Source organism: Sus scrofa, chromosome 1 (assembly GCF_000003025.6).
Source record: "Sus scrofa isolate TJ Tabasco breed Duroc chromosome 1, Sscrofa11.1, whole genome shotgun sequence".
NCBI lineage: Eukaryota > Metazoa > Chordata > Mammalia > Artiodactyla > Suidae > Sus > Sus scrofa.
This window is the reverse complement of record NC_010443.5, coordinates 206,763,920-207,172,936: the sequence shown is the minus strand read 5'-3', so window position 1 is coordinate 207,172,936 and position 409,017 is coordinate 206,763,920. Positions and strand designations below refer to the sequence as shown.

The window sequence follows — 409,017 nt, the reverse complement described above, 5'->3', positions numbered from 1 at the left end:
AATTGTAATTTGAGAAAGCCCCATTTCTTTGCTTTTAAATTTAAAGCACCAAGAACTATTAAGAAAAATGCAATCTTAACGAATGCAAACCGTGCAGGATAGAAAACAATGACAGGAAAGCATAAGCCTTTCAGATAGGATGTGGGTTTGGGCCCTGACTTAATTTTAGCGGCATCTAAATTTTATTTCCCTAGTAGAATAGTAGCTGGTAGGTGGTACAGTGTAAAAGTACTACTGAACCTCAGATGTTTTATCTTTTAAAATACTCTTAAAGGATTTTCTAATTTCTTAATCCTTTAGCCAATATAATTTTAGTATGTTTTTTTTAAAGTACCTACTGTGTGTCAAGCATTCTTAAGTGCTGGGGGTACAACCATGAACAACAAGCACAGATAATTCCAATTTAAAACAATGAAAATATGAAAAAAGAATAAGAATATTAAAATATATAAAAAGTACATAGTTCATACTCCTTTAAATGAAGGACTCAACTGGGATGAAATCAAAAAAAGCTTAATATTAAATAAGCAAAAAATTGAGAATTTTTTGAAAGAGATATACATAGGCCTTTAAAAAGAATGAAAGAAGATGTTCCCAATACAAAATGTCTTTCAAGAAGACTAAAGCATACTTTGCAACATGCAGAGGGTTCCAAGTGATGCCAAAACAGAAACTGACTGGCAAGAGAGAGGGGGGCTGGAGAAAAGTGTTGAAGCCTCCCATCCTGAATTTGCGTTTGATATGTATACTAGGGAGCTACTAATTACTGCTGAACAAGAAAGTTAAAGATAATTCTTTAAAAAGTTATTCTTGCTTGCTACAAAATAGATGTCAGTAGAAGGAAGCTGGATGTTAGTACTGTACTCCCTAAGTGACTGGTTTCTGGATAACACTGTTGACTATGAAAAAGGGAAGGAAGGGCACAGCTAAGTTAACACAAAGGAATAATTGTCAGTTAGTCATAAATCGTGCGCAGGAAAAAGCAGAGAAAGACGTATTAAAGAAAATTCAAGACACTGAGTAGATAAGACTAAGGCATCATCATTCAGCAATCATTTTTTGTGCACCTCCTTTGTTTTAAGCCCAGTAAGCCTTTGCGACTCCAAGTGCGGTCCAGGGCCCTGAGGTTGGGCTTCACCTGGGAGCTTATTAGAAGAAACTTAGCCTTTTCCCAGACCAGCTAACTCAGAATCTGCATTTTAACAAGACCCCCAGATGATTCTTACTCATATTCCGGTTTGAGAAACTGCTTCTATGCAGGATACTACAGATCATAGGAACTTAAAATCAAATCGGGAAGACAGATATATATTAATAGATAAATTATAATTATATTAAAAGATAACTTTTTATTAGTGGTAAATGATAGCACCAATAATAGGGAGTGGTTATTGTGAGTGAGGAGGTCCTCAGAAAAGAAATGGAAAACAGAGGGAAAATGGCTTCAGTGTTACTTTTCTTTTTTAAATTAAAAACTTAGCTCTCGCTATTTTTAAGTTTTGGCAATTTCGATTTTTGATAGTCTGTAGACAACAGGCAGTACCCTTTAAACAATAAGTCAGGGCAAAACAGGTGGTAGTTTAAGCCTCTAGAGAACAAAAGCCCAGGATCCCTGGGAGCAGCAATTCCAAAGCAGAGGGGGAGGGGAGGGGAGAAGGAGGTGGGAGTGTTGGGCTCTTCAGAGCCACTTGGAGAGCTTTTCTGAGCTTCTGTGAGCTCGTCCTCTTCTCCAGCCAGGCTCAGTGCACCCCTCCCCCATAGATAGCCTTCTTAGTGGGGAGGCCGGGAAAAGTATAGTAAGACAGATTAAAGGAGCAAATAGAGCGTTTTAAGGAGAAAATACAAAACAGCTGAAGCAAGGGGGTGGCGGGACGATCTAAATGAATTGAGGCAGGAGCTTGACTTACATTCTCTCATTTAATCCAGGTACTGTCCCCATTTTACAGATGAGAAAAGAGGCGCACCGAAGTTCAGCAATTTGCCCAAAAATCACACATCAACTCAAGTGGCCAAGGCAGTGGTCCAGCCAATCTCTTCTCAAGTCCATGCTTTTGTGTGATCCCACACCACCTCTAGGTGGAGCAGGGGCCCAGCAGCACTGCATAATTAGAAAAAGATGCTGAAAGTAAAAGCAGCCCGGGACTCCCTTACCTTATGTCTTTGGACTTGAAAGTACTCCCAGCTTCAAATTTCCCAACCACCACCCCCTACCCCACCCCATTCACAGCTTGTCCCTACCACCAACCCATTCTGTTTAACTCCTTCTAGTCCTAGAGGATTCAACCCCAAAAAAATCTCCTCTCAAAAGACTTCTGACCTCATCTCACTGTGACATAATTTCTTATTTACAATCTTACCAACTAGTATTTAAACTAGTTAGAAGGGGTTTCCGTTGTGGCGCAGCAGAAACAAATCTGACTAGGATCCATGAGGACGTAGGTTCAATCCCTGGCCTCACTCACTGGGTTAAGGATCCAGTGTTGCTGTGGCTGTGGTGTAGGCCAGCAGCTACAGCTCCAATTCGACCCCTAGCCTGGGAACCTCCATAAGCTGCAGATGCCACCCTAATAAAGCAAATAATAATAATAAATTTTAAAAATAAACTACTTAGAAAAAAACACTATCTTAGTGATCAGTGCCTAGACTTCAGCAGGCACGCGATACAATTTTTCTCAATAAATATTTGTTGAATCAGTGAGAGGAAAGGGCAGATAAAAAGCTCTGACAGGATCTTCCTTATTCTTTAGACTGGAAAGCAGATAAGAAGACACTTGAGGGTATCTATATTTGTTTTGACTTTGTGCATTTTTCATGTGCTTAAAGGTTAACCATTTATTTTTTATTTTTATTTCTTTTGGCTGCATTCATGGCATATGGATATTCCCTGGCCAAGAATGGAATGAGAGCTGCAGCTGTAACCTATAATACAGCTATGGCAACACCTTAACCCATTGTGCCACAGCAGGCACTCTAGAAGGTTAACCCTTTAAAAGCAATGACATTTTTCACTGACTACAAATATATTCGTTGTAACCATTTAAATGGATATTATCCTAAGAGTTGATACTTTCCCCCAAAACTTAGCAGTGATAATCCCCTTCACAGCTTTTACCTATAATGTACATAATTTCCCACACTAATACACAGTATTAGTAACACAACTTTAACTTATTGGTATGAACAACAATTACTGGACTGTTTTCTTATGTGTGATATTTTAACCCTCAAAGCCTTGTGATGGGGAAGTTAGCAAGAATATGGGGAAGATAAAGAACATTAATCAAAAGGCTAGTTCAGTTAGAGCTGTCATAAATCTAGTCTAGACCTAGCTTTCTCTGGAAATCAATAAGGATTTGGAACTTTGGCCAATAAGAAGGGAAAAACCAACATGTACTAGTTTGTGAGGAGTGACCAGATTTATCAGTGAGAAGAGTCATTCTCAGATACAAGGGATAAGAGAAGCATTAATGAGTCTGGGTGGTCATTAGACCAGCTGGAAAGGAGCTAAGCCAAGACAGAGATTGACTTGCAGTGTTGTTGGTGTCTTAGTTTCTCTTCTTTTTGTTGTTGTTGTTGTTGTTGTTGTTTTTCTTTGTTTGTTTTTTTAGGGCTGCACTGGAGGCATATGGAAGTTTCCAGGCTAGGGGTCGAATATGAGCTACAGCTGGCGGACTACACCACAGACACAGCAATGCGGTATCCAAGCCATGTCTGTGACTTACACCACAGCTCACACGGCAACACCAGATCCTAAACCCACTGAGCAAGGCCAGGGATTGAACCTGAGTCCTCATGGATATTAGTCAGGTTCACTTCCACTGAGCCACAACGGTAACTCCTGTTGGTGCCTCTTCTGAAGATTTCCTACACTGTATGCCATTCCAGTAGAATTTTTTAAATCACTGAATAACCTCTTCCATAATTACTTCTCATCTCAGACATCTGATTTGCTTTTTACTTACATCTGAACATCCAGTCTCAGTTACAAGCTTCTCTTAACCTACATGTCAGTGAACTACACTCTTTTTTGATTCTTCTGCCTGTTTTCTGTTTGGTGTAGTTTGGTTTGATTTGGATGCACCTGTAGCATATGGAAGTTCCTGGGCCAGGGACTGAACCCATGCCACAGCAATGACAATGCCAAGTTCTTAACTCCTAGGTTATCAGGGAACTCTTCTGCCTAGTTTTTTTGTGACTTTTCTTCTTTTTTCTCCTTCTCCTTCTTCTTTTTGATGTATTTTTCCTCATTTCCTGCATGTTCTCAGTTCCTGATTTGGGTACCTAAGAGGTATAGCTTTGAAAATGAACTGACCCCTTGTTCTGATGAATAGACCTATTAATGTAATTAACTCTTTTATTATCTGTGTGCCTTTGGTTCTTCTAGAGGTGGAAAATGATTAATGGTTGCCAAGGGTTAGGAATTATAAAGGGGAGGGGAATGAGATGACTATAAATTGGAACACTAGGGAAATATTCATGGTGGTAGAGTAGTTCTGTATCTCGATTGTAGTAGTGGTTGTATGCACATGTGATAAAAACAACATAGAGGTATACATACACATTGCACCCAGGTCAATCTCCTGGTTTTGTCACTGTTTTATAGTTAAGATATAACCATGGAGGGAAGTGGGTAAAGGGTACAGAGGACCTTTCTGTATTATATTTTCAACTCCCTGTGGATCTATAAGTAATCCAAAATAAAAAGTAGGAGTTCCTGCTGTGGCTCAGCGGTAACGAACCTGACTAGTATCCCTGAGGATGTGGGTTTAATCCCTGGCCTTGCTCAATGGGTTAAGTATCCATATTTGCCTTGAGCTGTGGTGTAGTTTAGACCAACAGCTGCAGCTCTGATTCACCCCCTAGCCAGGAAATTTCTGTTAAACGCTGTGGGTGCAGCCCTAAAAAGGAAAACAAACAAATAAACAAAATAAAAAGTAAAAGTGTTCTCTTATGGCACAGTGGGTTAATGATCCAGCATTGTCACTGCAGAGGCTTGGGTCACTTCTGTGGCACAGGTTCGATCCCTGGCCCAGGAACTTCCACATGCCGTGGGCATGGCCAGAAAGAAAAAAAAAAAAAGGTCTATATATTGAAGGATCAAGAGAAGGTTTTGTTTAGGAAAAGGAAAATCTGCTTGTGCTTATAGATATTAAGGAGTTATTGGAAACTGGACTAGCAGAAAGAGATAAAATATTCATTATGGAGTTCCCGTCGTGGCGCAGTGGTTAACGAATCCAACTAGGAACCATGAGGTTGCGGGTTCGGTCCCTGCCCTTGCTCAGTGGGTTAACGATCCGGCGTTGCCGTGAGCTGTGGTGTAGGTTGCAGACGCGGCTCGGATTCCGCGTTGCTGTGGCTCTGGCGTAGGCCAGTGGCTACAGCTCCGATTCGACCCCTAGCCTGGGAACCTCCATAGGCCTCGGGAGCGGCCCAAGAAATAGCAACAACAACAACAACAACAACAACAAAAGACAAAAAAAAAGACAAAAAAAAATTCATTATATTTTCTCAATTCTGTGTGTGCGTGTGTGTGTGTAAAACACATGGCTCTTACATTGCTTTCTTTTCTTCATCTGCATCACCGTGAATATCTCCCTATTGCTTCCACTGTAAAGTCATCCCATCATTCTCCCTCTTACGATATCTAACCATTGGTAATCATTAATCATGCCTTGATCCCTATAATTTTACCGTTTAGAATGTTATCATTTCATTCCATTATATTCATGGAATCATACATTACACAACCTTTTCAGCTGGGCTTTTCCATTCATCTTAATGCTTTTGAAATCTATCCAAGTTATTCTGTGTATCAATAGTGCATTGCCTGTAACGTCTGAGTAGTTTCAATGCTATAGATGTATACGGGTTTTTTTTGTTTTTTTTTTTTTTTTAAACCAGGCACCTACTGAAAGACGTTTGGTTGTTTCCAGATATTTGCCATTACAAATAAAAGTGCTATGATCATCGGTGTATAGTTTTTGTATAGGCATAAGTTTTTATTCCTCTGGGATACATTCCCAGATGTGCAATTACTAGGTTGTAAGTAGTTGCATACTTAGTTTTTTAAGAAACTGTTCTCCAGAGTGGCTGTATCATTTTATATGCCCACCAACATAAACATATGAGAGAGCTATTTTTTTTCACACCTTAACCATCATTTGAAATTGTCACTTTTTTCTTTTCATTGTTTTAGTACATGTAGTTTGTTTTGTTTTTTTTTAAATGGATGTAACCACAGCATATGGAAATTTCCAGGCCAAGTATTGAATCCGAGCCTCATCTGTGACCTATACCAAAGCTGCAGCAATGCTGAATCCTTTAATCCACTGCACCAGGACAGGGATCAAACCCGTGCTTCCATAGCAACCCAAGCTGCTGAAGTTGGATTCTTAATCCACTGTGCCACAGCAGGAACTCCTAAATTAACATATTAACATAATTAAAAATGCTTCCATGGGAGTTCCCTTTGTGGCTCAGCAGTTAATGAACCTGGCTAGGATCCATGAGGATGCAAGTTTGATCCCTGACTTCGCTCAGTGGGTTAAGGATCCGGCATTGCTGTCAGCTGTGGGGTAGGTCGTAGGCACGGCTCAGTTTCCACATTGCTGAAGCTGTGGCATAGGCTATAGGCTGGCAACTTTAGCTCTGATTCAACCCCTAGCCTGGGAACTTCCATATGCTGCAGGTCTGGTCCTAAAAAAAAAAAAAAAAAAAAAAAGTGCTTTCAGGAGTTCCCACTGTGGGACAGTGGGTTAAGTATCTGATGTTGCTGCAGCTGTGGCATAGGTCACAGCTGCAGCTAGGATTTGATCCAACTTCCATATGCTGCAAACGCAGCCAAAAAAAAAAAGCTATCAGATTTAGGTAACAGAAATTCTGTTATATTAGCTTATGTAAAAGAAGTTAAGAGATAGATGCTGGCATTGTAGCTGGATGAATTCAGGATAAGTGTTTCTACAATTCACTTGACCTTTTCCTGGTATTGGCTGGTCTACTTATGAGCAGACAATTGCTCTTCTGGGAATCACATCTGAGTTTTAGGTCGGAAGAAAGGGCATAGGATGAAGGGATAGGCTAAGCAGATCTGTCTGTTTTTGTTTTTTTTTAGAAAACAGAAGCTCTCTCAAAAGTTACACCCAGCCTACTTATTTTGTCTCATTGGACAGAATTCTATTACATATCTATACCTAGCTGGAAAGTACAAGTGAGAAAGTATTGTAAATAGGAATTCAATTAGAAAACAATGACATATGACACACATATACATAAATATTATATAATCCATTTGGGTAAATCTTATGTCTACCTAACTAGTTTGTAAAATATTTGACATCAGAGATCTAATCAGAGTTAATCATTTCGTACTTCACACCAGATGATTATAAGGATCCTACTAATTTCATATATTTCTGCTTTAAACAACAAATAGAGTTATTCCTCTTCTTTTTTCTTTTTACAGCCACACCTGTGGCATATGGAAGTTCCCAGGCTGGGGGGGAATCAAACTACAGCAGCAAGGCCTACACCACAGCCACAGCAACACCGGATATCAGCTACATCTGCGACCAATGCCGGATACTTGATGCACTGAACAAGGCCAGGGATCGAATCCGCATCCTCATGGAGACTATGTCAGGTTCTTAACTCACTGAGCTACAATGGGAACTCCCACAAATAGAGTTCTTAAAGGTGGGATTTAAATCAAACATAATTATTTCAGAATTTCTCAGTGAGCTCAGATTCTTCTGAAAATAACAGCTTCTTCAGTCAGGGAAGTAGAACCACTATGAATTGTAAGAGAAGAGTTTCTTTTTTTGTTGTTGTTTCTTTTTTTTATAGCAAGTAGAAATTTTTTTTGGAAGAACTAGAGAAGTGAGGTCCAAGAGGTCTATCGGATGATTAGAAAGATAGTAACTAACAAGTCAATCTGAAAAACCAAGCTTGTCCAACTACCAAAATAGACTTGTAAAGGGAAGGCTTATCATCTATGGGAGATTTACCGAAGCTGTGCCTCCATTCAGCTACCACCTCTGGTATTGAGCCTGGGCCAGTGTTGTTGGCCCCCAGGGTCAGGATTTGGGAAGAAGAGCCAGATGTGGACTGAGGGAAAATGAGGACAAGCTGGACCCTTCTGGTCCTCTACATCTGTCTCTTCCTGCATCTAACAACAATGAACTTCAGAGAAATGCCTCCTGCTTTTCTTCCACCTTCCAAATCTGTCTCAAATTCTTCTTTTGGCCAACTCTAATTTGGAAACCTCCAGGGAAGGGGATTTGGGGAAATGTAATCCAGCTTAATTAAACCACTACCACTAGGTAAACTTTATAAATAGAAGTTGAAACTTTAATCTCTAGTGTATTAAAAATTATTGTATTGCCTGGAGGGCTGGGACTACATCTTAATTCATTTTTCTGTCCCTTTTTTCCTAGACAATAATTGGATTCTTAAATCACAAGTGGTCCTCATTGATCTTGCTGTGCAAGCTAGTTTTCTTCTGCCCTGGTACCTATCTCCATGAGGGGGAAAATGCTGCCCAGGCAATCTTGTCTTTTAACTTTTACTGGTCTTTTTTTCCCCTTTTTTCTTATGTTCCTATCGGCATTCCTCACCTATTTCTTTATTCTGGGTACTATTCTTGTTTCTATTACATCCAGCTCCTCTCCTGCCTTAGCATGTTTGTGAACATTACTTCTAGCAAGTACTTTATCTTTGAGAATGTAGTTCTCCCCTTTTAACTAATATGTTATTATATGTATATATAATGCATATATATAATGTATATTATATATTACATATATATACACTGCAAATACTTTAATATACGTACATGTATAATATGTATATGTGTATATATAACGTATGTGTGTAACATAATATATATGTTATGTATATTATATATGTATATAAATACATTCAACCACAGATATTTATTGAACATCTAAGATAGCATCCTAGCCTCCATAAGAACTCAGAGCACAAAAAAATCTATAAAACAAGAGAGACAGTAAAAAACACCAATATAGAGCAACAAATAAACAGCTCTTAGAGTTCAGAGAAGAGAATTGAGTTCTGCCTCCCCATGAGCCCTTTATTTACCTTTTCCAATTAAGAGACTTTGTATAGGATTTCCAAACCTTCATAATATGGCCCTAGTGTTTATTTATATTACAGATCTGTCTCAACTTACAATGGGGCAATGTCCCGATAAACCCACTGTAGGTTGAAAACATCATGTCAAAAAATGCATTTAGTACACATAACCTACCAAACATCATAGCCTAGCTTAGCCTACCTTAAGTATGCTCAGACTTTGCATGACTCAATCTGCAGTCATGCAAAGTCATCTAACATAAAGCCTATTTTATAATAAAGTGTTGAGTATCTCATGTACTCTATTGAATACGACAATGAAAGTGAAAAACAGAGTGTTTGTGTGGGTACAGAATGCTTGTAAGTCTAGTGGTTGTTTACCTTGATGATCAGAATGTAGCTACTGCTGTCCAGCATCACAAGAATATCCAAACCATATTATCACTAGCCCAGGAAAAAAATCAAAATTCAAAATTTGAAGTACTATTTCTATTAAATTTGGATCTCTTCCGTGCCATCATAAAGTCAAAAATTGTAAATGGAACCATTGTAAGTCAGGGACATCTGTGTAAGTTAGCTAGGAACAATAAAATTTTTAAGTATATGGAATATAAACAACATTAAATAGACAGTGTTGGAGTTCCCATCATGGCACAGTAGAAACGAATCTGACTAGGAACCATGAGGTTGCTGATTAGATCCCTGGCCTCGCTCAGTGAGCTGTGGTGTAGGTCACAGATGCGACTCAGATCTGGCATTGCTGTGGCTCTGCTGTAGCCAGTAGCAACAGCTCCAATCAAACCCCTCGCCTGGGAACCTCCATATCCCGTGGGTGCAGCCCTAAAGGACAAAAGACAAAAAAAAAATATAGACAGTGTTGGGAAAATCTATATAAACATATTCAAAAGGAAGATAAATTAATAATTTTTTAGCTGCAACTGTAGCACATGAGAGTTCCTGGGCCAGGGATCAAATCCCTGTTGCAACCCGCACCACAGCTGCAGTGACACAAGATCCTTAACCCACTGCACCACAAGGGAACTTGCAATAATTTTAAACTGCATAAAAATAAAAGAAACTGATTGTGAAAATATAATGCAGAATTGAGAACACTAGACTATAATTTTATTTCTACTAACCCTAATTTTTTTTTCCTTTTTGCAGTGTTTCAATGACATGGACTTGTGGGATTCAGAATTATTTAGTTTTGCATGCATTTGTTCAAGCTTACTTTTCTCATTGTAAAATTTGTAATTTAAAGCATAACTAAGCAATACACTGATTTTAGAACATTTTTGTGCACATGCAAAACCACCACTGATGAATGCCAGAACAATTTTTTGAGGACTATACAGACGTACAAAATTTTAACTTTTTTTTTGCTTTTTAGGGCCACTCCTGAGACATATGGTAGTTTCCCGGAGCTACAGCTAACAGCCTAGGCCACAGCCACAGCTCAGGGCAACAGTGGATCCTTATCTCCACTGAGTGAGGCCAGGGATCCAACCAGTGTCCTCATGAATACTGGTTAGTTTTGTTTCCGCTGAGCCACAATGGGAACTCCCCAAATTTTAACTTTTTAATATAATTATATATTTCCTCTTTCTATAAAAATTTAATGTCATAAACCTAGACTTAGTTATAATTTCACATTAATAAATATAAATTGATACTGCAACCAATAAATACACTTAAAAGAGAAAATAAATAAATAAATAAATATAAATTGAGGAAGGGTGTTTCCATCCAGGCGCAGCGGAAACGAATCCAACTAGGAACCATGAGGTTGTGGGTTTTATTCCTGGCCTTGCTCAGTGGGTTGGGCATCTGGCGTTGCCATGAGCTGTGGTATAGGTTGACAGACTTGGCCCAGATCTGGAGTTGCTGTGGCTGTGGCGTGAGCCAGCAGCTACAGCTCTGATTAGACCTAGACCTCTAGCTGGCAAGTTTCATACATCTCAGGTGCACCCTAAATAGACAAAAAAAAAAAAATTGAGAAAGAAAGTATGACCATGTTCATTATCAAGTTTGTGTGGATTTACACATGCCTAAGGTACAGTTGTCCAAACAGCTGGAAACCTGAAGAAATGGTCAAAAATGTGTAGGAGTGATGCTGAGAAGCTGTCATACGTTTTCTTCGCTGACATTTCAGGTAAAGGAAAAATTAAGACATAGAATTAGTTCTGAAGGATGCAAAACTCAGCTTCTCATTCAGTCTAGTGTCTTTGCTCCATTTTCAATTGGTCAAACCGCTCAAGTTCAGTTCAGTATCTTTGTACCCACTCCTATTTCTTGCCTCATGGTTAGAGTAGAACAAAAAGAAGATGTACTGAATTTGTGTATTTATCTCCTGTTCTAATTTACCATAAACCTTTCAAGGGATTTTTTTTTCCTGATTCAGATTACCTGACAAAAGCGAGGTTAGCTGCATTAAAAATAACACTTTTTTAAAAAACCATTTTAAAGTGTACAGTTCAGTGGCATTAATTTACATTGTTGTGCATCCCCAGAACTCTTTTTTCCTCCTAAAATGAACACTTCTTCTCCTAACTTAGTGGTAGAAGAGTGGGTTAATGAAATAGAGAGGAAATTAGAAAGAAAGAAAAAAAAAAAAAAAACCCAGTATATTCTATGTATTAGTGTTGACCTTGATAGAAAGTGAGTGTGAGCAGGAGGATCTTGGCATGGTTGGCAGTCTACCACCAGATCTTGTGAAGAGGACAGCCCAGATAAAGCACACTGTTCCTGGAGATGGCATCATATCTTTGATCCCATAGATATAACCCTTGGATCTTTTGTGCTGGGCTGAATCTCAGGCGATCTTATATATATTTTTATTATCCTTATTGCCTCAACTCTCAAACATGGCTGCTCCTAGGGGCCATGAAAACTGTTCTCTAAGGTTAAGAAGCAGCTCAGGAAAATGAAGCCAAGAAAAACATGACAAGGAAAAGAAAGGATTTCTCTTAAAGGCACAGAGCAATTGGTCTCAGACCTCCAGCTACACACTCATTGTCTTGTTAATCTTGGGTCCCATTCTGAATTCTCCTCAGTCTTCTAGACAAAGTAAAGGGTGGGAGGATGAGACTCTAGATGTTTTTGCTACACCAGCAACATCGAAGGGAATAGGATCAAACAACCAAGAATAACAGGACATTTTAAGAGAAGAAAATGGCAAAGCTGAAATAAAACTGAAAACTCCAAATGGAGTGAAGAAAAAAAAAATCCTCCCTGAAGATACTAAAATAATGATAATGGGAATTCCTGCTATGGTACAGCAGGATCAGTGGCATCTCTGCAGCTCCAGGACATTGGTTTGATCTCAGGCACACTGGATTAAGGGAGCCAGTACTGCTGCAGCTGTGGCATAGGTTACAACTGTGACTTGAATCTGATCCCTGGCCCTCGAACTCCATATGCCATGGGGCGGCCAAAAAGTGTTAAAAAGTAATAATAATTTTTAAAAAATAAAATAATGATATACTACTACTACAACTACTACTACTATATGCTTATAAAAATCCTCTGAGGAAGGTGCAATTTTCCCCCCAATTTTTTTTAGCCACACCTACAGCATATGGAAATTCCCAAGGTAGGTATCGAATCCGAGCTACAGCTGCGATCTACACCACAGCTCTGGCAACACAGGATCCTTACCCACTGCCCCACAGTGGGAACTCCTCCCCCATTTTTTAATGAGGAAATTGAGGCACAGAGAAGATGAGTAACTAGTAACTATCAACTCATTCATTCCACTAATATCACCTGTTTGGTGAGAGGTACTAGGGAGTCAACACTAAACCTAATTGATATAGTCATTCTGCCCTTAGGGAACTTACAATTAAGAGAAGGAGACAAAAAGGCGAACAAGAAACTGAATAAAATAATTTCAAATTGAATCAAATGGTATGAAAAAAACATGAAGAGGAGGGTGAATCAGGGACGAATTTAGGCAGCATAGACAGGGATGACTTGTCCTTGGAGATGAGTGTTAAACAGTCCCTTGAAGGAAGAGAAAGACCTTGTCATTCAAAGGGTGAAGAAAGAGTTCCAGGCAAGATGAATTGCATGTGCAAGGAGTTTGGAATATTCCTGAAACTGAAATAAAACCTATTTGGCTGGAGTTGAAAAGGGGCATGGAAACAAGGCATTAGATGACACTGAAAGAGTCCAGATTATGCAGGCCCTGGAGACCACAGTAAAGGGTTTGGGCTTTACTCTATTTTTATGTATGCCAATGTATTAACTGTCATTAGCCCTTGGTAGTGGGGTTGCAATTGGATTTAAAATTTTTCTTCTTTTTTAAACTTGTATTTCTAAAGTTCCAACATATATTACCTATGTAAATATACATGCATATCTTTTTTCTTTTCTCTGGCTCTTCCAGCCAGCCTCCAGTGTTTTGAATTACCCTAATGGAGGCACCAGACTTGTACCTGAAAAAGCCATTTTGAAGGGCCCTGCCCCCTGCGGACACCACATGGAACAGATATGAACTCTCCCTGCTACATCCTGTTCAAAATCCTGACCCATAGAATTATGAGAAATAATAACACAGTTGTTTGAATCTTCTAAGTTTTGAAGTAGTTTGTTACACTTCAACAGCTTATACCACAGCCACAGCAATGCAGGATCCAAGCCCCACCTGTGACTTTAATAAGATATCTTAGAGAACAGGCATACCTCCTTATGTGGGGGCATGAAGAAAGTGGGGCAGACTGGGGCCTTGTTGACTCTTGACCAAGAAGACTCACACAAAGGGCTTCAGAAGAGAGGCCATGTGGGCCCCAGGAGCTGAGTGGAGAGCTGCTCTGTTGCCCACGTTGTGGGAGCTGTAGATGGAGGATACCAGCAAGGAGCCTCAGAAGTGTCCATGAAAGTCTTCAATGCAGACAAAGACAGCTGTAAATATTTACCGGATCCTTTGATCCACTAATTTCCATCCTAGGTATATCCTCAGTGAAAACATACAGGAGTTCCTCTGTGGTAGAATGGGATTGGTGGCATCTTGGGAGCCTTGCATGCAGGTTCGATCCCCAACCCAGTATGGAGGGTTAAGAATCCAGTGTTGCCTCAGCTGCAACGTAGGTGGCAGCTATGGATTGGATCTGATCCCTGGCCCAGGAACTCCATACGCTGTGGGACAGCCAAAAAAAAAGAAAAGAAAAAATATATACATATGGGAGTTTCTATTGTGGCTCAGCAGATTAAGAACCCAACATTGTGCCCAAGAAGATTTGGGTTTGATCTCTGGCCTTGTTCAACCGTTTAAGTACCTGGTATTGTCAAGAGCTGTGGTGTAGGTGGAAGACACGGCTTGGATCCCATGTTGCTATGGCTGTGGTGTAGGCTGGCAATTGTAGTTCTGATTCCACCCCAAGCCCAGGAACTTCCATATGCCACACGTGTGGCCCTAAGAAGAAAAAAAATAAACACATATATATGTATATCAGAGTCGGGTACCAGATGTTTATAACAGAATTATTTGTGTTACCCCAAGTTAAAAAGTTCCTTTTTTTTTTTTGCCATGCCCGCAACATGTGGATGTTCCTGGGCCAGGGATCAAACCTGACCCACAGCAGTGACGTGAGTTGCCTCAGTAACAACACTGGATTCTTAACCCACTGAGCCACAAGGGAACTCCCCAAACTAACACTTCTTGATAGAAGTCAGGATAGTGGCTACATTCAGAGTAACAGTAATAACTGAGATGCGGTCCAGTTAGGGAATACACTGGAAAGATTATCCCAAAAGCAAAATGCCAACCCAAAGAAAAACCAAACCTTATTCTTTTTTTGTCCACGCTCAGGGCATGTGGAGGTTCCCAGGACAGGGATTGAACCCATGTCACAGCAGCCACCCAACCCACTGCAGTGACAATAACAATACAAGATCTTTAACTTGCTGAGCCACAGGAGAACTCCAAAAACAAATGTTTCAAACCTAGTAATAAATTTAACAAGAATTTATAAGATTCATGAGGCAAAAACTGTATGAAGTTTACTGAAGGATATAAAAGAAATTCTAGAATAAATGGAGAAATATAACATATCCCTGGATGGGAGGACTCAATAACATAAAAATATCAATTATCCCCTAAGTCTTCTAAACATTCATGTAATTCCTTGATAAATTGATTCTAAAGTTCTTCTGCATCTTTGCCCATCTCATTTAGAGAAATGGCCCTATATAAATGATTTCCCTCCATTAGCTTCTATTCCTCATATTCAATTTCCCTGTCATTTGTTCTCTCTTCTCTAGCCATGCTGGCCTCCTTGTTGCTTCAACATGCCAGGCAACTTCCTGCCTCACATCTTTGCAATTTCTAGGCCCACTTTCTGGAATGCTCTTTCTCTAAATAGCTGCACACTTACTCCCTCACCACCTACAGGTCTTTGCTCAAATGTTATCCACTTAGGGAGGCCTTCGCTGATGACCTGATCTAAAATTGGAACACCAGACCTACCCCCCACCACCCACAAGCATTTCCTTTCCCATTTCTTTGTCTATTTTTTTTCACAGTGCTTATCCCCATCTGGCATGCTGTATGTTTTTTACTTACGTTTATTGCTTGTATCATTTGTTGACCCCTTCTAACAGAAAACACACACATGCACACAGAAAACCCACTGATCAAAAATGCTGAATTTATTTTACTTTTGTTTAAGGAAAAACACTACCATGACAGAGTCTAAGGGATACCTCAAAATGAGGAAATTAGGGAAAGGCATTTGTAGAGATTTAGGATCTGGGCTGGGTGATTTTAAAGTGGGAACTGGTTGGGAATGGGCAGAGTTTATGATATAAGAGGTTTGGATTGGTGGATTCAGCAAAATAGGAATTTTGATATGTCTTGATGAGCTAGAAGTTTTGATAAATAAGCTGTTTTTATTTATCCAGAAGGAACATACATTATATTCCTCAACCAGAAGTTAGTATTTTTGCTTTCTTATTTTTTTCTTTTTCATTAATTTTATTGAATTATAGCTGATTTACAATGTTGTGTTAATTTCCGCTGTACAGCAAAGTGATTCAGTTATAGCTTTGCTATTATTTAACACCAGCGCTTGAGAATTGTGTTAGTTTAAATTCCCGGTCCTGGAGTTCTCATCGTGGCGCAGTGGTTAATGAATCCCACTAAGAACGATGAGGTTGCGGGTTCGGTCCCTGGCCTTGCTCAGTGGGTTAAGGATCCAGCGTTGCCGTGAGCTGTGTTGTAGGTCGCAGATGTGGCTCAGATCCCGCGTTGCTGTGGCTGTGGCTGTGGCGCAGGCTGGCAGCTACAGCTCTGATTCGACCCCTAGCCTGGGAACCTCCATATGCCACGAGAAGCTGCCCCAGAAAAGGTAAAAAGACAAAAATAAATAAATAAATTCCCGGTCCTCATTTTTATCATTTTCCAGGTTAATCTGGAGGAGTATTGTCATTTGTGGAGATAATCAGTCTGGATTTACACCATGTTTGATATGTTGTGTTTGAGTATAATTTCTTTTCTTTTTCTTTCTTTCTTTCCTTCCTTCTTTCTTTTTTTTTTTTTTTTTTTTTTTTTTTTTTTTGGTTTTTAGGGCCACACTTGGCATGTGTAAGTTCCCAGACCAGGGGTGAAATAGGAGCTGAAGCTGCCAGCTTGCAGCACAGGCACAACACCACAGGATCCAAACCATACCTGTGACTTACATGACAGCACATGGCAACCCAGGATACTTAATCCAGTGAGCAAGGCCAGGCATAGAACTTGCATCTTCATGGTTACTAGTTGGGTTCATTACCACTGAGCCACAACAGGAACTTTGAGTATAATTTCTGATGGTATTTGTTCTAACTTCAACAAGTGTAAAGCCTTTCTTGTTATTTTTGTTTTTTGTTTTGTTTGTTTGTTCTGGTAGAAGATCATCAGTAGACATAGTGACCTTAAGATCCTTGAGTTCTGGAGTTTCCCTTGTAGCTCAGCAGTCACGAACCCGACTAGTATCCATGAGGACTCAGGTTCCATCCCTGGCCTCGCTCAATGGGTTAAGGATCCTGTGTTGCTGTGGCTGTGGCATAGGCCAGCAGCTGCAGCTCCGATTCGACCCCTAGCCTGGGAACCTCCATATGCCTCGGGTGCAGCCCTTAAAAAACAACCAAAAAAAAAAAGAAGAAAAGATTCTTTTTTTTAGGGCTGCACCCGAGGCATGTGGAGGTTCCCAGGCTAGGGGTCGAATCGGAGCTGCAGCCGCTGGCCTACGCCACAGCCACAGCCAGATCCGAGCCGCATCTGTGACCTACAACTGCAGCTCACTGCAACGCTGGATCCTTAACCCCCTAAGCAAGGCCAGGGATTGAACCGGCAACCTCATGGTTCCTAGTCAGATTCTTTTCCACTGAGCTACAATGGGAACTCCAAGAAAAGATTCTTGAGCTCTATATTTGAGTGGGTGACACAAACAAATGTTAATCTAATTATGTAGAAAAGTGTCCAGATAAACTAATAGAATAGATTCCATTTCAACTATGAAGACCCCCCAAAGAACCAGAGATTTGGGTATTAGCCAGATTATTTAGTTTCATGGTATTTGTTTTTCTAGATCTTTTTAGTAATATTAAAGATCCCAGAGAAGTCTGCAGAAATATAAATACAACATTATTATATATGTATTAATAAAGAGATCACTAGTTCTAAAGTGAAAAAGCTTAGGACTAAGTTTGCTAGTGTTCCTTTCTTATAAGATATATAAAAGTGATATAGTCTCTGAATACACTCCATCTGTTTTTAAATCCTTTCCACAGTTCCTAATGTGGCTCCACCAGTTAAGAACCTGACATAGTGTCTGTGAGAATGTGGGTTCTATCCCTGGCCTTGCTCAGCGGGTTAAGGATACAGCAGTGCCCTGAGCCAGTCAGGTGCAGTGGGTTAAATGATCTGGCATTGCCACAGCTGTGGAGTAGATTCAGTCCCTGGACTTTTCGTATATTTCAGGTGTGGCCATTAAAAAACCCCAAAACCTCTCATTTATCTGAGCCAAAATAACCAGGTCACTTTCTAGGAAAAAAATTCACATTCTAATTTTACTTTTTGTTCTCCACCCATATTATAATTCACAGTAAAGAACACATAAGCTCTCAGATTTGTCTTTTAGCATTTTTCTTTTTTGCTTTTAAGGCCACACATACAATATATGGAAGTTTCCAGGCCACGGGTCGTATTGGAGCTGCAGCTGCTGGCCTACACCACAGCCATAGCAACTCAGGATCTGAGGAGTATCTGTGAGCTATACCACAGCTCATGGCAATGCCGGATCCTTAACCTACTGAGCAAGGCCAGGGAATCGAACCTGGATACCAGTCAGGATTTTTACCACTGAGCCACAAAGGGAATCCCTTTTCTTATTTTAAATACAATTTTTTTTTTTTCTTTTTTGGCTACCCAGCAGCCATATGAAAATCCCTGACCAGGGATCAGGCTTGAACCATAGTTGGGACATACACCACAGCTCATACTCCTAAATAAACTTTTTAAATTTACCTTTTTTTTTTTTTTTTTTGGCCTCCCTGTAGCACATGGAGTTCCTGAGCAAGAGATCAGATCCGAGTTGCAGTTGTGGCAACACGGATCCTTAACCCACTGTGCCTGGCCAGGGATCTAACCTCCCTCCATCCCAGCTCTCCTGAGATGCCGCCAATACCATTTTGCCACATTGGGAACTCCTGAATTTATCTTTATATAGCTTTATCTATATGTATGCAGACATGCACAAATATATAAATATACTAATTGATGATTAAATTAAGATTTTTAGCTAGCTTAACCTATTTATTTATTTTTTTTATCTTTTCCAGGGCCATACCCACGGCATATGGAGGTTCCCAGGCTAAGGGTCCGATCAGAGCTGCAGCCACTGGCCTATGCCACAGCCACAGCAATGCCAGATCCGAGCTGTGTCTCCGACCTACACCACAGCTCACTGCAATGTACTGAGCGAAGCTAGGGATCGAACCTACAACCTCATGATTACTAGTCAGGTTGGTTAACCACTGAGCCACAACAGGAACTCCCTAGCTAGCTTTAAAATACAACTTTAAAATATATTTAGCTTTACCAGTATTATATAGAACAATGTGTATATTATTTTGCTGAATATCACATCTTTATATACTGTAACAATACCCTTAAAAAACAAACATGGAGGCTCAGTGGAAATGAATTTGATTAGCATCCATGAGGATGCAGGTTCGATTCCTGGCCCTGCTCAGTGGGTTAAGGATCCAGCATTGTCATGAGCTGTGGTGTGGGTCGAAAACACGGCTTGGATCCGAGTTGCCACATCTGTGGAGTAGGCCCGCTGCTATAGCTCTGATTCGACCCCTAGCCTGGGAAACTCTGTGTGCCACAAATGTGGCCCTACAAAGACCAAAAAAAAAAGCATGCCATATTTATGGTTTTGATTGAATATTCCCACTTCTATTTAATAATTCTCAGTGTTACAAATTTTAATCAGAGTAATAAATGTTGGATTTTGCGAACACAAGGGAAATTAGAAAGTAGGAAACCAAGAACTATCTTGCTAATTTTTTCCATTGAGTGTATATATAGATATATGTTATACTACTTTAATACATTTTAAGGTGGCAGAAGTATAAATGTGTGTACATAATAATTGAAAAACATTTGCATACCTTGCTGTTGCTGTTCTATAGCCATTCCATATATAAAAATTAGGAACAAGTATAATTTAAAATTATCTTTAGTGATCTTTTTAACAAAAAATTATTTGAGTAACCATAGTACATAAATTTGTGGTCTTAAATTTGACTAAAATATCTGGGAATTACTTTTTTTTTTTTTTTGCCACAGTCACAACATGGCTGAAATTCCTGGGCCAGAGATCAAACTCAAGCCTTAGCAGTGACCTGGCCACAGCAGTGACAACACCAGATTCTCAACTGCTAGGCCACAGGGGATCTTCCTGGAAATTACAATTTGTATTAACTCATTGAGTCCTTATCACATACAGTACTGTAAGAATCCGTGAGATTACATTCTTTAAAAATATTCATTATTTTAGGGAGTTCCCATTGTGACTCAGTGGTTAATGACTCCGACTAGGAACCACGAGGTTGCGGGTTTGATCCCTGGCCTTGCTCAGTGGGTTAAGGATCTGGTGTTGCCGTGAGCTGTGGTGTAGGTCGAAGATTCAGCTCGGATCCCGCGTTGCAGTGGCTGTGGCGTAGGCCAGGGCTACAGCTCCAATTAGACCCCCAGCCTGGGAACCTCCATATGCCGTGGGTGCGGTCCTAGAAAAGACCAAAAAAAAAAAAAAAAAAAAGATCGTTATTTAAAAAAAATCCATTATTGCAATTTCATTTAGCCAAATACAATTTTATGTTTGTAGTCTTAAACCATCTGTGGAAATAATAACTTACTGAGCCCATAGAATTAATGTAGAAACTTAAAAGGTTTAAATCATGAGAAACTAAACCCAAGTCATGTACTAAAATATAAATAAATAAATATATATATATTTAACTAACTTTTTTTTTTTTTTTGTCTTTTTGCTATTTCTTTGGGCCGCTCCCAAGGCATATGGAGGTTCCCAGGCTAGGGGTCGAATCTGAGCTGTAGCCACCGGCCTACACCAGAGCCACAGCAACGCGGGATCCAAGCCGCATCTGCAACCTACACCACAGCTCACAGCAACACCGGATCGTTAACCCACTGAGCAAGGGCAGGGACCGAACCTGCAACCTCATGGTTCCTAGTCAGATTCGTTAACCGCTGCGTCACGACGGGAACTCCTAACTAACATTTTTATTGTGAGAAAGTTAGAGAAAAGTTGTTTTAAGCTAAAGGTATATGGCTATAATTATGTCCAAACAATCATCTATTTATCAGTAATCCTTAAATGTATATATATATATATTTTTTTTTGGTTGTGCCTGCAGCATACAAAAGTTCCAAACCAGGGACCAAACCTGCGTCACAGCAGTGATAATGCCAGATCCTTAACCATTAAGCCAGCAGGGAACTCCTTAATGAAAATTAATTAAATCCATAGAATAGTCAAGAAATTTAGAAAAATGAAACGGACTAGTAGTTTAAAATGTACTATAAAGACATAATAATTAAAACATTGTGGAAAGTTCCCATGATGGCTCAGAGGTTAACGAATCCATGGATCCATGAGGATGTGGGTTTGATCCCTGGCCTTGCTCAGTGGCTTAAGGATCTGGTACTGCCACGAGCTGTGTTGTAGGTCGCAGACGCGGCTTGGATCTGGCATTGCTGTGTCTGTCGCTTAGAATGGCAGCTTCAGCTCTGATTGGACCCCTAACCTGGGAACTTTCATATGCTGCGGCTGCAGCCCTAAAAAGAAAAATACAAAAATCAACATTGTGATGTTGGGACATAGATAAACACATTGAATAGAAAAGAGAATTGGAAAATATGTATACATGTGTGTGTGTGTGCATCAGTGCATCTATTTATAAGTATATGTATATCTCCCAAGCTTTCTGTCCTCTTAAGGAATCGTCCTTCTCAAGCATTTTTTTTTAAAAGGGAAGGGGTTTGTCCCACAGCTGCTTCTGAGTTGACCACTGCTTCTCTGCTGGTGAGCCTCTCAAGTCTTTTGTGTTCCTTTGGCTGCTTACCAACTGGAACTCATTAACTACACGTTCCACCTTCATCAGTGCTGACGTCTCCATAAGGGCTTCTACAAAAGGCTTCAAGACCTTCCTTCCATCCACAACTCCAACTATAAAGTTGTTATTTTCTCTCATGAGAGTTACAGCATTTAAAACCATATATTAAATGTGCATTTTTAGGGGTTCCTGTTGTGGCTCAGTGGTTAAGGACCCAGTGTTGTCTCTGTGAGGATGCAGATTCAATCCTTGACCTTACTCAGTGGGTTAATGATCCAATGCTTGCTGTAAGCTGTGGCATGGGTCACAAGCAGTTGCATCTCAGATCCCATGTTGCTGTGGCTGTGCCGTAGGTCTCAGTTGCAGCTCTGATCCAACCCTTGGCCCGGAACTTAAAAGTGCAGCCATTAAAAGAAAGAAGGAAAGAAAGAAAGTAAGAAAGCAGAAAAAAGGAAAGGAAAAAAAATGCCTTTTTACAAGGCTGGAGACAAAGACATTCATTAAGTTATAAACTTAGGGGTCCACTGTGTCCTCCCTCGGTTCTCAACTTCTCAGTCTTCAGACTGAGGCCATAGTGCTTCCTTTTTCATCTCACTGTAGGAAACATTATCTTCCCCACAAGTATGGTTGTCTAGATTTGAATTATTTCACATAGAACAATAACTCATAGCTTCAACAGGCAAATTCAGGGTGAGTTGGGGAGATGAAGTCCTCTCTAATTGTCCCAGGCAGGTTAAGAAATCTGGACCTCTTTCAGATCTTCTCTGGCACAACATATGGAGGTTCCCAGGCTAGGGGTCTAATTGAAGCTGCAGATGCTGGCCTACACCATAGCCACAGCATTGCAGGATCTTAGCCGTGTCTGTGACCTACACCACAGCTCATGGCAACACTGGATCCACAGCCCACTGAGTGATGCCAGGGATCAAACCTGCATTCTCATGGATACTAGTCAGGTTCATTTCTGCTGAGCCACAATGGAAACTCCTGCACACAGTTTAATTTTTTGGAAGTCTATTGAGTAAGTATGGGACTAGAAATAGATATCACTCATGTCACTTAAGGATAAATATTGGCGGATGCTAGTATTTATTTACTTATTTTTATTTTTTATTTTTTTATTTTTTTATTTTTAGGGCCACACCTGCGGCACATGGACATTTCCAGGCTAGAAGTCAAATCAGATCTATAGCCGCCGGCCTATGCCACAGCAACACCAGATCCGAGCTGTATTTGTGACCTACACCACAGCTCACGGCAACACTGGATATTTAACCCACTGAGTGGGTCCAAGGATTGAACCCGAATTCTCATGGATACTATTTGTGTTCATTACCACTGAGTGACAAGAGGAACTCCGGAGGATGCTAGTCTAAATTTGCAAGTAGAATAAAAACACATTCTTATTGTCTATAATTTATAAGAGCAACACTACTCATATTGGAATGATTATTTTACATTGTCATACAAATCAATATCGGTTCCTTTCATTATTGCCTTCACTCCTGCTCCTTAACATTTCTACTTTCAGGAGTTCCCGTCGTGGCTCAGTGGTTAACGAATCTGACTAGGAACCATGAGGTTGCAGGTCTGATCCCTGGCCTCGCTCAGTGGGTTAAGGATCTGGCGTTGCCATGAGCTGTGGTGTAGTTCACAGACACAGTTCGAATTCTGCGTTGCTGTGCCTGTGGCATAGGCCAGCAGCTACAACTCTGATTAGACCGCTAGCCTGGGAACCTCCATATGCCGTGGGTGCCGCCCTCAAAAGACAAAAGACAAAAACAAACAAACAAACAAAAAAAAAAAACAAAGAAAAAAAAATTTCTACTTTCAGGAGTTCCCATCGTGGTTCAGTGGTTAATGACGACGACTAGCATCCATGAGGACGCGGGTTCCATCCCTGGCCTTGCTCAGTGGGTCGGGGATCCAGCATTGTGGTGAGCTGTGGTACAGTTCGCAGATTCGGCTAGAATCTTGTGTTGCTGTGGCTTTGCCATAGGCTGGCAGCTACAGCTCTGATTCGATCCCTATCCTGGGAACCTCCATATGCTGCAGGTGCAGCCCTAAAAAGACAAAAAAACAAAAAACAAAAACCACATTTCTACTTTCGGATTGTGCTTTTTTAGATTGAACAGGAATAATAACATAAGACAATGTTAAAATTAAATATTTAATTTATATTTCTTTAAAGGATGACAACTTATCTACAAAAACTTGGCTGCAGCTTCATAATTATTCATTATAAGTTTATGAATTCAATTTTTGACTTAACACTGTCTTTCTAAATTTTGATGGCAGTGGTGTTGTATTAGTGATTTAATGCATCAAGTTACAAAAGATAAAAGCAGCCTAGTGCTAGATGTTACTAAACTTCATCAATAATCAGATAAATGAAAATTAAAAGAACATTAGAACAATAACAAATTTCTGTTTATCAAATTGGGAAAGTTTCAATACTGCAAAAATATCTAGTGCTAGTAAGCGTAGAGGGAAGTAGGCACTTTCATGCCATGTTGATATTTCTCTAAATTGATATTCTTTCTGAAAGATAACCTGGTACAATGCATAAAAAAATACAGCTGTCAAATGCTGACTCTTCAGAAGCTCAGCATAAAAACTGTTCAGTTTATTAGGTTTACTACAATAATAGAATACTACCTTGACTGAGCCTTTTGAGTGACTCAAAATGGAAAATTAAGGCCAGTTATTTTTAGGGCGTTAGGGCGTGGGCTAAAAATATTTAGGGAAAGGAAGCAAGTTAGGGTAATACTTGGGATTGGGTAGAGTTTATAATACAATAGCCTCAGGTTAGTAGACATGGGTAAAAGTTTTGAAGCATTTTTTTCCCTTTGGCTATGTGGGGCACGTGGAATTTCCTTGGCTAGGAATTGAATTTGCACCATAACAGTGACAATACCACAACCCTAACCTGATGAGCCTCTAGGGAACTCCTTCAGTTTTCAATTTTAATCCTTTTATCCATCAATTCCTTTTCTAGAAATTTACACTATGACTTCAAAAAAGACAAATATGTGGGAGTTCAGACATGGCTCAGCAGTAACAAACCGACTAGCATACATGAGGATGCTGGTTTGATCCTTGGCTCTGCTCCAGCAGGGTAAGGATCTGGTGCTGCTGTGAGCTGTAGTGTAGGTCACCGATGGGGATCATACCCTGAGTTGCTATGGCTGCAGCATGGGCCGGTAGCTGCAGCTCTGATTTGACCCCTAGCCTGGGAAATTCCATATGCTGAGGGTATGACCTTTAAAAGACAAAAAATAAACAAATAAATAAAAATAATAAAAAGACAAATCTGCAGAGAGTTCCCTGGTGGCCTAGTGGTTAAGACTCAGCACATTCACCACTGCAGCACAGGTCTGATCCCTGATCTGGTAACTGAGATCCCACATCAAGCTGCTGCGTGCTGGACAAATATGCAAAGCAAACCTATAGAGACAGTGTTTTGTTTTTAAGAAATAGAGCAGAAACAATCTAAATGATGGGATAAATAAATTACAGACATTCATAACATGGATTATAGTACAGCCATAAAAAGCTATATTTTATCATATTAAAATAGAAATGTGTCAATACTCTATTTTTAAGTAAAAAAAAAAATCATTGGTTGATCTAGCTATAGATAGACAGAAGTACAATACTTCATACACTGCTTCCAGCAGTGATCTGCTGGAGCTGGTTCACACAGGGCTCTTGAGAGCCGAGTGTACATATTTCTTCTGAACTCTGCAGTCAGAGACTGTGTGTTAGTTGCTTGAAATGAGCCACAGTGGCAGTATTTAGAGAATACACAGCAAGGAAATCAGCATACCACTGGCTTCAAATAACAGAAAACAAGACAAGCACAGGCTTAAATTCTAAGACCATTAATTGTTTAGGTCAGAAGGAAGTCCAGGAATGGGTCAGCAACTAAATCATGTCATGAGGGATCGAGGTCCTTTTTATTCTCATCGCAGTAGCTGTGCCCTTACATTTCATCATTTAGAACTGGTCACACAGCCCCACAGCTAGTAGGGAGCTTTGAAGAACCAGGAACTGGCAGTAGGAAACAGGATATTGTGTTCAGAGCATTCATCTCCTGGAGTTCTACCTGTTACCACTGCAAATAAGTTGAGGCTTTCACTAAGGATGGGTTAAGAAATAGAAAAGCAACTAACGGTGTCTACTACTAGCGTGTGTGTGCACACATGTGTAAAATAAAAATAAATGAATAAACAAGAGTACCTTCTTTTAAAACATGTTTATTTATTTATGCATCAAAAATGTTATACTTCTTCTTCTTCTTATTTTTTTGCATTTTAGGGCCATACCCTTGGCATATGGAAGTTCCCAGGCTAGGGGTTGAATCGGACCTGCAGCTGCCATTTTATGACACAGCTCATAGCAACGCTGGATCTTTAACCCACTTAGTGAGGCCAGGGATTGAGCCTGCATCTTCATTGATACTAGTCAGGTTCTTAATTAAGCTGCTGAACCACTATAGGGACCCCTATATATTCCTAATAGTTTTCGTATCTAGAGTGGGAAGGTAGGGCTTTGGGAAGACTTTTACTGTTTATGATTGCCCTGATTTAAGTGACCATGTATTTATTTTCAGAACAAGTGATAAAGACGCATGCTTTTTTTAAAAAAAAATTAGAATACGTGTGAAACCATTTAGCATAGTGCTTTGCTCATGTTAAATAGATCATGTTATTTGGGTTCAAACCTTTTACATTAGCTTATATATCTTAAAACTTTTAATGTAAGTCCATGCTTACCTCATAACATTTATTCCTGGTTTCAGTTGCTAATGTGAATGACAGGGGGATTTATTGTGAGACAGAAGGCAAGGCTGGAAAGGCAGGTAGGGGCAAGAATAAGGGCCCTTGACTAATGGAGGAAAAGTCTGGGTTTTATCCAATAAGGACTGAGGAGCCATTAACATAATTCATGAAGAGGGTAACATAATCAGAGTCATGCTTTAGAAGAATCACTTCCATTTCAGCACACAAAATGCAGATTGAAGGGGCAAAGAACTGGAGCCATTGAGAGCAACAGTCATAGCAAGATCTCCCAGTTCTAAGAATTGATACCAAAGAAGCAAAATAATCAAGCACCTGAATTTTCTGGGAGAATTTTCTGGGAGCGGTTGCTGAAGGGTCAAAAGGATGTGGTGCATCTGGTGCTTAAAAAACTCTGAGGCTCACATGCATACACTCAGATCGTAACAATCCCTTAGTGTCAGAAAAGTGCATTTGTGCCCTTAGGCCTGCTTTTGATTTTTTTTTTTTCTATTTTTTGATCCTTTCCTCTCATATTTCCCCAGTTTAAAAAGGCTCTAAATGTTAGTTGTCAACTTGTAAAAAGGTTGAGAATTTGTACAGAAGAAGGAGGTGAATGACCTGTGTCAGCCACAGCCAAGGTCTGGAATACCAGTATCTGGATATGAAACAGTAAGGAAACAAATAAATGAAGACGATTAGTACGAGGCATATAAAGAAGATAGGGGACAGAGAAGAAGTAAGTAGGATTTAGTAATTTTCAGATGTAGGAATTGAGAGACTGGGAGAGAAGAAAGATTCTCTGTTTTTTTCACTTGGGTGTCTAAGAGAATATAAAGTAAAGAGGTAGAGGAGCAGTTTGAGGGGCTCCAGTGAGAAGTTGAGAAAGATAATTAAATTTTAGATATACTAAATTCAATACTGACAGACATTATAGCTGTACTACTTAAATGAGAGTTAAAAGTTTAAAACTAGAGCTCAGTTCATGATATTATGATAAGTCAGGTGGACAGAAAGAATTGAAAGTTGTGGACCCAGAATTCACACTTGCAGGAATGGATGACATCAACAGGGAAGCCAATATGGTAAATCATGAACATGGAGGGCAGAAACTGAGAAAATATTTTCTTAAGGGGCAAGAGGGTGATAAGGGTTTCCTGAGAAGCACAAAAAGGTCAAAGAGCTGGCTAAACGCTGGCTAAAGAGTCTCACCTATGCTGGAGAGGTATCTGAGGATGATCAAAGTTTTAGTGAACTCAAGGTGTCTGGGATTTGGTAGTGAGGTCATTATTGACTTTGGAAACTGTTTTGGTAGAGTGCTGAGGATGGAACATTTCGAAGGAATGAGATGAGTATTGTGACTCTTGAGGCTAAAAAAAATGGGCTGGACAGTATCCTTCTGTACAACCTTCCTAGGCAGTAGCATGTTAGGCAAACAAAAGACAACTGAGAATTGACCTTGTAACTACTAGAAAAACAAAAACCTCAAGTATTTGAAAACAGTTTGATTTATTGTGTAATTATTAGAACTTTTCTGCTTAACATCCTTCATCAGTTTCGTTGCTTGGTAAGCTAAGTATGACCTAGAAGACCCTCTGTGATGTGGGTTCTGCTTACTTTTCCAGCCTGGCATCTTATTCTTCACACCCGCCTACCCCAAGACTGCACAGGGAGCTTTGTTCAGTTTTCCAAATGCCTCACTCTGTTTCCTGTCCTGCTGTTTGTAGCTTCCATGTCTTCCAAGTCCTAGCTTGGTCAATCTATAATCATCTTCCTAGACAAAGCTCAAAGTTCTCCATAAAGCCTCTCCCGTTGTTCAGGGTACATATAAACATTTCCCCCTTCTGAATTCCACTGTACCTATATCACATACCCTGCATTTCTACCACCTAGTTCTGGGCTGGGTATATGGTCTGTATTCCATAAATGCTGGATGAGTAAATATATGAAGACGGCAAGTCTTCACGTTGCACTCATTTTTTCATTAAAAAATACCGTACCAAAAAAAAAATTACTGTACCATATAGTCTTCTTGCTGCACAATATTCAATTTTGTGATTTTGCTAAAATACAATGAAGTTTTTTATAAATATTATCTAAAACTTGTAAAGGAAAAAGAGTCCTAATATCATTAGTCTGTTGTAATTTTCCATTTTGTTTCTAAGTGTTAGAGTAGGCTATTTTTTCCTTTCCAAAAATTCCTTTCTTTGAAGTAATTATTCTCTTTCTGACTAAATTATTAGGTAGCGGGATGGGCCTCCTTTTTTAATCTAGATGACCAAACTCATATCAATTAACATTTCAGTGCTACAGGAATCAAGGTTTTAATCTCAATTTGTATTTGCATTTATGACCGTTGGCTATCCCCAGGGAGACAAGGGACAGACGGCCCCTACACCTGGTTTCAGGTTGGTGACAATCATCAAGGGATGATGTTACCATAAAGATTCCTTTTGTATTAACCACCTTTTCCTGAGGAGGAGGTGGCGGTGGTGCAGATAAAATCCTTAATCAAAATCCCGCCAATTTGCATTGTTCTTTGGGGAATAGGCTTTCAAAAGCCCAGGAACAAAAGGGGATTTGGTTTTCCACTCTCCCTGAGGCGGCAGCAGATTGTGAAGCGGCTACCGGGAGAAACCCAAGTATAAATTATCAACGAGAAAAGCGTGTGCGTGTGTGTTGGGTGGGGGTGGGGAAGCGGAGGCGGGTAAGAAAGGGAGCTGGAGCACACTGGAGCACATGCTAAAGCTCCAAGGAGTTTTTTTTGGTAGGTACCTCGTTATGTAATATTTATAATGAAAAGACGCTGCAACAGCATCAGCGCACTGACCCGTATTTTCCCGTCCCGGTTTACAACCACAAGCTGGGATACAATGGGCATGGAAGGAGGGGACTCGAAACACCGTGAGCGATCTCAGCAGGAAACCTGCCTCTCCTACAGAATTGGAGCCTAGAGAATTTGCTTCTGACTCTTGCATCTGACCGCGGACCCCGAGGGCCTGCGCTGGTACTTACGCTCAGCAGGGGAGCTAGTTTAAAAACGCAGGATCTAGGATCTGACCTCTTAAGATTTTTATTCAGTAGGCGGGGAAAATGGGTTAGGGCTTGGAAACCTGCTTTTACAGCGGGCTGTCTAGGAATTCCGGAACAGTGACACGGGCACCTCACCCCGAGACCACCGCACTAGAGCGTGGGCCGAGGCGTCCTCACGCGGGGGGAGGACGCACCACACGCGGGATCGCGCGCGGTCGCGAGCGCGCCGCTCCCCGGAAACGGCGCATGCGCCGGCTGGCCTCCCAGCGAAGCCGCCCAGCTTCGCGGGCCAGGCTCTTCCAATCGGAGCCCGGTGTTCTCCGAGTGCTTATCCCGGAGCTGCGGGAGGCGGGAGGAAAGGGGCGGGTCGGGCTGGGAGGCTAGCCAAAGTCTGCGGAGGTCTTTGAGGGAAGTCGAGTTTCCGGAAGTGGCCGTTATAAACACTGTCTCCCAGGGGCTAGTCCCCCTTCTGTTCCCCTCCCCCGTGCTCTTTGTTCCCTCTCCCCGGGTCCTAGAGTCCGTCGAGTTCCAATGATTTTTGCTCTGACCCCGCGGTCCGCTTTGGCCTCTCAGTCTTTGAGATTGGAAGCTGCCCCCAGAGGTCTTGGGTGTGCAGTCTGCTTCACGGGAGCCCCCTGAGGTAACCACCAGGTGTGGGAGTTTGGAGGCAAACGACTTGGGCGGGAAGGTGCTCAGAGGAACGGTATGGAGGGGGGGGGGCTCCAGTGAGTGAGTGTTGTGGGGCTGTTTTGTGATTGTTCGTGTCGTCTATGAGGACACGCCTCCAGCTGCTCGGGATTGGCTTCTCCATCCTTCTGGAGGAAGATCTTCCCCGAGCATCCTAGCCAGCGACCGCTGCCTCAGTACCCAGAGGGCTGGGTAGGGACCAGAGGGCAGGACCCAGAGGACCTAGACTTGGAGCTTCTTAAGTTTACAACTTCGAACTGCTGGGCTCTTTCCCTCTCAAGAATCAGTAAGTCCTTCGAGGACAAGGACCAGGTCTTTTTCATCCTTTTAAAATGAAAATGCCAGCCACACAGTAGACATTCTATAAATGCTAGATAAACTAAAGGAGGAGTTGTACTAGGCTGTCTTTTGTAGCTTCTACTCCACCACTCTAAGAGGCAGAAGGGAGAGCTGAGTTTTTTTCGAGGCAGTACAGTTCTGCAGAAGTGGATCCTCCTTTTGACTGTTCTTTATTCCATGTGATATTTATCCTAGGCAAATACACTTTTTCGTTTTAAGCAGATCTCCAATGATACTGCATATGTTTACCTGAGAAGCAATTTCAGCTGGTGTCCAATTCTTGAACACAATACAACACATTGATGTTTTATAGTTGTTTTCGTTATCTTGGAGAAAAGAGCCTACTTTTTTTTTTTTTTTTTGTCACTTGTTGTATTGAACCGTTAGTGCCTAGTAACAGCAACACAAGCCCAGAGCAGCAAACGAACAGAGTTTCCCGTGAAAAGAAAAGGAAACAAAGACAGTGCAACCTGCTAAATGGAAAGATGAAGGCAGTAATTTTGGTCTGAAGCTTTCTGCATCAGTTCCAGGGAAGTCTTTTGTTAGATCTGTGACCTCGGGTGAATCACCTAAGCTCCCTAGGCCTTAAGGTACCTTATCTATCAGATAAGGAGGATAGACTTGGTCTCTAAAGTCCCATTTAATGCTAAAATACTTTGATTGTCTCAGCCCATTTGTCTTGATTTCTTTCTTTCTTTTTTTTCTTTTTTTGTCTTTTTGCTTTTTCTAGGGCTGCACCCGCAGCATATGGAGGTTCCCAGGCTAGGGGTCTAATCGGAGCTGTAGCCGACGGCCTACGCCAGAGCCACAGCAACTCGGGATCCTAGCCGCATCTGCAACCTACACCACAGCTCACTGGCAACGCTGTATCCTTAACCTATTGAACAAGGCCGGGGATTGAACCTGCAACCTCATGGTTCCTAGTCGGATTCGTTAACCATTGAGCCATGGCAGGAACTCCTGTCTTGATCTTTTTTTTCCCTTTTCTTTTCAGGGCTGAACCTGTGGCATATGGAAGTTCCTAGGGGTTGAAATGGAGCTGCAGCTGTTGGCCTACACCACAGCCACAGCAACTAAGACGCTTGCTAGATCCTTAACCCACTGAATTAGGCCTGGGATCAGATGGAACCCGCATCCTCATGGATACTAGTCAGGGTTGTAATCCCTTGAGCCGCAGTGGGAACTCCCACCTTGATCTTATTTTGATGCCAGAACCAAACGTCTCTTTTAAAGGTGAAATATGTTTTTGGTTGATAGGCATCCCCAACACAGATGTGGTTACCGCTGATTACAACACTGGTATGAAAGAGGATGGATTTAGGAGTCAGCAGAACATGAGTTTGAATTCTAACCCTCCCAGTGGATATGTTCACGCAAGTTAATCTCTACTAGCCTCAATGTTCTCATCTATGAAATGTACCAAATGGTCTTTAGGGTTATTGGAAAGACTCAGATCAGGTGTACTTAGTGTAGTGTCTGGAAGGTAGGAAATGCTCAGTAATAGTAGCTTTTATCTCTTCATCCTCTCTAACCTTCCCCTTTCCCCTGGTCTGTGCAGACACGCTGAGAGAGATGAGTACATTCTGGATGACCTACAGAAGGACTCAGATGTGAGGTAGGAAAACTATCTACCAGCAGTGGCTCGGAAATCTAAATGTCTTTCTGGCTGGTACTTACTCTCAGGATGTCCAGCCATTGATCCCTTGGCTTCAATTGCCCTATTACCTATTTCTTAAAAACTTCTTATTGAAGAATGATATACACAACACCCACTTGTCTATTTTAATAGGAATGGTGCGAGTAGTCCAGAAGATTAAGTTAATGTGCTCATAACACATTAACATAAAAAGCTGATTTACACTTTGCTTTTATCCATTATTGCCCGAAGGATGGCCTGATTTTGGCCCAAGTCTGTGGAAATCCCACCTGGTTGAGAAATCACTGGTGGTCTGAGCCATCTTTCGTTAAGAAGACCCTGACTTGTAGTTAGTTTGGATGTAGGGAAGAATGATCTGTGCTAGGAAATCTGCAGCATGGAGTAGAAGTGCATATCTGCCAAGGGGTTCTCACATGCTCCCTGGTTAGAATGAGTCATATCAATAGCAAGACACACAGCAGAGCTCTGGAGTCAGTCAATTTGGGTTAGAATCCTGACTCTGTCACTTACTAGAGATGTGAGTTCGGACAAGTGACTAAATATCTTTAAGTTCTAGTCTCCTCAGGTAGAAAATTGGAATATTAACAGTGTCTTCCCTTGGGGTTGTTGTAGAGTGAAATAAGATAATCAGTGAAAAAGTTTTTAGCATGATACCTGGAGAAGGGATGTTTGTCACAGTAGGAATGATGACAGCAGGGAGTAGCAGAGTTACATAGGTACTGAAGGAAAAAAGGGCTGCATTGATTGCATATCATAACAAATTTTTAATTACACATAAAGATGAGCAAATTGTTGTTTATCTTGTGTTATTTCAAAGGGAAGTGTCAAGTAAAGCTAGGAACATGTATTTATGTGGGGACCCTGCAATTCTTTGACTTAGCTTCCTATCCCACTGTTGTTTTCATTACTGTACCTAGCTACTTGACCTTCCTCATCATTTCCTCTTTCATTCTGGTGGAAGAAAAGGGAGATTTTGCTACATTTTCTCTTGCCATATTGAATATTAAAGAAATCCCATCATAGCTTAAATTCAGCCGCAGACCTACATTTGGCCCTTCATTGATTTTAGTTTTCCTCAAATACACAGGCAGGCCCTTGAACCCTGGTGTCACCAAGAGCTGATGTCAGAGAGGAAGAAAATAAGAGTTTGCCAAAGGAGACTATAGACAGGATATATTTTTATGATGATATAGTTAAAAAATTGAGATATATTTCACCTAATGTAAAAGTCACCTTTTTTAAAGTATACATTTCAAAGGTTTTAAATTTATTCACTTTGTACAGCAATCACCACTATCAAATTCCAGAACATTTACATCACTTCCCAAAAGAAATCTCATACCTGCTAGCAGTCAGACCCAGTTCCCCCTCTGTCTACCCTCTGATGACCTCAAGTCTACTTTCAGTTTCTGTGGATTTACCTTATTCTGCACATTTCATATGAATGGTGTTATACAGTATGTGGCCTTTTGTGTCTGGCTTCTTTCATTTAGCATGAAGTTTTCAAAGTTCTTCCATGTTGTGGCATTTATCAGTATTTCATTCCTTTTTATGGTTGAATAGTATTTCATATTTTATTATCTATTGATCACTTGATGAATATTTATTTGGATTGCTTTCACTTTTTGGCTACTTATGAAAAATGCTGCTATGAACATTTCTATACAAATTTTTTTTTTGGTCTTTTTAGTGCCGCACCCGCTGGCATATGGAAGTTCTCAGACTAGGGCTCAATTGGAGCTGTAGCTGCTGGCCTACACCACAGCCACAACAGCGCCAGATCTGAGCCTCATTGTGACCTACACCACAGCTCATGGCACCGTCAGATCCCTAACCCACTGAGCAAGGCCTCAAAAATGCTAGTCGTGTTCGTTAACCACTGAGCCACTACAGGAACTCTGTGTACAAGTTTTTGTTAAAGTCCAGTAGTTATTTAGAATGTGTCTTTGTGTTGAATGTGCTAGGTCAGAGTTCTCAGATATGCAGTTTGTTTTTTGAAAGTGTAGATTAAAATCTTTTTGTATTTCAGAAACTTTTTCTTGAGGTATAGTTTTCAGTATTTGTTCTGTTTCTCTTGCTTTGATCTTATTCAAGGACTGCTATTATCTACATGTTGGTTATTCTTTGCCTGTTTTCAGTATTTTTGTCACTTTCTCTTGAATCATTTTGATCTGTTTCTTTTTTCTTTCTTTCTTCTTCTTTTTTTTTTTTCTTTTTTAGGGCCGTACCCGCAGCATATGGAGGTTCCCAGGCTAGGGGTCTAATTGGAGCTGTAGCCGCCAGCCTACACCACAGCCACAGCAACACCAGATCCAAGCCATATCTGCAGCCTATACCAGGGCTCACAGCAATGCTGGATCCTTAACCTGTTGAGTGAACCAGGGTTTGCACCTGCGTCCTCATGGGTACTAGTTGGATTCGTTTCCACTGAGCCACAATGGGATATCCTCGTTTTGAATTTTGATCTGTTTCTTCTTTTTTTTTTTTTTTTGTTTAAAACTTTTACCTCTTTTTCATTTCATGTGAACTTTAAGGCATTTTTTTTTTTATCATGTCTATTTTTTTTTTTGCTTTTCAGGGCTGCACCTGCAGTATATGGAAGTTCCCAGGCTAGGGGTGGAATCAGAGCTACAGCTGCTGGCCTACACCACAACCACAGCAACGTGGGATCTGAGCTGCATCTGGCATCTACACCACAGTTCCCAGCAATGCTGGATCCTTAACCCACTGAGCAAGGCCAGGGATTGACCTCAGATCCTTATGTATACTAGTTGGGTTCTTAACCCACTGAGCCACAATGGGAACTCCTATCATGTGTGTTTACTCTTATGTTCCCTCTCATTTAGTCTTCATTACAGAAATGATTTTTTCTTTTATTTCTAATCCTTTCTGATCTTTGTCACCTGATTTCTGAGGTTTTCTTATTTTGATTTCTATTCTTTCATGTCTTACACCATTTTGTTAATGTCTTTTAGCTCATTTTGAAACAGTAAATTAAAATTTTCATCTGTTTTGTGGGCATGTCTTTCTGTCATTCTTTGATTTGTAAAAGTCTATTCTACTCTTTACTCTCTCTCTCTCTTTTCTTTTTTGGCTTTTTAGGGCCACACCTGTGGCATATGGAGGTTCCCAGGCTAGGGGTCCAATCAGAACTACAGCTGCTGGCCTACATCACAGCCATAGCAATGCCAGATCTGAGCCGCATCTGCAACCTACACCACAGCTCACAGCAATGCTGGATCCTTAACCCACTGAGTGAGGCCAGGGATCGAACCCACCACCTGGATTCTTTTCTGCTGTGCTGTGATGGGAACTCCCTTACTCTTTTTTTTTTCTTATGTTTCTATAGGACTTAACTATACTACTTTAATTTTTTTTTTTTTTAAGGACTGCACCCACAGCTTATGGAAATTCCCAGGCTAAAGGTCGAATTGGAGCAGCAGTTGCTGGCCAATGCCGTAGCCACAACCACAGCAATGCCAGATCCGAGGTATATCTCTGACCTACCCTGGATCCTTAACCCACCGAGTTGGGCCAAGGATCAAACCTGCATCCTCATGGATAATAGTCAGGTTTGTTACAGCTGAGCCGGAATAGGAACTCCACTATACTACTGTAATGTTGCTTTAAAAAAAAAAAATTGCAGCTTTTTAAACATTCTATGTATTTTTTTTTTTTTTTTTTGGCTGCTCCTATGGCATGAGGAAGTTCCCAGGCCAGGGATCAAACCCTGGGTCACAGTAGTGACCCACCTCACTGCAGTGACAATGCCAATGCCAGATCCTTAACCTCCTGTACCACAGGAGCGCACTAACCTTATGGAAGGTTAGTTTACCTGAACTTTGAATAAGGATCAAGAATGTTTTTCTAACTTCATTGAATCCTATGCCAGAGGCACAGCAACGCTGGATCTGAGCCGAGTCTGCAACCCACACCACAGCTCATGGCACGCCGGATCATCAACCCACTGAGCAAGGGCAGGGACCAAACCCGCAACCTCATGGTTCCTGGTCGGATTCATTAACCACTGCGCCACGGTGGGAACGCCTCTGCTCAGTTTTGGTTCCATCCTCTGCTGATTCTCGTTAGTGTGGGGCCCTCTCCAGGAATGGGACCTCAGCAGGTCATTTATCAAAGTCCATGAGGCTTGACTGTACTAACCCTTTTAAGACTCTCTTACCATATGCCTGTTTCATGTGCCAGTTTCATCTGCTCTCAGATTGTCCTGCAGTGCCTTGCATTAACTCTCTGTCGACCCATTGGGGGTTCTTTCAGCTGCAGTCTTATTATTTCTCTCTTCTTTCTTCTCTGTAGACACTTCCGCTCCCATGCAGGTATTTTGGCTCTCAGTGGTTTGCCCTGCTTCATTTGTATTTTGTAATTCTTTTTGTTGTAAATGTTGCCCATGATTTTTAGTTTCTCTATTTAGTTACCTTAGATAGGATTTTGATAAACTCTGTCATGAAAATTAATAAGGAAATTATAGAAAAATTAAAAGACTGGGAGTTCCCTTTGTGGCTCAGCGGTTAACGAGCCCAACTGGTATCCATGAGGACACAGGTTCAATCCTTGTCCTTGCTCAGTGGGTTAAGGATCTGGTGTTGCTGTGAGCTGGGTATAGGTCGCATATGCGGCTTGGATCCCATGTTGCTGTGGCTATGGCGTAGGCCGGCAACTGTAGCTCTGATTCGACCTCTAGCCTGGGAACCTCCATGTGCTGCAGGTGCAGCCCTAAAAAGATAAAAAAAAAAAAAAGACTATAAAAGGTATACACAGGGCTGGTATGAGAATCCGTTTTTTTTTTTATTTTGCATGTCACTCTTTTTTTTTTTTTTTTTTCTCTTCTTAACACTGAAAGAACGTTTTCAAACATCTTATCCATACTAGTTTTCTAATGTGTCACAAGTTACCACAAACTTAGTGGCTTAAAACAGTCCTTATTTATTATTTCTGTAGGTCAGGAGTCTGGGTCCCACTTCAGTGGCCCTCTGTGCAGAGTTTCACTCAGTTGCAGTCAAGGTGCTGCTGGCTGTGTTCTCATCTGGAGGCTTGACTGGAAAGAATCTGCTCCCCAGTTCATTCAGGTTATTGGCAGAATTTATTTCCTGTTGGCATCTGTGTGACCAAAGGATCCAACTATTTCCTTCTTGTGGAGTGGAGGCTGCTTGCTGTTCACTGCCATGTGGCCTTCTCCATAGGCATTTCAGAGCATGACAGCTTCTGGACCAGCTGGAGGTTGTCTGTCACTTCCAGTTGGCTAAGACAGAGTCTTATATAACATACTGTAATTATGAGAGTGTAGCCTGTTACCTTTGCCATATTCTTTTGCTTAGAAGTAAGTCATAGGTTCTGCCTCCAGTCAAGTAGAGGGGATTATACAAGAGAGAAGCAGCAGGGTGCAGAGATCACGGGCGCTGGTTGCCTACTACATTATCTGTGCAATGGTCTGGAATCAGTGAAGCTTGTACCTGAGCTGTAGAAGATACTTTCTGTCTAGAAAACCATTTAAGATTTAATTTAACCATGTTACATACCAAAATAATGCACTGAAAAATGATAGATATCTTCGGTTTAGCTTTATTGAAAAAGCTATATTAAAATCTGTTAAACTACCTCTTTTGCCCCCAAGATCTAAACAAAACAAAAAAACAAAGACATTGTTAAGGCCCTGAGTAAATAAATTCTTCTCCTGGGGGTAAGTAGAGATTCTACTTTTCCCTCTAATGACGTGTGTGTGTGTGTGTGTATGTGTGTGTATTTAATCCTTTTCACAAAAATAGAAACATCTTTAATATATGCTTTTGAACCTTGGATATTACTCTGAAGTGTAGAAGAGTCCTTTCTAGGTTGTAACTCTTTTGCTTCCATTCTGAAGGCAGTTTCCCTGGAGTCTGAGCTTTGGGGGCATGGTGGTAAGATGAAAAGATTCTGGGACTCAGTATCAGAAGAGCTTGATTGAGTCCTTGGTGTCCCCTACTTAGTAGCTGACTGGCCTTAGGCAAGCCATTTATGCCTCTGAATCTAAGGATGAGTTTCCTTAGTTGAAGTGAGGATAATAAACCTTAAGTAAGGTAATTTATGGTTTAACTGTATATTAACAGTGACCTTGTAGAAAGAGCATTGAACTTTGGATAGTTATGAGTTGTTATTTTGGTCTTATAACTATGTGCTTTTGACAAATTACTCCTAATTTCTGTGTCTTAGTTTTCTTTGTTGAAAATGGGATAATCTTCATGTTGCACTGTTGTAAGTATCAGAGTTCTATACTGTAAGTTCCAAATACAGTGCTTGTTACTGTACTTGGTGTTCAATAAATTAATGATAGTGGTATCAGTTTGTCTACCCCTATTCCCAAAGAAGTCTTTTTTTGTTTCTTAAACAAAACAAAACAAAAAACTAGTCTTTTTTTAAACAAAACAAAAAACTAGTTTTTTTTTTAAAACAAAACAAAAACTAGTCTTTTTTTTTTCTTCTTTTTTTAAATACTCAGATCTGTGGCATATGGGAATTCCTAGGCTAGGGGTCAAATCGGAGCTGCTGACCTACACCACAGCCATGGAAATACGTGTGCCACAGCTTTTGGCAAATGCCAGATCCTTAACCTACTGAGCAAGGCCAGGGATTGAATCTGCATCCTCATGGAGATAGTGTCGGGTTCTTAACCCTATGAGCCACAACGGGAATTCCCAAAACTTAGTCTTTTAGGATTCTGGAGAAATGGAACTTTTCCTTCCATCTCTTTGTCCATCCTCTTTTTCCTAGGTCAAACTATTTTTCTATGACCTATCTGAATCACTGTTTTAAAGGTCTCTTTTGAGTTCCCATTGTGGCTCAGTTGTTAACAAATGCAACTAGGAACCATGAGGTTGTGGGTTTGATCCCTGGCCTTGTTCAGTGAGTTAAGGATCCACCGTTGCCATGGGGTGTGGTGTAGGTTGCAGACCTGGTTCGGATCCTGCATTGCTGTGGCTCTGGCGTAGGCCGGCAGCTACAGCTCAGATTTGACCCCTAGCCTGGGAGCTTCCATATGCCAAGGGAGCGGCCCTAGAAAAGGCAAAAAGCCAAAAAGCCAAAAAAAAAAAAAAAAAAAAAATCCCTTTGCGTTTGGCTGGAGGAGTATTTAATTAGTTCTCAGTACCGTGGGTTGAGTCTACATATCAGTTGAGTCCCTTTTCTTTCATTGGGTTTCTCTCAGGGTTATTTATTGGGAGCTGAGACAGAACAGTTTCAAACTTTTTTTTTTTGTCTTCTAGCTCTCCTGGTACACCTATAATTTCACAAAACAATTCATTTATTACATCTTTAGCCCAGACCAAATTACACCAAGTACAGCCTACTCCTTTCCTTTATCAGGGATCATTATATTTTCTCAGAGGGTTTGTGTTAAAGTGATAGAAACTGACAGTAACTGTGCACTGTATATGTGCTGTATATATTATTTTCTCTCAAGTATATGAAATTGATATAGTTATCTCCTTCTAATGGTTGGGGAAACAAGCTTAGAGAGTTTAAGTGACTTTCCCATGGCCACATGCTTGTAAGATACTTATTGTAATCCTAGCTCAGATCTCTCTGAGGCCAAATCTCATGGTCTTCCTTAGGATAATGGACTTCTATTGGGGAATACCAAAAGACACTTGTGAGAATTTCATTTTTGTGTCTCCTTGGACTCAGTTCATTATTACTGTCTCCCAGGTTAAAATGTTTACCCAGACGTTCCTTAATACTGCGGTAAAGTAACTTACTTTAAAGGTTGACTGTATAATGTGAGGTATCTTCCACAGAAGAGCATTCCAGAGAGAAGGCCAAGACAAATGACACATAGTCTCTTCCTCCTTCCTCTTCTGTCACTTGGCCAAAGGCCTTTGAAAATTACCTTAAGATCTTTTATGTGGCAGTACCTTGGCCTCTTTGTAACATTGCATACAAGTATCTCATTTAGGAGTTCTCTTGTGGCACAGCAGTTTGAGGATCTGGCATTGTCACTGTGGTGGCTTGGGTTTATGATGTGGTGCAAATTTGATCCCTGGCCTGGGAACTTCCACATGCTGTGGGGATGGCTAAAAGAAAAAATCTCATGAAAAAGGCTTTGGGGATCCAGAAACATCCCTGGAATTCATTTTCTTTCCAACTGAATTCTTCGCCTTAGGAATAGGCACTGCTTACCTCTCTTTCAGTTTAAGAACAGTTTCTCACTTTTTAATTTTTATTTGAGAAATTAAAATAATGGGATTAGTTTAATTCTTTTTTTTTTTGTCTTTTTTGTCTTTTTGCCTTTTCTAGGGTCGCTCCCTTGGCATATGGAGGTTCCCAGGCAAGGAGTCTAATCAGAGCTATAGCCGCCGGCCTAGCCAGAGCCACAGCAACGTGGGATCTGAGCCGCGTCTGCAACCTACACCACAGCTCATGGCAACGCCAGATCCTTAACCCACTGGACAAGGCCAGGGATCGAACCTGCAACCTCATGGTTCCTAGTTGGATTCATTAACCACTGAGCCACGACGGGAACTCCAGTTTAATTCTTACAAGAAGAAATATCTTTAGTATTTTATTATATCTGTTTCTAATTTTTTAAAAGAAATAAAACATTGTACTTCTAAAAAATACAAGTATTAGAATGTCCTTGTGGTGCACTGGGTTAAAGATCTGGTGTGGTCACTGCAGCAGCTCAGACACTTTGTTATCACTTCTTTTGCTGTGGTGAGGGTTTGATCCTTGGCTCAGGAACTTCTGTATACCAGGGGTGTGGCCACACACACACACACACACACATACATATTTACATGTTTTTCAGAGAATAAAAAGATAGAAATAAGCTGAATTAGAAGAGAAAAATCACTCACAGTCTCAAGACTCAAATAACTAATGTTATATTGTTTACTATTTTAACAGACTTTAGCCCGTGTAACCTATAAGCCAAGGACGTCTTGGACAGTTTTAATCATCAATAACAAAGTATATCATTAAGTAACAGTGGATTATTTTGAAAGAGTTGGAAGACTTGTCATGAGTTTAAACACTTCAAGCAATACCCCTGGTGATATCCAAAGGTAAGCCTCTAGTCTCTTCCTCTAGTTAAGGAATGCTTTTGGTTGCTGGGAGCCGGGGCTGCTTGTAAGAATTCTCGTGGGATGGTAAGGGAAGTAGAAATTTCATGGAACTGGAGGAGCAGGAATGGTGCCTCATAGGAACCAGAACTGGATCTGGAGACTTTGTCTCTTTGTACTCTTTTGTTAACTCAGTGTACAGAAGTCAGTGTCTGTACTTTCTCTGGTCCCTAGAGACTTGCTTACTCTTTTCCACTTTTCTAAATCCTTTCTTTTGCTTATTCACATTTCTGTGTGGTCATTTCTTGGCTTGTCATAACTCTGTGGCTGTTTCCTCTTATTATCCTCATTGCCCCAACTCTGATTCATAACTGTTGGTTTTAGATCTTATTGCTAACTGCTTCTTTACTTGGAATTTACCTTCCTTTTTTCTTTTTTTTTTTTTTAGGGCTGAACCCAAGACATATGGAAGTTTCCAGGCTAAGGGTTGAATTGGAGCTACAGTAGCTGGCGTAAGCCACAGCTATAGCAACACCAGATCTGAGCCTTACCTGCAATCTATGCTGCAGCTTGCAGCAACCCCACTGAGTGAGGTCAGGGATTGGACCTGCATCCTCACGGAGACAATGTTTGGTCCTTAACCATTGAGCCACAACTGGAACTCCAGATTTTATATTCTAAGTATTGTTGTTGCTCATCTTTTTTATACCATTCATATCTGCCTTTGGGTAAGGTGCCTGCCTGTGGTTTATCCACATCTGATGTGACTAATAAAAAACTTTGAGTCCAGGAATTCCCATCGTGGCTCAGTGGAAACCAATCTAACTGGTATCCATGTGGATGCAAGTTTGATCCCTGGCCTTGTTCGAGTGGGTTAAGGATCCTGCGTTGCTGTGAGCTGTGGTGTACGTCACAGATGTGGCTTGGATCTGGTGTTGCTGTGGCTGTGGCTGTGGCCAGTGGCTACAACTCTGATTCGACCCCTAGCCTGGCTTCATATGCTGTGGGCGTGGCCCTAAAAAGAGAAAAGATAAAAAAACAAAACAATTAGGGTTGTTTTTTGTTTTTTTTGTTTTGTTTTGTTTTTTTTTTTTTTGGCCATACACATGGTGTGTGGCTGTTCCCAGGCCAGGGATTGAACCCGAGCCACAGTAGCGACTCAGGCTGCTGCAGTGACAACACCAGATCGGTAACAAGAGAACTTGTGCCAAAAGAGAACTCTGGGTTGTATCTTATTTGTTTTTAAGTTTTCTTTTTTTGGTATCTCTTTTAAATATATTGTACAGAAGCAATGGGGGTATGTGTATGTGGAGATAGTCCTTGCTCTCATTTAGCTTGAGAAGAATTGATCTTGAGCACCTGTTCAGCAAGGACATATGAGTGGGACAAGCACCATTACTAACATGTACTTCACCTTGTAAATAGGATTTGCTGTATAAACATTTTCCACCTGTCTTTTGGAATGACCTTAAATCCTTTCTGGAGCAAGATAGAGAATAAATTAATAGAACATAAACATTTTCTTTGCTAACATTTTTTTTCTGAAAAAAGGATTTTTTCTTTTATCAAATGTTGCAAGGGTTAAGAGTGAGGTCTTATCAGCTGGTTTCCCATTACTATGGTCAGAAGATGGTTCAAAAACTGCTAAATAGTAGTTCCCTTGTGGTGCAGCAGGTTGGGGATCTGGCTTTGTTGCTGCTGTTGTTTGGCTTGCTGCTGTAGTGTGGGTTTGGTCCCTGGCCCAGGAACTTCAGCATGCCATGGGCACAGCCAAAAAACAAAAACAAAAACAAAAAAACAAAACTGCTAAGTAGAATATCTTCAAGCTTCCTTCTTGTTCTGATATCTTATTTTATACGTGTGTGTGTGTGTATATATGCATAGATATGTATGCTTTAATGCAGATAATGCATGTGTTTTTAGAAAAATTAAAAAAAATACATATGAATAAAACAATGAAACTGCTTATAATCCTACCATCTAAGAGTTAACTATTGGGAGTTACCGTATGGTGCAGTGGGTTAAAGATCTGGCATTGTTACTGCAGCAGCCTCGGTTGCTGCTATGGCATGGGTCAGATCCCTGGCTCAAGAACTTCCATATGCCCTAGGTGTGGCCAAAGAAAGCAAACAAAAAAAAAAGTTAACTACCAACAGTATTTTGATACTTGCTTGCCCAGACCTTTTCTTTTGAACATATAAATGTGTTGTATAAATGTATATTTAATAAATTGGAATAATATTTCACATTATTTAGTATCTTGCTTTTTCACTTTGGCCCAGATGATATTCATGTAATTTATTTGGCCACAGTGTGCAGCAGCTTGATGTGAAGATTTCAGTTCCCAGACCAGGGATTGAACCCAGGCCACAGTGGTGGAATTGCTGAATCCTAACCACTAGACCACTGGAGAACTCTTAACATCTGTCATAATTTTTAATGGCTAAATTACTCTTCAGAATTCTAGAATCTGGATAAATGAAGTTACTTAAACTCTGCTCTTTACCACTAATCTACTTTCTGTTTCTATAACTTTGCCTTTCTTGAACAATTCATATAAATGGAGTCCTGTAACATGTGGTCATTTGTGTCTTACTTTTTTCACTAGGCATGTTCTTCAGATTTGTCCCATTGTAGCATGTGCTAATACTTTTTTTTTTTTTTTTTTTATTTTGGCCAAGCTCACGGTATGTGGAAATTACTGGGCCAGGGATAAAAGCACAATCACAGCAGTAACCCAAGCTCCTGCAGTGGAAATGCTGGGTCCCTAACCCACTGTACCACAACAGATCTCCAGTACTTTGTTTCTTTTTATTGCTGAATATCATTCCATTTTATGGATTTTACTACATCTTGGTTATCCATTCTCCAGTTGATGGATATTTGGGTTGTTTCCACATTTTGGCTATAATGAATAATGCTGCTATGAACATTTGTGTACAAGTCTTTCTGTGGACATACAATTTCATTTTTCTTGGGTAGATTCTTAGGAGCGCCATTACTTTATCAAAGTAAATATATGTTAAAAATTTCAAGAAACCACCAGATTATATTCTAAAGTGGCTCTACCATTTTACATTTCCACCAGCAATGTATAAAAGTTTTAAGTTTCTCCACATACTCACCAACACTTGTTCTTTTCTAACTTTTTGACTATATCCATTCTAGTGTGTGTAAAGTGGTTTGCCATTGCGGTTTTTTTTTAAAGGGCTGCACCTGTGGCATATGGAGGTCCCAGGCTAGGGGTCAAATTGGAGCTGTAACTGCCAGCCTATGCCACAGCCACAGCAACGCCAGATCTGAGACACGTCTGGGATCTACATCATAGCTCAGGGCAACACTGGATCCTTAACCGACTGAGTGAGGCCAGGGATCAAAACCTACGTCCTTGTGGATGCTAGTCAGATTCATTTCTGCTTCACCTGCCTGTGCTTTTTTGGACTTTTGTATATCTCCATTGGTGAAAAGCCTATTCAGATCTTTTGCCCAGTTCTAAATTAGATTATTTGTCATTTTGTTATTGACCTTTAAGAATTTTTTATGTATTCTGGATACAAGTCTTTCATCAGATATATAATTTGCAAATGTTTTCTCCCCTTTGTTGGCTTGACTTCATTTTCTTAATGTCTTTCGAAGTTCAAAAGTTATTAATTTTTATGGAGTTCAATTCTTTTTCTTTATGAATTGTGCTTTTGGTTTCATATCTAAGAAATCTTTACTTCACTTAACATCGTGAAGGTTTTTCTCCTCTTTTATTTTAGAAATTTTATAATTTTAGTTCTTACATTTAGGTCTGTGCTCCATATTAAGTTATTTCTTAATGTCTGTTGTGAGGCAAGACTATAAATTTACCTTTTTGTCTGTGGATATCAGTTGTTTTAGTACCTTTTGTTGATGAGATTATCTTTTCCCCAATGAGTTGCCTTGACACTTTCATTGAAAATTAATTGACTGCATTGGAGTTCCCGTCGTGGCGCAGTGGTTAACGAATCCGACTAGGAACCATGAGGTTGTGGGTTTGATCCCTGCCCTTGCTCAGTGGGTTAACGATCCAGCGTTGCTGTGAGCTGTGGTGTAGGTTGCAGACGCGGCTCGGATCCCGCGTTGCTGTGGCTCTGGCTAGGCCGGTGGCTACAGCTCCGATTCGACCCCTAGCCTGGGAACCTCCATATGCCACGGGAGCGGCCCAAGAAATAGCAACAATAATAACAACAACAACAAAAAAGACAAAAGACCAAAAAAAAAAAAAAAAAAAAAAGAAAGAAAATTAATTGACTGCGTTGAGTGGCGCAGCGGAAATGAATCTGACTAGGAACCTTGAGGTTGCGGGTTCGATCCCTGGCCTCGCTCAGAGGGTTAAGGATCTGGTGTTGCCATGAGCTGTGGCGTAGGTCACAGATGCGGTGCGGATCTGGTGCTGTGGCTGTAACATAGGCTGGCAGCTGTAGCTCCGATTCGACCCCTAGCCTGAGAACCTCCATATGCCACGAGTGTGGCCCTTAAAAAAAACCAATAACAAAAAATTGATTAATTGACTGTGTATATACATATATATGCATTTATTTCTCTAGTCTCAATTCTGGTACATGTCTGCTCTTAGCTCTACACTGTTTTGATTTCTGTAGGTTTTTGTTAAGTTTTGAATTTAGGAGGTGCAAGTCCTCCTGTTTGTTCTTCTTAAAGATTATTTTGTTTTTTCTGATTCCTTTGCTTTTCCATATAAATTTTAGGGTCAGTTTCTCAATTTCTGCAAACAAAAAGTCTGCTGGGATTTTGGTGGTTAATACGTTCAATCTGTAGATCATTTTGGGAAAATGGCTGCCTTAAAATACTAGTCTTCAAATAAATGTGAATGTGAAATGTCTTTTCATTTATTTAGGTCCTCAATTTATTTCAACAATAATTTGTACTTTTCATTGTAGAAGTCTTGCACATCTTTTGTTAAATTTAAATATTTAAATAAAATTTAATAAAATATTTAAATAAAATATTTAAAATAAATATTCAAATAAAATTTAATAAAATATTTAAAATTAAGTATTTAAATATCTAAATCTGCTTTATACATTGTGATATTATTATAAGTGGAATTATTTTTTAAATTTAATTTTTGGATTATTTATGGCTAGTGTTTAGAAATGTGATAGGATTTTTGTATGTTGATCTTATATTCTATGACCATGCTGAAATTGTTTTTTAGTTCTGGTCTTTTTGCTTCTTAATGGATTTCTTAGAATAATCTTTAAGGATCTTGTCCTTTGTAATTAAGAACAATTTTACCTCTTCCCTTCCAGTATTTCTTTTCTTTCTTGTATTTGAGACTGATTATACTGCCTAGAAGCTTCAGTACAGTTTTGAGTAGAAGTATTGATAGCAGACATCTTTGTCTTGTTCCTAGCCTTAGGGGAAGCTTTCAGTGTTTGACCATTAAGTACGATGCTACTTGTTGGAGGTTTTTCATAAAGGCCCTTTGTCATATTGATGAAAGTTCTTTGTATTTCTAGTTTGTGAGTTTTTTTTTTATCATGAATGGGTGTTGTATTTTGTCAAATGATTTTTCTCTATCTATAGAGATGGTCGTGTAGTTTTTGTCCTTTGTTTCAGTAAAACGGTATATTACATCAATTGATTTTCAGACATTAAACCAGTTTTTTGGGGGAGGATAAATCCCAATTAGTGATACTATATAATCCTTATAAGATGTTCCTGGATTTGGTTTGCTAATGTTTTGTTTAGGATTTTTTTATACCTCCACTCATGAAAGATATTAGTTTATAATCTTCCTTTCTTGTGGGTCTGTCCCATTTTGGTTTTAGGGAATGCTGGACTCATTAGCTAACATTAGGTAATATTATTTGGGGAAATGTTTCCTCCCCCGCTAATGCGAGCCTTGGTATTATTTCTTCTTCATAGTTTGATAGAATTTACTAGAGAAACAATCTGGACTTGGACTTGCTCTATGGTTAGATTTTTAAAATTATTAATTCAGGGAGTTCCCATCATGGCTCAGCATATGAACCCGTCTCGTATTCATGAGGATGCGGGTTTGACCCTTGGCCTTGCTCAGTGTGTTAAGGATCCAGCATTGCCATGAGCTGTGGTGTAGGCTGGCAGCTGCAGCTCTAATTTGACCCTTAGCCTGAGAACTTCCATATGGCACAGGTGTGGCCCTAAAAACACACAAAAAAATTAATTCAGTACTATTTATTAATGGGTCTATTCAAATTTTCTATTTCTTTTTGAGTTACTTTTGGTAATATCTATCTTTTCAGGAATTTATCTGTTCGATTTAAATTGTCTAACCTGTTGGCATAAATTTGTTCATGATGTTCATTATAATCCTTTTAGGTTAGTGGTGCCATTACCTCTTTCATTTTTTATTTTTATAATTTGAGTTTCTTCTCTTTTTTTGTCTCTCTAACCAAAGCTTTATCAAGTTTATTGATCTTTTTTTAAAGAACCAAATTTTGTTTTCATTGATTCTCTATTGTTTTTAGTCTTTTTTTTTTTTTTTTTTTTACTTTTTAGGGCTGCACTTGAGGCATATCGAGGTTCCCAGGCTAGGGGTCTAATCAGAGCTACAGCTGCTGGCCTATACCACAGCCACAGCAATGCCAAATCTGAGCAGTGTCTGCGACATGCACCACAGCTCATGGCATCGCCAGATCCTTAACCCACTTAGTGAGGCCAGGAATCGAATTTGAGTCCTCATGGACCTTAGTCTGGCTCGTTAACTGCTGAGCCATGAGGGGAACTCCTTTTTTTTTTTAATTAATTTATTTATTTTTGTCTTTCTGTCTTTTCTACGGCCACACCTGTGGCATTTGGAGGTTCCCAGGCTAGGGTCTAATCAGAGCTGTAGCCACCGGCCTACACCAGAGCCACAGTAGCACGGGATCTGAGCTGCATCTGCGACCCACACCACAGCCCATGGCAATGCCGGATCCTCAACCCACCAAGTGAGGCCAGGGATCAAACCCGCAACCTCATGGTTCCTAGTTGGATTCATTAACCACTGAGTCATGACCGGAACTCCAGAACTACTTTAGTCTTACTTTTAAAAAATTAAAATTACATATGCACATTATTTAAAGACTAATTATTCTACAAGGCTTACTTACTGCTCTTAGGAAAAAAATAGCAGAATTTATTACCTTGACACAAATAACTTTCATCATCCCTAGAAAATCAGTCGTTTTCAACTGAGATGGGTTTTTATTTTTATGTATATTTATTTATTTTTTTCTTTTGGCTGTACCTGCAGCATATGCAAATTCCCAGACCAGGGATCGTACTTGAGTCATAGCAGTGTCAATGCTGAATCCTTAACTGCTAGGCCACCAGGAAACTCTTGAGAGGGGTGTTTTTTAAAACCCGTATTTCTTTAGGAAATTTTTTTATATTACTATTTGATTTTTCAGCCATTATGTACTGACTTTCCACTACAGAAGATTCATAATTTAGTTTTAATTCATGCTTGCCTCCTTTTTCTAGTCTTTCTACATTTAGTGATGTATAATCTTGGTTAGATTAGTTATTCAATGTTTACATTATTATGTAATTATGAAAACCTCCCAGTTGAGCCATGTAGTAGTATTTCTCTCTCTTATACATTTTGTTTTTCTTGGATTTAATTGTTATTTCATTTATTGTTTACTTGGCTTAATTTCCATGAACTTATGAATTCAACTTTATACTCTGATCACGATTTATAAATCTCTCATTATGTTCACATAGTTGATATGTTCAGTTGGTTTGTTTTCATCTTCTTAAAGAAATCACTCCTGGAGATGCTGGCCAGTTCATTTGGGACAAATTGCCTTTTACATGATTTGCTTACATAGTTGTCACTGGGTGCTTCCTTTCATCACTATCTTAGACAGTCCTTTGTTATGTTCTTGTCTAGAATATCCTACTTCTGAAATCCATGTCTTTCTCTCTCAGTGCGGGTCCTTATTTTGGTGAAACAAATCTAATAGCCCCTTGAGAAAGTTCATTGTAAGTAAATGTTTTGATGTCTTGTAGATCTGAAATAACCTTTCTCATCCTCTTTTTTTTTTTTTCCAAACCATATGGAAGTTCCTAGCCTAGGGGTCCAATTGGAGCTGCAGGCCCATCAACGCAGGATCTGAGCTGTGTCTGCGACCTACAGTATGGCTCATGGCATTGCTGTATCTTTAACCCCCTGATCGAAGCCGGGGATCAAACCCACATCCTCATGGATACTGGTCGGGTTTGTAACCTCCTGAGCCACAGCAGGAACTCCCATCTCTGTCATACTCTTCTTTGAATGATAACTTGTTGGGCATAAAATTCTAAGTTGGAAATTATTTTCTCTTGGAACTTTTTCAGACATCAGGGAAGTTTTTCTTTTACACTTATTTAGTTTTTCATTTCTTAGTTTGTGTTTTTGATTTCCAAGAGCTCTTTTTTTGTTCTATGAGTATTTCTTTTTTAATAATGTCCAGTTTTTGTTTTATGGATTTTTTTTATTCTCCCCCATTTTTCTGAGGATATTAATTTTTTTCTTTCTCTTTTTTTAAAATTATCTTTTCCCTGCATAATCTTTGACTACTCCACCTCCCTCCCCCAAACTTCCCCACCCCTTGTGATCTCTTGTCTTTCTTATTAGATGCTTCTTAACTTCTGGTGATTCTTGGCTCTCTGTTTATATTTAAAATTAGAGGCCTAAAACGATGATTGGATGCTCATTGTGTGAGGCATTTTCTGTAGAGTGGTCTGGTTAAGCTCTTTTGCCAAAGAACCCTCAGCATCTTTAGGTCTTTTTCAACTTGCTGATTAGACTCTCTAGGGAAGATCTTCTAGTCTCTGCTTTAGCTGCCGTTGTTGTAACAGGCAAGAAGTGTTAGAAACCAGGGATATCATTTATTATATAATTTTTGGGCAGCCATATCCAAGGCATGCAGAAGTTTCTGGGCCAGGGATTGCATCCACACCGCAGCTATAACTAGAGCCATAGCAGTGGCAATGCCTGGTTCATTCCCACTGAGTTACCAGGAAACTCCTATTATATAACCTTTTACTGGAATCTCTTGTTTTTGGTATAGAACCTTTACCCCATTTGTGCTTTATGTGTATAGTAGAGAGACCTTCTCTTTATCTTCTCCAGGTAATAAACTCTTAGTGTTTTGCCAGAGTAGGGAAGAGATTATTACACAGTTGTGTGGTATATAGGGTAGGATCTGAGGATCTCATTAGTTTGTTTGTTTGTTTTTTGGCAGAATTTCAGCCAATTCCTGTTTTCTTCTCTGATTTTACCCCCCCCCGCCCCCCTTTTTTTGGGCTATGTTCATGGCATGTGAAAGATCCCAAGCCAGGGATCAATCCTGCACCACACAGCCACCTGGACTGCTACAATGACAATCCAAGGCCCTTAACTTGCTGCACCACAGGGGAACTCCTACCTCCATTTTAAAAGGTGTTGCCAGTGAACTGAGCTTTTGGGGGTTCTGGTGTAAATCTTTCCCTACTGTTAGCTTTGAATTCAGCTCTCTTACATAAATCAGTTACCACTTATCCACTTGCATTCCACCTTCCAATATTTTGTTGCTATTGTTTTATCTCCTGGGCTTATTCTCCTTGTGGGTTCATATCTAAATTCTCTTTAATGTTATTTTAATTAAAATTTTAATTTTGGGGAAAGGGTTTAAAGCACCCTTTAAAGCACCAATCTGTATTCTCTTATACTTTTTCTTTTTGTAATATATATTTGCAATAAGTATAATTATTGAAAAAGGCAGAAAGGAGAGAACACAGTCATCTCCAAAACTTTCCAGCTTATGGTAAGATCAGATAACCTTTAAGCACCAATCTTGAACAACATGATGGTTTCCCAGTGGACAGTCATTTGTTTCTAGTCATATACTGCTTTACATTTCTTTCTTTCTTTTTTTTTTTTTTTGTCTTTTTGCTATTTCTTGGGCCGCTCCCCGCGGCCTATGGAGGTTCCCAGGCTAGGGGTCAAATCGGAACTGTAGCCACCAGCCTACGCTAGAGCCACAGCAACGCGGGATCCGAGCCGCGTCTGCAACCTACACCACAGCTCACAGCAACGCTGGATCGTTAACCCACTGAGCAAGGGCAGGGACTGAACCCGCAACCTCATGATTCCTAGTTGGATTCGTTAACCACTGTGCCATGACGGGAACTCCTACATTTCTTTCTTTTGTCTTTTTGCTATTTCTTGGGCCGCTCCCATGGCATATGGAGATTCCCAGGCTAGGGGTCCAATCGGAGCTGTAGCCACTGGCCTAAGCCAGAGCCACAGCAACTCGGGATCCGAACTGCATCTGCAACCTACACCACAGCTCATGGCAACGCTGGATCGTTAACCCACTGAGCAAGGGCAGGGACCGAACCCACGACCTCATGGTTCCTAGTCGGATTCGTTAACCACTGAGCCATGACGGGAACTCCTGCTTTACATTTCTATCTAGCTTTTGCAAACAGTGTTTTACTGGCATATACGTTTTTTTAGGGCAAGGACCATAATATGTTCCCTGTGCTTTTTTGAAAAGTAAGTTATCAGAAATACCAGAAATGCTGGAAATTTACTTAATAAGAATTATGTTTTATTTTGATCTCATTTTATAGGTTGAAGAATGCCTCATCTGATATAAAACAAATGGTTAAAAGTGAAGCCGACTTGGATATTACTGCTGAGCTCAGAAAGAAACTCCATCGGGCTAAGAAAGAAAAATTAGAAATAACAACTAAGCACAATGCAGAGGTAGAATTTATTTTCTTCTGAAATAATGTTAAAAGTAGTTTGATTATTTATTTATTTTTCTTTTTACGGCTACACCTGCGGCATGTGGAAGTTCCTGGGCTAGAGGTAGAATTAGAGCCGCAGTTGCAGTTTATGCTACAGCTTGTGGCAATGCTGGATCATTAAGCCACAGAGCCAGGCCAGAGATTGAACTTTCATCCTCCCAGAGACAATGTTGGGTCCTTAACCTGCTGAACCACAACAGGAACTTTAGTTTGATTATTTTAGATTCATTCCATATTAGAAATTCCTTGTTTTAACATTTATCACTGTAACATTCTTGTGCTTAAGTAGGGAATTATAATAAAACCGATAGTTTTTTAAATACAGTGTAATTCTATAGGAGTGTTAATGTAGAAATTTAATGAACTGTTATGTTTATTGGTGTGTTGTCTTAGTTTTATTTTAATTAATGTGTTGTACTTGATCAAAAGTTAATTGATGAATATGTTCGGTGACTAAGGGATTCATAAATTAGACATCTGGAAATCTTAATGTATGTTTCTTATGGTCTTAGTCATAGAACAGTCTCTTAAACAATTAGATTTGAGTATGGAATTTTTTTTTTTTTTTGTCTTTTTGCCTTTTCTTGGGCTGCTCCTGCGGCATATGGAGGTTCCCAGGCTAGGGGTCGAATCGCAGCTATAGCCACTGGCCTACACCAGAGCCACAGCAGCGTAGGATCCGAGCCGCGTCTGCGACCTACACCATAGCTCATGGCAACGCCGGATCGTTAACCCACTGAGCAAGGGCAGGGATTGAACCTGCAACCTCATGGTTCCCAGTCAGATTCGTTAACCACTGCGCCACCACGGGAACTCTGGAATTTTTTTTTTTTGACTACTCCCACAGCATATAAAAGTTCTGGGGCCAGGGATTGAACCTGCACCACAGCTGTGGCCCAAGCCCGGATCCTTGACACACTGTGCCATCAGTGGAGCTCCTGGAATTTTTAATCATAGTTTAAGTCATGAATTATCTTAGTTTCTTTTTATATTGTATCACTGTATCTTTTATTTTGTGTGTTATATGTAAAAATATATATATATGCTTCATACGTATATGCATATATTCCAAGGACAGTAGTTATTTTTTATTCTAAGATAATTCATGAATTATACGTTTGTCTCTTCTTTCTTTTTTCTTTTTTTTTGTCTTTTTGCCTTTTTGTCATTTCAGGGCCCCACCCATGGCATATGGAATTTCCCAGGCTAGGGGCCTAATCTGAGCTGTAGCTGCCGGGCTACACCAGAGCCACAGCAACGCCAGATCTGAGCCATACCTGCAGCCTACACCACATCTCACAGCAACGCCAAATCCTTAACCCACTGAGCAAGGCCAGGGATTGAACCCGAAACCTCATGGTTCCTAGTCGGATGTGTTAACCACTGAGCCATGACAGGAACTCCTGTGTCTTCTTTCTGATTTTTTTTTTTTTTCTGTTTTCTTCTTTTTCTCTACTTAAATCTTACTCATTCTTAAATCTCAGCTTAGGCAGATCTGGCTTCATTCTGGGCCCTTCCATTTACAAGATATGTAACCTTGGACGAGTTATTTATCCTGTACATCATTGGTTTCTCATTGTGAAATGCTGGTCCCAAAGGGTTGTTGATGTAATTAAGTGAAATAGAGTTTGTGAAGTGCCTGTGCCCTGTAATAGTAATTGTAATTTATTGACAGTTAAGCATAAACCGTATATTTTCCTTCCCTTTTTGCTAAATTCTGATGCTGTTCTGTCAGGAAACCATTTAAAGCCTTGATAGGTGAAAGTGATTTCTCCTTTCTTTGTTTCCCACAATGCATTGCTGTTACAGATATCTTAGAGCTAAAACATTTATTTCATCTTTACCTGCTCTTTTTTAGTCCTTAAACTTCCTCAGAGCTGGAAGCAGTGCTCATGCCTTGTCTCTGTACCTCTTGGGTTGGATCATAGTAGGCGCCCAGTGGCTGTGTGTTCAGATTCTCTAAGGAACAGTGGTTTATGCTTAAAATAACAAGTGATGAATATATGACTGTTTTATTTCTATTTTTAGTGTCAATGAGGTAATTTTAAAGTGATAATTGGAGTAGTAATTGCTTCTATTTTTGTTGTACAATTACATACTGAATATACAGTAATATTTGTTAAATGGTGCTAATAGTTCATAATCTCCAAAAGTTATTTTTAAAACCAAATGTACGTTTTACTTGAGAATATTAGTGTCATGATAATCATTCATCCATTATATACAGGTGTTTGTGGTGGTATTGAACTGATGCTCGTGTACGCAGGAGTTAAGGAGATGAGCAGGCTTCTAAAGCAGTGCTATGCAAAAGATATATAATGCAAATATCATGTGTAGTTTTAAATTCTCTAGTAGCAATATTTTGAAAAGAAAAAATACATATGTGAAGTTAATTTTAGTATTTTATTTAACACAATGTAGCCAAGATTATCATTATATCAATATGAAAAATTATTAGCGAGATACTTTATTGTATATATTTTATACTTTTTTGGTACCAAGTTTTTTGAAATCCAGTGTGTATTATTTTTTTCTTTTTAGGGCCATACCTGTGGCACATGGAAGTTCCGAGGCTAGGGGTCAGATTAGAGCTATAGCTGGCTATACCACCACAGCCACAGACAACAAAGGATCCAAGCCACATCTGTGACCTACACTGCAGCTTGTGGCAATGGTGGATCCGTAACCCACTGAGCGAGGCCAGGGATCAAACCCACGTCCTCATGGATCTAGTCAGGTTCTTATCCTGCAGAGCCACAATGGGAACTCCAAATCCAGTGTACATTTGTAGCACCTCTTAATTCAGACTAGTCACATTTCAAGGGCTCAAAAGACACATGTGGCTAATGGCTACCATACTGGAGAAGCAGTTCTTTGTTTTTTTTTAATGGCCACACTGGTGGCATATGGAAATTTCCAGGCCAGGGATTGAACCTGCATCCTCACAGACACTATGGCAGGTTCTTAGCATACTGAGCCACAAGGAGAACTCTGACACAGCAACATGGGATCTTGAGCCCCGAGTTTGCAACCTACACCACAGCTCATGGCAATGCCGGATTCTTAACCCACTGAGCGAGGCCAGGGATTGAACCTGCTTCCTCATGGATCCTAGTCAGGCTCGTTAACCGCTGAGCCCTGAAGGGAACTCCAAGCTAGCTTATTAAATTCGGATCGAGCCTATATATATTCCGTAGGTTCCTGCTAACACAAGATTAGCAAGATCTTTCTATTCTTTTGCTATAGAAGCTATTTTCTCCCTGTGCAGACTGCATTTCTCCTTTTATAGTTTACTGAGTTCTGGGCCTACTTATGGTGACAAAGGTTGAGATGGGTCTTTCAAATCTTCTTGCAAGGCAGCTATTTCAGGCATGGTCATTACTAAGTCTTTAAGCAAGGGAAGGCTGCTTACCTCAGATAGGGAAGAGTGGCTGCTTTTGTTGGTAAGGGATGCTTAGGGGAGACTTGGGAGTTTACAATTTTCAGGATTGTCGAATTCCAAAAGCCCTCATCCACTTTCCTTCCTTTCTGCTTAATGCCCAGCTGATAAATACCATTTTAACATTAGAAACTTGGTGAGGCTCTTCATTCATCTAGTATTATAATTCTGCATTTCCCATAATCAGATTTTCTGTCTGGTCCTTAACCTTTTCTTTCATGGGTCTGTGAGAAATAAGAGGTTCTTTTAAAGTCAACATAGAATCTGGTTTTCTTACAATTTTGTGTTGAGATTCTAGAGCCTTGAGATTACCTTTTTGTTTCATAAATTCTCTGGCATAGTTAGATTTAGCCTTCCCACCCATGGGTCTTGTAGTAAACAATACTGCCATATTGGCAAGTGCAGTTGCTACTTCACTTCCCAAAGGCTTGTCCTCCTCTGGCACATTATTTTAAACAACTTCACGTGATAGGTTAAATAATTGTGATCCCACTGGAGGTCATGGATAACTCCAAAAGTATCTATTTTTACCTGCAAAAAGTCTTCACTGAATTTAGGCTCATATAGGTTTACTAACGAATATCAGAAACCCTTTCTAATACTACTTGGTGTCTAGATGGAATTGATTAAATAGGTACCAGAGAAGCTACCCTAGAGGGTAGCAACCTTAGGAAGTTGCTTCCAGTCCTAAGGCTGATAAAACCCAGAGTCATTTAGAAAGAGCTAGGACCATAGAAGGAGGGCCTATCCAGAAGGATTTGCAGCCACAGAGAAGAAGAGATGCTGCTTGGGGTAGAGCAAGAGAGGGATAAACACCCTGGCTTCTCTCTCCTGCCCTCATATTTACCGCAAGTGCCTCTTATGGACTCACACTCCTGAGGAACCATTGGTCAAGGAAACCTGGCAAATGAAGTTCCTACAATACAGAGCAGAGCTAGAGAAAAATGGGGGGTGGGAGTGGTCTGAGGGCAAACAGGTAAATGACTGGCACAACTGAGACTGCCCAAATGTTAATAACTTTATTATTTTGAGGGGAGAGAGTAGGTAGAGAAGTATGAGTGATTTATGGAGTTATCTTGAATATGTAATTAAAGTTTCATGTTTTTTCTATTAACTTATTAAAGGATAATTGTAAATTCTTATTTAATGAGTATAAGTGTTTTGAAGACATTTACTTTTTAAAACTTTTTTTTTTTTTTTGTCTTTTTGGTATTTCTTGGGCCGCTCCTGCGGCATATGGAGGTTCCCAGGCTAGGGGTCCAATCGGAGCTGCAGCCACCGGCCTACGCCAGAGCCACAGCAACGCTGGATCCGAGCCGCGTCTGCACCTACACCACAGCTCACAGCAACGCTGGATCGTTAACCCACTGAGCAAGGGCAGGGACCGAACCTGCAACCTCATGGTTCCTAGTTGGATTCGTTAACCACTGCGCCACGACGGGAACTCCTACTTTTAAAAAATTTTTAAAGATGGAAATTACTTTTATATGTGAAAAAGAGTGTAACTCTTGCTGCACTGTGTATATAAACTCCTACTTATGGTAATTTCTCTCTTTCTTTTGTTTTGTTTTTTTTTTTTGCTTTTTAGGTCTGCAAGTGTGGCACATGGAAGTTCCCAGGCTAGGGGTCAAATCACACCTACACCTGCCGGCCTATGCCACAGCCACAGCAACGCAGGATCCGAGCCAGGTCTGCAACCTACACCATAGCTCACAGCAATGTTCATTCCTTAACTCACTGAGTGAGGCCAGGGATTGAACCCCATCCTTATGGACACTAATCTGGTTCATTTCCATTGAGCCGCAATGGGAATTCCCTTATGGTAATTTCTTTCTTTCTTTCTTTCTTTCTTTCTTTCTTTCTTTCTTTCTTTCTTTCTTTCTTTCTTTCTTTCTTTCTTTCTTTCTTTTTTTCTTTCTTTCTTTCTTTCTTCTTTTTTCTTTCTTTCTTTCTTTCTTTCTTTCTTTCTTTCTTTCTTTCTTTCTTTTTCTTTTTCTTGCTTGCTTGGGTTTCTTTTGGCTTTTTATGGCCAAAAAACCCAAACAAACAAACAAACAAAAAACAACGAAAAAAACCAGGCTAGGGGTTGAATCAGAGCTGCAGCTGCCAGCCTACACCACAGCCACAGCAACACCAAATCCTTATGGTAATTTCTGATGCTGCCCTTTAGAAATCCTTTTTGTCTTATCCTTATTTGGTAATTGGACCATCTATTTCTAGCCTGGTACAGTAGCTAGATGCTTTCCAACAAGATGCCTTCCTAGCATTCTCTCTCATCCACCATCTCTTTCTCTCCCTCTAGCAATAAGTAATTTTGCTTTTCTTTTTTAATTTTTTTTATTACTCAAATGAATTTATCACATCTGTAGTTGTATAATAATCATCACAATCCAGTTTCACATGATTTCCATCCCACAACCCAAGCACACACCCCCACCCCCCAAACTGTCTCTTCTAGAGACCATAAGTTTTTCAATGTCCGTGAGTCAGCATCTGTTCTGCAAAGAAGTTCTGTCTGTCCTTTTTTCAGATTCCACATGTCAGTGAAAGCATTTGATGTTGGTGTCTCATTGTATGGCAGACTTCACTTAGCATGATAATTTCTAGGTCCATCCATGTTGCTAAAAATGCTAGTATTTTGTTCCTTTTAGTGGCTGAGTAATATTCCATTGTGTATATGTACCACATCTTCTTGATCCACTCCTCTGTCAAAGTAATTTTGCTTTTCTTTGAACTATCATAACATTTTTACCTCTTTTATAAAGCTAATCCCATGTCTTTCTGTAGCATTTCTTTACTTGGTATTGCAACTTTATGATGTTTGTTTTTATATTTTTTGCTGCACTTGACACATAGCAAGTATATAATATTTAATAAATTATTGATTAGATTATAGGATTTTAGAGTGGGAAGGACTTTATAAATCTTCTGGTTCTATCTCTCTGACCTTTCTTCTATTGCATTACTTCATGGAAGGATATTAGATATATCAGATCTAGTTATTAAATATCTAGTTTTCTAAATAGAATTAAATTAATAGATACTCATTAAAATTCCTAAAAAATTGGCAATTTTATTACTTTATGCCCTATCAGTAATGTCATAATTTAGAGAAATAATATAGACAGTACTTACTAAACTATACTTTGATACCATTTGCTTCTTGATTTCAATTAGGGTATAGGAGGAGAGGAGAGAGTGAATTTTTAAGTGGTTACGAAGTGTCATGCATTTTTTTCACTTCTTAGATATGTCTATTTCTTTTTTTTTTCTTTTTTTTTCTTTTTTGTCTTTTTGTTGTTGTTGTTGCTATTTCTTGGGCCACTCCCGCGGCATATGGAGGTTCCCAGGCTAGGGGTTGAATCGGAGCTGTAGCCACTGGCCTACGCCAGAGCCACAGCAACGCGGGATCCGAGCCGCGTCTGCAACCTACACCACAGCTCACGGCAACGCCGGATCGTTAACCCACTGAGCAAGGGCAGGGACCGAACCCGCAACCTCATGGTTCCTAGTCGGATTTGTTAACTACTGCACCACGACGGGAACTCCATATATGTCTATTTCTGATTAAAACTTGTGGTTTCTCTTTATTTTTAGTAAGGAGTTCATATGAAAATTTTTTGTTTTAATTTTTTTCTCTAGTGAATTCTCTAAAGTAAGAAAATTAATGAGTGTTATTTGGTAAGTGAGGCTAGTGCTTCTTTTCTAGTCTTTTAGAAAAGTATAAATATATATATTCTTATATTACAAATATTATAGAAACAAATTCGTCTAAGAAATTAAAATGTTTGGCTGCATGATCTCATAATCTTGGAGACATATTTTAATATTCCAGAAATCTGTTTTTAGCTGGCAAGCTATGAGAGCCACATTGCGAAGCTACGATCTGAGGTTGAAAAAGGAGAGGCATTGAGACAAAGTCTGGAGTATGACCTAGCTGTTGCTAGAAAGGAAGCTGGACTTGGAAGACGGGCTGCTGAAGAAAGATTAGCTGAGGCACATAGGATCCAAGAGAAACTCTGTGGTAAAACTATTTCTCTTTCTTCCCATGTTTAGGGTTGAAACCTCATTGTATGTCATTGCTCCCTGTTATGTATACATTCCATATAGGAGAAGAGGTAGAATTTTGATTTCTTTGACTGGCCTTTGATGGACAGGCTTTGTTGGGTGTATATGTCTTTTGGCAATTATGTGAATGGGGTTCAAAGTTTTGTTAATCACTTTTTAGAGCACTTGGTCCATGAATAATCAGCAGAATCACATAAAGATTTAAAAAAAATTGTAGGTTTCCTATCACATATAATCTGAGTCAGAATCTCTAGTTTGAAAGAGTCTGTATGTTTAGGAAGCACTGTAGGTGATTTGCTGATTAGCTAAGTATAGGAACCACAGGGTTAGAGCAGGGTGCCTAGGAAAGAAAAAGGTAGTAGATTTAATCCTCAGAAGCTTGTTATATAACATATGAACATTTGAAAAAATTGTAAAATCTTTTAAAAATCTATTTAAGTATAATAGAAATAAATGTGCCTACATGTCAAAACAGGTTCATTATTGCTAATTAGTAAATGCAAACCAAAATTACAGTGAGGTGCAGTGGGTTAAGGATCCATCATTGCCACTGCTATGGCTTGGGTCACTACTGTAGCGCAGGCTCCATTCCTGGCTCAAGAACTTCCACATGCTGAAGGTATGGCAAAAAAAGAAAAAACAAAACAAACAAAAAACTACAATGAGGTACCACCTTACACCTGTCAGAATGGCCATCATCAAAAAGTCTTCAGATAACAAATGCTAGAGAGGGTGTGGAGAAAAGGGAACTCTTCTACCTTGTTGGTGAGAATGTAAATTGGTGCAGCCAATCAGAGAACAGTGTGGAGGTTCCTCAAAAAACTAGAAACAGAGTTGCTGTATAACAATTCTATTTGTGGGCTTATATCCAGATGAAACTATAATTCGAAAAGATACATGCACCCCAGTGTTCATTGCAGCACTATTTATAATAACTAAGACGTGGAAGCAGCCTAACTGTCCGTCAAAATAGGAATGGAGTAAGATGTGACATATACATATATATGTGTGTGTGTGTATATATATGTGTGTGTGTATATATATATGTGTGTGTGTGTATATATATGTGTGTGTGTGTATGTGTGTATATATATATATATATATATATATATATATATATAAAACTCAGCCATAAAAAATAATGAAATAATGCCATTTGCAGCAACATGGATGGACCTAGAGATTATCATACTAAGTGACCTAAGTCAGACAGAGAAGGACAAATATCGCATAATATTACTTGTATGTGGAATTTAAAATGTGACACAAATGAACATATCTACAAAATAGAAACAGACTCACCTATATAGAGAACAAACCTGTGGTTGCCAAGGGGGTTGGGAGCAGGGATGGATTGGGAGTTTGGAATTAGCAGATGCAAAATATTATATATAGGATGAATAAACAATAAGGTCCTACTGCCTGACACAGGGAACTATATTCAATATCTTGTGATTAAACCATAATGGAAAAAATATAAAAAATAATATATATTTGTATAACTGAATCATTTTGCTGTACAGCAGAAATTAACACAACATTGTAAAGCAACTATACTTCAATAGGAGTTCTTGCTGTGGCTCAGTAGAAGCGAACCCAACTACTATCCATGAGGATGTTGGTTTGATCCCTGGCACTGCTCAGTGAGTTAAAGATCCGGTGTTGCTGCAAGCTGCCATGTAGATTGCAGATGAGGCTTGGATCATGCGTTGCTGTGGCTGTGGTGTAGGCCAGTAGCTATAGCTCTGATTTGACCCCTAGCCTGGGAACTTCCATATGCTGCACATGTGGCCCTAAAAAAAAAACCAAACCAAACCAAACCAAACCAAAACAAAAACTGTATTTCAATAAAATTTAAGAAAAATAAATATGCCTTGAAGAGTGTGTAACTCATAACCAGCATGTAGGACATACAATGGAAAATTATCGTAAGTCCTCCACATGGATAACTGCTATTCTGATTTTTAATAGCAAGAATTAATTTTGCCTCTTTTTTGTACTTTATATGAAGGCAATCATATACTGTGTACTTTTTTTTTTTTTTTTTTTTAAGGGCCACACCTGCAGCATATGGAAATTCCTAGGCTATGGGTTGAATCAGAGCTGCAGCTGCAGGCCTATGCCACAGCCACAGCAATGCTGGATCTGAGCCATATCTGCAATGCTGGATCTGAGCCATGTCTGCAACCTACACCACAGCTTGTGGCAACACCTGATCCTTAACCCACCGAATGAGGCCATGGATCAAACTCTCATCCTCATGGTTACCTCCTGGGTTCCTAACCTGCTGAGCCACAATGGGAACTCCAGTGTGTACTGTCTTATATTTGGCTTCTTTCCTTCAGCATTGTGTTTGTGAGTTCATCCCTGCTGTCCTGTGAACTTTGCACTGATGTTTAATACGATATTGTGTGAACATACCACACTTATACTCATCCATTTCTATTGATAGTGGTAGTGGATAGTGTCAGTTTTTGGTTATTAAGAATAAGGTTGCTGTGAACATTCCTTTTTTTTTTTTTCTTTTTACAGCTGCACCTGGGGCATATGGAAATTCCCAGGCGAGGGGTCTAATCGGAGCTTCATCTGCAACCTACACTGTGGCTGTGGCAATGCCAGATCCTTAACTCCCTGAGTGAGGTCAGGGATTAAACCTCAACCCTCGCAGAGACCACATTGGGTCCTTATCCCGCTGAGCCACAACAGAAACTCCCATTGCTGTGAACATTCTTGTACTCAGCAGGTTTTAATTAAGAGAATACTGAACATGAATTCAGAAGATTTAGATTTAGGTCCTGATTCTGCAAATTAGTTACTGATTTTTGAACTTAGGTTATTTTAAAGATGAAATGAGAGAATGATAGTGCTTTGTTGACTGCATGGGGCTAAATGCATGTTAAGTTATAATTACTATATAGGTTATGATCCCTAGTCTTGGCCTGGCCATTGGTCAAAAATACTTTTGATTACCTCTAGTTTTTGATAACTATACCACTACCTGGAATTTAGGAATATAAGACTTAAAAGGCACAAGATATACAGGTTAATGACTTTCATTTAATTATGAGTAAATTGAAGGGAAATGGGAAGTTGCTTGCCCAAAGACAAATGATTTCAAATAGACACTTTATAGAACACCATAGAAGAATGGCCATTAGTCACATGAAAAATGCTTACCTTCACTTGTCATCAGGAAATGCAAATTAAAACCAACAGTGACTGACACTTCATACCCATCACAAGGCTCTAATTGAAAAGACAGTCAATACCGAATGTTAATGAGGATATAGAGCTACTGGAAGTCTTTTTTTTTTTTAATTTTTTATCTGTATTTTATTTTTTTAATTTTTCAATGAATGTATTACATTTGTAGTTGTACAACGATCATCACAATCCAATTTTATAGAATTTCCATCCCACAACCCCAGCGCATCCCCCCTCCTCCCAAACTGTCTCCTTTGGGGAGCATAAGTTTTTCAATGTCTGTGAGTCAGCACCTGTTCTGCAAAGAAATTCAGTCTGTCCTTTTTTCAGATTCCACATGTCAGTGAAAGCATTTGATGTTGGTGTCTCATTGTATGACTGACTTCACTTAGCATGATAATTTCTAGGTCCATCCATGTTGCTAAAATGCTAGTATTTTGTTCCTTTGAATGGCTGAGTAATATTCCATTGTGTATATGTACAACAGCTTCTTGATCCACTCCTCTCTCGATGGACATTTAGGTTGTTTCCATGTCTTGGCTATTGAAAAGAGTGCTGCAATGACCATCGGAGTCCATGTGTCTTTGCGAGTCATGGTTTTTTCTGGATAGATGCCCAGGAGTGGGATTGCTGGATCAAATGGTAGTTCTATGTTTAGTTTTCAGAGGAATCTCCATACTGCTTTCCAGAGTGGTTGCACCCATTTACAATCCCACCCACAGTGTACTAGGATTCCTTTTTCTCCACACCCTCTCCAGCACTTATTGTTTGTAGACTTTTGGATGATGGCCATTCTGACTGATGTAAGGTGGTACCTCATCGTGGTTTTGATGTGCCTTTCTCTACTAATGAGTGATGTTAAACATCTTTTCATGTGTTTTTTGGCCGTCTGTATGTCTTCTTTGGAGAACTGTCTGTTTAGATCTTTTGCCCATTTTTTGATGGGGTTGTTTGTTTTTTTGATATGGAGCTGCAGAAGATGTTTATAAATGTTGGAGATTAATCCCTTGTCAGTTGAATCACTTGCAAAGATTTTCTCCCATTCTGTGGGTTGTCTTTTTGTGTTGTTTAGGGTTTCCTTTGCTCTGCAGAAACTTTGAAGTTTGAGTAGGTCCCATTTGTTTATTTTTGTTTTTATTGTCAATACTCTAATAAGAGGTAGATCTGAGAAGATGTTGCTGTTGTTTGTGTCAGAGAGTGTTTGGCCTATGTTTTCCTCTAAGAGTTTTATAGTGTCTGGTCTTCTATCTAGGTCTTTAATCCATTTGGAGTTTATTTTTGTGTATGGTGTTAGGGAGTGTTCTCATTTCATTCTTTTCCATGTGGCTGTCCAGTTTTCTCAACACCACTTACTGAAGGGTCTGTCCTTTCTCCAGTGTATGTTCTTGCCTCCTTTGTCATAGATGAGTTGGCTGTAGGTGCGTGGGTTGAATTCTGGGCTTTTTATCCTGTTCCACTGATGTATATTTCTGTCTTTATGCCAGTACCATACGGTTTTGATGATTGTAGCTTTGTAGTATAGTCTGAAGTCTGGGAGCCTGATTCATCCAGCTCCATTTTTTTTTCAGGATGTCTTTGGCTCTTCTGGGTCTTTTGTGTTTCCAAACAAAGTTTAAACTATTTTGTTCAAGTTCTATGAAAAATGTCCTTGGTAATTTGATAGGGATTGCATTGAATGTGTAGATTGCCTTAGGTAGTATAGTCATTTTGATAATATTAACTCTTCCAATCCACGAGCATGGTATATCTTTCCATCTATCTGTATCATCTTTGATTTCTTTCATCAGTGTCTTATATGGAACTTTTATACTTTGTTACTAGGAGAGTAAAACGGTACAAGTCCTTTGGGGAAAAAACTTGGCAATTCTTTTAAAATAAACATACATTTATCCAATGACCCAGCGGTTTCATTCGTTGATATTTTTCTGAGAAACATTTGTCCACAAAAGTCTCGTGTAAGAATTTCATAGAAGCTCTATTTAGGACAGCTGCAAATTGGAGAAAAACCACAAATGTCCATTGATGAAAGGATGAAGAAATAATTTTTGTATATTCTTCAATGAAATGCTACTAAGCTATGAAAATGAACCAACTACTGATACATGCAGTAACATGAATGAATCTGAAAAAACATGCTGACTTAAACTTTATACAGAAAAGGATATCCTGTATGATTTTATTAATATGAATTTCTAGGACAGTAAAAAAATTGTTGGTGAAAAATGAGAACAGCGGTTACCTCTGGGATGAGTTGGCAGTAGGGACTGATTAGGATAAGGTGGTAGGAAACTTTTCAGATTGAAAGAAATGTTCTATATTTTGATAGAGTTTTGGGTTAAATGAGTGTATGCATCTCTCAAATCTCTTTGAATGGTATACTTAAGATTTGTCCATTTCACTATATGTAAATTTTACCTGCAGAATAATAATTGAGTTCTGTAATATTGAATTCTAATTAATGATATCAATGCTTAATTATTCAGGAGTGAAATGTACTCTTCTTTGCGGCTTGCTTTAAAATACATGAAAAAGTATGATGGTCTGATGGATGAAAAAAAACTAGTGGATGCATGGATAGATGGATGTATGTGTGATCAAGAAAATATATATAACAAAATGTTAAGAATCCTGGAGCCTAGTCTAAGTTTATGGGTGTTGATTATGCATTTTTTTTTTTTTTTTTTTGCCATGCCCACAGCATGCAGAAGTTCCCAGGCCAGGGGACAAACCCATGCCACAGCTGTAACCAGAGCCACAGCAGTGGTGATGCCAGATCTTAATCTACTGAGCCACCAGGGAATTCCTAATACTGTTAACTTTATGTATTTTTGAAAATTTGTATGATAAAGTATTGAGGATAGAGTAAAAAACAATGGAGTTATGGGATATTAAAAAGAGATAGCCTCATAATGATTGAGAAAGGAAGTATGAAAGGAGAAAATTTTGGAAGCTGGAAAACAAATGGATGAGAGATAACTGACTTAGCAGACCTGAAATGTCAGAATCCTAAGCCAGGAATTGGGCAAGCTGGCAGACAGTCAAAGGCTTGTGAATTGGCAGCACCAGATACATTTTGAATTAGGAAATAAAATATCACTGGTGAAATACAGAGGGGAGATGAAAGCTTTTTGCTCTAGAGGTGCTTAAGGTTCTCAGATCCCCTTTCCAAGAGCCTGCTATTCTGGGATTTCTCCCATTTCCTGGTATAAGTTGGGAGGTTTAATGTCTGAAGATGATAACATACAGGGTCTCTAGACTGGCAAGATGGGAATATAGCATGCTTAATGTTGAATATTGAGGAACTATTCCTTCCAGCTTCCCTTTTCTATTGGTTTACCCAAAAGCTAGCACTGAGATTTCTACACTCGATGTGGGAGCTTAGAAAGCTTTCTCATGGATCATCTGACCAAACTAGGAGGAAAAACCTAATGATAATGATTTTGGGGGTTTCCTAATAAATGGGCCACATTTATCAGATCACATTTATCAAGTTCCATCCTCAAGTTCAGAATCTAGATAGTGGGTATATGATGTATAAAAGGGTACATCATCCTTACAATTACACTTAATTGGGAACAGACAACCAAGAATTAGCAGGTACTTGGGGAAAGCTTCTAAAATGGAGAGAAAAAAGTTAATTTGCGAGAATCAAAAACTCTGCAGGGAGAAGATTTAACGAACAAGCAGTATTAATATCCTCAGGGCTGAAGGAGAATATATTCCATCCATGATGCAAGAACCAGATGATATAAAAAAAGAAAGTTCTTAGAATTAAAGTATCAAGTCAGAAATGAAAAATATCAACAGAAGCATTGGAAGATAAAGATGAAAGAAATATCCCAGGATTAGAGTTAAAAAAGACAGAGTTGGAAAAATAGGATAAAAGGCAAGAAACTTTGAGGACCAATCTGAATAATAAGTAATGTTGAAAAAAAAGAGATAAAAGAGAAAACAGAGAGGGGTAAATGATCAATAAAATTATTTAAAAAATATCTCAGAGCTAAAGGATTTGAGCTGCCAGGTTGAAAGGGCCCGCTGAACATTCACCACAATGGGAAAAAATAGACCCACATGAAGGCAAAGTACTATGCAGTTCCAGAAAAATAGAAAGTGAAGATGCTAAAGCTTTCAAAGAGAAAAAAAAAAGGAGTTCCTGTTATGGTGCAGTGGAAATGAATCCTACTAAGAACCACGAGGTTGCAGGTTTGATCCCTGGTCTCGCTCAGTGGGTTAAGGATCCAGCATTGTCGTGAGCGTGGTGTAGGTCGCAGACGAGGCTTGGATCCCATGTTGCCGTGGCTGTGGCATAGGCCGGCAGCTACAGCTCCAATTCGACCCCTAGCCTGGAAACCTCCATATGCTGCGGTGCGGTCCTACCAAGCCAAAAAAAAAAAAAAAAGGGAAAAAGAAAGAAAAACAGGTCATATGCAAAGGAACAGGAATCAAAATGGCCTCAAACTTCTTACTTACAATACAGGATGCTAAACCATAGAATAAAATCTTTATAGCGTAACTGAATGGGAGACTTCTTATACTTTTGCATTTGAAACTTTTTTTTCCTTTTCTTTTTTTTTCTTTTTTGAGCCCCACCCATGACATGTGGAAGTTCCTAGGCTAGGGGTTGAATTGGAGCTGCAGCTGCTGGCCTGCCCCACATCCACAGCAGTGCCAGATCTGAGTTGCTTCTGTGACCTACACCACAGCTCACAGCTCACAAGCTCATGGCATCGCCAGATCCTTAACCCACTGAGATTGAGCCCAGATCCTCATGGAAACTAGTTGGGCTTGTTACTGCAGAGCCACAGTGTAAACTCTATTTGGAACCTCTCTGAACATATGATCCACTCAAAACACGAATATAATTTTAAAATAATATTCCTAACTACCTTTTTGTTTGTTTGTTTAATGTGTGTTTGTACATATTTCCTCATTTTTTCTTCTCAATAATTTTATTCTCACTGAGAATTATAGAGTCAGAGAGCTTTAATCAGGTAGTGGTGGTGGAGCCAGACCTGGAAGCCTTTCCTGACTTCTTTCCCAGATGCTGAAACAGAGTAGCAGCCATAGTGGAGTTGGGAGGTCATGGTTATTATTGAGGTAACACTAGGATGAGAGGTGAGTTGAGCCGCACTTTGGGGGGGCAAATAGCTATAGTCCAGAGGTTCCCATCCTCAAATTTCTGAGAGTCTCAAGTGTAAGGATGTGCCACAACTAACTTGATGCCAAGTCAAAAATCAAAATTTGTAATTTATCAAGTGTTTTCAAAAAGTAGCCCAATTATGTCTCACAGGTTTTTTTTTTAATTAAAAAATTAATTTTCTTGAATAGAAAAAGCAATAGAGTTGTACCTAGTTCACCTAAACTTGGGCATGCATCTAGCAATATGTCCTACAATTTCATGGCAAAATCACCTCTGCCTGGAAAGAAAGAAGAGATTGAGAAGTTATAGAATAGATTGATTCTGGGACAGGAGCTTTTTAAGAGTTCACTGGTGTGAAGCAGTTAAATGTTTTGTCCTGAGATCATGCTGTAACTGAAATCAGCTCTAATGCTGATTTGTTTTTTTGAACTCCTTTAGTTTTAGTTTATGATTGTAAATATATCTATTATTCTTTCATATTTTAATAGCTCAGAATGCAGAACTTCAGGGAAAGGCAAATGAGATTGAGAAAGCATTCCAGACTTCCCAGCAGAAATGGAAAGAAGAATGTAGAAGATTTGAACATGATTTGGAGGAAAGAGACAGTATAATTCAAAATTGCAATCAAGAATATGATTTACTTATGAAAGAAAAAAGCAGACTGGAGAAAACCCTACAGGTAAATATTTTGTAAGGAATTTTTTTAAATAATAAATAATGTTTATTGAGATGTGTTATACATTATTTGAAATTATGTTTGGAAAGGAAAATACCAGAAAGCAAGAGAATCTGATTTCTTCCCCACCCCTATAATTTCTTTCCTCTCTCCCTCTCTTTTTTAGGGGCATTTTTGTGGGTCTCTTTTATAATATACTTTAGCAATATATTAATATGTATATACTGTTTCTTTTGTGCGAAACAGTTTGAGGTCTCTGATCAAAAATGTTTAAAAACCCAACTTGCATAGGTATATTGTAAGAAGATAAGAACCCACAATTCCTTTGATCCAGGGACATGAAAATTTGGAATGTTAGAAATGTGGGCCCTAGATTTTGACCTGAATATACAATAAATATAGAAAAATTTTATATATTCGATGTAAACTTCATTATCCATGTAGGGCACATTCTATATAGGCATGATATGTAAAATATTTGATTACCTTTTAGCAAAATTATAGTGAGCTATTTACTCTCCCATTTTTTGTTTTTGAGTCTCTAAAATAAAAGCATGGTTTAAGGTTGAAGTTGCCAGCTACTTAAAGGATAGATTTTGAATTGTTTGTATCTGCCATTTTTTGGAAGTACCAGTTTAAATTAAAAAATACATAATAAAAATGTACCACATTTTCCACTGGTGTAAAAAAAAATTGTTTTCAGAACATTGGAAAAAATCTTTACTAGAAATAGTCTTACAAAAGCATTTGAAAAGTGTAAAAGCTTCAGCACAAGGGTTCCCTGACATTGTTAGCCTATCTCCTTTTGATTTCCTGCATGTCAACAGTTGCAGTTGTCTTTTCTATTTACTGCAGTATTCCTATACCCTGGAACAGTGCCAGGCGTAAACAAGGGCTCCATTAGTATTTGAATGGGGGGAGCTTAGGTGGCAACTGGAACTACTCTATATAACCTTCCCCACGAAAAATGTCTTAGAGGAGTTCTCTGGTGGCTCAGTGGGTTAAGCATCTGGCATTGCCACTGCCAAGGCCTGGGTTGCTGCTGTGACATGGGTTAGATCCCTCGACCTGGAACTTCCAAATGCCGTGAGTGTGACCAAAAAAGAAAATTAGAAGTAAAAAAAACCCAAAAAACAAAAAGCAAAACCTGCAAAGAAACAAACAAAAGTCTTAGCTATAGGAAAAGAAGGGTATAGTTGGCAGCATTCCTTACAGTCAATCAGCCTGCATCTTAAGATCTCTTATGGATCTTGATATTGATGTGATCAGATGATCACCTAGTTGGTAGAACTCTGCTTTGATTTTATGCATTTGGCTTTGAACTAATCTGTGCAGAGACCTTTGGGGTTGAAGAGGAGTCCCTATTTAGCCCTAAGGGGAAAAAGCCCCAAGGCTCTTTGTGTTGGCTTTCCATTAGAGAAAGTTGGAAGGGCAGTCTTTATTATGCAGATCCAGGCTACTGTTTATGAGGGCACAGAAGGCTTTCCTCTCTCTCCTGTAAACCAAAGAATCTTTCTCCTTGTGTTAATGCAGACTTAGTTTTAAAACCAAAAGTTTAGGAAATTGGGCTTCTTGGGAAACCTGCACTGTATTCTTCCAAAATTTTGAGCTAAATTAGATCTTATAAATATAGTACAACTAGGAAAATCCCGAAAGAAAAGCCTCTTGCAAATATTGTTTACTTGTAGAACTAGAAATTCTATAGAACAGTCCGAACCTGAAAAAAATTTTGACTTTTCAAATTTTTAACATTCTAGAGTTTCCTTATACTGATTCGTTGCACACAACTCCTTCCTTCTTCCCTTTTGTAAATACAGTGTTCTTTGTCAGATTTATATTTAAATTTTTAGGGAAGATCCAGGTAGTTTGTTTATAGGTAATTAAAGCTTTCTATATCATCTCCTTTACATACAGATTTTACATATAGATTACATATATGCCAAACAACTGATTTTGTTTTTGTCTCTTTATCATATGGTGCATTTTGTTCAATCCCCTGAAGTTAAATTTTTTGGAAAAAAGGGGTTAAATAGCTCTATCTCTATCTATCTATCTATCTAACACTTATCTATGTATCTATATGAAATGTTGCTTAAATTAAATGAGTAACCATAGCTTCTTATTCAGATGTACATTCTGGTGACCAAGGTATAATAATTCTATTAATTAATGATTTTTAACATAACTTATAATGTGTTTTAACAGTCTGTTGGTAAAGAGAGCCCTTTGTATATTTAAATTGGGATGAAGGAAGAAAGGTAACTTTTATTGATTTAATAGTAAAATAAGTTTTTATTCATATAAAGGAAGCATTGGAAAAACATCAGCAGGAGAATAATGAGATGGAGTCTCATATCAAGGAGACCGCATTGGAGGAGTTTAGATTGCAAGCAGAACAATGGGAAGCAGAAAGAAGAGAGTTACAATTTATAGTACAGGTATTTTTAAAATAATTCAGTTCTTTAAGTATGCCCTTTTTTTTTTTTTTTTTTTTTTTTTGCTTTTTAGGGCTGTGCCCATGGCATATGGGGATTCCCAGGCTAGGGGTTGAATTGGAGCTGTAGCTGCCAGCTTACACTACAGCCACAGCAACGCATGATCTGAGCCATCTGAGCCGAATCTGCGACCTACACCACAGTTCATGGCAAAACCAGATCCTTAACACACTGATCAAGGCCAGGGATTGAACCTCCGTCCTCATGGATGCTAGTCAGATTCGTTAACTGCTGATCCACAATAGGAACTCCTAAATATGTCTTTTTAATGCTTATGATATTAAAAATTACATTAGTGTGATAATTGACTAGCTTACTCAAGGAGAAAATAGTTCCTAGTCTTTGATCTCTGGAAGGCCATGTTTCATTTGTAGTTACATGACAATATGGGCAGCTGTTTCTAAAAATACTGTTAGAATTAGCATTCGGTAACTTCCATTGCATAAATTATGTGATTTTTAAAGGACACATATACATTTGGCATTTAGTTTTCCATTTAAAATATGAAACTGTTAGCACACTTTAATAACATAAAGAAATAGAATAACTAGATTTTGGATATTAAAGGATGCTTATAAATCATATGGTATAGTGCTTTTTGGACTCTTTTTAAGAAGTACAGGTTCTTAATCATGTTCTATTAACCCCTCCCCACCCAAAACACAGTAATCCTTCGAGTAGTTCAATTTGAAAATCACTGATTATATCTAATCCCCATTATAGATAAGCAGATGGCAGTATGTGATTTACTCAGATACAGATGAAGTGATTAGTGTGGGAAAGACTACAAGTCTCTAGATTCTCACTCCTATGTACCTTGCATTTTTTCAGGAGATTACATGTAAATTATTTTGAAGGAGTGGTAGTAGGAATTAAAACTGTTCATTCACTAACCAACTAACTTAAAATTTCAAGTACATTTCCATCATTTCTTCTATTACTTATTTTGTGACAAGACAAACATTTTTTTTCTATACAAAATTGAAATATAGTCTCTATATAGATGTCAAAGATAAGCATTCTTACAGAATAAATCTAAAATAAATTTTGGATTTGCTTTGTGTTAGAAACAATTTCGTAAGATGAAGGCAGAGAATAGGAGAGATCTTATTTCTTTAAGGGCTGGCAGTAAACAGTGGAAATACTGAATTTGTTGTATATGTAAGTGTGCAGAATACCAATACAACCACACTTTTCCCAAACCTTTGGTCCTTGGGCAATGCTTTTTTCCCCCATCACTCCCTCTGTGGAATCTGGAAAGATAATCACTCTTTAGACCTCTTGGTATTTTCAGAGTCTGCTTGAATGTGTGTAGTTAATTTTCCTATTCATTCATTCATGCATTTATTCATTCCCTGCATACTTACTGAGTTCCTGCTATGGGTACTGAGGATATGAAATTGATTAAGGTATGATTTCTGTCCTAGAAGATCTTGCAATATGGAAAGAGATGTAAAAAGAGAAAATCTATATTGTAGTATAAAATTTTGCACAAAATTCCTTGGGAACATAAGAGAGAAATTAATTAAGTACCTGGGAGATTGGGGAAATCACTGCAGAGCAGAGGACATTTGAGCTGTTGTTGGTAATTGTCTTAAAGTTTACCTAGAACAAACAAGCACACATAAGTAAATGAAAATAACCCGTTTGTTTTTAAATACCCAGAAATTTCAAGTGCCACCAGTCAGAAACCTGAACCTTATAAAATATAATTCAGAGACCTATATTTAAATGTGTGGATGATGTGATTTTGATGCAGTTTCCTAGCCAGCGCTATAAATCTCACATGAAATGTATATAGTTATATCAGACTTTATATGACGAAGTATCAGGAGAATTTGAAATTGTTATCCATCTTTAATTATTATGTGTGGGAGGAATAGGGGAATATTCTTAGTTACTAGCACCTTTTGTAAGACAGATTTTATTGTAGTCTGTAACTGAAATATTCAGAGCTCTCTCAGTTTCTTGTCCTTTTTATTTTAACAAAAGAAAACCTCTTTTACTTGTATAAAGCAAGCTTAAAAACAGTATTTTAAAAAACTCTTTTTAAAAATAACTTGAAGGATAGATTGAAATTCTCTCCTCTCTGTATTGGCTGTTGATGGGTTTAGCTTTCCATCCTGTAATTAGGTGTTAGTATCACATAGTGTTCCCTTTGTGTAGCTCTCTCAGGGAATTCAGTTTTTAAAATAAGTTTGAAAAAAACCTAAGTGAAACCCCATCTTTAACAGACAAAGCTGGTGTAATATTTCTCTCATCTGGGCTTTAGAATTCAGACTTACTATAAAAAGAAAATCTTAATTTTATGCCATGTCTCCTTTCTTTCCCAGTAATTGAAGCTCTAAACAAGGCTGTACTTCTTTGGAATATTAATGGGAATTTTTAGTGTAATTACTTCATTTTAAGAAGATGTTTTTCATTTTTTAAAATGCATGACCTCTTTTGATAAACATAAAAATTCCATGTCTTTCTTTAGCATTGTTTGAAATTACAAAACAGCAATGCCATGGTATATTTATGTTGATATTGGAGGGAATATGTATTATTTTATTTTTTTACTATTTATTTAATTTTTAAATTTAAAATGAACTTTTAATTTTATTTATTTCTTGGTTTCTGCAATGGCAATGTGAACTTTGAGGATGCATATTAGCTATGAATATTTTCTATTGTAGGCAGTGTGGGACATGCAATGGCAAAGCTTTGTTTTTAAAAATCACCATGCTCTTTCCTTTGTGATTTTTCTAGTTCATTTTAGTGTATAACTTATTAGTAGGATCAAAAGCATTTAGAAGATGAATGTATGTTTTTAATATTTATTTTGTTTTCAAAGTTCTGGAACTAATCCAGGGAATAAAGTGACATTTTCCTGATTCATTGACTAAATTTGGTTTATATGTCTAGTGATTAAAGTGTAGGAGAGTTTGTGATGGCAAAGAGTGTGGGAAATGCTGATTAAAAGTAATACCACAGACTAAAGAAGGCAGAGGAAGGGTGGGGAGGTAGTGGGGATAAAGAAGCTATCAGACCAGGTATAAGGGTTTTATGCAAAAACAGCAGTCAGTGAATAGGAGGTGGCAGGTCAGAGATTGACCTGGTAAGCACAATTGTGATGTACAGTCAGCTTGGGGTAAGTTACACGAAAAGAAAGTATTTCAGAATTTTGCATTAAGTGATCTAGGGTAGCAAGGAGCATTTCTTTGTAGTTTCCTGGGAAACTGTCCACTCGTGCCCTGTGTAAACAAATGGCATAGAAAGTGAGTCTGGCACTGGTATCGCCTGTTGTTGCCAAACAGGAAGTATCTTAAAAATCAGTTTATAAAATCACTGTGTATTGTTCTTATTGTAAAAATGCTCCTAATTTAGGGAAATTTGAAAGGAGAAAGTAAAGGTCTTTCCCTACCTGCCTCCAATCCTACTCCTCATCTAAGGGCATATAAACATTATATTTACATAAATATGCCTCAGTAATATTTAGTGTCCATCTTTAAATGTTTTAACATTATTCTTGTAGTTTTGTGTGGTTTTTCTGTCATATGGAAGTTCCAAGTATATTTAATAAATCCCTTATTGGTAGACATTTTTTTTTTTTGGCTGTGCCTGTGGGATTCAGAAGTTCTCAGGCCAGGGATTGAACCTGTGCCACAGCAGCTATCAGAGCTGCTGCAGTGCAGTGCCAAGTCCTTAACCTGCTGTGCCACAAGGGAACTCCTTGGTAGACATTTTATTTCCTTCAAATATTTTTGCTCTAGTTTAAAATGATTCAGTATGGATTTCCCATCGTGGCTCAACGAAAGCGTCTGACTAGTGTCCATGAGGACCCAGGTTTGATCCCTGGCCTTGCTCAGTGGGTTAAGGATCTGGTGCTGCTGTGAGCTGTAGTGTGGGTCGCAGATGCGGCTTGGATCCCGCATTGCTGTGGCTGTGGCATAGGCCGGCAGCTGCAGCTCCAATTCGACCCCTAGCCTGGGAACCTCCATATGCCATGGGTGAGGCCCTAAAAAAAAAAAAAAGAATCTGAAAGAGAATGGATATGTGTACATGTATAACTGAATCACTTTGTTGTACAGCAGAAATTATTACAACCTTGTAAATCAACTTTAATTACTTCAGTAAAACTTCAAAAAAAAAAAAAAAAAAAAAAGATTCAGGAGTTCCCGTCGTGGCGCAGTGGTTAACGAATCCGACTAGGAACCATGAGGTTGCGGGTTCAGTCCCTGCCCTCGCTCAGTGGGTTATCGATCCGGCGTTGCCGTGAGCTGGGGTGTAGGTTGCAGACGCGGCTCGGATCCTGTGTTGCTGTGGCTCTGGTGTGGGCTGGCAGCTACAGCTCCGATTCGACCCCTGGCCTGGGAACCCCCATATGCTGCGAGAGCGGCCCAAGAAATGGCAAAAAGACAAAAAAAAAAAAAAAAAAAGATTCAGTAATATCCCTGTCCATATCTTTGAGTTGGTGTACAAGTGTACAAGTGATTCAGCTATGCAAATGCCTAGAAGTATAATCATTTTGTCTGCAAGTTTATGGATTTTTGATTATGATAGGTATTACACAAAATTAGTACCAATTTGTACTCTACAGCAGCAAACACTATTTATGATTGTGGAATTGTGCTGGTTTTGGAGATTCAGGGAGGCAGAGCTTGTTCTTTCAGGAGGTAATCCTGTACTAGACTAAGGTTGTAACTATATCCATTTGATTTATTTCATAAGTTAGGAAATAAATCAACTAGAAACATAGTTCCAATAAGTTTCTAACTACTTTAATTCTTCAGACTTTGAAATTGTATTTTGAAGTTCTAGAAATTTACATGAGTATATATAAATGATCATACTTTTGGGGCTGTGTTTCTGAAAGATATAGAAAGAAAGCAAGTTTATTTTCTAACAGCACAGTGTGATTTACTGTTATGTTAAATGTCAGTTCAGAAACAAGCTCCATTTAAAAACATTTTAAGTTCAACACCTCCCTCTAGTGGAAAAAATAAAAACGTCTCAGTTTCCTTTTTTTTTTTTAAGGCCGCACAGTGGCAAATTGAAGTTCCAGGCTAGGGGTGGAAAAGGTACAGCTGCCAGCCTACATACATCAGAGCCACAGCAACTCGGGATCTGAGTCTCATCTGCGACCTATACCACAGCTCTTGGCAATACCGGATCCGCCACTCACTGAGTGAGGTCAGGGATTGAACCTGAGTCTTCATAGATACTAGTCACATTTGTTTCTGCTCTGTCACAAGGGGAGCTCACCAATGTTTTTAATATGGTTTTGTTACACACACACACACGCCCACACTCACACACACATATACAAACACACATTTTTTCACAGTAAGGATCCAGGTAGCTTTGGTTTGATTAGAAAGTAAATTCTGGAAAAAAAAAATTTTGTGAAGCCAATCCAAATTTAAAAAATTTATTTGGGAGAAGGCAAGTTAATCTTGATGTATAACTGCATGAAGTATTTTATAGTTGTTGTGGAATTTTCTTGTATGTTATTTCATACCCTGGACATAGATTATATTCGTTAAACAATACATCTATAACAGATATTTGAGCATACAAAAAAATAGCAGGGATTAATAATATTTAATTAATACCTAATAGGACCAGCTAATCCCATTAATATAGCCTACACCATCTAGATCATTTTAATATTGTTCATATTTGCTTCTAAATTAAAAAGCATAATAAATTTTATGTTTTTTAAGGCTAAATTGTCTCACCATCTCGCTGCCACCTCATTCCCAAAAGATAACCATCATTCTGAAGTTGGTGTTTAATTTTCTGTCTGTAAATTTTGACAGACTGTCTTTTTTTAAAATTTACTTTGTGTATTTAAAAAATATACACACAGTATCATAATGTATAAATCTTTGTCCAACCTCTCTTTTTCATTTGTAATTTTGAGATTTAACCAAGTTAATATAACTGGCTCTGGTTTGATTAGTGTAACTGTAGTATTTTATCCTGTGCATATACCATAATTAGCTTATCAATTACTGAATTAATTGAGATTTAAATTCCTTTGAAGTTTTAATTTAAGACAGTGCTTCCATTAACATCAAATATTTTTATTTATGTAGGATGTCTTTAGTAAATTTGCAATTACGAGGTAAAACGTATGCTAAATTGTTCTCCATGTGGTCATACCATTTTGAGAGAGGAGTTTCTCTTCCATTTCAGTCTCTTGATGCTTGGTAATTTTCAGATTTAATTTCTTTGCAGTAGGGTGTGTGTGAAATTGTCTCCCACTCTTGCTTAAATTTCTGTTTCTCTGACTTTGAGTATGTTAGGTTTATTGGCCATTTATGTTTCTTTTGTGAACCATGATTTTTTTATTAATTAATTATTTTTTTTCATTTAAAAAAATTTATTGAAGTATAGTTGATTTATAAGGTTGTGATAATTTCTACTGTATAACAAAAGAGATTCAGTTATGCATGTACACACATCCATTCTCTTTCACATTATTTTCCCACATAGATTATCACAGAATATTTTTTTTTACAGAATAAAATACATATATTTAAACACAATTACATTCATACAGATTATTATATCATGGATCTTAAGAAACAGATTAAGTGTCTCCCTCTGGAGAAGTGGAATGGAAAGTATGCTGAGACAAATAGGAAATTTATTCTTTACTTTATCCCATTTTATATGGCTTTCATCTTTACTATTTAGTATTATCTATTACATTCAATTTTTCTTTAAAAATTAGCATTATATTAAAATTGTTTATATTATGCAACTAAAATTTATAAAGAAGAAAGCCTTATATACCATTAAATATTTTATATAGCATAATAAAAAGAATAACTTAACTGGTAAGAATAACAAAAATAATACACCCTCTGAAAATAAGTAAAATATAAAATGCATAAATTGGTTAAAAAACAGTGTAATTCTATAAATATATCCTCACAATTTGTTACATCTTATTGATTCTTCAATATAGGCATTACACCATTCTTGGTGATGTGATAAACAAGACATTATAGACCTTACATTGTACCATGGAGAGAAATGGTTATTAATAATACAATTGTAGAACTGTATTATTTAATTGTACATTTGCATTATTTAATTATAATTATCATAAATTCTTTGATGGAGAGGAAATCAGAATCAGATCTAAGAAGACTTCAGCATTCTAAGAATGATGTCAAATGACCCCCTTCATGGTGGATTATGCACTTATTTACTATGAGATATATTTCTTCTCCAGAGATTCCTTGTTTGTGCATCAATTGTAGATTTTTAATTTGATAAAAGAGTCTATATGTATATGAGATTTTTTTAGGTTGTTGTTCTCTTAATTGCAAGTTCATCTCCAGTGTTCTGCATTTGTACCCACTTCTTCTCATGATTTCTGATTTTGGTGGTATAATTGTGCATGGATGATTTCGTATCTTTACTGCATATATACCTTTACTATATATGGTGAGCCTTGTCATTTGCGGAATTTTTGTTTCCTGTTGCTGTCTTGTCTTTTATGCCTAGAGAAGTTCCTTTAGTGTTTGTTGTAAGGCTGGTTTAGTATTGCTGAATTCTCTCAACTTTTGCTTATCTGTGAAGGTTTTGATTTCTCCTTCAAATCTGAATGAGAGCCTTTCTGGGTAAAGTAATCTTGGTTGGAGGTTTTTTTCTTTCAGCACGTTAAGTATATCATGCCACTCCTTTCTGGCCTGCAGAGTTTCTGCTGAAAAATCTGCTGATAACCTTATTGGGGTTCCCTTGTATGTTACTTGTTTCTTTTCCCTAGCTGCTTTCAAGATTTTCTCTTTGTCCTTAATTTTGGTTAGTTTGATTATTATGTGTCTCGGTGTATTCCTCCTTGGGTTTATTTTATATGGTACTCGTTGTGCTTGCTGGATTTGAGTGAGTGGTTCCTTTCCCATGTTAGGGAAGTTTTTGGCTATTATCTCTTGGAGTATCTTTTCTGTCCCCTTCTCTCTCTTCTCCTTCTGGCACCCCTATAATACGGATGTTGGTGTGTTTCACGTTGTCCCAGAGTTCTCTGAGACTCTCTTCATTTGTTTTCAATCTTTTTTCTCTTTTCTGTTCCACATCCGTAATTTCCACTAATCTGTCCTCCACCTCACTTATTTGTTCTTCTGCCTCCTGTATTCTGCTTTTGGCTGCTTCTAGTGAATTTTTTATTTCAGTTATTGTATTTTGCATCTCTTCTTGTTTAAGTTTTATATCTTGTATCTCTTTGGTCAGTGTTTCCTGTAAGTTATCCATCTTTGCCTCCAGTTTATTTCCAATGTCTTGTATCAATTTTAGCATCAACAGTCTAAAGTCTTTTTCCTGGAGGCTGAGAATCTCCTCATTGCTTAGCGGTTTTTCTGGAGTTTTTCCTTTCTCCCTCATCTGAGCTATAGTGCTCTGTCATTTTTATAGGTTTTTGGTGTGGTGACCTTTTTACAGATACTAGAGTTGTAGCCTCTCTTCCTTCTGGTGTCTGCCCCCCTTGTGGCTGAAGTTGGTATGGGGGCTTGCTGTAGGCTTCCTGATGGGAGGTGCTGATGCCTGCCCACTGGTAGGTAGAGCTGATTCTAATCCCTCTGGTGGGTAGGGCTTAGTCTCTGGATGGGATTAGAGGCCGCCTGTGCTTGAGGGTTCTTTAGGCAGCCTGTTTACTGAGGGGTGGGGTTGTGATCCCACCTGGATTGTTGTTTGCCCTGGGGCTTCTCAGCACTGACTGATGGATGGGGTCAGATTTTCCCAAAATGGTCACCTCCAGAGAAAGGCAGCTGCTGAATATTCCTGAGGGGTTTGCTTCCAATGTCTTTCCCTCACAACAAGCTGCATTCACCCCCGTTTTCCCAGGAGTTCCTCCACGAACTGCAGTCAGGTTTGACCCAGATTCCTATGGAGTCTTTGCATTGTCCTGGGACCCAGTGCACATGAAAGTCTGCGTGTACCTTTTAAGAATGGGGTCTCTGTTTCCCCCAGTCCTGTGGAGCTCCTGTGCACAAGCCCCACTGGCCTTCAATGCCAGATGCTCCAGGGGCTCTTTCTCCCAGTGCCAGATCCCAGCACGTGAGGGTTTGATGTGGGGCTCAGAACTCTCACTCCTGTAGGTGAGCCTCTGTGAACCAGTTAGTTTTCAGTCTGTGGAGCTTCCCACCCTGGAGGTATGGGGTTGTTTATATTGTGTAATCGCCCCTCCTACCTCTTAGTGTGACCTCCTGTTTTTCTTCTGGAGTAGGGTATCTTTTTTAAGGTTTTCAGTCCATTTGGGTGGAGATTGCTCAGTCTTTAGTTGTGAATTTTGTTGTTTTTAGGAGAGAAGTTGAGCTCCAGTCCTTCTCTTCCGCCATCTTAATCCTCTCTCATTTGAACCGTGATTTTAATATGTATTTTTTCTTTTGGATTATTTGTATATTCTTATTGATTTATGGGAGTTTTTATTTTTATTTTTATTTTTTTTGCTATTTCTTTGGGCCATTCCTGCGGCATATGGAGGTTCCCAGGCTAGGGGTCGAATCAGAGCTGTAGCCCTCCGGCCTACGCCAGAGCCACAGCAACACAGTATCCGAGCTGTGTCTGCAACCTACACCCCAGCTCACGGCAATGCCGGATCGATAACCCACTGAGCAAGGGCAGGGACGGAACCCGCAACCTCATGGTTCCTAGTCGGATTCGTTAACCACTGCGCCACGACAGGAACTCCTGATTTATAGGAGTTTTAATATATTTGGTTACTAATTCTTGGTTATTTAAATCCCTGTGGCAAACATCTTTTTCCTCTTTGTGGAGACATGGAGACAATTGACATTGAATTTGATGTATAGTTTTAAATTTTAATGTAGTTGAATTTATAATTATTTTATCATTATATTATATTTAATGTATTATATTTATATTAAATATAATTATATTTATCATGATATTACCTGAATCATGAATAAAAATATATTTTCTATATAGAGAATGAGGCAGGATCTAATTTTATTTTTTTCCAAATGGATAACCAAATGTCCCTGTACCAGTTATGCACCTGTCTCATCTTTTACCACTTACTGGTTTATACTGGCTTATAATATTATTTCTGTCATATATATTAAGTTCCTTTAGATCTAAGGTTTGGTTCTTGTTGCTTGTTCTATTTCACTTACATGTTTGTTTATTTCTGAATCAACATCAAATTATTCTATTTACCATGGCTTTAGAATAAATCTTGATATCTAATAAAGCAAGTTCCCTTCTCCATATTCTTAATTTTTTTTTTGGAGGGAGTAAGAGAGTTATTCTTAGCCTTTTAATCTTGTATGTGAGTTTGAGAGTTATTTTCCACCAAGAACCCTGCTGTACTTTAAATTGGTACTGAATTGGATTTTTAGATCAATTTTGCATAAAGTTCACATCCCTAATTTCTTCTGTTTTCTATCCTTTTATATTTTTGCTCTGTTTTGAGAGATTTTTTAAATTTTATGTTGCAACTTTTCCATTGAGTTTTCATTTCTGCTTTTGGGTTTTTATTTCTAAGAGCTGTTTCTTTTTCTTTGACTATCCCCTTTTATTAGTAGACTCTTCTCTCTCTCTCTTTTTTTTTTTGGCTGCACCTGCAGCATGCAGAAATTCCTGGGCTAGGGATCAAACCTGCACTGCTGCAGTGACCTGAGCCACTGCAGTGACAACACTGGATTCTTAACCCACTGTGCTACAAGAGAATTCCCTATTCTTCTTGTTTCATGTTTATGATACCTTATTTTAACTCTTTGAGGATGGAAGTCATACTTATTTTGAAAGTGGTTCCTCACCCCATCCCCCCTTCCCCCAAGGTTGTCTTTGTTTTCTCTGCGAATTTGGCTCCATTTTTCTGAGTTTCTCATGAGAAGCTTTCCTCAAATGTCTGATGATCCTTGGCTGGGTGTTCGTGTTTAAGAATGAAGCACTAGCAATTCCTGTCGTGGGTCAGAGGAAATGAATCTGACTAGCATCCATGAGGACACAGGTTCGATCCCTGGCCTCGCTCTGTGGGTTAAGGATCCGGCATTGCCATGAGCCGTGGTATGGTTTGCGGACATGGCTCAGATCTGGTGTTTCTATGGCTTGGATCCCACATTGCCATAGCTGAGGTGTAGGCCAGTGGCTACAGCTCTGATTTGACCCCTAGCCTGGGAACCTCCATATGCCGTGGGTGTGGCCCTAAAAAGACAAAAAAAAAAAAAAAAAAAGAGGCACTAAGAAGCTGGGAGACAGCCCTGTGTATGTGGAGCCCTTCCATTTAATTGAGGGACACTGAAAGTGTCATCATCTGCAGCTCTTTTCCTTTGGACCCGTAGTTTCCCCACAGAGGAGTCTTCTAGTGTCTCCTTGTGCTTATAGTATCTCAAGTGTGGGACTCAATGTTCTGGGAGATGAGGAAGGAAAGGGAAATGCGAGGTCTCACCTCCCACTATGGAAATTTCACTCAACCTCCTAATTTTTAAAAAGGTATCTTACCTTTACCCTCAGTTGTGTCTGGTTTTCATGGCCTTAGAACATTTTTGGATCAACCTCTCTAGTTAGTAAATAAATTCCTTCTCTTTTTCCAGGATGGAGAGGGGACTTTATCAGTTAGGGAGTTGGCAGAGGAGATCTGAGGACATAACTACAGCTTATAGAAACTTCCAACAGTGTTCTGTATTTATTGCTTCCCCAGGGCTTGGATTCAGGGATGAGTGCAGCATCTAATTTCTGATCTTTTGTGCATATAAATTCAGCTTGCTACTAGGCTCTTCCCTTTCTGAGTATTTAGCAAAGTTGAGAAAGCTGAAACCTGTCATTTATCACTTGTCCATTTACTTTCCATCTTACAAATTTGCTTTTGACATCTCTTTTTGGCTGTCATCTTTTTCTGCCACTCATTTTTATTCTGTCTTCGTTTAAGTGGGGTTTCAGGAGTAAGCAGAGAAGATTTGATAGGTTTGATCCAATCTGTTTTACTGGTGGTGCTGCCTTCTTTCTGTTTTTCTGGTTATGATCTTCTGAGACTTGCAGTCTTACTTCTCATCTAATATTTGAGTTCTGGTATTACTGAATGTTTTTAGTATTAAAAGAAGCCAGACTGCTGTTCTTTTTTTTTAAATTTTCCAGTTTTATTGAGACATAATTCATATATAATACTGTATAAGTTTAAGGTGTACAGCATAATGGTTTGATATATGTGAATACTGTAAAATGATTACAAGTTTAGTTAACTTCTATGACCTCACATAGTTAAATTTTTTTTTCCTGGAGAACTTTTAAGATTTACTTCTTTAGCAACTTCCAAGTATAAATAAAGTATTGTTAAGCATTGCCATTATGCTATACATCATATCTTAATATTCATTACAGTATTACAGTAATGAATTACAGTATTATATTCTTTCCATAATACAGTATTGAAAACATTTTTATAGCTTGTGATGATAGGCTGACATACACTTTCTCCAATTATAAGAGAGAGAGGCATACTATATATAATTTGATTTTTTTGGTGAAAGCAAAGTTATAAAGCAGTAAGAAAAGTAATGCATTATTAATTTTATATTAAATGTCACTCACTTTATACCTATGTAAGGATCTTTTTTCATTTTAAAAATTTTATTGATGTATAGTTCATTTACAATGTTGTGATAATTTCTGCTGTACAACACTGTGATTCAACTATGCATGTACACACATCCATTCTCTTTCAGATTCTTTTCCCACATAGATTATCACAGGATATTGGGTAGAGTTCCCTGTGCTATATAGCAGGTCCCTGTTGGCCAATCATTCCGTATACCACAGTGTACACATGCCAACCCCAAACCCCCAGTCCTTCTCTCCCCGCAACCACCTGCTCCCTTTGGTAGCCATAAGTTTGCTTTCAATGTCTGTGAGTCTCTTTCTGTTCTGCAAGTAAGTTCATTTGTATCCTTAAAAAATATACCTATGTGAAATAGGTAGGTAGACCACTGCATGTGATGTTCTACAGGATGAATACATAAATATGTAGGGAATGATGCCACAAAGACATTTTATACAGTTGCTGTACAATTATTAGCTATCCATATGAAGAAAAACCATACACAACAGATAAGTTAATTAACTGTACTGCATGACGATTGTTTATTGTTGGTTAAATGGAAGTGAGTCCTCATAAAGGTTTTTATCCATGATATTCACATTGAACAGGCTGAGAAAGAGGAGGAGGAGAAGGAAGAGGGGTTGGTCTTGCTGTCTCAGAGGTGGCAGAGGTGGGAGAGATGGAGGATGTGGGACGGGAGGAGTTGCAAGCACATTTGGTATAACTTTACAGAAATACATTGTCATTTCTGTTTGCTGTTTTTGCTTTTTTATTTCTCTAATGGTGTTTCTCTATGGTACCAATACTTCCTCCATCACTTGCTGTACTTCGTGCCCATATCCTAGAAGTTTCCATGTTGTAAAAGAAGTCAAAAGCAGCCTTGAAATCAGAACTCTTCTGCCACATTGTCTGTTTATTTTCTGGCCCTGCTACTTCTATGTCTTCTTCCTCATCATCTGACACTGGTTTGGAAACACTCCCAAGTTGTCTTCTGTTAATTCCCCCTGTTGTGGTGTGTATCAGCTATTAAATTTCTTCAAGATTTGTGTCTTGAAACCCTTCAACTGTCCCCTACCGTTTTTGCCTTATCAACAATCCTTCATAATTTCCTTGATTCGCTCTGTTATGAATCCTGTGAAGTCATGGGCAGCATCTGGACAGTTTTACTCAGCAGGAATTTATTGTTTTGCACTTGATGTCTTTCATGGCTTTTTCTATAACAACAATGGCATCTTTAATGCTGTAATCCTTCCAGATTTTCATGACGTTCTCTCTATCAGGGTTCTGTCCTATAGCATTGACCATTCTTTCTGTGTGTAATGAGCCTCAAAGGTCCTTATGACCCCCTGATCTAAAGGCTGAATCAGAGATGTTGTGTTTGGGGCCAGTAGACCATTTCATTGTCTTCGGTGTTCAACATTTGGGGTTCTGGGTGGCCAAGGGATACATCCAATGTCAGAAGAACTTTAAAAGTTAGTCCTTTACTAACAAAGTACTTCCTGACTTCAGGGACAAAGCATTGATAGAACCAATTCAGCAAAAGTGTTCTTGTCCAGGCCTTTTTATACATCCAAAAGACTAGTAGCTCAGGGGTTAACAGCTTTATAGAGAAGGGCATACTGATTGTAAATCCAACTGCATTTGTACAAAATAGTAGAGTTAGCCTATCCCTTCCTTCCTTAAATCCTGGTGTTTGCTTCTCTTACTTAGGAATAAATGCCCTTTGTGGCATTTTTCTCCCAAAATAGGGCACTTTTGTCTGTATCAAAACCCATTCAGGCAGATATCCTTTCTGCTCAGTGATTTTCCGAGTGGTATTTGGGTACTCATCTGCTGCCTCTTGGTTGTTAGAGGCTGCTTTTCTTGTTATTCTGGCATTTTACTTATTTATTTTTATTTTTTGCTTTTTAGGGCTTCACCCATGGAATATGGAGGTTCCCAGACTAGGGGTCCATTGGAGCTATAGCCTCCGGCCTACGCCAGAGCCGCAGCAACGCCAGATCCGAGCTGCGTCTGTGACTTACACCACAGCTCACGGCAGCACTGGATGCTTAACCCACTGAGGGAGGCCAGGGATCAAACCCACAACCTCATGGTTCCCAGTCGGATTTCTTAACCACTGAGCCATGACGAGAACTCCTATCATGGCATTTTGAAGACAAACCTCTTTCTAAAATTATCACACCATCCTTGCTGGTATTATGTTCTCCACCTTTTTGGATTTTTGTTTTTGGCTGTGCTTGTGGTTATGTGGAAGTTCCCTGGCCAGGGATTCAACCTATGCCACAGAAGCAACCTGGGCCACTACAGTGGCAACCCTAGATACTTAACCTGCTGCATCACAAGGGAACTCCTGAGTTCTCCAACTTTAGATCTTTCATCTTCCTTTTGCTTCATGTTGTCATATAATGACTTGCTTTTTCTCAAATCATGTTAGAGTCTATACATATGTCTTTCTATGTCAATGCTGAAAAGTTGCCTTTTCAACACAAGATAAAAAGTATTTTGCAAAAAGTGCAAAGTTTTTGCACCTGTTATAGCTATAGCCATGGGTTCATGAATTTCCTTTCCTTTTTTTTTTTTTTTTTTTTTTTTTTTGGTGCTTTTCAAATACAGTCTTTTGTGATACTAAATTTCATTTTGGGGGAGTTATTTATTTATTTCAATTATAATTTTATTTTTTCCCATTATAGGTGGTTTATAGTGTTCTCTCAATTTTCTACTGTACAGCAAGGTGACCCAGTCACACACACATATATACATTCTTTTCTTTTCTTTTTTTTTTGTCTTTTTGCCTTTTCTAAGGCTGCTCCTGCAGCATATGGAGGTTCCCAGGGTAGGAGTCTAATCAGAGCTGTAGCTGCCAGCCTACACCAGAGCCACAGCAACACAGGATCCGAGCCGCATCTGCAACCTACACCACAGCTCATGGCAACGCCGGATCCTTACCCACTGAGTGAGGCCAGGAATGGAACCTGCAACCTCATGGTTCCTAGTCGGATTTGTTAACCACTGCGCCACGATGGGAACTCCTACACTTTTTTGTCATGTTATCGTGCTCCATCATAAGTGACTAGATATAGTTCCCAGTGCTATACAGCAGGATCTCATTGTTTATCCACTCCAAATGCATTTTTTAACTCCAGACTCCTAGTCCGTCCCACTCCCTCCCCTCCCCCTTGGCAACCACAAGTCTATTCTCCATGTACATGATTTTTTTTTTTTCTGTAGAAAGGATCGTTTGTGCTGAATGTTAGATTTCAGATATAAGTGATATCATATGGTATTTGTCTTTCTTTTTCTGACTTACTTCACTCAGTATGAGAGTCTCTAGTTCCATCCATGTTGCTGCAAATGGCATTATTTTCTTCTTTTCTATGGCTGAGTAGTATTCCATTGTGTATATATACCACATCTTCTTAATCTATTCATCTGTTGATGGACATTTAGGTTGTTTCCATGTGTTGGCTGTTGTGAATAGTGCTAGGTAAACATGTGGGTGCATGTGTCTTTTTCAAGGAAAGTTTTGTCTGGATATATGCCCAAGAATGGGATTGCTGGGTCATATGGTAGTTCCATGTGTAGTTTTATATGATATCTCCATACTGATCTCCATAGTGATCGTACCAGTTTACATTCCCACCAACAGTGCCGGAGGGTTCCCTTTTCTCCACACCCTCTCCAGCATTTGTTATTTGTGGACTTATGAATGATGGCCATTCTGACTGGTGTGAGGTGGTATCTCATGGTAGTTTTGATTTGCATTTCTTTAATAATCAGTGATGTTGAGCATTTTTTCATGTGCTTGTTAGCCATCTATATATCTTCCTTGGAGAAATGTCTGTTCGGGTCTTTTGCCAATTTTTCAATTGGGTTGTTGGCTTTTTTGCTGTTGAGTTGTATAAGTTGCTTGTATATTTTAGAGATTAAGCCCTTGTCAGTTGCATCATTTGAAACTCTTTTCTCCCATTCTGTAAGTTCTCCCATTCTGTGTGTTGATCGAACCCAAACCTCTTGCAGTGACCTGGTCTGCTGCAATAGGATTCTTAATCCACTGGGCCACATTAGGAAATCCACACTTGAATGCTTATATACCATATTTAATTTATCCATTTTTGGACATTAAGGTTATTTTCATATTTTGGCTGTTTTACTGAGGCTGTTGATTTTCAAGGCCATCAGGACTTGTGGAAAGAGAGTCTGAGATTCGGGCAAGTTTATTTAGAAATTGTTTTTATTTATTTATTTTTACTTATTTATTGAAGTATAGTTGATTTTAGGACACATTTAAATGCACAAATCTTTCTATTCTTACTGAGATTTAGCTGATTTTCTTGAATAAATGCTTCTTAGATTATTGCAAGTCTTTGGTTAATTTCTGGTTATGAAAAATTTGATTTTGACATTTTTTTTGGCCAGTGTTCTTGTTGCTTTAAAGGAAGAAAGAATTTTTGGTGGTTCTTACTCTGCCTTTATAGAACTACTTATTTTCTCTGGAGATATTCTGAAGTTTTCTTCTCTTTGCATATGTTTCTCTCAGGTTGTTTTTTCCCCTCCCTATTTGATTTTAGATTTCATCTTTTATGTTGGGGAATTTTTTTCAAATATCATTTTTTCTTATGTTTAAGAGTGAGGGACTAAAAAGCTTATTAGAATCTCTGAGTATTTGGTTAGCTCTTTAAACTGTGATATTTGCTATAGTATCATCTGGTGGATAGTTGAAACAGATAGATAAAATCCTACTACCTTCCCCAACTAACTTAAGAAGATGTAGAAAGCAGAAAACTTTTTTGAATCAGTGTGAAATTTCCAGGCCCATATTTCTTCAAGGGTGAATACAAAGAAACATTCAAGGAGCAAATAATTTCAGTCTTAAATAAACTGCCAGAGAATGAAAAACTCTTGATAACATACTAAGCTAATAATCTTAGCACTAAACTGACAAGGATATAAGATAATTATAGCCATTATCACTCATGAATATAGATGCAAAAATATTATAAAATTTTAGCCAATTGCAGAAAAATATAAAAAGATATAATATAAAAAAGTCTTTATGCAAGAAATGCCAAGTGAGTCCAGCATTACGTATGTTTTCATATATGAAGTTTCTCTTATGATGAAATCAGATTACATAGGGCTGTTAATCATACCATTTGTTTCTGAATCCAGAGTGTCATGATAAAAACTGCAAGTGCTGGCTGTTGACTACAGACAGTGTTGGCACTGCCTTGCTCTGGTACCCAACTTTGTTTTTATCTATGATACTGTAGAAATTGAAAATAAGTATAAGTAGATGAACTTCTGTATATTAAGGAGTTTCCATTGTCTGAAATGATTCTTAGGAGTTCATGTATAGTTGGCTGTGGAATAGTAACCTTATGAATTACCTGAATAACCTTATGAATTACCTGAATAACCTTATGAATTACCTGAAATGATTCTTGGAGTTCATGTGTAGTCAGCTATGGAATAGTATCCTTATGAATGAGGGGATGTAGAGAGGAGAAATTAAATTTTGTTCTTCATCCTTTGACTGTGGACTATACTGCTGGGTGCTTTCCAAACTGGAATCTTTTCTAGAGGATTGTATTTGATACTTGCAACCTTCTCACTCAGATTCTTATGCTACCTTTTAGTACCTGGAAGCATATATAAATATATGTGTGTATGTTCCCAAATAAGATTATGCTGGTGAAGGAAAGGCTTTGTCAAAGACCATAAGTAAGAATGATGAATCTAGATTAGTTACTGTGGAAAATAATTTTGACATGTGTGTTAACTTTATGTTTGAACTCCCATAAAATTCAACTAGATTTCTGAGTTTAATTGTAAAAGGAGATTGAGAGATTTAAGTAGAAATTTCTAACTACTGGAGTTCCTGCTGTGGTGCAGTGGGTTGTGAGTCTGACTGTAGCGGCTATGATGTTATTTTTCTTATAATAGAACAGCAAAGATTTAAAAACTTGAAAACTGAAGCGAAAATGAAATACAGCCATCTAGTGGATGCAACTTTAAGAGCTCTAAGCATGGTTAAAATACCATGAGCTCACACAAAATCTCTCAAGGGTCATTATTAGGCGTTCAAGCTAATCATTCCTTATCACACAAAGGAGCAATATACATTTGTATTACTAAATATTTTAATAAAATTTTAATGAGAGCGGAAAACATTATATATGACTGTTAACTATATAGCATTAAATAAATACCCTCAGAGGTCAATTGAACTAGCATAACGTTGTAGTAAGCTATACACATTTTTGGTTGTAACACATATTAATCAGGTTTTTTAATTGTAAAACTTCATTAGTGCCATGCCCATGGCATGTGGAAGTTCCCAGGCCAGGGACTGAGCCTGAGCCACAGCAGTAACCAGAACCCCAGCAGTGACAACACCAGATTGTAACCCACTGAGCCACCAGGGAAATGCAGTAGTGCTTTTTAAACATATGTAATATTCTGAAATATTGTTAGGTATTTATATAAAGTAACCTATTGTTATGGTTAAAGTACAGATTTAGTTGCTCACTCTCTTCTGTGGAATAAATTTTAGTCATTGTTGCCTTATAAACTTTACTGATGGAAAACGGAACTATTTCCAGGAGCAAGATAATGCTGTACAAAATATGCACAAGAAGGTAGAAAAATTAGAAGCTGAACACATGGACTGCTCTGACCTTTTACGGCGACAAACAAGTGAACTTGAATTTAGCACTCAACGAGAGGAACGTCTTAGAAAAGAGTTTGAGGTAAATTTTCTCATTCTTTTACAACATATATATGTTATCTAGTTAGTAATTTAAGGTCAGAGAAAGCTACACTCTGCAGTAAAATATAAAAGTGATTTTTTTTTTTTCTTCTGCACCCAATGCATGTGGAAATTCCTGGGCCAGGGATCGAATCTGTTCTACAGCAGCGACCTGAGCTGCTGCAGTGACAACGCCACATCCTTAAACACAAGCGAACACCTAAAACTAATTTTCTGATATTTATTTATACTGATATTTACTTGTATTGGCGTCTTTGAAAACTTTTATATCTGAGTAAATTATAGTTTGCCCCTAATTTAAAAAATGCTTCGTTTTAACAATTAATTGTCCTGGAATATTTGGATAGTTTGAGGGTAATTGTTTATATTACAGGGTTGAGAAAGCAACATAGGAAAATATTTTGTATACCTAATATTAAGTTCTAATTTTGTAGTTTGAATCATTTGTAATAGCTGCATAGTTTTATGGAATGCTTTCAGGTAAGACTTTAGATGGGAAAGGAGCATCAATTTACAAATGAAAAATATGTTTTGTATGAGTAAATTATACTGATATTCACTTAACCTGAGAGAAACCTAATTTATTAATTCTTTTTCTAAATTTTCTTTTGCTTTGTGGGAAATTAAATATTATTCAATAGATAAAGAAGTTTTGTTGTAAACATAATATCATTCTAAGTTAAATGAACATTTATAAAATATTTAATGATAAAATGCTGAAGGTACTCTTGTTACACTCACTTTTGTCATTAACATTTTGCTGAGAATTTTAGCCAAAGAAGTATATAAATGTAAGAACAGCAATAAGAATTACAGTTTTTGGAAAGGAGGTATCATTCTTATTATTTTTAGATGATATGCTAATAACCCTGAGTGGCCAAGAAAATCAACTTTGAAATTATTGACACTAGTAAGAATATTCAATAAGGAGGTCAAGAAGAAAATAATATGAAGCAATTATGTTTACGTTCTTACATACCAGTAATAATCAGAGAATAAAATACTAAAAGAGTTTTTTGCCATCATAGTGACAAAAAATAGGAATACAATTAACAACAAATACATTAAAAAGAATGACATTTGACAGTCTTAAAAGAAAATGATGAGACATTTTGGGAACATTTAACAGTGTAAAGATAGGACTACTCCCTAGACTATATTATGGGTTGAGGCAGTTCCAATCACAAATTCAATGAAATTATTTTGAGAAGACAGATTCTAAAATTCACCCACATGAGGAGTTCCCGTTGTGGCTCAGCGGTTAGCGAACCCGACTAGCATTCATGAGGATGCGGGTTCGATCCCTGGCCTTGCTCAGTGGGTTAAGGATCCAATGTTGCCATGAGCTGTGGTGTAGGCTGGCAGCTACAGTTCTGATTGGACCCCTAGCCTGGGAACCTCCATATGCCATGGGTATGACCCTAAGAGACAAAAGACCGAAAAAAAAAAAAAAATTCACCCACATGAGAGTCTCCAAAACATTTTGGTGAGAGTACTGAGTGGGGACTTACTTTACCAGAACTTAATACAGATTACAAAGCTTCAGTGTATCAGTTGGTTTTTTTTGCTTGTATGCAACAGAAACTAACTATAGTTAAAAAGGGAATTCAGTGGAAGAATGTGAGAATCATAGTTATAGAATCAGAAGGAATGTTGAGGATCAGGCTTAGAAAACATGAGTCCCAGAGTCTCTCCAGAGCTTTCAATAGCAGAAATGATGGGTGAAGTTGAGGTGAATTCATTTTGTAACTTTATTCAAGATTCCAATCCCATGAAAAGAACACATGATTGAGAGAGGTAATTTGCCCCAAATAAATCCCTCTCAATTCTACTAAAATTACTCCCTACCAAAGACTTATGCAGAAAATTAGGGTGCTGGTACCAAAAGAAGGGGAAAGATTGTTGAGTGGCTAACAATGGCATAGAATTGAGAGGCTAGTAGGAGACTTGTGGAGTATATATAAAAATTCAGTATATGAAGGTATCATTTTAAGTCAGTAAGAACAGAAAAATTATTCAGTGAATTGTCTTGAAACAATTGGTTAACTAGTTAGGACAAAATAAAATTAGATTCCTATCTTACATTATATTCTAAAATGAAATCCAGTCAGATTATAAAGAGAGAAATATTAAAAAAATTGATTAAGAAGGAAATGTAGATTAATTTTTTTCTGCTTTCTGGGTCAGTATCACTGCTAATCATAAAAGCAGAGGAACAAAATCATAAAGGAATAGATTTATAGCTTTGACTGGGAAAAGTTAAAGTCGTACATAAGCAATACCTCCACTTCAAATAAAATAAAAGGATAACCAAATGAGAAAAATATTTACAGCAAAGTGTAAATATATCTCTATATTTCTGCTGTTGGGTAAGAAAAAGAAAATCTTTATAAAAATATATCAAGGAAATCAAGAAGATATGAAAGAATAATTTTGGATGGATAACAGGCCTATGAAATATGCTGACTCTCACCATGATGTGAGAGAGACAATAACACTTGTAATAATAAGATTAAAGAAAATGATAGTACTCAGCATTGGTGAATTAAAAATTCTTGTACTTTGATGATGGGAGTGTAAATTTTTAAAAACTTGAAGGAGCTCTGTTTAGCTTCTTTATAGAGTCTTTCTTCAGAAAATGATCATAGTCTTCTGGAACTCTCTCATGCTCCATCTCTACATTGCTTTCTGGGCACATGGCACAGCCATTATCTGGGGACTTTCAGTTATACTCTGTTGGGTTTTCTCTTTCTCAGGTCTCTTGCTTCTTTTACTTTGTTGGACTATATAATCTAGTAGCTTCCAAAGAAAGGGTGTATGGGAGCCAAGTTTTATTTGTCTGAACATAACTTTTCATCAGTAAAATATTAAGGTAGATATAATCTGGCCGAATATAGAGTTTTAGGCTGGAAAGCTTTCTTTCAGAATTTGAAGGCCTTGCCTCACTGGTTCCTAGTCTCTTCTGTTGCTACTGAGGAGGCCGGATGTTATTCTTGTGTTCCTTTTTTGGGTACTCTTTTCCTTTCTGAAAGTTATCTTGGTCCTCTATTTTTTTTTTTTTTTTTTCTTTTTGCCTTTTTCTAGAGCTGCAACTGTGCATATGGAGGTTCCCAGGCTAGGGGTCTAATCGGAGCTGTAGCCACCGGCCTACGCCAGAGCCACAGCAAGGCCAAATCCGAGCCACATCTGCGACCTACACCATAGCTCACAGCAACGCTGGATCCTGAACCCCCTGAGCAAGGCCAGGGAACGAACCTGCAACCTCATGGTTCCTAGATAGATTCATTTCTATTGAGCCACGACGGGAACTCCTTGGTCCTCTATTTTTTTAAAAGTTTTTTTTCTTCCAGTTTTATTGAGATATAAATCACATATAGCACTGTATAAATTTAAGATATACAGCCCAATGACTTAATTTACATATATCATGGAATGATTAACACAGTAAGTTTGGTGAACATCCATCATTTCATATAGTTAAAAATTTAGAGAAATGGAAAAAAATTTTTTTTCTTATAATAAGAACTCTTAGGAATAACTCTCTTAACAACTTTCAATTTAATATACAGCAGTGTTAATTATATATATGTTGTATATGACATCCCTAGTACTTATTTGTCTTATAACTGAAAGTTTGTACCTTTTGACTGCTTTCATCCAATTTACACGCTGCTCCCCCCCCCCATCTTTGGTAACCATAAATCTGATCTCTTTTTCAGTGAGTTTTTTTTTCTTTTTATGGTTGCCCTTGCGGCACATGGAAGTTTCCAGGTTAGGGGTTGAATTGTAGCTGCAGCTGCCGCCTATATCACAGACAGCCACAGCAACACCAGATCCTAGCTGCATCTGTGACTTATGCTGCAGCTTGCAGCAATACCAGATCCTAACCCGCTGAGCGAGGTCAGGGATGGAAACTACATCCTCACCGAGACAATGTTGGGTCCTTAACCCGATGAGCCACAATGGGAACACCTTGTTTTTTGAAGTATAATTGACCTGCAACAATGTGTTAATTCCTGTTATGCAGCATAGTGATTTGATATTTCTGCACATTTCACAATGATCACTGTTAAGTCTGGTTACGATAAGTTACCATACAAAGATATTACATAGTTATTTGCTGTATTCCTCACACTGTACATATTATACCTGTGACTCATTTATTTTGCAGCCAGAAGTTTGTACCTCTTAATCTCCTTCACCTATTTTTCCTTTCCTACTTCTAGCAATCCTTTGTTTTCTCTATCTGTAACCATTTTGTTGTTGTTGTTATGTTTGTTCATTTGTTTTTTTAGATTCCACATATAAGTGAAATCAAATAGTATTTTGTCTTTCTCTGTATGACTTATTTCACTTATACATACAGTACATCTTCTTTATTTATTCATCTATTGGTAGGCGCTTAGATTGCTTCCATAGATAGCTTCAGTGTTGTGAATAACGCTGCAATGCACATAGAAGTGCATGCATCTTTTCTAATTAGTATTTTCATTTTCTTTGGATAAATACCCAAGAGTGGAATTGCTGGATAATATGGTACTTCCTTATTTATTTATTTATTTATTTATTTGTCTTTTTTGTCTTTATAGGGCTGCACCCATGGCACACAGAGGATCCCAGGCTAGGGGTCCAATTGGAACTGTAGCCTCCGCCTACATCAGAGCCACAGCAACGCCAGATCTGAGCCACGTCTGTGACCGTCACCACAGCTCATGGCAACACCGGATCCTTAACCCACTGAGTGAGGCCAGGGATCGAACCCGCAACCTCATGGTTCCTAGTTGGATTCATTTCCTCTGTGCCACAATGGGAACTCCCATTTTTAGTTTTTTGATGAATCTCCATTCTGTTTTCCAGAGTGGCTGCACTAATTCTCTAATTTATATTCCGACCAACAGTACTTGAGGTTCCTTTTTCCTTTTTTCCCACTTTTTAAAATGGAAAACTTTAAGCTTAAAAGATGCAGACAGCATAGTATAATGAACCTAGTGTATCCATCACCAGCTTCAGCAATTATCCACTTATGGGCAATCTTAGATCACTTATACCCCCACTTACTTTCCTTCTTTCCGTATTATATTGAAACAATTCATAGGCATCATGTCTTTCTAGCCAGAAATATTTCATTGTGATTTCTAAGAAAAAAGAGGTCTTTTATTTAGAACTACATTATCAATATCAAACCCTAAATAAGCAGTAATTACTTAATATAATCAAATATCCAGACATTATTCAACTTTCAAATTGCTCCATAAATGGCATAAATGAGTACAGTTTGTTTTAATCAGAAACCCTATTAGGGCTAACATGTTATAATTGGTTGTTATGTCTCTAAGTCTCTCTGCTATAGGTTCGCCATCTGTAGCTTTCTTTTTCCCTCGAATTTGTGAAGAGACCAAGCTATTTCTGCTGCAGAGTTCCTGCTGACTATGAAAATTCACAATATCGAAGATAAACAGTGTTTCTTACTATAGATTTTTGCATTCACTGTGCAGGGCATTTGGTGGCCATTTTAATTAGGAGACTCAAATTCTTTATTTTGTGCAATTTCTTCATAATTTCCTCCTCAGGGTTTTTTCCATTCTCTCTTCCTTGTGCTTTTAATTATTCGCTTGTTAGTCTAGTTGGATTGATGTTTTGCTTTTCTTACCTATTTTCTTTCTCTCTCTCTCTTTTTTTTTGTTATTGTTGCTTCATGGGAGATTTCCTTGACTATCCTGATCTTCTAATTGAATATTTTTTGTTTTCTTTTTAGTTTCTCTTATTCTCTGTACCATTTTTCTCACATCCTGTTCCTATATTTTGCCTATTCATTAGTTTATTTAGAAAATACCGAGAGTGTCCAGCACACTTTAGTTTGTTTGAGCAGTGACTAAAACAAAGCCTCTTCCCTCTTGAAATTCACACTCCTCCCAGGGAGAATCACACTTTAAATAAAACAGAACATAATAAGCCCTATGGAGAGGAATAAAGCAGATGAGGGGAGTAGTAAATGATGGGATAGAATGGTTACCCTCTTGTGTTAGTGGTCAAGGAAGGCTCACCTATTGATAGGATGGCATTTGAGCAGAGACCTGAGGGAATAAAGGGATTGAGCCATGTGGCTATCTAGAGGAAGAGATTCTAGGTAGAAGGAATAGAAGGTACAAAGGCCATGAAATGTGAGTGTGCTTGGAAAGTTTGGGGAATAGCCAGTGGGCCATTGTGACTGAAATGGAATGAGCAAGAGAGAGGCTAGTGGGATACATAGCATGGTAGGCAGATTTTATAGAAACTTGAAGGTCTTTTGCAGTTCATTGTAAGAACTTTGGCTTTCTTTCTGAGAAGGAAAGCCATTGGAAGGTTTTGAGCATAGGAGTGATATGTCCTCTCTGATTTGTTTTGAAAGCATCATCATTCTGTATACTCTTTGGAAGATAGATTGTAAGAGGTCATTTAGGAGACCTTTTTCTTTAATATTTTAATGTTTTTTAAAAAATTTTTATTTATTTATTTATTTTTTAGGGCCACACCCAAGGCATATGGAAGTTACCAGGCTAGGGGTCAAATTGGAGCTACAACTGCCAGCGTACACCACAGCCAGAGCAGCATGGGATCTGAGCTGCCTCCGTGACCTACACCACAGCCCATGGCAATACCAGATCCTTAAACCATTGAGTGAGGCCAGGGATTGAACTCGTGTCCTCATGGATACTAGTCGAGTTTGTTCCCACTGAGCCACGACAGGAGACTGTGTAAGAGGCCCATTTAGGAGACTTTTAAAGTAATCTAGATGAAAGATTATGGTGCTTTAGAACAAGATAGTTGTAGAGGAGGTGGTCAGATTTATATGTTTTAGAAGATAAAACCAGTAGGATTTTCAGATTTATTGGACCTGCCTTGTGAGAGAAAAAAGAGAAGTAAAGGATAATGCCAGAGATTTTGGGTTGAGCCTAAATTTGGGAGAGCGGTATTGTCATTTACTCAAGTGGTCAAGAATGCAAGTGGTATAAATTTGGGAGAGATGAAGAGTTTGGTTTTAGACCTGTTAAATTTGATGTATCCACCTGGAGTTGTTGAGTAGGCGGTTGAATATGAGTTTTGGCTTCGGGGAAGCCTTACCGTACATGTGCCAAATATTTCATTGGGAAATGTTGATATGTTACAATCTAGAAGTCTTTTCTTTTTGTTTCTCTAGTTTATACCAAGAATAATCTGCTAATTTCCTCTTTAGTGGTTATTACATGGGAGAAGGAAATGGAGAAAAAAACTGTATTATATTTTCAGTATACGAACTTTCTCTTGTGCTCCAACCCTCCTCTCCCAATTTCTGTTCTTCCCATCCATTATATCTCTGTGTCCTGCCTTGGTGTCATGCTGATATTTTCCAGATAATAAACCTCCAGTTGGTAGGTTTGTGTAGTGCTTAGGGAGGGGTGGTTGTTTGACCAGTTGGGATGGAGATGGAGACCTGAAAGTTAAACTCTGTAATCACTTTTGATAATACCAGGTCTCTGTGTTTGGAGAATTTGAAGCTTTGAGGATAATCCAGACAGTCTCTATTTTTATTATATTTATAAGAATTTTAAGTGGACAAGTATAGTCCTGTGACTCTCTGATATCTATGATTCTTCATATTTAGACATCTTACAAATTTTTGCTTTAAATATTTAAGCGAGTGTATTTTGTATGGGCCATTTGACCAGATGAAGATGGTCCTGGTCACCAGATGTCCTTCAAACATAATGAAGGAAAAGTTAAATTTGTAGAGAGTAGTTTATGCCAGTTTTACCTTCACTTGTGGAGACATTAAGTACTAGGAATTCTAGGTACTTAAATAATTGTCAGTGGTATTTTTGAAAATTGTTAAAATTTAATTTAATATAACATATTTAATGTCAATAATATCAGACCAAAGCAACTAACAGCTCTTTAGCCCACTAAATGTTTTATATTTTCGTGAAGCTTTAACAGTTATATTTCATGAAAAGATGATTTCTTTATGTGCCTAGACCTGTTTCTCTCTCTATATATATATAGAAATAAAAAAAAAATCTGACAGGCTATAGACCATTGTGTGGCTTAATCATCTTAAACATGGATCAATGGTTTCTTAGATTAAAAAAACCCTGCTCAATCCAATTTTCTACATGTGGTTCTGGATATCACAGAATCAAGGGAAAAGTGAACCGGAAAAAGAAATATCCATGGTTTATAAACCTCTTTACAACTAGAGGAGTTTTTTTTTTTTTTTTCTTTTTTTTTTATCATGGGAAATAAACTTAACTCAATAAGAGAAAAAAGAAGATGCAAACCTAATTCTGAGAGACCTGAAGAATCTTGTTATGATTACGAGAGAGAGAGAGGTCATTGCAAACAAATTCTGAATTGCTTTTGTTGGTCATATTCTGTATGATAGTAACATATAGAAGGATAGAATATAGCCTTTTTCTCTACTCATGTACTATGCTCAAGTGAAAAAGGAAAAGATGAATCTCATCTTTCAGATTGTCCATGAAGCAACTTAAGATGAATCATCTTTTTAAAGCCATCGTGTGTTTGTAGGAAAGATTTTTTAAACATCCATTTGTGTTGATTAAAAGCTACAATAGGTAAATAATAAAATAACCTGGGTTATACAATTTTATAAGTACACATATTTTTGTATTTATGTTCATAATGGATTTTAAAATTGGAAGTTGATTAAAATTTTGTTAAATATTGAAGTTTTTTTTTTTTTGCCAGAAAAGGTAACGATGCTTTTATTTTATTTTTTGAAATTTATTTATTTTTTGGCTGTGCCCATGGCATGTGGAAGAAAGTTCCCAGACCAGGGATTGAACCTTTGCCACAGTGGCCACTTAAGTCGCTGCAATGACGATGCCAGATCCTTAACTCACTATGCCACAGGAGAACTCCAAAGATGATTTTAAAGATGGTAAATTAGGAGTTCCCATTGTGGCTCAGTGGTAATGAGCCTGACTAGGATTCATGACGATGCAGGTTCGATTCCTGGTTAAGGATCCAGTGTTGCTGTGAGCTGTGGTGGAGGTCATAGACATGGCTGGATCTGGCGTGGCTATGGCTGTGGTGTAGGCCAGCAGCTGCAACTCCAATTTGACCCATAGCCTGGAAACTTCCATATGCTGCACTTGCAGCCCTAAAAAATCCAAACCAAACCAAACAAAAACCCCAAACCCCAAACCAAACTCTAAATTAATTTATTACCAGGCCAATCAGAATTTGTGGTTTGTAAATTCTTTTCTTTAAATTTCCTATTTCATTGTCTGTGGTTTCTTTTATTATACCTTAAAAGTAATAAATTTTTCCCATTAAACTGTTTTACAATCTGAGTGTGATATGCTTCATTATTTATTCCTTGTGAATAAAAAAATTTCTTTGTTCTCTAATTTATTCCTCTAGTCATCCCATTGCCTTTGTCTGTTCTGAAATTGTTAAGCCTCTGATTGCTGCCATCCTCACTGACTAACTTGGGGTTCCTCAAACTGAACAGTTCACCATGGTCAAGATACTGGGCACATAGAGCTCTGAATATTTGTACATTTGGCTGTTTCTTGAAACTGCTGTGAAATTTTATAGTGAGGACTATTTTAAGTGAGTCTGTTTAAGATAAGCGAGAGGATTCTCAAAAACAATTATGACTTGGCTATTAATAAAAGTTACAAATAAATTGTAATTTACAGCAGAGAATATAGGGAGCACCAATTAGAGATAATTAAGTTTTCATCCACAACACAGGTTCTTTTCCTCCTTACTTATTTTTTTATTTTTTTTAATTTTTTAAATACTTTTTATTTTTTTTATTTTTTATTTTTTTGTCTTTTGTCCTTTTTTTTGTTGTTGTTGTTGTTGTTGTTGTTGCTATTTCTTGGGCCGCTCCCGCAGCATATGGAGGTTCCCAGGCTAGGGGTTGAATCGGAGCTGTAGCCACCGGCCTACGCCAGAGCCACAGCAACGCGGGATCCGAGCCGCGTCTGCAACCTACACCACAGCTCACGGCAACGCCGGATCGTTAACCCACTGAGCAAGGGCAGGGATCGAACCCTCAACCTCATGGTTCCTAGTCGGGTTCGTTAACCACTGCGCCACGACGGGAACTCCACTTTTCCTCCTTACTTATAACAGAGATGCTTATATATTTGTCCATACCCCTTTTGGCCTTATAATAACAGCTGAGGACCTACTGTGGTATCTGGCATATGGTAGGTACTCTTTAAATATTCTCCTTTCCTATTTGGTTGACCTGTATAGTAAACATCAATGAGAGGATCATGGAAAACTGCAAACCTGTTCATTTGCCTTTGATAACCTTGTAAATATTTTTAAAAGTAGTGTTCACTTAATGGGATTGAGAATATAATATTTTAGGATTTCTTTTAAGGTAGAATTTAGTGAATCAAAGTTCGCTAATTAGGAGGTCAGCTGTTCACTTTTACAAAGCAGGTCCCCTGTTCCATGTCACAAAAGGAGCATTAATTTTGCCTCTGACTAGAGTGGTTTTTCTCATTTAGTGTGCTGGCTATGTGCAATGTAAGAGAGCCACTTAAAAAAACCCAGGGAGTTTCCGTTGTGGCTCTGTGGTAATGAACCTGACTAGTATCCATGAGGATATGGGTTTGATCCCTGGCCTTGCTCAGTGGGTTAAGGATCCAGTGTTGCCCCAAGATGTGGTCTTGTTTGCAGACGGGGCTCGGGTCTGGCATTGCTGTGGCTGTGGCATAGCCTGGTGGCTGCAGCTCCAATTCGACCCCTAACCTGGGAACTTCCATATGCTGTGGGTGTGGCTATAAGAAGACAAAACACACAGACACACACACAAAAACAACCAAAACCCCTCGAAAACACCCCCCCCCCGATATTCAAATAATGTTTTATAAAGGCCTGAAATATTATGTATTGTATTGTATTGGCTTGTTTTGTAAAATCTACCATAGTGTTGTGTTATATGACAAAATACACATGAAACTTCTTTGAAAACTATGGAATATTAGTATTCAATTGTAGGATTGATGTCACCAGTGACACTAACATAAATACTATATACATTCTCTCGTGTGGATGTGGCACTTGCAGTACTGGTGCTAAAAAATGGCCCACATTAAACATCAGCTTAATTGAATAATAATATTAGTTTTCAAGTTTTTTGATTGGAACAAGGAAGATAAATAGTAAAGGACTGATATGTCTTTTTTTTGGTGAACTGTGATCTATTTTTAAAATTATTTATTTTATTTTATTTTATTTTTTATCTTTTTGCCTTTTTTAGGGCTGCACCCGCGGTTATGGAGGTTCCCAGGCTAAGGGTCTAATCGGAGCTGTAGCCGCTGGCCTACGCCAGAGCCACAGCAACACGGTATCTGAGCCACATCTGCGACCCATACCATAGCCCATGGCAACGCCGGATCCTTAACCCACTGAGTGAGGCTAGGGACCGAACCTGCAACCTCATCGTTCCTAGTGGGATTCATTAACCACTGCGCCACGACGGGAACTCCAGGACTCATATGTTCTTAGTTATGACTCCTCAACATACGACTTTAGTTTAAGTAGTGTAATTTTATGATGCTTCTGTTTTTCAAATACTTGTAAAAATACTTAGAGATTTTGACACTGTTAAGATATCTTTTTTGGTAATGAAAAAAGTACTTTGAGATCTTCAGTTTAAGGGCTCCCAGTGTAGTAACTACACGTTTTCCCCCACATAGGTAGGGAATAAGTATTGCAGTTAATTGTTTATACACTTATTTACAACCACTAAAATGTAATAAAATAATACTACTGAAATAACTGTTTTAGAATTAATTAGTCTATGAGGATTCAGTCCCTTAGAATCATCTTTTTGAAGATGGATTATTACTGTGTTGGTTACTTGTAAGAGTGTTCATTAATAGGAATTATCATGTGATAAAATCTGGAAAAATAGTTAAAACAACCACTTTCTCTTTACGCTGTTGTTGACATCCTGTGGTAAACTGTGAAACTATTTAGGAAATAGTGCTACATAGAGAAATTTCTAATTGATATGTATATGTGATATTTCTTCCCCTATTTTTATTTCTTTTCTCCTTCCTTCCTTCCTTTCTTTCTTTCTTCCTTTCTTTCTTTCCTTCCTTCTTTCCTTCCTTCCTTCTTTCTTTCTTTTCCTTCCTTCCTTCCTTCCTTCCTTCCTTCCTTCTTTCCTTCCTTCCTCCCTCCTTCCCTCCCTCCCTCCCTTCCTGCTTTTTAGCTCCACACCTGAGGCATGTGGAAGTTCCCAGGCTAGAGGTTGAATCAGAGCTACAGCTTCTGCCCTGTGCCACAGCCACAGCAACACAGGATCTGAGCCACATCTGCAACCTACACCACAGCTCATGGCAATGCCAGATCCTTAACCCACTGATTAAGGCTAAGGATCCAATCCACATCCTCATGGATCCTAATTGGGTTCATTACTACTGAGCTACAATGGGAACTCCTCCCCTATTTTTCTTGATGTCCATTTAAGTGGGCTTAATTTCGTATATTGGAGTCTTTCTGCTTTAAGTTTATGCATATCCTCTGAGCTGGGTATATTCTCTCTGGGAGGAAAGATATAGTAGGAGCTGTTTTTTGCCCAGTCTCTCAGCAAATTCATTGTACACAAATGTTTTCATAACTTTTGTGAAACTTTTGAAACAAGTCCATGGAAGCCATGGGAGCAGATTTGGTGTGGAGAACAAATGTGATTTGGATGTGTTTGGTTGGTTCTGTTGCTGAAACGGAGTTTGCAGCTTATGCCCTGGCTTGTGATAGAATTATATGTTCTCTATGTTGCCTTTTTCAAAGAATGAACACCCTTGTGTGGAGTATATTATCTCACTGGGTTTATTGTGATTTAATGAGACATAAATCATAAAGTAAAAAAAATGGGTACAATGAATATACAGAATTTACTGGAGTAAAAATCTCTTGCAGTATATTGCAGTCAGAAAGGATGTGAAAAACAGTTAATAAATGATAAAATGTATCATCACTTTGTGTCATAAAGAACTCTGATGTTCATAGTGTTAAGGAACAGATAGTATGTAGTATAATACTTGTATTACAGGCAAACTTGTATATAGTTAACTTGGCTGGTGGTATACATGAATTTGTGTTGGATTTTGTATTTTAGTATGAATTCTGTTATGCTTTCTGCTCTTTCATTGTTGATTACATTAGGATTGGATACTAGTGAGAGACAGATTATGATTGTACTAGTTCTTGAGGGTGATATTGGAGAAAAAAAAATTTTGTGAACAGCAAATTGGTGTTCCTCTAGCACCCTCTGCTGGTCATAATAGTTAGTTCACCAGACTAGAAGATTTGAAAAGAGTATTTATAAGGAAGTCTTTAATTTAATTAAGTCTATCAACAAAACTCACTTTTGGAAGAAAATTGTTTAAAGATTTGAAGTTTTTTGCTATCCTTACTAATTAATTTATTGTTTTAGTAATAATAAACAGCTTATAAATTTGTTTTCTTCTGGACCTTTCCTTTAGAATAGGAATATATGAAAATAAAGATATCTCTAATTTATAATTTCAGTGCATTTAATTTTGGTTTAGGCAGAAAAAAAAGTCTTCTTGGCTTTTGGAGTAAGAATCAGATAATATGACATAACATATATATGGAAAATGAAAAGAAGATGAATTATTTTATTATGAAGTCGCCAAACATTCTTTATTTTATTAAAATATAATGCTTATCTTGATTGGAACTGAACAAACACATTAATATTGTTAAGCTTGTTTCTTCTGTTTTCCCTTTATTAGCTATTTGCTTATTTTGATCCTTTGATCCATGACTAGGAACCATGAGCTTGCAGGTTTGATCCCTGGCCTTGCTCAGTGGGTTAAGGATCTGGCTTTGCTGTGGCAGTGGTGTAGGCTGCAGAGATGGCTTGGATCCCACGTTGCTGTGGCTGTGGTGTAGGCCAGCAGCTACAGGTCCAATTTGACCCCTAGCCTGGGAACCTCCATATGAAAGCAGATGTGGCCCAAAAAAATGAAAAAAAAAAAAAAAAAAACCATTCAACTTAGGCTAAATGATTGAGTCATTATAGCTATTAGAAACATTTCTTTCTCAAATTTTATCGAAGAAAGGAAGTTAAATTAGTAATGTCCTCTATCAATATTGAACTATCTGTATTTGACAGATAGGACTCTATAGATGTGGCTTTTCTTTGCTGAATGTTATTCTGAGACATGTGCAGTGAGGTACTCCCATAGCCTTACTTGCTCAGCCCCTAACAGGTTTGGAAATAACTAGAACCTTCTTTGGGACTAGGAATACAGTGTTTCCCAGGATTGCATTTCCTCAACAAAAATGACATTAAAAAAAATATAGCTCTTGTACTTCTGGTCAGAAGCTGACTCCTGCTTGAAAAATTAATAAATTAGATAGACTTCGTCATAATGAAAACTTTTGCTATATAAAAGACATTACTGTTAAGAGAATGAAAAGACAAGCTGGAGACGGGAGCAATACTTGCAAATCACATCCACAAATGACTTTTATCCAGATTATATAATGAACTCTCAATTTCAATAATAAGTAAACAACCCAATTAAAAAATGAGGAAAAGATTTAAGCAGAAACTTTACCAAAGAGGATAAACAGATGGTAAATAATTACATGAAAAGATGCTCAATGTCATTAGTTATTGTGAAAATGAGAATTGAAACTAATGTGAGATATCATTACATTTTCATTTGAATGTCTAACCCTTCCCCCCAGATAACCCAAAAAAATGACCATGCTGACTGTGGATGAAGATGTATAAATTGGAAACAATTTGCAAAACACAGTTTCATAAGACATTAAACATACACCTACCATCTGACTGAGTCATTCTACCCTTTATTTTATCCCAGAAAAATATGTCCATACAAAGACTTGTATACAAATGCTCAGAGCAGATTCATTGGTATAGCCAAAACTGGAAACAAGTCAAATGTCAATTAACAGGTGAATTGATAAGTGAATCGTGGTGTATCAACACAGTGAGACACCTTAACAATAACAAGCGACATGGTAATGCATGAAACCATTTGGATGAACCTGAAAATAGTTATATCAGAGAGAGAAGCCAGACGGTAAAGTATATGCACTGTGTGATTCAATTTTTATAAAATTCTGGAAAATAAGAAATGATCTGTAGTGAAAAAGCAGATCGTCATTGGTTATGTGGGGTGGGGGTGAGATAGTGAGAGCTGGATGTAGGGATTACCAAGAAACATAAGCAATGATTTTTTGGGTGTATGTATACAAGTGACCAAATTAAACACTTTCAATATGTGTAATTTATTATATGTAAATTGTACCTTAAGGAAAGGTAAGCAAGTTCTGGAACTTTCTTCCTGAAAATGATTTTTACATGATTTTTATTTTAAAAAAATTTAAATTATTATTATTTTTCTTTTTAGGGCCGCACTTGTGGCATATGGAAGTTCTCAGGCTAGGGGGTCTAACTGGAGCTACAGCCGCCAGCCTACACCACAGCCACAGCAACGCTAGATCCGAGCCACATCTGCGACCTATACCACAGGTCACGACAATGCTGGATCCTTAATTCATTGAGCAAGGCCAGGGATCGAACCTGCATCCTTATGGATACTAGTCACATTTGTTTCTGCTGAGCCATGATGAGAACTCCCTACGTGATTTTTAGAACATGAATTTTACACTCTAGCAAATTAAAAAAAAATAGGCTACAGTAGTCTAAAGTGCTAATTACAGTATAATCATCTATATCCAATTTAAATGTGAGTTTAAACTTTTAATTTGTTTTCAGGCAACTACTCTAAGAGTGAGGAAATTGGAAGAGAGTATTGAAGCAGAAAGAGCAGCACATTTGGAATCAAAATTTAATTCTGAAATTATTCAGGTAAAATGACAACAAATTTTTTTTTGGTAGGGTTTTTATTAATCTAGGGACAGCAGCGTTATGTTCAGTGAACTAAGGTGTGCATTTACAATGGGTAGCATATTGTTAAGCTACGCTAAACCTATAGTTGAGGATCGTCTTTGCTCTGTTGAGAGGAGCTGGCCTGCTACAGTGCACAGGCTGAATCTTATCCACTGTGTGTTCCTATGAAGTTTTTTCTTGTCTGTGGGGCTTTTTTTTCTTTCTTTTTTTTTTTTTTTTTTTGCTACACTGGCAAAGTGGAGTATTTGTGACAGAGACCTTATGGCCTTCAAGGTCCAAAATATTTGCCATCTGGCCCATTACAGGAAGATTTGCTGATCAGACTGTTATTATTTTTGTCGACAGCTATGGGATGAATTTCTATTTGAAAACATTTAAAAAATACCCACCTTTGTTGATTGAGTGTATATCCTGTGCATACCTCCTGTCACTATTAAGAGCTGAAGGTTTAAAGATGAATGAGCTTTTTTGGGGACTTAAACATTCCATTTCTGGAGATGCTATATATCTATACTTAGGGGTATAGTTAGAAATATAACTACGAAAGTACTGTGGGAACATGATAAAGGGAAGGCTTAGATCTGAGAGAGGAAGTAAATGAAGGCATCCGAGGAAAGTGTCTCTCTCCCTAGGTCTTAGAGAATGAGAAGGAACCTCTTTTTTTTTTTTTTTTCTGTTTTTTGTTGTTGTTGTTTTTTTTTTTTTTTTCCCTCAGGGCCACATTCGCGGCATATGGGCATATGGAGGTTCCCAGGCTAGGGGTCAAATCAGAGCCAGCCTACACCACAGCCACAGCAGCTCAGGATCCAATCTGGGTCTGCATCCTACACCACAGCTCACAGAAATAACCCACAGAGCAAGGTCATGGATTGAACCTGCATCCTCATGGATACTAGTCAGATTTGTTAACCACTGAGCCATGATGGGAACTCCCCAAGGAGTAACTTCTAAGAGAAGCAAAGGCAATTTAACTGGGGGTTGGCAAACTACCGCCATGAACTAGGTCTGACCCACAGCCTTTGTTGTAAATAGTTTTACATAAGTTCTATAAGTCCAAATTTCTTTCTTTCTTTCTTTTTCTTTCTTTCAAGAATTAGTCTTTCCCATTATATTAAAATTTAATTGATAGAATTTGCCTGGTTTTACTGTATTAAGTAGGTCTTGATATAGGATGCACCTAACTTTGTAAGAATTTTTACATATTTTTTTTCACTTTTATCTTTGATGAAATGCCTCTTACCAACAAAATTCTCAGACCAATGTGTCTGAGTACCTCTGTATGTGAAGCAAACTTGTATTTAAGCCTTTCTTAAAAAAATGGTTGGATTGCTGAAAACAGCATTAATAGGCAATAAGGCTGAAGTTTTAAATTCATGAAAGAAGTATAATTCAAAATTAAGTCTTTCATTGTAGTTATATCACTGAGAATATATTGTTAGTAGCTATAAAAATGGAATGTATTACATGTATATTTTTTTACTCATGTAGATTGAAAATTAACATTTGATATCCAATTTAGTGCTATAACTTAGAAAACAAAGTAAAGGTGTATATTTGAATCATATATCTATAAATATTGACAAGTATCTTCGATGATGTACATCTAGCAAAATTCAGTTTTAGACTAGTTTAAAAGCAAACCAGACTACTAGGTAATTGTAATTAATCACCATCTTAACACACACTGTAGTTGAAAATATGTTTTGTGTATTCTGTTATTAAATTTGTTTGGATGCTGTATCATAAAAATGAGAAAGTAGATTCAAAAGAGTTGACTCAGAGAATTTTGTAAGACTGCTTTTCTTTCAGTTGGATGGGTTTATCATTTGTGATTAAGTGTGCATATTTACTGACAGAAAATAGCAATGTAGATGGAAGAAAATGTTTCCTAGGTTTATTATTCCACTTACAAACATTGCATTTAGACATAACAACCAGGAATAATAAAGTTTAAAAGACCAAGTTTGAAAATTCACAAAGTTATATCTACATATCTGTACCACTTCCCTGCTTTAATGTGAGAGAATAAATGCTTCAATTAGTCCAAAATACTTCTTGATAATTAGAAACAATAATTCTGGTGATTGTTATTTGTATAGATTAATTTATGGAACATTTTCATATTTCCTAGGCTTCATTTCTTGGTGAGTTCATTTTTTTTAACTCAGATTTTTTGCCATCCTTGGGAGGCTTCTGTCACACAGAGTTCATAGCTCTTCTTTGATTTGGGCCTGTCTCTGTGACAGGAAGCACTTGTCATGTGCAGTTGTGGTCTGTTCTCTCCTCGCAAGAGCTAAGACTGTATTTTCGTGATCATTGTATATATCTCAAAAAACTAGCTCATTGCCTGGCACATAGTAAGTGCCTAATAAATATTTATCTAAACAATTATTAAATAATTGTTATATGTTTATATTTCATATGAAATACACATTAGTATTAAGTAAATACCATCTCATTAGATCTTTGTAGCAACCTGTAAAGTAGATAGTCTGTATATTATTATTGTTATTATGGTTATTATTTAGTTCATCTCATTTATAGATGAGGAACCTGAGCTTTTGGAATTTAATATGCCCAAGGGCACATAAGTTAATTTGTAGAGCTGGCACTCCAACCTGAGTCTAAAGCCCATTTTCTATCTAGTGTAAAGCATTTTTTTCCCTGCCCTCCCTCTTTTTTTTGAACTTTAGGAAATTGTTTTTTTTTTTTTTTGAGTTTTTTTTTTATTACTCGAATTTATCACATCTGTGGTTGTATAATGATCATAAAGGAAATTGTTTTTGTTTTTAACTTAATTTTCCAAAAGGTAAAACATCCTCATAGTTCAAAAATCAAAACAAAAGTACATGATGGAGAACTCTTGCTTTTACTCTTGTCCCTTGCGTTGTTTTACTCTCTTGCTTGCTACCTGTTCTTATTTTCCCAAAATACAGGATTCAAAGCAAGTCCTAGATGTCATATTACTACACCCATAAATATTTTAGTCAAATAATATTATTTGATAATAAAGGTTTTACTTTTCTACAGTAGGAAATCTCTAAGAATAAAAAGATCTATTAACTTTCTTAAAGGGCTTGTGAAGATGTTCATATAATAATGTTTCTCAAAAGAGGGGAAGGATGCTTCCCTTTAGTTTTCAAAGACCATTTAATTTATTATGTTTATAAAAGAAATGTCCACACGGGCTGGAAGATCAAAAAATTAGGCACTTTTGATGGAGTGGGTTATATTGTATCCATCCGCCAGTCCTTTTTCATAGCACAGTTGAGTTTGTATTCTTCTGTTCTTCCTCCTTTCCACCGAACATGTTGAGAAAGGGAACAAACTGCTTTTTGTATATTTTCCTTTTTTAAACCAAGAACAGAAAGAAAGACTTGTTTGCACAAATGATAATCTGCTGTTTGATATTGTATTCTACTAAATTTGAGATTGGTGCTAGTGTTTCCTTGCTTGCTTCAGTTACTTTTCTGTTATCTGGTAGTTACGGATTCGAGACCTTGAAGGAGCTTTGCAGGTAGAAAAGGCCAGCCAAGCAGAAGCTGTTGCGGATTTGGAAATGATCAAGAATGAATTCAAGGAAGTCGAAAATGCATATGAGCGAGAAAAGCATAATGCGCAAGAGAGCTTTGCAAAACTAAATGTGTAAGTGTTATATTGTAAAACTCTCCAAGTTAATATTAAGAGTTTATGAAATCTATATGAATATGAATGTGGAGTACTAGGAAAATATGGAAATGCTCTGTTGGAATTTGAAGTATCATGGCCATTCCGAGGAGCCCTAGAAATACAGAAATACTTTCTGATTCCAGAAAGTGAATATATTAATGTATTTTATATTATATATACTGATGTAATACCATATCTTTAAATACCTTGACTTCTAGGCCACCTAAAATGGTCTATGTGGAGATGGGTAATGTTTGAGATTTTATCCAATTGTAGAAATAATAGTAGGAGTAATAATGCTGCCGGGAACTAGCATGCATGTAGCTCACTTCATACCCAGCATTTGCAACATGTGCAAGTTCCTGGGCCGGTTACTGAACCCATATAAGAGCCATGACCTGAGCCACAGCAGTGACAAAGCCTTAGCATGTTGCTCCACTAGTAGGTACTCTTTTTTTTTTTTTTTTTGGTCTTTTTGCCTTTTCTGGGGCTGCTCCCGTGGCATATGGAGGTTCCCAGGCTAGGGGTCCAGTCGGAGCTGTAGCCACTGGCCAACACCAGAGCCACAGCAGTGGGGGACCTGAGCCGCATCTGCAACCTACACCACAGCTCACAGCAATGCCAGATCCTTAACCCCCTGAGCAAGGCCAGGGACTGAACCCACAACCTCATGGTTCCCGGTCGGATTTGTTAACCACTGCGCCATGACGGGAACTCCTAGGCACTCATTTTAACCCTGTTTTATAGATGTGACAGTTGGGCCTGAATGAGGGTCAGAGAACATAGCTAATAAGTGGTGGAGCCAGCATCTTGCTTCTACTGATTTTTACCTTTTTCTTTTCAAAATTCTTTCATCTAAAGTGCTTTAAAAATTTTATAATTGTTTAATACATTTCCAAAAATAAGCCAGTAGAAGATGTTTTAAACCATTTCCTCTGAGAGAGTGAAATGTATACTCCCATTGGTACACAGCATAATGATAGCTTTATACATTAGAGTTATATATTCATTTTGAATATTTGTTTCTATTTATGGTAGATAATGGTTTTCTATTAACAGTTGTAATATAGTTTCTTTTAAAAATATTTCATTTAACTAATGAGTTAATTTAAACAAATGTAGTATTTAGAGTAGTAGTAATTATTGTGAGAATGGCAAAAATTTTAAAGATGGAACTTGACAGACTGAAGTTTGAAATTTTTTTTTTTTTTTGCTTTTTAGGGCCACACTTACGGCATATGGAGGTTCCCAAGCTAGGGGTTGAATTGGAGTTACAGCTGCAGGCCTATGCCACAGCCACAGCAAAGCAGGATTCAAGCTGTGTCTGAGACCTGCACCACAGCTCACTGCAACGCCAGATCCTTAACCCACTGAGGGAGGCCAGGGATCAAACCCGCAACCTCATGGTTCCTAGTCAGATTCATTCCCGCTACATCACGAAGGGAACTCTGAAAAATTTAAAACGCTTTAACTATGATTACCTTTATTAAATGTTTATGATAGATTAAATTAGTAGGGCTTACGTGAATTTTCTTGCTTCCTCTAGAGTGACTTAAATGACATTCTGTGAACATTATTTGAAGGTCTTATGCTCCTTTATTTCCTTTGAACCATAGCCTGAATCTGAACATTTATATAGGAATATGTTTGACAGACTTTTATGTAGTACAGCCTTCTTTGTTGCTTTGAGGTACTACTAGTGACCTCAATTTTGACCTACTAGTGAAACTTTAAGCAGTCTCTCTGTGTTTCCAACAATTAAAGCTTTCCAGCAATGAGACTTCTTTGGGGACACTAGTGAGTTCCCTGCTCTGAAAAGTTCAAAACAGAGGGTGGATGGTTCTCTGTCACGGATGCGGAAGAAGAGAGTCCTCCAAAGGTTGGGCTAGAGGAATTTTAAGATACCTGCTAAGCAAGTGCTCTAAATGAACTTATTTACAAAACAGAAACAGACTCACAGATTTTAAAAATAAACTTATGGTTACCAAAAGAGTAAAGTGGGGGAATAAATTAGGAGTATGGGATTAACATATACACACAACCGTATATAAAATACTCAACAAGGACTTATTCTATAGCACAGGGAACTCTACTCAATATTCTGTGATAACCTATATGGGAAAAGAATCTAAAAAATAGTGTGTATATATATATATATACAGTTACATGTATACATACATACACAATATGTACACCTGAAATCAACACATTGTAAATCAACTATATTCCAAGATAAAATAAAAATTATATTAAATTGAAAAAAACAAACTTTACTTCCCGCCAAAAAAAGGTGACCATTGCTAAGCTCTAAGATTTTAACCAAAGTACTTTTAAAATTTGACCCCAAAGCAAATTTTTCCTTAAGTTTGTTTTGTTATTATTTGTGTTTTTGTGTTTGAAAGATTTTACTCAAGTTTTGTATTCCAATAAGCACCACTAACAGTTTTAAATATTAGTTATGTATTCCAACTAAGCATCAGCTAACAATCCTAAATACCTTTTTCTTTTTTCCCTGCTTTTTAGGGCCTCACTTGTGGCATATGGAAGTTCCCAGGCTAGGGATGAAATCAGAGCTGCAGCTGCTGGCCTATGCCACAGCCACAGCAACACACTATCCGAGCTGCATCTGCAACCTATACTACAGCTCAAGGCAGCACTGGGTCCGTAACCCACTGAGCAAGGCCAGGAATCAGACCCCATCCTCATGGATACTGTTGGGTTCATTTCCACTTCACCACAGTGGAAACCTCACAGTCCTAAATGCTTTAACATGATGTCCCTCATCTGTTCTTTATTTTTTTTAATTTTAATTTAATTTTTTTTGTCTCTTCTAGGGCTGCTCTGGCGGCATATGGAGGTTCCCAGGCTAGGGGTCTAATGGGAGCTGTAGCTGACACCAGAGCCACAGCAACACAGGATCCGAGCCACATCTTTGACCTGCACCACAGCTCATGGCAACGCCAGTTCCTTAACCCACTGAGCAAGGCCAGGGATCGAACCCGCAACCTCGTGGTTCCCAGTCGGATTCGTTAACCACTGCGCCACGATGGGAACTCCTGTTCTTTATTTCTTTGTAACTGTGCTATAATAATAAAAGTTAATAATAATGAACAAGAAACAGTAAACATTAAGTAGTAATTAGAGCCCATTGCTTATTGATAGTCCCTGTGACTTCTCGTCCCCCATCCTGTCTTCCTTTTTATTGTATGTAATATGACAGCCACTTCCTTTCCATTTATCTGTGGTATGAGAAGGATGATAAGACATGAGGGATGATTGGATAAGTTATTTCATTTTCTACTTGTACTTCTGATTCTTTTTTACAGTCTTCTTTAAACTCTTTTCTCAGATATTAATTTTTCTTTTTTTTTTCTTTTTGCCTTTTCTAGGGCCGCTCCTGCGGCATATAGAGGTTCCCAGGCTAGGGGTCGAATTGGAGCTATAGCTGCTGGCCTACACCACAGCCACAGCAACGCCGGATCCTTAACCCACTGAGCAAGGCCAGGGATCGAACCCGCAACCTCATGGCTCCTAGTCGGATTTGTTAAACACTGAGCCAGGACGGGAACTCCTCAGATATTAATTTTTCAAAGTAGTTCTAAGTTTTGGATAATGTATTTCAAAAGGAGAATTTATATTTTAGGTCCTTAAGGTAAATAAATAATACCTTTAATTTACCATAGTGAAAGTAGTGAGTTTATTTATTTATTTATTTTTGCTTTTGCCTTTTTAGGGCCGCACTTGCGGCATATGGAAGTTCCTAGGCTAGGGGCTGAATCAGAGCTACAGCTGCCTGGCTCCATCACAGCCACAGCAAAGCAGGATCCGAGCCGTGGCTGAAACCTACACCACAGGTCACAGCAACACTGGATCCCTGATATCAACACTGAGCGAGGCCAGGGATTGAACCAGCATCCTGATGGATACTAGTCAGATTCGTTTCCACTGTGCCACAACGGGAACTCCTGAAAGTAGTGAGTTTTGAGGTAGGACATTTTTTTACTTTTTTACTTGTGGGACAGGACTGGTTTAGCAAGTGATGATAACCAAGTTATAGAGAAATTGCTGCCTGAACCTTATTGGTAGTTAAGATTTTTAAGCTTCTATTTCTTCTCAGGTAGATCCAGGCAGGATCTCATTAAAAGGCAGGACAGGAAAGCTGTGTGTGTATTTCAGAGTTTTAATTTTGTCCAGTAGTTTCATAACAGTGCATATTCCTGCATAAAACTATTTTAGATGGGATATATATATATATATATATATGTGCATATGTGGATGGAATGTACATATGCATATATATTAAATGGAATCTATGTACATATTTTAATATATAATTATATGTTAATATTATATATAATATAAAATTATTATAAGTGAAACATCCTTTAAACAGCTCAACTAAGAGTTTGAACAATAATAGGCTATTTAAACAAATACATAATATAATCTTAGAATATACATATATTCTGTATTTCTATAATCAAAAAATTTAAAAATTATTTTAATTTTTTTGTCTTTTTTTTAGGGTTGTACCCCAGCATATGGAGGTTCCCAGGCTAGGGGTCAAATCAGAGCTGTAGCTTCTGGCCTGCGCTTCAGCTATAGCAACATGGCATCCGAGCGGCATCTGTGACCCTCACCACAGCTTACAGCAACACTGGATTATTAACCCACTGAGTGAGGCCAGGGATCGGACCTGTGTCCTCATGGGTGCTAGTAAGATTTGTTTCCGCTGAGCCATGAGGGGGACCTACTCCTATGATCAAATTTTTTAAGTTCTAAATTTTTTCCATTGAAAACTTTAAGTGTAAAACTAAAACTTTTCAGGAGTTCCCGTTGTGGCTCAGTGGCTATGAATCCCAGATGTGGCTCAGATCCCACATTGCTGTGGCTCTGGTGTAGGCTGGTGGCTACAGCTCAGATTAGACCCCTAGCCTGGGAAAATCCATATGCCGTGGGAGCGGCCCAAGAAATGGCAAAACAAAAACAAAACTAAAACTTTTCAGTAATCTTTTTATTTCAAATCTTTCAGTATATCAAGTCTTCATTAGTTGTGGTAACTGATTGTTGGGCAAAGGTGGGGAGAAGGAGAATCATAGTAATTTTTTTTTTAAATTGAAGTGTAAGAGTTACCATCATGGCGCAGCAGAAACAAATCCGACTAGGAACCATGAAGTTGCAGGGTCGATCCCTGGCCTCACTCCACTGCAGTTGGATTCTTAACCCTCTTTGCAACAGAGGGAACTCCTAATATTTGGTCTTTTAAGAAACCTCTATACTGTTCTCCAGAATGGTGCACAAATTTACATTACTACCAACAGTGTAGGAAGGTTCCTTTTTCTTCACATCCTATCTAGTGTTTATTATTTCTAGACTTTTTAATGTTGGCCATTCTGACTGGTGTGAGGTGATACTTCATTTTAGTTTTGATTTGCATTTCTCTAGTAATTAGTTATGTTGAGAATCTTTTCATGTGCCTATTGGCCATCTGTATGTCTTTGAAAAAATGTCTATTTTAGTTCTTTTTTTTTTTGGAAGATTTTAATTTTTTTGTATTATGGTTGGTTTGCAGTGTTCTGTCAATTTCTGCTGTACAGAAAAGTGACCTAGTCATATACATATTTTTATTTTTCTCACATTAGCCTCCATGATGTTCCATCACAAGTGACTAGATATACTTCTCTGTGCTGTATAGCAGGATTGCATTGCTTATCCACTCCTAATGCAGTAGTTTGTATCTATTAACCCCAGACTCCCAGTCCATCCTACTCCCTCCTCCTCCTCCTTGGAAACCACAAGTCTATTCTCCAAATCCATGAGTTTGTTTCTTTTCTGTAGATAGTTTCCTTTGTGTCATATGTTAGATTTCAGATATAAGCGATATCATATGGTATTTGCTTTCTTTTATCTGACTTACTTCACTTAGTATGAGAGTCTGTAGTTTCATCCATGTTGCTGCAAATGGCATTATTTTGTTCTTTTTTATGGCCAAGTGGTATTCCATTGTGTATATACCAATCTTCTTCTTTTCTAAAATATTTTTAATTTAATTTAATTTTTTTAAGGATTATTTTTTCCACTAGAGCTGATTCACAGTGTACTGTCAATTTTCTACTGCACAGTGAGGCGACCCAATCATGCATACATGTATACATTCTTTTCTGTCACATTATCATGCTCCATCACAGGTGACCAGAAATAGTTCCCAGACATTGTTCTTTTTTAAGGCTGAGTAGTATTCCATTGTGTGTATGTACCACATCTTATCCAATCATCTGTTGATGGACATTTAGGTTGTTTCCATGTCTTGGCTATTTCGAATAGTGCTGCAGTGAACATACGGATGCATGTGTCTTTTTCAAGGAAAGTTTTGTCCAGATATATGCCCAAGAGTGGGATTGCTGGGTCACATGGTAGTTCTGTGTATAGCTTTCTAAGGTACCTTCATACTGTTTTCCAGAGTGGTCATAGCAACTTACATTCCCACCAACAAGTGCAGGAGGGTTCCCTTTTCTCTACACCCCCTCCGGAATTTGTTATTTGTGGACTTATTAATCATGGCCATTCTGACTGGTGTGAAGTGGTACCCTGTAGTAGTTTTGATTTGCATTTCTCTAATAATCAGTGATATGGAGCATTTTTTCATGTGTTTGTTGACCCTCTGTCTATCTTCTTTGGAGAAATGTCTTTTCAGGTCTTTTGCCCATTTTTTCATTGAACTGTTGGCTTTTTTGCTGTTGAGTTGTGTAAATTGCTTGTATATTCTAGAGATTAAGCCTTTGTCAGTTACATTGTTGGAAACTATTTTCTCCCATTCTGTAAATTGTCTTTTTGTTCTTTTTAATGGTTTCCTTTGCTGTGCAAAAGCTTGTCAGTTTGATTAGGTCCCATTGGTTTATTTTTGCTTTTATTTCTGTTGCTTTGGGAGACTGACCTGAGAAAACATTTGTAAGGTTGATATCAGAGAATGTTTTGCCTGTGTTCTCTTCCAGGAGTTTGATGGTGTACTTGTCTAACATTTAGGTCTTTGAGCCATTTTGAGTTTATTTTTGTGCATGGTGTGAGGGTGTGTTCCAGTTTCATAGATTTGCATGTAGCTGTCCAGTTTTGCCAGCACCAATTTGCTGAAGAGACTGTCTTTTTCCCATTTTATATTCTTACCTCCTTTAATTGACCATAGATGTCTGGGGTTATTTCTAGTTTCTCTCTTCTGTTCCATTGGTCTCTCTGTCTGTTTTGGTACAGTACCACAATGTCTTGATGACTGTGGCTTTGTAGTATTGCCTGAAGTCTGGAAGAGTTAGGCCTCCTGCTTGGTTTTTGTTCCTGAGGATTGCTTTGGCAATTCTGGGTCTTTTGTGGTTCCATCTAAAGTTTTGGATTGTTTGTTCTAGTTCTGTGCAAAATGTCATGGGTAATTTGATAGGGATTGCATTGAGTCTGTAGATTGCTTTGGGTAGTGTGGCCATTTTTACAATATTAATTTAATATATATTAATATGTTATTATTACTCAAATGAATTTATCACATCTGTAGTTGTATAATGATCATAACAATCCGATTTCACAGGATTTCCATCCCACAACCCAAGCACATCCTTCCACCCCCCAAACTGTCTCCTTTGGAGACCATAAGTTTTTCAATGTCTGTGAGTCAGCACCTGTTCTGCAAAGAAATTCAGTCTGTCCTTTTTTCAGATTCCACATGTCAGTGAAAGCATTTGATGTTGGTGTCTCATTGTATGACTGACTTCACTTAGCATGATAATTTCTAGGTCCATTCATGTTGCTAAAAATGCTGGTATTTCGTTCCTTTGAATGGCTGAGTAATAGTCCATTGTGTATATGTACAACAGCTTCTTGATCCACTTCTCTCTCGATGGACATTTAGGTTGTTTCCATGTCTTGGCTATTGCAAATAGTGCTACAATGACCATCGGAGTCCATGTGTCTTTGTGAGTCATGGTTTTTTCTGGATAGATGCCCAGGAGTGGGATTGCTGGATCAAATGGTAGTTCTATGTTTAATTTTCAGAGGAATCTCCATACTGCTTTCCAGAGTGGTTGCACCAATTTACAATCCCACCCACAGTGTACTAGGGTTCCTTTTTCTCCACACCCTCTCCAGCACTTATTGTTTGTAGACTTTTGGATGATGGCCATTCTGGCTGGTGTAAGGTGGTACCTCATCGTGGTTTTGATGTGCCTTTCTCTACTAATGAGTGATGTTAAACATCTTTTCATGTGTTTTTTGGCCGTCTGTATGTCTTCTTTGGAGAACTGTCTGTTTAGATCTTCTGCCCATTTTTTGATGGGATTTTTTGTTTGTTTGTTTTTTTTTTGATATGGAGCTGCAGAAGATGTTTGTAAGTGTTGGAGATTAATCCCTTGTCAGTTGAATCACTTGCAAAGATTTTCTCCCATTCTGTGGGTTGTCTTTTTGTTTTGTTTGGAGTTTCCTTTGCTGTGCAGAAACTTTGAAGTTTGATTAGGTCCCATTTGTTTATTTTTGTTTTTATTGTCAATACTCTAAGAGGTGGATCTGAGAAGATGTTGCTGTTGTTTGTGTCAGAGAGTGTTTGGCCTATGTTTTCCTCTAAGAGTTTTATAGTGTCTGGTCTTCTTTCTAGGTCTTTAATCCATTTGGAGTTTATTTTTGTGTATGGTGTTAGGGAGTGTTCTCATTTCATTCTTTTCCATGTGGCTGTCCAGTTTTCCCAGCACTACTTATTTGAACAAGCTGTCCTTTCTCCAGTGTATGTTCTTGCCTCCTTTGTCATAGATGAGTTGGCTGTAGGTGCGTGGGTTGAATTCTGGGCTTTTTATCCTGTTCCACTGATGTATATTTCTGTCTTTGTGCCAGTACCATGCGGTTTTGATGATTGTTGCTTTGTAGTATAGTCTGAAGTCCGGGAGCCTGATTTGTCCTGCTCCATTTTTTTTTTTTTTCAGGATGTCTTTGGATATTCTGGCTGGGTCTTTTGTGTTTCCAAACAAAGTTTAAACTATTTTGTTCAAGTTCTGTGAAAAATGTCCTTGGTAATTTGATAGGGATTGCATTGAATGTGTAGATTGCCTTAGGTAGTATAGTCATTTTGATAATATTAACTCTTCCAATCCACGAGCATGGTATATCTTTCCATCTATTTGTGTTATCTTTGATTTCTTTCATCAGTGTCTTATAGTTTTCAGAGTACAGGTCTTTTGTCTCTTTAGGTAGATTTTCTCCTAGGTATTTTATTTTTTTGGATGTGATGGTAAACGGGATTGCTTCCCTAATTTCTCTTTCTGCTCTTTCATTTTTATTGTATAGTAATGTTGTTGATATCTGTGTATTAATTTTGTATCCTGCAACTTTGCCAAATTCATGGATGAGCTCTAACAGTTTTCTGGTAGAGTCTTTAGGATTCTCTAGGCACAGTATCATGTCATCTGCAAATAGTGATAGTTTTACTTCTTCCTTTCCAATTTGGATTCCTTTTATTTCTTTTTCTCTGATTGCTGTGGCTAGGACTTCCAAAACTATGTTGAAGAGTAGTGGTGAGAGTGGATGTCCTTGTCTTGTTCCTGATCTCAGTGGGAATTCTTTCACCTTTTCACCATTGAGAATGATGTTTGCTGTGGTTTTGTCATATATGGCCTTTATTATGTTGAGGTGGGTTTCCGCTATGTAGGGGCATATATATTAATGATTGTAATATCCTCTTCTTGAATGGATCCTTTTTCCATGAAATAGTGTCCTTCTTTGTCTTTATGGCCTTCATTTTAAAGTCTCTTTTGTCTGATATGAGTATTGTAACTCCTGCTTTTCTGTCTTGTCTCTTGGCATGAAATATCTCTTCCCATCCTCTCACTTTCAATCTATATGTGTCCTTTGCCCTAAGATAAGTCTCTTGTAGACAGCAGATTGTAGGTTTTTGCTTTTTTATTTTTATTTTTTATTTTTTTGTCTTTTCTAGGGGCACACCCGTGGCATATGGAGGTTCCCAGGCTAGGGGTCTAATTGGAGCTGTAGCCGCTGGCCTATGCCACAGCTAATGGCAATGCTAGACCCTTAACCCACTGAGCGAGGCCAGGGATCGAACTTGCAACCTCATCGTTCCTAAGTGGATTCGTTAACCACTGAGCCACGATGGGAACTCTGGTTTTTGCTTGTTTATCCAATCTGGTACTCTGTGTCTTTTGACTGGAGCGTTCAGTCCTTTGACATTTAAGGTAATTACTGATAGATATGTATTTATTGCCATTTTAAACCTTGTTTTCTAGTTGATTCTATATTTCTCTTTCCTTTTTTCTTTGGTTGGATATTTTCCATTTATTTTATGCTTGAGTACTTTTCTTTTTAGTTTCTGTGAATGTAATCTTTGGTTTTGATTTGTGGTTGCCCTGTTTTTTAAGTTTGTTAACCCCTTCCTGTATCTGCTTGCTTTGGCCTTATAGTCAAATAGGCTCAAACACATTATTTAAAAAAAAAGAAAAAGAAAAAGAAAAATGAATCCATCTTTTCTTACATTCCTTCCCCACATTTTATGATTTTGTAGTCCTTTTTTAACATCTTCATGTTTGTCATTTTGCTGTTCCTTGTGCTTATCATCGCTTTTTCAATGGTTTTTTAATTTTCCTTTTAGATCTGTATGCTGACTTATTTATGTGATTGCTTTCCAATTGTGGTTTCCTCCACCCTATTTTTTCTTACTCCTTTTTTTTGTTTAGAGAAGCCCTTTCAGTATTTCTTTTAGAATGGGTTTAGTATTGCTATACTCTTTTAGCTTTTGTTTGTTGGAGAAATTCTTTATTCCCCCTTCTATTTTAAATGATGTTCTTGCTGGATCGAGTATTCTAGGCTCCAAATTTTTTCCTTTCAGAACTTTAAATATATCTTGCCACTCCCTTCTGGCCTGTGGAGAAATCAGCTGATAGCCTTATGGGGATTCCCTTATATTACCACTTAGTTTTTCTCCTGCTCCCTTTAGAATCCTCTCTTTGTCTTTAGCTTTTGCCATTTTTATTATAATATGTCTTGGTGTGGGCCTGTTTGGGTTCAACTTGTTTGGGGCCCTCTGCGCATCCTGTATCTTGATATCAGTTTCCTTTAGATTGGAAAGTTTTCAGCCATAATTTCTTCAAATATGTTTTCAATTGCCTTTTATTTTTCTTCTCCTTCTGGAATTCCTATTATATGTAGATTGGGCCACTTTATCCCATAGATCTCTTATATTGCTTTTGTGGTTTTTCATTTGGTTTTTTGTCTGCTGTCCTGATTGTGTGGTTTCCACTATTTTATCTTCCAAGTCACCAATACATTCCTCTGCATTTTCCACTTTGCTCTTTAGTGCCTTTAGCTCAGTTTTCTATCTCTGCAAATGAATTTTCTGTTTTTTCTATGTTCCTCCTTATATTTTCTAGTTCCTTTCTGAAGGAATCTGCATTACTTTTTGTCTTTGATCTTAATTCATTGATACTCAGCCTTAATTCCTTCAGTATTTTCACTATTTCCCTTTTGAACTTAATGTCTGTCAGACTGCGGAGGTCTGTTTCATTGTTCGCTATTTCAGGTGAATTCTCATGTTCCTTTAACTGGGAATGGTTTCTGAGCTTCTTCATCTTGCGTATGTTTTTCTTTTTCTGTAAAATTGGGGAATACAAACTATAGTCTTGGGGGATACTTATATGCAAGAGCACCCATTTGTGTTTTGTGGGGGGGTTACTATTTATTTTTCACGTGGGAGTTTGAATATTTGCTGTCTCTTTCTTTGGTGTGAGCAGGCTGTTATACCCAGGATACTCAGTGTCTTTTCAGGAAGAAGGAGGCAGTGGGTAGGGCTAGTAGGCAGTGCCTGGTTGCTGGGCTCTCAGCAGCAGCAAGGACCTATTGAGGAAGTAGGAACGTGGCGCAGGTTATTCCTAGTTGCAGGGCCCTGGGAAGTGGTAATGAGCCTTATGCAGATTGACAAGGTGCCCAGAGCATTTGGCAGTGGCAGCAACATGGTGTGTGAGTTCCTAGGGGAATGAGAGCTACAACAGTTCGTGTTCAATTGCAGTGCCCTCCTCTGAGTTAATTGGAGCCATAACTGGTGCCTGTTCAGGGACCCCTAGTGATAGCGGTCCACGCCCACATCTAGAGTCAGTTATAACTGCAGTGGTTTGCCCCCACCACCTGCAGAACACGCAAGAAACACCCCATCTCACTTGGCCCACAGAAAAGGTGCTACACAAGCTGCTCCTTGTTGTAGAATCCTGGGAAGTGACAGAGATCAAACGTGTGGCCAGTGTCCAGAGCATTCGGCAGTGGCAGCAACTGGGCAGGTGTGCTTTCAGGGGTTCGAGAGCATTAGCAGGTGGTGTTTGGTCACAGTGCCCTCCTCTGTGGTGCCCTTGAGGTAATGGGGGCTGTAGGTAGTGCCTGTTCACAGACCCCTAGTGGTGGCATCCACGCCCACCTCTGGCATCAGTGATTAACTGCAGTGGTTTGCTCTTGCCACCTGCAGACTGCACGGGAAGCACCTCAAACCCACTTAGCCCCCACAGGAGGTGCCCCCTAATTGTAGGTTCCTGGGAAGGGACAGTGATCAAGCATCTGGGCACTGCCTAGGGCATTCAGAGGGGCACCATCTGGGTGGGTGTGCTACCAGGGGACCGAGAGCAGCAACAGGTGGCTTTCCATTGCAGTGTTCTCCTCTGTGGTGCCCTCTGAAATGGGGCTGCAAGCGGTTCTTGTTCAGGGATTCCCAGCGGCAGTGGGCCATACCCATCTCTGGAGTCAGTGATAACTGCAGTGGTTTGCCCCTGTCACTTGCAGATCCCTCAGAAAGCACCCTGTCCCACTTAGCCCACACAGGAGGTGCTGAACCAACTGCTTATAGTTGTACGGTCTTGGGAAGGGACAGTGATCAAGCATCTTGGTGCCACCCAGAGCATTTGCACGGTGGGTATGTTCCCAGGGGCGTGAGAGCAACAATGTGTGGTGCTTGATTACAGTGCTCTCTCTCTCTCTCTCTTTTTTTTTTTTTTGCCAACCCTTGAGGTGACTAGGGGTGCAGGTGGAGACCACTCACAGGTCTGCAGTGGTGGCAGGCCATGCCTCCCACCTGCCTCTGAGAAGACTGCCGCATTATGTCCCTGCCTCCTGTAGATCACTCAAGAGGCACCATGTTGCATTTAGCCCCCACTGCCCTCAGCCCACACAAGAGGTGCCCAGTCTCCTGTAGCCTGAGCAAGTGGCTTCTTGCCACCTTCTTCTTCCTGCTCCAGAGCTGCCCTGCTCATGTGCTTATGGGGAGATTCCTATGGCGATCTGCCCCTCCCCAGCAATGGTACCTTGCTTCTCCTGGGGGCCTGGACCTTCTCCCAGGTTCCCTCTTCTGTGGCATTCCACTCCCCAGCCTGTAGCACACTGCTGCCCCACCTGTAGCACACCGCTCCTTAGCCCCTCAGGCTGTCCCCATACAGCCAGCTACAGTCCTCTCCCTGGGACCAACCTCAGGAGCCTGAGTCTCAGTGCCCAGCCCTCACCTGAGTGTCTCAGCCTGTACTGTCCAGAACGGTGGTTCAGATGATCTGTGTGGTTCTCATTCTACTTTGCCCTCCTCAGTCCAGCTGCTGTGCTTTTCTCAGCGACTCTGAGGTCCCTCCATCTCGGCTGATCTCCCCATCGGTTAGGTGGCTTCCCAGCATGTGGATTCCTTTTCTCCTTCACAGCTCCCTCTCAGGAATGCTAGTCTCATCCTGATTCCTTCTCTCTCTCTCTTTTTTTCTACCCAGTTACATCAAGAGTTTCTTGCCCTTTTTGGAGGTTTAAGTACTCCTGACAGCATTCAGTAGATGTTCTGTACAAGTCGTTTTACATGTAGATGTGGCGCCTTTTTTTTTTTTTTTTTGTCTCTTGTCCTTTTAGGGCTGCCCCTGTGGCATATGGAGGTTCTCAGGCTAGGGGTCTAATCAGACCCACAGCAATGCAGTATCTGAGCTGCGTCTGCAACCTACACCACAACTCACAGCAACACTGGATCCTTAACCCACTGAGCGAGGCCAGGGATCAAACCTGCAACCTCATGGTTCCCAGTCGAATTCATTTCCGCTGCACCACAATGGGAACTCTGATGTGTTTTTTTTTTTTTTTGATGTGTTTGTGGGAGAAGGTGAGCAAGACGTTTTACTCCTCTGCCATCTTCATCCACTTCTACCACATCTTCTTAATACATTCATCTGTCGAGGAACATTTAGGTTGTTTCCATGTTTTGGGTATTGTGAATAGTGCTGCAGTGAACATACGGGTGCATGTGTCTTTTTCAATAAAAGTTTTGTACATATTTATACACAGGAGTGGGGTTTCTGGATGATATGTTAGTTGTATATGCAGTTTTCTTAGGTACCACCATACTGTTTTCCATAGTGGTTGTACCAATTTACATTCCCACCAACAGTGAAGTAGGGTACCCTTTTTTCCAGACCCTCTCCAGCATTTTTTATTTGTGGACTTGTTAATGATGGCCATTCTGACTGGTGTGAAGTGGTACCTCATAGTAGTTTTGATTTGCATCTCTCTAATAATTAATAATGTTGAGCATTTTTTTAAGTGCCCGTTGGACATCTGTATATCTTCTTTGGAGAAATGTCTATTAGATCTTCTGCCCATTTTTCAGTTGGGTTTTTGGTTCTTTTGTTGTTGAGTTGTGTAAGTTGTTTGTATATTTTAGAGGTTAAGCCCTTGTCTGTTGCATCATTGGAAACTATTTTCTCCCATTCTGTAGGTTGTCTTTTTTTTTTTTTATAGTTTCCTTTGCTGTGCAACGGCTTGTCCATTTGATTAGGTCCCATTGGTTTATTTTTGTTTTTGTTTCTGTTGCCTTGGGAGACTGAGCCAAGAAAACATTTGTATAGTTGATGTCAGAGAATGTTTTGCCTATGTTCTCTTCCAGGAGTTTGATGGTGTCTTGTCTTATGTTTAAGTCTTTAAGCCATTTTGAGTTTATTTTTGTGCATGGTGTGAGGGTATGTTCTAGTTTCATTGATTTATTATGAAGCTGTCCAGTTTTGCCAGCACCAATTTGCTGAAGAGACTGTCTTTTTCCCATTTTATATTCTTACCTCCTTTAATTGACCATAGATGTCTGGGGTTATTTCTAGTTTCTCTCTTCTGTTCCATTGGTTTCTCTGTCTGTTTTGGTACAGTACCACAATGTCTTGATGACTGTGGCTTTGTAGTATTGCCTGAAGTCTGGAAGAGTTAGGCCTCCTGCTTGGTTTTTGTTCCTGAGGATTGCTTTGGCAATTCTGGGTCTTTTGTGGTTCCATCTAAAGTTTTGGATTGTTTGTTCTAGTTCTGTGCAAAATGTCATGGGTAATTTGATAGGGCTTGCATTGAATCTAGATTGCTTTGGGTAGTATGGCCATTTTTACAATATTGATTTTTCCAACCCAACCCAAGAGCATGGAATATCTTTCCATTTCTTTGCGTCCTCTTTAATTTCCTTGATTAATGTTTTATAGTTCTCGGCACATAAGTCCTTTACCTCCTTGGTCAGGTGTATTCCCATGTATTTGATTATTTGGGGTGCAATTTTAAAAGATATTGTATATTTGTATTTTTATTACATATTTAATTTCGTTTTTAGTAATTGGTCTGTTCAGTTGATCTATTTCTTCTTGATTCACTTTTGGTGGGCTGTATGTCTCTAGAAAGTTGTCTGTTTCTTTTAGGTTGTCAGGTTTGTTGGCATACAATTGTTCATGGTATTCTCTCTCTCTTTTTTTTTTTTGTATTTCTGCAGTATACATTCAGATTTCTCCTTTTTCATTTCTTATTTTGTTTTTTGAGTGCTTTCTCTAATCTTCTTGGTGAGTCTGGCCAGAGGTTAGACAATTTGGTTTATCTTTTCAAAGAACCAGCTCTTGGTTTTATTGATTTTTTTTGAATCGCTATTTTATTAATTTCTTCTCTGATCTTTATGATTTCCTTCTTTCTGCTATCTTTAGGTTTTGTTTGTTCTTTTTCTAATTCTTTTAGGTGGTGGGTTAAGTTGTCAATTTGGGATTTTTCATGTTTTTTTGAGGAAGACCTGTATCTCTGTGAACTTGCCTCTGAGCACTGCTTTTGCAACATCCCACAGATTTTGAATGGTTGTGTTTTCATTATTATTCATCTTGAGGTATTTTTTAATTTCTCTTTTGATTTTCTCATTGATCTGTTGATTTTTTTAGTAGCATGTTGTTTAGTCTCCATGTGGTTAGTTTTTTATTTTTTCTTTTCCTGTGGTTTATTTCTATTTTCATGCCATTGTGGTCAGGGAAGATACTTGAAATTACTTCTGTATTCTTAAATTTGTTGAGGTTAGTTTTGTGCCCAAGTATGTGGTTAATTCTTGAGCATGTTCCATGTGCACTTGAAAAGAATATATATATATATTTCATTTTTTTGGATGTAATGTCCTGAAAATGTCAGATCTAAGTTTTCTTTTGTGTCGTTAGGATCTCTGTTGCCTTATTGATTTTCTCTCTAGAGGATCTGTCCATTGATGTAAGTAGGGTATTAAAGTCCTACTATGATTGTATTCCCATCAATTTCTCCTTTTATGTCTATTAGTTTTTTGTTATATGTATCTAGGTGCTCCTATATTAGGGGCGTATATATTGACGATTGCAATATCCTCTTCTTGAATGGATCCTTTTTCCATTAAATAGTGTCCTTCTTTGTCTTTCTTTTCAGCCTTTCATTCTAAAGTCTGTTTTATCTGATAAGAGTATTGCAACTCCTGCTTTCTGTCTTTTACATTTGCATGAAATATTCTTTCCACCCCCTCACTTTCAATTTATATGTTTCCTTTGCCCTAAGGTGAGTCTCTTGTAGACAGCATATTGTAGGCTCTTGTTTTTTTAAATCCAATCTGCCACTCTGTGTCTTTTGATTGGTGCATTCAGTCCATTGACATTTAAGGTAATTATTGATAAATATGTATTTATTGCATTTTAAATCTTGTTTTCCAGTTGAGTCTCTTTTTTTCCTTTCTTCCTTTTTTTTTTTTTTTTTGGTTGGATGATTTCCTTTTATTTTGTGCTTGTATCATCTTGTTTTTAGTTTTTGTGAATGTATTTTTTGGTTTTGATTTGTGGTTCCCCTGTTTTTCAAGTATGTTAACCCCTTTCTATATCTGCTTGCTTTAACCTTACAATCAGGTAGCCTCAAACAGATTCTAAAAAAGAGTCTGGATTTTCTTACTTTCCTTCCCCACGTTTTATGATTTCAAAGTTCTTTTTAAACATCTTCATGTTTGTCCTTTTGCTGTTCCTTGTGTTTATCATCATTTTTTCAATGGTTTTTTAAAATTTCCTTTTAGATCTGTATGCTGGCTTATTTAAGGGATTGCTTTCCAATTGTGATTTCTTCCATCCTATTTCTTTTTACTTCTTTTTTATTTAGAGGATCCTTTTCAGCATTTATTTTAGAATGGGTTTAGTATTGCTGTACTTCTACTTTTTGTTTTTTTAGAGAAAAATTTTTATTTCTCCTTCTTTTGAAAATGATATTCTTGCTGGGTAAAGTATTCTAGGATGCAAATTTTTCCCTTTTAGAATTTTGAATATATCTTATCACTGTCTTCTGGCCTGTAGTGTTTGAGAAATCTGCTGATAGTGTTATGAAGGGAGGTCCCTTAAAATTATGTCTTTGTTCTTTTCTTGCTGCCTTTAGAATCCTCTCTTTAGCTTTTGCTATTTTTATTATAAAATGTCTTGGTGTGTACCTTTTTGGGTTCAACTTGTTTGGGGCCCTCAGTCCTTCCTGTGTCTTGATATCTGTTTCCTCTAGATTGGAAAGTTTTCAGCCATAGTTTCTTCAAATATATTTTCAATCCCCTTTTCTTTTTCTTCTCCTTATGGAATCCCTGTTATGTGTAGATTGGCCCACTTTATATTATCCCATGATCTTAATCCTCCCATCTTGATTCTTTTCCATTTAGTTCTTATGCCCATTTTTAAAAATTATTACTTGCTTCTTGAGAAAAGTTTTTATGTGACAGAAAAAGACCTGATTTAAAAATATGCTTGATATTGAAATTTTCAGAGTGAGGAAGGACAAAACATGAGAATGCCTTGACATGGGAAGGGGCTTGTGCCCATTTTTTTGATAGGGTTTTTTGAAAAGTATTAAACTGTATGAGCTGTTTGTATATTTTGGAAATCAATCCCTTATTAGATGCATTGTTGGCAAATATTTTTTCCCATTCTATAGGTTGTCTTTTTGTTTTATTTTTTCCTTTGCTATGCAAAAGCTTTTAAGTTTAATTAGGTCCTATTTTTTTTCCATACCTGTGGCATATGGAAGTTCCCTGGCCAGGGATCAAACCCACATTACAGCAGCAACCCAGGCTGCTGCAGTGACAATGCTTGTTCCTTAACCTGCTGTGCCATAAGAGAATTCCTATTTTTGATTTTATTTCCATTACTCTAGGAGACAGATCAAAAAAATATTGTTGCACTTTATGTCAAAAAGATTTTGCTTAAGGTTTTCCTTGAAGAGTTTTGTATTACTTGATCTTACTTTTAGGTCTTTAATCCATTTTGAATTTATTTTTGTATATGATGTTAGAGATCATTTACTGTTTTGATTACTGTAGCTTTATCTGATTCCTCATGCTTCATTCTTTCTCAAGATTGTATTCAGCATTTGTGTTTCCATACAATTTGGGAAATTTTTTTTTGTAGTTTCGTGAAAAATGTCATTGGTAATTTGATCGGGATTTCATTGAATCTGTAGATTGTCTTTGGTGGTGTAGTCATTTTAGCAATATTGGTTCTTCCAATCCCAGAACAGAGTATACTGTTCCATCCATTTGTTTTGTCATCAATTTATTTCATCATCATCTTACAGTTTTCCAACTATTGGTCTTTTGTTTCCTTTAGTAGATTTATTCCTAGATATTTTATTCTTTTTGATGCGATGGTAAATGGGATTGTTTCTTTAATTTCTCTTTCTGATATTTCATTGGTAGTGTGTAGAAAAACAGATTTGTGTATATTAATTTTGTATCTAGAAACTACCAAATTTATTGATGAGCTCTAGCAGTTTTCTGGTAGCTTTTTAAGAATTTTCTATGTGTAGCATCATTCATCTGCAGACACTGACAGTTTCATTTCTTCTTTTCCAGTTTGGATTCCTTGGCTTTCTTAACTTCTCTGGTTGCTGTGGCTAGGACTTTCAGAACTATGTTGAATAAAATTGGTGAGAGTGTGCATCCTTGTCTTGTTCTTGATCTTAGAAGAAAAACTGTGTTGAATATGATGTTAGCTATGAGTTGTCATATATGGCCTTTATTATGTTGAGATATGTTTCCTATGTGCCAACTTTTTTTTTCTTTTGTCTTTTTGTCTTTTCTAGGACTGCACCTGTGGCATATGGAGTTTCCCAGGCTAGTGGTCCAATCGGAGCTGTAGCCACCGGCCTATGCCACAGCCACAGCAATGTGGGATCTGAGCCATGTCTGTGACCTATACCACAGTTCAGGGCAATGCCAGATTCTTAACCCTCTGAGCGAGGCCAGGGATCAAACCCTCAACTTCATGGTTCCTAGTCGGATTCATTAACCACTGAGCCACAACAGGAACTCCTATGTGCCCACTTTTTGAAGAGTTTTAAATAATAAATAAACATTAAATTTTATCAAAAGGTCACTCTGCATCTATTAAGATGATCATATTTTTTATTCTTCAATTTTTTTTTTTTTTGGCTTCTTAGGGCCACAGCATGGCACATGGAGGTTCCCTGACTAGGGGTCCAATCGGAGCTACAGCTGCTGGCCTACACATACTCACAGCAATGCAGGGATCTGAGCTGTGTTTCTGACCTACACTATAGCTCATGGCAGCGCTGTATCCCCAATCCATTGAGCGAGGCCAGGGATCAAACCTGCAACCTCGTGGTTCCTAGTCAGATTCAGTTCTGCTGTACCAGGATGGGAACTACACTTCTTCAGTTTGCTAATGTGGTATATCACATTGATTGATTTGTAGATATTGAAAAATCCTTGCATCCCTGGGATAAATCCCACTTGATTATATTGTATGATCCCTTTAATATATTGTTGTATTTGGTTTACTAATATATTGTTGAGGATTTTTTACATCTGTGTTCATCAGTCATACTGGCCTGTAATTTTCTTGTTTTGTGATATATTTGATGGGTTTTGGTGTCAGGGTGGTAGTGGCCTCATAGAATAAGTTCAGAAGTGTTCCTTCCTCTGCATTTTTTTGGGGAATAGTTTCAGAGGATTAGGTGTTAAATCTTTTCAAAATATTCCAAAGAATTCAGCTGCGAAAACATCTGGTAACAAACTTTTGCTTGTTAGGGGTTTTTAAATTACTGAGTCAATTACAGAATTGGTAACTGGTCTGTTCATATTTTCTTTTTCTTTCTGGTTCAGTCCTGGGAGATGGTACCTTTCTAAAAATTTGTCCATTTCTTCTAGGTTGTCCATTGTATTGGTGTGTAGTTTCTTGTAATAGTTTCTTATGATCCTTTGTATTTCTAGGATGTTGGTTATAACTTCTCCTTTTTCATTCTCAAATTTTTTTTATTAAAGTATTATTGATTTACAATGCTGTGTCAATTTCTTCTGTAAAGTGACCCAGTCATACTTAAATATACATTCTTTTAGTCATATTATTTTTTATCATATTCTATCATAAGAGATTGGGTTTAGTTCCCTGTGCTATATATATAATAGGACTTCATTGTGTATTCATTCTAAATAGAGTAGTTTGCATCTATTAACCCCAAACACCCTTCCCCCTTCACATCTATTTCTGTTCTGTAGATAGGTTCATTTGTGCCACATTTTAGATTCCTTGTATAAGTGATATTGTATGGTGTTTGTCTTTCTTTCTGACTTCACTTAGTTTGAAAATCTGTAATTGCATCTGTGTTGCTGCAAATGACATTATTTCATTGTTTTTAATGGCTGAATAGTATTCCATTGTGTATATATACCACATCTTCTTAATCCATTCATCTGTCAATGGACATTTAGGTTGTTTCCATGTTTTGGCTATTGTGAATAGTGCTTCAGTGAACATAGGAGTGAATAATTTCTCCTTTTTCATTTCTGATTTTATTGATTTGGGTCCTGTCCCTTTTTTCATGATGAATCTGGCTAAAGGTTTATTAATATTGTTGATCTTTTCAAAGAACCAGCTTTTAGCTTCCTTCATCTTTTCTATTTTTCAGTTTTTCTTTTATTTATTCCTGCTATGATCTTTATGATTTCTTTCCTTCTACTAATACTGTATTTTTTTAGTTCTTCTTTCTCTAGTTATTTTAGGTATAAGGTTAGGTTGTTTATTTGAGATTTTTCTTGTTTCCTGAGGTAAGATTGTATTGCTATAAACTTCCATCTCAGATCTTCTTTTACTGCATTCCATTCATTTGGATTGTCATGTTTTCATCTTCATTTGTATCTTGGTATTGTTTTTCATTAAAAAATTTTTTTTTGAAATATAGTTGATTTACAATTTTATGATAGTTTCTGCTATACAACAATATGATTCAATTATACATGTATGCATAAGCATTCTCTTCAGATTCTTTTCCCACATAGATTATCACAAAACATTGGGTAGTTGTCTGCTATACAGCAGTTTCCCTTTGACTACTCATTCCATATACCTCTGTGTGCATATGCCAATCCCTAATTCCAGTCCATCTGCCCCTGCCAGTTTACCATTTGGTAACTCTAAGTTTGTTTTCAAAGTCTCTTTCTGTTCCACAAATAAGTTCATTTGTATCTTTAAAAAAATATTCCTTGTGTTTGTGTTTTTTGATAGTTTTTTTTCTTATAGTTGATTTGTAGCCACTTAGTATTGTGGTCAGAAAAGATGCTTGATATGATTTCAGTTTTCCTAAATTTACTGAGGCTTGCTTTGTAACCCAGAATGTGACCTATACTGGACAATATCAAATGTGCACTTGAAAAGAATATATTTTCTTCTGCTTAGATGGAAAACTCTATAAGTAATAATTAAGTCTGTCTGATCTAATATGTCATTTAAGGCCTGTGTTTCCTTACTGATTTTCTGTCTGAATGATCTGTCTTTTGATATAAGTGGGTTGTTAAAGTACCTCCTCCCATTATTATGTTACTATCAATTTCTTTTTTTTTTCCTTTTTGCTTTTTAGGGCCACACCCATAGCATATGGAAGTTCCCAGGCTAGGGGTCAAATCAGAGCTGCAGCTTCTGGCCTACACCACAGCCACAGCAATGCAGGATCTAAGCTGCATCTGCAACCTACACCACAGCTCATGGCAACACCAGATTCTTAACCCACTGAGCAAGGCCAGGGATCTAACCCACATCCTCATTGATACTAATTGGATTCGTTTCCACTGAGAAATAGTGGGAACTCCTCAATTTCTGTTTTTTATGGCTCTTAGCATTTGCCTTATATATTGAGGTGCTTCTATGGTGAGTGAATATATATTTACAACTGATATATCTTTTTTTTTGGATTAATCCTTTTATCATCATATTATGTCCTTCTTTGTCTCTTATTACATTCTTTATTTATTTATTTTATTTTCCCACTGTACAGCAAGGGGATCCTTGCTGTATACATTACAATTACATGTATACATGTATACATTACAATTACATTTTTTCCCCACCCTTTGTTCTGTTGCAACATGAGTATCTAGACAAAGTTCTCAATGCTACTCAGCAGGATCTCCTTGTAAATCTATTCTAAGTTGTGTCTGATAAGCCCAAGCTCCTGATCCCTCCCACTCCCTCCCCCTCCCATCAGGCAGCCACAAGTCTCTTCTCCAAGTCCATGATTTTCTTTTCTGAGGAGATGTTCATTTGTGCTGGATATTAGATTCCAGTTATAAGTGATATCATATGGTATTTGTCTTTGTCTTTCTGGCTCATTTCACTCAGTATGAGAGTCTCTAGTTCCATCCATGTTGCTGCAAATGGCATTATTTTGTTCTTTTTTATGGCTGAGTAGTATTCCATTGTGTATATATACCACCTCTTCCTAATCCAATCATCTGTCGATGGACATTTGGGTTGTTTCCATGTCCTGGCTATTGTGAATAGTGCTGCAATGAACATGCGGGTGCATGTGTCTCTTTTAAGTAGAGTTTTGTCCGGATAGATGCCCAAGAGTGGGATTGCAGGGTCATATGGAAGGTCTATGTATAGATTTCTAAGGTATCTCCAGACTGTTCTCCATAGTGGCTGTACCAGTTTACATTCCCACCAACAGTGCAGGAGGGTTCCCTTTTCTCCACAGCCCCTCCAGCACTTGTTATTTGTGGATTTATTAATGATGGCCATTCTGACTGGTGTGAGGTGGTATCTCATGGTAGTTTTGATTTGCATTTCTCTTATAATCAGCGATGTTGAGCATTTTTTCATGTGTTTGCTGGCCGTCTGTATATCTTCTTTGGAGAAATGTCTATTCAGGTCTTTTGCCCATTTTTCCATTGATTGATTGGCTTTTTTGTTGTTGGGTTGTATAAGTTGCTTATATATTCTAGAGATTAAGCCCTTGTCAGTTGCATCCTTTGAAACTATTTTCTCCCATTCTGTAAGTTGTCTTTTTGTTTTCTTTTGGGTTTCCTTTGCTGTGCAAAAGCTTTTCAGTTTGATGAGGTCCCATGGGTTTATTTTTGCTCTAGTTTCTATTGCTTTGGGAGACTGACCTGAGAAAATATTCCTGATGTTGATGTCAGAGAGTGTTTTGCCTATGTTTTCTTCTAGGAGTTTGATGGTGTCCTGTCGTATATTTAAGTCTTTCAGCCATTTTGAGTTTATTTTTGTGCATGGTGTGAGGGTGTGTTCTAGTTTCATTGCTTTGCATGCAGCTGTCCAGGTTTCCCAGCAATGCTTGCTGAACAGACTTTCTTTTTCCCATTTTATGTTCTTGCCTCCCTTGTCAAAGATTAACTGACCATAGGTGTCAGGGTTTATTTCTGGGTTCTCTATTCTGTTCCATTGGTCTGTCTGTCTGTTTTGATACCAGTACCACACTGTTTTGATGACTGTGGCTTTGTAGTATTTCTTGAAGTCTGGGAGAGTTATGCCTCCTGCTTGTTTTTTTTTTTTTTTTTTGTCTTTTTGCTATCTCTTGGGCCGCTCCCGTGGCATATGGAGGTTCCCAGGCTAGGGGTCCAATCGGAACTGTAGCCACCGGCCTATGCCAGAGCCACTGCAACGCGGGATCCGAGCCGCATCTGCAACCTCCACCACAGCTCACAGCAATGCCGGATCGTTAACCCACTGAGCAAGGGCAGGGATCGAACCTGCAACCTCATGGTTCTTAGTCAGATTCATTAACCACTGCGCCATGACGGGAACTCCCCTGCTTGGTTTTTGTTTCTCAGGACTGCTTTGGTGATTCTGGGTCTTTTGTTGTTCCATCTAAAGTTTTGGATTGTTTGTTCTAGTTCTGTGCAAGATGTCATGGGTAATTTGATAGGGATTGCATTGAATCTGTAGATTGCTTTGGGTAGTATGGCCATTTTTACAATATTGATTTTCCCAATCCAGGAACATGGAATATCTTTCTATTTCTTTACATCTTCTTTGATTTCTTTGATTAAAGTTTTATAGTTCTTGGCATATAGGTCCTTTACTTCTTTGGTCAGGTGTATTCCGAGGTATTTGATTCTTATTACATTCTTTAAAGTCTTTTTTGTCTAATATAATATCCCTACTCTGGCTTTTTTTTTATTTCCATTTGTGTGGAGTACCTTTTCCATCCTCTCACTTTGTGTCTCCAGATCTGAAATGAGTCTTCCTTAGGCAGCAATTATTTGGGTCTTTTTTTTTTCTTTCTTTTATTGCTATTTCCGCAACACAATTGTTTTCCCACTGTGCGGCATGGTGACCCAGTTACACATAGATGTATACATACTTTTTTCTACCATTGTCACGCTCTGTTGTAAGTATCTAGACATAGTTCTCAGTGCTACACAGCATGATCTGGGTCTTGTTTTTGTACCCATTCAGTTAGTCTGTGTCTTTTGATTGGGGCATTTAGTCCATTTACATTTAAGGTAATTATTGATATGTATGTTCCTATTGCCATTTTGTTAATTGTTTTTGTCTTCTTGGTCTTCTCCTCCCCTTATGTTGTTTTCTTTTCTTTTCTTGTGATTTGATGGCTGTCTTTACCTTTATGTTTGCATTCCTTTTTCTTTCTTGTTACACTGTCTTTTATAGATTTTTGTCTTGTGGTTACCATGAGGTTTTTTTCTATATTTATATGTGTTTGCTTTAAATTGCTCATCTTTTAATTTCAAACCCATTTTAGATATCCTGCATTTGTATTCTTCTCTCCTTACAATTATAGTTTTTGATGTTATATTTTATTTTTGGCCATGCCTGCAGCCTATAGAATTTCCAAGGCCAGGAATTGAATCTGCACCACAGAAGCAACCCAACTAGTGCAGTTACAATGCTGTATCCTTAATCTGATGCAGTGTAAGAGAATTCATTTGATATTATACTTCACATTATACTTGTTCTGTTTCCCCCTTAACTACTTATTGTATATACAGATGGTTTTACTGCTTTTGACTTTTTCCTGCTAGTTTGTGTGTGGATGATTTCCTACCTTTACTGTATGTTTGCCTTTACCAGTGAGCTTTTCCATTTTGTAATTTTCTCTTTTCTTTTTCTTTTTAAGCCACATCTGTGGCATATGGAAGTTCCCCTAAGGGTCAAATCAGAGCTGTAGCTGAGGCCTGTGCTACAGCTATGGAAGCACTGGATCCAAGTCACATCTGTGACTTGTGCTGCAGCTTTTGGCAAAGCTGATCTTTAACCCCTTGAGCAAGACCAGGGATTGAACCTGAATCTTTACGGAGGCTATCTTGGGTCCTTAACCTACTGAGCTCCAATGGAAACTCCTCATTTTGTAATTTTCTTGTTTCTGGTTGTACCTTTTTCTTTTCTGCCTAGAGAAGTTCTTTTAGCATTTGTTGTAAAGCTGGTTTGTGGTGCTGAATTCTTTTAGCTTTTGCTTGTCTGTAAAGCTTTCAATTTCTCCATCAAATCTGAGCAAGAGTCTTGCTGGGTAGAATATTCTTGGTTGTAGGTTTTTCCCTCTCATCACTTTAAGTATTTTGTGCCTCTTGTTTCTGGCCTGCAGAGTTTCTGCTGAAAAATCAGCCTATAGCCTTATGGAGTTCTCTCATGTGTTGTTTGTTGCTTTTCTTTTGTTGCTTTTAATATTCTCCTCTTTATGTTTATTTTTTGTCACTTTGGTCACAGTGTGTCATGGTTATTCCTCTGTGGGTTAATCCTGTATGGAACTCTGTGTTTCCTGGACTTGGATGACTGTTTCCTTTCCTAGGTTAAGGAAGTTTTTAGCTATTGTCTCTTGTGATATTTTCTCGGGTCCTTTCTTTCTCTCTTCTCCTTCTGGAACCCCTGTAATGCAAATATTAGTGCACTTCATGTTGCCCCAGAGTCTCTTAAACTGTCCTCATTTCTTTTTATTCTGTTTTCTTTTTTCAGTTTGGCAGTAGTAATTTCTGTTACTCCATCTTCCAGCTAGCTTATCTGTTCTTCTGCCTCATTTAGTCCACTATTGATTCCTTCTATTGTATTTTTTAATTCTGTTTGACTATAATTTATATTTCCAATTCTTTTTAAAAAGAAGTTCCTTCTGTGGTGCAGTGGTTTAAGGATCTGGTACTGTCTCTGCAGAGGCTCAGGTTGCTGCTGAGGTGCAGGTTTGATCCCTGGCCTGGTGCAGTGGATTGAGGATCTGGCATTGCCACAGCAGTAGCATAAATTGCAGCTGTGGCTTGGATTTGATCCCTGGCCCAGGAACTTCCATATACCATGGGTGTGTCCCCCCCAAAAAAAGAAAAGAAAAACCAAAAAACCCCCTTCTCATTTCTTGATCTGTGCATCCAGTCCTCCTAAGTTTTAAAGTCATCTGTAATATCATTACTCTGAACTCTTTTTCAGGCAGAAGGCCTGTCTCCATCTCACTTAATTTTTCTGGGGTTTTATCTTCTTCCTTTGTCTGAAACATATTCCTCTGTTGCCTCATTTTGTTTAAATTGCTATTTGTATTTTTATATATGTGGTAGATTGGTTATGTTTCTTGACCTTGGAGAAGTGACTCTTTGTAGGAGATGTTTTATGCATCCCAGCAGTGTACTTCCCTCTTATCACCCAAGGGCCAGGGGCAGCTGGTCCAAGGTTAGGTTCCCACTTGCGTTTATGGACTCAGTCTTCAGGCTGTGGGACTCTAGTTTTCCCAGTTCTTGTGTCTACCCTCTTTTGAATGAGGCTGGTCTAGAGGGTTGTGCAGTCTTCTGGTGGGAAGGTCTGGTGCCTGTACCCTGGCGGGTGGATCTGGGTCTTTTTCTTCTGGTGGGCAGTGCTATGTCCAAGGGGTATGTTAGAGGTGGCTGTGGGCGCAGGAAGTTTAGGCAGACTTTGTGCAGATACATGGGGCTATATCCCTGCCAAGTTTGTTGTTTGGCTTGAGGTGTCCTAAGATTGGTGCCTACAGACTGTTGAGTGGGGCCAGGTCTTGGTGCCAAGATGTCAGCCTCCAGGAGAGGTCACAGAGATGACTACTCCCCAATATGGCTGCCACCAGTGTCTTTGTCCCCATGCTGGACCCAGCCACCCCTCCCTCCCCAGGAGACCTTCCAAGACCAGCAGATAAATCTGGCCCAGGATCCTATTGAATTACTGCTTTTTCCCTGAGGCCTGGTGCCTGTGAGATTTTGTGTGTGCCCTTTTAGAGTGAAGTCTCTATTTTCCCCAATTCTTTGGAGCTCCTGCAGTCAAGCCCCACTGGTCTTTGAAGCCAAATACCCTGGAGTCTCCTCTTCTTGGTGCCGAACCCTTTGTCTGGCATGCCTGACTGAGACTCAGAGCTCTTCTGTGGTAGAACTTCTGTAGTATAATTATTCTCCAGTTTGTGGGTCACCTACTTGAGGGTATAGGATTTTATTATATTGTGAGTCTGCCTCTCATACCAGTCTTGCTGTGGTTTTACCTTTATGTCTGCAGTTCTAGAAGATCTTTTCTGGTAGATTTCAGTCTTTTTTCAGTGACGGTTATTATGCAGATTGTTGTGATTTTGGTCTGTTTGTGAGAGGAGGTGAGCTTAGGGTCCTTCTACTCTGCCATCATGGCCACTTTCCCCAAGTTAATCCTTAAATATAGTTGAAATTTAAATTTAATGTAAAATAGTATTAGTTGAAAATACTGAATAGACCAAATCTAAATTTATTTTGTTATATTTGATATTTAGATACTTCTTTATTTTTCTAAATATATCAGCCAAATGTATAAAAAGAACAAAATTATTATAACAGTAATATTATTGTTTATATTATTGTTAAAAGGTAGCCTAAAGATGGCTATTTTTAATTTTTTTGTCTTTGGCTGTACCTGCAGCATGCAGAAGTTTCAGGCTAGGGATTGAAACCTTGCCACAGCAGTGAACCGAGCCACCGCAGTGACAAGGGTAGTGTGGACTTGGTTATATTGAGTCACCCTGTCTCCTGTATAACAGCTTAAAAGTAATGCGAAACAGGTTTATTACATTTATCAGGAAGATCTCAGATTAAAAATAGTGGTAACATTTTAATTTGAGTTAAAGTTATCCATTTTGTGGATTATCTACAGTAAATTTTAAACTCAAATACTTCCAAGCTGCTTTTCATCTTATGTCTGTACAAGAATGTAAATACTATTTAATGCCAGCCTGAGAAAAATTAAAATAGAAAGGTAACTCCTTTGAAAAGAAATTTATGTGCTTTCATAGTGAGTATGAATAATTTTTGATTATTCTTGCTGATATTTTCTATACGACCACACCGGTTCCACCTGCATGAACATTCAGGGATATAACATTTTTGCCATTTTCTAATGTTACACTTTAAAAATTGTGGAGTTCCTGCTATGGCACAGTTGGCTTGTCTCTGTGGAGGTGCTGTTTCAATCCCTGGCCTGGCACAGTAGGTTAAGGATCTGTCATTGCTGCAACTGTGGTGTAGGTTGCAGCTCCAGCTCAGATTCCACCCCTGGCCTGGAAACTACCATATGCAATGAGTGTGGCTGAAAAAGAAAACAAAAAAACAAAGAAAAATATTAATAGAATTGCTTTCTGTTTTCAGGGAATTTCTGAGCTAATTGAACTGGAGTGGATGGGGTTTGTTCATCGTAGATAATGGTGATACCAAATCTATTTGGCTTATAACTGTGGGCACAGTACAAATATGTACTGTCAAAAAGGGAGAGAGATTATTTCTTTAGAGTCTTTCATTTAAGAAAATAATGAAAAAATTTTGAAATGAAAAATTATTTGAAAAAATTTTGGCATGAAACCGTGATATATAGTACCTTTGCCACTTGTGTTAAAGTTGTATAATAGGAGTTGATAATAGCCTATTTGAAAAACATGCTCTAACATTTCAACTTTTCAGACTAGAAAGAGAGTATTTCTCCAAAAACAAGAAACTAAATGAAGAAATTGAGGAACAGAAGAAAGTAATTATAGACCTTTCAAAGAGACTCCAGTATAATGAAAAAAGTTGCAGTGAATTACAGGAAGAGCTTGTAATGGTAAGGATAAAAAAGAAAACCCTATGGCAGTTACTTTATTGGGTCAAATTTAATGTTTAAAAGGTTCTTTTCTTGCTACACACCGAGAGATAATTGCGTGAAAGTAATTTTAGTGATATTGATATAAAATCTCAAAACCGAAGATGCTGTTTATAACAAAGATATACATAATAAAGTCTCTCTTTGGAATAATTGAGAAACTGAATGGTAAAAACTCTGAATTATAGAATGTTAATTCAGGGGTTTTCCTTTTATTTTTAAGTGCATAAAACAATATTATCAGGATGGAGGGAGGATTTAGGATTTATAATCAGTAGATCTAATGGCTTCAGAGACTTAACTTTGTAATCATTTTGGACCTGATCACTCTCAATAATCTAGTCTTCATGTCTTCACCAATTTATCTTTCTTAAATATTGATCTGCTCTTGTAACCCACCATCAATTAAAAACCCATCAGTGTCTCCCCGTTGCTTTCAGAATTAAGTCCAGCCTCTTGTCATGTAATCTAAGGCCTTTTTCTTTGAAGCTTTGTGTTAACTTCTCCAGCTCCTTCTGTTGCTGTTGCCCTCTCTGTCTTGCTTCAGCGACATCAGAGTACTCTTGGCTTTCTAAACACATTATATATTTTCATGTCTTCTTATTTTTGTTCGAGCTGTTTATTTTTTGACCCATATTGACTGAAATGCTCATTGTCTTCTTTTCTTTTAATGAATCCCTGTATATCCTGAAATGCTCAGCTCTGACATCTCGCAATCTGTGAAGCTTGCCATGGTTCCATCTTACCCTACTTTCATCCAGCTAATGTCAGAATTCTGTCCCCTTCCAACTTTGTGTTGCTTTAGTTCTTAGCTTAACACCTTTATCATAACACCAAAATCCAATGTGTATTATCTTCTTAAGAGATTGACAGTGCATTGAAATTACCTTAATTCATTTTAAACACCAAGATTCCACAGTAGAATTTGTCTCGCTAAAAACTTGTTGAATTTGTTTGGTTGATGCAACATACCCCTACTCTTAAGTTTGCTGGGAACCCCAAAAGGGAGTGCTTAACATTTATAGTAAGTAGTATGCTAATTCCTCTTTGTTTTGTTCCCCATATATATACCTTTTTCAGAGACCTGGCTACTTCACTTTCAATTATATTCCATCACTCTTAGTGATATTAGTTATTGAGGAAAATGTTAAAACTTGGCAAAAAGATGGAAACTCTGCTTTATACTAAGAAGTGGTGGTCAAATCAGTGCTGCCCAGCTAGAAAGGTAATGATGCAAAAGAAAAGCAGTGATGGGATAGCATTTAAACTCTTCATCGTTTTCAAATAATCCAGTGTTAAATAGAGTCAGGTGGCCCTCTATCAGTCTTGCTTCAGCCGCGTCAGAGTATGCTTGCCTTCCTAAACACATTATATAAATTTCATATATTTATCTCGCTTCTGTTCTGATTGCTGATGTTTTTGACCCACTTTGACTGAAATGCTCCTTCTTTTCCTTTAAAAAATGTCTGTATATCCTCTAATGTTCAACTGTCTCCATTTAATTCATGATATCTAATTTGTGCTGATTCAGAGGTTGATGTTATTGCTTGTGCTGTGGTTGAGTGTGTAGTTTGAGTACTTTTTTTTGAAGCCACTATTTATTAAGTGCTTTTGTCAAGTATTCCAACATTTTATTTCCTTTCATGCTTATGGTTGCACTATGAGGTAGGCATTTTTATTCTCCCTGCTTTTAACTTTTAAATTTTTTGTTTTTATTTTTTGGCTGTGCCTACAGCCAGTTTGTATGCAGGTTTTTAGGAAGTTTAGAGCTCTGTGTGTAGCATGCTATGGTGCCTCTTCACTGTTATGTGCTTCCCTAAATTTCATGGGCTGTCCCACCTCTTAACTCCTGGTTTGGGAAGGTGAGTGATTCACAGTGGGGAAAAACATGTCAGAATCATTGACCTGGGTCTTGGTCTTGCTCTGCTTGCTTATTGGATACTGTAATCAAATAGTTTGGTTGTAAACCAAAGTGAGCTGTAACTAAGAATGCAGTGGTGATGACCTAGTCACCAGAATAAGTGGTATGAATCCTCCTGATTCTGGTCTTCTAGCACTCCAGTGATTAGATACAAAATAAATGAAGATTTGCTTAATTCACCACTGAGAGTAGGGTGCTTTGTGATTAAAAGTAACTTATTTGGTGCCAACAGGTTTTTATTTTTTAATTCTTACCATTCGATGGATGGTCTGAAATAAGGGGAGTTGCACCTCACTAGCAATCTCTGCTTCTTTGGGCCCTTGGCACTCATCCTATAAAGCACTATTGTTCTGATTGGCAGAAGAGTCAATGGGATGTTGAGAAATGTATTTAGGTTGCAGCCTAAGTGATCTGAAGTTCATATGGTTCAGCATAACTATGTGTATGGTCCTCTTTGTTTTCTAAATCCCTCTTTTGTCTTATTTTCTTTCATATTTCTGTTTTCTTTTCCTCCTTTTTTTCCTTGCCTGTTATTAGCTTTCTCTTTTAACTTGTTCTGTTTTAAGCTTGGAACTATTGCTTTCTAACTTTTTACCTGACCTTAATATAAAATTTTAAAAATTAGTGAAAATTTATTTAATGAAAATACTGTTACTTTAAATAGTAAGTACAGTGTTTTCTTTTTATTAAAAAATTCATCTATCACTTTTCTTAAATACTTTTTTGTTATGTATTCCTTTATTTCATTTCATTTTTTCAGTAGGTTACTATCCTTTGAGTAGGGGGATCTTATAAACTTTTCTCTAAAGAGATATCTATCAAATTAAATATTTTAAGCCTTAAAAATGGAGGTTTTTTTTTAAGTTCTTCATTCTCAAAGTCTAGCTGTTATTTTTGTTTTGTATTCATAATTGTTTTTCACTGAAGAGAAAATGGCTTGACTTTTTGCCTTCAGAAATGAAACTTTGTTATAATGACATTGCATGATCTTATGTACCCCAGTGTGTCTTTCCCACAGTTATACCTATTTTAATAATAGTTTCAATTTTTAGAGCGTATAGATGGGAAGCACAACTTAGCTACAGGTAATTTTTCTCTCCCTTTGAGCTAACAGCTTGTTATCTAGTTTAGGTCACATTCATGACCATTGTTCAAGTCTTGGTCTTTATTTTCTCTGTTGCATTGCAAGAGAAAATTAAAGCCACTTTCCTTTTTAGGTTTACTATTGAGATCAAGGTATTTTTAATAATATGCAGGAAGACTTTAGGAAGTTTTAAGACTTAAAAATAACAATTGTGTAACTTAAGGTAGCCTTTTAGAACTGGAAGAAGCCATCTAGGTCAGGATGCATGAAGTGTCAGTAAATCCGTTGTGAAGTGATAGCTTCCCTGTTTCAAGAGATATAATACAAATATAGAACATGATTTTGGAAAAGTTAAAACTGGGTACATTGAGACTTTTGTTGGTATTTAAGAAGTATAAACCCAGCTGACATTCATTGTGCTTTTATATTCGTGAAATCCCTTCTATTCAATGTATGGATTTAGAAGATATTATGGGCAAATGAGGTACATTATTTATTTATTTATGGCTGTGCCCACGGCCTGCGGAAGTTCTGGGCCAGGGACTGGACCGAGCCACAGCAATGACAATGCTGAGTCCCTCGCTGCTAGGCCACCAGGGAACTGCATATTTTTAATGTCATATAATTAATGGGATTTCAATAGGACATCTAATGATTTAGCAAAATTATTTCATGTCCTGTTATACACCATTGAATTTAACTTTAAAAATTTTGATTAAAATTGGACTATTAATTTTAAATTCTATGAATTTAATAATGATTTAATCAACTACTGAATAAAACTGAATTTCTTGTTTAAGCTGCTTAGTAATCATGCTTATTAAACTCCTCAGAGGCTCAACAGATCCAGCTGGGTCTTTTAGTCATTACTGTGAGTTTTTATGTCTGCTGCTCTTGAAGCAGGGGAGCCATCATTTTCAAATTAGTATTATTAGGATTTGCTTTGTGCTTTCTACAATGAAATTTTTTTAAGTCCATCATTCCTTGAGATTTGTTTTTCTGCCACTCAGTAATATTTAGTTACAGATCTAGGAGAGACCATATATTGAAAAGGGAATTCTAGTTCTCATGAGGTTTTGCTCAAAGAATATTTTATTCTCTAAAGAACTTGTGATTGAAAATGGTCAAGTGTATATTTTTTCCCTATACTTTGGGGGCTTGACTGATTATATAATAATAATGATTGCTAGCATTAGATAGGATTTTGGAAAGCACTTTGATTGCTGGGCTTAGTGATAAAGTTAATGTTTCTTAATAATATTTTTGCATCAAATAATCTATTTGGTTTGCTTTAAAAGGACATGTTTCTGATTTTGTAGGAAACATTCAACACTTAATGGCTAATAAATATTCTGTTCTGATTTTTTTATGATTTTTATTTTTTCCATTATAGCTAGTTTACGGTATTCTGTCAATTTTCTACTGTATAGCAAAGTGACCCAGTCACACATATACGTATACATTCCTTTTTCTCACATTATCATGCTCCATCATAAGTGACTAGATATAGATCCCAGTGCTGTACAGCAGGATCTCATTGCTTATTCGTGCCAATATTCTGAATTTTTACTAAAAATTGATTCCTGCTTTTTACCCAGGAGTAGTATAAGCATTGTTTTTGGTAATGGGAACATCACTTTCTGTCTCTGTTAGTGGTCCTTAAAGGTTTAATACTGTTAAGTAGTATTTGTATTTGTGTATTTAAATGTACACTGTATGGCTGGCTTCTTCCTTAATTTATAGTGTGAGCATAAAGCTTTTTCATTAAGATTTTGAAATTTATTCATATATAAATTATTATGTTTTGAAAATTCAAAACTCTTTTTTGACCTGGGAAAAAATAAAAGGGTATTGTGTGTGTGTGAGAGAGAGAGTGAGAAAGAGAGATGATTTGTATGTCAAGGCCTATAGATTGGAAGGTAACATTTTCTGAAAAATAAACTAATTGTAAAGTTACATTAGGGAGGGTAACATTTCATCATATGACATAAGCAATTGGGATCATGAAAGTTCACATCCATGGAAGCAGCATAGGCAAGGAAGTGGGAAGAAATAGTGTCTGTTTTATGAAGAAGTAAGAGATATTAGCTGTTATCAGTATAATCAAGGAAAAGCTGAAGATGATGATGATTATGAAAGCTAACCCAATCGAATTCAGTTTAGCTGAGCAGGCTCTCCTGGAGTCCTTAGAAATGGCCTTATATGTAATGGTAACTGAGTGGTAGATAAGATGAAAATGTGCGACCCTAAAAAAAGACCAAAAAAAAAAAAAATGTGGAGTTCCTGTTGTGGCTCCTGACGAGTATCCATGAGGATTCAGGTTTGATCCCTGGTCGCTTAGTGGGTCAAGGATCCGGTGCTGCCATGAGCTGTGGTGTAGGTCACAGACACAGCTTGGATCTGGCATTGCTGTGGCTGTGGTATAGGCCGGCAGCTACAGCTCCAATTCGACGCCTAGCCTGAGAACTTCCATATGCTGTGGGTGTGGCCCTAAAAGACACACACAAAAAAAGCAAATGTGAGCTGTGAGGCACAAGTGTGTGCTGTTGATTATAGGTTCTGATGCTCCTCTATTTTCATGCAGAATTCCTTTGTAAGGGTTTAAAATATTTTTAAACTAATATATATTAGTTACTTGAGATCAAAACTGTTCAAAACTTATTAGCATTACATATCACTGCTACAAAAGTTCAACATATTTTTATTATTTATTTATTTATTTATTTTTGTCTTTTTGCTATTTCTTTGGGCCGCTCCTGCGGCATATGGAGGTTCCCAGGCTAGGGGTCGAATCGGAGCTGTAGCCCCCGGCCTACGCCAGAGCCACAGCAACGCAGGATGCGAGCCGCGCCTGCAACCCACACCACAGCTCACGGCAACGCCAGATCGTCAACCCACTGAGCAAGGGCAGGGACCAAACCCGCAACCCCACGGTTCCTAGTCGGATTCGTTAACCACTGCGCCATGATGGGAACTCCAACATATTTTTAAAACACTAATTTCATTGAAGAAATCTAGTGTCCAAATAAAGGTATTTATTTTTTACCTATTTGTTTCTTGTATAATTTTTTTTTTTTTTTGTCTTTTTCTAGGGTCGCATCTGTGGCATATGGAAGTTCCTAGGCTAGGAGTCTAATCAGAGCTGTAGCTGCCGACCTACGCCACAGCCACAGCAATACAGGGTCAGAGCTGCATCTGTGACCTACACCACAGCTCATGGCAACGCCGGTTCCCCAACCCACTCAGTGAGGCCAGGGATTGAACCCGCAACCTCATGGTTCCTAGTCAAATTTGTTAACCACTGAGCCACGATGGGAAGTCCCTTTTTTTTGCATAATTTTTAACCTCATTAACAATGCCCCTTAAATAATTTTTTTGAAATTTATGTGAGTCAACTTTTCCATTGCAGATAAGCAGTTTCCATTTGGCCATTTTCTAGATGTAAAGGTTTATGTATGCTTTTTCATGTTTTTTCCAGAGTTTGTATATTATATATATATTTATGGAAACCCACAGACTCGCACTGTGTGGAAGTTCATGGGCCCAGGAATCTGAGCTGCAGCTGTGGCAACACTAGATCCTTTAACTCACTGTGCTGGGCTGGAGATCAAACCCACTCCTCTGCAGAGACCCATGTGCCTGCAGTTGAATACTTAACCCACTGTACCACAGTGGGAATCCTAAAAATTTTTATTCACATGCATACTGAATTATCATATTCATACATGATTAGCAAAAATGAGGGATGATTTTTTTTTTGTAGGCTAAAGGAAAGTTAAGATGATAAAATGGGGAGTTCCCATTATGACTTAGCGAGTTAAGAACCCATCTAAAATCTATAAGGATGTGGGTTTGATCCCTGGCCTTGCTCAGTGGGTTAAGGATCTGGCATTGCTGCAAGCTGCAGCATACGTAAGTCATGGATGTGTTTTGCATCTGGCATTACTGTGGCTGTGGTGTAGGCTGGCAGCTGCAGCTCCAATTTGACCCTGGCCTGATAACTTCCATGTGCTGCAGGTACAGCCCTAAATAAATAAATAAATAAATAAATAAATGTGATAGAATGACATATTAGATTAAGCCAGAAATTCATTCACTTTAGCAGTTTGTGAGACACAGTGTACCAAGGTAGTAGAAATAAAACATAGTTCTTTGTCATCTCATTGTTTTTTCTGATTAAAGGTATTTTATAACCAACCTTGACTTCTCTTTAATAATGCATTAAGGTCTGTCAGTCACAAATTTGTCTGAACTTTCTTTGAATATTTTGATATTTTTAGTCCCTTTTCTACACTGGTTGTAGATTCATCATGACATCTGAAGTAGTCCTTGGTTCATTTTGAGTGATCAATAAATGTTCATCTGAACATCATCTGGTAGCCAGCATAGCGATAAGGGACTTTTATTCCTAAGGTAATAAACTCTTAATGTGAATTATGTCCAACACAAAAGGAAGTGAGTTCTTTTATCCTACAGTTTTGCCTTAAACTTCAGTGGCTGTTTAAAATTATAGAATTTGTTGAATCAATAATTTAACATTTAACCTAAACTTACTCTTTATGTCATATAATAAATATGTTAAAAATTTAGAAACCTAGGAAATTCCTGCTGTGGTGCAGCAGATATACAATCTGATGTTGTTTCTGCGGCAGCTTGGGTTGCTGCTGAGGCACTGGTTCTGTCCCCCGCCCAGTGCAGTGGGTTAAGGATCTGGTGTTGGCAGCTGTGGCATAGGTCACAACTGCGGCTTGGATTTGGTTCCTGGCCCAGGAACTTTCGTCTGCAGTGGGTGCAACCAAAACAAAAAAAAAAAATATTAGAAACTTAGTATATTATGTTTGCTTGGCGTGTTGTTTTCAACCCAGCGGTTTTGTTTATTTAGCTGATAGATTCTGTTTTTATTCTATAATTTTGTACACATCAAAAAGTTAAGACAGCTAACAGCTTTGAGACAAAATTTGTTAAGTGCAATCCATACTTACAAAAAACTCCAAATGCTTTATCTGTGCGAATGAAGGATAGAAGCTTCATTTATAAAACTGTAACAATTTATTATGAAAAATATGGTCAACTCTAAATGAAAAGGGCCTGTTCTATATACCTGAAACTAACAAAATATTGTAAATCATCTATACCTCAAAATAAACAAACAGTGCAAAGGTCTACTTTCCTTGGTCATAACCTGGTTCATAAACCAAAATTATTAGATTTAAGTAAAATTTGTATTGACTATATTGTGAGACTATTAGCCAGATAGCTCTGTGGAAAATTAGGCTATTATTAATTATAAATGGAATAGCAACTTTAAGGCATAATTCTTTTTAAGTTTTGTTATTGATCAAGTTCTTTGAAAAATTTTATACTTATTGGTGTATCTGGTTAATTTGACATTAAATTTGGTTTTAAACCATAATGGTATTGAAATTTTAGTTCATCTTTTTTTAAAAATTGAAATAAAGTTGATGTACAATATTGTTAGTTTGAGTTATACAACTTAGTGATTCAACATTTAAGTACTTTATGAAATGATCACCATGATAAGTCTAGAAACCATCTGTCGAATACAAAATTATTACAGTATTATTAATGATATTCCTTCTGGTGTATAATACATCCCTGAAACTTTTTTATTCTGTAATTGGAGGTTGGTACCTCTTAATTCCTTCACTTGTTTTCCCCGTTTGGCCACCCCCTGTCTGACAACCACTCGTTTATTCTCTTTTTATCTGTGAGTCTGTTTTCATTTTTGTTTGTTCATTTGTTTTATTTTTTAGATTCCACATATAAGTAAGATCATGTGGTATTTTTCTCTTTCTTATTTCAAATATTTAGCTCATTTTTTAGTCAGGATTGGGTCCTGTACTTCAAAGGCAAGAATTATTGTTGAATTAGGAATTTAATTAAACCTTTATATTCAGTTGACGCAATTCCACATTTATATTTCTGTCAATTTTCTTAGGGTTACACCCATGGCAGCATGTGGAAGTTCCCAGGCCAGGGGTCATCTGGGAGCTGCACCTGCCGGCCTATACCACAGCCACAACAATTCAGTATCCAAGCTGTGTCTGTGACCTATATCACAGCCACAACAACTCAGTATCCAAGGCATGTCTGTGATCTACACCACAGCTCATGGCAACATCGGATCCTTAAATACCTGAGAAAGGCCAGGCATCAAACCTGCATCCTCATGATACTAGTAGGGTTCTTAACCCACTGAACCACAACAGGAACTCTTACTTCTGTAAATTTTTATCCCTTGAGATTGATAGGGACTTAACCTCAGTCATCATGTCATAAAAGAGAGAACATATATTTTGGAGACAGATTGAGCTGAGTTTTAATTGCAGCTCTATCTCATAATAGTTGTGAGACCTTATCCCTCTGAATCTGTTTGCTCATTTGTAAAATTGTGCTAATGATATCTATTGTGCAGGATTCTCAATGAGCATTAAAGATAATATATGTATTAAAATAATAGAAGGCTTGTGTGTATGCATGTAACTTGTAAATGTGATGCTGGATGTCCTCTGGGAAGATAATTCTATGATAATATTAGGAAAATATTGAATAAGAAGACATAGGATACTAAGCCTTTAGGACATTAAAATATATTGCATGGAAGAACTTGCAAAATGATGTAGTAAGGAACTTGGTGAACTTAGCAAAACAACAGTTTAACTGGTGAAAAATTACAAAAAAACCCCCAATTATATAAAGGTCAAAGGAAAAACTTTCATTCAAGAAAATCTACTAGTCATCAAAATTAAGAACCTTGATTCTTCAGAGAACACTATCAGAAAAATAAAAAGACAACTCATAGAACAGAAGAAAATATTTGCAACTTACATATCTGATAAAGGAATTTTAACCAGAGTATATAAAGTACTCTTTAACTTAACAGTAAGAAGACAAAAAACTTAATAGAAAAATGGGCAAAAGATCTGAACAGAGACTTCTCCTTAGAAAACATATAAATGGCCAATAAACGTATTAGAAATGGTCAATAAACATATTAGAACTAGACATTGGGAAAATGCAAATTAAAACCATAATGATATACTGTATCATGCACACTAGCATGACTATAATGAAAAATGTATAGATAGTAACAGTTGTTGGCAAGGATGTAAAAAAATTGGAATCCTCATGCACTTCTCTTGGAAATGTAAAGTGATGCCTTTAGTTTGGAAAATAGTTTGAAAGTTCCTGAAAATGTTAAAATTGAAGTTACCATATAACTTAATAATTACCGGTAGTACTCCTAGGTATATACCCAATAGAAACGAAAATTTACATCTGTATTCATAGCACCAAAAAATTGAAATGACTCAAATGTCCATCAACTGATGAATGGATGAATAGAAGTTGATTCATACATACAATGGAATGTTATTTAGGTACAAAAAGAAATGAACCACTGATCAGTGGTTAAATATGGATGAACCTTGAAAACATTAAGCTAAGTGAAAGAAACCGGACACGAAAGCCAGGCACATAATCTATAATTCAGTTTATATGAAATGTCCAAATAGGCAAATCTTCAGAGATAGAAAGATTAGAGTTGCCTAAGGCTGAAGGGACTGGGAGAAAATGGGGCATGACTGCTAATGGTTATGGGGTTTCTTTTTGAGATGATGAAATCTAAAATTGATTGTGGTGATGGTTGTGCAGCTTGATGAGTGTACTAAAACCCAGAAGATTGTATACTTTAAATGGTTGAATTATGTAAATTATATCTCAAGCTATTAAAAAGAAGAAAATCTAGTAAATTTCAGCAAGAACAGTGAAAGTCTATAGCCTTTGAGTAATGCCTAGTTCCATAATCCCTTTTCTATCCCCTGCTTCATGTTACAGAACCTCTACCCTGGGCTGATGCAGCCAAGAGGATGAGACCTTCCTCTGTTTCTATCTTATCGCCTGGGGCTGTGCTTTCACTGTGGGAGGAGCAGATTGGTAGGATTTCTCATCCTTCAGAACCCTGTGCCATAGCAACTCTGTTTCAGGCAAGCAGGGCTAAGAGGACCAGATCACTCTTCCTCTATCCAGCTTTCATTTGGAATGCAAAAGTTCTACTTCAGGCATGGCAGACAAGAATATTGGGAACAGCCCCAGAACATCAGGGATTGCAGTCCCTCAGTAATGGCCATATAGAGGGCAGGATTGTTGCCCTGGAAAAAGTGGATCCTTACCCCAACTCCAAAGCAGTGGCAAAGGAGTTCTGCCCAGGGGAATAGGCTGGTTGACTGTCAGGGGAAGGAGCTCTGCAGCTCTGCTTGAGGGGACTGATCCTATTTGGAATAGAGTAGAGAGATCTATGTTTAAGGACATTGTTGAAAACTGTACAAATTTTGATGAAGAGCAATTAAGCGGTACCTGGTACTTCTCTGAAACAAGGAAATAACAGAATATCCAGAAGTTAATAGGACTAGAGAAAGAGACAGTCAAGAAGAGCCTTCATGGGGTCACAGTTAAGATGGGGGTTTGGGAAGGCTATGTTCATGTGCTTGGCTGCATCCACTCAGGAGTAATCAGAACAGCATGTGAGGCAGACTTGAAAACATGCCCCAACACTGCTTACAGACACATCAACATAGTGTAGCAGGCTCAGTGGTGCAAGGGGCTTTAGCACAACCAAAGACTGACAGTAAGATACTCTGACCCAGAGGTGATTCCTAGGAATCCTAGGTGATATCACAGTCATCCCTGGTAGTCTGTGAAGACTGTACATGTCCAAGGATGTGCCTCTTCAGGAGTGATCAGGGAGAGAGCCTATAGGCTGTGATTCCTTGGCTGAAAGTGGGACAAAGCAATGGGAACTTCTTGAACTGTGATAGCAGTCTCCAAGCTGCAAACACATCCAGCAGTAAAAGGTAAAAATACAACTGGCTCAGCAATCTTAGGCACAACTTTTTTTTTTTTTTTTTTTTTTTTTTTTTTTTGTGTGTGTCTTTTTGCTATTTCTTGGGCTGCTCCCACGGCATATGGAGGTTCCCGGCTAGGGGTCGAATAGGAGCTGTAGCCACCGGCCTACGCCAGAGCCACAGCAACGCGGGATCCGAGCCGCGTCTGCAGCCTACACCACAGCTCACGGCAACGCCAGATCGTTAACCCACTGAGCAAGGGCAGGGACCGAACCCGCAACCTCATGGTTCCTAGTCAGATTCGTTAACCACTGCGCCACGACAGGAACTCCCTTAAGCACAACTTTTGACCAGTAAGTGACTTATGCCTACACAGGGGTGATGACACCCCTAGGTAGCCAGGCTAAAAGATGAAAACGAGGGAATAAAATCTGAGCTGGGAATCAGAAGATGCCCATTCTGAGGGAAATCATCTTTGTCGAGTTAGTTCAATCAAAGTACTAAACACATAAATAACCAAACAAATAGCAATAGAAACTCTGGGGGAGAGGATCACTATCCAGATTGGCTACATTGTTGTCCAGTCACCAGTGAAGAATTTTAAGATATTTAAAGAAAGAAGATAGTGTGGCTTATGCACAAGATGAAAAGTAGGTAACAGAAGGTGTTTTTGAAGGCACTGAATGGAATACTTGGTTGACAAAGACTTCAAAGGACCTACTTTGGGAGTTCCCGCCGTGGCTCAGTGGTTAACGAATCCGACTAGGAACCATGAGGTTGCGGGTTCGATTCCTGGCCTCGCTCGGTGGGTTAAGGATCCATTGTTGCTTTGAGCTGAGGTGTAGGTCACAGACGGGTCTTGGATCTTGCGTGGCTGTGACTGTGGTATAGGCCGGCAGCTGTAGCTCCGATTCGACCCCTAGCGTGGGAACCTCCATATGCCGTGGGTGCAGCCCTAAAAAGACAAAAAAAAAAAAAAAAAAAAAAAAAAGGACCTACTTTGAATATACTCAGAAACAAAAGAAACCATGCTTAGAGAATTGAAAGTATAAATAACTTTTTATCAAATAGAGAAGATCAATAAAGAAATAGAAATTATTGAAAATAACCAAAGGGAAAATTGCAAGTTCAAAACTGCAGTAACCTTAGTTCCCGTTGTGGTGTAGTGGAAACAAATCTGACTAGGAACCGTGAAGTATGGGTTCGATACCGGGCCTCAGTCAGTGGGTTAAGGATCCGGCCTTGTGGTGAGCTGTAGTATAGTCCGGCAGCTGTAGCCCTGATTAGACCCATAGCCTGGGAACCTCCATGTGCCTTGGGTGCAGCCCTAAAAAGAAAAAGACAAAACAGAACAAAACAAAAAAACCCCAAAACCCCGAACCCCCAAAGTACAGTAACCAAAATGGAAAATTTACTAAAGAGGCTTAACTAGATTTGAGGTGCCATAAAAAATTATTAGTTAATTTGAAGGCAGAGTGGGAGATTATATTATCTGAAGAACAGAGAGAAAAAAAGAATGAAGAAAAATATCAGCATCTCAAAGAAATGCAGGGTACCACTTAATGCACCAATATAATGGGAGTCCAAGAAGGAGACGAAGGGCAGAAAGAATACTTGCAGAAACAATGTCAGAAAACATCCTAACCTTGATGAAAACCATTTTTCAAGCAGCATAAAAAAAAGGACTCTAAACCTAGACACATTATTGTCAAAATGTTGAAAGCCAGAGCTAAAGGAATATGTTGAAAGCATCAAGGAAAATAACTCATCACACACAAGTGAAACTCAGTTTGATTAATAGTTGACTTCTGATCAGAAACAATAAGGCTGAAGGCAGTAGTAAAGGCAGTGGGGTGGTAAAGACAAAGTGCTGAAAGTAAAGGTCTGTCAACCAAGAACTTTATATGCAGAAAAACTACCTTTGAAAAATGCAGAGCAAAATAAATTCATTCTCAGATAAATAAAAACTGCGGGAATTTTTGCTAGCAGACCTGCCTTACTATATGTGATGCTAATTTTTTAAGTGATTTTTATTTTTTCTGTTATAGCTGGTTTACAGTGTTCTGTCAGTTTTCTACTGCACAGCAAGGTGACCCAGTCACACATACATGTATACATTCTTTTTTCTCACATTATCATGCTCCATCACAAGTGATCAGACATAGTTCCCAGTGCTATACAGCAGGATCCCATTTCTTATCCATTCCGAAGGCAATAGTTTGCATCTATTAACCCCAAATTCCAAGTCCCTCCCACTCTCTTCCCCTCCCCCTTGGCAACCACAAGTCTATTCTCCAAGTCCATGATTTTCTTTTCTGTGGAAAGGTTCATTTGTGCCTTAGATTCCAGATATAAGTGATATCATATGGTATTTGTCTTTCTCTTTCTGACTTACTTCACTCAGTAAGAGAGTCTCTAGTTCTATCCATGTTGTTGCAAATGGCATTATTTTGTTCTTTTTTATGGCTGAGTAGTATTCCATTTGTGTGTGTGTGTGTGTGTGTGTGTATACCACATCTTCCTAATCCATTCATCTGTTGATGGACATTTAGGTTGTTTTCATGTCTTGGCTATTGTGAATAGTGTTGTAGTGAACATACGGATGCATGTGCCTTTTTCAAGGAAAGTTTTGTCCATGTATGTGCACAAGAGTGGGATTCCTGGGTCATATGGTAGTTCTATGTATAGTTTTCTGAGATACCTCCATACTGTTTTCTATAGTGGTTGTACCAATTTGCATTCCCACCAACATTGCCGGAGGGTTCCCTTTTCTCCACACCCACTCCAGCATTTATTTGTGGACTTATGAATGATGGCCATCCTGACTAGTGTGAGGTGGTATCTTGTAGTAGTTTTGATTTGCATTTTTCTAATAATCAGTGATGTTGAGCATTTTTCATGTGCTTGTTGGTCATCTGTCTATCTTCTTTGGAGAAATGTCTTTTCAGGTCTTTTGCCCATTTTTTCATTGAACTGTTGGCTTTTTTGCTGTTGAGTTGTTTAAGTTTGTGTGTTCTAGAGATTAAGTCTTTGTCAGTTACATCGTTGGAAACTATTTTCTCCCCTTCTTTAAGTTGTCTTTTTTTTTTTTTTATGGTTTCCTTTGCTGTGCAAAAGCTTGTCAGTTTGATTAGGTCCCATTGGTATATTTTTCCTTTTATTTCTGTTGCTTTGGGAGACTGACCTGAGAAAACACTTGTAAGGTTGATATCAGAGAATGTTTTGCCTGTGTTCTCTTCTAGGAGTTTGATGGTGTACTTGTCTTACATTTAGGTCTTTGAGCCATTTTGAGTTTATTTTTGTGCATGGTGTGAGGGTGTGTTCCAGTTTCATAGATTTGCATGTAGCTGTCCAGGTTTCCCAGCACCACTTGCTGAAGAGACTGTTTTTTTCCTATGTTATGTTCTTGCCTCCTTCGTCAAAGTTTAATTGACGGTAGGTGTCTGGGTTTATTTTTGGGTTCTCTCTTCTGTTCCATTGGTCTGTCTGTCTGTTTTGGTGCCAGTACCACCCTGTCTTGATGACTGTGGCTCTGTAATACTGCCTGAAGTCTGGATGAGTTATGCCTCCTACTTGGTTTTTGTTCCTGAGGATTGCTTTGGCAATTCTGGGTCTTTTGTGGTTCCATCTAAAGTTTTGGATTGTTTGTTCTAGTTCTGTGCAAAATGTCATGGGTAATTTGATAGGGATTGCATTGAGTCTGTAGATTGGTTTTGGTAGTATGGCCATTTTTACAATATTAATTTTTCCAACCCAACCCAAGAGCATGGAATATCTTTCCATTTCTTTGCATTCTCTTTAATTTCCTTGATTAATGTTTTATAGTTCTAGGCATATAAGTCTTTCACTTCCTTGGTCAGGTTTATTCCTATGTATTTGATTTTTTGGGGGGCACAATTTTAAAAGGTATTATATTTTTGTATTCCTTTTCTAATATTTCATTGTTAGTATACAGAAATGTGACAGATCTCTGAATGTTAATCTTATATCCTGCTACTTTGCTGAATTTGTTGATCAGTTTGAGTAGTTTTTGGGTTGAGTCCTTGGGGTTTTCTATATATAGTATCTTGTCATCTGCATGGAGTGACAGTTTTACCTCTTCTCTTCCAATTTGGGGACCTTTTATTTCTTTTGTTTGTCTGACTGCTGTGGCTAGGACTTCTAATACTATGTTGAATAACAGTGGTGAGAGTGGGCATCTTTGTCTTGCTCCAGATTTTAGTGGGAAGGCTTTCTTCAGCTTTTCTCCATTGAGTATTATATTGTCCTAAGTGGCTTTTATTATGTTAAGGAATGTTCCCTCTATACCTACTTTGGTAAGAGTTTTTATCATGAATGGATGTTGGACTTTGTCAGATGCTTTTTGTGCGTGTATTGAGATGATCATGTGGTTTTTGACTTTTCTTTTGTTAATGTGGTGTATGACATTGATTGATTTGTATGTGTTGAACCATCCTTGTGCACCTGGGATGAATGCCACTTGGTCGTGGTGTATGATCTTTTTCATATGTTGTTGGATTCGGTTGGCTAAAATTTTGTTGAGAATTTTTGTGTTGATATCCATCAGAGATATTGTTCTATAGTTTTCTTTTTTCATGGTGTCTTTGTCTGGTTTTGGTATTAGGGTGATGGTGGTGTCATAGAATGTCTTTGGGAGTGTTCCTTCCAAAAGTTTAAGGAGGATGGGTATAAGTTCCTCTTTGTATGTTTGGTAGAATTCACCCATGAAGCCATCTGGTCCTGGACTTTTCTTTGTAGGGAATGTTTTTATGACATGTTCAATTTCATTTCTAGTGATTGGTCTGTTCAGTTGATCTATTTCTTCCTGATTCAGTTTGGGCAGGCTGTGAGTCTCTGGAAAGTTGTCCATTTCTTCTAGGTTGTCAAATTTGTTGGCATATAATTGTTCATAGTATTCTCTTATGGTTTTTTTGTATTTCTACAGTATCTGTTGTGATTTCTCCTTTTTCATTTCTTATTTTGTTTATTTGAGTTTTTTCTCTCCTCTTCTTGGTGAGTATAGCCATAGGTTTGTCAGTTTTGTTTACCTTTTCAAAGAACTAGCTCTTGGTTTTATCGATTTTTTTTTGAATCTCTGTTTTATTGATTTCCTCTCCGATCTTTATGATTTCCTTCCTTCTGATGACTTTTGGTTTTGTTTTTCTTTTTCTAATTCATTTAGTTGGTGGATTTAGTTGTTGGTTTGAGATTTTTCTTCTTTTTTGAGGAAGGCCTGTATTGCTATGAATTTCTCTCTGAGCACTGCTTTTGCAGCATCCCATAGATTTTGAGTGGTTATGTCTTCATTATCATTTGTGATGCTAAGTTGAATCTGCACAAAAAACCCATATACTAGTGGTAAAGGTAGTTATGTAGGTAATTACAGGAGATAATGCAATTGCCTATTTCTACTTTATTTTCTTGATGCGTTGAAGAAACAGTTGCTTGAAACAGTAAGTGTATTGTATTATTTGGCTAATTACTCACAGACATGTAATATATTTGACAATAACAGGACAAATTAGTGGTTAGGAATAAAACTTTATTGGAGTAAGTAAATGACACTAGATGGTAACTCATATCCACAGAAGGAAATGTGGGAAAATGCATAAATATGTGAAAATTAATACACTTACATAAATAGTGGATTGAAAAAAGAATTGCAATGGAATTAATTTGAGATGAATGAAAATGAAAACAGCCTATAAAATCATAGGATGCAGCTAACACAGTGCTTAAGAGGAAATTTATAGGTATAGTAATTTTTTTTTTTGGTCTTTTGTCTTTTTAGGGCCACACCTGTGGCATATGGCGTTTCCCAGGCTAGGGGTTGAATCAGAGCTGTAGCTGCTGGCCTGCACCACAGCCACACTAACATGGGATCCGAGCCACATCTGTGACCTGCACCACAGCTCACGGCAATGCTGGATCCTTAACCCACTGAGTGAGGCCAGGGATCAAACCCGCAACCTCATGGTTACTAGTCGGGTTCGTTAACCACTGCACCATGATGGGAACTCCCAGGTATAGTAATTTTCTAAAAAAATTTTCAAAATTAATTGCTTAACCTTTTACCTTAAACTAGAAGAAGAGCAAACTAAATCCAAAACAAGTGGAAGAGAAGAAACAGTAAAGACAAAGCAGGAGTTCCCACTGTGGCTCCTTGGAATAAGAACGCCCCCAATATATGTCTCGGTGAGAATGCACATTTGATCCCTGGCCTTGCTCAGTGGTTAAGGATCCAGTGTTGCCACTGTCTGTGGCATAGTTCACAGATGTGGCGTGGATCTGGTGTTGCTATGGCTATGGCGTAGGCCCACAGCTGCAGCTCCAATTTGACCCCGCAAATTTCCATATGTATCAGGCGTGGCCCTAAAAAAAAAAAAAAAAAAAAAAAAAAAAAACCACCAAAAACTAAAGCAGAAACAACCAAAAAAAGGAAAATAATAGAGGAAGTCAGTGAAACCAAGAGTTGATTCTTTGAAAAGATAACTAAATTGATTAACATTTAGTTAGATGGACAAAGGAAGAAAAGAGAGGAGATTCAAATTACTAAAACAATGAATAAAGAAGGGGCACAACTACTGATTGAACAGAAATAAAGTAATTATAAGATGATATTGTGAACAATTATATGTTAATAAATTAATATAGATGAAATGGACAGCCTTCTACAAAGATGCAAACTACCTAAACTGGTAAAGAAGAAATAGAAAATGTGGAAAGACCTATAAAAAGTCAAGTGGTCAACTTAATAATCAAGAAACTTTTCATAAACCAGGTCCAGAAGGCTTCATTGGTGAATTCTGCTATTGCATAAGAACAATTAACATCAGTTCTTCACAACTTTTTTTTTTTCCAAAAATGGGATGAGGAGGCAACACTTCCTCTCTCATTATGTGAAGTTAGAATTATTATTCTGATAGCAAACCAAAGATATTGCAAGAAAAGAAAACTCAGACCAGTATCGCTTTTGAATAAATCTTCAGCAATATGCTAGTAAACTGAATCCAGAAGATTTTACGATATGATCAAGTGGTATTTATCCTACAATGTAAGACTAGTTTAACATCTGAAAATCAACTAGTTAGTGGAACTTATTAATAGAGTGACAGGAATTACTGTTGTGGCTCAGCGGAAACAAATCTGATTAGTATCCATGAGGATGCAGGCCTCACTCATTGGGTTAAGGATCCGGCATTGCTGTGAGCTGTGGTGTAGGCTGCCAATGTGGTTTGGATCTGGCATTGCTGTGGCTGTGGTGTAGGCCAGTGGCTACAACTCTGATTCTACCCCTAGCCTGGGAACTTCCATATGCCATGGATGTAGTCCTAAAAAGATTAAAAAAAAAAAAGTGACAGAAGCCGAATGATCATCTCAGTAGACACAGAAAAGTATTTAATAAATTTCAGCATATTTTTATGATAAAGATGTTCAACAAACTAGGACTAGAAAAGAACTTTCTCAGCATGATAAGAGCACTTATGAAAAACTATAGCCAGCATCAGTGTTAATGGTGAAAGACCACTTTCTTCCCAAGATCAGGAACAAGACAAGAATGTATCCTGTCACCTTTTCTAGTCAACATTATATTGGAGGTTCCAGACATGGTACTAAGGCAAGAAAAGGAAATAAAAGGCATTAATTTTGGAAAAGAAGAAGGAAACTACCTATGTACAGATCATGTAGTCTTGTATATTAGAAAATCTTGTATATTAGAAAGGAACTCACACACATATGCAATTAATAGAATAAAAAGGTTTAGCAAGGTTGTAGGGTACAATGCAAGATGTTTTAAAAATTAAAATTAAAAATTTAAAACATTTTATTGGAATATAGTTGACTTACAAAGTTGTGTTAATTTCAGGCATACAGCAAAGTAAATCACTCATATACATATATCTCTTCCTTTTCAGATTCTTTTCCTGTATAAATTATTATACAGTATGAGTAGATAATCTTGTGCTATACAGTAGGTCCTTGTTATCTATCTCTTTTATGTATGGTAGTGTATATATGTCAATCAAACCTCCTAATTTATCCTTCCTGCCCCAAGTTTCCCCTTTGGTAACCACAAATTTGTTTTCAAAACCTTTGAGTCTGTTCCTCTTTTGTAAGTTCTTTTGTATCATTTTTGTTAGATTCCACATATTAGTTATAGCCTATGATATTTGTCTTTCTTTGTGTGACTTCACTTAGTATGATAATTTCTAGGTCTATCTATGTTTCTGCAAATGGCATTATTTCATTCTTTTTTATGGCTGGGTGATATTTCATTGTACATATGGGTGTTCCTGTTGTGGCTCAGTGGTAACAAACTTGACTAATATCCAGGAGGTTGTGGGTTCGATACCTGGCCAGACTCAGTGGGTTAAGGATCCAACATTGCTTTGAGCTTTGGTGAAGTTCAAGGATGCAGCTTGGATCCTGAGTGTCTGTGGCTGTGGTGTATGCCGGCAGCTGCAGCTCTGATTTGACCACTAGCCTGGGCACTTTCGTATGCTGCAGGTGTTGCCCTAAAAGGCAGGAAAAAAATTCCTTTGTACATATGTACCACATCTTTGTTATCCTTTCCTTTGTTGATGGACACTTAGATTGCTTCCATGTCTTGGCTGTTGTAAATGGTGCTGTGATGTACATTGGGCTACACGTCTTTTTGAATTATAGTTTTCTCCAAATATGTGCTCAGGAGTGGGATTTCTGGATCATACAATAGCTCTATATTTAGTTTTTTGAGGAACTGCTGTACTGTTCTTCAGAGTGGTTGCACCAGTTTTCATTCCCACCAATAGTGTAGGAGGGTTCTCTTTTCTCCACAACCTCTCTAGCATTTATTGGTTGTAGACTTTTTTTTTTTAATCTTTTTTTTTCTTTTTTTGATTTTTAGGGCCACATGTGTGGCATATGTAAGTTCCCAGGCTAGGGGTCAAATCAGAGCTGCAGCTGCCGACCTACCAGAGCCACAACAACATGGCATCTGAGCTGCGTCTGTGGCCTATACCACAGCTCTCGGCAATGATGGATCTGTTTGTAGACTTTTTGTTGATGGCCATTCTGATTGATGTGAGGTGATACATCATAGTAGTTTTGATTTGCATTTATCTAATAATTGGTGATGTTGAGCATCTTTTCGTGAGTTTTTTTTTTTGCCATCTATATGTCTTCTTTAGAGAAATGTCTATTTAGATCTTCTGCCAATTTTTTGATTGAGCTGTTCATTTTTTTTTTTTTGGATATTTGAGCTGTAGGGGTTGTTGGTATATTTTGGAAATTAATCCCTTGTCAGTTACCTCATTTGCAATTTTTTTCCCATTCTGTATATTGTCTCTTTGTTTTGTTTATGGTTTCCTCTGCTATGTGAAAGCTTTTAAATTTAATTAGGTCCCATTTGTTTATTTCTCTGTTAATTTTCATTACTCCAGGAGGTGGATCAAGAAAGATTTTGCTGTAATTTATGTTGAAGAGTGTTCTGCCTGTGTTTTCCTCTAAGAGTTTTAAAGTATCTGTTCTTATGTTTAGGTCTTCAGTCCATTTTGAGTTTATTTGCATGCCTGTTGTTTGAGAGTGTTATAATTTCATTCTTTTACATGTAACTGTCCATTTTTTCTTGAACCATTTATTAAAGAAGCTATCTTTTCTCCATTGTGTATTTTTGCCTTTTTTTTGGTCATAGACTAATTGATCATAGGTTTGTGAGTTTATTTCTGGACTTTCTATGCTGTTCCACTGATCTATATTTGTTTTGTGCCAGAACCACACTGTTTTGATGACTGTAGCTTTGTAGGTATAGTCTGAAGTCAAGTATCTGATTCTTCCAGCTCTATTTTTCTTTCTCAAGTTTGCTTTAGGGTTTTTTACAGTCTTTTGTGTTTACATACAAATTTTTAAATTTTTTGTTCCAGTTCTTTGAAAAATGCCATTGGTAATTTACTAGGGATTGCAGTGACTATATAGATTGCCTTGAATAGTACAGTCATTTTGATGATATTGATTCTTTCAGTGCAAGAACACAATATATATTTCCATTTGTTTGTGTCATCTTTAGTTTCTTTCAATAGCATTTTACAGTTTTCAGAGTACAGGTCTTTTGCCTTTGTATAAGTTGGTTATTCCTAGATATTTTATTCATTTTGATGTGGTGGTAAATGGAATTGTTTCCTTAGTTTCTCTTTCTGATCTTTCATTATTAGTGTATAGCATTGCAAGGGATTTATATGTATTAATTTTGTATCTTGCAACTTTACTGAATTCATTGATGAGTTCTGTCAGTTTCCTGGCAGCTTCTTTGGGGTTTTCTATGTATAGTATACAATGTGAGATTAGTACAAAAATCAATTGTTTTTCTATACACTAGGGATGCATAATACCAAGGTGAAATTAAGGAAACAATTTCATTTATAATAGCATCAAAAGGAATAAAGTACTTAGGAGTAACTTAACAAAAGAAATGCAAGAATCATGTGTTGAAAACTAGAAATAATCAACTAAAATATTAAGACCTAAGTAAATGTAAAGACTTCATATGGATTATAAGAGTTATTGTTACTTGTTAAGATATTAGTACTCCTCAAACCGATGTATAGAATCAATGCAGTCACTATCAAAATTCAAGCTGGCTTTTTGTAGAAATTAAGAAGTTGATCCTAAAATTCCTATGGAAATGCCAGGGACCTAGACTAGTCAAAATAAAAAGAAGAATATAAAGTTTGAGGAGTAACGCTTCCAATTTTAAAGCTTACTATAAAGCTATAGTAGTCAAGACAGTGTGGTATTGGCATAAAGTAGACGTATAGATCAATGGAAAAGAATTGAGAGTCCAGACTCTAATTACGTTTAATTGATTTTTGAAAAAGCTGCCAGGTTAATCAATGGAAGAAAGAATAGCATCTTTTAACATATGGTACTGAAAGAACTGGGTATCCACAAGCCAGAGGATGAATTTGGATCCTTACACAAAAGTTAAATGGTTCATAGACTCAAATAGAATAGCAAAACCTACAAATCTCTTGGGCAGTGGTTTCTTAGAAACTACACCAAAAGCACAAGTAACAAAAAATAGATATATTAGACTTCACCAAAGTTATAAACTTATATACCTCAAAGGATACTGTAAAGAAAGTGAAAATACAATCATAAAGTGCTAAAAAAATTTTGCAAACTGAGTGACTGATAAAGGACTTGTATCTTGAATGTATAAATACCTTTCACACCTTAATAATAAATAAAGGAATAACCATTAAAAATAGGCTAAAGGTTTAAGTGGACATTTCTTTCAGTAAGATTTCTTTAATTAAGAAATGACCAACAAAAATGTGAAAATATGTTCGAATCACTAGTCAGGGATATATGCAAATTAAAATCGTTAGGGATATGAAAATCTTCACACATTAATATGAACATAACAAAAAATGGGCAATAACAAGTTTTGGCAAATATGTGGAGAAATTGGATCCCTCACACATTGCTGGTGGGAATATAAATTGGTGCAGCCCCTTTGGAAGAACATCTGGCAAGTTTTCAAAAACTTAAACCTAGAGTGCCTATGGTACCTAGACGTTCCATTCCTAGGTATGTATGCAGGAGAAGTGAAAATATAACATCCGTATAAAAATCTGTGCATGGATATTCAAAGAAGCATTATACATAATAACCCCAAAATGGAAACAACCCAAATGTCCATAAACTGATGAATGGATAAATGAAATTTGGCTTATCCCTATGATGCACTTAACAATTTAAATAAACAAAGTACTTGTACATACACTATAACGTGGATGAACCTTGAAAACATTGTTCTTTGTGAAAGATGTCAGTCATAAAAGGCCACAGTTTATGATTCCATTTATATACAGTGTCCAGAATAGGCAAATCTATAGAAACAAGATTGGTGTTTGCTCAGAGGTTGGGTGTGGTAATTGGAAAACTGAGAGTAGCAGTCAATGGCTGTGGTATGTATTTTAGTGGGGACAACAGTGTTCTAACTTGAGATTGTGGGTATGGCCACACAACTCTGAATATGTTAAAAACATTGAATTGTGTACTTGAATTTGGTGAATTGTGTCAGTCTTATTATAGTAAAATTAAAAATTAAAGTTACCATAATTAAGAATTTGATACTGACAAAATAGAGAATCAATGAAACAGAGTAGAGAGTACCAGAATAGCTACAAGTATGTATGGGAATTTAGTGTAGGATAAAGTTAGTATGTATAAAGGAAAATATTTCAACTCTAAGGAAAAATATATACTCCTTTATGTCTCTTTTTTCTACACACAACATTGCACACAAAACACTTGAAGTCACTAAGTTTGTGTGGATTTTCCTACACCAAGCAGTTCTACCACATTAGTTAGGTGCCTTACAATTGCACTCAATTCTGTCAGTATGTACCTGGAGATAGTTCACATCCTACAGGTTAAGAATTCGGTTCCTCAAGACTGCTCCCTATCCACCACCTCCCAGCCTCTCTCCCCCTATACACAGACATATGTACACATATACACATCTCAGATGCCAGTTGTAATTCCATGTTGTTACCTGCACTTCTGACCACCCAGCTTTAAATTAGAGGTTACTACAACTCCCTCCTCAGTTTCTGTTACTTTGCTAGAATGTTCACAGAACACAGGAAGGCAGTGTATTTACTAGATTACAGATTCATTCGTTGTTATAAAAGGATGTAACTGAGAACAGCCAGACGGAAGAGGTGTGTGGAGCAAGGCGTGTGGGAAGAGTCTCTGAGCTGCCATACTCTCTAGGTGTGCCACATTTACCTGCATCGCCAGGTGTTTCCTTATCTCAAAGCTTCTGGAACCCTGTTCTTTTGGGCTTTTATGGAGGCTTCTTTATGTAGGCATGATTGATTAAATCATTGGCCCCTGGAGGTTGACTCAACCTCTAGCTTCTCTTCCCTCCCAGGAGGTTGGTAGAGTCGGACTGAAAGTTCCAAACTTCTAAGCACACAGTTGAATCCCCTGGCAAGCAGCCCCCATTCTTAGGTTATCTAGGGGCTGTCCAAAAATCAGCTCATTAACATGGGTCAGATGTGGTTGAAGGGAGTTTTTTTAATGAAAAATGAAAGACACCCATTTCACCTTTATCACCCTAAAGCTATTTTAGAAACTATTGGGAGCAAAACTGTTATAACAAAAGAAGCCCTTTTGGCTCTTATATAGGAAAGTATAAGGATTTTAGAAACTATGTGTCAGGAACCATGAAAAGGACCAAATTTTAATTTTTTATTATAAATCACAATATCATAGTATGCTAAATCAATGTTCAAAGATAGATTATCTCATAAATAGTTTTTGGATAACTCACTGTACATAACAGGAAATAGTCTAACTAAATCCATACCATATTGCTTATATCAAGCACATTCTAGACTGATCAAAGGGTCATAAAGAAGGAGATTAAAAAAAAAGGTACTGGGGAAGAAAAAGGGAATTAGTGTTTTATAATCTTAGAGTAAGGAAAGTATGGCACAAAACCTAAAAATTCCAAAGCAAATTACTGATCAGTTTTTGTTCCTAAGAGTGTAGCTGACTACAAATGACAGATTGGCCATAATGAGTTGCAGCATGTGTGACAAAGTGATTGTTTCCATGGTTTACAAAGGACTATAATAAATCATTGAGGAAAATATGGACAGTGTAATATGAAAATGGTCACATGATGTGAAAAGGCAGTTCACAGAAAAAGAAATACAGCTGGCTAATAAACATATGAGAAGATACTTAATTAAAATGAAAGAAATGCACATTGAAATAAGTTGATAATTCTTACCATTGGAAAGGTATTGGGAAATAAGCACTTATGTTGTTCATGGTATTTTAAATGGTAGGACTCTGGAGAGCAGTTTGGTAACAATTGTGTGAAAGTAGTTGTACACATCCCTTTACCTTTCTAGGACTTTATTAACTAGATATATTTTAATGGGCATGCAAAGATATACAAGTAAGGATGTATCTTGTAGTATTGTCACTAATAGGAAAAAAATACAAATAACCTCTAAATCAGTAGGGAACTTGTTGAATTTATTAATGATACAATGAATAAATTAATTAACCTAAACAGTAGAGTGCTATGCAACTGAAAAAAATGTGATGTGGAAAGATATTAGAGATGTACAATGAATGGAAAAATAAGTTACATAGTATTATGTATACTATGATCCTATTTGAATTTAAAATTATATACAAGCTTTACATAAATTTTTATTTTATAAAATATAATTTTCTTATATATAAAATTACATATTTAGATTTCTTTAATTATCAAACTCTGAATGAAACATACCTGTGAGATTGAGTTACTTTCTCTTTCTCAGTTGCTTGATTTTTTTTCCTTTTTTACCCTGAGAATAATGTAAACTCAAAGAATTTAATAGAATATTTAATGTTTAATAATTAAGTGTATTTATTGATTAAAAATAACTTTACAATGTAGTATCATATATATATATATATAATTGGTGCTTTATAAATACAGTGGTTTTTTTTTTTTGTCTTTTTTTGCCTTTTCCAGGGCCACTCCTGTGGCATATGGAGGTTCTCAGGCTAGGGGCCTAATCAGAGCTGTAGACACCAGCCTACACCAGAGCCACAGCAATGCAGGATCCAAGCCGTGTCTGTGACCTACACCACAGCTCACAGCAACGCCATATCCTTAACCCACTGAGTGAGGCCAGGGATCGAACCCGCAACCTCATGGTTCCTAGTTGGATTCGTTAACCACTGCGCCATGACGGGAACTCCTAAATACAGTGTTTTTTTCATGTAAACTTTGATCACATTGATAATAATATATTCCATTTTGAGTCTTCTACTATTTATTCATTCATTCATTCATTTATTTATGACATTTCCCAGGGCATGCGGAAGTTCCTGGGCCAGGGATTAAACCCTAGTGAAAGCAGTGACAGTGCCAAATCCTTAACCACTAGGCCACTGGTGAACTCCTATATTTTAATAACTAAAATTTGGTTTCTTTTTATAGGCATATAAACCTTGCACTGGTATGTGAGTCTGTGCTTTGATAATCCTCAGAAATCTTCATCTGGGCCTCCCTGCATAATTTGCTCTCATAAGTTTCCTAACACATTAACAGTGTGCATGCTTATTCGCCATGGAAAAGTGTTTTCGTTTGTTTGTTGGCTTATTTATTTGTGGTTTTTCAAAAATATAATTCGTTTTTTGAATATAATAGGTACCCGTAATACAAGATTTTGCAGATACAAAAGGTTACACAGTGAAAAATTAAATGTTTTTCTTCCCAATTTTTGGCCACCAAGATTCTCTTTCAGAGGTAACTCTAGTTACTATTTTCTTGTGATTATGTGTAGAGATTCTCTCTACACTTAAAATATGCATACTCATATGAATTTTACACAGATGATAAAATGGTACCATTTTAAACATACTGATTCCCTTTCCCCTGATAATAGCTTGTTTAATATGACACCCACTAAAAAGCACGTTAGTGTATGCTAATGCAGAAAACTTGAACTTTGCTTTCGTTTTGTTTTTGTTTGGTTTTGCAACCCAACTCAGAGGGCTTTTGGTTAGACATTGGGTCATTTATTTTATAGTGGTTTATACTTTTCCCATCTCCTCTTTTGTTTTTAACTCAACAATAAAGCTTAGAGATCTTTCCATATTAGTGTATGAAGAAGAGCTTTTTCTTATTTAAAGTCTGTGTGAGTGAATCCTGATTTAACAATCTTCTGTCGATAGCATGTACTATCATTTTTTAAAACTATTTAATTTTTTTTCTGTCTTTTTAGGCCCATACCTGCAGCATATGGAAGTTCCCAGGCTAGGATTGAATCAGAGCTGCAGCTACCAGCCTACCCCACAGCCACAGCAACACAGGATACGAGCCATGTCTGCAACCTATACCGTAGCTCATCCTTAATGCTGGATCCTTAACCCACTGGGCAAGGGTAGGAATAGAACCCACATCCTCATGGATACTAGTTGGGTTCATTAACCACTGAGCCATGAAGGGAACTCCAATTTAACTCTTAAATACTCAGTATTGTCTAGGGGCTGGGAATACATTGATGAGGACAAAAAAAAAAAAAATTAAAGACTGTATCTCTTCCCCTCTTGGAACTTAAATTAAATGAGGTAGATATTAAGTAAAGACCTACTCAAATAAATATAGAATCATAACTCTGGTAAGTGCTCTGGTAAGACTCTAATAGAGAAAATTGATGCAGTCAGGGAGTAAAAGATAGCTTTTCCAGAGAAGAGATAATTGAACTGATGTCTAAAGAAAGAATGATTAGTTAGATATTTTAAGGATGAATTTTGTCCTGTAAAATCTATTCTCCTATTTCTTTTTTCTAGAAGCCTTCCTTCCCTGGTGCCTCTATCTCATCAGCTTTTATAAATGTTTACGTTTCTCACCTATTAAAAAAACAGAACTGCTCTCTAATCACAATCTTCTTTCCAACTACTGCCCTTTATCTCCCCTTCTCTTCTTACCAAAAAAGTGTTATCTAAGTTTCCTGTTTCTATTTACTTACCTTAATTGTCACTCACTTAAGATTAAAAAAAAAAATCAGGCTTACTCCTCCAGTCTGGGTTGTAACAGATTTCATCAAGGTCAGCAGTGACTTTAAACTCCAGTGAACACTTGTTAGTCTTCATTTTGCTCCAACATTCTGTGACTTTGGACGTAATAGACAACTCTATCTTTAAAATGTTCTCTTAACTTGGTTTTATGGCTCTAAACTCTTCTGTTTTTCTTCCTCCTTTTCAGTCATTTTTGCTGTCTTTTCCTTTTCTAAGTATTAAAATTTGGAGTTTCTGAGGCTTTGTCCTATGTTCTTTTCCCTTCCCATCAAACACTCTTAGGGCAAGCTTCACATATCTCTAGATGAATCCCAAACCTTTACCTGACCTCTCTTCTGAGCTTTACATTATTATGTCTGGCTGTCTCCCTTATTTTTCTACATTATTTGTTCTTTGTTAATTCAAATATGTGTGTGTGTGTGTTATATATATATATATATATATATATATATATATATATATATATGTTTTGAAACTTATTTTAAAACTTTTTTATTAAATAATAAATTTAAATTTATTATTTTTTTTTCTTTTTAGGGCAGCCATATGGAAGTTCCCAGGCTAGGGCTCAAATTGGAGGTGCACCTGCCAGTCTACACTACTGAGTTTGCAACCTACACCACAGCTCATGGCAACACTGGATCCTTAACCCACTGAGCAAGGCAGGGATCAAACTGACTTGCTCATGGATACTAGTTGGGTTTGCTTCCTCTGAGCCACGACGGGAACTCTGTCAAATATATTTGTTAGGTTCTGTTATTTGCCAGGCACTGTGCTGGTGCTGGGAGTCTCTTAGAGGTTTTTCTAATGGAATATGATCAAAACAGAATTTATGATTTATATTCTCTCTCAAAAACAAGCAAACAAGTAAATAAACAAACAGAAACAGCAAAAAGCTCCCAAAATAAGATCTCATCTATTTCCATCATTCTCCCTCAATTACTGAAATATGCCTAGGTCTTCTAGTCTGAAACCTTGGGATCAGTCTTGACTCCTCATTTTATCTGAGCATTTCCCAACCTCATCCAATCCTACCAATCCAATCCAATCCAATCAGTGTAATCTAACCCAATGAAATTACCAAGGTTGGCCATTCCACTTTCTAAGTATACACTCCCTCCCCCCAAAAATACCCCTTCAGTGCATACACCCCCATGCCTCCTTTTCACTGCCAAGATGCTAATCTAAGCTGCTGTCACCTCTTGAGTAGACTACTGCGGTTCCTTCTAATTGGTCATATTACATTCACTTTTAACCACCGTCTGGCAGTTTGCCACGTGACTGCAAGTTTGATCTTTTAAAGTTTTCCTTAATTCCTCTGTCTCAGTTTCCTTATCTGCAAAATTGGGATAACAATAGCCCTTCCCTCATAGGTTTGTTGTGAGGATAAAAATAATTACTATGTATAAAATACTGAGAACACTGCCAGGCATTAAGACCTCAGTGAATTGTTATCGAGACTTTATATAATATTACGTTAAGCCAAGTAAAATGTCTGATTAAGACAAAAAAAGGTTTATAAATAATAGATTTGAATGGAGTAATTATTAGCTCGTTTATACTTAATTTTGCTCTATGTGTTCACACAAAAAATCTGCCGCTCATCTAATGCCTGACCTTATTATGTATAATTTTTTTCTTAATTAAAAGGCTAAGAAGCACCAGGCTTTTCTAGTAGAGACATGTGAAAATAACGTGAAAGAATTGGAATCGATCTTGGACAGCTTTACTGTGTCGGGCCAGTGGACATCAGGTTAGTTGAAGGTATAAAATGACAGATGCATCTGTCAATGTTCCAAAGTCACTACATTTTGGGAATTCTGCAGATGCCTCTTGTAGTCCCTCATCTCAACATGTTTTGATTTGATGACATGATAAGAGCAGTTCTCACAGCAGTCAGTTGGCCTAGCTGGCTGAGAAAGGGTGACGGACTGTGGACCTGCTGTTGTCCTCCCAGAACTTGATTTACAAGTGTTGGGGTCTGTATGATTGGACAGACAAGGGCTCACTTGCTGTGTTCTGAATCCAACTGAGAAAAAAGTCCTTACAGTATACCTGCAAGGGGAACAGATGTTTCCATCAAACTGAGCCAAATTCTCAGGCAACCTTCAGCAACTTAAAGGTCATGCATTCAAAAGGTTATGAAGGACACAGGCTGTAACAGTGCATATTCTACACTCTCGCTTTCTAGGCTGGTTTTCTCCTTCATTTCCTTCTACTATATATATACTCTCCAGACAAGCATGCTTAGGTAAAATGTTTTGGTTTTAGTATTAGTATTTTACTATTTAGTATCTAAGATAAAGAACTATAAAGATTGTCTATTGGGTAGGTATATTTGGGGACTAGCGCTAGCATTAGTTGGCTAATAAGTGCTGTTCTTTCCATGATTTCTACTGTTTTTATGCCATTGTGTGTGCTCTAGTAGCTTTGACTTAAATACTTTCATGTTTCTACTGTAGTTTTCTTTTGCCATACTGTCAGCTGCTGATTATTTAGTTGGTTTCTGATTCAGTTCGTCAAAAAAGCATGTAGAATTAAATTCCGTATTCTTTCTTTCTTTATTTTTTATTTTTATTTTTTGGCTGTGCCTATGGCATATAGAAATTATCCAGCCAGGGATCAAACCCATTCCACCGCAGCAGCCCAAGGTAGTGCAGTGGCAATGCCAGATCCTTAACCCTCTGTGCCACAAGAGAACTCCTTCCTATAGTTTAAAATAAAGCTTCAGGACTCTGTTTTTTACCTTTTTTTTTTTTTTTTTTTTTTTTTTTTTTTTTTTTTTTAAGGACTCAAATAGATACTTGGCAAACGAATTCTTTAGGAAACGGTTAGGTTTGGAAAAGTTTGCCGTCCCCAAAAAAGCAGGAGCATATATAATCAAGGCTCGTTTTCACCTTAGGGAGCTGCAGATTTCTATTGGTGAACCATTAGAAATTTTGTGTAATTTGCAGTTTAATATTTTAAATTTTCTTTATTTTTATTTAAATTTTTCCAATAGCTTTAGTGCTTCATGCTTTGTTACTGTGGAAAAAAATCAAGGAATATAAAAGTGACATGGTAGTTCTCTTGTGGCACAGCGGTTTGAAGATCCGGTATTGTCACTATAGCAGCTTGGGTTGCTGCTGTGGCACAGGCTTGATCCCTGGCCTGGGAATGTCCATATGCCGCAGGCACCCCTCTCCCCCCAAAGTGACATAAAGGGAGTTCCCATTGTGGCTCAGCGCTTAATGAAACTGACTAGTACCCATGAGGATGAGGGTTTGATCCCTGGCCTTGCTCAGTGGATTAAGGATCCAGCATTGCCGTGAGCTGTGGTGTAGGTTGTAGACACCTCTCGGATCTGGTGTTGCTGTGGCTGTAGTGTAGGCTGGCAGCTGCAGCTCCAGTTCAACCTCTAGCCTGGGAGCATCCACATGTTGCAAATGTGGCCCTAAAATTAAAAAAAAAATGATGTAAAAGCATAGATATTTACTTTTCAATTGTATTTGCTCAAGCTTTGGAAGATAAAATTTTCTTCTGCAGTGATACTATTTTATTATTGAGATATATCATTATTTAATGGTTTTAGGATCTTTAAAAATTATAACTATTATAGCATATCTTAGTGCTTCAATATTATTTTTAGGAGTTGAGTTAGAAAAGCTAAGACTAATGAGATCATGTCTCTTTTGAAGTTTAAAATTAAATAATTGATGGAGTTCCTGTTGTGTCTCAGTGGTAATGAGCCTGACCAGTATCCATGAGGATGCGGCTTCGATCCCTGGCCCTGTTCAGTGGGTTCAGGATCCGGCATTGCCTCAAGCTGCAGTACAGCTCGCAGATGTGACTTGGAATCCTGTGTTGCTCTGGCTGTGGTTTAGACTGGCAGCTGAAGCTCTGATTTGATTGATAGCCTGAGAAATTCCATATGCTGTGGGTGCAGCCCATTAAATAATTGATAACAAACTCACAAGTTATTATTAACCTATAGAAAAAGAATTGTCTTACAATAAAGGTTTTCCTTTTTTTCTTATCTTTCAGTAACAATCCTTTTCAAACTTCCTTGTTTCCAATATATATGTACATCCTATATATTATAGAGAAAGAATTCCTGGGAAAGGGACTGCATGCTGAATTAGTGATTTTTGTACTGTTTTAGTGGTCTTTGTTTCCATATTGTGCTGATTATTCACTCTTTTACCCACCCTAGAACCACTCTCCTCTGGTCTGTGTTTTGCCTTGTAGAGCCTGAACTCTAAGGATTGCATGACTTGGGCTTCTTTGCCCTCTGGGTTGGGTTTAGACAGTGGGTATACCAGCAGGAGATTAAGAATGGAGGAAGAAAGGAAAGTCAGGGGATTTATTTCCCCGCTTCCTCTGTTTCAGTGCATTCCTGGCAGTAGTTTCATTTTTTTGGCAGCTACAGCTCCTGTCAAGTGTGTCCTCTTCCACAGCTGTGGCTCGTATTGGACTGTGGGGACAACATTCCTTCCGCTTAACCCTATAGGTTTGGCCATTGTCTTGGTTTTCCAGTCTTGCTGGTTCTTGGTGCCTCATCATTATCTTTTGGTTCTCTTAACTTGTTCACATGTCTGTAAATATCTTCATTAAATTCTCTTCCAGTGAACCCTTCTGAGTGTGCCATCTCTTTTCCTGCTGATAGCCTGACTCACTCACATATCTGCTTCAAACTTCATTTTATTTTTGCTCTTGGTATCCATGAAATAGCCCTGTCTAACCATAATGGATCCCTTTCTGCTGATACCAGCTTAGATTGGGTTTTTGTTACTTAACCAAGAGGGATATAGTTAATAAACCTTATTGCTCAACATTTTATGGAAGAGTCTGAACAGTTAGAATTGCCTACTGCATCAGACTTGGATTCAACTACACAAAGATGACTAAATAATTTGTTCCTTCCAAATGAAGTAATTGGAAGACTTAGGATAATTCAAGGATGATGATGGCACAGCCTTATAACTTGTTACAAAATTAGTTTAATTATCTTGGAAAGGGTTTTCCAGAGAGATCCTCTGTTGTGCAGTTAGGCAAGTGGGCCATAGTGCCTTACCCTCTTTTTTATTACTTCTTCATACCTTTCAGTTCAGACTCTATCTACAGATATTGATATATTCATATATATATAGATCTATTGATTGATATATTGATATTCAGTTTTATATATATATATATATATAAACTAATTTTTTGAATGTATATATATATACACTCTGTACCTATCTTCCACTTCAAGAAAAAATAATCCATGGTAGAAATTTAGAGGGATGGTTGCAAATTTTTTTTTTTGACTTGTTTTTTAAAGTGGTCTTAATGAAAACTAATTTTTTTTTCTTTTTAGGGCTGCACCTATGGCATATGGGGGTTCCCAGGCTAGGGTTCTAATCGGAGCTGCAGCTGTTGCCTGCACCACAGCCACAGCAACACGGGATCTGAGCTGTGTCTGTGACATATGCAACAGCTCACTGCAATACCACATCCTTAACCCACTAGGAGAGGCCAGGGATTGAACCCACAACCTCATGGTTCCTAGTCGGATTAGCTTCCAATGTGCCTGCCACAACAGGAACTCCAAAACTGATTTTTTTCTTTTTTTTGTGTGTGTGTCTTTTTGCCATTTCTCACACACAGCTCATGGCAATGCCAGATCATTAACCCACTGAGCAAGGGCAGGTATCGAACCCACAACCTCATGGTTCCTAGTCGGATTCGTTAACCATTGTGCCATGACGGGAACTCCAAAAACTAATTTTTTGAATGAATTTTATTCCAGAGCTGACAGTAGCTGCCAAGTGTTCTATTTCCTGTCTTCTTCACATTTTGTGGTCTGCTTCATGAGGAAATCTTTCTGAAGCCAGAGTAATGCATCAGTTTATCTCCATGTAACAGATAAGGTGACGCTTTAGTTAGTCTAAGACATTCAGGAATTTATTGACTTAGAGGATTTAACTTGATCTTTGCAGCAGAAATCACCATGACAGTTTACACCTTGTTTCCTAATGCCTCCAACTCCTCCTCCACTGCTTTTGCTTCTACCTTGCTCCTTTTAGTCTCTTTTTCTATAACCACCAGAATGATGGCTTACAAACCTCAATTAGAACATGTCATTCTTTTGCCCTAAACCTTGCTAGGTTCTGCATTTCACTAAGATTAGAAGCTGAAGCAGTGGTTGCAAGACCCTGCATGGTCTGCTCCTGTTTTTTAAAAATCACTCCTTTGTCCTCACTTCCTACCACTTTCATCACCCCTTCCCTTGTTTGGGCCACTCTGGCCTCCTGCCATTTCTTGGACACCCATGCGAGCCCTTGGCCGGGAGGCCTTTGTGTTAGCCCTTGCTTCTGTCTGAAAAGTTCCTCCCCAAGATCGCTCCCTCCTTTTTTTTTTTTTCCCCCCTGCGCATGTGGCATGTTGAAGTTCCTGGGCCAGGGATCAAATCCACACCACAGCAGTGACCCTAACCACAGTAGTGACCACACCAGATCCTTAACCTGCAAACCTATCAGGGAACACTGGTAACTCTCTCTTTCTTATCTTCCTTGGCTCTATGCTCAGATCTCATCTTCTCCATAATGCTTATCCACTCCTGTTCCCATGCCACTTGCCTCCCTACCTTTTCCCCTTTTCTGCTGTTTGTTTTTTCCCCACTGCGCTTGTTGCTGTGCAACATTTCTAACAGATTATATTGTACGTTTATTATTATATATGTATTTTCAGGGTTCTCCAGAGAAATAGGACCAATAAAATATGTAGACACATACAAGAAGAGATATAGGAGTTGGTGCACATGGTTATGGAGGCTAAGAAATCTTATGTCTTCCACAAATGGAAGAACCAGGAAAGTCAGTGATATAATTCAGTCTGAGTCCAAAGGCCTGAGAAGTTGGGGCCCAAGAACCAGGAGCAGGATATCTTAGGGCAGGAGAAGGTAGAAGTTCCAGCTCAAGAAAAAAGGAAATTTTCCCTCCTGCCTTTTTGTTTTGTTGGGGTGGCAGGAGGAGAGGGCTAAGAGTGGGGCCAGGGGTTTAGAGAGGCCAGTGGATTGGCTATTACACTTCCATGTTGGTGAAGGCAGATCTTCTTTACTTAGTCTACTGATTCTAACACTACTGTGTTCCAGAAACACTCTCATGGTCACAGCCAGAACTAGGGTTTTTACCAGCTATTTGGGCATCCCTTAGCACAGTCAAGTTGGCCCATCAAATTAACCATCACAATATCTAAGCTGCATGAGGGCAAGGATCTTTGTCCCTCTTATTTTCCAAATGATTTTAATCAAATGAAACAATACGTGGCACAAATCCGGTATTCAAATGTTTTTTGAATGTGAATGAATAAAAGCATGAGTGAATTAATATTAGGTTGAAGTTCTATTTTAAATTTTAATTTTTGAGGTTATAAAGATAGTTACAGAGTCTATTTCCAAATTATAGGAGCTGTTTGGTTAGAAATCCATGAATCACCAGGAAGATTGACTTTCCAACCTCAGTGGAAAAGATATACAATCTTTCATGGGTCATAGAAATGTCACTTGATTGCTTACTATTATTAGGCGAGATAGCCTCAGTTTACTTGATCAGGGACATTTACTTCCTATTTCTGCATTCTACTTCCCACTGAAGTTCACACACTAGAGCTACTCAAATCTCATTTCTTTTCTGATGGAAGTTCTTATAGTGTATATGGGGAGAAATCCATTTCTACTTTGAACCCATGTAGTCTTTTTGCCTCAAGTGTTTCTTTTACTACAGTTTCACCTCTGCCTGAGGATGTTAGAAAACAGAATGTGACTTTTCCTTCATTAAGTTCATGAAAGAAAGGTTTTCTTCTGACTCAATCTTGGATCCTCCTCAGGGCGGTTGACTTTTGTGTTGACTGAAACAGAGCCCTCCCACCTTCTTCAACCTTTCCTTCCTTGAGGAAGTCATTTGTAATACTCCAGAGGTATTCCTTTATCTTTCTACTGGATAGACTGAAGGACTCTAGGAAATAATAGTAACAGTGTTTGATGCTTTTAGGTACATACATATCTCCCAGGAATTGGGCAGTCTCAGGGACTGTTCTTAGGAAAATCAAGACAGTATCTTATTGAGAATTTTATTTTACTTGCTTTTTTTTTTCTTTCTAGGGCCATACCTGCGGCATATGGAGGTTCCCAGGCTAGGGGTCAAATCAGAGCTGTAGCTGCTGGCCTGTACCACAGCCACAGAAATGTGAGATACAAGCTGCATCTGCGACCTACACCTCAGCTCATACCAATGCCGCATGCTTAATCCACTGAGTGAGGCCAGGGATCCCAAACCTGCATCCTCATGGATCCTAGTCGGGTTCGTTACTGGTGAGCCACAGTGGAAACTCCTCTTCTTGAGAATTTTGTCATCACAACTGGTACTCTTTAATTAGAGGTTTATGGGTTACCAAGAAGCTAAGGATGCCTGTAATAGCAACACACAGACCTCCTTTGCTGTCATTTGCCAGTTTCTTCTCTCTTGCTCCCCTCACCTCTCAATTCATTGAGGTTTACAAATTAAACTTGTTCTACTTCATCATACTCATAGCTTTGGTTTGTGGAAATCCAAGGGAGTGACTTCACTAAGAAGGCTCAACATTTCTGGTGGGATCATTAACTAATCTCAAGAGTATGGTGACTGAGAAATCTGAGACCCAGGTGGGCCAGTCTGACTCTGAAGGCCTGAGAAACAGGAGAATCAATGGGGTAGGTTCCAGTCTGAGTCTGAGTGCAAAGGCAGGAGAAGACTGATGTCCCAGCTTGGAGATAGTCAGGTAGAGAGTGAGAATCCTTTCCTAGCCTTTTCCCTAGCCTGCTGGGGCCTTCAGTGGGATAGATGAGACCCACCCATGATGGGGAGGGCAGTCTGCTTTACTCAGTCTCCTGATTTGAATATCAGTCTCATCCAGAAACAGCCTCATAGACACACGCAGAAATAATGTATGAGTATCTGGTCCCATAGCGCAGTCAAGTTTACACATAAAATTGACAGCACATTCCCTTTTCTCCCTCCCTTGAGTCCCTCACTAGAATAAGCCCTCACCATTCTACTTTCTGTTTCTGTGAATTTGACTACTTTAGATTAGATACCTCAATTAATGGAATCATATTTCATGATTGGCTTATTTTATTTTACTTTAATGTCCTCAAGGTTCATAATATGAAAGAATTCCTCCCTTTTTAAAGGCTGAGTAACATTCCATTATATGTATATATCACATTTTGTTTGTCTGTTCATTGGTTCCTGTAGCTTTGAATTGCTTCCACCTCTTGGCTATTGTGAAAGTGCCACTATGAACATGGATATACAGATATCTCTTCTAGACCCTGCTTTCAGTTCTTTGGATATATACCCAGATGTGGGTTTGTTTGTACATTAACTTTTATCATAGAACTCGAGTGTACTAATAGGTACTCTGTGGAATGTCCTGCATTCTAGACATACTCTTTTTTTTTTTTTGTCTTTTTTTTTGCTATTTCTTTGGGCCGCTCCTGGGGCATATGGAGGTTCCCAGGCTAGGGGTCGAATCGGAGCTGTAGCTGCCGGCCTACGCCAGAGCCACAGCAACTCAGGATCCGAGCCATGTCTGCAACCTACACCACAGTTCACGGCAACGCCGGATCCTTAACCCACTGAGCAAGGGCAGGGATCGAACCCGCAACCTCATGGTTCCTAGTCGGATTCGTTAACCACTGCGCCACGACGGGAACTCCTAGACATACTCTTTATTACCACTAATTTTCCCTTGATAATCAAGACCAGTGGTCCTGGTACAGAAGTACCTATTTTGCAAGACCAGTTGTCTTGGTACAGGAGTACGTTTTTTGCTCCTGGTACAGAAGTACCTTTTTTGCTCCTATTTATATATTTCAAGCCTGTTTCCTCCCCCCTCCCCCACCCCCAACCTCATTGGTCATCTGGTTATAGGGAACTTTTGCATGGGTTCAGGGTGTAGGTTAAAAGAGAAGAAGCAATATAACAAGAATGGGACCCATGGGATCTGGATTACTTGCTCATGCAACTTACTTGTGCCCTCAGGACTTGTTTAAACCTACTTTTGATATATACCACTTTCACCTGATGGCAGAGTGCTGTTGTGCATGCTCAAATTTATGGTTTGGTGGATCAGACAATAACAATTTTACAATGGGCAGCTTAGATTACATGCTAAATTGGTGGGCATGAATGTAGCATCTGCTGAGGACCAATAGGAAGTCTAAAGCTGATTTTCAAGAAAATAGTTATCTGTAGAGGATGGCTTGCTTTGTTCCAAAATCCAAAAACTTTACACTATAATTCACCTGTAAGGACCTGACAAACTTGACCTCCTTGAACTTGAGCTGTCAGAATGATATCCACAACTTGGTAGAGAACTACGTGGAACATTAGATGTCTTCCAGAATGGAGAGTTGATTAAGATTTCTGCAGACTAGATTATGCTGGAGTTGATGGAGCTCTGAGGTAGGGCCGTGAAGGTGGATTGCTGGCCCTGCCAGAGGAAAGAAATTGATAGAAGAAATAGTGTCATTCCACTTGCCAGGAAATGTATTGATTTGTTCCAACAATGAAGCTCCATCTTTAACTGCAGCTGCAATTGGAGTCACATGTGATTATGCTTATAGTAATTCACTCCCATTCCTTAAGCTCCATCTGTATTCTGTTGTAGCCAGACAGATGAGCTGAATGCTGATGTGGTTGGAATCATCACCCCATTATAGTTCTTAACAGAGGCATTAATCTGCAATCTCTCTAGGAATGTGGCATTACTTTTGATTTACTGTTTCGGTAGGTAAAAATTTTGGTGACTTCCACTTGCTTTTTTACTGTTTTGTTTTCCTCTCTAAATCCCTCCTTTGAAGAAGGCTGGGAGGCAGATTTACATTACGATCTTTTGACAATAGGGTTCCTAAAGAGGGTCTGTCCTTTTTATTCAAGGGGCACTGCGGCTCTAAACTAGCTCAAATCTGAGAATTGGTAGAGGGTCAACACTCTCTTTTATGTTGCTTTAACTCCTCCTTCTGGTAATGAGACCCAGAGCCTTTCTACTTATACAGATTAGATAATATTCAAGTAGAATGACTCTCTGTTTTAGTCCTAAGAACACCATGATCACTTGCCAGCAATCTCTGTGGGTAAAACCATTTTGTTTATGGCTTTGAGTTCACTGCCCCTTATGGTAACTATGTCCATTTTGTTTCTGGAAGTTAAGTGCTACTACTTGGCTTATGTCACTTGAAATCCCAGCATCCTCACTGAATTCATGGAACCCAGCTTGATGGCACCATTTTCCACTGTCATCCATGGCTTTCTCACTTCTGGGCTTAGAAGCTCACCAAGCCACACAGAGCTCATCAGGGATTCTGGGGCTCCCCTCACCAATACATTTCTCAAACCTTGGTTAAATAAGTATATTTTGGACTCTTCCTAAGGACATAGCGGGTGAGTGATCAGTACTTATGTAATAAATACTGCCATATGTTAGAAAAGTTATGAGGCATTTTCCTTAAAAACTCCAGAATGAGCACCAATGTTTCCAAAATAATGTTGTTTGTTTATGATCTAAGTGAATAGGCAAATAATGTACAGAATGTAGTCTAAGTTTGAAAAGTATAACTGCCAACAAAATGTTTATATTTAGTGCTTTTAGAATGAAAAAAGGAATTTTCTTAGTCATCAGTGTATTAAATGCTTAGATTTCCTCAGGTGAAAAACTCATTTGAATGTCATTTTCTGTGTTTTATTATGAGATTAAAAATCAACATTAAACAACAGGGTCTTGTTTCCCTTTTTACTGTTTGTTCTGAAGATGAACATGACTACTTACGTTCTATAACAAACATCTTTTTTTTTTTTTTAAAGAAAAGCTAAGTCTTTTGTTTTATATTCTCAATCCATTATTTCTTAATAATTGAGATCTTCCAGGATGCTGAAGTAGATAGAGAATGGTGGACAAGGTAGAGGAAATAGACTCACCTTATTCATTACAACTTACTGTTTCTCCTCTGGAATTATATGTTACTGAGGTAATAACAACAGCTTGAAAAACAGTGGTTTATTTGAGTCATGTAAAAATATTTAGTTTTTCAGATTGTCCAAAAGGGAACATTTAAATAGAAGGTTTGCAACTTTTACTTCTCCCATACTCCATCTTGTGGGTTACTAATTCAAAGAAAAGATTTGCCAAGGCATACCTAGAGTTGAAACCTACTTAAAAATGAGAAAGAGATTGAAATGGGCAGCAGTGATGTGAAAGTACAGGCTAGCACCCATGGACAGAGACACACAACTATAGGGACAGGGACAAAGAAACTCAGAAGATTTTTAGTTGGTGTCATTGAAGAATAAATGTTCCTAACACAGTCTGTTCTTCATCTGGATTTTGACCTTTGAAAGATATACAGATGGCCAAGAAGCACATGAAAAAATGCTCAACATCATTGATTATCAGAGAAATGCAATTCAAAACTACCATGAGATACCACTTCACACTAGTCAGAATGGCCATCACTAATAAGTCCACAAATAACAAATAATGGAGGGGGTGTGGAGAAAAGGGAACCCTCCGGCAATGTTGGTGGGAATGTTAGCTGGTACAACCACTATGGAGAACAGTATAGAGGTGTCTTAGAAAACTATACATAGAACTACCATATAACCCAGCAACCCCACTCTTGGGCATATATCCAGACAAAACTCTCCTTAAAAAAACACATGCACCCACATGTTCATTTCAGCACTAAACACAATAGCCAAGACATGGAATCAACCCAAATGTCCATCTACAGATGTTTGGATTAGGAAGATGTGGTATATATACACAATGGAATACTAACTACTGAGCCATAAAAAAGAATGAAATAATGACATTTGCAGCAACATGGATGGAACTAGAGACTCTCTTACTGAGTGAAGTAAGTCAGAAAAAGACAAATACCATATGATAATCACTTATATCTGGAATCTAATATATGGCACAAATGAACCTTTCCACAGAAAAGAAAATCGTGGACTTGGAGAATAAACTCATGGTTGCCAAGGGGAAGGGGAGGGAGTGGGATGGATTGGGAGCTTGGGGTTAATAGATACAGACTATTGCCTTTGGAATAGATGAGCAATGAGATCCTGCTGTGTAGCACTAGGAACTATGTCTAGCCACATGATGGATCGTGATAATGTGAGAAAAAAGAATGTATACGTGTATGTGTAACTGGGTCACCATGCTGTACAGCAGGAAAAAAAAATAATGTATTGGGGAAATAAAAAAATAAATAAAAAAAGAAATAAGAAAAAAAAAGTCATGTATGACTTGCTTCTTTTTTTCTAATGTTCTTTATACGTGAATTTTTTTAGACCTTTCTCTGATAGGATAGCTTTAATAGTTTGTTGATTTTTTGTTCTTTGCTTTTTGGCTAGAGTGCAGTGATTAGGATATTATTAGGTTAAATCAAATTGGTAAGGTCCTGGGTCCTGAGTGACCCTTTCTTTTTATTTGTAAGCATTTTGTCATGTTAAGGGACTAGTAAGCCTTTCTTTTCATAGTGAATGTGTGTGTGGGAAAACCATAAAGCATACTTTATACTTCAGCTAGTCTCTATTGTGTAAGTATTTTCAGGCAAAAAACCTTCATTTTATGTAGAATATAAGTTGTGCATGGGTCAGTAAGGAGAGGGCATTTTGTCCTCTTATCCCTCAACACCCATATTAGGATGATTTCATTCTTCTGGATTTCTAAGGGGAAGAGTTCTCCCTTATTGTATAAGCTAGCAGATTTCCCGAGTGTCCTTGAATGATTTATTCATTGACTACTTGTGTAGTAGCAAAAGAAAAGAATTAAATATTACATTTTTTTTATCTTGTGCAAGAGAGCAATTTTTAAAAAATATATTTGCTAAGACCTTTAATAAAATTTTTAATGAGTTGTCTTTCCAACTCACAGTCATTACAAAGAGTACCGTCTCCTCCATTTTCATGGCTCAGAGTGCTGTCTTTTTTTCCCCCTAGCTGGGATATGTGTTGTTTCCATATTACTTTTGGTTTTTAAGTTAATTATTCCTTTGTTTAAAATATCTAAGGTATACCCACAATTAAGATAGTGTTGAAATTTTGCCTTGGTGGGTGTAGTAAGTTAATTAATAACCTTTTATACAAAATGAAAACAATAATTATCACCACTCCTCTGAGATGAATAAAGTCGGTGTATCACTAAGATTTTTTTCTCCTTTCTTAATTCTTTCACTTATTACTGCTTTCTTCCCTCCCCTACCAAATTTCTAGCAATTGAATACTTGAAGAATGGATGAATGATCTTATGTAATCATTTGTTTACTATCTTACCTCCTCTTTTTAGGCTGTACATTCTATGAGAACACAGACACCACCATGCTTATTCACATCTGTGTGCCTAGTGCCTAGGATTAGTACATAGTAGGAATGTATTAAATTAGCTGAATGACTGTATCAGTCAATGAATAATAAAACATATCACGAATGCTTCTTTTAAAAATTATCTTTGTTAAAAATGTTTCTTATCTATATTAATATGTAGATTGTGAAATATGGTAAGGAGGAATTATTGAAAAATAAAAATATTTTTAGTAAGTATGTTTTAAAATTTGCTGCTTATTTTTTAACAGTTGAAGAGTAGTACAATAAGCAATCAATTTAAAGTGGTTTTGAAACTAAACTTTTGATTATTTTGGATTAATATTTTATACATTTGACCATGTGACCTTGATTAGCTCAACTAATTTATGGCCCAGCAAAATTAAAATAGTTTGAGGGCATAATATGGAAATACTCATATTTTTACAATGAATATCAGTTTTAAGAGTTTTAATTGAAACATGATGTGGACCTATGTAGATAATAGCATTTTTATTATTTATTTCAAATTATAACTTGAGAATTTTAAAGATTGAGGAATATTATTTCCAAGAATAGCAGAAAATTATGTTCTCTTGTATTCAGAAATTATTATTTAAGCAAAATAGGCCTGACTGATCAGAAACACAAGGATCAGAGTAAGTGTATGTAAACTCCCAAACAATGTTAGTATAGACTGTTCATTTAATTGTTGGATAACAGGTGAAATACTTTAGTTACTCTGGAAATAGAGAAAAAAAAGAGCTCACTAATGACTGCAAGGTGGGCCATAGAAAGGTATAAAGTAGCCATAAATTTGAACTCGATGTCTTATGAACGTAATTTGAACACTTGTTTAGAAAAGCTATTAATACTTGGCTATATAGCAGTATACTTTTGAGAATAAGATACTGCTCAGTGTATCATGATGTCTTTTCAGCTCTATCTAATTGCAATATCTCTGTTACTGTTTGCTTAGCTCTCTTTTGTCTCTTTGTGACTTAACAGTATATTTTCATCCTGTGTGTTTCTCTAGGCATCCACAAGGACAAAGATAAACCTCCCAGCTTCTCTGTTGTCCTTGAGACTTTGAGGCGTACCTTGACAGATTACCAGAACAAGCTGGAAGATGCATCTAATGAGGTAACACTTGCACTGTTTGTCTCCACACACATAGCCTTCGGCCTGCAGCAGTACGTATTACTTGCTTGTTACAAAGGTCAAAAATATTGGGAATGTTGATTTGACAGCTTCACAGATACAACAAATAATAAGTTGTCTGTCACTGTTCTTTCTTTAAGTGTGGCCTAAAGTCGTGTCTCACTTATGTTTTTGTAACTCTTCTCTCGCACTATTATTTTCAAAGTTATAGAGACTCTGTCACTTATTGGTCTTCATAATTTATCTCTTTTAATTTAATAAAAAAGCTTCACAACACATTTAGTTAACATGTTATATTTATTGTTGTGAGCCACATGGGAAGTTCAAGTTAACATGTTATATTTAAATGTTAAAGTGGTTTTATAAAATTTGGAATAGGTAGTGGAAATTTGGGTTTTGTCAGTATTTTAAGTAGAAGTCTTAAAAATAGAAGTTAGTATTCATTCTCTAAAGGGAGTAAAGTGTTGTTAGAAGTTTTTTAAAACAAATATCTGTTTGATGTAGCCTGAGGGTTTTAAGTTTCCCCATTGAAAAAGCTCATGCTTCTATTTATCTTCCCTTTTGTATTGTTTAACTTGTGGGTTGATAATTTTCTTGGGTATTAAAATGATTTATGAATTCATGTTTTAAAAATTGAAGAGTTTGTTTAGTTATGGCTTGTCAAACTAGAGAATATGAAATAACTACATTAAATACAATTAGCAAAACAACAAACAATTGTTCCAACCAAAGACAAGCCACATAGCATGGACTTTAGTGTTTCTCTTATGTGATAAGAAGGCTGTGAAACTCTTATATTTCACATTACAGACAAGGCGCATTTTACTTTAGTTTGCTAAGGTGAGCGAAGAAGGAAAAATGAGTCTTCTTAATACCCTCTGTAATCGTTCAAAAGGCATAAAAGCAAATGCCCACTGAAATAATTAAATTTCTATAAAGAACAAACATTGCTAAGTCTTTCGGAGTGAGACAAGACAACCTGTATTGTTAGTAGTTTATGAAACTCTTCTGAGGTCTGGGTCTGGAAGCTGCAGGGTAACTAGGAACATATTACCCACAGCGAATTGTTATTTGGGAGGATGGATGTCACATGATCCTCAGCACAGTTGAGAAGTCGACTCAGCAGGCTTTGGCTTAGTAATGTGCTTTGTTGTGAACCAGTGCCAGAGACAGCAGTGGGGAGACCAAGGGGGTGGCTGCAAAGAAAGCAAAAAGAGCAGTCTGACAGAAAGAAGAATGAACTGTCAAAGAAAATAAATCACAAGCGGAGCAGGACCAACTGATGACCTGCCACAAGCCTTCCCAGTAGGACTGCATGTGACCGACCCTGCAGTTGTCATATGGAGTGAGAGACCAGTGAATACCCTTATGATGTAGAAATAACAGTCTTCTGCTCTATCCTTTTTTCTTTCTGTGTAGATGCCACTGCTTCTGGCATTTTGGTCCAGTAGGATTTTAAGAATAAAGTTATATTTGTTTACAGAAAAAATGAAATCCTTTATCCAGATATCTAGTAAAAACATAGTAACATCACTGACATTTTAAGCTTGAATGCTTTCTTTTCCTTTTAGCCATATGAACTTCTGACAGAAATTACATAGTTAACCAAAAGAAATAATTTTTTAAGACTCTGGATTACTGTCAAAATTTGTATTTAAGTAATTGCATAAAAACATTTAAAGATTAGCTTTTGAGTTATCCATCCTTGAAAAATATTTTAAAAAATACATATTTTTTCTTTCATCAGCTAAGCAGCATTAATAATGCTAAGGAAAAGGCATCTAGTGAACTTGATTCTACCAAACAGAAGATAGAATCTCACACTAGAAATATAAAGGTATCGTGATTTAGAATAACTTTTTCCTTTTGTAATAAGAAGCAAATATAATTATTTTGGGAATATTTTAAACTAGAGATATCTGAAAATATGTCTTTCTATTTTTCATGAAGTATGTTTGGATCTAATTAAAAATTTTTATTGTTGATCAAAGTAGGAAGAATGTTTTTTCATTAAAAAAGTAAAACTTAATTGTAAATTGTTTTGGTTAGAGGAAAAATTGACTTCCCAGATTCAATTATAATACCATAGATTCAAGAAATGATTTAAGATTTGATGTCCAGCCTTAATACATACTCAATGTATTTTATATAAACACATCAGTATTTGGAGTCAGTTTTTATCATTTTGGGGTGGAGTCATTGCTTTTAGTATATCATGCCTCGTAATGGGCTGAGACCACACCTGGCTAAGGTCCAGGACAACAGTTTATTTTATTTTCCGTGCTGGTTTTATGTACTACATCTTTGTAAAATTATACTGAAGCAACTCTCAGAGTTTGAATTTTTTGGTGTTGGTTCATGTAGAGTTTGTCGTGGAAATACTTGAATTTGTTAAGGATAAGGAATAAATAGTTCAGCAGAATTTTATGTCACATATTTGAGATTTCTGTTAGTATTTGGAATATCATTGGGAACTAAATGTTCTTATAGTGAATGTAAGGGATTTATTTTTAAAATGTTATTTACATGTTATTTAGACATTTTTGAGCTACCAAGTTATTTATTTATTTTTTTGTAATGAATTGGAAAGAATACTCAAAGAGGAATTCCTATTGTGGTTTTTTTTTTTTTTTTAGGGCTGCACCTTTTGCATATGGCAGTTCCCAGGCCTAAGCCATAACCTCAGCAACTCAAGATCTGAACTGCATCTGTGACCTACAGCTCAGGGCAATACCAGCTCCTTAACCCACTTAGCAGGTCCAGGGATCAAACCCTTGTCCTCATGGATACTAGGTGGGTTTGTTACTGCTGAGCCACAACAGGAACTCCTACCTTTGTGAATTTACATTAAAGCTTTGGAAATCTTCATTATGTATTTTATATTTGTTAGCCACCCCCCACCCCCAACAGCTGCCCTGAACCTTACAGTCTGGACTTCAAACAATCTCCTTATTTGGTGTCTCCAATAGGACCTTCAGGACAAACTGGCTGATGTCAATAAAGAGTTAAGTCATTTACGCACTAAATGTGCAGACAGAGAGGCTCTAATAAGCACTTTGAAAGTGGAACTACAAAATGTGCTGCACTGTTGGGAGAAGGAAAAGGTGCGAGCAGCCCAGTCTGAAAGTGAGCTGCAGAAGCTTTCTCAAACTTTCCGTAAGGATTCAGAGGTATTACCTGAGACAAGGTGGCTGGCAGGAAAGGCCTTGTACTAATCTCAGATTTAGAAATTTACATCCATTAAGTGGTTGTTTTTACTCTTGTTTAATTCAAAAAAATTCTTCTGAGCTATTTTGAAATATTCATGCCAGCTGCAAAATCAGTCACTCCATTACTCTTGTATCATCCTATTTTGTGAGAGAAATAAAGTAGTTTAACTCTTTTATCATTCATACAACTAATATTCTGTTTTAGAACATCCTGTCTCAGGCAGCTATGCTCCTAACAGTCCTGTTTGCCAGTGACAAAATTATTCTTTATTTCAGTAGTTTGGTAACCTGGCATGGTGGAAAGAATGTTTTCTATAATCAGAAAGAATTGATTTGGATAGAGGTACTTCTGTTTGGAAACTATGAATATGGACAAGCCACTTAGCTTCATCTCTCCACATTTTTGTTTCCTTATTTGCAAAATAGGAAGAGTATCTACTTTAAGAGACAGTCTCCTTATTCTTTATAGTTATGGGATATTAATCAAAATTTAGAAAAATTAAAGTCCCACAAAATTAAAACTTTATTTGGGTGCCCCCGAGAGTTGCCTATCCATTTTAATTTATTAATGACTTCTTAAAATATTATGACAAACTTTTATAGTCTGTGTGAGCCTGTGTGAGTGGAATTGTTATCCTCTATTTTCTTTTACCCATGGGATATAGAGTTAGTCTAGCTAGTGTGGAGCTAGTTTATCTGAGTCGTCCTGCATATTGAGTTCATTACTCCAATGAATATGAACATGAATGCCAAGAGAGTAAAAAGGAAACATTCTTTCCACTCTTCTTACAGTCTTGGATTTAAATTGTGTCCACATGAAGAGGCTGGAATTGTTCTGCACATCAGATAATGATTAAAGCAAAGGAAACTAGAAGCCTGACTGTATTGTAAAGTCAGCATGTCTACAGCATTGTGGTTGGGTTCAACATGTGTGAATTGATTTTGGATCTTGAGATTCTCTTTTCACGCCAAACGGTTGATTATCATGCATGGTTCATCACAGCCCAAGCAGAAAGGACATGATGGCGACACAATGAATTACCCTTTAGGATGAACTCCATCACTTGGCAAAACGTGGAGGGGAAAGATTTTTAGTGCCTGAATATTATGTTTGGTTAGTTATATTTAATAAGATTTTTAAACATCTCAACTTAGTTGAAAATGCAAAAAAATCTTTACTTGTTTAAAAAAGAAAAAGACAGCATATTTATGAAGACTCTTCTGATATCCTAACTCAAGTTTGTGGATATAACTATGTATTCAGTGTTTTTGTATAGTGGATGATTTGTTATGACAATGGCAATTTAATTTTAAAGGACTTATTTTTACATATTTCTAATTGGGCAATTTTGAAAATCCGTCTGGGGTAGCTGTGTCCATTTTTTTCAGACTGTTAACTTTGTAATACTTAAACAGCTACAAATGCCCAGTGTGCCAAACACAGTATGAACTTCTAAGTGGGGAAAACAAACGAACCCATCTTCCATCTCTTTCATATCACTCTCTGCTTTGCCTAGGGGGTTTGGGATAGATTTCCTATAAGTGGTAAGTAAACTGGAGTCTCTGGAGGAAGAGGGAAGCTGCGTAATTGTGTACATGTAAAGTACAGATATTGGTATAACTTTTTCTTCAACAGAGTTGAGTATCATTCTTTGTATTATTTTTTTATTTGGATAACATTTTTTTGGAAAATGTAAATATGAAATTATAGAACTACCATACTGACTTCCAGTTAGGAGGGCTTGCAAACAACTAGTCCTGAGATCTCATGTTACAGCTGACGAAGGTGAGGCCTGAACAGGCACTTAGATCATGTCCTCAGCTGTAGCAAAGCTAGCTAGGGTCAGAACCAGGTCTTCTGGCTTCTAGGCTTCAGATTTTGGTTTTGAAAACCCAAGTATAAGCAATTTCAAGTTTCTATCTGATGCTTAATTTCGAATGTAAAAAAGTCACCAATATGACCATACTCCAATACTTGAGTATTTTAATTCCTTTCCAGGGTTTTTGAAGCAATTTTTTCACCATGTATTTTTTATATGTGTTTCTTCTTACAATGTTATACACTGGAATTAATTTCTTTTTTTCCTCTCAGGAAAAGCTAACCTTCCTTCATACCTTGTATCAGCACTTGATAGCAGGCTCTGTGCTCATAAAACAACCAGAAGGCATGCTGGATAAATTCTCTTGGTCTGAGCTTTGTGCAGTCTTGCAGGAGAATGTTGATGCCCTGATCGTAGACCTCAACAGGGCTAATGAGAAGGTAACTGTCCTCAGGCACCAGATACCTCTATTAAATTCAGTGACATTTGTCCACATCACAGTATCATTAAGAGGGGCTGACATTCATCTTATTTCAAAAAGAATTTGGGTGTTAATAATTCAATACCATTAATTATGGCTTGTCTACAACTCAGTTTGATGCCATTGCTGTGGGCATGTAAATGTGACTGAAGTCTGTATGAAGTCTCTGAGCTCCACTTTCTGTGCAGGACATGCTAATACTACTAGCCAGTGTTAGCCACAGGGACCTAATTAAAAGAAAATAAATTAATCTTACTGATGAAGCAATTCAAAGAACTTAGTCATTTACATTAATAAACCAACTCTTTATGTTAGCATAAAGTAGAAACAAGATACAGTTATTCAAAAACATGATCTTAAAATTCTTTGCTCAGGAAATAATGAGGTGTTACTTTAAAAGCACTTAAAATTTAAAAATTATATTTATATCATTTCTTGTAATATAACAAACTATATGTTACAAAACCCATTCAGTGTTTAGAATATTCGTAAAAAGGATATATTATAGGAGAAAACAGTAGACTTTTACAGTCCCTTTACTATTCACAAACCTAAGAATCCAGTCTTTCCAAAAAAATATTTAAGAACCTTCTTTTAATTATTGAAAATTAAACTGGCTTAGCGGTCTAACATATTCTGCCATTAAAGGTATTGATTCTTATTCAGGGTCTATTGAACTAATCAGAACAATATTTATGTGGTCTAGTTTCAGATCTTAGTTGCAGTGACACCTGCCTTTAAGGGACAAGAAGAGAAAAAGTGTTCCTTAAGTGTTTTTTAATCTGTTGAAGTAATGAGATAGCATCTTGGCCCAATTCTAGAGTAAGAGCATTTTACCTTGGTCTGATTGGCAAACAATTGTAGACCCTGAGAAGTAGGATTGAGGAAACAAGGGAATAAATTGTGAGAAGCAGAAATGCTATTCCTGATAATGAATGTGTGTATAACAGATTTAAAAATTACTGGTAATTAAAATGAGTACATGTTTTAACCCTCTGAGATGGTATTGTGTTTTAATAGTTTTTCATAGTTTCAAAACATCATTAATTGTCATACAGGTTAGATGATGAGAATTTCTTTCCAGTGTTTTGAATGTGAAATAAAAACTGATTGGAACATTTTACTTTATTACATGTAAAATATTTGTAGATTTGTAAATCTTAATCATTTAAATACTTCCTTTCCCATTGAGATACCTGAAATAGCTTTAACTTTGGTTCTAAATGTAAGAATATTCTTAATTTTCTCAGTAAAATGGATTATAGAATTAATATCTTTACTAGGGAAAAAGAAATGATTTTTCATCTATGCATACAAATGGCACCATTTTCTGCTAAAATGTTATTTTGTCCCACCAATTCCTATTTTTTAATTTCTTTGTTTTCATTTTAACTTAAATTTTTACATGATCTTAAGGAATAAAATATGATAGAAAATTCTGAAATGATGGAAAGAACTGGTTTGTGAGCATGTCTCATTCTGTGTTGCATTTCCCCATTTAGATAAGTCATCTAGAGTATATCTGTAAGAACAAGTCTGATACGATGAGAGAGCTTCAGCAGACCCAGGAAGACACCTTTAACAAAGTGGCAGAGCAGATCAAAGCCCAGGAGAGCTGCTGGCACAAGCAAAAGAAGGAACTGGAGCTGCAGTACTCTGAACTCCTCCTGGAGGTACAGAAGAGGGCACAGGTATGCTGCTTCCTCAAAGAGCTTAAAAATGAGATGTTCTTTCTTTGACTTTCAAGTGTTTTCTTTTAGTACCAATGGCAAGTCAGTTAAAACTTTGGAGAACTACATAGAATTTGCTTGTTAGGTACACATCACATATCATGTGATCATGCAAATGTGTGTGTGTGTGTGTGTGTGTGTGTGTGTATGCATGCAAATGCATGTTTACTAAGGATTGTTTTTCACTTAAGTTTGGAAGTAGATAAGTTTCTCTTTAAAACATCCCCAGAATGCATGGATCAATTAAATACTAAAATTTTATTTCCTTTATTTTAAAAATAAAAATTAAGAAATGTTGGTAAAATACTGTCAGTTTTAGTGTAGATATTCTTTGATCTGATTTATTCATTTGTGGAGGTTCCTACATGAACCATTATTTAAATTGACTTGGTGTTGAATTTTGTTATACTTCTAACATTGTTTAAGAATTAAGAATTATATTTGTAGACCTTGTAGTAAAACAATTGACTGTGAGATGTAATTTGTCTTCTATGATGGATTTGATTTAGAACAGAAGTTGTGAGTAGTTAACATAACTATATTTTTTCCTATATAAATTATTGTCAACATGCTTTATATCATCCCTGCCCAATCAGGGGTAACAATGATAATGTAGACTTTTTTTTGTATTGAATTGAATAGTAGGTAACTTGTTCTTCTCAAGATAAGATACTTAGGAACCAGAAGGTTGTATATTCTTCCTGTGCTTGATTCAGAATTTAACCTCTTTATTTGGTCTATGCTTGCATATGTTGGCAAATCTAATAAAAAGAAATCACATTTGCTTGCCAATAAGCCAGCTTAACATTGCTTAAAATAAAACCATGCTGTTGCCCCAAACATCTGGGCCTTATGTGAACTTAAGCCTTTCTCTATAAATTTGAATGAATTCATGCAGTCTCTGAAAGTGGCCTTTTTTTCACTGTTTGCAGAGTGCCAGGTGCTAAGTTCTGCATTTTTTACTATTGAAGTGAAAGACCTAAACAATTTATATTTTTTAGAGGTAACATTGATATACAGTGAAGTGAGCAGATCTTAAGTGTACAATATGATATTTTGATCTATGTAAACACCCATGTAGCCATCATCCCCTTTAAGACTTAAACATTTACATTACCCCAGAAAGTTCTCTTGTACTCTCTTCCAGTCAGTTTCCACCCCCCATAGGCAATCATTGTTCTGATGACTATCATCATAGATTACTTTCTTTTTTCCTAGAATTTCCTCTCGGTGGAATCATTCAGTATGTAGTCTTTGGTTTTTGGCTTATTACACTCAATGTAATATTCATCCATATTGTTTAAATATTGTTTAAATATTGATCCATATTGTTTTGTGTCAGTAGTTCATTCTTTTTTATGGTCAGGTAGTATTCCATTTTGTAATAATAATTTGATAGATGGTGAATTGATGGTTATTTGGGTTGTTTCCAATTTTTGGCTATTGTAAATAAAATTTCTGCAAATATTATTTAACTATTTTGTTGACACATGTTTTCATTTTTCTTGGTTAGAAGTGTAGTTGCGGAGTTTCCGTCATGGCTTGGCGGAAATGAGTCTAACTGGTATCCATAAAGACGCAAGTTCGATTGATCCCTGGCTTTGCTTAGTGGGTTAAGGATCCGATGTTGCCGTGAGCTGTGGTGTAGGTCGCAGACACAGCTCGGATCCCACGTTGCTGTGGCTGTGGCATGGGCTGGTGGCTACAGCTCCAATTGGATCCCTAGTCTGGGAACCTTCATATGCTGTGGGTGCGGCCCTGAAGAGATAAAAAAAATCCAAAACAAAAACAAACAAACAAAAAAGAAGTATAGTTGCTGGGTCATAGGATGGGTGTATATTTATAAAAAACTATCAACCTTTTCACCAAAATAGTTATAATGTTTTATATTTATACCATAAATATGTGGGAATTTCTTTTGTTCTATATTGTCTGGAGAATTTGACACTGTCAGTCTCAAATTTTAGCCATTCTAGTTGTTTTAAAATGGTATTTCATTATAGTTTTAATTCACATTTTCTTGGTGATAAATGATGTTTCAAGTTCTTACTGCCATTTATATGTCTTCTTCTGAGCAATGTCTCTTCAGGTGTTTGCATATTTAAAAATTTAGCTTATTTGTGTTTTTATTTTTGATTTGTAAATGTTCTTTATAAATTTACAACTATAAATCCTTTGTCATACATGTGTAGCACAGATATTTTCTTTCAATATCTCATTTGTCTTCATTTTTTAATGTTTCTTTTGATGATTACAAGTTTTAAAATTTCAGTGAAGTTCAACTTATAAATCTTTTTTTTTTTGACTGTTTATGTGTTAAGCAGTCTTTCTACACGCCAACAATAAGATTTCTTATCACTTCTACAAGTGTTATAGGTTTAGCTTTTATGTCTAGGTTTGTGATCTCAAATTAATTTTTGTGTCTGATGTTAGATAAAAGCTGTGGTTCATTTTCTCCCTGCATTTGTTGTTCCTATACCATTTTTTTAAGAATTTACTTTCTTCGCTGAGTAGCCGTGGTCCCTCTGTGAAAAAATAACTGACTGTATGTGGGAACTGCAGGCTTGTTGCCTCCCTGAAATTTTACCTTTTCCAGAATGTTGTATAAATGGAATCATAGGAATTATAAAGTATGTAGCTTTTTGAGACTTTCTTCATTTAATCAGATGTGTTCGGGAATTATTCACATTGTTGCTTGTATCAGTAGCTCACTCCTTTTTACTGTGAGTAATACTCCATTGTATGCATGTACCACTCTTTGTTTATCCAGATACTCACTGATGGGCCTTTGGATTATTTTAATTTTTTTACAATTATGGTTAAAAACGCTTTAAACATTCATGGATAGGTTTTAGTGTGATCATAAATTTTAATTTTTCTTGGGTATACACTTAGGAGTCTGATTTCTGGGATATATGGTTAATATATATCTAACTTTATAAGAAACTATCAAATTGTTTTCCCAAGTCACCGTACCTTTTTGAATTCTTCGTAGCAATATGAGAGTTCTAATTGCTCTGCATCTGTGCCAGAGTGTGGTTTCATCATTTTTCTTTTTCTTTTTATCCATTCTAGTAGGTTTGTAGTGGTATGTCATTGTGGTTTTAATTTACATTTTCCCTAATAAATAATAATGTTGGTCATTTTTCAATATGCTTATTTCCCATCCGTGCGTCTTCTTTGTGAGTTACCTGTTTGTATCTTATGTTCATTTTGTAATTAGGTTGCCTGTTTTATTATTGCTGAATTTCAAGAGCTGATTATATATTCTCAACACAAATCATTTGTCAGATATGTGATTTGCAAATATTTTCTCCCATTCTCTTAAAAGTACTTTTGCAGAGCAAGTATTCTGAGTTTTTATGAAGTCCAGTTTATCAGTTTTTTTTTTCTTTTCTGAATTGTGCTTTTAGTGTTGTATCTGAGAATGCTTTGCCAAGTGCAAGGTCACTAGGATATCTACCCATTTTTTTTTCTAGATGTTTTATAGTTTTGGGCTCTTCATATAGGTCTGTGATTTTTTTCAAGTTAATTTTTATAAAGGTGTGAGATACAGGTTGATATCCTTTTTTTTCCCACATGGATGTCCATGTTCCAGTGCTATTTAAGACCATCCTTTTTTTTTTTTTTTTTTTTTTTGGGCTTTTTATGCACCCACGGGATATGGAGGTTTCCAGGCTAGGGGTCCAATTGGAACTACAGCCTCTGGCCTACACCACAGCCACAGCAACTCGGGATCCGAGCCACGTCTGCAACCTACACCACAGTTCACAGCAACATCGGATCCTTAACCCACTGAGCAAGGCCAGGGATCAAACCTGCAACTTCATGGTTCCTAGTTGGATTCATTTACGCTGCGCCGCGACAGGAATTCCAGACCATCCTTTTAAAACCTCAATTGCCTTTGCACTTTTGTCAAAAATCAACTTATTATATTTGTGTAAGTCTATTTCTAGACTTTCTCATCTTTTTCATTTATTTATGTCTATTCTTTTTTCAAACTGTACTGATTTGATTTCTGAAGCTTTTTGGTAAGTCTTGAAATCTGGTAGTGTGAGTCTTTTAACTTTCTTCATTTCCTATTTTTTTTTATAGTTTTATTTTTTATTTTTAATTTTTTAGCCACACTCACAGAACATGGAAGTTCCCAGGCCAGGGACTTAACCCAAACCACAGAAGTGACCCAAGCCCCTGCAGTGCCAGTGCCAGATCCTTAAACATTAGGCCACCAGGGAACCCTTATATTGTTTTTTTTTTTTAAATAAATTGGTTGAATTTGACATGTAATGTACAAATTTAAGATATACATTTTATTACTTTGATCCATTAATGTATTATAATATGGTTGCTATTTTTATATTTATTACCTTACATACTTATAGTACAATGTTATTTTGTATGTTTAATAATGTACATGAAATCTTTATGGCTGTTTTAGTATTTGTTACAAGTTTATACCCTTAGAAACCATTGGTTTTGGAATTCCTGTTGTGGTGGAGTGTCTTAAGGATCTGGCATTGTCTCTGTGGCAGCCTGGGTTTGATCCCTGACCTGGTGCAGTGGGTTAAGGATCTAATGTTGCTGCAGCAGTGGTGTAGGTCACAGCTGCAGCCCAGATTTGATCCCTGGCCTGGGAACTTCCATATGCCGTGAGTATGGCCAAAAAAAACCCCCTCAAACCATCAGTCTTATCCCTCTAGTCCCCATCATCTGGTAACTGCTGTTTTATTGTTTTTTTTTTTTTAATGTTTGATTTTTTTCCAATTCTACATATAAACAATGTCTTTCTCTCTCTGGCTTATCTTGCTTAGCATAATGTGTTCAAGGTCCATTCATGTTTTCACAAATGACAGGATATCATGCTTTATCCTGGGTGAGTAATATTCCATTGTGTATATATACCACATCTTTTAAACCTATTCATCTATTGGTGAGCATTTGGTTGTTTCAATATATTGGTTATAGGGAATAGTGCTATAATAAATTTGGGAGTGCATATATATCATTGAATTACTGTTTTCATTTTCTTCTGGGTAAATTCCCAGAAGTGGAATTCCTTGATTGTATGGTAGGTTTATTTTTTGAGGAAACTCCATATTGTTTTCTTTAGTGGCAGACTAATTTATGTTCTCACCAGCAATGTATAAAAGTTTTCTTTCACCACATCTTCACCAGCATCTGTTCTTGTCTTCTTGATGCTAACCATCATAACAGGTGTTAGGTGATACTGCATTGTGGTTTTTGTTTGCATTTCTCTTATGATTAGTGCTATTGGGCATCTTCTCATGTGCCTGTTGTTCGTTTTGATGTCCTATTTGGAAAAATGTCTATTTAGTTCTTTTGCCCATTTTTAATCTTTTTAATTTTGTTTTAAGTTGTGTTAGTTCTTTATGTATTTTGGACATAAACCCCTTATCTGATAGATGGTTTGTAAACATTTTTCCCAGTCTGTAAGCTGCCTTTTCATTTTTTTAATTGTTTATTTTGCAGTACAGAGACTTTTGAGTTTGAAATAGTACCATCTGTTGATTTTTATTTGTATTAATTGTGCTTTTGATATCATATCCAAAAAATCATTGCCAAGTCTAATATCTCTGGGCTTCTTCCCTATGTTTTCTTTTGGAGTCTTATGATATTAGGGCTTACGTTTGTATTTCATCCATTTCAAGTTAATTTTTGTGAGTGGTGTGAGATAGGGGTCTAATTTCATTGTTCTGCATGTGTTTCTCCAATTTTCCAAGCACCGTTTGTTGAAGAGAGTGTCCTTTTCCCATTGGGTATTCGTGGCTCACTTGTTGAATATTGTTGAATATTTGTCAACTGTATAGGCAGGGATTTAATTCTGGGCTCTCTATTCTGTTCCATTGGTCTATGTGTCTCTTTTTGTGCCAGGGCCATATTGTTTTTGATTACTATGGCTTGCTGATGCTGTGAACTTAAATTGTTGTAATTAATTGATGATTTTAGTAAAGTGGCAGGTTATGTTGCAGAAATCTGTGGCACCCCATTACACTAATGAAGAAGCATTGGAAAAAGAAATAAAGAAAACAGGGAGTTCTCTTGTGGTGCAGTAGATTAAGGATCTGCATCACAGATTATCACTGCAGTGGCTAAGGTTGCTGCTGTGGCTCAGGTTTGATCCCTGTGGGCATAGCCAAAAAAAAAAAAGAAAGAAAGAAAAGAAATAAAACTACCCCATTCACAATAGCATCAAAGACAGTAAAATATTTAGGAATCAATTTAACCAGGGAAATGAGAGATCTGGACAACTGAAAACTGTAAGACTTTGCCGAAGGAAATTGAAGAAGATATAAACAAATGGAAACACATCCCTTGTTAATGGACTAGAAGAATCAATCTTGTTAAAATGACTATACTGCCCAAAACCATCTATAGAGTTTTTGCAATCCCTATCAAAATATAGGAATTCTTCACAGAAATAGAAGAAACAATCCTAAAATTTGTAGGGAACCACAAAAAACCCCTAATAGCCAAAGTAATCCTGAGGAAAAAGATCAAAACTGAAGGTAATCACGCTTCTTGATTTCAAACTATCCTATTAGTGTTTTGAACTCTATTCTGGATCTGCAGGAAGGCATAGCAATTAACTTTCTTAAGTAAGGAAGTTAATCATCACAAATACTAATGTTTTAGGAGAAGCTCTCACTAAAGACTTTTTTTCTCAAGAATGTGTAACACCCTTGGCTTTGATCCCTGGATATGTAAATGGAAAGTATCATTTTCATTATTCCTAAAAGTACATTAATCTTATATATTGGCATATTGTCTATATTATTTATGTACATATTTAAATTTTCATAAAATATAATTGGATACACAGCAGCATTTCATTTGGGTTTTATATTTGGTAAATTGATATTATAATGCATATTACAAGACATAAATTTTTTTAGGAAATTTCCCTATGATTAATTCTATAGCTTCTACTTTTTTTTTCTCTAGGCCATAATGCAAATAAAGTTACTTTCGTTTCGGAAGTTCCCATTGTGGCTCAGGCATAATGAACCTGACTAATATCCATGAGTATGTTAGTTCAATCCCTGGCCTCACTCAATGGATTAAGGATCTGGCATTGCTGTGAGCTGTGGTGTAGGTCGCAGACACAGCTCAGATCCTGAGTTTCTGTGGCTGTGGTATAGGCAGGAAGGCATAGCAATTAACTTTCTTATGCAGCTGAAGCTCCAATTCAGCCCCTAGCCTGGGAATTTCCATATGCCATGGGAGCAGGCCTAAAAAGACAAAAAAAAAAAAAAAAAAACTTTCACTTTATATACTTAATTTTCAAGACTTATGCTGATAGATAATTGAGAGGGAAATAACTACAGTTTTGCATAGATTTTTGTGGGTTGTAGAGAACTTTAGGTGTCAGATAAACATGCCATTTTTTCATGCCATCTGCTGGAAAACAAATGGCTTCTATGGAACCCTGTTTTAATGCTTGGATATTGTAAAAAAGTGGTTAGTAAAAGACAGGTAGTTAAATGAAAAATAGTTTTTGGATTTGGATTGCTTTTATCTGAAAAAAAGTAGAGCAAGACTTTTGGATGTGTAAGCTTTAAAACAATTAGTGGAAATGTAGTTTGGTACATACAAATTGTAGAATAGGAAGCTTGGTTTTAGATACAGCATGTTTTTAACATTAGGTAAAATGTGCTAGCCACATGGTTGGATAATTCTTGAATTTGAATACATTGGAGCCATCATGTAAATATATCTCAAGTGTCTATGCCTACTGAAGCATCTGGGCTGAGTGCCATGTTACATTGCCTTGCTGGCTTTGCTTTTGTAATCTTAGTATTTATGTTCTTATTTCTTTTCTATCTGTAAAAGATGCACTTACTGGAACAAGAACTTCCTTTCTGGAAATAAAGTTTTTTCACTGTCAGTTAAGTATGGTTAACCCTTGATATGATGGTCATTGTAAACACTTTTGGTTTATGTGGCATTTTAGTAAAATCAAGTGAGTTTTGAACAGAGAACAAAAATCAAAGAAATTGGGGTTTCTTCATAATATATTGCCTTTTATTTCTCTTACCTCACAGTATAAGAGTACATTTGGCAAGAAATCTGAGTTAGTCATAAAAGTGTTATTAGATGGTGAAACTTTTTTCCTTTTAAATTGAATTCCAGAAATACTCAGAGATAAAGTGCAGTTTGTTTATATTGGTGGTGGTGATCGGGATACATGCCTGCCTGGAACGATTCACGGGGAGATAGACACAGTCCTGTGAACAGTGTGTTTTGATGGACTGTGAGTTGGTGTGACTGGACACCTGTAATGAAATATAGGAAAGTCATCTGACTACTTTTCAAATAATTGCTTTCAAACTTGTTTTTCTTAATAACAAGGCTATCAATTGAATAATGCTTGAGCAATGCTTTTTTATACCTTTGCTTGCCTCTTTGTTGAGCCCCACATCCACCATGTTTGATAGGTCACTTAAACATCATTTCTGTTTTTTAAATGAGGACACTAAGGTTCAGGGAACTGATACCACTCATTAGTGTAGTGAGGAAGTCCTAGGGTCAGAATTAGAATGGAGGTAACAGACGTAAAATGTTGAGCACTTTGCTTTGTGTTTAGAATTTACGAAGTGAGAGGTACCCTCGTGGCTCAGTGGTTAACGAACCCGACTAGTAACCACGAGGTTGTGGGTTAGATCCCTGGCCTCGCTCAGTGAGTTAAGGGTCCAGCATTGCTGTGAGCTGTGGTGTAGGTCACAGGCGCAGCTTGGATCCAGCATTACTCTGGCTGTGGCGCAGGCCGGCAGCTGTAGCTTCAACTGGATCCTAGCCTGGGAACTTCCATGTGCTGCGGGTGTAGCCCTAAAAAGTCAAAGGACAAAAAAAAAAAGAAAAAGAAAAAGAAAGGAAATTACAAAGTAAATGTCATATGCTGTTTGAATATCATCATCCTTATCTTCTAATCCTTTTTGCATTGTACTGCAACAGTGTTTCTTTTAGAAACATGTTATTTAGAAATATGCTCTTTTTGTATGTAAAGTAATATCTGAAAAAAGGTCTAGGGAAAACTTAGTTTCATGTTTCTTGAATTCACTTTTCTGAGAGTCTTACCTAATTAGTAATTAAACATGATAATGTATGTAATAGATAACCAGTGCTATGCTATCACTCATTCAAAAATGGTAATTCCTGGAGTTCCCGTCGTGACCAGAGGTTAACGAATCTGACTAGGAACCATGAGGTTTCGGGTTGGATCCCTGGCCTTGCTCAGTGGGTTAAGGATCTGGCGTTGCCGTGAGCTGTGGTATGGGTCGCAGACGAGGCTCGGATCCCTAGTGGCTGTGGCTGTGGCGTAGGCCGGCAGCTGCAGTTCCGGTTAGACCCCTAGCCTGGGAACCTCCATATGCCGCAGGAGTGGCCCTAGAAAAGGCAAGAAGACCAAAAAAAAAAAAAAAAAAAAGGTAATTCTCTATGTCTTATTTTTCTTGAACTTTTTTTTCTGAGAGGCTGAAGTTTTAGTATACTATATTAGCAAAATTACTATTGTAGGTGAGAATATCAAGATAACTTTTACATAATGTGGTTAATGTTAATTAGTGTTATATGTCAGATATACAGAACACTGTGTTTCACATTGTATACTAACAAAGAGGTATAATTCTTATTTTCTCAAAAAGTATCAAATTAATTTATGGAAGCATTATATAAACCCATGAATAATTAAATAATACAAGGTTTATCACAAGGCTGTCTGTAATTAATTGCCGAAAGAATGCTCTCAGTTTAGCAGAGGAAGTGTCAAAGTTTGAAGACTTTGTAGAGGAGACTGGAGCCAGCCTGGGCTCTGTTGTCAGGATCTAAAAGCCCAGAAGGAAGGGAGATGAGAGATCAGAACTTAGAGGTAATGCTAACTTTCCAGCAGTCTGAGGTGATAGCTTTTAACAATCAGTAAAGCAAACATCTTGCCTGTATTGACAATTTTTTCTCAGTCTAATAATAAGGAAAGCTCTTTTCTTTTGAAGGCTTGGCTTATCCCTGGATAATTTTATAATTTGTACTGCCTTAGAAAAAAAGAGGACACACAAGTTCATATCATTTTTGGCACATACTAAACTTGATGTACTAAACTTACAAAATGAAGATAATGTTTTTAAGTTAAATAAACAGCCATTATGGGGTTTGAGATATATATATATGAAGACCAGATAATGGGATTGCTGGGTCATATGGTAACTCTATGTTTAACTTTTTGAAGAGCTGCCAAGCTGTTTTCAAAAGCTTCTGCACCATTTTAATATCTCTACTGACAATGTATGAGGCTCCAGTTTCTCCACAAAAAAATGTGCTTTATTTTTAACAGAGAAACATTTACATTGTAGGAAGAACAGGCAAATTTATGATTATTGTATTTTAAAAGACAAGACATGTAACTTAAACGTAAATTTTTAAAAATGAAGTCCTTTAATATATATGGACTGTCCAGCTGGCAATTTGTCTTTCTGCCAACGTAAAGAATAGGAACTCAGCAAGCAAAAATGATAAAAAAATTTTACTCCTTAGGGAGATATCTAATTTCTGGCCCAAAGTCTCAAAGATCTTGGATTGCTGAAAGCCAATAAGGTGTCCCTTACTGCCTATATTTCAGGAAGTGCAGGACTCATTAAGGAAAGGCGCTGTCCACTCTCCCTCACTTTGGGTTCACCTTGAATTTATCAGAGAGTAAAGGAGAACTAGTGAAATTAGATAGTATTTTTGACATGCCAAAAAAATCTGTGTAAAAGATATAAATTTTAGTTTCAGATTGTTAAAAATTTTTAAGATAAGAATTTTTGAGGAGAGGGCTTGTGAATATTATTTTTGAAATTAAACACTATAAGGGTGAATTATTTAAGTATTAAGAATGCTTTTGTCCCATTCAAAGGTGATTTTTTTTTTGCTTTTTAAGGCTGTACTGAGCAAGGCCAGGGATCAAACCCGCATCAAGATACTAGTTGCATTCGCTTCTGCTGCACCACAGAGGGAACTCCTTTGGTATTTTTTTTTTTTTTAAAGGGCCGCACCTTCGGCATGTGGAGGTTCCCAGGCTAGAGGTCTAATCAGAGCTGTAGCCTCTGGCCTACACCACAGCCACAGCCATGCCAGATCCAAGCTGCATCTGCTACCTACACTACAGCTCATGGCAACGCTGGATCTTTAACCCACTGAGGGAGGCCAGGGATCCAACCTGCAATCTCATGGTTCCTAGTTAGATTTGTTTCTGATGCACCATGATGGGAACTCCCTGTGTCTGTTTTTAAAATATTGCCCTTTGGAGTTCCCTGGGTCTAGAGGTTAAGGATCTGGCCTTGTCACTGCTGTGATGCAGGTTCAGTCCCTGGTCTGGAAACTTTTGCATGATACAGGCGTGGCAAAAAAAAAAAAAAGTATTTAATTTTCTTTGGTAAAGAACATAAGTTTTGCTGTTTTTGTTTTTTTTTTTAAGGAAAATTTGCTCTTATGGCTATTTCTAGCCATACTATCAGACAGTCTTTGTTTTTTAAGGATAATTCACAGTAAATAATGCAATATCTCTGAAAATCCTCTGGAATATCAGAATTAAGTTTAAAACAGAATTTTGACATGTTGATAAGTTCTAAATTATATTTGGAAATTATATCTTTTCTTGATTATATTTTTATTCTCTTTACATTTGTAAAGGTTTATTTTCTTATTTTTTATTTGCAAGCACTAGTCTTGTAAAGCTTTTTGTTTAGTGCCTATTATGGGTAAAGCTTTGTGTGCTAAGCATTAGGGAATATTTTATAAAGGATTATTTAATATTTAGTAAATACCCTGTAGAGCACTGTGAGAGGCACCATGGTAAATAATTCTTGGTCTCTAGGAACTAGCACTCTATTGTATTTGAGGGAGAATAGATTACATATGGAATAAGTAAATAGCAGCATAGGAATTAACTGCTTGGGTGGTTTAATTAGGTTCAGAGAAGGTCAAGGTCAGCATGAGTGAGAATGGATGGTAAAAGGTGTCATGGAATAGACAGAAATGAGCTCTGGTGCTTGTTAGAATTTGAATTGTGTTGGGGAGTTGGAAGGGAAAGGACCTGGTGGTACTAGAGACCATGGCTGAATTGTGAAAAGTTGTAGTGAGGTTTATGTCTGGATAGCAGAGAAGAAGACCATTCTCTCCTTCCTCATCAAGTTGAGGATCCTGGGAGGAGATGAAGTATTTATAGGAGAAGGCATGTGGGGGTGTTGTGACTTGAGATGAGACCTTGGTTCAGTAAAGATAGAGTTTCAGCAATAGGTTTGGGATTTATACAATCGGATATGAAACTCTTATTGAAGTGGACATGAATGCTTGGTGGTGATGATAGCTGGAACTAGGCTGGTGGCAGTGGAGTTGGTTGAGGATGAATTCTGTAGATAAACCTTGCTGATTTGAAAGAAGGAGGAGTTAAGACTTACTACAGAGTTTTTGACTCAAACAATTGGTTGGATGTAGTTCAATTTACTGATGGAAAGAGGGCTATTATAAACACATTTAGGAGGAAAAACAACAGTGCTGGACTGGATACTTAATCTTGAGATGGCCATGAGGTATCTAAGAGAAGATGCCTAGTGGGTCATCAGATCTGTAATTCTGGATTTCAGTGGAGCTGCCAGAAATGCAGAAATGTAGTTGTTAAGAAGTAATAAAAACTGAGTATTCATTAGCATTAATATTAGTGTGGTTTTCTTTTCTTAATCTAATAAGAGTGTTAAAAATTTAAATATTTAATCTCATTACTTAAAATATATTAATTCAGATATCCCACTCTACTAATCCTAGTTATCTAGCTGAATATTGTCATGGTTGATTTTTTTAACCATTGATGCTTAGTATCTTGATTGTAATTACTTAAACCAAGAATGATTTTTTTTTTTTTTTTGTCTTTGCTATTTCTTTGGGCCGCTCCCACGGCATATGGAGGTTCCCAGGCTAGGGGTCCAATCGGAGCTGTAGCCACCAGCCTACGCCAGAGCCACAGCAACGCGGGATCCGAGCCATGTCTGCAACCTACACCACAGCTCATGGCAACGCCGGATCGTTAACCCACTGAGCAAGGGCAGGGACCGAACCCGCAACCTCATGGTTCCTGGTCGGATTCGTTAACCACTGCGCCATGACGGGAACTCCCCAAGAATGATTTTAGGGCAACAGATGGTTGTTAGACAGTCTTTAAAAACAGATTATTTTTATTTATATATAGACTTCACATGTATTCTTCTTACATATTTTTTAAAAAATGAGGTAACATTTACATAGCATTATATGTTTCATGTGTACAACATTATAGTTTGACTTCTGAATACACTATAGCATGCTTACTACTGCAAGCCTGGTTTCCATCCATCACAATACAGTTGACCCCCTTTAACCATTTTGCCCTCCCCTGCCACTTTCCCTCTGGTAACCACTTCTCTGTTCTCTGTATCTATGTTTTTGTTTTTGTTTTCATTTATTTTGTTTCTTTTTTAAAAATATTCTACATATAAGTGAAATCTTATGGTATTTGTCTTTCTCTGTCTGACTTATTTAACTTAGCATAATACCTTCAAAGTCCATCCTTGTTGAAAGTGGCACAATATCATCTTTTGTATGGCTTAATAATATTCCACTGTATGTACATACCACATCATTTTATCCATTCATCTATTGATGGGCACTTAGGTTGTTTCCACATCTTGGCTACTATAAATAGTGCTGCAGTGAACATAGGGGTGCATATATGTATTAGGCCTCTCAGGATGGCTATTCTCTTGCTCTCTGTACATCCCCTGCTCAACCAGGTCCTGCTTGACTCATGTGACTATCCAATTCTCTTAATTATAAGACTTGTAAGATTTAATTAACCCTGGTAACTGATGAGCCCACCTGATGTCAATTCTGCCTTCTCCCCTGAGTAGCAAAGACTGCTTTGAGCTCCTGCCCAGCATCTGCCACACACTGTGGGGTGTTGCTCCAGGACTCTTTGTGTAAGATCCTCCTGTTCAGTAGACATTGATGTCTCTGTTACTGCCTCTGGGTTCTTTCTTCAGTCTGGAGTCTGGGCAACTACAAGACTTGTAGACCTGTGAGGTACAGTGCAATGATATATTTTTCAGAATTAGTGCTTTTGTATTTTTTGGATAAATACCAAAAAGTGGAATAGCTGGATCATCTGGTAGTTATATTCTTAGTTTTTTGAGCCATCTCCATTCTCTTTTCTATGGTGGCTACACCAGTTTACCTTTCCACCAGTAGTGCATCAGTATTCTGTTTTCGCCACATCCCCACCATGTCTTGTCTTTTTGATAATAGCCATCCTAATGGGTGTGAGATTGAAATTGAGGATAGTCATCAATTAGATCCATTAAACTGTAACTCACTTAATAAATAATGAACTGTAACCTGCCTTCACTGATCAAGCTTGCTTTATTTGCCCTCTAAGCATCACATAGCCTAAATACTTCTTGCTTGAATTTTTTTTCAGAAACTTAGAGTCAGTTGTGTCCAGTAAGAGTTCAAGCTGGTTGGGACTGGTGGGATCATCAGCCCTTCAAATAGGCATGAGTGGAATAGGCAATCAGTGAGCTTTTGACCTCAGAGGGCCCCAAACTCCACCCTCAGAACGTGCTTCCTGTGGAGAAGCACATAGCTAGTTGCACCTGTGCAGAATGATGATACCTCACCTTTTTCTTCTCTCTAGTTGCTGGTCCCCACGCTCCCTACACCTCAGCCTTACTGGGAAGTATCCCAAGCCCCTGCCTTTGGGGAGGTGGCTTTGAGATGTGTTCTCCTGGCTCTTCACTTGGCTGCCTCATGAATAAACCCTTTCTCTGCTGCAAACCTTTGTGGCTCAGCATTTGGCTTGCTACTCATTGGCAAACAGTCATGGTTTAATAACAAGATGATATCTCATTGTGGTTTTAATGTACATTTCCCTAATAATTAGTGGTGTTGAACATCCTTTCATGCACCTATTGGCCATTTGTGTAACTTCTTGGGAAAAATGTGCAATCAGATCCTCTGCCCATTTATTATTTGCCTTATTTTTTTTTGCTGCTGTCGAGTTGCAGAAGTTCTTTGTGTATTGTGGATATTGGCCATTCAACAGATACATGATTTGGAAATATCTTTTCCCATGGAAGGTTTTCCTTTTGTTTTGTTGATAGTTTTTTTTGCTGTGCAGAAGCTTTTTAGTTTGACATAGTCCTATTGTTTATTTTTGCTTTTGTTTCTCTTGCCTTAGGAGACATAGCCGGAAGGATACTGCTAAGGCCAATATCAGAGAGCATACTGCTTATGTTTTTCCCTAGGATTTTTATGCTTTCAGTTCTCACAGTCAAGTCTTTCATTCATTTTGAGTTAATTCTTGTATATGAAGTGAGATAGTAATCCATGATCTGGTTTCATTCTTCTGCATGTAGCAGTCCAGTTTTCTCAACACCATTTGTTGATGAAGCTGTCCTTTGTCCATTGTTTGTTCTTTACTCCTTTGATATAAATTAATTGTACTTATATGTAAGAGTTTCTTTTCCATTGATCCATGTGTCTTTCTTCCAATACCATGCTATTTTGATTAATATAGCTTTGTAGTGTAATTGGAAATCAGGGTGCACGATACATTCAGCTCTGTTTTTTTTTCACCTTGAAATTGCTTTGGCTGTTTGGGGTCTTTTGTGGTTCCATACAAATTTTAGGATTTTTTTGTTCTATTTCTGTGAAAAATGTCATTGAGATATCTATAGGGATTGCATTGAAACTGTAGATTGCTTTAGATAATATGGACATTTTAAGAATGTTAATTCTTCTATGAGCATGGAAGATCTTTCTATCATGTATTCTTCAACAGTGTTTTTTTCAACATGTCTTACAATTTTTAGTGTACAAGTTTTTCACCTCGGTGGTTAAATTTATTCCTAGGTATTTTGTTATTTTTGTTGTGCTTGTAAATGGATGGATTTCTTGATTTTTCTTTCTGTTAGATTGTTGTTAGTGTATAGAAATGTGCAACAGATTTTTGTATATTAATTTTGTACCCTGCAACTTGATTATACTTGTTTATTATTTCTAGTAGTTTTTTTAAGTGGCATTTTAAGGTTTTTCTGTATATAAAATTATGTCATCAGCAAATAGTGACATTTTTACTTCTTTTCCAATTTGGATGTCTTTTATTTATTTATTTATTTATTTGCTTAGTTGCTCTGGCTAGAACTTCCAATACCATGTTGAATATGAGTGGTAAGAGAGGACATCCTTATTTTGTTCTGATCTTAGAAGGATAGCTTTTAGTTTTTCACCATTGAGTATGATGCTAGTAAATTTGTTATAAATAGCCTTTGTTATGTTGCGGTATCTCTACACCTGTTTAATTGAGAGCTTTGTATTATAAAAAGGAATTGAATCTTGTCAAATTCTTTTTCTGCATCTGTTGAGAAGATCATATGATTTTTATCCTTCATTTTGTTAATGTGCTATATCATGTTGATTGATTTGCAGATATTGAACCATCTTTGTTCCCTGGAATAAATCCCACTCTCATGGTGTATGATCCTTTTACTATATTGTATTTGGCTTTTTAATATTTTGTTGAGGATTTTTGCATTTAAGTTCATCAGAGATATTTGCCTCTAATTTTCTTTTTTTGTGTTGTGCTTGTCTAGTTTTGGTATCAGGGTAATGTTAGTCTTAAAATGAGTTAGAAATTTTTGGGAAGACTTTGATAATGACTATTAACTCTTCTTTCACTATTTGGTAGAATTTACCACCTCATATGTATTCTTAGTCTTAGTTTTATTCTTTTAGTGATTTGTGAATGGCATCTCTTTCTTGCAATAGAAATTAGGTGATGAGTCTCATGAAGTCATTCATAGCGATAGAAATTAATATTATTCAGTGCTTCTCTATAAAGAACCACTATAAATGATCAAAACTTGGGGGCCATCAAAGACATGAGGATCTTTAAAAATTACTTTATTACATCATTACTGCTTGTACTAGGTAGCCTGAAATGATAGCTGGCTCTGTAAGTCTATAATCTCAATTCTGTTTTCCAAAAATTCCAGTGTGTTCCTGTTTTTCTCTTATTTAGAGAGAGGTAGGGTATTTTTGGTAATACACTGTAGATTTTTTTTTAATCTATTTCTAGCCATATTTTTAATTACTCTCTTTTCCTCATCACAGGACTGCCTCTTCCTGGCTGCTGTTATTAAATGCCTTAACTTTAACCTGATGCTCTGTGGAAATGGACCAGCTGTATACAGTAGAGGAATTTGGGGTCTGCCATGCACTAAAATTAACTAAATCTTTTGTTGCAATAGGTTTACTTGACTTTTATCTCTCCTTCCACAATCCATTTGATTTTGACCTATGACTGAGTTTTTTTTTTAATATTTTGAAGTAGTATTAGCAAATATATCTCTTCATAGTTTTTTCAGACAAAAAATAATTTTTATTGAAAAGCCACTTCTGCCTGAGACTTTGAAATCTGTAAAAATGTAAATGGGCAACCGTCTAGAACCTGATTATGTTTTATTTTTATTTCCACTGCTTAGGTACAACCAGTGTGCCTCTTTTGCCTTAGATTTTCTATAATTTTCCTTTTCCCCCACCCCTAAATGAACTGGTGGAATTGATTTTGGAGAGAGTATGGAATTAAGCTTTGTAATTTCCATTTGTTTTCCCTACTTCCTGCAGCTCTGCTGCCATCCCAGCTGTCTTTATTGTTTCCAGTTCTCCCCTCTGTTTACTAAAGTGTAGCGATTGTCCCAGGATTTTATGATTTCTCATAGCTTTTTGGGTAAAGTTTAAATTCTCTGGGTTAATCATTTATTATCTACATACTTCTCAAATTTCCATCATTTCCCTCTTCAAACGTTCTGAATTATTTGCCCTTCCTTAGACCACATTACTTTGTTTTCTGGCTCTTTCCTGATTTTTCTAGCTGCAACTCAAGTGTCAGTTTTCCCTCTTCTCAAAAGTCATGCATCTGCTTCCAAGCTGTCTCTTGGCTAGGGCTCTTAAGAGTTCCTTCTTTTAGCTGCTCCCAGAGGAACACCACTTCCTTTATTAGGGACCTTTATATGGAGCTCTGGGACACAGTCCTGTTGATAAAATACTGATGCTGCAACTTGGCCCTCCTTGGAGATGTGGTTAGGGGCAAGATACAGTTCCCATATTTCCTCATTCCTTGATTTTTCATATTACCATCACAGATATGGCTACATCAGACATCAGAAAAAAGTTAGAGTAAGTAAAGTGAATTAAAATATAGTAGAGAAAAACAAAAAACAAAAAGCAAACAAAAAAAAAAAAAAACGGAGTTCCCATCATGGCTCAGTAGTTAACGAATCCAACTAGGAACCGTGAGGTTGTGGGTTCGATCCCTGACCTTGCTCAGTGGGTTAAGGATCTGGCGTTGCCATGAGCTGTGGTGTAGGTTACAGACGCGGCTCAGATCCTGAGTTGCTGTGGTTCTGGTGTAGACTGAAGGCTACAGCTCCGATTCGATCCCTAGCCTGGGAACCTCCATGTGCCACGGGAGCGGCCCAAGAAATGGTGGAAAGACAAAAAAAAAAAAAAAAAAAAAAAAAAAAAAAAAAAAAATGTATATATATATATATATAGTAGAGAAACATTAAAAACCATGTCTAAATCCAATTATCCCACCCAAGGGAAAGCATTCAAGAAGTTGAATCCATCAGACACTGACCTCTTGTATGCTTCCTTTTCTCTTCTGTACTCAGGACTGTACCTTTGAGCGCCTCCTTCTACTCACTGTGCACCCTTGAGAACTTACCCCCGCCTCAGGACCAGTTTTGGTCCAGGGGTTACTTTGCTCAGCCGTATATTTTGACAAGTTAGAATCCTTTTGGCTTCTGCCTGTCAACATTGTCCATGGTAGGCTTTGACACCCAAATCTTGCAAAGTCATAGAGAGTCTGTATGATTTTTCTCTAAATCTGATCAACTTTGAGGTCTTCCTGCCAATGTAAATTTTAGAAATGACTTTGATTCTTCTAGTTCTTTATGAGTAACTCTTAAATCAGACACACGCTCATTGTAAATCTCTCTCAAAGACCAATGTTACATTTCTGATGGAGTGTGGTCTGAACCAATAATGCAAAGAGAAATAGTTTCCTTACTGTCTGCAAAAGGATTCTCTCATAATGAAGACAGCACTTCACTTTATTATGCATATACAGAGCTGTTTTTCTCTGTCTTTGACTGACACCTTTATTCAAATTTAAACTCCCTTGGCCTGTTTTAAAAAGAATAACTCCATGGCTAAGTCAGGGCAGCTTCTTTGGCTAAGATCCAGATAAAGGTGTTAAATCACCATGGATTAGCCCAAATTATTATAAGGGTAGCTATTGGCTAGCCTCCTTATTGGTGGAGTTGAGTTTTTTGTTCTATTACACAGCTCACTCTCCCTTGTCCTTTGCTGTTTTCCTCCAAAAGCCTGTCATTGTCATTTGGTATAAACACCCTTTTGTGCATCTATGTCAATCTAGCATAACTCCATCATAGTGTGCTACCACGGTAATTGATTTACCTGTCTGTTTTCCTAGCATGCAGACTTTAGTGACTAATAAATGTTTGTTGAATGATAAATGAATCAGTAAAAAAAAAAAATGGAATCTGCCATCTTCTAAAATTGACTCTATTTCAGCAATTCCTTAATGATTAGGCATAAAAGTTCATGGAAAGCTGATTTATTTTCTAATGATTAAAATCTGGTGCTTGCAGTTAAAATTTCTTGGTGTTGCAAATTAAGCTTTGGTTTATAAGTACCTTGATTAGGAAAAGAGGACCAGAGAGCGCTGCTGAGGCCCAGCTCACAGTATTTCCTTCTAGCACTAGGTGTTATACTTTGTACAGCCTTCTGTCTTGGGGAGGAAGAAACTGAAATAAGAGAGTATGCTCTGGGAATCAGTTCTTTTCATCTAGTAATTGTCAGATAATTGGGTGCTGTTACTATTACTTTTTTTTAACTCTTTGCTATTTTGGAAAAAGTTGTCTTTTTACATATAGGAATGTTTCTGTTGGTGGTGTGATTTCTGTTTAAAAGTAGGAAATAAATGTTACTGAGGAATGGAAGAGGAGAAATTTTCTTTCTCTAAATATCTGTATTGATGTGTAACTATACAGGAAATTCACAAAATATTTTTAAATTTATGTGCTGTACTTTATGTAAAGCTATTTAATAGGATTTAAAAATAATTGTGCACATTTATTTATATATTTATTTTTTGCTTTTTAGAGCCTCACCCATGGCATATGGAGGTTCCCAGCCTCTAGGGGTCCAATCAGAGCTACTGTTACCAGCCTATGCCACAGCTACAGCAACACAGGATCCAAGCTGTGTCTGTGACCTTCACCACAGCCCATGGCAATGCTGGATCCTTAACCCACTGAGCAGGTCCAGGGGGCTCAAACCAGCAACCTCATGGTTCCTAGTCGGATTTGTTTCTATTGTGCAATGATGGGACTTCCTAATTGTGCACAGTTATATCTAAGCTGTTTGGACCACTGCTGCTCTATCATATGTATTTTTTGGATTTTTTAGAACATCGATCTTTTGAATAAAAAAAATAGTTGTCAGCAAAAGTGTTTTCTTTCTTTAAGAGTTAATAAAATGTGTATTTGTTTCATGATCAAATACATTATTTGACCTCTTTTTTATAGAAATTTCAAGAAATTGCTGAAAAAAATATGGAAAAATTGACCCGTATTGAGAAGTCACATGAACAGTTGGTTCTTGAAAATTCACACTTCAAAAACTTGTTATTACAGACTAAAAGAGAACAAACATCCTTGCTGGCAGCTTGTGCATTGATGGCTGGTGCCTTATATCCTCTCTATAGTCGATCATGTGCCTTATCTACACAGAGAGACTTTCTCCAAGAGCAGGTCAACACCTTTGAGTTGTTCAAATTGGAGGTTAGAACTTTAGCCCAGGCCTTGTCAACTGTAGAGGAAAAGAAACAAGAGGAAGCCAAGATGAAGAAAAAACCATTCAAAGGATTGATACGAGTATTCCGGAAAGGTGTTATTGCAATTTTGGCAGCAAATAGACTCAAGCATTTGGGCCAATCATGTGCCTCTCTTTTTACCTGGATGGAGAATTTCAAAGAAGGCATAGGCATGTTAGTGTGTACAGGAGAGCCCAAAGACAAGCATAAATTTCCAAGTAAGATAAATTGTGCTTTTTAAAATTTAAATCAAATGTAAGGACATAAAAATTGAATATGTTTGGGCATTATGCAAAAACTTAAAAAATCATTTGTATGTCAAAACATATAGTCCTACACTTATGTAGATATATATGTGTGTATGAATAAGTGTGTATCTATATATAAGTTAGGTTTTGATATTTTGTGGTAAACATTAAAATATAAAGTAGCAAATATATATAATTTCAACTTTGTCTAGCTTTATTATATTTGAATGCTCTTCTCACAGTAGATTGAAGAGTTTATACAGTGATTCTTTCAACAGTAAACTCAATCCAGAAACCCTGCCCTATTTAAAATTAATTAGCAACATAATTTCCTTTCACTTTCTTTTAATTAGTATAAAATTATCAGAGTTAAAAATCTATTGAAGAACTGAATGAAAATGAGACAAATGTATGCTATACAGATAACTTTCTTTTTCTTTTTTACTGCCACACCTGCTGCATATGGAAGTTCCTGGGCTAGCGGTCAAATTGGAGCTGCAGCTGGGGCCTACACCACAGCCACAACAACACAGCTGCATCTGCTGCACCTTGAGGCAGAGCTAGATCCTTAACCCGCTAAGTGAGACCAAGGATCAAACCCATTGATTCTATGTCAGGTTCTTAACTCGCTGAGCCGCATGGGACTCCTATGACTAATGTTTTTTTGAATGCTTGATTATTCTGAGGAAACAATTATTTCAATTTTTAGCTTTTCAAAAGCAAGATATTGAGTAATATAAGTACAAAGAAAATATCCTTCCTTTTTTTGCCAATACCATTATATATAAATGAATTAATTAAAGTCAATAAAATCTAACATTTACTGTAGATTTTGCATAAGATGAAGTTCTGCACACAAGTTTTGATCTACTTCTTAAATAGCTAAATATGACTGAATTTTAAACATGTATTTTAATAAATTTTTGTAGCATTGCATAATGGACTTTTTTCTATTTTTGCAGAACATCAAAAGGAACAGTTACGTTGTTTGCACGCTCTCAGTTGGCTCACCAGTTCTGACCTTCTTGCTGCAATAGTCACTTCCATGGCTGAGTTACAGGAAGCTATTAGTAAAACAGGTATGATACCCTTTTTTTATGTCCTTGCAAAATACATTTAAAAAGCAATGTCCAGAAATGCTTTATGGTACAAATTCTAATAAACCTTCAAGGAGGTTAGAACTCTAGCGCATTTGTTCTTATCTTTCTTTTATTGAGGTACAGAGAGATTGCTAAGTCTATATTAATGAAGTAGTGAATTAATGTAAAATTTGATAGATAACTTTGTCTTTATTTAAGGAGAAATTAAATGACATTTCTTGGTGGATATATCCATCTTTTTACACCTTTGTTACCTGATTTTCCTGTGGAAAGCTCTAGTTTTTTTAAAGTAATACTGGTAATGTTCTTTCAAATGTTTTAGTTTTCCTTCTATTTCTAGCGGTGAACTTTAGAAGTTGGGGTAATAATTGAATCAGTAGAAATTTTTCTTCTCTTATTTGGTGATATGTTTCTGTTTTTTTCTGTTTAATTTTAAATAGAGTTAATTTGAATAGTTTGCTCCTTTTCACTAGGTGTGAAACCACCTATAATCAGTGATTTCCAAATGTCTAAAATTCAAGTTTATTTTGTCATGACTCAGTTTGCATGTTTGTGTAAAAGGTTCAGTGAAAATTGATTTCTTTAAACTGAGAAAGTAACATACAGTTACCTACTGCTTAAGCCATGTCATTGGACTAATTATACTCATTTCAGACACATTAATAGTTAAAAAAGTAAGGTGTAATAGACTTGTTAATATTTGCCAGTATAATATTCTGAGTATTAATGAAATGATAATTTGGCATATAACTTAATTCTTTAGATAATTATGCTATGTAAATATAAATCATTTATTGAGATTTCAAATATCTAAACCTAGGTGCTTGTAGTGTGAAACTTAGGATTTATTTATTTATTTAATTTTTAAATTTTATAATGATTTTTATTTTTTCCATTTAAAGATTATCTTTAGGTTATGGCCATTGATGTTGGTAAGGAATATGCATATTTAATGTATTGGCAAAACCTTAGCATCTTGGGTTTGGAGTCTGAAATAAAATGTAATGTTGGGGAGTTATCTGGTGGCTCAGTGTGTTAAGGATCTGGTGTTGTCACTGCTGTGCTGGGAGTTCATTCCCTGGCCTGGGAACTTCTGCATTCCAAGGACACGACCAAAGGGGGAAAAAAAAAGGAATGTTGGTGTTGTAACTTCAAAACAAAACTCACATTCTTGAAAGAACTTAATAAGTTTTTGGATTTAATTTAATAAATAGAGGATTTACATTAGTCATATTCTTTCCAGGTTTGTGCATCTGAAAGTAGATTGATTTCTTAAGCTATAATCTTACTTGTATTATTTTATTTAATGCCTTTTTTCTTATCACTGTGCTATGTATTTGAGGACATAAAAGAAAAATATGTGACTTGATGTGATCCTCTAGAAAGAAAATATACACAGTGGTTGTAAGAATAAGAGCGACAACTCATGAGCAACTTGAGGCAGAAGGTAATCAGAGGTTGGATGAGGAAGTACAGGCTTTAAATGTGAGCATCGATACAAGATGAAGCTCAATGTGGGCTTTTGAGCATTGGGAAGGCTTCAGGGAAGAACTGGTGAGTGATTTAGCACGTTAGAGAGGAGAGATAGCATTCAGATGCAGGGCATCACTTGAGCAGGGATGTAGAGGTGGAAATAAGCAGAGTGGGAAGAAGGGACATTAAGAAAGAGAAAATGTAAATCCATGCATGGCAGGCCTGGCTTATAGATAAAATATATTGTCTGTTATAACTACATTGAGAAATAGTGGAGAAGGGGTCTGTCATTGGCATGGGATCAGATTGTAGAGGATTTATAAAAGTAGACAGCGATTTCCCCTGAGCACATCTTCCAAAAGTGACCCCTTGTGTAACATTTTTAAGTTAAATATTGGCAATAATTTTATGCAGACTCTGATAAAAATATGTGTAGGTTAGACCTATCAAGTAGAAGGTAGTCCAAGAGTGGTGTTTTTAAGTGCTTGCCTACCTTTAGAAATGAGCTGTCATTGATGTTAGAACCTGGTGTGCATCTAGCTTGAGGAAATAGCAAATTTAAGAAAACATTTTTAGGAGTTCCTGTCATGGTGCAGCGGAAACGAATCCAACTAGGAACCCGGAGATTGCAGGTTCGATCCCTCATCTCACTCAGTAGGTTAAGGACCCGGTGTTGCCATGAGATGTGGTGGAGGTCTCAGACACGGCTTGAATCTGGTGTTGCTGTGGCTGTGCTGTAGGCTGGCAGCTATAGATCTGATTAGACACCTCCCCCTCATATGCCCTGGGTGCAGCCCTAAAAAAGCCCCCCCCCCCAAAAAAGCAAACATTTTTACACAAGACTTTAAATGTTGTTGGATAAAGAACACTTCTTAGAGAAGAGAAAATGATTTATTGCTTAGTGGGGGAAAGTAATTGATGTATCAGAGTCCTGAAGTGTATTGGAAAGGAGATGGTCCAGGCAGATGATTATTACCAAACTAGTACAGAAATAGTTAGTGTGGACCTTTTGCAGTGTTAACTTGAACAGCTGGGCTTACAAAGTAATTCTTTCAAAACATGAAGAGTTAATGTATTATGTTTTCCAGGCAATGTGCTTTAATTTAAGATGTATCCTAATGGTAGAAATTTTAGATATTTTAGCAGAGAAGATGGGAGAATAATTTTAGGCAAAGTATATGAGTGATTATCAACAGATAATAATCATGGTAGTAAATGTAAAGCCTAATATAGGCATGTTGAGTTTATAATTTTAAGTGTATGAAAAAACCTAAATAGATAGCCATTGTATAGTACACAAAGCGCTAACTTTGAACAGGGCAGATTTGATTTGTTTCCAGCATTCCTAGTTATTAGTTTTGTGAAATTGGCAAGTTATGTAATTTTGCTGGGCTTCAACACTTTACCTATAAATGAAGATAGTATATCTTCGCAGTTGTTATGTGGATTTTTCTTTTTTCTTTCTTTCTTCCTTTCTTCCTTCCTTTCTTTCTTTCTTTCTTTCTTTCTTTCTTTCTTTCTTTCTTTCTTTCTTTCTTTCTTTCTTTCTTTCTTTCTTCTTCTTTCTTTCTTTCTTTCTTTCTTTCTTTCTTTCTTTCTTTCTTTCTTTCGCACCACAGCATGTGGAGTTCCAAGGCTAGGGATCAGATCTGAGCCAGAGTTGTGACCTAAGACACAGCTGCAGCAACACTGGACCCTTAATCCACTGTACCAGGCCAGGGACTGAACCTGCATCCCAGTTCTCCCAAGACACTGCCAATTTGTGCCACAGCAGGAACTCTCTTATGAGGATTTAATGAGATAATGTGGGTCGAAAACTTTGTATAGTACCTGTTATACAGTGGTTACCCCCCAAAAACTGTTGTTCCCTTACCACCCATCTCACAATGAAAGCATATAGCATTAATGCACACACACATCTGCTAAAATGTACACATTTTTAGACTACTAATTATTTTTGTTTCAAAATTGCTAAATTGCTATATATATATATATAGGCAACATAGTATAGGATTAAGCAGGTATTCTGTCTGACTTGAGTACTGTTTCTGATGCTGGCCATGTGACATGGGCAAGTTATTCAAACCCATTGTGCCCCAGTCTTTCTTCCTTCCTTCCTTTCTCTCTTTCTTTTGTCTATTTAGGGCCACACCCATAACATATGGAGGTTCCCAGGTGAGGGGTTGAATCAGAGCTGTAGCTGCTGGCTTACACCACAGCCTCAGCAACACCAGATCCGAGCTGCATCTGCGACCTACACCACAGTTCACGGCAACACTGGATCCTTAACGCACTGAACGAGGCCAGGGATCGACCCCACATCCTCATGGATACTAGCAAGTTTATTACTGCTGAACCACAATGGGAACTCCCCCAGTTTCTTTATTTGTAAAGTGGGAATAGTAGGTATTACCTATTTCAGAGTTGTTTAGAGGACTAAATGAGTTAGTTTGTAAAGTGCTTATTAGCATGTCTTTGTTACTAGTTTACTTACTTTTCCTAGTTGAAATAAGACTTTAAGGCTTATTGCACTAACTGAATAATATGAAGTTTCCTAAAAATGTAGAGTAAATCAAATGAAAATACAGTCATTTATCTTAAGTTTTTGAGACGTTACACATCACATACAACTCTAACTTAAAAACATGGCTTTGTTTTAAATTAGTATACATGTAAAGGTCAAGGAGAAGTTTCTTCCTCTGAATATAATGATACTGTTTGTTTGGGGGTATCATAGGTTTGCTTTCTTTGTGACTAATAGAAGACCCTGCTTAGAGTAGATTAATCATAGAAGATTTTTTCCTTCACAGTAATAGGAAGTCTGGAGGAAGGTGGAAATCCAGACTCTGTCTTTCCACTCATCCATCCTAGCATCTTCATATTGGTGCCTTCTAATTTTAAGCTGACTACTTTCAGGCATCAGGATTGTATTTGCAAAGGAAGAAGGAAAGGACACAATGTGAATGTGTTTATACATTGCTAGTAGGAATAAAAAAAGTGATATAGCTGCTTTGGAAAAGAGTCTGGCAGTTCCTCAAAATATTCAACATATGAATCAGCAATTCCTCTCCTAGGTATATATTCAAGAGAAATGAATATACATACAAACTTGTGTCTGAATGTTTATTGTGATATAATGCATAGTCAAGAAGTGGATACAAACCCAAATGCCCATCAGCTGCTGAATGGATATGGGCATATAGCCAAATGGCAAAATATTATTGGGCCATAAAAAAGAATGAAGTACCGATACTTGCTGCAACATGGGCGAACCTTGAAAACATTATGCTACATTAAAGAAGAAGCTAGTCACAAAGGATTACATATCATGTAATTTTACTTATTTGAAATCATATATCATACCATTCCATTTATTTGAAATATGCAGATTAGGCAAATCTAGAGACTGTAAGTACATTAGGGACAGCCTAAGGTTGGGGAGGGCTTGGGTGTTACAGGAGGTGGCTGCTAATAGGTATGGATTTTCTTTTGGGGTGACTAGAGTTGTATACAATTTTATGATGGTTGCATAACTCTGAATATATTAAAACCCATTGATTTGTACAGTTTAAGTGGGTAAAATGCATTGTGTGTGAATTATATCTCAAGAAAGTTGTTAAAAATGTGAAGGCATGTGGTTGCTGATTATAGCCCTCTATGTCATGAAGGCGAAAGCTTTCCCAAAAGCTTCTCCAGCGGGCTTTTGCCTTTTGCTATTGTTTCATTGGCCTGAACTAGATTACCTGACTATCCCTAGATGGCTATCTAGAGATTGGCCAAAGAGATGCAAGAGTTTGTGGATGGAATGAATCAGCCAATCATTCCAGTAGAGAGGGTTGTTTTCATTTTTTTTTTTTTAATTACCTCCGCTTCTACTGCCTCCATTATAAAGGAAAACTGATCAATTCTGAAAACTTGGAAAAGAAATCAGGGAACAACAATAACAAAAGCAGAGACATTTTCTCATCATATAGGGATGGTTAATGTTAACATTTTTGTATGTTCTTATGTGTTCTTCCAATAAATTTTCTCCCTCTTTCTCTGGCTATTCTTCCTTCCCTCTTTCCCTCCCTGCCACCCACTCATCCATCCACTAACAGACTAATAAATGAGGTAAATGATATCATAGACTACATTCTGCTTAATATCTTCATTTAAAAATTATTCTGAAATAATATCAAACTAATGGAAAGGTTGTGAGTACACAACAGAGAACTCTTTTTGCTGAAGAGTTTGATAGCAATTTGCTCCTATGATGCCCCATCGCTGCCTCATGTTTTGGTGTGTTTTTCAGAGACATTCTTCTATATAATCAGAGTGCAACGATGAACGTCAGGGAACCAGCCCTGATACATTAACTGATAACATTACTACCATTCACACTCTGTTGAAACCTCCTCTAGTTTTCTCAACCATGTTTTTTTTTTTTTTTTTGGCAAGAGAATCTGGTTTAGAATTATGTGTTACATTTAGTCATGTTTCTTCAGTCTTCCTCAGTATGGAAGAGTTCCTCAGTCCTTCCTTGACCATTATGACCTTGAAGATTACAAGCCAATCATTTGTAGAATATTTTTAAATTTTGAGTTGTTTGATGTTTCCTCACGATGAGATTTAGCTTATGTGTTTTTAGGAAGAGTATCGCAGAAGTGGCCTTATACTCTGCTTATGATATGCTGTCATACCTATAGTTTAAAAATATAATTTTTGAGGATTTTTCTCTATTTCTATTGATATTCTTAAAGAAAATGATTGAAACGTCTGGGTGATATGTATCAGTTGAGCATTCCATAGTCTATTTAACTAGTTTAAAATAGGATGTTTTCATCATAGGAAAGCTATCAAGAATATCAGTTCAGCTTTGATTTGTAATTGTGTCCTTGGTCCTTGCATCATCTAATAGTATGAGCAGTATCTTAATTCTTTGGGAAATTGAAATGGCAACATCTTGGGAAGGTCTACTTAGGAAATCTGAAAATTCTAAAATGAAAAGGTATTTCTTAGAACTTTGATTTTTCTTCTCTGTTCCTTCTGTCTGTGTTTTTCTTTTCCAAGAACTTGCTGAAAATTTAAATCATATCACATGTTGCTGGCATCATGCCACATGTTGCTGGCATCACTATCACTTTTTTCTTTTTTAGCTCCAGGAAAACTAGTACATGTATAGCAATACTAAGTAGTAGCTTTTAATATATTAAATAGTAGCTATTGCTTCTCTTATTATCTTTGTTCTGAGGTAAAAAAAATCAGCAAATTACTCTTTTTAAAAGTTAGGTGCTTAGCTTTTTAAAGTAAGTTCTGAATTATACACATAGTATTAACTATTTAGGAGAGAAAAATTAAAAATTGTCTAGGAGAGAAAATTAAACATGTTGGATACATAGTAGAATGTGGAAGAAGAACCTGGACCCTAGGTTTGAGTCTGGCTTCCACCACTTACTATGTGTGTGACGTTGGGAAAAGCATTTCATATCCTTTTTCAGCCTCAGTATCTTCATCTTTAAAATTTCGCTAAGAGAAGTTCTTCGCTCACAGAATTATTCAGAATAAAAGTAACTTCCTCAGCCAAGTCCCTTATTGATGTAATTGTCCAATAAGTGTTATTTTATCTGTTTTTTGTGTACTGATGTCTGGGTGGAACCTGTATATTTCTTTATACCTTTTCATGAAATTGGAAGTTCAATCATGGTAACTTCAATTCACTGCTCAGAAAGTGAGATGATGGCTAAAGGTAGTTGTCCCTGCTGCCTTCTTGAACTTTGACGATGTATTTATAGGCAGTGGGCAGAGACCCCAGTTTCCATGTTGCCTCTGTAAATACTGGACAGGTGGCAACCTTCTTGCTTTCATTAAAGTGTTTGCCCACTTGAGATAAATTACCTCTTCCAGGTATCCAAATGGTGTGCCTGCAAGAGATCATTTACCTCAAACAGGGGAGAGTGTTACTTCCACTGAAGGGCTGGGATATCAATCATTATAGAAATAGGCTAAAGAACCCTATAGATAGCTCAACGTTTTTATATGAGTGGTTCAGACTGAATATATAAAGATAGAAAGAAATGTACTGATTTGCTTTGAAATATCTCTGAACAAATACAGGAGTAGATGATTATGAGTGGAATGTTCATACATTTTGTTACACATTTACAACATTTCACTTACAATTGAATCTCAATTATCTAGAAGATAGATGACTCAAATATACCTGCTATTATTACTCAGAACTTGCTTTCATTGTAGATTTGGAGTTAACTTTGTAGAGGTCATAGCAACTCTTTCAGACAAAACTCAGAAATCTAGATTGTATTCGGCACAACATTGAGGTTTCCTATCAGGAAGTTCAAAGCAGTAAGTAAATATATTTACATTAATAAGTAGTTATTGGTATTTATTTTAAAACTTTAAAGCTTTATTGAATTCTAACAGATAATAAAGAGACTTGTTGCTTCAGGTTGGTTGTAGACCAGCAGCATCAGCAATAGCTGGGGATGTGGTAGAAATGCATAATCTCAGACTCCAGAGCTGCTAAACCAGAATCTGCGTCTTAATAAGATGATTTATATGTGCAGTAAAGTGTGAGAAGTAGTAATTTTGAGAATTTCATTATTCACATAATTTACTCGTGCTTAAACTTGAAACAAGTGCCATCTGACCAGTGTATCATTTTTGGTACTTGAGTTGGTAGTGTCTGTTTTGAAGGAAGCCACACTTAACTTACTGAATTTTCTTATATTTTCGTGATTTTAAAAATTATTTTTGCATTTTCTCATACTTTTAAAAGCATTTTATTCTGAGAATTTTCAAGCATATAGAAAATTTTAGAGAATTTTATGGTGAATAGCTGTTTTTATTTTTTAAATAAAATTGCCTATCATTTTTAAGGACAATTTTTGAATAAATAATTTATCCTTGGAAGTGTTCATGAGTATGTAAAATTCTGTCACAACTCTGATAGATTGTATTTATTTGTTAATGTAATATATAAAATCAATACAACTTTCATAGAATTTATTTATTAATATATATAAAATAATTATTTTAAGAAACATGAATCTTTCACATATTTTGCATCTTATAGGTAGCTTGTAGAAATTTTTAAAGAGGTTTTACTTTTTTCTTCCTTTTTTTCCCCTGGAATATGGAATTTCCTGGGCCAGGGGTTGAATTAGAGCCACAGCTGGGGCCTATGCCACAGCCACAGCAACACCAGATCCAAGCTGCATGAAGGAGACAATATCAGGTCCTTAACCTGCTGAGCCACAGTGGGAACTCCTTAAGAGCTTTTTCTTGGAAGGTTTAGTTTAATATTCAGATACTATCTAACAGCAACAAAATTACTCTTTAACATTTTTGTAAAAATTCACAAGAAAACATTTCTTCTCAAACCTATGGTAAAATAATATATGTATATTTAAAAGTATTTTTGACCCCCACCTTGTTCCCAGAAAAAAAAATTATGGCAGCTTATAGGTATTTGTAAAATATAATTATAAGACAGCTCTTGTAATCTCCCTATTCTAATCTCTGTATCCAAGAGTATAATTAATATTTGTATTTACTTCTTCCAGGTTATTTTGTGTGTATTTCACTATGACTGGGTCACTCTATATGCCGCTTTTCATTGTGCTTTTTTCCCTCACTTATTTTATTTTTATTTTTAATTTTTTTGATTTTTAGGGCCTCACCCATGGCATATGGAGGTTTCCAGGCTAGGGGTCTAATCCGAGCTACAGCTGCCGGTGTTCACCACAGCCACAGCAATGCTGGATCCTTAACCTACTGAATGAGACCAGGGATCGAACCCACAACCTCATGGTTACTAGTCGGATTTGTTTCTGCTGCACCACAATGAGAATTCCTCACTTATTTTAAATAGCTGTAAAAATTGTACCAACTCATTGGCTATTGTAAGGGTTTAGATGAGTTATAGCATGTGGGCAGTGCTTGTCTGTCACATATCTTTGTATCAGCATCAGTGGTCCTCATTTTTTACTTTATGAATCAATTCTTTAGCTTGATGTACAAGACCCTTCTTGATCTAATCTCATTTATTTGTACAATCTTACCTCCCTGTACTCTCATTAATAAACCTGCAGCTTAGCTAAACTGAGCTGCTTGTTGTTCCCTAGCTATGAGATGCTCTCTAATATCTCCAAACATGGTGCAAACTATATTTTTGCTACTAAGCCCTAAGAGGTTCTAATGACTGGATTATCATTTTGGAAATATTGAATAACATTACAGTTTATATCTTTAAAGGCTATTTCATAGAAGATACCAAAGTTTTTTTTTCTTGTCATTGTCACATTCATCTTTAGTGAAAACTGAGAGCATATTATAGTTCTCTGAGTGTAGTAGTCCAGGTGCACAGCTTTCTTATTATTTAAGTTGCCAAAGAAGTAAGGGATAAGGGATCTCTTAATCTGGGGTTTACAGAACTTAGATAAGGGATCTCTTAGATAAGGGATCTCTTAATCTGGGGTTTACAGAACTCTTCTCAAAATGGTAAATGGATAGAATTCAGAAGGGGAGCAGGCAGATTTGGATGGAAGATTGTTACATCCTGTTTCATTAACTATTAATTAACTTTGACATTTCCTTCAGTTAAGAATGGTGATGACAGACCTTGATAATATTAGCAGCAAGGTGACTTTGTTATTAGTAGCAATCACAGATATTTCCGTATTGTAATACAGTTGTTACAGCTGTCTCCAGATATAGTTTATACTTTTCTTTGATGATCAGTAGTCATGGGATTCATCACATACCTGAGATGTCATCACAGTTTTCTGTGTACAGATGCATGCTTGTGCAATGTAGCTGGCCAAGCATTAGGACAACTCTGCACCTAGTAGTTGTTCATTTATACAGTTGGCGCATCTGTGTTCTTCACGTCTATGCTTCTTTCCAGTATACCCTAAATACAAAATTCTCTGTTTCTTTTTTGAAAGTGAAGCCTGCAAGTACTTGGGAAAACTTCAGAATTCTTTCAAAAGAGTTATTTAAGGAGTTCCCATTGGGGCTCAGTCGGTTACAAACTTGGCTAGCATCTATGAGGATGCAGGTTCAATCTCTGGCCTTGCTCAGTGGGTTAAGGATCCATTGTTGCTGTGAGCTGTGGTGTACGCAGGCAGCTGCAGCTCTGATGTGACCCCTGGCCCGGAAACTTCCATATGCTGCAGGTGGAGCCCTAATAAGCCAAAAAAGAAAAGAAAAGAAAAGAAAAGAAAAAAAAAGTGGGGGGGATACTTAAGTTCCTTCTATCTTAAAATGGCATCAAATTTGAACCAGAAATTCACAATCCTTTTTCTTTCTGGTGTAAATTTATTGAATAGCATGACCTAGCAAAAGATGAAATCACTGAATTTTGAACAAAAAACTTTCTACAATAGGTTTTAAACTTAAAAGTCTTGGAGAATTCTGTTTTTTTTTTTTTTTTTTTTGGCCATGCCTGCAGCATGTGGAAGTTCCTGGGCCAGGGATCAAATTCATACCACAGCAGCAACCCAAGCCACTGTAATGACAATAATGGATCCTTCATCCACTGCACCTAAGTGAACTCCTAAAAAATTAATTTTAATTAATCTGTATCTTACATGTCTTGTCCTACATTTAATATATTTATAATAAGGCTTAAAAGATTTTGATAACTGCATTTAAATAAAATTTGCTTCCTTTGTAATTCTACATAGTTTGACTTAGGCATTTAAAAGTATTATTCTGAGAAGGGGATCCATGGGTTTTACCAGGCTTCCAAATGTGTCCATGACCAAGAATCCCTGCTTTAGATAATCATTTCCCCAAATATCACATGTCTAGGTCAAGATATGTTTTTGAATAGCCTTATTATTGGGCATTTATACCTATAGTATTATTTATAAATAATATTGACAGAAACAAGGGTTTTTCATTTTTATTTATTTATTTATTTTTACCATGCCTGTAACATGTGGAAGTTCCCAGGCCAGGGACCGAACCCACACTACAGCAGAGACCCAAGCCACAGCAGTGGTAATGCCAGATCCTTAACCCACTGACCTACCAGGGAAATCTGAGCTATTGATTCTTAGTGTTATAGATCTCCTCTCCCCATTGCCTAACACAGTGTCTTTATACACAAGCTGTTCTATACCTAGCTATTTAATGAATGAATAAGAAAGACAGTGCACAGTGCTTTTTAAAATAGCTCTGTTATTTCACTGAAAGTGTTTATACTTGGTATAAAAACTTCACACAGTATAGAAATCTGAACAGAAGAAATAAAGGTCACCCAAAAGGCCATCTTCAATCTTTCTTAAGACTTTAATGATTTGTACAAATCTTTCAGAAATGTGTATAAACATGTATGTACACAAATGCACCCAGTTTAATATGCAGGAGTCATACAATCACGCCTCAACTTTTATTTTTTACTCATTGAATAGTAAATGTCTTTCCATGACAATGAGGTAGGTGTACATCATTAGTTGTATTTGATCATAGTCTGTTCCATTGTTTATATGTATATACTTCACTCTGAAAATTCCCTCTTGATGGATATTGGCATTTGTCCTTTTTTTTTTTTTTTTTTTTTTTTTTTTTTTTTTTTTTTTTTTACTATTTTAAGTAATACTATAATAAACTATTCTGTTATTAACATGTCTGTACTTAAAATCATTTTACACTTATATAATTATTTCCTTGGCTAAATTTCCTAAGAAATGGGTTTGCATATTTACATTTGGAAAGTATTACCCATCTGCCTTTCATAAATGTTGCTTTATATTACACTCCCCATGAACAGTATTGATAGTTCTGGTTTCCTCATAATGCTTTTGGGCACACAAAGTTTTAAGAATTTTTTTTATTATATTTGATTTACAATGTTCTGCCAATGTCTGCTGTACAGCAAAGGGACCCAGTTATTTATTTTTATATATATACACATTTTTTTTCTCAAATTATCCTCTGTCATGTTGCATCACAGGTGATTAGATATGTGCTATACAGCAGGACCTCATTGCTCCTCCATTCCAAATGCAACCACATCTACTAACCACAAACTCCCAGTCCATCCCACTCCCTCCTCCTCCACGTTGACAACCACAAGTCTGTTCTCAATGTCCATGAGTTTGTTTCTTTTCTGTAGATAGGTTCATTTGTGGACCCACAAAGTTTTGAAAGTATTTTTTGCTTTGTCAATTTGAAAGGCAAATTTTGCATTTTTGATTGTTAGGTTTTATGTCTTTTCATTTGTTCTATACCCATTCATCATCTTTTACAGATTATCTCTTTATGTTTATATATGGGGTGTGTGTGCCTGTGTCCCTATGGAATTATAAGAACTGTTGGGAGTTCCCGTCGTGGCGCAGTGGTTAACGAATCCAACTAGGAACCATGAGGTTGCAGGTTCGGTCCCTGCCCTTGCTCAGTGGGTTAACGATCCAGCGTTGCCGTGAGCTGTGTTGCAGACGCGGCTCGGATCCCACATTGCTGTGGCTCTGGCGTAGGCTGGTGGCTACAGCTCCGATTCGACCTCTAGCCTGGGAACCTCCATATGCTGTGGGAGCGGCCCAAGAAATAGCAAAAAGACCAAAAAAAAAAGAAAGAACTGTTGTATATGATCATGGATATTAGCCCTTTGCAATGTATAATATAAATAATTTTTCCAGTTTGTGTTTTAATTTTGTGTGTTTCTATGTAATTAAAATTAATAATCATTTACTTTATAGTTTTTCTTCCGGTGATTTACTTAGAAAGGCTATCTTAACCTCAGGTTGTGTTGCTCATATTTTGATTTAGTATATTTGAATTTTATTTTAAATCTTGGATTTATCTGGAATTATTATTTTTATTATTGTCTTTTTAGGCACGCACCTGTGGCATATGGAGATTCCAAGGCTAGAGATCTAATCGGAGGTGTAGCCACTGGCCTATGCCACAGGCACAGCAACGCCACATCCAAGCCACCTCTGCGACCTATACCACAGCTCATGGCAACGCCAGATCCTTAACCCACTGAGGCCAGGGTTTGAACCTTCAACCTCATGGTTCCTAGTCAGATTCCTTTCCACTGTGCCACGACGGGAACTCCTGGAATTATTTTTGGACAAGTGGTGAGGAAATAAGGTTTATTTGTGTAAGATGACCAGCTAGTCCTAATGCTTTTTAAATCAGTCAGCCATCTTTTACCTACTGATTCTAGATAGGCTATTTACTATATATTTATTAGAAGTACTTGGATCTGTTTACTGTCTCTCCTGTCTATTCCACTGGCCTTCTCATCTCTTCTGCTATCAGTATCATACTGCCTCTTTCATGAGTATTTCTTGACGTTTTAAAATAACGGAAAGACATTCTCTTATTACTTTTTGAATGTAGTATTTTGGCCTATTTCCATAGTTTTGTTTTTTCTTTTTATGGCCACACCTGTGGCAGATGGAAGTTCCCAGGTGGGGGGTTGAACTGGAGCAGCAGCTGAAGCCAACACCACAGCCACAGCAAACCAAATCCAAGCTACATCTGTGACCTACACTGCAGCTTGCAGCAACACTGAGTGAGACCTGCATCCTCATGGATACCGTGTCAGATTCTTAACCACTAAACCACAACAGAAACTACTGTTTTTGTGATTTTTTTGTTTGTTTGTTTCACTTTTAGGTAGAACACTGCTTTGAATGTTACCTTCATGATTGGCTCCTAAGTTTGAAAACTACTTTGTATTTCCCAAATTATAGCTCTTTGAAGACACAAGCATTATTTTTGCTCAGAGGAATGCTCTAGTGATGTATTGGGCTCACTTGAAAGGAATTGTAATATAAGAGGATAGTAGTGAAAGATGTTCTTGGAAAAGTAACCGGGAATCAGATCACGTAGGACCTTACCAGCCATGTTTTAAGCCTTGTTTTCATAGATCTGAAGAGAATCACTGAGCCTTAAAAGCAGGAGTTGTTACAAGATCCTATTTGTGTTTTAGAAGTCACTTTTTTTTTTTTTTTTTTTTTTTTTTTTACAGTGGAAGAGGGATTGAAGAAGGGAATGACTGGAGAAGAGTAGGGAGACTCTTGGGAGAGTATAGGTGAGATAAGGGCATGATCACAGAGAAAAGTGAGTGGATTGGAGAAGTACTAAGCACAGGATGAGAGGGAGATGGCAAGAAAGATGGAGATGTCAAGGATGAAAAAATGTTCCCAGTTGCCTAGAACTGAGTCAGAATTTAATGAGGTTAACATTACTCATGATTAACATTTCTAACATTATTATTCACATGCATTATTATTGTTCTCAGAACTAACATTATTAGTAAATTACATAATTACATATTTATTAATGAAATAATTACTTGTTTTCCACTGTTTTCATGAAAGGAGTGTTTCTCAATATGTATGAATGTGGAGACTCCATTTTAATAAGAAGACATATTATAGACTGATCTCCCCCCACATGATAGCTATATTTTTAATAACAGTTGACTTTTGCATTGTTTTGAAGGGATTTTAATTTTATTACTCACGATATCATAAGCATATATTACTCATGATGCATTTTTTTTTTAGGGCTAAATAAAGATCAGATAGCAATAGTTACTGCAGTTGAAAGTGGTGGAACTTTTCAGCCTCCCCTCCCCCCACCCCAAGATCTGTAGTCCACAGGTTTGGAACTACTGGTCAAAACAATTCTTTATGAATTTGTTTTGAAGATTTTAGATGTACAGTATTGCCCCTTCTATTGGAAAAGAAGAATTGCAGAACATAGAGTCCTTTTTCTTGAAAGATGCATGCTATTAAATAGGGGAAAATTGATTAACATATTTAGCATAAACAAGAATTTGTTAAATCTAACAAGTCAAATGTTTTAAACAGTCAAGACAAGTTTAGACATGAGGAATTTTAGTGACCTTATTTTTTTCTCTTATTTCTGTATCATTATACATATAATTCTACAACTATGTCACTAGAAGGTTTTTTGTTTCTTCATTTATTTAATATTGAATTAATTGTACTCTGTATAATGCAGAGTATATTGTAAAAACACTTCGTATTCATCAAAGCATAAATTATTTAATACTTTTTCTGTAGTTTATTGAGAGTAACAGTCAGGCACTTAGAGTGCCTTCTTTACCACTTCTTAAAAATTCAGAGGAATGCCTTGTTGAATTATATTGCCACTTAATTTCACCTTTCATAGTGGTTAGTGTCTACACAACACATTTTTGTGATATGGTAAAAAAAACTATTCATTAAAAGTTAATTATAGTTGATTTTTGTTTCTAAAGGCTCTTTAACTGTGAAAATTTTTATTACTTCTATATTCTTGAAAATTTCCTGAAAGTGAGCTTTTATCTTGTTTATTTAAAAAGGATAACTTTTGACCTACTGTAAAAGTTAATGTTAATCAATTTCTCTTGGTACTATTGAATGCATTCTTGTATTCAGCATTGTTGCTGCTGCTATGGAAGTAAAAAGGAATATAATTAATCCAACAAACATGTAAAAAAATACCTATATATGCTAGGCTACCACAAGTGAAGATAAAAAGTTTACTAAGATAAAAGAAGATATAGTCAGGGAGTTGAAAGCTAGCTGAAGAAACAGGGATTACATATATAGGCATTGGAATGATTCATTTTATTGAATGTTATAGATGAATAAATTTTAGTATTTGTTCATTTATTCAACTTGTTAAATGCATCTTCTAGTTTAGTAACTCTTTATTCACTGTTCTGCATTATATGTTGATTCTCTTTAAGGCTACTAAATTGTTTTCCATTTATGATTTATTTAAGTAATTTGTTAAGAAAGCAACTGTGTATTTTAGTTATACCATGTATGCCTTCTGTCCATGGGATTCTCAGAGAACATATTTATGAGAGACATATAGAATTAGACTTATTTTATCTTATATTATTAGAAGTCAGAGCATCAATAACTGAAAGAAACTACTTCTACATGAAGGATATTATACTTTTATCCAATTAACATTTTCTAGGACTATTTTTTAAAATTTAATTTTATTGGTGTATAGCTGATTTACAATGTTATATTAGTTTCCCAGAACTTCTAAGCAATGGAATTTTCATTTTCTGACTGCTGCGTAAATTTAAAATTTAATCTTTCCTTTTGTACACAGAGAAATAAAATAAAACAAAGCTCAAATTTTTGAACACTGGGCTTCTGTGAGATGGTTCTTAATGACATAGAAAACCACTGACTGATCACCTTCTCGATCAGTGTTGCTTTCCTAATATTGAATCATATGTGTTCTTAAAATTATGAAACATTTTTCTGTTGGATAAAAATGGCCAAATATGCCTTTTGTGCTTATGATGTAATTAAACTGAATTTAAACAATCTCTGTTTGTCATTTTACATGGATAGTATTGTAAGACAAGTAATGACAGATTATGACCTGCCTAGCAGAGGGAAAACTAAATTACATGACTTTTATTAAGGCATAAATAAACCTATTAACCATTATCTGGAATACCAATTAGTAGAAAGAATGCTGACAATTTTATTTATCAACATTAAACACAATTATTAATTATAGACCTGATGAATCTAGTGGTAATCAGGCCATGTTGGATATGCTGGGACCTTAAGTCCATTATATGAGAGAGATGATTACCAGAATCCTATGGGGAAATGAATAATTGTAGTTATAAAATTTTAATTGCCTTGGAATAAGGCAAATCATATTTTCTTGTCTGAGAATATAAATAGTATGACATTAAGGTAACAAGCGTCAGTAGTTGTAAATAGAAAATGAATTTGTTAGGTTTTTAAACAAAGAAAAGAGTGATGATGAATTTTAGTGTCATAGTGTTCAGTATGAATGACATAATGTAAATACATGCAGATTTTCTTTAGATGCATTATTTAGTAGGTGAGCTATTTCCTGCGTAATGAAAATTGACATGGGAGGGGACTTTTTAAATGGAATACTATACGTGGATGGGAATTATATAATTGGAAAAATATTTTCATTGTGTTGTGGTTGGCAGAGTTGTGAAATGAATGAGACAATTCACATTTTTCTGTCTTTTTTCTTTTTCTTTGAAGATCCAAATTCCAGAATTTGTGGCCATTTACTTATAGGGGCAGCCAAGAATTCTTTTGCAAAACTCATGGATAAAATTAGTCTGGCAATGGACAGTATGCCTTTGCACAGCAATAGAAGTATTACATATGTAGAAAAAGATTCCCTGGTTCAGAGGCTGGCTCGTGGACTTCATAAAGTAAACACCTTGGCCTTGAAGTATGGGCTATGTGGCCATGTGCCCATTTTGGTATGTATGCAATTTTTCAGTAAATAGGGGTTTTGGGACTTGAAAACTTAATTCTGAATCAGATTTTTTTGTAGTTCAAATTAGTTGTATATGAGTATATGTAGATTTCTCTTAGATTGCATGTAATTGTTTAACATAATAAATAAACTCATTTCCAAAAAACTGTCCAAAATATTGAAATAAAAGTTCAGATGTGAGTTCAGAATTTACTGTTCTCTACAGGTGTACTGCAACAGAATTGTTTGAGACATAAAGAATTACCTATTCCATTTTCTAGCCATCTAGATTATTTCTTCATATGAGCCAAATTATTGCTCACATAAAAAATAAAGCTTTCACTTATAAGTTTTAGCAAGAGTTGGTACTATTTTCTGTGGACACTGTTACATTTAATTTTGTAAAATGGTCATTGCTCTGGACTTACTAGTAAATCTAGTGATTCCTCATAACATTGCTTTTGTTTGACAATAGAAAAGCACAGCCTCATTACAGAAGCAGATATTTGGATTTACACAAAGACTGCATGCAGCAGAAGTGGAGCGCCGCTCACTGCGCTTAGAGGTCGCAGAATTCAAACGAAATGTGAATGAAATGAAAAAGGAGCTCGACAAAGCCCAGGGTCTCCAAATGCAATTAAATGAATTTAAGCAGTCTGTAAGTATATGTAATTTAAAACACGATGACTTTGGTTAGCTTTCCTCTGAAATTAAATATATTTTATCTTATATATTTTTATATATTTAATATCAGAGAGCAAAATGTTTGTTTTCCTTAACTTTTTAATGTCTTATTTTTCAAATAATCAAAATCCCATTGATAGGATCTCTTTTCTTTAGAAAACTTCCCTTCTAAAATGCCCCAACAATATTATATTATACCCTTCAAACTTGTTATGACACTAGAACTTAAATGTTCTCACTACAAAAAAGAAGTAATACTTATGTGACTTAATAGAGATGTTAGCTAATGCTACAGTGGCAATTGTTTTGTGGTGTAGGAGTGTATCAATTCAATACATTGTACATCTTAAACTATGCAGTGATGTATGTCAATTAATTAAAAGCACAGCATCGTTAAAATCATCTCAATTAAAAAAAAATGAAGAAAAAGGAAGTTCCCATTGTGGCTCAGTGGTGATGAGCCCAACTAATATCCATGAGGATGTGAGTTTGATCCCTGGTCTTGTTCAGTGGGTTGAGGATCCAGCATTGCCATTAGCTGTGGTGTATGTCATACACCTGGCTTGGATCCTGAGTTGCTGTGGCTGTAACCTAGGTCGGCAGCTGCAGTTCTGATTCGACCCCTAGGTAACTTCAGTATGCCTAGAGAACTTCAGGGAACTTCAGTATGCCATACCTGCAGCCCTAAAAAGCAAAAACAAACAAACAAACAAACAAACAAACAAAAAGAAGACATGAAGGAAAAGAGTTGTCCCAGATGCTTAAAGCTGTACCGTGCCCGTGTCAGCAGACTTCGTAGCCCTGTTGACAATGATAAATTTGTAATTAAGATGGTTAACTGCTATAGCAAATAAACTTTGGTTGAATAGCTTGCTCACAGGAAAAGCAAAAAATGTGTTCCAAGAAATGTTTAGTGTGAATTACTTCTACTCAAGGATAGAAATAAAGATAGGATTAATTGAAGTAATAATTGAAGAAATGAGATATGTAATTTTTATATCTGACATACAATTGTATGTATCAAGTTACAAAGTGGTGATTTCTAACATGTAATGACCATATTGACCATGTATCAGGCACTGACCCTAAGCACTTTAGGGTGTTTGATTCATTTAGTCCTTTCATATCAAAAATGGTTCAGTAATATTATCTTTATTTTACATATGAGGAATATAGGACACAGAACAGCTATGTAACTTTCCCAAAGTCACATAGTTAGTAAGTAGAAATGACAGTATTTGAATCTTAGTATTCTGGCTCCAAAACTAATGCTTTTAACGACTTCATTATAGTGGTTAATGTCCATATCTAGCCATGTTAATAAAGGATTATTTTACTAAAAACAGAATAGATGGAAAAATAATACTGTTTTCCTCTTAAAAATTAGGGAATGTGCCTGCAACCTTCATCTTTCATTTACTTCAGGCAAAGTATATAGGAGGAAAATAAAATAGCTTCTTATAGTTGGTCTACAATTGAAACATAAAGGGAAACATCCTGCCCACCAAAAGAGATTCAGTACTTATGTTGTTTTGGAATACTTTGTTCACCTACTGACAGTTGTTATTAACAGTTAACTCCCATGATTTTTTTTTTACACACTCTCATTCTTTCTCTCCATTGCTGTACTTGTTTGACTCTATTTATTTGCACAAAAGTGAACAAAATTGTGCCATTCTCTGGGAGGGATAGATGGACAAGAGAGAGGCCAACATTAGCTAAGTTTTTAGGTAAAGGAGAAATTTTTGGAAGAGTAGGCAAAAGTCCTGTGAAAAGTTGGGGATCTTAATTGATAGCAATCATGTGGATTGCTAGGGACAGAATGTTCTGATGGCAAGGAGTAATCATTTAAAACAACGTAACAGATAAAAGGTAGAAGTACAGAAATATCTGTTCACAAGACCCACAGGAGTGCTGTGATATCTGGCAGTCAAGGGATGTTAAGAACTTGAAATGGACCTGGAGTGCTGAGAGGAGGCTGTTAGATTTGATGTTTAGAAAGTAGAGGGTTTGGTTGTAATAGGACAAGATAGAGGGTGAGGCAGCTGTTAAGAAGGAGCTAAAAAGAAGTAAGCGTTCCTTAAAATTTAAACATGGTAGTGTCAGTAATCTGTTACATAGATGTCATCTTTACTAGATGACACTCAGATAATGAGGCAACTTTCCTTGTGTGCCTTATGAGCATTCTTATTACTTTGTATTAACTTAGGTAGATTATTAGATATTTATTTTTTATGCTATTCTGTTGCCTTTTAAATTTCATCAGTGTTGAGGAATTCATTATATATGCCTTTGAAAAGGGCAAATCCTAGCAAAAAATAGTTGTTTCCGAGGGGTAACAGGCAAAGTACATGGTGCCAAAGTAAAACTAAGTGCTCTTGTACTGCGATACAGAAAGGACCCATGTAATAAACTTATCCTCAGACTTAGTTCCAGCAAGTTTTTCTCTTTACATGAATGGCATGCTTGGTGTTATTGGTCTCTGAGGAAGTCCAGTTAACCATAGTTGCATTTTTGTTTAATTTGTCAGAAAACTCATAAAAGTCCACATTCAACTGTAATAGTTTACACATTCCAAATGCCTAAAATCAATGGGATTTTTGGTCTGCCTCCCTATCCCCAGATTTTTTAAAAATTTTAAATCAGTTGGCTTTATATTTGTGTTAATTATATTAATCCACCTCAAATTCTTTTTTTTTTTTATTATTTATGTATTTACTTTTTTTGTCTTTTTGTCTTTGTTGTTGTTGTTGCTATTTCTTGGGCCGCTCCCGCGGCATATGGAGGTTCCCAGGCTAGGGGTTGAATCGAAGCTGTAGCCACCGGCCTACGCCAGAGCCACAGCAACGCGGGATCCGAGCCGCATCTGCAACCTACACCACAGCTCACGGCAACGCCGGATCCTTAACCCACTGAGCAAGGGCAGGGACCGAACCCGCAACCTCATGGTTCCTAGTCGGATTCGTTAACCACTGCGCCACGACGGGAACTCCCCACCTCAAATTCTTTACAACAATGGGAAGGTTATCAATCTTAGATAGATTTACACTTAGTGTAAGTCAGTAACCTGCATGGCTTCTTTTAATTTTCCATGTGCATTTCTCAGGTTACCCACCATTTGTGAAGCATTCCTATTCTTTGTACCTCAAGATGAAGAGGCCCTTTATCATTTGTTGTAACTAATTTTCCTTTGTTTAAATATTTTGCACAGGAGATAATACAGGTGTCTTCTACCCTGGATTCCACATGCCCCTGTCACTAGTTATTCCAGGGCCAAGTGCTCTGCTCTTCAGAGCAGTTAGGATATTGTAAAAGTTGTGTTGTCTATTAAGGTGCAGAGTTTTATTGACAGGTGTTTATATATGAATACATATTCTTTCATTCAACAAATATCTACTGAGTACCTACTGAGTGCCAGACACTCTTCTGTGTGTTGAGTGAGCAAGCTGAACGAGGTCCCTGCCCCATGGAGCTCCCATCCTTAAATATGTGGTTGGTGGAAGGGTGAGGACAGGTAATAGAAAAGTAAACAACTATATGAGATGAATTAGATAATAAAAATGGCTGTGAAGGAAGTATAAGAAGATGGCATGATGATGTGGGTGGTGGTGGGAGGCAGGGAGTCGTGGTCTGGTGAGGGCTCTGCAAGGAGAGTGTTTGACGAGGAAAACCTGAATGGGTTATGGTAACATACACTGAACAAAGACTTGCAGATAATCATTTAAAAGCATAGGAACTTATTAAAAGCTTTAATTTCCACAATCATTATCTTTATAAAAAGTGCTAATATATCAACATTTAAGCTGAGCATTGTGGATTTACTTAGAACTTCAAATGTTTCCTGAGATTTTATTTGACTAAAAATGATACCTTTGGGAGTATATAGCTGTCATGCTTGAACAATCAGAGTGAAATTGTTTATCTTGACTTATGAAATTAAGAAAAACAAATTGTACTTTTGTCATATATCAGACATTTAGAAATGTGTTATATGTTAGCAAATACTTTTGAAGATTAAATGATACAACAATACAGTTAGCTTATAATTAATTTTTTTCCTTTTTTTCAGAAATTGATCACCCATGAGAAGTTTGAAAGTGCGTGTGAAGAACTGAATAACGCGTTACTTAGGGAACAGCAGGCTCAAATGCTATTGAATGAACAGGCACAGCAACTACAGGAGTTGAATTATAGACTTGAGTTACATTCCAGTGAGGAAGCTGACAAAAACCAAACTCTTGGAGAAGCTGTTAAGGTAGGAAAAAATCCATTGCATGATGGTTTATATCCTCCAGGTGTGGGTCTTTGAGGAAATCATGTGTATCTCTTGAATGGGGAAGAGATCCCAAGATATGAAATTTTATTCTATAAGAGCTTATAAGGATGGAATGAAACATTGCTCTGAGACCTCAATTTCAAGCTTGCATTCCCAGGTACTAAGAATGTAGAAGTTGGCTTTGCTAGTTGGAACCAAGAGGAGATTTTTCTAGTAATAATTTTATTCTTTTTTTTTTTTTTTTTTTAGGGCCTCACCTGGGGGCGGCACATGGAAGTTCCCAGGCTAGAGGTCAAATCGGAGCTGTAGCTGCTGGCCCAAACCACAGCCACAGCAGTGTGAGTTCGAGCCGCATCTGTGACCTACACCACAGCTCACGGCCATGCCAGATCCTTAACCCACCGAGTCAGGCCAGGATTGAACCCACATCCTCTTGGATACTAGTCAGGTTTCTTACCACTGAGCCACGACTTAAACTCTCTAGTAATAATTTTATTTTTTGTTTCACTTGTCTTCCTTATTTCTTCCTTTCTTCAGTTCTTTTCTCTTTTTTGTTTTAGAAAGACATTGAAAATCCAGATTCTTCTGGATTTGAAAGGTTTTTGGGCGTGTGTCTCCCTAATTCCTTTATACATGTGTATTTGAGAAGGAGTTGGGGTTTGGTTAGGAAGAGTTGTTTTCCCTGTCATTTATCTGTGGGAAAGGTATTTAGAAGGGAAAAAAAGTTATTATAAAATAGTTGTCATTTAGAAAACATCATTAATGGATTTAGGACTAAAGTATATTTTGGAAATGTTGGCTGTAAAACGTAATGGAATTTTAGTTTATGATTTTAATACTAGTGAGGTTATACACACTGGAATGGAACAACTAATTCCAGGAAAACCAATGTGATATAACACAGCCTAGATAGCAGGTATCATGTATCATACCTAATACAGTAAGCAGCTCAGAGTTGGTATAAAATTTATTACACAAATAATACATATTTAATAGCTAAATACTAATACAATACTAATAATTAAATGGCGAGAGTTTATTGAGAACTTCCTGATTGACAAGCATTGTGCTAAATACTTTATAAACAATTATTCCATGTAATGCTTACACAAACTCTGTGGGGTTATTCTCATTTTGTAATGAGAAAAATGAAATACAAAGAGGCACATAATTTGTACAACCATTAGTAGATTATGGACCTAGGGAGTCAGATTTTACATCTGCCTTCCTAATCACCACATTAAATATATTACTGATGGACAGCATACATATGCTGGGCTCTGTGCTGCGGTCTCTGCATGAAATGTTTTGTTTCATTCTTAAACTACCCCTGTGAAATAGGTACTATTATTGTTCCCATTTTTTTTTGGTTAAATCGAGAAAGTTTAATGGACTTGGTCAGGGTCTCCTGGCCTGTGCATATTGAAACTGGAATTTAGTTGTTTTTTTTTTTAATTTTGAGTTATAAACCTAATTTCCTAGGTTAATTAGATTTTAGATTTATTTCAGTTTTCCTTTCTTTATAATTTTCCCTTTTTTTTTGCTAGTATAATTCTAATATAAATAAACCCTGTAGCTAACTCTATGCATTTTTGTGATTATTTCTTCAGAATTAATTCCTTGATGAATTAGTAGGTCTAGAGCCACATGTTTTGAAGTGTAAATGTTATCAATTGGCCTATGGCAAATTTTTACCTTCTCTCTTAAAATGCCTGAGAGTTTCACTTTTTACCCAAACTAGCTATTATTATTAATTTTCTTTTACCAGTTTGATCAATATATCATTATTATTCAGATTTGTGTTTCTTTCATTACTAGTTAAGTTGAACATTTTTATAATTATATTGGTCACTATGTTGTTGACTAAACAACATTTTTATGCTTCATGTCCCATTAATAGATAAAATAATTATACATGCTTTGAAAAGGCATTTAATTCATAATGGAGTCTTCTCTTTTTGAAATACCTTGTAGTTGTGTTTAGGTTTAGTATTTTCCAACAGATAAAAAGCTCTTCATATTAATTTTTTAAAATGCCAGTAGCTTAAATATTGTTGTCAGGAGTGGAGAATTGTTTAATTACTATTGTTTAATTAGAACTAGCAGGTGTAATGTGAAAATGCTCTCTTGTGGGAGGCAGCATGGTTCAGTGGAAAAAGCACTGGCCTTAGAATAAGTGGTTCTAAATTAAAGTCCCAGTACTGTCGTTGCTCAAATAACTTAACCATTCTGAGGGAGTTCCTGTCGTGGCTGAGCAGAAACGAATCTGACTAGTATCCATGAGGACACAGTTTCAATCCCTAGCCTCACTCAGCGGGTTAAGGATCCAGCATTGCTGTGAGCTGTGGTGTAGGTGGCAGATGCGGCTTGGATCCAGCATTGCTATGGCTGTGGTGTAGGCCGGCAGCTGTAGCTTTGAATGCACCCGCAGCCTGGGAACTTCCATATGCTGTGGGTGCGTCCCTAAAAAGACAAAAACAAAAAACAAAGAAAAACTTAACCATTCTGAGCCTCAGTTTCCTCTTCTGAAAAATTAAGTATAAGGATGCTTAAGTCACAGAATTTTTGTAAGAGTTAATTAAGATATCATTTGACAGTAAGTATATGCTTGGAAAATACTTTTGTGCTTTTCAGTAATAAATAGTTTTTTTGTGTTGTATATAATTTCTTTAAAAAAATTATATTGCTGCTGCTTCTATATAAAAACAAAATAAGATCATGAATAGAAGATATGGAAAATACAGAAGAGAAAATGGGTTACTCATAACTTACTTGACACCACTGTTGATATTTTTGGGTTTTGTTTATTATAAACAGAAAAATAATTAAAGTTTTTATAAATCTTCTTGCTCAGAATGGCCTTCCTTTATGATACAGCTAGACTTTGGATTCAACACTTTTTTTTTTTTTTTTTTTGTCTTTTTAGGGCCACACAATGGAGGTTCCTAGGCTAGGGGTTGAATCAGAGCTACAGCTGTTGGCCTAAGCCTCAGCCCCAGCAATGCCAGATCTGAGCCGAGTCTGCGACCTACACCATGGCTCATGGCAACCCTGGATTATTAACCGACTGAGCAAGGCCGAGAATCAAATCCGCTTTCTCATGGATACTAATCAGATAGTTTCCCCTGAGTCACGATGGGAACTCCAACACTTGGTTTATTACAGCAGTGCATTAAAGAGTAAAGGAAATCTCCAAGGGCAAATAACAAACAACACCAACAAACCCCAATGAAAATTACAGTTAACACTGTGAACAGTTAGTTGATGGGCTTATCCTGTGGACAGATACCAAACCCAAACCCACTTCTGGAAGTAGAAGACTAAGATTTGGGTACCACCAGTAGATTGGGCCTTGAATCCTTGACTCTCACATTAAGGAGTCAAGCCAAATTACCCGAATGGGGTAATTTCAGTTAGTAGTGTCTAAATAAGAGCTAAGATAAAATTTTCTCAGGAGGAAACCTTGCCTAGTTTAGTTCCTTCAAGAGCTTCCACAGACTAAGCTCAACTGAATAACTGGCTTATGAATAAATGTAGAGATACATTACTCTTACACTCAGCCACGTAGCTAAACTTCTTTGAAATTCTAATAATACTTTACCTGTACTTTCTAGGGTTTTCTATGTAGAACATCATATTATTTGTTCTAACATTTTTGTTTATTTTCCTTGCCTTACTGCCCTGGCTAGGACCACAATGTTGAGTAGACGTGGACACAGCAGGCATCCTTACTTTGTTCTCAATCTTAAGAATTTTTCTAACATTTCTCTGTTAAGAAGTCAGGTATAGATTTTTATAAGTTACTATAATTTGATAAATCTTACTGGGTTAAGGGAGTTATCTTCCTAGATTATGCATAATTAAAAAATCATAACAAAAAGAAAAAGAAAAAAAATCATATGGGATGTTGGGTATTGTCAATATATTTTTATGCATCTCCTCAGATAATTGTTTGGTTTTTCTCTCGTATTCTATTAGCAAGTTGGATTATATCAGGAATTGGCAAACTATAGCCCACAGCCTGTGTTTGTATGGCTTGTGAGCTGAGAATCATTTTTACATATTTAAAGGATCATAAACAACAAACAAACAAAGCCAAAGAAGAGTAAGTGACAGACTACATGTAGCACACAAAGCTTAAAAACTCAATGCAGAATTTGAACATTGAGAATAGACATTGGTGAAAAGATATTAGTGAACTGGAAGTTAGCTGAGGAAAAAATATACATGGCTCAGTGCATTTTGACACGTTTACATGTGTGTAAGTACCACCATATTCAAGATATAGAACATTTTTTTATCCCCCAAATTTCTTTTGTACTCTTTTCCATTCAGTTCCCTTTTTTAATCCTCCCTCTACTCTAGCCTGGCAACCGCTCATCCAGTATCACTATAGATTAGGTTTGCTTTTACTTGAGTTTCACATAAATGGAATCAGACAATATGTGTATCTTTGATTTCTTTCATTTGGCTTAACATTTTTTTAGATTCATCTATGTTGTTTCTTTGTTGTTGATCAGTATTGCCTTATATAGATTTACAGCAATTTGTTTATCCATTCACCTGTTGATAGACATTTAGATTGTTTCCATTTAGGGCTATTTTGATTAAAGCTGTTAAGAACATTCTTGTACGTGTCCCTAGGTGGACACGTATCTTGACCATTCTTGGGTAATACCTAGGAGTGGAAATGCTGGGTCATATGGTAAAAGAAAGTTTAAATTTTTAAGAAATTTCCAAAGTCTTTTTCCAAAGAGGCTGCAGGATTTGACATTTTCAATGGCAGCTAAATGTGAGTTTCATTGGCTTCATATCCTGTCAAATACTTGGCACTGCTTGTCTTTTAAATTTTATCTGTTCTAGTGGATGTGTAGTGGTACCTTTTGGTTTTAATTTGCATTTCACTGATGACTAATTATGTTAAGCATCTATTACTGTCCTTATTATTATTGGTTATTCATATGTCTTCTTCATGAAATATATGCTCAAATCATTTAATATTTTAAACTTTGGGTAGTTTATTTTCTTATTCCATTGCAAGAATTATTTCTATTTCTGTATAAAAGTCCTCTGTCAGATGTGTATTGAGAATATTATTTCCACTCTGTGATTTACCTTTTAATTTTCTTAATGGTATCTTTCAAGTAGAAAAAGTTTTAATTTTTGGAGAGTTTTAAATGTAATGGTTCATTTTTGTCATTTATCTATGAAATGTTTGTTTACTCTGATGCAGAAAAGATTTTGGCCCATGTTCTCCTTTAGAAAATTTATTTTTTTAGTTTTAGGTAAAATGCTTTAAGTCATTTTGACTTGATTTTTATAAGTAGTTTGATGTAAGGATTGAAGTTTATTTTTTTCATATAGATGATAAGTTGTTTGAGTGCCATTTGTTGAAAGGACTATCCTTTCTCCCTTCAGTTACCTTGGCCCCTATATTCAAAATCACTTGTGTGTGTTTACTTATTTACATTTGGACTTTATTTTTGTGACAGGCATCTTTGTGTCTGTCTTTATGCTAATTCTATATCAATGTATTTATGTACCTTTATAGGAAGTTTTATAAGTCATATTTTTAAGGTACTATAAATTTTCCACTTCTTTTTCAAAATTGTATTGACTATTTTAGGTCCATTGAATTTCCATACAAAATTTAGAATCAGTTTGTCAGTTTCATGTAGGACATCAAATTTATTGGTGGATGTGTAGTGGTACCTTTTGGTTTTAATTTGGTTATAATATTTCATCATTATACTTTTTAATGTTTATGGGATCTGTTTTGTTTGTTTGTTTTGTTTTTTTGTCTTTTTGCCATTTCTTGGGCCGCTCCTGTGGCATATGGAGGTTCCCAGGCTAGGGGTCGAATTGGAGCTGTAGCCTCCGGCCTATGCCAGAGCCACAGCAACGCGGGATCTGAGCCGTGTCTGCAACCTACACCACAGCTCACGGCAACGCCAGATCCTTAACCCACTGAGCAAGGCCAGGGATTGAACTCGCAACCTCATGGTTCCTGGTCAGATTCGTTAACCACTGAGCCACGACAGGAACTCATGTTTATGGGATCTGTTTTGATAATCCCTCATTTATTCCTAAACCGGTAATTTATGTTTTCTTTCTGTTTTTTTTTTTTTTTTTTTTCTGCTCTGGTTAGGGGTTCATCAATTTTGTTGTTCATTTCAAAGAACAAGTTTTGACTTTGTTAACAATACTGTTTGTTTTCTATGATACTTATTTCAGTTTGTATCTTTATTATTTCCATCCTTATATACACTTTGGGTTAATTTTTCTCTTCTCTTCCTGTTTTATTTTATTATTATTATTATTATTATTATTATTATTATTTTTAGTAGTTATTTCCCCAATACAATTTTTTTCTACTGTACAGCATGGTGACCCAGTTACACATATATGTACACATTCTATTTTTGCATATTACCATGCTCCATCATAAGTGACTAGACATAGTTCCCAGTGCTACACAGCAGGATCTCTTTGCTAATCTATTCCAAAGGCAATAGTTTGTATCTATTAAACCCAAGCTCCCCAACCACCCTACTCCCTTCCTCTACCCCTTGGCAATCACAAGTCTATTCTGCTAGTCCATGATTTTCTTTTCTGTGGAAAGATTCATTTGTGCCTTATATTAGATTCCAGATATAAGTGATATCTTTTCTGTGGAAAGGTTCATTTGTGTTGTATATTAGATACCAGATATGAGTGATATCATATGGTATTTGTCTTTCTCTTTCTGACTTACTTCACTCAGTAAGAGAGTCTCTAGTTCCATCCATGTTGCTGCAAATGGCATTATTTTGTTCTTTTTTATGGCTGAGTAGTATTCCATTGTGTATATATACCACATCTTCCTAATCCAATTGTCTGTTGATGCATATTTGGCTTGTTTCCATGTCTTGGCTACTGTGAATAGAGCTACAGTGAACATTCAGGTCCATGTGTCTTTTTTAAGGGAAGTTTAGTCCAGATATATGCCCAAGAATGGGATTGCTGGGTCATATGGTAGTTCTATGTATAGATTTCTAAGGTATCTCCATACTGATTTCCATAGTAGTTGTACCAACTTACATTCCCACCAACAGTGCAGGAGGGTTCCCTTTTCTCCACACCCCCTCCAGCATTTGTTATTTGTGGAGTTATGAATGATGGCCTTTCTGACTGGTGTGAGGTGGTATCTTATGGTAGTTTTGATTTGCATTTCTCTAATAATCAGTGATGTTGAGCATTTTTTCATGTGCTTGTTGGCCATCTATGTATCTTCCTTGGAGAAATGTCTTTTCAGGTCTTTTGCCCATTTCTCAATTGGTTTGTTGGCTAATTTTTGCTGTTGAGTTGTTGTAAGTTTCTTGTGTATTCTAGAGATTAAGCCCTTGTCAGTTGCATCATTTGAAACTATTTTCTCCCATTCTGTAAGTTGTCTTTTTGTTTTCTTTGTGGTTTCTTTTGCTGTGCAAAAGCTTATCAGTTTGATTAGGTCCCATTAGTTTATTTTTGCTCTTATTTTTGTTGCTTTGGGAGATTGACCTGGGAAAATATTCATAAGGTTGATGTCAGAGAGTGTTTTGCCTATGTTCTCTTCCAGGAGTTTGATGGTGTCTTGTCTTACATTTAGGTCTTGGAACCATTTAGAGTTTATTTTTGTGCATGGTATGAGGGTGTGTTCTAGTTTCATAGATTTGCATGCAGCTGTCCAGGTTTCCCAGCAATACTGCTGAAAAGTGTCTTTTTCCCATTTTATGTTCTTGCCTCCTTTGTCAAGATTAATTGACCATAGCATAGGTGTCCGGGTTTATTTTTGGATTCTCTCTTCTGTTCCATTGGTCTGTCTGTCTGTTTTGGTACCAATACCACACTGTCTTGATGACTGTGACTTTGCAATATTGCCTGAAGTCTGGGAGAGTTATGCCTCCTGCTTGTTTTTTTTTTTTTTTTTTTTTTTAGCAAGTGGCCGCCTCTGTGGCATATGGAAGTTCCCAGGCTAGGGGTCGAGCCACAGCCACTGTAGAAGCAATGCTGAATAGTTATGTTGTGAGCCACACGGGAAGTCCCTCCTGCTTGGTTTTTGTTCCTCAGGATTGCTTTGGCAATTCTGGGTCTTTTGTGGTTCCATCTAAAGTTTTAAATTGTTTGTTCTAGTTCTCTGAAAAATGTCATGAGTAATTTCATGGGGATTGCATTGATCTGTAGATTACTTTGGGTACTATGGCCATTTTACAATATTAATTTTTCCAACCCAGGAGCATGAAATATCTTTCCATTTCTTTACTTCTTCCTTAATTTCCTTGATTAATGTTTTATAGTTCTAGGCATATAAGTCTTTTACCTCCTTGGTCAGGTGTATTCCCAGGTATTTGATTTTTGGGGGTGCAATTTTAAAAGGTATTGTATTTTTGTATTCCTTTTCTAATATTTCATTGTTAGTATACAGAAATGCGACAGATTTCTGAATGTTAATCTTATATCCTGCTACTTTGCTGAATTTGTTGATCAGTTCAAGTAGTTTTTGGGTTGAGTCCTTAGGGTTTTCTATATATATTATCATGTCATCTGCATAGAGTGACAGTTTTACCTCTTATCTTCCAATTTGGGGACCTTTTCTTTTGTTTGTCTGATTGCTGTGGGTAGGACTTCCAGTACTATGTTAAATAACAGTGGGGAGAGTGGGCATCCTTGTCTTACTCCAGATTTTAGTGGGAAGGCTTTCTTCAGCTTTTCTCCATTGAGTATTATATTTGCTGTGGGTTTGTCATAAATGGCTTTTATCATGTTAAGGTATGTTCCCTGTAGGCCAATATCTTTGATGAATGTAGACACAAAATTCTCAACAAAATTTTAGCCATCCGAATCTAACAGCATGTATAAAAGATCATACACCACGACCAGGTGGGATTCATCCCAGGTACACAAGGATGGTTCAACATACGCAAATCAATCAACATCATACACCACATTAACAAAAGAAAAGTCAAAAACCACATGATCATCTCAATAGATGCAGAGAAAGCATTTGACAAAGTCCAACATCCATTCATGATAAAAATTCTTTTCCTAACTGTTAAGGGGTAAATTTATTAGATCAGAGATGAGCAAAGTATCACCCATAGGTCAAATCTAGCCCCCCATCTGAAATATAAAAATTTTTTTGAATGCTGCCATGTCCATTTATTGAATATTGTCTATGGCTTCTTTTATATTACAATGATAGAGTTGCAGCAGAGACCATATGGCCTTCAATACCTAAAATACTTGCTACCCAGACTTTTAGAGCTGTTGAGTATTTTTCAGAGGTTATAAAAAATCTCTGCTATTGATTAATTAGGTATTCCTCTTTGTTTTATTTTTCATGGGATGCTCTAATATTTTTAATATGCTTCCTGGGTAGCTCAGTGTATCTTCAAATGATATTTTACTATTTTTTTGGTCTTTTGTATTTTTAGGGCCACACCCATGACATATGGAGGCTCCCAGGCTAGGGGTCTAATCAGAGCTACAGCTGCTGGCCTATGCCACAGCCACAGCAATGCTGGATCCAAGCCACATCTGTGACCTACACCACACTTATGGCAACACAGGATCCATAACCCACTGAGCAAGGGCAGGGATCGAACCAGCAACCTCATGGTTCCTAGTTGGATTTGTTTCTGCTGCACCATGATGGGAACTCCAATATTTTACTATTTTATGTATAATGTAAGAATCTTACGGTATTACACTTTCATTTCTTTTTTTCCATTGTCTTTATTTTTCCTGTCATAGATTTTACTTTTACATTTTATAAACCCCACAATTCATTGTTAGTATTTTTGCTTTAAATAGTACATTTTTAAAGAAATTAAAATAAGAAAACAATTGTCTTTCCTCAGTGCTCACATATTTACCACATATGAACCATATTTATTTTTTTTTCTTTGCTTCTTTTAGGGTTGCACCTGCCACATATGGAAGTTCCCAGGATAGGGGTCAAATTGGAGATGCAGCTGCCAGACTATACCACTACCACAGCAACCCCAGATCTAAGCAGATGTCTGCGACCTATACCACAGGCTCATGGCAATGCCAGATCCTTAACCCACTGAGCGAGGCCAGGGCTTGAACCCACATCCTCATGGATATTAGTTGGGTTTATAACCTTATGAGCCACAATGGGTACTCCCCATATTTCTTTTTTATAAGAATCTATTTTCACCTCGTATCATTTTCTGCATGAAGAACCTTTTTAGCATTTTGTATGGTGCATGTTTTTACTTTCGAAGAGTAGTCAATTCTTAGCCATATGGGTAACTACATTTTGAGAACTACTGGTGTTAAGTTCTGTGAAGACCTGGAGAAGATAAGAGCCAGAGTACAAGTGTAGTATTGGCTTTAGATAGGGGAAACACTTCCCTTATTATAAATGTAGAAAAAGAGTGGCTTAGATGAAAGCAGTTATTGGTAAACTTTTTCACTGGTGCTTCTTTCTTTGTAAAGGAGGCAAGTGTGTCCAATCTGGAGGAGGAAGGCAGTTGGAGCATAGAAAAGTCATCGCAGAGGATAGGAATACCAAGTAAACAATAGAAAGATGACTGATGTGCTAGGTAGAAATGTAATTGGAAGGCTCCTTTGAAACTGACCATTAACTTATGATAATACTAATTTTCCCCTAAGGTGTTTGAATGCTTATTTGTATGAACTGAAAAATGGGTTCACATAGTTATTGAAGGATTGGGGGTTTTGCTAAATACATTAGATAGGAAAATGGAATGGCAAAAGATGATAGAATTCAAACAGTTTTTTTGAATTAGTTGGTTACTGGATCTATACTGCATGGAAAAGAAAACAAAGAAGGGAGAGGGCTAATGGACCGGGAGACCGATCATACTCATGGAATTTATGGTTAAACAATAAATCTGAAAGAATGTTTGTAATCAGAGAGCAAGCTGCCTGAATCGGTACTTTGGAGTACAGAACAAGTTTATGGAATAATGGGGTTCAGAGTTTAAGTATGGAGTGAATTAAATAGAGAACATGGAAAGGCTAAGGAAATGGAGAGGTTATGTTTTTAGCTGGGTTGTGCATATTGTCTTTCAAGTTATTCAGAATGATAACTCTATATTGATAGAGTGAGACAAAATTATGAACCAGTTACACATAGCTGAGAATCAGCATAGGTATATTTGCAGTGAGTAGTATTTCCAGTGTATGCAATTGTCCGTCTAATATGGTAGCTAGTAGCCATGTGGCTATTTAAATTAAAATTAAAAATTCAGTTCCTTGGGAGTTCCCATCATGGCGCAGTGGTTAACAAATCCTATTAGGAACCATGAGGTTGCAGGTTCGATCCCTCGCCTTGCACAGTGGGTCAAGGATCTGGCGCCATGAGCTGTGGTGTAGGTTGCACATTCGGCTCGGATTCCACATTGCTGTGGCTCTGGTGTAGGCCAGCAGCTACAGCTCCGATTAGATCCCTAGCCTAGGAACCTCCACATGCCTCAGGAGCGGCCCAAGAAAAGGCAAAAAGACAAAAAAAAAAAAAAAAGAAATTCAGTTCTTTGGTCATACTATCTACATTTCAAGTGCTCAGTAGCCTCATGTGCCTAGCGACTACTCTACTGCACAGTGCTAGTGTAGAGGACAGGTATCATGTGAAGCATCTAGGCCTGTAGCAGACCCATTAGGCATGGAAATCAAAACTTAACTGCAGTGTTCTTTCCATAAGGTAGAAACCTTTCAGAGTCAAAGGGCTTGGGAAGACAAGCTCTTTCTATTGCCAACCTTGAGTTAATAGAACTAGTTTAATAGTTACGAAGTTCTGTAAGAACTCTCAAGTCAGTTAAGGTAACTAGTTAATTAGATAAAACACATTTCTCTATTATTGGGAACTAGGGACAGATGAATATGGAAAATGTAGTATGGAAAAAAGTAGAACAAGTTAAATATTTGTTTATTTTCCTTTTTTCCCTCATTCCCTATTCCATTCTTCAGATATTTTATATTTTATTGTTGACCTGGTCCATAGTACTTTTAGTGCTACCAAAACCTCTGAGACAGTTCTGCTAGGCAACATTTCTTTTTTGTTGTTGTTGTTGTTGTTGTTGTTGTTGTTGCTATTTCTTGGGCCGCTCCCGCGGCGTATGGAGGTTCCCAGGCTAGGGGTTGAATTGGAGCTGTAGCCACCGGGCTACGCCAGAGCCACAGCAACACGGGATCTGAGCCGCGTCTGCAACCTACACCACAGCTCACAGCAACGCCGGATCGTTAACCCACTGAGCAAGGGCAGGGACCGAACCCGCAACCTCATGGTTCCTAGTCGGATTCATTAACCACTGCGCCACGACGGGAACTCCAGCAACATTTCTTTATTGATATGAGTACTTTGTAAAACAACGAAAGCTACAGTATCTACTATATATTATTTTTTCCCTTGACTTCAAGCAAGCTTGGATTTAAATTTAATAAGCACTAGACTAACCATTTATCTTGAATCCTGCCTTACATGTTTTTATGTGTATATACTCTTTAATGGTAGCATTCCATGTTAATGGAGAAGGTGGAGGAATGACTGAAATAGTGTTATTTTAATGAGAGAGCAAACTTGTGGATAAAATACTTGCAGGAGCTAATACAGAAAGGGATGCCTTAAAATGGGTTGCTGCTATGACAGATATCTAAAGTAGGAGGCACAGGTGTACAGATCAGACAGTTTGTGGTGAGAAAATTAATATCAGATGTAGAAAGATGGAAACTGATGTCAAGCCATGGCAAAACTCTCATCATAATTTAGAACGCAAACTTCCCCTATAGTTCTAGGGGAAGTGGTGGGAAAAATTGATGATAATGTGTGTTGTATTTGACATTATGCTTTGAACAAGGTATGACAAATAAATGAACTCAGGATAGAATTAGTAGGCTTATGAGCATAAATAAAAGGAAAGAGAAAGAGGGTCCAGAAATCTAGGGCCAAGAAGGAGCTGATCATGACTAGGCTCATGACAAAGAACAAATTAGGGATATGGCTTTCTTATTCTAACTTACTCTAATCTTAGATGGCTTTAGGATAACCACCCTTAAGTTCAAGTACACACATTACACCTGGAATAATGGGGTTATTCCAGTGAGACAAAATATGAGTGAGACAAAATTATGAACCAGTTACACATAGCTGAGAATCAGCATAGGTATATTTGCAGTGAGTAGTATTTCCAGTGTATGTAATTGACTGTCTAATATGGTAGCTACTAGCCACGTGGCTATTTAAATTAAAATTAAAAATTAAGTTTTGTGTGCAGAAATGGCTGTAATGAAATATTATAGTGGTGAGAACACCTGTAGTGAGAATAATCTCCAAGAGAGAATCTTGTATTTAGTGGCACATGGTACTAACTGGAAGCAAACAAATCAAAAGCCTACCAACTTTTGTGTTGGCAAGAAACCGCAAATCTTGACTAAAGTAGCTTTATACTCTTTGAGTCTTAAACAACAGGCTTAATGGCCTATTGGTTTATCATTTTAATTGGTGCACAGAATTCCATACCATAAATAAATCTTATTTAATTATTCATCTACTCATGGGCATTAGATTTGTGTCAGTTTCTAAAATATTATACATTTGAATAAGGCTGGATTCCTGACAGGGCCATGGTAGATCTAGTTATGGTGTATACCTGGAACTCAATAATTACATATTGAATTTAGTTGAATAACAGAGTTACTGTTTGCATTTGCATATACAGTGGAATAAGAGATGGTCAGGATAATCAAATTTTAGAGTAGGGACCTGTAATTTGCAGTTTCAGTGAATGAAAGGCCTTGGAAATGCTGTGGTATTGACATTTGTGGTATTCCTCTTGGAACTTGTGATATTCTTTTGAAAAGGAATTTTTTTTTTTTTTTTTTTTTTTTTTGCTTTTTTAGGGCCGTCCCCATAGCATATGGAGGTTCCCAGGCTAAGGGTTTAATCAGAGCTCCAGCTTCCAGCCTACACCACAGCCATAGCAACACCAGATCCAAGCCATGTCTGCCACCTATACCACAGCTTATGGCAATGCTGGATCCTTAACCCACTGAGCAAGGGCAGGGATTGAACCCACCACCTCATGGTTCCTAATCAGATTTGTTTCCACTGCACCACGACGGGAACTTCAGGAAAGGGGTAATTTTTCTAGTGTTAATCTATTCTGTCAGTTATGAAGAAATATTGAAAAGCAAAGCATCTGAAATGGCCCATTGATCTCCCCAAATAATTTTGATATCTGTAGCTGGTACCAACCTGAGACTGGTCTCATCTTCTGAAAATCCATTCCATTGCTCCCATAGTGAACTGGTTTCTCCTAGTTGGCCTACAAATTGTAATTTGATGATGCATTCTTTGATTCAGTGTATATTTGCATAATGTATGTAATGTGTTAAAAATAAAATAGTCCATAGGCTCAAAGATAATATGCTGATGGGGGTAGAGGAGTAAACTAGACATGAATAAAAATTTAGGAAAGGATAGTAATTTATGAATTGGAAGCAAACCATGGGAAGAATAGAGAAACAGAATGATAATAACTTTTCTGAGCTGACATTGCTCATATGAAAAGAGATTTAAAAATTTTTTCACTCTCAAGTAGATTTGACATTAAATATGACTGATTCATTTAGGATTAGAATAAAGTTATAGCTGTAGTTGTTTCATAATTTTTCTTGTGAAAAGTTAGCTATCTATTAAATTCTTTAACTTTTAGTTATATCTGAAACACACTAGGTATGTTTATTATTTATAGAAAAATTTAATATATTTTAATATTTAATATATATTTATATTTATAGGTATTTAAATTTAATAAAGCAAATACTTTCTAATAATTGATACATATATTTGAGCCTTTACCATGGAAAGCATAATATTTAGCTTTGTGGAGAATATACTGAATTTTTTTTAGAATATATTGAATTTAATTTTTAAAAATTACCTACATCCTAATGGTTGGTGAGAGAAATGAAATGATGATGGAGGAAAGCTTCTGAAACTTTTACAAAATCTATAATTCTCTGGAACTGTCACAGTCTTAGAATTTTCTCCTTGCAAAGTGCTAGATGCTGGATTGAGAGTGAATGCTTTAGGGGAAAGAAATAAAGATTTATTCCCAGCAAGTCTCCCAAATACTAGTTCCTTTATCAAACTCTGACCCAGCTCCTATTGCTGTGTCCTTCACCATCATTTCTGTCCTCTGCCAACTTGTTCTATCTTGTTTCTCTTCTTCCGGAGCTTTAGCAGCCTCACAGGGTCTCAAAGCTCATGCCTCTTTCTTGCTCAACTTCTTGCAGCTGCTTTAGCTGTTTCCTGCTCTTGTCTCTATTTTAATAGAGAATGAACTCTGTGCTTTATTATTTTCCATTCTCAAAACTTAATTATGCTTACACTCTGGATAGGAAAAAAGAAGAAAAAAGGGTATGTTTTTCAAATTTCAAATGGAATAATTTGCAGAGATATTTTGGAGTTGTAGTAATTGTGGCAAAAGGTCACATTTTATGAATATTTACCTTCTTTTTATTTAAAAGTATCCTAACCTTTATATTATTAATAACATTATTTGCCATACTCTGAGGTTATAGAATGTGAATGTTGCAATGAAGTCATTTATTTACATAATTTTGAATAAATAGCCATATTTTCTCCAGTAATCTTTTAAGCAAAAGAGCCCTCGAATTCATTTACTTCAAAAATTTAAACTTTTTTGATTGACGAACCTTGATTATAATAATTAACATCTATCACATAACCCATTTTCATTAAGTAGGATTATTAACGTCATTACTTAATTTAAAAGTCTTATCATTTTTTACTTTAATCCCATATATATTTTTTATCTTTCTAATGACTTACACCATTGAGACCTATAGGGTAGTCAATTATATTTCAAGGTCAGAGAAAAAAGAATTAAGAAAACAACAGCTCTCAGATAATTTTTTAAGAGTAATAATTTAACAGAGAAGATTCAAGCTAGAAGCTAGAAGAATTTGAAAAAGTTTTTTTCAGTTTTTGTTATGCTGAACACAATAGAAAAATATGTAAAAAATAAAATACCTTTTCTTTAAATTATTATGACATTTACCTTTTTTAAAAGTACTGGTACTCATATAATTTTAATACATCTTTTTCCATGTTTAAAGTTGTCCTCAATGAATAGTAATTTGTGATTAGAGTTATCACGTTTCTTAGTTGAGTACTAACCTTTGGTTAGATTATATTTTAAATATTACTTAAAATATTTTGAATCATACAGTTCAACTTTGTATAATTTTTTTTTTAGGGCCACACCCGTGGCATATGGAGGTTTCCAGGCTAGGGGTCCAATCAGAGCCGTAGCCACCAGCCTATGTCACAGCCACAGCAACGCTGAATCCAAGCCACATCTGTGACCTATACCACAGCTCACCGCAATGCAGGATCCTTAACCCACTGAGCAAGGCCAGGGATTGAACCTGCATCCTCATGGGTGTTAGTTGGGTTCATTAACTGCTGTGCCACTATGAGAACTCCAACTTTGTATAATTTTTTTTTTTAAAAGAATGTTACCTTGTTTTTTTCTTTTTTTTTTCTTTTTGGTTTAGGTAGTAATTTTATTTTTATTTTTATTTTATTTTTTGGTCTTTTTGCTATTTCTTGGGCCGCTCCCATGGCATATGGAGGTTCCCAGGCTAGGGGTCCAATTAGAGCTGTAGCCACCAGCCTATGCCAGAGCCACAGCAACGCGGGATCCGAGCCGTGTCTGCAACCTACACCACAGCTCACGGCAACGCCGGATCGTTAACCCACTGAGCAAGGGCAGGGACCGAACCCGCAAGCTCATGGTTCCTAGTCGGATTTGTTAACCACTGCGCCACGACGGGAACTCCTGTTTTTTTTATTAAACATGTTCGTAAGAAAATCTTTAAAAACACAGAAGAAATAAAAATAATTTATATGTAATCCTATCATTACCCATATATAACCATTTTTAATATTTTGACAAATAATACTGGAAATATATAGATTTATTTATTTATATCCTTTTGAGGGCAGAGTGACCTTGTTCACATTTATATCATACAAGCATCTCTTGGAATATAGATGTAGGTATGCAGAAGTGGAAACAGGGAGACCAGAGATAATTATAACCATATAATCTAGACCAGAGATGATAGTGGCTTAGAAGGGGTAAATAGGAGTAAAGAGTGGTGAGATTCTGGATTTATTTACATTTGGAAAGTAAAACTTACAGGATTTCTAATGGATTAGATGTGGAGTATGAGAGAGATGAATCAAGGATGATCATCAGCAACTGCGTGATTAACATTTATTCACATTATGATGATTTTAAAGTCTTATTTTAATGAGCCATATAATATTCCATTCTGTGAATGTGCTGATGTATTTAACTATTTTTCTGTTGTTGAATATTTAGATTTGTGTTCATATTTCAGTATTAAAAATTATATGAGCATCTTACAGTTAAGTTTTGGACCATAGAGTTGATTATATTCTCAAGATAGAGCTAAAGAAGCAGATTTATTGGATCAAAAGATATAGATACTTTATCATTTATTTATTTTGTCTTTTTAGGGCCTCACCCACAGCATATAGAGGTTCCCAGGCCAGGGGTCTAATTGGAGCTATAGCCGTCGGCCTACGCCAGAGCCACAGCAATGCCAGATCCGAGCCGTGTCTGCAACCTACATCACAGCTCACGGCAATGCCAGATTCTTAACCCACTGAGCGAGGCCAGGGATCAAACCTGCAACCTCATGGTTGCTAGTCGGATTCGTTAACCACTGAGCCACAACGGGTACTCCAAAAGATACAGATACTTTAAAGTGGTGTGTGTGCCTCTAAAGCCATGAATATTTTTTTCAGAATCTGTGTTTACATCGGGTATATACACATGAAAGGGTATATATATATATAAGGGCACCTGCTTGACCCCATTCTCATCAGCTTTGAGTATTATTAGGTATTATCATGAAAACACCAATAACAACAAATCAAAACTAGGAACTTTGCCAGTTTGGCAGATAAGGAAAGGTGTACTGTTTAGTTCTGCACCAAGCAAAAAAAGGAACAATGAATTCCTCCTGACACAATATGTTTATTGTTCACATAATTTTATGTAAAGTTAATTTGCTATTTGTAGTATAATTTTAGAAAAGATACTTCAGTTAGACACATTGTTAGGCACTTCATGTTATTTTATTTTACAGTTACAACATGTTCAGAGATAAGTATTATTGTTTACATTTTATATACAAAGTAACAAAAATATCTACAGAGAACTTGGCAGTATACATGATAAAGTTGCTTTAAATACATTAGTTAATATTGCTTAGAAGGCTCCTCTTTGGGCCCTTAATAGCTTTAAAAGTGTTACTATTGAAAAATTGTAATATTAATTTGTCAGAACAAGAAATTTTCATGTATTATATTTAAGAAAAATAAAATGCACCACACCTCTTTAAAGGGAACATTTATAAGTGCTATATATTTTCTTTGTATATTATAAGAATATTTCCATGACAGGGTAAAAAATTATTTGCTTTTTCACAGATTCACTTAGGTTAGTTTTAGAACAGACATTATTTCTACTCTTAAAAATATGCATATTCCTATAACCTGTCTTATGTTGCCCACTTTAGGAAAACTCAATAGTAATGAATCCAATTTTCCCTTATCAAGCCTCTGAATTAGGCTACATGTAGAGAACATTTTTTCCTGAGCTTCACAGGAAGACATTGTACAATTTGTTTTCAAAATTTCCATTTTAGTAAGTAAGAAATAACATACTGGCTTTTCTATTTTCAGTCTTATTCACATATACACATAGTTATATGTATATACATCACATACTATAGAGTTATATACTTTATAAAAATAAATTACATCCATTTCATGTATGTGTTAATTATATGTTTAAATATTTCATTATATATAAATTATATTATACAGGTATAAAATACAATTTATTTGTCTTTTGTCTTTTTAGGGCCGCACCCACAGCATATGGAGGTTCCCAGGCTAGGGGTCCAGTTGGAGCTGTTGCTGCTGGTCTACACAACTGCCATGGCAATGCCAGATCTGAGCCACATCTGTGACATACACCATAGCTCACAGCAACGCTGGATTCTTAACCCACTGAACGAGCGAGGCCAGGGATCGAACCCACAACCTCATGGTTCCTAGTCGTATTTGTTTACACTGTGCCAAGACGAGAACTCCAAAATACAATTTATAACAACGTAATTATATATATATATATATGTATATATATTTATGTATTTCTGCTTATATATTGTCTATGTAAATAAACTATACATGTATGTATATCGGAAAGTGTTTCAGAATGTATACTCTTAGGAACCTGTTCTATGACATGATTTGGGTGTGGTCTTTGTCATTTGCATGTTCAGTCTTCCATTGGCTCTTTACTCTTAGGGGACTTCTAACAGTTGGTGGTATGCTGCCCCCAGGTGGTGGCAAGTGCTTTGACTCCCATGATCTTGGGGTCTGAATTTACAAAGCATGTGCTTTTAGGTAAGACCTAGATTTCATGGATTTTCTTTTTTTGCAGTAATGAAAGTCTTTTATTAAAATAGCTTAAGAGCACAAAGTTTATGCTATAATCTGGCTGATTTCTAGCGTATAATCTCTTTAAAAAATATCTGTGTACAGTTAGATATCTTTCTTACTAATTCTTTACTCTCTATCCCTAGACTGGTCATCACACCTTGATTGGAGTGGTGCCTTCTAATTTACTCTGACAGGCTCTAGCCATCAAATCATTGTCTGTATTTCAGCATGGCTCACAGTAGTATTGTGAGATAGTCATTATCTACGTGGCTTTGTTTAAAATGTTTTCTTTCCCCTTGGGTTCTCAGACTTGGATGGTGGCAATCCATTTACTATACTTAGAGAAGTAATATTAAAAAGTTGAAGGAGTTTACTTTTTTTTTCTCTCTCTCTTTTTTGTATAACTTTCCTAAGTCTCTCAAGGCATGGAACCAGAAAACAGAATCACCCCAGCTTTTCTTCTTCCTCCATCTCTGACTGAATCTCAGATGAGATTACTTTTCTACTTCACAGTATTAAAAATAAAACCTATTGATTTTTATGTTTACAGAATTCATATTGCTACAGCCTTCTGACTTCAAAACATCTATCCCATAATTGATAACTGGTCATTTAAAATACAGACAAGGAGTAGATGAGACCAGGCAGGTAGATCAGTTGTTCAAGAATTGGTTCAGGAGAATGCATCTCTGATGATACAGACAGAGTGGGAATGTGGCTATCCTATCCTGTGGATTCTCATGAGGATTTTGAATCACACCAATAATATAACTCCTATGGATTAGATGCTTTATACACATTTTCTGTAATCCTTGTAGTTACCTGGAAAGATAATATACAATAACACCTAAGTATAAATTATTAATATATAATGATTAAGCATCAGAGTTATTAATAAATTTGCCCAAAGTCATATATTTGTATATTTCAGAGTCAGAATTTTCTCTCAGGATCTACCCAAACTCATAGCCCACTCTATTTCCAATACAGCATTTTCTTTTAGAGTTTGGGAAATTTTATTTTCTATGAAAGATTTTTTTTTTAAAAAGAAAATTGGTTAAAATAGCTAGAAATGGAAATTGAAATAGCTCTAGAAGTTTCTTAATCTGTATCTATTTAGCCTTCAAATGCTTTTCTTTGAGTGTTTATAATTTAGGCTATTTGAAGTTCAGTCTTGGTGACAGAAGAGTACACAGTGAGGGAGATGGGAAGCTTCAGAAGGAGTAATATTTCTACCTCATGCAGCAATACTCAAGAGACACTTCAGAATTCAGTCTCATTTCCTCTTATCCCTCTTCTCTCTTCCTGGAACACCTATTAGTCTGTCAGAAGTCATGTATCCTGGCTTGATCCTCTGTGGTCCTCATATTTTCTCTTCTGTTTTCTGTCTTTGCATTAGAGATTTTGGTAGAGTCTGTATTTTCTCTTATTTTTTCTATTTAAATATTTTACATTGGGATTATATTTTTAATTTTTGAGTTGCTTTTAATTCTTTGGTTCTCTTTTCATAACATCATTAAAAAAATAGTTCCTGTGTCTTCTTAAATTGTGTTTTTTAAATTGTGTGTTTAATGGACAATAAACAGTTATTTAAGTACTCTTTCTCCTGGGGTCTTTATATATTGTCTTCTGTTTATTTCTGTTGGTCCCTTTCTTTCATGGTGGAGGTGTGGAAGACTATGCTTTCCCAAATGGCCACAGCAGTATTTCTTTTTCCACAAATGCTTCCATAACTTTGCCACTCCCATAAAGGAAGTGAGGTCTATTTCCTTCTCTCTGAAATTGGGTGGGCCTCTGACTGACCCTATGACTAGAACAAGGAAGAAAGTGACATTGCAGGGACGTGTAGAGCCAGGTCATAGGAGGCAACACGACTTCCGCTTGTTCTTTCTCTCGCTCTTTACTCTGGTCTCTCTCTGGGCTCTCTCAGTGTTTCGGTTGGAATCCAGCCATCATTCTCTGAAGAGGCCCAGGTCACATGGTGAGCTATGTTAGGCTGTTTTCAGCTAATGATCTCAGCCAAGGCCTCTTGCAGCAAGCCAGCATCAATTGCCAGACATGTGTGAATGAGCCTTGAGATGATTTCACACTCCAGCCTTCAGCTGAGGCCTCTGTTATCAGGGAGCAGAGACTAGCTGTCCCTATTGTGCCCTGTTTTATTTCCTGATCCAGAATGCATGATACTAATAAATAGTCATATTATACCAATATATTTTGGAATAATTTGTTATGTAGCCCTAGTAACTGGGACCGAAGCTTTCCTCAAATTTTTGGTAAGGTTTGTTTAATCATTCACATTTAAGAATGAAGTAAAAGAAAAGCAAATTAAGAGCTCTTTCTGTGGAGACAAGACTTGGTGGCTGGTTGGGTTTCCTTTAGAATGGATGGACTGTGAGCTGGCTCTCAGGCTGGGTGACCCCCAGTACTGGTCTTTGTTCTGTGGCCCTGTCAGTCATGCCTCCCTTCCTGTTTCTCTCTTAGAGAACTCATCCACTTGTTTGTTTTTAGTTTGTTTTATGGAATAAATTTCTCTCTTTTTTTTCCCCTTGCAGGTAGATGTCTGTTTACCATGGGTTCTCCCTGGTTGGAGGGTGGGGGAGGGGTGGTGGTATGGTTGGTCATTCTGAGGTAATCTTTCAATTCATTTCTGTCTCCTGCCCTTTGACTTACTCCTGTCCTGTATTGTACCTTGTGTTTTCATGTCTTGAGTCTCTTCTAGGTTGGAGAGTGTCTCCATGCCTCTTCTGTATATGTCTTCTACATGGACTCTAGGCTGAAGGCTGAAGCTTCCTCTTCTGTGCTTCATTTGTCAGCTGGGTTTTTTGTTTGTTCGTTTGTTTGTTTTCTTTTAAAGTTTTATTGAAGTATAATTTATTGAAGTATAATTGATTTATAATGTGATAATTTTCTGCTGTATAGCAAAGTGACTTTGTTATACATATACACATATCCATTCTTTTTCAGATTGTTTTTCATATGGGTTATCACTTTGGTTTTCATATTAATTTATTTATTGACTTTTTTTCTTTTTATAGACACACCTATGGCATATGGAAATTTCCAGGCTAGGGACTGAATCAGAGCTGCAGCTGCCAGCCTGCAGCATAGCTGCAGCAACACCAGATCTGAGCCACACCTATGACCTATGCTGCTCTTTGCAGCAGTACCAGATCCTTAACCCAATGGGTGAGGCCAGATTTCAAACTTTTATCCTCTTGGAGACTATGTCAGGTTCTTAACCTGCTGAACCACAATGGGAACTCCTAAATATATTATTTCTTAATGGCTGCACTCATGGCATATGGAAATTCCCAGGCCAGGGATTGAATCCAAGCTGCAGTTGTGACGCATGCTGCAGGTGTGGCAATGCTGGATCCTGATTTAACCCACTGCGCCAGGCTGGGGGACAAACCCACACCTCCTCAGTGACCCAAGCTGCTGCAGTTGGATTCTTAACCCATTGAGCCACAGTGGGAACTCCATGCTTTTCATATATATTTTTTGAAAATTTCCTTCTCTCTCTATAAAGGTCCTCTGTCTTCATTTTTGTTGTTTGTTGATCTTTTTCCTAAAATGGAATTTTGGTAGGGAGAGGAAATGTCATTTTGAACTGGACTTTGGGCCTTTTTGAGTCAGTTGCCTGATTGTATATTTCTATTGAAATATTTCCTTTCATCCAAGTTTGAAAATGTATTTATATGTATCTAGGAGTATGCCATATCTTTCCTTATAATCATTAAAAGTTAACACATAGTCTGATATTATCACCTCTTTCTTATTCCTAATTTTGTGGATATGTGTTTTTGATCTGATTGCACTAGTTGGGTAAGAGTGTTTTGTTTTTTCATTGTAGATTGAATAGGTCACTTGGGTCTAAGGATGTGATACTTGAACCTTTAGGTTGTCGTAGCTGGTTAAGTTTTTAGGTTTCTAAGCTATGTCTGTGAATTAACGTTAGAATTCTGCATACATGATCTGCTCTCTGATGGTCTAGAAGGAGTTAAAAGAATTAATCCTGTTACTTTTTGTTACCCATTTAAAAAATCTGAGATGAGGACCTTAATTTCTTAGAACTCTTTAATAGTTGAGTTTTATAACAGAGTGAATATACAGGCAATAGAATAGAGAGGAATGAAAGATGAATTAATATTTTACTTTTTAAGAATAATGTTTTCAACATAAAGAGATGAGGTGAGAGATCAGTTTGGGCAATGCAAGAAAGACTATGATTTCAAGTTTTTGTTTTATTTAATTTGTGATCACAACTTTAAATGAGGAAATATATAATTGGTGGTTGTAGTAAAGTGTTAAAGAAATAAGGAATACATGAAGTATCTTGAAGATACGTAATAAAGAGCAGACAAATGTAGGAAATACCTAAACTTGGAAGGTAGTAAGAAAAAGAGGAGGTATAAAATAATGACCTAGAAAAGTCACTTGTGAAGAATTTCATTAAAATAATTTTCAGTGACATCAAATGGCTAGAAATATTATGAAGTAAGTTTGAAACAAACTTGTTGAAACAAGTTGAAAACTTTGTTTAAAATATTTTTGCATTGGCTTAGATTTACATGTAGAAAATCTTGAAAAGAAGGTACTTTTTGAAGTTTCCTAGTTGGTTCAGTGGTTAAGGATTCAGCAACTGGCTTGGGTTGCTGCTGTGCCTGGCCTGGGAACTTCTGTATGTGGCCAAAAAAAAAAAAAAAAAAAGATACTTTTCAAAGTACTTTTATTCAACGGATAGCTTCTCCTTTCCCCAAGCACATCTCAGTTTATTCAGGGAGAACACTTAAGTGTAATACAGAGTAGAGGGGACCATCATAGAGATAGAGGGTACTACAGAAACCCAAATGGATATTATTTGCAAAAGCTATAGGTTGTCAAAGAGTTGTCAAGGTTTTTATTAAAATGATTTTTCTCTGTAAAATTATTTCACTCTTTTCTAAAAATGATTCAGAAAATTAGCTTCACTTTATTTGAAAAACAACCACCACCAGGGTTGGTATATCCTTAATTCATAGGTGAGCTTTCTCCTTCTTGATTGGCATATAGAAGAGGCTAGGAACCAGACACCCTTTTATTGAGGCTCACCTTGGTTAGAAAAATGGTGGAACCAGAGACTAGGTTTCACATGGCAAAGAATAGAAATAATTGTTGTTTAGTGAGTAATAACTGTTTCTGTCTCTCTGCTAGATACCCAAATATATTGCTAAGTTCAGTCCTCACAGCAACCTTTTCTGTAGGCAGCATAACTTCCTGTTTTGTAGATAAGGAAAATAAAATTCAGGGATGTTACTAATTTGACCAAGTTTCCTCAGTAAGTAAAGTAGGAATTTGTATTTAGAATTTTGTTGACTCTAAAATTCCTCCTCTTTTATTACATATGGTGTGTGGATGGGCATATAAGTAGTAGATGGCGATTTTTACTTTCAGAGAATTAATAAGGACAAAAAGAAAAGATGATAAAACTTTATGGAAGATTATGATGAAGTTTAAAGAAATTAAGACCACCTAGATATGTCTTCATTGAAAGCCATGATTCTGAAAATACATAAAGATAAGAGAGAATGAGAAGGAAGTTAAGAAGAGAGATGAAAGACTTGAAGATGTGAGATTGGATAAGTAGAGTACCATTAAAGTTTGTTACTAATTTTAATGTCTGAATCATCTAAAACTTAATTGCTGTAAATCTGCTTACCATGTGTGTTCTCTCTTACTGAAACAACTCTGCAAAACTTAATATGCAAGAGATTCATGTTATATATGTTAAAGCTATGTGTAAACTGTATGTAGAACCATGTTAAAACTTTATGTAAGGACTATATGTCATTAGTGGTAGCATATATGAAAAGAAGATCACTACTGAGTGAGTGAGATTGGGGAAGTCTGTGGAAATTGTTAAGGATAATAAACTTATCTGTCATCTCTTGTTGAGAAGTTGGTGTCCTTTAGACTTGTCGAGGTTTGATTATGTCTGTGGTCCTCAAGCACTGGTAGTTCCCAGAAAATTCCTTGTTGGAATGCTACTTGGCATAGTTTTTATACTTTCATAAATAACTGTGGCATTAAGTGAATATCTAGTTTAGACTAAATATCCTTCTAAGAAAGTGTTTTTGTTGTCTGTTTCTATGGTGATGAAAAGCTCTAAGAAGTAAGACATGAGTAAGGATAACCTGACCCCCTTGCTGTACAGTGGGAAAATAAAATAAAAAAAAAAAAAAAAGAAGTAAGACATGAAAGATTGACCAGCTCTGGATGACTAATTGAGATTTATTTTAGCGGCTTTTTGTTTGTTTGTTTGTTTGTTTTTTTAGAGTTGCACCCATGGCATATGAAGTTCCTGGGCCAGGGATTGAATATGAGCTGCAGCTGTGACCTATGCCACAGCTGTTACAGCAGTGGACCCTTTAACCCACTGTCCTGGGCCAGTAATCTAACCTGTGCCTCCTCAGCAACCCGAGCTACTGCAGTCAGATTCTTCACCCACTGCACCACAATGAAAACTCCTACTTTAGCTTTAAATATTTCACATATGCTATAAACAGAGGGCATATAAACAACCTCTATAGTATTATATTTCATATGCTATTCCAGTGACAGAGGAAAGTAGGGACATTTATTTTCTAAGTTCTATACCACTGCTGATTTTTTGGACAGAAAACATACTAAAAAAGAGATTTTCCCCAAACAAAACAAATGCCCAAACAACAACCAAATCTTCCAGTCATTTAATGCAATTTTTTTTTCTCATGTGAAACCACACACCCAAAGTCTTTGACCATAATGTCAAAAACATTTTTTTTTTTCTCTGAACTACTGATCCTCTTCTTATTGGGAGTAGAGAGTGAAGCCTTTGGATATTGGAGGGCAGTCAAGAACCTACTGTTATTGTGCATTTTTGCAGTTCTACAGAGGTAGATTGCAAACACTATTTAAGAGTTGTGTAGAATCTTAAGTATTTAGAGGTTAAACATAGAGATCCTGTTTAAGAAATTGAGTGATTCATTATACTATAAATGAGTTCCTTTTGGCCTTTTACCAATTTTGGCTTTCTCCTTCATTTCTTCTTTAGGGCCGTATCTTATTTTTTATGATCATAGAACTATATTTTCCAAGTACTTTTAAAAAATTGTTTGCAAATTCAAAGATAAAGTGAAAATGAAACTAGAAGTTAGATCATGTAAAAGAAAGGAGCTGCACTAGGAGTATTTTTAGTGTCGAAGAATTAAAACCACACTTGACACTTTCTTAATCTTCTATTTCTATTACTTATGAAACCTGGAACTGGAGGCTTAATGGTATTATTTCTATGTTATAATTATACTAATAAACATCTTTGTCCATGACCTTGGAATTTATAGTGCAGTAAGAAAGATTTATTGACTTATGCTTTGGAAGAAAAATGGGATTATTACGTAAGTAGATTGCATATTAAGCACATGTACTTGCATACCATTTATTCCACTTAGTTTGAGCTATTAACTTGTCTTTAGATTTTCTTTCAAAAATAGAGAGTACTTGTTAAGTCCAGATTCCTGAGAGATCTTTGTTACATTATTGAGTTGACTACAAAGTAACTGCTTTACCTTGAAATGTGCAAAAGAAATCAATACGTGTACAAAACTGCCTTTTAAGAAAATGTTTGAAATCATATTTTTCCTTTTAGCCTAAATATCAATGTATATGACTTTTCTGGGTTTCTTTCTTTCTCTAGTTTTGTTGCGGTATTAAAGTCCCTTATGGTTAGAGAGTGTTGGAGTATTTTGGTTTTGATTTCACTCTTGTCCCCTGCCCTGGCTTCCTATTTGTTTGTCTTGCTCTCTGAGAAGAAGCACTACTTAAAAGGACTTTTCTTTTAGGTGCCTTTACTTTTCATCTTAATCAAATATCCCTATGATTTCCATTTCCTTTTCACTAAAGTTTAAGTCTAAAAAGATGTGGTCTTAAAGTTTAAGTCTAAAAAGGTGCAGTGCCATAGGAAGACCACATAAATCTACAGTGGGCCATCACATGTTGAAACCACTTCTCAGTGATTCACGTCAAATCTCTTTCTCCTCTAATTTGTCCTTTTCAGCTGTGGGTGGCATTCCATTTCCCGGCACTCCATCCTTAAATGAAGTTATGTTTGATCTGAAATATACATTTCAGCCTGGAAACCAGAGTTTTCAAGTGTATGTAAATTATTTGGACTTTGGTAAATGCTATTTATATCATGTCACATAAAATATATAATGACTGAAGTTGATTTTGCTATATTAAATGTTTTCAGTTTCTTTAAAGAATTTCCTGTCATCAATTGAGTTGATAATACACTAAAAAAACTTTATGTAACTATGCAATTTTATAATCTTATGAATCATATTTGCTCATTGATTTGTTTTATTATTAACTACAGAAGGGGTTCTCTGTAATCTTATAAATCTCCATTGTGGATTGTGGCTTCAGGAACTGTAATTTTTTTTAGCATTTTTCCTTGAATTAGATATTATTTTAACAGGACTCTGCTAAGTAATTTGCAGATAATATCTCACTCAATCATTAAAATAATTTTTGAGATAAATATAATGTTCCATAGTTTGCAGATGAGGAAACCAAGGCACAAGAGAATATAACTTGTCCCAGATCTCAGAGCTAGTAGTTAGTGGAACAAAGACTGAACTCAAGAGATGTTTGTTAATGATGATACTAGTTAGACTTTTCTCTGTTAGAAATATTATTTCCTTTGAATGTTGACTGTGAAAATACTTTTTTGTTTATTGTCTTAGAGGGCCCATTTTTTAATTAGTAAGGGTACATTATAACTGAAAGGCTAATAAAAATTGATTTACTGTTTGAAGTGTTGGGTTTCATTAATCTGAGACTTAGTTGCAGTTTTGCTTCAGAAATACTTAATTAATTATTATTATTATTATTTTTTTCTTTTTAGGGCCATACCCACGGCATATGGAGGTTCCCAGGCCAGGGGTCTAATCAGAGCTGTAGCCCCTGGCCTACACCCCAGCCATGGCAACACCACATCCGAGCCATGTCTGCGACCTACACCACAGCTCATGGCAATGCTAGATCCTTAACCCACTGTACGAGGCTGGGGATCAAACCCGCAACCTCATGATTCCTAGTTGGATTTGTTTCTGCTGCACCACGATGGGAACTCCAGAAATATTTAATTGTGATCAATTATAGTAACCAATTTTGGAATACTGCATTAATAATGGAATGAACATAAATGTAAGTGTCTCAGACTTTCAAGGAAATCATCTAGTTATATGTTTATATTTGTGACATGGCTAGGTGACAATGTTTAATTCATTTTAGAGGTAATTTTACCCCTTTGTGGGGATTTATGTTCTAAATCATTATAACTTTCTAAAGGGAACATTTAATTTATATGCTCAAGTTTTATTTGGAAGTTTAGTAATATTTTACTGTTCTAATACTAATTTAGTATGCTACTTCAGAAAACAGCAGTGTTGACTATTTTTTTTTCGGCCATGCTGTGGCATGTTGGAGTTCCCAGGCTAGGGATCAAACCTGTGCCACAGCAGCAACTCAAGTCACTGCAGTGGCAACACTGAATCCTGCACCACAAGGGAACTCCTAGTACTGACTAATCTTAAAATTAGCATTTTATTTTTAGTATTTTCACGATTAAAGAGTTACCTAATGGATGGCTTTTTAGTGCTTTGATTTTATACAATGCTGGCAAATATTATTTTCTATATTTTAATTCCAGAAACATATATAATCTTAACTTCTGTTAAATTAGAATGCCTGAAACTACAAAGGGTAAAGCATATTTGTCCGTTTTGTCTTCTGGTAGCAAAAATATTACCAAGTTCCAAAATGTGGTAAGGGAGCTATATAACAAGGATTTGTTAAAACTACCAACAGGGAACATCACTATGACACATGAAACAGGAAACACCTTTATAGTGGTTTTATCTTATTTCAAGAATAAAGGCAGAGTATCAAAGTGGACCAAAGTCATGAAGCATATGTCTGTGATAGAAGTAAAATTCATTTGTTTTTATGATCTAAGTCCTATGACACAGAACAGACATAGAGTCCTTGTGGAATTTAGAAAATCATTTATCGTAAAGAATGTGGATTTAGGGCTTCTATTCTGCGTCATGGCTAAAAGCCTTAAAAAGAGACAACTTTAATTATAAAAGGGGTTTGACAAAATCCCCTGTATCAGGTGGATAAGTATTATGATGTGACTATCAACTTAAGAAATGCTAAGGCTCTTAGTGCTTATTCTCTGAAAGGAAAACAAATCATTGAAACCTTTCCCGAGGGGTTGGATAAATGATAGTGATTAAATTTAATTGCATATTATACATATCTATATGTATATATAGATATTTTAACTATTCTATAAAGGGTTATTTAACTGAATAATTTCCTACCCTTTGTTTAGTAGAGCACATTAAAAAATCAATTTCAATTACTATTGTTATGATATCCTATGTATAAATTTAAACTGAGATTTTGTGATGTAATTTGATCTTAAGAGAATTGTGTCAGTTGCATTTTTTTGGTTAGATAAAGTTTATACATATTATGTTGAGAATAATGGAAAAATATTAGCAAGAGGAGTTCCTGCTGTGGCTCAGCAGTAACGAACTGGACTAGTATGCATGAAGATGCAGGTTTGATCCCTGGCCTTGCTCAGTGGGTTAAGGATCTGGTGTTGCTGTGGCTGTGGTGTAGGCCAGTAGCTGCAGCTCTGATTTGACCCTTAGCCTGGGAACTTCCATATGCAGCAGGTGTGGGCCTAAAAAGACAAAAAAAAAAAAAAAGAAAGAAAAATATTAATAAGAAAAGTATTTACCATTTTGATGTATATGTTCAAAATTTAAATGTATATATTTATATTATATATTTACATACATATTAGTAGTGTGTACATCATATCTTTATTTTAAAATATGGTACCATATTTTACAATATCATAGTACTCCTTTTTAAAATTTTGAATTACCTCATGGCCATTTAAAAATATCAACAAAGATAATTTTTAACAACGGATAGAAAAAGAACAAAGAATTGCTAGACATATTTTTCTCCTCATTAGATCTTTTAGAGTGAAAAATGTTAATTAAAATATGCATCTGTAACTTAGGAAAGGTTTTGGAAGAATTTTTTTTTTTTTGTCTTTTTAGGGCCGCACCAGCAGCACATGGAGGTTCCCAGGCTAGGGGTCTAATTGGAGCTATAGCTGCTGGCCTACGCCACAGCCACAGCAACGGGGGATCTGAGCTGCATCTGCAACCTAGGCCACAGCTTATGGCAATGCCAGATCCTTAACCCACTGAGCAAGGCCGGGAATTGAACCTGTGTCCTCATGGATGCTAGTCAGATTCATTTCCGCTGAGCCATGACTGGAACTCCTAGAAGAAATTTTTTAATGAATTATAGCTGTATAGATAAATTTATTTTAATTTGTAGTGTCCAAAGTCAGTATTTTGCTATAAGATAGTGATATCATATCCTTATCATGTCTTTATACTGATTAAAAGTCAAATCACTTGCTATGGTTTTTAATGTTTAGTTGTAATTAATTTCTTCTACTAATAATCCAGTATTAAGTCAGGCTAGAATCTGATTTTATAAAGTGTTTACACGTGATTTCATAGCTGTATTAATTCTAGAGTAAATTGCCATATGTAGGAGTAGAAGTGTATTGGTCAGTGTACTGTGTGTACTGTTGCAGTAACAAATGACTCCAAACTTTCAGTGCCTCACAACAAGAGATTTCTCATGTGTCATACATACTCATCATAGATCAGCTGTGCCTCTGCTTCATGGGTTCCTCACTTTATTGATGAGGTTGACAGGGCATCTTCTATCCTGGATTCTGTTAGTTTCATAATAAATGTCTCTGTATAGGACATTGCTGGTCTTGTGTCTGCTAGGAAGTGACACTAAATTAAATTCTGCCCACATTTCAATGGCCAAAGAAAGTAACTTGGGTCCTCTTGATTTTGACAAGACAGGGAATATATAATTTTCTTTCCAGAAGAGGCGCCATCAGGTACATGGTCAAGGCACATATCACTGAGATAGAGTATACTTTCTACTCAGGGAGATGGAACAAATACAGTCTACTACAATAACTTTTTAAAAAAATTTATAAAATACAGAAAAGACAATCTGTTTTCTAGTTAGTCATATTGACCAAGTTTTGTATAACTTTACATTTTAACATCTGTAACTCTTTTCCCCTATTTTGTTAGGAGGGTTGAAAACAGGGAGCCATGTGTCTAGTTGGCACTTGTCTCTCTTGATATAGAGTTCTTATTAGTATAAAATAATTATGCAGCATGTTATTCTGTTTTTATTTAAATAAATTTGAATGTTCTGGACTATTGAGACTCTGTTAACCATGTTTCATAAAGCATTTTCTAGGCTTCAGAAGCCTTATGCTTGGCATTTCAAGGAGTCACCACTAGATGGTGATCTCCTTCACTTAGAAGAATAGAATAGCAGTGTGTTTTCTTCAGGTTAATGGGTTGGTTACACAGGGAATGTAAACCATACCAGTGTTAGGGAAAGCTCTTTATAATGAAAATTGTAGTATTTATTGAGTATATGTATACACACACATATCCTCACATAGGAAAATTCCATTTGAAGCAAAGCTATGAAATAATGTTTTGCCATATTAAGTTACTTCCTCGGAATATATATATATTTCCAACCATTACTACCCAAACAAAGACACAAGTGTTCCTAAGCACAATTTCTCAAGAAATTTTACTGAGGGTTGGGTTCATCTGAATTATTTTTCCCAGTGCTTTGTTTGAATTTACTAAGGTTGCTGAAATTTTGGTTGTTTTAGATGTGAGCCTTCAATATTTGTTTAGCAACTTATGTTACTCAGCCTCAGTCTCCTTTTCTATAATTAATTGGAGTAAAGATGGATTAAAATTTTTATATTCATTTAGATATGTTAAAAATTAACTTCTTTGGTTCATTAATCATATGATGGGAATGCTAGTACAAAAATTTTAGTTATTTAGAAAAGTTAATAGTTATTGCCAGTGGTAATTTTGCTCTAGCCTTCCCCCCCTCCAAATAACCCAACATAATAATGAATTTGTTATTGTAAAAATCTAAAAATGTTTGAAAGTGTAGACCAAATAGTGTAGTTCTCCTTAAAGAATTCCTAGTTCAATTATTAATCTACTTTTTGGTGCTCCTAAAATAGTGGATTATTTTCATCATATATTTCTTCTGGGAATCAAAGGTTATGGCTCTCTGTCATATGATTTTATATAGTTATTAGTAGAGCTATACATGGCTAGCATGCTGTATTTATATAAAGTAAATATTTAATATATAGTCTTTGCTTGAATAATGTAAAAGTGAATTTGAGATAATACTCTTTTGCTAAGGTACATGATTTGTTATAAGACAGTTCTTTCTAAAATCTTTTTTATCTAGTATATCATTGAATCCTTTTTCCCATTTTTTAAAATGAAAGTGTAATTGCATTATAATGCTGTGCAATTTCCATGTACAGAAAAATGACCCAATCAGAAATATATATATATATATATATACACACATTCTCATATTATCTTCTATCATGGTCTCTCCCAAGAGACTGGCTATAGTTTCCTGTGCTATGGAGCTCATTGTTTATCCCTTATAAATGTAACAGTTTTTATCTATTAATCCCAAACTCCCTGTCCATCCACTCCTTTCCCCTTCCCCTTGGCAACCACAGGTCTGTTCTCTATGTCCGTGGGTCTGTTTCTGTTTTGTAGATAGGTTCATTTGTGCCATATTTTAGATTATATAGCATATCACTGAATCTTGATGCTCAAAGGTAAAATCTTATTAAAACTTCGTTAGAGTCCAACTGAAGGTGTAAACGAGTGGTTGCAGTATAGCCAGAATGATCTCTTGTATTCATTCTGATTTAACAGTTATAGTTTGTACATGTGATCTCTGAGACAGAGATCAGAGAATGCTGCTGTGTGGCTGGGAATCATACAAAAGCTTGTAGAGAACATTAAAGCAAATTCTGTTTGAAAGAAGGTTAGGGGTTGAGAGTCCACTAATTGAAATGTTCTCCCCAAAATATCTGGATGCATCTCTGTGGAGTAATTGTGCAGATAATTGCAAGGTAAGTCTGGTTTTCTGACCATATTTGTCCCATATATACCTTTCTAGTCTTTTCTCCTTCTGTTCTTAGTAACTCCTTATCTTCAGCCATAACTTGCTTTAGGACTTCTCAGAATATGTTATTTTATTCTGCTAAGAATGCTCTTCACAACACTGGTCACCTAGCTTTAGTACAAGCAGCATTTTAAACCACATCTTCCTAGATAGGAAGTCATTTCCAAGAGGAATATATATTCTTTGTATTTACTAATTTACCTATCTTACTGCTGATTTTGAACTCTGGCACTGTGTAATCTTAGGCCAGTTACTTGAACTCTGTGCCTCAGTTTCCTCATTTGGAAAATGGTAATAATAGGAGTATTTATCTCATAGAATTGTTGTGAGGACCGGTTGTGTTAATGTCTGGCATAAAGTAAGTATTCAGGGAGTGTTAGCTATTATTGTTGTTATTACTACTATTTATGGCTTTGGCATGGATAGGCATACAAAAAATGTAAGTTCAGTGAATAAATAAGTACAGTAGAGTTACATCCTATCTTGATGTTAGTTTTTTTTTTTTTTCTTTTTTCTTTCTTTTGTGTGTGTGTGTGTTTTCTGCATTCACAGCATATGGAAGTTCCTGGGCCAGGGATCAAACCCATGCTGTAGTTGCAGCCTGTGCCGCAGCTGTGGCAACACTGGATTCTTAACCTATCTGCATCAGAAGGGAACTTCTGGAGTTCCCGTCGTGGCGCAGTGGTTAACAAATCCAACTAGGAACCATGAGGTTGCAGGTTCGGTCCCTGCCCTTGTTCAGTGGGTTAACGATCCGGCGTTGCCGTGAGCTGTGGTGTAGGTCGCAGACGCGGCTCGGATCCCGCGTTGCTGTGGCTCTGGCGTAGGCCGGTGGCTACAGCTCCGATTCCACCTCTAGCCTGGGAACCTCCATATGCCGCGGGAGCGGCCCAAGAAATAGCAACAACAACAACAAAAGACAAAAGACAAAAAAAAAAAAAGAAGGGAACTTCCAAGATTAGGTTTTAGCACAAATCTTATATAGTCAAAAGCATCTTCATCTTTTGGTTACCACTGGTGAAACCACTGGGAGAAGGGAGAAATTGGGAGGGTTGGAATAACATATACACTGTACTCTATAAAATAGGTGATTAAGAAGAACCCAGAATAACACAGAAAAATATACCCAATAGTTCGTAATAACCTATATGGGGAAAAGAATGGATATGTTTATATGTATGACTGATTCACTTTGCTGTACACCTGAAACTAATACAACATTGTATGTCAACTCTTCTCCAATAAAATTTAAAAAAGTACCTTTAAGAATCCCTTAGGGAAATCTAATGAAATATTTGAAGTTATTAGTGGAAAAATTATTAAAACATTTCACTTTTAACCCCTTTCAGTTACCCAGTTCAATAAGCTGTTCCTATTTGTTTTCATTTCTTTAAAAAGTCTTTTTTTTTGGAGGGGGCTTACTAGAGATGCCATATTCTAGACAAATGCAAAACAGCCAGGTTTTCCTCCATGTTGGACTATGGTACCATTTTTTTCAGTTGGGCATTCAAGGGCCAAATTAGATGAAGGCACATTTTTTGTACAAGAGGATCACTCTCACTTTTACCTCCTTATTAGAGTATCTTCTGTTGTAGATATTTGGAAAGTGAGGGCACTCAGGTGAAATGCACATTTTATTGTGGTTGCTGTTTGCTTTGTTCCTGTCACCTATTATTTAGGCTTGCTCTGGGTAAATTTTTATGAGTTGGAGCAGCATTAGAACTATGGTTTTTGAATCACCAATCTCCATCTCTCTTTCACTTCCCTTCATTTTCCCCACTTCTCTTCTTAGCCCTTACACAGTAAGTATAGTGGAATGCTTTTAAGTCAAATGCAACTACACGTGTATCTCAGATTAACAAATGTCAGTACTAATTACTGTGGCATTATAATGTAATATATATGGTGGCAGTTCTGTAAGGGCTTTTTGGGGGGGATTAAAATAAGGCACACTGATGACTTTTTACCTAGAAGTTGAAATCTCTTTAAGGGGAGGAATTAGATTTGTGTGCTGATACTATAGATCTTGATTCTGTTGTGATATATAATAAATGCTTTAAAAGTTGAGGTCAAACTAGGCAACCACATTTCCAGATCTGCAGGGAAAGTTCAGTGCTATCATTGCTCACTTGTAAAAGAAAGAGATATAGAGAACTCCATTGCTTTTTGAAAGATTAAAAAAAAAAAAAAAGCAGCAGGCCAGTGTGGTCTTGAATTATATAAAACTCTCTACTGCAATAGTATGCTATATAAATTCATCCTCATTATGCAAACATTTATTTCTTATTTCCTTAGTACATTTAATAAATGACGACAGTGATCCTACTTTCAAACAGGGAATCTTAAATTGTTCATACTTTGATTTCTTTTTTTTTTTTTTCTGTCTTTTTAGGGCCACACCTGTGGCATATGGAGGTTCCCAGGCTAGGGGTCGAATCTGTAGCTGCTGGCCTGTGCCACAGCCACAGCAACGTTAGATCTGAGCCGCATCTGTGACCTACACCATAGTTCAAGGCAACACCAGATCTTAACCCACTGAGTGAGGCCAGGGATCGAACCTGTGTCGTCATGGATGCTAGTCAGATTCATTTCCGCTAAGCCACGATGGGAACACCCATACTTGGACTTTTGATGATGAAAGTGTGCCATTATATAACGCATGGAGTTTATTTCAATATAAACAGAAAGCAGCCATTTAAATAGATTAAAATACCTTACTGACCTTACCAGGAACTTGATAAATACCTGAAATATTGGTTTTACATTTCCATGGGGATTTTCCAGTTGTCAGGTGTTATGGAAAGTCTGGAGAGATGTTTACTGATATTGTGGTATCATATAAAGAATATGGTTTTATGTATGCCATGGGTGTGGCCATAAAAAAGACAAAAAAAAAAAAAGAGAAAAGAGTAAGGTTTTATACACATACATACAAAGAGCAGCATACAGATTATCAGAGGGGAAGGGAGGTGGGGGGAGGATGAAATGAGTCAAGGAGGTCCATGTATGGTGATGGATAGAAATGAAAGTTTGGGTAGTGATAACACTATATATGAAAGTCTTTGTAAATGTTGTATACATGAAACTTACAGAGTGTTAAAAACTAATGTTCCCTCAATTAGAAAAAAAATGAATAAGGGTTTAGATTTAGAAGACTTGGGCTCATATTTTGGCATAAACTCAGTTAGTTACATGACATTGGGAATGTTACTGAACATCTGTGATTCTTAATTTCCTTGCATGTAAAATAGGAATGATAATGCCGTCTACCTCTCTGAACTATGAAGAATTGAATGAGTTAATGTAACTATAAAATCCTTATGATGACGATAATATGATTCAGTTGTCACTCAAGCTATTTCTCCCCCATGATTTGGGGGAAATAAGTTAAACTAGCAAACATTTATTGAACACTTAGAACATACAGGCCTAGTGCCTTCATACACAGGGGAAATGCACCAGATCAGGAAAGGTAGGAAATGATTGCAGTTTAGAACTTTTCCCCTTACCTTATGGACAAATACTTCATATTCTTAACTTGGATATCCAGAGTATGAAATTCTTGTGTATGGATGATAGAATGTATACTGAGAAAAGAAATCTTGAGGAGTTCCCATCGTGGCGCAGTGGTTAACGAATCCGACTGGGAACCATGAGCTCGCAGGTTAGATCCCTGCCCCTTGCTCAGTGGGTTAATGATCCAGCATTGCTGTGAGCTGTGGTGTAGGTCGCAGATGCGGCTCGGATCCCACGTTGCTGTGGCTCTGGCGTAGGCTGGCAGCTACAGCTCCGATTCTACCCCTAGCCTGGGAACCTCCATATGCCGCGGGAGCGGCCCAAGAAATGGCAAAAAGACAAAAAAAAAAGAAATCTTGAAATAGATCCATATTTATTTTAGAAAAGAACTTTTCCCCAGTAAATATACGTCTAAAATTAAGACGGACAGTGATGAAATACTTGATACAAAAAATCATCCAATATTTTAAGAAAAAAAAGATTTTATCTATATTTAAGTATAAAATAACTTATTTATTTTTCTAATTTAAATTTGACCTTCATATTCTCTTAAATAATTGATTTTTACTTAACTGATATTTGATTTCCTTTGATTAATGTTATTTAATATATAGCATATTCAAGAATTCAGAATAGTCATTTAAATTCTGTAGTACAATGAAAATACTAATGTGAGGGTGTTTTAGTTATTATATAAGATTATCTACCCTTTTATTCAGTTACATCATAAAAAGAATTCTTGAAATTGAAAAATTCCTCTGACAATAAGTTTTGTAATTTAAATGTCAGGAACCCAACTCTATGAGGGTCTTATGTGTATTCCATTCCTTTATTTCTTAGGTATTCACTGGGAGAACTTAGAGGTCACATAAGAGTGGATTTTAGTATAGCAGCATCAGGATGGTTGTCACCTGCAGCTAGTTTATATCTAAGGTCTGTAGTGCAACCAAATGCAGTTTGTTTATACTTGGAGAAAACATTACTGCCGCATTACTGCTTATATGCCGTTTGTCACAATAAATCTAGTTACCAGTTATCTATTCTGTGCTTTTCTGAGTGTATTTTCCAGTTGAGAGAGCTCTCATGATTCCCTTTATTATCCTCCATTTTTGTCATTTAAAACGTCATTTAACTATTTCTCTACCTATTTACCTCATATTATCTAACACATTTAGTCTGCTAGAGTTTCATAGTACCTGTGTGAGGCTTGGAACAAATAGCGTTAAATTTATTTTGAACACTGTTATGAGGTTCCTTTTCTTCCTGCTGTATTTTACTATTGATCACTTTCAGTTAGTTTAGTGGGAAGGATTAACTTTTTTCCCTTTTATATTGATTGGATTTAGGAGGACATTTTCAAAGGAACATGTAAAGATATGGTACCAATAATCATGAAGCATACAGCAAATTCTTACAATATACTTTGAAATTTTAAAGGTGAATTTTCTTTTTCTTTTTTCTTTTTCTTTTTTTGCTTTTTAGGGCTGCACCCGCAGCATGTGGAGGTTCCCAGGCTAGGGGTCTAATCGAGCTACAGCTGCCGGCCTACACCACAGCCAGGTAATGCCAGATCTGAGCCATGTCTGCGACCTACACCGCAGCTCATGGTAACGCCAGATCCTTAACCCACCGAGCGAGGCCAGGGATCGAACTTGCAACCCCACAGTTCCTAGTCGGATTCTTTTCCACTGTGCCACGACGGGAACTCCAAAGGTGAATTTTCATTGCTTGTCTGCTCCATTTTATGATAATCATCTACTATACAACCTACTTATAAAAGTGACTTATTTTATGTTTTTGTTATTGTTCTTTTATCTTTACAAGTGTGATAGAAAGTTATTTTTTAAAATTTATGATATCACTTATTATGTGGAATCTAAAATATAGCATAAAACAGAAACAGATCATGGACAAGGAAAGAAGATTTGTGGTTGCCAGGAGCGGGGGTGGAGGGGAGGAGGAAGTGGAATAGACAAGGAGTTTGGGATTGGTAGATGCAAACTATTGCATTTTTTTTTTTATCATTATTATTTTTTGTCTTTTTAGGGCTGCACCTGCGGCATATGGAGGTTCCCAGGCTAGGTGTCTAATCAGAGCTGTGGCCGCTGGCCTGCACCACAGCCACAGCAACGCCAGATCCAAGCCGCGTCTGCACCACAGCTCACGGGCAATGCGGGATCCTTAACCCACTGAGCAAGCCAAGGATCGAATCCGCAACCTCACTGTTCCTAGTTGGATTTGTTTCCACTATGCCAGGACGGGAACTCCCACAGACTACTACATTTAGAATGGGTAAACAATGAACTCCAATTGTACAGCATAGGGAATAATATCAAATCTCTTGGGGTAGAACATTATGGAAGATAGTATGAGAAAAAGAATTTGTGTTTAGGTATGTTTACTATGATTGGGTCACTGTGCTGTACATAAGAAATTGACACAAGCACAAATCAACTATACTAATAAAATTTATAAAGCTTATGTGTTTAAATAGATAAAAATTTATAGGTTTGTATATATAAATGACAATGTAGAAGTAATATGTAAACTCAGGTGGGGATTTAAAGTAGATTGTGTAATGCAGAAGTCTACACATGTAGAAGTGTAAGTATTGCATTAATTATGCATATTAAATTTATATAGCCCTTTACAGTTTATAGGAAACTTTCATTTCTATTGTCTTATTAGAATCTATGTGAGGACTGACTAGGGCTGTCATGTATTTAACCCCAAAGTGGTAAACTTATTTCATCTTTAGCTTCAGTTTATTAATGTCATCTATGTTTTGCATGGGATTATTACTATAAAATAGTAAAAGATAATGTCCCTAAGAAGGTAACTTAAAATGACAGAACTTTTAATTCCAGTTATCCATTTAAAATCTAGAATACCAAGACTAAATGTTATTCATATATTAATTTTATGAATATATCAGCATCTTTTACTGTTGTATATTTATTGCAAATTCTCTAATTGCTTATCCGACATATTTTCAAGCTTTGTTGTAAAATATATTATTTTCCAGTTTAATCACGAACTTGTGTACCCAATTGTAAATTTGGTGGTTGTGTCGTTTTATTTATTTATTTATTTAACCTACTTCTTTTTCCATTTTTATTATTTATTTTTTCCTATAGCATTTAAAATCCATACTTTCTGTGACAACCTGCGAAACTTGACCCACCCAGCAGCCACTCAGTTCTTGATTAATATAACTTTCTAGTTGTCACATTGTAATGGTAGGGCTGAAGACTATACCATTTCCTTTTCTAACTTTAGTTTTGGTGCCCTGAGATGTTTTACCAAATTATCACAGTCCAGGAGGGTTTATTCAGAAGTTACCGTCAGATGGTAGTACATTTTTAGAAAAAAAATGTTAGGGATGTTTTTTTCCTAACCTAGGAACTGTAACTTAGTTCTTAAAACACTTGTGTTGTTGTCTTGCCTTTCATTTTGTATGACTAACTTTTATACCAAATTGAATAAGCCATTAGCTTTTAGTCTGTAGGAATGTGGATCCATAGATATTTCCCATTAGACAAAAGAAAATCTATAAAAGCAGCATCTCCTGGGGCTTGGTCTTCCTAGCTGGCCTAATGGTCTAAAGCAGGGCAGTACTGTACCATTACGAGAAAGAACTCTGCTGCATGATTCCCTTAACATTCGGAAATAATAATTGGGGAGTTGTGTACGTTCCTTGGGTAACTCTGACTTTTGTACTAAGCACCGCATTTATTCATCAAATATTCTAATTCAGGGAATTCATATTATAAATTTTTTACTTTTGAAACTATTACTGAACTAATTATAAACCTCGTATATCCTGTGTCATTTAAAATTAGAGCTTGTCGAAATAATGACATGCTACATTTAGGTTGCCATATTGTTTTGATAAGTTTTTTTTTTTAAAGAATTTCTTTTCAAAAAAGACCTCCATTTGTGATGGTTGCACAACTCTGTGAATAAAATGAAACACACTGAATTGTACACTTTAAAAGTGTGAATTATGTGGTATGTGAATTATATCTCAATAAAGCTGTTATTGAAAAAATTCCACTGTTCAGAATGTTTTCATAGGTGCAGAGTAATAGCATTTCAATTTATATTCACAATTAATTTGAAAAAATTGTTAACCTTAATAAATGTTTAAAGCTATAGAAATATGAAATTATGTATGAATTAAAATAATTTGTATTCTTATTCAGTAGTAACACATGTTTATTATAGAAACTTGAGCAACTATAGACAAGAAAAAAGACATTTGAAAAATGTGTGGGTATTTTAATATTCACATCTACCCTATATTCTGTCCCTAAGCTTTCTCTGTACTTAACTACTTCCTTGGTGCCCATACTTTTCCTGCCAACTTTCATTAGTACTAAATAGCTTTTCATGACCATCTTAGGCAAAGAACCAGATGTAAAAAAATGTCTTCTTTTAGGAGTGGTTTAGTGAAAACATTGGCTTTTTTTCCTGGACTATGAGCAATGATATCATTATCTAAAAAGAAATGCAATAAATATATTGCAGAATAGCTTCTGAAATAGTCAGCTTGAGGTTTTGTAAAAATCTACTTTAAAACATTTTGGATTTAAATTGAAAACTTGAAATGTTTGATAAGTAATATTATAATATTGGTTCTTGCGTAGGCAGAATATTTTCTTTTAAACTCTTGTTATCATATTTAGCATTAACTTTCTAATAGCTAAAATTGTTCACAACACAGTTAAAGATAAATGCAATATCAGGCTTTGAATTTTTTTTTTTTTTGGTAAATATTAAGACCTGAGTACAAAATGAGGGCTGTGTTGTGGATTAAGTGAAATATCTCAAGGCTGTGCTGTTCTGATAACTGAACCTGAAGTGACCTTTCTCAGACACAATTACAGAGCTGTATGTTTTTCCTTTAATTTCATCAGGGGTTTAATTAGTATACAAATAAAACTTCCCTTATCTTCCTTTCTACCTAATTGGCTTGTCTTCGCTTATATATGAAGTATGTGAAAGTGGGCTGTAATTAGGGTGACCGTGTTAACCTTTTTTCCTCAAACGTACTGTTGCCTAAAGGCCTCAAGGCCTAAAAACAGTGCTTTGGATTATTGCTTTGCAATCACTATGGCTGTCCCACAGGTTTTCTCATGAGCAGAAGGGCTTTGGGTGCTGCAGGTTCCCACTGCTTAACAGGATCTTCATTCTTCTCCCCACTAAATGTTTATTGATTATCTTGCTGTTCCAGGCTCAGCCTCCAACAACTTAATATCAGGTGACAGTCAGGAGAGTTCTCCAAGTAATTAGAGTTGAGCATTGGGGGAACAATTAGGAGCAGAGTTATTAAACTTGATTTATCCTATTCTCTCCTGAACAGTTTCTTGGATATCAGAGCATCACACTTTCACAATCTACCCTGGTTGAGAAATTAGTGGCTAACCTGCTGCTTATCATTGTTGCCTTGCTGCCTAGAGGCACACCCTCCTGGTTTCAGTCATTTGGTTGGAAATATTAGAGTCCATAAGGTTTACCATGGGTTTTAATTAGATGAATCTGGACAGGAGAAACAAAAGGCTGAATTTAAAATTTTATATATATGTATAATGTATATTACATATGGTATAGGTACATATGTATATATATGATACACATACATAGACACACATGTAAATATGTTTTTCTTTCTTTAAAGCTCAGAATTAGAATTTTTAAGGATTCTACTTCTGTCACCAAAGACAAAAAAGGTGAATATCAGGGAAAAGACATAGTATCAAATCACTTTTTATGTCTTGATGTTTTACACACATCATGAACCGTAAGATCTACTGATGAATCGACTCTATTGTGATATCCCTCAGCTCTTTAAAATGAGAATTTTGTATCTATGAGTTATGTAACTGTGATTACTTTTTCAAAAACTTTATTATCTCTTCATTTTCACACTAAGGAAGTGTTAACCATATCACTTAATTTACACCATTTCTTTGATTGTTACCTGTAATTTCAGTCTTAGAATAGGCTGTTCAGCTATGCCTCTGAAATAGTGCAAGCTTTAGAAAAGTTTGGTGGTGCTTATGCCATTGCTCCTGAGAGGTGAAAATGAAAGCCAATGGGAACTAGAAGATTTAGATATACAGCAGTGATTCTAATTCTCTGAATTATATCTTCTTTGGAAGGGTATCATAGAATTGCCGAAAAGTCGTGTGGTTTTATGGTGATTCCGCGGTCATGGATTCTCTCAGATTGGACTAGTGAGCTTCATTCTGGATAAGGCAGGAGTCAATACCTTGAATATCCCTCACAAATATACATCTCTGGTCTTAAGAATTACCGAGCAAGAGAATTTGAATAGATTGGCACAAATCTATTATTTCTATTGGAAAAAGAACTCAAGCTTTATGTGTAACTGGAGGTGGATCATTAATTTTATCTTCACATCTGAAAGATAGCATTTTTTTATTACCCGAAAAATGTCAGAAATATTGGCTTTAAAAGGACTCAAATGGGATTTATTTTTTTTTAAAGAAAGAAATCTCATGATACTTCAGTGCCTTTAAATATCTTAACAGCGGCACAAAATAAGTAGGTTCAGCATGACTTTTAAAATCTACTACGTTGTCTTTTTAAAGTTGGTTTGAATTAGTGACTGTTTCCATAGTGGGATGTTCTTGAAGATCTGTTAATACTAAAGATTTAAAATAAAATATAATACCTACAAAGTAATCATAGTTTGCTTTATTTTTAGTTTTTTGACTTGTACTTGTCTAAAGCACCTTGACTGTTTTAAAAAAACACTAAATTAATTTTTTCAGCATTTTAACATATGTAGTTTAGCCAGTGATTGCTTTCAATTCTCCAATGTCTAGAGTGAATTAATTGTTTTAGCTCCATGCCAGCAGCTTGAGTTTTTAATACAACCCATTGTAAGTGCATTAAAATAATACTATTAGAAGAATGTTAAACGAGAAATTGTTGTATTTTGGTTGTTCTTTACTGGGTATTTGAAGTATGGTTGGGGGTGTTAATGTGTGGCTAAACTCTTAGACAAAAAAATATGTGTATGCAACCAGTTATTTAGCTCACTGTTCAACAAACTTAATTGAAAAACTGATAAACTCATCTTCTAGAAATTTCATAGAGAAATGAGAAGATTTTTAGCGCTAAGAGATCCTCTGGTTGCCATGTTATTTTACATCCTAGAATTTAAAATAGGTATAGAAAAAATATTCTTTTAACTTAAGAGTTTCTGACCTAAGACTTTTAGCCTTAAAGTTCCAAGATAAAGTCATATATTTATATCTTGAAATTTTTGTGCTGAGTGACTATTTCAGATTAAAGCACATAGCAGAGATCAACAACAAGTTTTGTACTTCTGTGACTAGAAAATGTAATTCTAAATACAAGTATTATTTATAATTCTCTCTATTGAAACATGTTGATCACTTTTGTGTTATCTCTGACATGAGACTTTTTATGGGAACTAAGTGAATTTTATTTTGTAGTCCAGTTTGTTTTGTTCACTGAGATGTGTACAGCAACCTAACTGTTAACCTACAGAGGCATTTATAAAGACAGCAGTGGCACCCTTAAATCTTGGGTTTCACATTCTCTTATAGGTATCTTAATTCACCTTCCTCTCGATCACTCATATGCTTTGGGCAGGTGATGTTCTTGTTTTAAATAGATTCTAAATTTTATGTGTTTTTTTCCCATTGAAATCTTCATTTCTTATCGTTAAAAGAAAATGCACCCTGAGGTTTTTATAATCAGATATTTTTAGTAAGAATAAAATGCATTCGCCTTGCAGTATTTTAAAAAATAAAAGAGTTGTATTTTGCAGCCGAACATTTTTCAAAATCTTATCAGTTCCATCATTTCTAATTAGTAAGTATGTAAAATTTTTACAGAAAATTTGCGAAACCTTGATGTGTAATGACCCAAGTCTACTTCTCAGTCAGTCTGTATCCTTCTTTGTTTAATAGCCTATGGCATAAATTGAAGTTAATTATCAGGGCTGACAAGTAACTCTGTTTTCTGTCTGCTTGCAGAGTCTCTCCGAGGCAAAGATGGAGCTGAGAAGAAAAGATCAATCTCTGCGTCAGCTCAATAGACATCTTACCCAGCTGGAGCAGGACAAGCGTCGACTGGAGGAGAACATCCATGATGCAGAGAGTGCCCTCCGCATGGCAGCCAAGTGAGCATTTGGACCTTGGGGAGATCACTTAAAACAGACAAAAGATCAATTCTTACTTTCATGCTCTGGGTTTTAGCCCTGGATAATACAGTGTTAGAAAACAAAAGTACAGCTGTCTCTCTTTGAAATTCTCTGATATATCCTCAAAAAGAAAACTCTTAACTCAACCTACTGAATGTATATTTTATTGAGAAACCTTAGAAAAGAATCAGTTTCTATATAACCTCTAATTTTGTGTATTTTAGGCTCTGTTGTAGTGTTACATGTTTGAAACCATGTTTTCATTAATACGAGATGTAAGACTTTAAAGTTTTGAATAGTTTCTGCTCTCACATATTGCTCATCCCTTTCTGACCCACTGCCTCCCAGATTTTCTTCTGCCTATATTATAATATACTAATCTTACAAGTAACATTGCCATAAAGAAATATTAGTATGTAATCAACATGTATGTCATAGCATCTTTTTGAGTGCAATAAAACACATTGATCATGGAAAATTCATTTAATTTTATAGCTATGTACTCAGATATGTTAAATGGAAAAAAATATGCACTTTTTGGAGTGGCAACTATGTAAATGTGATGAGAATGTTTTTCCTTTTACCAGGTAATCAAGTTGACATACACTGTGAAGTTCAAATTGAACAGTTCTCTTGGGTATTTTTATTTGTTCTTCACATCAAATTTCATGGAGTACTTTAAGACAGTCCTTTTTACAACAGCATGGTTTAAAGAAAATCTATTTATGGATTAAAGAAACATCTAATTTTAATAAACTCAGTGTTTTCTAAAGGTGGAATTCTGGATTCCTATACTTGCACACACACAAATACATATATATGTATTTTTACTTGCATATACATGTATGTAACTTTAAAATGTTTGGAGACAAACTCTCTTGTTAAGCATAACATATGAAATATAAATGTAGTCTGTAAATGAAATCACAGAACAGGCAGTTTGAGATCCGGGGATGTCCACAGCTTTGTCGGTGGATTGGAAAATGGCTCACATAATTATAATAATGAAAAAATGAGTTTGCACAATGCCAGAATATTGGCATGTTTGAATACCCACCTATACATTTTTTGGAAAATTGTAAAGGTCCATAACATGGCACTACCATACTAGGTATATATAATTGTCATTTAAAAATGTATATTTGACCAAATCAGCCTTTTTGCTGTCATTATTTGATCTCAGTTTCCTCATGTCAAATGAAAAGCTTGAATTAGGTAATTTCTATTACATCTCAGAGCACTTAATATTCTAATATTAATGAAAACAGGTTATAAAACCTCTAGATTCATATTGTGTCTTCAGAACTGCTGCTAATTTAGGAATTTGTCATGTCTATCATCTGTGACCATGGACACATGTTCTAACACTAAATATTTATAGTTTTTAATTGGTAATTCACCATTGAATTTTTGTCTTCAGCTATTTCATCCAAAATTTTAATTTCACTATAAAAGTTAAATTCAAATACAGGGCTCTAGAAGGAAATAGTAACTTGGCATATTTCTAACCAAGGCTATAGAGGATTTTTATGTAATTATTATAGCACAAAAAGCCTATGTAGAAAGGAAAATATTTTGCATAGAACTGGCATTTATACCTCCACTACTAAGATTTCTAAAGTTTTTTTTCACTAGAAGCAAAAAGGACACAAGCCTAACCTTTCAGCACATTTTAAATCAATAATGTAATCATGATTTCTTTTTTCTTTCTTTTATTTTTCACTCTTTTTAAATTTTGAAGATATCTGTAAGATTTTTCCTCCCTCTAATTTATAGCAGGTTATATAACTGAAGATAAGAGCTAAGTGGTTATATAACCAGTGAATATGGTTAGGTTTTACACTTTCAGAAGGAGTAAATGAAAACCAACCTTATTTTTCAATAGTAGTGAATCATACTCAAATGGGTAGCAATTGGAATAAAGCTTGGGCTTTACTAATACGTAATCTTCATTTTGTTTCTAGAGACAAAGAATATGTTGCTAACCATATGAGAACAGTAGAAAATATGCTTCATAAGGTACTGTAATTTTTCTTCAATATTGTTCAATTTGTATTATGACACAGTTATCCTAGTCATTAATTCTATTAACCACAAAGTACTTTAATTCACTGTTAAAAATAAATTAACAAAAGTATGCTTCCAAATGACTGAAAATTTGTATTAGACAGTGCTATATTGTATAACTTCTTTCAGAATTCACTTTTTGTACTTGCTAAAACTATGAAAACAGTGGTTTCCCCAAACTGGTATCATTGTACTTGAGTTATTTGTGGTCTTTGCTGAGTGAACTGGTGGTCATTAAGATTCTTACATGTCTCAAAATGATAAAATGTTTGACCACACTGTCTAACCTCTCACCACTCTTAAACCTTCTATCCTATATACATATATATTTAGAGAGACATAATGTATTGTATTTGGCAGTACTTGTATACCTTAACTAGGCAGTAATGTTTTTCAAGTTGTAATTTACCTTCTTATAAGAATGTATTCTTAAAGTAGAAATTGAATATACTTAATAGTCTATTATTTTAAATTAGGTTACTTCTGCATGATAAATTGACTTTTAATTTTTAGTGATGAGCAACATAAGCATATTAAGATATCACTGACAACTTAATATCTTAAGTATTGACTTAATACTGTGTATTGTGTTAGCACTGCGGATTCAAAGATGTCATTATTTCATTATTTAAAAGTAGAGAAATGTTATTTATATGTTTCTATTGTTTAATAGGCAAGTTCTTGGAAATATAAATACCTAGTACTTTTAAAATATATTAAATTTATGAATGATCATATTTAAAGTAATTTTGTGAATCAGATTTTTTATTTAATATAGTTTTAAAATCACTTAAAATATCCTAAAAACTGGAGTTCCTGTCGTGATGCAGGGGAAACGAATCCCACTAGGAATCATGAGGTTGCAGGTTCAATCCCTGGCCTCACTCTGTGTGTTGAGGATCTGGCATTGCCATGAGCTGTGGTGTAGGTTGTAGATGTGGCTTGGATCCCATGTTGATGTGGCTGTGGTGTAGGCCAGTTGGCTTGGATTCGACCCCTAGCCTGGGAACTTCTGTATAGCTGAGGGCACAGGCCTTAAAAAAAAAAAAAAAAAAAAAATCCTAAAAACTAATCCTGTTAAGGAGATAGTAAATAACAAGCTAATATTTAATACATTTTAACATTTTAGAAAGAGTGGGCCTCTATATTCATTGATATTCAAAATGACTAGCATTATTGGGAGTTCCCATGGTAGCACAGTGGTAATGACCCTGACTAGTATCCATGAGGACACGGGTTTGATCCCTGGCATTGCTCAGTGGGTTAAGGATCCAGTATGGCTATGAGCTGTGGTGTAGGTCACAGACGCGGCTCGCGTCCTGCATTACTGTGGCTGTGGTGTAGGCCAGTAGCTACAGCTCTGATTCGACACCTAGCCTGTGAACTTCCATATGCTTCAGGTGTGGCCCTAAAAAGCTTAAAAAAAAAAGAAGAAGAAAAGTGACTAGCATTATTTCCTATCACCAAAGGCATTCTGGAAAAAAACAAACAAACAAACAAAAAAAAAAACAAAAAACAACAACCGGTGCTCTGAGTGCTGTTTTTAAGTAATATTGTTTGGAACTATGATTTCTTCTCCTTCCCATTTAAAAAAGTTTAGCCAGTCAGTATTGTTTCAGTATAATCACATCAAATTCATACATGCTAGAAATATGAAATTTAGATTTATAGGAAAAGAGACATCTTTGGTTAGATTTTTTTTTCTTGTGTGTGGCGAGGCTTTGGATAGGAAAAAAATCAATTATGTCATGTATATGGGATACCTTTTTATCCTGGTTAATGTTGCCTTTGAAATCCTTTGTCATCTTCCCAGCTAGAGGAAAATAATGTTGGATAGCAGCTCTCTTGAGAATGGACTTTGACATCAGACAAAACCCATCATCAATATGAAATAGAAATGTCTTACATTAATGCTTTTCTATGAGAACAGCAAAATATATATTTTAAATATGATAAAGACTGATTGCAACAGGACAGTTAGAGTCATAGAGTTCTTCATTTGCAGTTCTTTTGACTATTGTGTCATATGGAAAGAAAGATGTCAGCACAGTTGGCCTACAGCCACTGCAGATTGCTTTTGTTTTATGGCTTCTTTCAGCGGTACTAGTTAATTATTTTGATTACATATTTGAAAGTTTCTATATGTATAGTGATTTTTATTTTTATTTTTTTGTATAGTGATTTTTAAATTATCAATTACTTTTCAAGGTTGAAATGAAATTTTAAGAAAGGCTAATTGATCATTGGGATAATTCTCTTTTCCTCGATGTTTGAATGAAAACAAATCGGTGATGGTAGAGGCGGCACAGGGTGTCGCTCTGATGCTCTCTGGGAGGTTCCACCCACCTGTCTTCAGGCAAGAATTTCAGATTTATTTTTCTGGCCACTGTGAACTGTCCAGTGATTTTTGTAGGTTTATTTTTCTGGCCACCTTGGACTGTCCAGTGATATTTTGCTGTCTTGGGGAAACTAAGAGTGGTACAGATGGAGGGTCCTGGCTCTCTCTTGGTACAGTAAAAATGATTGTGGTTACATCCAAACTCTTAGCATAGTTTACATAGTCAAAGAGTATAGCTATTCATTTCTTAAGCACATGTGTTTTCAATATATGCAGCAGTTATTCTAAAATAAAACTAATTTTTAACCTGCTGAATTGAATTTTAATACTAACTTGTGACATAGCAATCAAATAGAAAGGACTTATTTTCATGTAGATATTATTTTCTTTTACTTTAAAGAACTTAAACTAAATATGTTTATTTTTAGGAAAAGCAGTTAGTTTTTTGATATTTGGTAATTTTAAAATTTGACACATTACATTCAGCTTTTCAAATCCTAAAACCATATTACACATAGCAATTGACTGTATATTATTTTTTACATACCATGGGAGGCTAATAGTATTTAATAAAGAAGGCCAGCCTTTTTTATGTAAAAGCATATACTTTTTTTTCAAAGAAGCAGAAGTTTTATTTTAATTGCATTTAAATGTATTTTATTTATGGCTGTTTTCAATATAGGCTGAAGTTAACTTTTTATTAAGAAACTTTTTAAAGGCTATCTTCAGATTATCAGAGTTAAGAAAAGTAAGACAAGGAGGAAAAACAAAATATTGCAGCTTTTCATGAGGTGCATTTTTTAATACACACACTTCTGTGTTTAGTTGAATTCTCAACTACTTTTAGTGTTTTGGAAAAAAACATTAAAATATCATCATTTAACCATTTAAAAATGTACAATTCATTGGCTTTCAATACATTTTCACAGTGTTGTGCAACTGTCACAACTATCCAACTCCAGAATATTTTCATCACCCTCAAAAGAAACCCAGTAGCCATTCAGCAGTCACTCCTATACCCCCTACCCATTCTGTAAGTTCTTTTTACTTTCTTCATAGTGTCCTTTGAAAAACAAATGTTTTTAACTTGATAAAGTCCAGTTTTTTTCTTATTTTCTCATGTTGTTAGATTTAAGAATGCATTGCCAAATTCAAGGTCATGAAGATTTTTCCCCTGTTTTCTTTTCTTTTCTTTTTTTTTATTTTCCCACTGTACAGCAAGGGGGTCAGGTTTCCCCTGTTTTCTTCAATGAGTTTTATAGTGTTAATTCTTAAATTAGGTCTTTGGTCCATATTGAGTAAATTTATGTGTATGGTATGATGCAAAGATCCACTTCATTTAACATGGGTGCCCATTTACCTCAGAACTATATATTAATAAGACTGTTCTTTCTCCTTCATTCAGTAATCTTGGTACCCTCATTGAAAATCATTTGAATATAGATGAATGGGTTTATTGTTGGAATCTCACCTCTATTCCATTGATCTATATGTTTATCCTTATGTCAGTTTGTTTATCCTTACATTGTTTTGATCATTGTAACAGTGTAGGAAATTTTGAAATCAAGGAATGTGAGTCCTCCAACTTTGTTCTATTTTCCAGACTGTTTTGACTTTACAAGGTCCCATGTAATTCCATATGAATTTTAGGAACAGCTTGTCTATTTCTGAAGAAGACAGTTGGAATTTTGAATGTCTGCTTTAGGTTTATAGATCAATTTGGGTAGTATTGATTTCTTAATATGAAATCTTGCAATCTGTGATATGAGATGTCTTCTGTTTATTTAGATCTCTAATTTTTCAACAATATTTTGTAGTTTTCAGTGTACAAGTTTTGCCACTTGTTGAAATTTATTCTTAAGTATTTCATTCATTTGAAATGCCATCGTAAATGAAATTATGTTCTTAATTTCATATCTTGGCTCCTAAGTGCTAACATATGGAAATATAACTGATTTTTGTGTGTCGATCTTGTATACTGCAACTTTGCTGAATTTATTAGCTTTAATCAGTTTTTTCTGAATTCTTTAGGACTTTCTGTGTAATAAAATTATGATATCTGCAACTAAAGATGGTTTTACTTACTTCTTCTAATTTGGATGCCTTTTCTGCCTTCCTCCCTTACACCTTTCTTCCCTCCCTCCCACTCTCCCTCTCTTCCTGCCTCCTTCCTTCCTTATTTCATCTAATTACCTGGCTAGAACTAGATGATAATGTGATGACAACAAACATCCTTGTGTGTTGTTCCTAATTTTAGGGGGAAAGCTTTTGGTCTTACACCATTCAATATGCTTTTCATACGTATCTGTTATCAGATTGAGGAAGCTCTTTTCTGTTCCTAGTTTTTTGAGGTTTCCTTATCATGAAAGGGTGTGGATTTTTTCAAATGCTCTTTCAGCATCAAATGAGATGATCTTTTTTTTCAACCTTCATTCTGTTGTTTACTGCACAGATTGATTTATATATGTTGTCATCTTTACATTCCTGGTATAAATACGTCTTCATTATGGAGTATAATTATTTGAGTATGCTGCTGGATTTGATTTGCTAGTATTTTTTTTTAAGGATTTTTGCATCTATGATCATAAGGAATATTAATCTGTAGTTTTCTTATGATACCTCCAACTTTGTTCTGCTTTAGTGTCAGAGTAATACTGGCCTCATAGAAGGAGTTAAGAATTGGCCCCTCTGCTTAAATTTTTTGAAAGGGGTTGAGAAATACTGGTATTAATTGTTTAAATTTTTGCTAGAATTCACCAATAAAGCTATCTGGTCCTATAGTTTTCTTTGTTGGATTTTTTTTTTTGATTAGTGATTCAATCTCTTTCTTTGTAAAAGATTTATTAGATTTTGTTTCTTTTTGAGCCAGTTTTGGTAGTTTATGTGTTTCTAGGAATTTCTCTTTTATTTGTTTGTCTTTTGTCTTCTTAGGGCCGCACCCATGGCATATGAAATTTCCCAGGCTAGGGGTCGAATCTGAGCTGTAGCTACTGGCCTGCACCACAGCCATAGAAACTTGGGATCTGAGCCACATCTGTGACCTACACCATAGCTCACAGCAACGCTAGATCCTTAACCCACTGAACAAGGTCAGGGATTTAACGCTCATCCTCATGAATACTAGTTGGGTTCTTTAACCACTGAGCCGTAAGGAGAACTCCTAGGAATTTCTCTTTTTTTATCTAGGTTATATAGTTTTTTGAAATAAAGTTATTCATTTTCTTAGAATTATTTTATTTCTATAAGGTCAGTAGTAATGTCCCCCTTTTTAATCGTGATTTTAGTAACTTACTAATCATTTTTTTTTCTTGGTAAGTCTAGTTAAGGTTTGTTAATTTTATTGATCTTTTCAAGGAACTAGATTTGGTTTTCTTGATTTGCTTTATTATTTTTCTATTCTCTATTGCATTTATCTGTGCTCCAGTCTTTATTATTTCCTTCCTTTTGTTTGCTATGAGTTTGTTTGATCTTTTTTTTTTTTTTCCACTTCCCTCACATAGAAGGTTAGGTTATTGATTTAAGATCTTTTTAAATGTAGGCATTTAAGCTGTAGATTTCCATGTGTACACTTCTGTCACTGCTTTCCGTTAAGTTTCAGTATGTTATGTTTTTGTTTTCATTTATCTCAAAGTATTTTCTAATTTTTCTGTGATTTCTACTTTGGCCTATTAACTCTTTAAGGTTATATTGTTTAGGAGTTGCCACTGAGGCACAAGGGGATCAGTGGCCTCTTGGGAGCACTAGGAGGCAGATTTTATCTGAGACCTGGCACAGTGGATTAAGGATCCAGCATTGCTGCAGCTGTGGCTTAGGCTCATATTTGATCCCTGGCCTAGGAACTCCATCCTTGGCCAAAAAAGGAAAAAAAAAAAAAGGTTATGTTGTTTAATTTCTAAAATATTTGGTTATTTTCCAGGTATCTTTTTGCTATTTAGTATTAAGGCAGTTCTTTGTGGTTTCAATAGAATTTTTGAAATTTAAATTCTTTTAAATTTATTAAAGTTTATTTTATGGTTCAGAATTTGGTCTATCTTACAGAATGTTAGACATATATTTAAAAAGAATGTATATTCTACTGTTGTGTAGAATATTCTATATATGTCTGTTTTGTCTAATTGGTTTAGTGCTTTTTAAGTCTTCTTCTTTGGTGATCTTTTGTATAGTTCTATTCATTAATGATGTGAGATTTTGAAGTCTCCAGCTATAACAGTTGAAATATTTTTCCCTTAAATTTCATCAGTTTTTGTTTCATTTACTTTAGGATTCTCTCTTTAGGTATATGTATATATGGAAATTATATCTTCTTGGTGTATTGACCATTTTATCATTACATAGTGTCTTTCTTTGTCTCTTATAAAGAATTTTGTCTTAAGGTATATTTTGTGTGATACTAGAATTGCTTCTCCAGCTGTCTTTTAGTCACCTTTTCTGTGAAATATCATTTTTATCTTTTCACTTTCAACCTATCTTTGTTTATAAGATGATTCTCTTATAGATAGCATATAGTTGAATCATGGTTTTTAAAATCAATTCTGCCAATTTCTGACATTTAATTAGAAGGAAAGATTTATACCATGTTCCTTTTTATTATATTTTGTTTACATATGTAAATTTTTATATAAAATTATATTAATATAATTTGTATATATTAATTATATATAAAATGTTTCCTCCATTCTTTTGTGTTAGGTATGTGTTCTGTAGTATAATACTGATTTCTATCTTTTTCATTTTACTTATATTTTTAGTTATTTTCTTAGTGATTACCTTGGGGATTACAATTAACACCATAATTTATAGCAGTCTGTTTTGAATTACTACCAACTTAGTTTCAATAGTATTTAAAATGTTGCTCCTATTATATAGCTCCATCCCCTTCTATGTTGTCTTAAATTATGTGTTCACACATTGTGTACCATAAAAATAGTTGATAATTATTGTTTGATGTAGTTTTTTTTTTAAATCATAGAAAAAAAGGAGTTATAGGAGTTCCTGTTGTGGCACAGCGGAAATGAATCCGACTAGTATCCATGAGGATGCAAGTTTGATCCCTGGCCTTGCTCAGTGGGTCAGGGATCCAGCATTGCTGTGAGCAGAGGTGTAGGTTGCAGACGCAGCTCAGATTCTGTGTTGCTGTGGCTGTGGTGTAGGCTGGCAGCTACAGCTCTGATTCATCCCCTGGCCTGGGAACTTCCATATGCTGTGGGTACGGCCCCAAAAGAAAAAAAAAGTTACAAATTAAAAAAATTAATTAACACTGACTTTTATATTTATCTGGTATTGTTGATTTCTTCTTGTGGACTTGAGTTACTGTTCAGTGTTCTTTCATTTCAGACCAAAGGACTCCCTTTATTGAGCCGTTCTTCTAGGACAGGACTAGTTGAAACGAAAACCCTCATGTTTTTGTTTATTTTGGAGTGCCTTACATTCTCTTTTATTTTGGAAGAACATTTTGGTTGGATATAAGATTCTTGGTTGACAGTTTTTTTTTTTTTTTCCCCTAGCACTTTGAATATGTCAGCTGTCAAATTTCTCTTTGGTTCCTTTTTATTCTTTTTATATATTTGTATTTCTTATTTTGAAAGGCATTACTTTGATGGTTTCCTTTGATTCTTTATACATGGTTTCCTTTAACTTTTTAAGCATATTTGAAGTAATTGATTTAAAGTCATTGTGTGACATTTCCATTATTTTAGGAGATGAATCCAAAAAGGTGCTGCTGTGATTTATACCAAAGTGTGTTATGCCTGTACTTTTCTCTAAGAGTTTTAGAGTATCAAATCTTAATTTTAGGTCTTTAATCCATTTTGAGTTTATTTTTGTATATGATGTTAGAGAATGTTGTAATTTCATTCTTTTATATATAACTGTCCAGTTATCCTAGCACTACTTATGGAAGAGATTGTCTTTTCTTCATTGTATATTCTTGCCTCCTTTGCTGTAGGTTAATTGATCATAAGTGCATGGGTTTATTTTTAGGCCTTCTGTCCTATTCTGTTGAGCTCTGTATCTGTTTTTGTGCCAGTACCATACTTTTTAAATGACTGTAGCTTTGTGGTATAGTCTGAAGTCAGGAAGCCTGATTCCTCCATCTCTGTTTTTCTTTCTCAAAAGTGCTTTGGCTATTTGGGGTCTTTTGTATTTCCATACAAATCCATTTTTTTCTGTGTGTGTGGTTCTGTGAAAAATACCATCAGTAACTTGGTAGGGATTGCATTAAATCTGTAGATTGTATTAACTCTGTGATCTTGAGTAATACGGTCATCTTAACAATATTGATTCTTCCAGTCCAAAAACACAGTATATCTTTCCATCTGTTTGTGTCATCCTGAATTTCTTTCATCTGCGTTTTAAGAGTTTTCAGAGTCTAGATCTTTTGCCTCCTTAGGCAGGTTTATTCCTAGGTATTTTATTCTTTTTGATGCAATGGTAAATGCAATTGTTTCCATAATTTCTCTTTCTGATCTTTGTTGTTAGATGTATAGAAACACCACAGATTTCTGTGTGTTAATTTTGTGACATGCAACATTATTTTTCATTGCTGAGATTTAGTAGTTTTTTAGTAGCGTCTTTAGGATTTTCTATGTATAGTATCATATCATGTGCAAACAGTGACAGTTTTACTTCTTTTCCAATTTGATTATTTTTTTTAACTTGTTGTGGCTAGGGCTTCAGAACTATCTTGAATAAAAGTGGCAAAAATGGGCATCTTTGAGGAAATACTTTCACCATTGAGTATGATGTTAGCTCTGAGTTTGTCATATATGCCCTTTATTATGTTGAGGTAGTTTCCCTCTATGCCCACTTGTGGAGAGTTTTTAACTATAAATTGGTGTTGAATTTTATCAGAAGCTTTTTTGTCATCTTTTGAGATGATCCTATGGTTTTTATTCTTCAGTGTATTAATGTGGTTTATCACCTTGATTGATTTGTGGGTATTGAAAAATCCTTGCATCCCTGGGTATAATATATGATTCTTTTAATGTATTGTTGGATTTAGTTTGCTAGTATTTTTTTGAGGGTTTTTGCATCTATATTCATCAGTGATAATTGGTCTGTAATTTTATTTTTCTGTGGTATCATTGTCTGATTTTGGTATCAGAATATTGTGGCTGGCCTTATAGAATGAGTTTGGAAGTGTTGCTTCCTTCTTCTGCAATTTTTTGGAATAGTTTCAGAAGGATAAGTGTTAGCTCTTCCCGAAATGTTTGATAGAATTTGCCTGTGAAATTGTCTGGCCCTGGACCTTTCTTGAATGTTTTCTAATTACAAATTCAATTTTAGTACTTGTAATTGGTCTGTTCATATTTTGTATTTCTTCCTGGTTCAGTCTTGTAGGATTGTGCCTTTCTAAGAATTTGTCTGGTTCTCTGAGGTTGTCCATTTTATTGGCACATAGTTGCTTGTCTCTTACGATCCTTTGTATTTCTGTGGTATTGGTTTTAACTTCTCCTTTTTCATTTTTATTAATTTGAGCTCTGTCCCTCTTTGGCTTGATGAATCTGGCTAAAGTTTTATCAATTTATCTTTTACAAGAACCAGCTTTTAGTTTCATTGATCTGTTCTTTTTTTTTTTTTTTGTCTCTGCTTCATTTATTTGTGCCCTGATCTTTATGATTTCTTTCCTTCTACTAACTTTAAATTTTGTTTGTTCTTCTTTTTGTAGTTGCTTTTGGTGTAAGATTAGGTTGCTTATTTGAGATTTAAAACAAAAGTAAACAAATGGGACATAATTATAGATGAGAGCTTTTACACAGCAAAGGAAACCATAAACAAAACAAAAAAACAACCTACAGAATGGGAGAGATACTTGCAAATGATGCAACTGACAAGGGAGTAATCCCCAAAATTTACAAGTAATTTATATAGTTCAATATCAAAAAAACAACAACCCAATCAAAAAATGGGCCAAAGATCTAAAAGACATTTCTCTGAAGAAGACATACAGATGACCAACAGGGACATAAAAACATGCTGAACATTACTAATTATTATGGCAAAGCAAATAAAAATTACAATGAGGTATCATCTCACACTGGTCAGAATGGTCATCATCAAAAAGTCTACAAGTAATAAATACTGGAGAGGGTGTGGAGAAAAAGGAACCCTCCTACACTGTTGGTAGGAAAGTAAATTGGTACAGTCACTATGGAGAACAGTATAGGGATTTCTTAAAAAATTAAAAATAGTGTTCCCGTATGATCCTACAGTCTCACTCCTGGGCACATATCTGGAAAGAACGCTAATCATAAAAGATACAAGTACCCCAGTTTTCATAGCAGCACCATTTGGCCAAGAAGTGGAAGCAACCTAAATACACACACACACACACACACACACACACACACACACACACACACACACAACACACACAAATATATATGTGGAATATTACTCAGCCCTAAAAATAATGAAATAATGCCTTTTGCAGCAATGTGAATGGATCTAGAGATTATCATACTAACTGAAGTAAGCCAGATAAAGACAAATATCGTATGATATCACTTATATGTAGAATGTTAAAAAGATACAAATGAACTTATTTACAAAACAGATCTAGACCCACAGACATAGAGAACAAACTTATGGTATGAAAAGGACAAAAAGAGGGAGAGATAAATTAGGAGTTTGGAATTAACATTTACCTATTACTATATATAAAATAGATAACCAACAAGGACCTGCTATATAGCACAGGGAACTATATTCAATATTTTGTAATAATTTATAAGGGAAACAAATCCAGAAAAGAATATACATATATATATATATGTATAATTGAATCCCCATGCTATACCCTTGAAACTAATGTGACATTGTAAATCAGTTCTACTTCAAGAAAAACATGAAGGATATTGAGGACACATTTTCAACAATATCATTGGTAACAAAGAATCTTATACTTAATTGCTGGTCTGTGCTAAAATAAATTCAGAAAAGGTAAAAAGGCATTGTGTGATAAATCCAATATCTAGGCTTCCTCAGGAACAGTTCCTATTATTTTCTGTTTTTCGTATTATTTTCTTTTCTGTTTTCTTATTTCTTTATATACTTCATAATTTTTTTATTGAAAAGTAAATATTTTGAATATTAAAATGTGGAAACTGTAGAAATCAGATTCTCCCCAACCCTACTATTTGTTATTATTGTTTATTCTAGTAGTTTTTGTTTGTTTATTGACTTTCTGAACTATTTTGTGAGGTTGATATTCCTAGTTGTGTGGCTACTGAACTTTCTGTTCTGTTAACTTAGTGATCTGTGTTTTGACAGAGATTTCCTTTAATACCAAGATTCAGTTGCTTTTTCTTACGACTTTGCCTAGTTACTGTAAACTTTCAGGCAATTTTCAGAGTTCTGAAAAAAATTGGTTCTAACAAATTTTTCCAGTTTATTCAACTGCATTTGCGGAGCAGCTGGCTTTTGGAGTGTCTTACTGTGCAATTTTTGCTAATGTCACTCCCTAAAATCATATACTTTTATTTTCCTAATAATTTTAACAGTAGGCTTCTAATATTACTGATAATATATCCTGTCATGAATTGAAATTTTTAAATAATTAAGAGCCTCTCCAAGCATGTTTAACTATTTATATTGTCACAAAAAGAGGGAAATAAAATAATTAAATTAATTTTCAGAATAGGGTAATGACTAGATAGATAGGATAATGTCTGGATTATTTAGGGTCAGGTATGAGAAAACTAAGTATTTTTTGGATACTAACAGATATCTTGGTTTAGTATAGCTGGAAGTGAAAGTATGTATATTTCGGTAAAGTTGGAAAGTGGGAAGAATCTGAACATTTTCTGTAGTCGTTTGTTAATTGCTTTTGGATAAGCATTATGGCTGGCTTCTTAAGAGAAGAGAAGAGATGAGAGAGGGAGGGAAGGAGATGCTTAAGTCCTACAAGTTTGAAAGGACTAACTCAAGTGTTTCCTGTGTATGATCATAGCATACTACGAATTTTAAAATTACTCTGAATATTTACGAGAAATGTCCCGATACCTTTTCAATAAAAGTGGCTAAAAGATAAAACAGAAGGTCACAATCCAAAACCTCAAAAAGACTTTGGAATACCTTGCATATATAAATCCTTTAAATTTATAAAGTTGAAAATGATAGGAAACCAGTGATTTAAGAAGTCACAGAAGTTTTTGATAACACTCTTTTGGATTTACTTGTACAATAAAGTTACTTAAAACCTCTAATTCATCATGAAATACAGTTTTTATTGTAAATAGTCAGGTCCTACAAATGCTTTTTGAGTGTATGTTATGGGCCATGAGCTGTACCAGCCTTTGGGGAAATACATGCAAACAACAACAGTAACAGCAACAAAAATATGTATGTCATAGTCCCTTTCTTCAAGGTAGAGACACAGATAATTCCAGTATCCTATGATAAATACGCATTCATAAAATGTACTTCCACTTCCATTTTGATAGTTATTCATCTATGAGGCATACTTAGAAAACCCAAGGGTGGGCTGGAAGTTTCTTAGGAGAAAATTAATGCCTGGATGGGGCTTTGAAGTATGAGGAAAGATGGGAAAGACATTTCAGCAGAGAGGGTAGCATGTGCAGGTGCATGGAGGCATGAATAGCCAGATATCCTCTGTTCAGCACTAAGTGCAGGGAGAGTACAAGAGATGAAGCTGAATGGGGCAGGTGGAAGCCAGGTCATGGAAGGACTTTTTTTTTTTTTGCCATTTTAAGAACCTGGAATCTTTATTATGGAGACAGTGAGACTAAACTAGGGTTTAAGAAGAGGGGTGATGTGGTCAGATTTTCTTACTGAATTGGGGCTCTGGTGAGCAGATTTGCAGACTGGAAATAGTAAGAAATGAAGGTGATGTTAAGAGCCATGATGCTAGGTAAGAGCTGGTGAAAGTTTGGACCAGGATAGAGATGATATGTGGTGTCAGAAGAAAGGATATGAAACTTATTTAGAAAAATGGCCTATGGGGATGTAAAAAGCAGGGGTGGGTGATTCCCACGATGAGCATTGTGATTAACTGATGCTGGGAAAGCAAAAACAGAAGCGGACCTTTTTGCTTTTTTTTTTTTTTTCCTTTCTTTTTGTTAGGGTGAAAAAGGGAGACAATGATGAGTTTTGTTTTGGAAATACTCAGTTGAAGGTGACGTGGAGTGATCAGCAGGATACATGAATCTGGACCTCTGGAGAAAAGTCAGGGCTAAAGATAAAGGTTTGAGATTGATTAACATAATACTCTCTGGCAAAGAAAGAAGGCGGTTTAGCAATTGACAGGAGAAACAAGACATTGTGGATAAATGAGAGGCTAGGAAATGTATTTTGGAGATTAATTATGCCACTAGAGTTTGAGATCCTTGAGGAATGGAATTCTGTCTCCTTAATTTTTATTTTATCACAGTACCTGGTACCCAATAGGCACTTAATGAATGTTTGTACAATGAGTCAAACTTTTACTATCACCTAGTTTCCAAACATAACTAAAGCCCTCTCTAGATTCAAATGGAAGTCTTGCAGATACTGTTTTTATTTTGTTGATTGCTAAAAATAGCATATGTATTTATTTTGTCTAATCAAGATCTAGAGGAGAAACCCTTGATTCAGTTATAAGAATGTCTCTAGGAAAGAGAGATATGCTAACAGCAAATTTATAGGTAATAGCTAGTTTGACTCCTATGAAATAGAAAGATGATTACTTCTATTGTTAGAGTGAATTCTGGAATAGAATAAAGTCAAACAGTATCTGACAGGTAAAAACTCTGGGCAAATCTTTAAATGTGATTTTATAATCTTATCTTAAAAATGGTTAACAAGAATATTTGATAATGCATAGTTAACTTTGATTTTTAGTTTTCTGTGCATTTATAAGGAATACAAATACCACAGAATAATTTCAAATTTGTGAAACTGACAGTTATTTTAAAGTTGAAACATGATCTTCTTCCTCTAATAACCTAGCTTTAAGTGACTTATTAATGACTCTTAACTGTTACTTTCGATCTTTGAACTCCTCTCCAGTCTTACTTTTTTGATCCTTGTTCTGAAGATCTGCTGTGCAGGACATACAGGTGTTAGCACAGCTGACTTGCTGATGACAACTCCGTCCATATAGCTGTCTTGTGTGTCATCATTCATATTGTTCAGTGTCATTCTGACCTAGCCAAGCTAAAAATGGTACTCTAGCTCAAGAGGGATTTAAAAACCTTGACAAACTAAAGATAAGACACCCAGAATGTCATATACATGTGGTTAACAGTTTTTAGCTTAAACACATCTAAATAAATTAATTTCAATGTGCATCTGCCATTATCCTTTGAAATAATTTATCCTGAGAAAGAAATATCTCTGTGCAGAGAACTGTAACAATTCATAAATACATTTCTCTGTTCCCTAGTATGGGTTTTGTGTTTGTTTAAATAACTCAAGGTGGAGTTCCCTTGTGGCACAGCAGGTTAAGAATCTGGCATTGTCACTGCAGCCTCTCAGGTTGCTGTTGTGGCATGGGTTTGATCCCTGACCAGGGAACTTCCACATTCCATGGGTGAGGCCAAAAGAAAAACAAACAACAAAAATGAAGAAATAAGTAGCTCAAGGTCACAGTAATCTGTTTGTGAGGTGTATTCTGTGGTATGTAACCTACATCACAGATTTATCGTGCAGTCTGGTGCCTTTATGAGATGTCTATGATTAAATCACCTTCTTTTCCAGCTTGATAATTTGATTTGAGGGTTCAGTTTTCAGATCCTTAATTGGGATGCAGCCAGCTTGATAATTCAATTCAAGAGATCAGTTTTTTAATTCCATAATTGGGATGGAACTATACTGTGTGGGGTGGTTGTGGTGGTAGTGGATTTTGCCCCTTTTTCTGGTGACAGCAGCTGGCAGTCATAGGAGAGTTCTGGCTCTGCTCCAGAGTTGTTGGTTAAGTTAAATAACTCGCCAGCCAAAGAAGGCTAGTTTTTCACATCCTTCTTTTTAGGTGAGGAGTTTCTGTGCTTGCTGCAGCACCAGTGGAATCTGCTTCAGCTGCAAGTGGCAGGGTTTCCTTCCTATGGGTGTGGAGCATAGCAGGAACTGTTGCATGTATCTTGGGATCTCGTAGTTTGGGGATCTTCCATGTGCGATATTGCTGTTGTATAAGGTACTTGTCTCTCAGTGTGGTAATTGTGCGTGTGTGTGTGTGTGTGTGTGTGTGTGTGTGTGCGTGCACGTGCGCATGTCTGTGCACAGGGGAGAAGGATGGGGGAGAAAAAACATGAATGAATGAAAATGCCCACAGGTCCAAAGAAACTACTAGGAAAAATAAGGATGGTTAAATAGTAGTCTCTACTGCTTATCATAATACTACTTTTGTGAAACTTACACATTTTTGCTGAGGCTGCCAGAGAAGGGAAAAAGAAAGAGAATTATAAAATAGTGTTGTTTTTTAGGTAGGGAAATGGAAGAAGTACCAAAGTCTTGAGCAATTTCCTCATCTTTAACTGTTCATTATAGATATTAAGAGCTATTATTATTTGTTGCTAAGAGCACTGAACATCATATCCTCATAGTAGGGATGGCAACAGCTATTTCACAAGGTGGATGGCAGAATGAAGTGAGTTAGTACAGAGAGTACTTTGAAAAGTACTTTTGAAAGTACTAATAGTATTGGTACTGTACTCTATTCATTTCATGAATTTATTACTTAAGGAAAAGTTAAAAGAAGGAAATATCCATTTGGTTACAACTGTCCAATTTGTAAATGTCATTTCCATTGCATTGATGTGCTTTACTCCCTGCTTCTATCACCAGGGTCCTAGAGGTGTCTAAATTTTTGTTTGTTTGTTATCTTCTCTTTTCTACTGCTTTGTAAGTTTTGTGAGTTTGGAATGACATTCTTATTTGATCACATACACTAAGAGCCTCTGTATGCATAAGGTTTTTCTTGCTGTTAGTGTTATCGCAGAGTACATAGTTAACTCTGGCTGATTCCCCCTACCAAAGGCTCTCCACTATTCCTGAGCTACTTGTTTAACCAAGTGTTCTGTTGCTTATACTCTGGGTGATCATTCATTGTGCCAGGAAAGTTAGACCCAGTCAAGTTGTGTACCAGACTATATAAAATTTGAAAGAAGGAGCCAGAAAGTATCTGTGAGATGGTGCCCCGTGTTAGTGATATAAGGTTTACTCACTGGAAATTGTTCATACATTCCCTAGTCAAATGTGGTCATGTAAAAAACTTTATAGATAATGAAAAACGCAGTCTTTGCCTCTATACCTCTAAGGTGTGGGATGGCCAACATTTTCTGCTAAGGGCCAGATAGTAAATATTTTAGCCTTTGTGGACCATATGGTCTCTGTCTCAACAATTCAGCTCTGTCCTCTTAGCAGGAAGGAAGCCAAAGACAATAGTTAAATGAATGGGTGTGGCTGTGTTCCAATAAAACTTTATTTACAGTAACAGGCAGTGGTCTGGATTTAATCCCTGGGCTGTAGTATGCCAACTACGCTCTGCTCTCTGGTGCATGGATTGAAAATTAGTGCTTAGGCTGTTCTAGTGTATAGGATAAAAAAAAATAGGGTAAAGTGGGAAGGGAAGGCCATAAGGAATCAATGGAAATGGAAGGAAGTACAGAGGAGGAAGTAGTAGGACAAAGGAAGGCAGGGCATGAAGGTGTAGTAAAACTGAACACAGAAAGGTGAGACTGGAAGTTATGGGAAATATCGTTGAGATCTCTATTTGATGGGACTTTCTCTGGTAAGGATGTTTATTTTGAAGTACTGGAGGCCATAATAGATTGGAACAAATAAAAATTTAGGCAGGTTGGGACTATGATGCAAAGTCCTGTTAGCATCTGCTTTTCCCAGGCAGACAAAATGCAGGCATTGTGTATATCCTCTTACAAGTGTTCTCAAATGTATCTGAGTTTTTATCTACAATCCTTACTGCTTCCTCCTCGGTATCCTATTGGTAAAAACACAACTAGTACCATATTTCATGAATTTTTAAAAATTAATTGGAACTTTGGGTCCACAGGGCTTTCTAGCTGTGCATGGTAAAAAAAGCAGGTTCACATTTTGAGAGTTGAACAATTTTTCTAAAAATGATGAGTTTAATTTCATAGTTGATATATCCAGCAGGAATAGCTTTTTTTTGTGTTTTGTTGAAGTACAGAAGATTAGGAAACAGATTGGTGGCTTGTGAGTAAAGGCTAATTATAGGAATAGGAACAAGATGGATCTTATCACTTAAATCTGAAACTAGATTATTACAATAAAAGTATTTCGTAATGATGTTTTGACTTCTTAAAAGGTTTTATTTATTTTTCTCTATATTCCTCAGTTCTCTTGTTTCTTATGGCATATCTATTAGAAGTATCTGCTTCCTAAAAGTATGTAATAAGAAAGGGACAAAGTAAACTGCTTTTTCTAAAAATCAAAATTTTAGAATGGAGTAATGTTTGTTTTTTATTCTTTGTTGAAAGTATTATGAAATTGCACCCTTTTTATAGAATGTTATAAAAATACATACAATTTAACAGCTGAGATTTATATTGTGGAATTCCATGAAAAATTTCATAATATGTTAAAATGAACTGTTAGCGATTTGAAAGTTGAAAAATATATGTATTTGTTGCTTACATCTATAAATAAATCAGAGTAAAAAGATGTAGAATCTCAATTATAGGATGAATAATGATGTACTGTAGCAGAATTATAGTCTGGCTTTTGAAATTATAATTTAAGGTTAATTCATAATTTGAAATTATAATTTAGTCCATAGACAGGTGATGATGGTTGTTCTAATCCTAATTCACACTGAAGTCTTTATTTTAAAAGATGAAGCTACTTTGCCCTGCAAGAAGAAAAATAATTTTATTGTTATATATTATTACTTCAAAAAATTTTGACAGTAAAGAAATTTAAATCCTCATTTTTGAAAGGACAGTTTTATATCCAGTGGGCAGTATTTCCTGAAGAAATCCCACTTTTCTCTTTTCTGCTCTTAGTTACTTTGTTCCCAGCCTGCCTGTTCTATTTTTCTCATGAATAAATTTAATGCAATAGGTGAGAGTCTATTTATTTACTGTTCTGTATTGAATTTCTTGCCTTTTTATCCTTGTTCACACCCTGAGATTCAGACTTGCCTTTTACCTTCTTTCCAAAGAGTCTCCCCTTTTCACCCTTTATTTTTTCCTGTTCCTCAACAGCTTTCCTTCCTGCTCTTTGCTGCATTGTTATATTTTTACTTGTTCTAGTGTCGCTGTTTTGTATTCTTCCAACATGATGCTTTCACTCCCTTTGTCCATTGAAATAAAATAATTCCTAGTCAATCCTTTGTGAAGACTTAAAAAATAAACTTATTCTTGAAATATTTGGAGAACATTCTAGATGCCTATTTTCAAAGTTTTGGCTTAATTTAAAAGTTGGAAAAGAACTATTAAATTTAGTAGAAATATTTGTGGTATTATATCTATTATATATTATATGATATATATCATGGGGCACCATTTCTTGATGGCACTGTTAACATTCAGCAGATAATTTATAATTAAATGATAGTATTAACACATGCATATTATTCAAATCATGTTATACTTGTGTTGCCTGTCATTAGGTTTAGCAAAACAACTGCATTTTGAGGGTTTTCCCCCCTATCTAATACAAATATAAAGAATTATTTAATTTGGCAAATTAAATAATGTTATAGTGAAAATGTTAATTTGACAATAAATCACAGTTTTAAATGCCAGATGCCCCAGCTTAATGTTGTTCAGAAAGTTTATTTAGAGAATATAAAATGTGACTTACTGTTCCTGTATGTCAAGCTTCCCAGATGAAGTATGGTGCCTGATATTAATCGGGTTAAAGGACCTCCAGTGCTTGGAGTGTGTTGTGGATTATACCTACATTGCTCACAGCCTCCCTCCCCCTCTGCCCATATTAGCAATCTGCTTTTGTACTTTGACATCCAGGATTTCCCTAGTGAATTTTGTCATAGAAAAAAGAGAATCATCAATATCGCAGTTAAACTTGACTTTCAAAGCTAATAGTATCTCATTTGGGGGCTCAAATTTAATAAATTTTCTTTGATTCTGGGTGAGTTTTTAAACATCAAACAATGAATTGGCCAGGGTGCAGTAAAATATTTAGATCTATTGACTGTTGTTCAGAAGGGTAGAAGGCATAACACTAGTGGTTTGATGTTGATAAATTCTCAGTACCTTAATCCACATTAATGTTTTCTTTTATCTGAATGCACATTGGTGACAAAAAAAGGCAAGAGAAGGTGTGCATACATATAAAATCTAAAAACTAAAGCAAATGTATTTGTAAAGTAGGGTTTATTTTGTTATGTTAAGTAAGTTAAAAGCATTCTCATACTGACTGAAGACTCTGGAACATGTTTGAATTGGGACTCTGGTGTGAATATTGTACTCATGCTATTATAAAAATTGCATTGTAGTGCATGTTTTACAGCATATACTTTGACATTCACTTATTGAAAGAAATTCTTCAGCTCAACCTGAGAATATAGGATTTTTATAGCTTAGATTAGCATGAACAATGAAAGATCCCATCATATGTTTGTATAGGTTTGCTGGCTTAAGGAAACCCTGGGTAGTATGATAGTTCATTCATAAAGTAAGAAATAATTCAAACATTTTTACAAGCTGCCCAACTAAAATAGAAAAATGAAGGTGAGGTTTCCTATCATACGTTACTGTCAAGTTACATATGAAGTTGCTCAGATAAAACTACGGATGTAAATATATTTACTTGAGCAATGATAGATCTCCCCATTCTTGACTTTTGCTGCCTCATAAAAACTCGTTTTGTCTTGTGGCTTTAAGCTAATTGTATACTGTTTATCAAATATGTGGTGTAGAAGAGATAAATTTTTAAAACCTATTCAGGCATAAGGACGATTAGAAAATATGCCTATACGTGAAAATCCTATCATTAAACTATATGATTGAAAGTGAGAGCTCACTGATAGTAAAATAAAACTGTGGAATTTTTAAGGCTTTTACTAAGTTTGGAAATTAAAAATGAAAATACTGGTTTCTGAGCATTTTCTTGTATTTATATAATGTAGGGAGTATTTCTCATTTGTCCAGAAGGTGGCAGTGTAATATCAACTGCATGTGATCCAGAGACCAGCTAGAGAATTGGTGTTTCTCCTGTATCTATGATATGTTTGTATTGTTACCTTTCCGAATGCTTTAAAATATAGTACAAATACTACTGATTTTATCCATTATCTTATTAGGAAGCTGTGTTGCCAGGTTGGTTTACATTTATTTAATCATTAAGACTCAGCATTAGTAAGAGTAAAGAGGGCACACAAATCTCTTGCTAGTATATTTTTAAGTCTTCTTGTGTGTTGAGTGTATTTGTTTTTATTCTAGTCTGTATTGAAGTTTTCTTTTCAAAGGCTAGTACCTAATAACTATCTTGTTTGGTATATATCAGTTAATACCAATTAAATTAAACACATTATAAGAAAGTGAAAATAAGGAGATTGCTGTTTATTTTTGATTTTGCAGCTGTTTTCCCCTTCTTTCCCTTTTCTTTTGAGGGTGGAACAGTGAAAAAATAATTCAAAATCTCTTGATCAGAAGAGCTCCAGTGACTCTTCTTCCTTCCCTCATTTCAAGCAGGAGGATGCTTTTTCTTCTTAACATTCTCCCCCAGCACTCTGAATTAGAGATTTATTTGCAACGAAAAATCAATTAGTCCTAAATTTATTCATGGATTTCAGGTCCAGCGATCAATGCAAGTCCACTCAGTGGGCTCAAGGGGACCCAGTTCATCCCAGTTAATGTGTCTGAAGGGGAATTACCATTGATGCTATTTTTTTCCCTTTAGGTCAGAGATCAGATCTCGCTGTCACGGACTGCGGCAAGTAGGAATGACTTCACCCTGCAGCTACCCAGACTGCACCTGGAGACCTTTGCAATGGAGGGGCTCAAGGGCGGGCCAGAGGTTGTAGCGTGCCAGGTTAGAGTCTAAATAACATTGTTTGCTACTGAGACGTGTAGAAAAATAAATTGCACTAACTGGAGAGAATGAAAGCCTCGAAGTATTGCTACTAACTTAAAGGAGATGCAGATAATTTTTCCTCATTTTTCTTCCATCATGTAACACTACATTTCACAAATAATTGTTTGTTTTTTTTTAAAGCCTAGAACTAGCCAATTAAATTATCCAGAAAAGTATTTGTTACCAAGGAAAATCTGCATTTTGTAGCTAAATACAGTATTAAAAGAACATGCTTTGCTGGCAGCAGGGGACAATAAGATGCTAGGCTCTTATCTTTTTAAGCTAGTCTCAATTTGTAACTCTTATTATTTTAAAATAAATCACTTTAGATAAAACTATCAGGAGAGATACTTGATATTTTCAATGTTAATTCCAAAGTATATCCAGCATTTCTTAGGTGATAATTTAATTTCAGCAAATCTAGAACCTAGTTGTACTTTGCATTGAGGAGTATTTTATACTATAATGTTTAGTTTTAATGAATGTTGTCATATGTGCCAACCCAGTATTTCATGTATGAAATTGAAAGCACCAAATCATAAAACTTCAAACAACTTTACAATAAACTTAATAACGATATTTATTTTCAAAAACATTCTTTTTTCAGATGCTGTAGCTAGCTTTCTAGTCTAGGTTACTATTATGATCATTTTTTTCCTTTGGGTTATAAATAATTTTTAATTGGACAAAACAAAATTTAGTATGTATTTTACTCTCCCTTTAATGCCCAATTTCTTTGTTAGAAGACTCTACCAATATTATGTAAACTATAGGGAGTCTGATATTTCAAGAGGCTGTCCTTGTTCAGTAGACCCTAGACTTTTCAGTGTATTTAAGAGAAGTATTTCTTTTTTTTAATGATTTTTTCCCATTATAGCTGTTTTACAGCGTTCTGTCAATTTTCTACAGTACAGCAAGGGACCCATTTATATGTACATATGTATATTCTTTTTCTCACATTATCCTCCATCATGCTTCATCACAAGTGACTAGATATAGTTCCCCGTGCTATACAGAAAAGTATTTCTTAAAATTCAGGCTGTGTTTCACATTTTGAGCTTAAGATAAACTTTTTCATTCTTCAGTTTATGACCCTGTACAATTTTAACTTCATGCAAAATTAATGTCCTTCCAAGTGAGGCTAGTTCAATTTTTTTCTACCTGGTCCGTACCTTAATTAAATTTGTTGTTGGTACTCAAAGTTCAACAAAGGAAAAATACTTGTTTCTTTGATTAGGTTGTCCATGAGTATATCTAAAATATATGTAATTGCAAAAATGATGCATAAAGCGTTTTTATTTTCAGCTATAGGCTAGAATACTGTACCATTATTTAGTACAAGATTAAGATGTACATTTAAAATTTGATTGTCATTATTTATGAATTCATTGTAACCATGAGTACAATATGATTTGAGATTTTTCTAGTGATTGTAAAATAATCCTTTATATGGTTATCTTAATTTGCAGTCTCATAGGGCTTAATCCTTGTCATGAATCACAAGTAAAGGCTTCTCTCAAACTCTAGATTTTGGTGATTTGGAGAGAGACTGATACCTAGGAATGCCATTTTTTTTTTTTTTTCCTTTTTAGGGCCACATCTGCTGGCCCACACCACAGCCACAGCAATGCCAGATCCAAGCCACCTCCGCAACCCATACCACAGCCCATGGCATCACCAGATCCCCAACCCACTGAGCAAGACCAGGGATCGAATCTGCGCCACCGTAGTAACCAGTCAGATTCATCTCCACTGAGCCACGACGGGAACTCCTGGAATGCCATTTTTTGAGACAAAGCATGAACTCTCTATAATTCTAACATCTGTGAATAGCAAGGAGGAAATGTATAGGCCTGTATTTTAAAGTACTGTCTTTTCCATGTCCTAATAAAAGTAGTTATGTGGGTTGCCATATACCTAAACCCTTGGGTAAGTTTTATACTCACGTGCTGTAGTATGCATTGTAGTTTAGTAATAAACGTTTTGGTTTAGTATTCCAAGCAGAGAGGAGCACGTGATTTGGGCCATAATAGTGTTTTACATACATGTGCATGCACACACACACAATTGGGGATAGGCTTTGGAGTACTTTGAGAAGAAAGGCACTGTATTACTTCAAGACCTTAATGATAATAACTACCATTTTAGTGAGCCCATGATATGTACCAGGTATCATGCTCATCTCTTTAAATACATGATCTCAATTAATTCTCACATTGGACCTGTCGAATAGATGGCTTAATTTCCATTTTACAACTGAAAGGCAATAACTGTAGCAGATAACTCTCCTTGAGTCAATAGCAAGTAAATGGCAGGGCCCAGAGCCTGGGTTTAAGTCTAGGTGTATTTGATTGCAAAGCCTGAACTGGTAAAAATCTAGACACGTGTGTTAAATGATAAAAGTGAAATCTTTGGAATCTATAGTGGAGTTTTTTTCCATTTACATTGTATTCATTATGCATCTAAGTATGATGTAGGTCATCATTTATGCTGTATTGTAAACAAATTCACAGATAAAAAATTTTATTTCCATTAGACAGGCTAATATTATGGAACTCTACTTTTCACCATTTTGCAGTATAGAAATATGTATATTTATGCTAAGTGTGACTACCTATTTAGGAGTTCAGTGTTTGTTTAGCTTCGTACCCTGTGCTGAAGAAGTGGACTATTCAGAGCGTGCAATCCTTTGATTATGATGAGGGGAGGACCACTGTGCAGAATGTGATAGTGTGTAAATTATTTGGCCAACATACACAACCATCATTTAGAGCAATAGGAGCTGAGGTTTTTCTAGACAGCTGCTGTCTGTCTTTTCCAGCAGGGCAAGCTCAATGGCACAAGCTTTATTATTGGTATCATCCTGGGTGGAAGGAAGACCAATGAGTACAACTGAAAGTTGAAGAGGATGAGTGGATCACCTTATCTCTCTGAGCTCAGGAAAACATGTGACTGATAGGCTTCTATAGGAGATAATTCAGTTCAGTTGGTCTCTGAGATCTGCTAGCTTGTAGTCTCAATTTCTTTGTCTGCAAAAATGTATGCTACCCCTTTCTCAGGCTTATGGTAAGTTTGAATGAGGCAGTGACTATAAAGTAGAGAGCACAGTGTCTAGCACAAAGAAAGCAAACAATACATGATGGCTTTTATTATTGAAACCATCAGGGACACCTTATAAAGATGAAGTAAGCAACAGTTGCCTGATTTAATTACTTTTGAGGGGTTTGTCCTTTTTTTTTAAAGGAATGGTTGCTTAGGATCTTTTCCTGTATGTCTTTCCATTTGGTTCCTTTGCTCTTCCTTGTTTCTTCACAAGCTTTAATTTCTCTCATGGTGCAGTGGATCTGGCATTATCACTGTAGCAGCTTGGGTTGCTTTTGTGGCATGGATTTGATCCCTGGCCCAAGAGCTTACATATGCTGTGGGTGTGGCCAAAAAAAAGGCTTGAATTAATTTTAATCAAGATCAACTTTAGCTCCCTATGTACTTTTCCTTGTTACTTGATATTCTAATGAGGCCATGTCTCCAGTGAAACCCCTGGTGTAAGCCTCAGTGGCAAGTTTAGAATTATTATACCTGGGCTTTTATCTCCCAAATAACAGCATATTAGTGTACTAGGGTGCTGGAAAAAAACCCACATAGATTAAACAAGTTATCTTTAGCTAAATCCAGTACAGTGTGAATGCATAAGAGGACTTTGTATGAAGAAATATTTTGCCCATACTTTATAAAGATAATACCTGTTACTCATTGTCTTATACTTTGAATTGTGTTTTTTTCAATAATTTATGATATGTAATACTTTTAATATTTGGAAGATATTAGCAGGCATCCAATAAATGCTGTATTCCATTTCCATTCAACAGTAAACAGCATAGAACAATATTTATCAACAGCTAGTATTTTCTGAGTGCTTATTCTGTATCAGTTACTGTGCTAAAGCGCCTTACATTTACTCACTTTTAATCCTTGCAACAACCTTGTGAGTAATAGGTGCTCTGCTTTTATCCATTTTACAGAGGAAAAACCTGAAGTTTATTGAGATGAAATAAATTGGTAAAGTGACATATCCAGTGAGTAGGGTAACCAGTCCATTCATTCTTTTAATTATGCCTTCCTGCCTTTTATAAACTGTGGCGTAGTGTGTGTATGTGTGTGCGTGTGTGTGCGTGCGTGTGTGCACATGCATGTTTTAAGATAGCTGAGAAGGAAAAAGAATAAAGGTAGGGGCTGTGAAATACAGCTTCATTTGTGGGGAAATCATGGCTAGAGTAGAAATCCAAAAGAGGTTAATGGGGAAAGCTAACTTAAACTGAGCATTCTGGCTTCTTCATCCATAAGATGAAAATAATAAAAGTTTCTAACTCAGCGTTAGTGTGACAATTGAATGGGTTAATTCCTCTGAAGTGCTTAGAATAGTGACAGGTACACTGTAAACACTCAGTACCCATTAGCTCTTCACTAACAGGAAAGCTTCTCAAGGCCAGGAACGTGGTTTTACCCACTGCTGCAGCCCAGAGCTCAGAACCCTGCCTTGCATAGAGGAGGCCCCAGGACGTTTGGCTTATGTATCCTTGATTTCAGATACTTGACATGTTGGCTCAGGAAGCTGCTGTGCCTAAATTGTGCCTTTAAGAGACTTGGTATCAATTTTTTTTAAAAAAAACTTCTTGATCTATATCATTTAAAAGAAAAGTCTTCTAAACCATCTCATAAAAGTGTTCAAGGCTTAGTGCAGTATAGCTACACCTCTGGAAATGCAGTATATTTTTATAAATATATGTTTATAAATACTTCCTTAGAAAGACTTCGTTGTGAAACCATTTATTTATGAAGATTCTAGACAACAAAGTCTTCATCGTAAATACAGTAATCCTTTAATCACCCATAACCTACCATGTCATTACTGAGCCCTTACTTGGTATGGTTGTTTCTTATGTGTTATACCTACAGCTTTTGGGATACCAAGGGTTTTTTACATTTACACTTACTTTCCAGGCATAGAGATTTTTTTTTAAGTGGGTTGTTTTTTTGATATAAAGCTGTATGAGATGTTTGTATGTTTTAGAGATTAATCCCTTGTCAGTCACTTCACTTGTGAAGATTTTCTTCCAGCTATTTTTTTTTTTTTTGTATATCCAAAGTGAAATCATAAAGAGCATCTTGAAGGGACTTTTTTTTTTTAAATGCAGGAAGGAAGAAATAAATATCTATACCTAAGTACCTAAACTATCGGGGAACAAAAATATCAAGAATCACTCTTTTCTTTTTTTCTTTCTTTTTAAAAAAATTTTATAGCTGCACCTGCAGCGTATGGAAGTTCCTGGGGCAAGGACTGAATCTGAGCCACAGCTGCAGCCTGCACCTTGAACCCACCATTCCGGGCAGGGGATCAAACCCATGCCTCTCCAGCAACCCAAATCATTGTAGTTCGATTCCCAACCCACTATGCCACAGTGAGAACTACCCAAGAATCACTTTTAATTTTCTACCTGTTCCCTTTTACACTATTTAATGTAGCAGCCTTCTAATTGTTGTACAAAAAATGTCTTCATTTTGGCATATTTAGAAATTGAAGAAACATTAGGCAATTGTACTTGAAATCATGTATTATTTAGATATTTTCTTTGTTATCTCATTCACATAAATAAATTTTCATATTTCTGATTTTTCTAAAGCATGAAAATCATCCATTTTTTTAAAAAATTAAAAAAAATTATTATTGGCATATATTTGACTTATAAAGTTGTGTTAGTTTCAGGTGTACAGCAGAGTAAATCAGTATATATGTATATCCATTCTTTTTCAGATTCTTTTCCCATATAGGTTATTACACAGTATTGAATAGATTCCCCTGTGCTATACAATAGGTCTTTGTTAACCTATTTTATATATAGTGATGCATATATGTCAATCCAAATCTCCTAATTTATCCCTCTTCCACACATTTTCCCTTTGGTAGCCACAAGTGTAATTTTGAAATCTTTGAGTCTGTTTCTGTTTTCCAAGTTCTTTTGTAACATTTTGTATTAGATTCCACATGATCTCATATGGTATTTGTCTTTCTCTTTCTGACCTACTTCACTTAGTATGATAACCATCCATGTTGCTGCAAATGACATTATTTCATTCTTTTTTTATGGCTGATATTCCATTACATATATGTACATCATCTTCTTTATCCAGTCTCTGTTGATGGGCATTTAGATTGCTTCCATGTCTTGGCTATAGTAAATAGTGCTTCAGGGAACATTTGGGTACATGTGTCTTTTTGAATCATGGCTTGCTCTGGATAAATGCCCAGGAGTGGGTTGCTGGTTCATATGGTAGTTCTATATTGAGTTTTTTAAAGGAACCTCCATAGTGTCCTCCATAGTAGCTGCATCAGCTGACATTCCCACCAACAATATAGGAGGGTTCCCTTTTCTCCACACATTTTCCAGCATTTATTGTTTGTAAACTTTTTGCTGATGGCTGTTTTGACCTATATGAAGAGATACCTCATTGTAGTTTTGATTTTAATTTCTCTAATAATTAGTGATGTTGAACATCTTTTCATGTGCTTTTTGGCCATCTGTGGGTCTGTCTTTGGAGAAATGTCTCTTTACATCTTCTGACCATTTTTCTAAATTGGGTTGTTTGGTTTTTTGATATAAAGCTATATGAGATGTTTGTATATTTTGGAGATTAATCTCTTGTCAGTCACTTCACTCGTGACGATTTTCTCCTGTTCTATGAGTTGTCTTTTTATTTCATTTATGGTTTCCTTTGCTGTGCAGAAACTTTGGGTCCCATTTTTTTATTTTTGTTTTTATTTTCATTACTCATGGAGGTGGATCAAAAAAGATATTGCTGTGATTTATGTCAGAGTATGTTCTGCCTATGTTTTTCTCTAAGTATCTGGTCTTATGTTTAGATCTTTAATCCACTTTGAATTTATTTTTTTGTATATGATTTTAGAGGGTGTTCTAAGTTCATTCTTTTACATGTAGCTGTCCAGTTTTCCCAGCACCACTTATTGAAGATACATCTTTTCTCCACTGTTGTAAATTAATTGACCATAGGTGTGTGGGTTTATTTCTGGGCTTTATTCCTGTTCCATTCATCTATATTTCTGTTTTTGTGTCAGTACCATACTGTTTTGATAACTGTAGCTTTGCAGTATAGTCTGAAGCCAGGGAGCCTGATTCCTTTGGCTCCATTTTTCTTTCTCAAGTTGCTTTGGACATTCGGGGTCTTTTGTATTTCCATACAAATTAAAAATTTTTTTGTTATAGTTCATTAAAAATGTATTTGGTAATTTAATAGGGATTTCACTGAATCTGTAGATTACCTTGGGTATTACAGTCATTTTGATGATATTGATTCTTCCACTTCAAGAACATAGTATATCTTCCCATTTGTTTGTTCATCTTTGATTTCCTTTATCAGCATCTTGTACTTTTCAGAGTCCAGGTCTTTTGTCTCCTTAGGTAGGTTTATTCCTAGGTATTTTATTCTTTTTGATGCAATGGTAAATAGAATTGTTTCCATAATTTTTCTTTCTGATTTTTGTAGTTAGGTCTTTAGAAATGCAAGAGATTTCTGTGTATTAATTTTGTATCCTGCAACTTTACCAAATTCATTGATGAGCTCTAGTAGTTTTCTGGTAACATTTGTAGGATTTTCTGTGTGAATAGTATCATGTCATAAACAAACAGTGCCAGTTTTACTCCTTCTTTTCCTATTCAGATTCCTTTTATTTCTTTTTCTTCTCTGAGGGCTATAGCTAGGACTTCCAAAACTATGTTGAATAAAAGTGGATGTTCTTATTTTGTTCCTTATCTTAGTGGAAATACTTTCAGCTTTTCACCTTTGAGAATGATGTTAACTGTGGGTTTGTCATATGTGGCCTTTATTATGTTGATATAGGTTCCCTCTATTCCCACTTTCTGGGGAGTTTTAATCATAAGTGGCTGTTGAATTTTGTCAAAAGCTTTTCAGCATCTACTGAGATGACCATATGGTTTTTTATTCTTTAGTTTGTTGGTGTGGTGTGTAACATTGATTGATTTGCATATATTGAAAAGTCCTTACATCCCTGGGGTAAATCCTACTTGATCATGGTGTATGGTCCTTTTAATGTATTCTTGGATTTAGTATGCTAGTATTTTGTTGAGGATTTTTGCATCTATGTTCATCAGTGATATTGGTGTGTATTTCTTTTTTTATGTTATCTTTGATTTTGGTATGAGTGTCATGGTGGTCTCATGGAATGAGCTTGGGAGTGTTTCTTCCCCTGCAATGTGTGTTAAGTCTTCTCAAAATATTTGGTAGAATTCACTTGTGAAGCCATCTGGTCCTAGACTTTTGTTTTTTGGAAGTTTTTAAATCCAGTTTTCAATTTCAGTACTTGTGATTAGCCTATTCATAATTTCCATTTCTTCCTAGTTCAGTCTTAGAAGGTTATACTTTGCTAAGAATTTGTCCATTTTTTCTAGGTTGTCCATTTTATTGGTGTATAATTGCTTGTAGTAGTCTCTTATGATTCTTTCTATTTCCATGGTGTCAGTTGTAATTTTTCCTTTTTCATTTCTAATTTTATTGAGTTTAGCCCTTTCCCTTTTTTTCTTGATGAATCTGGCTAAAGATTATCAATTTTGTTTGTCTTTTAAATCAAGTAGCTTTTTAGTTTCATTGATCTTTTCTATTGTTTTCTTCATTTCTATCATCCATTTTGAATGGAAATATTGCTAACTATGTAAAATGCTTTTTTAAAATGAAATTAATGTAGTATATCTAATTAAAAATTTTTTTATACTGGTTTCAGATATATAGTTACATTTGCTTTTAAACACTATAACTTAATAGAAATTTTGCTTATATTAGAAGTTATCTTTTAAAAATGATGAAGATTGTACATGATTATGATGATAAAAATTAGACTCTAAAAAGCATAGAGGAAAATTATTTGAAATTCTGCAATTCAGAGATAGCCAATGTTAACATTTTGGTATATATTCTCTATTATTCTAGTTGTTTTTTAGTCATAAATAAAGGCACTCATGTACATATCATTTATATGTAATTATATATATTTATAATATGTATTTAAACAATAATTAGGCAATACTATTTTGTAAGCATTTTTTTAAACCTAAAAATAAGTCATGGATATCTTTTTTGCAAATACGGTTTCTCCATCATTTTTGATAATTGAGTTATATTGCACTACATGCATCTGCTATAGGATATTTAATCAGTTTCCTACTGATGGGTATTTGAGTTATTTATAATTTTTTGGTTATCATGAATAAGGTGGCAATGGATATCTTTTTGCACAAGTTTTTGCATTGTTCTATTTTTTTTCCTTTAGAATAAATAGTGGACTTGCTGCATTTAAGGTTTTGCTCATTCTAAGGCTTTTGATACATATATTTCGCAGTTGTCTATGAAAGACTAAGTGACTTCTACTAGTTCTTTGATTTCCTTTTAAAAGTAGAGTTCTTTTACTTTCTGATACTAAAAGATATATTTTCTGGAGTTCCCATCGTGGCTCAGTGGTTAGCAAATCCGACTAGGAACTGTGAGGTTGCAGGTTCGATCCCTGGCCTTGCTCAGTGGGTTAAGGATCTGGCGTTGCCATGAGCTGTGGTGTAGGTTGCAGACGTGGCTCGGATCCCTAGTGGCTGTGGCTGTGGCGTAGGCCGGCGGCTACAACTCTGATTCAACCTCTAGCCTGGGAATCTCCATATGCTGTGGGAGCGGCCCAAGAAATGGCAAAAAAGACAAAAAAAAAAAAAAAAGGATATATTTTCTGATATTAAAGAACTAAATTTAAAGTATGGTTCTTTATTTTCTGATACTAAAAGTTTATTTTCTGATACTTTACTTTCTTTTTAGACTTTAGGTCTTCCCTAATATTCAGATGTTCATTCTCACTGGATCCTTAATTTCAAGAGTTTCCAAGGTTCAGTCTAAGAGTCTCTGTGGTGAAGTAAAAAGAATATATTTTGTGATAGCTATTTGTCTCACAGATATTCTTTTTCATTTATTTCTGAGTCCATGACTGTTCTTTGAATTTTGAGATTATTGGAAATCTGACATTTTTGGTGAAGTCATTTTAGCATAAGGTATCAAAAAGATTTTGAGTTTATCTAAAGTTGTTACCTGTGAGCGTGCAATTCTCCTTACATTCTAAAAACAAAATATTTTTAAATTGAAAAACAAAATCATTTTAGAATTTGGTTGTGGCATCAACCAGAATGTTGAAATGCTGCCTTCTTCAAAGGCTGGAAAGCGCTTTCCAGGGAACAGCTATGTTGGAGGGGAAAACAATTAGCTGGAAAAATCTTATAGTTCACTTAATAATAAATGCATTCTGATGGAAAAACGCTATCCTTTGTCTCATCTGGCTGCTTGACAGTGGAATTCTCCAGTTCCACAGAATATAAATTGTGCCAATGAGGAATCTAAGTGTCCTCAATTAGAAGCATAACTTGAGAATGAATATAAGAATTAGTGTGTTTGTTTTTCATGTTGACCCCAGGAAAAATAAATGGTGTCTTCTGACATATGTTGTTAGATAAAATATTTTTGTTAACTGCTAGTTAAAATTTAGAATTCTACTCTGAAGATTGGATAATGCACAAGCAGACATGAATTTTCTTCAGAACTTCCTGGCGCTAGAGTGGTGAGCAATGCCACCAGAAGCGATGCTAAATGAAGCCATATACCACAAGAAGTAAGATGTTCATGTTTTTGTTTTTGTTTTTGTTTTTAGGGCCACACCTGTGACATATGAAAGTTTTGGGGCTAGGGGTTGAATCAGAGCTGCAGCCGTCGGCCTACACCATAGCCACAGCAGTGCCAGTTTTGAGCTGTCTCTGCCACCTACACCACAGCCCACAGCAACACTGGGTCCTTTACCCCCTGAGCAAAGCCAGGGATCAAGCCTGTATCCTCATGGGTACTAGTCGGTTTCTTAACCTGCTGAACCACAGTGGGAACTCTAAGATGTTCTATTTATAGAAGGACTGACTTTAAGGCTGTGTTACAAATGGGGGTTACAGTGATTAAACAATTAAATAATAGCATTTGTATGTTCGTTTATAGTCATTGTGAGTTATTCCTTATTGTCCTGAGTCTTCATCTTCTAAGATTTTAGGAAGGTTTTCATTTTTGGTGACTAGGAGGACTTAGCCTTGCATGTCAGCCATCATTAGAGCAGTTTAAGTACATTACCCGAGTCCCGTCCTCTCACCCTTCCTGTCCTATTTCGATTTGCCTTTTTTTTTTTTTTTTTGGTGATGATGATTGTGGTGGTAGAGAGAGTAGGGGGATGCCTCAAGCAGAATTTTAGGACAGAATCTTGAGAGTAAAAATGTAGATTTATGGTTTTTGTTCAGATATTTTGCCAGCTGATATATGCTACCATTCTCTTCTTAGTCCCCATATTTTATTTATTTATTTATTTAGTCTTTTTAGGACTGTACCATGCATATGGAAGGTCCCAGGCTAGGGGGTCAAATCAGAGCTGTAGCTGCTGGCCTACGCCACAGCCACAGTAATGCCAGATCTGAGCCATGTATGAGACCTACACCACAGCTCAGGGCAACTCAGGATCCTTAACCCACTGAGCGAGGCCAGGGATGGAACCCACATCCTCATGGATACTAGTTGGATTCATTACCACTGAGCCACAACAGGAACTCCTCCATATTTTATTTTTAAAAAGACTTTTTGTAAAAAAGTATTTTTCTTTGTATCTGTAGTTAAAACATAATATTGGACATTCAGTGATAGCTAAGATTTCTAAAAAAAATTTGTTAAGATGGGTGCTAAAATATTTTTTTAAATATTTAGCTGATGGGACATTTTAAATCTTGCATCATGGATTTTATTTTAGATTAGTGGTGGTCTGATAACAGTTGTTTTTTTCCTTATTGGGGCTTTCATCTTTCTTTGCCTTTTGAAAATGACAGGATGACATATGAGGGCAAGGAAATGCATCTGTACAAAGCTTCCACTATGCCAACTCTTGTATTGAGGAATGTGATAACTCCCTACTCTATCTATCTCAACTGAAAAATATTCATGAATTATTCCTGTGGGAATGATTTGGTATCAGTGATCTGAACTGGCACTAAGTAAAATCTGATAGGAATAATTTAAAATAAGTTTTTTTTCCAACTTTTAAAAAAAATCATTTCTTCCTTTGTTTATTACAGGGAAGAATAATAAGAAAATAAAATCATAGCAAAGTCACTGTCACAGAAGGTTGACGAGGTTATGAAGCTTTATTAGAAAGTAATAGGTTTAGCCATAGAACAGATGAAATCATTCCCATTGTAGGCAAATACTACATGGTGGCAGGAATTCTCACTCTTTTATCCAATTGTCATCTTTTCCCGTGGAAAACAGCATTGTTCTTTCTTGTGAAGAATGAATATGAATTATCATCCCTGTGGGGACTACTGGAGTTTTGCCGTGGAATCACTGTCTGTGAGTGTTGCACCCTTATGTCCTCTGGTGTACTGGCTTGTCATCTGTAATGTGGAGATGATGAGACTTGCCCTGCTGCATCTTGGGGCGGTTATGAGGATCATATGACACACATGAAAGAACTTGGGAAAGTAAGCAGCGCTAATAGTTTTCAAATTATTTTCCCCCTTAACATGTGGCTTATAAACATTCCTTAAAGGTGTAAACTCACTTAGTTTTCAGTCTCAGGTGGAGATTTTTGCTCTTCTAAAAGATGGGCAAGTAAATCAGATTATAGGAAAATTGGCAACCATGAATCTGTGCAATTTTCTGTATGTCATTGAGTTTGCTAGAAACACGATGTTGATCAAAATGGGAATTTGGAAGAGATAAAAAGATTCCATCTGCTGGGGAAGGAGGCAAGCAGTGTAGTATTGGAGAAAGCCTACGCAGAGCATCAGAATGCCTGGATTGAAGTCCTGGCTCTGTAGTTTAACCACCTTGGCAGGTCACTCAACCACCCAGAGCCCCCTATTTTCTCATCTTTAAACAAAGGTGGTGAAGCCTGTCTAGCTTTCACTCACAGGGTTGTGGTGCTATCAGATGGGATAATGTACATGTGAGGGTGCTTTTTATATTGTAAAATGCTAAATTAATATAAGCAATGTTGGACTGAACTGCAAACAGGCTTGGTTTTCAGGAAAAGTGACCTAAGTACATTAAGGAATGTTTTAGTGTTTTGACTCTCGGAGACTTTTGACTGATGATCTGTTTGATACAGGTTTCACTGTAATAGCAACATGTGCAATAAAGAGAATAAAATGTTCCACAACTCTGGTGTTTCCTTACAGCTCAGTATAAAGCCATTGCCAGCACTTTGGTGAATGTCTGCCATATACTTCCATTTGAATAATTATTCTACAAAGTAATTCAAGCATTACTACTGTTTTCATATTCTCTTTTAACTCATTTTGTTGTCTTTATACCATTAAATTTTTTTTCAGACTTCCAGTTCCAATGAAATGGTAACAGTATTTATCTGTGTGTGAAATTGTTTGAGACACCACCTAGTAAAAAACAAAACCGCAAAACAATGGAAGTATGGAGTTTTTTTTTTTTTTGGTTACAGTTTTCAGTTCTAGGTAGCTCAAAGCAGAAAAGCTGCTGAATGATATGAACATAATTTTTCTGTCATTACTGTTGAGGCAAAAACTAAATCCTAAATTGACCCTTTCTCTCTCTCTTTTCATTTTGAAGCCTGTAAATGTAACCCTCTTTGATAATACCTTTTAATGCTTATTATTAAGAGACTGAAGCCTGTGAGCACTTGAACTTTCAAGTGCTACAACAGAATTGCTATTAATTTTAGCTAGTTGGACAAAAAACAGTATTTGATGGACTGCCTAGGTGAAGACCTGGGAAAGGAAGGGTTATCTACAAATTGAGTGAGTTTATTATGGCTTAGTGATTTGCTGATTGATTTCATTTGCTGTCAGTTAAGGCTCTCTTAATGTCAGTTTTCTTTGCATAATGCCTTGAAATAAAGACTGATGAAGTTCTTCAGATTGATGCCGCTTATATAAACTGACCCTGATTTGCCCTATTCTACATGACAATTTAAGTGACAGCAGTTAGAGGAAAATACAGCAATGAATATGCAACTTAAGGATTAAGGGAAATGCAGTAAATCATTCAGTCTAAAACTAGGTACAAAGGTAATTTCTTGTAATAATTTCACAGTTGCCTTAAATTTTCTTAAATGGATTATTGTTAGTCTCAGAAGTGTGTGTGTGTGGGGGTGTGTGGGGGGGTGTGTGTGGTTGTGTAGGTGTGTACAGAGAGAGACAGGGACAGAGAGAGGCAGAATTGAATTAAAAAAGAAAACTAAAAATGACCGTGTATCTTTTCAAATTATAGTAAATCTTTCTCTTCCCACTTCAACTTGGAGTTGTCAAAATCACACATTTAAAAAATATTTTATTTGAGGTGGTATAAGTGCTGGACATTAAGTAACCAAAGAAATGTAGGGTAATTTTGAAGCTTTAAATGCTTTTCAGTTTCAGAGCCTTCTAGTAAAGTAGTAGTAGCTTTATTTTTTCTTTCTTTCAATGGCCAAAAGTCTCATAGTGCTGTAAAAAGAGGGTGCATCTTTGGTGGGGAAGATTAACTTACGAAGTAACTCACAGAGGAAACATGAAATATTAATATCTTAATACCTGTTCTGAGTGAGGGCTCTTTCACTCACACTAAGCAAGTAGGTTTTCTCTGTGGAGTATATGATATTGCTTCCATGTTGCAGAACAGTATTTTGTCCGGAGTCTATTTTATGATGCATATTAATGAAAATGAACCAGACCTGGTATTACTTCATTAGGATTAAAAGGGCAACACAGAAAACAGCACTAAAGTGAAGAAAGCACCGAGTTCTGTTCTGGTAACGGGATTTAGCAAAGCGACACATCACAAGTCTGTGTGCTATCTATGACACGTTTATAGAAGGCACATGTTCCGTATTTGCAAATAAGGCTTAAAAAAGCCCTCAAAGCTTAGATCTTTGATGGAATGATTACCCACAAAATTTAAAGTCTAAAAGAAGAGACCACTTGTTTTTAATCTTCCTAAAATTGAGAAGGAAATCATGATTAAATTAAAACATGCCACTTAACCTTGTACATTTATTATGTCATAGGACAAAATAGAAAAAAAGAGTCTTTATGAGACACTCAGCACAGGGACTGACACAAAGCCCCCAGCAGATAACTTAGATTATAGTATTGGGACGGTGTGTGGAAGTTGAAGAATGTTACGATTTCTCATCAAGTGAAAAGGGATTCTTTGAATGTTTTTGAGTGTCTCATGTTATTACCAAGTTTTTGATTATGGCAGATTAAAAGGTTAAATGATTTCTTGTTAGCACTGATTGGTAGGTAGCAACAAAACACTCTGAAAACTGGCGACTTGGAGGCAAAATCTGACATGAACTAATTTTGTGGCAAACCTGAGAACTAATGTGAGGCTCAGCTTATGTCCCTCAGTGTGATTATTCCAATGTTTTTCTGTGGAATGTATTTAATTAGAGTGTTTTGCCTCACATCCCAATAAGAGTGTCACTCAGTGTGTGGTATATGCCCATGTTTCCAAAATCCAAAAAATTCGGAACTCCAAAACACATCTGGTTCCTAGGTTTCAAATAGGGATTGTGGGAACTATATCAGCCTTATAAAACATTTCCCTCACAAATAACATATTATCGCTTCATTGAAAGACTTTTGTTTTTGTTATAGTGAGGCACATTCAGCCCGTGGGATGGTATTCTTGAGTGAAAATTGAATTTAATATCTGATATCTCTTGTTTTGTGTTTTGAGTCATAAAGGAATTGTATGTAGTTTGTGCCCCCTGAAAATGCAGAGACCTCAATGGTTGTGTTATATGTTAATCAAACATGGCTCTAATAAGCTTTATTTTGTGCAAGCCTAATGCCTGTTTGCAAACTGAGGGGACATTTCCATTCCACGTGAGTAGAAATCCCCTGAGACATTCTTTCAGGGCCACTCCATTTTATTTTCTGAAAGCAAAATGGATGAAATTCCTGGTCACATAAACTGCTTATCTTTTCTTTCATATCCTTCTAATTTGTCCCTACCGGATAAGGTAATGTAGACCATTAAAGGGTCTGGGGAAGCTGGCAGTCCTGGTGTCCAGACATGCCCTAGGTAAGGACAGCAAGGCCACGGGGGCCCAGGGGCCTGGTTGGTCATGTCCTTGACTCCTGGTTGTCCACAGGAGGCTTAGGAACCAGGATGGCCTTTGCAGCAAAGTGTTCTACTTATTCTAGAGGGAAAATGGAAATATCATTTGAGAGTACTTATTTATTTATTGGATTGGTTATAGTTTTACTTCTTTATTTCTTCCAGTTTTATTGAGGTATACTTGACATATAGCACTATATAAGTTAAGGTGTACAACATAATTTGACTTAAATACGGTGTTGTGAAATGATTACCAAAATAGGTTTATTTAACATTGATCTTGTATAAAAGAAAAAGAAAAAACGTTTATCTCCTTGTGATGAGAACTCTTTAGATTTACACTCTTACAACTTTCAAAAATACCACAGACAAGCATCGTGTTGTGCATTACATCCCTAGTACTTATGTAGCTTATAATTGGAAGCTAGTATCTTTTGACTTTCCCACCTTCCTGCAGTTCCTCTTTCTTCATCCCCTTCTCTCCCACCTCTGGTAACCATAAACTGACCTCTCTTTTTATGAGTTTTTAAAAAATTTTCATGTAAATGAGATCATACAGTATTTGTGTTTCTCTCTGACTTATTTCCCTCAAGATCCACCCATGTTGTCGTATTGTCACAAATGGCAGGAGTTACTTTTTTTCAATGGCTGATTATATCTATATATATCTATATCTATGGACTTCTTTATCCATTCTTCTCTTGATCAACACTTAGATTGTTTTCATGTCTTGGATATTGTACATAATGGTGCTATGAACATGGAGGTACAGGTACCTCTTTGACAATGTTTTCATATCTTTCAGATATGGTCCCGGAAGTGGAATTGCTGGATTACTTTTCATTTTGGGGGGATTTTTCTGCTGTTTTTGATAGTGGTTGTGCCAATACCACAGTGCACAAGGTTTTCCTTTCTCCACATCCTTACCGTCATTTGCTGTTGTTTGTCTTTTTGATTAGTTTATGACTGTTCTAACAGATGTGAGGTGATATCTCACTGTGGCTCTGATTTACACTTCTCTGATGATTAGTGATGTTCAGTACCTTTTCATGTGCCTATTGGGCATTTGTATATTTTTTGGAAAAATATCTTAAGATCCTTTGTCCATTTTTTTGGGGGGGGTCTTTTTCCAGGGCTGCACCCATGGCATATGGAGGTTCCCAGGCTAGGGGTCTAATCGGAGCTGTAGCCGCCAGCCTACTCCAGAGCCACAGCAATGCCAGATCCAAGCCGCATCTGCAACCTACACCACAGTTCACGGCAACTCCAGATCCTTAACCCACTGAACAAGGCCAGGGATCGAACCTGCAACCTCATGGTTCCTAGTCGGATTCGTTAACCACTGAGCCACGAAAGGAATTCTGTCTGTCCATTTTTAATTAGATTGTTTTTACGCTGTTGAGTTGCGTAAGTTCTTTATATATTTTTCAGAGTATTCAGAGACCAATACAAACCAGTAAAGGGGGGTAGATAGATTAGGAGTTTGTGATTAAAATATACTCACTACTATATATAAAATAGCTAATCAACAGGACCTACTATATAGCACAAGGAAGTATATTCAGTATCTTATAATAAGCTATACTGGAAAAGAATATGAAAAGAATATGTATGTAGCTGAATCACTTTTCTGTACACCTAAAGCTAACACAACATTGTAAATCAATTATGTTTCAGTAAAAATTTTTAAAAGTGGCAGTTATAACAACAATAACAAAAATAAAATAAGATGGTCATCTCTCTTGATCATGTAGATTTGGGTATGTCTAGTTTCCTTCACTGATATACTGAGTACCTGCCAAGTTCAAGGCATTGTGCTGTGCTCTGGGACACAGCGGTGACTCAAAAATCTTTCTAGAGGAAATAGGAAATTTAAGATTCAAATGAAATAGAAAAAATGATTGTTGTAGGAGAGGCATAGGTAAAGTACTATAGTGTGCCATTTAGAGGAGAATGAAATCCTTTCTTGCTGGGAGGATTATGAGTGGGCCTTGAAGGTTATGCAGTTAAAAATCCCCTCTCCTGTAAATTATTCCTGTCAGGAAACACAGATGGGAAATATCTGGAGTTGGAACCTTAGCCACTAGGTAGCTCTGTAGCAGTGACATCTATGGGATTGTCTCATCTGCAAATAAACATTGATTGTTAAGGTGCTTTTCAACTACTGAAGCTCTGTGATACTTTGAATAAATTATGGTCTCTGCTGGATTTCATGGCAGTCTTATTATTTGTTCCTTCATAAAGTACAAAAAGTAAATTCATTGATTTAGTTGAAATTCATTGATTCATAGAACCAATTTGTCTTTAAACAATATGGTAACAATATTTTTTCAGAGTGATAGAGTTTAATATACTTCAATGAATTTTGTTATGGAATAGAAATATTAGGAGTTATTAAAGTAGATGATAACCCTGACTGTAGCTTTTAGATTCCCAAGCCAATTTGATATATATATCAGAATCAGAATGGGATCATGATAATAAGAGTTAGCTGTTAATAAAGACAAAATATTTTCCCTCTGTCTCTTTCCTGATTTGCTTTTCTTTAGGTATCTTGAAAATTGTTCGTATTGATTTAATTAAACCCACAAACAAGGGCATCAAATTCTTATAATTCCAACTAACTGGCTTTTTTTTTTTTTAGCACATTTTAGTACAGATTGATGTAAAGACACTAATTATAGATGTCCTTTGCTGAGATTCATGAATAAAGCTCAGTTGTGTGTGAAAAGAGGAAAGATAAGTGTTCAACATTGTGTGTGTGTGTGTGTGTGTGAGGGTATTTACTCTCTATCAGCAGCTTAGATCAAGTGCACTTTCCAAAATTGTTGGCTTTGAGATAATGTATTAGACAGTTTTTCTTTGGTAGTAAACAACTAGCTCTCAATTCTGTAAGTAATTTATTTCTATAACTTTTCTCTTTGTATTTACACTACTCCTTTAAGAGAATTTGCATACCGAACCCATAAACGATCAAAATTAGAATGTGCTTTTGTTACACTATCAACTTTGATTAAAGCCGTTGGATCTTTTAGGTTGATTATGCAATAGACAAATGAAGAGCACTAGTTATCACTTGGTCTCCAAAAAGTATAAATCAGAAAGAGATTTTTGGAATATAAAGTACCCTTTGTTGAGTGCCACATATCATTTGAGGAGGATAAATTTGAAGAGGATGAACAGGCATTCTCAATATAGTCTACATTATTACTGAAATTGAAGTTCTCACTAACTCTAAAATAGGAACCATGACATATTATATGTTGCTAATTCAATCAAGCTTAGCAAATAAGTGTGGGATTCCTGCTCTGTATCCAGCCCTGTGCTTTACAGATGACTGAGATGACAGAGGATGCATGTGCATTCAAAGAGGAGGAGTTTAAATTACCTAAAATGTTAGTTCCTAATGCAAGAAGAACAAAGCAAGCACTAATAAAGGAACAGTCAAGGACGAACATGCATCCTAAGAGCCCTTGAGAAGTGTGAAGATTGGGAAGGGGCCTGATTGTGTCACTAACCGTGTTTTACATCCTCCTTAGACCTGTTTTTCTAAACAGGAAGAGGCCTGTATTTTTTGAAGAAATAATCTATTAGGGTTTTATCCCCTCAGTTTCCATATGAAATTTTAAAATGTATTATTTTCCCAACTGAACAAATGGGAATCAGAACTAGCTTCCTCTCTTCATGTGCAGCTAAATGGCTTCCCATCACCTGAAAAATCAGCTCCAACCTTCTTGTCTTGGCCTTGGGCTCCTCATAGTCTGGACCTGGCCTCTCCACAACTTCCATTTCCTAACACCCTCCATCTCACTCACTGAGTGCATAGCAATGAGTTTATAGCAGTCCTAGCCTTTTTGCTGGAACTTGAACATTTCTGAGGCCTGGTGCCTGGAGGTCCCCTTACTTGCTGTGCCTTATACAAGATCTTCCTGAGGCTCCGTCCATCATGTCATTTATGTCCTCACTTAAATGTCATCTTATGGAGGCCTTCTCTCATCACTAAGTAAACTAGCCTCCTTTCTCCCTCCACACTTAACAACCCTGACCCTGCTTTATTTTCCTTCATAACACATGATCTAATATATTTGTTGGTTATCTGCCTCTTGAGAGAATGTAAGGCCCCCTGAGGGCTGGGCTTTACCACTATGTATTCAGCACTTGAAGCATAATTGGTGCTCAGTAATATCTGTTGAATTCGTTAACTAATACACTGGAGTTTTTCCTTTTGTGGGCTTAAGAGGCAGAACTGTGTGCATATAGAAGAAAAGAGCATGGAGTCTGGAATCAGATGGACCCCTGATTTCCAGTTGTGCTGCTTGCCATCAGTGTGTCCTTAAGAAAGTTATTTATGGACTCTGAACATTAGTAGTTTTATATGTAAAATTGTGCTAAGTAATTCCTGTTTTGCATGGACAGTATAAAGATCAGGGATTATGCAGGTTGCCACAGAAAACAGATCATGCTCAGATTTTTATGTACTTTATTTAATATAGCAAGAAAATGCCCTTCTTTTGCATGAGGAGTCTAGATCACCCTGCAAAGGTGTATCTGTTACTTGTTAAAAATTAGAGAATAGTCAAAGTAACCATGATCTCTAAAGAACATGCTCTTGGCTACCAAATTTTATACAGATATTTCCACATATCAGTGCCAGACATTATGGTTTTGACATTTGGACGAAGACTGCCTGAATTTGAGCTCACACCATCACAATTAAATCAGAGTATTTGTTTTTACACTCATACTAAGTCTTATCTGTACATCAATAGAATCTAAAACAGGCTAATAAATCACCATTGTGAAACTCACAATGGTGTCAAGACATAGTAAGTTCTCCAGAAATGAGAACTATAATAACAACAATAATAATAAATATATTTCCTGATGGAGAGCTAAAGCAATGATGTTAAGTTTCTTCATGGTTTCCTATGACCCACAATTAATTCTGTTACTCATTAACTAAATTACTCTCACTTTGTCAAGCCATTTTGCAACACATTAATAAACCCAGTGCCAATTCTTTACTTGTATGATGAGCATTTGGTATATTTACTGAAATTTTTAAGTCCCTAATGCAGGTAATTTGTTATTATTACTACTACTACTACTATTAGTATAGTCCATATTATTATTATTACTACATTATGGACATATGTATTATTATATGTCCATTTGCATAGTTGCTGAGAGGAACTTTTTTCAGTCTCTGGTTATTTTGATAATCCCTTTTTCATGTTCTTGCAGGAAACAAGCTTGTCATTTCTTATCCCTTTGGTCTTTCTTTGTGTTAACCTTTGGCATAATAAGAATAGTAATCACCATCAATCTAGAGGATGCTTTTAGCCTCAAATTGACCCTGATTCAATTCTGGTTGGAAATAACATGTTTGAAAAAGAATTGGTCTTGTTTTTGGCACATTTAAGTTGTATATGCCATGGTTGAGTGGAGGCCAGAAAAAAGTTGAGAGTCTAAGCACGATACAAAGAAAACATCATTTAAAAAATATATACTGCAGAAGTATTCTGCACCTCTGCTGAATATGGTTTCCTATGAGGCTCCTTCTCATACCTGAAAAGCTACTATATTTACATCCTTCAAAGTGATGCCAGTGAAAATTTTGACTGATAGGATAAGTCAAGTCCAGGGCCATTTCAAATGGCAAAAAGGGAAAAATGAACTGATTCTCTTTCTTCCATAAAATAACACCAACAAAAACATACCTGAACTGTAGGCAGCATCATATAAAGTCAATTTATGCTGTTTTGTCTTCTGTTGTGCTTGATTTCAGGAAGTTGTGCATTTGCAACAAAACTTTTTATTCTAATAATGTAACGCATTTATCCTTATCATTGTTACCATCACCACTAAAAAGCGTCTCAGTATCTTTGTGCACATTGAATTCAGTATCTAGTTACACATGATTTTCACCATTCCCTGTACTAAATAAATAGGAGTACACAATCCTAATGGATATCAGTGTTCCAGACCAGTCTCTAAAGGAAACACAGTAATTCCAGTACGTGTACACAAGCCTCTAGGATATTTAGGATCAAAAGTGGGCTTCCTAGGAATGGGAAAACATTTTGCATGAGACAGAAGTATATATGCCCAGGAGTGGGATTGCTTTGCTGTGCAGTAGAAAATTGACAGAACACTGTAAACCAACTACAATGGAAAAAATAAAAATCATTAAAAAAAAGAAGTGGGAGGAAGCCAGGTTCACTAAAATTCTAGTTTCTGCATAAAGGAAAGGTCATTTTTCTGCCAGGAAATTTTTCAGCTATGACAAGATAAAAGCCATCCCCAATCTTGGTAGGAAAAATGGAAGTGAAATTTAATTTCTTGGAATCCCATTCCTTCTATACATATGTCTAGTATGCATGGATCTCATTCAGGATGAGAATTTGAGTCAGACAAGCTAATCCTGTGGGGGAGGTTTAGGGATATCACTGTCTTGGTATTTTGCTTGCAAAGTCCTTTACTGATGATACCAGATTCTTAAGTCAGGCTGCTGAGAGATGCACAGCACATTGTCATTTTACATACATAAGTAAATTACACACATTAGAAGTTTTTTTCCAAATTTTTTTCCAAATAATCTCCTATTGTGTGGCTAATAGATTTGCTGTAATTTGTAATATTATTATTTTTTCTCATTAAAGTGATTCTGCAAACTTCTTTCATGTTAAATATTTCTGGAATCAAAAGATGCTTTTGGGGGAAGTGTAGAAATTGTGACATATTTAGACAGAATAGAGATTCATTAATTTGTTAAAAATGTTTGTTGAGCTCATTCTACAGAAAGAATGAAGTCCCTAAGAAAATACCATCTGGAGTTCTTTTACTAGAAATAAGTATCTATTTCCATTACCTAGGCAAAAATTGGTAGCTCAGAGTCAGTGTAATGTAATAATTATTAATGAGTTTGAGATCTTGGAAAATCATGATTTCATAATAAAATTCAAGAGAGCTGTGCTTTTGTACCTTTTATGGTCAGTAGAGGAGAGAACATGTATTAGATTGGCATTTCATTGAGATGAGTGTTGTGATAGATGGTCTGCACAGTTTTGTGAAACTTGGAAAGCCCAGATTAATTCTGTTGATTTAATTGAGAAACTTTCTATGATAGACAGCTAAGACCAAAAAAACAAAAACAAAAACAAAAGCAAAAACAAACAAACAAACAAAAAACCAGTGCAAAGCAAACTGGAAAACTTGTATCACATGGAATGAGCATGGGCTTCAGAATTGGACAGACATTGATTCAAAACCTAGTTCCATTTTTTACTAGCTAAGGGACCTTGAATAATATATTTAGCAATGCTGAGCCTTACTTTCTTATTCTGTAAAATAGTGATAATATGAGTCTTACAGAGTTATTGCCAGAATTGGAAAAATATGCTAAGCTAATCATGTGGTATGTGGCACATAGTAATTGCTAGAACTGGAGTCCTGGTAAGCCTTGGGGAATGGGATCTAGAGGAAATGAAAGCATCTTGGGCAAAGATTTGGTCAAGCCTAGGCTTTATTGACTTCCATACATTCCTACACGTTTGATGATTCTGGTGCTAGAGTGTGGGTTCTCCTCCCTCTTTGGGCTCTTGAGGTAGAAGTGGGATTTACCCTGAGTGGAGAGCTGGGCTGAGTGCATGTAGCCCTCAGATTGCACTGCTCCTTTGAGGCTACAGGCTATACTCTATGGCTCCTCTGGCATAGTTGTGCCAGTTGGTGAGCAAATACAGACAGTTGTCTGATGTCCTCTCAGATTGAGTGTGATAAGGGAAATGTTAGGTTGTTTTATCCAACTATCTGTGTAAGGGAGTCTCTAGGAGTTATGGGCAGAAGACTAGTTAGTCTAGTGCAGGCCTTTGCCAGATAAATAGCTACCATTTAAACTTTTTAAAGTTTTATTTTCCTCTTATATGTTTCTAAAATATATAATGTGTATAAATTTGTATATTTTTTAGTTAAATGTTAGCATACCAAATATGCACTTTTCTTTCCTTTTTATTTTGAAATAATTACAGATTCACAAGAAGTTTTATAAAAAGAACAGAGAAGTGCTCGTGAACCCTTCGCTAATCTTACATTGCTTGAGGACAGCATTACATTTTACATAACTTTAGGACAATAGCAAAACCAGAAAACTGACATTGCTACATTGTGTATATATAGTTCCATGACATTTTATCACATGTATATTTGTGTAGTCACCACCATGATCAAGATACAGTACTATTACATCATCACAGAGATCTCCGCCAGCTAATCACTTTATAGACATATCAATCCCTCCTCTGAAATCAGCTCTAACCCCTGGTAACCACTAAATGTTTTGCCTCTTTAATTTTGTTATTTCAAGAGTGTTATATAAATGTAGTCCTACAGAATGTGACCTTTTTAGACTGACTTTTTTCACTCTGCATGATACCCTTGAGATCCATCCAAGTTGTTGTGTCTGTCAGTAATTTGATCCTTTATGTTGCTGATTAGTATTCATGGTATGGGTGTTCTATAATTTGTTTAGCTATTCATCCATTGAAGGACGTTTTTGTTGTTTCTGATTTTTGGCTATTATGTGTAAAGCTATGAACAATCATGTACAGATTTTTTTGTGGACATAAACTTTCATTTATCTGAGATAAATGTTCAGAAATGTGATTGCTAGCCAAATGTAAATATCTGCCTAGTTTTTAAAGAAACTGCCAAACTGTTTTCCAGAATGTCTGTACCATTCGTCTTTCTCACCAGAATGTGTAAAAGATCATTTCCTGTTTCCTTGTTAGCTGATTTTTTTCTTTTAGCTATTCCAATAGGTAGATATGTTGTGATATCTCACTTTTTTTTTGTTGTTGTTCTTTAATAGCTAGTGGTTTTGAAAATCTTTTTAATATGCTTATTTGAAATTTATATATTCTCTTTGGTGAAATGTATTTTAGTGTCTTTTGCTCCTCTTCTAATTGGATTATTTGTTTTTTGACTATTGAGTTTTGAGAGTTTTAAAAAATATTTCTAGAAACTAGTTCTTTATTAGATAGGTGGTTTGCAAATATTTTCCTTGTCTGTAGCTTGTCTTTTAATCTTTGTAACAAGATCTTTCACGGGGCAAGTTTTAAATTTTGATGAATATAAATTTACTGATTTTTTACTTTTATGAAATGTGCTTTTGGCATCATGTGTAAGAACTCTTCATCAAGCCCTGGATGCTGAAGATTTTCTCCTACATTTTCTTCCAAAACTTTTATAGTTTGATGTTTTTCATTGAAATCTGTGACCAATTTTGAGTTCATTTTTGTATCAAGTCTGTAGTTTAGGTTGTGGTAATCAGAATTAAAAGATGACTTCCTAATATCTTCTCCCTGATGTACCTGAATTGTATAACCCACTCTCCTTGAGAGTGGGACAAGTAAATATGAGATTATTATGCTAGGTGGGCCTGACCTAATCAGATGAGCCCCATAAAAGAAGGTGATGTGTCAGAAATGTGCTCTTCTCTTGGCCTGGAAGAAAGCAAGCAGCCATGCTGAGAAAGGAGGGGTCTATTTGGCAAGGACCTATGGGGCCTCTTTCAGAACTGCCAGTTACTCTGGCTGACAGCCAGCAAGAAAATGGAGACCTCCGTTCTGCAACTGGAAGGAACTAAATTCTGCCAACAGCTTGAATATGCTTGGAAGCGGGCCCTGACTCTTTGATGAGATCACAGCTTCAGCTGACACTTTATTTCAGCCTGGTGAGACCTTGAACGGAGAACCCAGCTAACCCATGCTAGACCCCTAGAAACTACGAGATACTAAATGTGTGTTGTTGTAAGCCATTAAGTCTTTGGTAATCCTTGAGGGTTGTGCTGCCTTTGTGCTTATGTAAATGAGGATTCTGATTACTGGAGCTTGTGTCTGCATGTTAGGGAAAGAAGTGGGACGTTCTTCCTGCCAGGCCCACTGGGTTGGTAGATTGTCTTCTGGATTTGGAGGCTTCCTACTAAGGCCTTTCTTGTGCCTTTCTGACTTTAGGCTACTTGGTGTTTTGGTTTATAGGTACAAACACAGCTGCTGCCATTCTCCTTAGCACCCAGAGGAGTGGGGCATCCAGCTCAGTCAGTCACCCCATGATGCAGAGGAGTGCTCTCCATACTGCTGATTGCTTACTTTAAATTTTGAGCCAGGATTCCCAGTGTATGTACATGTGTATATTTATACCTTTATAGATTATATGCTTGTGTTATTAAATAAGCTCTATAACATGAAACAAAGAAAAACAGAAACATTTTACAGATAGGATTTTAAAAGAGTTTTTTCAAAGAAAGATAAAAAAAATAATATAAAAACTGTGGAGACAGTAGAAAGATCTGTGATTGCCAGGAGTTGGAGAAGAGGGAGAAATGAAGAGGCAGAAAACAGGATTTTAGGGCAAGGAAACTCTTCTGTATGACAGTACAATGGTGGGTATATGTCTTGCATATTTATCCAAACTCATAGAATGGACAACACCAAGAGTCAACCCCAGTGTAAGCTATGGGTTTTCGGTGATGATATGTCAATGCAGGTCATCGATCGTAACAGATGTACCACTCTGGTGTGAGATATTGATAGTCAAGGTTTGGGGTATGTAGGAGTAGGGGGTATATGGGAACTTTCTGTATTTTCCACTCAATTTTTCTGTGAACCTAAAATTTTCTAAACATAAATTCTATTAAAATAACTAAATATAATATATATAAAATAAAGTCCATATATGGAAGTCTCCAATTTTTTTTCTACTTTAATTCACTTTGGAGACTGAATACACCCTCATGGGTATGTAAGACAGTAGATGTTCCTTTTTTTTGTAAAGTAGGAGATACAATTTTTTTTCTTTCCATGTATTGGCACTGGTGCCTTCAATTGGTCCATGTTTAGAGGTTAGTGTTTCCTGTAAGGTGTGTTGGGAAAGGTGGAAGGAATTTACACTGCAGCGGGGCTGAGTATGGTCTCCTCACTCATTTACTTTTCTTTGTATTTGAAACCGTTACATACCCTGTATGGTTAAGTAATTTATGAATTAAATTATTTTATGCAGTGTAATCATTGCAGCAGTTTACAATGAGATGAGGTAGTCTTTAAAATCTTCTATATAAAGTTTGCTATTTTTCTTGTGAAGTACCTCAAAGTAGTCTTGAACTTAAGTGTGAGTTGTGCAGTTTTCTGTAACAAAAGAGAAGGATTCCAAATCTGTAGACCTTTTCATTGATGGTAAGTAGCTATCAAAAGCATCCTATCTAGAAAATATTTTTTTACCCAGGACAAAACACGTTCTGTCACAAGTTTAAAAAAAAAAAACCCTAACTGCTTCATTGAAGGAGTTTCACAGAGCAGTATGAGAACAGTTGTTTGGAAATACTTCCAGAATTTTGCACTTTTTTCTAAAAATGATCCAAATCTGTAAAAATTCATATTTTTAACCAAAGAAATCTGTTTGAATTTTTGTTAGAAATATAAAATGTATTTAATATAAATGCATTTGGTAAAATGTAAAAACGGGACATGTATTTGTTTAAAAATCAGATGATTGATTCAGGGATGTTAGAAATTTTCTAGCTGATGGAGTTCCCATCGTGGCTTAGTGGTTAACGAATCCGACTGGGAACCACGAGGTTGCGGGTTCAATCCCTGGCCTTGTTCAGTGGGTTAAGGATCCGGCTTTGCCGTGAGCTGTGGTGTAGGTCAAAGACGCGGCTCAGATCCCGCATTGCTGTGGCTCTGGTGCAGGCCTGCGGCTACAGCTCTAATTAGACCCCTAGCCTGGGAACCTCCATATCATGGGAGCGGCCCTAGAAAAGGCAAAAAGAAAAAAAAAAAAAGAAATTTTCTAGCTGAAATTCCAATTAAAACTTCGTTTACTTGCTAGATCAGATTGAAACATGCATTTCATGACTTAGTAAATACAACCAATGGTGTACTTCTGCCATTGCCTCTTACCTATTTACCAAGTGTGTGAGATTGGTGAGGGTGAGGACTCAGTGTTGGACTTCCACATTGCTTTATGGATTTCCCCTCTATCCAAAAGCAGAGCATTCCTGTAAAACCTTTCATAAGCTGAAATGGCATTAAACGAAGGAGCAGCAATTACCCTAAGCCCTATATTGCTAATGGATGCACAAAATAAATCGAGACAAAGCACAGATGCTCACAGACACAGTTCAAAGCTGTGTTGACTTGATGCTGAGATGCCGGGAGGAGATCCCAGGGGAAGGACCTTGGTGGAGCCTGCTCTCCCTTCTCTGGGTGAGCACTGCCTCCAAAAGGGCTCACTGCAAAACAGACGCTGAATGCTGCTTTTCCTTTTTGGCCTTTTTTGGTGAAAACAAACAACAATCCTTTTTGGATTGCTTTTGGTTAGCGAAAACAGGTACTAATGTAGGTCTCTTATAAAAGTGATTTAGCTTAAAGCAAACTTTTGAAAAGCGGGGGATTCCTGTGTCACAAAATGTTATACAAGACTTTTAAAATTGTAAAGCATATTCAATCATATTTCCTTCACTAAAAATCATTAGTAATTTTTTTTTTTTTGAGAGCGAAAGGTTTGAGGGCTACTGATAAAGCAAAGTTAAGCCCCTCTTCCACTTCTCAGAGCTGTTTACACTTAGCTTCAAGCCCACTTGTGGTTGGTTTTGCCTTTGTAGAAGTGTTTTCTCTAAAATTTTGTTTCTGGCCCTTTTACTTTCTATTCCTTATAAGATTCCTCAGAATTCTTGTCAGCTGGTAGCATTCTTAACCAGCTTTGATACCTGCACACGCACATACACACACGCACACACACATGCAATTCCATGTGGAAAGCAGGGAGGTAGATGACATTCTATCATCCTGATTCAGTCTTTCCTACATAACTTAGCACTGGAATGTCATGGTGAATCACGCATTTAGGGCCAGGGCCAGAAACCAAGCATCCAAATTAAAGAGTCCAATTCCAGATCTTAGACTGGCTCTTGACTGGGGAATATAGTTGCTATTTGCAGACTTCTAGTAACAGACCCCTTTAACCCTCATTCTCTGTCATATCCCTACACTTAAAAAATATTGAAATGAACGTAGTAATTTTTTGATAATGAAGAAAATAATTTTCCTTTAACTACAGGTGCCAAAAAGTAAAACTGGTTACTAAAAACTACAAGAATGTTATCATTGTAAGACTTGCTTCCTTAAGAAAGACATCTTGGAGTTCCCATTGTGGCTCAGCAGTAATGAACCCGGCTAGTGTGAGGATGCATTTTTTTTTTTAATGTTTGTAGTATAGTTGACTTACAATGTTGTGTTAGTTTTGGGTGTACCGCAAAGTGAATCAGTTATACATACACATATGTCCTTTCTTTATCAGGTTCTTTTCCCATATAAGCCACCTATATATGTTTTCTACTGTACAGCATGGTGACCCAGTCACACTTACATGTATACATTCTTTTTTCTCACATTACATGTTCCATCATAAGTGACTAGACAGAGTTCCCAGCGCTATACAGCAGGGTCCCATTGCTAAGTTTTGATCCTTGGCTTCGCTCAGTGGGTTAAGGAGCCGACATTGCCGTGAGCTGTGGTGTAGGTCACAGACGTGCCTGGGATCTGGCGTTGCTGCGGCTGTGGTGTAGATTGGGAGCTGATTCAACCCCTAGGCTGGGAATTTCCATATGCTTCAGGTGCAGTCCTAAAAAGAACAACAGCAAAAAAAAAAAAGATATCTTTGATCGTAACTGTTTTATTATCAATGGGATGTTTTCTTGTGAAGAAGTAAATATTCATTAGCCTCCAAAATTCTTTGTTTGAAAAAATTTTAATATATTCAATATCTTATATTTAAAATACTTATAATGTGTCCAATAATACCCTTCAGAAATATTAAATCTTTCTTTTATGAGTTAAAATAATAATTTTCCTAATTTGATGTCATTGTCATTATTATAGCTAACATTTACCTGAGTGTTTACTGTGTGCCAGATAGATAAGGTCTTTCTGTGTATTAATACTCATTTAATCCCCACAAAATCTTGATAAAGTAGGGATCATTATCCTTATTTTACGGGGATGTATTAAATTTCACATATTTCGTATATCTATTTTACATGGTATGCTTACTTTATATAATATACAGTAATGAATATAATTTAAAGTAAAATGTCAGAGGTTTTTGCTTCCCAATTACTTACGCAAAAATACAAATAGAAAATTTGCTATTTTGTTGGCATCTAGGCCTTATGACATTTTCCACTAATTTTTACTCCTGACATCAGCTTCCCAAGGCTCCCACTTTCCCTGAAGTCCAATTTGGGAGTCAGTCTCAACTACCTAATATGTACATAACAAATTATATAAGTATTATTCTGGTCCTCAAGTGGCAGTCACCTATTTGTATCTCAGAATTTTTTATATTCTGCTTTTCCTTAAAATAGAATGTGTAATTTTATATATTTGGATTTTCTCATCTTTTTATGCTGGTTATAAACATGATTGATTATTTGTAACACAAAAGGCTGTTTTTCTTTTTGTTTTGTTTTGTTTTTTTCCCAGAAACTATCTTTTGTTCTGTTGCTATACAGTAGATAGATAAACCCTGCTAAAATGCATATTCTATTGTGTGGTATGGTCCAAATCTCATGGGCCGAAGATGACGCAGGAGAAATTCTCAAGTGCTGGGCATGCTGTTCACAGTATCATGCTGCTCTGTCACTGTTTCCCAACATAAAGGGGTGTGATGTTTTAATAGGGGAGCAAGGTGTGTCGTAAAGGGTTAGACTCCAGGACTTGATAGAGAAGTCATTAGATGCCCCCTCCCTCTTCTTCCCACCCCCTCACTTGATTCTGTCATTTCCATTTCTTCTACCAAGTTAGCACCTTTCTTTATATTAAAGAGTTGGATTTGCACTGGCATCCTTTATTACATAGTTTGAATCACTTTTTAATACTGGAAGTTAACATTCTTTATTCTTCAAAAGAGCTGTAGCTTCTTTGAATAGCTTTGCCATTTCACTGACACTGCTCCCTACCTTTCAGTTCTGAAGGTGGGTTTCATTTTAGAAGCTTATAGTATATTTTACAGACACTGGTACATGAATCATGCCCTCTGTATTGATCACTGTACCTTTGCTGCCCAGAAAAAAATATCCTGTACAGTGTTAAGCAAAACTGCTTTTGTCTCTGAAGTGAAATACTGCTTTAATGATTTTAAATGCTTAAGATACTAAATCCTAAGCAAAAAGATTATCATTTTATTCTTTTTTAGTCTTTAAAGAAGTAATATGTGGTTTCTCTTAGTACTGCACTGAATATTAGAATTTAGTTCTTAAAAGTAGGTCAAGGAAGGAGACAAAATTATTATGACTTTTGTCCCATCCATCATATGAAAATTCAGATGTAACTTTTCAAAAAATGTATTTATTTTTAAGTGGTTTGAGGGAATATCATTTATATTATTTATTCCTCTTAGCATATTATGTATGTGAGAATTCATAAAATGTGTTTCTTCAAATTTCAGAAATAGAATAACTTTTTAAATGTTGAATTTTTTAATCTTTAACTGTTAGAGGCCAATTCTATTATGATTTACACTGAAATAATAATCCAAGAACCTATTATTGATAGAAGGGTACTTTCTTCTTTATATTGAATAAGCATTTATGCATTTTTTCATGCTTTTTATACACTTTAGGTCCTTATACAACAAGAACATTTGTATAAGAACTACCTTTCACAAATTGTCTCATTAAGATCTTAGTGGAGAATTTAAAAATAGAAGAATGGTACTACTACAGTGAAATTCACTCATACACCGTTTTCCTAGGCCTTTTTTTATATTAGATGCAGTGTAATTGAAGGGTAAAGAGAATGGCTTTGTATGAGATTTGTAACTCTCTGACCCTTACGACAGTTTTGGAGGTAAGCAAGAAAATGCCTCTTCTTCCCATTTTATGGAGGGAAGAGATGGAAGCTCAGAGAGATGACATGGCATCGACCAACATAAAGCTAAGTAATTGGCAGAGTGAGGACCAGGAAAGAATAGGACTTGTGATTACTGGTCCACTGCCTCAATGGAGAAGATAAATGGATTTACCAAAGAGAAGAGAGACTTGGTGCAGGAAGAAGCAGATATGATTTTATAATTTCTGATTTTTATATACTTTTGAAACCCAGGGAAATACTTTGTATTAGTATTAGCCCTCAGCTTACCTTGAAATGCCTCAAGTTAAGGAATGCTAGGACATGTGAGATGTTCCCAAACATGAGATTGTACCATGCTTTTGGGTAGTAGAGGTCATTTTTGTGTATTCTGCCTTTTTATGCCTATAGCTATGCTTTTGCTTTATTTTTTCACTTGAACAAAGTATGGCTAGTAATTTATTCATTAGTGTGTTAAGGTTATGTTTTCCAAAATATCTTCATTCTTTTCTATAAGGTATTTTTTTTGCAAAGTTCAATATGCCTATTCAACTTGTGGCTTTTCATCTTTTCCAGTCTCCCTCCCTTCCTCCCTCCCCTCCCTTCCCATCTCTTCTTCTCTCCTCTCCTTTCCTTTCCTTTCTCTTCTCTCACTCATTCAGTCAGTCATTCATTCAAGCCATCCCTGAAGATGCAGAGATGATTTGGCACACTATCTGGCCTAGGGAACTCCCTAGTATAGTGAAAATAAACATGGAAACTAATGCATTTAGCTAAAGCAATACATGTAATAGTAGAAGCAAGCCTGAAGGACCCACAGAGAAACAGAATAGAAGTTAACACTGCCTTTGAGCTCAAAAGAAGCTTCTTGAAAGAGGTAGTTTTTAAGCTGGTTTTTTGAGGCAAATAGGAATTTGTTAGGCAAACAGGTGTGAATTTTCTTATTTTTAATTACAAATAACTCACCTACTGCTGTTTCTCAGATATTGTGAATGTTGGTTTTTACTTTTCATTTACCAATTATTATTTCATATGCATTCAGAATTGCCCAAATATCTGGGTTTATTTTTAAAGATTCTCAAACCAGACTCTTCAGATTGAATATAATTTGGAAATTCTCAGACTGTCTACAGTTATACTAAGTTGTGGCTGTGATTGGAACATGTTTTTTCTTGTAAATAATATAACATTATATCTGAATATGTCTTTGAAATATTTGGTTTTACTTTGCTGTACTTGAAGTCTTTTAAAAGACTTTTTAAAAAAAAAAAGGTATAATAGTATTCTTGGACTTAAAATACACTAGAGTTTTCTTTAGAAGCAAAAGTCTGCAGAATATGATTAAATTATAACTCAGAGGCCCAGTAATCCCCCAAATATTATACTATTTAGGAGGAGAAAAGTTCACTGGCACTTGCTTATGCTATTTATTATATAGAGTATAAAGCCAGGGCATCCCTCTATTATACAAATGAATGAAAATAATTATACTTTTCTTACAATATGGGAATCACATTATTTACTCTTAAAAATCACAAAATTATTTCAGCTTCTTTTGTTCAAAACATTCGTTTTTTATGTGGATTGAAAATTTTACTAATCTTATTTTGAAATATCTTACTTATATATCTATCTGTTATGTGTCTTAAGATTGAAATTTAGGTCAAATTACAACTTAAATTTAACTTTACAAAGAAAATAAGTGTGCTATATTTAAAAACTGCATTCTAAATTTTAAGCACAATGGATCAAAGTACATCTTATTTAAATAAATACTCTGGAAAAGAAGTCTCAATTATTTCTCCCAAACTTTCTTAAAATAGTCACTGTTCTCAGTGTAAAATGTGGGGTTTAGCTTTATTATTTTAAAGGAAGATGAAAAGTTGTTTATTTTAAAATTTTAATGATTTTGCTTTCAAATTATGGAAATTCTCCTTTGGGGACAGCTTTATTTGAATTGTATGTGACATTATTTTTATTTCTTAAGGCTATGATTAAAAGTTTCATGGATGTCTACCAACTTGCAAGCACTAGAATTGCTACGTTAGAAAAGGAAATGACATCTCATCGAAGTCACATTGCAACCTTGAAATCAGAACTTCACACAGCTTGTTTACGTGAAAATGAAAGTTTACCATCAGTAAGTCCTACAGTATATTTTCTTCTTTGAATTTTGGGTCACATTTATATTCATAATGTTTATAAGATCACTCACCAATATATAATTTAGGGTAAATGATCAATCAAGCAACATAAAATTATTAAGTGTGGAGAAAATGTTGAAGGAAGAAAAGCAATTAATTTTTGTATTGTACCATGTATAAAGATATGCATATTGTTATCAGTGCTAAAACACTACATCAAGATTCCTTTGTGTTTGGCAGGGCAGCTGACAGTTGGATTTGGCAGTATGCATAGTTAAAGCTTGCAACTGTCTGAAGATTCAGTGTGTCCCATTAAGACAGAATATTATTAATTATGCGTATAACCAAAATGGTAATTAGAACATGTGATTATTCTCTGTAGAAAACTAGACTTATCCATAATACATGCCTAGCTAAAGATGCATGTTGTGATTCATCTATACGATTAAAATTCAGTTTCAGCAGTCATTTTATGTCTTAAAATTTTAGCCCATGATGAAATTTGGGCTCATTTAAGACTAAACAAAATTTTCTACATTTGAAATATGTGTTTGGAGAGTATCAAAAAAATGAATATATTTGTGATGTGAAAGAATAAAATACACATTTAAATTTTTTTTTTTCTCAAAAGCCAGATTTATCAATGGTGAGATTCAGAGGGTTACCAATAATTAAAGGCTCTTTTCCTTTTTTGGTTTAGTTAGAATGGATCATGGATTTTGTAAAGAAAAACAGTGTTATTTTGCCATTCAGCTGTTGACCAATTTCAAATGGTATAATAACATTAAAGCAGATAAATGCCCACCTGAGGTTTGCTTCCTCACCTCCTCTGGGCCTTAGCTCAGGTGTCAGTATCCCAGTGAAAGCTCTTTGACAATAGAATTTAAAATTGCAACCATTAACCCAAATTTTGTCTCATTCTTACCCCACGTTGCCTATATATCTTCTACCTTACTTGCTTAGTTTTTTTCACTATAGCATTTATCAATTTACATATATTGTATTTTATTAATAAATATGCTCATTGTCTGTTTACTCCTTACTCTCATAGAATATAAGTTCCATAAAGAAAAGAAATTGAGTATTTTCTTCATTGCTATAAAGGCACTTTAGTGCCAAGGACAGTCTGGCCCAGAAGAGGTGCTCAACAAATGGTTATTGAATGTGAAATAGTAGTATTTAATCTAATAAATGAACAAACTAGTTATTTGGGACCTGAAATGTGAATTCGGTTTAGTTCACTTTTTAAGATTACTTTGTTAATTTCTTAATGAGAAAGTAGTAAACTTGACCTCAAATAAGAGAAATTAAAATGAAGAGGAAATCTTGATAAAGATTTGAATAAGCATTTGGAATACATTTTAGTCTTTCTCTGAGGTGTGTTTACATTTCTTCCTGCTACCTCTCTGATCCCATTGGTTAATATTGCATTTATAATATTTAGGTTGTGTCAACTTTTTTGAGTCATACTCTTATTGATTATTTGTTACTGTTATTCATACAAAAATAAGCACTTGTATTTTGAAAAAGGCTGAACTTGGTAAGGTAGGATTGTTTCTCCATGGGTTCACATTTTTTTTTTTACCAGTTATTAAGCTGTTAATATCTTAATTGGGGTGTGCTTAATATATACCTCACTGTCATAATGACACTCCACTTCTAAACCTTCCTAACAGATATGCAGGATCATCTCATTTGTAAGAGGAGGTTCGCTCTGGCAGTGATTCTCAAAAGGGAGCATGTGTTATGTGAAAAATTTCCCCACGAGATTCTGATTTGTCCTAGGACACTGCTGCCCAATCACATGTATTTATGGGATGTGTGTTTTCTAGTCTTTTCCCTTAGTTTAGAATCACTGTTTTTAAAACAATAATGATTTTGTATGATAATTTTTATTTTTCGAGACATTTACATATGCATTTTCTAACTTGAACTCAACTCTCTGAGGGAGGTTATTCATTTAATTTCATAGATGAGAGGTGATACAGTTTGGTAGATATGAGTGTGGGCTTAGGAATTACATCCATTAGAAGTACAATCAAGTATAAATGAAAACTTGACTCACATGATTTAAGAAAAAAAAAATTTTGTTCTTATATAGTAAGAAGTCTAGAAGTGGGTGACTATTATCATTAGTTTTGTGGTTCAACTTCTCTGCAATTTCTCAGCCATTCCCTGATTGTCAGAGTATGGTGGTCAGCTCTAGGATTTGCAATCACATTCAAATCAGAGGAATGGGATGGCCCAGTATATCTATTTTGTATATGTAATAAAGCATTAAAAGGTTTTCTGTTTTATAAAAACTAAAAAGCTTTAAAGGAGAAACTTTATGCTCAGATTTGCACTTTCAAAGATCGCTTTGGCTGTAGTGAAGAAACAATTGAATGTGAAGAACAAGAGGTAGGGATGTGTTAAACAGTTCCTATTTTTTTTTTCCTTTGTAATGGATCAATGATTTCATTTGCTGAGAGAGAAACAATTAAATGGGAGGGGATATTGTGAGTTTGTTTTTGAGTATGTTAAGTTTGAGTTGCCATTGAGACATCCAACTGGAAATGTCAGAAAGACTCCTTGATATGGAATTCAAGCAAGATGCCAAGCTGGAGATATAAATTTCAGGTATTGTTACACAGGTAGGACTTGAAGCTGTTAGCAAGGCTGAGACCTCATAGGTACAGTTGATAGAGTAAGAATAGAAAAAGGCCTAAGAGTGAAGTTTGGAAAAGCTCAAAAATACAATTTTTGAGTGGAAGATAAGGTTGCAAAGGAAGCTGTGAAAGAAGAGTCAAAGAAAAAAAGGGGAAAACCTGGGAAGTATGATCCCTTGAGAATAGAGAATTTCAAGAAGTGAAAGAGTGTCCTATTTCCCATATTATCAATAGTGTCATATGCTGCTAAAAATCAAGGGAAATGAGCACTGAAAGTGGCCTTTAGATTTAGTGCATGGAGGCCCCTCATAACCTTAGCAAAGCCTCTTTCAGCAGGAGGTGGAGAAGTAGGTGGGAGTTGACCCCCCAAAAAAGTATAATTAGATATCTATCAGCAGGGGGTGGAGAAATAAGTGGGAGTTGACCCCCCAAAAAGTATATTTAGATATCTATCTCAAAGGTTTATCTGTCTAGTGTGAAAAATAGGAGTGCAGTATTCAGGGTATTCAGGAGTTTGATTTTAAGATGGGAATGACTCAATATCTTCTTAAAATAGGCTTCCAGCAGTCTGATTTTGACCTTGTTCTCTATATTGTCCATTTCTGTACTGTAATTTCAGTTACTACCTTCTCACACCCCAGCTTTCTCTTGACTAGTGTTTACATGATTTATCTTTTTCTATATCTTTTTCCATTCTTTTTTTTTAACCTACGTATTACATTTACAGTGAGTCTCTTGTAAAAAGATATAGTTGGTTTTTGTTTTATTTATCCATTTGACAATCTCTGGCTTTTGAGTAATTAGACCATTTACATTTAATATAATTATTGACATTTTTGGATTTTTTGTTTACATTTTATTTGTCTTATAGGGGCACAGGTGAAGATATGATCTTTGCCTTTGTGGATTCCTTTTCTAACAAGGGAAATGGTCACATAAGCAAATACTAAAAATAAGCATATGTAAAGTCTGTGGGAACATAGATGAGGGAGTTCATTCTGCCTAACATTGTCAGAAGATGATGAGAAGATGAAATATTTGTAGGAGTCTTTTGAAGAATGTATAGCAATTTGACACCTTGTTAAGGAGGAGGAAGACCCATCAAAATCTTTGCTTTATTTTGTTTGAAGAATAGGCTTTATGGATAGTACATATGTTTAATGAATTAAATTATATAATGAGTTTTTTGTGTAATAGAAATATATTGTTACTTTAGTTCCATTCTCCTTCTCAATTAACTTCATCTACCCAACCAGCCTGTACACACTGGAGCTCAAGACTGCTTGCAACAGTCACTCCAGACCCAACCTTCATATGTTTTCTATCCATTCTTGCACCATCCAATCCCTGCTTCTTATTTTATAACCTGATTTGATTCTGCCTCTGACTACTTTTGCTCTTGGTGTTCTTATTTGGCCATTCTCAAAACTCTGTTAATGGGTCCTCAGTTGAACTAGCTCTTTCCTCCAGTACTTGGTCCACCTACCATCACATCCTACCCCTAATATATGGCTTTAGAGTCAGGCAGATGTGGGGGTGTTTCTGGCATTAGTATTTATTACCCACACAACACTTTAAGCATCAGTTTATATATTTGTAACATAGATGAAATTGCCCACATTGTAGTATTGTGAGGATTAAACAAAACACAGTGTCTGGCATATTGGTAGATACTCATAAATATTGGTTTGCTTCCCTACACGTAGATTTTTTCTGATAGTAACATATATTTCCTACAGCTAAGCTATACTTACACTTTAAGAAATATATGCTAGCATGAGGAAATCTTTTTATGAGTAGGCAAAAGAACTAAAACAATGCTTAAATCAGCGCTTTTAGCACATATTAAATATAGTATTAATTAATACTAATTTAATACTAAATACAGTATTAATGTTAGTTGTTATCGCTTATTAAATGAACTGAGAACAGTCAGTATGTATTTCTAAATTTTCTTGCCATTTCACTAGATAAGAACAAAATATATATTATTAATTTAAAAACTTGGTATGTAATGGTGTTGCAATGCGTAGAAAGAAACATCATATTTCGGACATGAATAGTCATCATTATAAGCCTTATTCCTCTTTAGGTGGCATTTCCATGTTTTTTTTTTCAGCAACATGTAATAGTAATGCTGGAGTTCATGTAGGAGTTCTCATCAGTTGTACACTTGCCAGGACTTTAACATTTTCAGCATGTTGGTTTTGACCCATTAACTGAGGGCTGTTCTGGAGCTTTTATCTTGAGTAACAGTAACCAGAAAGAGCTTTGAGTAAAGAGCTTTTGAATCCCATACAGCCCAGTAGAGAACAGTACAGCAGTCAGAACCAATTACCTGTGGGTGTTTGGAGATTGGCATGCCCACAACCATGGAGAAACACATGATATTTCAATCTGTGAAACATAGAATGCCAAACCCAAATACTTTGCTGTGAGTTATGGTGCTTCGAGCTACAGTATTGATTTGCTTCATTTCCATTGTATGTTTAAGCAGTACATTTTTAATTTTCTAGTACTTTATTTGTGAGAAAATAATAAATTACAAATCAGAGGAGCATTCCATTTAGTGTATTGCAGGGGAGAGATCTCTGCATCATTTTTCAGATTATGTCAGATTTGATAGTTTGTTTAGTGGTATTCTAGCGTTAATAAAGCAGAAAGGCTTATGTATTTTGGTTCAGATTAAAAGAAGGATCCCATTTATCTTAAGTTCTCAAATAAAATTTTGTTACATTTATTTTTATTATATTTTCTTGATAGAGGAAGTATTATTTGTTAATATTAGTGTTGTATAGATAAAGAAACTGACAGAATTTAAATAACTTACTCAAGGTAAGTTGCTTTCTTAAACTTTCAAACACTTCATCTCAGTTGATTTCCTGATGATTTTTTTATTAAGGTTTTTAGTCCTTTGAGAAAAATAATTATTAAAAATGAGCCATAAACTAAGCCTTAATTTGTTAAGCCAGGTGTACAATGCAGTACAATGGTATAAAGTACAGATTTTCAAGTCTTACTCCCAGATTTTTAATTAGAACCCAATCGGATTAGAACAATGTCTCTAATTGCTTGTCTGGTGTTTTCCTATGAGACTACAGAATGGATTAAAACAAATCTCTGCCATCATGGTCCTTCCAGTATATCAGAGATTATAACTGTTATACAAGTAATTAAAAGAATGACCATTAAGATGGAATAACAGAGTGCCATGAGAGTACATACCTGGGGGCTCTAACCTTGGCTTGGGGTGGTCTGAGTAGATCTGAGTAGATAAGATGAAATTAAGTAGGAATTGACAAGGAAAAGTATGGAATGCTGAAGGGATGGAACCATTCTGTGTGACTGGAGCAGCTTGAGTCAGGTGGAGAAAGGTGAGAGATGGTGGAGACCTGTGGATGGGCATTATGGCCATAAGTTGTGACTTTCAGCTTTCTTAGCATCTCTCAGACTCTTATATCTCCACTAACTGCACTGGAAAACATATACCCCCTTTGCTTTATGTATTTACTCTTCTCAACTGCAAATTTAATTTTTTCTATTTAATTCTCAAAATTTACTGACATTTGATATCATAGCAGCACTTATTTTACCCTTTTGCTAAATACTGCTAAATATCCTCACTAAATTCTCTCATGTTTTTATCATAAGCCCCAGCTCTGGCTTTTGGATATTAACAGAGTTAAATAAGGGAAACAAAACTATCAAAAGGTGGGACAGCCCAGTCAATAGGTATACCTTTTCCTTGGTCCTTGATATAAATTTTTGAACTTTTAAATGTTTTTCATAGCCTAGAAGCTCAAGGTTTTTTTTGTATGGTCAATAGGACCTAGAGGTCATAATGTATATTCCACTGGCCTCATACCTCCTTTCTAGCCTTTTAGTTTTTGTACGGAGGTACTTTCACAATAAATGATCTCTGGATAATAACTATAGGGGCATGATATTATAAATTTTTTATTTATATAGTTGTATATGTAATTAATATATTTAAGTATATAAATATACAAATTATATCTTATATAAATGTATAATATTTTAATAATAAACATTTAATATTTGATATATATTATAAATATAAGTATAAAATATATTTATATGTAATAAATATGTATTTATATAATTCTATTCTTCAGTGATGAACTATTACAAGGGTGGAGCAAGGGGTAGCAAGAATGAACTTTTCACACTCTGATCACTGTAATCAAATAGAAATTAAATTGTAGAAAATAAAGACAGCAAGCCCAGAAACCCAAAATTGAAAATTATTTGTGACAAATAAGAACATTCTTTACAGCATATCACTTAAATAATTTTAAAATTTGTCAGATTTTTTGGTGCCCCTAACTGTGTATCTTTACCCCACATAGGCATAAAATGACCAGTGTAGTACTTTTTACTCACGCAGTGGGTAAATATTTGACAATAATAGTTATATTCCAAATGAAAATAAACTGTGCTTGGGCCTAGCAAAAAATTAGAGTATATGAGATTTATTTTAGAAATAGAAGTCTAATTTACGTAAGTCAATAAAAAGCTTATTTTCAAGAATGTATTTTCTTGAACTACGTAAAAGTTAACTCAAACTGGATCAAAGATCTAAAAATAAGAGCTAAAATTCCTTTTTAAAGTTTTATTGAAGTGTGATTCATTTGCAGTGTTATGTTAATTTCTGCTGTACAGCAGTGTTTCAGCCATACATATACACATACCCATTCCCATATAGGTTATCACAGGACACTGAGTAGATTTCTCTGTGCTCTACAGCAATCCCTGGTGGTCATCCATTCCATATGTAAAAGTATGCATTTGCCAATCCCTCACTCCATCCTCTCCCCACCATACCCTTCCCGTTTGATAACCATAAGTTTGTTTTCAAAGTTTTTCATTCTTTTTCTGTTTGGTAAATAAGTCCATTTGTATCATTTTTTTAAAATCCCACATATAAGTGATATATGATACTTGTCTTTCTCTGTCTGACATCACTTAGTGTGATAATCTCTGGGTCCATCCAAGTTGCTGTGAATGGCATTGTTTCATTCTTTTACATCACTGAGTAGTATTCCACTGTATATATGTGCCACACCTTTATCCATTCCTCTTTTAATGGGCATTTAGTTTGCTTCCATGTCTCAGCTATTGTAAATAGTGCTGCAGTGAACATTGGGTATTTGTATCTTTTCAAATTTGGATTTTTTTTCTGGATGTATGCTCAGGAGTGGGATAGTTAGAGTATATGGTAGTTCTATTTTTAGTTTTTTGAGGAACCTCTATACTGTTTTCCACAGCAGTTTACCAGTTTATATTCCCACCAACAATATAGGAAGGTTCCCTTTTCCCACACCCTCTCCAAAATTTATTGATCATAGATTTTTTGCAGATGCCCATTCTTACTGATGTGAGGTGATACCTCATTGTAATTTTGATGTGCTTGTCTCTAATAATTAGCAATGTGAGCATCTTATCATGTGCTTTTTGGCCATCTGTATGTCTTCTTTGGGGAGTGTAAGAGTTAAAATTCTTCATTAAAAACAGATATAAATCTGCATGAGCTTGGACTTGACAATAGATTCTTAGATTCAACACTAAAAGCATTAATAACAAAAGAAAAAATAAAGCTTATCAAAATTAAAAACTTTTGTGCATTAGAAAGTACTCCCCAAAATGGGAGAAAATATTTATAATTCATATACCTTTTTAGGATCTAATATGTAACGAACTTTTACAACCAAAATTTTTAAAAGGGCAAAGGACTTAAATAGATACTTCTTCAAAGGAGATATTCAAATGACCAACAAACACATGTAAAGATGCTCAACATCATCAGTGGGTAGGCAGATGCTAATTAAAACTACAATGAGATATCATTTAACACCTACAAGGAATGCCATGAAAAAAAATTTTTAAATAAGGGAAAATAGCAAATGAACTTAGTAGCACAATTTACAATAGCCAAAAGATAGAAACAAACCAAACGTCTATCACTTGATGAATGAATAAACGAATCTGGTGTATCCAGACAATAGAATAGTAGAAGGAATATAAAAAGGAATAAAGTATTCATATATGTTACACATGGATGTACTTTGAAAATATTTTGCTGAATTAAAGAAGCCAGGCATAAAAGGCCAAATATTATATGATTCCATTTATATAAAATGTCCAGAATTAGCATATTCTGTCTCCATAGAGGCAGAAAGCAGATTAGTGGTTGCCTGGGGCAGGAGGGAGGAGGGAGCAGAGAATGACTATTTAGTTGGTATGGAATTTACTTTTGGGGTGATGGAAAAGTTCTAGAGTGAAGATGGTGGTAATGGTTGTACATTATTGTAAATGTACTTGATGCCACTGAATTGTACATGTTAAAATTGTTAAAATGATAAATTTTTTATGTCATGTGTATTTTGCCACATGACAAAACATTTCTTTAAGTTCTTGGGTGGTATGGAATAGGCAGCTAGAATGGCAATTTGTGTACTGTACTAGAAAGTAGCATGATGGAGAGTCAGAGGAAACTTGGATTCTAGAACAACCTCTGTTATCAACTCAACACAAAGTTTTGGCAAATAAATCACACATGCTCCTTGGTCTTGGTTTTTCCTGGCTGTAAAATGAAGGATTTCAAATAGATGAAATCCAAATTCCCTCTCAGCTCAAAAATTCTTTGACTGGAGTTACAAATACTGATTTTTAGTACTTAGATCCTAACTGTGCTTTGTTTTGTTCTTGCTTCACTGTCCAACAATAAGACAAGTGTGCGTTTTTGAATTTATAACAACATAATTATATTTTGAATTTGGTTATATGCAACACCAATAACCCATTTACAAATGTATACCATTTGTATAAATCTCATAATAACTTGTAACTAGGCAGTCAAAAAGTCCCCAAAGTAATCTGAAAATGTATTAGCGTATTTTTAAGGAGTATTTCCTTTTTTTATGCAAAGTTTTTTTGATATTTAATATCTTAGGAATGTGAACTTTTAACTCGTCAAACTATTGTAACATATTTGAAAATTATAGTAATTTGATTAAAATGTTGCCTATAAGGCAAAAGGTTTAGTTAATAGAATCCATATGTAATTAAAATGCAGAACTAAATGTAATCAGACTCCAGTGCCTAGTGCCTTCATATTGATAGTTTTACAATGGCCTCTGGGGTTGAAAGTTTAAATGTTACCGAATGCAACAACCCTGCAGAAACTATCTCAGGTGGCAATTTAGCTGTTTTAAAGACATCTATAGGGTTACTTGATAAGATGTGAATATCACATCCTAGATTTTCATCGTTTTAGGAATAGCTTCAGTTGGCAAGTGATAGAAACACATGACTGGTATGCTGGTGGAGAACCACACTCTGCAGCATTGTTATATAAACAACCCCAGATGAAGGCCCTTGCTATGAGCCAAGCCATGGCCTTCTTTTTTTCTTTTTTTAATAACAGAGTTGCTTAATTTGGGTGAATTCATTTGAATCATATGAAAGTTATAGACACAACACTATGCACCAAGCCACAAAAAAAGTTAAAAAAATTTTTTTTCCTGAGCTTAAAAAAATTATTTTCTCTGGACAGTTTTAAGAGTCGACATCCTGTGTTAGAGTTCTCTAATCATCACCAGCACAATTTACAATCAGAACACACAGAGAGTCAGTGTAGACCAGCTCATCTGTTGATCTTGGCAGAGACCCTTCATCTCACTGTGTGCAGCTGCCACTTGAGAGTTCGGGGACTCAGCAGAGAGCCAGAGGAGGGTGGGATGCAAGGCTGGTCAAGGCATGAACACGTAGGCCTGCTTCATTTCAACAGTGTATGTTGCTTAAAAAAAAAAGTCCTTTTATTTTACTGCCCACCCCCCTTCTTTTTAACCTGAAATTAAACGAGGACCTCTCATGAGCCACTGCGCTCCAGGCATAAGAAATTGTAATGTCTGGCTTCCAGAAACTGTCCCGTCAAAATGTGCTTCTGATTAGGTGGCTTAATTACAGCTGTGAAAACAATGTTGATTTAGGCCTCAAGATTCCAGGGCATGTCAGCCGTTATTAGCTAACCTTGGACGGAATCCACCATTTTAAAACTCTGTACCACTAAAGTCACCCTGCTTGACAACTTTTTGTTTAAGCAGAAAAGTTGCCAGGAGCAACACATTTTTTATGCAAAATATTGTTCGATGCACAATTTCAACGGCAGCACCATTAGTGTCCATTAAGGAGATGGTTGACTTTGTACTTTATCAAGAACAAGGAAGTTCTGTTTGTAAAAACAGTAAGTTTTGAATGGTATTTTTAAAAGGTTGACTGACATAAGAATTAATTTTAATTCCTTTAATTCAGTTTTATTTCAAGTCTAGTATGTTGGTTTAACCACCCAATTTTATTACACCTAAATTTTCCTGACAGTTTCATTTGCTGTTAGGAAATAAAATTGCAGTTTTTTTCAACACGGGAAATAATGGCTAGTTTTAAAAACGTTATGTTTGAAACTTCCCTTGCCTCAAGCTGGCTCAGGAGTAACCTCAGTTTACTTTTGGAAGGAAACGAACCTCATTAAATAGTTTTTAATATTTTAATATAAGTATGTTTTTTCACAGTAAAAAAGCTTATTAGACTGATGTATTAACACCTGCAGGGGAAGTACAAGTCTTAATAATTAGATGGCTCTAATACTTTGAAATTTTCAATACAGTTGTCACTGATATCATAAATATTAGAGCTACATATTTATAGTAGTTCCAATTGTATTGTATTTTAGAGAGCTAAAGCTCACTCTATATGCTCTGAGTTTTTTTTTTATCAATATTTAAAAAGTAGACATTAAACAGAAAGAAGTACCAAAAATTAAGGTGGGTAGCTGAATAGCAAACATAAAGAGCCATAATTCTCATAGTAATTTTGGAAGAAACTTTTGCTTGAAAATGCATGATTTACGCCAAACCGAATACTCAGGAGAGAGCTAAATGATTTCTTTAAAATGAAATCTCCCACACCCACCCAAGACATTAAATCCAACAAAGTGGGTGGTCAGGGCACATCTTTTTCTACTAGTCAGACTCATTGAACAGTTCAGGCACTCACTGTGAACCAGTGTGGACAAGGAAACTTTTGTTCCAGTTGAATTAAGAGTTAACGCATAAGGTGATTGTGAGGAACAGATGGGTGAATAGTTGTCTTGATGATACAGTGTGCATGTCTTGAAAGAGAAAGCTGGGCAACTCATTCAAAGTTGAGTTGCAGTTAGTAATCCATAAATAATATCAGTAACATTTTCTAATTGTCAGATTCTTTAGAGTCATGTTGCATCTATATCTGTTCCATTTATTATTTAATTTAATCTTCATATCAGTCTTATGAGAGATGTGTGATTTCCCCATATTGCAGATAAGGAAACTCAGTCCCAGAGAGGATAAGTAATTTGCCCAAGATCATGCTCTATGGTATCCAAGAATGGAACCCCCGTCTGTGTGTGCAGAGCCCATGCTCTAATTAAAGATGGAAATAGACATTTTTCTTAGAAAATGGATTCTAGGTTATGAAATAGTAGAGAAACATTAAGAATAACCAAGTTTATGTTGAGTGTGCCTTTAGGCTATTAAGAGACAAGGACATTTAAACTTTAATAAAAGTTTCATAGTTTTCTGTGCAAAACTAATGTTTTTTTCCTTCAGTAAAAAACGACTGTGTATGGAGAGTGACAAATTCAGTAGGTCTCTGGTGAAGGCCTTTTACCTAGAACAAAAGGACCTTCCTCTTTCCTTTTGAAGTTGTATTTTACACAGAGAATTGAAAGTGTATATCCTTCCATGTTATACCGGTTTGAAGTTTGGATATATTGCGTTTGTTCTTATGATTCTGTGTTAGCTGAGAAATTAGGAAGAAATAGCTGTCTTAGTTTCCCAGAACTTTGGCTTAGGGCAAACTTTGATGGCATCTGAATTCAGCTTATTATTTTGGATATCCTTTTGTTCTCAATGTTTGTCTGACACCTATTGGAAAGATACCCTTCCAGAGTGTAAGGGGGCAGGTAAGGTTACAGCTTTATATTTCTCGTCTCCATCGTCTTATTTCTCATCGGTTCTAACTGAAAATATAAACTTTGTTGAAAAAATTGTATAGATTTTATATGGTATAGATTATATCTAATTTTATCATTATGAAGTGATTGTTTTGTACAGAATTTTGTTATTCTTCCTGGTAGCTTATGACTTAACTTAAAAAATATTAATATATTGGCTATTAGATTCTTATGGTTATAATTATGTATTCCCTAACTGTTTTTGGCTTTTTTTGATAGTATAACATTTTTTTATGGAGAAAAGAAAAAAAGGCCCAGGAAGGAGTTTTGAATATAGATACATACATATACCTATGTAAATATTCTATATGGAAATAGATATTAATTATTTGGGGGTATTGTTATATTTTGCTATGGAGTAATCTTTTTTTTTTTTTTACTCAAATGAATTTATCACACTTGTGGTTGTATAATGATCACAACAATCCAGTTTCACAGGATTTCCACCCCACAGCCCAAGCACATCCCCTCACCCCCCAAACTGTCTCCTCTGGAGACCATAAGTTTTTCAATGTCTGTGAGTCAGCATCTGTTCTGCAAAGAAGTTCAGTCTGCCTTTTTTTCTTTTTCTTTTTCATCTTTTTGGTATTTCTTGGGCCACTCTCGCGGCATATGGAGGTTCCCAGGCTAGGGGTCGAATCAGAGCTGTAGCCGCCGGCCTACACCACAGCCACAGCAACGTGGCATCTGAGCCATGTCTGCAACCTACACCACAGCTCACGGCAATGCCGGATCCCCAACCCACTGAGCAAGGGCAGGGACTGAACCTGCAACCTCATGGTTCCTAGTTGGATTCGTTAACCACTGCGCCACGACGGGAACTCCATGTCTGTCTTTTTTTCAAATTCTACATGTCAGTGAAAGCATTTGATGTTAGTGTCTCATTGTATGACTGACTTCACTTAGCATGATAATTTCTAGGTCCATCCATGTTTCTAAAAATGCTGGTATCTTGTTCCTTTTAATGGCTGAGTAATATTCCATTGTGTATATGTACAACAGCTTCTTGATCCACTCCTCTGTCGATGGACATTTAGGTTGTTTCCATATCTTGGCTACTGAAAAGAGTGCTGCAATGACCATTGGAGTACATGTGTCTTTGCAAGTCATGGTTCCCTCTGGATAGATGCCCAGGAGTGGGATTGCTGGATCAAATGGTAGTTCTATGTTTAGTTTTCTGAGGAATCTCCATGTGGTTGCACCAATTTACAATTCCACCAACAGTGTACTAGGGTTCCTTTTTCTCCACACCCTCTCCAGCACTTATAGTTTGTAGACTTTTGGATGATGGCCATTCTGGCTGGTGTAAGGTGGTACCTCATCGTGGTTTTGATGTGCCTTTCTCTACTAATGAGTGATGTTGAACATCTTTTCATGTGAGTTTTGGCCATCTGTATGTCTTCTTTGGAGAACTGTCTGTTTAGATCATCTGCCCATTTTTTGATGGGATTTTTTTGGTTTTTTTGGTATGGATCTGCAGAAGATGTTTATAAATATTGGAGATTAATCCCTTGTCAGTTGAATCACTTGCAAAGATTTTCTCCCATTCTGTGGGTTGCTTTTCGTTTTGTTTAGGGTTTCCTTTGCTGTGCAGAAACTTTGAAGTTTGATTAGATCCCATTTGTTTATTTTTGTTTTTATTGTCAATACTCTAAGAGGTGGATCTGAGAAGATGTTGCTGTGGTTTATGTCAGGGAGTGTTTGGCTTATGTTTTCCTCTTAGAGTTTTATAGTGTCTGGTCTTCTTTCTAGGTCTTTAATCCATTTGGAGTTTATTTTTGTGTATGGTGTTAGGGGTGTTCTATTTTCATTCTTTTCCATGTGGCTGTCCAGTTTTCCCAGAACCACTTATTGAACAAGCTGTCCTTTCTCCAGTGTATGTTCTTGCCTCCTTTATCATAGATGAGTTGGCTGTAGGTGTGTGGGTTTAATTCTGGGCTTTCTATCCTGTTCCACTAATGTATATTTCTGTCTTTGTGCCAGTACCATGCAGTTTTGATGATTGTAGCTTTGTAGTATAGTCTGAAGTCTGGGAGCCTGATTTGTCCAGCTCCATTTTTCTTTTTCAGGATGTCTTTGGCTATTCTGGCTGGGTCTTTTGTGTTTCCAAACAAAGTTTAAACTATTTTGTTCAAGTTCTATGAAAAATGTCCTTGGTAATTTGATAGGGTTTGCATTGAATCTGTATATTGCTTTAGGTTGTATAGTCATTTTGATAATATTAACTCTTCCAATCCAAGAGCATGGTATATCTTTCCATCTATTTGTGTCATCTTTGATTTCTTTCATCAGTGTCTTATAGTTTTCAGAGTATAGATCTTTTGTCTCTTTAGGTAGGTTTACTCCTAGGTATTTTATTCTTTTGGTTGTGATGGTAAACGGGATTGCTTCCCTAATTTCTTTTTCTGCTCTTTCATTCTTAGTGTATAGAAATGCTGTTGACTTATGTGTATTAGTTTTGTATCCTGAGACTTTGCCAAATTCATGGATGAGCTCTAACAGTTTTCTGGTAGAGTCTTTAGGATTCTCTAGGTATAGTATCATGTCATCTGCATATAGGGATAGTTTTACTTCTTCCTTTCCAATTTGGATTCCTTTACAAAAATAAGACCCATTTATATGCTGTCTTCAAGGGACCCACTTCACTTCTAGGGACACATGTAAATGGAGTAATCTTTTTTTTAGTATCTTGGTTTATGTACTTATATTTCCTTATCCATATTTATTTGAACATAAAATCTTCCAATTTTTTAAAATAAACTAAATGGCTTTCCTAAAGCAGGTAAAAAAACGAAGAAATTCAAAGTAAGGCTATTAAAGTAATTCAGAATTTATAACCACATTGTTTCTTCTTTTAATGGCACTAATAAAAGGAATCAGGTGTGTAGTAATGCTTTCTTGTCAATATGCAAAGAGTTTACGTGGGTCACTATTTCAGGACTAAGAAAGCTTGATATGGGGAGGGCTATCATTTATTAGAAACAAGGATTGAATAAGTCAGTCTTATTTATCCCTCTCTCATATGGGTACCTCAGGGTGAGAACGGGGAAGCCAGAGAACAGACTTCTCAGTCCCATCCCTCTTCTAATCAGGGTAACTTTAATCTTATTCAGAAATTAAATTTCTGAATAAGATTTCATTTAATCACAGAATTCTGCCTTAAAAAAAGCTTGAGGAGTTCCTGTTGTGGTTCAGCAGGTTAAGAACCCAGCATTGTCCCTGTGATGGTGCGGGTTTGATCCCTGGCCTCACTCAGTGAGTTAATGATCTGGTGTTATTGCAAGCTCTGTTATAGGTTGCAGATTTGGCTTGGGCCCAGCATTGCTGTGGCTGTGGCATAGGCCTGCAGCTCCAGCTCCAATTTGACCCCTAGCCTGGAAACTTCCATATGCCATGAGTGACTGGGTAAAAAGAAAAAACGAAATTTGAAGATCCCTGTTATATCAAGAAGACACCCATGAACAGTGATCTGTTAAATCTGTAGTTATTTGAATGTGTCATAAAATATAGATTATATACTCAAGGCAAAAAAAAAAAAGAATGAATAATGTTGTGACAGCTTCTGTACTTTATAAATTCATTTTTACTTGCTTCATGGTTACTTGAAAGCCTAAAACTAAGACTTGTCTTTGTTTCTTCCAACAAATATTTTTATCTTACTTTATGCATAAACTTTTTTAGGAACAGCTGTTATAAGATCTTGATTTTTTTTTTTTGGTCTTTTTTTGTCCTTTTATGGCTGTACCCATGGCACATAGAGGTTCCCAGGCTATGGGTCCAGTCGGAGCTACAGATGCTGGCCTGTGCCACAGCCACAGCAACGCCAGGTGCAGCCGCGTCTGCGACCTACACACAGCTCACAGCAATGCCAGATCCTTAACTCACTGAGTGAGGCCAGGGATTGAACCCGCAACCTCATGGTTCCTAGTCAGATTCGTTTCCATTGCACCACAGTGGGAACTCCCAGATCTTCATTATTCATGGCTATTTTTTCATTAACTATGTAACTTGGTATCATTTGTTCTGGGGAGAATAGTGATATATGTATTTTGGGTAAAGCGTATAGTTAAGCTTTGCAGAAATAAAATCGTGTGTTAGCATATGTTAGCCTGTGTTTTGCAACTACACCTTATATTTGACTTTCATAAACTTAGTAAAGACTCTTCAGAGTACCACACTGAAGCATGACCTTTCTATCCACAGTCTTTGATCTACCTGTAGATCTCAGAATCTTATCTAGTTAAGTTCCAAGTCAGTTAACGGTCATTTCTGTTTTTTTCAGTGACTGAAGGGAAGTTACAAGGAAAGAGAAGTGCTTCAAGTTCCTTCTTGGTAGGGACATTCACAGAATTTCCTTATTGGGAATAAAGGGAGAGCCCTTTCCATGAAGCCTACCTTGCAGACTGAATTTGGGAACCAACAAAGATGTAGAAATTGTCTAATCTATCAAACATTTCACTAACTTTCCTCACTGTCTTCCTCATCACAGCTCATACTCATTGCTTCTGTAGCTTTATTACTTCAAAACATTGACCTATGATTTTTGAGATACATAGGAGTTGCTTTTAATTTAGTGCAGTAGAAACAGTGGATGGAGGGAGTCAAGACTGAAGTAAGGACTTAATCCTAGCTCTACCATGCTGGCTGTATGGTCCTGGGTGCATAACCTCTCTGGGAGTTTCCGTGGTTGTAAAGGGAGGAGATTTGACCAGATGATCTCTAGGGTGCCTTTTAGTACTAAACACATTTTTTTTAAAAATTTTATTCATTGTCGCAACCTTCTGTTCTACTCAGTAACCTCCTGAAATGTGTCTTCTCATGGGTTTGTGTTACTTCAGTGTCACCTCACAACATCTGGCAGGTTTTTCAGAGGGTTCAGGTCATTAATGATGATATTGGCATTCATTTCAGTTCCTGTTTTCTGGATTAATAAAATGAGTATTTAAACATTTCCACCTTTGTGATGGAATATTGATAGCCCCTGAATGCATGGAAAGTTAGTTTGTTAGACAGTGGAAATCACAGGTAGTACTCCTGATTCAACACTCAGTTTATTTATTACTTAGCTGAGCACTTTTGTACACCATTGTAATTTTAACCACTTTTAGAGTTTAACTTGTTTTTGCTCTTATTCTTACTTAATTTTGCACCCATGGTGTATCACTGAATAAATAGGAGGCATAAAAACACTGATGTTGAAATACAGTGGTAGTAAGGAATCCAAAAAGAAGAACAGATATGAAAGTTTATTTCAGATGATCTTCAACAGAACCCTAAGTTCCATTCATTGGATCAAAGTTCTTATACCAACATTTTGATATATTTAGTGTTTCAGATCCAGTATTAAGAATAGAAAATTGTGAAAATTTATTCAAATTGCCTGTTGATTTATTGAAAAGATCTATAATGTATAGTTTGAAAGACATCCTAGACAATAAGCAGTAGCCTGAAAGCCTCTCTTTTAATTAGTCATCTAGAAACAAAATATACAAATATCGTATTAAAAAGCCAATTCACCGATCAGCACAAATTGCAAAGTCAGTAGAGTTATCAGTTATAGCATTTGTAGGGTTATCGATCTGTTAATTGTCGTTTTTGTTTTTTTTTTTTTAACTTAAATTATTTTGTTTTTTACCTTAATAAAAATTAGTACCGGGTTGTCTCTCTCACAGACCTTGATGTGTGCTGATTCCTTTGTTTGGAATATTATTTTCTACCTTGTGCCTGTTTGATTTTTCTCCAAGTTTTAAATCCCAAGTTTCTCTCCAAACACCCTTTTTACTATTATAACATTAATCATACCATATTGTCATTGATTATTAATTGAGTTACCACATTAGACTCTTAAGTGCTGTGGGAATAGGAGGTTGTGCTATTCCCAGATATTAGCTCAAAATCTGGGACATAAGGAATAGTTTGCTAAAAATTCCACTATAAATTATATGGCCCAACTTAAAGTTTACTGGTCTGTTTGGAAGTTCAGTTATGAAAAAGCCCAGGTTTGGCTGTGATTGGTCCTTAGTCTCTGTGGGTTCAGAATTTCTTTGTCATTAAGATCATTTTTTATGTCAAGTTGGAGTTGAAAATGTTTTTTCTATGGTTTTGCCAACCCCTTTCTTAAGGGAAGGAAAATAGGAAAAGAAGAAACTTCTACTATGTGGTTGTATCTGAAATGTTCACCTGAGATCAGAGATTGTGTCTTAGTTTATATCTTATTCAGCACCTAGCATACTATTGGAGTACAATAAATAAGAAATAATAGTGATGGTGAGGAATATTCTAGTTGACTATCTGTAGGCCTTAAAAATAGTATAAAGAATAAAAGAACTGTTCTTTTAAGGTCTAAGCTCAAGAGAAGAGAGTGCTTAAGATATAATGGTTTAGTTTAGTAGAAATCATAATTCTTCAGTGAATAATCCTTATGTGTTGACATTCCATATCTCTAAGAAAAAAATGGATTTATTTTTCTTTACCATAGAAAATATATCATAAGAAGGATATAGGGTATTCTAGAAATTTTATGCTCTGATAAAGAGCTCCTACAACATTAGTAGCAATGTAGAACAGTACATTTTTTTAAAAGAAATAAAGCAGTTTAAGAATCTAGTGGTGGGAATGTCAACCCACCCGAGAATAGCCCTGAACCCTGAACTGTAGCTGCTGAACCCAAACTGAACTGAGTAAGGAGATGGAGGCTGAGTTAAACTGCTGGCTGTCTTGTCAACTCTATTTGATGTTAGTTTTCCCTTTGAAGATTTCCTGTTTCCTATCAAGTTCATGGCAACATAATAACGATCCAGGGGTACACATGTGTTTCTCAGCATTGTTAACGGCTTTGTCACTGTTGTCATTGATGCATTTAATTCAGTGACCCTCGAATTGGCATGATGGCAGTTGGACATCAGTTTAAGGACAAGAGGAGCAGAAGTCTTTAAAAGGAAATGTGAAGAGAGCTCTAAAGATCAGTTTGAGAAGCAGACAATTATTGATGAATTTAGAACCTCTGAGATGCACATGGAGTACATCATATAGAGCATAGTAAGAAATTGTGCTTGCTTTTTTTTCTATAAATTGTGAGAACACTGTATTTTTTGAAAAGGATCATATATGTGAAATAATATAACAATTAAGCATAGAATGGCAATGCGTTGACATTTATTAAATGCTAAATTCCAACTTTTAAAAATCATATATTATTTTGGAATCATATAGGAGAATTGAGATATATCTTTCCAATTATTTATTTGATGGTTTTTTTAAATGAAGTTGGTGTTATAAATTCATTTTCAAGTTATCAGCCTATCCCATTCCCACTTCAACTCCTTGTAAGTTTCCAGGGACTGTCCTTTGTTTTCACAAATCATGAGAGCATTGGTCAACTTCTCCTTTAGTGATTCTTAACAATTTAGGAAAAGAGATAAAAAGGACCAGGTCCCGATTATCAACTTAATACCTTCCAGGAATACATCAAATCACTGCTCCTGGAGTTCCTGTCGTGGCTCAGTGGTTAACGAATCCGACTAGGAACCTTGAGGTTGCAGGTTCGATCCCCTGTCCTTGCTCAGTGGGTTAAGGATCCGGTGTTGCTGTGAGCTGTGGTGTAGGTTGCAGATGCGGCTTGGATCCCGCGTTGCTGTGGTTCTGGCATAGGCTGGCAGATACAGCTCCAATTAGACCCCTAGCCTGGGAACCTCCATGTGCCGCGGTAGCGGCCCAAGAAATGGCAAAAAGACAAAAAACAAAAACAAATCACTGCTCCTCATTCAGACCAGACCTATACATCTAGAACTAGATCAAGATTATGGCCTGCTGGCCTATATACACTTGATTTTGCTAATACCCGGAAGTCAGGTATTGTGTTTAATTATCCTTCTATCCTTAGAACCCACATTGTGCCTAACTCATTACTAAATGACTGACAAAAGTTCGTTGAATCAGTCAGAGAATTTTTTCCTTTTTGAAGAGTTCTAAAATCTTTTAGAGGTCTTTCTCTTCCCATATTTTATGCAAGAAAGATAGTTGTATCTGCAAATGGATTGAATACAAAAAGGCATAATCAAGAGTCACTGATTTGATGTAATTTTTAATCTAGTTGGTGAGTCAGGACAGACTCACATAAAGCAATAAGATGACGAATTTCATAGAGTTTGAAAAGTTTGATTTATTTGGACTGCAGTAGCTAGGCTCTTCTTGAGAATTTGTATTTGAGCTTGATTTCAAAGGAATGATAAGGTTGAATAAGAAATTCTGGACAGGGAGAACTGTGTGAGCAGAAACTGGATGCTGATCACCTTTATGCAATCAAGGTTAAGCTATGAGTTGGCTTTTTCCTCCTAAATGATGACAATTTTGTTTCTGCAATTCTTTACAGTTTTCAAAATACATCCATGTATTCAACCGGATAACTTTTTGGTGATAAAATTATTATTTATGAGATTCAGAAATGTTGAGTAATTCATGCAGCATCATCCAGTTAGTAAGGCAAAGAGCTGGGACTGCTGGCTCCTTGTAAACCACTGTGGCCATCACTTTTCTTTTTGTCCTGTATCATCCCATATTTTCTTACTGAATTCCCTTTGTGACCAAGGGAAAGTATCTTCCAGGTAAAGACCTAGTCTGTGAACATAAAACAGGACTCGGATTATGGCTATGCATAGTTTTTCAAGGCAGAGGGTTGATACAGAGGAGGAGAGGGAAGACTAGCTAACATTTGTCCAGTATTTTACATGTGTGAACCAACATTCTCACATCCTTGGATATGTTAATTTATTTAATACTTACAACACCCCTATGGTTATATATTATTTTTTGGTACTGTTGTTATCGTCAGTTGTACGGCTTATCAGGTGCTGAAGCAAGTTTGAACACAGGCAGTCCAACTCAATAGCACATTCACAGTGACTGGGTGTAGGTGCTCTGGAGTAGGCTAATTCACATCCTGGCTTCATCTCTTGCTAATAACTATGTGATCCTGGTTCAACTAAGCCTCTTCAAGAATGCTTCAGTTTTCTCATATGTAAAAATTAAGATAATGATAGCTTCTCTCTCTAGGCTTGTATGAAGATTAAAAGAAAGGATGCTTATAAAGTCTTTGCTGTTATTATTTATGCCATTTCTATTATGTTCTAATGAATTGAGTATAGAATTATAATTTTTACCTGTTCTCAACATAGGAAGGAACTACCAAGACCTCAAAGTAACTCCCCTATTCTAGGCAGAGCTTTGGAGTTAGCATTAGAATGGTTTTGATGGCAGTTTTGTATCTTTGCCCCAAATCATCTTATTTAGTTAGGTTTCAAGATAAATTGTTAAATGCTTAGCTTACTGATGGCAGGGGGAGATAGCACTTTATATTTTAATAACTTTTTTTTTCCGAATACTGGGATTTTTATTTCTTAGATTATAAAATTAACATTTTAATCTGTCTCATTTTTTTGCATAAATAGTATCCTATTATAATAAAATTATGTTCATTTAAAGAATGAAAAACATAACCCTAACAAATCCAGCTACTTTGGGATTTGGAAGAGACAGCAAATGCTATAACATGAATTTGGATAGTGGAACAACAACCGATGTGTATCACCATTGTCATAAAACATTTCTGCATGTATTTATTACAAAATTACAGTTGCACATATATTAATATAGGAATTCTGAAGCCTTAATCTTCACAGATATTAAAAATTTCTTTCATAAGGTGTTTGTGGAATTTGGGGATGAAAGTTTATATTTATCAATGCATCATTATATATACTTTCAGAGCACCCTACTGCTTTCTGAACATATTTTACATTTTGTTTATTATGAAAATAAAATGCTCAGCAATTGGAAATGAAAGGAAAAAAGATAAGTTCACTTTAAGAGGTAACTAGGCTTCAAAAATATTTGCCCTATTTGCTTAGCAGCATTTGAAGACTAAATATATAGCTTCAACCAGAAGTGATGTCCATGAACAATGACCTTTAAATGTTAATAGGGCTTAGGAAATCCATGAGGTTTTGCTGAACTAATATTTAAGCTATTATTTAAAACAGTGTGAAGTAGAACCTTATAGGTGCCCTGAGCCAAAATTATAAGAGTAATAACCCTGATGCATTGCTTCTTACATTGTTAGTAGTTGGTATAGTAGGCTGAATAGAGTCCTCTAGAAAATGAATGCTCACTCTCAACCTCAGAATGTGACTTTATTGGGAAATAGGGTCTTTGCAGTTGTAATCTGTTAAATTAAGGTGAGTGCACATTGGGTGAGAGCAGGCCCTGAATCCATAATCAGTGTCTTGACAGGGAGAAATAGAGAGGGACAGAGAGGGTCAATGGCCATGTAAAGACAGAGGTCGGAATTGGAGTGACACAGCTCCAAACCAAGGAATGCAAGGACTGCGCTACCACCAGGAGCTGGAGGGGACAAGGAAGAATTCTTGCCAGTGTCTTTGGAGGAAGCAAGGCCTTGCCAATACCTAGATTTCAGACTTCTACCCTCTAGAACTATTAGAGAATAAATTTCTGTTGTTTTCAGCCACCTGGTTTGTGGCAGTTTGTTATAGCGGCCAGGAAACAATTGCAATTAGTATGATGTGGGGTTTAGTTTTAATAAAAGGCATTACTTAGGGTAGCTATAAACTGAAATTAAATTGAAAAGTTTGGCAAATTTTTGTTTAAACTTCAAACACTAGTAATTTTTTTAAATTGAAAGGGATAATTTTGTTTTTTGACATGTCTTTACATAAAGGACATACAACATATTAATAAAACATGGCCTATTGTTTTGTATGCATTTCAGCCTAGGAAGTACTCTCATATTTTATCAATCTGAATTCCTCATCTAGTTAGGATTTTCAGTAGCTGTGAAATAGAAAAATGTAAAGCTATTTTCAGGGGAAAAAGAAAAGAAATGAAAATCATTTAAAAATGTTATCTAAGTAGAACCTTTATATCAAATAAATCTTTTATTCACATTCCTTAAAAATTCTGTAAATAATGAGGTCTTCCTCAAATTAGATAAGCAGGCCATCAAATCCTTAGAAAAGGAGGGTATATAAAAAAATGTCTAGGAGTTCCTCTTGTGGCTCAGTGGGTTAAAAACCAGACACAGTGTCTGTGAGGATGTGGGTTCAATCCCTGGCCTCACTCAGTGGGTTAAGGAGCCAGCATGGCTGCAAGCTGTGGCTATGGCAGGCAGCTGCAGCTCCAATTCAGACCCTGGACCAGGAACTTCCATATGCCACAGATGTGGCTGTAAAAAAAAAAAAAATCTATGGAACAATAAAAATTTACATTTATTTTTCTTTATGCTCAGATCATGTTATCTGCTCAGAAAAAAAAAATCTAAGAAACTTTTAAAATTCTTACTGATTTGTAAAAATTTAGGCATTTTCAATTCTTATTTTTACAAAATGATACTATCAGAACTGTTTTAAATCTATCATTTACATCCTTAATGAAAAATTTTTATCTACATCATCCTGAAATGAAGCAATAATAAAAATTTACAAAAAAAAGGGAGTTCCCGTCGTGGCGCAGTGGTTAACGAATCTGACTAGGAACCATGAGGTTGCGGGTTCAATCCCTGTCCTTGCTCAGTGGGTTAACGATCCGGCATTGCCGTGAGCTGTGGTGTAGGTCGCAGATGTGGCTTGGATCCCATGTTGCTGTGGCTCTGGCGTAGGCTGGGGGCTACAGCTCCGATTCGACCCCTAGCCTGGCAACCTCCACATGCTGCAGGAGCGGCCCAAGAAATAGCAAAAAGACCAAAAAAAAAAAAAAAATTCCTTATTATTTCTTCACTATATATTTATTACTTACTATGTGGTATATACTTTACCCATTGCTAAGGATGTAATAACAACAATATTTATTGAATGCTTACTGTGTGCCAGCCATTGTGCTGAGCACTGGATGCATGTTAATTTAACCCCCAATATCCTATCTAAGATGGCCTATTATCTCTTCCTTTCATATGAAGAAACTGTCAAGGGTAAAGTCCAAGATTTGAACCTAGGCAGTGTGATTCCAGAGTCCTTACTCTTAAGCTTTATACTGTATTGCATCCTTAATAGGATATGATAATATGACTTTGTCTGAGGGATCTTAAGGTTTTTGTGAGGAGACATGTACGTGAATACTGGTAATGAATTGTGATAAGTCATATTAAAGAAGCCCAAGTGAAAAGTGAGAATTATCTGTGTGAGGGTAGTAATGAGATGGAGGAGGATTCGATTATAGCCAGATATAGATGGGAAAATTGACAGGACTTACTGAATAAAATGGATGCAGGTGATTTCCTAATTGCTCACCAATTCAGTTACGATCTATCCCTGCCTTGAGCCTCTGATAAGAAGTGAGCAAATACACATTTTATGTAGAGAAATATTTCCTTCGTTTTGAAGGTGTGTCACAAAAGCATTGCTACTTACAAACTTGACTCCAAACGCTTAGAAGGTCTTCTCAGATTTATATAAAATAGCCAGGTATACTTCAACTCTGCTTTGCCTGGTGTAAAGTAGTGGTGGATATCTACCGGGATTAGTTCATTGTGCTGGAGGCTAGAATTCCCCATTCCTTTAATTAGATTTTTCAGCTTTGGTTACTTACTGATAGGGTACTTGGAATGGAAATCATAACTTTATCTTAGTAATAGCTACAGGGACCTGCATTTGCATGTCATTAAAAAAGAGTCTTATAAAGTGGCTTTTTTGGTGGCCTCTTCATCACATGGTTTATAAATCTAGGAAACCAAGAGCACTACAGTGTATATTACTTTTATTTTTCTTTATGTGACATTAAAAAATAATTTTCAGATCTTCAGGGTTCAGAGAAGTGAAAACTGATTGTATGCTTAGGTCTGAATGTATTAGGAGGTGAGACAAAATGTATAGATTACTCAGATCATTTTCAAAATAAGTATAAAAGTTTTTATTTGTTAGCCAAACATATTTTCAAGTACAATGTATTTCATCTGAAAGGTTGAGAAGCATGACAAAAATTTATAGAGAAATTTTTGAGTTTGTTCAAAAAAGTACATTTTTATGAGCAAAGCCTGATTCCATACTCTTGAATTGTGCCTATACCTTCCTGCTCTTACTTGTCAAATGCTCTTTTTCTATCTGAGATCGTCTTTTATACAATCCTGTTAATGATAGAGTTGAAAAACTAGCCATATATGATTGCTTGTCGATACTAAATTTTGATAGTCTAAAAATCAAATCCTCCTCTCAGAGGGCCTGAGAAGCGGATTTGAAATTTAACTTTAGTCATCTCTAGGTCTGTTTTTGAGCAGCTTAGTGCATCACTGTGATATTTTCTAGATTTCGTCCAGTTCAGTAGATGGAATGACTAAATTGTCGTCATCCAGGTTCTGAGCACACCAGCAAGAAGAAAGTAGTTAAACATCTTGCTGTGTGTGAGCAGTTCGAGGGCAGGCAGACACCGTGCACCTTGACCACCTATTATGAAGCTTTTTGCTGCCGTGTCAAGTGAAAGCGAGTTAATTGGGTGAAGCTGTGGAGCATGTTAGGGGCCTGGTAGAGGGTTGCTGTCTGACAGCTGAATGTCAGCAGAAGCCAGTCAAGTGTAGCTGAGAGACAGAGACCTGTCACAAAGTTCCCGCAGACTGGAGCACAGTTAGGGAGCTGAAATATGGTTCCGTCTCACTTTCTCCCTCATTGAATCCAAGCACCTTAAAAGATTTTACACTGTATGTGTCAACTCTTGTTCTCTAAGCTGTTTCCTGGAACTGTCCTGCATTCAAATGATTGAACAAAAGATGCTAATGTTTAGCAAAGTGAATGTAAATTCCCTCTTTTCCCCTTTTCTGCCCAAGCAGATAGACATTCAACTCAAAGGAAACTTTGAAGGTTTACATCAAACAATTAGATTGCCTCCAAATTTAGCTTATAGTAGAATCTTTTTCTTAAGGGAGTATAAAAATTGAAAATTAAAGCAGGAGACTAAGCAATGCATTTTCTCTGATATAGAAATGTGTTTTCTCTAGCTTCAGAGAGCTAGCATTCCTGCCTGGGTGTCTTGAGAATGCACACTTGGCAAGGTAACTGTCCTCTTGTCACAGATGTCACAGGCTTCTTTCCTTCTTTTTCAGAGCAGCCTAAGGTGAAATGCCACAGTGACATTCGCCAAAAGGTTGAGGAAGATAAACACAGAAAGGAACAGCGAGGTTCCTTCTGGAACTTTGGGCACTTAAGAAAAGAAGAATCCGAAAAAGTTAGAATTAAAGAGTGAAAATTAAAATTTGTAAAATAAAAATATTTTTGAGAGAAAGAAAAATTTAATATCCAAACATGCTTTCTCTTTGGCTTTCTTTGGAATATGGTTTAGAATCACTCTTGTCAACAGTGAACAACACAGGGAGTACCTTTGATATGCTGGTCACTAGTCAAGCCACTGGTGATACAGAAACAAACAAAATAGTCTGTGCCTCCAAGAAGGAAACTCTTAGCCAGCACTGACCATGAGGACTTGCTGTGATGATAGCTGTGGAACACATGGAGTGTGGCTAGTGCCACTGAGAGACTGAATTTTAATTTTAATTTAATTTTATATTAAACTGTAATAAATTTAAAATTGAATAATTACATGAGGCCAGTGGCTACTGTATTGAACAGCATGGGTTTAAGCAAACAGCAGATTGTGATGCTGTTATAAAGCAGCATGCTTGAGATGTGACGGTAACATAGAGAAGGGCACATAACCACACGCGAGGGGAGAGATGGCCAGGAAGGCTTGGGGGCAGAGTGATGGCTGAGGTGAGTCATGAAAAACTGTAAAAACATGAGGAGAAATCTCCTTTTAAGTCAAAAAAGCAGCCTGAAAAATGGTCTCTGAGATAGGACAAAGCAGGGCTTGCTTCCAGATCAGTTGTTTTGATTAGTACTAGGGAGCAAAGCCGTTTTATGGGAAATTACCTTGACACAATGGTAGCCTCAGAGTACTCGACCAGGTAAGTTATCCCAGAGGTCACAGAACAGGAGGTTTCACAGACAAAACAAAGATCCTAAAATCACATGGTTTATCAACTTAAAACACATGCAGGATGAGGAAGGTAGGGAGCCATTATGGGGACGGGCTGGACTACCTGATGCCTGGCTTTTATGGTGTTCCTACAGCCTCTCTCTTGACTGCATCAGCCTCTGCCACTCTTTGTGAGGTTATGACGATCAGGGTGGAGGTTTGAGAAAGGGAGATTGGGTGACAGAGGTGCCTGGGCCACTTACAAGTGTGGTCTTCTAGGAGATATGTGGGGCACATACTTCTGGCCAGTAGCTGTGGCTGGCCAATCAGGCTGCTGTACAGCTTTTGGTTTTATCTGTAGTTCTGGGGCCAATTTGAGGATGATGTCAGCTTGCAGAAAGACTATCTCTCCCTTTCCTTCCCTTTCTATATGTAGGTAGTCTGCGCTACAGAGTGCTAACTTACTATCTATCTGTCCCTATCATGTGAATTCTGCTCTGTCTTATATACTGCTGGCTCATTCATTCTCTTTGCTTATCTCTTATTATGAGTTCATCTATCCTATTTTTTTCCCTTGTCTTCAAGAGCAGAATTGAATATTCTCAAATAATAAGCAAATATACAATAGAGATGAAGTAGGAAATAGAGATAAGTCTGAAGGGATGACTTGTTTACAAAAATTACAAGTGCCTTTATAAACTAAAGAAAGTGAAGAGGCACTTAAATAACTAATAGAAAATTTTAGCAAAGAGCTTTGAAACCTCTGTCCAAATCATTATCCTGTGGATTCCCTACTCTGAACCCAAACTGTGTTTCAAACAACTGAGGGCCTTTGTGGAAGCGTGATGGGTGCACAGGCTCTTCGAGAATTGATGAGCGTGAGGGCTTTGGAAGTTGATGAGGGTCTGGTAGAGGTTTTGGGGCAGGTGCCCAGAGGAGGTGATTGGAAGCAGAGAGAATGGGCAAGTCCTTCTCCTCCATGCAGGCCTAGGGACTGGCATCTGGGCTCTTAGAAAATGGTACCTACATGCAGAAACTGAAAAGTAATGTTTCATGACAGCCCGTGTAAGACTCTAGGTTCCAGTCAGAGTTCACCCAGTTTTCAGAGGACACAAAGAGAAGGGTGGGCATAGGGCAGAGTGTAGGGGCATGTGGTCCAGTGAGCCCTTCTAATATGTTAGAGGCAGAGCCTGGTGGAGGGATTGCAGACACCCAGTAAGTTTTGATGGGAACTCTACCAGGGCGCTTGAGGTCATATGTGAACAGGTCAGGGAAGAACTAGGGATATGTGACTCATTACTGGGACCTTGTTTGTATCCACAGAATAATGAGGCTGGCAAACTCTCAGTGTCATTGTCCATCAAAATTTAACACTATGAAAACAGCATTTGTGTGGTTACATAGGATTGAGCAAATTAGAATCTAGATGCAGCCCCAGGATGCAGTTAGTTAGGACGGCATGAGTTCGCAGAGGGCAGAGAAATTTTGGTGTGTAATTCACTGCTGTATCATAGTACTCAGAACAGTATCTGACATTTTATAGGTACTTTTAGTTAATTCTTCAATTTTATTCTTTTAATAGATACCTAGTAAATGAATTAATGACTAGATACAGATGGAGAATGTTGATTTAGATATGCTTTATGCATTATGTATCCTGGGGAAAGTCTGTCATATGGAATTGGTCATGTAAGGACTAAATTCTTGAAATATAATCTATAGCTATATTATTTTGGAATTTTGTGGTTGCTGCATTATTCTCACAGTTCTGTAAGATGTTCTCCCTGGAGATGGATTTGGTTAGAGATGGCTGGAAATGGCCTGGTTCTATCAGAAGTAACATTCCTGCCTATCATGTAAAGGAAATGTCATTGCCAACTAAGTGGTTTGTCTTGGAACATACTCCCCAGTGCTTGTTGTGATTTGAAGGCATTCCACAGATGTGAACCCCAGATCACATGAGTTGTCTTAACATCCAAAGTGCCCCTCTCTCACTGAGAAATAGAGTCTATATCCTTTTAACTGAAGATAACCAGTCCCTCTAGAAAGGGGTCAACAGACCAGGGAAATATAGGACTTAAACCTTGGATAGTCAGCAGGGAATAACGATTGTTTTCAATAGCTCGTGAAGAATTGCTGGTGATTTTAGATGTGATATAGTGGAATAATGAGGGACGCTGGTTTAAACCAGCAGTGAAAGGGAGGGGCATAGAAAAAATGGGTTTTAACATTTAAAATGTGTATTTACTGCTAATTTTATTGAAATATGTAACTGACATATTTAGGATGTTAATAAGTATGATTTAGGAAAACCATCTCTTTCAAACAACTTTAAATATTAAATGCTTTTTTCCTTCCTCTGTTCTTCTTTACCTGAGTGCAGGGTCAGTAATTCCACTCAGAAAAAAACATACTGCTAAAAAGTCTAAGTTTATAGCGTCCGGATTATTACTAAATTTTTGACATTGAATGAAAGGGCTTATAACTTTAAGAGGAAATTCTTCAGTAATGAAAAAGTGGTCAGAAAAGTTTTGCCTAATAGTTCCCAGAGAGAGTGTGACATGTGTACATTTTGACCACAGAAGTTGTAATTTGGCAGCTGGAAGTGCTATTTGGAGTAAAATGAAGGCACACAAGTTGTAAGTAGCCACTCTCTATAAGAAGCAGCATTTGTGCAGAGTGGAGGCGCACGTTCCTCCATAAAATGATTTGTCTGTGTTTACTTAATGTCAGTTTGTGGATATGAGTTAGATAACTGAAAATGTTGAAATAAGAAAGTGTTCTTAACTAAATTAAAATTGTTTCAAAACTTGCAAAACCCTTGATTCAAGACCTACCCAGTGAGACCTTTAACGAAGCAGTTACATTTCATTTTGGCCACACAGTTCAGAGACATAACTATACTAAAATACGGGTTTCAGTGTATATAAAATTAGTGGGGTTTTTTTTATTAAAAGTTTTTAGTCTTAAAGGTAAGGCATGCATACTGTAGATAATTGGAAAATACAGAAATCAAGGGGAAAAATTCCTACAATCTCAGTAGCTTACACAACTATCATATGTAATTTTACTTATCTCCTCTTCACCTTAAATAGTCTCACCCACGGGTGAGCAAAGTACAGCCTGTGGGCCAGATCTATTTGCCACCTGTTTTTGAGTGAACTAAGAGTAGTTTTTACATTTTTAAATGTTTGAAAAAATGAATCAAAAGAAGAATAATATTTCATGATGTGAAAATTACATTAAATTCAAATTTCAGTGGTCATAAATACAGTTTTATTGGAAGATAGTCGTACTAATTCATTTACATATATTGTCTATGGCTGCTTTGGGACTTAAAACAGTAGAATTTTATAGTTACAGCAGAGAGCGTATGAACTACAAAGCATAAAATATTTATCCGACCCTTTACAGAAAAAGGTTTCTGAAACCTGGTCAAGTCTAAGCATTTGTTCATGTTATCCAGAAGTTTATAACTATAAATTATGTAGCATGTAATATTTCATTGAATGGCTATCACTTACTTAAATGTACTTCTTTTGTTGAATATAGGATTATTTCTGATTTTTTTGGTTATTATTAATATTAGAAACCTAATTATAAATGGAATTGTTGGATCAAGTAGTTTTAACCATTTAATTAAGACAGTTGCCAAGCTATAGTCCAAATGGTTCTATCAATTTATACAATCACTATCAATTTATGAGTGCCTGTTTTATAACGCCTTCACTACTATTTAGTGTCATAATTTTTTACATTCAATTTTGATTGGCAATAAACATCTCACTTTTCTTTCCATTTTTGTTACTATTGGGGTTACTGTTTTTCCATTTATTTGTTAATCAGTTGATTTTGACCTCCGTGAAATGCCAATTCATAAATTTAGTATTTTTAAAGATTAGAAAAACATGGAAAGAAAAATTTTAATGTTCAAAGCTTTTTCCTTATAATGCACACTCCAATTTATTTCCTTTTTCTACAGACAAGTAACAGTTTCTTGTGATTCCCTTTTCAGAAGGAAAATAGAGAAACGTATATGCATGTATCGGTTTATACCCATTTTTAAAATACAAGTGTTTTTTGTTTTCATACACACACACACTCATTGTTTTGAACATTCTTTTTTCACTTGCAACATGTTTCTACATCAGTACTTATGTATTTACCTCATTTTTCAAAATTGTCTAAGTCTCTTGTTGTGTCATACTTTACTTAAACAACAATTGGTTGATGGACCCTTTAGTTTCATGGAAAAAGTTATTTTCTAAAAAATGCTTCGACAGGGAGTCCTCTGGTGGTGCAGCTGGTTAAGGATCTAGCATTGTCTTTAGAAGCAGAAAAAATGCTTCGATGAATTAATCTGTATGTCCATCTTGTTTAGCTTTTGTGAGTGTAGCCATAGAAGAAGTACGTAGGAGTGCTATTGCTGGATCAAAGGGAGGCACAATTTTAACTTTGTTTTCCAGAAAGGTTGTACCAGCTCACAGCTCTGCCTGCATGGTAGGAACTTAGCTATTTCCCTCTCTTCTCAGCAGTGGGTATCATCAGAAATCTAATTTTTGGCCATCTGATTGGTGAAAACTAAGTTTTCATTGTCATGTTTGTTTGTTTTTTCTTTTTCTTTTTTGGCTGCCCCTTGTGGCATATGGAAGTTCCTGGGCCAGGGATCCAATCTGAGCCGGAACTGCAACCTATGCCACAGCTGTAGCAACTCTGGATCCTTAACCCACAGTGGAAACTCATGTCATGTTTTGTGTTGCATTTCTTTAATTATGAATGAGGTTTAGCTCTTTTTCATGTGTTTCTTTCTTACTATATTTTCCCATCCTGCACCAAGCAGCCAGTATGTATCTGAGGCAGAGATACATACTAGTTTCCTGATACCTATTTTCTCTTTCTTTCTTAGTAATAGAGTCCTCTCAATATTATTACACAGGCCATTCAGATATGGGGGAAAAAAAGCTACATTTCTCAGACTCCCCTAGAGCTAAGTTAGCCATGTGATTACTGTCCAATGGAAAGTATGCAAAAGTATTTTGCTTTGGGGAGTGTCGTTAAATCCAAATAATGGCACTTTCGCTCCTTCCTTCTTTCTTCTGGCTGGAATGCTGACATAATGGCTGGAGCTTGATCACCTGTTTTGGACCCTGAGGTAGAAGCCACATATTGAGGCTTTGGAGCCCAAGATAGAAGCAATCTGGATTCCTGATAGCTTCATGTAGCCATATCAGAGGGAGGTAAACTACCTTATTTAAGCCACCAACATTTTGGGCTTTCTGTTATAGTTGAACCCAGTGTTAATAAATAAACTATTTTGAATCTGTTTTCTAATTAGGCTCTTCTTTTCTTGATTTACATGAACCTTTTGTAAATTAAGTAAATCAATTTATGGCTATTATGTGTATTGCATATATTTTTATCATCTTGTCATTTCAGTTTTTCAATGGAATTTTTCTATATAGTATGCTTAAGTTTTTATTCAGTTTTTGTACCTTTTTAAATATACTTGAGTATGTGCATATATATTTACATTTCAGAATCTTTATGGATTGTTTAAATATATTTGCTTCTAAGATACAGGGGGAAAAATGGTCTCCTTTGCATTTTCTGGCCATTTCTGGTATTCTCTACCATGAGGTGTATCAGACTTACCAAGAAAGGAGCAGAGGGGAAGCACAGGGGTGCAAAGGAAAGTAGGAAAAGAAAGAACAAAAGCCATGTGGGAAAATTCTTTGACTTTTTTTTCCCAACCTCAATCATGTCAGGAAATCTAAATATCCAAGAGAAGAAAATGGAAATTGTTATCTTGTCAGCCACAAGACATTTTTAAAGTAATTTAAAATTAAAGTTTAAATGTTCTAGTGTAATTTAAAACTTCAGTGCTGAGTTTTATCTCTGAATATAACAACACATAAGATTCTTCGGTGAAAGGTCTAGAACTTTTATTTTATGTAAATGCTATAAAATCTATATACTTCAGTACATCGATATTCAAATGTTAGACTATAAGAAAATTATCAAAGAACATCTATTTTTTAACATCTACTGTAATCTATATGCTTTTATTTTCCTATTTCACAGAGATTTGTTGAGCCCTTTCTGTCTTTATGAAACAGCTCTGGATATAGATAAACCTGAGGCTATATCTTCTTTGGATCCATGGTGAGGTAGTGGCCAAGCATAAGATGAGAAGGAACATGGATCAAGTCACGTCCCTTTTCACCACTTACCAAGCTGTGCAACATGGAGCAGTTCATGCCACTCTTGTGAGCCCTAGTTCTTCAGCCATAAAATGAGAGTAATAATAGTACCTTCTCATTGAGTGGTTGTGAGAATTGAGATAATGCTTATGAAACTGAACCTAGCACAGTGCCTAACTTACATGCTCACTACATGCTACCATAATTAAAATTTTGAGAAGAGTATCAGTTATCAATCATCTTCTCAATTTCTCTTGAGGTGAATAGAATGAGAGGCAAAGGGGGAGCTACTGTATGTTATACATATATATGTATGTATATATATATTATTTCATGTAATTCTTATAACAACTCTACAAGGGGTTATTCATGTTACATGCAAGTCTATGTTACAGAAAGGACACAGGCTCACATAGGTTAAATAACTTGTCTGAGACCACATAGTTAATACCAGACAGACTCAAGTTTGGAAGCCTAGTTCTCTTCCACTTCAAAGTTCATATTCTTTCCACTATACCATGCTACATTTAATTGTGATATAATCTGCATATGCATGAAATAACCAAATATAAAACCAAAACCACGAGGTAATGACATGAGTGATTTGTTCATTCAGTTATCAATTAGAAGTCTTATTTATTTCCAGGTACTCTGCTAAGTGCTAGGAATACAAAATCATGAGTCCATTACATTAACTGCTCATAGTTTTATAGGGGAGATGTAACTACACAAATAAGTGAAAATAGAAAAATAAATGCTCGTGAAGGAATGCGAAAGTGTGATTGAATGTTGTAGCCAACTGTAGCTGGGGAAGGGTGGGGCAAGGATCTGGAAAGACCCCACAAAGAGGGAAACCTTGACAACGCCTGAAACGTGAAGAAGACATTTCACTCTACAAAGGGTAGAATTCTGTTGCAGACAGTGGACAGACTGGGGGCGGGTATAAGCTGTGGGAAATAATATTTACCAACTCACAAGTTCCATGTAACCAGATTATAGAATACAAGTGAAAAAATGCTAGATGAGGCTGGACAGGGAGGCAAAGAGCTTGTGAACCAGGCTGTAGACAGCTGTAACTACTTCACATGGCAAAGGGTGTGCCTGTTAGGAAGCCTGAAGACTCCAGGGCTTTAATCCAATTAATCTACCGCATTAACCACACGTAGTTGAGGCTTAGACTGAACCAGGTTGACTTAAGAGCTCTGGCTCTTTAACCAGTGCTGAGTGTCTGCTTAGGACTAAACTGTTTTGATGTGAATCAAGCTGGTTATTGACATCTTCTACTTGTCTTTTCTGATTTGTTTCTAGCTCAGTGATCACCCTTCCTTCTTAGTCTCTAGGAACCCAGACCTCTTAGGGTCCTCTTAGGTTGTTTTCTCTTTGTCTGGAGACTCCATCACAGTGCTTCACTGGCTCACATATCTCTGCCTGGCCTATCCTGATGTCACTGAGCTAAAGGGCCAAACCAGTCTGCACTAAGATTTAATGACTTGCAGTGAGAGGAACGCATAACATGTTTCTGCAGATTTGGTATTGGTAACTAAAAGTTAGAATTGATAACTACATGGAATGAATATTTAATGATGTGGTAGAAGGTATATATATATGTGTATGTGTGTATGTTTATATATATATACACATATACATATACATATAGCAAGTATGTATGTGTAGATGTATTTACCAGGTATATACATATGTGAGTATAGCTGGATAGAGAGAAAGAGATCTCAGGTATATAACTGAGCATTCCACAAGAGAAACTGTTGCATAATTATTGTCAGCTCTGTATAAACTGAGGCGTCCTATGATGCCAGCGCAACAGAACTGGAAAATAGGTAAAATTTGGTTAACTAACTTGAAGTATTTGAAAGGAAGAAAACTCTGTGATTCTGAGTACTGACACTCCAGTGGTAAGAACATATTAGGAGCTTCAGTAGAAATGGCAAGGGAGCTTCATTGTAAGGCCCTCTTGTGGGTACTTTGATTCCTTCGTCGGTTTATGTGGCGCTGCACACTCTACTTAAAATCAGTCAGTGATTTACAGAGCTTAAAACATCATCATGGAGGTCACAATAATAAAAAATGTATCACAGAATTTAATTGAATGTAACCGTATCATCTAAACTGTGGCTGATTTTGTTATCTACTTGTCTTTTTTTTTTTTTAAAGAACTATGTGCAATATGTATTCCTTCCTCTTAAGAATGGGCCATCTGTATCCCTTCAACATCTTAAGTATTATGTTTAGGAAACTCTGATTTCTGTTAACGTCATAGATAAAAGTTAGGCATATGTCATGCCAGGTTGCTATCATGGTGGACCTCTAGAACTTCAGAGCTGGAAGGGGTCTAGTTCTTCATTTTAATAAACAAGGAAAATGAGGTCTGGGTGGATTAATTCATTTGCCCAGATGACCCAGCTGGATTGTAACAGAACTGGAAGGAAACTATAGTCTTCTGATTTCCAGTCTAGTGTTCTTTTCACCATACTATGTGCCTAGCATAATCTCCTTGCAGTGCTGTTCAGGCTTACTACATCACATCACCTCTCATTTTTATAATACCAGATTCCAGAAGACTTAACTTGATCATAAATGCTTCACAAGAAACAAATGGCTTAGTGTCATTGTTTCAGAAGCCTTGATCTGCAAAGTGGCTTTGATATATAGACGATTTATTGAGTCATTACTTTAATATTACTCTAGCGCCTTATTTATTTTTATTGTTGAAAAACACTCAGTTTTTTTCAACAACTAAGATATTAAAGCCTTGAAAAATGGTTAATGGATATGTCTTAATTACTATGTTTCATAAGATTTTTTAAATGCAGAAATTTGGTAGACACATTCTGTATTGTGAATGTGTATTTAGCTGATGGACTGTAACAGTTCAAATGGAATCATTTACAGCTTATTGAGTAAATAAAAGTGCTTCCATAAAGACTCACATGACACCTAGCTTTTATTTCAGGTAACTAATTTCTCTTTTTAAAATAGCTTAAATTTGAACTTACATGAGAGACTACCAGAAAATCTCAGAAGTTAAGCAAAAGTAGCTTAAATGACCACAGATTTAAAATATAAGATCAAATGGTGAATATTATTTAACTGCCTTTTACTCTCTGTATTATATTAAAAGTGTTCTATATTTCTGAATATTATTTGTAACAAGAAAAATAGTTCATATTTACTTTTTGTTTTAACGTCCCATTTTCAAGTCATTTTCACTAGAATTTTTGCTGTGTTGTTTTTAAGCTATTAAGTGACTTTCAATCAAATTTTATCCCATTTCATGAGATTATTTTCTAGCAGTATATGAAGTATATACAGCAAGTGACCTCAGTAACAGAAAAAACAATTATTTTTATTTACACAAAAATAAGTCCCTTTATTTGATGGAGGACATACCTTTTGAATAGTGCAAGTCTTTAAGGAAATCTCTTCTCTTTTAGGTTATTTACCATGTTTAGGACATAAGGATAGAAAATGTATGCAAAAAGTGAGACTATGAATTGACATACTGGTGAAATACAAAATATCCCATTTCACAGTTATTTAGTCGAAACATATTACATTAGATAAAAATATACTTTTGGACAACATGGTGGAAAATGGACATATTAAAAAGTAAGAAGAGAAAAGGCAAAAGAGGGGCACCTTTGTAGAATGCAAGATCCACTGAACATATTAAGTTAGAGACCTTCCCTAAAGGATGATCTACCTAATGTGTAATGTGTTAGGTTGATGGACTCATAAGAACGGAAAAAGAAACTTCAAGTACAGAATATAGATTTGAGTAAATTATGTATATATATCTAACATTGCAAAACAGGAGTGTTTGGTCAGTTTTGCACAGTTACCTTTCTCTAGTCTAAAGCATCAAGAAGAAAATGCCCTCAGAGAATATCTGACCTTCCTTGATCTGATTCTGCACACTCTTCTCTTTCATATATAGTTTTCTTAGACCAGAACTTGAAATATAAAGATGTAACAGCAAACTTTTGAAGCCTTGCCTGTCCATATTCTTTTATCATAATAAATAGTGCAGTTGCTCTGAGTCTTATTAAGAAGAGAATCAGGTCCCACCATCTCCTGCTCTTCTATTATCCTCTTACTGCCAGGTCTGGCAGAATCAGTTAGTAGATGGCACTGTATTCTTTACAGCAACAAAATCAATCAAGAAATAACACTGCCAATCCAGACACACGGCTAAAAAAAAAAAAAAAACAAAACAAAAAACAAAAAACAAAAAAACCCCCAGAAAAACCAAAGGTAGTTCTAGCAGCAGGAAAAATGCATATTATACAGCTTCAGCCTCTGATGTAATCAAATGCCTTTGTTCTGGTTCTGAGCTGATATGCTCAGGCCCAGCATTTAGGTTCTTATCACTGCTGCTGGTCAGGGTCAGTACATGATCTCAGAATTTCTTTTCCTTCCACAAGGATAAGTTAACCTTTCCTTCATAAAGCCATTCAAGTGGCCATTTTTTTTTTTTTTAACTTCCATCATAAAAAGAGATGATTTCCGTCAGCTGTAGGCTTGCAGTGGAGTATCAAGAAATCAAAAGAACAGAGATCAAAGAAAATTGCTGAACTAGGTATTAGATACAACCATTGATTTTTCTCCAGTTGTAGTTTTAAAAAATCCACAAAAATGGCAACGCATACAACAGTTGAATTCCTGATACTTTCCTAAAGCTAGAGATAGCTTCCCTCTTGTTTCCACATGTAGAAACGGTTTTGTATAACATGACATGATAAAGCAGATCCTTAGAGTTCACGCTATTTTGTTGTCGAAACCATAAGAGAATCTACTACAAAGATATTTTTCTAAAAAACTCGGTAATATGAAATGTGGTTTTTAGTGGAGACACTTATGACTAGATTTATTATCTCAGCAACATGCATTTATTTGCTGGGAATCTGGAAAATTCTGACATACAATTGATCACTGTTTTTCTACTATCTATAAATGCTATAATACCTATCTGCTTCATAGGTGAGATTTCATTTATGTTAAATGTTAACTACTAATTACTGATGTTACTTAAGGCTTAAATTATAGATTGATGAAGATATTAATTCTCTTTTCAAGTACTTTGTGTGGATTTCTTACATTTGATTTCCAACAGTTTCTAGATAGTTGTACTGCTTTATAATACGGGATAAATTGTTTTCATGTTGCAGTTCCATATTTTGACATATGATTTCCAAGTACTTATAATAGAACAGTCTTTATTAAAACAGGGTGGTGGCAAAATTATAGAAGGTCAAAACAAAACATTCATCTCACTGGCATTTTATGCTAGTGTGCTGTTTTCTAGAGGGCACTAGGATTGACTTATTTTTCTTTGTGTTATATTTTTCAATTATATAAGTCAGACTGATAACTTAAAAAATATAAAATATTCATAGTTAATTTTCTAAGCAGTTTATGCTCTCCCATTTGTAGAGCATATATTATAATGCATAATGAAATAAACATTATTAGCATTGGTTTCTATAATTTGCCAGTGGATAGAATCTGAGGTAAAAATGCCTGATTTTATTGACTTTGATTCAATAACTTTATAAGAGTGTTACACAAAGTTTTAGTGTCTAGTATTTAGGCAGACTCCTGATGTCCTGACAAGTTTATAACATAGAACAAATAAGAGGTTCAGTTACAACTTGGAAAATAATTTAATATTTATGTATTATCATATATATTATTTAAGTGGCAGTTTCCACCCCATTTCATATTTCAGTGACTCTTAGTCCACTTCTGTGTTTATGGTTTTAGATTCTGTTTAATAAGAGTTTTCAATTCTATGTTTATTGTTCTTCTTTTTTTTTATATCATAGACAGGATCACGAGACCATTCAAATCTCTCCATTCCTTCAAGAGCTGCTCTTCCTGCTGACACAATTGATGTTGGAGATTTTTTGCCTTTGAAAGCTGAACTTGATACAACTTACACTTTCTTAAAGGAGACACTTATAAATCCCATGCCCCTGACATCATCTCACTCCTCTCCAGTGACTCTGTCTGCTGCCACCAAGAGACCAACTCAGATTGGATTATGACTTTATAAAATAAAAGGGGTGCAAGGAGAGTTAACAGTACAATTAAAATTGTCTTGAAGGGGGATTTTCTTATCAGTTGAATTTTGTTTCAGCACAAGTGGTAGTGGGTTTTTAAAAATTGAGTGATATCTTGATGTGTGCAGGTATCTGTGTCTCCTTGAATAATGAAATAACAAACTTTTTCTCCCTCTAAGTTTTATTTATTATCACCGTTGCTCATTTTTATGTAACATATTTTTAAATGTTAAAGAATGACACATTTTGGGTAATTTCCTTCAGACTTAAAAAAATCAATAAGCCATTTTAGTCTCTATCTATCAAAGTTGTTTCATACTTGTCTATTTTAAAGCAGGACTGCAATACTTTAATAGGATTGAGAGAGCTATTTGAAATGTATGCCAATGATTCCTGTCATTTCATGGCAGCCCTGCCATGGTTCACTGAGCCCCCTCTTCTCTCTTGTCAGCTCAACTGAAGACAAGCATTTAGTTGCAAACTTTAAGCAGGTTGTGCAAAACAGAAATGATGTGACTGCTTCTCCTCCTGCACAATAATGTCACTCCTGGTCAATGTGAGAAGGTCAGGTCGCTCCTTGTAAAGCTACATGATACCACTTGCCCATTTGAACAAGTTAAGTTAACTGCTGAATCTGGTCCCTGCAGGCATTGAAAACTCATCCTTTTATCAAGTCTGTATTTGATAAGAAAGTAGAGCAGTTGTGCTGGGAAGATTTCTGTGGTGTGTTTAGGCACTTTTTAAGGACAGTTCCCGCTCCAGTACAGCAGGTAATATATTTAGTATAAGCTGGAAAACTTCAAGGTAATGACTGTTTTGACCTTCAAAAGAGACTCCTTTTTTGTTTTTGTTGTTGGTAGGACCCAAGAGTGACGCCCATCTTTGATGCTGACAGAATTTAAAACAAGGCCATTGCCCTGCATTTTCTGCCTTGTAGCACACAAAAGTAAAATTGTATGTCAGGCCGAGATGTCGGGGAGCTGACAAGATGCCCCAGTGACATTTCAGCTAGAAAGAGCAAGTGTCTTGCAACCAAGTGGTCAAATATCAAATAATAGGTCAAGCAGGAAGGAGCTGAGTTCTAACCACAAAGAGGTTTCTGGTAACTTACTTGACAAGCTTTTGGGCGCTTTGTGGCTTGACAAAGTGATGTTCTGTTGGGTATCGCTAGACAGACTGTTCTTTATCGCCTTCAGAAGATCAGACATTGACATTGATTAAACTCTTTAACCCTTAAAGGTTAAATCCTTGCAGTTTGCATCATGGTAAGTGAAGAACAAAAGAATATTTGTAATATATATTTGTTTTTGTCTTAATTATTTAACTCCCCAGTGGTATTAACTTCTGATGTGAACTGTACTTTTAGACAAAGAGTTTTGATACAAAAATCCATCTTTTATAATTATTTCTTATTATGGAGTTCTTCATTATGGATACATTAGAAAATAACTGTATGTATTATGGAATTTATATTATCTTAACTTTACAATGACATTTAATTCAAATGTACCCAACCTCTTAAGTATTTCTTATTGGCCTTGGTACATAAAATTGGTATACTATTTATGTTATTAGCCAAATTAACCAAGTGGTTTATACCATCTGAGATAACATAGCGCTATTATTGTCATACTTTGTAGCAATACTGTTTCTTATCATACTGGGCCAATATAAGCATTATATAAATCTTCAGAAAGCTGTTTATGTGAAGTAAAATTACACCTTTAACCAAATTTCTCTTAATTTTTTCCTTGCAATTCTTTTTACGAACCAGTCTGGGTTTTGAATACTAGAGAGTATGCCCTGTGTAATGCAATGTAACATGTATGAAAGTCAACTTGCAAATTTATTGTAACACAGAAAACACTATTGATTGTTTTTATACAGATCATAGGACAGTTTTTGCACATCCTATACAGTGATTTATATAAATATGCAGTGACCAATCACTGCATATTTGAGATCTATTTCATGTTGGCAAGAACGGTTGCTCTGTTTCTGCACATCCTATACAGTGATTAAGATATTGTCCATATAGAAATCAAAACAACTTTTTAGTTCAAGTGACATCATTGAGTGAGATGCCAATTCTCACACTGTAGGAAGAATGTTACCTGATATCACTTACATGTCTGGGGTGTGTGTGTGTTGAATCTGTTTCCAGATCCTAGTAATTTTAGGGGGGAAAACACTTCTGTAAACTTCCCCTTGACCAGACCTTGGTCTTCCTGCCTTTATTAATGGGATAACACCAGAAATAAATATATATGCCTCTGCATATATTTGAGTATCTGATTTTACAGATACATTTTATCCAATGCATTCTGAACTATAAATTTAAAACAATTATTAAACCAAATCAAAGCATGTCACATTTATAACCAACGAGATGCTAAAGGCTATGGAGACTGAAGGATGAGCCTTCGGAGTGATCATTAGTATTCACTACCAAATATAGTAATTTTTATACCACATGCTTTTTTTTTCCCAGAAGTCAGACTCAGCAGGAGGAGAAGATTTAATGACATATCCTATGGAGATCTGAGAAACTCTGGACTGCTTCTGAGCACCTCAGTGACCAATCGCTGCATATTTGAGATCTGTGTTGTGTTGGCAAGGACGGTTGCTCTATCAGCTTCCTTACATTCTTAAGAATGATGTATAAAGTAGACTTTTCTTAGGAGAATGGCTTCAAATATTTTTGGAGAGGAAAGGAAGTTTTACTTTACACCTTAGTATATGGGTTTTCTTACCTTCTGTGATCTAGAAAAAATATCTGTATTATCCATCACTATCAAAGGGATTCTTACTGTTTTGATACCTAAGTCGTATTTATTGGCGCTTTCCCATCATTTTTGACATAAACGTTTTAGAATGACATACACAAATGCAGAGAAATGCAGGAAATTGGAAGAATTGCCAATTCTCTGATAATTTAATGACATAAGTAAATAAACTCAACTAGTAGAATAATAACTTTAATTTACCAAATGTCTGACTCTTATTAAACTTGGCAGCACTATTTATTCTATTTATTTCACATTTATAATATATGCTGCTATCAAGTGCCTAATGAGATCATTATTATTTCATGTTACTTTATTTACCAGTTATATCTGAATTCATTCCATAGACAACACTGAACAATAGTAAATTGATCTTATTTTTACTATGCAGTTTTTATAGTCAAGTTTTCTAATATAAAGGGTAAAAAGTAACCAATATTTATTAAGCAACTATTCCATGCTAGCTATTATAGCAAAACTCTAATATTCTCACAATAAACCTCTTAGGTATTCATCTTGTAGGTGAATAATTGAGCATCTAAGATGTTAAGTGTTTGACTGCCTAAAATCACACAGAAACTAGTAATTAGTAAGCCCATGTCATTTCCACTTTGCTAGGCCTTCCTAGAATTCCAGAAGTAATTAGCAGTCTTTAAGGAGAACAAAAAATTTTATAAATATTCCTAGTTAGGAATAATTTTCAGAATTATGTTTTGGTTTGAAATCTACACCACTTATCTTTTGACTAGACAAAATGAAACAAATCCACCCATTTGTGTGACTTGTAATGGGAAGAATAGTGATGTTTGTACCTATATCTCAAAGGAACCAGTGCTCTGTGGTACTATGCTCAGTGTCTCTAGCTTGGGCTCGGAGACTACATGGACCCTCTCAGCACAGACCCTCAGTTGAAGGATATTGGAGAAAGCCAGCCTGACCAAGCCGGAACTTCCCAATGGAACGTAATGACATCCGGTGAGTAAAGCTGGTCAAAAAAGCATTAACATGTGTACCTCCTAGACTGGAGATGGGGATTTTAAAATATATTTTTTGGGACTGATGTGGTAGACTGAATAATGGCCCCAAAGATAACCCTGTCCTAATCCTTGGAACTGGTGATGTTACCTTATATGGCAAAGGGTCTTTGCAGATGTGATTAAGAGTCTTGTGATGGGACATTACCCTGGATAAGCTAGGTGGGCCCTAAATGCAGTCACAAATGTCCTTATAGGAGAGGGAGGCAGAGGATATTTGACTGCAGAAGGAAAAGTTGATGTGATAATAATGGAGGCAGAGATTGGAGCAAAGGCTTTGAGGATGGAGGACAGAGCTGTGAGCTAAGGAGTCAAGGACTGCAAGAAGCTAAAAAAGGCCAAGAAACAGATTCTCCTCTCAAGGGTCCAGAAAGGTAAGAGAATTAACTTGTGTTGTTTTAAACCACAAGTTTGTTACAGCAGCCATGGGAAACTAATATGATCAGTGAACTTTCAGTGTTTTTGTTGAAAGCCTAGTACCTTAACCTTTTAATATTTGCTAACAGAAAAAAAAAAGCATTTTTTCTTTTATTTTATCTTGATCGGTTGCCTCCATAATTTGAAATTCCCATTTTTTTTTTTTTTTTTTAGGTTTCTATTTTATACTCCTGGCTTCTGAATATAATAAGTAGTGATGGCACAATTGGGAAATTCTGTTGCCATCATTTTTGATAATTTTAAGTTAACTTGTGATTTCAATGTGTATTCTAATATCTACAGTTTTAATAAGGTATCATGCTTTAAATGTATCAGGTTTATTTTAAAAATCTTTTTATTTGATTTCCTCTCTTGTTGGCATATTTTTATAGCTTTCTTACAAAAGAAATTCAAACTTGCAATGATTTATGTTAATCATAGCTTAAAATAATGATTTGGAATTTGTAAATCATAGCTTAAATGGGCCAGATCATTTTTCTTTACTATTTACCCACAAGATCAACATATGTCCCTGGTCATTTATCCATGCTTTTTATTATAATTTAAGTGCAAGAATTTTAGTAATTGCCACAAATAATGAAATCTTCAAGAATTTTTATTGTATAATATTTGAGTATGTTTTATATTTGCTTTGGTGAAATCATATAGTTTTTAAAAAATGGTCTAGTTCAATGAGAGCAATTTTAATGGAAAAGATTGTGTTCAATATAATGAAACCATAATATCGCAGACCTAAACCAAGAATGTTAACATATTTCAAGTATAGAAAAAACAAAAGCAAACAAATAAAAAAACTCCAAGTTTTGTAAGGAACACATCCATCCCTCCTGGTTAAATGAGACATAAGTATGTACATTTACGTAATGGTAGAAGTGCGTCATCTTTTCTCTTGAACTTTAGTAATGTATTATGTCTCTTTTCTGGCTGTGGAATGTGTTGTCATACCCAGTTATCAGATGTCCTAGGAGTTCCTACCATGGGTGCTTATGTATTTCCTCTGAACCACTCGCTGCAGAAGCCTTTCTGGTTTGTTTGTTTTAAGTAGAGCTGATTCCCAAACAGGTCTCCCAAGCTGTATCTTCTGTGAAAATTAAATTTCCATTGACATCTTAAATGGAAAAATTTGTTCATAATCTTTGTAGTAGTGAGACCTAATTGATATTGCATGCTGTAAATTGTAAAATATCTGGATACAGCATGAGGAGATAACTCAAAACAGAGTTTTGTTCTTTCCTCCAAATTATCTTGTGTGTGGGTTAGAAGCTCAAGCATAGGTTTTTTCAAGTACTGACCTTAATGCTGGTCATGCAGTAGAAGCCCCAGGTAGGTTTTGAAAACTACTGGGTTAATGTTATCTGAAGACAGTTTTTTTTTTTTTTTTTTTTTTTTTGGTGATTTAATTGAGTCATGCTTCATTGTCTTTTATTGCATGTTAATGCCAGCGAAATGCTGATTGTTGACAGAGTCCTTCCAGTGAAGCGGCTCCAGAAATGTTGTGCTGCAGTAGGAAACTCTGTAAAATAAAGTCTTATTTAAATCTGAAGGAGACTCAGCTGACAGGTTAAGAGCTACCAGATATTCATAAATATTCACTAATGACGAGACTATATGGGGAACTACCTATTTTCAATAGATCCCGTCTACATTTGGGGGTATTTATGTAAGAGAGAATGGAAGCATATTGAATGCCTCATCAAGAACACCATACAAGAAGTAAATATAGATGAGGATATCTCGCTTTTGCCTTTTTTTCATTCAGAAATAAGCAAAATATATTTCTCTTTACTTTCTCTAAGTTCACTTCTGGTCTGAAAGTAAGAGGCTTTCCTAGTAAAACTGTGCATGGACAGCTCTGGAACCTGACTACTCCCTGAAAATCATTTAGGACCTGAGGTATAAAGACAACAGTTCATTCTAGTGACCTTGATGTACAGCTGACTATTGAATTCACTGTGAGTGCATTTATGGTTACAGAAGCACCACCTGTGATTAAACTTAAGTTTTCTTCTGGGCTAGGGAGAAATTCTAAATATGTACTGAGGAAACTAGAGAGATATTCCTGTGAAGCAGAGTTCACATTTCACAGTTAGAATTCAAATTGTGCTTTCAGGCAATTAATGGTGGTGATGTTCTTACTGAAGTGTGCCTGGGTCCAAGACTCCTTGAAGAGCACAGAGGGCTGCCCAGCAAGTGCACCTTCAGAGGGCACCAACCACAGCATGGTTGCAACCTGCAGCGCTGTATGTAATAGCCTGGCATGTGGATGCCATGATCAGCTCCAAAGCCGCTGAATAATCTGTAGGGCTTCATACTCTTTATTCAATAGGGAGGCAGAATCCCTGTTCTCCATAAGAGAAACTCTCGAGGTTGTCTGACACAGTCTTCCCTGAATATTAATCAGAATAGAAAGCTTGGAGTTCCTGTTGTGGCTCAGCGGGTTAAGGACTTGACACTGTGAGGATATGGGTTCGATCCCTGGCCTCACTCAGTGGGTTCAGGATCTGGTGTTGCTGCAAGTTGCATCATAGGTCACAGATGCAGCTTGGATCCAGTGTTGCCGTGGCTCTGGTGTAGGCCCCAGGAACTTCTATGTGCCACAGGTGCGGCAATAAAACAAAAAACAAACAAAAAAAGCGTAGAAAGTCTGTGTCCCTTTATCACTAAATAACTTTTGCAATTGACAATCACACATTGACTGAGTTTACCCACTTCGTAATTCAAATAAGGCTTCAAACACTTAGATCACATGATCGTCTTTAAAAAAATTACAGTCCTACTGGAATATAATTCACAATTCATACAGTTCCCTCCATAGTTTTCAGAGTATTCCAAGGATGTGAAACCATTACCACATTTTCATCTCCCCAGAGAAGAGCTCCATACCCACTGGCAGTCACTCTCTAGTCCTCATGAGTCCTGCCTCTATGAATTTGCCCATTCTGGACATTTCATGTAAATAAAGTCATATGTATTGACTTTTTAACCTGGCTTCTCTCATTTAGCATGTTATTTTCAAGTTTTATTTATATTGGCATATGTATCAGCACTTCATTCCTTTTTAGGTAGAATAATACTCCATTGTATGGATGTACCACATTATCTACTCGTGAGTTAACTGACGTTTGATTTGTTTCTACTTTGGGATTATTATGAGGATTACTGCTGTGAACATTCATATAGAACATTCATTTTCTTGTGTAAATACCTAGAAGTAGAATGACTGGTTGTATGATAACTCTTAAGTTTAAGCTTTTGAGGAATTTTCAGATTCTTTCCCAAAGTGACTACACCATTTTACATTCCTACCAGTGAAGTACGAAGTTTCCAGTTAATCCACATCTTTGCCAGAACTTGTTATTGTCCATCTCTTTGAGTATAGAGATCCTGATGGACATGAAGTGGTATCTTGTGGTTTTGATTTGTATTTTGCTAATGACTAATGGTGTTGAGCATCTTTGCTTGTGTTTATTGGCAATTTGTATATCTTCTTTGGAAAAATGTTTATTCAAGTCCTTTGCCTATTTTTTAATTGGTATTTTCATCTTTTTATTCCTTTTTTAATTGAAGTACAATTGATGTACAGTATCATAAGAGTTTCAAGTATATCTCTAGTGATTTGATATTTACATATGCTTTAAAATGGCCACCACGGTAAGTCTAGCTTCCATGTGTCACCAAAGTTATTGCAATATTATTGACTATATTCCCTATGCTGTAAATTGCACCCCCCTGCCTTATTTATTTTATTACTGGAAGTTTACACTTTAATCTCCTCCACCTATGCCATCTCCCAACCCCCCTTCCCCTCTGGCAACCACTAGTTTGCTTTCTGTATCCACGAGTCTGTTTCCATTTTGATTCATTTGTTCATTTATTTTGTTTTTTAGATTCTACATATAAGTGAAATCATAAGCAATTGTATTTATCTAACTTATTTCACTGAGCATAATACCCTCTAGATCCATCCGTGTTATTACAAATGCTCAGATTTCATTCTTTGTTATGGCTACATAACAAAGTGTGTGTTTGTGTGTGTGTGTGTGTGTGTGTGTGTGTACACCAACTACATCCTCTTTATCCATCCTTCTCTAGATGGACACTTAGGTTGTTTGTATACCTTGACTATTGTAAATAATGGTGCAATGAACATAAGGATGCATATATCTTTTCCAGCTGGTATTTTCATTTTCTTCACATCAATACCCAGAAGTTGAATTACTGGATCAAATAGTAGTTCTATTTTTAATTTTTTGAAGAACCTCCATTCTGTTTTCCATAGTGGCTTCACCAACTTAACATTCCTTCCAGCAGTGCATGATGGTTCCCTTCAGATCAATACCCAGAAGTTGAATTATTGGATTATTTAAAAATTTTGGTTAAATCCAATTAACCTATTTTTTTCTTTTTTCGCTTGCTCTTCATATCATATCTAAGAAACCATTGCCCTACCCAAGTTCGCAAAGATTTATTCTACAATTTCTTCTAAGAGTTTTATAGTTTGCTCTTACATTTAGGTCGATGATCATTTTGAGTTAATTACTGTATGTAGTATTAGGTATTATTTTTCATGTGAAATTCAGTTGTCCTAGCACCATTTATTAAAAGACTGTTCTTTCTCCATTGAGTTGTCTTGGCATTTTTTTCAAAAATCGTTTGACTAAGTATAAGGACTTATTTCTGGACTCTCTATTCTATTCCTATTGATCTACATGTGTCTATTCTTAGCCAGAACCTCACTGTCTTGATTACCATAACTTTGAAGTTAAGGTTTTTTTTTTTTTTTTTTTTTTTTTTTTTGTCTTTTTGCCTTTTCTGGGGCCACTCCCTTGGCATATGGAGGTTCCCAGGCTAGGGGTCTAATTGGAGCTGTAGCCACCGGCCTACACCACAGCCACAGCAATGGGGGATCCGAGCCGCATCTGCAACCTACACCGCAGCTGATGACAATGATGGATCCTTAACCCACTGAGCAAGGCCAGGGACCAAATCTGCAACCTTATGATTCCTAGTCAGATTCGTTAACCACTGAACCACGACGGGAACTCCCAAGTTTTGGAAATTGAGACGTGAGTCCTCCAACTTTATTTTTCTTTTAAAGATTGTTTTGGATATTTTGTAGCCCTTGTGTTTCCATCTGAATTTTAGAATTCGCTTTTTATCAAAAGATTTTTCTGCAACTATTGATATGATCATGTGGTTTTTGTCCCTTATTCTATTAATATGATGTGTTCTGTTGATTAAATCTCACGTATTAAACCAACCTTTCATCCCTGGGATAAATCTCACTTGGCTATAATGTGATATATAAATTTTTGGTTGCTGGATTCCATGTGCTAGTATTTGTTGTCAATCTTAACAACTCTGTCTATAATGGATATTGGTCTGAAGGGTTTTTTTGTTCCTTTAGGTTAATATTGGGCTCATAGAAAATGAATTGGGAAATTCTTCCTCCTGTTCAGAAGGGTTGATATTAGTTTCAGAAGGATTGATAATAGTTTTTCTTTGTATATTTAATAGAATTCACTAGTGAAGCTATCTGGGCCTGGGCTTTTCTTTGTGTGAAATTTTAAAAAATATTAAAAATTATTTCTCTGATTGTGGTTATATACAGATAACATAAAATATACTATTTTAATAATTTTTTATTATTAATTTAGTCTGTTTTTCTAAGACCAGGCTGTAGTGTTTAGCAAAACATTAATGAATACTTAAGAATAACTGAAAGGAATGTTATCATAAAAAAGAAAAATCTTAAAATGAAAATAGAAAGAAGACTCTCAGTGTTCTTAGGAAAAGCCCTTCCACAGAGTGACTCTCCTTGGTCTACTGCCATGTTTCAGAGGCCACCTTCCTTCTTTTTATTTTTAATTGAAGTATAGTTTGTTTATAATATTGTGTTAATTTCTGCTGTACAGCAAAGTGATTCACTTATATATATTCTTTTTTGTATTCTTTCCCATATGGTTTATCATAGGATAGCGAATGTATTTCCCTGTGCTATAAAGTAAGACCTTGTTGTTTATCCACTCTATATATAGTATTTTGCATCTGCTAGCCCCAAGCTCCCAGTCCATCCTTCCTCTCCGCATCCCCCTTGACAGCCGTAAGTCTGTTCTCTACATATGTGAGTCTATTTTTGTTTCATAGATACTCATTTGGGTCATATTTTATTTTTTTTGGAACTTTTTTTTTTTTTTGGTCTTTTTTGTTGTTGTTGTTGTTGTTGCTATTTCTTGGGCCGCTCCCGCGGCATATGGAGGTTCCCAGGCTAGGGGTTGAATCGGAGCTGTAGCCACCGGCCTACTCCAGAGCCACAGCAACGCGGGATCCGAGCCGCGTCTGCAACCTACACCACAGCTCACGGCAACGCCGGATCGTTAACCTACTTAGCAAGGGCAGGGACCGAACCCACAACCTCATGGTTCCTAGTCGGATTCGTTAACCACTGCGCCACGACGGGAACTCCCTCATTTGGGTCATATTTTAGATTCCACTTATAAGTGACATCATATGGCATTTCTTTCACTTTCTGACTTACTTCACTTAGTATTATAATCTCTAAGTCCATCCATGTTGCTGCAAATGGCATTATTTTGTTCTTTCTTATGGTTGAATAGTATTCCATTGTATATATGTACCACATCTTCATCCATTCATCTGTTGATGGACATTTAGGTTGTTTCCACATCTTAGCTATTGTGAGTAGTGTTGCTGTGAAGATAGGTGTGCATATATCTTTTCAAATTATAGTTTTGTCTGGATATATGCCCAGGAGTAGGATTGCTGGATCATATGGCAATTCTGTCCTTAGTTTTCTGAGGAACCTCCATACTGTTTCCCATGGTGGCTGCACCAACTTACATTCTCACTCTCAATGTGGGAGAGTTCCCTTTTCTCCGCATCCTCTCCATCATTTGCTATTTGTAGATTTTTGATGATGGCCATCCTGACCAATGTGAAATGGTAAGAGGCCAGCCACTTCTTGACAATGAATGTGCTCTGTAGTGTGTCTTCTTCACTCAGAGTCCAAGTACTCTACCCATATAAGTGAGTTCTAGAAAGAGTAGGGAAAGTAATCTTAGCTTTCCTCCCAACCTACTTCCTAGCCGCAGTCTGCTGAGAGACAACTCCACACATAATAAAGAGAGTTTTTTATATAATTATGTAGAGCAGATAATGTTTCCTGGAAATTTTTCATTTCAAATTAGGGTCTTGGCTTTACTTCTGCAGAACCAACAGGTCTATGGAAGAGGTTTTCCAAAAACACATATATTCATCCCCCCAAAGCAAATTCAAGCAACAATTGAATTTGTGAAACTACATGTAATATTCAAGATTTCAAAGGTCCCAGGGTCAATTTTTAAACTCGTTTCATTTTAGAGTTCTTGGACTAACCCCAGTCCCATTGGTCTCCTTAGCACATGGCCTAGAGAGAGTTCAAAGCCAGCCTTCCCTCTCCCAGCACCCACATCATCTGGATTCTGTTCCTGATCCTACACATAAGGCCTCTGCTCCCCTTATGGCCGCATTTTCCAATTTGGATTCTCTCTCAAGATTTACTGAAACTGTTTCCTTAAAAGTCATTTCTCATGGTTTTAGATGCCTCTTCAAAGATCTTTTCTCCAACCTTCCCAAAGTATAGGAGCTCCTTGGCATTTATTTAGGGGTTCTCATTCTACTTGGGTAGATATTTGTATCCTACAATATCATGGCTGATATTCTGGCATGTTGCTCACGTGTTTGTTTGTTTTATTTCATTTAATAGTTCAAAATTTAATAGTTCAAAGTTCTGTTGCAGAGTGCATTGTGTCCCCTCAAAACTCATGCATTGAAACCCTAGACCCCAGTGCCTAGGGTGATCTTTTGGAGATGGGGCCTTAGGGAGGTACTTAGGGTTAGATGGGGTCATGAGGGTGGGGTCCCAATGATGGAATTCGTGGCTTTGTAAGAAGAAAAGAGAGAGAGAGAGGTCATTTTCTTTCTACCTTATAAGGACACAATGAGGACATGGCTGTCTGCAAATGAGAAAGAGGGTCCTCACCAAGAACTGAATTGTCTGGAACCTTGGTACCTTGATCTTGGTCTTCTTACCTCCCAAATGTGATAAATAGATGTTTTTAAATCCACCCAATCTACAGTATTTTGTTATAGCAGCCTGTGCTGACTAAGACAGCATCATGGCTCTCAGGGAAAGTGTCTAGTTAATGTGAGTGATCACCATTTGTGTGTGATGAGGATGACAAATAGGCTGAATGATCTGACTGGAGTGGACGAGGAGAAGATTTTTAAGTTGTGGATACCTAAACAATACTAGGTGTTCTTTATGGATAGAAATCCCCGGCTCATTTTAAAGTAGGCCAGAAGAACTGGGAAATTCTTCCTACTTCAGAAACAATGTCTTACCTTTTCTTCTTCCTTCTCTCCCCTTCCCCACCCGCCTTTTCTGACTCCGTCTGTCTCTTTTCCCTATACTCTCAGCATGACTTCTTAAAGGTACATTTTAAATGGTTGGGGTTATTTGAAAAAAAGTGTCTGAAGTTGTCCTCCCAGCTAAAGGAATTGTACTATAAAGTAGAATAATTTGAAAGGGAGGAGTTTGTCTTTTTCATGCACCATAAAAAGCTTTCAATGCTTTTAATAACTGAAAAGGCTTATACTTCTGTTAGAGTCTCTAAGAACTTCTGATAAAGTTCATATTGTAGTTATAGTGTATTTTATGAACCAGGAGAATGCAAACTTCTTTTTCGAAGCTTCTGTCTCTCTCTGACACACTTCCTCTCTCATGGAGCATTCCGAATGCTGATCCATGAGTAAAGCAAATTAAGGTGTTCCATTTATAACTTAATATACAGGAAGAGATTAGAGCACAGACATAGTCTTTATGCATGTCTGCGGACTTCTCAATCAGCAGTAATTGAGCTTGTATCATGTTTATGGTCCTTAGGAGTGGTGTGAGAATTTAGAACCAAATTCCTTCAGCAGCTGTGTGACCTTAGGCATGTCATTTAACCTCATGAACTTCAGTTTTTTCTCAGGGAAAAGGGAGATAATGACACCTATTTTGCTGGGCTCTTGTGAGCATTCTGTGAGAGGATATTTAGCACACAGCTAAAAGGCACAGAGTAGTCACTGTCTCCAATAGGCCTAATTAGATTATGCGGCACCAAATCCCACTCAAAGTCATTGGAAGGAAAGCAGGCTAATTCATGGGCCCCTAGGGCAAGGAGTTCAGCCAGGCTCCAGAGGAAGCAAAGTCCCTCTTTCTCCTCTGTTCCTGAGGCTCCCTGCTCTCTCACCACAGTTGTTCTCGGCACTTCTGCTTCCTCTCCTCTCCCTTGCTAACTGGCTTTCAGCTCCATTTCCAAACCGACCCAGGCGTGACCACCATAGCTCTGGTTTGCATCATTTTCCAGTTTTAGAACCTAAAAGCGTTTTGCTTAAAACTCTTGATTCTTTGTGGTCCACCTCCCTGGAGCCATCAGTGTCCAGAGAGAGGGCCCTCTAGGCTTTTAACCTGCTCAGCAGAGGCAACAGGAAGAGACAGAGGGACATGGTAGATTGAGAAAGTTGTGTGGGGTGAGGAGGAAATAATGGGCCTCTCCAGAAAAGTCACTCAGGAAACATGAACTTTCATTGTCCCTTGAAGGTCACCTCCTAACCCATAAATGCCACCTAATTCTGTTAGGTTTGTCCTTGACTCTTGTGTAACTCTTACCATGGACTTGTTCCTGCCTTGTGAAGCTCTGATTTCAGCTTCCACATAGATGCATGATCTTGGTTAGCCTCCTCTTTTTTTTTTTTTTTTTTTTTTTTGTCTTTTCTAGGGCCGCACCCAAGGCATATGGAGGTTCCCAGGCTAGGAGTCTAATCGGAGCTGTAGCCCCCAGTCTACACCAGAGCCACAACAAGCTGTAGCCCCCCCCGGCCTATACCAGAGCCACAGCAACGCAGGATCTGAGCCATGTCTTCGACCTACACCAGAGCTCATGGCAGTGCCAGATCCTTTACCCACTGAGCGAGGCCAGGGATCAAACCCACAATCTCATGGTTCCTAGTTGGATTCATTAACCACTGAGCCACCACAGGAACTCCAACTCTTTCTTGATAGGTTCTTTTCTGACCCCTTCTCTTCTTCCACTTAAATAATGAATACCACTTAAGGTTGTGTCGTTGTGTCTGCTCTCTTTTCCCCAGTTGTCTCTCCCGTGGTGAACTCAACCACAGAGTCCTTGGAATATAATACTTTCCAGGTCAGTGGGGGTCATCCTTATTTTCTTTCTAGTGTCTTTAATTTCCAAGTAACGTCTGGCTTTTCTTTCTTAAGAAATGATATTGTTTACTCTTTTCTTTTTTTTTTTTTCAGATTCATTCCTTAATGTTTGAGACTGTAATAGGCAATATTTTTTTATATTTTATTTACCTCGTTTTATGGATTTTGTGATGTGTGTGAGAGAGAGAGAAAGAGGGAGGGAGAGAGAGAGGGAGGGGGAATCTCTGAAGTATGTAAAGAACATCTAAGGAAAGCAGCACCTTTTAAAGGATCCTCATTTCTGCTCCCAAAGTCCCACAGGCAATTGTTCCTGGATAAACAGTTGTGTTGAATACTGTTTGGGAAAATCTTTGACTGGTGCTGACTAATTGTGTAAGGAGTTATAATAATCTGCTTGTTGAGATGGACTTGATTGCCTGAGATGAGAACAGTCTATAATAATCCCTTCATGTGTGTGTATTCACCCCTAAGTAGAAAGACAAGAACCAAAACTGTGTGTGTGTGTGTGTGTGTGTGTTACCCTTTGGACAAACTAAGCACTACTGTGCATAAGGAGGGAATTTGAAGTAGGGAAACCAAAGATTTAGCTCAGAAACCATCTTCTCATCAGTGTAAATAACCCTGTCTAACCTGTGGCAGAATAGAGCACAGGGGAATTTATAGTCCTTGGTGTCAGAGGAGATGGCAGTGTGGTCTCACATCACGTAAAACTAATCATTATGGCTTTACATGGTAGAGCTCAGGTGGGCAACAAAGCAAGAAAGAAGGTAATGCCAGTGAAGCCACGGCCCTGGACAAATGTGAGCTACTACAGGTAATTTGGAGCCCTAAGACCTGTAATGGTTAAAGGAAGTATAGACATCTGGGACTCCAGAAAGCATACCTCAGTAAATGGAAGAGAATACATCTTCATGCCTGTATAACCAGAGAGGATTTTTTAAATGATGATGTTTGCGCCAGTAACAGTGCCGCTGTGGGTAGTGTGCACGTAAGTACAATCATGCTGGAAAGCATTTGGTCCATATATATCATAATCCTTAAATAAATTCATTACCTTTGATCCAACTTCTATGAGCCTTTCCTAAGGAAATAACCAGAGATACACACCAAGATTTCTCTGTGCAAAATAAGAGATGTCAAATAAATTTTGTATCCATACAGCAATCTATTCTGCAGTATTGAGAATCACAGATTCATAGAATACTTACTGCATTGTTCTCATGCAAACATCTTATGAAAAGTTCTCATGATTTGGTATTTGATCAAAAAGATAGGGCATAAAACTGTATATAGAAGCAGCCCTTTGTATATACTTTCCATTCACAATCATCTGTAGATGTGAATTGAGCTATACAACAGAGCAAAATGGGACTGATTTTAGCCAGTAACACCAAAAGTTGTGCTACATTTAATTCCACTATAGACTTTTAAAAAATGGATTTCCATTTCAGAACTAAGCTAATTTTCAAGTAGAATTACTTCTATATGCAAACTGCTTTTGATTTGTTTCTACATATATGCATAAAGTATATAGAAACATTGGTATGTATTTGAGAGAAAACATACAAAAATACTACCAGAAGTAGAATTATGAATAACTTCTGTTTTCTTTGTAATTGTTATTCTCTTCATCACATTTTTCTATCTTTTTGTAATTTTCTACAGTGAACATGTGTAATTTTATGTTTAGAATAAAATAAACTCTATAAAAATAGCAAAGGAATTTTGTATACAAAGAGCAGTACAAGAAGGGAGGTTATATAATGTGGCAGATGGAAATAGTCTTTCTTGAAATATTGTGACACACTGAGTAAAAAGACTGATGGATGACGTCAATTCCCTTTCTTCCTAAGTTGAATAAGACACGCATTCGAAGGTGGAAACACAGCTGACCATTTATTAAGAGTATCTTGTCTACTCAGTGCCCTTTATTGAGTCAACAAGACACCAGTGATACCAACACCATTAACAGGGATAGTCCCTTATTCAGATGTGTCTTGGTAGCCAAGCACTGTGCAAAATACATTATTCAGCTTATCTCATGATTTCCAGAAATTTTCTGTTATGATTCCCTCTTATAGATGAGGGTATTTAGATCCACAGAAATTAAGTGACTTGCCTGAATTAGGTGGTGGAGGATTCTTCTGATGTCCCAATCTTTGATAAACTAAAAAAATACTGACAATTTGGGAAGAAAGACGTTATACTGTGACATGTAGAATAATTGGCCACCCAAAAAGGATAATTTGATACTTATTTAAAAGAGAGAGCAGAAGAATACAACTCCTCTACTTTGTGGCTGACTCACCTGGAGACTTCAAAGTGCTTGATAGCCTCCATCAAGAAGTAGCCAGACAACTTCTTGAGTTTTGTGTGCAGCTGGTGATGAAGGCAGATAGAATGGTTCTTTTTCTTCCTGTTATTGGCTAGTCGTAACTCTGCTGTTGGTTGAAAGACCCTACAGAACCAAGTGATGAACACGAAAGGATAACTTAGTAGAAGACTGAAAACAGAATTTCAAGAAACTGCTGATGTTTAGGAAATGAAAGGGGCTGATAATAGCAATTAATGATTGTGAAATCTGGGCCTCTGCCATGAGTCTTAAAACCAGTTCTAAAACAGAAGAAGATTAAAATACGTATTGATCTGTTGATGGGCCAAAGGTAAAGTTTAAAAGCAAAGCATTGACCAATATGTATTACATTAATTAAACCCTTCTCTGCGGAAGTGAATAAACACAAGCTGATAACTAGTATTTGTGAGTTCCTGAATTGATTCTGCATTGAGCATACTTCAAAGATGCGGGGCCACGTCCGTATGCAATCACCTTCAGAAAGGCTGTCTTGCGGCAGAGGGAGGCCATAAGATACTCAAAGTTCTCATGTGCAACTGATCCCCCTACTTACTTCACTAATGCAGCAGCTCTAATAGCAACAGGCTTTGAAGTGAAAGCTTTGCTGGAGTTATGCGCTCATTAAAAACTGCCATGCTTTCATACAATCTAAGAACTCTAATGGGAAGGATTTCACATGAAGAGGGCAGCAAGGACCCAGCCTGCTCCGATCTGTGCCCTCTTGCATGCTGGCCTGGCACCCCCTCAAGATGCAGTCCCTCTCTTTGGACTTTAGACGGAGCACTCTATAAATGTGATGAGGACCTGGGAGAACTCTCCTGTTCACTTAGATTTAGGTCAATTTTTCCATTCTGCTGTTTATCTCATTTTTTTTTTCACATATTGTGATTAACACAAGCTCTGAAAGGACCCTAAGCAGCTGGGAAGCATAAAATTCAGAAATACTATGGGAATTTAGAGTGTGGTAAAGGTGGTATTTCAAATCAGAGGGGAAAGATGGATCATTTAATATATGGCATTTAAAATTACTGGCAGGAATTCCCTTCATGGCTCAGTGGTTAACGAACCCAACTAGGATCCATGAGGATGTAGGTTGGATCCCTGGCTTTGCTTAGTGGGTTAAGGATCTGGTGTTGCCTTGAGCTGTGGTGTAGGCCGGCAGCTATGGCTCTGATTCGACCCCTAGCCTGGGAACCTCCGTATGCCTCGGGTGCGGCCCTGAAAAGCAAAAAATAATGTAAAATAAAATAAAATTACTGTCAGCCATTTGGGAAAAAATAAAACTAGATCACTTATACAGAAATAAACTCCAGAAAGTAAAAGATTTAAATACCTAACTACAGGGAGTTCCCGTCGTGGCTCAGTGGTTAATGAATCCGACTAGGAACCATGAGGTTGCGTGTTCGATCCCTGGCCTTGCTCAGTGGATTAAGGATCCGGCGTTGCCGTGAGCTGTGGTGTGGGTTGCAGATGTGGCTCAGATCCCGCGTTACTGTGGCTCTGGTGTAGGCTGGTGGCTACAGCTCCGATTCAACCCCTAGCCTGGGAACCTCCATATGCCATGGGAACGGCCCAAGAAATGGCAAAAAGACAAAAAAAAAAAAAAAAAAAAAAACCCAAAAACAACAACAACAACAACAAAAAACTTAACTACAGATGTACTAGAAATATACACAGGTAATTTGCTTTTCATGATATTGGTATAGAAAAGGTCATTCTAGGCACAACTCCAAACCTAAAATCTATAACAGAAAATACTCATAAATTTGAGTACATACACATTTTACATTTTGTAGGAAAAAAATAACTCAATGTCAAAAGAATACCGCAACAAACTAAAGAAAAATATTTGTTACACGGAATTCCAGTCATGGCTCAGTGGTTAACGAACCCGACTAGTATCCAGGAGGACATGGGTTCGATTCCTGGCCTTGCTCAATCGGTTAAGGATCTGGCGTTGCCATGAGCTGTGGTATAGGTTGCAGACACGGCTCAGATCCTAAGTTGCTGTGGCTGTGGTGTAGGCCGGGGCTACAGCTCCGATTAGACCCCTAGCCTGGGAACCTCCATATGCTACGGGTGTGGCCCTAAAAGAGACAAAAAGACAAAAAAAAAAAAAATTTGTTACACATAATCAGAGTATGAGCTGATTTATTTAACATTTAAAGAACTCGTACAAGTCAGTGTGAAGAAGATTAACATGCCAATAAAAAATTGACAGACAGGAGCATCAGTTCCTAAATACAAGGAGATTCACTGAAGCATTATTTGTAATAGCCAAATCCTAGAAATAAAGATTCCCTAGTAACATGACTTATTAACTAAATATAATAATTGTTTAAAATAATAGAGTTACATATATTGATATGGAAAGATGTTCCTATGTCCAAAATAATAGTTTTAAAGTAAAAATATTCCACAGGTTACATAACAGTGTTTACTATAATCCTGTTGGAAAATTGAATTAAGTGTAATATGGAAGGATATACAAATTAATGGTTAACTCTGGGAATTAGGGCTAGAATCTTAAAGGATAATTTTAGGAGTTCCCATCATGGCTCAGCAGTAACCCGACTAGGATCTGTGAGGATATGGGTTCGATCCATAGTCTCACTCAGTGGGTTAAAGAATCCACCTTTGCTGTGAGCTGTGGTGTAGGTTGCAGACACAGCTTGGATCTGGCGTTGCTGTGGCTGTGGTGTAGGCTGGCAGCTATAGCTCCGATTTGACCCCTATCCTGGGAACTTCCATATGCCCCACCTGTGGCCCTAAAAAGCAAAAACTAAAAATAAAAAAATAAAAGGATAATTTTAGTTCTGTATTGCTTAAATTCTGCATTGAACTATTTAAAAAATAACCATGACTTAAGTAAATAAATATAAGGCAAATTGTAGTAAAGGCTCAAATTACACATTAAAAATGGAAGATAAGAACCGATACGTCATGCATTGAGAAAAAATAGTCAACAAGGTTTAGTCCTGAATTGGTATAGGGTTGTGTCCTGGGTCTCGTATTCTTTAACCATCAGTGTCAATCTGGGTGGTTCAGGAAGCAGGTACTGAAACAGATTTGGGAATGCAAGAAGTGTGTTGAGGAATAAAGCCTATGAAAGATCCAGGGCAGGGGAGCAGAACTGGGCAGGAAGCCTGCCGACTGTGGTGCTGATCTGGCACCTAGAGAAGGCAAAGAAGGGAAGAAGGCTTAGGCTGGGAGAGACTCACACCTCACCCAAATCACACAGCCAGTCCAGCAGGAAGCTCTAGAGCAAAGTTGCCTGTTAGAGGAAACCTGCCTTGGTCAGAGAAGGCAAGACCCTTGTCCTCCACCCCCCACTCAGGCTCAGCAGTTGGCTGGGGGCTACCCAGAGCAACTTGGCCTTGCCCCCCTGCACTGTCAAGGACCCCAAAGGTGCTGCAGCCGGGGGCTCTTAGTTCCGGCACTTTTTGCATCAGAACAGCAAGTTCTTTCTCAGAGGGAGAGCAGAGTGTGCCACCTCCTTAGCCTCTAGAGTCCAGATCCACTTCATCTGCATTCAGGGAATAGCTCTTTGGGGTTGCCAACAGGCTTCTCTTTGGGAGGGGGAATTTATACGTAGGGGGTTAGAAGGACAAAGTACAGCCCTTGTTGCTGTCTTTGGTCTCAGGGCTGCAAGTGATCTGCATTCTCTGTCCTCTATTGTCCATCCAAAATTTCCCTGGCCCTCTGCTGTCACTTCTGCTAGTCTCAGTGACTCACCTGGTGACATCATCCAAATCCTCATTCCTGAGGGATTTGAGCCTCTGATAACCATGCTTTTCTTAGGCCCTTGTTTATTCACTATCAGACCTGGGCAAGAAGTACCAGGATGGGGATGCTATCAGCTGTGGGGGCAGGATAATTTTTCATTGTGCAGGAGTCACACTGTACCTGCCCCACCTCCACTTACAACCCCATCATTGTGAAATCCAAAATGTGTACACACATTTCCCTATATCTTCTGGCTAAGATCTATAAAACTCAAAAAATTTGTGAACTTAAAAACCCAAAGCCTTTTTGCTCCATGTTGTTGTCTATAAAATAAATTTGAAAAAATGACTTTTCTTCTTGCAACAATCCTCCTTCAAGCAATAAGCATGTCCTTAATTGCCTAAATGAGATGTCTCTGTAACAAGGAGGTATGGGTGAAAAACAAACTGTTTAATACTTCAAAGCATTTGAAGTGGATTTTTTTTAAAAAGTCATCTTTAATGCTCTTCTTTTTCCAATTATGTTGAGGTCAGACCATCTGCTGACTGAGGGTAGAGAAAGAACTGTGGAGATTTTGAGGAGAGGAAAGATGTGAAATCCTCCTCTCAGAGTGGGAAAGAATGCTTTTTAGATGGAGCTGTCAGCTCACTGTGTGATCTTCTCCAGTGGTTGTTCAGGTGAAGGCATGAAGATTATTGGGCTAAAATACTTAGGAATAAACCTGATCAAGGAGGTGAATGACATGTATGCTGAGAACATTAATAAAGGATAATGAAGATGATTTAAATAAATGGAAAGATACCCCTTGCTCTTCAGTTGAAAGAATTAGTATTGTTAAAATGGCCATCTACAGATTTAATGGCCCTATAAAACTACCTGTGACATTTTTCATAGAACTAGAACAAATAATCCTAATATGTGGAATCATATAAGACCCAGAATTGTCAATGCAATCCTGAAAAAGAACAAAGATGGAGGCATAACCCTCCCAGACTTCAGACAATACTACAAAGCTACAGTAATAAAAACAGCATGGTATTGGCACAAAAACAGACATATAGATCAATGGAACAGAATAGAGAGCTGAGAAATAAACCCAGACACTTATGGTCAATTAATATTTGACAAAGGAGGCAAGAATATGCAATGGGTAAAAGGCAGTCTTTGGCAAGTGATGTTGGGAAAACTGGACAGCTGCAAGTAAATCAGCTGTGTATGAAATGAGAACACACTCTCTCACCATACAAAAAAATAAACTCATAATGGCTCAAAAGACTTAAACATAAGATATGGCACTATAAAATTCCTAAAATCATAGGCAAAGCATTCTCTGACCTAAATCATACCAGTGTATTCTTAGGTCAGTCTCCCAAAGCAATAGAAATAAAAACAAAAATAAATAAAAGGGAGCTAATCAAGCTTACAACCTTTTATACAGCAGAGGAAACCATATACAAAATGAAAAAATAATCTACAGAATGGGAGAAAACATTTGCGAATGATGTGACTGAAAAGGGCTTAATTTCCAAAATATACAAACATCTCATACAACTCAACAACAAAAAACAAAGAGCCCAATCAAAAAAATGGTCAGAATACCTAAATAGTCATTTCTCCAAAGAATACATGCAAATGGACAATAAGCACATGAAAAAAATATGCTCAAAATTTCTAAGTATTAGAGAAATGCAAATCAAAACTACAATGAAGTTTCACCTCACACCAGTCAGAATGTCCATCATTAAAAAGTCTACAAATAAATGCTATAGAGGATGTAGAGAAAAGGGAACCCTCCTACACTGCTGGTAGGAATATAATTATGGAGATTTCTCAGAAAGCTAACTACCATATGATCCAGCAATCCCACTCCTGGGCATATACCCTGACAAAACTATAATTCAAAAAGATACATACACCCCTGTGTTCATTGCAGCACTATTCACCATAGCCAAGACATGGATACGTCTTAAATGTCCATTGACAGATGACCGGATTAAGAAAATGGAATACTACTCAGCCATAAAAAAGAGTGAAATAAGGCCATTTACAGCAACATGGATGCAATTAGAGATTATCATACTAAGTAACGCAAAAAAAGAAAGACAAATACCATATGATATCATTTGTATATGGAACCTAAAATACACCACAAATGAACCTATCTATGAAATAGAAACATAATTATAAGGAGAGCAGACTTGTGGTTTCCAAGGGGGAAGGAGTTGGGGGAGGAATGGAGTGGGAAGTTGGGGTTAGCAGATGTGAGCTATTACACCTAGAGGAGATAAACAACAAGATCCTACTGTATGGCACAGAGAATTATATTCAATGTCCTATGATAAATCATAATTGGAAAAATATTTAAAAAGAGTATATGTATAACTGAATCACTTTGTTGTACAGCAGAAATTAAGACACAACATTGTAAATTAACTATACTTCAATAAAAATACTTAAAAAAAATTGTTGGCAGAGTTCCCCATGTGGCACTGATGAAATGAACCCAACTAGGATCCATGAGGATGCAAGTTCGATCCCTGGCCTTGCTTAGTGGGTTAAGGATCTGGCATTGCCATGAGCTGTGGTGTAGGTCACAGATGTGGCTTGGTTCCCACATTGCTATGGCTGTGGTGTAGGCCAGCAGCTGTAGCTCTAATTTGACCCCTAGCCTGGAAACCTCTATATGTCGCACTTGCAGCCTTAAAAAGCAAAAAAAGCAAAAAAAAAAAAAAAAAAAAAAAGATTGTTGGGTTCATTCCAGAACAGGGTTTTCTCCAAACACAAGGGGGAACAGGAAAGGAAGTTGAGGGTACTTGTGAGGAGGTGTTTGTAGTGAGGGGCCATGGCACCTGGTCTGGACAAGGATTGAAACTCCTCCCCATCTTAATATATTTAACCTCTCCTTATTGTCTGGCTCTTCATAGGACTGCATCGGGTCACTCTTGTCTGAGAAATATCCCTTCTTGGCCCCATTCACAACTCCTTCCAGCTTTCCCTCTTATCTTTGCCTCTCTTTTACAGCCTTATTTTTTAAAAGGTCTGTCTGTACATGTGGTCTCCATCTCCTTACCTCTCATCACTCAACCCACTCCAAATGGGATTCCATCCCAGTCAGGAACTTGTACAGTCTCATAAAAGTCACTCAAGACTTCTAGGCCACTAAGTCCAATGAATATTCAGAAATGCTTTTTGATATTACCTTATTTGCTCTCTCAGGAGGATTTGGCACCTTTGACCATTCACTTCTTCCTGGAACACTTTTGTCCCCATGGCTTCTATGACATTATATTTGTTTCCCCACCTACTTCACTGACTACATGTTTTCTTCATTTTTGCTTTTCTTTTTAGGGCCCCACAAGCATATGGAAGTTCCCAAGCTAGGGGTCAGATTGGAGCTGCAGCTACTGACCTATGCTACAGCCACAAGAACATGGGATCAGGGCTGCATCTGCAACCTATACCTCAGCTCATGGCAACACCAGATCCTTATCCCACTGAGTGAGGCCAGGGATTGAATTTACATCCTCATGGATACTTCTCGGATTTGTAACCCACTGAGCCACAATGAGAACTCATTTTCTTCATTCGCAACTCATCATTTCCTGCCTTACTTTTCCAATTAAAATTGAGTTTGGATGAACTTAACAGAAAACAAAAAAAAAATAGTAGCTTAAATAATTTAGGGGTTCCCATTGTGGCTTAGCAGATTACAAACCTGACTAGTATCCATGAGGACACAGGATGGATCCCTGGCCTCACTCAGTGGGTTAAGGACCTGGCATTGCTATGAGCTGTGGTATAGGTTGCAGACAGGGCTTGCATCCCGTGTTGCTGTGGCTATGGCGTAGGCTGGAAGCTGCAGCTCTGATTCAACCCCTAGCCTGGTAATTTCCATATGCCACAGGTGTGGCCCTAAAAAAAAAAAAATAATAATAATAATTTGAAGGACAATTCCCTTACAAAAAAGAAGCTCAAATGTAGGCCAGGAGTTCCCGTCGTGGCGCAGTGGTTAACGAATCCGACTAGGAACCATGAGGTTGTGGGTTTGATCCCTGGCCTTGCTCAATGGGTTAAGGATCTGGTGTTGCCGTGAGCTGTGGTGTAGGTTGCAGATGCCGCTTGGATCTTGCGTTGCTGTGGCTCTGGCATAGGCCGGCAGCTACAGCTCCAATTCGACCCCTAGCCTGGGAACCTCCATATGCCACGGGAGCGGCCCAAGAAATAGCAAAACACACACACACACACACACACACACACACACACACACACACACACAAAAGGTAGGCCATACAGGAATTTAGTATCTGTCTTTCTGTTTCAGCATCCTAGCATCCTCAAGATCACCTCATGGTCCAGGATGGTAGCCATCACATCCACATACCAGGAAGCATCTAAAGGAAGGGAGAAAGGCAAAATGTTGTACCTTCCAGGTGAGTCATTTAAGAGGCTTCTTATAAGCCCCACCCAACCTCTTGTTTTATATTCTGTTGACTTCCTAGCTGTAACAGATGCTGGAAAATAGTGTCTTTTAACGGAATAATCAAGGCCCTGTTACTAAGGAAGAAGGGGAGGATGGATACTGGGAAGCAGTTAGATATGCATATTCCTGGGGGCCTTATCCTGAACCACTGTCTTTTCATTGTGTATTCTTTTTAGGCAAATGCACCCCTGTCCATGGCTTTCAATACCAGGTTATACCACTGATTACAAACCCATCTTTTTTCCGGTGCTTCTTGCCCCCTCGAGCTGAGCTCTTTTGATAGACCATTGACTTTAGAATCCTGAATGAACACAGTATTGTGAACTTGCACTTGGACTTCAGGGTGCTTACAACCTAGTGCAGAGCCAAGGTTTAGGAAATATCACTTGAATGCAAATAATATTGGGACTGGGGAAACCAAAGGAGCCTTGAAAGGAAGAGGGCCATGGGGGACATTCCTGTATGATGCAGCCCCTGTGATGGGGTCTCTGAGGTTGCTGAGGAGGAATGCGAGGGCCAGACTCCTCTGCTTCCACCTCTGCTGATTCCAGGGAGAGACCCATTTGCTGGCTGCACAGGCTTTGCCACCCACGTGTTCATTCCCCAGGGGCACATCAGCATGGATATCCCTGAAAAAAATCCTAGTCAGCTTGGAGTGTCTTGCAAGCAATCTGGGTATTAAAAATATTCAGTGCAAGAAGTTTTTATTTTATTGAATGTTACAGAATTATTATATAGAGTTTGGGTAATGAGAACCATTTGCATCAAATGCAGCCACAGGAAGTGGGTGAAGTCCTGTTCTGTAGAGGAGGTGGGCTAGATTCTGGGGGAGGCCAAACCTCTTGTCCACAAAGCTCAAACACAGCCAAGCTTGAAAACATTCACATTTCCACTCAATTTAAATCAACAGTTTCTCATTTAGGTTTCTACCCTCTGCTGGATTCTCTGTTAAAGGCATCTGGGACACGAGGCTACAAAATACTCAGAATAGGAAATAGTTCTATTTTTTTCTGAATTTTAATAATGAAGAATTGAGGATCAATCCTTGTTTTGGAGTATAAAGAACATTATTTATTTTTAACACAGTTGCCAGCATTCAGTTTGCCTGTACAGCATTTTTTAGATCTAGGAGATTATTACCATTAATGGTCTATTTTCAATATTTGTTTTTTTCCTCACACTTATTTTTATAGCATCCCATGTAAAATATGTTTTGTTAAAAATTAGTTCCATTTCCCTTCTAAATAATATTGGGCTGAGTAACTCAGAAGTTTATCTGAACTAAAAAATCACACAAATTCATGTCATTGACATCATTTTTGTTAAGGGCATTTGGGGTTTTTCCCAGTTTTCTACCATGTTGACTACTGTTACATGTTGTTGTCTTTCTGCTTTGGTAGGACAATAGTAGAACTACTAAGTGATTCTCATTTACTTACCAGAAAGAACTATAAGCGAAATGATCAAAAAGCTTAAAGATAGCATATGAGAGATAAGAATACGTTTTCCTGAAGCCCAAATTGGAAATAAGACATGACTCTTCTTTTTAAAAAGATTATTTGAGGAGTTCCCTTCGTGATGCAGCAGAAATGAGTCTGACTAGGAACCATGAGGTTAGGGGTTTGATCCCTGGCCTTGATTAGTGGGTTAAGGATCCAGCATTGCTGTGAGCTGTGGTGTAGGTCACAGATGTAGCTTGGATTTGATGTTGCTGTGGCAGTGGCATAGGCCAGCAGCTGCAGCTCCGATTCACCCCTCAGCATTGCCCTGAGTTGTGGCGTAGATCCCAGACGAGGCTTGGATCTGACATTGTTGTGGTGTAGGCTGGTATCTTGTAGCTCCGATATGATCCCTAGTCTGGGAACTTCAAAAACAACAACAAAAAGAGACCTCCATTTCAACCAGGAAAACAGCACATAAGTAAGCCTCTGCTTTAGGCCTTTACTACTGGCTCCTATTACCCACCTTGGAATTTGCAGTGTCCTAAAGGTGAAGTGGACAGGCATGGTAGTTGCCATTTCTTGTGCTTCTGTTGCGTCTGCAGATAGCCTAGCTACCTGCAAACTCCCACTTGCTCCTCTCTGTTCCCAGCTGCAGCCCTCATTAGTGTTGAATTGATTTGTGGGGCTGAAGCACCTGGTCAATGGCAGACACCCCCCTCATCCCTCCCCCTGGTGAGAGGTAAAAGGCTGCAGTCCCAGTGGGGCGCTTGCGCTTACTGTAAACCCATCCAGACTCCCCACTGCGTGTTTGCACACAGCCCTCACCTCTTCAGCTCCCTTCTACAGGAACCCCACTCCTCAGTAAACATTTTAGCAAAGTGGATTTTATGTAGGGGTGTGAACTGCCTACAAAGAGATAGTTTATAGTTCAGGGAAAAGAAGACACCCCAATTCTCAAACATGTAACACTTATTAATGATCAAGGGTAAATACTTGGATTTTATCTGAGCGTGGAATTCTACTTCTAAATTCCCCTATTATCTAGAGATCAGCAGGATTAGTTTCACTGGCAAATAATGAGACAGAAAAGGCCCAATTAGAGTATTTAGTCCATGTACGGTACATTTCATCCAAGTGTTTCAAAGCCATTTTCGATACTCATAAAATTTACCCCTCTATCCTCCACTCCCAATAGCTTGTCAGGTAGGTAAAAGTTGTCAGCTTGGAACCCAAGTAAGACGTGCAGTTGAGCCCAGGAACTTGTCTTCTTAGATGGTTCTTGACACTTACGCATCATCTCATTGTTCTTTTTCTCATTTCTGCAATCATTTTCAGTGCAAATTTTTGTTCGCTGCATGCCCAGGACATGTGAGAGAGCAATTGTGTTATGTGATCATTTGATTTTTAAAAAGAACACTGCTTTCAGGCATAACATTCTTAAATTACAAAGCTGGAATGAACCTTAGCAATCACTTGGTCCCATCTCCCTCAATGTAGATATTATTCAGGAGATTCAGAAAGGGTGTATGACTTGCTAAAGGCCACACAGCAAGATAATGGCTGAGACAAGACTAGAATTCTGGATATGGTAATTGGGAGCTTTTTTGTTTTTTTATTTTTGAAAACCACAACAGAGGTACAGAACTTTTATCAGTGGCTCTAAACATAGCGAATATGCAGTATGAACTTGACAATGGTGAAGTACCAAGACATCAGCCAAACTTTGAATTTAGGTGATTGAATGGAAGACCACTCTCAATCCTCTGTTCGCCACCCCTCCCCACCCTACCCCACCCCCCGCCACACACACATATAAAAGAGAAAAACAGCCCTCTAGGATTCATTTGCTAAGTTAATCATGACAGTGGTGATATGGGCAGAGTGTGGGGGGAAATTGAATGGGCAGCCTAAGTTTGAGGGTGCTATCCAGTTTTTTCCCAAGGGAGAAAGGCTCTGTTTTTAAAGGACTCATATCATGTAGCCATTGATGAAATAAATTTCCTCAGAAGGGCGGGGACAAACCATCAGTCCTTTCAGAAACTGAACAAAATGGCACAGAGTATTACTGAACTCCTTTCACTCTGATGATATACTCTACTCTCAATTGTCTGATACCTACCTTGGTTCTCTAGGCAACTGGGTCCTGGAAAGCTGAGCACCTCAAAAATAGATGTGACCTTTGATAGAAAGAAAGTTCTAGCTACCATTATAAATTGATGCACTGGCTTTCTGATTTATACATCAGTCTCTTGTAAGTTTGGTTACTGTGAACCATCTAGTCATTTTTGGATGAGTCAGTTATCTTCAGTCTGTATGAAACTAAGGACCAGAGATAGGACCATGATGATCCTCCCTCTCCATTCCCTCCCCACCTCCCTCACCAAATGCTGTAACTCTGTGAGACCCAGAGCTGGAGACATCTCTTTGTCTCATTATCTATTGCTAAATCATGCCTAAGAATAAGTGGACTTTAGCAGGGAAAAACACAGGAAGATAATATTTAGTGTAACATAGAAACAGTGGTTGTGGCAATGTCATGCACACAGTAGGAGAAGCAAGGGAGAGTCCCTTCTTACTACTGAGGAGGTGAGCAGCCCTCCAGGAAACACAGATATTGGAGGTAAAAATAAGGAACAGCAACTGTGGTCTGAAATACCTCAACCTGGATCCACGGGTAGAAAAAGAGGAGGTGAGGGGAGGAGACCTAAGCTCTTGCCAGAGGCCAATAATGTGAATCATGTGCCTGTGGTTTGAAGGGCCTTCTGTGTATCTGATTCCCTTTAGGGGAAGGTTCAGAGACTGCATTTGGGCTTTAAATGAGGGTGATGAGTGGGATTTTAGGATCCCTGGGAAATGGGTGGAAGGAGTTAGAGGGGTCCTCACATGGGGCTTCAAAGCAGAGATGCAGATGGTACATCTGAGCAGGAGCTCTCACAGTGGGCTTTAAAACCACAGGCAGGAGTTCCTGTTGTCGCTTAGCAGTTAACGAACCTGACTAGCATCCACGAGGACGTGGGTTCAATCCCTGGCCTTGCTCAGTGGGTTAAGGATCTAGCATTGCCACAAGCTGTGGTGTAGGTCGCTGATGGTTGCTGCGGCTGAGGCGTAGGCCTGTAGCTACAGCTCCCGTTGGACCCCTAGCCTGGGAACCTCCATATGCCATGGGTGTGGCCCTAAAAAGACAAAAAGACAAAAAAACAAACAACAACAACAACAAAACCCCACAGGCAAAGAAGACAATTTCAGCAAAGACGAGGAGGAACAGCCACAGAAAGTCAGCCCTGGAAGCAGGAATGAAAGATGCCACCTGAGGAAGAGAAGTGTTATGAAAACTGCTGTGTTTTAAATATTTTGCAGCGTAATTCTTTTAGAAGTGAAGCTTTAATAATCCATATGAACTTATTATTCACAGGTTTTTTTGCAGAATGACAGGCCAAACGGTCTCCTCTGCTGTTAGGAGCGACAATATAGCCCAATTATGCAGAGTTT

The 409,017-nt window shown here is 36.7% G+C and overlaps 1 protein-coding gene across 1 annotated transcript; it reads left to right on the top strand.

Moving 5' to 3' along the window:
• Positions 29,883-384,614, top strand: CCDC171 (coiled-coil domain containing 171). The gene is made up of 27 exons (XM_021063474.1): positions 29,883-30,168; positions 32,113-32,169; positions 41,104-41,261; positions 51,873-52,008; positions 59,341-59,515; positions 68,392-68,582; positions 70,886-71,017; positions 90,233-90,379; positions 106,193-106,285; positions 109,812-109,972; positions 139,452-139,590; positions 169,730-169,832; positions 183,485-183,591; positions 185,357-185,446; positions 186,579-186,779; positions 188,911-189,078; positions 190,622-190,810; positions 211,543-212,047; positions 213,040-213,156; positions 230,688-230,914; positions 231,386-231,568; positions 235,664-235,849; positions 281,189-281,334; positions 283,320-283,374; positions 304,601-304,732; positions 338,876-339,028; positions 378,763-384,614. Exons 3-27 carry the CDS (start codon positions 41,218-41,220, stop codon positions 378,982-378,984), a joined length of 4,002 nt encoding a protein of 1,333 aa, XP_020919133.1. The 5' UTR covers positions 29,883-30,168; positions 32,113-32,169; positions 41,104-41,217; the 3' UTR covers positions 378,985-384,614.

Excerpts from the sequence above, each read along its gene's own strand:
- CCDC171 (XM_021063474.1), top strand. The coding sequence starts at position 41,218 with ATGAGTTTAAACACTTCAAGCAATACCCCTGGTGATATCCAAAG. Across the intron at positions 90,380-106,192 it reads GTCTTAGAAAAGAGTTTGAG|GCAACTACTCTAAGAGTGAG; the intron begins GTAAATTTTCTC and ends ATTTGTTTTCAG. Across the intron at positions 304,733-338,875 it reads CAGAGGTTGTAGCGTGCCAG|GCTATGATTAAAAGTTTCAT; the intron begins GTTAGAGTCTAA and ends TTATTTCTTAAG.